This window comes from Heptranchias perlo, chromosome 31, assembly GCF_035084215.1.
Source record: "Heptranchias perlo isolate sHepPer1 chromosome 31, sHepPer1.hap1, whole genome shotgun sequence".
Taxonomy (NCBI): domain Eukaryota; kingdom Metazoa; phylum Chordata; class Chondrichthyes; order Hexanchiformes; family Hexanchidae; genus Heptranchias; species Heptranchias perlo.
Genome location: NC_090355.1, coordinates 16154876 through 16642462, shown reverse-complemented (window position 1 = coordinate 16642462; position 487587 = coordinate 16154876). Strand labels below are relative to the sequence as shown.

The 487587-nt window shown below is 41.1% G+C and overlaps 4 protein-coding genes and 1 long non-coding RNA gene across 5 annotated transcripts; 4 read left to right on the top strand and 1 right to left on the bottom strand.

Annotated features, from left to right (window-relative positions):
- The first annotated feature begins 2502 nt into the window (after nt 1–2502).
- Nucleotides 2503–254754, top strand: LOC137300521 (multiple epidermal growth factor-like domains protein 9). Its single transcript, XM_067969622.1, has 6 exons — nt 2503–2964; nt 81087–81288; nt 147537–147676; nt 179818–179967; nt 245344–245607; nt 249229–254754. The coding sequence occupies exons 1-6, from the start codon at nt 2694–2696 to the stop codon at nt 249699–249701; spliced, it is 1500 nt and encodes a 499-aa protein (XP_067825723.1). The 5' UTR covers nt 2503–2693; the 3' UTR covers nt 249702–254754.
- Nucleotides 254755–270338: 15584 nt separating this feature from the next.
- On the bottom strand, nt 270339–333403 carry LOC137300405 (uncharacterized). Its single transcript, XR_010958076.1, has 4 exons — nt 333323–333403; nt 323758–323865; nt 270981–271169; nt 270339–270487 (listed from the first exon to the last, which is right to left on the bottom strand). It is a non-coding gene; the product is annotated as an uncharacterized lncRNA (long non-coding RNA).
- Nucleotides 333404–416880: 83477 nt separating this feature from the next.
- On the top strand, nt 416881–421711 carry LOC137300404 (tumor necrosis factor ligand superfamily member 15-like). The gene is made up of 4 exons (XM_067969481.1): nt 416881–417360; nt 417886–417916; nt 418039–418083; nt 419474–421711. The coding sequence occupies exons 1-4, from the start codon at nt 417088–417090 to the stop codon at nt 419896–419898; spliced, it is 774 nt and encodes a 257-aa protein (XP_067825582.1). The 5' UTR covers nt 416881–417087; the 3' UTR covers nt 419899–421711.
- Nucleotides 421712–439626: 17915 nt separating this feature from the next.
- LOC137300520 (tumor necrosis factor ligand superfamily member 15-like) lies at nt 439627–444944 on the top strand. Its single transcript, XM_067969621.1, has 4 exons — nt 439627–440123; nt 440263–440296; nt 441686–441736; nt 443287–444944. Exons 1-4 carry the CDS (start codon nt 440004–440006, stop codon nt 443694–443696), a joined length of 615 nt encoding a protein of 204 aa, XP_067825722.1. The 5' UTR covers nt 439627–440003; the 3' UTR covers nt 443697–444944.
- Nucleotides 444945–456187: 11243 nt separating this feature from the next.
- LOC137300402 (tumor necrosis factor ligand superfamily member 15-like) lies at nt 456188–476043 on the top strand. The gene is made up of 4 exons (XM_067969480.1): nt 456188–456516; nt 470967–471015; nt 473235–473318; nt 475401–476043. The coding sequence occupies exons 2-4, from the start codon at nt 470988–470990 to the stop codon at nt 475826–475828; spliced, it is 540 nt and encodes a 179-aa protein (XP_067825581.1). The 5' UTR covers nt 456188–456516; nt 470967–470987; the 3' UTR covers nt 475829–476043.
- The last annotated feature ends 11544 nt before the right edge of the window (nt 476044–487587 follow it).

Here is a 487587-nt window from a genome sequence, read left to right as displayed (position 1 = left end):
CAACAGAGATCTTCATTCCATCTCACTATATCCCCACGTCAATGAATTCTGGGCTCAACATGACGCTGATGTCTTCTTCCACTACCTCTGCCCTTGTGCCTTCTTTTTCAGCCAGGAGGCTCCACCCGTGAATTCTGTCCACATGGAGAATTCTGTCTCCAGTCCTCTCAATTTTCCTGGATCTTTCGCTCCAGCCACTTGCATTCTCTTGATTGTTTACACTGAAAACTGCCACAGTGACATTGGCCATCTCAGTTTCTCTACTCCCCTTACTCACTTTAATTTATCTCTCCCTCAATTTGAAGCTCTCCAACCCCAACATCATCAAACCTGCTGAAAAATAGCGTGCTGTTGCTTTTTGGCAATATGGTCACTAGCTGAACATTAACTCTCTGACAACAACTACTATCTCTCTTTGGATTGTGATCCCACTACTGAACACCAAGCCATTATTTCCCAGACTGTTACTAATCTCATGATTTCCAGAAATCTTACCCCACAGATTCCACCCTGTTGTCAAACACCTTGCAGCCCATTTTTAATATCTCCCCAATATACATAAACAAAGCTGTCCCAGCAGACTGATTGAACTAATTTACTCTTATTCTTTCTCCTTTGATCAGTCTTTACCCACCTACATTCAGAACATCTCTGATGCCTTCTTCTGCTTGAGCCATTACAGATTGCAGTTGCTTTGACTTTGCCATAGACATACACTTCCATACAACCACCCTTCAGCAGGGTGGACCTTCTCCTTCTTCCTTGATCAGTGGCCCAATTAGTCTCCATCCATCACTACCCTCCTCTGTCTGGCTGAACTTATTCTTACATTGAACAACTTCTGTTTTAATTCAACTCAGTTCCCTCAGATAAAAGGTATCACTATGACACCACCTATGCCTGCATTTTTGAATGATATGTGAGACATTATTTTTTCCACTTTTACTTAGGCACCCTCCCTGACCTCTTGCATCATTATATTGATGACTGTTTTGTTACTGCTTCCTACTCTTGCTCTGATATTAAGAATCCCATTATCAGTGCTTCTAGTTTCCAGCCATCCTTCACCTTTATATGGTTCATCCCTGATTTTTCTCTCCCCTTCCTGGATTTCCTTCTCTCCATCTGTGACAATGGGCTTTTGTAAGCTATGCAACACAATCTCAATAACTCTCACAACTAATTGGATTATAATTCTTCCCATCCTGCTTCCTGCAAAGACTCCATCTCTTCTTTCCCCATTTCTGAGTCTCTATCACATATGCCAATTTCCAAACCAGAGATTCTGAAATGTCCTCTTTTTCCCTCAGCTGAGGTTGTCTCACTACAGTAGTCAACAGGTTTTTTGTGCCTGCCCCAGTTCCCAAGCCTCTCCTCTCACTCCCTCCCCCACCTCTCAGAACAACAAGAGTTCGCCTTGTCCTCATCTCTTGCCCCACCAGCCTCTGCATTCGTCATATTATCTTCTGCCACCTATAACTTGATGCCACCATGAAACACATCCTTCCCCTCTTCACTTTCTGGAAGAATTGTTCGCTCCATAACACCTTTGTTCACTCTTCTACCATTCCAACTTCAAGCTGTTCATCCCCTGACACCTTCACCTGCAACCACAGCAGATGCAATGCTTGTCCATTTATTTCCTCCCAAATCATTATCCAGGACCCCAAACAATGATTAAGTGATGAAGTTATCACTCAACTTTGATGCTTGTTTAATAAAAAGAAAAACAAGTCACAACTTCCTGCACTGGGGAAAAAAAACATTGGATATTTCAGGGCATGAATCAAACGTTCGGGATATTTTTGAATTTGTGCAATATTCACATATCCTTGTAATTGACACAAATCAATTTTCAAAACGCAAAAAAACGGGAGATGCTGGAAATTTGGAACAAGGAATCTGAAGCCAGAATGTATCTGTTCTCTCCACAGATGTTGGCTGATCTGCTGAGTGTCTCCCGAGTAAATGTTCACTGCTTTTGAAATGGTATAAATGATGTCCACCAGATTTTTCACTCCTCGCCACCAAATGGGGCAAAATATAGGGAAAAGCTGGTTGGCGAATTGCACGCTTGCTCTGGACGAGATTAAATTAGATATTGGGGATTTCAAACCAAATCCACACAGATACAGATCTGTTTCAAGTGTGCACTACGAAACGAAACATCGCAGCTTGCTCTCAAGCTTAAGTAATGCATATTCATTTCACACTTCGTGACCCCCCCCCCCCCAATCGAAGAAGATGATGCCATTTATTTAGTATTTCGGTTGTTGTGAAACTCAGTTGAACTTCCCCTTCTGCGGTGTGACAGCAGCAAAGTGACGTCCCACCGCTTCTCACTCAGCCCAACCTCGTTCTGTCGGAAATCCCACCTCCCCGCCGACACCTGATTGGCGCACAGGCCTCCAATTTGCAAAGCCAATTGGATCCTAATCAAGGGATTCGCTTGCTTGATTGGCGGATCTGCGGCGTCAATCAAGGCGGGGCGGGGCGGGGAGGTCCGCCGGCCGCTCGCTGGTTCGGTGGCGATTGCAGGGGTCGCGGTATCAGCGGGACCGCTGTCAGTTTCAGCGCGAGATGCGGCTGCTCATAACACAGGACATTTCCAATCACACATCTCTTTTTGTTGTCGGAGGGGAATAAAACCATTGATCCCAGGAATTTAAAAAAAAACCTGAGATCGAACTGCAATGTTGCCGATGGTAGGGAAATTGGCGTTGATAATGATGTGCTTGGCATTGCCGGGACTGAGACAGGCAGCCGGCACAGATAGATGGAATACTACAGAGGGATACAATGTCACAACCCAACTGGACTCCCTCAATGCTACCAGTTTTCAGGAGGAGATCTCGACTGCTACGGAAAGCTTTATTGCAGCATCAACAGTACCTTCCACTATTGTAACAACACAAACCACTACCATTACACCGACCACCGACTGGGAAGGGGAGGAATCACAAGGTGAGGTTTTTTTTTCCTGTATCAAATTACTTCCACCTCTCCCCCCCCCCCCCCCGCCCCCTTACCTCCTTTTTATTGTGGTGCTATTAATCTGATTGTTATGTGAAGGACTAAATCAGGAGTTTGACAGACTGAGTGTGTCCAAAGTTATTTACGTTTGGGTTCACACAGGCAAGTAAAAGCAGCTCACAGGTTTGAAATGGTAACATGTAGCTTATCTGGCTTATTTGAAACAAGTGGCAATTTAAGTGGATATGAAATAAACAGTATAATCAACAATATTGACATGCATTTAGCGATTCTTATGCAATGGTCGAGACTGAATTGGCAGGATTGAGTGATACAGTAGTCTGGTGCCGTCAGTGCTGTACATTTAGATTCCTAACCGTTCAAAACAATGGAAATTGACGAGAGAAAGGCGGAGGCAAGCGGTGCACCTTACCTCTTGACAAATGGCTTTCTCAATATATTTGTTATCTATCTCTTGCACACACACGCTCGTTTCTCCTCTTCTTCCTGCCATCACTCTCTCCTCCACACAGCCACTTTCAGATGAGGTGGTGATCAAGGGGTGGCCATTTGTGTCTTCCACGCACAACTACCACTAAAGTGGCTCAGAATTAAGGTTCCATTAAATTGGCATGCTTATGATTCAATATGGCATATTGGCATATGGAGTTGACTCATATTATCCAAATATACAATGAATAAATTAATTACATTTTACAGAGACACTTGTCTGTGCCTGTGGAGGCAGAACATCTGTGCACCATTTTTTGCCAGAGTGACATTTTTTTTGATTCAAGGATGCGAGAAGAATTCACAGAATTGTCATTCTGGTCAAATGTTTACAAAGCAAATACAAAAGGTTTGTCGAATACTGGGTAAAAACTGTACCCTGAGTATGAAGTGAAACTGCAGTCCAGGGTCGAGTTGTACTGCCACTTGCTTGCTAAAGTCAAATTTCAAGTGTGCCTTGAAGTTAAAGCGACAGGTCTTGATCTGGCTCAGGAGCACACAAACAGTACGAGACCCCTGGGGAAGACCATCTCACACAACTTGAGCACAGCACCACGTGGACTGTCATTCCAGTGTGTTATGAAACTGGGTTTAAAAAATGCTCAGGAAATTTGTCAGACCTCCTGGACACTTTATAATATTACTGCAGAAATGCCGCAATGCCATCCATCCTCAGGTTAACAGTGTATTTAGATTGAAACTGTAGTGTTATTGTGATATGATGCCAGATGATACACTGATAATATATGGTGTATGATAATATATAATTTATTGCACAAGAAACTCCCCCAATAGCCTTGTGGCTAAAGACAATACCACCGTAGCAATGAGCCATACAGATCAGAAAGTCCCCGAATCTAAATTTAGTGAGCTAATCTCAGTCAGGGCAGCACCCATGCTACTAAATTGACCGCAATGCCCTGGATTACAGAGAAGAATAAGGAGCCAGGGTTCTTTGCTTTTCATTGCTATCCAGTCACCCCAGTGGAAAGCGTACCTATGGACATTGATAAAAACAGTTTTAGGCTCAGCTATGATGTCCTCCATTGTCAAGTAGCCTGCCAGCAGTCATTTTATAGCCTCACACTTGAAGAGAATGGGAGCACTACTGGATGGTTGCTGTGGGACTATTCCCCACAAAGAATTAACCCCATTCTGGAGAAAAAGAAGAAAAATGAAAGGAAAACGGATGCAGTCCCATGATGACATACATCTACAGTTCTTAAATCACGATTACCCTGCCAAGTAGGTCACATCACTGTAATTATTACTGCTGTCTAATGGTAACTTAATTCAGCAAACAAAACTTTTTTTTTAAAGAAAATCATCAACTACATTTTTTAAAGAACAACCAATGTCTGGTAGTGAATTTAAAATTCTAATTCAAGTCCAAGGATTTTGGTAGTGTTCTACTTTTTATGGTAATTATTGCCTTTTAACTTGCTTCCAGTCATCAATTCTATATATTTTCCAATGTGTTTGCAACTTTAATGCCTTACATTCACTTGGACTTTTGCCTCCCAAGTCACAACATTGTACACCTAACATCATTTATCCATGATTTTGCACTCAGAACTTATGGTTGTATTATAGATTGGTACAATACTGGCCAATTGTTTTAGAAATAATGTGACAAATAAAAATCAAAGTCTTTCCTATAGTCTAAAAAATGGTTTGAACATGAATTAATAAATATATGTGGCTGTTGAATGGATTTGGAATTGTGCCATTCATCCTTAAAATGGCCCAAAACTAAATCAGGACCACTTATGCCTTTGTAATGCCATTAAGGGCTAGATATTACATATTTGAAAGTACAGTAAAATGACCTTGCATTTTTCCCCAGGAGATCTTTCTGTTTTAGGGGCTGTTTATTGAGGAATATTGTTCCATCCTTCATTGCGATATTATCTTGGTGGTTATATTGCAGTGTTGTGTTTATCTTCTTAACATGTGTAGTAAAAAAATCCATAGAGTATTCACAGGCAAAAACATGATTTAAATCATGTATGTTTAGAAAATAACCCCAGTGCATTGTAAATGAACACTGTCATTATCCAACACATTATGTCCTTGACCGTAGGTTTTTTTATGTTAGGTAAGGAAATTATCTAAATGTGATTTTGACAAACTTTTGAAAATGATTTTGACTGATTTTTTTTCCAATAGAGGAAACAATCCATTTGCTACAGCATCATAAATATTCCCTGAGGCAAAGTGAAGTATAGTTAAATCCCTGTGTAGTATCTATAGTGTGTCCTATAATATTGGATTCTGTATGCTGCAGCAATTAATGATATTTTCTGGGACATATGATGAAATTTGGCTCATGAACAATAAATTATTTTGGCTTTTGAAAGTAATACAAAGTAAGCTCTTTGAAATCATATTTTGGATAAGTCACTTTCACTATGGCAATTATTTGCCTTAAAGATTGTTTTGGTGGGAGGGGGCAAATAGGAGATCATCCAAGTGAGAGTTGCATGTGCCGGCGAATAAAATATTTTTTACCTTTTGTACCCAAGAGCTCCCAAGTTAGGTATAACACAAGCTAAATGCACAGAAAAGCTCCTTCTAGTCCCCCTAACAATGTATCTACCTTAACTTAAGAAAAGCATACCCTATCAGTATATTATTTCCCACATAAACTATTGTTATGACAGGCAAGAGAGAAACTTTCACTTCTGTGCAAGATTATGGGTTGTTATGGACTCACACCCAGTAGGAACGGAGTTGAAACTACCCAAAATAATTTCACATAGGGTCTTTGCAAGTGTCAGACATTAAACCGGTCTCACTGAGATTTGAGAGTGAGCATGGATTTGTGGAAAGTGAGTTATATCTGACTAACCTGGTTGAAATTTTTGAGGCGGTTACTAACATGGTGGAAAGGGAATGTCTATTGAAGTTGCCTTTATGGACTTCCAGAGGCATTTGCTAAGGTTCCACAAAAAAAAATTACTTGCAAAAATGAGAGCGCATGGAATTGGAGGTAACCTTGTGATATGGGTTGATCATTGTTTGGGAGGTAGGAGACTAGAGCAGGGATTAAAGGAATGTACTCTGATTAGCAGAATGTGACAAGTGGTGTTCCCCAGAGATCTGTACTGGAGCCTCAGCTTTTCACAATATATATCAATAACTTGGATGAAGAATAGAGAGTTTGCAGATGACACTAAGCACTAAGTTAGGAGGCACAGCAAGTTGTGTGGATGGGAGCAGGAAGTTACAAAGGGACATGGACAGATTAAGTGAGTCGACAAAACTGTGGCAGATAGAGTTCATTGTGGGGAAGTCTGAGTTCATCCACTTTGCATCGAAGAAAGACAAATCGGAATTGTTTCTTAATATCGAAAGATTGAGAACTGTGTAGGAGCAAAGAGACTTGGATGTCCAGATACACAAGTCACTAAAATCTAGTGCAGTAATCTATTATGCTACTGCATCTCTCTTAATTGTATGTTCCATTTAAGGTGGATAGATAGCCTTGTGCTTACACCCCAAATGACAATGACAGCTAAGCTTTCTGCTAGACAGTGAGTTGAGTATCTTGACTTTGTGTCAGGTAAAGCATCTAGCATATTTCGAATCTTATGATAAATGGAAAAATCAGAAAAAAGGGAGAACACATCCTGGCAACCCAGGAGCAATTCTCCCAGTTTGGAAGGGCTACTTGTGTGCAAGAGGCACAGTTACAGCATTCAACTTTTAGAAAAATTGTTAAAGACTGTGAAGATGTCACCATGTTTTTATAGGAGCAGGGGGAGTAGGTGAAGATCATAGAAGACAAAAAGACCTTCAGTGACAACTGCTTCCAATACTGTATCTCATTCAGTATGGGTAACAGATAAATAGGAGTCAAAAGTCTCTTACGGCAGTATATTACCACCATGAAATTTCGCTAAAGACTTATAAAATTCATCAACAAGCTCACATGTTAGTAAGAGTCTTTTAAAGAAAAATCAGAATTATGTCTTTTCAATATGGTTATCTAAAACAATAGCTCAAATGTGTAAAGTTTTCAGCTGTTTCATTTTCCACTGATTAAACCACGCAATTTGCAATTACTCACAGTGTTGTATTTTCATAGTTTAAGACTCTTTATTGTAGAAAGGTATTTTCTCCCTTTTCTCTATCACTGATATTCCTGTCTGCTCACCATTTGAGAGGATCGGAAGGTAACCTATTAGTCCTTCTCCAATGTCACTTTGAAGCAACCTTCCAGCAGCTGTACAAGAACAAATGGGGATGACTCACCCTCACCTCCTGTGGAGAATGCTTCTGCTGGTGGCTCAGCATCTTCCTCATGATTGTACATTCAAGATTGGTGATTTACCATGTGGAGGATGCAAACTGTTCAGTAATCAGAAATTTACCAAAGTGTAACAAAATTAAATCAGGAATTTGATCATGTTAGATCAGTGCACTGAGGCCTCAGTGTACTGTATTTCCATGCTGTCTGACATATTTTTCCTAAATAAAAGTGAGGTGAGGTTACTGACTCAGAGTTCCTGTGCAAAGCCTGAACATAATTCGCAATTAAGTAATAAAACTAATTTTATACTGATTTGATTTAACAATTACATAATATAAGCACGATTTTAAGTTAGCCCAATTGACCCAAGTCCATGAACACAGAATATTTTGATTAAATGCACAATAAGTAAGTGAGAACCATCAATAGTATTGTGGAGAAGAAAAACTGTGTGACTTGGCACTGACGAGGTTGTGGGTTTGAATCCACGTTCCCTCGCACGACTGAGTTACCAATCTCAGCTGTGTCACTATAAGGAAGCCCCAAGCAGAAATCAGGTGATTCCCCTCAGGGAAAGAAAGAACAAAAGTTGGGATCAAGGTTATATGTAGTCCCCTCCCCTCCCCCCCCCCCCCTCCATCTGTATCACAGAACAGCTCAGTTGGAGGCTTGGGAGCAGCTTGCTCTACTGCAGATGGTACGTAGCAGAGGTAGGAGAAAAATCAGTTCGAAAAGAATGTGTTTGGCTAAAAGAAAAAAGGAGAATGAACATTATTAGGAAAAGAATGATTTTCCCTCTGCACTTTCTCTCTCCTTCAAATGGGGGAACATCCATTGATAAATGAGCCGAAAGATCAGCTTTAAAAATATATCAGCTTTGAAGTGTTGAATGAGAGCGAATCTTACTCGTCTTTGGAGTGTCACATTCCTCATCACTTTCAGTTATCCAGTTATATTTAATAAATCAATTATTCCATTCACAATATGTTGCACCTTCTCTGACTCTCACAAATATTTGCAGTTGTTGAGTTTCTCAGTCTTGCAATATTTTCATTATTTTTGGAATGGTTTCCATTTACAGTAGTTTTGTTTTTTGGTTGGTACTTTTGTGCTAATCCTCTCATTACAGATTTGTTTGATAGACAAGGTTACTGTAACACAGCTTCTTAAATGCTAAATGAGCAAAAGGCCATTTAAGGCAATGCAGCATGGACAAGACAAGAATCTGTCGGTTAATAAAATAGTATTTTTTCCGTCAGGACAGTTGAGCTGATATTTTCAGAAACCAAATAATGGCTTATTTGAGTTCTGAAGTGAGAAAATATAGTTTTACTAACAAAAAGTTGTTGAGGTATTTCCTGGTTTGCCTGAATATTTTGTGAAAAATGTCCTCTGATGAGATGCTGTTGGGAGTCACCAGACTGGCAAATAAATACTGTGCTGGAATAGCAGTGCCTGAGGGAATGGAAGTACAATATCAGTACTTCATCTTCCAAAAAACACATAATACCAGCATTTTACTCAAATATTCAATTTTAGTTCACTTTGTACAGCCTCATTTCATGTAAAAGAATGTGTAGCTCAACTAAGGACGTCATGTGATGGGTTTAGTTGAAGGAAAATAGTCTTTATTTTTCTGCAGCTCACCAGCTGCAGCACAAAAGCCTATGGATTGCACAATTATTATCCACTCTTCTACTCTTAAAGTGTAATACCACAGCAGAACACATTGGAACCTTTTCATTTTGTTCAGTTTCTCTTCAAATTTAGGAGGAATACTCCTTTATTTGTATTATTTCCCTCCCAACTTTCTCCTTTCCTCTTTGCTGAAGACATCGACTCCTCCACAGGCAGTGTTTGCATTCCTGCTGCCCCGCTCAAGTGACCTTTTTTCACGTGTAAGTCCAGGATTTGAGTATTGGCATCTCACATCACAGGGGACATAACAGCCAAGCCTAATCCTGTCCTCACCCAACATTTACACACATATGCTTACAGTAGGAGTTGCTGGATGGTGATCAGGACTGGGAACCCTACCTCATTTTTTTTTCTTTAACCCAGGTGCACTGAAGCTAATTGTAGCATGCTAACTGCCACCCTGGCTTAGTAACACGTAACCCCACCAGCGAACAAATGTTATCTGTTTTTAATATAACGGGTCATTGACTGTTTTCCTTCTCTCTCTCTTTTTTTGGGGGGGGGTTTGTATATTCGGTGGCCTTTTAGGTGACACTGTCTGCTCACTGTGATTGCCTTGGCAACGGGCAGTAATCACCAGGCATTGTTCTGTGATTTTCAAATGCGAAGGATTCGAAAATTTCATTTCCACACCGTTCACCTGAGGAAGGAGGAAGCCTCCGAAAGCTTGTGGAATTTAAAATAAATTTGTTGGACTATAACTTGGTGTTGTAAAATTGTTTACAATTGTAAACCCCAGTCCATCACCGGCATCTCCACACCCTGGCTTAGATTAAGTAACTCCGTGCAAATTGGGGATGAAACTTAGGTCCTTTCTTAACATTATTATATATAAAATCAAGGGGTTTCCCCCAATGGTTTGGACACTCACTGTCTTAGCTAGCGGAGTCATCAGGGAAGCCACTTAATTTGTATGTAATAATGTAAAAGACATATCTACCCTTACAAGTTCAGTGGATATTTTCCTCAAATATTTGTATTACAATTTTTATAGTGGTAGGGTAGCATACTTTAATTCTGCCTGCTCCACTGCTTTATGCAATGTTCCAGGGTCAATTACCCACTGTATGTCTTGAGACTATGTACTGCTGCAAATGGCTGAACGTTTGATGGTCTCAGCCTATCCAAAATGGCACTTGCAGCAGGAGCCACTAATGTGCTTCCGCACTGTTTCATTATTTATTTATGTTAAGGTAGAGGATTGATTTAAACACATACAAAATTTAAGTACTGTACGTTGATTGCTTGTGGGAGAATTGTTAGCAATTCTGCTGGTAATTTATTCATTAAAAAAAACAGTAGCTAGGAAGTAGTGCAATTATAATACTAGTCTCTAAATCATGTCTCGACTGCCTTCATGCATGACCTTTACACACAGGGTAAGTTTTTCCAGTTTTGACTAGATATCTGTGGGGAGGAAAGAAAGCTAATTGAAGTGGGCAGGTCATTTTTCATTTTGCTCAAAGCTTATCAAGCAAAGCAGGTTTCAGATACATTTTTGAGAAATTTTCATGGACGATCCTGCTCTTGGTCAAAGGTGGGAGAGGGGGAGGGTAGGGAGTCTAACTGTTGATTGTCACAATGTTACTTTTTGAAAGTGAGACTCAAAAAGCTTCATTTCAGTGTGAAGTTTCCCTACAACGAAGAAGGAGAAAAAGCAGCAAAGTTCGACTTCAAAATTGACCAGTAATTCAGGAAGTCTATAAATACAAGTACTCAAAATGTATGTTTTCCCTTAAGTACACATGTAATTCTCCCAAAAACATCACACAACTAGCATTTTTGATGATATCTTTGACCACCTTCTCTTGAAAGTTTTTATCTTCCTATGAGCACATAATAGGGAATACTGTATTATGATTTGGAGTCAGTAGATCAGGTTCCCAACTCTGGTTGGATGTATTCCTGGAGGTTTCATCACATGACCTCTTACCTCCAACTGCCCCACCCAGTCAAAACAGCCTTTTTTCCATTTTTAATATTTTTATAATTAATAAACAAAAGTTTTCAAAGAAAATGGGGAAAAAAACACAATTTGTTTTAAAGTCCCGATGATCTTTCTCTCGGGTTGCTCGCAGCAGTCTCCAGGAGATTAATCTTTAATTTCTGTAGACTCCAGGACAATCTGGGAGGGTTGGCAACCCTGGGAGTAAGCCTCTATAGTTAAAAGATGTAACCAATGAAAAGCTTGAGAACTCCAGCTTCCATTGGCTGAAGCTTAGAAGTATTAGTGTTCTTTGAAAGAAGGAGAAATTCCACATTCGTTAGGTCAGTAATTTCAGGATGCGCAGGGCAGGTATCCATAATAGATATCATACTTCTAGTGTGAGCTCGAAATGTTCTGTTCAGAATCGAATGTATTCCTCAAAAATTGTAGAAGTCATCCAAGATCAGCGATTGAAATGGTAAATGATGTCCCCAGGGAAGTGTTGAACACTTTTGAAACATCTTGACTGCTCACTTTTATCGATGAACAGAAGAGGAAGCTTCTCAGATCTGTTCATAGTGGCACCCAGAAGAATTGTTGTATGCTCCTTGCTTCGTTCCCCACCAATGCACTTCCTATTGCGAAAGGTACGAGTCCCCTCGTTAGAAGCTTCCAGAAAATTTCCGCTTCATTCAGGCTGAACACATCACACAAGGCCAGCACTTTTGAAATAAGGCAGGCAGAGTTGATGAAAGCCATTCGTTTGTCATTTTAGGGGTCACATCTCTGACCATTTTCTTATGAGTTATGCCATGAACTTTTTTCCCATCGATTGATCCATCCCAAGCTGACTTTAGAGAGATCGCTAAACCTGATTTTTCCTGCAATTTTGACAGCTTTTTCCAATAAAAATTGCCCTGAAATTCGGGAGAGATTTATATCGCGCACTGCCTTGAACCATTCAAGAAGTTTTGCTCCAACGCCATCAGGTTTATAAATGCACAACCATATCATGTCACTTTTGAAATCTTCACTTTTGACCCCTTGCAAGACTGAATCCTGTTCTTTGTAGCTGTTGCTGATGGCTGCCTGAGTGACGCCATATTCCTTTGTTAATTCAGTTTGTGACTTTGGGGTCAATTTTCGGATGGTCAAGCGGGTGCGTACGTGACGGGAGGGACTCCTAAAATTGGGGATTCCCGGAGCGGGTCTGGAGCCCGGCTCCAACCCGCCCACTTCCGGGTTCCCCAATGACGTGAATCGGTGCGCGCGCAGCCCCCTCATGCGGGACTCCCACTGGCAATCAAAGCCGGCGGGATCCCACTTAAGATCATTATCTGGGTACTTGAGGTCGTTTACAGACCTCATTAGTTGGAGATTTTAGGAGGATTTGGATTTTGGACTATCCAGAGCGTGTTTCCCATGCTGGGGGAAACACTCCCTGTTTAAACAGATGTGTTGCAGCCAGCACCAATGGCAGCTGCAAAGGTCCATTTAACAGGTGCGGGGTAAACCCTCATTCATTGCAGCAGGGCACTCTGTCACCTCAGACAAAGTTTAGCCTGCCACACTGTTGTCTCCACACTCCAAATTATTAAATTATACCCTAAACTCTGCTGTCCAAACACATTTGCCTACTTTGTGGACCCCCTCACACTCACACCGTCGGTGGGGGTTCATTGCTGCATTAATCACTCCATTGGAGGACGACCAACATCACCAGCCTTGCCAGGCATGCCGTCCACCTCCGCCACATGGAGCTACACAACACAGTGCTGCGCAACAGGCACCTGCATAAAGTAGTCGTGCAACTACACATACACCCACTGTAGGGTGACCCAGTGAGTGGTATCAAGGGTGTTCATGGAGAACCTCATGAAAGGGCATTATTGCACAAGCCAGTCAAGAATGGCCAAGACGCGGCAGTAGTGGTGACAATATAATATGTAATGTGAGTTGATCAGAAATCAAATATAAGTAAAAACCATGACAAACCCTCAAACACCCTTGTGCATCCCCTTCATGCTCACGACACGTTTGCCTTATGCTTCCTACGACACATATGTGATGCATGCCCTGAGGCTGCAGCACAGGTAATGGCAGGTTGGGTGAGGCTGACCGTGAAAGAGATGCATTGGAGGGTGAGTATGAGACAGAGCCATGAGATTGTATGAGGATTGGGTTGAGTGGTAGTGGTGGGATGAGTACTGGCGAGGTGAGTAAGTGCAGGTAAGATGAGGATGAGCTTTGAGTGGGTGTGAGGAGTGATGTGATAGAGTAGTGTTGGCAGTGCAGAAGGAGATGTGGGGTTGGAGTGGTGATGTGGCAGACAGAGTGCAGGGGAATGAGTAAGAGTACTCACTTCGGCTGACCAACTTAGGTAATTGAAGCACCTCCTGCACTGTATGCAGGTGCGTGATATGTTGGTGGTGCTGGTGATCTCCTCTGCCACCTCGAGCCAGGCCTTCGTGGTGGCAGAGGCAGGCCCACTTCCTCCCGTCCGCCGGTGGAAGAAGATCTCCCTCCTCCTCCTCCTCCTCCTCCTCCTCCTCCTCACCCCATCCAGTAAGACCTGGAGTGAGGCATCATTAAACCTGGGAGCAGTCTTCCCCCTGGGCTACTCCATGCTGTAATTTTGCCTATTTTCTGCAGCATCAGTCAGTGGAGGACTGCCCCTTTAAATAGGGCTCCTCCAGCTGACAGCCTATGATGCAGGTGCGCAGTCCGCCCGGTGCGCAGCTTTCCAGCGCGAAACCCGGAAGCACAGGTAAGTGGCTTCAATTTACTTACGATCGCGTGCCAAACCCACCGATTTTCACTGGGCGCGTTACCCATGCGTCCAGTCGACCCCCCGCTGCCAACCCGCCTCCTTCCTAATATCGGGCCCCTTGACTTTTTGTCCAGAGCAGTGAAAATTTCATACTTGTGGCTCAAATTCAGATCTGTATGCTTTCTGTTGTTACTCGATTCTATTTTCACAAAAATAACAGCCCACTATGGGCGCTAAAATAGTATTCTGTAACAGCCTTTCCGAAATAACCACCCCTCATAGGAAGCCCTGCTTTTGCAAAAAGATGGTGCAATTATAAGTAAACAGTCCGCTCAGATCAATTAGTTGTTAAAATTTGTACACACAATGAAAACTTCGGTGCGTTATACTTTGACAGTGAGAGAGTGAGAAAGACACACCGATGACCTAAAGGCAGCCACACACTGACTGAGAGCAAAACACTGAGGTGCCTTTAACCAGCAAACCTTCAGGGAATCAGAACAAACCAGCGAATTGGTGCCTTTGCCCACTGAACCCCCAGAGGGAGACTTACTAAAAAAAAGGACAACTTCTGTTGGGTTTGTCGGCCTTGGGTTTGTGGGCCTCGCTTTGAGGAGTGCTTTAACGTTTGGTGGGGTTGTTGAGTCTATGGGCTGACAGTTGGTTAATTAGATATTGTCACATTCGGGTATCAAGTGCACTGAGCGTAACAATATTTTGATCCATTTGATACAAGGCACCTAGAGTAAGGAGGAAGTTCCTCTATTTACAACCAGGACACGTCTCTTCTAATCTGCACCATACAAGTTGTTGTTGTTTGAAATACGGTACAACATTATTCAATCTTTTGTTAATCGGGATCACAGATTTGCATAACATTAGACGACTACAAGAATGCCCAAACTCAAATGTGTACAAAACATACCAAGCACAGCTGGGACTGGTGCCAGTATGATATTGTGCGGATAATAACAATAAGTGACATAACATTATGCAAACTCGACTGTATTTCTTTATCACTCGAGCATGTCAACAAAAATGTTACAAATAAAAAGATTTTAAAAATTTGGAAAATTATCAACATCAACGAATGAAGGCCAAGAAAACAAGCACAAAAAGAGTTGTTGCTGCAGCTTTGAAGTTCAATAAACTTCTACTCACATTTTAGAATTTAATCCAATAGCAGTGTTTACAGTGGGTATTTACACATGGCCACAATAATAACAACTATTTGCAGAGACAGCAATAAGACTACCATGATGGAAACAGTGGATCCTGTGAGGCACCAAACAATTCAACTGGCAGGAGCTCTGCTCATTTGCTGGCAGTCCATAAATATATTGAAGTGATTTCAATAATCCAAGTGCAAGGTTGACAAGTGCTGGTTACTATAATCCACAGGGGCTATATACACCAATTACTTACGGTGCTTTCCATGCTCAGATGAACTGCTTGCCTGGAGAGGGAGATCGACATGCTGATAAATAATTCAATCAACTTCACAATCAGTCAAATGCTATCCATTTTGTAATTCTTTCATTTCAATTTACTCATTTGCAATTGTAGCTGCTGCTGGTGAAAAAGCTAAAAGTTACATCAAAGCCGTGCTTTATGAAAATTCATTTTTCATGGTTGCCAAACCACCAACTAGTTGGCATCAGACAGCTGTCAATTTTTATGGTTAGTGGTGAAAAAAAAGTAACTCAGATTTAGCTATTGCTTCAATTGTAAATGGGCCAAAATGTTTAATTTCTTTCTTACACACAAGAACAAGAGCAGGTCTAAATTTATGCATGAGTTACATACTGTATATGCCTGCAGTATGTGCTGCTACCAGATGAAGTTATAAGATGTGAATTTTCTTGTTAAATAATTCTGCAGCATTGGGAAGCAAAGAGCATTAAAGTGCTACACACAGACACACACGAGGTTTGTTCAACTCTAAAGCTAGAGTGACTAACACATCCTGTGCTCCTTTTATCTGGCCACATTCATTGCGGTTAGTGATTACATATAAATGACGACACAAAAAAATTGCAACCTAGTACGCAGTTTATATACTCGCTTTCTCAAAACGGCAGAGAGTTGGGGGGCCATTAATTTTTGAAATAATTTTTTAAAATGCTTGCCGTCGGTAAGCCGAAAGCCCCATTGGGCCTGCACACTATCCCAACATATGGTCCTGTTATTTGTAAACAAGCGACAGTGCTCAAGATGACACCATTCAAACTCTCCACCTGCACTTGTTGCACTCAGGATATCGAAGACAACGCAGTGGCTTTGTGCTGTTTATTTTGTAATCAAGGTCATGACCTAGAGACTGTGTCTCGTTTAGGGAGCTACTTTTAAAATAGTGCAAACACATTTAAGAAATACATTTAGTATAAATTAGCTTAACACTTCCAGAGGCTTTGGTCAAGCACAAACCAATGAACTATCAGTTCTGAAAAGTTGATTCAGTCACCATCATGCTGGCCATTAGGGAAGGTTTGCACTGGAGCACATGCAATATTTCCCATGACATGTAATATTTATCATGATATATAATATTTATCATGTAATATTTATTATGCAATGCTATATTATGACAGGCTATATTTATCATGACATGCTATATTTATCATGATGTGATAATTATCATGGCATGAAATATTTATCATGACATACTATAGTTGTCCATTTTTGATTTCCATTTGTTGTAAAATAACGAACAGAAAAGTCAATACAATTCTGGTAAGGACGTGCAAGTCACTTTATCAGGACAACACCCTTTATCAATAGAAAAATAAATAAAATAAAAGACCAACACCTCCAGTATTTTCACTGTGGAAATCCTGCACTCAAATCCAAGGTTAACAACAATTCTGGTCTAGTTTTCTGATTTCGAAGATTTAATGGGAAGAGCCTTCTTGATAAATCTTTTGAGCAAGAAACATTTGCATCTGTTCTGAGGTCAGGTTTCTGAAGTTAAGTCATTTTGGTTCTTTTCACTCCATCATAGTATTTTCATGTATAAAGGCAAATAAGATGTAAACATTTTTTTTAATATAAATTGAAAGTACATAATGTACAGCTAAACAAAGACAAGTACCAAAAACAGTTAAAAAATAACTATGGCTGCTATTAGATTAGCTAAAAGGTTATTCGAAAAGAGGATCGTGGACAACTGTGGTAGCAATGGGAAAATATTATGGTACAATATGATATAATATGATACATATTACAAGCAGAGAGCTGAAAGCACTGTCTGTAAATAACAGTTTCACAGATTTGTGATCTTAAGTTTGAGTCCCAGGGATATGCAACTAAATATTTTCTTTCAACAAGTTTTCTTCCTCCTTTTTTGGCCATTTAAAAAAATTCTGCCTTATCCTCTTCTGACTGCAATGGCTCCTTCCTGAGGTACTGTTCTTGGCTTCTGGCATGTACCTCACCCAATTGGTCATTTCATGGATAAGCCCAATGAGTGTTGGCATACTGTACTACCAATTGTCTTGATCCCATCCTCACTTGATGTCCACATGCATACACTTACATCAAGGTCATTGAATTTCAGTCAGAAGTGTTTGGCACAAATGAGGAAATCAAGCTTTTTTGAGGCAGTTTTAGCAATGGAGAAAATCCATTTGCTGTCAGAGATAGCGAGACCAAGAACGTAAATCAGTGAAGGAGGATTAAGGATAGAGCCATCAAAGGTAAAAAAAGGTAGCTGTTGTTTAGACTTGTGAGAGACATGACACACACATACGAGAGATTATTGTGATAAAATCTTGTTGAGCTCAATACCGACTGATAACAGAATTTTAAATGCACATGTGCATGACAATATATGATATAAATATGGATATAAGCATGGATTAGGTCAGGATGAGTCAATTTAAACAATCTAGTTCAACAAACTAGATTGCTGAAATTAAATTTAAAAGGTGACAGATTTACATAGAAGACATGTATTCTGACAGTAGTCTGACAGACGTGTATTCTGACAGTACTCGGGGATCACTCATGTTTTCTAACAGAAATTCTTATTTCTCAATGTTTGGGAGATTAGGTTATCAAAATGAAGATGCTTCAGCAACCACTGTGGACATTAGAAAAAAAACCCGAGAAATAGGATGGAAATGAGTCCTTTAAAAGGATAACTCATGGACCAAAGTGACCTCAGTATCAGGATGACAAACGTTCAGTGATGGAAGGGAAACAGTACTAGTATTTTGACCCTGCTGAAATGCATTTGATGCCTGCTGGTTTGGTTACTTGTTTCAGATATTTTTCAGCTGAATTGGGTCCATATAGTTGATAAAACCTTACAGTAGAGTAAGTATCAATACCACATGTGTGTGGAGAGCATCTGTGTTAGTTGGTAAATTTAACACTGTTCTGAATCCCTTGGATGATGAAAAGTGAAGCATTGTAGCTATAATATCTGCTGAATTTAACAATGCCTTTGATCAGTTGCAAAAGGTATTGACAAAATTCAAGAAGTTATAAGCGAAGAAATACTCTTAAAACTTAATATTTTACACTCAACTCTTTGGCACAGGAGCTTGTCCAGCACATTAAGTATAATAGTGAAAGCTTTCAAATGAAATGAAAGGATTTTCAACTGCATTGTAAGCAAAAGATCAAACACACAGTTTGCTATCTTTGAATGATGTCTTAAAAATTGTATTTATTCATTTTTTTAAAGACAGCATTGTTGTGAAGGAGGTTTGGTACTTACTTAACACTCAAGTGCAGTTAACACTCAGATTAATTAGAGCCTGAAACCCAAGTCTGTTTTGCTGGGTTGCTGAGTGGGATATTTTGCAATGATAATCTGGGTAAAGATTGTGTTGAAACACTGACAGGTACATTTCACTTCCCGAGAAATATGTTAGTTACTGAAAGAACCTGAAAGGATAGTCACTGCTGGGAGTTTTCTGCCTCGCCTGTATAAAAGAGGACTGAAGTGAAATGAAGGAAAAATATTCATGAAAAAAAACTAAGTTCAGATTAAGTCAAATCCGTACAAACAAGGCCCTCCATTATCTGATTGACTTTTCACAGAAACCATCTTTTATTCAGTGATTTGTGTTGAAGTCTGCTTTTTTGCCCTTTCCTTGTATGAGAATTAGAACAAAATTAAGCCAAAAAGCCCTGGAAGAACAGCGTGTGAGACATTAAATATAGTTGAGCATTTACTGTCACTATGCAAGTCATAGTTTTAAAAAAATCACTTAGGCCACATATACTTTAAATGAAATCATACAAATACATTCATGCATGATAACATTGTAACTGGACGATGTGTCCTATCTTCCCATCCCACCTACCGTTCAGTTACTGAATGTACTGCGGCTGGATTATGTAATGATGTGATAAAAAATGTAATGTATCTTTGAAAAGAATGATTTTGTGCTGATATGAATCATGGAGTTGAGTAGTTGGATGAAAGAAAATATTATTGTTTTTAAATGTCATTAATGTTCACCTCTCAACACTCAGTCTTCTGAGCACAGTTGAAATAATGTGTTGCATGTTTTGAATTCAAAATTATAATTAGTGTATGTATCAGACAACAAATAACACAGTGCAGAATTTTAAGGTCAATAACTCAATCTCTGGCCTGTGATGATCATAAATCAGTTGTGCTGGGTCCTTATAGTTTATGATTGTCATCAATACTTCTCAGCTGTGGAATACCCTTCACTATTGTCCATGTAATATATGGTGGCTATGTGCCATACCTGCAATACAACAATCATACTCCTATATCAGCAGCCATTTCTTGTGGCAAAATATATTTAACCTTTGGCATGAAACTTGTTGTATCCCTCATCCTGGCAGGTGATGCAACAACTGCTGCTCGGTTGTCTTCAGAATGGATAACAGATTCCAGCAGGCATGACAACGTTTACAAATATTCTTTTTATTTTCTGTCCCTTTTGAGATGCTTTCTCTCCTTTCAAAAATAGATGAATTAAATAATTCATCTGATTTGCTGTTTGTGGTATCTTGCAGCGGAAAAATTGCCTACATAACAACTTTAACTGGACTTCAAATGTAATTCAATACATAATTAATCATGTCCTAAGGATACAGGTGCTCTCTAAACGCAAGTTCATTCTCTATTCATTTGGGCTTTCCTGTTCTAGATGCTATTCACATTCAGGACAGAGAGTGGATGATCTGTTTCCCAGTGCTTTTACCAGTTCTGTCCTGAAACCAGTGACTACTGAAGTGCTAGAACATTCTGGAATGCCTCTCTTTTCTATCTCCGCTTTGTCCTGTGGAGAAGTACCTTGATCCTGCTTGGCACTTCCCTGCTGTCCCATTCAGGAAGTTGAGTGACATCAGGATCTCAGGAGCAGAGGGCATCACAGGCATGAACGCACTACTGCTTAGCACGATATATTGGTGGTCCAGCACAATGTGCTGTCTCATCGCCATCCCAGTTCAATTTATCTACTAAATAAAATAGATGCAGTTGGTCTGGAGGGACTTATGAGCAGTAACAGAGTGTTAGTATTTCAATGATTAGAAACTGAGACTGAAGTCTGAGTTATTTTGCAGCATTAGTTAAACCTCTTGGCTATGTTACAACAGAATATTTTAGGTGCCACACAATATTTAAACACCAACAAAATTGCCTTGTTTTTTTCTCTCTCTCTTCACTAGTAGCTCTTAAGAATAAAGTGTTTTGCTAGGAATGTCTTTACATTTCTACCTTTAAACTATTTAATCCTCGCAATATTAATATCTTGTCATGGAAACTGTAAGGGTTCAACATCATTTACTATTTCTATATAAATATGTAGGCAGCTATAGAAGACTGAATGATACTCGTGTTATTGTGTTGTGTCAACAGGCTTTTCCTTTACATGAACAACATTGGCAATGTTGCATCATCAGTAATTGCCAAACCCAGTATCTGAGCAATCTATGGGATTTTCGTACACCTGTGATTTGTTTCTTTCACGAATCAAGGGAAAATGTAAGCACACGTATACACATACAGTAAAGTACAGAGGAATTAAAACATGTCTTCATTACTGCCATGACATTGCCAACTTCCGTAACCCTCACAGATGTATGACTAACCATTCCGTGCAATTGAAATACCTCCAGCCCTCATTAGATGTTTGTCACTGGCAAGTTTTGGCCCCATACTGTAAAGATGGTAGAATCATACAGCACAGAAGGAGGCCATTCAGCCCATCATGCCTGTGCTGGCTCTTTAAAAGAGCTTTCAATTAGTCCCACTCCCATGTTCTTTTCCCGTAGCGCTGCAATTTTTTTCCTTTCAGGTATTTTTCCAATTCCCTTTTGAGTGTTACTATTGAATCTGCTTCCACCACCCTTTCAGACAGTGCATTCCGGATCATAACAACTCACTGCATAAAAAAAATTCTCCTCATCTCCCCCCTGGTTCTTTTGCCAATTATTTTAAATTTATGTCCAATAGTTACTGACCCTCCTGCGAGTGGAAACAGTTTCTCCCTATCTACTCTACCAAAACCCCTCATAATTTTGAACTCATCTATTAAATCTCCCCTTAACCTTCTCTGCTGTAAGGAGAATAATCTCAGCTTCTCCAGTCTATCCACATAACTGAAGTCCCTCACCCCGGTACCATTCTAGTAAATCTTGTTGTAAGTCAGAATTATTTGCCCTTATATCTAGCGTTGAGTCCAAGGGTATTTTTCTTAGCTTTATTCTTCTGTGACTAGTACTTTTTCCCCTATGGCTATAGTTGTGTTCTCCCATTGAGAAATGACAGGAGTGGAAGACAACTGATATTACATCTGTGCTATCATTTTTAACTGGGGAAAATTTTACACTGACATAATTCTCTCTGTAACCAAATTACAGAGTGAAAAAATATAGAAAATGAAAAATTGTATGTAAATAAAATTCTTAATCTTTAACAAATTTAAGCTTTAAATAAAACAAAGTTTGGATTGAGGACGATCACTTGGGCGACTCTTGGCAGCCTTGAGACCATGAATTTATTTGATGCCCTGGTGGAGGTGATGAACTGCAGGTAAATCAGAACAGGAACTCTAAAATTTACTTCCTGATCTCAAAAAAAGTGAAGGACAAAAACTCCTGGATGTCAATACGGCATTCTGTATTATTCAGCTGTGACTGATTGTATTCCACAAATAACATTTCAATAGCCCCAACAGGACTGGAAATTGAGTATTCATCATTGACGGTTTTATATTTATCTCTATGACCTTCAAGCCCATCGTTTAACTTAACTGCAGTTACATCGAGTTACATCGAAACTACAGCACAGAAACAGGCCAATCGGCCTAACTCGTCTATGCCAGTATTTATGCTCCACATGAGCCTCCTCCCTCCACACTTCATCTAACCCGATCAGGATACCCTTCAATTCCTTTCTCCCTCATGTGCTTATCTAGCTTCCTCTTAAATGCACCTATGCCAATTGCCTCAATTGCTCCTTGTGGTAGCAAGTTCCACATTCTTACCACTCTTTGGATAAAGAAGTTTCTCCTGGACTCCCCCACTTCTATCCTATCAAATCCTATCATTATCTTAAAGACCTCTATAAGGTCACCCCTCAGCCCGAAAAGAGCCCCAGTCTGTTCAGCCTTTTCTGATAAGGATATCCTCTCAGTTGTGGTGTCATCCTAGTAAATCTTTTTTGCACCCTCTCCAAAGCCTCTATATCCTTTCTAAAATATGGAGAGCAGAACTGTGCACAATACTCCAAGTGTGGTCTAACCAAGGTTCTATACAAGTTGAAAGTAACTTTTGCTTTTTAATTCTATCCCTCTAGAAATGAACCTTGGTGCTTGATCTGCCTTTTTTATGGCCTTATCAACCTGTGTCGCTACTTTTAGTGATTTGTGTATCTGTACTTCTTGATCCCTTTGCTCCTCTATCTCGTTTAGACTCTTATCATCCAAGCAGTATATGGCCTCCCTATTCTTCCCACCAAAGTGCACCACTCCCACTTATCTATATTGAAATTCATTTGCCAATTACACGGCCATTCTGCAAGTTTATTAATGTCCTCTTGTATTTGACGCATTCTTCCTTTGTATTAACTAAGCGCTCTTTAACTAGTCTAGTTAAAGCTAGTGCACATTCGTGCATATTTTGGTGTCATTTTATTAGCTGAGAGATTACAATTTAATCTGCATTCTGAGACAGAGTTCAGTAAATCAAACCCAATAGTGAGCACAAAGCAGGCCCTGTGTTTTAGAGGCCCCTACATGAATTTAGTAGTGGGAGCCTTGCACCCACTCTTCTCCTTTCCACTCTGCCATGCGGGATTTTACTTCCTTTTTTTTACACACTGGAAGAGTGACTCAGTAAAGGAGATATAACTTTCTCAGCAGCAACATTGCTGAAACAGTGTACAGACAAGTGCCAGGTATTACACATTTTTGTAAGAAAGAATTGGGAGACAACTTACTCAAGGAATGGTGTTGAACTGCCTCGTGGGGAGACAAAGAAATCTGGGTGTGTTAGAATTATGATCAAATTTTGAAATTGTACTTCCGATTCCCGAATCCAAATCGTTAATGTAAATTGTGAACAACAATGGTCCCAGCACCGATCCCTGTGGAACACCACTTCCCACCTTTTGCCAGTGTGAGTAGCTACCCTTAACCCCGACTCTCTGTTTTCTGTTTTGTAGCTAGCTTGCTATCCACTCTGCTGAGTCCCCTGACTCCATATGCTCTGACCTTGGCCATGAGTCTACAATGGGTACCTTATCGAAGGCCTCTTGAAAATCCAAATATATTACATCTACTGCATTACCCTTGTCCACTCTTTCCGTTACTAACAGTTGTGTTTTTTGAAGGGGTGAAACAACATACACAATCCTTTTGCTGTGAGTCTATTTCACATATCTATTACTCTGTGGAGTAAAACAAATTCCAATTTCTAGTCTCGATTTGGGCTCATCAAATGTGTTCTCTCACCTCCTAGTTGAATAACCTGCAACATGTATTGCAGCCATGCCTTTCGGCATTTTAAAAATTGCATCATGACCGTATCAATCTTCCATCAGTGAGAACAGATTCAGCTCTGACAGACTATTCTCATATTTTAGTGCTTTGAAACTCATAGTTAACTTTGTTTTTCTCTGTATCCTCTCAATGAACCAAAGATATAAAGATAGGGCACAAAATGTTGCAGATATGGCTTTAGCAATTTTTTACACAGAATCAAATACTCTTTTTCTGTTCTTAAACAATGGCCCTCCAGCTAGATCCTGGTATTAATGATAACAGGCTTGCATGGCTGAATGCTTTCAGTAACTAGTTAATAATCACAATGAAATTATTTTCACTGAGTCTCGTTAAAGCTAGCGCACATTAATGCATATTTTGGTGTCATTTTATTAGCCGAGAGATTAAAATTAATCTGCATTCTGAGACAGAGTCCAGTAAATTAAATCCAATAGTGAGCACAATGCAGGCCCTGTGTTTTAGAGGTCCCTACATGAGTTTAGGAGTGGGGGCCTTGCACCCACTCTTCCCCTTTCCTTTTTTTAACGCACTGCATGAGTGACTCAGTAAAAGGAGATATAACTTTCTCAGCAGCAACATTGCTGAAACAGTCTGCAGACAAGTGCCAGGTATGACACATTTTTGTAAGAAAGAATTGGGAGACAACTTACTCAAGGAATGGTGTTGAACTGCCTCGTAGGGAGACAAAGAAATCTGGGTGTGTTAGCAGACTTGAAATGTAGGCGGCTGGGATTTTCTGCCTTTGTGCTCACTAGCTCATGAATTGCCACCCATTCATTTCAATGGGGTTGAGAGAATTGAGGTCTCCCTCATTTGTACTTAGTCTGGTGAGGAAAGAGCAATGCCGGTCTCTAAAAATTCTTTCTGTGACACATATTCTAAAATCAATTCTGTCGAGATGAACAAAATCTATAAATTTCACAAACGATATATACTGGTGCGGCTTTGTGCCCCAGTGTATCAGGGCTCCATGTCACTGTGTGTTTCATAGGGTCCGAAAGCTGTGGGTAACCTTGGAGTTCTTAAACTTCTACTACTAGCTTATGCTTGCTTTTGTTTTGTTCATAGTATAAAGTGTCAACTTGGCTCACTGGTGGAACTCTCCCCTCTGAGGCAGAAGGTGGTGGGTTCAAACCTCACTTCAGGACTTAAGCACATAACCAAATCTGATGCTTCAGTGCAGTGGTGAGGGAGTGCTGCACTGCTGGAGATGCCATTTTTTAGATGAGACATTAAACCAAGGGCATGTCTGGCTGTTTGGGTGAATATTAAAGATGCCACGTCACTGTTCAAGGAGAGCAGTACCTTAGCCAACATAATCCCTGAACCAACACTACTAGGAACAAATTAACATTTATCTCGTTGCTGTGCAACCTTGCTACGTGTAATTTAGCTACTGCGTTTGCCTACACAACAACAGTGGCTAGACTTCAAAAGTAACTCATTGTCGTGAAGTGGTTCGGGACATCCTGAAGGTGTGGATGGTGCTACACAAATTCTTTAATAAATTCTATCCTGTTTGATCCTGGAAGAGGGAACCTCAAGCTTATTAAATGTTAGTTATGCAACATTCATAACAGCAACATTCATAATTGCAACATTCATAATAGCCACAGAACTGAAAGGACCAGCCACCCTGCAAACTGAATCAGGAGACCTGTCACAGCCAGATGACATCAGAGTCTAAAAATAGCTCCAAACGTTGTTGTTGACCTTTAATCCTGTCCTGCTCATTATGGGATTGGTGTTCCCAGGTGCTTCAGAATAATAAAAAGAAACAAGTCAAACAGGAAGAACTTCCAAATATTTATGTTAGCGCAGGCTTAGTGTGCGTAGTGTGTGACTTCTACAGGCCGCTGTCAAAAGTCTTTCCTCACAATGCTGTATCTCATTCTTCGACCTGTTCACAGGCACTGTGACTAGCGTGCAGCAGTCTGCTTTTGAATCTCTTGCCCTTTAAACCTTTGACTCTAGTTAGTGTAGGAAAAAATATACCACTAAAATAGTAACATTTATTATACAAAAGGAGTGAGAGTTTTTATGTAAATGTTTTAACCAGATCTTTATTTGCGAATGACTTAATGAAGTCTTAGGTGTTAAATCGTAGTGTGACATTATTTGAGAGATATTCTCTGGCTGAGAATTGTTTCATGTTTAATAAAAACCGATGAACATAATCAGGGAAATTCCTTTTGACTGTTTGATTTTGTGGGATCATTTCTGCCTTGCATTGTCCAGTGATGGCTAATAACTACATTAGGAAAATTAGTTTTGAGGAGTTCCTGAACTTGACAGCAAGAGGGAGGGAGCTAAACTAAAGGGCACTGTATTAAAATCATTTTTGTATGCTAATGGCACAATGCTGTATAATGATAACTCTTGTTAGATAAAACGTATCACATTTCAGTATGATTTGAAATGTATTGGCCTAGAAATTGGGCCGCGTAGCTCCCATTTTTCAGGCACTACATGGCCTACTAAGGCCCCAAAATGGTGAGCAGGAAATGAGCGCACACCTCTGGCTATTTTGGGTAAGGACAAACAAGAGGCATCCTTTACCCATGCCTGAAGCAGGCATATGCAAATAAGGGGCCTAATGCCTGCTTGAAGACCCTGCTCCAACACTGGTTTGCCCTGGGGCAGCCCGCACTATTGCAGACTGAACTCAGGGAAACCAGCCCTAGGGATCGCCTGCTAACCAAGAAGGCAAGGAACTTACCTGAATGTGGAGCCGGGAGGAGCAGTAGTGCTCCTTCCCACCACAATTTATGTTTCCTTCATGAGACACAATGTTTAGATCCTGGTGAGAGCCAGCACACTGATTTATCACAGTCATTACTGAGTCTTGGCTGCCGTCATAATTTTTGTTATTATTTCGACTGACTGCCTACCTTGGGTGACAGTGTAAAGAAAAAAACAGGCTTGCTATCCACTGATAGAAAGCTGATATTTTTGTGTGACAGTTCTTCGTGGACATTGAATTATATATTGCAATTTTAAAAATATTAATGAGCGGCTACGGTCACAAAAACAGTGTAAAGAGCGGCTGAAAAAGACACTGATGTTGATTCTGAGCTGGGCTTGCAGTCAAGATATTACATACAATGGGATGTGTTTAGAGTCCTGGTCAATTAGTGATCTGTGTAAACTAAATCTGCTTAACCGGCTTTGTGAGTATGAACCCTGAGCCTTATTTAGATCAAATGCTCTATTTATTTTTAACAGCACTCAATTTCTTTTGCGACAAGACTTTTTTTCTTTTAAATTAAATTATGATTATTGTAACACACTATTCATATCTGATCATACCAATATTTGTATCTGATTATACCAATGCTCTGATGTATCCAGTCCAGCACTGTGCTTATGATTGCATCTTTAATGTAAAGACCACATAGGGTAAACAGCCTTTCTAGAACACAGTGTAATAATTGCTGTGAACGGTAAATTTTATTTTTTGATTAATAAGCATTCATTTGTACCGCATATCTTTTGCAGTAAAAAACACGAGGGCATATATACATTACAAATAAGCATAGCACAATCTAATATCTTAACTCACTGCATGAATATATAGCATGTAGAACCATTTGTATTCAGAATTACATCACATTCAGGCTTGCTTCATAGCATTCTGCATTTCCTGTAAATTTCTCATGATGACTATTATAAATTAGATAAAGCGCAGAGATACACAGGATGTTCAGTCATCTGAGCATTCTATGAATAAATCATCAACTCTGGCCTTTCCATACCTTCATTTTTGAAGCAAATGGTTACTACTCAAAAGGTTTAAGCATTATGATCTTGAATTTTTGTTTTGACACAACTAAGGTTGTGACGAGGATTTCTTTGAGTCAGATCTTCACACAAGGTTAACAACTACACAGTTGGGTTTGGATTCAGATAAATTAGATTCAAAGAAATTCACAATACCCCATCTGGCTAAGAAAAAATATTTTTGCAAATCTAAATTCATAAATAACAATCATCTGTTAAAATACCTGTAATGTTTGAGTGGGTAAACCTCATGCAAAATGTCCTGATCAATTCAATTCAATTTAGATCATATCAAAGGTCTGGTGAGCATGACTCATTTAGAAAAAGTGTTTTAATTAAATTTAATTTGAGAGAACAAAATAAAGCAACTTTAGACCTTTTTTTAACACATGTATGTTTTCAGTGCATCATTAAAAATAATAGGAACAAATGAGTGTATCTTTCACTTAATATTCACTTGTAGTCTGAACCCTTTTCCACCAATTTTTTCCTGTTTTGCTTTGTTTTGGATACCAAGAGACACAGTTTGTCACAACATTGAGAGACATTTGTCATGTTACTCACACCGCTTTTAGTAACGTTCTATTCTTTTGTTATCAGAGGAATTCCTCACTCCACCCTCTATTCATATCACCAGTGTATATACAAGGATGGGTCCCTGCACACTTACTTGTCTCCAAATCCTTTGTTAAATCTCTAATCTATTCTTCACTGATCTGCTACTATTTCCTTATAAAAGAGCCACCTGATTGTGCAATAATAGTAAGTGCTTTTTGGTGATTTGTTTTGCTCTTTATATATAAAGGCAATCTTATTTGGTTGCGGCTAAATAAGAAAAATGTCCATTCACTTACAACTGGGAATTTTTATTTTTTTGATATAGCCCTTGTTCCAAAAATAACCTGGATTTCCATTTTTTTCTCTTAAATGTTACCTCTTAATTCAGAATGCCGTAATGAAGCCAATTTGGGATGATATGGCATCTGTTTCCTGAATAGATGTCTGTGTTTGACAAATATCCCTTCTCACAACCCTGATAGTACTGGACAGATCTTTGGCACGATAACCCGATGTGCTCCGTTTTCATCACAGTGACAGAACCTTGAGTTGTGATTTCTTTTCTGAAAGCGTTGGAGGCATTTTATTCTATTTGGCTAAGGATATACCTTACTCGTAAATTTGAAGCTCTGCCACCTGTCAGCTGAGGTTTTTGACTAATTATTATCTGAATGGCATTAAGTACATCGCTTATTGCATTATTTTATTCTTTTATGGGTCACTCAGGTCATAGGAACAGGAGTAGACCATTCAGCCCCTCGATCCTGTTCCGTCATTCAATTAGATCATGGCTGATCTGTACCTTAACTCCAGTTACCTGCCTTTTCTCCATATCTCTGGATACCCTTATGACATTAGAAACAATCGAAAGCCCCTTCCTGGTAAACCCTTCTTTTTCACATCCAAGTTGTTATCTTCTTCTCCACGCGGTTCACTAACTGCAGTATTTTTTTTCTTGTTGTGCCAACTGAATCAGCAATTCATTTTGATCAGCTTTTAATATTTTTGACCCTTACTGACTCAATTAACTCCATTACAACAATAGTATGAATGGCATCGACAATACCAGTGGGGAAGCTGCACTTGCAAGGATAGCAGGTCCGAAATAGGGATACAACATTCCAACCTCAATTCTGTGACTCGCTGGGCTCCCGGCTGAAGGCACTGGATTATGGAATCACCGCTCTTCTTTTTGCAGGTTTTCCAAAGTTTGAATTTTGGGGCAGGGCAGTTTGCAAAGAACTGTTCGCATTATTGATTTTTGGTGAATAAATTCTTAACCAGAGCAGCATGATTTAATTGTGTATGTGGCCCTCAAAGGCATCCTGGTGTGCACCTATGCAGCGTCGGAAAACTAAAAAGCTTGACCATCCTTGTCAGAAAGGAACCTTGTACTTTACTGCCTTCACCCTGTCAGCATGACCGTTCATACAGAGGCCAACTGAGACCAAATAAACTGCTTACAGCAAATTAAACGTATAAGGGAACCCTATAGATAGTGTCTTAAACCTCCCTATTTCAGAATCTTTCCTGTTTCAACATATTATAGAAGTCTCTCACTCTTATTTGACCTTGGAAAACTATTCTGGCTAATTAATTGCTCACTCCTACTGAATTTCAACTCCCAATTCCCCACTTTTACTCTCAGCTGCCTTGATATCCTGCCTCGGAAAGACATCGAGTCCCTTTGAGACCTCAAAAAGGAAAAATCTGATATCTTGTGTTCAGTAAAGGCATCAGAAACAACAGGACTGCATTGTTGAAAGAAAAAGGGCATCTACCAAGGTTATGAATGCAATCATTACCGTTTTAGAGAAAATAGCACTACTGTTTCCTTTTAAGAGTTGTTGCCCACCATAGAATAATCTTTAACATTGAAAAGTTGTTACTGGATGATTCTGCACAGTTACAGTAAACATTTGAAAGATTGACTTCCTGATTTAGATTTTAACATGGTCCAGACAGATTTGGAACAGACCCAACTCAAAATTGATGATTTGGCAAAAAATGTACAATACAGATAAATTTATCTTTTAAAAGTGTAAACCTAAAAGCATACAAAGACATGTAAGCTTTAACATGTGGGATGAGTTCAGTTCAATTGTATAGTTGTTCTAAATTCTCAGTTATGTAGATCAAGTTGGCCTGGTTTTGGTCACCTCTTTCCCTGATACTATAGGTGCAGTGTTAATGTAAGACCACATTGATGGGACCACTGTGCTGATTTAGGACAAGTGGAGAATAACTTGGGTGTGTGTGTGTTAGAGAGCGAGAACAGTAAGGGCCGGTGTAAGTGCGATGGGGGAGGGGGAGTGAAAGAGGAGGGCCACATACAAATAGACAATGATGCACAGGTGCCACAATTATTCATCCAATGCCCGGAACAATTTCACCCAGTGACTGTACCTTGTGACATTTCTTATGACTAATATAATATTTTACAATGTTAAATATGTACTTGGCAACAATAAACTAGTGGGTGGGATTTGAACTTTAGTCACCATGGTCAGAATGCAGTGTTCTACAAAAGTGATTTCTGGGTTATCGTTTACCCCATATTTGAATGTGAAGGTGGGGGCTGAAATTCAGATCGAAGGTTCAAAATAATATTATTGTTTTTGAAATTTGCTTTTTATTTTTTATATTTAGGTGTTTGATTTTCTGTCTTTCTTTTGGATGATAAAAGTGCTAACTTGGCCTGTAGTACAATGAATCATTCGTTACAATTTGAAAACATTGAGAGCTCCTTTGAATGAAGCATTGGCATGAATGCTGGAAGCACTGTTTTCTCCCTGATATTTATACTCAGTGCTCCATTTAAGGTGGGACAACTGGAACATTTGTGTGAGCCCAAAACCTGGTGAAATGGATGCATCAAAATTTAGCATTAACTGTTGCAGTAGAAAAGTTAATGCTACCACAGTGCGAACAGATAGGTGGTTTTGGACACAATATTCCAATGACCAAATTGACTGCACTGCCCAAAATCTAACGCTGGCTGTGCTTCTCTAAATTGCTGCTTCAGCATTCACGGTCATTGTATGTCCCACATAGTAATGGCAGTTAACAACATCAAAAGAAAAAAACTGTCTTATTCTGGATCATATTTGAACCTATCAGATGAGATGAGCAGTGAGAAATATGATGCGTTTATCTGAGATATATTGTATATATGACTCTTTTTTCCAAAGAAGATATTGTTAGCTGACTATATTTTGGGGTTACTAACCCTATTTCATCAAATACAACAAAAAAATTAGGAACTGCAACAGAAAATGGGGTAATCAGATTATTATCGCAAATACGATACACATACACAAGTTTCAAAGCAGCATCAGATGACACAAACTTCTCAACTTTTTAAACTCTATTCTTAAAAAATGGTAGACACGTGATAATGTTTGGGGAATATATGAACGAGAGCCTCAGCTCTAAATGCCCAATAGGAACCAAACACATTGGGAAGAATCTCTCCTACTGATAGCAGATTAAAGTATACCTTCATTTATCATATTAAAGTGCCTCAAATTATTTCACACAAGGAAATTACTCTCCAAAAATTACCCAGAACATGTGAGTTTGATGGTTTCTCACAAATAACTGCATGGGGTAATCATGAACAAATGTAAAACCTTGATAAGACCTCATTCAGACTACGCCCACACGCTAGGAAGGATATTAAGGCTTTAGAGAGACTGGAATGCAGATTCACTAAGATGCTGCCCGATATGAGCAAATACAAATATAAAGACTTGAAAAATGGGTCTTTTTTTGTTTCGAACAATACAGATTATGGAGCAATATGATGGAAGTGTTTAAAATTATGAAAGAATGAGCCATGGTGAGTGGTAAGTGAATTAGGACAGAGGGCAGGAGAACCTTTGCATGGAGAGTTGTATGGATATGAAATTCAGTTCCAGGATTGAGGCAAAAGCTATGTCAGCATTCAGATCTGATTGAATGAAGGAAAAGGGGTTGAAGGGTGGGTAAATGTGATTGGAACTGTATGCTCGTGTGGCGGGTAAACACTGACATGGACTCGTTGGTCCGAATGGACTGTTTCTGTGTTGCAACTTCTATGTATTTTTATGTAACTTGATTGATTTTTTTTTTGAGTAATAACTGAAACCTGAACTATATAAAATAAGAATTTCTGTCGTTTATGAACTACCAGCTCCTAGGATTGGCATTTCAGGATGTAAACGATCAAGTCCTTGGAAGAGATTTTTAATCATCAAAATATCAAAAAAATATAAAACCTGGCATGGTAAATTATTATAAACAATCATACTTTCTTATGCATGAATTAATGTGTTGTCTCCTCAAAACAAAAAGCATTAACGTGACGATCCCTTTATGCACAACAAAAGCCTGTGCTATTCTTACAACCATCAGTCATTTTCAATGTGTTCTGAACTGGTATGGAAAACAAATATTTGCATTTCACAGTCCTGTGTCTTTTTGTTTAATTGAGGGAATTATCTCGGAGTGAAGTTGCTGGTCATTAAGGAATTAGGTGTTTCCAAGAGATAATGAGGTGAAATTGGGCCGCACAGCACCTGTTTATTTAGATGCTACTCGGACTTCTAAGTCTCGAAAATGGGGACTGAGATGCACATGCACACTTCTGATGGGAAGTGCGCAGGATGCTATCTTGGTAAAGGGGTTTGTGTGCCCGCGCCTAACAACTGCTGGCAGCATGCAGACTAGGGAGACTATGACGCGAATCAGTGTGCCACGCTGATTTGAAGGCACCGCTGCTGTTTTGGAAATTCACACTCCAGTCAATGCACTGTCTTAACCTCACACAGCTTAACGTGATGTTAAATGGCATGAAGGATCCCTCACCAGTGCTATTGAAAGGGATCATGAAGTAGGAACATAGGACATAGGAACAGGAGTAGGCCATTCAGCCCCTCGTGCCTGCTCCGCCATTTGATAAGATCATGGCTGATCTGTGATCGAACTCCATATACCTGCCTTTGGCCCATATCCCTTAATACCTTTGGTTGCCAAAAAGCTATCTGTCTCAGATTTAAATTTAGCAATTGAGTTAGTATCAATTGCCGTTTGCGGAAGAGAGTTCCAAACTTCTGCCACCCTTTGGGTGTAGAAATGTTTTCTAATCTCGCTCCTGAAAGGTCTGGCTCTAATTTTTAGACTGTGCCCCCTACTCCTAAAATCCCCAACCAGCGGAAATAGTTTCTCTCTATCCACCCTATCTGTTCCCCTTAATATCTTATAAACTTCGATCAGATCACCCCTTAACCTTCGAAACTCCAGAGAATACAACCCCAATTTGTGTAATCTCTCCTCGTAACTTAACCCTTGAAGTCTGGGTATCATTCTAGTAAACCTACGCTGCACTCCTTCCAAAGCCAATATGTCCTTCCGAAGGTGCGGTGCCCAGAACTGCTCACAGTACTCCAGGTGCGGTCTAACCAGGGTTTTGTATAGCTGCAGCATAACTTCTGCCTCCTTGTACTCCAGTCCTCTAGATATAAAGGCCAGCATTCCATTAGCCTTATTTATTATTTTCTGCACCTGTTCATGACACTTCAATGATTTATGTACCTGAACCCCTAGGTCCCTTTGGACATCCACTGTTCTTAACTTTTTACCATTTAGAAAGTACCCTGTTCGATCCTTTTTTCATCCAAAGTGGATGATCTCACATTTGCCTACATTGAATTCCATTTGCCACAGTTTTGCCCATTCAGCTAATCTATCAATATCGCTTTGTAATTTTATGTTTTCATCTACACTTACAGGTTTGTTGCTGGATAATTTCTTCTGGCTGCTCGTGCAATTGTACGAGTTTTGGAAGTTTCCTAAACTTTCCTATAAAGTTTAAGTGAGTGGTCTGGCTGGTCTTGCAGTACTTTTAGTGTCATTTAAAATATCGTGCTGAAAAAAGTTGCTTCCAGACATTGGTGGCCTGGTAGGGCTCCCTCTGGGAATTGAACATAACTGGGAGAATGAAGAGAGGCCACGTAGAGCATGAGAAGCTGCTAGAAGAGGGAAGAGGAGGAGGAGGAGCAGGGCACTCAGCAGGAGACCATATCCTGCGGAGGGTCTTCAGGAACCAACTCTCTTACCTCAACTTCAGCAACGACCAGTGCATCAGACGTCGTCAGTTCACAAAAGAGGTCATGACTGAAATTTGTCAACTGCTGCAGCTTCAAAGCAGGGCATGGACAGCATTGCCGTTAGCTGTCAAGGTGACCATGGCTCTTAATTTTACGCCTCTGACTCCTTTCAGGTTGCTGCGCTGGAGATTTAAACAACATCTCGCAGTTTGCAGCAGTGTAAGGGAGGTCACTGAGGCTCTCTATACAATGAGAAACACATTCATCGCATTTCCTCTTGCCAGAGACAAGCAGAAGGAGTGAGCACAAGGTTTTGCTTGGATTGCAGGCTTCCCCATGGTGCAGGGTGCCATTGACTGCACGCACATTGCCTTGCATGCTCCTCAACTGAACTTCGACATATTCATAAACAGAAAGAGATTCCACTCCCTCAATGTGCAGCTGCTACGGGCAGCGCATCATGCAGGTGAATGCCCACTACCCTGGCAGCAGTCACGATTCGTTCAGTCTGCTACAGCCCTCTGTTCCACCAGTATTTGAACCAGCACAGCAAGTCAAAGACTGGCTACTGGAAGACGAGGGTTATCCCCACATGAAATGGCCCATGACTCCAGTCAGGACTCCACATACACGTGCACAGAAGGCCTAACAATGAAAGCCATGCTGCCACAAGGAACACCATAGAACACACCATAAGCGTCCTCAAGCATCGCTTCCACTGCCTGGACCACTCTGGAGGAACTCTGCAGTACTCAGCTGAGCGGGTATTGAGATTTGTGGTTGTATGCTGCATGCTGCACAACCTGGCCATCGTGAGGGAACGGCCCTTGCCACCGCCTATCAGGCGAGAACCTGAGGAGCATGAGCACGAGGAGGAGGAGGAGGAAGTGGAGGAGGAGGAAGCGCAAGTGGGAGTAGAGGAAAGAAGGCTACAATGTAGACCAGCCCTTTCTGACAGGGCACTACGTGATCAGATTATTAATGAGCGCACCAAAAACCTCAACTCCACCTCCTTGTTCACCAACAGTCCCACACTCCTTACCTCTCTTCTCTCACATGACCATTAAATCTTCCTCTTTATGATTACACATTGCTTCCTCCCTCAGCTCACCGCAGAAATAAAAACAACCACCAAATGCAAATTCAAATCCACATTTCGAAATTAACTCATGAAATAATGCATACAAGATGAGACGATTCACCCTTGTGCATTTCCTTAGTGCATGTCTTTCGTGCGCCTTTTCCTTTCCCAGTGCTCCTACGAGGTGCTTCCCCAGTGGCTGGAGCATGGGTGGTGGAAGGCTGCTGACCTTCAATTGAGAAGACAGGCCTTGGAGGATGACGTCTAGCAGCTCTGGGCCTAGAGGGCCCGGCTCCAGACTGCACCATTTCAGCCTGGGTCAGCTGACTAACAGGCAACAGCCTGTCCACTGAGAGCAGACAGCAGGTTCCTCTTCCACGGAGCCACTGCCATTCTCCCAGGATGGCACCTCAGCAATCCTGATGATCTGTTGGAGAACAGATTGCTGGATTGTTGTGATGCCCTAGAAGCCCCTTTCAACAGTGGTACCCAGAGCCACGATCGCAGCAGTCTGAGCATGTAATGTAGCAGTCTCAGATTCCAATGCAGCAGTCAGACCTTTGATGGAAGCTGTTTGTGCTGCAATGGAAGCTGTGACATCAGACGCTGAATGCTGGTGGGTTCCACAGGTGTGCTGATGGAGGTGACCACCCATTCCATGTTGGAAAGGATGGGATCCAAGCTCTGCGCAAAGCCCTGTGCCAAGTTGGAGCTGGACTCCTCCATGCTCCTTGACATTGTGCGCATGCTTTCTGGCAGGCTTTCCAGTGCACCAAGCATTTGGTTGTGTACGCTCATCAGTCGTCTTCTGTAACCTGGCCCATCGACGTCCTCATTTGAATCCAGCAGAACTAGTGTGCGATCTCGCCCTCTGGTGAGCTGGCACCTACGATATCCTTTCCTCCCGCCCTGGCTCCTGCTCACTTGTGCTCAGTGTCTCATCATGTGCAGATCCCTCCTCTATCCTAGCCTCTAAAGTACGCGCAGTGTCAGTTTCTTAGCTGGTGGCTGCGAGTGTAAGATCAAGTGATGGTGTATCTTCATCATCACTGTCATCTTCCTCTGCCTCCTCTGACTGTGAAGGTTCCAGTTCTTGGGTCTCTGAAATGACAAAGGGACGAAGGTTGGGTTGTGGTGAGGGGAGAGGAGAAAGTAAGAAGTGTGTGCTTACACCATCTGCAGCATGTGAGTCAGAAAGGATTGTGGGATGAGGGAGAATTGGGAAGAGAGGAGGAGGATTAGGTATGCAGAGACCCTCATCATCGATCCCTCCAGTGCCGCCAGTGGCCATGGCCTCAGCAGTGCCCCTTCCCATGATGGCCAACGCTGTCTCCTCCATGGGAGTTAAAACGTGCAGGCGTGCTTATCTTCCTTCAACTCTTTGTTGCTGCCTCCTGTTATGTGCCACCCTCTCCTGCAACAAAGAGGGAAGAGTGTCAGTGGGTGTCCTGCAAGACGTTTGGGTGATGTGGATATGATGGTTGAATAGCTGCCAGTGTGTGTGAGTTGTAGGTGTGAGGCTTGCAACAGTGTTAAGTGTGTGAGCATGAGGTAAACCATATAAATTGAAGGGTAGAGTGCTGATTGATAGAGATTGTTGATAGGTGGGGATGGGGGTGTAATGAATTGAGCAGTGGATGAGGCTCGTGGTGCAGGATAGGCCACTTGAAGATTGAACTCACTCATTAACCTTGACAACTTGTGATAAATCATTGAACTTCCTGCACTGCATCCATGTTCTTGGAGCTATGTTCATAACATTGACCACCTCCGCTACTTCTTCCCATTGCCTCGTGAGCATTTTTCTGGAGGGCTTCTAGCCCTCCTTTGGATACAGGATGTCCCTTCTCTCCACCTCTTGCACCAAGGCCCTAATTGCATTATGAGAGAACCTTGATGCACGCTCTCTTCCAGGCTCATCCACTCTTCAAAGTATTAGAGCTGGCCGCACACAGCAATCATTTCAAACAACAGGCAGCACAAATTTACGTTCTGCCTGCACCACTATGAACGGGCGCAGATTTATCGCGTACCGCGATCCCTGTGCCCGTTTTCAGGGGTTATCCAATTTAACCCCCATTATGCGCCCTTCAAAAAATTATCAGTATATCATTTGAAAACATAAGAAAATAAGAAATAGGAACAGGAGTAGGCCATATGGCCTCTCAAGCCTGCTCCGCCATTCAATAAAATCATGGCTGATCTTTGACCTCAACTCCACTTTCCCGCCTGATCCCCAAAACCTTCCTTGATTGTGTGCCAATTCATCGTGAAAGACAAATAAATCAGCAGACCCAATGAGCTGTAACTTTACCTTTTCCCTTTCAGCTGATTATACTGCTGTAGGGCACAGAGAAACAGTATAACCTACATCAGTTTGAATGGCCATTGGGGTCAGACGACATAGCAAACAGGATGCTTACCTATATTGCTAGGTCAGTTGCATTTAAGTCTCAAATTATCATGCGATGACTCAAATTCTGGTTAGATCCTGTGTTGAATCTTGCACCTAGTTTTGCAAAGTTACAAGGGACACATTCAAACTCTGAAGATGCAGCAGAAAGGTCCATCAAGGCTGATACCTAGCCTCAGTTATAAGAAAAGATTGGAAAAATTTAGACAGCATTGAACGGAGGCAACTGAGGAGTGATGTCAGTCAGGTATATAAATTGTATAGAAGGAGTACATTGGGAGCAATACTTGAAGGTAAACCGGCAGTGGGACAAGAAGGCATAAGTTCATACTGGTGAAAGGCAAATTTAGGCTTGATATTAGGACATTCTTGTTCACACAGAGTGATCGCACTTGGAATGGTTCTCCAGATAGGGTAGTAGAGGCATAGATCATGGAATAATTCAAAAGACACTTTGGGACAGACATTCTTCTTTCCAAGAAATGTGTGAAATGGTCAATGACAATAACCCAAGATTCCATAGTTACCAGGTAGTTGGGGACCTATGAACTCAGACACAAAAGGACCACTGATTAACACCAACTGGCATTGGAAGTCAGAGTGTGCTTGGTAATCTTGTTTGGGCAAAGAGATGCACTTTAAAGGGTTTAGTGACTTCTGAGAACTATGTACATTCCTCAGAAGCTGAATGGTGCTTCAGAGGACCATGAAAATTGTAGGTATATTGCTTGATAGACTTCACAGAATGGCTTCCCGACTGTCTTTTATTCTTGATGCACGATTGTGTAATATGTCAGGCCTTGAGCTTCAAAAATAATGCAAATCACTTTGGCAATGGTGCTCTCTGCTTACTTTCTGAGGTTTACCAATTATGTGGTATTGGCACAGGTTCAGAATGGCACAGTAGTTTTGAGGAGCTTGTCCTTTGCTTTCCAGTATTTTTGTTTAATATTGTTGGGAAACTTCAGACCACTGGCCAAAAGGGCGACTCAAAAACCAATGATGTAGCCCATGATTTCTTTGCCTCTGTAGTCAAAGTGAGAAAGCAAGTTGAAGCCTACTCGCAAGGCCCTGAAAGCCAATGCTTGAAATAGTAGAGTGTCCTTGGCTAGACAGAAATGGAAAGCTTATCAATGCTCTATTCTGGTTTTAGCTGGTTCAACTCCAGCTACACCTGTGTGAATATTGGAGGGTCTCAAAGCCTTGGCTCTCCTCAACCAGTGCCAAAGATCTCTGGGCGAGATAAGTGTAGGTGCCCCTACGGGATGAGATGTAGGGCAAACATTTTTTTTGCAGCGATTTCTCAGTAGCTTCGTTTGGAGACATGGTAATGTGTTTCTGCTCACGTCAGTCTTAAACATGGTAATGTGTTCCCTCACATGACAGACTCTCGGCTGACCAAAATAAGATAACTGGATGCTGTGATGTGTGACTGTTGGTTTCTCCAGAAGGGTGAGCTGCCTTTCTCATCTATATGTATCTTGTGCCAGAGTGCTGATCTTTACCGAACAGACCAACCAATCAAGTTAGATTTCTAAATTTCAAAGCATGTTTCACTTATTCAGATCTTGGCTTTTACTTTACAGTCTGACTTATCCAAAACATCGGCCTTAGCAAGAGCAGGTTTTGACCAAACAAATTTAAGTGCTCAATGACAAATAATTGTTAACGTTTTAATTTACAAATTGTTTTTGCTTTACACATTAAGAGCAGACCTCCCAAATATAATACAGTTCATGTAGACAAAAGGCTACTTTTATTTTTACACATAGACAGGCAATATTTTGCTGTAATTTGGTGTATTAACATTCTTGGACCTGAGCTGATTGCAGAACGACAGTAAATTCTATAGGGGGTCTCACTGCGTCTCACTCCAGAGTATGGTTGTATTATCGGTGCAAAATCACTGTACCAATGCTATTGTTGTGCTGTAATTGTAGCCTTGGTTCCCAATTTATGATAATTGAGATCCAATTGTATAACTTGCCCACCTCCTATTACAATCAGGTCTTGATCTTGCAAACTAAATGTTTCTTTCTGAAGAGTGAACATTCTGCATAGTAGGTTTTAAATCACTTCAGAGTAGGACATCAGAAGGGACACTGCCTTCATAACGATTAATAAGCAGTGGAATTCATGATGTGAGCAATAACTATTCAGCAAACGTACATTGCAAGTGCCTGGAGAAAAATATCCAGCAGAGCTTTGGAAAAATAAAGAGTGTTCTGTTGTACGTTTCTAGGAAAAACACAACACAAATGTTCATATTAACACTTGTAAAAACTTCCTTGTAACTAGGACAACAAAACATTTTTATATCTATTAATATATCAAGAAAGGTATGTGTAGCAGTGCTGATGTCACACTCCCAATATTACACTTTATAGATGCGAAACAATCTTAGAATGTTGAGTGCTTCTGAGCTGCACCCTGAAAGTGCAAGTATGTTGCAATCTGCAAAGTTCCCTAACCAAACAAGTGTACAATTCAGGAACAATCCAGGCCCGTACTTACTTAACAATTAAATTTTGTTGCCTTAAAGGAACACAGCTTAATCTTAGCGGAATAATATATTGTACAGCATAATGCTTGTCCTCATACGACAGCAGATCAAATAGCTTATCATGAACAACACCAAGGGAAATCCATATAGATATACAAGTCTATTTTACATAGGCACCTGTGACCTGACTGGCTGAAATTATGTGTTCATAAAAATAATTGACGTACAACTGAAGATTTAGAGAGCGTATGAATCAAAAAAACACCAAAGACAAACTACTTCTTCCTACACTGTGTCTTAACCAAACATGTTGATCTGCCTTATCTGTCTCCCACGAACTGGCTCAGCATGTGGCATGGGCAGTGATCCTGAGATTACTACCCTGGAGGTTCTTCCCCTTAATATTTCACTTGGTTCACTCGACTGATTCCTGGATGAGGGGGTTATCTTATGAGGAAAGGTTGGACAAGTTGGGCCTGTATACACTGGAGTTCAGAAGAATGAGAGGTGATCTTATTGAAACGTATAAGATCCTGAGGGGACTAGAAGGGGTAGATGCTGAGAGGATGTTTCCCCTTGTGAGAGAGACCATAACTAGGGGCCACAGTTTAAAAATAAGGGGTCTCCCATTTAAGATGGAGACGAGGAGAATTTTTTTCTCTCAGAGGGTCGTGAGTCTGTGGAACTCCCTTCCCCAGAGAGCGGTGGAGGCTGGATGATTGAATATTTTTAAGGTTGAGTTAGATAGATTCCTGATTAACAAGTGAGTCAAAGGTTATAGTAGGTAGACAGGAAAGTAGGGTTGAGTTCGCAATCAGATCAGCCATGATCTTATCAGATGGCAGAGCAGGCTCGAGGGGCCGAATGGCCTACCCCTGCTCTTAAATCATATGTTTGTATGGCTCCTGGAATCCCCATTGCAGGACCTCCATTCTACATCTTATATTGTTAATTCACACATAAGCCAACTGGTACCCCAAGTACTGGGGCGTTCAAACCACAGCCTGTGCACACCTGGCAACCTGAAAAACTGGCAAAAGCCAATTAACAGAAAACAGACACAGCTCCCAAAAAACAGCACCTCAAAAATAGCTCTGATTATAGGCTGCTGATATGTGAAAACACATGCTCACTGACCCACTGTATATTTCTAGCATTTTCTGTTTTTATTTCTATATGACATTTGAACACCACTAACACTCAGCAGAAGTTTTATTAAATCCACTTGGGTCATTGTTATGCCTAATTTTATCTTATTTATGAAGAAAATGAGCATTGTAGCTTTATTGCACTTAAACCTCCAGACATCATGAAGCAGAACTTCTTCAGTGGTCCAATGGAGGATCCTTTGGGTTGTCCTTCAGATTTTCTCTTCTGCCAACCTGTTGTACTTCTTGAATATTATGGAAATTAGAAACTTCTGGCTGCTTACCTTCCCTTTATAGAATCTTTTCAACCTGCTCAGCTAAGATCGAGAACCTGGCACTTGGGAAGCAACATACAATTTAGGACTCCCAATCAATGTTGCAAAAGAGGCTAAATAGCCCTCTATCTATAGAGTGCCTAATTTTTCTACTTTAATCTTTTCCTTTTAGACAACCACTTGTTGCCCATTGCCATGGCTTTGCTCCATATTACCCTCCCCTATATTACCTTCTTTGTCCACATCCAGCACCAATAATCTATTGGACAATACAGTCTCACAGGGGCTCCTGCTCTTCCCTTTTCTTACCTGTCTGTCCTCTGGTTGGTTAACATTATGTTCCCATCTGTTGTACGACTACTCCCCCTCTATTTGTGGGGTGACCATCTCTTGGAAAATATCTTCAAGATACCTTCCCCTTTAGCTGGTACTCAAGCACAGCGTTTCTCGACTCAAATAATTTGACTAGTTGACACTGTATGCAGACGTGCACCCCTGGATACTCTGTGAATCCAGGATAGCCCACATCCCACAAGTAAGCACATTACAAGTCTACCACGTCACAAGCCTCTCATCAGCAACTGCCATTTGTTTTTTTTCTATCCTTTCTTTGGTTAGCCCAACCAAACTTTTCCCCAGCCTCAACTCTAGTCATAAAAGCTGTTACTTCACACTGCTGTAGTCTCAAAGACATAAACACATTCCAGACTATAGCCTTGTCACCGTGCACTTCCACAGGCAAATGATTTGTATTTCCACAAATCAACTGAGAGAAAAAGTCCTTCAAGACAGAGAGAGACATGGTGTGACTGGAAAGGAGATTACTTCTTCCAAGAGGAAATAAAGAAGTCTGTTACATACACTAACTTAGTTGTACCTGGTTGTGACTGGGACAACCTGTTCTGTACAGTAGAATAAAACTGGGCATTGAATCCTGAAATTATTCAGTGGAGGGGCTGTGCTGTACAACATAAATAGAAGTACCTTCTATTTGCAGATTTTATCATCTTCAAAAAACTGGCATAAAAACATGGCAGTGTCATAATCTATGACATTATTGGTTCCAGTTGCCTAAAGTGAATCTTGGCACATTGAGAGCCCAAATTAGCTTGGATTGATTATTGTTTAGCCCAACTCCATTGTTTTGATGACATATTTGTGCAAATGTATTCAGAGTGATAATGGAGTATGGTTTGATGTATATAGGAATGGTATATAACAATAAAATATCATAATTGCATTAAAACAAGTTTATTCATGGGAACAGAGTGCCTAGATTTTTTTTTGCTTTGCTGCAGTGTCTGGTTCATCTTGGCTTTCCCCGCTGTATGAATACCCCTTTAAAAGTAATTTTATCAAGATCTATTGCAGCATTCACATTTCAAAGGACAAATATTTTCCACCATTGCTCGAAAATTATAGCTGCTGTTCATGTCCAAGCAAACTATTGCTGACAACTAGTGTGAGTGCTGAATATTTACTCTACTGGTTGTATTGTATCAGTGAAGTTGTATTAAACAGAATATCAAATGTTTTGAATCTCTTTCAAGGTGGCATAGTCCCTTCTGCCCAAGTTAATTTTTTTGGCTTTTTTGCCCACAATTCTTTACATGGGGGGTTTTCAGTTGCACCTGTGACAGCAGAGATAAGATCCCGGCTTGTCTTACAGTAAAAGAGGAGAAACACTCAAGAATGTTCCTTCAGACCTCCTCATGTCTATTTATAGAGCAGTATATACAGAGACCTGGGAGCTGATCACTTGCCTGGCTGTTCTGTAGGAAAATGGTAAAAGAATATCAGGGCATCTAGAAGGGGAAATGGGCAAGTGAAAAAAAATTACAATTGAAGAAAAAAATCTACTCTATTCACTGTGAATGTACTTGTTCAGATTTCATTTTTCCTTTGTTACAAGGTCAGATCTCCAGTCAGTAAAGACCAAGCCATATTTTGCTGTTTCTTTTGCTTTCTCATCAGCGCCAAGCTGACTGTAGAACAGGATCTAAACAACCATCAATCTGTGCCAACCTGTACCAACTGGCTTGGATACAAGCCGACTAACTGATGACCATTGTTGATTAAATAGTTCAAAACAATTAAAGTTGCACTGCCCTATATATTTTTGGTGTTGCTTGTGCTCAGTACCAAAGGGACTGACATTATTTCATGTCAGGGCAAAGCTGAGTCAGATTAAGGATCATAGGAGGTGATTTTGAACAGCTGCCCGTCCATTTCTCCTCCGAAAAATGGGTAGCTGGCATTTGAAAATCCAGGGCAGGGGAGGGGTGGCCTCTGCCGCCCAGACTCACTTGATGCAATTTTCAGACAGGCCTGTGAACGGGTGCACAACGTATCTGCCTGAAACAAGCAGGAGGTTGCTTCGCTCGGCAAATTGACATTCTACGCTTGTAGGGCTCCGATTGCAACTTTCAGGTACAAATAGGCAGAGTGTGTGCCACGCATGTCAGGCCCATTTGTACCAAGCGGTGATTGGTCTTACCAACAGTCCTCAAAAGGACCGCTGGAGGCTGCTCTAGAAAAGACCACGAAATATTTGGGGCGAAGGTTTTGTGGCTCCTCTTGGCCCCAGTCCACCCCCTCCCCCCTTTAACTAATGACTTACGGTTCGGCTCATCCATGGAGCTGCCAGATTTCCCGCTCCCTGGTGTGACGAGCTGCCCAAATTATGCTTATGAGGCTGTTACCATTTTCAGATTTGGACCAAATGATGCTGACTCATTTCATGCCTGCTTTGGGCGGAAGTTGCAATTCCCCCACCCATACAGTAAAAAGTTATTGTACTGCTGTCATGGACACTATCAAGCTTCAGTCCACACTCGCTTCTCTCGGGGAATCATGGCAATGGGAAAATAGCACGATTGTGAAAAAAGTTCACATGGGCCTAAAGGTCTGTACAAGGAATCCGGACACTCAGTTTGTGCTGGAAATTCAAGTTTTTTGCAGATGTCACTTGGAAAAACATTCCTGAAAGACCTCAATTACAAAGATGGTGCACAAGTAATTTAAGTTTTGGCTCTCTCCTTCCAGTTTGATATTTTGCAACTGAGGTGATATGTTAAACATCAACTTCCCTCAAGTTTTACACATCTAAAGAATTTAGCCCCAAGAAAAGTTTCTGACCTTGAGCTTTGAATTTGATCTTAGGAGAACAGCTATTTAAATTAAAAAGAGGGCCACGGGCTCAAGAGCAATGATTGTCAGCCAGGATAAGTCCTGATGATTTTACAGGGCTGTTAGCACTCCACTGTGCACAATACTTTCACTTTCATTATTCCTCATGGTCGTAATCGTTGAACTATCCTGTCACGATTTATTACTGAAGCTAAGTTAACAAGCTTTTCAGTCTCTTGTGTTCAAGATTCAGCTTGAACACAAGAGAACACAAATCTAAAAATTTAATTTTTTTCGAAGTGATATGTAACCTATGTCAACGAATTCTATACTAAGGTACTGACTCAGACAAGTTGTGGATAGTTACTGGATGTACATGCCTTAAGAAAGAACAATGAAACTGACTGTAATATTCACACGGGCTGTTTTGTGCCCATTTTGTAGGCGCTACACGGCCAACTAAGCCTCGAAAATGGGGTCCGAGATGCGTGCACACACCTCTGATGGGCAGTGCGCAGGACGCCATCTTGGTAAAGGGGTTTGCGTGCGCATGCCGAACGACTGCCGCAGCTTGCAGAATAGGGAGATTATGACGTGAATCAGTATGCAACACTGACTTAAAGGGATCACTGCCAATTTGGAACGCCACGCTCCATCTTAACCTCGCTGAATATGACTTAAAGGGCATGAAGGACCCCACCCCCCACCAGCACTATTTGAAGGGATCATGCAGGAGTTATAGATTACTTGCTGGATTATTTCTTCTGGCTACTGGTGCATTTGTACGTGTTTTTAGCGATTCCCTATACTTGGATAAAGTTTCAATATGCAACATGGAGTTGGCTGGCTGGCTAACAGGCAACAGCAAGAGCACTGGCGGAGTGGCAGAACTGGGAGTAGGAATGCAGTCATCCTAAGAGAGGACAGCAGGTTCATGTTCCATGGAGCCATTGCCACTTGCTGCCTCACCTCCTCCTGCAAGAAAGAGGAAAGTGTGTCAGTGAGTGTCCTGCAAAATGTTTGGGTGATGTGGCTCCCATCGTTGAATAGCTACCAGTGTGTGTGTGAACTGCTAGTTGTGGGTGTGAGGCTTGCAACAGTGCTAAGTGTGTGAGGGTGAGATAAAGCATATGATTTGAATGGTTGAGTACTGACTGAAAGAGATTGTTTGTGGGTGGGTGATGGTGGTGTAGTGAATTGAGTAGTGGATGAGGCTAGTGTTGCAGTTGGTACGATATGCCACTTGAACCTTGAACTCACTCACCTTGACAACTTGTTTTAAATCATTGAACTTCTTCCTGCATGCATTCATATTCTTGGAGCTATGCTCCTGGCATTTACCTCCTCCCCTATTTCCTCCCACAGCCTCTTCAGCATATGTCTGGAGGGCCTCCTGCCGCCCCACCACCCCCCCTCCACCTCTTGCACCAAGGCCTCCAGTGCATCATCTGAGGACCTTGGTGCACGCTTTCTCCCAGGCACAGCCATTCTTCAAAGTATCACAGCACAGATTCAGTTTTGAAATGACTCCCAGCACTTCTTGCAGCCACAATGCACCTCCCCTTTAAGAGGTGCAAGCTACCTTTAAGTAGCGTGAGCCACTCACGATATTGGGGTCCCCTGCTGATGTGTACAGCCAATCAATAGGGCAGGTAGTGCTGACTGCACGCAGCAATCATTTAAAACAGCAGGCAGCACGAATGTACATGCTGCCTGCATCACTATGAACGGGCGCGGGTTTATCGTGATTCCCATATCCGTCTTCAGGGGTTATCCAATTTAACCCCCACAGTGTCTACCATTATAGCAACAGACATCCAACCCAAAGAGGGAATCTGAACTGGTATGAAGTTAATTTGGCTTTATGTTCATTAAAAATTGAATTGTTCTCATTCAATCCAGTTTGAATTCAGATCAAAAAGATAAGCCATGAAATGTGAAAATCAGAAATACAAAGAGAAAAATGCTGGAAATGCATAGTTCAGCATCTGAAAGAAAGATTTTCACGTGTGACCATTCATCAGGACTGTGATCAGTCTATACACATTTCCAGCATTTTATATTCAGATTAACTTGCGCTTTAAGAAAAGACAACATTTCCAAGCAGGCACTGTGTTATTTGGTGTCATCAGAAATTTACTTCTAATCTGACATATATTGGCACTGATAGAACTGAATGCATGGGTATAGATTTTTTTTATTTTTCCGTCTTACAATGTCAATTCAGTTGGTACACATCTGTGTGTTTTTGGGAGCTGAATATGGATATGTTAATTTTCCCATGCATCTTAATGTCCTGGGTCTTTGGCATTTTAGCTGAGCAAATACTCTTAATATGTGTATATTTACATACATATATACATCCAGTCCCTGTTGAAATATACTAGCAGCTATTTATCCAATTCTTGGTGTTATAAAAGAAAGATTTGCATGTAGATAACATCTTATGTTCCTCAGAAATATTTCAAAGAAAGAAAGAACTTCTATTTATATAATGCCTTTCACAACCTCAGGATGTCCCAAAGCGCTTTGAAGCCAATGAAGTACTTTTGAAGTGTAGTCACAATTGCAATGTAGAAAACACGGCAGCCAATCCTACAAACAGCAAAATGATAATGACCAGATCATCTGTTTTTTTAGATGTTCGTTGAGGGGATAAATATTGGCCAGGACACCAGGGAGAACTCCCCTTCTCTTCTTCGAAATAGTGCCATGGGATCTTTTACATCCACCTGAAAGGGTAGACAGGGCTTTGGTTTAACATCTCATCCAAAAGAGGGCACCTCCAACAGTGCAGAACTCCCTCAGTACTGCACTGGAGTGTCAGCCCAGATTTTGTGCTCAATTCCCTGGGTACTTCACATTAATTATTTTTTTTGAAGTACTGTAACTGTTGTTATACATGCAATAAATAACGGTGACAGGCATCCATTCAATATTTGCGATGCACTGAGCATTTTGCATCCATTTACTGGTGGTATAATGGTGGATGTGCTACATTTGCTGATGCAGCAGTGGCATTTGTCAATTTGTTCGTGGCTGTGCATCTAACCATTTTGCTTGTGGTTATTGATGGCTGGATACCTAATCCTTTTGTTAATGGTGTAGTGGTAGATATTTGCTAGATTGTCTTCTGTTCTTGAAAGCATATTCGAGGAACAAATAAAATATTTATTCATAAAACTTCCATTAGCATCTAGTAATTTTTTTTCCTTAACCCCACTCCTGGAAACTGCAGCTCAGTTCTACGGAAACCTGTAGATATCCAATACTTCATTCAAGGCCCTTTTTGGCTAGCTTCAGAATTAGAGGATCTGAACTCTGGACCTTCTGAATCCAGATCCAAAGTCTGAACTGAACTACGTGCTATTCCCTAAATTGCTCCATGTTTAACTGAATAGCCTCCCTAGCTCTACAGCTAGTTTGTGTAGTTTATTGTTACTCCATTTATAGATCCATATTTGTATGAAAACCATTAAAATGAACAAGATGAGTTCTTCCACAATTTTCCTAACTGTACGTGTGGCTTGAATTTTTAAAATCAAGCTATGGCACAATATTAGGACCAACTACGCAAATGTAGTTATCACTGCTTTGTTGATTTCACCAGAGGCTTTCATACGATGTTAAATAGTCATTTTGAACTATGAACCTGAGCAAAATAAATACAAATAATCCAGATGATCTGTTAAATAAATGAGGTACTGGCAGTCAGTGCACTTTTTCTTGGACTGTGCAGTGAGGAGATATGAAGCCTACATACATCTACACAGTACAGCTGTGAAATAACTTCAGTAGCATGTTGCTTTATGACCTTTCTTTCGGTCCTCCAAAGTGAATAGTTATACGAGGATACAGGTGTGTGAGTGACTCAGAGATCAGAAAACAGGGAGGGTTAGCAACAGCATAATTAGGGTTTGCCGAACTGATTCCATTAAAAAGATTTATGTTTCAAATCAAGTTAATGAACATCTCTGTAATACAGTTGTAACACATAAATAAATAGATGCTTTTACTAAACCTGGTGCCTCTTATCAAAGTGAAGTGCTGAACTCCCTTTGTGCCGGCCCTCTGACTGCTCATGGATTACAATGTTCAATGTATCCCTCCCTATATCACTGTATCAAAGCACATAAGAATAACGTTCTTGCAAAATGCCTAGGGCAAGATGTACATTTTGTATTAAAACAGCTCAATGTGGTGTACACAAATTCATGTTGTCCTGACAACTAAATACTTAATAGGACTGGGTTTGACTCAGTTCTAAGTTCATGACAGGTGAATGTTTATCACTGTTTATCATCACATTGCAGGGTTTTTCTTACACTGGACTAATTGCTTGTTAATATTCTCGCGTGGCCTACAAACTTGGATGAATATGTATCATCTGTTAAAGCATAAAATTGTCCCTTGAGGACATATTTCAGGGAACAAGCACAAAATGCTTATTCATAAACCTTCCGTGAGCATTGAGCAGTTTTTTTCCTTCCAAATTTTTTGTGTTTCAATCATCTTCTTAATGGATGCAGCCTCAAACCACAAACCTGCCCATCGTGTGACACTAATTGGCGTAAGATTAGCAATTTCAGAGAAGCTTAAGGATTGCTGATTTGGGAAGAGAAAAAATTTAGATTGGTGCAATGGAGGTTGAGGATCGAACACATTGTTGAGACAGTGTAAAGGGAAGTTTCCTCTGCATCTGGCCTGTGATACACTTGACCTGATGGTGCTTGATGCTAACACTGGGTGACAAAAGTGGAGAAGGTATTCTATTCCCTAACACTAATACCACTCACTTCGAAAGCAATTACCCTGATCACCGTGGGTCAAAAAGATTTTCAAGATGATAATTCTTTGTAATGGCTTGAATCATAATTGAGGGTTGGGTCAAAGAGGATTCTGCTCGTTCTTTTGATTCATGATTAAAATTTTGCACGACAGTAAAATCCTTCAAAGACCAAGCAGATTCATGAAGCAAATGGGATTTTTCAAAGTCCTAATATAAGAAATGGAAAAAGTTCATTAATAGAAAAAAATAGATAATTGAAGGCCATTTTATTCTCAGAATTTAACAAACCTATTTCTACCAGTTACTTTTCTAAAACATTCTGTAAAATGTGAACATGGCAAGAACAAATGACAGGACCCAAACTTTGAGGCAGAAATTGCTCGCGAAATAACGGTGAGCTCAACAGCGCTCTCTGTTGTTAGTGGTGAAATGGAGGAGCAAGTTCGCAGATGCACAGTGAAACGCGAGAATCCGGAACTTGCTCCTCCTGGTTTGCCGGCGATATGACAAGCTTTGGATTAAAGGTATATTGCAGGCTGCAATCAGAGAAGTTATTGAAAAAGGTACCCAGCTGGACAATAACTAATTATGCCGCAAAACAGGTACGCTTAAAAATACAGGTCTAAACTAAGTTTTAACAGCGCGGTAAGCCTTGATGACTGCAAAACAACTAAAAATTAACTTTTAAAAATGTGGAGTCTCATTACTCCTTATTTTAATAGTTTTTGGTCAATTAAAAAAATGTCTCTTTTATTTAATTCAGTTATTTCTTATCCTTCTTTTTCACTGTCCATAACTGTTTTTACAATGATTTAAAATGTTGTACCTTTCATTTCCTGGTTTTCACATTCCAAGCCTGCAGCGAGAGCGAACACAGCGTGTCAAAAATACTGCAGTCTGATTGGTCGAGGGGAGCGCTTGATCCTCTCACTTCTCCCATAGGTCCTAGTTTCACTTAACTCTTCTCCGCTTCCTATTCGAGGAAGTGGCTGATGAAAAGACCACAGTAAGCTTGTGGGTTAGTATAAATCTGTGGAGCGGCGAGCAGTGTCGGTTCACCGCTCTGAGCAATTTCTGCCCCATTTTCTCTATTATGCATATGCGGAGGAAAATGAAAACAGTGAGACATTTTTTTTGTTATTTTGGGTGCAGGTCAGAAATGTTAACCCAGTCATTAATAGGGTAAGAGATTGAGATAGCTAAAAGAGAATTGTAAGAGAAAATGGTTTCTTTAGGAAAGATATCTAAGGGCATGAGTGTCCCAGTGCTGACAAATTCAATATTTAATTGTTTAATGTAAATTAACACTTAGAACTACAAAGCAGCTTTGTTTATTCAGTGCAGGACACACTGCCTACAGTGTATGAATGGGCAAAGCAGGTAAAGGGTGAAGGAGTGGCCACAAGAATTCAATGATGACAACAAACAGCTTGATATGATACTGAATGACTGTCTGACTGTTGCTTTGGGAATCTTGTTGGTGTTGTTTTATAGTTGTTAAAGCAGAAATACTTTCGACGTCAGTGAATCACCAAGGAAACATTTTTTTCAGTTAGTTTTGCAATTGGATACATACTCTTGGTTTCTAACAAGCAACTTGTCTCAGAAGTTGGAGCCATTGCATTAGGTGTGTGTGTGTGTGTGTGTGTGTGTGTGTGTGTGTGTGTGTGTGCACGCTAGGTACATGTGTGTCTTTCACTAATACAATATACATTGACTCTAGTGCATGCGTTGTCCATCACAGAACAGGTGCAAACTACCCTAAATAAGAGAGAGAAAAACAGCCACTTAATGCTGGTTGCTTCTGTCCTAGAGTCTGGAAATTAAAAGCATTTTTCAATTTGGACAGTTCCGACATGACAAAAATCACGATCCTCTGATTCACCTGAAACTCTTGTTCACTTAACAATTTGACTTTGGGGCCTTAAAGGGACACATCTCTCCCGTCGCAGCAGAATCATATATCGTTCATTACATGGTACGTAAAGCCACAAAAAGGCCAATAGCATTTTGGGTTTTGTATCAGCAGCATAGACGACAAAGTAATGATAAATTTGTACAAGCAATGTTGAGGCCACAGTTACAGCACTGTGTACAATTTTGGGCACCCAATTATAGAAAGGACATTAAAGCTACAGACCACATCCAGCATCAATTCACCAAAGATGGGAAATTATTGTAACGAGGAAAGACTTTAGATATTGGGACTATTTCCATTGGAGAAGAGGTTAAGGACAGATTTAATGGAGGTCTTTAAAATTATGAAGGGTGAATAGCGAAAGACTATTTCCTCTGGGTGGGGAGTCACTGAAGAGGTGGCATCAATTTAAACTTTTTTACTAAGAATGTGGAGCAAGGTTACAAGCAATTTCTTTACACAATGGGTTGTTGGAGCATGGAATGCTTTGCCACAGGGAGAGATTAAGGCGGAGACCATTGAATCTTTTAAAGGACAAGTACATATTTGAAGCAGAGGAAAATACAGGGCTATGGGAAGAGAGTAGAGCAGCAGGATTTATTTTGGATTACTTCAGTAAACAGCTGGGACATACATAATGGGCCAAATATTCTCTCTTAGTGCTGTAAATGTCTATTGTAGAACAAGCCTGTCTTGATAAAATAGCTTCCCATGTGCAATTCCACGGAAGATCCACCAGCATTTGCCTATCAAACACCATTCATCGCACTTCAAAGTATAATAGTTTGTTATAGATGCAATGCAATTTTAAAAAAAGACACAATTATCTTGGAACCTGAAATTTGCAAGTAGTTTCAGCTGCCCTCTGATTGACCTAGACTTGCCTATTAGGAGCTGTATCCCTAAAGCAACATGCCAGGTCAGCAGCTAAACATCACAACCGTGCTTGAACCCAGACTGTCTGTTCATCCTATATCAGATTGGAACCCTGGCTTTGTCTTTTTCTTGAGGTGTGATTGAAAAAGTTAATTAAGAGCCTTGACACATTCTAACTCCACTACTTCTGGCCCTGGAGAGTTTTACTGTACTGTGCAACTTACTATATTTGTTTCTTTATGATCAGCACAGCCAAAGCCCAGGAGCAGAGCGCAGCTATAACAAAACTCATGCTTCAACCAGAATCGTTATCAAACATACCACTGATATCTTGAAGCAGCATTTCACACGTCTGCTGTAATTGAGGGACACCCTCCCGCCTTTCCTGTGTTTCCAAGTAATTGTTCTGCTGCATGCTGCGTAACTTCACCCTTGCAAAGAGGCCTCACCATGCCACTCAATGACCAAGATGGCAAAGCCATGGCTATGTAAGAGGGTGAAAATGCCAATGAGGAATTAACAGTGGTACTAGCATTGCAGCAAGGGACAGTGGCACACCATTACTAATTCCAGGTGCCTTCTTAAGAGTGCCACAGCTACATCAATTTCTTAAAAGGATAATTCATCTTGACCAAGGAACCATGTCCAAACCAACTTCTCCTACACCTTCATGCTCAGTTCTTCAGATGCCATCTATTGCCATCCTGTGCTAGGCTCCTGTTATGTTGTAACCAACAACAAATATATACTCAGCACAGCCACAGTTTATTAATGCCCTTTCTTATTTGGTGTGTGAATGCTGGTAGCTTGAGTTGACATGATGCTGCCCCTTGATGCTTGTTCAATGTGACAGACATGTGACACATAACCTACCACTCCTAAGTGAAGCCCTTGTGGAAGGAGTAAATGGGTGAATTGCCTGCAGAGATACCAGACAGCTTTGTGCTGTTTATTCCAAGGGCTCTGCAAGTGAGTCAGTCACATCTGAGATTGACACCTACAGATGCTGAAAGACGCCCTAGTAAGAACGGGATATGACGCTCGACTCATCGATCGACAGTTCCGACGGGCCACAGCAAAAAATCGCATAGACCTCCTCAGGAGACTAACACGGGACGCAACCAACAGAGTACCCTTTGTCGTCCAGTACTTCCCCGGAGCGGAGAAACTACGCCATGTTCTCCGCAGCCTTCAACATGTCATCAATGAGGACAAACACCTCGCTATGGCCATCCCCACACCTCCACTACTCACCTTTAAACAGCCACCCAACCTCAAACAGACCATCGTTCGCAGCAAATTACCTAGCTTTCAAGAGAACAGCGTCCACGACACCACACAACCCTGCCACGGTAACCTCTGCAAGACATGCCAGATCATCGACACAGATACCACCATCACACGAGAGGACACCACCCACCAGGTGCATGGTTCATACTCCTGTGACTCGGCCAACGTTGTCTACCTCATACGTTGCAGGAAAGGATGCCCCAGAGCATGGTACATTGGCGAGACCATGCAGACGCTGCGACAACGGATGAACGGACACCGCGCAACAATCGCCAAACAGGAGGGTTCCCTCCCAGTTGGGGAACACTTCAGCAGTCATGGACATTCATCCACCGACCTTCGGGTAAGCGTACTCCAAGGCGGCCTTCGAGACACACGACAACGCAAAATCGTCGAGCAGAAATTGATAGCCAAGTTCCGCACCCATGAGGACGGCCTCAACCGGGATCTTGGGTTCATGTCACGCTACACGTTACCCCACCAGCGAACAAATGTTATCTGTTTTTAATATAACGGGTCAGTTGCTGTCTTTTCTATGTTTCTACCTCTCTATCTCTGTTTTTTTTTGTTTGTTGTTGTTTTTTTTTTGTGATTTGTGTATTCTGTGAGACCTGGCAGGTAACACCTGTCTGTCTGCACACTGATTGCCTTGGCAACGGGCAGTTGAAAAAACTGTCTGTACTCACCAAGCATTGTTCTGTGAATTATAAATGCGATTTCATTTCGAGGATTTCATTTTCGCATCGTTCACCTGACGAAGGAGGAAGCCTCCGAAAGCTTGTGAATTTAAAATAAAATTGCTGGACTATAACTTGGTGTTGTAAAATTGTTTACAAACATCTGAGATTGTGATTGCTTTCTGGTGCTATCTGCTTTCAGCCACCTCTTCCCATGCCTGGTGCATGAGGCACTTCTACAAGTGTGGTGACCATCACACCGAATACATTGTGTGTCTACTCTTCCTGACCACTTACAGTAGAGGTTAGCACCTGGTTTATATAACTAGCTTTCCTCAGCTTAATGCTGAATTCTACGGCAATTCTGCTAATTAAACATCTGCCTTTCCCAGTGCTGTTTCAGGCACAAAACTGCTGAATTGCAATTCACGGTTGATGAAGAGGATCAGTGCTATTCCCTTCTCATTGGCCGGCCTGATGGCTCACAGAGAGAAAACAGTAAAATTGTGAGTAAACCAGGAGACTTTGTTATTTGCTGTTCGTAACTCACACAACCCCGGAACAGAAATTTCTATGCTAAACAAGGAAAACAAGTCTGACGTCTAATTATCCTGAACGTTTTTCGAAAAGCAATCAGTCCATAATTGAGTTGAGGAACACACCGTAATTACACCTTAAAAGGAGCACACCATTACACACAGAACACTTCATCAGCAGAATACGATGGTATACATTACATCATATAATGCTTCTGTCATTTTAAAACTTTGTATTCTCTGAACTATATGTAAGGAGCCTTACAACACCAGGTTATAGTCCAACAGCTTTATTTGAAATCACAAGCTTTCGGAGGCTTCCTCCTTCGTCAGCTGACTATAACCTGGTGTTGTAAGACTCCTTACATTTGTCCACCCCAGTCCATCACCGGCATCTCCACATCTGAACGATATGGACAGAGCAGCACTATGGGAGATCATTTATATATATAAATACATTGCATCTACTATGTGTCCATAGCCCTTTCAATTATCAAAAGCATAAGAAAAGAAATACAGTCATTCTCCTAACCACCAGGAATTTACAAACACCCACTGATCTACAAACTTCCCTCACCAAGAACAATGCAACTTGAGCTTTGTTGCCTTAAAGGGAGTGGCCAATTTAAATATAGGTCCACGTCAGAAGCAGAATAATACACTGTGTGTTACATAGTATTGTACTCCTGTTGATATAAACTAGTGTATTAACCAGTTTGCCATGAGCAACACCACACAGATGTGTTGGTTTATTGTTTTTGCAGTGAGAGCAGTTTAATTTTTTTTGCAGAGGTTCACAATAAGGTCACATAATATCAGTGGTGAATCTGTTCTTAATCACATCTAGCACATTGTAACTGGCACTGCAGTTAAGTCTGTTCATCAACCTTTGAACCAGCTGTGACAAATAGCACCATTGACTGACTAGAATGATGTACTAGTGCACAACAATGTGCAAAAACCCACAAGACTTGCATCATCTTCCTGTTGTGTTCAACGTAAAACGTGCTCATCATGAAAACCAGAGGAAATGAGCATGGTGATTCGGTCGTGCTTTTTGACTGAAAAAGATTGCAATTATAATTTTTTTTTAAATTACAATGCAAGAATACATCCGCAGAGCAAAAGATTTGAATTTTCTTCATGTTATCCTATCCATTTACTTAATTTTGTCTGAGCTGCAAAATGAACAGAGAATACAGCACAATAGGAAGCAAAGTAGCAGGTAGCTCGTGCCAATTCTTAGTACAGTAAGACTTGCTGAACATTCTTTCATTGGGTAACAGCAGAAACATTGTGACTGTCACCTCCCTGTTTTTAGTCAGAAGCAGGCTCGGTGCTGATGATATATAATTTTGCCAAGAACGGAGGGCAGATTTGCACGGCCTGACAATTTGTACGAGCCCAACAAGGCACCGTAAAATGTATGAAATAGTCTGCTCTTCTGAATTCAAAGCTGTTTAATTCAAATGTTCTGATAATTCAATTTTTTAAAGCACAAATTTCCAAGTTGCTATGTTATTTACATTTCTCAATTCAAATTATTGAACAATTCAATTTTCTTAGCGTGACTAATGTCTATGAATAATCAGTCGACTGTACTTGTCCTCTGGTACTGTGTGGACAAAGAGGAGAGAATTGTTCCAGGTAGCAGGTATTATTGACAGCAGTATCAAAACAAGTCTTAGATTTTGTTTTAGCTAAAACTCGCTAAATTGGAAAGTGCCTGTTTGTTGTTGATGCAATTCAGGGCTTTTTATATTAAGTGGACATTTCTGATTCAGTGCTAACCATAGTGGCTTTTCGAACATCAGAATTCTTTCACTCAGGCACTAAAAGGACCCAAATTGCTTTCATCACCTTTTTTATTCCAGAACACTTCACTTAACCCACATGTTCAAGAGGTGGTAAAAATTCCACAATTATTTCCTTGCACATGTTGGAAGAGAACACAGGACGTGATGCATGTTCCAAGACTGTGAGCCATCAGAAAGTGATTAACCAGCATTTGGAGTTTGTTACACTTGTACTTGAGCACCGCACCACATTTTCTTTGAACTGCGGAGGGACTTGCATTATTACCCGCTGTTTTACTATTTTAGAAATGTAATACCAAAGAAACTGTTAAGCTGCCGGGTTGGCTGCAGACGTGGCATTTTGAATATTTGAGAGATTTGATTGCCGTTGCAAGGGGATCACCTTCTGGTATCAGAAATTCAGACTCCAGTTTGGTATCGAGAATCTGGGTACACATGTTAATATTATACCAAGAGGCTAGTAAACCAGGACACAGACTTATGATCCTAGAAAGACGAGGGTGATTGGTTTATATTGATATTGTACATTGTATTATTGATATTGTAACTTTGTTTTTGCTGGTAGTTTAGTGCTCAGTGTGGCGATGTGTACAAGTGGTACAGAATGAGAAATTTAATCGAGCAAAAGTGTCTAAATTGTAGCCTGAGTGGCAAGTACAACCTGCCCTCCCTCCCCTCTCCCTAAAAAAGGTCTGCCATTCTGGCCCAAAGAGCCCAGGCAAGTCCTATTTGCACTGTTGTCCTGGAGGCTTAGAAAGGTTGTTCTCAGCACTGTTGCCTCAATGATGAATAAATTCTAAATCAGGACACCAAGATCTGTTAGTATCAACCATTGAAATACAGGCAAATTAATGGAACATGAATTTAGACTTGAGCATGACCACCAGAATTCCATGGTATGCACCAAGTAGCTCACAAAGGCAAAAAGCTTGGACATTCCTGATACAGAGGATTCATTTTATTTCACAAGTCGGGACAAACTGATAATTCATGAGTGATGGTGACAAATTATTATGAAGGATTTCCCTTTCTTTTGGAAGTGAAATAAACTCGGATCAACTGTTTTCCCCACTGTATATTTTATTTCAGCACCATGTGCGGAAACTTTGAAAAATCAAGCAATTTAAGTTTGATTTCTCTTCATTTACAGAAAGAAAGATTTGCGTTTATAGAGCACCTTTCATGACCTCAGGACATCCCAAAGTGCTTTACAGCCAATGAGCTTGGACACTAACTTCTATTAATGCCATTTTTTAATGTAGGAGGAGTTATAGCAGCAGCATCCACACCACACGCACTCCAGCAACAACATTTCTAGTCTCAGGTTTATGGTTTTAGGCTGTAAGGCACAGAAAGAGTGATCTGTGAAAGACATGAGGCATGATTTTAACCTTGAAAAACGGGTGGGTTGGGGGCAGGGGAGGCATTCAAAATCGCAACCATTTCAGACCCGCCTCCAAACACCCACTTCCAGTTTTGACGGAGGTGGGACCAGGGGCGGGCGAACAACCCGCTCCCAGGAGGTGGGTTGGTGATTAAGACCCTGTGGGCCTCCATTTTTTCAGAGTTTCCGATTTCAACCCCTGGGGCCGGGATTCCTGGGCCTTCTCCTTCATGTGAAAGATGGCGAGGAGGCTTGAAACTAACAGGTAAGTGCCTTTCTGGCACAGCTTGTAGGCCCGGAGGAGCAGGAGTGCTTCCTCCAGGCCCATCAAGCCTACCTGCAATGACCCCCCACAACGATTGCAGACCACCCCCCCCCCCCCGATCTCCGACCTCCCCCCAAAACGATCGCGGACCCCCCTCACCCCGATGACCCCGATTCCCAACACCCAATGATCGCGGACCCCTGCGTGACCCCCGATCCCCCCAATGACCACGGACCCCCCCCCCCGATCCTGACACCCAATGATCGCGGACCCCTGCGTGACCCCCGATCCCCCCCAATGACCACGGACCCCCCCCCCCCGATCCTGACACCCAATGATCGTGGACCCCTGCGTGACCCCCGATCCCCCCCCAACGATCGCAGACTCCCCCCGATGACCCCCGATCCCGACACCCAATGTTCGCGGGCCCCGGCGATGACCCCCGATCCCGACACCCAACGATCACGGACCCCTGCGATGACTCCCAATCCCCCCCCCTCAATGATCGCGGACTCCCCAATGACCCCTGATCCCGACAACCTTCCCTCCCGAGACTGATCCCCGATTCCTCCCCCCATGACTGACTCCCCCCTGCCCCGTGGCCCCCATGCCCACCCATGCTCCACAACCCCCCCCCCCCATTCATACAGTCAAAGACTTACCTGACGACTTACCTGAACACGTCCTCTCCCTGACTGCTCTTCCGTCTGACTGAGACCAGCCTGACAATCAGGCCGGCCAATCGGACGGCAAACCGACAAAAAAAATAAAAGATGTCCTGATGTCAAAATCGTGAGGACGTCCGGGATACTCGTATTTCCGGGTTTCCCATCCGCAATTTGACTCCCCCTCCCCCTTCTGGGCTCGGGGCCAAAATCAATCCCATGGAGTGGATATTCTTCTGCTTTATCTTATACTCGGCGGTGCGAAGCCAGTTAGTTGCAAACCAACAAAAACACACATCATAATTTCCACACGTTGATCATCACCACTGTACACTCACAGAGCACAGGACAGGTACACGCAAAGTCATGCTGTGCTGTATGTAATCATTTCAATAGGGTATTCGAGACAAATTACAAACTGCTCCCTCACGTTTTCCTATTGAATATTTAGTTTCTCAAGAATCATCTCTGTAATTCCTGTAGAATCTAAGAAATTTATAGCCACATAAAAAGAATCCCTTCTTTTCTGATTAAATGTATCAATTCCATAATCAGAGGTACTTGCTTATTAACTGATGATCTATGCTTCAGACATCCTCTGATTGATTTGAAAGGCACCCTTTATGTCGGTGCTGTTGTCGAACAAGGTCACTTCAGAACATTAAATATTTGTTCACTGGGAATTATTTACAAAATGTTCTACATTCTGCAGCTTATGCCCCTGAGCTCTTTGACAAGAAGGAAACCCAACAGGGGAGTGGCAGGGGGTTTGGGGGGTGCATTGCAGCTTTTAGAAAAAGAAAATCTGTAATTGGATTATTTTATAAATCTGTTTAGCTGTGGCATTCTGGCACAGAAAATGAAATTTAGCATTTATTTGACTTTTCTAAATGTTATGTGCACATAAGCAAACATATTTTCTTTTATCTGATGAACAAGAGATTTTACTCACATATATTCATTTCACAATGTGTCGTATCAGGAATCCCATATGTTACTTTGAAAGAAAGGTATTAACAGCAACAGTGCAAAATTTTTTTCGAATGTAGGCGCAGGTGTTGGGTACTTTTCAAAATTCAGCTGTGGCTCGAGTCAGCTGTCTTTTGCTCCTTAATTACGCACGCTCCACTGTGCTTCATCAGAACTGCGTGTTGCCTGGCAGAGGTGAGTGTTTTTTGTTTGCTAGGATGACTTCAAACAAAGCAGAGCCAGAGGAAGAAACCATAGTAAAATCCAGTGCCGTTCATAAGCGGAGCTTGTTGCTGCAAATGCATAGTAGATTTTGCACAATTCGATGTTACTTATCAGAAGTGGACGCTTCAGAGGAAGAGAAAGTAGGCTCTAATATAAAAACATAGAATCTTACAACACAAAAGGAGGCCATTTGGTCCACCGTGCCTGTGTGGCTCTCAGAAAGAGCGATTCAATTAGTCCCACTGCCCCGCTCTTTCCCGACAGCCCTGCAAATTTTGCCTTTTCAAGTATATGTCTAATTCCCTTTTGAAAGTTACCATTGAATCTGCTTCCAGCACACTTTCAGGCAGTGCTTTCCAGACCATAACAACTCACAGTGTAAAAAAAATACTCCTCATCTCCCCTCTTGTTCTTTTGCCAATTATTTTCAATCTGTGACCTTTGGTTACCTACCCACCCGCCAGTGGAAACAATTTCTCCTTATTTACTCTTATCAAAACCCTTCATAATTTTGAACACCACTATTATAACTCCCCTTAACCTTCTCTATTCGAAGGAGAATAATCCCAGCTTCTCTAGTTTCTCCACATAACTGAAGTCCCTCATCCCTGGTAAATTTCCTCTGTATCCTCTCCAAGGTTTTGACATCCTTCCTAAAGTGTGGTGCCAGAATTGGACATAATACTCTAGCTGAGGCCTAACCAGTGATTTATAAAGGTCTAGCACAGCTTCTTTGCTTTGATACTCTATGCATCTATTTATAAACCCAAGGATCTCATATGCTTTTTTAAAGCTTTATCGATTTTATCCTGCCACCTTATCAAAAAGAGGTTATGACATATCAGGTAATTATCAAAGTCAAGGTAAAGGGTACACACCCAAAACATCATAATCTGTCCTTTCTCTTTATAAGTGCTGGCTAACCTGCTGGTTATTTCCAGCACTTCCTTATTTCAAATTTCCAGCATTTGCAGTTTTTTTTCTTTATTTAAATATTTACCAACTACCTTCAACGTAAGGATGTTGCAAATAAATTTTGTGAATAAACAAATTAAGATTTTGCCAAACACTTGTTAAGAATGCAATATCCCTTTATGCAGAAGGTTTTAGGAAGGAAGTTAGAAAAGATGTCATGTTCGCCTTTGGTATAATGAATCTCACTTAAAAGCTGTGTCGAAAACCTCTGTTTCAGAGTTGCCATCGTTGACCTGGGGCAATTTTGTGCTACAATATCTGCGACACGACTTTTTTAAACATGGTCATGTTGATCTTCAAATCAACATTTAATGAAGTACAACTTGATAAGTAACATCATATCACCAGTTGCACAATTGTTCATTTGACTTGACATTGCAAATCATTGTACCAAAATAGCAACGCAATTACAGTTCCAATTTACCTTCCACTTTTGCAACGTGTCCTTCAACTTGAGGAGGTGGCAAAGGTAGCAACGATGACCATTTTATCTCGAAGACAGTATTCTGTATTGCCATTCAGTCCTCAGCCTGGCCTAGAAACAGTAACTTACTGAATGATGGACTGCGGGCTTGAATGTTATCCAGCTTATAATCTTCTAGTTGGGAACCCTTCTGCTAGAGCTGCTGAGTTAACATATAATGTGCATTAACTTAGTGAACTAATTTTCTTTCATTCCAAATATTTTGATTACAATATGTATATGCCTTAGTCATGAGAGTGAAACCAACCTGGGTGATTGTATAGTGTGACCACACATCTGGACTCACTCAGACAGTACCTTTACAATGTGAATTTATTGATGTCCACAAGTACGGTCTGCTATTGGGTTGAATGGCTGATTATTTGACTTGTAAAAAAAAAATGAAATATTTTACATTGCTTAATTTCTAATTTATGCTTTTGAAGTTTTAAGTGGTGGGCTCCTTCTGTTTGCCGCAACTGCTCATAGACCCTCACACATTTGTGCGCTTAAAGCTAGTACATTATTACAGTTGACATAAATAACCTGGATATGAACAGTCAGTGCATGCTATTCATGAAGCAGCAACCAGCAAAATAAGTCGTGCTTAGCGTCAGGCCTAGCACTTTGCCAATTAGCATTATCACAATCCAATCCCCAATATGTGAATTAAATAAAAATAAAAAAACATGCTTTTGAACAAAATTAGCAAATTATTAACAAGACAAAAGAAACATAGAAAACTAATGACCACCGAATACAGGGCTAAATAAAAAGCTTCTGAATAATTAATCCTCAATAAATAAGGCAGCTGAAGGAACTACTGAATTTATTGTTGGGGACGGGGTACGGAAACTAGTGTATAATAAGTGATTTGGAGTCACAGCAGATTCTTAGAATGGGATACTTATTGAATATTTTCCAGAATGCTATTTGCTCCTTAGTTGCAGCTTCTAAAATGTATCTTAAATCATGGGGCTCCACGACTCTCTAAAATGCTTCCTTATTGACAGTTCTATTTATATATGGTGGATTATACTCAGTATGATTGCATTTACTGTTTGGCTCAGCAGACTTATGCGTCACAAGAATTAAATGTCATTCAGCAAATGCGTTTATTGACTGTAAAGATATGGCAGCTCGTTCCATGCACTAACAGCACTGGCTCTGCGTTTACAGCATGAAAACAAGACAGATGCATTGAGACACTCCTAAGCTTCTTGCAATACGACTAACTGGCTACTTGGAATTATTTAAGAGTGGCTTCAGAGAGTTCACTCTCTTATTTTCATGTCTCTGCCAGTGATTAAATTATTTGCCTCTGTTCAGTATCAACCCTTGAAAGCACAGCTGAGACCGGGAATTCGTGTGCAGGGACTCACAAGATCATTACAGATGAGGAAGGCCATCTGGCCCATCTTAGTTTATCCGTTCAGAATGAACCTCTGCTATCCCAATTACTCCAACTAATTGTTTCCAGAGTTTTCAACTCCAGCACTCCACAAGGCAGCCTCTTGTCTGCCCTCCAGCACTTGAACGTCTCTCTCATTCCTCAGTGACTAGAACTGGAGACAGTTCTCAAGGTGTGATCTGACCAGAGCACTTTACAGTTTGATCAAAACGTTCTCGGACTTGTATTCTTCAGTTCTGGCTATGTAGTTAAGCATTCTATTGGCTATATTGAATATGGTTCTGCATTTCTTGGTAATGCTGAGCGTTGAGTCCACTAAAATCCCATGGTCTCTTTCACCTTCATTCTTAGCTATTTCCACACTGTTCATGAAGTATGCATGTTGCTCATTTCCCTTCCTTTACTTTAAGGGCAGTACTTTGCACTTGCCGGCATTAAATTTCTATCTGCCATTATTCAGCCCACCTACATGTTTTGTTTGGATCCTCAGGGCAGTGTCCGAGGCCCAACCATCTTCAGCTGCTTCATCAATGACCTTCCCTCTATCATAAGGTCAGAAATGGGAATGTTCGCTGATGATTGCACAGTGTTCCGTTCCATTCGCAACCCCTCAAATAATGAAGCAGTCCAAGCCCGCATGCAGCAAGACCTGGACAACATCCATGCTTGGGCCCATAAGTGGCAAGTAACATTCGCGCCAGACAAGTGCCAGGCAATGACCATCTCCAACAAGAGAGAGCCTAACCACCTCCCCTTGACAGTCAACGGCATAACCATCGCCGAATCCCCCACCATCAACATCCTGGGGGTCACCATTGACCAGAAACTAAACTGGACGAGCCATATAAATACTGTGGCTGGGTATTCTGCGGCGAGTGACTCATCTCCTAACTCCCCAAATCCTTTCCACCATCTACAAGGCACAAGTCACGAGTGTGATGGAATACTCTTCACTTGCCTGGATGAGTGCAGCTCCAACACTCAAGAAGCTCGACACCATCCAGGACAAAGCAGCCCGCTTGATTGGCACCCCATTCACCACCCTACACATTCACTCCCTTCACCACCGGCGCACAGTGGCTGCAGTGTGTACCATCTACAGGATGCACTGCAGCAACTCGCCAAGGCTTCTTCGACAGCACCTCCTAAACCCGCGACCTCTATCACCTAGAAGGACAAGAGCAGCAGGTACATGGGCACAACACCACCTGCACGTTCCCCTCCAAGTCACACACCATCCCAACTTGGAAATATATCGCCGTTCCTTTGTCGTCGCTGGGTCAAAATCCTGGAACTCCCTTCCTAACAGCACTGTGGGAGAACCGTCACCACACGGACTGCAGCGGTTCAAGAAGGCGGCTCAACACCAACTTCTCAAGAGCAATTAGGAATGGGCAATAAATGCTGGCCTCACCAGCGATGCCCACATCCCATGAACGAATAATTTAAAAAAATTCTGTAGTATCTGGGCTGCCTCCTTCCCTCCTAGTTTGGTCTCATCTGCAAATTCAACCAATTGGCATTGAGTTTCAGAATCCAAGTCACCGATGCAAATTATAAGCGGTCATGGTCCCAACACTGATGCCCTGAAGCACCCCACTCAGAACCTCCCCCTTCCCTGCACTGACTACCCCATCAGCCATATTCTTATCCATACCCAAGTTTTGCCCTGAATCCTCACAGCTTTGAGCAGAATTAGTAATCTTTTATGGAACTTAGTCAAAAGCCCTTTGAGAGGCTAAGTGCACATCAAATCACAGGCTCGCTGCTGTGTATACCACTGCAGGATGTCTGATTTTGTTACAGATAATATATATGTAATATAAAATACAATGCAGATGAAAGAATGGTTTATTTAGGAAAATTCTGCGAAACACAACGATATTCCCATTTGGGATAGGTTAGAAAAAAAGACAAGTCTGGACGTTTCCAGGGCCTTAATAGGCACCAGCACCGTTGCGGGGCGGGAACAGTTAAAACCCTATGTGAGAGATGGAAAGATTTTCTTTTGCCGATAATGGGGCAGAATTATTATCTGGACAGAGTCTGATGAAGAATAGTGTGTGTGCCAGAAATTGTGATTTGAACATTGGTGGTCTTGTCATTCATTTAAAGGTTCTGCCCTCTATGAATAAGTGTGTGCTGTTGTGCCACAGCTGGGATGGCAGCAGCACCAAAAACTGGATGTCTCTACAGTCTGCCTTGGAAGTTAAGAGGTGCCCAGTACTAAGCGGTTGAATAGGGTTATCAAGCGTGGGAGAATGAAGAATGATGCTCCAGGAATAAGGGGTGGGTGCTGGACTGACTGTGAGGCTTCTCTTTTTATTGCAGATGACATGGAGCAGTTGTATGATAAGGGGCAGGGGGGTTTCCTACTCTATGATAGAGAAACATCAGTTTGTGGCTCAGGAGATGGCAATCAAGGGGGTTTGTGGCTGTTTCCCCTAGTCTGCCTCCAAATAAGCCATATCGCAAAAGTGCTAAATACTGCCTCTATCACTGTGTAAAATGCTAACAACATTCTGCAACAATGATTTAAGCAGCAACACCATTTTTATTCAAAAAGCCAAACATAAAGACCTTTCTTGGCAATACCACCTTGTCCCTTATGACAGAAAGTGCTTGAACAGCAGCTCTGGAATAGATCGGACCAGGTTTATCTGGGAGGAGTTTGTCCCTGAATTGCACTTGGTGCTATCAGAGGAAGTTTAATTGCAGAGGTCTGTGACGTTTATTTGCATTTGGTTTACATTGCCGCACCCTCTTCAGGCACTTGGTTAAGTGCAGCACCATAAAAGTCATAGAGGACGTTCGTGTCCAAGGATTAACACCGATTCTTTCTCTGCACTGCTCCAATTGTTTGTGCACAATATGAGAATGGGGCAGAGGAAAAGCAGCTCGACTGCCTCTAATGAAAGTACAAAGCAGCCAGTTGAAGAGTCTTATCATTTTGTTGAATACATCTGCGCAGTAAAGCAAGTCATTAAGTGGTGTGGAAGGAAGAAATTAAGAATTAAAATTGTGAGAGAGAGAAACAGAGAGCGAGAGAGAGAGACAAAGAAAGAAAGAAATGGAGGGGGGGAGGTCATAGCACTGTAGGGAGCAGCAAAAACCGAATTCATATAAATCCATGAGCAACGCCACAGGAAATAAACTTCTTGGGAAAATAGCTTCCAGACTGAAGCTTTGCAAGACCAGTTTAAGGGTATCCAAGATAAATTTCAGTGTAGTATTTGTAGTAATAACAATTTTCAACTGTTAAATTTCCCATGTCAGTTTGTGTCTTGTAAGGTATTTGTTAGGTAAAATAATTGCTTCAAACCAACCTAATGAATGGATTTAAATGAGCATTTTTCAAGATGAAAAATGGTGTCATTCCCACAAATTATGCATGCTGAATGCAAAGCTACACTCCGAAGTGAAAATTGCCCTTATTAATATACATTTCACAGAACATTCTGCCATAGAAATTAAAGGGGATACTTGTGCTGTTAAATACCTGTATAAAAATACTACATTTGTTATTGCCATTTTACCACTAAAAATCTTCAAGTTACAAATATATTTCGTGGAGCTCTGCGTTTGCTTCTCACTGTGTCTGCCACTTGAAGTGAGGGTGAGCTAAATCGGCTGCAGCTGTACGTTCTACCCTCCTGCCGTCTGACACAGCTCCCCAGTCCATGTGTGAGACAGTGACAGGCTTACTATTGCACCTGCTAGTCACTGACATGATGGGAGGTGGCACTGGATAGTTGCGGGGGCAGCTGGAATAGCTATAAAAACATTTTTTTCCAAAAAGTTTTGGAGGGATAAGAATACATTTCATTCCCATTAAAAATGAAGGCGTGCTTTTCCCCTGTAAGTACAATGGACCATTTTCAATCTACAGTATTCACAGTTTGTTGATTTAATAGTTTTTGACAGTATGAAAATTTCATTAATTTTTTTGTTGAATGTGCTGAGTTCCAAAAATTGTTCTGTAATTGAGTATGTCAAATATACTGTGAAATGAAGCTTCCTACAAAACAATGACTGCATATAAAGGCATTACGAACAAAGCAACAATGACTGCACTTTAAATTTAATCCATTGCTTGTAAAGTATTTTGCGATGTCCTGAAGATACGATAAGCTTCTATATAAAAAGGAAATTCTTTCCAGCAAAATCCAGAAAGCACGATAACACTCAAATCATACTTGTTCATTTCACAAACAAACAAAAGGGAATTGAATATAAACTTGAAAAGGAAAAAAATGCAGGGCTATGGGGAAAGAGCAGGAGAATGGGACGAATTGCATAGCTCTTTCAAAGAGCTGGTACAGGCATGATGGGCTGAATGGCCTCCTTCTGTGCTGTCAGATTCTATGAGGATTCTATGATTATTTCATCAAGAAAACATATCAATCCGTGTTAAAATAGAGAAAACCCATTGGGAACCCACTAACTGAGATTTGTCCAACAGTTGGATCTGGCTGAATAATGCACAAGTGAGGAAATTGCAAGTGTGCTACCACACTGTCAGGTTCAGATGTTTCCATAATGAGTTTGCATTTAAAAAAAAGTAAGATCAAAATGTTTCCAAGTGTTAGAAATTTTAAAAAAAAATTGATAAAGATGAAATGGAATGCATCATAGAAGACATGGAAGACAAAATTCCACCTGTTGCTAATTTTGCTGAAAAAAATTCCCTTGGGTATAGAATGGAAATCCAATATGTATTCATTCTTCATTTTTGGCTAATATTACTGATTCTATGTATTTCACCCTCATTGTGTCTTTTTCAAAGTTGTGAAAATAAAATTGGTTGTGTTTGTTGTCATTATTGTGTCTGTGGCAACCCTTTTAATTGGTGAGTTTCCATATCTGAATCATTGATGGCTGTGTGGTTCCTAGGGGATACCTGTTGTGTTGTGCATGATTTTCTGCAGTACTTGATTGAAGGGAACATGCCCATTGGAGTTTACATGATGACCGTGTTCTGCTATGCCCAGAAATTGAGAGAAAATAGTCTTTTATCTCAGGGATGTTAGTTCATGGGCTGAACAATGTAGGCCTTGCTGCAGAGACATTCAGCATCCTGACATAGGCCCACAGAAAATTGTACACAAAATGAGAGCAGTTGACACTCATCAGAATTGAGATGTATCTAACCATAGGGAAAATAGGTACTTAACAGATTTTGAGTAAATATCAGCAACATCTTAAGAGCAAATTCATTTTTAGACACTCGAACAGGTAAAATTACTGTGCAAGGATGCTGAGTCCATGAGGTGGAATGCAGGTGATTTATGCAGATCTTGGCGATGAAAGCACCCGAGAAAATGATAGGGCAGGTTTTTTTTTTCATGTGTTTCTGAAAATTGATGCCAATAGCAACAAGGTGTGGCTGGCATTTTATTCAATGTCACAAGCATTGCTTTACAAATCAATGAATGAAAGTTTCTGAATTGATAATGGATTTCTTCTACATCAACCAACCAGAAACATATGGAGGAGAAAATGGCCTTACGTGGCACAGTAGGAATAAAACACCATTTTTAACTATAGGCTTATTGTGCGCCAAGAAAAAAATTTCTAATTCTTCCAATGGCTCAATGTGTGAATGCAAAGTCCAGTGTGGTATGAAGTCATCCAGACCAGGTTCTATTAATACTGAGTTGGGAGCACTACAGTTGGCATAAATCGACAGGGAAGGGTCCAGCTCCCTACCCAGTGACGTGCTGGAAAGTGCGGATGCCACCAATCATTGAATAGCCTGCCAACACTCTCACCGTCAGGACACTCACATGTTGTTATGTAGAAACCCTACTGTAGGTCAGAAAGTGAGAGCTGATTCTAGTCTCGTAAAGGGAAAGAAAACCTTTTATCTCAGTATTTTTTGGTGTGGCTAACATTCCCTCTGAAGTTATTGTCTTCCCTTTCACATATTGAGTTTTCCCAGCGAGGCATCAACCACGCCTGATATGATTGGCTTGGTGCCCTGCTTTTAAACATAGGCTAGTGGGTAGGAGGTGCAGAACAACAGCCAGGAATAACAGTTCCGGGTGTTCCTGCCTTTTTCTGGGAAAATAACTGACTTCCACATGACACTTCCCCACAATAATATAGTATAGCTTGAGAACTCAGCAACGTGGGGGATCCTACAACCCATTGTTGCATGGCATCATTTACTGGTGCTCCAACGCATGGCCTCAGTGCCCTGCTACACCGATATTTAATCAGCATCACTGTTTTTAGCTTCAGTGCAATGTAGCTCTAAAATCCTTGCAGCTGCTTCTTTCGTGCCATCACTTACTGAGGAAAATTATTGCCACATGTTTGCGATTTTTCCAAACATTAAATAAAGCAAAATGCCAAGTAGACTTCTGTGCAAAAGTGAAACCATTGAGGCTGTAGAGGTTTGTTGAATCCTCTCAAAATAGAACTTGTTTATTGCTATTCTTAACGGACATTGGAGGGAGAAGGGGCCCAGTTAAAACAAATCCCAAGTAATGTACATTGTATATTCTTCACTGAGCAGCTTCTGATCATGGCAAGGCTGAGGTCTAATCAGGAATTCTGGGTGCATAGATGCTTTCTACTTTAGGGCACAGCATTGTGTAGCTTCACTGTGCTGTGACCAAGGCCAATGACACTGCACCATCCTTTCTTCACATCTTTTGATGTTTGAGGCTTTGGAAAGTAAGGAATGAGCTAGTAAACATTTAGTGTGAAATTACGTTTCTCAAATGGTTTGTAATGTTTGCATGCAGAACAAACAGAAATCTTTTGATGTACGGAAAATGTATGGATGCACAATACAAGCCCAACGGCACTAAATGTGCTCTCATGAATTGCAGGCTGCCTGCAGATGAAAAAAATGTTTTTTTTCCACATTCAAACCACATCAATAATGTGAAACATTAGGCGGGTGGTGGGGGGGGAGGGTGATTTTGCTGTTCACTGTTTCATTGTGAAATTGTAAAAACATTCTTTACACACAGGGTTGTCATTTTAGCCAACAACAGAAGTCCTTTCTGTCGGTGTTTTTGAGTCTTTAAGCGGGAACATGTTTCTTCTGGACTGTGAATAGCTGTGTGTAAGGTTTATTTCCACTCATCAACTTAAAATGGTGCTGAGATTTTATTTTGCTCCTGCAATAAGGTGGTCTAAACATGTGAAGAGCCTGAAGTGACAAGACGTGGGAATGCCCAAATGGACAATTATTTTGGACAGAGATGCTAAATCTAAGTAAAATTTGTATGGTGTCACATTCCCAGAATATGTGTCCCAGGCAGAGGGTAAAATCTGACTTGATACTGTGGGCTAGGACTCTCCTGTTCAACATTTTCATGACTTAAGTGCATGTTGGGATCTTGGACATGCAAAGACTATTCAGGTGCCACGACTATTCTTTTCTAAGTTAATGTAAGCAGGGCGTATAAATCAATATGAAGGAATAGGACAGATTAGAAAGGGTGCTGCAAACAAGGATTTTAATAGGATGTGAAGGGAGGTCACAGAGTGTTCCTGAGTAATTAAGATTAATAATGCAAATTCCAGAATTGTGGTATTGACTGGGGAAAGGGTGAGAAAAACCACAAGCACATGCTGATTATGTACAGTGAGATATGTAAAACCTACATTGAGTGTGTGCCTGGGCCTGTCAGACTTAAGAGGCCAGATTTTAACTTTCAGTGGTGGTGGAAAAAGAACATTAGTGGATTGGTCTCCTGTTATAATCAGCGCCTGATTTTCCTTTCAATTAAAGTTCGCTTTCTACCACTTTCAAAAGTTAAAATCAGCTCTACGGTATCATGCATGAAAATTTTTGTGTTAAACTTAAAATTTTAAGAAAGGAAAGCCGACCATCTGCTAAGGCCAATCATTCTCTAGTTTACCTGAGTAAGACACAGAAAATGATTTCAGGAGCCCCACTTAAAAGTAAAAAAAGTAAATTCAATCTAAGGTGCCCGAGATTCCCTAAACAGCAAACATCATATAATTGATGTCATGAAAGCAGAGCAATTAAACTTAGTTTCCTTAAAGGGACACACACCCGTGCTTTAGCAGCAGAATATCTTCTTGTGTATTACATCATATAATGCTCTTTCTTTCTAAAACAGTGCATCTTCTCACTTAATATGAGCAGCTCCACAAGAGATCTGCTAATATAAATATATAATTCTTGCATCTTGCATGTGTCTTTGGACTTTATGCCAATATATATGCAAATTTCTTACAGAATATTGGCTCAAATGTCACATTTGTGAGACCGCAACAAATCAGGACTGAAGAGGTCAAAAACATAGGGCTCGATTTTCGCACCCCCGAGCGGGTGCGTTCGTGGTGGGGGGGGGCTGCGAAAATCCGGGATTCCCGGGGCGGGTCCGGAGCCCGGCTCCAACCCGCCCACTTCCGGGTTCCCCAGTGACGCGCTGACATGCGCGCGCAATCCTCGCATGTGGGACTCCCGCCGGCAATTAAAGCCAGCGGGGTGCCACTTGAAGTAATTAACCAGGTACTTCAGGTCATTTACAGACCTGATTGACCTGATATTTTAGGAGGGGTGGAATTTTCAGATCAACTGGGACTGTTTCCTGCACTGGGGGAAACACTCCCAGTTGAAATGGACGTGTTGCAGCCATCAGCCTGTGGCAGCTGCAAAGGTCCATTTGACAGGTGTGGGGGGGAGACCCTCACTCATTGCAGGAGGCCACTCTGTCACTTTGGACAAAGTTTGGCCTCCACCACCCTCCTCCTAACAATCAAATTCACAAACTTGCACACTTACCCCGGTGTCCAGACACATTTACCTACCTTGCGGACCCCCTCAGATGTACATCTTCCGGATGGGGGCCGCCGTAGCTGCAGTCATGACCTCCTCGGAGGGCCAACAGCATCATCAGCCTCGCCGGCCACGCCGTCCACCTCTGACACGTGGAGCCCCACAACACAGTGCTGTGACACATCCACCTGCACAGCAGGAGGGAGGGCTACCGCAGAGAGAGATGCGTCGCAGGGGGCACTACCCTCGCCACAGGGTCTACAGACCGAGGCTCAGCTTCCTGGACCTCTCTGAGCAGCAGTGCACACGGAGGCTCAGGGTCACTCGACATGTCGTCGTGGACGTCTGCAGCCTCCTTCATGCCGAGTTACTCACGGATGGCGCGAGCACCATCTTCTTACCTGTCGCTGTCAAAGTCACCACTGCCCTCAACAACTTCTCCTCCGCATCCTTCCAGGGTGCCACCGGGGACATCGCCGACGTCTCTCTGCCGTCTGCACAAAAGAGCCCTGCAAATACACCTGCACCCACTCTGCAGTGACACAATGGGTGGCATCAGTTGTGGGTCTTCATAGTGATCCTCAGTAAAGGGCATTATTGCACAAACCAGACAAGATTCGCAAAGACATGGCAGTAGTGGTGACAATATAATGTTATGTGAGTTGATCAGAAATTCAATATAAGTAAAAACCATGACAAACCCTCAAACACCCTTGTGCATCCCCTTCATGCTCATGACACGTTTGCCTTACGCTGCCTACTGCACATATGTGATGCATGCCCTGTGGCTGCAGCACAGGTAATGGCAGGTTGGGTGAGGCTGACCATGAAAAAGATGCATGAGAGGGTGAGTATGGGATAGAGCCATGAGATTGTATGAGGATTGGGTTGAGTGGTAGTGGTGGGATGAGTACTGGCGAGGTGAGTAAGTGCAGGTAAGATGAGGATGAGCTTTGAGTGGGTGTGAGGAGTGATGTGATAGAGTAGTGTTGGCAGTGCAGAAGGAGATGTGGGGTGGGGGCGGTGATGTGGCAGACGGAGTGTAGGGGAATGAGTAAGTGTATTCACTTCGGCTGACCAACTTAGGTCATTGAAGCGCCTCCTGCACTGTATGTAGGTGGGCGATATGTTGGTGGTGCAGGTGACCTCCTCTGCCACCTTGAGCCAGGCCTCCCTGGTGGTAGAGGCAGGCCACTTCCTCCTGCCCACCGGGGGGAAGATCTCTGTCCTCCCCCTCCTCCTCACCCCATCCAATAAGACCTGGAGTGAGGCATCATTAAACCTGGGAGCAGCCTTTCCCCTGGGCTGCTCCATGCTGTAATTTTTCCTATTTTCTGCAGCATCAGTCAGTGGAGGACTGCCCCTTTAAATAGGGTTCCTCCAGCTGACAGCCTATGATGCACATGCGCAGTCCGCCCGCTGCGCAGCTTTCCAGCGTGAAACCTGGAAGCAAACGTTAGTGGCTTCAATTAGCCTGCGATTGCATGCGGAGCACCCCGATTTCACTGGGCGCGTTACCCACGCGCCCAGTCGACCCCCCGCTGCCCTCCTAATATCGGGCCCATAACAACTGAGAATTCTTGTATGATTAACAACATGAGTGGCTATTTACGGAGGATGTCAAAACTTGCTGTTTGTCGGCCTGCCCTCTCTGCCACTGCTGTGTATTGATCAAGAATTGCTCCGGGCATCCCTCACCTCAGGGAAACCATTTTAGGAGTGGTAAAAATAACTGGAATTTATAAAACATTACAACAAGCTAAGTATGAATCTTCAACTTTTTAAGAGATAACATTTCTTAAAAAAAAACATAGGTTACACTGTTGAAGATTATTTAGCTGATGCAACATATAACATGTATGAGAAATGGAACATTGCAACAGGAAATTTGCTGTTGTTTAATCTCGCTATATTGTAAATGTTCTAAATGCTTTTCCAGCTGCATTTCTTTTATTTCTGTTTGTCTCAGAGCTCAAAAACAAACAGCAAAACAAAACTGAAATTCTGGAAGGAATTTTGGAATGACTATAGCACTATTTTAGTTTGGGGGAAGTTTCTGAATGCAAGTCCTGAATTTAAATAAGTTTCTATACCCATGAGCGTTTAATACTGTTGCAGCAATATTCAGCAATGAAAGAGAAATGGAAGAGTGGTTATTTAATATCCTAGGTGAAGAACCTAGAATCATAGAATTATACCGCACAGAAGGAGGTCATTCGGCCCATCGTGCCTGTGTCGGCTCTCTGAAAGAGCTATCAATCAGTGGGTATTTTTGAAGAAAGTCCCCAAGTTGAAAAGAAACAACACTGGTTGTAGCAGCACAGTTCCACTTTTATGATAGGAGTTTTAAAAACAATAATTTCATAAGTTAACAACAGAATTATATTGTTAGCAGTTCCAGCACAAATGGATCAAAAGTGAATATTTGCTTTAACATAGTGACATTTCTGCAATAGAGAGTAGAAAATAAACTGAAATGGCACTAATCGATCGTGAGGCCTGTCCTTATGGTGCCTAGTTATTGCTTCTCTTTCTCATTGCAGGAAAAAGGAAGACATAATGGGGTAGATCTTAACGATGTTCGACAATGTAAAATGGGTGATAGCGAGTTGGCAGCCAATTTTAAATCTCCCCTAATTTTTATTTCTGTTGACTTCAATGGAAATAAAAACCTGAAGAGATGTAAAACGGGCTGTCAACTCACCATCATCCATTTTACACTATAGAACAAACTCAAGATCTACCCCAATAATTCTTGCAGTCGTTCTCATGTCATCAGATGCTCTTTCTCACACATATTGGTTCCACTTTCTCAATCTTTTTCCTTTACCCTATTTAGCTGTGGATTGTCACAGATGACAGACAGTTTTAAAACTTGATTGAGCTTTGCTATCAGGTCCTTTTCAGCTACTTTCTGTCAGCGCAGCTATTTGATTAATACTGTTCACAGGGACTCTGTGTTCCTCCGATGGATTCTTTTGTCTTGGAGTGGTGATCTCCATTTCCTTTTTGACATCCTGACCAACTTCCAGATGCAGATAGGGACAAGGTACAGAAATATGTAACAAAGACCAAGGAATACCAACGTATCTTAACAGAGAAAATTAATAAAAATTCATCTTATTGGTCCTCTTCTGGCCCTCAACGGATCCCGGCATGTGTGACCTGGCGGGGAAGCCACCAATGCTCCCCCTGCACAGGCCTCAGGTTAAAATGGCTGATCGGGCCCCGATGACATCATCCGAGCCTGACCTGCATATTTAAAGAGGACCCGACTGACTTGGGGCAGGGTTCTTCCCGCCTGCAATTTAAAATTCCTGTTGGCCAGGAGTGGGGAAAGGAATGGGCAAGTTCCCTGCTCTGTTTTAACTTTTACCCTGCCTGGTTTCGTGGTTAAAATTGAGGCAAAGCATAATGAAAAGCGATGCAGAAAATCTCCAGAGGAGAAATATAATTATTAAAAGTGATTCATGTGAAATTCGTATCTACGTGAGTGATTAGCTTCAGTTGCTAAGCTGTAGTCTATACATACCAATACAATTGTATGGACATTTTAATTTCCTATGTGATCGATGCTTTATCAGAGATTATTATTTCTGTGATTGCTGGTTACAGACACTTCGACTACATTCATAAAGTAACAGAATTCATCCAAGCATGACAAGGACCCATTTTATATGAATTTATAAAATACTTTAAGAATTTGGTCGTAAAAAGGAAAAGCTTCCATAGTCAGTGGAAGTAGATTATATGGTTGGTAAACACTTCTGAATTAGTCTAAGTTTTTAAGAGCTTAACAAATTGAAAATTTTACCTGGTAAAATCCTCAAACCTTGGAAAAAGTCAGCCAGTTGTGAATTATCAGGGGGCGCAGTAGGTACTTTAGTTTCCAGATTCCAATTGAAGATTTTCCGAATATCCATGTTTTAAATTCATGAGATTCTGACAGTCAAAAGTTCCAATTTGAGCCTTTGGTGGCTTGCCTGAGATTCATTTCCCAGAATCAAGAGGATTAACACAATTTGAAACTAAAATGAAATCTTAATTGAAATAAAGCAAATTGAAGCAGGCTATAATGCTGCTGAAATTACTTCACGTTTACTGGAACTAATTAAAGAATTAGCAGCAAGGAAGAAAAAGTGACTCACTTATCGTGCAGGCATAGCCTGGCAGTGTTTTGCTGTTATGCACAGCTCGGCCATGGACTAGGAATATTTGGAATTGGGTCACAATATGCGAGCATTCGCAAACAGTCTTATTAAATGATACGAAGGATGTAGTTATATTGCTACTTTTGCATCACTGTGAAGTAATTCCTACTTCACAGCAACACAGAAGTGACAGAATAACGATAGAGTCCATTTCTGACCTGACAACTGAATGGAACAGTGTGATAACTCCTCGGGGAAGCCATTATGTAGTGGTGGGGTTTGACGCCACAATGGGATTCAAGGTGAGGTAGCCAATTGGATACAAAATTGGCTTGACGACAGAAGACAGAGGGTGGTTGTAGAGGGTTGTTTTTCAAACTGGAGGCCTGTGTCCAGCGGTGTGCCTCAGGGATCAGTGCTGGGTCCGCTGTTATTTGTTATTTATATTAATGATTTGGATGAGAATTTAGGAGGCATGGTTAGTAAGTTTGCAGATGACACCAAGATTGGTGGCATTGTGGACAGTGAAGAAGGTTATCTAGGATTGCAGCGGGACCTTGATAAATTGGGCCAGTGGGCCGATGAATGGCAGATGGAGTTTAATTTAGATAAATGTGAGGTGATGCATTTTGGTAGATCGAATCGGGCCAGGACCTACTCCGTTAATGGTAGGGCGTTGGGGAGAGTTATAGAACAAAGAGATCTAGGAGTACAGGTTCATAGCTCCTTGAAAGTGGAGTCACAGGTGGATAGGGTGGTGAAGAAGGCATTCGGCATGCTTGGTTTCATTGGTCAGAACATTGAATGCAGGAGTTGGGATGTCTTGTTGAAGTTGTACAGGACATTAGTAAGGCCACACTTGGAATACTGTGTACAGTTCTGGTCACCCTATTATAGAAAGGATATTATTAAACTAGAAAGAGTGCAGAAAAGATTTACTAGGATGCTACCGGGACTTGATGGTTTGACTTATAGGGAGAGGTTAGATAGACTGGGACTTTTTTCCCTGGAGAGTAGGAGGTTAAGGGGTGATCTTATAGAAGTCTATAAAATAATGAGGGGCATAGATAAGGTAGATAGTCAAAATCTTTTCCCAAAGGTAGGGGAGTCTATAACGAGGGGACATAGATTTAAGGTGAGAGGGGAGAGATACAAAAGGGTCCAGAGGGGCAATTTTTTCACTCAAAGGGTGGTGAGTGTCTGGAACGAGCTGCCAGAGGCAGTAGTAGAGGCGGGTACAATTTTGTCTTTTAAAAAGGATTTGGACAGCTACATGGGTAAGATGGGTATAGAGGGATATGGGCCAAGTGCAGGCAATTGGGACTAGCTTAGTGGTATAAACTGGGCGACATGGACATGTTGGGCCGAAGGGCCTGTTTCCATGTTGTAACTTCTATGATTCTATAAGTATATGCGATGTCAAACCTGGTTTATGAAGTGTATAAAGGTATCCCTTGAACTGTAAGTGCTTATGAGCTTTCAAAATGATTTAAATGTTTTGAGAGTGCAGATGCTCCCACCCCTGCTCTCGAAACATTTAACAAAGAATGGCTGGGAGTGGAATACTAGTGCATAGGTACAAGGGAGTGGAGTATTCGTGAATGGGTACAATGGAATGGAGTATTAGTGCATGGATACAATGGAGTGGAGTACTAGTGCATGGGTACAAGGGAGTGGAGTACTAGTGCATGAGTACAATGGAGTGGAGTATTAGTGCATGGGTACAAGGGAGTGGAGTACTGGTGCATGGGTACAAGGGAGTGGAGTATTCGTGAATGGGTACAATGGAATGGTGTATTAGTGCATGGATACAATGGAGTGGAGTACTAGTGCATGGGTACAAGGGAGTGGAGTACTAGTGCATGGGTACAAGGGAGTGGAGTACTAGTGCATGGGTACAAGGGAGTGGAGTACTAGTGCATGGGTACAATGGAGTGGAGTACTAGTGCATGGGTACAAGGGAGTGGAGTACTAGTGCATGGGTACAAGGGAGTGGAGTACTAGTGCATGAGTACAATGGAGTGGAGTACTAGTGCATGGGTACAAGGGATTGGAGTACTAGTGCATGAGTACAATGGAGTGGAGTACTAGTGCATGAGTACAAGGGAGTGGAGTACTGGTGCATGGGTACAAGGGAGTGGAGTACTAGTTCATGGATACAAGGGAGTGACATACTGGTGCATGTGTACAAGGAAGTGAAGTACTGGTGCATGGGTACAAGGGAGTGGAGTACTAGTGCATGGGTACAAGGGAGTGACGTACTGGTGCATGTGTACAAGGAAGTGAAGTACTGGTGCATGGGTACAAGTGCAGGGTTTTCTCCTGGTCCTCAGGGTTCAATTTGCTGAACCAGGAAAGAAGCTCATTTTCCATGGAAGTAAATCGCCACAGGGGATTGTGGGAGGCTCAATTTGGGAGGGAAGCAAGAATAAAAAAGATGACAGTTGTTAAAATATACATCAGAAATAAGGCCGGTTATATAGTTTTTTGTGTTATTTTGTTTTAAATTCCAATTTGTTGAGGCACAACTAAGGATACTTCTTTTTAAGTAAATATGCTGAATCGGTCCATGTGTCCTTTGCATTTAAGTTGTGTCGAGTAAAATATTTTTCCCCTCTATGACAACTGTAAGTACTTCCCATCTTTTGACAGTTCAATCATAATACGTCCAACATGACTCACAAAATCAGTCTAACCAAACCTGGGGCCATTTAATATCTGTAAGAATTTGAAACCCAATACATGTCAGCTGCGAGAATGATGGGAAATCATTTGTGTCAAAACAACACTTCATTATTTGTGATACAAACATAAAACAAAAAATGTTTGTTTGGTTGTGCAAAGATTTTACGAGTAGCATTTTTTCTAGCGTATCCTTTATTGGAATTTCCTCCAATGCTGCTTTCATTGTCTGCCAGTGGCTTTTACCAGGCCTGTATGTTTTGGGTAACTGTAATGCACTTTATCCCATATCCAGTTCGTAAAGACTTGTGCGATATTGATTAATAAAATTGAAGGATGGAACATGACTTCAAAGATAACCCTCAAAAACCTTCTGTACATTGTCAGGTTTAGAGTCCTTAGAAAAATAGATCAGCTTAATCTAGAACTTCCAATGCCTTACTGAAAGCATTCTTATATTTCAGTTTTGCCAACATTGATAGATACATGATAGTTAATTTATATTTTATAATTGCAATAAATGCGATTTAATAGGTATAAATGTATACGGTAGCACAAAATGGTTTCCATTCATGTGACACTGGCATGTTTAGAAATGGATTTACATTGGTATTTTAAGTCCAATGTTCAGTAATGCAGAATACCTCCATGTACTTAACGAACTGAAGGGAGGGTTTTCATTTCCAAAACTGGACAAGTGCGGGACAGCATCAAAGCAGCCTGGCTTGGGTTCTAAGAGTTGCTTTGCAGCTGATGAAAATTCACTAACATCACAATAACTTCAATAATCAAGGCTTTCACATTGAGAGACCACAGAAGTAAGAGGAAAAAATAGATTTATTTCAAATGTTTCCATTTCGGAAATTTCTAACAGCCCACTTTAAACCTGTCAGACCAAAAAGCAAACAGATGTTGACCCAAATAGAATGTTCTAAAAAGGGACAATATGAGAGTGAAAGAAATGTTTGGTTGTATAGATTGGGAAAGAAAGGAGGCAAAAAAGACACAGAAGTCCTCTCAACTCCACCTGACCACTGGCCAACTCTTCTAACACTATGAACCCCCCAACTCCCCATTCTCTCCCAATTTGCATTTCTCCATGTTGCTCACTCACATTTTCTCCCCAACTATTATAAATACATAAGCACCTGAAGTATGGAGTGTGAAAAGGTCCTCGGCTCATCATCGAAACTCCTTCTAGCAGACAATTCGCAGGTCACGCTATTATGAACCGTACCCAATTAATCTCCTGAGGGAGGTGAATATCACAATTAAAACTTTCACGATGACAAAACTCCTCAAACCTGGGAGGTAATTTAGAAAAATTCTTGGATATGAATCATACATTGCAAACTATATTATTCAGCATTGGCCAGTTTTATTTTATTGCAATCCTAGTTTAACAGGAGCCATAGTGCCATAACAGTATTTGATTAACAAATTCTATAATGAGCCTTTCCTGCTTAAGGCTGACTAATTTTAGGCTAATGTCCTCTACTATGTAATTACAATTTGAAGAAGTTAAACAACCTTCTTATACCCATGGTCTTCTATCAATCCAACTAAAATTTCTCCACATCTCAGCATTTCACACTCTCAACACTGGGTCTGTCTTCATATTTTGTCACATCACTTATTCGTCTCACTGAAAATATTGAGAAGACCCCACAAAAAATTTAAACTTATTCTGAATTTCCCACTGGAACAACCAATTGTGCCCTAACCAAGAAGCCGGTATAATTCGAACCTCGCTACTCAACGGATTACTTTCTGATCAAATGATAGGAGTTATTTTCTGGCAGGGCACAATCACTCTGCCAGTGTTTCCCTCCAGGCTCCTTTCCTGAGATGGAGTGCCTGCTCACAGTAATAGTCTGACCAAACTCACTCCACAGTAGCAGTAAGCAAACGCAAGTAACGAGCAAAACTGGGATACAACTCTATGACATCTGTGCTACTGGACCATATTCAGAACACTTTCTTTGGGAAAAAAAATTATGCTTCTTTGTTCCACATAATTATTTGTTTTACAGCACTTTGTCCTCAGTGATTCTTTTATTGCCGTATGTCTTTAACGGGTAGTACAATTGACAAATTCTTAATTTTTCCCCCATCACAGAGCATAAATGTAACTGCAGTATTGTTGGAAGCACCAGTGAAACTCGATGTAACACTTCGTCAGGGCAGTGTGATTGTCTACCTGGGTACACCGGCCTACAATGCAGTGACTGTGTGGAAGATTTTTACCGCACTGAGATTAATGGACAGTGCACTTGGTGTGGATGTGATGATACAGGAGCAGCAAACTCCCAGTGTGACAGGTAAGCAAATTATATTTTATGCATTGCAACAATAGAAAGGGCAGTGACTGTGTCAATCAACTAAATACACTGAATTCTCAGAGGAAACATCGGTCAGCTACTGGGATAAAAGCTGTAGAAAAACGGAAAATAGCATCATCATAAATAGTTCCTCCCAACCCTGCAACCTTCACCACCAAGAAGGACAAGGGCAGCAGGTGTGTGCAAGCATCATCACCTGCAAGTTCCCCTCCAAGTCACATACCATCCCAACTTGGACATATACCGCCATTCCTTCATCGTCGCTGGGTCAAACTCCTGGACCTCCCCACCGAACAGCAATGTGCAAGCACCTTTACTACATGGACTGCAGTAGTTAAAGAAGAAGGCTTATCACCACCTTCTCAAGGGCAATTAGGGATGGGCAGTAAATGCAGACCTTGCTAGCGACGCCCATATCTCAAGAATGAATAAAACAAAAGTTACACTGATTCATCATCTACAGTTCCTTTTGTCAAGTTATCATTTAAGGTACTACATTTCGAGCTTGAAAGCCAATATACACCTACATCTAAACAGGGACCAATGGCAACAATTTGCATTTAGAGAACATTTATCATTTGCATGAAGATGTCTTAGAATGTTTTACAATCCGAAGGAAAAGAATATTAACAAAGGCAGGGACATCAAAGAATATTAACAATGGCAGGGACATCAAAGCTTACAGAAGCCATTTAAGTCTCACGTAGTTTCCCCAGTTCAGAGCTTTTTAAACTGATACAGTTCTCAACTCGTGTCATTTAGACTCAGTGACTCTTTAGGCATGTATGATTACACCAGCCATCCCTGTTTGACGTGGGCAGTTCAAATTTCAAGTGCATGCCCCCAGAGTCCTCACTAGTATTTTTGGGACTGTTAAAATATTTCCCTTTCTTCCTGCATGTCATGACTTCAATTTTCTTTATTGCAACTAACCAAGACAAGCGATTCCATTTATTGGCCTCAGGCAGTTTCAATTTCCACTAAGTAATGGCTCTTCATGTTCCATCACTGGCTATGTAGAATTCTCTATTAAATAAAGTCAAAGCACATCTAGTTATCGACAAGCAAAGAATGATGGGATGGAGTCAGAATTTATGCCATGTGAAGTTCACTCATGTTGGGTATAGTTTCATGGGCACTGGCTGCTCCTGCAACTAGTGCAACTAGCCATGCTTCACATGTGAACCAATGGAAGAGTGTTGGTAGCCTATTGGACATTTCAGGTGATGCGGTATCACAGCTGAGCCTGATACCATTTTCACCCAATATCTATGTACATGAACTTTCAACGAGGAGTCACTGGATAGTCATCAGGAGTAGGAATGCAGCCTGATACTTCCCTTCTTACCTCGGTTCACTGAGGCAAGTTGTGGCACCCTTGCAGCTACCTTAACTGAAGCAGCTAAGTAAATTGCAATCTTCCAGCTTTGTATTGCTTAGTTAACAGCTAATCAGTGGCCTAACCAGTGTCTTGAACAAATTCAACATCACTTCCTTGCTTTTAAATTCAATGCCCTGATGTATAATTTTTTTTCTATTTATACCCCACTCTAAAGATATATGTGTAAGCACCCCTGAATCTCTCAGGATCTTACCATTTAGGATATATTTCCTTCTTCTTCCCAAAACATACTACTTTCTCTGCACTGAACTGCATCCCTATTCTATCAATCCACTTTGCTGACCCATGTCTTACTGCAATCTCTTCAATTCTTCCTCATAGTTTTCCATTCCCCTTTATTAGCAAACTTTAATATCATTCCTCATGAGCCTGTCCCTAAATCATTTATATAAATAGAAAGTAAAAGAGGTCCCAACAAAGATCCTTGGGGTGCACCCAGTACTGCCATCCCACCAATCTGAAAAACATCCATTTGCCTCTCCTCTTGGTTTCTTTCCCCTTTCCATCTCTCTATCCATTACTTTTAATAGCATGCGCCTTAATTCTCGTAACAAGTCTCTTAAATAGCACCTTATCAAATGCCTTTTGAAAAATCCACCCACAGCCACCACATGTCCTTCGAACAGAAATTCTATTGCATGAGTTGAGTGCTCCCTGCTCTTTACAAATCTATGCTGACTATTCCTGATCAGTGCGCACCTCTTTAAATGGTCACTAATGCCATCCTGTATCATGTACTTTTATCCACATCTTGACTCAATATGGTAGAAAGGTATTTACTTTTTTGTGTATATCATTATACCCGAGGCTATTTTGGCAGTATGCAGGGAATTAATTTTTGCTGGTTACTGTGTATGCCTACAGGGGCATGTATATTTTCTATATTGGTATTTGATTGATATTCTCTCCTGTGATTTATGTATCTGCACTATAGCTTTTCACAGCCCACCTGGCTTGGCAGTTTTAATTATGTGTATCTTATATCACAGATGTATTTCATTCCTTTCTTCGCCTAGGAAAATGTCCTTGTTATGATCTTCGAAACTCATTGTGCTTTTTCATCCATTTATTATGTTTTATTAAAATAGAATGCTGACCTCATCATCAGGGGATTGTAATTGTTGAACAGGAAATAATGTACCACCCATTCAGTACATTTGTGCATTCAAACATAAAATCAAAAAATATGTAGTTCATGTTTATATTATTTATTGTTATTTACTGTTTCCGATGAAACAATCTATTCCACATAAATGTACACCTGTTAAATTAACAATCAAATTGCAAAAAGTCAGTTGTTGTATCTGATGTGGGCGTGCACTTACAGGGTAATGAAAATAGATTTTTACTTGTGTGATATACTTCTATATAAATGTAGTGAATGTGTTGGCAGTTCTTAAAAATCAATGTCATACATACTATAATTTCTCCAATATATACTGACACCACAATGAGATGTACCTCATCTTAAATGTGTTAATATTTTGCACTATGTAAAGGAAATCATTGACTTCAAGGTGAAAAAGGTTAGATACTGTGCAGGCAGCTGTGCATTCCAACTGGATCTTTTCATATCCAGCCGTTCAGTATTTTTTCTTGACAGAATTGTGAATATTAATAACAAGTCTTTTCATAAACAACTAGAATATGTCATAATAGTGAAATCTTATAGGTTTGGTTAGTGCAGATGACTCATACACTTATGTGGTGAATCAGCCATTTTAACCCCTGTAGTTCCTCTTACACTGTAAAGACACATTGCCCACACTTCCATTTTCATATCTATATATACACATTATTTACTCATTTTTTTAACACAAAAAGGGGAATTCCACCCTATTTAAATATAATGGTAAATTTGAGTGGTTTACTTACAAAAATCCCTCTGCTTAATGATCGAGCAACACACGGCTGGGTTGCAGAGAAATTCCCCACTTTTATCACCGAGGTAATGCCGTTACTGTTATTTTGTGCAGTACTTCATGGGTGGGATGTCAACACTAAATGACTACTTTGTGCATTATAGCTCTAAAGTATCATAAAGAGCAAGAGAACATTATTTGAAGAGTTAAAAGACTACAGTAAAAAAAAAAGTTGTCCTGTGAACCCACTTTGGTTGAAGTCTCTTTCCAAAAGAACTGACAATTCTGCTGTAAGCATACTTCTTCAAACTTATACCCAACCCATTTAATGGCTTTGAATTCTGGCTAACTAATAGGCCTCTTCAATTTTAATTTTTCAAATTCATAAATCTTTGCTGGAATCCAATATAAAAATTGGAACATATTCTCAAATATTATCCCCAGTACACACACAGAAGGATGTAGTTTATGACAAGAATCCTGAAACTTATTCAGCTTTTGATTTAGACACAATAGCTCGGTTGGTGTCAATAATAATGACACATGATTACCTTAAATTTTCCTTTTACTGCTGAAAAGTTATGCAGAGGTTTCCAGGTTAATTCTAATTGGTAAATATTGTAATTTGTAAGCAGGAAATCAATATCCCTGCTGCACCATGGACGAGTTATCTCATCTGGGTACAATCACACTCCCTGTGCCGTGGACAAGATAGCTCATCATACAGGTGTGTTTAATGCTTTAAAATATGTGAGATCTGTGATAGGACCAAGTCATCTTTACAGCTCTGGCACTCAATTAGTCAAAAAGCAGCCTTTGCAGCCAGTTCTCAACCACAGGACAATTTTCTCAAAGGTGCTTCCACCTCCAAAATAACATGGCAAATGAGGCAGCTGAAGAATTTGAATTTAATATCTTGTAATGTGTAACATTTGCTGAATTACTTTCCAAATAGGGCTTTAAATATTAAAGTGAACAGTGGGAAAGGGACTATGTTTTGAGACCTCCTAAAGGTTAAAGGTGTTAAATTAAACCACAGCACGTACTTTAACTCAGAGCGGATTTTTCCGGCGGAAAATCTCTATGGGGAATTAATTTCCCACATGTCATGGCAGCAGAAGGCCTTCAGTGATTTTAACCGCTGAGCCTCATTTCAGTGCCACCAGTCCGCTTCCCGCCTATTCTGGGTAGGAAGAGGGCACAGAGCAGCTGGTAGCTGCCGAAGAATTAATGTCGCTTTGCCACCTGCCAGCTTGCAGGTAAGTGGCAGGGAGGGGGTTTCGGGACAGTCTTGCAGGAAGGACAGTGGGGGAGGTGGTGGTGGGGATTCCAGGGAGGGGAGGATGTGACTTTCCTTGTGGGGCCTGGAGGAGTACTTCTGCTCCTCCTGACCCTGCAAAGGAAAGTTTCTGACTTATCTTTTGGGCCTGTTCACCCTTCCCAACAGTTGCCAATGTGCTTTCACTTGGCGAGAAAACTGCAGTGGCCAACCCACTAGGTTAAAATGCAATCAGAGTCCTATTGGCACAATAGGACCTCAATTTGCATAATTCATGAGCCCCCCCCTGCCTTTTTTGGTAGGCACCTGAGCCACCTGCAGGTTAAAATCAAAGGCGAATCGACCTCGTAGAGTTAGGAAATATTACAACCTCAGCATTTCATCCTTTTGCACACTTTGAAAGACATAGAAATGGACAAGAAAGTTTAAAACACGCAGAGTTACAGAAATAGTAAAACATAATCTGTTGACTTTCTGTGCGAGAAACGAAGCCTCAGGAATAGTAGAACTGTTGACAAACCACTTGCTGTGTGTGAGCCAGATTATGCAAGATGGATAATTATGCAACCTTGTTTTAAGCCTGGAGTCTGGTTACTGTCTAGATGAGCGGAGTACACTGGTAACCTTGCCCTGCAAATCATTTTTTGGCAGTGAAACCGGTTCCTCTTTCAGATCACATCTGTACAAAACCTACAGCATGTCTTTGACAAACAGCCAGACCAAGAGCCTGAGACCAACCAACTGGAAGACTACCAACTTCACGGCCCCAAATACAATGAATTCTCTAGTGGTCCAGAATTAGATTTCATTTCTGCTGAAATATTGTCTAAGATGCAAGAGGCTTTTCCTTACAGCTGCAAATAAATTTAAGACTTTGGAATCTGTGTTTAGCATGCTTTTTCTGACACAGTATCCATTCTGTTAAGTGTTTCTTACCCGACTACTGAATCTTAATTCAGAATCTTACGGTTAGAAAGAAAACCTGTTTTGTTTTGGGAAGTATCACATTTCTAACCTGTGAGATATTTTGACACTACGATTCCTATTTTGTTGCATTATTTATTTATTTTCCTCCCCCCACTGCCACCCCTCCTCCACAGCTGGTAAATCATGACAATATAGAAAGGTTTGTTGATCTTGCCCCTGCGACTGTTTTCATATTCTGTTGGATGTAATTGGGAGGAGGCAGCTGCAATTGAACATACCATTGCAATGATTCCCATCACAACACAGTGACATAGGCTGCCTTTAGACTTATCGAGTGGGAGTTAGCTCTCTCCCACAAGAAGCCATTGTGGTTGACTGAGTTATCCCTGACTGTCATTTTGCACATTTAAAGCACAGTTTATGTTGTTATTGTTGGCCATAACAGCCAGCAATAATTCTGGAACATTAATGTTTTGTTCTATAAAACCGTGAGTTTTTTAACGGGCACGGTTATTTGAAATGTAAAATGGCATATTCTGCATACTTTCATGCAACAGGCATCATTTTTGGAGTTGAGTGCATAATTATGCGGATCTGCATAATTCTCCCAAAATGAAGCCAAGTCGGAGGCTATTCCCCCACGCTGGTATTTTAAAGGATACTGCGATGAAAAATCTGTAGAACATATTTGGTATTCTGTGCAGCTGCTGTGCTGTTTAATGAACTCTGGCAGTTAGAGTGCTAAGCAACATGCAGATAAATTTTGAAGTACAGAGCTTCAGTTGTTGAGGAAAAGTAACAGTATTAGGGCAATAGTGCCACATTCTTGTCCTGGCCACTGTCTTAAAAAATAGAAGGAAATGAGATGAATGTGAGTGAGGCGGAGGATAGAATTTGTTGGTGGCTCTGAGACAGTTGCAATTAATTTTGGAGTTAATGATGTTTTCTTTGATATCTCCCTTCTGGTTCTCTGTGGAAGCCGTAGTAAAGACTGGCATTTGCTATACCTTTGGGGACCTTCCAGAGGTTGAGATGAAGGGACTGAAATTCCATAGGGTTTCCACCAATCTCCTGCTGTAATTCCTACAGAACACCGGTGGAACCAGCATTTTACCATCGTTTCCAGAGGGGTTCTGCTGGTTTCCTGCTGGAGTTATGATGGGAGACCAGTGGAACCTCCACTAAATTTCAGGATCAAAGACTTTAGGTACATTTTAGTGACAACTGGATTCCTCAGCATCTGTGTGGGTAAGCAACATGATGACTCAATTTCCCTTCAACTAAAAACTGATTGATTTGTATTGAGTTAGTTTATTTAAAAAAACGGTAGAAATTCATTTGTTCAGATATAAAAATCCTGTTATTAAAAAAACCCTGTGTAGCAATGATGATTTCATTTTGAATCTTTTCTGTATCAGATTCTTTATTGAAAGTAAAGGGACTGTGTATCAAATGTTCACTTACTTGAAATGTCGTCAGAGCTGAATGATTCTAATAAATGAATTTTTCACATATTACCATATCGCTCTCAGACACATAGACACACAAGAACAACTTGCATTTGTATAGCGCTTTTAGTGTAGTAAAACATCCCAAGGCACTTCACAGGAGCGTAACCAAACAAAAATTGACACCAAGCCACATGAGGATATATTAGGACAGGTGACAAAAGGCTTGGTCAAAGAGGTAGGTTTTAAGGATTGTCTTAAAGGAGGAGAGAGAGGTAGAGATGCGGAGAGGTTTAGTGAGGGAATTCCAGAGCTTAGGACCAAGGCAGCTGAAATCACAGCCACCAATGGTGGAGCGATGTAAATCGGGGATACGCAAGAGGCCTGAATCGGAGGAGCGCAGAGATCTTGGAGAATTGTAGGGCTGGAGGAGGTTACAGAGATAGGAAGGGTTGAGGCCATAGAGGGATTTGAAAACAAATCTCCTGTGGCATTGCTTATGGTAAATTGAGATTGCAGTTTCTCATTGATATTTTCCTCACTTTCGAACTGTATGTTGCCTAGCCCTTCAACTCTGATTTGCTGATGTTTTACTTTGAAACAATCAATCAAATATGGTGCTTTAAACACAATTGTTACAGGAATTGTGCACATCTATAATATATTGAAAGTCTTGTGAATAGCATACATTTCCTGTATATATTAGGCTTTCTGCAACACTTTCCCATCATACTCTGTTGATAACACCTCAATTTTTACAAAACACCATGAGCAATGCCACGGGAGAGTTACTAGACTATATTGAAAATTATATATCTGGCATGGATTTCCTGTCCATCAACACTTCAAAAAACAAAGGAACAATGGGAGTCATTTGGAATGTATAAACTCCTCCAGCAATTTGAAAATAACTTAATTGAATTTCTGTAGTGCCTGGCTGACCTTACTAATTACACATAAAGGGAGGCAGGTTTCTGACCTGAAGTGAAGAGCAATTAAATTTTGACCTCATCTCATGTTTACTTAACAGCAATTAAACTTTGTGGCTTTAAAGGGACACAGCCTCATCTTAGCAGCAGAATAATACATTATGTATTACATGGCATAACATTCCTGTTCTTATAGGACGGTATGTCATCCAACTTACTGTGAACAGTGCCATGTGAGATCAAACTAATATATTAAAAATGGTTCATCAGTGCATGCAGATATCACAAAATGCAAAACACCTCAATCTGCTGTATGCTTTTAGGTTGTGATCTCAAACTGATGAGCACATTTCAATCTGCAAACTTTTCTGACCAAACAACAGTTAAACGGAGTCACTTCAGGCTGTATTTACTTATAGAAATTAGACTTTCTGGCCTTAAAGGCACATGGTCGGTTTAAACACAGCTCCATTTTAGCAGCATAATAATACATTGTGCTTAAGATGGCATAAAGCTTCTGTCATTATAAAATACTATTTTCAACTTACCATGAGCAATGGGAGATTGTTAGAATATATTTTGTGGACAGTAAATATACCATGTATTTTGTCTGTCACACCTGCACCTCTGTCAACTTCTGTCACAGTTCAAAAAGGAAGGAAAAAGAAAGCCAGTTATTTGCAATGTACACCACCGGCAATAGAAAATGCCTTATTGACAAAGAGTCAGGTTGCCTGTGATTGATCATAATTTAAAAATGCTCGTCATTTTCATCCAAAGTTCTGAACTGTGGCTTGAAATGAGCGACAACCTACCAATCTGCAGACTTCTCTCACTTAAAGAGCAACTAAATTCTGTTTAACCTCACTCACCCTGTGATACTTCACAATTAGACACAGAGGCCTTCAAAGGAACACAGCTTCACCATAGCAGCACACTATTGCATTGCGCAGTACAGGACATAATGCTCCCCTGCTTTTAAAAAAGCTTATTATCCAACTTATTATGATATAATAATTGTGCCTGTTCATCACAATGCAGGATGTCACAGTAGGTTGCACATGCAAACAGTATTAAAAAAATAAAGCCACCAATTCATCCTGGGTTCTTCTGACCTGGAGTCTGACATTTACAAGCAACTTACTGTCATCAAATTCACTTCAGGGACTCACGAGCAGCAACAATTAACTGGCATTCCCACAGAGGGAACATGAACAATGACCTTAAAGGGACAGAACGGATGAGCACCTAACCATTACAAACTAGAGAAACTGGGATTGTTCTTCTTAAAGCAGAGAAGGATAAGAGGAGTTTTAATAGAGGTATTCAAAACTATGAGGGGTTTTGATAGAGTCAATAGGGAGAAACTGTTTCTACTGGCAGAGGGTCAGTAGCCAGAGGGCACGGATTTAGGATAATTGGCAAAAGAACTGGGGAGGGGGGCGGATGAGGAGAAATATTTTCATGCAGTGAGTTGTTATGATCTGGAATGCACTGTCTGAAAGGGTGATGGAAGCAGATTCCATCATCACTTTCAAAAGAAAATTGGATCTGTGCTTGAAAAGGAATAAGTTTGCAGGGCGATGCAGAAGAGCGGGGGAGTGAGACTAATTGGATAGCTCTTTCAAAGAGCCGGCGGAGGCATGATGGGCCAAATGGCCTCCTTCTGTGCTGTAAGACTACGATTCTATAAAAAACAGGGATCCTTCTCATCAAAGCAGAGATTAAAAGAATGTATTCAAAATTATGAGAGGTTTTGATAAAATAAATCAGGAGAAACTATTCCTATTGGTTGCTGAGCCAGTAACTAGAGCATCATTAATTTAAAATCATCACCAAAAGAAAAGAATAGAGAGGTTTTTTTTTCTGCAGAGGGTTGTTAGAACATGGAACGCCCAACCAGAAACAGTGGTGAAAACAGAATGCATTGTAGTTTCTTAGATGGAAGTGGATGAATACTTGAAAAAGAAAATTTAAAAGAGAACGTGGAAAGGATAGGGGAATAGGACTCTTTCAGATCAACTGTGATGGGCTAAAATGTGCAATAAAACTCTACAATACTAACTGAAGATTCTAGACAATATATATATATATATATCTTCAATTTTTTCTTGATTTACCTATTCATTTCAGATTTGAAGTGCACTGACTGTCGAGGTTATGAATATGGCAACTGGCAGATCACATGACCTTGAAATTTTTCTGGCATCAATTCAAAATAATCTACATTGCATTAAACTTTGCTTTTAATACATTGATGTTTCAGCAAAAATGTATAACCGTATGTATGCCCCTGTCATATCGTACAATTTTGGTTCCTTAATTAAAAATGCTTGAAAAAGTTAACTCATCTCTCCGTTAAGCCATCTCCCCGCATCATTTTGGGGCTGGTTTCATATACTTTGGGGCCCTCACTACACTGTGTAAGCAATACATAGAGCAGCATGAATGGTGCCCAACTATGTAGCTCCTCCATCCTGAACCAGCAGTTTAGTAGTATTTGTTTGGAGTTGCTTATATTTTGAGAATGGGTTCTTTGAAGGATGTCGTTAAGAAATTTACGGGGTACTTTAAGGTTAATTAGACCCCTAATCATTTACATATTTTCTGATCATTGCAAGAACATGGTACCTATTGGAGAAGTAAAGGTGCTGTTTTTGACGGTATAGTTACAGCTCCGTGTCACAACACAACCAAAGCATCAAAGGAACACAGACCGTAATAAGAAATCAAGATATTTTGCTGCATCATTTAAAAGAAAATAACACTTACATCTAATGTACCAACAGAACATATTTCCAATCTCAGCTTTCCAATTAGGTGTGGTTCTCTTGGTCAGGGAAGGAGAAAAAAACCCAATTCAAACTGATCACACGAACCTCTGAGTAACTCTGAAGAATGTTGAAAGCCTGGGTTCACTCAGGGGACTGGGCACATGGGGGGCACAACTAAAAATGTTTTTTTTATTCATTCATGGGATGTGGGCGTCGCTGGCAAGGCCAGCATTTATTGCCCATCCCTAATTGCCCTTGAGAAGGTGGTGGTGAGCCGTCTTCTTGTACCGCTGCAGTCCGTGTGGTGAAGGTTCTCCCACAGTGCTGTTAGGTAGGGAGCTCCAGGATTTTGACCCAGTGGTGATATATTTCCAAGTCAGGCTGGTGTGTGACTTGGAGGGGAACGTGCAGGTGGTGGTGTTCCCACCAAATGGGTAACAATATAAGTAATATAAACACACGCACCCATGTGTACAAGAGAGCAGGTATGCTCCAGGTCATGCAGTTGGCTCTTCTTCCACCATTAAATAGTGTGATCTCATTAATCAATGACTTAAGTATCCATATAATGACATGAACAGAATGCAAAATAAATGTAAAGTATCAACTTGAGCAGAGGACAATGTTCTCATTCACATGTAATGTGCACATAAAAATTCAGGCCTATTGTCCTAGTATGTATCAAACAAACTCTATAAAATAAATAGTGAAAAGTCTTTTCCTTACTTCACTGGGCCTTGGATGCCCCTTCACTCCTCTCCTCTCCCTCACCTCCACTTTGAAACACAATCCTGACATCTACTGTGAAAAATCGCTTGACAATTTAAAATTAAAAGTCATTTGCTGAGGCTGGCAGGCCAGGCCAGCAAAAAAGATTCATGTCCATGATAAACCGACAAAGCAGTCAGAAAATGGATCTAATATGAAACATGATCCTGTGCTATTTAAACATTATTTTTCACAATGATCTGATTAGCTGACTGTGCAGTAATGAATATGTTCGTAGTAAAAGGCAAACCTGTGAATCAGCATTGAGCAGCATTATTACAGCTGACCTAGAAAGTTCTGTCAAGATAGCCCAGAGTGCCATGTCTGGAGTAAGGCTCAGAAAACCAAGGTGATTTTGTGTGTTGTGACCATGAATAAAAAGAAAATGCCACAATGAATCAAGAGCAGAAAACCAGGCCTCAGGGTGGCTTCCAATTGTACCTCCTCCCATGTGTGAATGACAATAACACACTAGAAATGAAGTAAAAAAAATGTTTTAAATGTGGAATCAGCCTCCATTTTCTTTTTTCATTTTTACCGCAATGACAAAATACATTTGATTTATTTAAAAGTTTTAAATTGTATCTTGTGGCATTGAATATTTCCCTTAAACGTGATAATGGTTTAAGTCCCAAAGAATATGATTAAAATGGATTTGTTTTTGTGATTACCTGTGTTGGCATAAAGCTTCTTGCCCATCAGTAATGAAAGCACAATATAAAATTGGGCGCTCTCCATCACAAAGAAAAACATACTCAATAACAGTTCCGTTTTATAATGATCGTCAAGACTTGATCTGTAGCATTTTGACAGCTGTATTACTGTATTTCTTAATAGTTTCTTTCCCCATCTTCCCTACCCCGCCTCGCTGGCCTGTTCATTTAAATAAGAGTGTGGTCTAATCTGCAGGGAAGAGTAATAGTTGTGGATTGACGTGCTGAGACCTGCCTTGAGAGGACCACTTTCTCAACCTCTTAAATATTCCTGCCGAGATCGGAAAACCTTCCACTCAAGGATGGAATTTGAACTGTGGTCGACTTATTTGGACTCCAATTTAAAAAGAGTCTTAATTTGAATCTGTGTACAATTGTCATTGACTGGATATATAAACCAATGCCAACAAGTATAATTTCTAGCTACAAATGTTCCGTAAATTCTTTTTCCACTCAAGTTAGATAGAAAAGAAGGTTCAAGGCATTCATATTTCTATATTAGCCATTCAGTGGTGGTTCAGCTTCCAAATCCAAAGATTTCAGTTTGAAACAGGAGCCCATGGATAAGATCTCAGTGGTTGAAAACAAACCTGATCTATCACGCATTCTTCCTCCATTTGTCCGTTATGTACAGTACGAGCATTCATCTTAACTGCTTGCTGTCCTGTTAGCCTGTGCTGGAATTATGATCAATTTCTCCTCATGAACTACCAGCACAGTACAGTGTCATATAATAATTAGGGAGCTCTCCTGTTTTTAAATAAAAATCGCTTTAATTGAAAATTAATTGAGCTAATTTGTAATTTATACATGTGTCAAGAGAATGACACTACACGACTGGGCACAGGGAAAGAATTAACTCTGGCTGATTTCAAGATATTGATAGGATTTGTTTTGGAACTTTCTCCTTGGTGAAAATCTGCAATTTTGGAAAGCAGGCATTCAGGAATAGTCTCTGAAACGTGACATTGGAAAGGAGACTGGTGATTTACATAAGCTATGATAACACTTAAATGCTAAGAGTTGGAGTAATATATTTCACAATTCTGGGATAATGGCAAAAAATACATTGGTTTGGATTTTCTGATACAGTACTTTTCATGTCATATATCCAGACAGAAAGATTGTAGAAATTTAAAATGGCATATGCAATTATCCAAGATAATTGGTGCAATTACTGTGAAAACCATCAATGAAATGATATGAATCAAGTATGATTGTGAATGGTGGGACATTTCCTCTGTTGTCTATTTAAAAAGGAAAAAACTGATATTTTTATAGGGCCTTTCACATTCTCAGTATGTCCTGAAGTCAATGAACTCCTTCAGAAGTTTGAAGTGCGCTCACAAGTTGAAGTTGTTTCACAAGCAAACATGGCAGCCAATTTGGGCAAAGCAAAGTCCCACAAACAGCAATGAGATAAATGAGCAATCAATCTGTTTTGACAGTGTTAGTTGAAGTATAAATGTTGGCCAGCACACCAAGAAAACTCCCCAGCTCCTCTTTAAATAGTGCCACAGGATATTTTGCAGCCACCTCAACAGGTGAACAGGGCTCGGTTTAATTGCACCTGCAACAATGCAGCACTCCTTCGTACTGCAGTGAGGTGTCAGATTATGTGTTTAAATTTCTGGACTCGGCCTTCAACCCCATACCGACTAAAATTCTAACACTGAGCTTAGCTGACACTTGCTATTTGTATTTAAAAGTAAATGTGTTCTTTATACTCTTATTTGCAATTTCAGAGAACACTTTGCCCCTGTTTCTTTATGCACTAGAAAGTATTTTGTCATGCAAACAGCAAAGAACACTCCTAGGAATCTGGTTTGAGTCCAGCCCAGACAAAAGACAGTGTTGACCCCCTCTTTTTGAAGGCTGTTAAAGGTCTGAAGTGAAATACTGTTGTATAATCTAAACCTAGTTCCTAGTCAACACAAGCACTCAGCAAAGAATTTCCCTCAGATTTAACACTTACCAAGACTAATTATTTTTTTAAAGTAATGCTTCATTGGGTTGTTCCACTTTATATTGATTTTGCCAAGAGCCTAGAAGTTGAAATTCCTCTTTTAATAAAAAAAATCTTATTCTCCCTAGTTACCACCCTGCTAACAAAATTGTGGGAATGCACGTCTTTCAAAAGGTGCATTTCTAGCGAATGTGATTTTGTTAGTGCCATTTATTGTGGAGAACAGCAGGCAATCTCCCTTTTTTCAATAAGAGAAGAAATTTCACCCCCTAGCTTCTAATCCCAGGAGCCTGCTGCTAATAAAGCACCATGTTGCAGTGACTCTGGCCTACATCATTTAAGGTTGAATATACAATAACCAAAAAACACTGGATCCCGAGTGCTTGCATCTGCAGCTTTTTTGTGTTCAGACATGAATTAACCATAATGCATCGATCACACAGCAGGACAACAGTACACACAGATACTGATTATTGGAGTCTGGTGTTGTGTTAGAGAGAGAGGCTGAGACCCGTCGGCAATATCCTGGATATCTTCATTTTAAAAAAATCATTGCGACAGGCTGTCAGCATTGATTATTTTATGCTAAGTGCACTGGAAAGGTTTCCTACCAGACAGAATCTTCCTTAATAGCCACAATAATCTGACACAGTAGGTTAGCTGCAGGACCAGTTTTAATCCAAGGCCAGTAGAGAGCTAAACAGTATTTTCCCATGCAGTTTACTCAAAAGTAATAAATACATGTTATCACTTGCTTATTAGTCAAAGACAACTTGAGTTGGAAGAATGAGACTGGGCTCATTGAAACATTGGACATCGATGATGCTGAAACGCGCAAGTTATTGAAATTCTATCCTGTAGCACACTTATTAAATTGGAAGTATTTTGTTCAACTCCCATCACTAAATGGCTCTGATTCAACAATCTGTCTCATCATGGGGTAAGGATGGCAGGTTTCCTCCCCTAAAGAATATTAGTGAACGAGTTAGGTTTTTACGACAGACAGCTTCATGGGGGGTGGGGGGGGGCGAATTTTAACCCCCAAGGACGGGTGGGAAGGTAAAATCCCAACCTGTCCACTTCCGGTTTTAACGGAGGCGGGTCGGGGGCAGCGACTAATTTGCTTTCAGGACATGGGTTGGTCACTAAAATCTTTTAAGGAGGCTGCGTGCGTTCATTTTAACTGAATTTTTATTTTTACAGCATGGAGGCCGGGATTCACTGCCCGCCCCCTCCCCTCCCCCAACGATGTCCAAATCTCCGCAGATATCCGACACCACCCCCCAAGGTGATGTCCGACCCCCCCCCCCCCGTCAGTGATGTCCGCCCCACCCCATGACCCCGCGATGTCAGATCTGACATCCGCTCCCCGGCTGCTTTCCCACCCGACAGACAGGCAGCCTGTCAATCTGTCTGGTTGTCGGGCGGGAAACCTGTTGAAAAACTGTTAAAGACGTCCTGCCGTTAAATTCAACAGGATGCACAGAAAACCCTTACTTCTGGGTTTCCCACCCGAAAATCCTCCCCAGCTCACTTCCTGGCTCCGAGTAAATATCGGGGCCACGGTCACTGATATCAGCTTTTTTATTTCCAGAATTTGTTTTTTTTAAATTGAATTCAAATTCTCAATCTGCCATGGTGGGATTTGAATTTAAAATGGATGTTCTCTGAATTATTAGTCCAGACCTCTGGATTACCAGTCCAGTAACATGACCACTACGCTACTGTACCCATACGAGAGTAGCATATTCCATTCTGTACGAATGCGTTAGGATGTAAATAGGCCAAATGGGCTCCTTCAGTGCTGTAAACTTCGACGGTTCCATTGAATATTCAAAACAGAGGAAGATACAGGCCCCTGGGGAGGGAGCAGGGCAGTGGGACTCGTACTGAATTGCTACAGGAACGAGTGGCATGGGCCAAATGGCCTCCATTAGAGCTGTAAACCTGCAACCCTATCTTTAAAATATTCTGTCTTCCAAATCTCATCACACCTTCAAGGACATATTTCGAAATAAAGTAACAATTATATTAAGCAATGATATCCTACAATACAGCTGTCTCTTAAACTTTAATTTTCCTTTGTAATATGTAATGCTATGCATCCAACTGGAATGGGGAGGTCAGATGTAATATTACTGTACTGTTTTACATGTAATATTAATGTACTTGGTTAATTGTGGTTGGAATTTTCCTTATCTGTATTACCAATAGAAGGAAACATGCTTTGAAAAATCCTATTCGAAAAGTGGTCATTACATTCCAGTTTGATACATGACTTATCACAAGGTGTAACAACGTTTATACTGAGACCTAGCCTTCCTCATGTGCTCATGTGCTTTATGGCAGCAGAAAAGAAAGAAAGCACTTATATTTATATAGCACCTTTCACGTTCTCAGGAGATCCCAAAATGCTTCGCAGCCAATTAATTAGTACCACACTTAATGCTGTCTGTGTGCAATTCAAGTGGTAACATCCTCATATTTTGTCTTTCTGTGGAATCATGGAGTAACATTTTCATACGAGTCACATGATAAACATTAGAGTAGATGTATTTGGGTCTGAGTCACTGCTGTGAATATAATCTTGATAAAGAGTTTTTAAATAGGGCAGTTAGTCATTTTGAGTGTATTCACGGTCAATTGACTCGTGTTGATACTTGGCCAAGTCTTCAGTTAATTTCAGGCAAACAAAATTCAAAGTAAAACCAACAAACATTTGAGAAATGCAGGAGTGTCCATTTAAATTTGAGGAGTGTCCATTTTAGTACACAATGTAATAAACTCAGTACTATTGAGAACATATCAAATAGAATATAATAGAATATATTAAAATGCACTAGCACATATAAAAACTTATGCTTTAAACTAAAAAATAAATCAAATGACATTCAAATTATATTTGACCAACTCTCCACCTGAATGTTAGTCACCCTTTTCTTAGTGTCTTTAGATTTTATTTACCTGTTGAAATATATTGAGGTTACCACAGGCGACCGAACACAGAGTAAATTGAAGCCTAATTCTTTTAAAATTTCACTGGATGTTAAGTAGGGTAATATTTATAAAATGCATCCCCGGTTTGTGCAGATTCTCCCAAGTGCATGATAACTGATATGAATTCTGACGTCACATGGATTGGAAAGCAGCCAGTGTAAGGATGCCACTTCGGGTGTTCAGGCGCATCGTGTATCTGTTTGCCAGCCACCCTTTCCTGAATGTCTGCTTTTTGTAACGTTGTTTTTCGCATTTGTCCTCTCAGGGCGTGACTTCCTTCACTCCTCTGCAGACAAAGGCGGAATATCAGCAGGAGGAGAATGGGGTGGGGAGGCCTACTGCCGGATCTCCACCCCTCAGGGGAGTCCACTGCTGGAAATGTTCCTCCATCCTAGCAGGAAACTCAGCTGCCCGATCCTTAATCACCCGGCTGCTGTTACTGACAGTGTAACTCGTTCTGGTGCTACAGCAAGCATGAGTGGTGAACTCGCCCCAGAGGAAAATCCAATCCAATTTGTGAACAGTAATATTTAAATTTTTGTACAACTTATTCATTTGTGTTTTCCGGTACACATCACGTGCCATTAAGTGTGAAATTGTAGACTTTAGACAGGGGAGTAAGTGCTTTTTTTAAAAAAGGGTCACACTGAAATTACAGCATTGAAGCAGGCCTTTCGCCCATTGAGCCTGTGCCAGGGTATAGAATGTCCCAAAATAATCATGAGGTGTGGGAATCGGTTAGTGCACTGTCCTTTCACTTCTGGGACATGGGTTCTGATCCAGCCTCGGCTAAGGAGGTGAATGTCTCCCCTCTCTGCCAGTTGTAATTTGAAATGAGTTTGGGCAGCCTCCATCTTGATCTGGTGAGCTTAGGCCCTGAGTACAAATCTGCCTCCAAAATGGCACCAAGTTTCACTCAGAAATGTCATAAGGATGGTCGCTCTATACTGTGAACAGTTCTGGCCTTCATATTATAAAAAGGATATAGAGGCTCTGGAGAAGGTGCAAAAAAGATTTACTTGGATGATACCAGAACTGAGAGGTTATACCTACCAGGAAAGGCTGAACAGGCTGGGGCTCTTCTTAAAAAAGTGAAGATCGAGGGGTGACCTGGTAGAGGTCTTTAAGATTATGAAAGGGTTTGATAGGATAGACATAGAGAAGATGTTTCCACTTGCTGGGGGAGACCAGAACTATAAGATAGTCACTAATAAATCCAATATAGAATTCAGGAGAAATTCCTTTCCCCAGAGAGTGGAACTCTCTACCACAAGGAGTAGTTGAGGTGACTAGCATAGATGCTTTTAAGGGGAAGCTAGATAAACACGTGAAGGAGAAAGGAATAGAAGGATATGCTGATTGCCTTAGATGAAGTAGGGAGGGAGCAGGCTCATGTGGAGCATAAACACCAGCATGGACCTTTTGGGCCGAATGGCCTGTTTCTGTGCTGTACAATTCTATGAAATGGAAATTAACAACAATGCTTGTCGGAGGCTGAGGCAAAGGCACAAAGTTGGGCACAACAGAAGGAGTTTTACTGTGGTATACCCAGCCTAGAAATGCTCAACTCTGGGTGCTAGCCTCAGGGAAGGAGTAATAGGCGAGGGCAGCCAAATTTAAATCTGAGGGAATATGTCGAAAGAATCTGGCCTAATTAAAATCAACTGTTTTAAAGTTAAATTAACCATTCATGACCTGAAGCAACCTGACATTCTGTATAATTTTACCAACGTTCTTTACTTATTTGTTTCTATTGTTTGTAGCAGCGGAACCCGATCAAGCCTCCAGTCTGACCTCTCAATGCACATACAGTAGATAGCTCAAAATTTCAAATTGGTTTATTTTAGTTAGATTCTGTTCCTATAATTTTTTTTCATTTGATGGTCTAGTATTGTATTGTAACACGTTATTTGGTTTAACAGTGGCAATGCGAGCTGGTAGTGATTATGTAAAAAGTAGGTTTAAAGTCAAAATAGCCATTCCACTGGAAACACAAAATCGGCAGTAATATCATTGCTAAAAGCAGGTGGATGGTGTAATAAACATCATGATTCAATTTTTCTGGGATATTAGTTTCAGGTATTACTTTGACAGTTGACACTCTTGTTCCCACCTGTAACTAATTTACATAACATTATTTTCACTAATTAGCCTAGGTGGGATGGGAGTGCAGGTCAGAGAAATCGGCCCTTGTGAATAATTTACTGGCACGCTGACACCACTTATGGAAACCTGGAAAAGAAAGGAGAGAAAATAAAAAAAAACTCAACAGAAAAATAACCAGAAAAAATGATTTAACTTCAGATGAGTGGTGACACACCGCTGGTCATCATTTTATCAGGAGCAAGTGAATGGACCATGCATGCATGGAAGAAACATGTCTTGAGGCATTCTGGGCATCTTAAAGCAGTGCGAGGAGGTTAAATTCTGTGCTATTTTTTAATCAGCAAACAGCGACAGGCAGAAACTACCCGACATTGACTGTGAAATGCTAACAGTTGGTATATATGTTCTGTAAATTACACACTGTAAATGTGAAGTAGCTACTCTCTATATTACATTTCTCTTGTTTAGAATAACACCCTGAGTTCCCTCCTACAGATCCAGTAAGAAGAACTTGCTCATATCCACCCCAGCTCAATTTAAACCTTCTTTGTTCAAACCACGTTGAACTCAAACTGAGTTGCACAATGTCCCTAATAAATAAATGTCTGTATTCCAACTTAATACAGGCGCACCTGCAAATAACTTGACAAATGTAGAAGTGTGATTTTGAAGGATTATTTTGAAGGGGGATCTAAAAAGGTCACGTTCAAAGCTACACAAAAGAACATTTGCATTATTGTCTCTTTTGGAAAGATATCAGTTGTCTTTATCGAAGATTCCCTACCAGAAAAAGGAAACAAGTCTGAGTCATGTCTCTCCTCTCAAAGTTGAGTGAGCTTGAATTTTGGGACCCGGTTATTTTCAGTGTTAAATTGTGTGTGCAGTCCAGCTACAGATCATAATTTAAAAGCGGCACGATCTGTCCACACTTGTCAGAAGCCACTCTGCCAAACTACACATATAACCTCAGTGGTAGCACTGATCTAACTAATAGGCACGAGAATAAAGCAGGGTGTTTATTACTATACCTGAACCTGGCTCAATGAACTGTGCAGTTGCTTGATTCAAATTGTTTGCAGAGTGCGGAAAGAATCCCTAACCAAATGCCGTAAGCACAGCCCATTCATTGAGGACAGGGACCTTAATTAAACAAATTAACTGTTCTAAAATATTAACAAGATTAATGCTTTAAAGGAAGATGTGTTAAGACTTCCAACATATGTCCTAGACTGAATGTGCAAATGGACTGAACTTGTTAAGCATTGAAAACGTGAACGATTATGAAAGGGAAGGGTGGAAATGCTCCTCTTGGCTGAGGAGAATGCATTGAAGAATTATGCCTGGATCAGTAATTCTAAATAATAGCTAACAGGCAGATATCTGGTACATTGGTATTGTACATGTAGATGACAGGAAGACTGGATGAAGCCAGTTTATGCAGCACTTTTTATTGTTCACATTCTCCCAACAAGCTGAATAGGAGTTTCTGTAGATTTCAGAGTTCATTGTATTGTTCCATTTCATGTGCTTACCATAATTATCACACAACCAGATGTACTAATGGATTATTCATTCTTTTATTGTATTCATGTCACGGTATCCTGCTACAAAATATCAAATTGCATAAAAATAAAATATAGATCACATTACAATATATCTTAAGTATTCTGGGATTGAGTTCCAGTAAAACTACAGCTAGAATTCTAGATCTAGGAAGGTTGCAATTGCCTCTTATACTTCTGATTGTTCCTCCGAGAACTCTTGTCAGTATTACTAGTGAATAATATCAGTGTTGCTGCCAGTAATTATTACTGTTACTGTAGCATGTTATTCTTCACAAGCATTAGTGATGATGATTATGCAGTGACAATACTCTAAAATATGAGGTCAGCATACCAAGGGGTAGTGAAAAGTAATTACTGTATTTCAGTGACAGTCTGTGAAATGTGGTTGGTTTGCAGCTCGTGTGAAGAGTGTGTGATTTGAATGCAGCCTTTAGAAAGTCAAATCATGCACTCATGACATTCACTGAAAACAAAGCTGTTCTTCATAGGCTGCCATATTTTTACAGCAAGTGGAAAGAGAGAGAAAGGAAGCAACAGAAAGAATAGAATACACTCCATCGGCTGCACTATTCAGATCATTAACTGTGTAGTGTCATTTCTCATTCCATTAAACTAATCTGCCAGCACGTCTGCTATTTTTACCTTGATTGTTCAATTTTAAAACATGTAAAATTTTTATACACCGTGTTCTTTTTCATATCACTCTACAAATTCTGAGCATATTGGACAGCCAATGGATATAATACTTACAAGTGCATGAATCAATCATCAAAATGCACTTATGACCCTTCAGTTGACATCACCCAATGGGAAAACACTGGCCCCGATATTTATGGGGAGGTGGGGAGGGAGCATGTCACTGGCTGGGAAACCCGGAAATACCGGGAAGGTGGAGCTCCTGCCGAATTTAATGGCAAGACCTCATTAGAATTTTTTTACTTCATTTCCCACTTGGCAGCTGGCCAGATTGAGAGGCTGGCTGGCTGCCGGGTGGGAACGCCTGCTTTAGAAGGCAGCGCTGGGGACCGTCCCCGGCAATCGAGAAGATCGGGGGTTGGTGGGAGCGCAGCAGTGAGGAGGGAGGGAGGGAGGGATTCCGGGGCCGGTGGGGGGGGGGGGGGGGGGGAGTGCGGGAGGAGATAGAGATCGTGGGGTGGATAGATCGTGGGGAAGGAGCGATCACGGCAGAAGGTTTGCATGAGGGGCTGGGGGGGGAAGCACTCTTGATCGTCCTGGCCAACAAGCAGTGCTGGAAAAGCACTTAACTGGTGGAGCCGGCATCACCCGCCTCCCTTTAATTGCTGAGTTTCCTGAGCCCTGGGAAACCTGGCCCGCAGCCGTTAAATTCAAATGGCTGCCAAAATCTGAGGAGTGCAGCCTCATTAACATATTAAAATAACTGACCCGCCTCTCCAGAGCGGGTTACTCAGCCGCCCCCCAACCCGCCACGGTAAAACCAGAAGTAGACACGTTTGTGGCACATTGGGGTTGGGTTTCACATTTTTAACAATTTAACCCCCGACCCTCTTCCGCCCATCGTGGGAAGGTTAAAATTAACCCCACTGCATCCAGTGGCGCCTGATATGCATTCTGTCTGCATATGAGAAACATCAGCAAAAAATAAATTCAAACGTCCACAGGTGTGGGAGTATAACAAGATGCATCACAGAGCAGCTGTCTCTGATTTTTGGGTGTTCCCTTCCCACCCCTCCCCATCTCCCAAAAAGCATATACATGGTATATAAAAAAACAAGTTCAGTTTGCCAGCCGAGAATGTCCCTTTGCCTTTGTTCCCTGGAAGTGTCTTGACACAACCACTGGGGCTGTTGCTGCACAGTAGCTTGTAATACCAAAGAGCTGCTTACAATAGGGACGTTTACTGAGGGCTGGATTAAAAAGGAAGAGGGAAGATAGAGAGATATCAAGATTCATGAAAGGTGACGATGGTCAAATGGTAATATGTGATTTGACAGAGAATCTCTCCATCACCAGATCAAACAGAGAAAGACAATCAGACAAGGAAAGGGCCAAAGAAAAAAGCAAAGCAATAAAAAATACCAATCAAGGTTTTGTCGCAAAATGTCTTAATATACTGACAAGTGTCTTACCTGATCTGACCATACGTATGTGTCAGATCAGAACTGATAGTTCCAGGACAACATTTAAGAGCTTGGCCAATAAGAGTTTATGCTGACATTCCCTCGGCAGGATAGGTGTTTACTGAAACTGTGATTATGAAAAAATACACAATTTAAAGTATTGATATTTTCTTTGAAATTTCTGAAAGGAAATTTTCATCTACTGGTTACAGTGTATTCTCAAAGTTATTTTTTTAAATAAATGAAACCTAAAAAGAATTCCAGCACCAAATCTTAAAAGGCCATAATTATATTGCTGCTAATTTCTGGGATCTTGTCAATTGTTAACAATAGTCTGTTAAATATGCTGAACCACTACTTTATTATTCTAATTATTCTGCATAGTGCAACAATACAGAATGCCACAAGAATACATCCACTGTCTCTACGTTCTTAAATAATGACCAGTATCTCATCTGGCTAGAAATTCTCATCAATGGTCATGCATTTACCTTTCATTGTCACGCATAAAACTGGTGTGTGTGTGCTCAATTTAATTTTAGTGAAAGAAAAATAGACTTTATTTATGCCTGGCTCACTCCTCCAGAACCCCTGGGGAACTATCATAGTAACAGCCCATTGAAGTTAATTGCCTGTCTGAAATCAAATCTATTCTGGCTTAGCATTATTAGGGGCAAGTGTCGCATTGGACCAAGAAAAAGTGGAAGCCATCCAAGCATGCTGGGATCAGATCAGACTGAAACCAAACATTAACCTGTTTGGTTTTGATTAAGGGTTTGGATTTTTCAAAATGGCAGATTGTTGTGCACTTTTCCAGCAAGTGATTCAGTAAGAAAGTGAATAATAACACACCTGAACTCTGATGCAGTTAGTTTACACATTGATGCTGTTAATTTGTGCACGTTTGCTACCTTAAAGCATTGTCTAAAATTAGCAGACTATATAATCTACTCGTTAAATCTAGGGTGCAGAGATTTTGAGTGCGGTCATTTTATTTGCCATTATTTACTGAAGTAGTTTCTACTTGAATTGCTGTCTGACATGGAGAAGTCCGACACTTGTTAACGTTCACTTTGGGAAGTTCCAGTATCCTCCATTAATGTTGAGAGCTGCTCTGTACAAACACCAAGCAGCTGGTTAGCTGGTTTCATTGCATGCACGCTCAATCATTTTTATGCATGGACATACTCTCCGGCTGACCCTAGGGTCACTTGCATCTAATCACGGCTGCTTTGTTTTAATTAATGGAGTAGGTAAAGAAGCACGACTTTGGGGAGTTATTAACAGTATCCCAATATTGGCTTAATATTGCTTTGAAGTGCAGGACTGTGGGAGGATTTTTGCTAAGTGGGTTTACATTAGCACCATATTCTTGCAGGTATACTTTTTTCTAGTATTAATAGGACTTTTGCTGATGCTGCCATTGTCTTTGATCCCCGCCACAAACTCCGTTCCTTAGTCACCGTCTCTATCCCTCTCCCTGGCCACTGTCTGAGGCTGACCCAGACCGTTTGCAACCTTGGTGTCCTATTTGACCCTGAGATGAGCTTCCGACCGCATATCTGCTCCTTCACCAAGACCGCCTACTTCCACCACCGTAACATTGTCCGTCCCCACCCCAGCTTCAGCTCAACTGCTTCTGAAACCCTCATCGATGCCTTTGTTACCTCTAGACTCCATTATTCCAATGCTGTCCTGGCTGGCCTCCTATCTTCCACCCTTCATAAACTTGAGCTCATCCAAAACTCTGCTGCCCGTATCCCTAATTGAACCAAGTCCAGTTCTCCCTTCACCCCTGTGCTCGCTGACCTACACTGGCTCCTGGTCTGGGAATGCCTCGATTTTAAAATTCTCATTCTTGTTTTCAAATCCCTCCACGGCCTCGCCCCTCCCTATCTCTGTAACCTCCTCCAGCCCGACAACCCTCCGAGATCTCTGCTTTCCTTCAATTCTTGCCTCTTGCGCGTCCCCGATTTTAATTGCTCCATCATTGGCGGCCGTGCCTTCAGCTGCGTAGGCCCTAAACTCTGGAATTCCCTCTCTAAACCTCTCTGCCTCTCTCTCCTCCTTTAGACTTAACCTTGGACAGATGCTTTGAAAGAATGCCCAGCACAGGCATGATGGGCTGAATGGCCTTCTTCTCTGCTGTATCATTCTATGATTCTGTAACATTCCATAGTTCCAACTGCAACTTCTTTTAACATCAAGACTCTTTTGAGCCCAAAGTGGTGATTAGAGTGGTAGGATGGTTTTCATATACAAGCTTTATTTTCCAAATCAGAAGGTAAAATTGTAAAAGGAATTTGCATTTTGCCCACAATTGGCGACCATGAGTGAGTGAAATCTCTGAGAATAAGCCATTTGCGTAAATAAGCCTTTAGAAGTAAATAAAACAGAAAAGTAATTTCCGCCCAGGTTATTCATCTCAGGGTGATATGCCAAACAACCTTTCAGATCACCAGCTTGGGCTGTTGTAGCACAGTATTAACTGGATTACATTTGTATTGGGAGATTTGAGATCATGAAATCAAAGGTTGATTGTTAGAGTATGTCAATGTGAAGCACGGTTTGTGCTGTTGACAGCTGCTCTGTGGGGTGGACTTTGTTCTTAGCAAAGCCACCCAGAATCTGGGAGCATGAGAAATAGCGCAGTGTTGTCTGAATAAACCCCAGTGAGCACAACACACGGTCTGGATCCAAAATAAATTTTAGATCTAACATGTAGTAAACGCTGTGTCATGATCCCTGTATTTACCTACCCACTGCTGCTAAACCCTTCACACTATTTCTGTTGACTTTCCTAGTTAATGCTGGACGACAGCCAACACGAGAAGTGGAATTTACGTTCAACAGGGACGGGGAGGAATGCAGTCTCTCTGGGAGCAAATTAATTAATTTCTTTGGTCATAGCAGATCAGTATTTATGAATAAAGTGCGAGATGGTTGAACTCAATTAAGGTGGAAAAAAAAAGTTGAGGTTTAACTCTTTCCAATCCAGATCATTTCCTAAAGCTAGTTACAATGGTTCGGAAAAAAGTTTGCAATACATGACAACAGCCTCCAATCCATCTAATCAGACCATAACATTCAAAATTCATGTGTTGCCAAAAACTGCATTTGCTGAATGAATGTGCTGGTCATGGATGGTATTCAAAAAATAGAAGTCACAAAGATCTTTGCAGCATTGGTGTTTCTGCATTTTGAAAGTACAAACTTTTATGGAGTGAAACTTTTTTTTCTAAGGATATCTAATGTCAACTTAGGATTTTAGAAACTATCACCATAATTTTACTGGCCTTGCCGCAGATGATGGGATGACATGGGGTTTTCAAAGGCCTGAAATTCTCCAAAATGCACTAACAGTTGAAGTGTTGAGGACAACATATTGCCCTTCAGTTTTGCTTTCAAGTTATTGCTATTTTTTTTTTAATCAGATCTTGAATGTACATTAATCTCAAAAGACATTGGCTTAGACTTTCTGCTTACCTGCATGGAAAGAAAATTCAAATGAGGGAAATACATATTTCCCAGAACTTGCATCATTTGAATGTTGGATGCAAGGGGCACCTGCTAGTTCCAGGTGTCTGGTGTTCAGGCGGAACGAGGGCTTGAAGATTCTTTTGGCAGCCAGAGCCTGTGCAAGTGCTTGCAGTGAATGGATTTGCACAAGGCAAAGAGGAGGACTCGGATTTTTGTGGGAAGCAAAGAGGCCGAGGCTTTCCATAACATAACTCTGTTCTCAGTCTAAAATTTCTGAACGATCCTGAGACCAGATGATTAGCTGTGGTCAGGGATGCCTCTCCAGGGTGAGCGGAAATCTAACCAATATTTAAGTTTTGACATGAAAGCGTGCTTGGATAATGTGCTAGTGCATCAATACTCTGTGTCCTAGAGTAATAGGGCATGACTTTGTGCTCATAATTCCCTCTCCAGTGAAGTCCTCAGTAGATGCCATATAACTCGTCGGCCCTTTATGTTTTGAGTTATGCTTCCAGCATCAGTGTATTTTTTCCCTAAATGGGCTGTCAAATAAACCGACAGGATTTCTGGAGTACGCCCCATAAATAAGCATTAATGTGAGATTGTTAAGCACCAGGGTTGATGAATCTGTACTGCTGACCCCAAAGCAATGCCAATAAGTCAATAAATAAGGATCACACTTGTTTGAAGGTCATTTTCATAATTCATCAGAAACATATGGTCAGATCACTACCAACCCAAATGTTGGATCATCTCAATATGATGTGCTATGCATCCCTTCTTGTATATTATCTAATACAAGGGTGCTGGTGCGATTGATGAATAGCTGTGAATATAACATTTCATCAATGTGCAAGTAAGCATTCTTGCCAGCAATAAAAAATGACAATACGAATAGAGTTTACTTTTGCTGCAATTGTTAAGAAAACCTTCCTGCCCTCAGCTAAGACAGAATGTTTGATCCTTACCAATTAAGCTGGCTATCTGCCTCTGTTATGTGGCAGTGATCTAACCTCACAGCCCTGTGGACTTATGTCATCGTGACATTTGAAGCTACTAAGGAAAATGAAGAGAGCTGAAGTTTGTCCTTGTTTAGACTTTCAATAAGTGCAGTTGTTGACTTGGACTGAATTTTTCTTTCATTCTTAATACAAGGGGAAAATTCCGACCATGTGTTTCCCATTTTCAGATTAGCCAACTGAGCTCAATAGAAGCTACTCAGCACTTGCATGACCGGCATGAAAATCTGATTAGTGCCATTACTCTACAGAGAATGTTTAAAAAGACTGGCTGACATCTTGATTTGCCAGCCACACTGATGTTTGTCAGTTTTATATTGGGCCGCTAGGTAAGATGCCTCATGAAAACAGATTATCTCACCTTGAACTGAAGAAGAAACATAAGTGACGTACATGCTGGTTCAACATACAGCAGCAATAGACACAATGGTCGCAGAGAAGTGACAGCTCTGATCTTCTAATGAAACAAAAGTGCATATACGGGCAAAATGACGAAGAAATACAAAAATAAATTGTTCTTCTTAGGAAAACCTCTTGTTAGAAGACAAGACTATTTCCATTTGCCTTGTACCTCATCTATAGTAGACAAAATGGGGCAACACTGATGGATTTTCCACGCAAAGGATAAAGATTTTAAAAAACAGTATACTTGCTAAATCAGAACAGCTGCACAAAGTGTTCATTAAAGTTGGTCCATTTATGAATCAATGTTCAAGGTATCTTACAACCTTTATCCGTTTGAATGGTTGTCTCTAATGCAACATGCCTGAAAATCTGAACGAGTTCTTAAGTCATCTACTTCAAATATAAATGTTTAACATAGAACGTTAAACTTTCGATAACACACAGATTAGCACAGTTCTGAACGGCTGAAGCTTGACTAAAAAAATTGAAAGAACGATAAGGACTTTGAATCTGAAGCTGAGGCTGGAGAGCCAGAAACACTGTTGCAAATTCAGAGTTGTATTCATTCAAATGTACTCATTTACACTGCAAATAAGACCCACATGTCCAGGCTAAAAGGGATACTGCTAATGTACAAAATCCTGCCACCATTTAACTAATTCGGAAGGAGATTGCTGAAAACTGCTGCAAGTTCACCAGAAATAGTGAATTTACAAAAATTCTGAAAATGATCACAGAGCACATTTTCACATTGCATGCAAATAAATATTCTTGGCTATAACTTTTACAGCAGAGATAGAGGAGGAAATGGTTGGCCTTGTCAATTAAGGATATGATTACAGCTATAGGATGGAAAGTTTGTTTTGATGGTGGTGCTTAGACGGAGTCTGTATCGAGTTAAGAGAGAATAGGGGATCTGTTATTGTTTCAGAAGTGTACTAAAGATCACTGAATAATGGAAAAGAAATTGAGGAGGAGGTTTGTTGGGAATTCAGAGGTTTGCAGTGGTAAGAGTTGTAATAGTGGAGGATTTTAACTATCCTAATGTGGATTGGGTTAAGACATGCTTTCGTGGTCAAAATGAGGAGAGGTTCTTACAAAGCATCTAGGGCTGTTTCCTTAATCAGTATATTGCATGTGCAACAAAGAAGGATGTAGTGCTAGATCTGACTCTGGGTAAGAAAACAGGACAAAGTGTCTTGACGGTAGCTTAACACTTGGGAAATAGTGACCATAACCTGATTAGATTCATATTGAAAACAGATTTTAAGAGAAGTTGTCAAAAGTAAAAGGTGCTGGACTGGCAATGAAAGGAGACTTAACCCTGATTATTGTTTGCAAAAAAATGGCAGATCAAACAGTGGACCAGCAATGGGAGATAGTTTAATATGAAATAGATAAGATACAGGAGATAAACATCCTGACTGGAGTAAAGTTGGTGAATCAGAAGCTGGGGTTCAAAGACATCAGAGTAAAAATAAGGTTTGAAAAAAAGCATGGTAAATATATGGAAAATAACTGAGAAATACCAGAAGTATAGAAAGGAAAGAAAAATGGATATTATAAAAGCAAAGAGAGAGGAAATGGAAAAAGATTGGCAGACAACATAAAGGGAAATCGCAAGATCGTTTATCAATACATACCAGTCAAACACGAGCTTGGAATACTTCAAGATGAAGGAGACACTCTTGTAATTGAGTGTGAAGGAATGCAACAATACTAAGGTATTTTGCCACTGATCTTACGGAGGAAGTTAAAAATGGGACTAGTAGTATGTATGAAAGACCCATCGCTGGAGATAAACATTCAAAAATCAAACATATAAAAAGGATAATGAAAATGCAAAGCTCACCAGGTCCAGATGGTATGCACCCCAGCATACCAAAGGAGGTTGGTGAGGAGATAGCGGAGGCGCAAAGCATAATTTTCAACAATCTTTGGAAATGAGAATTGTGTCAAGGACTGGAGAGTGGCAATATTACACCCCTATTCAAGAAAGGGGAAAAGGATACGGCAGGAAATTATAGGCCAGTTGGTTTCAATTTGGTTGTGGATAAAGTATCCATAGTACAGGATAACATTTGTTAACACTTAGGTATGGCCTAATCAGAGAGGGTCAGCGTAGATTTGGAAAGAAGTCATGCTCGACTAATTTAATTACACATTTTGAGGAAATAAGCCTCAAATAAGAGTATATAAAGAATGCGGTGAATGTTGCATGTATGGATGTTCAGGAAGCATTTGATAATTTATGAAAATTAAAGCCAATGGTATAAAAAGGAGTATAGCTGAATGAAGCAAGAGATGGTCAGGGGTAAATAGACCTTTATTGGATTAATGGGATGTGGTAGTGTTGTGCCCCAAGGATCTGTGTTGGGACCTCTAGTTTCCCATGTATATAAATGATTTGGACATATGCACATGCACAAGAGGAATAATATTGAAGTTTGTTGATGATCCCAAATGAAGGGGCATGGAAAGCCTTGAGGAAGAATGGAGTACATTACAGGAGGCAATGAATGACAGGTTAGTGGAGTTGGTCAATAGGTGATAGATGCAATTAAGTATAGAGAAATGTCAACTACTACATGTTAGGAATGAGAAATGAAGTGCATTTTAATGGGGAAGATTCTTAAGAATGGAGGAACATTTTTTTGAGCCTTTCTTCATAATCATAATCTTTCATTTCTAGTATCATTCTACAATGTCAGCAGAAAGATATAGTGGTACAGCTACATAGATATTAAAATATGGTGTGGGGGCGGTGCCCAGTGGGGGTCCAAGTAGAAAAAGTTATAAGGAAGGAAAATGGATTTCTGGGTTTCATACATGGGGATAGCACTGAATCATAGAATCTATCGTAGAATCATGGATTTAAAGCAAGAATGTTGAATTTGTACAAGATATTGGTTAGGCTTCAGTTGGATTGTTGAATGCAGTCAGGTCACCCATTGTAGAGCCAAGGAAAAGGTACTTTGAAGATTCCATTGAATGATACCCAGGAGTGAGAGGTTACAGCTCTGAAGAACATCTCCAAAGCAAAGCTTTTTTCACTGCAACAGAGAAGGATGTGGGAGAAACTAATAGATATTTTCAAAATTATGACAAGTCTCGGATGTTAAGAGTGAAAGATTGGGCTCGATTTTCGGACGTCCGAGCCGACGGGTTCGTGGCGGGGGGGCTCCGAAAATCTGGGATTCCCGGGGCAGGTCCAGAGCCCGGCTCCAACCCGCCCACTTCCGGGTTCCCCAGTGACGCACTCAGATGCGCGCGCAGCCCCCGCATGCGGGACTCCTGCCGGCAATTAAAGCCGGTGGGATCCCACTTAAACCAATTAAGTTGATAGTTCAGGTCGTTTACAGACCTGATTTGTAGGATATTTTAGGAGGGGTGGGATTTTCAACTCAACTGAGACTGTTTCCCGTACTGGGGGAAACACTCCCAGTTGAAATGGACGTGTTGCAGCCACCAGCCTGTGGCAGCTGCAAAGTTCTATTTGACAGGTGGGGAGACCCTCACTCATTGCAGGAGGCCACTCTATCATTTTGACAATTAAGGCAGAGAGCAACACCATTTAAAAGGGATTGGATAAGTATTGGAATAAGAAGAATATAAAAAGATAGGGGGAAGGCCAGGGAGATAGGATTGAATAGGCAGCTTCAGTTAAGGAGTTTGCACCATAGGCTAGTTGGTCTTGATCAGTACTGTAATTTCTCTTGACAATGGCAGCATCGCAAAAATTTTGTACATTCGAAATCTTTTCTATTTATTATATTCTGCTATAATTAGACATCTTCCAGAAGTTTCAATTGAAGGCTTATGTCACTATTTGGCAATTTAAGCTACTGCTGAGCAAAGCACTTTCTACAGAGAGGACAGGATGTGCCATCCATTGTGGTGTTCTTCCTCCTAAAAGCAAGACAGTTCTGAAGTTAGTTCCTGCGCCTGTACAATGGTATCATTAGTGGGTAAGTTGGGCATTATGGAAAATAAATGAAACATATGAATGTATGAAAATTCTGAGCAGCTTTGCTTGCTGCAAACAGTCATTTGTTGTTTAAATTCAACATCTGAGGAATAATGTCACTTATTTTGTAGCAATGATGTCATTCGACTTTCCTGGCACGCGGTCAAACCACAATTTTTTTTGCCTTTGCCACAAACGAGGATTGTTCAGTGGACCCTTCTGTGAATTGTATGTTGGAGCTGGGTCTTTGAAAAGACCAGCTTTGTTTTCTTGAATGAACTATATGTCACATCCTTTGGAGGAATAGAAGCAGTGAACAGTATACTTTTTGTAACATTAACAGGATATCACAGTGCCCTGGTCTGCAGTCACATTAAAGCAGTGACCAGAACTGACTTGAACACTTTGCAGCATATGCAGATCCTGGCTACAGGCCGAAGGCAGCTTAATTGCAACTTGCAAATTAAGGACAATTTGCTTTTAAAACTTTTGTCCTGGCAGTGGTTGTCATTCAGGAGAAACCGACACAATGAATATTTATTACGTGTGATGACATTTGAAGTGATTTAAAACATTTAACACAAGCAGTAGCATTTCTAAATCTTTTTATTTCTGCACTTATACCGTCTAACAGTGCCCACTATGAAGTGGATTTAAGGGCTTCTTATAACTGTACCTTATTGATCAGCATAATTGAATGACTTGATCAGCAACACTCTATAGTGTTAGTATTGCAAAAAAGTCAATATTGCATGGTTATTCCCAATTAATAAAATGAGTTACAGCCATTTTAAGCACCTAGCTCAAGAGATTTCAAACAGTAAGTTCTAAATCTCTGGTACATAAAGATAAATTCACACCTGATTTATCTCCATCAGTTACAGTTATTCGATTTTCAGTCTGCAAGTTCTTTTTTGCACTGGGTGTAATTTTTATTTAGAGACAGACAGCTGTGAGTCAATTGTACGACTCCTGAAAATCTGCTCAACAAATCTTTGGAGCCAATGTCAGTCAACGATCTTTGGTAAACTTTTGATTATTCATCTGTAATTGCTTCCAGTTCTCTGGAAAGATCAACACCTGAGATGTGAACTCATCCGTTCTCTCCACAGATGCTGTGACCTGCTGAGGGTTTCCAGCATTTTCTGCTTTTGTTTCAGGTCTGCTGTCAGTTGTTTGTCAACATTAAAATTAAAATATGGCAATGCACCCTATTACAGCAAATCTACAACACAGGGCAGAATGGTTACACAAAAAATTTAAGGGAAAAAAAAAAGATGTATTTCAGTTTACAGAGCTATCCCTCAGATGAGGCAGAGATTCCCAATGGTATTTGCACCATTTTGAGGATTAGATTTTTTTTATTGTTCCCTGCTTGGAGAGGAAATAGTGGTTTAAATTTCTCGCACTGTCTAAGGCCATTTCCTTCCTGTTGCAATTGTAGTGTGAACATGCACTGAAAATACATTTCACTTAATTTATGAATTTTTATTCAAGAAGACATCCTGTGCTTTGGGGATTTAGTAAACATCAAATTGCATCAAAATGTCCAGAACTGTGGTGACAGAGACACAAAATAAAACATTAAGCAGGTCTATTCAAAGAATAGAAATTGAAGCAAATTGACTGAAAAGGGAAGGCTGGCTTAACAAATTAAAGCAAGAGATCCCCTGAGAAAGCGGAGAGGGTTGGCTTTACAACTGACAGGGAAAATTGAGCGAGGGGTCAAATGCTCAATTTACAACTTGAAGTTCCTATCCAGCGAACCTTTGCTGCAAATGTGCACGTGAGGATAGGATTGGGCTGTGCTGCCCTTGCAGTTGAATAGCCCACTATGCTTGCAAAGTGAAAAATGTTCACTTGCACGAGGTAGCAGGGGCTGCCAATGTACACTGCAACAGGAGTCAGTGCCTACTGAAAGAAAATTGAGCGGAGTGGGGGTGGGGAGGGTGAAAAGAACCAGAATAATAGATAACCCCACGGAGTATTGGTTCTACTCGTTCTACACCATTCACTATTAAAACTGCAACCTATTTGTTTTTCAAAAATTTATGTGGAAAGAACTGCAGAGGGTTAATCTGTAGGCACAGAAATGCAATCTACCTACCCATTGCTATTCCAATCAGTTGATATGATGTGGAGATGCCGGTGATGGACTAGGGTGGACAAATGTAAGGAGTCTTACAACACCAGGTTATAGTCCAACAGCTTTATTTGAAATCACAAGCTTTTGGAGGCTTCCTTCTTTGTCAGGTGAGTGTAGGATTCCATAAAGGTACAGCATATATAGTCAGAGAACAATGCCTGGTGATTACAGATAATCTTTCCAACTGCCCAACTCCTCCGGAGGGTCGCTGCCCTAAGCTTGACATGTATGCTCAAGCTGTCAGGAGATGCGTCAATGCCAGATTCATCAGCCGCACTCACAAGACAGTACAGAATGTCACCCGAGCCACAATGCAACGCCATCGACGCTCTCGAGACCAACTGCAACATCGTCATCAAACCAGCGGACAAAGGAGGAGCCATCGTCATACAGACTAGAACGGACTATTGCGAAGAAGCATACTGACAACTGGACAACCAGGAACACTACAGACGGTTACCCACAGATCCAACCAAAGAACACACTCAACAAACTGATCAAGACCTTCGATCCAGACCTTCAAAGCATCCTACGCGCTCATCCCACGTACTCCCCGCGTGGGAGACTTCTACTGCCTCCCAAAGATACACAAATCCAACACACCCGGACGTCCTATCGTATCAGGCAACGGAACCCTGTGTGAGAACCTCTCTGGACACGTTGAGGGCATCCTGAAACCCATCGTACAGGGAACCCCCAGCTTCTGTCGCGACACTACAGACTTCCTACAAAAACTCAGCACCCACGGACCAGTTGAACCAGGAACACTTCTCACCACGATGGATGTCTCAGCACTCTACACCAGTATCCCCCACGATGACGGCATCGCTGCAACAGCCTCAGTACTCAACACCAACAACAGCCAATCTCCAGACGTCATCCTACAACTCATCCGCTTCATCCTGGATCACAATATCTTCACCTTGGATAACCAGTTCTTTACCCAAACACACGGAACAGCCATGGGGACCAAATTCGCACCCCAATACGCCAACATTTTCATGCACAAGTTTGAGCACGACTTCTTCACTGCACAGGACCTCCAACCAACGCTATACACCAGATACATCGACGACATTTTCTTCCTATGGACCCACGGCGAAGAATCACTGAAGAGACTACACGATAACATCAACAAGTTCCATCCCACCATCAAACTACTCCTCAGAATCGGTTTCATTCTTGGACACACGAATCTCCATCAAAGACGGGCACCTCAGCACCTCACTCTACCGCAAGCCCACGGACAACCTCACGATGCTCCACTTTTCCAGCTTCCACCCTAACCATGTCAAAGAGGCCATCCCCTATGGACAGGCCCTGCGAATACACAGGATCGGCTCAGACGAGGAGGAACGCGATGGACACCCACAGACGCTGAAAGACGCCCTCGTAAGAACGGGATATGACGCTCGACTCGTCGATCGACACTTCCGACAGGCCACAGTGAAAAATCGCATAGACCTCCTCAGAAGACAAACACGGGACACAACCAACAGAGTACCCTTCGTCATCCAGTACTTCCCCGGAGCGGAGAAACTACGCCATGTTCTTCGCAGCCTTCAACATGTCATCGATGATGACGAACACCTCGCTAAGGCCATCCCCACGCCTCCACTACTCGCCTTCAAACAGCCACCTAACCTCAAACAGACCATCGTTCACAGCAAATTACCCAGCTTTCAGGAGAACAGCGTCCACGACACCACACAACCCTGCCACAGCAACCTCTGCAAGACATGCCAGATCATCGACACAGATACCACCATCACACGAGAGGACACCACCCACCAGGTACATGGTTCATACTCCTGTGACTCAGCCAACATTGTCTACCTCATACGTTGCAGGAAAGGATGCCCAGAGCATGGTACATCGGCGAGACCATGCAGAAACTGCGACAACGGATGAACAGACACCGTGCAACAATCGCCAAACAGGAGGGTTCCCTCCCAGTCGGGGAACACTTCAGCAGTCAAGGACATTCAGCCTCCGATCTTCGGGTAAGCGTTCTCCAAGGCAGCCTTCGAGACACACGACAATGCAAAATCGTCGAGCAGAAATTGATAGCCAAGTTCCACACCTATGAGGACGGCCTCAACCGGGATCTTGGGTTCATGTCACGCTACATGTAACATCACCAGCGAAAAAAAGTTATCTGTTTTTAATACAACTGGTCATTCCCTCTCTTTCTCTGCCTTTCGGGTGTCTCTCTCTCTCTCTGTCTTTGTGTTCTGACCATTTGTGTATTCAGTAGTCTTGTACGTAATGTTTCCCTGTCTGAACACCATTCAACTCCTTTGATTGCTTTGATAACGGGCAGTTGGAAAGATTATCTGTAATTACCAGGCATTGTTATCTGACTATATATGCTGTACCTTTATGGAATCCTGCACTCACCTGACGAAGGAGGAAGCCTCCGAAAACTTGTGATTTCAAATAAAGCTGTTGGACTATAACCTGGTGTTGTAAGACTCCTTACACAAGTCAGTTGAACCACTCTTATGAGAGTACTGGAATTTATTTCTAATTATTAAGGCAAAACCAGTATTATTGAGATAATTTTCTGACAAACAAGGACAAGAAGTTTGGATCTACCTTCCTGCAGGCAGTTATTCCATGAACTCTTGCACTTCCTCTATTTGTCACTCTATTCCTCTATTTGTCATTTGGTTCTTCCTCTGTACATTCAATTAATCACCAAACCCTACATTTTCAAGGTCACGAAAGCAGCCCTCAATGTGTCTGCAGAGCCTGTAGCTCCCTAAGAGGCTTTCGAGATTGAATCTCTCCAATTGCTGGTGCTGGGTAAAATGTTATTACGTTCGTCTTGTTGTAAAAGAGTGTTCACTTGGATTATCGGAAGTTGGTTAATTAGAATCAAGTTGTATCATTTTATCCTGAGATATTATTTCGCTCAACACAAGTGAAGGGCTGCTCTTAAAGCAGCTCCACTTTGCACGTTCCACAAGCCACTTTAAAAAAAATCATATCACTTTAAAACGTGAAATCTTAATGTCATTTCCCGTCACTGAGCTGTCATCTTCTACGAGGTTACTGTGCTCGCTGTGTTTCATCAGTGCCAGCAGACTGGAAACATCAATCAGTCAGACTGCACACTCCACTTTTGATTCTTCCGTGTACCCAGCAGTCAGGAACCACAGTTATCTTTTTATCTTTTTTGTCGGAATGAATTATAGATATGAATCCCTGCAGCATGAATAAGTGAAGATCGTGCACAGAGCTACAGGCTCTGGTACAAAAGTGAATGATGAATGACATATTTCAAGGAATGTGTGTAACAAGACAAATATTCTGTAATGACAGAAATTAAAATGTAATATTTCAATAAAAATCTGAAGAAAATGTGAAGGAGACGATTAAAAATAATTCTGTCTTCATTAAGTATCTAGGCTATGCCATATGCAATTTTCAAATGTTCAATTTACTGCATTAACCAAGAGAGAGGCTTCAACTGTCCTGCCCTGCTTATTCCATCCTCTCATTGTAATGTATCCAAGTTTGCTGACGATACAAAGCTAGGTGTGAAATTAAGTAGTGAGGAGGACACTAAGAGTCTGCAAAGGGATATAGACAGGTTAAGTAAGTGGGCAAGAAGGTGGCAGATGGAGTATAATGTGGGGAAATGTGAGGTTATTCACTTTGGTAGGAAGAATAGAAAAACAGAATATTTTTTAAATGGTGAGAAATTATCAAATGTTGGTGTTCAGAGAGACCTGGGTGTCCTTGTACAAGAAACACAAAATGTTAGTATGCAGGTGCAGCAAGCAATTAGGAAGGCAAATGGCATGTTAGCCTTTATTGCAAAGGGTTGGAGTACAAGAGTAAGGAAATCCTACTACAGTTGTACAGGGCATTGGTGAGACCTCACCTGGAGTGCTGCATACAGTTTTGGCCTCCTTATCTAAGGAAGGATATACTTGCCTTAGAGGTTGCAGCGAAGGTTCGCTAGATTAATTCCTGGGATGAGAGGGTTATCCTATGAAGAGAGGTTGAGTAGAATGGGTCTATACTCTCTGAGGTTTAGAAGAATGAGAGGTGATCTCATTGAAACATATAAGATTATGAGGGGGCTTTACAGGGTCGATGCTGAGCGATTGTTACCCCTGGCTAGAGAGTCTAGAATTAGGGGGAATAATTGCAGGATAGTGGGTCGGCCATTCAAGACTGAGATGAGGAGGAATTTCTTCACAAAGAGGGTTGTGAATCTTTGGAATTCTCTACCCCAGAGGGCTCTGGATGCTGAGTCATTGAGTATATTCAACGCTGAGATGGATACATTTTTGGACTCTAGGGTAATCAAGGGATATGGGGATTGGACGGAAAAGTGGAATTGAGGTCAAAGATCAGTCATGATCTTATTGAATGGCGGAGCAGGCTCGAGGGGCCATTTGGCCTACTCCTGCTCCTATTTCTTATGTTCTTATTTAGGAGGGGGAAGCATCTTGTAATTGTGTAGCTTCCAATGAAAATTTCGCAGCTTATAATCCGTGTCTGTATATATTTAATTGCATCACTGCACAAATTATTCTTTCGGTGGAGGTTGTGCTTGCCTAAATAGGGAAACTGAGACACTCATATGGAAATATTAGTGACAGTAGGTGATGCTCCCATTGACCCACTGACTCAGTGCTAACTACGCCTTCTGTTAGTGAACAAACATTGCCTTGCAGTTTTTTTTTTAAATTGAGAGAAGCTGATGATAAATTGCTGTTTGTGGGTTACATTCCTTTCACTGGATCCCTTCACATATGTAACAACAGAGATTCTTTTCACACATTAAGTGTTTTCCATGTTGGAATTCTACTATACTCCACAGCTGTAGTTTTCAAACACTTCTGTCTGGAGGACTCCTCCAAATGAACACTCCAGGAGACACCTTGCAGATTTTGATAGCCTCTCAGTGACTCCCTGCTTTTTTGTCTGAATTTGGGTAGCTGACTAGCATTGCCAAAAACTTTTTTTTTTCTCTGAGGACACAGAAATAGAAATATGTGCGAGTGAGTCAACAGAACAGTGAAGATATAGAACACAAATATTCTAGAAACACTCTGTCCCTGGCATATGGAATGCCTGGGCCCTCGATGGATAGAAATCTGCTGAGTTTGCAGCTGTCCAACTATCCCCTCATAGACCCATTTGAAAACCTATGCCTTACACAATAATTACAACTGCGAAAGATAGATGAAAATACAGATGATAAAAACTGATGACCCAGGGCCACTAACTGCATCATATAACAATGCAAATAGTGTTGACTGTCACGGGTAACTCTATAAAAAATGCTTCTAACTTGCACATCTTGTTTTTCATACAGTATTCAGTATGCAGCTGTATTTATTGCACCTAAGGTAATTCATGTGGTTAAGGGGCACTGGGCCACTTTTGGTCTCAGTGGGATTTAGTGAGCTTCAGGCTGGCGGCGAGTCCACCTACCCATTATTAATGGAGGTTTTTCAAGTCTCCCTTCTCTGAGTGATGTTTGAATTAGATTGCCACAGTCCCAAGACTCAAACTGTGTTGGAGGAGTTTGTTCTGAAAATAAAACCATCCATGAGGTAATAATCCACCACTAACATTGAAGTAATGCAAAAGTGGGTGCTGACAGCTAATTTTGATACTGTATCCGCAACAATCCTTTTAAGCTATTGCAGCAGTAATTCAATATTACCAGCATTTACCAGATCGAATGGAATATGCTTTTTATTGCCTGTTTGTTTACCACCAGGTTAAAGCACATCTGACAGTTACTACCCAGAAGAAAATGGAGCTCATTATAGTCTTCATGCTCTAGCAAAAGATTTATAAAATGTGGCAGTGGATTCACATTTGGAATGGGATAATACAGGCCAAAAACCCTCCATTGCCTCTCACTCATGCAATACCTGACTTGGGAATACTTCATGCAGTGGCTGGGTGTAAAATAAAAGGGAAGAATGTTCATCCCTACCTTTGTAAACGGGTGGACTGTAAACCTCCCAAATCACAGATACTGAAAAGGGGTCAAGAAGTCTATTAAAACATTTTACAGAGTTCCCCAATGTATTCATAGTACCTGCAACTTTTAAGTGCTAATAATGGATAAAGCTGGGATTACTATGGGGCACAAAGTATTTGCCACTGAAGTGAAATCTGTTTTAACATGAAGCACCACATCAGGAGTTCGCTATATCAGAAAGTGGCTGTTTGGTGAAACAGAAAAAGCACCTTCTTGGTATCTGGTCAGGTACAGGATTACACCACAGTAGAAATCCATGAAAGACTTGTGACTGTCGGTTTGAGTTGTCACTGATCTTGAGCTTACTGCACTATCTCCTTCTTCAAACCATGAGCCTGACCTGAAACTGACTGCACGCTTCAAGGCAAAGAGATTGCAGTGATGATTATTTCTTATGTCCAAGGTGGAAGGAATACTTCAAAACTGTAATAGATTCAATCAGTGCAAGTAGGGACAAACACTTTTAAGAATGGAAATACTGCTGTCTGTTTATCTGTGAGGCGTACTCTGTTGCTTTTTATGAGCTCAAAAAATAGTGATCAGAATTTGATAATAATGGGCAGCAACTTCATCACAATAGAAGTGATATTCCATTTAGTTTCATGACAAGTGATCGGGACATTGGAATTTTTCAGGAGAAGTGGATTTCTTTGTATCTGAACGCACTAGAAGTGGGGTTCAATATTATACTGTTACTGCATGGGTATGTAAGTGTATTTCAAATGTATGATGTTACTTTGTGAACTTGCCATCGACCAAGGCATTTATCTTCTCCTATACTCTTCCCTTCATATTGGCCAACATCTCTTCCTTTACAGGCCCTGGAAAGATCTTTCTGCAAACCTCCCACCCACTCTATCTCTGTCCTGCATAAGTTTTCATCGAAATACAAAGAAGTTACAACACGGAAACAGGCCATTCAGCCCAACCAGTCTGTGTCGGCATTTACCCTTCACATGAGCAGATTGTTCCAATCACATTTACCACCTTGTTCCCATAACCTTTCAACACCCTTTCCTTCACTCACCTATCCAATCCAATCTTTAATGTTGACATAGTTTGAAGCACTGAGTGCGGCCTTAGGCATTTATGGCAAAGGCTGTTTTCTTTTTCCTATCAATTTACTCATTCCTTCTCCTGAAGGTAATGGCTCCTTGCTGATTGCAGCTCTGTAGCAGCAGTCGCTGTTGGGTGTCTCACAGTACTGTCCATTATTTATATGTGAGCCTGAACAGTGAGCGTCAGTGAGCTACTTGACTGCAGACCTGAGTCCAATCCTGTGTTTACCCATTGTCTACACACACTTTCAAGCACAAGTCACGGGATCATAATCAGGAGTGGGGCCATTGTGATTTTTCCCCATTTGAACAGATGCATTGTGATCAACTGTAGCATTCTTACCACTGTCCCGACTGAGATCATCTAATGCAGCACAGATGAGAGATCAAAATTGGGTCTGAGTATCAGCATCAAGCACACCCAGCTCAGGCAAAGTACTGTAGTCTACCTCAACAATGTGCTTCAGCTACACCCTCAGAAAAGCACTACCAAAAGCACCAATGTGATATTTTTCTCCTATTTCCCACACCAGTCATTCTGTGGCCTCTCTGATTGATTGCCAATTAGTGCAAATTAAGAACAGTTTTATGCTCTAGGCCCATGCTCACTAGGAGCTGGATCGAGAGTCTCCAAAATGATTTCACATGGGAACCTTGCAGACAGTGAAGACATTCTTCCAATCATTCTGGGCTGGATTTGAACCCAGATGCCAGAGGTGAAAGGTGGGTGTCTAATTCACTGCCCCACCAGTTCCCCTATGACTTGTTTTGAATCCCTCATAACACTGTTCCGTTACTATGTAAGAAATCTGGACTGATGCTGATTACTGTGGCTCCACACCTCATTTATATTAAATGTCCATGTGTATGATCAGCCTTAAGCCCAGCTTCAATGACCCAAAATATGAAGCTTAATCAAACAGCCCACCCAAAAATTCGGCTCTTGGTAATGAACATAAATCACACATCAAGCCTCGTGGAAGTAATTTTATGTCTTTCCCCATCAATTAGTTTGATTAGTTTACACCAATGTTAATTGATAATTACAGCAGTAATCTAAGTTGTTCCTATACTGGTAAAGTGATACACTGAATATGCAGCAACAGACCTGGACAAGAAAGGTGTAAAAATAGACAAACATTTGACTGCATGGCTGAAAATCAATAACTTGTTAATTTAATTTGGGTAAACGTCATCAGCTAATAGCATCTCAATGGAACTTTAATAATTACAATTTAGTGTAATTAGTGCAATGAGAAAATCAATGTAAACACAAGACAAATCCCTTTAAGGTTCCTCTGTGAAGAACAGTGACTCTTTCATTTAAACTCCATTCAGATGCTTGAAGCAGTATTTACGTTTGGCACAACCTGGCTGCTTTTTAACTGTAGTATTGTTTCATTCATCTGACTGTTTATCTGAACTGCAGTCGAATTCGCTGCTCAATTTAGCCCCTTCCTGCTGCTTATCTGCCCAAATTGGTTGGTTGTCCCTGGAGTGGTTTAGATAAATCAGACTGTGTTTGATTTTATTCACATCAAAATAGAAAGATCTCAAACGCCCTAAATTCAGCAAAGGTTAAGAAAGCAAGGGCTAATTCAAAATGTATGAGACCGAGCTACTGAATTGTTCGTGCAGCATGATCCATGCATCTCCCTAGACAAATAGAGATGCACAGATGTTTTGGGATTTGTGTAAAATCATTTATGGGAGAAAATTCTAAAATCCATTATTTCTACAAAGGCTTCTCCCCAACTGCCAGAATCTTCAAAATGGTGACGTTGCTGGAAAAAGAAAAAAAAATTAAATTGCCGGCAGCAACCACTGTAATCCAAACATTGCAGCTTTTCAGATCTAGAGATGATGGGAGAATGGGTCTGTATCTGGGAGAATACTTCGAATGTAAATAAACATAGCATGATGCACTCAAGTAAGGCCAACTCCAAGCATGTATACACCATGTGTACTCAAAGCTGCGGAACGGAAGAAGGACCTGAGGATTATAGTGCTTGAGTCATTCAAGGCCCATCACCAGTGCCATGAGGCTAATAGCAAAAACAAATAGGATGTTACGATGTGTTGCCAAGACAATTAAATACAAAACGAGAAATGTTATCTCTTCACCCGAGGGCCTTTGTCCTGTTTTGGTCGCCTCACATGGTAGGGGATGTAGAACCCCGGAAAAAAGGTAGAGTCAGTAGATTGATACTTACATTGAGGGCCCTCCATTATCAGCATTGGCTAAGAGAGATGGGGCTTTTTACTTCAGAAAAACAAAGACTTGGAGGAGATTTGATTGAGGTCTTGACAATAATGAAAGGATTAGAGTTGATCCACATGGATAGGCTATTTGAGCTAGAAAGGTTAGGGAGAACCAGGAGACATAAGCATAAGTTACAAAAGCAAAAGAACTATGTCAGATGTTGGGAGGTAATTGTTTTCACAAAGAGTTGTAAACCTGTGGAATAAGTTGCCAGAAAGTGCAGTGAGGGCAGATTTGCTGCAAGCATTCAAAAGGGAGCTGGACGAGATCCTGAGAGTGTTTGACACATCTACAAATAGAGGGTGGTGACCATGGCCTCCTGGAGCTTGCATGATTGCCTTCGGGAGTGGGAGAGGAATTTCCCAGAGTCTTTTTTCTGAACTTGACTCAAGTTTTTTTCTCTATTTTGCCTCTCCCAAGAGATGTGGTGGTGGTGGTGGTGGTGGTGTATGGGTGGCGGGGGGGGAGGGCACAATGGGCTGATAGTGGGTAGAAGTTACACCATGTCAGGAGCTTCCTATGTTCCCACCAATTTGTGATGGTAGCACTGGGCACGCTACAGAATAGAATAAGCTGAAGTGGAGCCAGAAAGGCAGTGACTCTGCCTCAGATTTTTTTCTTCTTCCCTGGCCTCTCATTGCTTGTCTAGACGACACAGCTGAGGTAGGAAATTCAACAGGCGAAGCATCACAGGCTCAAACACAGGCCCGGCGCTTCTCTGGAGCACCAAAACACAATATTTGTTGTCGGCATCTATTTGTCAGAAGCTTCATTTGATGTAAATGGAGCAAAGTGCATTTTTGTGCTCAATACAGATAAATATTGCATTATGGAAAATAACCTTTCTGTAAATTATTCATCCTAACCATGACATATTGGAGTTCTGTGGTCCAGATGTGATTATGCTGTTAGCACCATGGATAACAAACAAAAATCATGCCAAAAGTTAAGCTGGTCATATTTATGATATTTATGATATATTTTTGACCATGATTTACGATAGAACTGGTTTTCAGCTCCATTCAAATGGTGAGTTTTTTCAACACAGTTCTCAATTCCAAAATGAACAGTGGCAATCTGATGTGGAGATGCCGGTGATGGACTGGGGTTGACAATTGTAAACAATTTTACAACACCAAGTTATAGTCCAGCAATTTTATTTTAAATTCACAAGCTTTCGGAGGCTTCCTCCTTCCTTGGTGTTGTAAAATTGTTTACAAGTGGCAATCTGGGAAGCAAGTTAATTTAGCCAGCAAAAAAGTGTAAAATAGACAATAGATTATACTAAACAGTTATAAAGTGAGAAAAAGACAAAATAAAAAAAAATAGGGGAGAAGTTCAGATCAAGGGAAAAGGAGGAAAGAGAGGGAGGATTAGCTTTTAATAGTTTAAAATTGTACTTTATGGTTTATTTTAGTACTATATTCCAGTGATGAAGTGATTCCTGATATCAGATTATTTTTTTATTATAATGTTTATTTCAATGTCACAATGAGTAAGCTGTTGGCCCAGGGAGTCTGGAATTCGGTTGAGTTGTGAACAGTCGAAATCTAAATATTATCCAGAATCCTTCTCAATTCAGAAATTTAGACATATTCATTGTTCTTAATTAACCGGAACATTTGAAGTCCCTCATATTTTATGACTGGTAAATTTGCAGATAAAGTATAATAGGATAACTGCTTAGTTCACTGTTCACTGTACTCTGGAAATACAAGAATAATTGCAAAAACACATGACAACCAGAATTACAGCACCAAACATGTTTACCCTTTCACAGGGTAAAGATCACATTTAAAGAAGTGAAATGTATTGTGAGAATTTTCCAGTCAACCTAGATTGTGGGTGAAAGTATTTCAAACGTAAATCTTTCGGACTCACATTATTTAATTGAACTAGCCTTGAAAAATTTTCCATGAACATATAATACGCGAGTTGCAGTGCCGCAGTAAGGAATGTGTACATGCAGACAAAGGGTATATATTCTAAAGAAAGGCATGTACATTCATACAGCCAAGTACATAAACAGTGCTAGATTCATACCAGCCATCAGAGAAACGCAAACACAACCAGCTACACAGACACAACCAGACCTTGCCTTAAATCTTGTATTATTTAAAGTCAATATATGTTAAATATATTTGGTATGGCTTAATAAAGATTTTTTTCAACACTTTAAATCATGTTAATCTAATAACTACACTCTTCACTTTTAAATGCAGCAAAATTGCACCATGATCATTTATTTAGAACAGAAGCAAAATACTGCGGATGCTGGAAATCTGAACTAAAAACAGGCACTCAGTGGGGCAGGCAGCGTTTGCGGAGAGGGAAACAGAGTTAACTGCCCCAATATTTAGGGGGAGGCGGGGAGGGTATAGGGGCGACGTTTAGCGGCCGGGAAACCCATAAATAATGGGAACGCAGAGGTCCTGCTGACTTTAACAGCAGGACCTCATTTGAATTTTTTTTTCACCGTTTCCCGCCCGACAGCTGGCCAGATTGAGTGGCCGTCGGGTGGGAAGGCCTGTGGAAGAAGGCTGCAGCCGGGGTCCAGAGAGAAGGGAGCGAGGGAGAGATCGTGCGGTGGGGGGAGAGGAGGGGGGAACGCGGTGGAGGTCGGATCATGGGGGGGTTGGCCTGGAAATTGTGGTGGGTGAGGGGGGAAATCGGCGGATTGCGGGAAGGGAGGCCAATCACGGCAGGTTTGCCCTCCTGCTCCTCCCGGCCCACAAGCAGTGCTGGAAAAGCACTTAGCCGCTGGATCCGGCAGATCTTGCCTCCTTTTACCAGGTTTCCTGAGCCCTCGGAAACCCAAATGGCTGCTAAATTCTGAGGCACGCAGCCTCATTAACATATTTAAATTACTGACCCGCCTCTCGAGAGCAGGTTATTCTCCTGCCCTCAACCCACTCCGGTCACGGTGGGTTGGGGTCACGTTTCACATTTTTAAGAATCTAACCACCCCCCCCCCCCCCCCCCAACTCCACCAAGCCCCTCTCCCCCCATCCTGGGGGGTTAAACTTCCTCCCAACGTTTCAGATGTAAGGTCATCCACCTGAAACGATAATTCTTGTTTCTCCCTCCACAAATGCTGCCTGGCCTGCTGAGTGTTTCCAGCATTTTCTGATTTTATTTCATCTATTTAAGAGAAAGCAACCTTTTAAGAGGCCTGTTGTATTATTCTAGATGTCTTCATTTACAATTTTCATTCACATCAGCCCCCATTCAAATGTCTGGTTTGCTAATCAAAGATCAAAGCACAACAGCCTGTAAGCACTGGAGAATATCAGATTTGTCGCACATTATTCAGGAAGAAACCCCAAATGAAAGGTTGTACATGAGAACATGTGTTACACATTCTGCTTCTTCTCCAGTCCTCCATAAATTCAAATAAAAATTGCACACAGTAGCTATTCACAGTGCCACTCTTGCATACACCACAACCTCTTAATATAAAAATCATTTCCTCGTTTATAAACAAGCCGCATATATTGTAGGAAAAAAAAAATGAAAATTCTCAACTACATTGCCCTTGTAGAACATGTTTCCCATGTGGTTGCTATCATTATAGAAAGACACTGGAGGATACAAGAAATTGTTGAAGGTGCCTTGAAGGGAATGCTGATTTAGCCAGACATCTAAATAAATGAAAAGGAGAAAACAATTACAAAAAAAGCAAGTTTTCTGTCCTTTTCTTACCTTTTACAACACTGTGTGTTGGGTCTGTGGATAATGACCAAAGGAGCTGATTTTGATTTTGCGTTTCCCCATTCGCCAACAGTATTTCTCACCTTTTACTAATGCAGACAGACAAATAAATTGAAAAGAGATGTTGCACTAAGACAGGTATGGGCTTGAGTTCTAAAGACATCTTTACCACAGTCAAATCACTGAACCAGTCAGTGTAAACCAAAAACTAAAAATATTCAACTAAAATACATAAAATTTAATTAAACTTCTAAAATGCATGGCTTCCACCTTGCCAGGTTGATGATGCAGTCTAAATAAGCTCCACAAAGTACACTGAGAGGAATATACAGGACCTATGAATATTCAATTAATTGATCAACAATTTTGTCATTTCACATATATTTAACGTCAAGGGTAAAGATTTAGTTCTGTTTAACATGGTCCTGTCTAGCAGCAGTGGCTGATGTCTCCTCACAATGGAGAACAGATGGGGTGATGGATCATGTGTCTGTATTGGTGCATTACTTTGACGATTTGATTATGGCAATACCAATAGGGCATAATTGAAGTCACTTCAGAAGGAAGTGAGATGAAAGTATCTGCACTTATGTTCCTGCAGTGGAAATACTAATGCAGTCTTCAAAGGGTTAAATCTCTTCTTATGCGCAGTGAGAGCAACAATGGATACATCCCAGTAGAATTGGCTATATACGCAGATCCTCAGAATAATGCTGAAATGAAAGAATAGCGTCTGAATGTGACATTTTAATCGAGAGGAGTCATGCGCAGCGATACCTGACTATGAGAATCTTCTGCTTGAATAATAACTGCAAACACATAGCTTGTATTCCACCAGATTAGTGGGGAGCCTGTTTCCATGGAAACAAATATGCTTTGTTGCAAATGTTTCCAAGATTAGACATAATGCACTTTTTATTAAAGGGACACCATCACCCTTGGAAAGGCGTTCTACTGACTTTTTTTTGTTTAGCAATATGCAACACAAATGACCTGATATGTGCTGCAATTATATATTAACCACTGTAGAAATGTTTTAAAAATGCAAAAAGAAATGATGACAGCTCCACATAAAGTGCATTGCAAGAAGTGAATTCTCCGAGTTCATTCTGCATTGTAATTGCTATAATGTGAAATTTTCCCAGTGCCCAACACGGTAGATTTAAGATAGAATACCAGAATACTGCCTGTTCCAAAAAAGACCACAATGCCTCTTTAATGACTTTGGAAAGAGGCCACCGAATAACTGTCACCCACACCACCGCCTACAAAATCCTTCCTGACAACTTAGTCATAACCAATGTATTTAGCTTTGACTAAAATTAACACAAGTTTGATTTTTGCGCAATACTGAAACAGAAAGAAAGAACTTGCATTTATAAATCACCTTTCATCTTCTCAAGTTGTCTCAAAGTGCTTCATAACCGATGAATTACTTTTGAAGTGCAGTGACTGTTCGTACAGAATTGCAGCAACCATTTTGTGCGCAGCTAGGTCTTACAGACAGGAAGCGAGAAATGACCAGATAATCTGTTTTCGTAGTATTGGTTAAAGGATAAATGTTGGCCAGGACACCATGAGAACATCCTGCTCTTCTCTGAATAGTGCAATGGTATCTTTTCCTTTCACCTGAACAGTTAGATGGGGCCCAGGTTAATGTCTCATTCAAAAGACGGTACCTCTACGAGTGCAACACTCTCTTGTGTATTGTACGGAAGTGTCGGACTAGGTTATATGCTGAAATTCTAGATTGGACCTTTAATGCATGACCATGGAAAGCCCCTTGATGGTGTACCTTGACTTCCAAACGGCTATTGATAAAGTTCCACCTGAAAGGCTATTAATTAACCTCAAAGCTGTGGAGATTCTTGGGAATTGGTAAGAAATTGGCTGAAAGGAACAAAACAGTGAGTCCTTGTTACAGGAGTTATGTCATAGTGGAGGACATACCGAGTGGGGTGCTGCTGGGCTTTACATTGGGATCAATACTGTTTCTAATTTACATAAATGATCTGAGTTCAGAAACATAATGCAATGTGGTCCAATTTGCAGGTGAAAGCAAACTAGGAGAATCAGTGGAATTGGAAGAGGTAGGTCTGAAATTACAGAATGAGTTGGAGAAACATGGGGCTTTTTAGCCTTGATAGGAGGTGACAGAGAGGTGATCTTAGAGGTATACAAGATGGTTAAAGGAATGGAAAAAGTAAACCTTGAATATTCTGGATAGGTGAAAGGTCATCCTCATCTCTAATTATCTTTTGATAGTCTGTCTCAGTGGTGAGCGAGCTACCACTGAGCTAAGCAGATACTCAACTTACTGCTAATGGAAGAAAATAAACATTCAAAATCTTCAGTCAAAAATAGAACAAATCATCTTTTGAAACATTCTCAGCAATTTTGTCCTGACTGATAAAAGGCAAAAATTACCTAAAGAGGGCAAATTCTTAATGTAATTTTGTAAAAGAAAAACACACAGAAGCTGACACTGTTGTATTTGATTGAAAAGCCAAAGGGTTAATTTTGTTTCGAGGTTTCATTTGTCTATCTTTGCACAGCAATCCTGCAATTTTCTTACAGAAAAATAAAAACAGGAGGAGGCCATTTGGCCCATTGAGCCTGCTCAGCCATTTCTGTTAGCCATGACAGCTTTACCTTTTTTAAAATTCCTATTCCCAGTCTTTTCTCCATGTCCTTTAATATCCTTACTTCCCAAGTAATGATCCATCTCCCTGTGAAACACTTCAAATGACTTTGCATCTACGGGCTTCTGGAGGAGTGTGCTGCAGATTCTTACAACCTTCTGTTAGAACTTACTCAAATTCTAAAATGATGATTCCTTCCTCTGGATTCCCTACTGATCTCTGTATTTTCTCACACTATCATCTTCCCTTAAGTTTTCCATTGCACAACTACTGATATCCTCAATACTTTTGATAAATCCTGATCAAATTCAGTAAACTTCTGTTAAAATTAAATTACAACAAAAGGACTTAGTTGGTGATGTATGTGGATCCAAGAGTCAATACATCAGCCTTAAACAATGCAGGTGAAGGAAACACGAGCCAAAATGAAGCTAAAAATTGTTGGAACCCCACTTCTGACTACTTAATTGTTGCTACTGGTTTGATAAGATTAAACGCAGTACAAGATTCAAAATTTTAAAAAACTATATTCTATGCAAATTCAATCTGCAAACGTTTGAGGATGATGATCAGGAATTTGTTCAGATAATTACGATGCTGGACACTGTGTGTTTGGACGCCATGTGCCTTGAAGTTGTTAAGAGGCTTTGCCACATTTCAGGGAAGCAAAGTAAAAAAGAATGGATAAATACATTTTGTTTTCTGCTGTCAGAGATGAGGATTTAGTTTCAGTTGACTTTGGAGGATTACAAGCCAAATGTTAAACGTTATGCAACTCCAAATGGAAAATCTCCTTAGCATAGATGTTAGAAGATTAACTGAGTGGTTTACCCACATGAAAGAGCAGCAGCAATTACCATAGCTACCAATCTCCCACTCGATTATTAAGGGCCCAATAGGAAAACCATTAGTCGCTTCCTCACTAGTTTATTAAAGATAAAATGAACGGATGACTGGACCAGCATCTAATGCCATCCAGGCTTAGAAAAATACGCCATAATCACAAGGTTGTGAAGCAGGGATTAAACACTTAATCTACTGGTGTACCCCTTGATGCAGATTTAGCTCTAGATTGAATAGGTTTACCACACTTGTGAATAAAAATTGTGGGCATAGTGGTGCTCAGTGCTCTCATGGATCTAATGCATGGCCTACTTGGGTCTTACATCAGAACAAAATGAAAGTGAACAACATTTTTGGGTCAAACAGTAGAGGCATAAACCTTGGTATAGTATAAGAAACAGATAATTGGTTTGGTACGGGAGCTGTAGGTTTATCTGCATGTATGATCCAAGTTGGGCTGTACAGTGTACTTAGTCTGTATTGAGGTCTTACGATCAACTCACAGGAAAATGATTTAAGAATTGTCTCGATGCAAACTATCTTGAATAGAATAGGTGCATTTCCTTGTTTATTTATTGTCCCACCTCTCTCTAATGATAGTTTGGGATAGAGAATACTGTAGAACATTGTAGAGGTTAAATTTGGTTAAGATTTTGTGATTGAATTAATTCAGAGTATATTCTTTAAGGTTCCTCTATTGGCAGAGACATAACTAGGATTTAAAAGTTCTATCAGCTATAGAAAAAAAAACATTGGTTGGATTTCTTCCATTTAAAAGTTTACTAAAGATAAAATGCGGTAATCCATGTGGTAAGTTTTGGGATTCAGGCAGCTACAGCATATATCTGTGCCCGTGTTCAAACATGAATAGGTCACAACTTACAATATCTTGTGGATGTCAGAACATAATTTTTTTTCTTTAGAAACACAGAACAAAACTTGTAAAATCTTATACTAACATGTCCTTATGAATACTATGTCAAGATCATTACTATCTTAAAAACCACCCTGTTAGCCAAGAGCACGAGGATTAAGTGGATTCAGATTGGACCACACAGTTTCGGCTGCAAATGTTTATCATGCTGGTGACAGTTTATCTTTTTAACTTTCAGTGAACATTTTATTTGGGATTTTGTAGCGACTGGACAGATTATAATTGAAAAACAAATGTAAAACACAAATCAAGTTGTGAGCATTCAACTGTGAAATCATTACATTTTGTCTTTAATTGGTGATTTCACAGTTGTATGAACTCACCTTTTTAAAAGATTGCTTCAGTTGAAGACCACTGGAAAGTTGGACTTGTAACAAAATTCCAAAAGAAAACATAAGTTAGTCAAGTATCACTTGGCATCATTTTTAAAGAGGCATTAATGTCCTTTCAGGGCCTTTTGGGTGGGCTCAACGTTTACATTAAAAGGAGATTAAAAGGAAATAAGACAGGAAATTAAAGGCCAGTTAGTCTCACTTCAATCGTTGGTAAATTGCTGGTGTCTGTAATGCGGGATGAAATTACTAAGCTCTCTGAGAAACATGAGTTGATCAGGGGCAGCTAGCACGGATTTCTAAAAGGCAGGTCCTGATTGACCAACCTTACAGAATGTATTCAAAAAATAACAAGAGCTTAAAGGGAATGCAGTGAATGTGGTTTGTATTAATTTTCAAAAAGCATTTGATAGGATGCCATATAAGAGACGAATGGCCAAGATAATTTTCTGTAGAATCAAAGGGAACGAGTGATAAGAATATCAAAATTTGGTGATACCAAATTGGAAGGTATGGCAAGTTGTGACAAAGACTGTGAGAGACCACAGTAGAATATAGTCAGGCCTTCAGGTTGGGCAAACAGGTGGCAGACGCAGTTCATTGCAGAAAAAGGTGAAGTAATACATTGTGGGAAAAGAAAGGAAAGGAAATACACATGGTCAGATTTCAAATAGGATGAAGGAGCAGAGGGATAAACAAGTCTTTAAAGGTGACATTTAAGTAGACAAGGCTATAAAAAGACAGATAAATACTTAGTTTTTATTGAGAGGCATAGAATACAAGAGCAAGGTAATAATGTTGAATTTGTACAAGACTTAGCTAGGCATAATTGAAGTGTTGTGTGCAATTTTGGATACCCCACGCAGGAAGGATATAAAAGCAGTGGTAAAGGTGCAGTAAAGATTTACGAGGGTGTTGACAGGGAAGAAAGTTTACAGTTATCGAGAGATTTGCACAATTAGGGCTTTTTCATTGGAGCTTAGGTGGTGGAGGTAAACTGATAGAGATCATCAAGCTTATGATAAAGTAAATAGCAAAAATTCTTTCTACTGGTCAATGAGATGTCAACAAGATGACACAAATTTAAGATGATTGCAAAAAGAATTAAAGGTGAGGGTAAAAATGTATTCGCAGACAGTGCAGTTAGAATGTGGTATTTGCTTACACAAAAAGCTGAAGCAGAATGATAAACTTTTAAAAGGAAATTTGTTGCTTGAAAAAGAGAATTAAAGGGTATGGGGAATGAGCAGGAAAGTGGGATTACAATAGATGGCTCATGTGGAGAAGGTCACTGACACAGATGTGATGGGGCAAATGGCCAGTTTCTATGCTTTAATATTCCATGATTCTATAAAGCCAGCCCAGTACAGATGTAAAGGGCAAGTGTGTAAAACTCTGATGGGCCCCAAAGACACTTGTCTTCAGTTTATCTGATTACGCTTCTATTAAGTGCTTCGAGATGTTAAAGGCGCTATATAAATGCAAGTTGTTGTTGTCATCCAGCAACCTTGCAGATAACACCAGTGTAAAATGATTCAGAAACATCAAGCTTCTGATATGTGCCAAAGGCTGTTGTAAGTATTTTTTAATCTTGTAGTTAGGGGAGCCTTCATTTTCAGCACATTTTGTAGAAGAAATGCTGGTACTGCTTTGTTTGTTTCAAACATCTACAGAACTGAATGTTTCTTTACCGTTACATGTTAAAACATGAAATATTTCAAATCAGTATACATCACAACTTATATTTTACAATTATTTTATGGCTACAGCTTTAACTTATCTTAAAGGACAGCTCATCAAATGCCATCTGATATTGTATAAGAACAGAATAACAAAACTCCTGGAGTGTTTAATTAAAAATATGCAACACTATCTTATAATCCAACTGTAACACCCTTAGGTACAAAAAATAAAGAGAACTACATTTATTTATTAATAATGTATTGTGCCCTTGTTGAAAGACAGTGTAACATGCTGAAAATTCCTTATATAGAAAACATGTACTGTGTGTGCACGACATATTCACCACTGCTGTTCTGCACTGGGAGCTAGCTGCAAGCTGCTGGTCTCCTGTCTCTCCCTGTTGTTATGGTGATGTCTGAAGTAGGCAGCTAGTGAATAAATTAAATCCTGGCCTCTTACAAAGTTAAGAGCATAGTTATCAGGCTGGCAAACCATTGCAGGTCAATGGGCTTCAGTGGACAGTGTTGAAGAATCTGTTCAATGATTAGCAACTGGACAAAGAATTAATATCATCAGTCATTAAGAAAAAAATACAGCTTTAGCTCTTTGCATACACGAGCAGGCTACAAAACAGCAACAGTGCAAAGTGATTCACTCAAAGGTGGGTTTGACCTCTTGTAACTTAGGGCCAACTCAGTTCAATTGGAGCTATTCCCTCCCTTCCCCTCTTCTGAGGCAGAAACTTACACCCTGTTTAAATTTCAGAACCACTTCTCTCTAAAGTGGTGTGCAGTGAGCTGAGGCTTTTAGCATGCTGCAGTCCTTCCATTAATAGAGCAGTCCAGATTTTAGAGTAGGAACCGCATAAACAACTGTAATTTAAATTTTCTGTCTGCAATTTTCAATATTGAACATGAACGTGAAGTCCTGTAACTGTGTGAAATAGTGGTAATAATTATTTTGCAGTGCCTTGTATAAGGCTTTAATAAACCGTGGTGTTACAACTTTGTATCTTAACCTTTTATTGAACCGTGCTGGATAATGCTTTATACTGATTTTGAAATGTTGGGATTTGTTTGATGCAAGAAAAGCAATGGAATTATTCCATAACCACAACCTGCTTTGTACTTCAATCTTCCTATCAAAGTTCTTTACTCTCCGTGGGTCGGTATCGGAGATCGACCAATATTGTCAGTCCCACTTTGCTCTGTACCTAATAGAAGTATTTCAGGTCAACTGAGTAGAACTGAAAAACAAAAATATTTCCTAAAACCCCAAAGTTGTGAATTCCTGTTCATTATTGACTCTAGATATTTTATTGAGTGCATTTTCTTGAGTAAACTTCCAGGTGGCTTTGCTGTGAACTTTGTACATGAAGATGCACCGATATATATTATGTTCTATTAAATATCAATCTGCTTAAAGCTCTTAAAGTTTAGTGGGAGGGAAATGCACAGTGTGGTATGGTACAAACCATACAAACTAGAAGCTTCCCACTCCCCAACTATTGGTTTGTTTGGAATTAGTTGACTGGGTTAAGAAAGAGTTAAGATGCCAGCTATGGTTCCCAGTCTCAATGGGTATCGAATGACCCCTGATGAAAAGTGTATTTGTGTGTATAATGGGTCAAATATCCGACTAGGCTGTTACTGCCCTTCGTGGTCAAACAAACTGGCAACACTGTCCAAATAGACAAAGCCAACGAAAGCTTGTGGGATTAAAAATAAAATTGTTGGACTATAACTTGGTGTTGTAAAATTGTTTACAAATAGACAAAGATGGTGATTATGGTGAGCAATTGAATGGTTGCCAGCGCCCATGGAAGTTTAGGGGGAAATCTTTGAGAGAGGACTTAAAAAAAACAAATGTAAGGAATCTTACAACACCAGGTTATAGTCCAACAATTTTATTTTAAAATCACAAGCTTTCGGAGATTATCTCCTTCATCAGGTGAGTGAGTGAAAGGTTCTCAAATCGCATATCTTATATTAGGCTGGGACACCATCACACCAAAGGTGTCGTTGGTGTTCAGACAGGTTAGCCACGGAAAACAGTAGGTCCCAGTATGCTGAATACACATTGTGTCAAATTACACAGACAGAGAGAAAGAGACCCGTAAGGCAGAGAGAGAGAGAGAGAGAGAGAATATTAAAAACAGATAACTTTTCTCTCTCTCTGCCTTACGGGTCTCTTTCTCTCTGTCTGTGTAATTTGACCCATTGTGTATTCAGTATACTGGGACCTACTGTTTTCCATGGCTAACCTGTCTGAACACCAATGACACCTTTGATTGGTGTGATGGTGTCCCAGCCTAATATAAGATATGCGATTTGAGAACCTTTCACTCACTCACCTGACGACGGAGATAATCTCCGAAAGCTTGTGATTTTAAAATAAAATTGTTGGACTATAACCTGGTGTTGTAAGATTCCTTACATTTGTCCACCCCAGTCCATCACCGGCATCTCCACATCTTAAAAAACACAGCCTGCAAACTCATGTGATTCACAGTTCATAGTTTTTATTTTCTTATAGTGAAATATCATCCAGTGACCAAAAAGCTTTGTGCAAATCTACCTGCAGCTCCCACAGAACCATTTTCCTTATGGGGCCATTTAAGCAATAGCATGTTATAAACAAATCAGAATGAAGAAATTTGGTTTTTTTTGTAGCAATTTCATTAATCTGGGTTGTGGAAATTTTATTTGTAATTGCTGTTTAAAGGGACCCCTGCTTCTAGTCACTGAGTTACAAGGACCAATAGGCAGCAAGCAGCAGAGAAATGAAGGTGAAAATCCAGGCAGGTCCTTTAGATATGAACACAATGTGTTCATAATAATTGTGAAGCAATCGCGAAAGACATAACTGTGCTCAGGATGCTGTAGTTTTGTGCTGCAGCAAAAGACATCCAGAAAGAATATTTTATGTTAGAAATATTGTAATCAGTCAGTAGTGTCTTATACCGGTTGTCCAGTGTTCATGCCATCTGATGTGACAGTGGTAATGCACCATCAACACACATTGTTGATCCAGAAAATATCACAACAATGAATGATCGAAGCAATGATATGAATCTACTGTACCTGTGGCAAAAAACTAAACCATTTCTAAACATAGGTGATAAGTGAGAAATCAGATGGCAATAAATGACCTCTAATGTACTAAAAATGACATATTGAGACAGCAGCAAATCTTAGAATTAAATACAAGTTTCTTTGATCCTCGTGCACAATAAACAGGCCAGCAGAGCTCACAGTGTTTTAAGGGCCATGTGTCAATCCACTGATGGATATTTAGATTGATTGTGGGATCGCTGGAATTGCAATTAACAAGCCCAGAATAGGATTATTCTTGTTGCTTTTCTCTGTGCATTTTCCAACGCACATATATCATCGTACTTTAAGTGAAGTCTGACAACTGCATACAAGCACTCAGATTAACTTCTGTAGCCCGATACTCCAAAGCTCTGGTTATGCTTCTGTTGCAACATTTCAGACAAACCAGCCTGAGCTCATAAATCTGAGTGGATTTTGAGATGCATATCAAACATGGGGGAGGGAGGGAACTCTTCAACAGTGTGGGTGCTAATAATTAGAGTCCACTGTAAATGCCAAAAGTGAGTGGGTTTGGCTAAGTTAAGAGAATATTTTGGGGAAAATAACTGAACCCTTTTAAGAAGCATAAAAAATAACCACATGACACTTAAGGGTGTATTGTAACTCCTGGGTGGGAAGCCAGGGGAGACAGACAACCTTCCCGCCCGGGAGTCTCCTTGGGAGGCTTGGCAAATTTTAACATCCTGTCGGTCAGCTGTCTTCCCGAAATGGGTGGATAGAGGCAGCTGGCCAGCTGGGTTAAAATTCCCCCTTTTGTGCTTGGGAATTCTGGGGGAAAAATGCCGCTTCATAAATTGCAAAATTTTGCACTCCCAGGCGTGATTTTCCATCCATTAACTTTCCATTAACAGAATCGTAGAAGTAGAATTTTTACCCCTGTGCAGCAAACATTTGAACAAATTTCAATTGAAACAAAATCTCAAATGATCCACTGTTGCACAGTGATACAAGATTTTAAACTAAAAACGCTGTTACATTTCTGAATTCCGAGCAATGACGCGATTGTTGCTGTCAGAAATTCTGAGGCAGCAATATGCTTTCTATGGAAATGAAAATGGAAGCCCATGGCACTGAACCCACTTTTTCTCATGGCCAAGCCTTTTTGAACACACAAATAAGGCAATCCAATGATATGTACAAATCCAACTGCTCACAAATTAATCTTTTCCTTTTGAAAAAGATATGAAAAGGCTGCATCAGTCCCTTCTGAAATAAAGAACAATTTCAAGGCTAATTGATAATCAGATTTATTTAAAAATGGTCCGAGCTTGTGAACTTGTAGGTATGTAGAAAGGGCTCAGACACAGAGAATTAAGTTTCAATGGGTTATAACCACCATTCAAAGCCTGTTATCATATTACAGCCTAAAGACATTCTCTGGGGTTGGATTTTGTTTGCAGCATACATTATTTCAGTATAGGGAGAGGACGGTCGGTCACTGTTCTGGTTTCAATCCAATCTGCTTTATGCAGCAGCTTTAATCGGGCCCTGGGATGTCACTACGCTCCATGTACTTAATGAAGGGATTAATGATTTGATTTTAATGCATTTTGAAAAACACAAGATTTTGTGAAGATAATTATTAATGCTTTATGTAGTGTGAGCTATGGCATATTTTTCTTTGTACAGATAGCAAAATGAATGAAAAAGCAATGTCCAGATGCCCATGTACATTTGTTGAGTCAATTGGGGAGCGTAATGTTTACTAAGTCGTAGTTGAGAAGTGGGTTGCAAAAAAAATGACGCTTTAAGATTGGTAATAAAATGACCGACAGAAAAGATAAAAAGGAAAGAATAAAATATGAAGTGAGAATATGAAGTCTGAACTATAGAAATGAATAAAATAAAAAGGAAAGTGTCCAGGGGTTGCTTCTGGGAGGACAGATTCAAAAATTAGTATGAAGAGAGGAGAGAGTGAGTGACAAAATGAAAACAATAAAAAGTGCTGTCTTATTAAAGAAATATTTATTTTCCTTACGAATCTGATGGAATTTACTTAAATAATTCGAATCTGAGGATAAAGGATATTTATGGAGGAAAATAAAAGGCTGAGAAGGTGCAGCTTTTTTTTTGCCAGAATGATCATGCTGCTGAATAATTCTATGGGAATGTGCTGAGTAGAAGATTGGAAGAAACCAGTGATCCCATTTGTGAGAAGCAGAATTATCCAGTAGGATTGCCACTTAAGCCTTTTTACATTCTAGTGCCAATTTCAATCAATCGACCTCCTGGTACCACGCTCCCCTTTTATATTTCTGACCATTTATGCAGTAGAAGCAGAGCCCGTGGACATGATTTTAACTCAGAAAAATGGGTGGGTTGAGAGCGGGGGGAAGGGGGGGGGGGGTCAGTGAAAATTTTAAAAATCTAAAATCCGCCCCCAACCTGCCTATTTTTGGTTTTAACAGAGGCGGGATGAGGGGCAGACGACCAATCGGCTCTTAGGAGGCGGGTCGGTCACTAAAAGCTTTCAAGGAGGTTGTGGGCCTCCATTTTAACAGCTTTTTTGTTTTTAACCCCTGGGGGCTGGGATTCCTGCCACGTGAGAGGAGGGGAGAGGGTGAGAAGGCCCGAAACAGCAGGTAAGTACCTTTATAGTACTGCTTGTGGGCCAGGAGGAGCAGGAGTGCTTCCCCCCGGCCCAACAAGACTACCTGCAGCGATCCCCCCAACAATCTACGACCCCGGCCCTCTGATGACTCCTGACTCCAACCCCCGACCCTCCTGGTGACCCCCGACCCCCACTGATGATCCCCAAACACGATCCCCAAACACCCCCCCCCCCCCCATCTAATACTTTACCTTCTCGCATCCTCTTCCCCCGTCCAACTGAGTCTGTCAATCAGGCTGAGGCCAGTCTGTCAATCAGGCTGGCCTGTTAGGTGGGAAACCATCATAAAAAAATAAAAGACGTCCTTATGTCAAAATCATAAGGACATCCGGGAAACCCGTACTTCCGGGTTTCCCGTCAGGAATCCCCCCAACCCGCCGTTTTCCTGACTCAGGGTTAAAATTTAGGCCCATGAGTCTGGTGGCAACTCGTAAGACCCATGAAAAAGTAGATATCTGCTGTTGTGGAAAAAGATCAGTTGGGTAGTTTAACTGCGGTGTTAGAATGTAAGATCCCAGACTTAGGGACTGGTTTAAAACTTGCACATTTATCCCTCTATTTCTCACATTCAATGATTCCATTCCATCTGAGCAGGTGACTGGGCTCAATGAACCATGACCTTCTTCTCTAACAACACTCAAAGTTTAATGAAGGAGAGGTGACAGATTGACAATTTTTCCTTTTCCCCTACGTAGGGGTCCCACATCCGCCCCTCCTCCACCCACTATGGGAAAACAGACAAAACTGGCAGCTTTGAGCCTCAGGCAGTTAAAGGTGTTTAAAACTCATGACCAGATATGTGAAGTGAATATTTGGCCATTTCCAAGATTGACTATGAACTGTGCCATTTTAAATACCATACTCTATTTTTCTATTATTAGTAGGCCTTTACCATTGCAGTGCCAATATCCCTTCATGGCCTCATCCCTCCCTATCTCTGCAGTCTCCTCCAGCCCTACAACACCCCTGAACTTTCCATTCCGCTGGCTTTGAATTTCTGCACACCTCCTCCCTTTGCAGACATGCCTTCAGTTGACTAGGCCCCAAACGCAGGAATTCCATCTTCAAACCTCACCGTCTCTCCATCTCCTCCTTTAAAACCCTCCTTAAAAACCCACCGTTTTGACCAAGCTTATGGTCAGCCCTTCCAATTGCTCCTTCTTTGGCTCAGCTTCCATTTCTTACTGATTATGCCTCCGTGAAGCTCCTTGGGACGTTTTCTACATTAATGGCGCTTACATAAATGCAAGTTATTGTTTTGTTAGTTAATTTGCAACTGAATGTAAACCACAGATAAGTCACTGTGAACCTGAATGCGCTCAAGAAATGATCAACAAGAGGAATGAATGTGTATCAGTTTTAGGAGTAAACAGCCACTCCCCACATTACTCCTTTATTCTAAGCACTGGTCACAATTTGCAGCCAAGTCACTTTGGCTCTACCTCATCTTTTGTATACGGTATAACACAGCAAAAATCAAGTGAAAAGACAGACAGCCAGACCTGAAGCAAAAAAAGATTTTGAGCTGGAACTAATTTTAAACATGGGGAAATATCTCTGGGCAAAAAGTACTCACTGCAAGGTGGAAATATGACTTAAAAGGCAAAAAAAAAATCAGACTGGAAACTTCTTTGGAGTATCAGAGAACAAAGACTGAATTGCGGTCCCAGAATTTCCAAATTAGGAGCAATTATTCCTATGTCCGACATTTTACTGTGGGCTTCTTTAACTTTATGGTTATAATAGGAAAAGTTAAACTGAATAATGCCCTGGAACAAAATAGTGAAAAACAGGAGTGAATGCTTTGAAGTACTTTTATTGGCTTGTCATAGACTTGTGTTATGTTTTCAATTATTCTAAGCACTCCCTCCAGCAAGGCTGAGTATTAGGTTATACAGTCTGGTTCTGTGAATCAGTCTGCTGGTAGGCCCAGAGAATATTTGATTCATTGAATTGTTAGCTCTTAAACAGCATAAATTGCCAACTGCACACTAGTGATGTCTCTGGTAATTGTTTAGTTTATCATAATATTGAACAATTTCACAGGTGCAAAGCACTTTTTAAACTACTCCGAACACTTGCCCTGGTGCGGTAAAGCTGACTTCGAGTTGACAGAATGGCAGACTCATATGGACCCTGCCATTTTAACACCCGTTATTTCACTTCTGTTTGTAATGTTGGATTTCAGCTATGCAAGCCATAAATTGTTGATGGAGATGATAAGAAAGAATAGAATCATGGAACAGTCACAGCACGGAAGGAGGCCATTCGGCCCATCGAGTCCGCACCGGCTCTATGCAAGAGTAATCCAGCGAGTCCCACTCCCTCGCCTAATGTTGCATTACAACTTTTAAAAAGTTTATGTACGAATTACTCACTTTAAAAGCACATTGGAACTGATCAGAGTCTATGGATTATGTACCATTTGGATGTTTAGTATAATGGTGTCAACTACAAAGTGCAGTAAGAAATAGCAAGGCAACTTTATTATGTGACCATGGATGTAAACCAAGGGCGATGGTTCCAGTCTAGGGCTAATGACACTCCAGAGAATGGTGTAGTTTCAAGCTCTGTACCATTAACACAGCAGTTAATACCAATACACCCTCACTATGCCGTGAGTTATAGCCAATAGACAATTGAACCAACAAACTAAATCAATCCTGGAAATAACTGTTTACAAGACTGGAAAGAAACCACATAGGTCTTAGGAAAAAATCAATCCCAAGATTATTAACGATACTGTACATCATGGTATCAAGACTATTAGGCAGAGCAGGTGGATACATGGTTTCCTAAGAACAGTGACTCATATAAGCTGAAGCTATCAAATATTAAGAAGGCCCGCAAATTGCAGTACCAGCCTTTGGAAAAAGTTGTGTGCAGTTTTTGAACACTTTACAAGACGTGGCATTCCATTTAATGATACAGTAATAACCCAATTGAGAAATGGCTGTGATTGTAGCCACTTGGGACAAGCTGAGCTTTCACAAAACCTTTGCTGATGTTGTAAAATGTGTTTTTTCTGCAATTTTTCAGCATCTGCGTGGAGCAATAATTGAATATTCACAGAAGCTTGAAGCCACATTTAGTAGATCAAACGCATTTTGAATAGAGTTCTAAGTTCTGGTGGTCTATTATTCATTGCTGCTTTTCTGTTCGTTATAAATTTGCGAAACTTATTAAATTGTATTTATTTGATATACGTTTTATTCTAAGTTACCAATGTAGTGTGAAATTAGGCCAAAGACAAAACAACTTTCACTGATCAGAGGGTTCAATGACGATGAGTTTTTGTTGGCAATGAGTGCAGGGGTGAGAAAGATAAGAAAGAGAAGGTAAAGTCATAATAATACTGGTCAGCTGTCATTTTGATTTCTACCGGCAAATAGAGACAAGCAGACACCAGGTCCAAAATGCTGACTGGCTGTGAAAAATGCTGATGATTGGTAATTATAACAACATGCAGAGCTTGAATACATCCAGCTACTCATTATTAGTTTTAGGACACAAGAAAACCAAGAGTTCATTAGGACTTTTACATCATGGTTCCAGTACCATAGCGATTACAGTCCTGGACCAGCAATCCAGAAGCCATGAGTTCAAATTCAATAAATCTGGTCATTTGTGGGCTAGCACCACCAACAAAATGACTGGATTATTGTAAAAATACATTAGTTAGGAAGGGAACCTGCCACCCCTATCTAGTCTGGCCTACATATGACTCAAAGCTCTCTGAAGTGGCCTAGCAAGGCACTCAGTTATACTAAGGATGGGCAATTAATGCAGCCTTGCCAGTGTCTCCCACTGAGAACAAAACAACTCAGAAATTGGATGTATTTAATAACAAAAAAGAGAAAAGTTAGCAACATTCAAAATTTCTGCCACCATCTAATATTTATAGGATTTTATATCAAGTAATGATACATTGTTACTATTTTGAAGTCATGTTCCCCTCTGCTGTCGCCCTCTTTCTGCACTGACATCATTCAGCTGGGTGGAAAAGGATAGCTTGAACGATGCAAAGTTCCAAAGTTGCACCGCTTTTCCTCAGTCAACAGGAGGGGTATTTTTCAAGGTGCAATAGGTTTTCCCAGATATTTTTGCTTTTATTTCTCCTGAGATGGGGCAATGGCTAACAGGGGATCACCCCAACCAGTGACTTTGACCAAGAGCAGGTGAACTTGCCTATTCGTAAGGCTACGACTGAGATGCCTCAACCTCCAATAGCAGAACAATAAGGGACAATGCATCAAGATTTCAGCTAATGCTTCTTTTCTAGTCAGTAGGAATTCTGTTGCTTAGTTTCCTGATTGCAAATGTAAATAACTTTCCAGGAGAGATAACACTATTCCTTGTACACTGAAACCTGTGTGAATGAACACTCCTAAAAAATGGACACCTATCAAGAGACCCAAATAACTTACATGGTAAAATATACAAGAGGCACTCTGAAACCACAGACACTCGCAAATTACAAACTAAAAACAGCCTTCAATACACCAAGCCCTTTTACAACTTAAATCACAGGATACAGCCTGTTACAAAGCTGCTGTATCACTGAGGTGGGATCACTGGCTCTTCCCCCTTGCAGCTTGCTTCCTTTCTGCCCCCAAATTCTCGTGAGGTTGGTGTATGCCGGTCATGCGAGGTGACAATGGGTTTTGTGATAGAAACGGCTTTTGTGGAATGGGGAGCTCTTTACCCAGCATCCATCGTGGCAGAGAAACCGCTTTATCTCTGGCACTGAATGCTTGCATGGCTCTATCCCAGAGAAATAGTGGATTCTCTGCCGCTATTGGTGCTGGGTAAAGAACTCCCCATTCTACTCAAAATTTTTACAGTATATCGAATGACCATTTTGAAAATAAGGACACCTTATGGACAGCTGATGCTAGTCCCTAAGGCATCCGTAATTTACAGGTTTCACTCTATCGGGTACAGTTACTGATATATTGTGTAGTCATTGATTTTCACCACCTCTAAATCCAGCTTAGATTGGCCCAAAGACAGTTCCCAAAAAGTTCGTTGATGTGTATCCCAGGGTGAGAAACCAAGTAGAATTACTCAATAGAATTTATTTGTGACTGTATCAGGGACAATACTGTGATTTCTGTCGATCAGTAATTTCTGTTACAATGTGTACATCGGTTCAGTGAAAGTTCTTACACAACAGTGTATTTTCCTGGATCATAATGCAGCATTCAGCCCTTGACACCTAAATAAAAAAAAATAAACAAAATTTCTGCAAGATGTCTCTGGAAAATGGACAGAATTCCTCACTGAGAAATCATAAAACAAAACAAAAACTGAAAAACATATCAATTTCATAGCAGTATGCAAATACAGAATACATGAAGGGGTACAGTTCAATAATTGCTTAAAGAAAGTTTGTAAAAATAAAATCAGATAGTTAAAATAAGTGAACTTCAAACAAACCTTCACAGTTGAATGTGCTGAATGAATGGGACAGTATATATTTATTGTGGTTATGTATCTTGATGGGGATGGAATGGAACTGAACACCACACTAAACAGAATTTGCTGTGCTGTGCATTCAACTGAGCATCTGATTGCCTTTAGATTAAGCTGTGTGCCTGTACTTTTATATTAAATGATTTCCATTTGTTTCCATTGTTGGCTGTGATGCTCCTCACTGCTCAGCAGCAGCTCTCCTGCAGAATAACGGAAGGTTCTTAGGCTGATGAAAACCAGACATGTAATTAGTCAGTAATGAAAGAGAAGGCCTACACATACTCGGCTTTTAACATGCTAATGATTTACCATGTAGCAAAAGATGGTGTGCTCACCTCCTCCACATAGACAAACCCTTGACTTCATTGTTATCAACAATCAAATAAATTGGATTTATAAATAGAATTGAAATCTGTAATAGTTAGTCACTCCAGAATGTTAACCTGGAGGTTTGCGGAGGACATAAAACCTACATGTAACGTTCTCAGGAACAAACCAGGGTTGTGCAATTTTGTGGACACCAGTATGGATGTCACGACGTTTGAATAGGTTTTACACAATCTCTCAGCCAATTAGAGTGTACTTTTAGGCTTTTCTCTAATCAAGTTAGAGATTTTTTTTAAATGAATGCAGTTGGAGGGGAAATGGATACCCAGGATCAGAGAATAGTACCCACTGCAGCCATCTACTTTATTGCTTTTCTTCATTGCCAAATAAGATTTTAACCTAATAAGAATGAGATTACTTTTACCTGGTCTGTTTAATTTACTGTATAGTCGAGAATTAAAGGAAAATATTGAGTTTGTTAATTATACCATTTAGATAAAAAGTGCTATTTATTGAATGGCTGTGTCCTGTAATAAATCAGCTATACTTTTCAGGCATCACTTCATCAAGGGTGTTTATTTTTCTCTATTAGTGGCTTCAGTGGGAGCTTTAGCCAGTCACCTATAGCACTGACTCAAAGTAATGATTGTGATGACAGTTCTGTCACTGTTTCTCATTTACAGATTTTCTATATATTTTGGGAAGACACTATTCTTGAATGTTGACTCATTTTTCAATGGAGTTAAACCATAACAGATTCAATTCAGAATTTATTTAAAATTACAATTTTATCAAGGTACCTTTCAGATTATTGGGAAAAGCATCTCTTAAATCATTCGGATCAGCCCTTTAAAGTACAGTATATCTCCTAACTTTCAACACATCCACATACTCAGAGGATAGAACCTATGATTCTTTTTTAAACTTATGAAAGTGTAGAATTCAAATATTAGGGAACAATTCCGAAATTGTGTTCTCCAATCCACTTTTTAAATTTAGTTCATTTAATAAGTGACCGGAGTCCTCGAAAGAGTTAAGTCACTCATCAGTTTTACAGATAGAAATGATAGACCATTGTACATAGCTTTTCATAATTAGATAGTAAATCCCTGTTTATAGCAAATCTTGGGCTTAACTACACACAGCATATCAAAATGTTCTACTCTCTACACTGATAGAAGTGTTTAACATGAATTTAAATTAAATTTCTGTAAAACACACAAAACTATTAATAGAGACTAAGCAATAGATCTAAAAAGTTATAACGAGTTATTTGCAATCTAGTTTTATGCATTTTCCTTCTGAATGATAATTTCCCCATTACTGGCCTGTTCTCATAATTGTTCTTTTTTTATTCACAGCACTGGAAGATGCCATTGCAAAGAAGGGGTATCTGGCCTGAAATGTAGCCAGTGTCAGACCTTGCATTACAAGTTCAGCGAAGCTGGGTGTAGACCCTGTAAATGTAACAACCACTCAAACACCTGTGACCATAGAACTGGTAAGCACTCTGGAATTCTCATTAAGCAATGGCATGTTAAGGGTTAATAGATGAGTGATGAGATTTTGTGCGATCTCAGCAAACGTTGTGTGTCACCCACATATCTATATTGCTTTTAACCATTTAATAAATGCAGTTTTGTCAGCAGTTGTGATATTATTGATACAAAAGAAAACAGCTTGCAGAGTAAACTGAAATATTGTTGTGGAGTGTTCAGGAGTTACTTTGCTTCAATCTAATTGCTTTAGGAAGTGTGGCATACAGTGTTGTCACCAGACTTATGAAGCATATTTGTACCAATCTGCTGTGAGAAAAATCACACTTGTGCAATACACTTAAGTGCCGTTCATTACTCTTCATTTACCACCTCAAATTGCTTCCCATACAACCATTGGAACCACTAGCTGACCTACAACCACTGGTAAGGTTATACAACTCAAAATGCTCTCTACAGACACAACACAATTTTGAGTGGGGAAAAAAAAATCGATCATTTTACTGCTAGGTTTTTTTTCCAACAGATCATAGAGCATAGCACAAAAATTTGACAGATATGTCATTCAACTTGACTGAAATCCCAATAATAGCACTGGTGTGTGAAAAGCTGATGAGTCTTTCTGTAAGAATCATATCAAGTACCAGAGAGCGAAGGGAACTCTTTTTCACAAGATAATGAGGAACGAGCAAATCTTCTGAAGGGAGTCGTGACTGGCTAGCAAGGCTTTGTGAGATGTTTTATGTGACTTCAACATCAACAACTTGCATTTATATAGCGCCTTTAACGAAGGAAAATGTCTCACGGCACTTCACAGCAGCGTAATCAGACAAAAATTGACGCCGAGCTGAAGAAGTAGATATTAGGAAAGGTGACTAAAAGCTTGGTCAAAGAGGTAGGTTTTAAGAAGAGTCTTAAAGGAGGAGAGAGAGCTGGAGAGGTTTTGGGTGGAAATTCCAGAGCTGAGCTGAAGGCACGGCCGCCAATGGTGGGATGAAGTGAGTGGGTGAATCGTACTCATCAGTATGATTCTGCTTCTTCCTCTTGTAACAAAGTGACCACAGTCGCTGGTTGCCACACTTCAATTGTCAAGGAGCATAGGACAATATAGATCGCAGACTTCTCTTTGGCACCATTGTGACACTGCATGATTGGCCACAAAAGATTGTTTGGACCAAGAGTGGCCCAGTCAGCTTTTCTTCTCTCATTGAAGTAACACATTCTCCTACCAGGCATGCTGTCTCACAACTCAACCAAAACTCTCTCAATGAGAGCAGGTGAGTTTAACTGTCACCATCAGTCAGGTTTTGGGATTTCTGGCTGTGCTGCTGCCAGAGGGCCTTGGTGAAATTTATGTGAAAAATGCTACGATTAAATTAAATGAAGCTCTCAAGGGGTTAAATTCACAGAACAGCAGAGCTGGGAAAAGTAGATTAGGATTCAGACAAAGCATCTGAATCAAAGTGCTTTAGACAGTGGAAGTTAGTTTAGACATTCCAGTGATCATCCACACCTATTATTGTTGGAATTACACTAAACTATAATAAACTCAGCAGAGTGGACATGAAGGCACATGCAAAGGACATAATATCCAGTTCAGATCACAAGATGGTACTATTGTTATGCCCTTGGATTATGCTAACATATGAATAGTACAGGCAGTCATGAATGTAAGCCTCAGGATCACCTACAGGCACTGAACTCTAGGGGACATCAACGGCCAACCCAAAATTTGTAACAAGGCCCATGATCAATGTTGTAAGTAGATTAGGAGTGGATTGCTGCATTCGAAGAGTTACTGGGCCACCTGGATTAAAAGCTCTCTTATTTTTGTTTTTAAATACCGTTTACATTCTATGTTTTACTTCAGTCTACCTGGAAATCCACTCTGGAATACAAAGTGCAGTAAAATTGAACCCAGTACCCACATCTCCAGCCTTGGGTTTCACCTCAGTTTGCAGCCGAAATGCAAACCGAGAGATACACTGCTGTTTTTGAGTTGTTGCTGTATAGATCAAGGCGGCAGCAGCAGACTGTGGAGCTGTGATACATCACTCCTGTGCTCTTAATCACCAGGTCCCCACATCCTACTCAGACATCAATCCCAAAGAGGCATCTTGTTAACTCTCAAGTAGTCTGGCATTTTAGTTGCTTTATCTCATTCTTGCTCCCTGCAAGCCTCATTGTTAAATGCAGGCACTTCTGTTGAAGCATTTCTGACAGTTATTTTACACTGCTTACTTCGTGCAGTGTATGCAGGATACAGATGTACATTTAAAATTAAATCAGACCAATAGATGTATATCTTAATGGTGATAAAGGTGTTTCTTTCTGGCATGTTGCACTCTTACTTCCGTGATAACACTAAACTTTTCTGGGTCATGTACATGTGGTTTTCCAAGATGTCCAGTTGGTGAACTTTAACCCTGGTGTAACACCACCATTCTCCAGATATTGAATGTTGGATGCAAGCTGAGACTGTAAAAATCAAAGTGCAGAATTGAGAACACTTGTCCGGCGAGTTTGAAATTACAGCTGAAAGAATTTAGTCTACTTACAATGGTCAGCTTCTAAGCTTCATCCGCTTGAGTTCAAGAGTGACGTACTTAAGACAGAAACTAGAGTTTTAAACTTAAATAAAGCCAATTACATAGGTATGAGGGGCGAGTTGGCTAAGATAGATTGGGAAATTAGATTAAAAGGGATGACAGTAGATAAGCAATGGCAAATATTTAAAGAAATATTTCACAATTCTCAACGAACATACATTCCATTGAGAAATAAAAACTCCAGGGCAAAAGTGATCCATCCATGGCGAATTAAAGAAGTTAAGGATAGTATTAGATTAAAAGAAGAGACTTCTAATGTTGCCAGGAATAGTAGTAAGCCAGGGGATTGGGAGAGTTTTAGAAACCAGCAAAGGATGACCAAAAAATTGATAAAGAGGGAAGAAATAGAATATGAGAGTGGACTAGCAAGAAATATAAAAACAGATTGTAAGAGCTTTTACAAGTATGTAAAAAGGAAGAGAGTAGCGAATGTAAACGTGGGTCCCTTAGAGGCAGAGACAGGAGAAATTATAATGGGGAATAAGGAAATGGCAGAGACATCAAACGAATATTTTGTATCTGTCTTCACAGTAGAGGACACAAAAAACATACCAGAAATAATGGGGAACCAAGGGTCTAACAAGAGTGAGGAACTTAAAGTAATTAATACCAGTAAAGAAAAAGTACTGGAGAAATTAATGGGACTAAAAGCCGACAAATCCCCTGGACTTGATGGCCTACATGCTAGGATTCTAAAAGAGGTGGCTGCAGAGATAGTGGATGCATTGGTTGTGATCTTCCAAAGTTCCTGGATTCTAGAACGGTCCTAGTGGATTGGAAGGTAGCAAATGTAACATCGCTATTCAAGAAAGGAGGGAGAGAGAAAACAGGGAACTATAGGCCAGTTAGCCTGATATCAGTAGTCGGGAAAATGCTCTAATCCATTATTAAGGATATAGTAACAGGGCACTTAGAAAATCTTAATATGATTAGGCAGAGTCCACATGTTTGTGAAAGGGAAATCGTGATTGACAAATCTACTGGAGTTTTTTGAGGACACAACCAGCAGGGTAGATAAAAGGGAACCAGTGGTAGTATATTTGGATTTTCAAAAGGCATTTGGTAAGGTGCTATGCAAAAGGTTGTTACACAAGATAAAGGCTCATGAGGTTGGGGGTAATATATTGGCATGGATTGAGGATTGGTTAATGGACAGAAAACAGAGAGTAGGAATAAACAGGTCATTTTCAGGTTGGCAGGTTGTAACTAGTCAGGTGCCGCAAGGATCTGTGCTTGGGCCTCAGCTATTGGCAATCTATATTATGACTTGGATGAAGGGACCGAGTGTAATGTGTCCAAGTCTGCTGATGATACAAAGCTAAGTGGGAAAGTAAGCTGTGAGGAGGACACAAAGAGTCTGCAAAGGCATATAGACAGGTTAAGTGAGTGGGTAAGAAGGTGGCAAATGGAGTATAACGTGGGGAAATGTGAGGTTATTCACTTTGGTAGGAAGAATAGAAAACAGAATATTTTTTAAGTGGTGAGAAACTATTAAATGTTGGTGTTCAGAGAGATTTGGGTGTCCTTGTCCACGATACACTGGAAGTTAACATGCAGGTACAGCAAGCAATTCGGAAGGCAAATGGTATGTTGGCCTTTATTGCAAGGGGGTTTGAGTACATGGGTAAGGAAGTCTTGCTGCAATTGTACAGGGCTTTGGTGAGACCGGACATGGAGTACTGTTTTGGTCTCCTTACCTACGGAAGGATATACTTTCCATCGAGGCGGTGCAATGAAGGTTCACTAGATTGATTCCTGGGATGAGAGGGTTGTCCTATGAGGAGAGATTGAGTAGAGTGGGCCTATATTCTCTGGAGTTTAGAAGATTGAGAGGTGATCTCATTGAAACATATAAGTTTCTGAGAGAGCTTGACAGGGTAGATGCTGAGAGGCGGTTTCCCCTGGCTGGAGAGTCTAGAACTAGGGGGCATAGCCTCAGGATAAAGGGTCAGCCATTTAAGACTGAGATGAGGAGGAATTTCTTCACTCAGAGGGTTGTGAATCTTTGGAATTCTCTACCCCAGAGGGCTGTGGATGGATGCTGAGCCGTTGAGTATATGCAAGGCTGAGATGGATACATTTTTGGACTCTAGGGGAATCAAGGGATATGGGGATCGGACGGGAAAGTGGAGTTGAGATTGAAGATCAGTCATGATCTTATTGAATAGCGGAGCAGGCTCGAGGGGCCATTTGGCCTACTCCTGCTCCTGTTTCTTACGTTCTTATGTTCTTATTTAGGAGGGGGAAGCATCTTGTAATTGTGTAGCTTCCAATGAAAATTTAGCAGCTGATGTGGCTGGGTAGTAGCCATCTGGTGATGTATTGGAGATAAATCCTTTTGGAGATCAGTGACATTTTGTTGCATGTACACATTCTTTTTCTAAAGTTACATTCAGACTCAAAGTAGGCCAACTAGGCCTACAAGCATCCAAAAAAGCAAAGTACAAATAAGCACCATTTATTTTACTTTTGGTTCACAAACTGATGGACACGCGGCACCAGTAATTAGATCTTTTCATAACATCTAATTGTAAGGGAAGGAAGTTCCGGAGATGATTTAGAATGCAGAACTAGTGCTCAATGTTATTTACTATGAATGACTAATGTTGCTGCCCAGATGCACATCTGGAACAGTCAGAAATATGAGTTCAGAATAACACATACAAAACAAATTCAAATCAAGATTGTTATTGAGGATGCCAGCTTAATTCTGGCTTTGGATCAATGTGTTTTGTGAAACTGTTTTGAAAATGACATTTCAGTTGCATCTGAACAGATAGAACTGGGATGGGATAAGCAGCTATTTTCTAATTATTTGTATGTCCAATTCATTTTTATTACCTTTGCCATTCAACACTATATCCTACCTTCACTTTAATGCTGTCAGCTACTATAACTAGCACCTTGTAAAAAGCTGCTCGACTCACAAAAACAGCTTAAAGTCAAGTAAAGTTCAATGTACTGGCAGCAGTTCTGCTGGAATTTATAAAGAACTCTTACCAAATGGCTCGCACATTGGAATTTCAGTGAAGTCCTGTTTTGAGCGAGATAAATACAGAGCACACAATTGGAATTCATTGTAATGCATACTTTTAGAATGACTGGTGATACCAAGATCAACAGTGCAAACAAAGAACTGGTGGCAGCTGAAGTACATGCAGAGGAGGGAGAGAGACATAAACAAAGCCAGATAGCTTGAATTTGTTGCCTGTTGGTCAATTAAGTCAATCAGTTAAGTCGCTCAGTTTTAAGGAGGCCAGTTTTTAAAATAAACGACTCAGCAGTTCAAAAGGGCATTAGAAATTTATTAAGGCAGAGAAAACGGAATCACTATCAAATTTCAGAAGAAATATTATTTTCTAAAAAACTAAAATCTAACGACAATCAAAACTAACGAAAAGTAAAATACTGCAGATGCTGGAAATCTGAAATAAAAAGAGAAAATGCTGGAAATAGTCAGCAAGTCAGGCATCATCTGTGGAGAAAGGAACAGAGTTAACGTCACAGGTTGATGACCTTTTGTCAGAACTGGAAGAAGTGAAAGATTTAACAGTTTTTAAGCAAATACAGAGCCAGGCAAAGAGGAGGGCAGAGGGTTGGGGGAGGAAAGAATAAAAGGGAAGGTCTCTGACAGGGTGGAGGGCAGGAGTGATTAAATGACAAAAGGGATGATGGTGCAAGGCAAGGAGAGTGGTAATGGGACAAGTAAAGAAACAAAAGATGGGTCTAGAGGAGCTGTAAATGGCAACGTCAGAACCATTAGCAGCACCTGCTGTCCGAAAAAATGGGAGCAGTGGTTATGATCTGAAGTTATTGAAATCAATTTTGAGTCCGGAAGGTTGTAAAGTGCCTAAACGAAAGATGAGGTGCTGTTCCTCGAGCTTCCATTGAGCTTCATTGGAACAGTGTAGAAGGCCGAGGACAGAGAGGTCAGAGTGGGAGTGAGACGGAGAATTAAAATGACAAGTGACCAGGGTTATGCTTGCGGACTGAGTGGAGGTGTTCAGCAAAGCCATCACCCAATCTGTGTTTGGTCTCCCCAGTGTAGAGGAGACCGCATTATAAGCAGCGAATACAGTATAGTAAATTGAAAGAAGTACAAGTAAATCACTGTTTCACCTGGAAGGAGTGTTTGGGGCCCTGGACGGTGGGAAGGGAGGAGGTGAAAGGGCAGATGTTGCATCTCCTGCGCTCACACGGGAAGGTGCCGTGGGAAGGAGAGCGGGTGTTGAGGGTGATGGAAGATTGGACCAGGGTGTCGTGGAGGCAACGGTCCTTTTGGAATGCTGAAAGGGGAGGGGAGGGGAAGATGGTGGTGACGGAGGTGGCGGGTGATAACACATTGAAGGTGGAGGCTGGTAGGGTGGAAGGTGAGGACCCTATCATGGTTCTGGGAGGGAGGGGAAGGGGTGAGGGCAGAAGTGCGAGAAATGGGACAGACATGGTCGAGGGCCCTGTCAACTACAGACTAACTACTTCTGCTTCTCAAATATTCCTCATGAACAGTTGATGTGACTCTCCGATAGTGTTTTGCAGAGAAGACAAAGTCAGTCAATGCATTATTTCTTCAATTTAATAATGATGTCTGATCAGAATCTGGGCAGCAGCGACTGTAAACCCTTGGAGACTGCATTTAGTAATTACCACTGTGATCCCTATAAGGTTCCCTGGTAGATTGTCTCATATCCCTAACTATCCAATGGACATCTGACTGATGTAGTTTTGAAGGTTCTCACGAGATGTTTCTATCAGATTTAGTAAACACTTCAACACATAATATTCACGTTGTACCGTGAAGGTATCTCAGCACAAAGCATTGTTAGTACAGAAATGTATTCTCCTTCAATGAACTATTAGACTCCTGGAAATTAGATACGAGAACCTGAATGGACTTGGATTCAGAATCCCGAATCTAACAGTCACGGGGCTGAAGTAGAAATATTGCTTGGGCCATATCTTTCTAAACTCTTTTTTTGTTTTTGGGGGTTTGTATATTCGGTGGCCTTTTTAGGTGACACCTTTCTGTCTGCTCACTGTGATTGCCTTGGCAACGGGCAGTAATCACCAGGCATTGTTCTGTGATTTTAAAATGCGAAGGATTCGAAAATGTTATTTCCACACCGTTCACCTGAGGAAGGAGGAAGCCTCCGAAAGCTTGTGGGATTAAAAATAAAATTGTTGGACTATAACTTGGTGTTGTAAAATTGTTTACAATAAACAAATATGAGCATAGAGAGAAGCCATTGGTTAATGAGAGCATGCCTGGGTTCTTGTACAACATATTTTCTCAGTTTTAACATCACCGACCACTCCCGCAGTAGTCCTCACATCTCCTACAATCCAGAGTGCCTAATATCCGGGTAGTAAGATCCAGGGATTGTAACAGATTTAACCAGCTACTGGTTTCTTTCATGTGCTGCCACACGATTCTCCTCTCTGAATATTCATTCTCTCAGACCGAGACTCAGCTGGTTTATTCAAATAAAACAGATAAATGAACAGTATACAGTATAAATCAGTCATACACTTCACTATTCTCCTCAATATATGAGTATGATACCACACACAAACTTAAACACAGAACTCTGTTAGCTGAAAAGCAGACTATCGACCTTGAAATTGACAGATTTCATAGAATCATAGAAGAAGGCCATTCATCCCATCCAGCCTGTGCTGGCTCTTTGACAGAACTATCCAATTAGTCCCATTCCCCTGCCCTTTCCCGATAGCCCTGCAAATTTTTCCCCTTTAAGTATTTATCCAGTTCCCTTTTGAAAGTTATTATTGAATCTGCTTCCACCACCCTTTCAGGCAATACATTCCAGATCATAACAACTTGCTGTGTAAAAAAAATGCTCCTCATCTCGCCTCTGGTTCTGGCAATAAGGTCAGAGATTCAACATCCTTTGAAGATACACTGAAACAAAAGCCTGCATTTCTTTTAGCAATATTAAATGTTAAGCCAATCCTTGATAATGGCATTGGACACTTGTCATTCAATGTGAAATCTGGAGTCCTTAGCCCAATTAGCACCTAAGGGTTCCTGTTGTGTTTTCCCTAACAATTCAAACCTTGTGAAGCTTACCAGAGTCAGCCTACCTGGTCTCTGATTCCAGGTTTTTCCTTTGAGAAATACTCTGTTTCTGGCAAGAGAGAATTAAGAATTCAACACAGACAAAAATATATTTTTTTGTTAGTAACAGAACCTGTGCTTTGAAGGAGTGTCTTGCAAGTTTGGGTGGTTGATGCTGGAATCCCATCAAACATTTTTACTGAGTTGCAGCATTCTTCAGCAGGACAGGACATGGGAAATTCCACTTTGGGGGAAAGAAAAACAGACAACAGATCCCTTTCAACCCAAAGTGAGCCCTGCACTGCAGGCACCAGAAATATTGTGTGTTGAATGTCCGATCCAGGTAGAATTTTGTTTCTGTCTCACTGGCAAAGGAAGGTGTTGGTTGTGATGATTTTCCATTTACTCAATGATAAGATAAACTATTTCTGGCTTGAATTGGTCAAAAGAGCTCTAGGGAAGCAGCTAGGATTGATTTTATTGGCATTGTATTTTATGTACAAAAAAGGGCTAATTTATATCCAAATTTAAGCAATATGCTAAAAGCATAGAATATGAGAGTTCATGCTTGGTTGATTCCTCTTAGCAAAGGAATAGTAAAATCCCAGGGAACATGCGATTAATACAAAGATCTCAATTGTTGTGTTCCTCACATCTCCCTCATTACATTTTGTAAAAGTAGTGAGGTATTGATTCGCTACTTTAAATTTCCCTTCTAGGTCGCAGAATCAAGTTTATTTTAGAATTTCAAAATTAGGGATATTGATGAGTCTGAATTTTAAATGGACAATATTAATATTAAAATCTTGCCCCAGAAGTTCAGCTCTATAAGGGAAAAAGTGGATTTACTGTCAGATTCCAAAGGACGTTAGACGTAGATGTCAATCCAGAGAGTGGGAAGAAGCATTGGAGAGTGAATGACCCCAAACTGTCCTTACCTGTCTCTTAGCACTGGCAGAAGCCCAAAAGGAAGTCATCTCTCCATCCTCTAACTTAGAGTTGTGTGTTTTGAAGACCCTAAAAAGAGATGTGAAAACAATTTTAAAAAAGAGAATAAACTGTTCCCTCCTTATATGCTGTATTTCCTCCTTATTAGTAGTTTGCTAAGAATTTATTTTCCGGTCAGTTCTGTCATCATGAGTTATGCCGCCCTTTACTATGGCACCAATCCTCACAGACCCACTTCTCCTTATGCCCCGATGCATCAATTTTGAGATCCTTATCTTCACCATTAAATACCTCCATGCCCCATCTCCATGCTTGCCTGCCTCTCTCCTCTGAAAGTCATTCATTCCTTGCTCCCATCCTCTTTGCTCGATTGGTGCCTCGTCTTTCAACCATCATGGCCCTATTTTCCGGAACTCTCTTCCAAAATCTCTTTGCCTGACGTCTTCTCTTTCTGTTTTCAAAAGCTTTCACTGAAGATTAATTGCTTGCTCATCTTTTGGGTTCGCCCATTAATTGCATTCATTCAATCTTTACTTTTCCCTTGCATTTAGTGTAAATTTCATTCTCTGATTCTTAAACCGGGACATTTTCTGGTGTGAGGATCGTTGTATAAAGGCAGATCATTGCTGTTATATCTTAATACTCTAAATCACTTCATCTGGTCTTTAGATCAGCTCAGAGTGACTTTCTATTATAACAAATAATACAATTTTTGTTTGAAATGAATTTTTTTGAAACTACAGCAGGAGTAGCAATCTTTTCAAATGTTTTCTATATTTTATGAAGCTAATAATCGAAGTATTTGAGTGTTTTAGTTGGAATTGCAATTTTTGTTTTAATTGTACATTAAAACAATACTCACTATTTTTCTTAGCTTTTTTTAAATATGAAAAATTTTGAAATTTTCAGTAAAAATTATTGCCAATTTTTTTTCTCATTTAGGGTTTTTTATGACCTCTCAGCAGAGGGAGCATTACAATTGTTTAGGATTGCTTCTTAGATCCTTTGATAAGTACAAGAGATAGTAACAGGCAAGGGTAGTGCATTAGTTCTTTTCAGGACTTGTGGCAATTTTGCAGAACAGCAAGGGGTCATAATTAATCTGGAGCACACACTGTTATCTGATGTTTGTCTACGAATGTTAGAAAGAGGAACAGATGTGGTGGGACTTCTCGGCTTTCCTTTGGGTTTTGAGGACTGTCACTCACCGAAATTGCTCGAATTTTCAACCACGTGACTGAAGTCAGCACTCAGGTAATTATATAAATGTATGAACTCCGTACAGTACAAAGAAACAGCATAGTTACAAAGAATTTCCTGTGGAGTTTCAAACAGTGCATGACTTGACTAATTGGTGCCTCAGTGTGCTACGCCACACAGTGGTAGGCACTGTTTTGAGGCTGTGATTGCCCACATGTGTGAGGAAGGAAAGATTTTCTTGATGCACTATGTTGAAAATTGTAAATCCATTTGTAAAAAATAGGTTTGCACATATTGCACAGAGGCAATCTCACCCCCTCCCACCCGCCCCCACCTCCCAAAGTGAGTTCCTCCACAAAATCCATCCCTTCGACTAATCTTTTGGTCATCCCTCTCAGTCTTTCCTTTCCTGGCCAGAGTGTCATTGTCCATATGCTTTTTCTGGGAAGTGCCTTGGGATTTCTTTCACATTAAAGGCACTAAATAAATGGAAGTTGTTGTCGAGTTCATTGTCTGTCAGAGGGAAGTGCCAAGCAGAAGTGAAACACTTCACCCAAGGGAACGTAAAATCACAAAGCATGTCAACTTAGCCAACTCTCAGCTGCTCCTAGTAATCAGTGCTGGATTGCATTGTTCGCGGCCCGAGAACAAATCTATCTGCCTTGTTGGCTATGTAAAAATGGGAGGTAAGCCCCTTCGATGGCTCAGTAATTATTTGAGTGAGTCGCTTAAGCTATACAGTAGAAGAAAGTCCAAAGTTCAAAGCCCAGCTTGTGTAGAGTTGGCTGATCTAAACTGGGTGGCAGTAAACTTAAAACTGGATTCAGCATCCCAGGTTGGGGAAGGGGGGAAAAAATCAGCTAAGGTTCCCATTCTTCATCACAATCTAGCAACTGCTGCTGGAGGCGTGTTGCATTGGCATCGGATGAGAGCAGAATGAGTTGTAGCTGTGCCATGTCTCTCAATCCTCAGCTTGCCAATGTTCACCGTTAAGGCTCATGCAGGAACAATAGCTGTTTGGGCAAAATACCAGTGGGCAATAGGCACTTAAAAAAACTGTATCCTCGTAAGTGGGCAGTGCCTTCAGGAGAAGAGAAAATTATGTTTTTAAATATTTTTAAAAAGGAATATCAACACACAGCTTTACTCTATTGTATGTGTTATCTCAAAAAGCACACACTGGATTCATATTCAGATTCTGCTGCATTCAATATCTATTTTACATGTTGAACAAAGTACAGTCAAAAAGAATTCAAATTAGACTGAGAGATGGTAATACACAGACAGAAATAGGTGGCCTTTGCTCCTGAAGGACTCATAAATTGAGTGGGGGAATTGATGACTTTACAGTTCCTACCTCTGCTCTCATCATTACAAATCTCATTTATCTGCAAAGATCTAGTTACTGTTAATGACTAACAGACTTCTTGAAGTAGTCCTTAAGTACCTATTACATTTAACAGCATTTTCTGAATATTATTTGCACTATAATGTATTTTACATAGATGTCCCCTTCAGTGTAAATGGAAAATGAAACTCAGTATGAGTTCTGCACACTACCAAAAATGCTATAAGTGAACCAACCCCAAGTTAGTGGCAATAAAAGGCTCATGTAGTCATGTCACACACATGCTGTTCCACTTATTGAGGGCAATATTCTGACTACAAATATTGTACTTGGTTAATTAAAATTAGAACATTTCCCACAAAGACAAAAGTTAAAATTATTTCCAAGACTAAAATGTTGGTCAGGCCACAACTTTCAGCAGATATGTTGGAAATTGAATTTTTTTTTTTATTTGTTCATGGGATGTGGGCATCGCTGGTGAGGCCAGCATTTATTGCCCATCCCTAATTGCCCTTACAGGTCTTGAGTTGCCATTGAAGTATCAGTTTATTTCACATTTCTTGCGAGTTGTGTGAGAAATAAACAACGACAAGACTTTTTGAAATAAATTTGGAAAAGCATACCAGAAAAAGATGTGGAAAGCAAAAGCTAAATTTAACAATTTCTTTAAGACTAATCGGACTTACTTAAAGCTTGGGAACAGGAGACCAGGTTAATACTAAAACTTATTCCAATGACTATAAATAAAAGAGTAACATTAGGATAACTTCATCCACAAAAACCATATGATTTGAAAACAGATGATTTTTGCGAGGTGACATAATCCTTGCTTAATTCTTATGTTACTTTACAACGTCTCTCTTGCATTCGGTTCTGCTTCTCAGCCATAGCCTGAGCCCTGGAAGGCCTGTGGTACGTCAGGGTCTTATGTTCAGTTGCTGGGAAGGTCATTGGCCTGAAACGTTAACTCTTTCTCTCTCCACAGATGCTGCCTGACCTGCTGAGTATTTCTAGCATTTCCTGTCTTTATTTCAAATTTTCAGCATCCGCAACCTTTTACTTTCTTTTTTACATTCAGTGTTTTATTCAGTATTTACCCCATTCACATTTTTGTTCAAATCTTTTCATTGGAAGATACCAATTAATTATCCCATTTAGGTAAAAAGTTACAACATATAGCTGCTATCTCTGGAGATTGCCAGTGCTTGAAATGTTCCGATGCAGAATCAGCCACTCTTGAAAGTTAGAATACCCAAAACACATGGAAGGGCAGGGCAGTCATGCAAGAAGTGAGTGGTATCAGGTGTTGGTTAACCATCAATAAGAAAGCAAGTCAAAATTGATGCCTATTTTTCTGGTCAGTGGACATTGATAAAAGCAATTGTACATAAAAAGAAATGTACAACACACAACCTCACAAGAAAGAGATATAAAGCACTCATCCAATATTGGGATTAAAATCCAGGCATTTAGTTGATATTTCACAATCTTAGCAAGAGCATGAAATTATAAATCAATTAATTTTTTTCACTGTATAAATCTTTAGACCACAAATTTCACTAAAATGAAAGCAATGAAACTAATAGCTGAGGAATCAACAGTCAGGATACAAAAAGGAAGAACGTTTTTAAAAATTTGATACAACAAGCCTTATTTTAGGTATTACTTGCTACAACTGAATTATCTCAGAAAGACACTGGCTGAAAATTGTAATTATATCAAGATTTTGAAACTTTTAAAAAAAAAATGAAAGGAACTTTCATTTCATAGTATTTTAACAACTGGTTTTCCACATTACCACATTGTTACCTTAACAAAAGCTATGAAGACAAAGAAGTGTATTATCTTGGGGAAAAATCATTTAAGGGAGTTAAAAGAGCAGCCTGTCTTAAGTGGCATAACTGGCCATAAAATTACCAATATCAATGTCCCAGCACCAATCTGCCAATTAAAAATATCCTTGTGCAAGACAGGATTTGGAACTGGACTACAGATCGAGATGGATTGTGTTTGTAATCACAAACAAAACATGCTGACTTTTGTAGTGTTACAAATACTGAGTTCATTCTACCAAACATACATTACTCCTTTAAATAGGAAAAACATTTGAATCTCTCTTTAAATCATGTAAAATGCGAGTTCCCTCAGGGCTGTTGGCTGACAGACAATTGCCTCCATTAGTCTGGAGCATGTTGCATGCTTTTTCAAACTGCACATTCCTTCATCAGTTTAATAAGCTTAATTACCTCACATTCCTTCATGCTGTAAAAGCACCCAAGTCAAAGAATAGACTCTTTGCATCGAAAGGTAAAACTCCTTTAAACGCAGTTCCACAGCATACATTTTCAAAACATCCCCAATCTAAATTGAACAAAAGGTTTTGCTTGGTTTTAACCTTCAATGCACAGGCAAACCTTTATCTTGTTGTATTAATTTATGAATAATGCAGTTTATGATGCATTTAAATGGCAATTTAATTGCAGCTACTTAAAGAAATAATTCACGACAAAAATTGTGTTACAAATTTAAATCCAGCAATAACCTCCTTATGTGATAATGTAAGTTAGCACTTAGCTTTGTTTGTTTGTTAAAGATTTTTGTTTGGTAACAGCTGTCCTGTGGGAGAAGATCCACAGCACCACTGAAGCCTTCCAGTGCTCATTTTTGGTGCACTCTCGTGCAGGAAATTGATGTCGGATTATCCCAGAGAGCTGGATATGAGCCCACTCCTATTATTTCAGCACCAAGCTGGGTGCTGAATTAAAATAAATTCTTATTTCAACACGATCTTCCCTCCTACGGACACAGTTCAATTCTGCTTTTCATGAGCTTGATACCTTTCTTTAAAAATATGTTTTAATTGATTTAATTTAATTTTGTGGTGTTGTGGCCTTCTGTTTAGCTTTGATAAATTCTCTGCAGTGCCAATTTAAAAATAATTAAATCAGCCAATTAAACACTTTTGACCATTCCCACAGTCCATGTGCCAAGCAATAAGAGGAAAGTAAAGCAACTGTAGGTCAATTATTGACATAAGTTCAATGTTTGATTTATGCTTGAGTTGCCCTGGCGCACAACTAAAGATACAATCGAGCTCCTAATACCACACTGAATTTGCATGACCTTAGTTTTTGGGGTTGCGCCTGCCTTGATTAAAATATTCAAACAGGAAATGTGACTTCTGAGCGAATGTAATTTGAACTGTTCTTGAACTGCTCCTGTTACATCCACATCTTGACATGTTTCTGGCAGGATTTGTCTGTTTAAGTTCATACATTCGATTACACTGTTCAGGCTGGATGAACGACTGTGCTTATTCAAAAGGTCAACAGCGCTGACCAGTGCCACAATCTCTGCATTACCCACTCAAAGAATGCTACTCAGAACTTATACCCTGTAATATTTCATGACATTAATAGCTATTAAATCTCATCCTCACACTGTTTGCTTGAATTGGCATGCAAATAGCATAAGGTGAGTGATCGTCAGTTCTGGGGTCCAAACCTGAGTAAGTCCTAGTGGTCTATTAGTCCTTCTAGGGTGTGGATTCCTCTGGTGACATCCCGGACCATTCTATTATTCTTAAATGTACATATTCTGAGGCGGTGGGATAAGTCCAAACATAGGGTTACATAAGTCTTATTACTATCCAAAGATTTGCTCCAATGTAGATCAGTGGACATGCTGAGACTGGGGTAGGCACAGATGCGATTGCTATTCATTACGGCAATACTAAAATGGCTCACCTAGTGACAGAAGATCTGTCAGAAAGTGGGCAGGACCAGCAAGCCACCACAGCATCAGATATGCCTTAGCCAGTTGCAAAACCATGTCATGATCCAACACAAGGAGACACAAGCCCATTTTACTCCCAGAATGCTCCCACTAGCAACCAGCTAGGTTCCCATTGGGGACACACCTGGAAGAGGCTTGAGGATTGGTTCTAAAGGAAGCACCAGAGTAAAACATGTGAGGCATATATAATAATAATTTATAGGACAGTAAATTAGTTTCATTTTATTTCAACCTTGTCCAGAGAATTTACTTCTCATGGTGTAGAATAAGATAACAGAAGGTTAAAGGAATGGTGTCCATAACATTTGAGGGACTGCAGAGTACAGTGTTGCTGAAGGTGCATTAGGATACAGCACAATGCACATGACTGTTAGTTATATGGAAGAGTCAGGCACTTTAGTAAATCTCTGCTGCATATCAGTCTTACAGGCTACAAAGTTGTACTGCAATCTTCTCTAGGTCAGTCAATGTTGTGATCTGGCCTCGCCTATGAATGGACCTCCTCCCTTTGGACGGCAACGTTATGGAGCATGAGGCAGGCAGTGATAATCATGGGACCCATAGTGGGACTGTCCTGCAACACATGCCCCGATTTGTCCAGGCATCTGAAGCTCTGCTTCAAGATGCAAACAGCTAGTTCTATTTTCCTCTGGGAGATGTATGGTCAAATATTTATCCATTTTATACCCGAAAAGATGCAATGGTCTCTGCCTCAACTGCTCCCTGTGGCCCAGCATTCAATATTCCACCAGATCTCTGCAGAAAGAAATTTCTCCTGAACTCTCTCTTCAACTCTTTAAATTGATGACCCCTCAACAATGACTCAGCAACCAGAAGAAATAGTCTCCTTCTTTACTCTATCAAAACCCTTCATAATTTTAAAAACTTCTTAAATCTCCTTACTCTTTTCAACTTTAATGAAGTAATGAAGTATCTCCTCAGAACTACAGTTTCCCATCTCTGTCTTCATCCTGGTGAATCTATAGCTTTAATGTCCTTTTCCTAATGGGCCATCCAAAACTGAACACAGTTCTATAAAGGTTCTATAACAATAACATCAACAACTTGCATTGTTGATGTTATTGTTATATGGCGACTTTGACATAGTGAAACATCCCCAAGGCACCTCACAGGAGCGTTATCAAACAAAATTTGAGACTGAGCTGCATAAGGAGATATTAGGTCAGGCTTGGTCAAAGGGGTAGGTTTTAAGGAGCATCTTAAAGGAGAAAGAGGTAGAGAGGAAGTGAGGTTTAGGGAGGGAATTCCAGAGCTTAAGGCTAAGGCAGCTGAAGGCACAGCTGTCAATGGTGGAACGATTAAAATCAGGGATGCACAAGAGGCCAGAATTGGAGGAGTGAAGAGATCTCGGAAGGTTGTAGGGCTGGAGGAGGTTATAGAGATAGGGAGCGGGAAGGCCACGGAGGGATTTGAAAATAAGAATTTTAAAGCCGAGGCGTTGCCGGACCGGGAGCACAGGGGTGATGGGTGAACGGAACTTGTGCAAGTTAGGAAATGGGCAGCAAAGTTTTGGATGAGCTCAAGTTTATGCAGGGTGGAAGTTGGGAGGCCAGCCAGGAGACCATTGGAATAGTCCAGTCTGGAAGTAACAGAGGCATGGATGACGGTTTCAGCAGCAAATGAGCTGAGGCAGGGGCGGAAATGGGTGATGTTAACTCATGATCTTGTACAAATTTATTATTTCTTCTTTCTTCTTGTACTCTTGCCCCTATTTATCAAAGCCAAAACGCTGCTGCCCTTTATTTTTGGCCTTTATTTAGCTGAACTTGCACTTTCAGGAAATAACAAATTTGAACACCTAGGTTTCTCTGTTCACCCACATCAACATCTTTCCATTTTTCTTTTTCAGGTTGGCATACTGTGACTAGTGGGGTACCGCAGGGATCAGGCCCCAGCTATTCACAATCTTTATAAATGATTTGGATGAGGGGACTAAATGTAATGTTTCCAAGTTTGCTAATGACACAAAACCAGGTGGGAATGAGAGTTGTGAGGAGGATGCAAAGAGGCTTCAAGGGGATATAGACAGGCTAAGTGAGTGGGCAAGAACATCGTAGATGGAATATAATGTGGAAAAATATGAAGTTATCCATTTTGGTTGGAAAAACAGAAATGCAGAGTATTTGTTAAATGGTAAGAGATTGGGAAATGTTGATGTTCAAAGGGACCTAGGTGTCCTTGTACATGAGTCACTAAAAGTTAACATGCAGGTGCAGCAAGCAATTAGGAAGGCAAATGGTATGTTGGTCTTTATTACAAGAGGATTTGAGTACAGGAGTAAAGATGTCTTACTGCAATTATATAGGGCCTTGGTGAGACCACATCTGGAGTATTGTGTACAATTTTGGTCTCTTTACCGAAGAAAGGATATACTTGCCATAGAGGGAGTGCAACGAAGGTTCACCAGACTGATTCGTGGGATGGCGGGATTATCGTATGAGGAGAGATTGAGTATTTTCTAGAGTTTAGAAGAATGAGAGGTGATCTCATTGAAACATACAAAATTCTTACAGGTCTCGACAGGGTAGATGCAAGGAGGATGTTACCCCTGGCTGGGGAATCTAGAACCAGGGGTCACAGTCTCAGAATAAAGGGTAGGCCATTTAGGACTGAGATGAGGAGAAATTTCTTTACTCAGAGGGTGGTGAATCTTTGGAATTCTCTACTCCAGAGGGCTGTGGAGGCTCAGTCATTGAGTATATTCAAAACAGAGATCGATAGAATTCTAGATATTAAAGGCATCAAGGGATATGGGGATAGTGCAGGAAAATGGCCTTGAGGTGGAAGATCAGCCGTGATCTTGTTGAATGGTGGAGCAGGCTCAAGGGGCCGGATGGCCTACTACTGCTCCTATTTCTTATGTTCTTATGCATGTACACTCCCATTCCTTGTTTTTCATCCCAAAATATATTACTTCTCACTTGCCCACATTAAATTGCATCTGCTACCTGTCTGCCCATCCTGCTACCTTGTCTATGTCCTCCTGAAGTCTTTTCTACCTCCCAACAAATTGAAACAGCGATAACATATATCCATTTTAACATTTTTTTTTACTGTAGTCCTTCAAGAAATCACTTTCTGGAAGACCAAAAATTTCTGACCTTTTACACCCACTGCATGTAGGCGGCATATAGGCACTGCAAGATCTTGTTGCAAATAATGGGATTTGCTACTTGCCTGCATCTAAATCTAATTTACATTCTGTGAAATAGCACTTTATTCTGGCCTAAGAGGACAGCTGGAAAATTGTGCGCTGTGTGAGCCAAACGGGAAATCAGAAAAATGGATCCCAGACCAATTTTCCAATCCGTGAATTTGCATTGACCAAAAATTCTATCCCTTGATGGTTGTGCATATTTTGCCCGATTCAAACACAAAATTTTGCCCCAAATGTAAATACAAGGAGTAGACAACCATCCCTCAAAACATGTTTGAAAGTCATAGAGGTGTTTATAAAAGTTGAAATTATGTTAAATAAATAGAGATAACTCCACTTATATTACTGAAAGTATATACAATGGATTGCTGGTTTGTGCAAATTTGGTTGCAACTTTTTCTGTCCTGACCTGCTGTAGACAGGGAGTGTAACAAATGCTGACTTTGTACAGAGCAAGGAAGTGTTACAAGGGGAAAAAAAATGGCACAAAGCAGCACGGCACCAGGAATTTGCTGGCGCAGTTTCAAAGTTACTATTTTATTCATTTGTTTCTATGGGCGCTTGTTCTCAGCTGTAAAGGAGAAAGCTCTTTCCAAGTATGTTTCCTAGAAGCCTTTACTCGCATTCTCATTATATCAGATGCAATCTTATTATTTATTTGTGCAGTTTTAAATATTATACACAGAACTATAGATAGATTTAAATTGTTGTATTAGTATAAATGCAGGTGGATATCCCATGGCACTGCTCTCAATGAATCCACAGTTGTACTGTTGCAAATGAATCCACAGTTATATTGTTGCAAAGGGACAGATCCTGAGATGTAGGAGTGAGCAAAGGATTTGGAAAGAAATCTGTAAAGAGATAGCGCAGAGACAGTGAGTAAATTGTTTTTGATTGATTCTTTGGAAAGTGGAACATAGGAATTGCTCGGCAAAAAAAGACCAAGGTCCCTCTAGTTCACCTTCTACCATCCTGGTAGTCGCACGGTATGATGATAATGGAGTTGTTGATCAGTCTCTAAGAATTAGTGCAAACAGACCCGGACATGAGGCGAGGAAACTCTCAGTGGTGGAAAGCTTTGAGAACCATAGATCCAAAGTGACCTCCCAAGCACGCTACACTTACCATATATCGTGTCTCAAATTAGATTTTGGTAACATCTCCCCATTCACTGCTTCATTCCATCAGCACCCTTCCTCTTTCACTTTAAAGTGTCATCGATATGTATGATTGGTTGCAGTTTTGAGAAATCTATCAGCCAACAAGAGTCTGCTGCAAAGTAGCAGGTCTGTGATCCACTGTACAAAGCTCCATCTAGTGGCCAGGCCACGAATTGAATGAAACTTGTACTTCATTTCGAGGATTTCATTTTCACATCGTTCACCTGACGAAGGAGGAAGCCTCCGAAAGCTTGTGAATTTAAAAAATAATTGCTGGACTATAACTTGGTGTTGTAAAATTGTTTACAATTGTACAAAGAAGGCAGGCAAACTTTTGTAATAACTAATTTCGATGGGGGGAGGGGGGAGAAGGCTCGATAAATACTTGAAAATAACGTCATCGTCCTGGAGCGTTTAATTCCTCTCTTTAGACAAAAGATTTTAATTCTTTAAAAAAGTATTATTTCTTTCTCTTCCGTCCTTTCCCTCCTGAAGGTGTGGAATCCTTGCTGAGGCACAGTTCTACAGGTGCCAGCTATCCTCTGGTACCTCACCCAAGTGGACATTTTTGATGTTGGCAGGCTATTCGACTACAGAAGGTGAATCAGAACAGGTCCGGTATTTACCCAGTGGCCACATGCCACCAAATGCACACTTTGAGCAAGGGTTGATGGATGGCAATGAGCAGCAATAACTTGGAATGATTTTCCCTCCCTAATCCATCAACACTGAGGCCAGTTGTAGCTGCATTATCTCTGCACTAGGAGACATCAGCCATCTCTGCACAGACCAGGAATCAAAAACAGGGCCTCCTGGTCTGTCTGGTTTAGTTACTCACTGCCTTAACTAGCTGAGACAATCGGGTGAGCAGAGATTTTTAAATCATGTTAACATCACAGATGAGCAAATGTAGGTGAAACAGCAAAAGTAGAGATTATCTTACATGAGTGCTACTGTAGTTTAAAAACAGCATAACTAATTCCAAGTATTGTAAACACAAAAACTGAAATAAACCCTTTTCCTCTGGGCTAGCTTCAGGGGTTATTGTTGGTAGTAAATCTTGATTTTAAACACAACATTTACTCTTAAGAACCAGCGATAAGTAGTGTGTGAGAACATTTAACAGTCTGTCAAACGGTAATTTAACCATGACAGTTTGATCTCTGGCCTGGTGCCTAACGATGGATTTGTTGGATAAAGAAACATTTATTTTTGGTCATTTAAGCACATGGTCTCATTAAGGCTGATGTGAAACCACAAATAGTTAAAGGAAGCTTTTTCTGAAGTCCATAATTGTGGTTGTACATTTACCATTTCTTTTGTAACAAGATACAAAACGGAGAACAGGGCAGCAACTCCTTCTCAGATCAGAAACTCATCACCGTTTAAAAAAATATGTTTGGCCCTTCCTCCAAAATCTGAAGCTCAAAAAAATTGCACAGTGGTTGCGATGTATGAAGGAGGTTGAAACTGTAGGCAAATGGGATGAGGCACCTAATGCATGTCATAAAATGTCAAGAGACACTGAAGAGGGAAGTGAAGTGTATTGTGCAACCCTGCACATTTGGAAGGATTGGACACTGATAATGGAAAGGTCGGAACCATCTGTCTCTGACGGCACCAGCAGACGGAGACTGATAACTGTACATTACCCTGAGCCTGCAGCTCTAGCCTGAAAATAACTATCAGGCAATGCAAGTTCAGCACTACATGGTTTTATTATGGCTGAATAATCTTCCACCTGTGTGACAATTCACAAAGATAAATTCACAATTTAAAGAATAAAACTGCAGTTGTTTGTTAAAAGGTCACTTTAAGAGGGGATGGGTTCTGTGATTCAGTATACACTGGAAATAAACTAAACGTCCATCCCTCACTAAAATGTCTTTACATAAATCCAGTTGAAGAAGTATACTGTGCTCAACTAGAAGCACAGGGGGTTTCAACTCCGAACTTATTGGGGAATTTCATTGTTTTTTTGTTCTAAACTCCCCTCCTTTGCTGAAAAGGCTGGCCTATTCTGGGTTACAGTTCCACAGGCACCTGCAGCCCGTGGGTATCTCGCTGAAGTGGTAATTCTTTATGTGTGAGCCTAAATGGTGAGCATTAGAGGACTATTCACCTGTGAAGGACATTGTCCTCACTGATATCCAGCAGGGATCAATAAATAATCATCAGAATCAAGAACTTTTGCAGCTTTTTTTTCCCTTTCTCTGGCAAAGCTGCTGAGACCAATTGCAACATTCTGCCTGCTGTCCCAGCTAATTGAGGACAGACCAAGCAATAGAACCTGGGACCTTCTGTTCTGATGACTCAATCCAACACTGGAGTTTCCTCTATTTACTGAGTCATCAGGGAGGGGAGTTTTCGCTAGTTTTATGCCTGGATTACTGTTTGTAACATTAAAAGAACTTCCCGTGGCAAGAGGGGCCCATTAGAAAAGGAAGCATGGCATTGGGAAGTAGCACAGCTTTTACTCTGAAGTTAATGCTTCAATGTGACAGCTTGTGTCTGCAGTGAATCTGGAGTTAATGTAAAGTACGTAGCTTGTTGAACCTCAGAAGACGATCTCGTGTTCCACAGAACCATAGAAAAGATACAGCACAGAAGGGGGCCATTCGGCCCATCGTGTCCGCGCCGGCTCGAAGAACAACCAGGCGCCCATTCTAATCCCACCTTCCAGCACCCGGTCCGTAGCCCTGAAGCTTACAGCACTTTAGGTGCAGGTCCAGGTACTTTTTAAAAGAGTTGAGGGTCCCTGTCACTCCCACCAATTTGGGCAGCGAATTCCATACACTCACCACCCTCTGGGTAAAAAAGTTTTTCCTCATGTCCCCTCTAATCCTTCCGCTAATCAGCTTAAATCTATGTCCTCTACTTCTTGAACTCTCAGCTAGGGGAAACAGGTACTTCCTGTCTACTCTATCTGGGCCCCTCATAATTTTGTACACCTCAATTAAGTCTCCCCTCAGCCTCCTCTGCTGCAAGGAAAACAACCCCAGCCTATCCAATCTCTTCTTGTAGCTGCAATTTTCAAGCCCTGGCAATATTCTTGTAAATCTTCTCTGCACTGTCGACACTCTCAACACTGTTCCTGTGGTTCAATTGAACAATTTACTCTGCACCAAACCTGAAGTGTAGCCTTTTCACACTGTAGGGTATCTGGATTATTTTGTTTCAGAGTTATTCCAGCTGCAAAGTTTAAAAAACAAACAACATGTATTTCTATAGCGCTTTTCCTTTGCAGGAAGAAGTCTCAAAGTGCTTTACATTAAGGGGGAAAAAAAAGAGAAAACGAAGAGCTAGATTGTAGGGGCTAAAACAAGGCTGAAAAAAGGGCTTTGAAAGAAGGGAGGGAAGTGAGAAGGTGAGAGGAAATAGGAAAGGAGTTCCACAGGACAAGAGCTTAGTGGCTAACCAATGATAGAGTGGAGGTAGTGGTGGATAAGGAGTCGTCCCATTTTAGAGGGGAAGAAAGAGTCTGTCCATAAGACTGGAAGAGATCATGAAGGAAGGATGAGGCAAGGCTAGGGCAAGAAGTTGAAAGTCAACTCACTAGGGCATGAAGAACCTCTGGAACTTGATGGGAATGATGTGAGGCTTTGCGCAGGTGAAGACGTGGGATGTGGCATTTTGAAACTTGTGGAGGGTTGAGGTGGGGGAGGCCAGCTAGGATATTGTGGGAGAAGTTGAGCCTTTAGATGATGAAAGGCTTGGACTTGGGATTTGGTGGTGGTGAGAGGTAGGGGCAGAGATGGGCGATGCTGCAGAGATGGAAAAAGCAGTCTTGATAATAGAGTGAAGGTGGGGAAGGAAGCTGGGCTCAGGGTTGAGCAGTATGGTGAGATTTCACACCTCCTCTCTCAGCCTGAAATGCCATTGAGAAGGTTGATGGAGTCAAAGCTGGAGAGCCAAAGAGAATGGCTTCAGTTTTGCTGACATTAAGTGAAAGGAAACTTTCATGAACATAGACACAGACTTTGGATCAATGCAGGAGGCAGAGAAGTAGAGCTGTATGTCATCAGCATAGTAATATTGTAATGAATCTGGGGCTACTGTGCTTGTCATGTTAACTCTGAAGATATTTAATTGCATGGTTCAATGCTGTAGTTAAGTTGGTTACTTGGCTTGTTCAATTCTTTCTTTTACAATTTCCCTCTCCTAATCTCTCCTATCTTGAAGATAGTGACTTGTGCTGATCTATGCTTTCAAGGGCAAGAATGATGGCTCCATTATATCTCTTCCCACTGGGCACCTTTCATGTTCCAGCTTAGAGAGCAAGTGCAGGCAGGCAATTTGATTGCGGGATCTTGTTCAAGCATGGATTCCATCTGACGTTACTATGGTTACAAGGTTTGTTTAACTTGGAAGCAGATCTGGAATTGCAATGGTTGCAGGACTGGTTAAATTCAGGAGTAGATCTAAAATTGTTGGCAGGATATTTTGTGTACAGCAAACTCAGAACTAATTGACCTTAAGGGTAAAAAGACTTTTTTGTAAACACTTCAGATTCAACGGGGTTAGGGCGGGGGGTGGGGGGGTGGGGAGCAGCTAATTCAAATAATTTATATTTTCAGCCAAATTTGTGAATTTCCTGGTTAACAAAAACTAAAGACCATGATCAGTCCTTTGAACTTATTGATTATTACAGTGATGCCAGAGACAGTTGTCGGAAAGATTTTGAAAGCTTGCATCAGTTGTGTGTGCTATAACGATAGGAGAGATTAAGAGATTGGAAATTATAAAAGAAAGTAAGAATCGGGCTTGGTGATGAGCTGATGGGCTGGATTTTTTGCCCATTTACTATGACTAGGTGGGAGAAAAGGCCCAATTAGTCTTTTTGTTCCTTTCCTGTTCATTAAAATTTTTTCAATTGATCGATGGATACTATTTCACTTAGAAAAATCAATTTAAGATATCATAGATGAACCTAAGAGGTTCAACTGTCTGATTTCACTGCAGCATTACTCACTTCAAGCACTGCTTGTCAGGGAGTCAAAGATATTGAAAACACACCAAGAATATTGGAAGAAACAGTGACAGACGTTCCTTTCCATTGTTGAAAGGAAAAATGAGGCGGGGTGTATAACAGGCGGCCGATCCGCTATCATCCATTTTACACCATTGCCGAAAGTTAAAATTACCCCTTTAGATGTGAAAAGTGAACTATATGACTGAGGTCGATAGATTTTTGGACACTAAGGAAATTAAGGGATATGGAGATCAGGCGGGAAAGTGGAGTTGAGGTAGAAGCTCAGCCATGATCTTATTGAATGGCGGAGCAGACTCGAGGGACGGTATGGTTCCTGCTCCTATTTCTTATGTTCTTATGTTCTATTTTACGGGCAGCATCGAAGGTGGTGCATGAAGGAGTTACAATGCATTTTTTGTGGTCAAAGTCAGTGAAAAGAACATTTTTCTACTTCTGGCACTGACTGTAAACACCAAGCACTCCTAAGGTCAGGTGTATACAGGCCAAATGGAGGTTACGTCTCACCATGCTCTGTTCCAGCCATGTGTCTGACTCCTGGCCTCAGAAAAGCACAATAACTGCACTTCAGTGTAGATTTTACGTTTCCCACACCATCCATCTTTGTAGCTTCTCAGAGTCTGACGAATTAGTGCCAGTAATTCAGAAATTCATGGCAGTTTTGTGCTGTGGACCTGTACCCACTAGGAATCAGATTGAGATTATCCCAAGTTCATTTCCTTTCAAACCCTCAACCAGCAAATAGAGGAAAGTTTCATCCTTTAATTGTGGGCTAGATTCAAAACTAAGGTACTAGAGATGGAGAAACAGTGTTCTAAGCTAATGCTTTATCCAACCCAGCAGCATTTTATAAAATCATAACCTTTTACAGCACAGAAGGGAGCCATTTAGCCCATTACACCAAAGCCAGTTGTCTGAAAAAGCTTTCCACTTTAATCCTATTCCCCTGTCTTTTGCCCATATCTTTTTTTTTATTTTTCAAATATTGATCCAGTTTACTTTTTAAAGTTATAATTGATTTTGCTTTCAGCACCATTTCCAATAAAGGATTCCATGTCTAACAACCCTCTCTGTAAAAAAAATTCTCCTGACCTCTCTCTTTGTTCCTTTGAGAATGATCTTCAATTTATGTTTCCTAGCTACCAATTCATTGATCAGTGATAATTTTTCCTGTTACCTTTTCAAAACCCCTCATAATTTTGAACACCTCTTAACCTTCTTTGTACCAATTAAGAGTATTAGTTTCTCTAGTCTCTCCCGATAAATTAAACCCCTTTTTCGTGGTATCATCTCAGTGAATCTCTTCTGCACCCTTTCTATGGCTTTGACTTCCTCCCTAAATAAAGAAATGGCATTTATGCAGCACCTCAGAATGTCACAAACACTTTAAAACCAATGAAATACTTTTGAAGTGTAGTCACTGTTGTTATGTAATCAAACACGGCAGCCAAGGTCCTACAAACAGTAATTAGATAAATGGTCATCTGATTTGAGGTGTTGCTTGTGGGATGAATGTCAGCCAGGACACTGGGAAGACTCTCCCCTCTTCCTTTCGGATGTTTCTCTCTCTCTCTCTCTGTCTTTGGGTTCTGACCGTTTGTATATTCAGTAGTCCTGTATGTAATGTCTCTCTGTCTGAACACTTTGATTGCCTTGACAACGGGCAGTTGGAAAGATTATCTGTAATCACCAGGCATTGTTCTCTGACTATATATGCAGTAACCTTCATGGAATCCCACACTCACCTGACAAAGGAGAAAGCCTCCGAAAGCTTGTGATTTTCAAATAAAACTGTTGGACTATAACCTGGTGTTGTAAGATTCCTTACTTCAAAAAAGTAGCATGGGATCTTTTATATCCACCTGAATAGGCAAACTGTTCAACTTTTCATCTGAAAGTTGGTTACTTCTGATAATGCAGCATTCCCTTAGTACTGCATCGAAATGGATTATGCACTCATGTCCTACAGCAGGACTTGAATCCACAACCTTCTGACTTAGGAGGGAAAGGGACTCAGGAGGGAAAAGTACTACCAACTGAGCCAAACTGACACTTAAAAGTAAGGCGTCCAAAACTGGACACAATATTCTAACTGCTGCTTAGCCTTATAATGGAAGTGCCCTAAAATCATTCAATCTCATTCACAGAATAGGAACTGAGCTCTACGCAGTTTAAAAATATAAAGATGTTGGGCCAGAATTTGCTGTCAAAATAACGGTGAGACGGTTGAAAGTTTAACCAACAGCCTTGGATCCTAGAGATGAGTTTACAGCAACAGATTTTATTCTGCTGCTTGCTTTATTTTATAGAATGTGTACTCGATAAGGAATGTTCTGATTTTGTTTTTGATGAGAGTTTCAGGGTTCCCTGCCATTTTCACACTGCTCCCGAGACTGGGTAGTGTTAAATCATGTTCACAGCAGGGCTTTTTGTGATGTTGCTCATTAGGCCAGACTTTCCAGAACATAATTTATAGCAGATTGCAGGAAGAATCCATGTACAAATATATTATGAGTCAGGTGGAACCTGCCCCTGCAGGAGTGCTGGCCTTTCACTGGATAGGTGAATGGTCTGGGTTTCTCTCACAAGTGAAATTAAATGCAGATTATTATACTCAGCTGTACATTTTTGTGATCTCTGTTCATTAGTAAAGCAGAAGTATTGTTTCTCATCATTTTTATCGTTTATTTGACTTTAAAAAAATAATTGAGTGTTCTGGCATCTCAATGCTATTGATATCTTCAAGCTGCTGTTTTGTACCACAAGTGTGGTCTGTATACACAGCACTGTTTACTTCCTCTGTTTTCCACATGATTTCTTGGCATCACTTTAATCACAGTGTAACCCAACCTCGTTGGTAAGGCCCTCAGCCATAACACTGCCACCATTATAAGGCTCTTAGTTTGTAGCTGCTTGCCCTTTTATGGTGCATTTATATAATATTTTGAGACAGTAATGAAAGCATGCATTTCATCACAGCATTACCACATTGTAAAATTATATTTTGATATCTGTATATACACACATATCTATATATCTGCACATACACATATATATTCATATAGACACACATATATACACACACATATACATATTTGTGTATGCGTATGTGTGTATATATGTATACATATATATTTTACATACCAACTGCCATGATGGTTTTCAGGATTGTATCGATTTTACCATCAGAGTCCAGTTCAACTAATGGACTGCACAGTGGTGCTGGAATAGAGCACATGCACTCAGTTACACAGAGTGGAAGGCCAGTGATTTCAATGCCCTTCTCTTCTCTGGACAGTCTCTGATCTCAGCCACCTTGAACTCGATGATGTTGAACATCGGCTGCAGCATATCCCAGTAGAGGTGGGGGATGGGAAACAAGACGGGTACTCCAGTCTGGGTAGAAAAATTCAATACTTAATAATTCACTAAAGCTTTATTTTTGGTGAAGGAGACTGTGCCTCCGCTAAAGCCATGGCAACTCAAATCAGTTTGCTTCAAAGTATAGAGTAAAATATGAAAATAATCAGTGGCACTTTTCAATGTGGAACAACCAGAAAAATGCAAGTTTTTATGAAGAGAAAAATTGTATTGTGCATTTGACTTCAGTTCCTCTTTATATTGAACCCATTTTAATCGGAAAGATTCCTGGCAATGTGAGTTGTGCTGTCAGTAAGCAGATGTTTCAAATGCTGCAATAGGCCATTTTTTGTTTACAGCTCAGTCCAGATTAACACACTGGCTCATCGACTGTATTGGGGCTAATATTTTTAACCATATGTCAAATTGCAAAAGGTACAATCCCATTCCAGGAAACTCGTTTCCATTTGGAGAAATCCTGATCCAAGCATAAACATTTCTTGATAGGCTGACTTTACAAAGGTTGTTTTGGTTTTATTGAGACTCTTACTTTTGAGTGCTAACTGGAATGTTTACTTCCTTATGGTCAGCCAACACATTCACAAACTATTTAAGTTCAGTACTGTGGGACCTATCAAAGTCAATAAACACCAGAGATTTGACTGTGTTAGTTCTGTGGTACCCATGTTGTTGCTTCATTTCAGTTTTTTTACATCAATCAAGAAGGAAGCAGTTTAAGAGTTTAATTAAAGTCATAAACTGACTGATGATTCAAGGTCAGGTTTTCTGGCATCTGGAGAGATTATTGCTGGCAATGTGACAAGATCAAAAGGACACAATTCTTGCTTTCTGGACCCTCATTTAGAGTACGTAAACACCAGGTGGCCTATCTTTGGAGTTTTAGTTCACTAACCTGCTATTAAAGCGCATCCATTTGGAATCACTCTGATACTTCGACCCCCCTCCTCCCCCGCCAAAAAAAAATCTGCAAACAGTTTCATAGAGTCTGACAGAAGCTCGAAGCTCATTCATTTATAATGTAAATGTTCCTCACATGATCTTTTGGGACCTTGAGAAAACCAGAATTTCAATTATGCATTAATTAACTATTAGTGAAAGAGAGGAATTTGTATTTCACCATTTTCTATCCTTATTTGGTTTCCTGTAATTGATCATAATAATCACAGTGAACTGAAGCTGCTGTGCCCACAGAATGGGATAGGATGTAATTGGGCAATTGTATACTCACAAGTAGTTCTATTCAGGCTAAAGTTTGCATTTGGAAGATCTAAAATTCAGGTTCTCTGAATTCAAAACCTGAACAATAACAATTGCCTGTATCTCAGTAGGCCTATGGATGTATAACCTAACCCTTCTCACCAAATGTTATGAGATCCAGTGTGCATCTACTCCACTTGGTTTCATAAATGGCTGCATCACTGCACAACCACCTATCTACTCTCCACTCTATTATACGCTACTATGGATTTGATAGACCCGCCCCCTCCCACTCCCCATATATATCTTGGGACCTAACAGCAGTCACAAGGTTGCATACCTCCTCCCTACTAGTCTATCATGTGGACACACAATGGAGAAGAAACTCAGAGGGATACCTTCCATGCTTTTTGCAATTGTCCTTTTCCATTTGTGCATACATGAATGGCCGAGAACGTCTCATAAGATATTGCAAATGGAATTAAGCACCAGTACAGATGGACATTTTATTTAAAGCATAGGTGACTACAGATTCGTAAGAATCTAAATTGAACCAAATTGGAGTTTTTCAGAGCAATTATTGAATGGTTCGTCTTGGGCCATTTTGGATTGATCCTGATGGTGGGCTTGTCCCATGTCTAATGCCAGGTACTATTTTGGTGGCAGACTCAGATAATGAGAAGCTTCAGCAATACAGGTAATCAAAGCAGTATTTATAGCACAGTTCCCTGCAGAGCTCTGTACTCAGAGCCAGTTATTATTTCTGCACTTCATTTAAGAGCTAGTTGCTTAAGAATGGTTTCTTCACAACGCTCTGAGGATTGACAGACCCTTTCAGCTTCCTTGATCCACGCCATTTTCCTTTCATGTCACATCTCCAAACATGATTTGGTGCTCATTTCCAAAGAAGAAGGTTACTGCATAGAACAAAAAAAATGGACAGAACAAAAAAAAGTGTATAAGTATACCTACCTAGTGAATCACATTCAGTGAATAAACTAAATTGTAATCTGATGTTTGATGTTCGTGCAGAATTGCTGCAGTATTCAAATGATTGAGATGAATTATTTCTGATATATCAATGTCTGGCTATTAGACCATTTCAAATACTTATATTGGGCCATTATATAGTTTTACTAAAATCCTTGAATATTTTGTGTTGTATTGCACTCATGATTTTCACAGTAAGGGGAGATTTATCTTCAAGGAAGTCTATTGTATTGAGAATTTCAGGTAGGCTGATTTTCTGGAAGTGTAAAAAGCCGTACTCAGACTGTTATGTCAGCTATTTGGCTGTTTGTGCTGCAGTAGATTGTGCATTTTGCACATACCCCCATCTCCCCTCTCCACCCCCCCTCCTCCCATGCCTTCAGGGAAATGTATCTTAATTTCAACAAAATTATTGAGAAATGCATTATGACGCAGTCGCATAATACTGTAAGGAAAACATCAGCATGCAATGATGACCTCATCAATCACACAAAGTTTACAAATGGTCTTACTGGCTTCAAAGGCATTTACAAAAAATGACACAGCCTCTTTAATTTGACAGTATGCTGCTGCAGTACGCTTGGAGATGACTTCATTCAAGTACCATGGTGCAAACCAGGGTAGTGTAAAATGTGATAGAATTATTACAATATCCAGTGTACAAGTCAAACTTTCTTCTACTTTTTATTTTCTGGAAATACAGGAAAAGGGACATAGGGAACACATGATCCGACACGCATAATTTTTACCTAAAGGACAATTATAAATTGATTGGTTAACGTGTTCACTATATCTCATACTTTAAAAAATAGCTCATGTCTTATTTCCAATTGAAATTTAGTGATGTTTAGAAGTCATAACTTTATTATTTGATTATGTACATGTTCTAATACTCAGATCCTATGCTACAACTGCAGGGTAAAATATGCATTTTCTCATTCACACAATTAATGGCATAAATAAACATGGCTCGAGAAGAACATTTGTCACAGATGTTGGTCAGAATTAATTACATGTGTGCAGTGGATCCAGCTGCTGCCATTGCTTGTTTTTATCACATAACATCTTTGACTGCTTTTGATCACATCTCCATGGTTAATTGATTAACTGCAACAATTGATCTAAAGTGGCCAGTTAGGCTTATTGAATTACAATCATGCTCCTCGAATCAGGTCATGCGGACATGTGAAATTTGCACTGTTATTAAAATCTTTTTTCAGCCTGCTCTAAGTTACTCAAATGGAGCTGTTATTCATTTTTTTTCTTTTTTCTAGGCATCTGTTTGAACTGCACTGAAAATACCAAAGGAATTTATTGTGAGAAGTGCAAGGATAATTTCTACAGGAAGCCTGAGGCTCCCAATACAGCCGTGTGCGAGCATTGCCCTTGCTCAGTAGTGATATCCAGTGGAAGCTGTCATATCGGTAATGTAACACCGTCTCTGTTTCACCATCACAACAATGGAAACAAGCAGCCTTTAGGTTACAGGGAGTACAACAGTGTTCTCTTGCAGCCTGTAAAAGCTCATGATGTTTGCATGATTTCGATCAGTTCAATGCTAGTTACTCTGGTATCAAGATGAAAACTCCTTGTGTGGTTATTTAACCATTATTTCCATCAGAGATTTATGGGACCTGGCCCTGTATTTGAGCATTTGCGGCTAAGATCCTAAAACAGACAAGACCAACTATCACCACTGGTCTAAATTGCATTGGAACTGACTGTTGTGTTCATGGGTCTCGACTCTGGCCTCTTGTGCATCCCTTCCTTTGCTCCACCATTGGTAGCCATGTCTTCAGCCACCCTAGTCCCACACTCTGGAATTCCTTCCCTAAATCCCTCCACCTCTCCGCCTCCCTCTCATCCTTCAGAACCTTCTTAAAACCCACCTCTTTAACCGGTCATTGGGGCATTCATCCTAATAATGAAAAAAGACTTTCATTTATATAGCGCCTTTCATGACCTCAGGACGTCCAAAAGCACATAACAGCCAATGAAGTGCTTTTGAAGTGCAGTCACTGTTGTAATATGGGAAACAATTATCTTCTTATTTGGCTTGAAGTCCATTTTTATCTGATTATACCTTTCTGAAGACCCTTGGGAGATTTTTCTGTGTTGATGATACTATATAAGTGCAAGTTGTTGTTGCTGTTGTTGTGGTAGATATTTTTCTCAGGTTCAACATCTCCTAGCTCCATACGATCTCGAGTGTGCCTTACCTACCTAATATCTAGCATTCATTGTTGTGAGCTCAGGGATCCAACAGAAAACCCTCAGAACTTTATTTTATCTACTGTTAATAACACATCCCTTCATATGATCTTCCTTGACTTTGGTAGAAAGAACACTTCACTGCACTGTAGATTGGGCTAAAAAATGAAAAATGGATTTATTAAACAGTAAATGGGTGAGTAAACAGATGCAGTGACACATTGTAGAATTAAATAGATACAGACTTAAATATCCCTCTTTCTGAGAAAGGAAATAATAAATAGTCGCATCAGTTGTGCGAAACTGGGATGTAAATATTAACCTCATTGAGTGGGTTATTTTGCCGAATGTCTATGAAGTTCCTCTGGTCTAGTTATCTCTCCTGATGGCTTCAAAGTGACTGCTCAAATTTACAAGACAGTTGAGAAATACTTTTCAAAAAAAAATTACTGCTACTAGTAAAATTTAAATATGAATCTCAAACTCAAAAAGAGCAGCCAAAAAAAACATATATACAAACAAAGCCCACAAGATACTTGTATTTGAATTGAATGGGATGGACACTTCTTTAGACACCTCAACAGCCAGTCACACCCACTGGTTATGTGTCAAAATAAGCTGGCCATATTCTGTGTGAAAACTTGGTTTTTAACCCCGTATATACCAGGATACTAAGAAAAAAAACCATACCAGGATGCATCCCGGACAAAAATGCTTAATTTTTGTCTCCCTGACATCATCTGCTGCAGTATGAATTTTAACTATGCATTTTATATTAATTTTGAATAAACCATCAAAATTCATAGTGGCAGCAATAAATGACGTTGCTATCACACGTGCCTTTGTTTAAAGATGTGTTAAAGTGTCGTGTGAAACTTGAATCTCCCTTCCTGGCAATCGCCGAGGGGATTGGTGAAATCCTCATCTTCATTTATCATCAATGATCAAATCAAATTATTTTAGGACCAAAAATTAAAGGATCTTGTTTCACCCTCGAACTACGTCACTGCCAAAACATCATTAGCTATTGAAAAGTTAATAATGAAAATCTGATTGTGCATGAGTTTTCCAATCTGGCATGTGTTCTTCAGTATTTTAAAATTTTCTAACACATCGGGACCAATAATCTGAATTTTTCACAAAAATTAATGTGTTAAAAATTGGAAACTACCTGAAAGAGTTTATGGTGGAAGGCTTCTAAATTTCAGCATCTCTGTTCAAATGGCTACCTGGTGACATAGTCCGTTAGAAGATTTGTGACTGAGGTTGTAAGACTGCCTGAGTTGAATGAATGACAAGGTCCATTTATAAAAGAAGGATAAAAGGACAAAGGAGCCAGGAGAGAGAAAAGAAAAGGTGGAAAGAGGGCATTAGAGAAATGACACGTAATAGATACAAGTGTTAAAAAGTAGATGAAACCCAAAAAATGGACAGGACATAAAGAAGAGAAAACAAAGGAGAGAGAAAGAATAATATTTGCAGCAGCTGGAGTGGGATTCATTGACTTTCCATACAGTTCAAACACAAACACTGAGAATGTATCATTGTGCATTAGTGATGCTGCCAAGTTCATTCAGAAGCCGAAAGAAACAAAGAGACTTCCATTTATAAAACCCTTTGTCAAAAAGACTCTTTTTCCCCCCCAAAATTTGTCAGCGGAGAGGTGTTGAACGCTTCTCTGCATGAAGAAAGGGAATGTTCGAGGGCATGTCACAGAGCATTTATGAGCTCAGGGGGCAGGATGCCTGCACATCCTCTTGGCATGTGATATGGTAGAGATCTCCAGAGGGAATAAAAAGAATTACAGAAGTGATTGCATGATATAGACAGGGTCATAAATATAGCATTGGAGCAACCACATAGGCTTTTTGAATAATGGAACCATTAGCAAGTATTGAACAGAGGTTATGTAACTGTTAGTCATTAAATCCTGGTTACAAACCAAAATCTATCCCACATGAGCTAGTTGAGTAACTAATATTGTTTCCTGCTTGTTTTCAGTTTGGCTGCAGGTTACAGTAGTGTCTTTATTTTGGATTGTGATCAATCTTTTGGTACATTAACTGCCACCTATTTATTGAAGGTTTGATAAACTTTGTCAGTTAAAGATTTGTAGCTGCTGTTAACTATAGTAATCAAGGGTTTATGAGGTTGATAAAGACTGTTTCCCACAGGACAAAAAAATGCAAGGAGATTTAATTGCACTTGAATTTGTTTCAAAACGTGCCTGCTAAATCTGTGCCTTTGTTAAATCCTCTAATTTTGAGTTTTTGATAAACACAGAGCTGAGTATATTGGCGGATGATCCCTTTCCTGTAATCAGAGAAGGCAATTTGCAAGGATGTATGGGACAGTGTGCAGCCACAGATGTTACATTTACATCAAATCGTCTCCTTCCCACACCGCCCCCCAATCCCACACACACACAACAATTTGCATTTATACAGCGCCTTTAGTAAAACGTCCCAAAATGTTTCATGGGAGTGTTATTATTCAAAACATGACACCGAGCCAGACAAGGAGATATTAGGATAGGTGACCAAAAGCTTGGGTCAAAGATGTAGGTTTTGAAGAGCATCTTAAAGGAGGAGAGAGAGGTAGAGATGCAGAGAGGTTTAGGGTGGGAATTCCAGAGCTTAGGATCTAGGCAGCTGAAGGCACGGCCGCCAATGGTGGAGCGATGAAAATCGGAGATGCGCAAGAGGCCAGAATTGGAGGAGCGCAGAGATCTCGGAGGGTTGTAGGACTGGAGGAGGTTACAGAGATAGGGATAAACACACACAGTTTTTGTGCAGATACAGTACTTTTCATTCCTGGGATAAGAGTGGACTATTTGGAAATATTTTGCCATATTTCACTAATGCTTCAACGCTATTCCTGGTCCTATGTACTTTACTAATATTTTTGATAATCATGTGTGTTGTTGTTTGATGAACTGTCCTAAAGGTGGTGCTGTTTTAAGTTGTAATGATAAACAACAGAATATTTCAACAAACTCTCAGACTGCACAAGCAACAAAGCAGACTTTTTGGGCAAGTGAAGCACCAACTTGTTTACAAACTCTCGTATAGATAATCCTTGTCCTTCACTAATTTTTTGACTAGGTAAAAGGGGGAAAAAAACACAATTTCAACAAATACATTGCCACATGTAAACTGAAAGGAATGGCGGATGATCCAAAAAAGACAACTATCTCCCTCCAAACTCAACACCGCCACTGAGATCCAGTGCCATCATGTAAATGAAAACAGAAAATGTTGGAAACACCATAAGCTGGCCAGTCAGCATCTGTGGAGAGGGGAAGATAGGGTTAACATTTCAGGTCTGATGACCTTTAGTCAGAACCTCTTATTCTGGATTACCAGCACCTGCAGCATTTTGCTTTTTGCCATGATGTAAATGGTCTATTTGAAAGTATTTCTAGACCTCTGAACTCTTCCCTTTCCATTAACTAGCAGGAGATTAAGCTGTCTATCTTCGACATTTTAAGAAGCCAATTAAGGTGACCCATTACAGCTCTAGAATGTGTAAAATGCAGTAGGGATTTCAAGAATAGTCCAGTCATGGTGCATTTAGGACTTGGCACTGCCAAGAGCTAAGCTTTCTCCAGTGTTCACAAACACAATCTGCACATAGATTCTTCAGCGGGATTAATAAAATGAGTTCTTTTAAACGAAAGAAAATAAGATTTTTACAAACCGGAGAAAAATATCTTCCTTACAATCATTTCATTCAACTCTGGGGTGAGAGGATTGTCCTAGGAGGAGAGATTGAGTAGAATGGGCCTATACTCTTTGGAGTTTAGAAGAATGAGAGGTGATCTCATTGAAACATATAAGATTCTATGAGGGCTTGACAGGGTAGATGTGAGAGGATGTTGCCCCGGCTGGAGAGTCCAGAACTAGGAGGATTAATCTCAGAATAAGGGGTCAGCTATTTAGAACTGAGATGAGAAGTAATTTCTTCACTCAGAGGATTGTGAATCTTTGGAATTCTCTACCCTAGAGGGCTGTGGATGCTCAGTCATTGAGTATATTCAAGGCTGAGATCGATAGATTTTTGGACTCTAAGGGACTCAAGGGATATGGGGATCGGGAGGGAAAGTGGAGCTGAGGTCGAAGATTAGCCATGATCTTATTGAATAGCAGAGCAGGCTTGAGGGGCCATATGGCCTACTCTTGCTCCTATTTCTTATGTTCTTAAAATCTTTTCACTGTGCTTCTCTCAAATTGAAGACTCTTTTGACAATCACAACAGCTTCCCATTAAAGGTATAACTACAGAATCATACACTGCCGACAGAGTGTTACCAGTGTCATCGAGCGTATAAGACCCATAATTTATGTGTGCAGCTACACCCTGAAGGGTCTCTCCCAAGTAGAAGAAGAGACTGAATCACACAATTACGAGTGTAATAACCTATATTTATTTGGTTGTTGATGGGCCAGCATTAAAGCAGTGATATGATTTAACCTGCCACTGTTAGCAGTAGAATTCCATCATTGATTCCTTCACCACTGTTCTGTGAAATATAAACATTTTAACATGATTTACAAGCTACAACATGGAATAGTTGAGTTGAATAGCAGAGATGCATTTAAGGGGCTGCTAGATAAGTACATGAGGGAGGAAGGATATGCTGATAGGGTTAGATGAAGTAGAGTGGGAGGAGGCTCGTGTGGAGCATAAACACCAGCATAGATCAGTTAGGTGGAATAGCCCGGTCCTATGCTGTAAATTCAATGTAAGGCGCTTCTGCCTTCCTGCCACTGGAAACATTTTGCACGTGAAGCTTCAGTGGCTAACTCTCACCCAGCTGTAGCCTGAATCCATTTCCTAGTGACACGGTCATGAACATCATAGACCAGTCATTATGCTCCATGCACTAGACGTAAAATTAAAACTTTAATTTTGCTTAATCTTCAGTAGCAATAATTCACAAATCAATAAACCTTTTGTGTAAAATGTCATCACACACCAAGAGCATGGAGTGGCCTGACGATTAGTTTCCACACTAACAGCAGAAAGCAAAATTAAAATGGCAGACAACACTGAAACAGTGTATATTGTTAACAGTAAGGGACAACAGGGAATGACACTTAATCTGATCCAGGGAACAGATCTCAAATGTTCAAGCTTGGCTGCCATTGTTAATTCCATCTGAACCTCACAAAACGATTACTGCATTGCAATCATTTCTAGCCGTCCAGTCTATTTTTGACATAAGAATCATGACCCCCCCCCAGTGCTCCCACCCACCAGCCATTGTAATCTCCTGAGTGGGATTAAAACATTTTTTAAAAACCTTAGGACAATTCAGGGAAAAGTAATTCTGGGAAATTCCCCTCCGATCCTGAAGGCCATCAAAATGAGTTTCAGGAGACCACAGTGACCCTGAGGCACATCACCCAACATCTCACCTGCCATGGTAATATCAAGTGTAGCCTGGAAGTCATCCAGCTCTCTACTGAACACTTGCAGTGAATCTGCACTCACTGCAGACCCCATTCCCTCAGTTACGGGGTGGGTGTGAGGAGACCCCACTAACTGAAAAGGAAATAATAAAATCAAATGTTAAAGAAAGCGAGCATTTAACAAAGTGCATAACCCCTTATAGGGTTGTAGGTTCAAGCATTTTCAAACCAATCAACAGCCCTTCCGAGCTTCCCAAATACATTAATAATGATACAAAACAAAAGCAAAAGGCTGCAGATGCTGGAAATATGAAATAAAAACAGAAAATGCAGGTCAGGCAGCTTTAATAATAATTTATTCTAAACTACTGGATTAGAGGAAGCTCAAAAATCACTGAATCAGTCACAAGTATCACCTACATAAAGCTTAAACTATTTCCATAAGCACCTTGAACCCTTTTGGTATGACAATAAACCTTTCTGCATTGTAATGAGTTTGGAAAGGCACATAGCAACGTCAAGCCGACCAACTTGCCTACATTTGTCAGGAGACCCACTCAGGAGATTTGCTCATAACGGCAGCTCCACATCAGCAAGGAACCACATCAATCTTGCCTGTCATCAACCCCCTGCCTCCAATAGCATGTCTTAATTTTCACTGCAGTGATTTACAATGTTATTTTATCGAATAAAATTTAAGAATCTTTTCATTACATTATACATATTAGTGTAGTAATGCAAGTTCCTGTTAGATGCACATTAATTACAACGTTCTACACTCAACAAGAACTAATAATACAAGTCTTATTCTTGTGCACCACCAGAACATTGCGGGTACAGGAAGGACAGTTGTATGCTATTGACAAATTGGATTCTAAATTAGAACTGAAGAAGCACGGCCATATGGATGAGACATCAACTGCTGAAGCACGCTGCTGTGTTATTGGCGATAGAATGAATGCCTAGTCATCAGTAAAAGAAAGAGCAGGGGCTGCGGCTAATTAGTGTTAACAAGGCAATCAGTCTATCATTGATAAATCTCTCAGGGGTCACTTGTGGGCAATGGGAGGGATGAGTGTAAGAGTTAGAAGGAGGGAATGGGGCAGGAGGTTTGTCTGCCCCAGATCTACTGATTGATGTCTTGGTGATTGTTCCTTTTCTTACGTAACTAACAGATACGCTACTGCACCTATAAAGGCAAGGATAATAGAGCAAATCTGTCATTGTCATTGCACAGCAAGACACAAAGGAAAATGATGGGTGGGAAGGGAAGGCGAGCTTCAAAGGGAATATTTTGTGTGGTTTTGTATGGTTTGCAGGTTAGCTTTCCTTACACAAGAGAAGATCTTAGATGTTGCCTCATTTTATTCCCTATGTATCCATGTTTCTCTGTCTCCTTACAGGTAGTCACTTCCAGGAATCTCCTGGATTGTATAATCAGTGCCTAACTTTGGTGAATCAGCTGTGTACCAAATACACTCATCTCACCATCACCTCTCTTAACCCCTCCACTGTCTCTCATTTGTCACACTGCTTGTCCGGTACTAGATGAGCAAAAATTTCCTCCAACTAAATATTGGGAAGACCGAAGCCATTGTCTTCGGTCCCCATCACAAACTCCGTTCCCTAGCTACTGACTCCATCCCTCTCTCTGGCCACTGTCTGGGGCTGAACCAGACCATTGGCAATCTTGGCGTCCTATTTGACCCTGAAATGAGCTTCCAACCACATATCCGCTCCATCGCCAAGACTGCCTACTTCCACCTCCATAACATCGCCCATCTCCACCTCTGCCTCAGCTCATCTGCTGCTGAAACCCTCATCCATGTCTTTGTTACCTCTAAAATTGGCTATTCCAATGCGCTTCTGGCCGGCCTCCCATCATCCACCCTCCATAAATTACAGCTCATCCAAAACTCTGCTGTCCATATCCTAACTTGCACCAAGTCCCGTTTTCTCATCACCTCTGTGCTCTGACCTACATTGGCTCCAGGTACAGGAATGCCACAATTTTAAAATTCTCATCCTTGTTTTCAAATCACTCCATGGCCTCGCCCCTCCCTAAATCTGTAACCTCCTCCAGCCCTACAACTCTCCGAGATCTCTGTGCTCCTCCAAATCTGGCCTCTTGTGCATCCCCAGTTTTCATCACTCCACCATTGGTGACCGTGCCTTCGGCTGCCTAAGTCCTAAGCTCTGGAATTCCCTCCCTAAACCTTTCCATCTCTCTACCTTTCTCTCCTCCTTTAAGACGCTCCTTAAAATCTACCTCTTTGACCAAGCTTTTGGTCACCTGTCCTAATATCTCCTTATGTCGCTCGGTGTCAAATTTTGTTTGATAACGATCCTGTGAAGCGCCTTGGGACATTTTACGACGTTAAAGGCACAATATAAATGCAAGTTGTTGTCGTCGTTATTGTTAAAACTATACAAAAAGTTTAGAGCGAGCTTTGGATACGGATTCCCCAAGGGCACTTTCACATTATTGTACTGTTGACTCTTGACACATGGATGTCACTCAGTGAATGGCATTGCAGAATAGAGACTTGCTGGCCTACTTGCAGTCAACGGGACTTCCAGTTCTTTTCCTGTCATGGACTACCACCACCAATATTGCTGCCTTCTGCATTGCCAATATAAATTTGCTGAGTCGGGTATGCTGAGCAACATGAAATTGCGTCATAATGCCACTATGCAAACACAGAAAATTGTGTCTTCACTTTCCAAATCATCTACCCACCCGTCCCCAACAGACCTACCAGAGAGCACAGGTACAGGACACTATAAATGGTGAAGAGTGATGCATGAAGACACATTTGGCATTGCTCTCCATAAACTCAGCACAACAGTTAAAAGCACCTTAAGAGAAAGGTGAATTGGAGTCATTTTATGGGAAAGCACTATTTCATGTTTTTCCCTGTTTCCCATGTTATGGACCTTTACCCACCATGGCCTGACAGATAGGCAGGAGACTTGCCCAGCTGCTTGATGGTGTATGAAAGCAGTCACTGTCTTCTCCTGTGGAGACCATCTCTGACCATTCCCCCTTCTCCAACCCCATGCCACAGCTGAAATGAGGAACTACAATTCAGACATTGCAGCAACATACCTGCATGTTCATGGCTGAAATATGTGGGAGGTCAATTGCACTGGGTCATCTCTCTTTGCTGAAGTGTTATAATGAAGGAGTAGTGCTCAAATCACTAAAGTTAGTGAATATGCCCCCTATATTCTGGTTCATTTAATTTTTATTGTAGAGTCAGTCGGTCCACACTCAGCTAAACAGGTGCCGAAATTACACTTTTGTTAAAAAAAATTCTTATTTTGTAAGAAGGAAACTAATCCATTCCAAGTGTGCGCACAGATAGAGCTGCACGATTATAGTAAAAACATTCGGTAGGTGTGGGCTCCCCACAGCTCAGTATATTTAGAATTTTTAAATTAAAGCATGTCTGAGGACAACTCAAGGTGAATTGCTTGTACCTGTGCGTGGCCAAGATAGTGAGTAAAGTCTGCCAGTTCCATCTATCACTTGCTGTTAGTACAATAATTTAGAACTATGCAAATGCTGACAGTGAAAGCACATTTTATCAGATAATAGAGGCATGTAATTAATTTATTGCACTCACTCTGATCAATATGTCAAACTAATTCTGCTACATCTTGAATATTGCCGTGCCACTAGTCAGGTAATTTTAAAGTTCTTTAAAATCGTTAGTGGATCAGATATACAGTGGAAAATAAACCAATTCAAAAATATAACAGTTTACCACAATATCTGCACTTATCTGAAGGAAGATAGTAAATGTATTATGGCTGATTTTCCTAACCTTTGCCCCTGGGGACACCCATTTCCCTGGGTGCAAAGGTCAACTAAGAGGGGCCAAGACCTGTTTTGCCAAGTGTATGCTCCCTTTACATTGCCAGAGATATCTGGGGCTTCGGGCGGGGGGTTGGTGCAGTGGTGTTGGGGCTGGGCCTGAGCCTACATTGGCTGCAGGCCCATCACAGGAATACAAATAAGTTTGGAGAGGGCTTTTCCCGCTTCCTGCCTCATTTTCCTGGGATTCCACTCACTAAGCATTCCAGTGAAACCTGAAGCTATGGCCTATTCCCAGAAATGGCTGTGGGAAAGATTTGGCACAAATCCTTTCACTGAGATATATAGAAATATTATGTTGGTTCTCTATATTTTTAATTAAAAAACCACGGCCTGTAATACAGGCACCACCAAGGTTGAAAAGTGTAAGGGCGCAATTGCACTGCCATTTTCACAATTAATCTAAAGTGGTTTTGTACATGCATCAATACAAAAGTATATATAGTTCAGGAGAATACTGAGTGCACTACAACAACAAGAACTTGCATTTATATAGAGCCTTTAACATAGTAAAATGTCCCAAGGCTCTTGTGCGAGATCCCAAGAGAGCTGTCTCACATGGGTTTGAATCTGCACTGAATGCAATATAATTCCAGCCTAAAAGTGGGGGCGGAGAAAAAGAGTTAAATGAGATTGTATTGGGAGCAAAGATCCATGGGAGGGTGTGTCTCAGTGTAAGTACCAGGATGTGCATTACTGCCACCAATGACCCTGTCAAAGTTCGTGGAATCAAGGTCATAAAAAGCAGTCCTTCAGCAACTGGAGCAGCACATCCGCAGTGCCCCTCACCAGAAGAGGTTGCATCCTGTGCCGTAAGTGACCAACCAGCAAGAGGCCTCCTTCGTCAGAAACAAAATGGGATAACCCACGCCCCCTCCCCCACCTCCCCCCCCAAACCCCATGGTTGTCTTGGTAATAGGACAGTCTTACATTTATAAAAGAAAAATGAACTTTCCTCATCTTCAGGGTATCCAGTTCCCAATTACAGCCTGGATCCTCCCCCATCCTCAACAGGTGGAGCCCACTTGTGCTGGAATGGAGGCTGGTACGCCTCTTCTCCCTCATTATATTGGCCTCCAATGTTATATTGGATCCCCTGCAGGCTGAAGATGTGGGACCCTTTCTCGGCTCTAAGGGGACTTTGGTCCAAGGCTGGTGTCCCGTGTATTCAGATCGCGAAGGAATTTGCTGCCATTAAGCCAAAGTTAGGGTTGGAGTCCTTGAGAACAGCTGCAGAATTACGGCCCTAGACTGTGGGAGATAAGGAGATCCACAGTTATAAGGCTCTGGGAAAGAATGTTGGAATTGAAGTCTGTGCAATGAGATTAGATTTTAACAGAGTCAGGAGGTAAGGAGGAGAAAGAATATATGGTATGGAGTATTTGGAGCTTAGACGGAACAAATGTGGATGTTCAAAGGAGGACTGAGTAAAATGAAAATAAAGAACGATTGTCAGTATGTTTGTCAAGCATTTAAGTATCAGTTGATTATATTTTTAACAATTTGCTATGGTTGACCAATGGTTGTAGGTCAAGATAGAGGTGATCTTTAAGAGCATGCAGTCAACATTGAAAACGGAGGAAGAAGCCGCAATCTAGGGTGATAACAGGATATTTTTGGGTCACAGCATTTTAGCCTCTTCCTCTTCATTATGTCAAGAGTTACAGTATTTGAATTCTCCAGGATTTGAGCCAGTCTTTTAAATCATTCTCAAAAATAAACTATTTGGCAGAGTTTTTACTTCTGTGCTCGACAGCCTGCGATTATCCACCCATTAAAGTGAATGAGCGGAACATTGAATGTTAGCGAGCATAGAAGCAAAAATCCCAGCCTTTCTCCCTTAGTAGCAGACCACTGTGGCAATTTTCAAAAAAATAAGTGCATGGATTTCCTTTTATTTTATCATTTATTAAGTAACTTCTCTGCACCTTTTAATATTTATTGCAATACCACTTTCCCTTCCTCCTGCAATCTACAAGGTTTTAAAACTCAACCTTGGTATCGGCTAATCTTGACTTCTCGATTTAGCTTTATCCAATGTTAGTGGTGAACTGTACCATGGGGCTGAGGCCATCACCTCGGATTTTCAACTGACAAAAATGCAGCATTACATAAATATCTGAAATTATTAATTTGGAATATTTTGTGAATAAACTTGAGAAATTATGGGAATTGCCTGTCGCAGTGTGTTAACACCGTCTTTTCATCTCCTGTTCAGATTCACGGTTTCTGTGCCCTCTGTATGGCAACAATTTGTAGCCCAATGCAATTAGGATTTATATTTTCTAAACCTGTGAAACCAGAAAAATAGGAGGTGACTTTTAGAGTTGGGGATTTTTAACTGACATTTTATATGAGCTCACCTCAGATTTAGTGGGCAAGCACTTTACCTTGTTCAGAGCTGATGAGCCATTTGTGCTCATATTTCCATCAGGTAGAGCAGTGAGGTCTGTGAAGGTGATCTATTTTTAGACCTGTAGCACACGCGTTAAAGATGGAGAGCGACATAAAAATGACAAAAGGAAAACTGCGCATTAAAAACAGGAAAATGAAAGGAAGCGCCGATCACTCAGATAGCCCAAGTACAAACTGAAAGGATTTATAAGATTGCTTTGATCTTTTCAAGCAGGCAGATGCATCCGGATATGAGGGGTGTAAGAGAGCACAGATCATTGGGGAACAGAGAGCTGCCACAATAAAAACTCAGGATAAGCCACCAAACCGTAAATCTTAATGAATGAACCTAATATTCTATTAAAATGTTTGCCATGATGAAGATGAATGATATTCTTGTATGTAGCATCTGTGTTATTGTGGGGATTATTTAACCGTTGTGTAAATACCTTGTTCCAAAAGTAGACAAGGTCTCAATTTTAATAGGGCTGCAATTTAGTCTAAGGGTATTCAAATAACATTACAAAGCTTGTGTGTTCTTTTTGGATGTTATTATGAGCACAATAATAAAGTGAAATCCTTAAATTTTCCATCTACCCATTATATTTTTATCAATTTCCTACAATCTCAATAAAACAAAATACACACTAGCAGCAATTAAAAGTAGGCCTAAAAAAAAACTGAACTGTGAAAGACTAATGTAGAGACTTCACTGCTGTGTAATACTGTCCTATCTCACAGGATAGAACTAGACTTCAATTTTTTTGTCCTAGAGTAGAATACCAAAGGATTTAATAATCAGCTATAGATCATGAACTAGTATCAACAGGCAACTCTGCAAGAGAAATGTTTTGTAGCCCTGCATAATTTTCTTAAGTTAACTTTGTGATAAGCACTGAAGATGTCTGGAAATCCAATTGAAAGCTCAGCTTGATCATTTCCCAGTGGTCTCTTTCAAGTCAAGCTGATTTGGGAAACTGCAGGTTTAACAGTGCGAGACTTAAAAAAAAAGAGGAAGAAGCAGCCAGATAACTGGAAGGCAGTAAAGACGGTTAATGAAAATCAACATAGATGGTGGCAAAATTAGGTCAGGCCTCTTGGAGAAGTCCAGCTTCAGGCAACTTGCAAAATAAAAAAAGGAGGCAATCTGGTCAAAAAGATAATGAGAGCTAAGGGCAAGATTCTCCTCAGTAACAGATGTTGAGGCGAGTATTGGGAGTTGAATCTTCAGTCTTTGTGAGAGATCAATCATGTGTGCTGGTTAATATATTAAAAAAATCTTCATGACTCCCAAAACTTGAGAACTATTAATTCTCTGCATAAATAATTACTAAAAAACTGCCTTTGACCTGTGAAAATGTTATTTTTGTGAAGTGGTAGGAGTGTTGTGTTCAATGAATCAGGTGGACAACACCACAGTAACCCACACTAGAATGAAGAGGTATTAGCATGGAAATGCCTCAGATAGAGAATGCTGTCTTGATGACAATAAACGATTACCATTATTTTTTCACAAGTCCAAATCCCCACAGTCCAAGTGGCGTAGAGATTTAATATCTTTCTAATGCATGACAGACTATAGACTATATAAATTCATACAGTAAATTACTGTACTTATTTTAATATTAATATATTTTTAATTGGTTTACTGTCTGACCAAAGCATAATTTACCTCTGTTGGAAGAGGGGCAGGTGGCAGATTTTATTGAATCGCCTCGAGTAGTACCTCTACCACCTCCCACACACACTGCTACAACCTGCAAGGATGTGTAGTTGTATGGGATGGTTACTGGTCCCATTTTGAAAAACAAACTCTCTCTCCTGCCGCAACCCATGGTCTCACTCCTGTAACCATACTCTTGAACTTGTTTTTTTCTATCTCCTCCCATTCATCTCCTTTTGGCTTCTCAACTCTTTGTCCAATTTCCCAGGATCACAGAGCTGTGGAACTCCTCACTTCCTCCAACAATGTTCAGACTTTCAAATTTCAAGCTTGACTTCCTGATTTACTTCATCTTTTAAGCTTTTTTTAAATACGTTCATGGGATGTGGGTGTCGCTGGCAAGGCCGGCATTTATTGCCCATCCCTAATTGCCCTTGAGAAGGTGGTGGTGAGCCGCCTTCTTGAACCGCTGCAGTCCCTGTGGTGAAGGTTCTCCCAGTGCTGTTAGGAAGGGAGTTCCAGGATTTTGACCCAGCGACGATGAAGGAACGGCGATATATTTCCAAGTCGCGATGGTATGTGACTTGGAGGGGAACGTGCAGGTGGTGCTGTTCCCATGTGCCTGCTGCTCTTGTCCTTCGAGGTGGTAGAGGTCGCGGGTTTGGGAGGTGCTGTCGAAGAAGCCTTGGCGAGTTGCTGCAGTGCAATGATCAAAAAATATTAAAATAAGAGTGATATGGCATTTCACATTTTTAAAATTAAAATTTTTGTTGTTTCGCAGTCACTAACAGTCATCGCGCTTTTAAAGAGTAGTGTAGGGCTGGTATTTTCCAGCGTACCTTTTGGTGGCTTAAGTATCTTCGTTCCAGCTGGGCAGATGGATAAGTTTACGAATGTTTAATGATTTTATTGATTTATTGATTGTAGCTTAGGTGGCCCTTTAATTCGGACCTGGGAGCAAATTTGCGATTTCCTGGTTTTAGTGCGCATGTGCACATTCGTGAACTTGCTCCCTGTCTTCGTCGGCTGTTTGAGAGGACTCCATTGACGAACAGCGTCCTCGGGTGAGTAATTTCTGGGACAACGTTTACAGAATTCCCTGAGCAAAATCATAAATAGAATCACCACTGTCAGGCCCATGCCCTGCCCTGACACACACCAGGAATCTACTCAGAGCCCAATCTTACATTCAACCCCAATTGTGCCAAATCTCCACTCCACAGTCCACATTTCTACCCTAGGTTCCTATTCGACGATGATGCCAGATCAAAGGAACCACCGTATTTCCAAACACAGGCAGCCCCACTGCAGTACTGTCAAACTCCAGGACTCCCGAACCCATTCTGCCAAAATCCGAGGACCATTCCCCAATACCAACAAGGCCAAACTCAGTGTTACAAAAGCACAGAACTGCCCACAAATGCACCTAACCCCATTCCCCCTCCGCAGAGTACTGTTAAATACCAGATATCTGCCTCTAATTAATGCACCTTGCATGCAAACTTGCTGTGTCTTCTCAGCTTTAAAAACAGTAAGAGATAAAAATTAAATATATAAGTAAAGAAACATTTATAAAATATAGAGACCGCTCAATTACAGTTTTCTCAGAATAATAGACAGAGTTGTGGAATTCAATCCCCAACGCACCAGTAAAAATCCAATACATTTGAATAAAAAAGGAATTTGACAGTTGATTATTTATTTAGTTGTGTATGCTGATACATATTCTGATGTATAAAATCTGGGCTACTCTTGCATTTGCTGTGCGGTAAACAACTTACCATCAGTCTGCCTCTAATTAAAGCTGAGAGGAAGAATGTGCAAGCGTCTGCAGCTATCTCTTGTTATGGGATTTGGTAATCACACAGCAATAACAAGCAATGCAGCAAGGAACGCACAACAGGAATGAACCAACTAGAACAGTGTCCCAAGTGCCAGCAGGTAACACTTGGGAGTGTGAATTTCTTAGTCATGTAAAGACGAGCTACAATTCCAGGAAGCTCTGAACAAATGAAAGCAGTATGTTCCAGAACCTAGCAACAGAATGCATCACAGCTGGGAAAGGAAAAAGAAATAATGGAGTTTGGATACCAGAATGATTCACCAGTCATCTAGTTGACTTTAAGTGCATATCGCCAGGTTTTTTGGTACCCCTGCTGCAATGTCTAATTGCCTCTTCTTCCCCTGCAATTCACATTTCAAAGACACAGAGAAACCTTAGCGTCTAAGTAAATTCTCTTCTGCCTTGGACCTACAATTTAAAGGCAAGCCATGATTTGTATTGCCTGTGAACATCAGACTTCTTTGTTAATTATCTAGAATCTGACATCCGTTTGGTTACCCCTGACTTCACGGAAGCCATTTTAATTGCCACATTTGAGATTGAGCCCCTACATCCAGAATCCCTGCAGTCCTAAATACAACAGAGATTTACCTCTGGAGTATAAGTATGTGAGATTCGTGCTGTCTGCTCATTTAGCCGATTCCAGCGCGAGCAGCCAGGCCTAGCTGCATTGTTCAGTGACTTCTTACCAACAGGGGGGCGGATATCGCGTGAGTGGCTCGCACCTCTTAAAGGCAGCCTGCACCTCTTATTTGCAAAAAATAACATACGGGTCCGCACGGAGATCAGACATCGCACACGTAAAACACAGATGCAGGTCCCGTCCCTATGTTTACAAACTGTTGAGCTATGTTAAAATGTTGAATAAAGGTTGTGTACTACTAAATCCCACATTCTCCAATCTGCATGCCAGACCTCACCAATCTGCTGATCTGAGTTTGTACCAGGCCTGTGAGAGAGCGTGCAACAAGGTTCTCTGATGATGCACTAGAGGCCTTGGTGCAAGAGGTGGACAGAAGGAGAGGCATCCTATATCTGCAGGGGGGCAAGAGGCCCTCCAGTCATATGCTCAAGAGGCAGTGGGAGGCAGTAGGAGACGAAGTCAATGCCAGGCGCAAAGCACCACGAACATGGTTGCAATGCAGGAAGAAGTTCAATGCTTTGACACGAGTGGTCAAGGTGAGTACAAATGCACAAGCAGCCAGAAGCGTGCGCGCGCATTCCAGACGTCATTTTAGGACCTTAAGAGGCAGCATAGCGCCTAAAATATGGGCACTACACGGCTGAATTTATAGCCCAGTGATTCCTAATCACCAGATATAAGTATGGGAAGCAAAAAGCTAGAGGGATAATACGAGAAATGACAATACACGGTCTATTGAGATCGCCAACTCCAAAATGGCTGAAATAAACGTTATTAAACTAGCCAGGTGTAGGAATCAGACCAACAGCAACATAATAGTTGCAGTAATACAAGAAACATCAAATACCCTTTTTGACAGATCAAACACCTTTGCTCATCAATCAAGAGCTCCCAGAAATGAAACGAAAGAATCATTGGCAACTTGCCAGGTAGTTAGTACTTGAGCTGATGAAGATTCACTATCTAGCCTGAAAAATCTTTTAAGTAATTCCACTTCGCCAACACACAAAGACTTTACATCAATTTAAGTCTATTTTGAAGGGCTGCACACATCGAGTTGTTGGAGATCCAATATTCTGCCCCAGAATGCCTTATTTGTTACCTCTGGGAGCACACAGATTAGTCTGCAGAGTGGAAGTTAATAGAGAAATGCATGACTGTATACCTTATGGAGTGACATATGCCCATGGAAACAAATATTTAGACATTAAATTGCTATTGAGGATGATATTCATTGCACTTACTCTAGGAATAGGAAATAAAAATAAGCAAATGTTATGGTGGCCAGAAAAGAAGAAATTACATTTGTGCAGTTTGATCCACTTATATGTAGTTCTGATCTAATCACATTAAAGGCAATATTATGATATATGCAAATTAGAACTGAACCACAATTTTGCATCTTATGTGGTTCATAATGATAAAGCTCTAATAACTGACAGCTCATTTAGCTGTTCTGACAGATTTGACTGGATTCTGTGGTATATACATCACTTTCCTTGGTTCCATTTGGGAGCCATTCTTGTTGTGGGTTAATTCATGCAGCATGTTAATGATACTGTATTAAAATACATGAATTTATACAGCTTGGCTAGCACAGTGAATTATGATACTGTTCTTTCATCTTTGAACATAGGTTTAAATTCAGCCTAGACTGATGGGAATCAATGTGATCCCGGCTAATTGCTAATCTGCTAATGCAAGAATCCTACGTGTAATGAGTTTGTGCAGTCTCAATCCAGTTGTTGGTGGAGATGACTCAACAGCACAAAGTTGCCTCTATTTTCATACTAAATGGCAATCTGAGTCAGAGAGGTTATGGTAGGTTGAAGTGTGATAGTGGTGCAGTTTCTTGATTTGGGAAGGCAACACATTATTGGGGCAAAGCAGGGGAGGTTTAATCTTCAGCTAATTGTTCTAACCCTGACCTAGGAGTGCTTGATGCTGATCTCATCTGCCTACAAAAGGAACGTGTTCCTTCATGCTAATATCTGAGCCTTGAGTACAAAATAAATTCATTAATGAACAAACACATTAATTTGCAATTGAGAAATGGCTAGTATTATATTGTGAGAAAGGAGCTCAGTGTATGTACATCATACAATGGTGCACTGCTTCTATGTCACGGTCATTTTTATTATCTTATGTTAGACCATCTCTCCCATGAGAAGCAGGCCTGGCATTTAATGTTGAAGTTGAACAAGATTGATGAAAAAAAACTGCATCTTTCATGTTCCGGAGAACAAATAGGCTTTAGGCAATAAATTGAATTTTGCTGGCATGTTTTACCATCACCATCATCAGTTGATTGAGTGACTATCTTGTCACTGGCAGTTGGTTATTTCCCTGTATTTGCATGTTTTTTGTTGTTGGTGAGAACACATACCCAGTGCTTGTTCTATCACAAGTCTATCAGCTGTTAACCTGGACATAACTGCTGGTGATATCAGTGCACAAATGCTGAATTCCACTCTGCAATTAGAGTGGAAAGATGAACCCCTTTTAAATAAACAGGTTAACATTGCATTAAAATAATGGCCAGGGTAGGGTCAATATAAATATTTTAAGTGTTTGTCTGCTAATGTTTGCTGACATAGTTTCCAGACGGTATCTTAAATTTACATTCTTCTGGTGAGGAAGTGATGTATTTGTAACATGTGTTACTGAAGAGTAAAAGTAACTATCTGCTGAACTATCCATCGTAATTCTAATCTTCAGATTGAAGTGAAATATTAATGCATTCATATGTTAACTATGCAGTCAGGCCACACTCATATTGGATGTCTAGTAATATATTGAGTACTGGTTATTGTGTGTATAATTTTGATGTTATCTGCACCCAACATACACAGATAATTTGAGTGAGCACATTCAGTGAATGGGTAGATTCTGACTTCAAAATTAGTTGCAACTATTAGAAAAATCAAACCATTTGTTTTATTAATCCAAATCTGTGTGGAATCCCATAGTCCAATTTATAGATTATCTTCCTAAAATGCAATACTCATAAACATAATGCACTCAATCTTATTCATTATTAATTAACAATGGCCTTCCCCGGGAGCTTATTGACATGTACCCATTCGCACTTTTTTGCTGTGTGAGCTGTTCCTGGCAACTGCTAATCTTTAGGCCTAATCTGCCTGTTTGTGGCTGATCTATGGCAAATGAATACTCTCATCAATCTACCAGCAGTCTCTCGTTGAGCTCTGTCACGGTTATTGTGAGGAGACCTTACAAGAAGCTTTGATGCCGTTGCCACACAACATGTAGGTAAACATCTTTATTAAGCTTCAGTATGTCAGATTGACCTGGCTAAAACTGTCTAACCCTTGAACTCAATTTCCAGGCTTGCAGCTGCTGCACTGGATTTTGCCGATTAGCTCGGTTTAAAAAACGCACAGAGCACTGGAGCTGAAGAGAAATTAGTATTTTTGGTTTATTTCCACAACAGAGCAAGTCTATAATGTGGATTCAATGTCTTTCTCCTGGAGCAGTGGCTCATTTCTACCTTTTAAAGCTGCACCTTTCAACAGAGCAAGGCCACATTCAACCAACCAGTTTGTTTCAGGTTTGCCACCAATCTGAACGTGGACTAAGACTGTCCAGTTTTTGACTGGATTTTCTAGAAATTTCTAAAAATAAGAACTGGACAACAAAAAACATGTAACACATAGTCAAATTGTCCTGCTTTTGTGTGTCATGATGTAGAGGCATTATTGTGTTCATACACTAGACTAAACATCACACCACACACTAATAATCAAATGTCCAGAAACATGTTCGTATTAAAATTTTCCATCAATTTTTATCAGCAGCAAAGCAGTAAAGATCTGAAACCCTGTTCCACATGGTTTTAGACTTAGCAAAAGGTGCAATCTTAGTTTGATTTAATGATCTTTCAATGGGCTTGAGTGCCAGGTCAATGTAACCTCATTTGACTTGGGATTGCAGGAGTGAGTGTGGCAAAGTGGAGGTAAATTGCTTTTCTCATTAAAAAAAATTAAAAAACAATCATGTCATTTGATAATTATTTCAGAGGATTCAAATTTTCACAGTGTGCAGTACAATTAGTGATTAAAATACCACCAATGCTGCTTTGAAATGTAGAGGATTTTACAATCCAAACATAATTAGTTTAAATATGTATGGAATTTCTATTTTGCTTTTCACATTGCATATGTGTGGAAGACTCCTGGCTAATAGTTTAACAAGTATTTTTTCATGAAGAACGCAGCAAATGCACTTTCAAGTATATTGCTGTTCCTTTTAAAATCTATTCTGCAATGTGTGCATAACAGGTAATTGGTTTTAATTTCACTGCACGAATCTATCTAACATTCAGAGGGCAGGGATAATATTCCCAGGGCCCACAGACTTAATTCAGTTCCTACTTTAAAGTCGTACATTCTGTCGTTTTTTTTATATAATAATTTCATTTGATATTATTTATAGTTAAATAAAAAAAATTACATCAATTTGGGAAGTAGAGTTGGTTTGAGAGTCTCTGCATTTCAGGCTGAAGAGCTGGGATACACAGCTACTGCGTCACCACTGATGGGTGGGTGTGATTATAGATGACAAGTTTATAATGGGAAAAAGCTGACACAGAAGTGTGATAAACATATGACAATAGGAAGTAAGGTTTTGTAGACAGCAAGTGCATGCAGATGTTAGACTTTTTAATAGATTATAGATATAGATATAAATAGTACACATAAAGCTAATTACTTAGAAGTAAATATTTCAAAATCATAATTCAAATCAAACTCACTTTTCTTAGTTCAAATAATATGTAAAACAAAATAAAATAAAGCATTTTCAGAGGTCTCAGATTTAGAATTCGGCATAAACATCTTGTCTTCAGATTATACCAGACTATCAGATGGTTCTGCTAATCAATGTCTCACTGCTCAATAGTTATACATTTTCAAAATTTACATGGGGTCTCCCTGACCTCTGTTCATCACCCCTCCTGCATCTTCCTCCCCCCCACAACCCTGTGTAAGAGAACACAAACAAAACCAGAGAGAGAAAAAGATTTCCAGTTTGGTGTACAGTGGTGGTTCATCATTCTGTTCAGATACAGAGAAAAAAAAGTTTTATATCATTTTCTGTCCATTTTCAGTGTGTCTGAGGCTGACAATTAGAAATAATGTACATCTTGAACTCTTTTATGTCTCCTTTAGCCCGCTGGTCTTTTTTGTATCAATTATCTGTGTGGCATTCTGTAAATTAAATACTAATAAGCTGATGCAATCTAATAAATATTTTATTAGTTCTACAAAAAAGTCTGTTAAATTTCAAACATGGCGTTCAAAGTCAGCCTCAAAGTTGGAACTTATGCCATAATATAGTGGGATATTTATATTAATAGAATCATAGAATCATAGAAGTTACAACATGGAAACAGGCCCTTCGGCCCAACATGTCCATGTCGCCCAGTTTATACCACTAAGCTAGTCCCAATTGCCTGCACTTGGCCCATATCCCTCGATACCCATCTTCCCCATGTAACTGTCCAAATGCTTTTTAAAAGACAAAATTGTACCCGCCTCTACTACTGCCTCTGGCAGCTCGTTCCAGACACTCACCACCCTTTGAGTGAAAAAATTGCCCCTCTGGATCCTTTTGTATCTCTCCCCTCTCACCTTAAATCTGTGCCCCCTCGTTATAGACTCCCCTACCTTTGGGAAAAGATTTTGACTATCGACCTTATCTATGCCCCTCATTATTTTATAGACTTCTATAAGATCACCCCTTAACCTCCTACTCTCCAGGGAATAAAGTCCCAGTCTGTCTAACCTCTCCCTGTAAGTCAAACCATCAAGTCCCGGTAGCATCCTAGTAAATCTTTTCTGCACTCTTTCTAGTTTAATAATATCCTTTCTATAATAGGGTGACCAGAACTGTACACAGTACTCCAAGTGTGGCCTCACCAATGCCCTGTACAACTTCAACAAGACATCCCAACTCCTGCATTCAATGTTCTGACCAATGAAACCAAGCATGCTGAATGCCTTCTTCACCACCCTATCCACCTGTGACTCCACTTTCAAGGAGCTATGAATCTGTACTCCTAGATCTCTTTGTTCTATAACTCTCCCCAACGCCCTACCATTAACGGAGTAGGTCCTGGCCCGATTCGATCTACCAAAATGCATCACCTCACATTTATCTAAATTAAACTCCATCTGCCATTCATCGGCCCACTGGCCCAATTTATCAAGATCCCGTTGCAATCCTAGATAACCTTCTTCACTGTCCACAATGCCACCAATCTTGGTGTCATCTGCAAACTTACTAACCATGCCTCCTAAATTCTCATCCAAATCATTAATATAAATAACAAATAACAGCGGACCCAGCACCGATCCCTGAGGCACACCGCTGGACACAGGCATCCAGTTTGAAAAACAACCCTCGACAACCACCCTCTGTCTTCTGTCGTCAAGCCAATTTTGTATCCAATTGGCTACCTCACCTTGGATCCCATGAGATTTAACCTTATGTAACAACCTACCATGCGGTACCTTGTCAAATGCTTTGCTGAAGTCCATGTAGACCACGTCTACTGCACAGCCCTCATCTATCTTCTTGGTTACCCCTTCAAAAAACTCAATCAAATTCGTGAGACATGATTTTCCTCTCACAAAACCATGCTGACTGTTCCTAATTAGTCCCTGCCTCTCCAAATGCCTGTAGATTCTGTCCCTCAGAATACCCTCTAACAACTTACCCACTACAGATGTCAGGCTCACTGGTCTGTAGTTCCCAGGCTTTTCCCTGCCGCCCTTCTTAAACAAAGGCACAACATTTGCTACCCTCCAATCTTCAGGCACCTCACCTGTAGCGGTGGATGATTCAAATATCTCTGCTAGGGGACCCGCAATTTCCTCCCTAACCTCCCATAACGTCCTGGGATACATTTCATCAGGTCCCGGAGATTTATCTACCTTGATGCGCGTTAAGACTTCCAGCACCTCCCTCTCTGTAATATGTACACTCCTCAAGACATCACTATTTATTTCCCCAAGTTCCCTAACATCCATGCCTTTCTCAACCGTAAATACCGATGTGAAATATTCATTCAGGATCTCACCCATCTCTTGTGGTTCCGCACATAGATGACCTTGTTGATCCTTAAGAGGCCCTACTCTCTCCCTAGTTACCCTTTTGCCCTTTATGTATTTGTAGAAGCTCTTTGGATTCACCTTTGCCTGATCTGCCAAAGCAATCTCATATCCCCTTTTTGCCCTCCTGATTTCTCTCTTAACTCTACTCCGGCAATCTCTATACTCTTCAAGGGATCCACTTGATCCCAGCTGCCTATGCATGTCATATGCCTCCTTCTTATTTTTGACTAGTGCCTCAATCTCCCGAGTCATCCAAGGTTCCCTACTTCTACCAGCCTTGCCCTTCACTTTATAAGGAATGTGCTTACCCTGAACCCTGGTTAACACACTTTTGAAAGCCTCCCACTTACCAGACGTCCCTTTGCCTGCCAACAGACTCTCCCAATCAACTTCTGAAAGTTCCTGTCTAATACCATCAAAATTGGCCTTTCCCCAATTTAGAATTTTAACTTTTGGGCCAGACCTATCCTTCTCCATAGCTATCTTAAAACTAATGGAATTATGATCACTGGTCCCAAAGTGATCCCTCACTAACACTTCTGTCACCTGCCCTTCCTTATTTCCCAAGAGGAGGTCAAGTTTTGCCCCCTCTCTAGTCGGGCCATCCACATACTGAATGAGAAATTCCTCCTGAATACACTCAACAAATTTCTCTCCATCCAAGCCCCTAATGCTATGGCTGTCCCAGTCAATGTTGGGAAAGTTAAAGTCCCCTACTATTACCACCCTATTTTTCTTGCAGCTGTCTGTAATCTCCTTACATATTTGCTCCTCAATTTCCCGTTGACTATTTGGGGGTCTGTAGTACAATCCTATCAAAGTGATCTCTCCCTTCTTATTTTTCAGTTCTACCCATATGGACTCAGTGGGCGAACCCTCGGATATATCCCCTCTCACTACTGCCGTGATGTTCTCCCTAATCAAGAACGCAACTCCCCCTCCTCTCTTACCTCCTGCTCTATCTTTCCTATAGCATCTGTACCCTGGAACATTGAGCTGCCAGTCCTGCCCCTCCCTTAGCCATGTTTCAGTAATAGCTATAACATCCCAGTCCCATGTACCCATCCATGCCCTGAGTTCATCTGCCTTGCCCATCAGACTTCTTGCATTGAAATAAATGCAGTTTAATCTAGACTTCCCTTGGTCTTTGCCCTGCTTTCTCAGACCATCTGTCCGGTCATGTTCTGTACACTCTCCCTTACTGCCTTTTGTTTCTGTCACCACTTTATTTCCCACTGACTTCCTGCATCGGTTCCCATCCCCCTGCCACATTAGTTTAAACCCTCCCCAACAGCACTGGCAAACACTCCCCCTAGGACATTGGTTCCAGTCCTGCCCAGATGCAGACCGTCCAATTTGTACTGGTCCCACCTCCCCCAGAACCGGTTCCAATGGCCCAGGAATTTGAATCCCTCCAGCTTGCACCATCTCTCAAGCCACGTATTCATCTTAGCTATCCTGTCATTCCAACTCTGACTAACCCGTGGCACTGGTAGCAATCCTGAGATTACTACCTTTGAGGTCCTACTCTTTAGTTTAACTCCTAACTCCCTAAATTCAGCTTGTAGGACCTCATCCTGTTTTTTACCTATATCGTTGGTGCCTATATGCACCACGACAACTGGCTGTTCACCCTCCCCCTCCAGAATGTCCTGCAGCCGCTCCGAGACATCCTTGACCCTTGCACCAGGGAGGCAACATACCATCCTGGAGTCTCGGTTGCGTCCGCAGAAACGCCTGTCTATTCCCCTTACAATCGAGTCCCCTATCACTATAGCTCTGCCACTCTTTTTCCTGCCCTCCTGTGCAGCAGAGCCAGCCACGGTGCCATGAACCTGGCCACTGCCACCTTCCCCTGGTGAGCCATCTCCGCCAACAGTATCCAAAACGGTATACCTGTTTTGGAGGGAGATGACCGCAGGGGACCCCTGCACTGCCTTCCTACTCTTCCTCTGTCTGTTGGTCACCCATTCACTATCTCCCTCAGTAATTTTTATCTGCGGTGTGACCAACTCACTGAACGTGCTATCCACGACTTTCTCAGCATCGCGGATGCTCCAAAGTGAGTCCATCCGCAGCTCCAGAGCCGTCAAGCGGTCAAACAATAGCTGCAGCTGGACACACTTCCCGCAGGTGAAGGAATCAGGGATACAGGAAGGAGCCCTGAATTCCCACATCCCACAAGAGGAACATGACACGGCGCTGGGATCTCCTGCCATGACTTAACCCTTAAATTAGCTTAAGAACAACCACAATGTCAAGAGAAAAAAAAAGGAAAGAAAAACTACTTACCACTCCCTTTAAGGAGTTTACTCCTTTAAATTGTTCTCAATTTAGAGAATGTTAACTACACTAGGGACCTTGATTCACTAAAAAATAAATGCTACTTCCTATAAGACCTGCAGACCTTCCCTTTCCTTTTACTTCAGTTACTGTAGATAAGGAGAAATACTCACCTGAACCTACTCACCAATCAGGTGCCTCCCCTGTGTCGCGTCCCGATCTGATTCCTGACGTCACTTCGAACTCGGTCGCAGCTCCGCTCGGCTCGGCTCCTCTCAGCTGTTCTCAGCGCTCTGAAATCCCGCCTTTTATCGGACGCTCCCTCCGCTCGGCTCGGCTCCTCTCAACGCTCTGAAATCCCGCCTTTTATCGGACGCTCCCTCCGCTCCGCTCCTCTCAGCTGTTCTCAGCGCTCTGAAATCCCGCCTTTTATCGGACGCTCCCTCCGCTCGGCTCGGCTCCTCTCAGCGCTCTGAAATCCCGCCTTTTATCGGACGCTCCCTCCGCTCGGCTCGGCTCCTCTCAGCTGTTCTCAGCGCTCTGAAATCCCGCCTTTTATCGGACGCTCCCTCCGCTCGGCTCGGCTCCTCTCAGCTGTTCTCAGCGCTCTGAAATCCCGCCTTTTATCGGACGCTCCCTCCGCTCGGCTCGGCTCCTCTCAGCTGTTCTCAGCGCTCTGAAATCCCGCCTTTTATCGGACGCTCCCTCCGCTCGGCTCGGCTCCTCTCAGCGCTCTGAAATCCCGCCTTTTATCGGACGCTCCCTCCGCTCGGCTCGGCTCCTCTCAGCTGTTCTCAGCGCTCTGAAATCCTGCCTTTTATCGGACGCTCCCTCCGCTCGGCTCAGCTCCTCTCAGCGCTCTGAAATCCCGCCTTTTATCGGACGCTCCCTCCGCTCGGCTCGGCTCCTCTCAGCTGTTCTCAGCGCTCTGAAATCCCGCCTTTTATCGGACGCTCCCTCCGCTCGGCTCGGCTCCTCTCAGCGCTCTGAAATCCCGCCTTTTATCGGACGCTCCCTCCGCTCGGCTCGGCTCCTCTCAGCTGCACTCAGCGCTCTGAAATCCCGCCTTTTATCGGACGCTCCCTCCGCTCGGCTCGGCTCCTCTCAGCTGTTCTCAGCGCTCTGAAATCCCGCCTTTTATCGGACGCTCCCTCCGCTCGGCTCGGCTCCTCTCAGCTGCACTCAGCGCTCTGAAATCCCGCCTTTTATCGGACGCTCCCTCCGCTCGGCTCGGCTCCTCTCAGCAGCAAACTTGATTACACACAGGAATGCCAACAGCATAGACGGACAGTAAGTCTAGGAGCCACTAGTGGGAAGAGTAAGGAGCAGTTGCGACAACATAAAACAAATAGTCATAAATTATGGTTGTTGTTATTATGGCTGCGTATATCCTCCAGTTGTTGAGATAAATATTTTACATGAACTCAGGAGAACTGTTTTACTTTAATCTACGTTTCCTCTGGCTGTGCCCTTCATAAAGTTGTACACGATGCAAACAGCAAGAACTGTATTCCATGCAATTTTTTTTCCTGTCGGTACTCAACAAGACATCAAGCCACCACCACGCATTAGTCATGTTTACTATCTTCTCAACATGTGACATGGCCCCACATAGCAAGCTTAAGGAAGATTAGAGTTTGTAGGAAGGGCAAATCATTTACTCTACCTAGGGACACACATTTCCAATGTATTAGAACAGTTACTTCTGTATGGATTCCTTCAAACCCCTCAGTATGGTTCAGTTGTTATTATAGCCGCACACATCCTCTGACTTTTAGATAAATATTTTACATTAACTCAGGAGAATGGTTTTACTTTCATCTACATTTCACTGATACATTTTTGACATTTGATACCAACAGTTTTATTATGGGCTAGAAGAGGTCAATAGTGGAATGTACTGGGGAAAGCAACTGTTGAATTTGGCTTGGGACAAGATTCAGCATGAATCGATTGTGGATTAGAAGCTATTTTCGGCCGATGTATCTGGGATTGACTGCGTCTTCTACATCAATGCTTAGAGGTAGTTCCAAATTAAATGTTTAAAAATCATTCTTAGTAGTACTTTAATAGCCAAGCAACTGATTGTCAGCTCCTGGTGCCTTTCGAAATACAGTATCCATTACTTTCAAAGTCTATACTAAAGCTGGGGAAATAGGAGAGCTAGAATTCCCCAGCAACTCTGTTCTGTCTGTGACCCTTACATAAATAGTAAAGGTCAAATATTTTTTTGTGCCAATCTGTCATTCTGTGTCTCATTTTAGATGGGTGGAAAATTTGCTTGAGACCATTTCAGATTTTTTTAAAAATTGAAGTATTACATCAATTACTGCAGGAAATGTGTAGATCACAAAAAACCAAGTGTGCACAGGTCTATTTATTTTCTTTGTACAAAAGCCCATGTATCACCACACAAGACAGACAGGTTCATCGGGGGCCATTTTGGAGGCTTCCAGGAGGGTAGTCATCTTACAGTCTGCGAACGCTTTTGTAATAATTCTGAACGAGATGGTCTTGAGTTGACCCTGTTTCTGTCTGGCTATATGATAAAGCCTCTTAAATGAAAACAGCAACTTTAGGGTAGAAGAAATTAATTGCAGAAACTGAAGATTTATGCTTACTTATCTGAGCTCACAGTTGATCAATAAAGGTAGTAAACTTCTTAAATTAGATTTTCTACATAAAAGATTTACATTGGCAGGGGAACACACTCCAGTCTCAGCAGTTCAATGTTACTGTTGCTTGTATAAATCATATATCCAGTCTGTCAAAATAATAGCCAGAAGGGTCCAGTTATATAAACTCAACAATGTTACTTAAATAGCTTTTTTTGGTTACAGCTTTAAAGACTGCTGTATATCATTCCGTTTATTCAAAATTAAGCCACAAACTCACTATTAGTGACATTTTGTTGAATTAATAGTACGATACCAACATGCCTTTCCTAATGTTGGGAAATTTCAAACTACTTTTACCTGAATTAAAAGAGAATTGGTACATGTCGGTAAAACAGATGCAGTGTACTACAATTTACTGTAGATGTGCATTCCTTTTCCCACCCTGTCCTGTTCATTGGGAACTTACTCTGGGCGCAATCGGCATTTGGGCGCAAATTATACCCAAAAATTTCAGTGGCACAAATTAGGTGGAGAATCGCCAAGTTTCTGCTAAAATGCATTCACACAATCATAGACATAAAATCTGCCAGGTATCAGCGGGATTCAGCAGCTTAACAGGGCGTAATCGTCTTTTTTTTCAATAAAAAATATTCATTGATGTATTTAAGAGATATATTTAAGAGTGGTAACCTGGTGCAATTTTGTTAATACATCTGAAAATGGGTTTTTAATAACAATGTCCAGTCCTCTGCCTCTGAGTAACCTGAATTAAAATCACTAAAAATCAATCAAAAAAGCAACACTAAAGCAGTTACCACTTTCATTGGTGTAGCCTAGACAGTTTCTTAGTAAATTAATATTTTTTAGCATTTAATAATGTTTAAACTGTGCTTTTGCACCTAAGAAAGCTAGCTTAATTTTAAAAGCCTCCTGGAACTGCCACAGGCTGGTTCAATCAGTGGAAATTCACCCGCCTCGTTGTTTCGATCAGGGGCGTGGCCGACTTGAGCACGATTTTGTTTGGCCAACGCAAAAGATCGTGGAAACTCGAAACTTGTAACCGGTGTAAATCGAAATTCCTCTATGTTTTGCGCTGACCCGGCTCGATTGGGCTGAAAAAGCCAGCACAATTGAGCAGAAACTCTGGGCCACTGTATATAGTTGAACATAAAAGACCCACATATACAATGACCTTCCCTATCTGAATATATGATAAGGGTCAATGTTACTGCAATACTATAGCCTCCATTCTTTCATCTCCTGGTCTGCTGTACCTCCTCCACTCCCTGGCTCCCAGATTGCTATTTGTTTCTCTGTGATATTCAGGTATGTTTAAAATAGTGCGTGTTAAATATCAAAAAAAATTCCCTGCGGCACATGTATGCAAATCGACTCAGACTATTTTGCATTGATGACTATTTTGCTGATTCTGGAATTCTGTATCTCATTCAAGTGAATGCAAAATCTTTTTGTTTGCTTTGAACGTATAAAATTGAGGAAGATGTCTGAAGTTTTTTTTTTAAAAAGTGGCAAATTAACTTGTTTCCAAGTGCTGGTGTGATGCTGACTCGCTGTGTTTGGCTCCGGGTGCAGTATTGCAACTTGCAAATCCTAGTCACAGCTGACGGATTACTGGCTGTTCTGGCAAGGGGCATAGAATGTTAAAGTCAAGCTGTTACGGTCAATTTATGTGATACCTTAGTAAGACCCCAACTGGAGTACCATGTGCAGTTTTGGGCTCCACATTATAGGTAGGATGTTGAGGCAAAAGAGAATACAGCACAGTTTCACTAGGATGCGTCTGGTTCGAAGAAATACAAACACAAAGAATGACCTGAAAAATTGGGGCTATTTTATTGGAAAAGAGGCGATTTGGTAGAGGTGTTTAAAATTATGAAGAAATGGGACAGATTAGACAAAAACAGACTATTTCCAGTGGTTGAGGAATCTAGAACAAGATAAAAGATTAAATGTAAGCGATTTAGGACAGAGAGCAGGTTAATTTTTGTTTTACACAGATGGTTGTGAGGATCTGGAAAATACCAGAGAGATGCACAGAGACCAAGAAGAAAGAAAGGAGCAAATAGAGAGAAAACAGGACATTATGAATATTTTAGTGCAAAGTGAGAATGCATTGTTTCCAAAATGTTTGTGATTGTGAATACAATCAATACAAAAGAAAATGGAGAGAAAATATTGAGGAAAACTTGTGGACAGCAGTGTCTGACTACAGTAGGGGAACATTGGAACTATTTTTTGTTTTGCTTTCTACAGAAAATGAAACTGTTAAAGGGCAACTTGCAATCTTTGTAAATTAGTGTCAATAGCAAAGAAAAAATCCTCATAACTTCACATTAATTGGGAATGGAAATACTCATCTTTATACTTAATCCTATCACAGTGCATGTAGACAGATCTGGGATTGCTTTAGGACTGGCTTACCAGTCTTCAGGACATCTTGAGATCATGACGTGAATAGAATTACATCGAATTTACAGCACAGAAACAGGCCATTCACCCAACTAGTCTATGCCGGTGTTTATGCCCCACACGAACCTCCTCCCACCCTATTTTATCTCATCCTATCTGCATATTCTTCTATTCCTTTCTCCCTCATGTACTTATCTCGCTTCCCCTTAAAGGCATCTATGCTATTCGCCTCAACGACTCCACGTGATAGCAAGTTCCTCATTCTAGCCACTCTCTGGGTAAAGAAGTTTCTCCTGAATTCTTTACTGGATTTATTAGTGATTACCTTATGTTTATGGCCCCTAGTTTTGAAATAAAGTCATTCTTTAATTGAACTCCTCAGTACCAGCACTTTATTTACTCCCATGTTGTGGAGCTCTACTTTCCTCCCATCTGAAAAGTCTCCTCATTTCTAAGCTAACTCAATCAAACCTGATTCAGGTACAAACCAGGACTCAGTCTGGAGTCTGAAAGTACCTGCAAAGTGAAGTGAACTAAAAATCAATGCAGATGTTGCAATTGCAATTGCACTGGCCACTGAATGTGCATTCCTAAACAAATGGTCAGTCAACAGCGAATTGAATACTTGTTGGCTGATAATGGCAGACAGTATGATTTAAACTAGCAAAATGCGGGGTGCGGGGGGTGGAATCTGGTAGCAATAACAAAAGCCTAAAGATAAAAGCAACAGGAGATGAATGTAAAGGTCAGACCAGGGTAAGGAATAAAGATAACATAAATGGCTACGGAACAAATACAGTTATAAAACACAAGTATAAAAGGACAGTTAAATAAAGTAAAAGGAACAACTATTAAAGATGAATTAAATTGCCTGTACAACAATGTATACAGCGTCCAAAATAAAACAGGGGAACTGGAAGCAATAATCCGTAGCAAGGAACCAGATGTAGTAGGAATAACTGAAATATGGCTACACAAAGAACAGGACTGGCAACTAAATATTGCAGGCTATAATGTAATCTGAAAGGATAGGGAATGAAGAAAGAGGGCGGGGGGTTCGGAGCTGCTGTACTAATTAGAGATAACATAGGCAGTAGAATAAAGGGACATAACGAACAGAAGGATAGAAACAGAATCCATATGGATTGATATAAAAGATAGGGGATCGATCACACTAATAGGGGTATACGACAGGCCACCGAATAGTGGAAAGGAGATGGAGGAAGAAATATGTAAGCAAATATGTGAAATGAGTAAAGGACATAGAATAAAAACCATGGGAGATTTTAACTATCCCCAAATAAACTGGCAAGAAGAGGTAAGTAAAGGGGTACAGGGAATGGAGATTTTACAATGTGTGCAGGACTCCTTTCTTATCCGGTATGTAAAAAGCCTAAGAGAGGAAGCACTGCTGGATCTAGTAATGGGAAATGAACCACAACAGGTAAAAGAACATAGAAAATAGGAGCAGGAGTAGGCCATTCGGCCCTTCGAGCCTGCTCCGCCATTCAATATGATCATGGCTAATCCTCTATCTCAATACCATATTCCCGCTCTCTACCCCATTAACATAATAAGGTTTAAGATAAAAATTGAGACAGACATAAGTAAAACAAAGACCAAAGTAATAAATTGGTAAAAAGTTGATTTTCAGGGGATGAGAATTGAACTAGGGAAAATAAACTGAAAAATTTACTAATAAACAAAGAACGAGAACAGCAGTGGGATACATTTAAAACGGTGATCAATGGAGTCCAGGAGAAATATATCCCACTAAAACGCAAGAACAAACCAGCCAGTAATGATACACAGCGTATGAATAAAGAAATATGGGCTAAATTGAAACTAAAGCAAAAGGCATATACCAAGCACAGAGACAACAAAGGAGAGGATGACAAAAGGGAAAACAAAAAGGTTAGGAAAGAAGTTAAAAAAACAATTAGGAAGGCAAAGAGAAACTACAAAATTAAATTATCAAGGAATATAAAAAGAAATAGTAAAATATTCTACAGACAAATAACAAAAGAAAAATCAGGTTAAGGATAAGGCCACAAAGGGATACACATGATAAACTCACAGGTAATGACAGCGAAATGGCAGGAATATTAAACAATTACTTTGCTTCGGTATTTAGCAGGGAGACTAACATGGTGGGCATGACATTAGAAGAAGAGATAAAAAAGATGTAAAGACATTTAAAATAGAAAGGGGGGCAGTAATTGATAAATTAATCAAACTTAGAGAGGATAAAACCATGGTCCGGATGGATTTCATCCACCATATTAAAAGAAGTTAGGGAAGAGATAGTAGAGGTACTATTACCTATATATAAAAATCCATTAGAAAAGGGAATAGTGCCAGCGAACTGGGGAACAGCTAATGTGATTCCTATATTTAAAAAGGGAGATAGAACAAGTCCAGGGAACTATAGACTAATTAGCTTAACGTCGGTGGTAGGAAAGATGATGGAATCCTTGCTCAAAGATGGAACAGAAAAACATTTAGAAACTGAAAATATAATAAAGAATGATCATCACGCATTTCAAAAGGGAAGGTCATGCTTGATCAAACTTATTGAATTCTTTGAAGAGGTAACAGAGAATGCAGACAAGGGTAATGTAGTCAATATAATATATTTTGATTTTCAAAAGGCTTTCGATAAGGTGCCGCATAGTAGACTCATGACGAAGGTCATGTGGAGTCAGGAGACAAGTAGCAGAATGGACAGCCAGCTGGCTACAAAACAGAAAACAGAAAGTAGGGGTTAAAGGTAGTTACTCAGACTGGCAAAAGGTGGGAAGTGGTGTTCCACAAGGATTGGTGCTGGGACCACTGTTGTTCACTATTTACATTAACGATTTGGACTCGGGAATCGGAAGTGCAATTTCAAAATTTGCAGATGACACCAAATTGGGGAGTATAGTTAATACAGAGGAGGACTGCGACAAAATACAGGGAGATATTAATAAACTTGCACAATTGCCAACTATATGCCCAATGAATTTCAATATAGACAAGTGTGAGGTATTACATTTTGGTAGGAAGAATAAGGAGGCCACATACTGCTAGGATAATAAGAGTCTAAATGGGGTAGAGGAGCAGAGGGATCTGGGGGTACAGATACACAGATCACTAAAAGTAGTGACGCAGGTTCATTGGACCATAAAAAAAGCAAACCAAGCACTGGGGTTCATTTCCAGAGGGATAGAATTGAAAAGCAGAGAAGACATGTCAAACTTGTATAGAATGATTGTTAGACCACACTTGCAATACTTTGAACAGTTGTGGTCTCCATATTATAAAAAGGATATAGAGGCACTGGAGAAGGTGCAAAAAAGATTTACTGGGATGATACCAGAACTGAGAGGTTATACCTATCAGGAAAGATTGATCAGGCTGGGCCTTTTTTCTCTAAGAGAAGACTGAGGGGTGACCTGATAGAGGTTTTTAAGATTATGAAAGGGTCCAATAGGGTAGATATGGAGAAGATGTTTCCACTTGTGGTGGTGGAGACCAGAACTAGGGGCCACAAATATAAGATAGTCACTAATAAATCCAATCGGGAATTCAGGAGAAACTTCTTTACCCAGAGAGTGGTTAGAATGTGGAACTCGCTAGGAGTAGTTGAGACGATTTGCATAGAGGCATCTAAGGGGAAGCTAGATAAACATATGAGGGAGAAAGGAACAGAAGGATATGCTGTTAGCGTTAGATGAAGTAGGGAGGGAGGTGGCTTGTGTGGAGTATAAACACCGGCATGGACCTGTCGGGCTGAATGGCCTGTTTGTGTGTTGTACATTCTATGCAGTTCTACGTAGATTGATTGTACAGACCAAAACATATTTTCTTGTGCTCACAATAACAAGTTAAATAATGGCTGAACAGCCTTCTGGCAGTTAAAGCTCCACATCAGGTTTCAAAACAGATGCACCCAGTCAGGGAATTGCTTTGAAAGTGAGGACAGCATTCATGACGAAGGAGATTGGATTTGAATATTAACATTGGAAGGCTAAGGTCAGAAGTTTGATGTCATGTTTACATCCCGTTAAAGTGCTTACAGTGCCTTTTTTCTTGCTTTCAGCAAAAAAGGACAGATGTCAGTGAATAATAAGGAAGGCAAGTCCTGGTAAATAGTGCAGCAAAATGTTCAGAAATTCTTAACACAGTCCGAGTAGAGCAAGTCTACATAATAAGGCAGTCGCTATAAGCAGCATTTTTATAAAATAGGCAACTGGAAAGGGTGACCTGTTATAATATAAAGAGCATCCACCAGGATTGCAAACCCACAGGGGAAAACTTGAATGAAATCCATTCTATTACTTCAACCAAGCATCGACATAACAAAGGCCTACATCGAACAAAATTGGAAAACACCGTAAAATAGGGAGAAATTAAACTAACATAAAACAAAAAAAATAACAATGTTATTGTTTTTAACCATTCTTTTAGTTACAATACTGTTCTGTAAGAACCAGTGAGGATGAATCAGCATAGACAGGTAGATAATTAACACATCACATGATGTCGAAGGCAATAAAAAGTACAAATTAATTCAGTCTTTTGTAAATTGAAGCTCGTTAAGTAACATTAAATGGTGTAATAAACTATGAAAATTAGCTTGCCCATGTACAGAATTCAGCAGCTTTAAAAAGGGACAACTAATCTCAGTTGATCAGGTTCCACAATACACTAGATGTACACTGTCTGGATGGTCAAACAGCCTCAGTGCCCTTAGATGGTGGTGGCACATGCAGAATCCCAGCATTTGCTCATTGTCATCATGACGGAGTCCCTCTGAGCAGAACAGTGTGCTCCTTAACTCTCCAATAATGTAGGAACAGCAAGTTATTTAGGTCAGCTCTAGTTTACCTGTAGGGTATCGCTTCCATTCAGCTTCAAACTTAAGTTCCCTGAGAATGTGCAGAAAACTTTCACAAGAAAACCATCTTAGCATTCATGTGCTTGACTGGATGGCCTTCTGCTTTCTAGTTCTTTGACATCCAAAAGAGAGATTTGGCCATTTGCATTCAGGTTTGACTGAAGTTTGAAATGAGTCTTCTGCAGGGCTCCATCCAGATCAGATTTTAGAAGTAAGCTATGGCTACTCTTGTTATCTCAGATCCAAGCCACTTATAGCACCACTCCCTCAGTATAACTTGCAAATCTTCACCTTTGCCTTTTAAGGTAAGCAAGTAAAGGGAAATATCATCGACTGTGCCTGAAGATGTCGCACGACTGTGCATGAAAACAGTCAATACTGCCAACACTGAGCTTTTAGATATTCGTGGAGCAAAGTCTTGGTTCTCTGATTGAAAATACTGCATCACCCCTCCCCATAAAAAAATATCTGAAGTACTAGTTGCTGTGGACGTAAGGTTAAAAAGAATATCCTGCTTCGACTTCTGTGTCCTATTGAGTCAGATGCTATATTGCAAAATGCACTTGCTATTCTGGGTTAAAACCAATATTTCTAAGATGGAGCAAAGGATAGGCAAATATTCCAAGCATTATTTATATCTATAGCCGTGTAACCAAACAGACAAATCAAATTCCTAACAAGTTATAGAAATTGAAGATGATATAAAAATTGTTAAGTCGTGTCTCCTGTCCCCGTTAGTCATTGCCTCCTACATTCCTCAACCAGCAGTCGCAAATGTTGCGTAGCTGCTTCTGCACAGTCTGGCAGCATTAATATCATGAGAAACTTGATGCAAAGGATTAGCTTTGAGAAACTCCAAGAGATATTACCTTATTAAGAGCTACATTTTCTGCAAGAATGTATTCCTTGTCTTTTAATAGTGCTGATAGAAAGACACCGAGCAAAGTCAGGGGCTTGGTTCTTCGATTGAAAATACCGCATCACCCCTTCCCATCAGTTACCACTGGTGCAAAGTACAGGGGAGGAGGAATCACCTGTGGAAAGGGAGTGATAATAATGCTTGTGCTGTCGTATCAAGAGAAAAATTGAGACCACAGTTTGATTATCTACAGATCAGATCCGTATTAAAACTGCAATTTGGTTAATATTCTTCCACAGGTCAATTATGTGACACATAATCTGGGCGATATTTTGTCACAGAACAGTCATTTTTTGTTGAATCTGTGTTTATCAAAATCAAGGATAACAGTGATCAGGAACAGAGTATTTTTCTACTTTCACTTTCCCAGTTTAGATAGAGCAGAGTCCAGATACAGAATAAAACTCCATCCAGTCTGCCCCAAACCCAACCTTCGATAAGTACTCCTACTGTGCCAGCACTTCATTTACATTTCCGAAACCAGACACCTTATGGTCTTTGGGTGAGATTGCCTTTTTGCATTGAATTATGAATAGGTTTTGGGATGTGGGCTGTTACCCACCAAAAATTGGATTTCAATTGCCAAACTTATTTCATAAAGGAGAGCCTTTATAACCAAGTAGAGACAGAAGACTTATTTCCTCAGGCTGCACTGGATTCAAATTCATACTCCAGAGTTGAAAGAATAACGTCCCCGATATTATTGCACCATAAGGTACAATAGTTTGCTTCCCCCCCACAACTTCAAATATGCTTGCACCGAGGGATACTCCAGAGCTCGTGCTTCTAGAATAGTCATAGACTGAATCGGACCAGTTGAACACTGGTAAATTAATTTGAAGATATCATGGATTCTGAAGTATAATGATCAAACTTCTGTAACTGAATCAAGGATTAGCTTTGAACTTGAAATGTTGAATTCTGTTTTTGGCCTATTTGATGCCTCTAAAGTGTTTAATTGTTTCAGTAAGAGAACCTGCAGTGACCCTCCAATAGTTTATATTGCAACATGTTACAATCTAGAGTGAGAAATGGTATTGGAAGCTGCATGCAATATATTTAAAAGGATCAGTTCCATGACCTGGTATTGTTAAATATACTTATGCTCTGTGTTGCAGATATTGTAATGAGCCAGTCCTGCAATTCTGGTAAAACTAACAAGGGCATAGTGCATTCAACTTAGTCTTGCATACAAGGTGCTTTATTAACTCTGTGGATTGGTGAAAATCTCAATTTCATGCTGTGTTCCACTTAAAATGATTGTATTACCATCACTCAACCAGAAGATTGGATGTGGATTTAAACTGTTAAATGGAAAATTGTAACCCTGAGAAGCTAAAAGACATATTGGTGCAGCAATTTAAACATGTTAAGATTAATTACAATTTTTTTCGCTCTGCTAAGAACTAACCTTTGTGCTGGTGGCCCCCTCCTTGTGACTTTGAATGAAGCAACTCGGGCCTTACCAACAAAGCAGCCGATTGGTGCGCCAGAAGCTCCCCTAAGGACTTGAGTCCCTTTTTCCACACATAAGTTTTTGTTAAGGGTGCAGATTTTTATTGTCTGGGATGGCTAGAGAATTCTGTATTTTTATTAGAAAGTGCAACTGCAACATTTAAAACCCAGTTGTTGCCCTGACTTAATGAATCAACTAGAGGTAATCTGAATCCCAGTAATTCAGCTCTGTAATTGGTTCTAGTCTCACAAGCTTTGCATTATTGTTGCTGGCAGCTTAATAAAAAGAAAGTTTGTAATTGATTTTGCATCTGGAAATCTGCAACTGTCTGACCTAGTTTGCTGTCAGAAGACCAGAAAGCAGTAATGCTGGTGTAGCAAATAATTCAGTTCTTCTGCCTCAAACTAAGTCCATGTCGCTGCAGGGAGATTCTCAAGCAGTAGTAGCACAGTAATCATGAACACACCTTCCCATGAAATAGCATGAACCAGCTCTTACTGTGGTTCAGTAAGATCAACCCCAACCCAAATCACATAGACACTCCCCTCCAACCTTCCCAGTTCAAGCTGGCACTCTTCCCATCCCCTCCACTCAGTTCAAACTGGTCCTCTTCTTCCATCCCCATTTAGTAGTGGCACTTTCCTGTACCTGCACTACTTCCAGCTTGTTGGTGCATGTCTCTCTCTCTCATCCTCTTTTCATCCTCAAAGGTGGACAATGCCCTCAAAACACTGTCCACATCAAATGTGAATGGTTGGTGTGTTTCCTGACACCAAAGTTACATCGTCATGCATTCTGAAACGGCAATTGTACAACCACAACTCCAAGTTAGAATAGAACATTCTCAACATCCCTCTCATCTTTTTGTTATAAAACCTTTTCTCTTCAAAATTTACAACTGCCTGTTACTATTGTGTAAATAAGCATGGTCAGGTGACCCCCAGGGGTCAGGTCTCAGACTGTGGGTAGACAAGCAACAGACATAAAAAGTTTCCATTTGGCAACTGCCTTTTCATCTTTCTTCAAGTGAATGCGAGGCTTGTTTCAGTGAGCTGCGACTTTTGAATAGATAAGTATTTTCTAAGTCTGCTTCAAAAAGAAGCAAAGAAGAAATATCTTTGCTGCTTTCCTTTTATCCTTGCCGATACAGAGTCTGGGCTTTACAGGAGGCGGCACTTCCGGTCACTATTAACATTACTAGAATTGAGAGGTTATAGCCATCAGGAAAGACTGTACAGGCTGGGGCTCTTTTCTCTAGAAAAGAGAAAGCTGAGGAGTGACCTAAGAGAGGTCTTTAAAATTATGAAGGGGTTTGATAGGGTAGACGTAGAGAAGATATTTCCACTTGTATGAGAATTCAAAACTAGGGGTCATAAATATAAGATAGTCACTAATAAATTTAATAAGGAATTAATCAAGATCGATTGCCATGATTCATCAATTATTGTTCTCATGTCACTACCAGGATGGTAGAAGGCGAACTAGATGGATTTTGGTCTTTTTTCACCTGGCAATTCCTATGTTCCTAAGTTTCACTGCATGGACAACAAAGATATAAAACTTGAAAAAATTGCTGGCCAAAGAAAAAAATAAGGATTCTTCCTGATCCAGGTTTTTCTTTCAATAAAAACAAAGGTCGATCCATTTCCACCAACACCTGTGGAAAATCACAGTCCAAATTTACGGACACAATTTCTGCAGTCAGCTTTTGTGGGTTGCAAGGCAGAATGACAGGTATTCTGAAACCTGAAGCTCCTTCGCCTCTCATTTCCAGTTGGAACATATTACGTACATGTGCCAACTAATGGAAGGCGAGTAGATAAGTTTCAGCAGACTTACCGTCATTCTTTTTTCCGTGTAATGAAATGCAATTATTTATGTGCCTACCTGTTGAAAACTGTGTGGGAGGAGTAATCATATGGGTGCAACTAGGCTATTGTTATATCAAGCTTCATTCCTTTTGAATTCCAAAATACAATTATCTTTAAGTCTGTGAAAAATGCCAGCTTCCTTCTCATATTTCTGCTGTCAGGTAACAGAATGGATCATGTCCCAGTGAGTCCAGAAGTCAATTTGTAAGAAGGGATTTCTAGAGGGATAGAATTGAAAAGCAGAGAAGTTATGTTAAATGTGTATAGGACCTTGGTTAGACCACAATTGGAGTACTGTGAACAGTTCTGGTCTCCATATTATAAAAAAAGATATAGAGGCACTGGAGAAGGTGCGAAAAAGATTTCCTAGGTGATACCAGAACTGAGAGATTATATCTATCAGGAAAGATTGAACAGGCTGGGGCTCTTTTCCCGAGAAAAGAGAAGAATGAGGGGTGACTAGATAGAGGTCTTTATGCTTACGAAAGGGTCCAATAGGGTAGATGTAGAGAAGATGTTTCCACTTGCGGAGGAGACCAGGACTAGGGGGCACAAATATAACATTTTTTTTTGTTTGTTCATGGGATGTAGGCGTCACTAGCAAGGCCAGCATTTATTGTCCATCCCTAATTGCCCTTGAGAAGGTGGTGGTGAGCCGCCTTCTTGAACCGCTGCAGTCCGTGTGGTGAAGGTTCTCCACAGTGCTGTTAGGTAGGGAGTTCTAAGATTTTGACCCAGCGACGATGAAGGAACGGCGGCGATATATTTCCAAGTCGGGATGGTGTGTGACTTGCAGGGGAACGTGCAGGTGGAGTTATTCCCATGTGCCTGCTGCCCTTGTCCTTCTAGGTGGTAGAGGTCGCAGTTTTAGGAGGTGCTGTCGAAGAAGCCTTGGCGAGTTGCTGCAGTGCATCCTGTAGATGGTACATACTGCAGCCATGGTGCGCCGGTGGCGAAGGGAGTGAATGTTTAGGGTGGTGGAAGGGGTGCCAATCAAGCGGGCTGCTTTTTCCCGGATGGTGTCGAGCTTCTTGATTGTTGTTGGAGTTGCACTCATCCAGGCAAGTGGAGAGTATTCCATCACACTCCTGACTTGTGCCTTGTAGATGGTGGAAAGGCTTTGGAGAGTCAGGAGGTGAGTCACTCGCCGCAGAATACCCAGCCTCTGACCTGCTCTTGTAGCAACAGTATTTATGTGGCTGGTTCAGTTAGGTTTCTGGTCAATGGTAACCCCCAGGATGTTGATGGTGGGGGATTCGGCGATGGTAATGCCATTGAATGTCAAGGGGTGGTGGTTAGTCTCTCTCTTGTTGGAGATGGTCATTGTTTGGCACTTGTTTGGCACGAATGTTACTTGCCACTTATCTGCCCAAGCCTGGAAGTTGTCCAGGTCCTGCTGCATGCGGGCACGGAATGCTTCATTATCTGAGGAGTTGTGAATGGAACTGAACACTGTGCAAACATCAGCAAACATCCCCATTTCTGACCTTATGATGGAGGGAAGGTTATTGATGAAGCAACTGAAGATAGTTGAGCCTAGCACACTGCCCTGAGGAACTCTTGCAGCAATGTCCTGGGGCTGAGATGATTGGCCTCCAACAACCACTACCATCTTCCTTTGTGCTAGGTACGACTCCGGCCACTGGAGAGTTTTCCTCCTGAATCCCATTGACTTCAATTTTACGAGGGCTCCTTGGTGCCACACTCGGTCAAATGTTGCCTTGATGTCAAGGGCAGTCATTCACACCTCACCTCTGGAATAGTCACTAATAAATCAAATAGGGAATTCAGGAAAATCTTCTTTGCCCAGAGTGGTTAGAATGTGGAACTTGTTGCCATATTGGGTAGTTGAGGTGAATAGCATAGATGCATTTAAGGGGAAGCTAGATAAGTAAAGGAGGGAGAAAGGAATAGAAGGATATGCTAATAGGGGTAAGTGAGGTAGAGTGGGAGGAGGCTCATGTGGAGCATAAACACTGGCATAGATCAGTTGGGCTGAATGGCCTATTTCTGCACTGTAAATTCTATGTAAGAACTTTGACATTGTATAACTTTCAAACTCCTGGCAGAGACTGTACCAAGCTTTGGAATTTCAAGAGACGCTTTGTTGAACAGTGTTTGCCAAATTGGATTTCTCCACCAATCACTGCAATGAAGCCTTTCACCTTTAAATGTATAATTGAAGAACAAAACAATGATGTTGCTAGCGGATCGGTTTAATGCAGCAAAAATTACCACAGCCATTTTATCTCTTCTTCCTCTTTGGAGAGGCACTTTATGATTACTGAAAAGTTAAAGATATAAATTGATTGAAATAAATAAGCCACCATTGATATATGCTTAATAAAGTGCAACTGCATCATTTTACAGGAGGTCTCAATATCATAGTACAATATATTTCTCCTTCAGCACGTATTTGCAATGAACCTTTGGCACATCCCAATAATTCACAAAAGGCTAAAATGGCATAGATCAAAACTATTTCATTACAAGGAACATGAGAGGCGATTTCTCATTACAGACTAGTGATCCATCAGAATGTCCATGTGACAGCCAAAGCTCCTCAGAATTATATAAAACATCCTTTGGGTCACAAATTACCTTTGGCACAGTGGTACAGTGCACAATGCATCGTGCCACAGAACGCAGGATGTGGGTTCAGGAGCATGATTGCCCCGTCTAAGAACAAGTTTCTAATCTTAGCTGTTCTGTTGAAAACTTCAACACAGGGCAGGGCGGGCAGTGGTGCGGGGTGGAAATGAAGGGAAAATGACCTCAGGCTGCTCCCATGCTCTTCCATCCAGATAACTACAAAGCAGTCTTGCTGAGAGCAGGTCAACCCGTCTCGGCCCCACACTCTGGAATTCCCCCCTTAAACCCATCTATCTTTCCACCTCCCTCTCTTCCTTTAAGACCATTCTTAAAACCCACAATGTTGACAGAAGATCAAATACTTTGCTGCACGATTGCAGCAAATCCCTTCCAGACAAAAGTAGCGCAGAGGGGAAAAAATGAAAATGAACTATTACAAAAGTATCAAATAGGCTCTCACTCTACATGGTGCCCATAAAAATGAAGTTCGTACACTACAAGATAATTAGGTTTGCTGAACTTAAGCATGTACCATTTAATGCATGGACTATTTAATGCATGCAATTTTTTTTTTACAAATACGACTTCCCCTCACTGTTGACTGTGGAAGCCTATTTGGTTGGTGTGTGACAGTAAGGGTATGTTTCAGTAAGTGTAATGTATTACAGACTGTTTGTTCATATGCAAACTTAACCATCAATTGCTGAACCAAGAGTGTTAGGCATTGTATTGCATTGCATAAAATCTGCATGTTGCTCATTAACCCTTTAATACTATTTCTCTAAGTTGTTCTGTCCTCCAACAACCACTGGCGTCTAATTCATGAGACATCTGTCTTTATCACAGTTTTCTTCACTCCATGCACTTCCACCAAATATTGAAAAAAAAATTTAGAAGCTGATTACCGTACAACCTAAACAAAGCCTTTTAACAGAAAGAATTGCTGAAACCTTTAGTATTTTCCAGCAAAAGGATCCACTTTTTGTTCGCAACTTTATTGTTTTTTTTCCAAAGTAGGTTTTTGCAGGGCTATAAGCATTACACAGTGGGGCAGTCCAGCTACCTGGAGTCCTGGTATTCAGTGGTAGTGTTGGCAGTGTGCATTGTTTTAAAGGAAAAGTATGTCAGTCTGTTGCAAGAAGTCAGTGCTAATGATGGTGTTGATGGGACAGATTCTGCAATTGGGCACTCCTGGCATGGAGGAGTGCTACCAAAAAGCTTGGACTGGGAAATCACAGACTCACAGCCAGTTATTTTCCATCCTTTATTTACAGAAGCTAGACTGAAATAGCACTGTATCAAGGTGAGGTGAAGCTTCAAACCACCAAATCATTTTGCATAAAATACATTTATTGAACACAATAAGAATTTTTACAGTACGAACAATCAATTTTTCTATGCTTCTTGGTTACAAAAGATAATAGACACAACTTACTATTTCTGTCTAACCATGGGCTCACTTCTCTCGCAAAGATGGTTCAGACTCCTAAAACAAAGACAGCTTCTTGGTACTGCTGCAAAAACATAGCCCCTTGTGCTGGGGGCAGGAGACAGTGAAAAAGTGAGTGAGAGTAAGAAAGGAAGAGGGAGAGGGCAAGAGAGATTGAAAAATTGAGAGCCACCCCATGAGACGGAAGGCCTGGTCCACCGAGCTGTAAATTGAAGTCACTACCTGGAGGTGAAGAACAACCCTTTGATGTATGACTAAGAGTCTCCCCAGTATTTACCTCAGTTAAACACTTGCTGCGTGAATGGAACAGAATACCTGGACTCTCAGGTGTCACAAGGAGTGATCTTTTCATAATAGCCCAAAATGTTTGAGATTGTACATAACAACCCGAGCTCAGTAAACTAATTAACACTCCAAATCACTACTGTTATACTCGTTCCACTTGCCGGTTTTAATGGGGCCTGCGATTTCCTGATTTGTGTTCTCCAGGTGCTCCATTCCACATGTCCAATTGTGCAATCAGCCGAGATGTCTATCGTATTAATATTCTATTTTCCATCATACATGTTGGAAAATAGCAGCCTGACAGAAATCAATGAAAAACAAGAACCATCAGATTTACCTGGAGTGAATTCTAACCCACAAATTCAACACTCAGCAGAAACCATCCCTTCCCTCTTCACCCACCTCCTACAGACACAAGATACACATTCTAATGGAATTGCAGTCGCTGACACCCAAACTGAAACAAAACCAGAACAAAAATATTGTTTAAGAAACTTCAGGTGAATTCCCGATAGAGCAAGTGCTGCAATCAAGTAGGTTCTCATTAAAACCCTGTGTTTGCAGGTATGAAGGTGCACCTTAAATTGTACTGATGAAACAGCATTGCTGTATGCTTTGCACGTAAATGTCGACTATGATTGCAGTACAGGCAAACAACCCATTAAGAGTAGTGGAGCTATGATTGTTTGATAATAAAACAATGTAACTTAGAAATTGGATCACGCATTGCCTGTTATACTGGTGAAAAGTGGATGCCGAAGGGTGCAATATATCAGTCTGGGCTGGGAGAGCATCACATGCCAATTTGGTTGGGGCACATAGTTTAGGACCTATTGCCTGTGCAAATAGAGGCCCTTTTGGGAAATTGGGTCATGACTGACCACAGATTGTGCCACGCTGTTTTCTTGGCCAAGAGCAACCAAACCAGCGGTCCTTAAAGTGACTGCAAGAGGTTGCCACCTAAAAGGTGCGTTAAAAAAAAATTACTGACCTGAATGTGGAGCCAGGAGGAGCAAGGGTGCTCCAACTGGCTGCACAATGAAACTGCAAGCTGCTGCCTGCCACTGCTTCAAAATGTGAGATCTTAACCAACGATAGAAGAAAATACCAAGTTGAGAAAGTGCAGCCATGCAACATCACAATTCACAAACTTCAATTTAGAACTGAATTTGGCCACAAGGCAAAATTCCAATTTTAACCTGGAACGATCTGCTCTTATTAAATGTGGCACTGTACATAGGCACTGTGCATATACAGAATTGGCATGTTTATACTTTATATAAAGCTGCAGCGCCATTTTGTAGGTCAGGCTGGAAGGGGATAATGGGCAGTGGAAGTATGTGCTTTTATGCATTAGTGGAGCCAAATTTCCCAAACCAGCCATCCATAACCATTGTGGGAGTGGGACTGTCCAATTAGTGACAAATTATGGGCGGTTCCTTGCTGTAATTACACATCCACGGGGAACCGAGTTGAGACTGCTCAAGTTCATTTCACTTCGGAAACTTAACAGCTGTTAGAGGGAGGAGACTTTCATCCTTTCTGTCTCGGCTGGATTCAATCAGAGGTAATTAACCAAATCATTTTTTTTTAAGTTTAATAAAAAATGGGCATAGAACCTAAAAACGAGAGCCAAAGTATAAGCCAAACTGTAGACAGAAGGGAAGGAAATAAGGCTTTATTCTATGCCACTTCTTTTGGGAGAGGATTACGTGGGCCAGTTTGACTCAGTTGTTAGCGCTCTTATCTCTAATCCTTGTGTTCAAGCGCTGGTGTGAAATATGAGCCCACGTTATCTAAATTGTCAATCCCCATACTGAGGGAGCGTTACACTCTGGTTGGTAGAAATCTGGAACTCTCTTCCCCAAAAGGCTGTGGATGCTAGGACAATTGGAGTTTTCAAGACTGAGATAGATAGATTTTTGTTTGGTAAGGAAAGGCAGTAAAATGGAGTTGAGGTGCAGATCAGCCATGGTCTAATTGAATGGCGGAGCAGGCCCGAGGGGCTGAATGGCCTACTCTTGTTCCTATGTTCCTACGCACTGCAGAAAGTGCTGTCCAAGTTAAACAAGGCTCTGTCTGCCTTTTCAGGTGGACGATAAAAGATTAATTGAAGAGCAGGGAGTGCTGAGCAACATTCCTCCCTCAGAAAATGCCATAGACTAAATCAGCATTCATCTCACTGCTGTTTGTGGGATCTTTCTGTGCTTCATGCTAGCCTATATAAAAGCAAGACACTTCAAAGCGTTTTGAGAGGCGTGATAAGGCATTACATGAATGCACATCTATGTAGCTAACTCTTGTACACAAATGATTGCCATTAATTTCTGCCAGGATTCTCCCAATCCCAATAACTTTGGTGGCAGATCTGCAGAGGCCCTGAAGGAACAGCGTAACAGTGTTTACGGCCTGTCTCTGGGGTCTCTGCGGATCTTCATCCAAAGTTATGGCGGATGATTGGGAGAATCCTTGCGGAAATTCTACCCCGTTATGTCAAAGAACAGTAGATGCAAGAGTTCTCACATGGGGAGTATATTTTGCTCTTTTTCTGATTAAACGGTTAATTCAAGATGGCAGGTGCGTGATATTTTATCCCAAAGTTTCCATGTAATCCCAATTTGATATCAAGAGTGAAAGAAAACTAAGCAATTACAATGTACTTATAAGAATGACGCTTTCATACTTTTAAGCATCTGAAATCAATTTATTGGCATAAAGCAGGTATATTTCACCGACTTGGCTGTGGAAGGCACAAAGCTTTGTACAAAAAGGAACAAAGAAATCAGAAAGCCCTTTCATGTACTAGAACATAGAGGTGCTCATTCACAGAAAGACATGCTGAACCTTACTGGCTGGGGTGAGGGGGTGTGGGAGACATCCCACGAACTTGCATGGCAGCAGGTCATCAGCCGGGTTAACCCAAGACTCACTGCCAGGAGAAGATGTGAGGAGTTCTAAGACTTGAAAATGAACATAGAAGGCAAGAGAAGAATGTCGCTGTGTCTCAACATGCTTTTGAAGGGAGTCCACTGTGCTTCAGCATTGACGGGTCCCCCATATCTCTGTGGGTTCAGGCAGTGAGAACAAAGCCAGGCAGACCAGGAAGGCCCTAAGTTTGATCCTTGATCTGTGCTGGGTGAGCAGAGCTCAGCAGGGAGGTGGGGACACTGCTGGGTTGGGGAGGTGGAAATGGTCGGATTTTCAGCTCCTAATCACTATCCAGTGAAGACTGTTGGAAATGTGTCTGTGTGGAGATCAGGCTCAGCTGTACGCGGTCTCTGCCGGTTTGCCTGAGGCCTTTCGCGACCAGTGGGCTCCGCAGGGACTGGACGGTGTGGTGGATAATGCGAATGTTATTTAATTTCATAAGTTTCCTTTGCTTTACGGTTTTGTTCTCTATTAGTTGTGCCCCTCTAAAAAGGAAGCACTTTTGTTAAGTTTTTTGTTTGACGACATTGGGGCAACCCAGTGTCTCCTTATGGTTTTATTAAGAAAAGGCTTGCCTGCTATGTTCAAGGAGCCTGCTCACATTCACTGTTAAAGTTCACATAAATACAACAGCCATTTAGGGAGGAGTGATGTTGGTACTAAGAGACAGCACATCTCTGTCCTTGAAGTAATCTTTATATAAAGTAGAGTTGAAGGTTAAGAAGTCTTGTATTTATCAATGTGGCCCTAAAATGGATTCCTTTCAAGCTTAGCACTTTTTTAAATATATAGGCACCCTATTTCAGTGCTTTTCACAAATCTGTTTTGACAAGGCCGAAATTTCCAAATGGAGAGGATCTGAAATGTGATCCTGCTGTTTATCCCACAACCCCACAGCCTTTTGAATGTGTTTTTTGCGAAATTCTAAAATGACTTCAAGGGTAAAACATCTCATGAGGCGCTGAAATAATGCTCAAAAGCAAAATATGTGGATGCTGGAAATCTGAAATAAAAACCAAAACTGCTGGAAATACTCGGCAAGTGAGGCAACATCTGTGGAGAGAGAAACAGAGTTAACGTTTCAGGTCAATGACCCTTCGTCAGAACTGGAAGAAGTTGAAGATTAAACAGTTTTAAAGCAAATACCGAGCCAGGGGAAGGGTGGGGGGGTGTGGAGGAAGGGAAGGGGAGGAGAGGAAATAACTAAAGGGAAGGTCTCTGACAGGGTGGGGGGCAGGAGTGATTAAATGACAAAAGGGATGATGGTGCAAGGCAAGGAGAGTGGTAATGGGACAAGTAAAGAAACAAAAGATGGGTCTAGAGGAACTGTAAATGGCAACAGCAGAACCATAACCAGCACTTGCTGTCTGAAAAAATGGGAGCAGTGGTTATGATCTGAAGTTACTGAAATCAATGTTGAGTCAGGAAGGTTGTGAAGTGCCTAATCGAAAGATGAGGTGCTGTTCCTCGAGCTTCCGTTGTGCTTCATTGGACCAGTGTAAGAGGCCGAGGTGTTCAGCAAAGCGATCACCCAATCTGCGTTTGGTCTCCCCAATGTAGTGGAGACCGCATTCTGAGCAGCGGATACAGTATACTAAATTGAAAGAAGTACAAGTAAATCGCTGTTTCACCTGGAAGGCGTGTTTGGGTTCTGGACAGTGGGAAGGGAGGAGGTGAAAGGGCAGGTGTTGCATCTCCTGCGCTCACACAGAAAGGTGCCTTGGGGAGGAGAGCAGGTGCTGGGGGTGATGGAAGAGTGGACCAAGGTGTCATGGAGGGAGCGGTCCCTTCGGAATGCTGAAAGGCGAGAGGAAGATGTGTTTGGTCGTGGGATCGCACTGGAGGTGGCGGAAATGACAGAGGATGATACGTCAAATGTGGAGACTGGTGGTGGAAGGTGAAGACATGGGAGACCCTATCATGGTTCTGGGAGGGAGGGGAAGGGGTGAGGGCAGAACTGGGCGTGAGGGCAACCGTGTCCATCCTATTTCCCGCGCTTCTGCCCTCACCCCTTCCCCTCCCTCCCAGAACCATGATCGGGTCCCCCTTGTCCTCATCTTCCACCCCATCAGCCCCCACATTCAATGTATCATCCTCTGCCATTTCCGCCACCTCTAACGAGATCCCACTACCAAACATATCTTCCCCTCCCCTCCCCGACCATCATTTTCCAATCCTCCCTGGCTACAGGCGTGGTGCCAGAGGATTGGAGGATTGCTAACGTTGCTTAAAAAGGGAGAAAGACTGTCACAGCTTGAGTACTGCGTACAGTTCTGGTCACCACTTTACAGGAAAGATGTGATTGCACTGGAGAGGGTACAGAGGAGATTTACGAGGATGTTGCCAGGGCTGGAGAATTTTAGCTATGAGAAAAGATTGGATAGGCTGGGGTTGTTTTCTTTGGAACAAAGGAGGCTGAGGGGAGATTTAATTGAGGTGTATAAAATTATGACGGGACTAGATAGAGTGGATAGGGAGGACCTATTTCCCATAGCAGAGGGGTCAGTGACCAGGGGCATAGATTTAAAGTAATTGGTAGAAGGATTAGAAGGGAGCTGAGGAGAATTTTTTTCGCCCAGAGAGTGGTGGGGGTCTGGAACTCAGTGCCTGAAAGGATGGTAGAGGCAGAAACCCTCAACTCATTTAAAAAGTACTTGGATGAGCATTTGAAGTGCCATAACCTACAGGGCTATGGACCAAGTGCTGGAAAGTGGGATTAAGCTGGATAACTCTTTTTCAGCTGGCACGGACACGATGGGCCTAATGGCCTCCTTCTGTGCTGTAACTTTCTATGATTCTGTGATTTACAGCTCCTCTCGACCCATCTTTTGTTTCTTTACTTGTCCTATTACCACCATCATCCCTTTTGTCATTTAATCACTCCTGCCCCCCACCCTATCAGAGACCTTCCTTGAGTTCTTTCCTCCCCTCCTCTTCCACCCGACCCCCTTTCCGTGGCTCTGTATTTGCTTAAAAACTGTTTAATCTTCAACTTCTTCCAGTTCTGACGAAGGGTCATCGACCTGAAACATTAACTCTGTTTCTTGCTCCACAGGTGTTGCCTGACCTGCTGAGTATTTCCAGCATTATCTGTTTTTATGGCTGAAATAATGCTGTTGTTTATTTGAAACCAGACAGTGGAATCAACGGCTACAGAAATTGGGACATGAATCACATAACTTGCAACGCTTAATGGAATGATTTGGTTTACCTAGCAGATCTATCCATTTCTCTAAAGGGAATACATCTGTAATCTAGCTACAGGGATTTTATGATTGCTTCAATTTATACTCAAGATTTTCTTGTGTAAAAACTATTCAATTTCTTCCATCTCCTGTTAACATCCTTAGCTTGAACTAGTGAGAAAATAGAGAATACGCAGTTCAATTCTGCAATTACAGGTCCAAAAAAAAAACGGTGAAGCTAGTGGTGCTATTTATGCGCAAATCACACAGCAGCTTCAGGCGAGGGACAGATGCGCGGTTAAACGCGAAAATCCGGAAGTTGCTGTCTGAGATGCTGCTGTTAGCTTCGCGAAAACAGCATCTTGCTCTCTGCCTCAACATTCAAATGCATTGAACAGCGTGAAGTTCCTGTATTTGCGCGGTAGATACGGACGAGTTATAGCTTGTCGATTTCAGTCTAAGTACCCTTTTAATGGCATGATAAATGTTCATTACTGCCAAACAACCTCTCTGGTACTGAAAATTAACTATTGCAAGTGTGGAGTCTCAATCCTTCAGTTTTAATTGCAGATTTTAAAAAAAGAATTACTTTTTCTCTCTGTCTCTTTTTTCTCTCTCCTAATCCAATCTTTCTTTCCCTCTCTTTATTTTTTCTTTCTGAGCCTGATTTGACATTGAATTCACCCACTCTAACTTATACTTCCTTGTTCGGACTCTGCGCTGGTCATTTCTCAATCCTTCAATCTGATGGGTTAAGGAGATACACAGTTGCTTGCCACGGTCACACAGATCCCAGATGCCCTGTAGAGGGCACCGCGCTGTTTCCATCTCCCACTTCCAGTAACCTGCAGTGCAAAATATCATAAAGATTAAATGGGCAAGGACAAGTCTAACTAACAGCTATAGCAAATTCTGGGCCATTATTTCCTTCAGCCTTGCAGCCTCATTGGATTTCTTTGGCAAACACAGTGATCAGGTCACTTTGTCGTGCTTGGTTCTGCAAAGGTTCACATATAGCAACCTCAGTTGATGTTATTGCCATTGTATGAGCTGTACATCCTCAGTAACGTTTGTTCACAGATAGGACTATTTGAATGTAATCAGAGTTTGGCATTTTCTATATGTATTTTTAAATTGCTTGTAACAGATTATGGTCGAATTAAATACAGTGGTCAAATTCAACCATGGTGTTGGGTACCATGTGTTCTTTGGTCATTTTTAATCTTCGGAGTAACTGCAGTGTCAAATTCAAGTTGCAATTCATTGCAGGAAAAAAACACTGGGTCTGGGTCGGGTTTGACCTTATCTCTTCTGGACTTTATGGATGGCCTTTTGCTACTTGGCTTGTAGCTAAATTATATCTTTTAGGCGGTCAGCAAAGTTTCTTTAGACAGGACAGTGTAGCATGGCAGGAGACCAAATAATGCAATTTGCTGCTTCTGATCAAGGAGCTGATTTTCTTCTGCTTGCTTTTCTGACCCATCCACATATGGGGCTGTTAGTAAGATCAGAAAGTTACAAAGTTGCTGTATTTCCATTAAAATTGTTGGGTGTTTCCAAGCTGGGTTGAGCACTTTGAAAAAAAAAGTCCTTTCTCATGCAATAACACACAACAACATGCATTATATAGCACCTTTAACTTGGTAAAAACATCCCAGAGTGCTTGACCAGAGCGTTATCAGGCAAAATTTGACAACGAGCCACATAAGGAGATATTAGGACAGGTGACCAAAAGCTTGGTCAAAGAGGTAGATTTTAAGGAACGACTTAAAGGAGGAGAGAGAGGTAGAGAGGCAGAGAGGTTTCGGGAGGGAATTCCAGAGCTTAGGGCCTAGGCAGCACGGCTGCCAATGGTGGAGCGATGAAAATCACCCAGACAACATTTCATGTCCATTGTTTTCCCAATTTACAGATAATGTAAGACAAATCTAATACTGCTGAAACATATAATTTAAATAAATAACACTAATAAGGCGTTTTCCCTGATGTAGAGCTAATGGTAATGTTTAATTATTTCTAGTTGTTAAATTCATTCTTTGATTAAGGAAAATCATTTAATGTCATTTTTCAGACATCTTAAACCTCCCACGTACACTTTGGGAGTAGTTCTTAATATAATTTCAGTGACAGAAGGCTGCTGTTGGGATTTTAATTCCTGAACCATTTGCAGTTCCATCATATCATTGACAGACTGGTGCTAAAGCAAATCTCACATGTTTCATCATTTATACTGGGTTTTCCTTGAAAGAGACGTTTTTGAATTGAGACAGGCAAGTTAAACAGCTCCAACGGAAGTAGGGTCGCCCTGCTACAGTATATACAGATGCAAACTCCATTTGTATAACCTGTTTGCACCAATATCAAGGGTATATTGAAGACACTCAATGTTATCAAGTTAAAATACAGTCTCACATTTGGCTCCATTGGTTTGATGCTTTCACGATGGAATCTCCAGGATAGAATGCTCCCAGATCACAAGCTAACTCTATGTATGTCACAGATCCTTTATACTTCTACACGCCCATATGCTTAAACTCACCAAGAAATACATGGGGACATTTAATTTGTTGTGATATTTTACTGAATGCAGTCTGTAAACTTGAATCAGCAATAGAACAAGTGTAGAACAAAGAACTCATTTTGTTGTTTTAGATACTAAACACTTTGGAGATGACCAAAGTCTCATTCTGCCACTTTGCTTCCACTGATGAACTTGCACAGATTTCTCCTCGGTCCCCAGCCAAGGAATCCTGGTTGGCATAGACCGTTATTGGTATTAATTCAAGTGGCATGGAACTGCCACTTTTCTGCTTTCCGTAAAGATTAGTTTCTGCATTGATTATTTCAATAATCACATTCCATAAAAACAATCACATTCAACACAGCACCCTAAAACCAACTGTACAAAGTTACATAACACATTAAAGTACAGTCGCTATATTCCATCTTTCGGACGAGCCATTAAACCGAGGCCCTGTCTGCCTTCTCAGGTGGATATAAAAGATCTCATGACACTATTTCCAAGAAGAGCAGCGGAGTTCTCTCCAGTGTCCTGGCCAATATTTATCCCTCAACCAACATTACTAAGAACAGGTTATCTGGTCATTGTCACATTGATGTTTGTGGAATCTTGCTGTGCGCAAATTGACTGCCATGTTTCCACGGTGACTACACTTCCGAAGTATTTAATTGGCTGCAAAGCACCTTGGGATGTCCTGAGGTTGTGAAAGGCGCTTTATGAATGCAATTTATTTATTTATTTTTTTCCTGGAGCAATTCTAACATGTCACAATGAGTAACATTCCAATTATGTTAGCTGAGCCTCACCACCCCAACAGCACCTTAGCGCTGTTTCTGCCTCGGTCCTGTAACCAATACCTTGGGAGATGCACTAATATTGTCTACCTACTGATGAAAGTGTGAGTAGGGCTGTTTGTTTAATTAAAGTCAAAGTCAAGAAAGCAGAAGTCTCCAGATGCATGCAATCACAGAGAGGTTTCACTTGTATCACCTCCACTTTGTGTCTTATGACAATGAAGGAGTGTTGAAGCTGGCCAGCATCACCGAATCCCATTCTGAATGTGCCAAATAAACAATAATTAATGGCTGCTCACCAAGGAGGAATGTGAAACGATGACAGTGATGATGAAAGACACAAGAAATGTGATGAGAACTGTCAACATGATAAATACCTTCTAGTTCTTGCGATTACAAAGGTTTACAAGATTCCACAATGCACAAAAAGTACCAATAGGAGGAGGTTTCGGGCTCAGCAAGAGTCAAAAACTTACTTCTCTTTAGGAAAGATTCTAACCTTTCATTTTTTTGGATATTAGCCTTCATTTCCCACCAATACTTATTTTTCCATTACCTAGTTTCTTCGCACAACACATCAGCCGTGGCAGAGAGGGGCCATGTGTGGGCGACCTGCTCCCTCGCTTCTGCCAACACTCCATTGACCTACTCAATAGGAGCGACGTAGAAGGGGCTGGTGACTCGACTGATGTTTGTCCTCACCATTACATACTGAATCCCCCACACAAGATCTCAGATTTCAAAGCCAATAAAACTAACAGAGTTAGGTTAAAAGTCAAAAGTGTCTGATTCAGACTTTTGATAAGGGCCATCTAATTATGCTGTGGGAATTGTTCTCCACCATCTTAATGGAGATATTAGCTCATTTAAAATAAATAGTATCCCACAGTGTAATTTCCAGTGCTAGGTGAATGGGGAAGGATCTCTGCATTTGGGCCCATTCACTGCCATTAATCCTTGGTGTGGAGATGCCGGTGATGGACTGGGGTGGACAAATGTAAGGAGTCTTACAACACCAGGTTATAGTCCAACAGCTTTATTTGGAATCACAAGCTTTCGGAGCTTTCCTCCTTCGTCAGGTGACTCACCTGACGAAGGAGGAAAGCTCCGAAAGCTTGTGATTCCAAATAAAGCTGTTGGACGATAACCTGGTGTTGTAAGACTCCTTACATTTATTAATCCTTTGTTGAAAGTACTTGTTTTTTCTTACCCTGTCTCAATACACCTTTATTTCCGAGTCCATAAATGTGTAATCTTGAATTTTACAAAGTGGAATTGGAGAAATCAACAGAGTAATATTTTGAAATTACTTTTTGAAGCAACTAAAAAATATGGTTTTATTTTTCATTCTTGTGCAAATGTTTTTGCAGTCCCTAAATAGGAAATCCAAATATAGCTCAGGAAAACAAGATGTCTCGAGGCACTATTAACCTATATTTAAGTTAGCACCACAACCTTTACTTTACCACCATCAATAAAAATTCATGTCTGAGAGACTTGCTATAAATAAACTCCACTGAAAAGAGATGCACTTAAAATGAAAAATGGCTTCAATATTTTTGTTTTAAAATTAATTGTAATAAAGAAGAATGCACAGTGGGTCAAGATATGGTTGTCTTTAGAAGCTGGGTGAAATTTCAGCCCAGATACGATGAAAGTCTTTCTTCCCCACTCTCCCCTTTAACAGTTGCAAGTGAATATGGGACAACCTCAACTTAGTTCCCAGTGGTTCCAGAAAACATTTAGCACCAGTTGACAAACAGAAGGATTGTCAGTGATGGAAATTCAAATGCTATTGGTGCTTATCCAGCATTAGGGTTGTGGCATACCTTCCAAGCAGTGTGGAGGAAGCTTTATACTACATCAAATCTCTTTACACTACATCAAATCTCTTTACACTACATCAAATCTCTTTACACTACATCAAATCTCTTTACACTACATCAAATCTCTTTATACTACATCAAATCTCTTTACACTACATCAAATCTCTTTATACTACATCAAATCTCTTTACACTACATCAAATCTCTTTACACTACATCAAATCTCTTTACACGACATCAAATCTCTTTACACGACATCAAATCTCTTTACACCACATCAAATCTCTTTATACTACATCAAATCTCTTTACACTACATCAAATCTGGGGGTTCTTGATGTTGACACAAATGCAAAAAGTCAAAAGTGATCCATTCCAATTATTGGCATCTCCCACCTTGGTGCAAATATTGACTGAAGTTTAAAGACAAATGTTTGAAAGATACCTCCCAGCAGAGGATGCTGAATAAAAAGAATAGACCAGAGAAAAGGTTACCTGGTTAAATATTAAAGTGCTGGCAGGTCCAGGGAAACTTCTGCCTTTCTGAACCAGTTTGGTAATTTTCAGCTCAAGAACAGTGCTGCTGAAACAAAACATTCTTGTGATAAAGCTACTTAATTGTAAAAAGTAACTTTATTAATGTAACATTAACACAAAGGTGCTAAAGTCACTTAAACTAATAAAAAAAAATCAAATTCTGCTCATCCTGTTGTTTCCCCAAATGTCGAAGTTATTAATTTTTGCCTCCTCTATTGAGTCATTAAATGCCCCCAAAGATGTAGCTGGCCTGACCCAATCGTAAAATCATTAATCTTTTTCCAGCACTGAGTTGATCTGGGTGTGGGCACTGTTTACCTGACTCACCTCCTTCCACTGTCCCTAAGGAGCTCACCTTGGGGGCTGAGACACTCCATTTCAAGCTGGGCCTCCTGCCTCTATCTGACTTTGTGCAGCAGCACATCCACAGCTGCATCAGTGATCCTGGGAGCTCCCAACCCGCCTGCAGATCTCACAGTGTCAATAAAACATTCTGTTCTTTTCCCAATTGTTTTTTTTCGATGTCTTCCCCTTAAGCTGTTGTAGGCCTTTAAACTATGTTGCAGCATATTTGTTCCTGTCTCTTCCCAATCTCCCCCCCACCCCACCTCCACAGAAATGGGTGAGTTCCATATCATTGGCACCACTAATGTCTGGAGTTTGCCTCAAATATTAAAATCAGGCTGATCCCAGCAATTACAGCAGGGTCAGGCCACTTTACATCAACCCATCTGCCTATCACCCTCTGCCCGACATCCGCTCAAGGTTTCGCCCAGGCTTAATATTTCAGCTTCACTGTCTAAGCTCATAGGAGACAAGCTTTATGTATCAGAAGGATGTTGGTACATTTACTGTACCTCATCATCATGTCACCATTATCCTAAGAGGAGAAAAACTGGGGAATAAAAACTGAACAGTAAAGCACTCCAATATCAGAATTTTATTGCACCCCAATTTAGATGAAAATATAACAGAAAATACAGAATCTTCAGTGGTAACAGCAGCAAAAAAGTACCATATTTAAGATCTAATAGAAGTGAATTAATCTTCTGCAACCAAGTGTACAATTATTCAACGTGGTTGCAGCTAACCACAAGCTTGGTCCACACATTGTTCTGTCTTTGTGTCACTGAATTCACTTCTAAGCACAGCCTTCTCCTTCAGCCGAGTACTAATCTTCCACTCTGCTCTGTGAGATAAGCTTAGTTCCATCAGGTGTTCAGTAAAGATTGCTTTCTATTTTTAAAATGTACCATTCCAGATTTTTTTTTTGAGTATCCATTCTTAAAGAAGTGGCTTTTAAGTAACCTGACCCCTTCGACAGTCGTAATAGTTAACTGGCTCTTGTAGAGCTCTGAAATAGGTTGTAATTATGTGTATTTGGCAATGTCAGTTCTGTAACGTTCAGAATTGACTCGAGTTACTAATGGCTGTCTGCAATTAGCTATTAGTCTTAATGCTCTACAGCAGCATTTATCTGAGATTCCTCAGTGTGACTCCAGAATGAATTAACACAAGGACGACAGACTTTGAACTTCTAGGATTCATTTATGTATTTTCTTTTAAAAATAGAGTTTGTAGTGCCGATATTTTTACACAATTTCTACTGCAGAACAATTAGAAAAATAATGAGAGACTTGCAGTATGCAAATTCACGGAGCAAATGAGTGGTTACAGAAGTAGTGGCTTTCAAACACTGCTGCTTATTGTGATAAGAAGCTATTATTAGACTGAAGGAGTTGGAATAAATCATGAGCGCGAGCAAGTAGAAAAATGAAATCTGCTCCTGTAAGCCCTTCTATTTTTAACCTGTCATTCTCCTCCTAGCCAGAGTGTGATACGAGACACTGATTTTTTTTGATGATGTCAATTGGCTTCATTAATTGCTCCACACGAAGTCTTTCATTTCTGTTGAAAATTTTATTCAGTATAGATTTATGACAGATTTAATTTGCCGTACAACATTTTCTGTAGGATTCAGCACTAATAATGCACCGAGGGAAGTTTTTGAAGTTCCCGAGGTTAATAAGGTCACGCAGAGTCACCTACTGGATGACAGGAACCAAGAATAACGGCACATAATTGGGCTACACAAGACCAAGAAGTCCAAATCTTAGCCTGCTTTCCCACTGGGTCTCTTAAACTCACATTTCAACTGCCTCATATTCTGAGGGGTGATACACAAGTGCTGAGTTTGGCTCCTCCGATTGCATTAACAGAGATTGTCTCATAACACAGAAATCTGGAAAAAAAATCTTCAAATAAGGATCAAGGAAAAAAGTGACTGGATCTCACAGTCAAAACTGAATCCCTCATGATGGTCCCTTTGCCTTCCATTGGCTGGTAATGTATTTAAGGGGTAAAGGTAAACTGTTTAATTCCACCCCCAGTTGGAGTTGGAACATGAAAGTCCACATCTGCTGCTGAACAGGGTCCTGCCAGAATGCAGCATGCACAGTCTATTTTTTCTGAAGAAAACTCTGGGAATGCCATTTTTGCACTATCATGGGTCAATTTATTGTCATTTTTTTGTGAATTTTTCTGAAGATCTGGATGCTGAGAATTGGAACATTTCCCACATTTTGCATCTAGTGCCGGAATCAAAACATTTCCAAGTCTCAAGGGACATGGAGCTAAGACAGATAGATGGAGTTGAGGTACAGATCAGCCATGATCGAATTGAATATTTGAGATTAGAATACTTTTTAGTTGACGCTTTTTGAAATTTTATTGCAAAGTTGTTCATTTTCTTTTGAGAATCACTGATCACTGTGTGATCTTCAAAGATCCTGTTGTTGAATAAATTTGCTCATTTATAAGCAAGTTACAGAGATAGACCCATTGGAGTTCTGCACTGTCTCTTTGAGAAATACATCAATGAAATGGAACATTATTATTCCTCCCACATCCAAGAAACAAGAGACATTATTTAGCTAACTAATGTTAACAGCACAATAAAAGGATTTATTGTGCTTGCTATACAGAGCTTTCACTTTTAAAGTGAAGGTAAAAGCTTTGGAAAACAGAGCACTGAATGTTCTACTTTGTCTTTATTTCAGTCTATCTGCCAAGAAAAGTAATCCAAATAGAAGAAAAGAAAGACAGCTAGGGGTTCCTGAATAAAATATGGAATCATAACAATATTTTTAAATTTGAAAAAAAATCACAAAAGGAGATACATTTTGAAGCTCAATTAGTAAATGTTAATCCTTGGACAATGAATGTTGATTTGAAGAGGAGTGTAGATGATGAAAAGGTTTTGACCATCTCAACAAGGTTGGAAAGAGGTTTAGTTTTGCTGTTAGTTTTGCTGTTAGTTGTCACAGCAGCCACATTGGTTCACCTAATGTCATGGTATGTAGCAGCCAAGCTGCCAGATATTCACGTGAGTTATGGTGCACATTTTGAAGTAATATATCTTCAACGCAATATGTCTTTCAGTCTTGTACATCTGATCTGTCCAATTGCAGAAACATCCAGAATAGAATCAAAGGGGCAAAATAGAAATCAAAGGCGTAAAATGATATAATAGAATGAGGTGAGCACCTTAGATCTTGTGATACAAGGGGCACATTATGCAATGATTTGTGAGGGACAACAATAATTCCATTATACCAGTGGGGATCTTGTCGTGTTGCAGGATATGGTGGAAGCAAATCTGGGATGTGGAAAGAATTTTGAGAAAAGATTTGCTCAGAGACAGTGAACTTGGAAAAAGTGCAACAGATTTTTGTTTACGACTATCATCCACGCATATCTTGCAGTCAACATTTTTAAGTGCGGTGCACATCATACACAAGACTTAAATATTACCTAAATTGGACACTGGATTCTGTACTACAAAGCTTTTAAGGTTTTAATAATAGCATATGCACAATTCAATTCAAAAGTTAATTTTATGTTGTTCTTTTGACAAGAAAACTAGACTCTTTCTCCCTCCAAACCAAATTGCTGGTTTTCAAAAACATTACAAATTCAGTTATCGTTTCAAAAGTTATTGCAAAGATCTAAGCATTTTCAATTTTGCAAAAGGACATTATTTAAAATGAAAGGTATTTTAGTTTAGAAAACTTCAATAGGAGTTCCACAATGACAGTTGGACCTGGTTTCACTTCAGACATCTCTGGAGGAGAGGGAAGTCCACCTGGTTGAAACTTTTTTTGAACCAGTCAACCATGGTTTCTGTCAGCCAGCAAGGAGGGAAAACCAGTAGATTTTCTAACTACATATAATGACATACTAGTTTTTAGAATTACATTTTTACTCAGATCTGTTGAAGAGCAGTACCTGATTCGGTCCAGTGATCTGCTTTATTCCAAGGGTGTATTGCTTTTGCTCACTGTGACCCTGTGAGATGTGGACTAAACTTCACCTTCAGTTTCTCAAGCAATATTTGGATAGGATAAACTAGCGAATATCATACAGAGGATGATGATAAAAGCAGAGAACATTCTTCTGAATTAATGGAAAGAGCTAAATCTCGTCATTTCAGTTTAATCATTGTCCTCCCAAAGTTTTGAAATTGACATTGTTCGCTTTAATTGATGAAGTCACTCACTTGTCTTTCCCAAGTTCTGAGCCGCCTGTCATTGGCCGCGATTCTACACTATATAGTTTTGTTCAGTGCTCCTTCATCAGGTCACTGATGATGGGAAATTAATTACTCCAAATAAAGTAAAACTATGCCGACTTTCAAAATATAATGAAACTAGTCTTAATAATCACTTCTCCGTGGGCTCCCCTTTGCCTTAGTAAGCTCATCCAGTGAGTAACTGAGCTGTACAGATGAGCGAGGTACCAGATTCACTTCCTAGTCTGTGAGGAGTTACCTGAAGACAGTCAGGATGGTGAGAGTGGTGCTTTAATTGGACTGAACAACTGTTAACACTGCACAGTTAGTTGTTGACTGATCTCTTGGTTCGGAGTACAAAATCCAAACAGCTGCTTCCAGTCAAGCATCAGATGTGAGTGTCTCCATTCAACAAATTTTCTATCAGATTCAGGGCTGTGGGCAGCAGATTTAGAATTGTGCACTCGCTGAACAAATTCTACGATCCACCCCCACCCTCCCTGCCCTGCCCCGTCGAGTTCAGGTATATGCTCCCCTGCAAAATTTTTGCTTTTTACAATAGAAATGGTACTCATAGTTAAATAAAAATGAATTAAAATTAACCAAGATTTATAACCTTAAATCTATTTCAAAGGAGAGCAGGGCAGTTCTCCCTCGTGTTCTGGCCAACATTTATCCCTCAAACCAATGTCACTTAAAAACAGATTATCTGGTCGTTATCTCATTGGTGTTTTTTGGAAGCTTGCTGTGCACAAATTGGTTGCCACATTTCCTACATGGCAATCGTGACCACACTTCAAAAAGTAATTAATTGGCTGTAAAGCATTTAGGACGTCCTGAGGTCGTGAAAGGTGCCATATAAATGCGAGTTCTTTCTTTCTTTAATAACATTATAGAAAATAAGTTTATCTACATAATTGGGCTTATCCACGTTCAACACACCCAACCAAACTATCAACTCCCAAAAGATTAGCTGAACAGAAGCACTCCTCTCCCCTTCTGATGCCATCAATTCACCGAGGCAATCTCCCTCCTTTGTGATCTCACTTCCTGATGCTGCTGCTTTGCTTCAGGATCAGAGTCTTGTGTAGGGAGCTGGAATTCCTGCCTGTTGCACAGAGTCTATTCCTGGAGCGAAGAAGCAGTGGCGTCAGGCACGAGCTGCCACCAGGACTGCCCGTGCGAAGGAGGTGAAGCAGGACCCCAGCGATTTCTTGGGCTGATCCCTTGGAGCAGCTGTTGCATTGGTAAGCTGGACAAAAAAGAGTGTACAGATTAGTGTACACCTTGTACAGCTGGCAACACCCCTGGTCTGCGTTAATGTTTGGTGGGAATCTGGCGTGAATAAAACGACAGTGCAGATGTGGGTCAGGTAACTGGTTTACTTTGAGTTGAATCAGGGAAGAGGTAAGTCGCTGCTGTGATTGTCTGTTCAGTTCAGGGCGTCCTGAGCATGCCAAAATACGGCAGCCTGATGGTGTCAAAATGCCACAAGTTTGCAACAGCAGGATACATCAGTAAATTACAACATGTCAGCAGCCTAGCTCAACATTTGAACATTGAATCTCTGACCAGGAAACTGGCATTTCAAATCGAAGCCTTTAGAGTCATGCTTCCTGAGGATGGGCTGTCCGTGGATGGAGGGAAATCTGACGAGGGAGGCCTACCTTTCTGCCATCTGAAGGTTAACCCAGAATCATATTTAAACAGTGATTTCTGCAACTGGAGGGAAAAAAACATGAGGGAGAAGGGGGTTAAAAAGTTGAAAGGCATGAGATATCATGCTGCTTTCCTTCTAATCACAAGATAATGAAGCACTGAATATTAAAATACCAAACTAGTTCCTATGTACTTCTGTAAAATTTAACCCATGTGTAAGGACTCTCTCGTTGCCTTACATGGTCCACCAACAGCAATTAGATTTGGCTGAACCTTTCATAGAAAGGTTACCACACGGAAGGAGGCCATTCGGCCCATCGAGTCCACACCGGCTCTATGCAAGAGCAATCCAGCTAGTCCCACTCCCCCGCCCTATCCCCATAGCCCTGCAAATTTTTTCCTTTCAAGTATTTATCCAGTTCCCTTTTGAAAGCCACGATTGAATCTACCTCCACCACCCCCCCGGGCAGTGCATTCCAGATCCTAACTATTCACTGTGTAAAAAAGTTTTTCCTCATGTCAACTTTGGTTCTTTTGCCAATCACCTTAAATCTATGTCCTCTGGTTCTTGACCCTTCTGCCAATGGGAACAGTTTCTATCCACTCTGTCTGGACCCTTCATGATTTTGAATACCTCTATCAAATCTCCTCGCAACCTTCTCTGTTCTAAGGAGAACAATCCCAACTTCTCTGGTCTATCCACGTAAGTAAAGTCCCTCATCCCTGGAATCATTCCAGTAAATCTCTTCTGCACCATCTCTAAGGCCTTCACACTTTTCCTAAAATGCGGTGCCCAGAACTGGACGCAATACTCCAGTTGTGGCCGAACCATAAAGGTTCATCATGACTTCCATACTTTTGTACTCTATTTATAAAGTCCAGGATCCCGTATGCTTTTTTAACCACTTTCTCAACCCGCCCTGCCACTGAAATGTATCACTTCGCATTTTTCTGCGTTAAATTTCATCTGCCACGTGGCCGCCCATGCCACCAGCCTGTCTATGTCCTCTTGAAGTCTATCACTATCCTCCTCACTGTGTCATCTGCAAATCTTGAAATTGTGCCCTGTACATCCAAGTCCAAGTCATTAATAGATATCAAGAAAAGCAGGGGACCCAGGACCACCCCGAGGAACACCACTGTAGACCTCCCCCCAGTCCGAAAAACAACCGTTCGCCACGACTCTCTATTTCCTATTATTTAGCCAATTCTGTATCCATGATGCTACTGCTCCCTTTATTCCATGGGCCGCAATCTTGATGACAAGCGTACCATGCTGCACTTTATCAAATGCCTTTTGAAAGTCCATATACACCACATCAACTACATTGCCCTCATCGACCCTCTCTGTTACCTCATCAAAAAACTCTATCAGGTTAGTTAAACACAATTTGCCTTTAACAAATCCGTGCAGGCTTTCCCTAATCAATCCACACTCGTCCAAGTGACTGTTAATTCTGCCCCGGATTATCATTTCTAAAAGTTTCCCCACCACTGAGGTTAAACTGACTGGCCTGTAGTTGCTGGGTTTATCCTTACACCCTTTATTGAACAAGGGTGTAACATTTGCAATTCTCCAGTCCTCTGGCACCACCCCCGTATTTACGGATGTTTGGAAGATTATGGCCAGTACCTCCGCAATTTCCACCCTTACTTCACTCAGCAACCTAGGATGCGTCCCATCCGGACTGGGTGACTTATCTACTTTAAGTACAGCTAGCCTTTCCAGTACCTCTTTATCAATTTTTAGCCCATCAAGTATCTCAACTTCCTTTACTGAGACTCTGGCAGCATCTTCTTCCTTGGCAAAGACAGGTGCAAAGTACTCATTTAGTACCTGGGCCATCCCCTCTGCCTCCATGAGTAGATCTCCTTAATGGTCCCTAATCGGCCCCACCCCTCTTACTACCCGTTTACTGTTTACACACCTGTAGAAAACTTTTGGATTCCCTTTTATGTTGGCCGCCAGTCTATTCTCATACTCTCTCTTTGCCCCTCTTATTTCCTTTTTCACTTCCCCTCTGAACTTTCTATATTCTGCCTGGTTCTCACTTGTGTTATCAACCTGACATCTGTCATACACCCCTTTTTTCTGTTTCATCACCAGCTTTGTAATATAAAGAACTTGCATTTATATAGTGCCTTTCATGTCTTCAGGATGAATTAAAGTGCTTCACAGCAAATGAATTGCTTTTGAAGCACTGTCACTGTTGTTATCCTAGTTTGGGTGATCAAGTCCTGGAGTGAGGGTGGAACCCACAACCTTCTGACTCAGAGGCAAGAGTGTTACCACAGGTTGACACAACTGCAATTCTAGAAAAATATTATTGTGCACTGGGTTGCCAAATATCTCTTGTAGTATATCATTGTACTAAAGGTACAAGCACACTACAATGATCTACTGCGGACAATCATCTTCTGACATAATTTTACCTCATTACATGAAGTGTGCTGTTGTTTTTTTTAATTAATTTTATTGTTGCTCTCTGCGTATGTACATATAAATTTGCCTAATATCAGAGCCCACTGAGATGACTATTGAATTCTTCGAGATAGATAAAGAGCTCCACAGCAGCAATGTCCCAAACACACTAAAGATACGTGCACACTGAACCGGAACAAATCATACTGCGGCTTTTCTAATGCAAGGGTTTGCTTTATCTGAAAGGGAAAATGTATCTTTTGACCCGATTGCCACGAGTCATAAGACCTTTGGGATCATTTATGCAGACAGTTATGTTGGTGTTGTATCAAGTGCTGTGCTTTGATGAAGCTTCTTTTCTAAGACTTGTCTTATTCTTTGCCTCTTGTGCAGAGTCAGGCATGGCAGTGTGTGACCAATGCAAGCCAGGCTACTTCGGCCCCAACTGCAACGAGTGTGCCAACGGATACTACAATTCAGACAGCATCTGTGTGGGGTGTGAATGCAACAACAACACCAGCGCAGACAGCAAACTACCGATTTGTGACCCCAAATCTGGACGGTGCCTGAACTGCACATCAAACACAATGGGCTTTAACTGCGAGAAATGTGCGGAAGGATACGTAGGGAATCCCATGGCAAGGAACTGCCGAAAAGGTAAGGATCCAGTTTAAAAACAATACAGAGAAAACAAGATGGCTGTGCACCGGGTAGCCAAATATCTTTCAAAAGTATATCATTGGCTTTGTGCTTAGGTGGTTCAGGTGCAGTCCAACGAGCTCTTTGACTCGATAGACAAAACTATTTCATGCTTTTCCACATGGCTGGTGTGACACTAGAGCAGAAACTTGCTGATTTTCAAGCCCTTTGGGGAAAGAGAAATAAGTCAATGGCTTTTGGATAGCATTGCCCATCATAGCACAGCTCCAATTGGTGCTCCAGTGGTGTGGATGCCGTGACAACTATGGAATCAGGCATTGGTAGTCCAAGCTATTGTGTCACCAAAGGCAAATTAATTTTTTTTTTAAAATGAAGACTACGCTCACATTGGGGTCTGCACCACGGTCATTTTTTCAGTGGCGTTCTGACCATCACTGCTGCCCTTTCTGTACAGCAGGATCACAAGACAATCTGATTTCCCAGGCCTGCAGCTCCTGACATTTGTGGAAGTTTATGTTGCTCATGCCAGGTCGAAGAAGCCAAAAGACCACATGAAATAAATAAATGGTCAGCAAAAATCTAATGAGCATTACTTAAAACGCACTATCTGCGTTTCTTATGCAGATTCTTGTTTCATGTTGCTGTTTTCTCTCATCAGATTTTTTTTGTATTAAAAGCACTCTGCACCAGCAAAACACTGTGTGAAACCAGCTGAAAGAATAAATTATTTATCTTCAGCACCATATGGATGACATTAATTCAGATTGACAGAATATATTTAAAAAATACTGCTGTAAAAATATTTTAGGAATTTTTTTTTGCATTATACTGCAGTTTTCCCCCACAATGTAAATTAGACCGGAGATACAACAGGATAGAATTGCAGGATTGCTGGGCACCAGTCGAAGTCCTGCTGTGTCGTGTGCCACATGCCCAGGCAAATCTCGCTGTTTATGTTCGAGCCCCTGCAACCTATTATTTGTCAAACAGCCCCTTCTCTCCTCCAGTGCTAAAAATGTTCTTCAAAATCTTCCACAGTGCAAAGCTACAAATCATAGAATGATACAGCACAGGAGGCGGCCATTTGGCCCATCGTGCCTATGCCGGCTCTTTGAAAGAGCTATCCAATTAGTTCCACTCCCCCGCTCTTTCCCCGTAGCCTTGCAATTTTTTTCCCCTTCAAGCATTTATCCAATTCCCTTTTCAAAGTTACTATTAAATCTGCTTCCACCACCCTTTCAGGCAGTGCATTCCAGATCATAATAACTCACTGCGTAAATGTTTTTTTCTTCATGTCGCCTCTAGTTCTTTTGCCACAAAAAGTGCTTGCTTTTGTTTAAAATGTCAGGATTAATGCACGCCGTTCAGTGGAAAAAAAAAGCAGCAGCAGTTTTATTTATAAAGCACCTAGTGAATGGTCTGATAAAGTAAATAGCTTTGGACTTTGATTTAATACTTGGGTTACTCTGGATATGAGAGAGCAGGTCAAATTAATGCATTTGTTTTATTCATCCATATCAGCCACTGTCACTGCAGTCAATTGGTTCACATATTGAATCAGGGAAGCACTGTCATCTAGTTCAGTTTGACCAATACTTAACAACACAAGAATCCAGGCACAAGAAAAAACAATTCAGCTCACTCCATCAATCTTGATTTTTTTTTCCTACCCTAAATCTCTACCTCTTTACTCATTGCTGAAACAGAAAAAAAGTCCTGCAAATCAAGGGATATAATATCCCTTACATTTTTATATCTTCAGCATCAGTTCACCACCGGCCTTCCTAAGTGTAGTTAAACTTTTCTTGGCAATTTGCCGGCAAAGAGGCAGATGCAAAATTAACACGTCTGCAGTTTGGAAGGTCTGGATTCTACAGAGATATCGGTGGGGGGCGGGATTCTTTGCTCATCTGTGCACAGACTGGTCCTAAAATTGACATCAGAAACTTGTGTAATTTTTTCCATTTTTTTTCTTCCAGTTAACTTTCAGGAGCCATTAGATTTGAGATTTTTTCTTTAAGAGCAATAATATAATTTTATACAGTCTGCAGCACCGAAAAGATACTAGATGGTATCACGTGAGATATTGATTTTGATTTCATGCTGTGATAAACCACATAACTCAAACATGCAGGCATGAGTTATATGGTTTAATCACAGATTTACTGCAATCACCCCAAAATCAATACCAGACCTATCACCATTTACTGTATATGTGTGAGCTGTTTAAAAAATGACAAGTGCAAGCAATGTTTCCTATTTTTTCAAAAAAACATTTGAATTGGCAAATGATCGCCATAATAATATGATCTTCATATCCTTAAAGATATTGACTTAGGATTTATTTTATATCATCTACCATTAGCGACAGTGGAATATTTCAGAACAAAGTCTGCTTCACTTCTGCTGAAAGTTGTTGAAATGGCGCCACCTGCTGGACTTTCAGCATTTTAAGAAATAGCAGTTAACAAATTAAACTACTGATCTTACCTTTTTACAGCAACGGTTACCAAGTATGCTCGGACTGTATTGGTTTTAGGTACTTTTCACTTTTTATGCATATAATTTACGATAATATAGAACTCAGTGACAATTCTTTTTCGAATATTATGATGTATTGCATTATTCAGTGTTCTGTTTTGAAGTGCACATTCATTATTCAAAATGAATGACTGGTCACTGCAGACTGTCTGTAATCTATTAGACAGATTGCTAAATGCACCTTTTTAACACTGCAGATCAGAACAGCGGTGAGGATTGATACAAACGCCTGGGTTTTTTTTGTCACAGTAGGTTAGTTTTATGTTAACAAGCAGCAAGAGATATTTTATTACCAGTAATTGCTATTCAAGCAGTGAATGCTGCTGTCATGGTTTGTTTCAAGTGGTTTCAATTAGAGTGAGGGTGGAGAGATTTCTTTTTTTCTCACTTAAAGATAAATTTTCCAATCTAAGGCTGGCATCCAGCTCCAGAAATTATATACAAGTGAAAAAAATTAAAGGGAATCCTTGTTCAGCAATCTGTATGGGGGACATGAGAGGGTTAATGATATTTTAAAATATATATTACACACACAAACACATCTATTTCAATTATGTAGTATATAACATGATTTTTCATAATTCCTTATGGTATATTTTTAGGAAGGGATTGATGGGGGGGAGCAAAGGAGTTTATTTATTGATGGAAAAACTAAATGCCTATTATGAATTGCCCCATTACTCAGGCCGTCTCTTCCTGTTGCTGGCACTCCCTTTCTGTAGGAAGTTCCTGTTGCATATACCTTCTATCGCTGGTGTATTGTTAGAAATAGGAAGTATTTCTCCATAACTGCAACCCATCAGCCGAGGAAGCCAAAATGGCTGCATTCTAGTCTTCAAAACTAGACAGTATCTGGCCAGAGGTGTCAAAATGGTTGTACTCAAAGCCAGAGTCTAATGCCTTACAGGTCACTTAGTGCCTTAGGGAGACTTACAAGAAAGGTTTAAATTTCTGATTGGGATTTGCTCCAATACTTGGGCTCTCCCATGACACAATAATATGTGTGGCCGACCTTGGATAGAATCGGTCCATTCTTCTGCTGTATTTATTAACTCTTTTTCTCTTCCCCCTCCTCAGAAATACTTACAGTGCCGACGACAGCCTCCACTCCAACATCCACAACTTCAAGTACCAGCACAACAATGTCACCATCAACTTTAATCACAAACAGTACGTTATATACAAAAACCCAGACTTTCCTGTCAACTTTATTAAGCACTTCTCGGAGCACGGTGAGCACGCCTGAACCTGTGACACCCGAAATATCATGGACTCGGTTCAACATCGTGGTATTGGTAGTTATTATTGCTGTGGTCGTCCTTCTTATGGGTTTTGTGGCAGGTGTCTATGTTTACCGGGAATACCGAAATCGGAAGCTAAATGCTCCGTTCTGGACAATTGAGCTCAAAGAGGATAATATAAGCTTCAGTAGTTACCATGACAGCATCCCTAATGCAGATGTTTCAGGCCTGCTGGAGGATGATGGGAATGAAGTGGTTCCGAATGGACAGCTGTCTCTTTCAACGCCAATGAACTCGTACAAGATATAAATGAAAATCACTGAAATCATAGGATTGGAGAAAGGACAACACACAATGGGCTAAGCAGCTAAAATACTCTGTAAAGCAAGCAAGATGCAGATGCCACATAGATATGGTGTAAGGCTGTCTGCTTCATTGAACTGAATGGTATTAGTGAGAAGCCCAGAGCCTATGAAACAGGCGGGACTTAAGTTTTGATTACTCCATTCACCAGTATAAAACATCCCAAATAAGTTTCTATTTTTGTATAAATCAAAGATGTAATGAAGTCGAGGTTCAAATCCTCTCCAAATATGGAGAAAATGGATGATTAACTAACAGATTTTTCCTCCCCAAAGGAACATGCCAGTATTGTGCATTACAGTGGAACAAGAAAGACTTCAGTACCTGTGAGCTTGGGGTGCCTAATTTTATATGAAATGACTGAATTATTCATTGAGGACAAAGATTTCACAAGATGAAAAACTCTTGGACTTGTGTTTGCAAGCTATGGACAGTTACTAATGGTTGCTAAGGGAAAATGGCAATAATTGAGTTAGGGCCAACATGCTTCCAGTATTGATTGCATTGGCACAGCTATTGATGTTACACAAGAACTAGAATCAACAACTCTGGTCTCCTACCACACAAGACAGTACTGCCTGTTGATGTCATGTTTGTAGGGATATTGTGACACAGAGACTGAGTAAATGGTCGCTTCTAACACCTGTTCACGTCTGGTGGACGCAATCTCGTATCTAAATGGCTACTTATTGTAAATACTTTTGGTACAGTCATGAATCAGCAATGCTGATCATAAACTATAGCCTTAATAGGCCCCCTACTTGAGAACTACAAGCACATATAGGGCCATGGAATGGTTTGGTGCAAATGTAAATTTCTGCAATGAAAGTACATTAAAAACAACACAAGCTAATCTCACTAATAATTTCTTTAATTCGACAAATGAAACCGACCATTATCAACCTGCAGCACTCTGTATTTCATCTTTATTGATGTTGAGGAAAGATTTTCCTTACTGAATCTAATTCCATATCTAGATTTGTAAACAGTCTTAATTCAAAGATTAAACCCCGTTTGGGTGTAAGGTAATCATGAACCAGTCCATTCTGGATCAATCTACCAATACAGCACCAAAGAGGCTGGACCTTCCCCATCCCAGACTCTGTAGGAAGAAATGATGTACTCAGACTCTGCTTCCTGAAGTTACAACATTGGGAGTTTGTGGTTCTTTAGAATGAACAGTCAAAAGAAGTAACTAGCTGAGGCACTGCTCGCTAACTGAAAGGCTTCCATTCTGAGGCCATTTGGTGTGTTGAGCGACTGTGTCATAGTCTTCCCCCATGGGTTCAGAAGTATCAATTTTTACCACTACAGCAGGACTGAGGAGAGTGACTCATCGCCATTCCAACTTCATGCTTTTTACTGTATGTGGTCTCTGGAACCCATCTTTACTGTTCATGTGCTTAAATTTCCTTTGGGATTGGGAGGCCTGAGGTTGGACAACAGGAACCCTGACGCTGGTGCTTGAGAGTCTCAGATAACTAGGTCAGTCAGAGATCCTGTACACATGAACAATCAGAGGTAAAGATTGAAGTACTCATTGATCTTTTACTGTGATGTAGATGTTTTCAAGTAATATTTTCAGTGGTATTCTTCAATATCAGTCTAGGCTTTTCTCACATTTTGTTATTGAAAATTAGTTCCCCCAGTGGTAGTTTGGACCTGGTACAACACTTTGTTCGGTACTATCCACTTAAACAACATTAGAATTCTTTAATTGAACACATAGTGGGGTTTACCCCACATCTGATCCATTGCCAAGGCCATTCAGTTCTATCCCACACCTTTGCCACTATCTCATTACCAAAACCCTCACGTGCTTGTCATGTCAAGGATGAATTTCTCCAGCCCTCTTCCCACTGGCCTCCCCAGCTACACCCCACATAAACTTCAGGCTATCCAGAACTCTGTGGCTTGTATCTTGTCCTGTGCACCCATCACTCCAATCATCGCCTGCCTTCACTAGCTTCCAGCATACTGACTCAAACATCCTCTTCAAATCCCTCCATGGCCTCACTCCATCCTGTTTCTGCAGTCATTTCCAGCCCTGTAGAGGTTGTTTGTTAAAAGGCAACTTCCTTAGAATTTCACAAACAACACTTTTTTACATATTTGCATTTACAAGCTTGTGCCCTCTGCTCTTCTGACACTGGTCTATTGTGAATCCCTTGCCTCTCCTTCATTCTACCATTATTAGTAGAGACTTCAGCCATAGTACCCCTGCAGTGCAGAAATCTCTTGCCAAACGTCTTTGCTTGGCTACCTCTATCCCTAACCTTTAAAACCCCTTCAAAAATCCACCTCCTAACTTTGCTGCTCTCACCTGCTCATCGTTCATTGTTTCTCCTCCGTTCTGTGAAAGGCACCATACAAATAGAAGAAGTTGTTGTTGCACAAGTCCAAAAGGATTGAGTGCATCATTGGACGATACTTTCCAGTGGTTTAAAAATTGTTCCACAGAAACAATGCATGCTGTCTGGTCCAGCTGTTCAGCACCCCTATCAATGATCATAAAAGTACAATACTTTTAAATTTGAAGTGTTTCAGTGAAAATGGCAGACTTTGTTCTGCTTTGTTTGCACGCAACTGGGTGCAATGAACGCTGGGGAAACTACAAAGCATATATTTTAATTGTAACCATTTTTGCAGCTTCATGTTTCCCTACTTTGAAATTTAACCCCCATCCCCTCCTCACTATCCTCTTCCCACTATCTCCTTCATTATATTACCAATAGCTGCCTACTAGCATGACCAGACATGAAAAGACCACCGCATGGTGAGATTTCTAGTCCCCATTATTTTCTCCAGGTTTTCGGTCTGTAGATCATATTACATGTGCAAGTCTAAGCTTTATGATAGAAGGAGGGGGCTGGACATAGATACAAACTGGTTTAAAAAATACATTCAGGACTGATATCAAGAGGCACTTCTTCATTCCATGTACTAATCATTCTGCATGGTGGTCAGGTCGGGTAGTGGAAGCAAAAATTCGACAACCATTCGAGGCAGTTAGGTGCTTTGACAGGGTTTGGGGGGGGGGGGGGAAGAGATGTTAGCCTCCCTCATCTGTATTTATTTTGGGGTTTTCTCCCCCCTTTGTGGAAAGACCTCTCTTTCCTCAGAGGGAAAAATAACATTTCTGAGAAATATAAACCAAAAGTGAAGATGTGCTTCAGATCGCACATGAACACCTGCACAGCTGCCTGACAAATCTTCATGCGGAACATGTGTGAACTAACCAGGTCCCGTCACAGAACGACAATAAAAATCCTACCAATTTGTAAATTGTAAAAAGGTATTCGAAGTAACAGGGTATTAGACATAAATTATTCAGACAGCACCTCAACGCACAGGAAACTTTGCAAAATATATTCTCTTCAGTGTTTAAAAGCATGAAGCCGTACACAGCAGATACTCGAAGGATAGGTTAAAATCAATATGCCTTAGTTTCAACATTTTGTAGACTGTTAAAATTTATAATTACTTGGTCTTCAGACCTGGAAAACTTACAGCTATGCGGTAACAAGCTCATTATCTATTCATTTGCGTTGAAGTCATTTGATTAGTTTAAAAAAAATACCTAAATTATTCCAGTTGGGGGAAGTACATCCAGCACTTGCTTTTATTGTACAGTAGTTTGTGCAAACTGGTTGTTCATTACAAGGCAACTTTATAAAAGAAAATTTACAACAAAATTTGTAAATACTTGTATTTAGGAGAGTGTGAGTTTAAAGATGTTTATTGACTGAGTACATACTTCAATTCCTTGAATGTTAAGTGTTTGTATTTATGTTTAAAAAAAGTATAGAACCTGCAAAATGATGCTGGCTTTTCAACACTAACTTAACACATTGCTAAGTTTCACTGAAAGATCGGAGGTGTGTTGTACCTTGCTGGAGGAGATGCTGCTTCCAATACTGCAATAGCAATCAGTGAGAATAACATAGCTACTTACTAGAAATGTGCAAATCCATTCATTTCACATGCATTCCTGCAATGTACTACTTTGTAAACCGAATGAAAGCAGAGTAGCAGCTGAACCAAGTGATAGTCTTTTTGCCTGTGCATTAGTTGCTAATTCTCACTTCATGATGTGGAATTGAAGGGATACGGTCATCTGATAAATTGCCTTGGAAGACTGTTTAGCAGTTTGGTATACAGAAGAATGCATAATGATGCATTGGCATTACTGGTTATGACTGCTGCTTAATTCTTCAAAACTTAAAAATATGGAAACAAACTGGTGTTATACACAAGCAAAAATTATATGGTAAATGTTAACAGCACAGCACAGTTGCATGATAATGTTCCTGATCCAAAACTGCTTGTTAAAGCAAAAGCACATCCCTAAACCCAGCAGAAGCTCATTATATGTACTTAAATATCTAATTACCGACACTCAATTCCAGATCTGAAGGCTTTTTGGGGCATAGTTATTTCATAAAAAGGAACAGTTATTAATAAATTCTGTTCATGTTCTCATACAGTAACATCAATTTCAGAAACATGAAATGACATTAAGTACACAAACTAAGCCATACAAATCTAAATGAAAATGATATCACCCACACCAATTATCCTCAAGGTTGTATATGTCAGGTGCAAAGCCATTATTTCTGCTCTCAGATAGGATGAAAATATTTCCATACCATGTCTGTCAAGCTACTGATGATTATGCAAATATTGGCTTTACATTTTTAAGTATGTAGATTTGTGCCGGATACTGGTGCAATTAGATAGGGCTTGTTTACTGCTCACACATAACTGCAGCAACCTTTCTAGGGGGAAAAAACACAAATGGCAGGAATGGATGTGCAATGCATGTTTTTTTTTCCACTGCCCTATAACAGAAACAATTACTAAAAAAGGTCTTGAGGACAGACATAATTACAGGAATTAAGAAATCCCCATCCTTGTATACCTTTGTATTCCCTTATTTTTATTTGAGTTTACCAACATACTGAAACATGACCAGTGAATAAAAAAGGTTTAAACAAAATCTTGGTTGCTATGGTGTATTTCATTTTTCATTATCATCAGGTTCCTGTAGTGCAAAAACATGTCAAAATGGCACAGTGGAGAAGTAGTTTAAAAATATCAAACTATTGGAAACTGTGGCAGGTGAATCCCTTCCTGACAAGATGGAAAATAAATACTTATTTTTCAATATTTTTTTCTTTCTTACTGTTGATCAGTTTAGCTATCACTATAGAAGTTTGAATAAATTCACTGTTTAGTGATTTAGTCTGTCTAAAGGTGGTGGGGAGGAGGAAATCTTATATTTTAAAAATATAAAAACACATCAGGTCCCTTCGACGTTCACACACAGTAGCGAGAACATGCCCTTTCCAACCGTCTCAATAAAACCTAAAGTCATAAAGATGAGTTTACTCTATGTAAGAGTTCATCATCTATAACTGTGAGTGGATTGTAAACAATTTTACAACACCAAGTTATAGTCCAGCAATTTTATTTTAAATTCACAAGCTTTCGGAGGCTTCCTCCTTCCTCAGGTGAATGTTGTGGAAAAAAATTTTTTTTCCACAACATTCACCTGAGGAAGGAGGAAGCCTCCGAAAGCTTGTGAATTTAAAATAAAATTGCTGGACTATAACTTGGTGTTGTAAAATTGTTTACAATTGTCAACCCCAGTCCATCACCGGCATCTCCACATTGTGAGTGGATTGCCAGTCCTCCAGGTAATTACAAACAGTACCACAACCAATATTTCTCAAATTTAATGCAGACCACTACTCCTATGCCAGGAACACAGATCTACTACACCTGGATCTTAATTATTACAGTGTATTACACTGCTCAGATTTTCTACACCCTAATTAATGCTCGAACAAGCCTCATTTAGCAAGTGATGGCTAACTTTGCATACAAATGACAGACTGCCAAGTGATAGTACTATCTGAAAAACGTCCCAAAATGTTTTCGTCTCTTCCCCCCCCAAAACAGTGTCATTATGCTCAATTGGTGGCACTCTCCCCTCGAATTTGTGGATTCAAGCCACACTATGAGCCAGAACACACAATCTGAGCTGACACTTCAGTGCGGTACTGATGGTACATGGTCAGAGGTGCTGTTTTTTTTTTGGACGAGGCTCCATCTGCCTGCTGATGCACAATTTATAGCAGGTGTCCTGGCCAACATTCTTCCCCAATCAACACCAAACATTGGTCATTCATTTATTGTGGGTCCTAATTTACTGCTGTCTTTGCATAAATAACATCAGTAACTGCACTTCAAAAGTGATCCATTGGTTGCACAGCACTTACAGATATCCTGAGGATATGATCTGGTGTTATATAAATGCAAGTTTATTTCTTTTTGACAGCTACATTATTCTAAATGTTCACAATATCAGTACAACTCTCTCAGTCCAAGCAATTGCTTGGAAGTCTGGCCTTTTATGCTGTGAATGCAAAGTTATCAATCACTTGCTAAACTAGGGGTGTTAGACCAATAATTAGGGAATGGGAAGTCTGATGCCCCTTTGCACACAATATAATTTTCTCCAAGTCTTTAGAAACAATCATGGTATTTGATGAAACATTTATTCTTGTTTGGAAAAAAATCATAAATTCAGATGACTGCCCTTGAGATCCATGGTCTAACCTTTCAGTTTGATGTCCTTCAAAAAAGTGATGCAACAAAGTTAATTGTGTAAGAACATGCTTGCTCTTTCCAACTATTGTAAACAAAAGAAAAATGTAATGTTCTTATCAGAAAAAGACCATGATGTGAATTGTTTATTTGCATACCACTAATACTAACATTTCAGACCAGTCAATAAGGAGCCAAAAATGGAGGATTATAAACAATGACAGATAGGCTGATACGAAAGTAATCTTGAGTTGATTTTGTGCATTATATGCCCACTAATTCAACAAGAGTTGCATACAAATCAGTAATTCACTCTCAAATTACCCATTAATTTGCATATGCACATTGTGCACGACCTCAAACAATTCAAGACACAGTTTCTTCATATCTTTCACAAGTCTAACCAACAGCTGCCATCTCCTATCTTTCAGGAGCTCACACTCAGTTCTTCATCTATCTACATTCTCGGCCTCACTATCTGTTCTAACCTCAAATAAAACTCATTGGCTTGAATAAATGGAAGATTTGAACAAATCAGGATCATTATGCATGCTGGTGTTGGTGTGATGATGTCTAGATGTGACAGTCACACACTATATGCAAGACATACATAAGTTCAGCTGATTGAGAGTTGGATTCTGCCTGAACTAAAACAATTATAAATTTACCCTTGGAGCCTATCCACATAACTTGTAGCCTTTGGCTACACATGTTTCTTGTCACCCTCATCTGTACCTTCTCCAGAGCCTTGCTATCCTTCACCAAAAAAAAGAAGGGGCTAAAACTGGACACAGTATTCCAAGTGTGGCCATATCAAAGCCTTATTATAGCCTAAGAATAGTGCTTTTTGTTTTAAACCCAATGGCCACCACTATGCGATTTAAAATCCTATTGGCTTTCCCTATTGCCACCTCATGCTGCTTATATATCTTTAATGAGTGATCAACAATTACCCTCAAGTCTCTTTCTTGATCTATTACCCTTAACTGATGTATGGCATTAAAATACTGGGAGTTACTCAATTACAAACACCTGATGCTACAATTATTCACATTAAAGAATATCTACCACACTTAACCTGTCTAGATTAGCTTGCAATTTATTGATTTGTCTGAAATAATTCTCCACCGTACACAACTTCATGTTATCTGTGAATTTAAAAGTAGTACCAATTCTGTCCATTTCGCTATCGTTACCTATGGTGTTTATCTTGTGCATCCCTTAGTGGCTCTATCCCTGGTCTGATTTTTCTTTTGTTATTTATGTGTCTCTAGAATACTTTACAATTTGTTTTTATATTCCTTGATAATTTAATCTCGTAGTTCCTCTTTGCTTTCCTAATTGTTTTTTTGACTTCTTTCCAAACCTCTTCAAGTATATATCTAATTCCCTTTTCAAAGTTACTATTGAATCTGCTTCCACCACCCTTTCAGGCAGTGCATTGCAGATCATAACAACTTGCTGCATTAAAAGATATCTCCTCATCTCTCCACTGGTTATTTTGCCAACTATCTTAATTCTGTGTCCTCTGGTTACCAACCCTTCTGTCAGTGGAAACCGTTTTTCCCTATCTGCTCTATCAAATCCCCTCATAATTTTGAACAGCTCTATTAAATCTCCTCTCAACATTTTCTGTTCTAAGAAGAACCATCCCAGCTTCTCTGATCTCTCCACATAACTAAAGTCCCTCATCCCTGGTACCATTCTAGTAAATCTCCTCTGCACCTACTCCAAGGCCTTGACAGCCTTCCTAAAGTGTGTTGCCCAGAATTGGATACAATAACAGCCTCATCAGCTTGTCCTGGCACCTTCAAAGATTTGTGTATGTGAACTCCCAGGTTTCTCTGTTCCTGCACTCCCTTTAAAATTGTACCATTTAGTTTATATTTCCTGTCTTCATTTTTCCTTCCAAGATGCATCACTTCACATTAAATTTCATCTGCTATATTTCACCAGTCTGCCTATGTCCTCCTGAAGTCTGTTACCATCCTCCTCCCTGTTTACTACATTTCCAAGTTTTGAGTCATCTACAAACTTTGAAATTATGCCCCCTGTACCCATGTCCAGGTCCAGGTCATTAATATATATCAAAAAGAGCAGTGGTCCTGATACCGACTCCTGGGGAACACCCACTGTCTACTTCCCTCCAGTCTGAAAAACAACCGTTCACCACAACTCTCTGCTTTCTATTTCTTATCCAATTTTGTAACAACGCTGCCGCTGTCCCTTTAATCCCATGGGCTTCAATTTTTGCTGACAAGTTTATTATGTAGCACTTCTTCAAACACCTTTTGAAAGTCCATATACACAATATCAACTGCATCTTATCTAAATCACCAATGGAAATGATGATCAGCAATGGTTCCAACATTGAATGTTATGAAATTCACTCATGGCCAGACCCTATTCAATCCACATCCATTAATGATAACACTCTGCCGATGAGACCTGAAAAAAGGATAAACAGGTCTAATAATTGCATATGGTCTATTTCTATCCAATAAATTTCTATGTGGTACTTTATCAGTTGCTTTCTGCAAAACAAAGTGGATAACATGAACAGTAGTACCATCATCCATCATACTGGTCACTTCCTCAAAGAATTCAATCAGATTAATGAGACAGAACCTACATTTTCTGGAGCTAAGCTGAGAATCCCTGATACTTGCCAAACTTTCCAAATGATCATAAAACACATCCTGTAAAATGGTTTCCAACAGCTTTCCTACAGTCAGCTTCAAACTACAATTTCCCACATCCGACTTCTTCCCCTTCTTAAATAATGGGGACATCTGAGACTCCCTCCAATCCATGGGAACCAGACCAGACCCAATGAGCTATTAAATATGTGAGCTAGTAGCTCATGTAAAACATTCCCCATTTCCTTTAGCCCTCTGGGATAAATGGAATTGGGTCCAGCTGCCCTTTCAGCTTTGATCATGTTAATCTTTTCTAAGGCCATTTCAGTGGCAACTCCTATTGAAGCAATTTTAGCTGCACACCTATCATGTACTGCTGCGACTTTAGTATCATCTTCAAAAGTGAAAATGGATCAAAAACATTTTGCTCCTTAGCCGTATCTTTATCTTTATACTCACCCTGTCCCAATAAGTCCCTCAAAAGATCAATGCCACTTCAATTTTCTCACATCTAATGTAAATTATTGATGTTTATGTTGGCTTGTGTGTTTTGTCTCCACCAATTTTCTCCCCCCCCCCCCCCCCACCAACTTTCTTAAAGGGGTTGACTCATTGGTGAGTGATGGTGCACGCTCTTAAGTACTGGCAGGCCTGGATCCTCTAAACGACCGAGTACAAATTTCTCACTATTATCCCACAGTTGATTTAAACTAATACCCATTTGTCTGATATCGCTCCCAGTACCTGCACCTATGCTGGATCTTCTGCAAGCATCCTTCTTTTAAAAGCAGGCCCCATGAGATCTCGATTCCAGACTCTTTATCCAAGTTATGGTATATCTGACCCTACAGTAAGTAACGTTTTCCTCCCCATGTTCCACCACCAGTTGCTCCTGCTCACTTGTGCTTTGTGCGTCACCCAGTGCACTCCTCTCTGACTTACTCTCTCACTTCCAGGGTGGATATCCCTGCAGCTGGTGCTTGTGAGTGATGGTGCACGCTCTTAAGTACTGGCAGGCCTGGATCCTCTAGTGCCTAGTTCTGCTTCCTCTGGCACATCTAGGGTAAGAAAAGAGGAAGAGAGTTTCGGTAGAATGGATAACATGAGGGTTTCATGATATAAATTGCTGTCAGGTAATGCAGCATGCAGTAGGATGAGAAGCAGAATGTCATTATGAGCCTGCAGGTGGCACATGCCCTCCTACCTCCACATCTGACACCCTCTATTGCCTTCCTCCCAGGAATTGGAAAGCATTCTCTTTGCAGGTGTGAGAGCAGAGGTTTGAGTGTCCACCAACTGTCATAATTATATCTGATGTTATGGACTCTCTTCTTGAGCACAGTACTTTCTTGGAAGTTGTGATGAGCTTCTCTTGCCTTGTTTGACTCGGTACGGTCATTACATTTTTTCTGATTCTGAGTTGCCATGCATGGATGTTGGTGTTGCCCTGGTCACTTCCTTCCACGACCCCTGAACAGGTATCCTTCAGGGCTTGTATTGTCTGTTCTAACTAGGTCTCCCTCTTTTGCCGTACTTCATCCTGAATGTCTTCAACAGTGCCATCTGAGAAGTCTATGCCTAACTGCAGACCAGAGAGACATTATTTCACCAGTAATCCTGTTGCTCTGCTCCAAAGTCATTTATTTTAATGTCTTCCTCTTTAACTCACAATAATCTTTAAATCCTGCCTTTGTACGCTAGTTCATGCACCCACCCAATGGGTGAATTCCCAATTTGTGGCTTTCCTGATACCTGGAGCTCACTCCAATTATTAAAATTAGGCTGACCCTAGAAATTAAGGTGAGGTCAGTCCAATTATTACCACAGTTCTTGCTCAAAACCAGAGAAGGGACTGTAATTTGGGGCAAAACCACAATCTGTTGAGATTACAGCAAATTGGACTCAGGGGAGGGGTTGTTTCCTATGAACACCTTAATTGTTTTGCGCCAGAACTTTTGGAGTGTTTCTGGGGGGTACTACAGCATAATCTCAAGGCCAAATATAATGGCTTTCAGAGGAACAGATGTAGCCCATGAGCAGACAGTTGAAGCATTCATCAAAGATTGGTAACATTCAATACAGCAAAGCAGGAACAGAACAAAGAAATGCAAGATCTATATTATATACTGGACTTTTGGTTGGCTGTAGTTCATTCCGCTTTGGATCCTATGTGAATTAGCTCTGCACAGGCTTGCTAGCTGCACTCACACAGGGTTTAAACACCCTTGGAGATGGATGACAATTTACACTGAAATGTTTAACAAGCAACATCAAAACAGCAATGCAAACTGCTTTTCCTGTGGTTTCAGCAAACATTAAGGACTTACTCCAATAAGCAGAGACGACAGACACAGGAGATAGCTTGCATTCTGTGCTCCATTTCTGCTTGAAATCACGAATGTCATCCAGACCGAACCCAGTCGGTAGGATATCCCCATTAATAATCTGTGGAACAGACTTAACATCGGTTTGGGATGTTCTGGTTTATTATATCATCTGTAGTTAAGCCAATAGTAACTCCTTGAAAGCCTCAACATAATTTATTCAGCCTACCATTGAGACTGATTGACCACAGCCTGGAGCATCACTAATCCCTCCAACACCACTATTGAAGACTCTGTGCTCTTTAGACAAATATATGGTGAAATGTTCCAACATTTTCCCACAGTTGATGTTAGGCTGATTTGGTTTATAATTCCTGTGTTTACACTTCAGTCCTTTTTTTGAATATTGGAGTAACATATCACTGCCCTCCAGTCCTTAAGTGCAGTGCCTTTATCATGCAGCTTCTAAAAATATTAACGATCCATTTTCTCTCTCATTTTCAGATGTATTCCATCTGGTCCAGGTGCCCTGTAAACATTTAGCTCCTTGATTTTCTTCACAGCATATGCTTTACTGATCTCTACAATCGTAGATTTCTAGCCCAGACTTTGTCTGCAGTATTGATTTGTGAATAATTAGTTTCACGCCTCTGCCATTTCCTATGCGTGTTGTATCTTGTACAATATTTCCTGGCAGCAAAATTATGTCATCGTCAAAATGCCGTAACTCACGTGAGGTATGCAACAAATTAAACAAAAGAAACTTTTGCATAGCACAGAATATAGTACAGCAAAGTGCCTGTTCCATTAATTTCTCTAGCACTGCTCAAGGACTGTAATATTAATTCACAACTATTTGATGCTATATGGGGTGAGGGAAACAATTGTACCATTAAAGTGCAGCTGCAAAGAAATTTCATTGCTCAGAGGTGCAGGTATTCGAAATAATGACATTTATGTTAAATGGTTAATTTAGTTTTACTAGGTTATCCCTGTAATTCGTATCAACAACCAATTTTGCAGAATGCCAACTGAAAGAAGGGAATAAAGTTTAGAGTTGAATTATGACTCAAAGACCTTGCTCCATTCACTGGGATTTTTTTGCTTTAGCCATTTCTGACAGGGCACCTGTAGTGGTAAACAAGGATTGATGCAGTGAAATAAGATTGCACAGAAAACAGTTACCAAGAAGTGACATTTTATAATCCTATAAACTACAGAAGCAAAGTTCTTCATTATGAGGAAATCACATTTAATAAATGTTGTGAATTTTGTTGAATATTTCTGTAACCTGATGATGTCATCACATTTCTCCACCATCTTGCATTATTAAACAATTATGATGTAAACATTGGAAAAGAGGTGAAAGCTAATCAGTCAGCTATAGTATTATATTTAAAGTATGTGATAAGCATTGAATGCATTCAATTTTATATGTTCATCTTTGCCTGATACATCAATTTGTTTTGTTTAAATAGAAAACACGATTTAAGGAGAAGGAAAATCTGACCACAACTGAATGGTTAGAGAAAGCAATCAACCATTCAGAAACATTCTGCCTGCAAATAAAAGCAAGAATCTGTAAAAACTGTGAAAAATAAGAACACAAACAGATTTGCAAAAAAGTAATTGTAAAATTGCTGGGACTTTCCATTTTAAAGTCCCCTGTCACTGGAATTTGGACAAATCTGCTGAACAGCATACCTAGTGGAGCCTTTTTCTTCTCATCATCTCACTGCAAAAGCACAATATCTTCTTGTGATCAAAGCAGTTCATCCACACCAAACTCATGTGTCTTACAGCGTTGACCTGCTTCCTGGAACAATTACAGAGGTAATAATCTCTTCACGTGGGATACAAGCAGCAACAAGGTAAAAACAGTGTTGATATAATAAGCAGTAACAAAGTAATATAGGTACGTGTGGTCATTGCTCTTTTCTTTCCTACACTAGACTGTAAACAACCAACCTAATGCTGGTCAAATAGAAAAACAGATGTAAGAAAATGATCCTCATCTAAGAAATGGTGCATGTAATCAGTCTAATTTGGAAGAAATGAATTGCTGTGTATCAGTAAAATTATGCTGATCCTGTAAGTCTGCTAGAAGGCAGCCTTTCCGCTCATAAGCTTCTATGTTAACAGATTATAAACCGTCTGTGTTCCTACCTTAAGGCACTGTGGCTGGAATTTTCCCCTCACTTATAATGCATGAAGGGAAATTCTGCCCCATGTCTATAACCACTGGTATGACTAACCCTTTGGTGCTGATTTGTTCTATGTGGCTTTCAAAACGTGTTCATGTACATTTACAAAAGAGATTTTCCATACAATTCTTTAAAATACATCAGTTAAGGAAATTTTATGAATTATAGAACTAGATAACCTTTCTTAATGAACAGAATATTCTTTAAAGAAATTACTGATCCCAATAATCCTGCTAAATTTCTGAAGAAGGTGCCACAGCAGAACTTCAGTCTTCAAAAGGTTTGCTTAGTGTTATAGGCGTTGGGACAATGCATGTCCAAGATTTGCCAAGTAAGAATAAAATATCAATGAGTAGAGATATTTTTGGGACTATGTCGTATTAGATTTTATTACAAGTGAAGCAAAACTTGAAGCCAGGTCACAATTTTGGTGAATTTAGGCATCCTATCTCAGAGGCTGTTAATGTATTCATTGGAGGTTATTATCAGGGTTGGCATATTACTCTTTAATTGTGTCACATCATATTATTTTAATATTTATCCAATCCTGGTTCCATGCTATTAAATTTCCTTTTGTGCTACTCTTATTTTTAAAGGTTTAGACAGTGATCATTGTTCTAATTTCATGTTTCATTTTAATATCGAAATATTTAAAAACATAACCGGATTATTCCAAATCTATATAACTTAGCTTTTCTTCCATTGTAATCATGGAAAGCAAAATGATTGTTTTTTGGGACAAGGTGGAATTAATTGTGCCACTTTTGCTGCTACAGTTGGGAAAGGCAAACCGTTTTCAACAATGATATTTTTCTTTTTGCAAAAGTGGAGACAATATTACCACCCCATTGAAATAAATAGAACTGCGCATAAACAGGTTACATTTTTCCATAAACATCACAGAATCTCGTGTTTGTTCAAAACAATAGTTTTAATAGGTTAAGTATCTCAGACTCGTATAACCTAATCTGTTTTATGCATGAAAGATTTCTTGCTCTGAAATACTGTAGTCAAAAGAACCACACAGAAGAATTGAAACATCTGATCAAAATTTACCATTAAAATGTTGACTGAGATATGCAGACAGATACATCCCACATATGTGTGTCAAAGATTATCAATTACTCCATACCTATTGGTTTTAATTTGGGACACCACAATAAGCCAATGTAAATTATAATGGCATTCGAGTTCAGTGGGAATAGCACCCGCTGAGACTGGGACTAATGATTGACAAAGGAATGATAGAGTGTGTCGTGAAAGGAATATTCATGGTGTACTTTTTTGGCTGGGATCAGCTGTTTTTTGTCCAGTTCAAGTTGTGTTGTGATGTATTCTTTCATTGTCCTTTCCTCATGTTAAATTTCATGCTTTGTTAGAAGAGATGTTTGATGAAACACTAGGATGACAAGTATAGTGTGCTGTCACAATCAGGTCACAGGCTGGCTTTTAGAAGTCATTGTGGAGCTTTATGGCTGTTCAGTCATATAAAACCAACTACTAAATAATTAATGTAGCATTATCATATTGAGCTTGACTGAGCCTCCTCAGATCTGCAGGGCCATTAACTTTGAATAGTTATTGTGTTATAGACAATAGTTCAACAGTGCTGCCAACTATTAGATTCAGTTCAAGGCACCCTGATGACAATGCTTCAGGTTCATTTGCTTTTCTGATGGTGGGAGCTGCAGTTAGGGGGAGGGAGAAGGGAGTTTGAAAAGAGAGGTACATTATTAGCAATTTTTACTGCACACTCTATTCTCCCCTTTAAAAGACATCATACCTAAAAGGGTGCCCTCAGAGCTGTCACACCTCTATCACATTTCCAAAGTATCACATGTACTGTAGCGCAAAATATTGTGATTAGTTCATTTATTCGTTAAGTTACCAAATATCCATTAACTTAAGTGGTGAATGAATCATAGGCAGCAAAATCTACCAATGAGGAATGAGGAGGAAACCAACAGCCCGATTTTAACTCCAAGCCAGTTTTTGGCGGGCGAGTGAAACTCACCCACTGCTCCACAAATAAGGCCCGGGGTACTTTAACTCCCGGGCCTCGTTTAAATCCCGTTGCCTGACGTCCTACTCATTTTGGGCAGGACGTGGCAGAAAATCGTGCTGCCCAGAAGCTGCTGGCCGCGACTGGTTAGTTGGCGGGATTGGCTGCCGGAGCTGTCCCATGGGGATCTTCCAAACGGAAGACATTTGGAACCTAGTGAGTAAATCCCTGTTGATTTGTTGCGAGCACTGTTAAATAAGAATCGAAACAGCCATTCAATGTTTCACTCCCAGGTCATTGCATGTGTTCATTTCTGTGAATAATTGCACAAGGATTTCCTACCATTGAAAAAAAATTTCAGATGTTAAGTTCCTTCTCTGTGAGCAGATATCAGTCTTCTAACTGTAGACTTTCATCTCTGAACTATTGGAGCTTGATTCAGATCCTCCTTTCCTTTTGGAGTTGTTCATGGAAATGAACGTACTTCACAGGCCTAGCAAACAAGGTCAAAAATTGTAAACTTAAGACCTGATGTAAAGCCTAAACTAGATGTGGCATCATATAATGGATATTATTTTATTAGGAGCTTGTTTGTGGCAGAGAATTACCATCAAATAAATTATTTAGTATGCATGTATTATGTAGAGAATATCACATATCTGGAAGCACTTAAAGGCGGAATAATCAATATGTTCATTTAAGCACAATATGCATTAAGGACAGAATGTGCACTTTTAGCACCATTAGTAAAAACACCATTCAAAAATGGAACGAAATGCCCATGGAAACATATCGAAAAGGAAGGAGTGAATTGAAGGATGGAACCTACTTGAGGAGTTCAGATAATGATTGTAAACGACTCTGCTTTACTATCCTGGTTCATGATGTAATCTGACCCTGCAATTAGACAAAGTCTTATAATTCTTTCCAAAGTAGGAATTCGTCTCAAGTATTTGGGAGGACAACAAACTACAAGGTCGTTTGTCATAAATGATTTCCTTTTGGGCTGAATTGGACATGTAACAGTGTTCAGATGGTAAAAATCAATTTCTTAATTGGTCAGTAAGTGTCATCAGTGCCTGGTCTGATGCGTTGTAAATGAATAATGATGCCAAGGTATGAATCAATCATGATTTATTCCTTTTAGAATTAATTTGAGCAGTTAGGAACTGTCTGTGTTCAAGCTAATCTTCGGATACATTAATCAACACCAGTTTATTGATTATAACTTGATTGAATGCACACTCATTTGACTGTAGTCACTAGTTTCCCTTCTTGACAACTATTGTCTCTATTTATCACAGTTACATCCTGTGCCACAATGATGAAGCAAAAAAAGAAGTCACAATTAATTTATTTGTCAACCATCCTTAACTGACCTTTATTGGGGTTCCCAACCCTCCCGGAATGACCGGGAGTTTCCCGCAATCGGGGATTCCTATCCTGAGCGCTGCTTCCAGCAGCACGGGAGATCAGCAATTTAAATTTCCCGCCGCAGTGTGCCAACATGAACAACAGACACTGTGTGAGGTACTGTAAATAATTACTAACTGTTCGCCCGGCGTCGGGAATCAGAACGAGATTAAACTGCATTAATTTTAAACAAAATCTTTTCCCAGCCTTATCCACAGAGCTTGGCACCTGCAGACTTGGGGGAGTCAGGAATCGGGAGGTTCTGAAATCAGGGAATTGGGGAGGCTCGAGAGTTGGGGGGAGAGGGAAACTAGGCTATGGGGGCTGTGGGAAGGGAGGGGGACGGGGAAATGATGGTTCGGGGGAGAGAGAGAAACTGGGGATTGGGGGCTCGGAGAGGGGGGAGAGGGAGGGCTGGGGAATGGGGCTAGAGGGGAGGGGGGGCTGGGTAATGATGGTTTGGGGGGAGAGGGGGACTGGGGAATGGGGACTCGGGGGGGGGGAGAGAGAGACTGGGGAGAGGGGGGACTGGGAAATGGGGACTTGGGGGAGATGGGGAATGGGGGCTCGGGGATAGAGGAGACTGGGGAATAGGGGGACGAGGGAAGGAATAGGGCTCGGTGGAGAGAGGGGAATTAGGGGATAGGAGCTCGGGGGAGAGAGGGTGACTGGGGAATGGGGACTCAGAGGGAGAGAGAGAGAGAGGGAGGGGGACTGGGAATGGGGACGGAGAGAGAGGGGGACTGGGGAATGGGGGCTTGGGGGAGGGAGGGACTGGGGAATGGGGCTTGGGGAGAGAGGGGGGACTGGGGAATGGGGCTCGGGGGAGTGAGGGTGACTGGGGAATGGGGGCTCGGGGGAGAGAGGGTGACTGGGGAATGGGGACAGAGTGAGAGAGAGGGGGACTGGGAAATGGGGCTCAGGGGGAGAGAGGGGGAATAGGGATGGGGAGAGAGGGGGACTGAGGAATGAGAGCTTGGGGAAGAGAGGGGGATTGAGGGCTTGGGGAGAGATGGAGAATGGGGGCTCGGGAGGAGAGAGGGAGGCTGGGGATTGGGGGCTTGGAGGGAGGGGGGAATGGGGAAGAGAGGAGGACTGGGATATGGGGGCTTGGGTGCAGAGAGGGAGACTGGAGAATGGGGAGAGATGGAGCCTGGGGAATGGGAGTCAGGGGAGAGATGGAGAGAATTGTTTCCCCTCTTCGCCTGCTCACAGTGATCTATAGGTTCTTAGAACTTGTCACACAACAGCTGTTGGTATGAAACCACAAGTAAAGATTCTCAACTACAGGGGACCCAACCTTTATAAGGTAAATGCAATAACATTTGTAGAGGTCATGTGATCCAGCGTGACGTGATGCGATGTCACGTGGTCATACGTCACGGTGTCAGATCATCACGTGATAAAACCTCCAGGAATGCCTCCAACCAAAGATGGCAACCCTACCCTTTACACGGACCCGTTAGGGAAGGTGGGAAGAGAAACTCATTCTGTTCTTGGAATAAGCAAAATCAACCATGTAAGAAGAAAGCTACTGAAGTCCTCAAACACTTCAGACTACACAGATGATGTTGCTGTAGAAGTCACATCATTTAGAATTTAAAACACATTATTGCATTAATCACGGTGCCTTTGGAAAACTTTATATTTAACCAGAGGACATTACTAGGTTAGGCCACATCTTGAGTACTGCGTACAGTTCTGGTCACCACATTACAGGAAAGATGTGATTGCTCTAGAGAGGGTACAGAGGAGATTTACAAGGATGTTGCCAGGGCTGGAGAATTTTAGCTATGAGAAAAGTTTGGATAGGCTGGGATTGTTTTCTTTGGAACAAAGGAGGCTGAGGGGAGATTTAATTGAGGTATATAAAATTATGATGGGTCCAGATAGAGTAGATAGGGAGGACCTATTTCCCTTAGCAGAGGGGTCAGTGACCAGGGAGCATAGATTTAAAGTAATTGGTATAAGAATTAGACTGGAGCTGAGGAGAAATTTTTTCACCCAGAGGATGGTGGGGGTCTGGAACTCAGTGCCTGAAAGGGTGGTAGAGGCAGAAACCCTCAACTCATTTAAAAAGTACTTGGATGTGCAATTGAAGTGCTGTAACCTACAGGGCTACGGACCAAGTACTGGTAAGTGGGATTAGGCTGGAGAGCTCTTTTTCGACCGGCACGGACACGATGGGCCAAATGGCCTCCTTCTGTGCTGTAACTTTCTATGATACTATAATTTTTTTATTTACGGAACAATGTTTGTTTGAAGTACATTTACTCTAAATATCCTGCAGGCTTGTAAAAGTAAACAGATAGCCTCGAAAGTCCTCCCATTTTTTGTCATGGAAATCACACAATCTGGGTGGGGAGGAGGAATTTCGGGGGTGGGGGGGAACCCTCATTCCACTGGTTATTTACCCCTTTCTGGGAAGGGGCAAATAACCAGTGCAGAATTCCAATGATAGGGGGGAGGGCACTTCACCCGCCTGGCTCCCACTCCACCATGACATCACCATAAGAAGTGGGACTGGTAGAATCACATTCCCAGCTGGAATTCCTGCCAGTCCCACTGAATGTACAGCTGTAGAACAGGTGTCATTGGGGACCACAATGCTGTTTCCCAATGGCAATTGATCTCAGGGAAATCAATGTCAAGAGGAAAATGGCAGACAATCCAAGGACCACATCAGGAAGCAAAATTTGTTCTTCAGCCAAGTTTGACTGTTTTGGTCAGACCAGCCTGCATAACCCTCCCCCCCACTTCACCTTGCAACAGAACAGGTCCTCATTAAGCCCCGTAACTTCCAGCAGTGCAGTGGTCTGTGAGCAGTCACCAGGCCACAGTATTTCACCAGGCATTTCATGTGGGCGTTTCTATCAAAGCGAAACCATTGTCGGTCTGCTATTATTTTTACAATACTTGCATTTTTCAAAAGTTATGTTGCCCTTTTAAAAATGATTCTTAACAGTGTTATGGCAGACTCCATGGAGTATGATTGGTGAGCTCTGAATAAGCCTCATGTAAATGGCAACCACTGCGATATTGTAAGATTTTCAGAAACAACGGGTGGCTTTAGCTATATTTTAATTCTAAGGCATGTGACAAAATTTGTATTTGGAATGGGAGAAAATGCAGAAGAGCTACTTGTCATTTTTGTCAAGGTGTTGTTGACTTGAATTGGTTTTTCATCCAAATTCAGCATTGTTTGGAGTGTTTGTCAAGCCTTCTATTGTTGGCTTGTGAGCACACACTTTTTCATAAAGTCACCTTTAAAACATCTTTCACGCGACAGCTCCACATTCACCTCATCAACTGCCTAGAATCAGTGGTAATAAAGTATATTGAACTTTTCTCCCCATTAAAAAGTGGCAGTAGACTTACATCAGTCATTTACACCAATTTGACGCAAATGTCCTCTGAAGCACATCAACAGATGAGAGCTTGAACTATGAAGTCTGATTGGAGTTCTGTGCGTTGCTCATTTTCATCAAGTCAGCAACAAATTTGCAACTCATGCCAATTTGTGGCTGTGGTATCAAAGCTGAAATGTGTAATGAGCAGAGATGAAAGTTGCATTTACAATATTAAATGAGCCCACAGTTAACAACAGATTATTCATAACAGAACAGTCCATTTCCTTTCCAGCACAGAAGTTTTACTGAATGACACTTTAGCAGAACTAAAGAATGTTTCGTGGTAATTGGAAATCCCCATCATTATTACCGAAGGATTGTGACCCTTTTTGTCATTCTCCTAGATTATCTGCAGAATCATTTAAGTTGTTTGTGATGTTTAAAAGACTAATTTTCCACTCGTAGGAAGAAATGAATAGACCAACTTTAATAATACACTACATGGAGAGGTGGTTTGGTATATACATATCAGTTATTCTTTAAGGAAATATGAGTCTAATGTTGTTGAACTATCTTAAAACTAACCAAGTTTTTAAAAAATGTTTGAGTAACTACATACAGACAAAGATGCAAAAAACTTGAATTGGAATCTGAGGGAATTGGTGTGTTTAATGCCAATACCTTTCACATCTGTGACCCAGTTCAGATAGTGATCTTCACGGATGAGATGAAAACGTTTTCTGACAGCTCTGAGTCAGACACAAACCTTTAACTCCAATTTAAATGCCATTTGGTGCACTTTCAGACATTGACTGTGAAAAGACAGGTAGTGGAGTGTGAAATAGCCTTTAAATTACAGGTCAGATCCATCTGAAAAGAAAAAAGTCAGGTTAACATTTTGAGGCTGCTCCCGAGAGGTTAATCAGTTGTTCCTCCTTTCACATCCTGACAGACTTCCCGCTGCTGATTTCCAGCAATTTTTGGTGATGTGCATGGATGGATGGAATAGATGTCCATGATTGGAAAATGATCCTTATGTCCAGATATGGACAATAAAGCCCTATATGGAGATGCATTGGAGTGCTTTTTATCAGTGACATTCAATAGTTGCAGCTTGCTGCTAGAGAGTTATTTTTAACAAGTGTAGATTTATTCAGTGTACTTAAACATTTTTATTCTTAAATTTTAAATAAATGTACATTTTAAAGAGTGTCAACATATTGGAGATGAAACTGAAAATATTTTGCCAATAATGGACGATGATATATATGAATAGCGTTGCTGTTTATTTACTAACGTGCTGTGAAATGTCAAATTACAATTTTACCCAAAGTAACAAATCCAGTAATCAGATGAAAGGATTCACAGCTAACTGTGAGAGCCAATGAGGATTCCAAGTAGAACAAATACAACATCAATGAGGTCATAAAATATTTCTATCAAAAGATTTGTAATGGATCTACAATGCTACTAACACACATGAAAGTAACAGGTAGTGATCTGGTTGTATATTTTGCCCTGAGATGGCAGTAGATCTTCTTTCCCTTCTGTCCTCCAATTTTCTCTATTCCTTTCTAAAACAGAGTGTCTTTTGACACCACTGTGTCAGCCAATGAGTTGGAGGCCGGGTGGGACTTACGGCAGGACTCACAGCAAACAGTGGGGGAAAAATTCGATAGGGGCCGTTTTTGGACGTAGGTAGCGTGATGTGCTATTACTCCGTGCCCAATTGGCCCCTGTGCAGGCAGGATGCAAGTTTCAACCCACCCGAGGACTTACCTGCAATCAGCCTTCCTTTCCAGGGGAGCTCAATCTCTTAAAGGGAGGATGTTTCTTAGAAATCTCTTAAAGGTAGCTGGTACCTGTTATTTGCTGAAAATAACAGTCTACTGTCTGCACGGTGTCTGAATGGAGATCAGACATCGCACACGTAAAACACAGATGCAGGTCCCATCCCTATGTTTACACACTGATGAGTTATGTTAAAACATTGAATAAAGGTTGCATACTACTAAATCCCACATCCTCCGATCTGCACGCCAGATCTCACCAATCTGCCGATCTGAGTTGGTACCAGGCCTGCGAGAGTGCATACACCAAGGTTCTCTGCTGATGCACTCGAGACCTTGGGTGCAAGAGGTGGACAGAAGGAGGGACATCCTATATCCGGAGGGGGAGGGGTGGGGGGGCTGCAAGAGGCCCTCCAGACAAAAGGCAGTGGGAGGCAGCGGGGGACGAAGTCAATGCCAGGTGCACAGCATCATGAACGTGGATGCAGTGCAGGAAGAAGTTCAATGCTTTGACATGAGTGGTCAAGGTGAGTGAGGTCAACTGTCAAGTGACGTCTCCTACCAACTGCACCATGCACGACACCCCCCATCACCCACATACCAACAAACTCTTTCCATCAGTACTCAACTCTTCCAATCAGATGCTTCCTCTCACCCTTACACATTACCACTATTTCAAGCTGCCCACCGACAACTCACAGGCCACACACACTGGCAGCTATTCAACCATGACAGGCACATCACCCAGACACACGTCCCGCTTTCTTGCAGGAGAAGGTGGCGCATATCAAGAGGCAGCAAGTGGCAGTGGCATTTAGCCCCTCGAGCCTGTTCCGCCATTCAATGAGATCATGGTGGACCTGTGACCTAACTCCATATACCCGCCTTAGCCCCATATCCCTTAATATCCTTGGTTCACAGAAATCTATCAATCTCAGATTTAACATTCACAAGTGAACTAGCATCAACTGCCGTCTGCAGAAGAGCGTTCCAAGCGTCTCGCACCCTTTGCATGTAGAAACATTTCCGAACTCCACTCCTGCATGTCCTGGCTCTAAATGTTAGGCTATGTCCCTGCATCCTTGTATTGCAGTCTAGGAGACCGCCAAAACCAGTTACAAATGTCTTGCCAGCCAGAAGCAATAATCCAGCCACTAACCTGTAAATCCTGCATGGTCCCTTTAAATAGCGCTGGTGGGTGGTCCTCCCGGCACTCTAAGACATGTTCAAATGGTCGGGGTTAAGATTGTGTGCTGAGTTGAGCGTTAAGTCCCAAAATGGTATCTATCACTTTAAATTAGCATTGCACACTGATTAAAGCCATTTTCTCCCGACTTTACATGATTCCAGTGTTCCTGATCTGCGCCTGCGCTAACTCCGATAACAAGATGGCGTCTGGCGCATGTCACGCAGGAAACGTGCGTGTGCATCCAAGACGCAATCTTGGATTCGGAGAGGCTGTGTAGCGCCGAAACAATGGGCGCGACACAGCCCAATTTAGTGCCCAGTGTATTTTACAGCAAACAAAGACTATTTACTCAGCAAACAGTGCCTGTTTGAACAGCGTACTACAGCAAACAGTCTACAGAGTCTATTTAAAAAGAGTCTCTATGAACTACAGCAGCAGAACTCATGATTGAAATTGCAGCAATGTCTCCCAATAAAAACAGGGTGGTTTCTCCAGCAAAATGCAGATAGTCACATACAAATTATGTGCATAAATCAATCCCAGTCACTTACAGCAGTGTGGTCTCCAGGTGTGATTGATGGAGAAATTACCCAATCATCTCCATCTCATCCATCACCATCCCTGGCTATGTCCTGTCCCACCGGCAGGTCAGACCGACCAGAGGTGGCGGTACAGTGATATACAGTCAGGAGGGAGTGGCCCTGGGAATCCTCAACATTGACTCTGGATCCCATGAAATCTCATGGCATCAGGTCAAACATGGGCAAGGAAACCTCCTGCTGATTACCACCTACCGCACTCCCTCAGCTGATGAATCAGTCCTCCTCCATGTTGAACACCACTTGGAGGAAGCACTGAGGGTAGCAAGGGCACAGAATGTACTCTGGGTGGGGGACTTCAATGTCCATCACCAAGAGTGGCTCGGTAGCACCACTACTGACCGAATCCTGAAGGACATAGCTGCCAGACTGGGCCTGCGGCAGGTGGTGAGCGAACCAACACGAGGGAAAAACTTACTTGACCTCATCCTTACCGATCTACCTGTCGCAAATGCATCTGTCCATGACAGTATTAGTAGGATAGAGCACCGCATAGTCCTCGTGGAGACGAAGTCCTGTCTCTGCACTGAGGACACCATCCAATGTGTTGTGTGGCACTATCACCATGCTAAATGGATAGATTCAGAACAGATCTGGCAGCTCAAAACTGGGCATCCATGAGACGCTGTGGGCCATCAGCAGCAGCAGAATTATATTCCAGCACAATCTGTAACCTCATGGCCCGGCATATTCCTCACTCCACCATTACCAACAAGCCAGGGGACCAACCCTGGTTCCATGAGGAGTGTAGAAGAGCATGCCAGAGCAGGCGTACCTAAAAATGAGGTGCCAACCTGGTGAAGCTACAACTCAGGACTACATGCATGCTAAACAGCTGAAGCAACATGCAATAGACAGAGCTAAGCGATTCCACAACCAACGGATCAGATCAAAGCTCTGCAGTCCTGCCACATCCAGTCGTGAATGGTGGTAGACAATTAAACAACTAACGGGAGGAGGAGGCTCTGTAAACATCCCCATCCAAGTGTCAGGCAATGACCATCTCCAACAAGAGAGAGTCTAACCACCTCCCCTTGACATTCAACGGCATTACCATCGCCGAATCCCCCACCATCAACATCCTGGGGGTCACCATTGACCAGAAACTTAACTGGACCAGCCACATAAATACTGTGGCTATACGAGCAGGTCAGAGGCTGGGCATTCTGCGGTGAGTGACTCACCTCCTGACTCCCCAAAGCCTTTCCACCATCTACAAGGCACAAGTCAGGAGTGTGATGGAATACTCTCCACTTGCCTGGATGAGTACAGTTCCAACAACACTTAAGAAGCTCAACACCATCCAGGACAACGCAGCCCGCTTGATTGGCACCCCATCCACCACCCTAAACATTCACTCCCTTCATCACCGGTGCACTTTGGCTGCAGTGTGTACCATCCACAGGATGCACTGCAGCAACTTGCCAAGGCTTCTTCGACAGCACCTCCCAAACCCGCAAACTCTACCACCTAGAAGGACAAGAGCAGCAGGCACATGGGAACAACACCACCTGCACGTTCCCCTCCAAGTCACACACCATCCTGACTTGGAAATATATCGCCGTTCCTTCATCGTCGCTGGGTCAAAATCCTGGAACTCCCTACCTAACAGCACTGTGGGAGAACCTTCACCACACGGACTGCAGCGGTTCAAGAAGGCGGCTCACCACCACCTTCTCAAGGGCAATTAGGGATGGGCAATAAAAGCTGGCCTCACCTGCGACACCCACATCCCATGAACGAATATAAAAAAAAATTCTAGCCAGGAATAGTGGTGTCACAATATGCAGCCTTTCTATAGAACTGTGCCCCAGTTGATCCATGCTGGGGCACAGTTGTATAGAAATTGGCATCTTGCCTCTGTGGTTACACTGTAGGATACTAAAGAATGAGCATATAAGACATTCACTTAAAATGTGTATTTCCACTATTTTAGCAGAGGTGATAACACATTTATCTTAAATGTGCTGCTAAAATAGTTGAAACAGGAATTTCAAACCAACACCATAAGCATTTGTCCACTGGTATCTCAGTGTTGTTTGTTTCTAAAATGAATGACAACGAGAAGGGAAAACAAGGAGCAATTAATCTGAATGATCAAGAGAAGAACTAATAAAAAAGAATAACACTTGAGATCCTGAAGTTTCAAGATGATGATGCACAATGAGAAGTACAGCTGGAGATACTGAAAGAGTATCACACATATTAACTGGGAGGAGAACTGGACAACACAAGGGAAAGAAAGGGTCAAACGGAAGCAAATCTGAAGATTCTGATGCCTTGAAATTAATAACTGCTAAATCATTCTGAAATAGAATTTAAACAAAATATAAAGGAAAGAATAGTTAAATCAAAGGAAAATGAGATGTTCAATTAATCATAATTAACCTATATTAAATTGTTTATGACTGGTGTTCTGCACAGAAGTTATTGTCATCTGAATTGTACTTAGTCTGATTTTCTATTGAAGTGTCATATTTAATGTAACGTTATTACAGGAATTATTAATAAAGTTAATTTGTTTCACTAAAACCTCACATTGAAAAATGAATGAATGAATGAATTGAATGAATTAATTTCTATGAATTACAAATGATCCTCAAGAGCTGCCAATAGGATTTAGGTTGGGCCAGAGCTGCTGATAGGAGTGAGGTTGATGAGAGATGCAGTCACTTCACCCCTAAATCTGCAACTGATTATTTTTCAACAATAATCATTAGTTATGTTGACACTACCCTGTTTTAATAGAGCCTACCCCTTCTCTATATGGGAGTAAACAACACAAGTTTTTTTAAAAACTCCACAGAGCAAAATTGTACATATTTCTTAACAGAGGCCTTGAACAAGCTCATCAAAGTTATCAGCAAGCTCCGAAACAATTTTTCCTGACCCTAATTGTGCAATTTCAGGCTGAAACTAGTGGTGATACAGAAGAAAAATACGTTACTGCTGTTTCTGCCTGATGATCATCTCTTTTACTGTTAAAAGCCCAAATTTGCTTTTACCCATCCTGATAAAGTAAACAGCCATGGTGACAGCCATCCATTCAATTGAATTGTAGAACAGACTCAGAAATTGGGCCTAACTTTGAAACATTTGGTTCAGAAATGTGTCTGTTCTGTAATTATGAACTGCAATAATCTACAACAGTTCAGTTGATGGTTAACAGTTTTCTTTTTGCAGATGGCTGGCCCTCTGTGACTTTCATACACTCGACATGTGAATGACTTGGAGCAAATGAAAAATTTCAGCTCCTTCTTTCCCTGCTGATTTTGTCACTTGTTTAGATGGGTTGTATTTACTTTTATTTTCAATCTTTTCTTTTGGTGAACTTTGAATTCAAGATGCACAATGCTCGTGCTGCAGTATGAGAGACATACAAGAGGCAATCAAATGCTGGAACTCATTCAGAGAAGGCCACATGTCTGATCCCAAGTATCATGGGTCTGAAGCATGAAGAAACTTTCAGCCTTGAAAGGAGGTGAATGTGAAGTAGATAAGTAGTAAATGGTATGGAAAAAGTATATCCACAAGATTACTTCAAACTAAAGTGTGCGTATCGGAAACTCTGGAATTATTTACCAACAATTGAATGTCACAGTGGGTGTTGGAGGAGTGTAGGGTCTTTCTGAAAGGAAAAACTAAGAATGCTCTGTCTTTATCTTGTGCTGTTGTGAACACTTTCCAATTCAGTCTTGCAGTGTCAGCATTGAGTATTCACAGGTCAGGCACAACATGGGTGAGATGCAGAATGAAACTTCCTCTACACTAACATTTTTGACACCACAAGATTTTGCAGTTTTCAGAGCTTTTTCTGCATTCCATGTTTTTGGCTACATTTCCAGTGGTCCAACAACAAAAATATTTAAACTATTGGACTCTCTGTTCTCATCGTGACCTCCATTTTTATTCACCAGTTTTTTTCAATATAAGGCCTAAAATGGCTTCTCCAATTTTGTATCTGTCACCTATGGTCACAACATAATTAGATAAACCTGCTGCCTCCTTAGAATTTTCAAAACCCACCTTTGCTGCAGGGAAATCAAGATTAATCGAAAACTAGGGTTGGCAGAGCACGTTTCTATACTTTCTATACTCCTATGTACCCACGGAGATCATGCATTACCCAAACCCAATGCCCATTGAGCCCTCTGCCAAGGTTGGCTCCTGGCCCTTCCAATGACTATTGTCATTAAAATATGCTGAACCATTCATGACCTTCATTAAATGTATCTGGTTCCTGTGATCATTTCCTATTTTGGGCATTACTCAATTAAAAAGTGATAACCTGGATTACTTTGTAAGTTTAGGATGATTATGCCACTGATGGAGGACATTTTCTTCTGGTGCCCTTTGCGCAGTGTGAATGTAGAACAGTGGGAGAATCCCTCCATCATATCTGTAACCATTCTCGAAGCACATTGAAACCAGTCAAGTGCATCTTGGAGTATTGACCCCAAAGCTTCCACATCCCCATCCCATGCCTATGTAACCCAATAACTGAGGTTTGCACTGCAGATGCCGCTGGTGTTGACACGTGCTCAATGGCAGACTGCAATGCATAAAACCATTACACCATAATATTACCGACATGGGTGATAGCATCTAAATGTTAGATTTCTCCACCCTACCCAGATCACTTCCACTGTCACTTGCAAGGGAGCACGTGAGTCTACAATACTGAGCTACTGCAAGAACCTCCATTAGAAAACTGCCCCAAGGTCTGTAGCCTCAAATAACTCAGGGATTGTACTCCACTGTCTTCTGAACAAATTAATTTTAGCTTCCCCAAATGGAGTGAGTTTCTTGGTGGCATAACGTGAACCATCCGTCCTACACTGTGCACACCTGTTATATGTCAATTTTTCCTTTAAATGCAAAGAGCAGTGGGAATTGTAAATTGTGAAATTTCTTCTGGGCCTTTTGCCAGGTTTAGAAGTCATGGGCATGACACATTACCTTGCTTGACACTTCCTCTGCCTGTTTGGGAGCTGTCTTCCACACCTAAAAATATTCCTGTGCTTCTTCCTTACAGGCATTACTGGCACAGTGCCTGGCTATAATCATTTAAAAATGAGCCTTTCACTTTTGGTGTTTAGCCATTTTCATCAAAAATTGTACATGCCACAGCTGAACTTAGATATTGATATTGGTTATGCGGCTTGTTTGGAGTAAGCCTTTGGCTTTGTGGTAGCATTCCTGCCTTTGAGTCAGAAGGTGAAAGACTCAATCCCTACTCCAGACAGCCCCAACAAATGGAGACTAGACTATGTTCTCTAAATAGTGGGTTGACATCCAGCGGGGTACTCACGTCCAGACAGAGTGACAATGGCTCAGTGGTAGTATTCCCCACCTCTGAGTCAGAAGGATTGGGTTCGGGCACCACTCCAGACAGCCCTGGTGAGCGGAATAAATAGTTGACGTCCAGCGGGGGTACTTGCGTCTTATGGGTGCATATAGGGTAGGTGGGGCTCCTTCGCATTGGTTGCAGCACACTTAGGAGAAGGTACTCCAAAGATAAAAACAGTGGGGAGGGCAACTGGAAACCACCTCAGCTACTCTTCCCTAGTAAGTGGCTCAAAAATCTCATGTGTGAGACTTGAGTTAAGGCCTGCCCTAGGCCAGAACATAACGATGGACTGATGTGGCTTATTTAATGCCTGAAAAGCCACGTAGGATAATTATTGCAGGTGCTTTGTGATCATTCCAAAAGAAATGTTATATCCCTGCCAACAAAATCACGTTCTCAGTAATCACATTTCGAAGCCATGCATTTCTGTGATTTTATTAGCAAGTTTTAATATTCCATTTTTCTTTAAAAGTGATACATCTGGCCACTAATATCCAAAGGAAAATAGACAATTTAAACATTTCAAACTTGAAGTACTTCTTTGGCTATATAAATGAATTATAACGGTAAATAACTTTGAACTGCAGGCATCTTTTAAAAAGAATACGATACTTGGCCTTTCCTGCTTTCTCTGGGAGCGGCATATTTGTGTTTTATATTATGAACTAACATGGCTTATTCCAATGAACCATCTCAAATCCACTGTGTCATAGAATCATAGAATGATACAGCACAGAAGGAGACTATTTGGCCCATCATGCCTGTGCTGGCTCTTTAGTAGAGCTATCCAATTAGTCCCATACCCCTGCTCTTTCCCCAGAGCGCTGCAAATTTTTTCCCTTTCAAGTATTTATTCAATTCCTTTTGAAAGTTACTATTGAATCTGCCTTCACCACCCTTTCAGGCAGCGCATTCCAGATCACAACAACTTGCTGCGTAAAATGTTTTTTCCTCAGGTCGCCTCTGGTTCTTTTGCCAATCACCTTAAATCTGTGTCCTCTGGTTACCAACCCTTCTGCCACTGGAAACAGTTTCTCCTTATTTACTCTGTCAAAACCATTCATGATTTTGAATTCCTCTTTCAAATCTCCCCTTAACCTTCTCTGTTCTAAGGAGAACAATCCCAGCTTCTCCAGTCTCTTCACAAAACTGAAGTCCCTCATACTTGGTACCATTCTGGTAAATCTCTTCTGCACCCTCTCTAAGGCCTTGACATCCTTCCTAAAGTGCATGCCCAGAATTGAACACAGGACTCCAGCTGGGGCCTAACCTGTGTTTTATATAGGTTTAGCATAACTTCCTTGCTTTTGTACTATACGCCTCTCTTTATAAAGCCAAGGATCCCATATGCTTTTTTAACAGCCTTCTCAACTTATCCTGCCACTTAAATTGAAAACATTTTTCATGAGAAGGCAAAGCCCAAGCAAAAGCAATTTTGTAAATTCCTAGGAGGAAATGCCTTTATGCCAACCTTACACTAGCGATGCAGAAGGATGACTTGAGCGGGAGATATGTGCCCTCACAGCAACTTAATCACAATATTAATAAAAAGGTACAAGCAAGCTCACACAAAACATAAATTCAACTTAGGCATGATAATGAAAATTTTCCATTTATTTACACCAGCGGTGTAAATTCTGGGCAAAGATTGCATGCGTCAGATCTTACTGCATCAAGCACCAACTCCTCTCAATCACTCTTTGCTGCATGCCTGTGGGTGTATTGGTACTGGACGCTATCATCCCTGTCACAGGAAGGCAAGCCTGAACTATTATGCTTTGGTTCTTTTATAGTAGCAGCTCTGAAGGGGTCAAGCAATGACACATCATTGATTCAGATCAACAGTAGTCTGTCTATTATAGTATTACAGTGACTGTCATTTTCTGGATCATGAGCCAATCCTACCAGGTGACATGAGAGGCATTTCTCACAACAGTTTTGCACCTTTGGCCAGTCATGTGACCTAACATCTAATACCATCATCAAAAGAATGTCATTGTGGACTGTTTGTGAACACTAGTGGGATTCCACAGCTCCAGAGACCACATAGCAATTCAACCATTTGCCACTATAAGCTAATCACTTAATATTAGATAAACATCTGCTGAGCTGAAATGAGTTATGGCCTGAAAAAGAGCCTGTGGGTTGTAGTTGTTCCATAAACTGAGACTTGTGTTACATGGTAATCTTCATATATACATTATTATTTTTGTGTTATGCTTTAATTTATGCATTCTTATGGAGATGGAAAGCTAAATTATAGTTTTTGGCGACTGAGACTTTATTTAAAAAGCCTGCTTTCCCTCTCCCTATGCCAGTTTTTCGAACCACTTCCTTACTGATTTTGCTGAACATTTTTCTGCACAAACTATTGCTTAGACTTGAAAAATCCTTCATGAATTGTGTCAAAAGCAATTTTTGAGGATTATTTGTGGCCCCCTTATTTACAAAATCATTGCAACTTTCCTGATATAATACATGTGCAATTCCCAACACATTCCCAGCTTACACAGTATGTATAAAATGAATTTTAAAGAGCCAAATTCAAATGTTCTCAAACAAGCAGAAAATTTCCTTCACGATAAAGACAAAAGTTCAGTATCAATTATTTGTCAACTGCAAGATAATCTGAGTATTAGGAAAGAAACATCCTTTCGATGGTAAATCAATATGCTGTTCCCCGATCTCAAGAGTCACCATGACACTTTCTCTTACATCATTGCTTCTGCCCCACCACTGCCGAATCCCTAATACGTGCCTTCATCATCGCGAGGACTGATTTCTGAAGTCCTCTCTGGCCCTTTCTCATCCTCAGCGTTCACAAACTTTAGCTAATCTAGAACTCTGCTGCCTGGCTCCTCTCCCGCACAATGTCCCACACATCCACCACCCCATCCATGCCAAGCTTCACCTGCTCCTGGCGCTCCAGCCAGTCATTTTCAAATCCGTCCATGGCCTTTCGCCACCCTCCCTGAGTGAATTTATCCATGTTTTAATCCTTTGCTCCTCTAATACCAGACTATTGTTTGTTCCCTGCTCCTTTCACTCAGTCACCTGAAGCCAATCTTTTGGTCATTGGGAATTCTCTCCCAATAGCGCTTTGCCTTGATACCTTTCTCCCAAACTAAAACCTCGAAAGAAAGAAACATCTCTTTGACTCTGCCGTTGATACCTGACCCCCTAAATTCTTCCTTTGCTGCTTGGTGTTCACTTCTACCTTGTGAAGTGCAATGCAATTTTCTTTTACGTGATAAATGCAAGTTGTTTTTCAGTCCATTGTATAAGTACTGTGCATAAAGCTACAGGCTCTATGGGAGACACAGCCAAAATGCCTGAAATTTTTTTTTTATTCATTCATGGGATGTGGGTGTCACTGGCAAGCCGGCATTTATTGCCCATCCCTAATTGCCCTTGAGAAGGTGGTGGTGAGCCGCCTTCTTGAACCGCTGCAGTCCGTGTGGTGAAGGTTCTCCCACAGTGCTGGCTCTCCAATTCCAGCTCAGAGTCTGGACTCATACTCTAAAGCCAATAATAGATTTTGACTTTGTGTAGGGTAGCTGATCTTAATTTCAGATTAGTTCCTAGGTTGTACCATCCATGTTTTAACCTTGACAGCACCAGGTGGAATAATTGTTGTGTGAACTACAAATTGATATTCATTCAGCAAACAAAGGCAGACACTTCCCTCTATTGCAGTAAGGCAAATATAAGTTGCTTCTGGAGAAGCACTAAACTACTTTTTACGCAAGGTTGGCACTTCTGCCTGCCTCCTGTCAGCCCCAGTCTTCAACTCATTGTTGGAGATGTTATGGGTTCCAGGAATCCTCAGACTGATCTGTTGATCTGTTCTGAATTTAAGGCTCACCTGAGGTGCAGTCACCTGTACACAAGGGCATTTAAATTCACTTTCTTTTCTGAAAGGAAAAGAAACAGAAACTGAGATCTATCAGGGCTTGAGTCCAGGAAACGTGTGAACTCAAGAACATTTCGAATTGTCAAGTTATTGGAAATACTGCCCTCTGGTGCAGCAAATACAGATTCAGTTGAAGTATTCATGCAGGGAACTGGAGAGAAACTCAATTCAGTAAAGATTAAAGGCATTTAATTTTGGAGAAGAAAGAAAATCATATTGGACCACCTTGAGATTTGGATGACAGGATGAGCTAAAATGACTGAATGGATTTTTGTTGCCTTTACATTTTCATATTCTTTTGTAGTTTTATAAATGAAAAGCTCAACTTTGAAATGGGAGGTATCTCACTTTACAGGTGGAGCTGCCATATGTTTTCCTCTCTCTTATGGTTAACATGTGGAATGACCATTAAGAGTATATACTTGAACACTTATGCCATTAATATACATATCAGCATTTATTTTCCCTTTATGGAATGAAGAAATAAAATGTCATGGTTATAATTTCAGCTCCATCTCCCTCTCAGCTCACTTGTCCACAAATCCTGTTCCCTTGATCTCTCCCATACCCTCTCCTAATTATTCACCATCACCTTGTTGCCCCCATACTTGCCTACATCATTAACTTGTCCCTCTCATCTGGCATTGTCACCAACTCTTTTAAAACTGCTGTTATTACTCACCCTAAAATCCTCCATTCTCACCAACTACTAGCCTATCTCAAACCTTCCCTTTAGATCCAAAATTCTGGAATAAGTTATGATCTTGCAACTCTGCTCTCGCCTCACTTATTCAAGGCGCTTCAATCAGAGTTCCAGCTTTCCCATAGCAGTAAGATGACAAAGTCACAAATGACATCCTGTGTAACTGTGACTGTGGCTCCCTATCTCTCCTCATCCTCTTCGATTTCATTGCTGCTTTTGACGTTGTAAACCACTTCATTCTCCTTCAACAGCTTTTCCCTGCAGTTCCTCTCCAGGACTTTGCTCTGTCTTGATTCCAGCTCCTACCTGAATCAGTTCAGATATTACGATGCTGTGGATGGCATTTCCCTGATGCATTGCAAGCATTGCATTGCTTGTAGGCATTACCCTTCCTTTTCACTATGTACATGTTACCCCTTGGTGAACTCCATGGTCAACTTCTACATGAACGCTGATGATACCCAACTCTACTCCACTGCCTCCTTCGAGATCCAAACATTGTGTTCATAGTCTCAAATTTCTTGTTTGATATCGATATCTCAATGAGCCAAAACTTGTTCCAGTTGAATGTCAGCAAAACTGAGATTATACCTTTAGCTCCCATCTGTACATCCAAACCCCCAGCCTTGAGGCCATCAACTTCCCTGGCTGCCGTCAAACTCAGTCAGGAATGTGGAACTATGGCATTTTGACCCAGAGCTCAGCTTCCTCCGCCCCATTTGTTCCATTACCAAAAATTGCTCTCTTCCACCTCCGTCCCTAGCTCTGCCTTCTGTCACCAAAACCCTCGCCCACACCTCATCACCTCAAGGCTCAACTTCTCCAATGTCTATTGAGCTGGCCTTCCCACATTGAACATCCACAAGTTCCAACTCATCCAAAATGCAGTTGCCCTTATCCTCAACCACACTAAGGCCCACACCCCCAACATCCCCATCCTCTCCAAGCTCTACAGGCCCCCTGTTCCCCAACATGTCACTTTCAATATTCTCATCCTTGGAAAATGTGAGGTTATGCACTTTGGCAGGAAAAATCAGAGAGCAAGTTATTTTCTTAATGGCGAGAGACTGGAAAGTACTGCAGTACAAAGGGATCTAGGGGTCCTAGTGCAAGAAAATCAAAAAGTTGGTATGCAGGTGCAGCAGGTGATCAAGAAAGCCAACGGAATGTTGGCTTTTATTGCTAGGGGGATAGAATATAAAAACAGGGAGGTATTGCTGCAGTTATATAAGGTATTGGTGAGACCGCACCTGGAATACTGCATACAGTTTTGGTCTCCATACTTAAGAAAAGACATACTTGCTCTCGAGGCAGTACAAAGAAGGTTCACTCGGTTAATCCCGGGGATGAGGGGGCGGACATATGAGGAGAGGTTGAGTAGATTGGGACTCTACTCATTGGAGTTCAGAAGAATGAGAGGCGATCTTATTGAAACATATAAGATTGTGAAGGGTCTTGATCGGGTGGATGTAGTAAGGATGTTCCCAAAGATGGGTGAAACTAGAACTAGGGGGCATAATCTTAGAATAAGGGGCTGCTCTTTCAAAACTGAGATGAGGAGAAACTTCTTCACTCAGAGGGTGGTAGGTCTGTGGAATTTGCTGCCCCAGGAAGCTGTGGAAGCTACATCGTTAGATAAATTTAAAACAGAAATAGACAGTTTCCTAGAAGTAAAGGGAATTAGGGGTTATGGGGAGCGGGCAGGAAATTGGACATGAAGCTGAGTTCGGATCGGTCAATGCCCTGTGGGTGGCGGAGAGGGCCCAGGGGCTATCTGGCCGGGTCCTGCTCCGACTTCTTGTGTTCTTTAGATTTGTGGTTGGGATCAGATCAGCCATGATCTTATTGAATGGCGGAGCAGGCTCGAGGGGCCGATTGGCCTACTCCTGCTCCAATTTCTTATGTTCTTATGTTCTTATGTTCTTATGTTTTGAAATCTCTCCACAACCTCATCACACTCGACCTTCATGATCTACTCCTGCCCTATGTCCCTGCACTGAAGAACACTACATGACGGCAAATTGTCATGTCATAAATTCAAACCAGGCCTATTCAGTCCTAACTGTGTTTCCATTTTTGTGCTCGGGGAAGAGAAATGAAACCTAACATGTATAATAGATGTGCTAGAAAGACTTTTTCAGTAATTAATTGAACACTATTTCTTGACAAATCTGCAGAATGGATTCAGCCATTAATGCTGATCCCCATTAATGCATAGACAGTGCACATCTGTACTGACAGCTGCTGTTGATACAAAACAGACCATTAATGCAATCTGGCCTGGTGTGAAATAGAAAGAGTACATTATAAATAATGGGCCAGCTTTTGATGTAAAAATAACGGTGAGGCTAACGACACTCATCATTATTCATGTGCAAATCAGACAACTTCCGGCAACTGCACACGTGCAGTTAAATGTGGAGCTCTGGAAGTTGCTGGCTGAGATGTGCTGCTCCTCCGTAGGCTGCACGAAAACGACATCTCGCCATCTGACTCACCATTCAAAAGTATTGAATGGCGTGAAGTTCCTGTACTTACCAGATAGATATGAACTAAAGTCACCAAGAAAGGTTACATCAAGTCATTTCAAGTTTAAGTACCCTTTTAATGGCATGGTAGGTCTTAATTGCTACCAAACAACATCGCTGGCACTGAAAATTAATTTAATAAGTGTGGAGTCTCATTCCTTCAGATTTTAATTATTGTTGGACATTAAAAAAAATGTAAATACATTGTTTTTATTTTTTCTTTCTGTCTCTTTTATCTCTGTCTCTTAATTCAATCTTTCTTACCTTCTCTTTATTTTTCTTTCTGTACCTGATTTAACATTGAATTCACTATTCTTACTTACACTTCCTGGATGTGACTCTGCGCTGTTGTGAACAATGCTTCAATCTGATTGGTTAAGGAGATACACAGCATCTTGCCCTGTTCACAAAGGTCCCAGAAGCCCTGTAAAGGGCACCGCGCTGAATGAATTTCCAATTTCCAGGAACTTGCAGTGCGAAAGCTCATACAAAGTCTGTGGGCAAGTGCAAGTCCAACGAATGGCTGGTACTGTTTGTTCGCCGCTCACAGCAAAATCCGGCCCAATAATACATTTCACAGAGTGACTCAAAAGCTAAATTTTCATCTTCGGATTCAGAAAGCTGCTCACAAAGTACTCAACTTGTCCTTGTGGTTTTGTATCAAGGGGTTGAAAATATGATAAACAATAGAGGCTGCAAATTGTGAAAGTTATCATAGAATCATGGAAAGTTACGGCACAGAAAGAGGCCATTCGGCCCATCCTGTCCATGCTGGCCGAAAAAGAGGTATCCAGTTTAATCCCACTTTCCAGCACTTGGTCCGTAGCCCTGTAGGTTACGGCTCTTCAAGTACACATCCAAGTACTTTTTAAATGAATTGAGGGTTTCTGCCTCTAGCACCCTTTCAGGCACTGAGTTCCAGACCCCCACCACCCTCTCCTCAGTTTCCCTCTAATCCTTCTACCAATTACTTTAAATCTATGCCCCTGGCCACTGACCCCTCTGCTAAGGGAAATAGGTCCTCCCTATCCACTCTATCTAGTCCTGTCATAATTTTATATACATCAATTAATTGTCTCCTCAGCCTGCTTTGTTCCAAAGAAAACAACCCCAGCCTATCCAATCTTTTCTCTTGGCTAAAATTCTCCAGCCCTGGCAACATCCTCGTAAATCTCCTTTGTAACTTCTCGAGTGCAATCACATCTTTCCTGTAATGTGGTGACCAGAACTGTACGCAGTATTCAAACTGTGGCCTAACCAATGTTTTATACAATTCTAGCATAATCTCCCTGCTCTTATATTCCATGCCTCAGCTAATAAAGGAAAGTATCCATTTTGTCTTTTTAACCACCTTATCTACCTGTCCTGCTACCTTCAGGGATCTGTGGACATGCACTCCAATGTCCCTTTGTTCCTCTACACCTCTCAGTATCTTCCCATTTATTGTATATTCCCTTCATTTGTTTGTCCTCCCCAAATGCATTACCTCACACTTCTCTGGATTGAATTCCATTTGCCACTTTTCTGTCCACCTGACCAGTCCATTGATAGCTTCCTGCAATCTGCAGCTTTCCTCCTCACTATCAACCACACGGCCAATTTTTGTATCATCTGCAAACTTCTTGATCAAGCCCCCCACATTCAAGTCCAAATCATTAATTTATACCACAAAAAGCAAGGGATCTAGTACTGAGCCTTGCAGGACTCCACTGGAAACAGCCTTCCAGTCACAAAAACAGCTGTCAACCATTACCCTTTGCTTCCTGCCACTGAACCAATTTTGGATCCAACTAGCCACTTTCCATTGGATCCCATGGGCTTTTACTTTTTTGACCAGTCTGTCATGTGGGACTTTTTCAAAAGCCTTGCTAAAATCCATGTGCATTACATCAAACGCACTACCCTCATCGACCCTCCTTGTTACCTCCTCAAAAAATTCAATCAAGTTAGTCAGACATGACCTTCCTTTAACAAATCCATGCTGACTGTCCTTGATTAACCTGTGTCTTTCCAAATGACGATTTATGCTGTCCCTCAGAATTGATTCCAATAATTTGCCCACCACTGAGGTTAGACTGACTGGCCTATAATTACTCAGTCTATCTCTTTCTCCCTTTTTAAACAATGGTACAACGTTAGCAGTCCTCCAATCCTCTGGCACCACACCTGTAGCCAGGGAGGATTGGAAAATGATAGTCAGAGCCTCCATTATTTCCTCCCTTGCTTCTCTCAGTAACCTGGGATACATTTCATCTGGGCCTGGTGAATTATCTACTATCAAAGATGCAAAACCCCTTAATACTTCCTCTCTCACTATGTTTATCCCATCCAATATTTCACACACCTCCTCCTTAATTACAATCTCCGCATCATCTTCCTCTTTTGAGAAGACAGATGCAAAGTATTCATTAAGAACCATACCCATATCTTCCACCTCCACACATAGGTTATCTTTTTGGTTTATAATAGGCCCTACTCTTTCCTTAGTTATCCTCTTGCTCTTTATGTATTTATAAAAAATGTTTGGATTTTCCTTAATTTTACTTGCCAGTATTTTTTCATGCCCTCTCTTTGCTTTCCTAATTTCCTTTTTAATTTCACCCCTGCACTTTCTATACTCCTCTAGGCTTTCTGCAGTATTGAGCTCTTGGTATCTGACATAAGCTTTTCTTTTTTTGCCTTATCTTACCCTGTATGCTTCTTGACATCCAAGGGGCTCTAGATTTTGCAGTCCCACCTTTTTTCTTTGTGGGAACATGTTTATTCTGAACCCCTCGAATCGCTCCCTTGAATGCCTCCCACTGTTCTGACACTGATTTACCTTCAAGTAGCTGTTTCCAGTCCACTTTTGCTAAATCACTTCTCAGCTTAGTAAAATTGGCCTTCCCCAATTTAGAACTTTTACTCCTGTTCTATTTCTGTTTTTTTCCATAACTATGCTCAATCAAATGGAATTATGATCACTACCACCAAACTGCTCTCCCACTGATACTCCTTCCACCTGCCCAGCTTCATTTCCTAGAACTAAATCCAGAACTGCCCCCCATCTTGTTGGGCTTGCTACGTACTGGCTAAAAAAGTTCTCCTGAATGCAATTAAGAATTCTGCACCCTCTATACCTTTTGCACTGATTGTATCCCAGTTAATATTCGGGTTGTTGAAATCCCTTACTATTACTGCCCTATTTTTTTTGCACTTCTCAGAAATTTGCCTACATATTTGCTCTTCTATCTCCCTCTGACTGTTTGGGGGTCTATAGTACACTCCCAGCAGTGTGACTGCCCCTTTTTTGTTCTTTAGCTCAACCCATATGGCCTCATTTGATGATCTTTCCAACATATCATCCCTCCTCACAGCCGTAATTGTTTCTTTAACCAATATTGCCGCCCCACCCTCCTTTTTTATCCTCCTCTCTATCTCGTCTGAAAACCCTGTAACCAGGAATGTTGAGCTGCCATTCCTGTCCCTGTTTAAGTCATGTTTCTGTAATAGCTAAGATATCGTACTTCCACGTGTCTATCTGTGCCCTTAGCTCATCTGCCTTATTCACTATACTCCTTGCATTGAGGTATACACCATTAAGCACAGCCAATCTCCTTTGTTGTGTAGTTTCTAACCTTTGTTTCCTCTGCCTTCCAAACACACTTACTAATTTTCTGGCTTCAATTTCCAACTCTGCTTCTCTCCCTTCTGAATCTGCGCTCAGGTTCCCATCCCCCTGCCAAGCTGGTTTAAACTCTCCCCAACAGCAATTTTGCTCTCTTTTGCTCCCCTGTTTTCCATATACCCTGTCTTTCTGGTTAAACACAAGATTAACGAAAAGGTTTAAAAATAAATCAATATATCCATTATTCCTGTCAACATTTCCTTCAGAAAGACCACCATTCCCCAGGCAAGCTCATGAGTCTGGCTGCTAAGAGTACATTTTCAGGAAATTCCAGATAATCAGAGCTGGCTCAAATGTACATTTAACTTTTGCCGAGTGAAGTTTTGCAGGAAGTTGTTGCTGAACTTTAAATGAATACAAAATAACCTGGAGAATGCATGGTAATCGACTTGGAGAAAAAATAGGTTGCAAGTCATTCGAAACACAATAAACAATCACCAAATGAAAGACAATCACAGCCACTCATCACCGAAACGAAAATAAAAAGTGAGAAATTTTGTGACTACCCCTCAGCTGTGAAGCTTAAACGCTGTTGACTGGGAATAAGATAGGTTTTAATGAGCTGTCTGACCCACAGCTGTTGAGGTTAGTTAACCCAACAGGAAAATGGTTCAAAAAAAAAGTCAGTCCAGAGATGAGTGGACTGCTTTGCACGTTGTTCCCATGAAACCAAACTGAGAAAAAGAATTGATCAGCAAGAGTTAGTAACTGTGGAAATTAGTAGCAGAAATGGCGCTGTATTTCCATCAGTGCATAATACATTGGTAAAACTTTCAACTCATCTGGGAAAGTAATGAAAACATTTTTAGGAAAAAAGAGCGTCAGAATTATTTCTCATACAATTGGTGCCAGTGTGCTATCTAATTAATTCTCACAACAGGTTATATATCACAAGTGCAGTATATTTAGCGATCCTAAAATGGACAACAGAGTCCTTTTAAAAAAAACTAACCATTTATTAAATTAACTGGAAATTGTACTTAACTTTCAAACTTGACACTGAACTCACTCACAAGTATTCCATGATTTCTTCCATTTGTCACTTTGCCTGCCCGAGTTACAGAAAGCATTTTGAAAGCTAACTTCTGTCTTCCGACATACTAAGCATATAATTCTCCATATTTTCATCAGATGCTGCATATTTGTGCAGGTGCTCAGCTTGGATGCTCTTCTGATGTTTAGCTGTGCAGTCAGTTCCGCTTTTCCAAATGTTAATATTTTCTTGCTATGTTAATTGATTTCAATTACAAACGTACAAGATTCAGGGGGCAACCTCATGGGAAGTTGCACAACCTTTCAACACACTTAGCTTATCGCTGTAATACCGATTTTCGAGTCGAGCTGATCAGGATTCAAAAAGACAATTCTCTTCCAATTCTTATTTCTAAAAGCCAAAGAGAACAATTTTTCCATTTACACTTTCACCATTTTTAAATGTGCTCTTTTTTTATTCGTTCATGGGATGTGGGCATTGCTGGCAAGGCCAGCATTTATTGCCCATCCCTAATTGCCCTTGAGAAGGTGGTGGTGAGCCGCCTTCTTGAACCGCTGTAGTCCGTGTGGTGAAGGTTCTCCCACAGTGCTGTTAGGAAGGGAGTTCCAGGATTTTGACCCAGCAACGATAAAGGAACGGCGATATATTTCCATGTCGGGATGGTGTGTGACTTGGAGGGGAACGTGCAGGTGGTGTTGTTCCCATGTGCCTGCTGCTCTTGTCCTTCTAGGTGGTAGAGGTCGCAGGTTTGGGAGGTGCTGTCGAAGAAGCCTTGGCGAGTTGCTGCATTGCATCCTGTGGATTGTACACACTGCAGCCACAGTGCGCCAGTGGTGAAGGGAGTGAATGTTTAGGGTGGTGGATGGGGTGCCAATCAAGCAGGCTGCTTTGTCCTGGATGGTGTCGAGCTTCTTGAGTGTTGTTGGAGTTGCACTCATCCAGGCAAGTGGAGGGTATTCCATCACACTCCTGACTTGTGCCTTGTAGATGGAGGAAAAGCTTTGGGGAGTCAGGAGGTGTGTTACTTGCCACAGAATACCCAGCCTCTGACCTGCTCTTGTAGCCACAGTATTTATACGGCTGGTCCAGTTAAGTTTCTGGTCAATGGTGACCCGCAGAATGTTGATGGTGGGGGAATTCGGCAATGGTAATGCCGTTGAATGTCAAGGGGAGGTAGTTGGACGCTCCCTTGTTGGAGATGGTCATTGCCTGGCACTTGTTTGGCGCGAATGTTACTTGCCACTTATCAGCCCAAGCCTGGATGTTGTCCAGGTCTTTCTGCATGCGGGCACGGACTGCTTCATTATCTGTGCTACTTCATAGGCTGAAAAAGAGTCCTCCCAGCAATTTAGATTGTTCCTACAAATTTTTATATGCTGCATTCATCAGTATAGACCAATGGAGTGTGACTCAAAACTAATGTTTTAGAGGCAATATCAAATGTTGAATAATGTTACAGGAAAATGAAGCCACTTCATGCACAACAGCCTCTGATTGGATTTTGTGCTCTAATTTTTAATGAATGAAATGAAATTAAAATATGGTGCATAAAGTAGTTCAAATGGCTAGTTGGTAGTGTATGAAAAATACAGACCATGATGGCAGCCTTGTAATTGACTTTCACTATAGACATACCACATGGCTAGTTATTACAGATCCTCTTCATCTTTCTCTCCGTCATTGGAATTTGTAAGAACACAAGAAAGCATAGCATGAGCAAAGACCGTTGGATCCATCAAACGTGTTCCTATCACAGACGATGGCCCTGATTTTAACTTCCTCCACCTGGTGGAAACCAGACGGGGATGCAGTTAAAATAAGGCCAGTCACTCACCCTCTCCATCCCGCTGCCTTCTCGCCGTGTCCTGATATTAACCTGCTCTTTTGATCAAGTGAGCAGGACAGCCGTAGGCAGAAAGCCTACTTTAAATATGTAAATCGGATCTAATAAGGATCCGCACAACCTTTTCATCCCCGATGTACAATCCACTCTGTCACAGTCTCTCAACAACCCCATTTAATCTTCCGAGGACAGGGTCTGTAAAGTTCCTCCCTGCAGCCCTTTACCAACCTCAAAATAATTCAAACAAATCTCCAGAATGCCTTTCTAATCTCACGTTCTATACAATTTGACCTCTCCTTGTTTTCTCCCTCAGAAAAGTAGATTGAGGATTGTAATTCCTTACTCTGCAGAAAATGATCAGAATACATTTGGCTCCTGTTTTCCAAACTCCAACATATCCATCCTCATCTCTGAAGAAAATGGCACAACTCACAAAAATTTAATTAAATTCAATTTGGAGATGTTTCTAAAGAAGTACACTTTGTAAATAATGTATTAGATGCTTTACTTCAATCCTTCAGCCACTAAAGGCCTGGTTCCATTACATCATGGACCTCAGTGCTTGCACATCAAGCTATGACTCGTAAGATTGTTCTCCTGGGTTGACAGCTCTGAGTGGCTCACCTTAATTTTTAACGTTTCCTGACATGGGACAACAAGCTTTCAAACCTTGCATTGGAAGACATTTTCCTTGTCAGTGCCTAAAGATATTGCCCGGATTTTCCTCTGAGCAGTGAACAAACAGTGCCCGCCACTCATCAGACTTGCACTGACCCATAAACTTTTCCTGGCTTTTTTCACGGCAAGTTCCTCTCATGGAGCGCTGGATCCAAAAATGGCACCACCTACAGGGCATCTGGAACCTGTGTGAATGGGGCAAGCAACTGTCTATTCCCTTAATCAATCAGATTAAAGCATCTGATGCACAGTGAAGAGTCAGAAACAGGAAGTGTTTCAATAGAATAGCGAATTCAATGTCAGATCAGGTGCAGAAAGTGAAATAAAGAGGAGATAAGAAATATTGAATTAATAGACAGAGATGAAAGAGACAGACAAAAAAATTCTCAAAAATTAAAAAATGTTTTTAAAAAAAAAATCCAACAACAATTAAAATCTGAAGGAATGGGACGCCACATTTGTAAAAGTGAATTTTCAATGCCAGAGAGGTTGTTTGGCAGTCATTAAGACTTACCACGCCATTAAAAGTGTGCTTAAGACACTTGACTTACCTTCTTTTGGCGAGATTAGTTTGCATCCATCAGGTCAGTGCAGGAACTTCATGCTGTTCCATTCATTTGAACGGTGAGTCAGCCGGCAAGATGTCGTTCTTCCGAAGATTACGAAGGAGCGGGGCATCTTGTAGAGCAACTTCCGGATTTCCGCTTTAACTGCGCAGGTGCGGTGAGCACTGTTAGGCTCGTGGCTATTTTCGCAGACAAATCTGGCCTAATATCTAACAGCACATATCGTCTGAGTGCAACACAACATTTTAAATTAAGGCCTTGGTTTATTATTGCATCATGGCACCATCATACTGAAATTTTAAATGCACGCAGTGGAAATCTGAAGGGGTAGTCATATTTTCTAAGTTTACTAATGAGAAGGAGATGGAACACATCACTGACTTTCGGTTTTACAAATGTGGGAATTTTTTTCCTCTGCTGTCATCAATGTTTTTAACATACATTCTGAATCCCAGTGATTACCACAATATATTTTTTCTAAAATTGTGCTCGAAATCATGAGCTAGCCAGCAAATTCATGAATTTCATGTCTAACACACAATACTAGGATACGTATGTGGAGAAGAGTGTTTGGATTCATGTGATTTCAGATTTAGATAAGGACACCTCAAGATTTTTTTAATCTGAAACTAAAATATGAAAAGAAATTGTGCTTGAGAGATTTGCATAGAGAGCTTCCCTTGTCCACCAAGAAAGCGGATCTCTTAGATAAATCTCTAGCCTGCAGGGAAACATATTCCTCGAATGGGCAGCTTCCTACCACCAGTTAAGAAATCAATACCGAAGGTGTCCACCATGAGGAGACGGTGGATTTTGGGTGCATTACATGTTTTGAGCTCAAACTTAGTAATATTAAATTATTTTGAGCAATGACTGATTAATCTGCCCAGGATTCCCCACTTGTCATATTCCACAGGTAAGCTACACTATTAAGGGGAGGAGGAGTTCCTGAGTGGAAGCCAGATACTTTCCCACAGTGACATAGGTAAAAACAGTGTTTATCGCCCTGCATTCTTTTGTTGTATATCTTAGTGACCAGTCACAGACAAGCATCGGAGTTGGAGGCCGTCTCCAGCCCAACCTCTCAGTCCAAGATGTGTATTAAGTTGCATATTACATTTTATTATTTTTACTTTAGAACAGTGTATGCTAAACTTGCATAGAATTATATAGAAATTACAGCACAGAAACAGGCGATTTGGCCCAACTGATCTATGCCAGAGATAATGCTCCACATGAGCTTCCTCCCACCCTACTTATCTAACCCTATCAGCATATCCTTCTATTCTTTTACTTCAAGGTGGCTCCAACTCCCTCCAGTCCTATACTAATGTATCCTTTTTTAGTCACCTGATGGCTTCTGCTAACTGTACAGGGATGGACTCAGTTTGACAACATTACCAAATATGGTCCACTTGTCACATAATATTACAAGTGTAGCATAATACTGCACAGTGATAATCTGTGAGGAGAGACTCCAAAGGAGGAGGGTGGAATAACTTAGAATATTTGTGCTTGTAATCTCAATTTTCCCTACAGCACTACTTGGGCCAATGATTTTTCCAAGGTCACTGTTCACAATCAGGCAGCTGAACTTATGCTTCCAACAAAGTGAGCTGACAATGTCATTTTTGTTGTATTTCCCCCATGTCCCAGCTGAGATGGAGCATTCCGCATAATAATGAAGCACTTTGATCTGCAGATCAGCTGAGAGGGCAGCTGGGCTCAAGTGATGGGCACTCTCAGGACCTGTGACGAGAGCCACTGTTTTGAGGTGATTGGGGATCACCTTCCATGATTTTTATCAAATTTTCTGTGATACCTGCAACTTGGTGGCCTTGCCCATGAACAAATGCTTGGGAGCTTGGCATCCCAATGCTATTGCTACTTGTTACTTGTAGCATTTCTTTGCAGGAATTTAGCCAATTAATGCTTATAAGGGAATACCACTAAAACTGGTGGGTTTGAGACATGCAGCAAATTTACTGTGGGTTTTGGTGACTGCTGTTCATGTTTTGGGGAGTTTAATGTCTCAGCTCTGCCACCAATAGCAAAATCTGATTCAAACTAATCTTGTAATTTGAATGATAGGGCACAGGCTAATGGAAGATTGCTACAAGTATGTTGTGCTCACAGTTTTATGACTTAGAATCATACAATTTTTACAGCATTGCAGGAGGCCATTCAGCCATCGCACAAGTGCTGGTTCTCTGAAAGAGCTCTCCACTTAGTGCCATTAACCTGCTCTTTCTCCACATCCTTTATTTTTTTCAAATGTTTATCCATTTCCCTCTTAAAAGCTATTATAGATTCTGCTTCCATCACTGTTTCTGGAAGGTCATTCCAGATCCTAACAACTTCCTGAATAAAAACAAATCACCCACCTCCCCTTTTGTTCTTTATGCCTTTTAGTTACTGATTCAATGACCAGTGGGAATAGTTTATCCCAATTTATTTTATCAAAACCACTCATAATTTCAATCAGATCTCCTCTTAACCTTCTTTGTTCCAATGAAAAGACTCTCAGTTTCTCTAGTCTTTCCTTATAACTAAAGCCTCATCTCTGGTATCATCTCAGTGATATCCTTCTTAAAGTAAGGTGCCAAAAATTGGGTACATTATTTTAAATGTAGCCTAACCAACAATTTGTACAGGTTTACTTCAGCATTATCTCTTTGCTTTTCATAAAACCACATGATTTTTCTTTTACAGCTTTATCAACTCATCCTCCTACTTTTAAAGATTTATGTCTTTGAATCTCTCTACTCCTGTATTCCTTTTAGGTTTGAAGTTTTTCCATTTAGTCCTTACTCTTTCTTCCAAAATGTGTCACCTCACATTCTTTACTAAATTTCATCTGATATTATCTGTCTAATGTACTAACCTGTCCATGTCCTCCTGAAGACACTTACAGTCCTCTTCATAGTGAACCATGCTTCCTATTTTTGCGAATTTTGATCTTGTGGCTGCAATACCCAAATGCAGATCATTTACATGTATTGAGAAGAGCATTGGTCCCAACAATAATCCCAGGGGACACCATTACTAACATTCCTCCAGTCCAAAAAATACTCCATTAACCACATATTTATGTTTTCTGTCCTTTAACCATCTTCCGATCCATACAACCACATTTCCTTTAATAACGTGAGCCTTAATTTTTCAACAAGTTTAAACTAATTTGGCAGGGGGTGGGCACCAGGGTGTAGCATTGGAAAAGAGAAACAAGGGGCACAAAGGATCGGGAAGAGAAGATAGCACGACAGCAAGTAATAGTATAGTATTAGGTGGGATCAGACTAAGAGAGAGAGTACAACAAAATCTAGGACTGGTTTGCAGTGCATGTGTGTAAACGCACAAAGCGTGATAAACAAGGTTGGTGAGCTGCAGGTGCAAATAGCCACATGAGAATATGATGTTGTGGTGATAACGGAGACCTGACTCAAAAAAGGGCAGGATTGAGCACTGAATATTCCTGGATACAAGGTGTTCAGGAAAGATAGGGAAGGAAAGAAAGGAGGGGTGGCAGTATTAATTAAGGAGAATATTGCAGTACTGCAGCGAGAGGATGTCCTGGAGGGGTCAAGGACAGAATCTATTTGGTTAGAGTTAAGAAATAAAAGAGGTGCCATTATACTACTGGGTGTATTCTATAGGCCACCAACTAGTGAAGAGGATATAGAGGAGCAAATTTGCAGGGAAATTACAGAGAGGTGCAAAAGCTATATAGCAGTGATAACTGGGGACTTCAACTATCCTATTATAGACTGGGATAACAATAATATAAGGGGCAAAGAGGGGGAGAAAGATTTGAAATGTGTTCAGGATAACTTTCTTGACCAGTATGTTTCCGGCCCAATGAGGAAGGAGGCATTGCTGGACTTGGTTCTAGGGAATGAGACAGGCCAAGTGGAGCAAGTGTCAGTGGGGGAGCATTTAGGGAGCAGCAATCATGGTATCATAAGGTTTTGAATAGCTATGGAAAAGGACACAGACCACTCGAAAGTAAAAATACTGAATTGGAGGAGGGCCAATTTCAATGGGATGAGAACAGATCTGGCCCGGGTAAATTGGAATCAAAGATTGGCAGGCAAAACTGTAATTGAACAGTGGGCAGCTTTTAAAGAGGAGATGGTTCAGGTACAGTCTAGGCACGTTCCCATGAGGCAGAAAGGTAGGGCAACTAACGCCAGAGCGCCCTGAATGACAAAAGAGATAGTGAGTAAGATGAAACCTGAAAAAAGGGTGTATGACAGATGTCAGGTTGATAACACAAGTGAGAACCAGGCAGAATATAGAAAGTTCAGAAGGGAAGTGAAAAAGGAAATATGAGGGGCAAAGAGAGAGTATGAGAATAGACTGACGGCCAACATAAAAGGGAATCCAAAAGTTTTTGACAGGCATGTAAACAGGAAACGGGAAGTAAGAAGAGGGGTGGGGCCGATTAGGGACCATAAAGGAGATCTACTCATGGAGGCAGAGGGGATGGCCGAGATACTAAATGAGTACTTTGCATCTTTCCTTTACCAAGGAAGGAGATGCTGCCAGAGTCTCAGTAAAGGAAGATATAATTGAGATACTGGATGGGCTAAAAATTGATAAATAAGAGGTACTAGAAAGGCTAGCTGTACTTAAAGTAGATAAGTCACCCGGTCCAAATGGGATGCATCCTGAGTTGCTGAGGGAAATAAGGGTGGAAATTGCAGAGGTACTGGCCAAAATCTTCCAAACATCCTTAGATACAGGGTGGTGCCAGAGGACTGGAGAATTGCAAATGTTACACCCTTGTTCAAAAAGGGTATAAAGATAAACTCAGCAACTATAGGCTAGTCAGTTTAACCTCAGTGGTGGGGAAACTTTCAGAAACGATAATCCAGGACAGAATTAACAGTCACTTGGACAAGTGTGGATTGATTACGGAAAGCCAGCACAGATTTGTTAAAGGCAAATCGTGTTAAACTAACCTGATAGAGTTTTTTGATGAGGTAACAGAGAGGGTAGATGAGGGAAATGCAGTTGATGTGTTGTATATGGACTTTGAAAAGGCGTTTGATATAGTGCAGCATGGTAGGCTTGTCATCAAGATTGCGGCCCGTGGAATAAATGGGGCAGTAGCACCATGAATACAGAATTGGCTAAGTGACAGGAAACAGAGAGTAGTGGTAAATGGTTGTTTTTCGGACTGGAGGCAGGTGTACAGTGGTGTTCCCCAGGGCTCAGTGCTGGGACCACTGCTTTTTTTGATATATATTAATGACATGGACTTGGGTGTACAAGGCACAATTTCAAGATTTGCAGATGAAACAAAACTTGGAAGGGTAGTAAACAGTGAGGAGGATAGTGATAGACTTCAAGAGGATGTAGACAGGCTGGTGGCATGGGCGGACACATGGCAGATGAAATTTAACACAAAAATATGAAATGATACATTTCAGTAAGAAGAACGAGGAGAGACAATATAAACTAGAGGGCACAACTCTAAAAGGGGTACAGGAACAGAGAGATCTGGGGGCAAATGTGCACACATCGTTGAAGGTGGCAGGACAGGCTGAGAAAGCAGTTAAAAAAGCATACGGGATCCTGGGCTTTATAAATAGAGGCATAGAGTACAAAAGTATGGAAGTCATGATAAACCTTTATTAAACACTGGTTCAGCCACAACTGGAGTATTGTGTCCAGTTTTGGGCACCACACTTTAGGAAAGATGTGAAAGCCTTAGAGAGAATGCAGAAGAGATTTACTAGAATGATTCCAGGGATGAGGGACTTTAGTTACGTGGATAGACTGGAGAAGCTGGGGTTGTTCTCCTTGGAACAGAGAAGGTTGCGAGGAGATTTGATAGACGTATTCAAAATCATGAAGGGTCTAGACAGAGTAGATAGAGAGAAACTGTTCCCACTGGTGGAAGGGTCAAGAACCAGAGGACATAGATTTAAGGTGATCGGCAAAAGAACCGAAGGTGACATGAAGAAAAACTTTTTTACACAGTGAGTGGTTAGGATCTGGAATGCACTGCCTGAGGGGGTGGTGGAGGCAGATTCAATCATGGCCTTCAAAAGGATACTGGATAAGTACTTGAAAGGAAAAAATGTGCAGGGCTACGGGGATAGGGCAGGGGAGGGGTACTAGCTGGATTGCTCTTGCATAGAGCCGGCGTGGACTCTTTTGATAGTCCACACAAACGACAGCAGCACATATTTCACACTTCCATTGTAGACCTCTATATCGTGTTATGCTGTATAAAGTAGATATGCACTTAAATTGAATTGTCACTCCTTGCCACCAGAGGGAGTGAAGATAATCTACAAAGTTGTGTTTTGACAGGTTACAAATTGATATAACGGCAGTGACAGGGCCATTATTAAGCAGAATCCTGCTTCCTTCCTCACTCAACTGAATCGCAGGCATTACCAGTCAGGGACTGATAGCTGTGGAGCACGCAGCACAGCTGTTAAGACTGTAGTCATGCTGCAAGGTGCAAATCATGCTCTGTCCACCAGGTAGGACCTTTCCACTCCCAGGTGACTATTATTTTATCATCAATCACACGGGCAGAAGCAAACGCTTGCACAGCATTAAACAGACTCAATACAATGTTGATAAATCACCCAGAAAGTTCAAGTGAGCGCCTGAGCTATTTTTATATCCGCTTCACACTGGACTTGAGTTAAATGCCCACCCAGTGCCAAGCTCTGTGGGGTAGTCTCCTGAAGGAGGTCATACACTGCTGTGTTTTAATACACTGTGAAATCTGATCAGGACCTGATTCTGGAGTCATACTAACACTCTTACATCGACGCACACCAGAAACTGCTCTGCATTGATGTGAAAATGCAGAAACGTGGATTTTCTTTCTCCTTTCTTCTTTTGGAGGGGGGTGGGGGCTGAATTTTTGTGGTCATAAAGTTACAAGATGTCAGTGCTGTGAATGGAATACTTTCCCCAATTTGTATAGGCAGTATCAATATCATGTAATTCTCGGTAAAGTAGATCACAGACCAAACTTGGAGGAAAGCACAGAACAATATGCCTTGGATCCAACCTCACCCAAGGCTTTTACATAGAATTACACTTCTGCTCTACTCCGTGGGCTCAGTAAAGTTTATTCTATTCATTCCATCACTTCCTTAGGTAACTTTTTATTGTACCCACACTGCTTTTGGGTTTCTTTCTCTTCCATTTGGCCATTTCTCTCAGGTTCTGAAATGTCTCCTGTGGCACAGAAGTTAATTCTTTGCGCCCAGGTAAACCACTTTCAAACAAATTAAATAAAACTGCTGTAATTAATCCCCACCTGTCAGTGCTGTCATGTGCTATCGTTATACAATCAACTTTCTTGTGCTTTGACAACAGGTGGGCAGATAGCTGGGAAAAAATGGATTTTCTCCCACCCTCAAAATAGAATTCTCCTTCTACATTGCTCCACTCAGCAGAAATTTAGATCCCTAAAATGCAGCTTGTACAAAATATGTGTCAAACAGATTGCATTCACCTTATTAACCCTGCTGATGCGTATCTCTAAAGAATAATTAATTTTTAAACTTTTAAAAACTTTATCCTCCACCCTACCAATCCTCTTAACTTTACCTGGTACACCAGGGTTAATAAAGCTCACAATCCCCTGCACTGAATGTTCAAGTATCCAATGGCTATTGATGAGAAAGGTGCAATCTGTGCTGCATTATTCATTGTGTCACTGTGCTCACCTTTATGTTCAAAACTGAAAGTGTCTTGCAAGACACTTTAGCAGTGTTGATAATGTACCTTCTCCAGGGCAATAAACTATGGACAACCACAAACACAAGCCCAAATTATGAGTGGAAAATAGCACTTTACTGATACAAATAACATTTTTACCACTGTGTTTTGAAGAGGAAAACTTCACCCAATATATATTTTGGCCTGTGCTCAGTAGTGAGGACCCTGATGTAACAGTGCTGAAGGGCACAGCCTTTCTTTCTCAGTTGGCATCTCAGTGGCAGTATTCGACATCGACAGGTAATGAATGGAACCGGTTAAATGCTGCACAAAGGCTCTCCAACATTTCTCCAGCAATGGATTTTTACTCTAACCTCAGAAGTGCTCTAAATACTACACTTGCATGACATTTCAGTTTGATGACATTTCCAATCTTATCTTCACTACGTATCCTGTGGTTTTGACAAGTTGTGACTGTGAAACTGTTGCTGAATTATGGGTGGTTTTGTGCTGTGGTCAGACCCAGGTTTCTTGGAAACTGGATCTACACAGTCTGATGTCAATTCACTTGTAGACTTAGCAACCTCACATTAAACTACGGGTGAAAGAACATTGACTTGGAACAGTGATGCCAAGTCCAAAAGGTGGATTTTTTTTTCCAAACGGAAAAATTGGGACTAAAAAAAATCAATACTTTTTATTCATCTTGGAAACTTCATTGTGAGCCATAAAGGAAACCTATATGTCTATAGGTTATATACATATATACCTAAATGTATATTCTGCAATCATCTACATTGGGAAATTACGCAGTGATAAGATAAGAATTTAAAAATGCAATACGAAAAATAAGATAGAAAGCTGAAATAAACCTCCTTGTTCCGAACATACGAAGATGATGGATAGGAAAAAAACAACTGGTCTATTGAGCCTGACCTGTACAGGCACGTTGCAATTAAGCATCATGACGCCAATGCTCCCCCTCACCAACAACCATGCAATCTCCTGTGAGAGGTTAAAAAAAACCCAGATAAAATAAACTCTTGGCCAATTCAGGGAGCAAAAGAAAGTCTGGAAAATTCCTCTCTGACCCCTGAAGGTGATCAAATCAAATGACCATGAGGCAAACCCAACATGCCACCCAACTTTTATACACAGGTCAGGAATTCATCCAGCTCTCTACTGAACTTCTGCAGTGAATCTGCACTCACTGTATGAGTCGGCTCTCTGCAAAAAGAAAAATCTCCTGATGTCTAACCTAGTTCTGTGCTTTTGTAACTTGTGCACATGTTCCCCAGTCCTCCCGAACCCTAGCTAATTCAAATAGTTTATCCACAGGGACAGAGTCTGATCCCTTCGTTATTTTAACTACCTCAATCAAACCTCCCCATTCCAGCACTAACACATAAGGACTTTGCTCAGCTGGTCATTACATGTGACAAATAACCCCATAATTGAGACTGAAAGAATAACTCTTGATTGAGAAAATGATACTTGTGTTATTGCAAACCATGAGAGAAAGTGTTTATCAAAAAGAAAAAGGAAAGGCTTGCATTTATATAGTGCCTTTCACAACCTCAGGCTGTCCCAAAGCTCCTTGCAGCCAATTAAATACTTTTAAAGTGTAGTCACTGTTGGAATGCAGGAAATGCGGCAGCCAATTTGTGCACAGCAAGATCCCATAAACAGCAATGAGATAATGACCAGATAATCTGTTTTAGTGATGTTGGTCGATGGATAAATATTGTCCAGGACGGGGGAATAACTCCCCTGCTCTTTTTCAAAATTGTGTCATGGGACCTTTTATGTCCACCTGAGAAGGCAGACGGGGTTTCGGTTTAATATCTCATCTGAAAGATGGCACTCCCTCAGTACCACACTGGTGTCAGCCTCTATTTTGTGCTGAAGTCTTTGGAGGGGGACTTGAACCCACAACCTTCTGACTTAGAGGCTAGACTGCTATCACTGAACCACAGCTGACAGTGACCACAAAGCTAGTCCTGATGTAAAATAACAATGAAATGGATTTTTAGTTGAACAATAAATTAATGAACTCTTTATGTTTCTGTGAAATTGGATGAAGCCGCTTTGAAATGCATTGTTGCTATGGTGTTACAACTGTGGAACTGAGCCTAGGAATTACTGTGTGTGATATCACGCCTATATATCAAATTCTTATGTATGTTATTTTAACAGAGACGTTATCCCATTTATTTTGAACAGGTTGATACCTCGTTAAAGTAGAGGAGAGTGGAATCTGAAGTGCTAAGTGCTCAAAAGTATCACACACAGCAATTTTAGCTCAATTACATTTCTCCACACAAGTTATAAAATGTAGCGTGGAGTTAACCAGTCAGCTAAAGGCTATTCTGCCTTGAAGCATCATAGGCTTGTATCAAAATGTAAAACAAAAGTAAAAGGCGCTGTCCCATTCAATGGTACAGTGAGGTTTCATCACCATACAGTCTGAGGATGGGCAAGCTAGAACCGAAACATATCTGGTCACACATTTGAATGATGACACAGTTGAGCAACACGCAGTGAGGGTTGGACCAGTGACAAATTCATAAGAATGTAACAGTGCTGATGAAGGACACGTTCTCTGTGAAGAAAATCCAAACACAACTGTCACTAAATATAGGATGGATCAGAAATCAAACAAAGAATGAACATAATTTGAAATAAATGAGGACCTGTTGGTAATATTTTTTTATTTGTCTTTGCTTTCATTGTAATTGTTGAATCAGTAATATGATTCTGTTACTATTTAATACTTTATTGCTGGCCTGGGAAAAATGAAGTTTTGAGTGGTAAAAACAAATCAAAGCAGCTCACGATTCCAGTCAATGAACGATCTGTGTAGTTTCTGTTTCCTCCAGAGCTGACACTAATTTGAACACACTTACTCAAATCTAATGCATACAAACAGTAAAAATGACTAATTTAATCATGCCAAATATCCTAAACGCGAAGTGTGCAATTACTCATTACATTTTATACCTATTTATATGCTGGTATAATGAATCATGAATCCATGAGTTTATAGGAAAAGCAGATACTAAACGGATTGCATTCAGGTCAGTGTGTTAACGCTTAACGGTTTGTGTAATGAGAAATTGCTCTTAAGGAAATGTCACCTCCCACTGTCACAGAAAGTAAACTTCCTCTGTAATTATTGAGTGGAAGTGTGGATGCTGGGTTGATTTTAAACTGAAGGATAACTGCTAAATGTGATAAAAGATATGTTTGTACTATGACAAAACAAATGACAGAAAGTTTCCTTTAAGTAATATGGGGGTGTAGGCTGTCAAGCTGAAGATGGTTAAAATGATGACTAGTGAGAGTAAGCTGTTCCCACCAAGAGAGCAGATAACTATCATTACATCAGCCGGCAGATAAAAAACAAAATTCCATTCATGTACAGCACACCTTTGAACTTTCGAGCTTAACGCCAACCCTCTGCACAAACATCCACGGACAATAGGATGGAAACTTTCTTTTTTCCATAGTTTAGCAGAGAGTGCTAGAACGCTGGTTTCTTTTCTGAGAAACTGAAGGTTGAAATATGCGGCTTTAGGCGGCAAATGCACAGGGAGTGAGGCAAAGGCATACTGCTCTTTCAGTATACCCAGGATACTAAATCCTGTCTGCAATATTAACACTTCTTGTTCATTTATAATTTAGCACAGTCATTTTATAAAATGGGTGTCCCAATCTTAATCTTAAAGGCCAGCATTAATTGCACGTTCCATTATTTCATTAAACGCATTGTAGTCTTTCTCTGACAACATGCAGTATTCACCTCTTGCAGGAGATTATTTCTGTTGTGATGGCAAAACGCTGAGCGATGCTTGCACTATTTCCCGTGTACCAGTGTGCGACTCTATATGGCAGGACAGCTCTGAAACTAGGGCACCGAATTCCACATACAGTATAAGACTTCCAAGACCCATCGGCCATTGCATTCATTCCCTGTGTTCTTGTGCATGTGCTGCCTTGTCATGGTCAAGTCTCACTTTTACACATCTGACTTTTAACATGCCCACTCTCAAACCATCGGAATTCAATTATTATAAGTTTTTAAGGCCACAATTTCAATTTCTCGACTTGCCTAGTTAAAAGCTTAAACCAGCAGCAATTACCGGTGTTTAATTTTCTGCCTGCAGGTCAGATTTTCTTTGCATTAGTTTGCAGCTCAAATGGTTTGACAGGATGTTACCACAAGCAGAGTTCTTAGAATTTAAGTAAACATATCTGCATGTATATGAAGTACCTCATATCTACATTTATAATCTTGTCACAACAGTGCATTATAAAATGATTACGGTGCATTACGACCATTTCAAGTACAAGCCATCAAACCACACTTCTTTAAAAAAATGTTTTATGGACCAACTAAGTCAAATGGAGACAATAAATCTGAACAAATAGAAGTAATTGCATGGCTATTTTTGATTTACGGCTGGATTTCTTCTTTGATTCTTTCCATTTGAAGATATTCCCAGACAGGTTTACTGATTGTAAGATCAACTCGTTTCTAACTCTGTTATCTGGTGATAGTCGTGAGATCACATTTTCTCAACTGAAATGATATTGTCTATAATGTGACAAAGTTTTGAGTGTTTTGACCTCAACTTGCAGGTACAGGGCAGAATACAGGTGTCTGGATGAGTAAGGGCTGTTTATGCAAAGGGTGGAGCAGCCAGGAAGAAGGGAGAGTGCTTTACTCTCAGTTTTAAATGTCTTGCATTGACCATAGATGACTAATTCAACAAGGTCAGCGGTAAAATTACTAAAGGTTTTCCTGTTCATTGAAATTCTGAAGATAACACTTTCAAGGTCAGTTAAAATGAATGTACAATAACTCAATATCGCACGTGATACAGTCTCCTCTTAATTCAAAGCCACATAATTCATATTATTGGATAATTTATTTTCTTAGTGCAAAAGATGACTTCAACTTATTCGGAGTGCTCTGTTGATTATAGTGATTTTTCAATTTTGCCAAAGATACCTTTTATCAATGAAGTGTTCTCCAATGATAGATTCAGAATGTCTACTGTGCACTAATTTTCTAATGATGTATAAAGTCTAATAAGTGCTAAAAGGAAATATTAAAAAAATGTTGTTTGCATTAAAAAGTTGTATCATTGAATTTCCTAGTAAAGACTTATATATGGACGTATGTAATGGCTATTTAGCAGATAACTTACCATTTTTCTACTTGCTATCAAAATATTAGCAATGAAATCCAAAATACAAAGAAAAAACAGGTAACAACAATTTAATAGCTGCCCTGAAATGTAACTCCTCTGTGATCAAGAATTTTATTAAAAGTGCAGATGAATCTTCACTATTGTAACCTAAGTGTTACATTAAACTGAAGATGCTCACTCATTTTGATAAAATAAGGTCTTACAGCCAATTATAAATAATTACTACAGTATTAATAATCAATAGAATCTCTGTGAACCATTATGAACTTGATCACACTGTTTAATGAGCAACAAGCACTGATCTGAGGGCTGATAGTCATTTTACCATTAAATATGAGGAAAAACTTTTTTACACAGTGAGTGGTTAGGATCTGGAATGCACTGCCCGAGGGGGTGGTGGAGGCAGATTCAATCATGGCCTTCAAAAGGGAACTGGATAAATACTTGAAATGAAAAAATGTGCAGGGCTACGGGCATAGGGCGGGGCAGTGGGATTGGCATGATTGCTCATGCATTGAGCTGGCGCGGACTCGATGGGCCGAATGGCCTCCTTCCATGCTGTAACATTCTATGATTCTATGATTTCCATATTAGGACAGTAGAGCATCAATATTCTGACAGCAGAGTTATGAACTGACCAGCCAACCAAATGCAAAGTGTACATTTATTGAACATAATCCTTATTTACTGTGTGGCTCTTTTTATTGCCATATTATCCTCTAATACATATACATTGTACTACATCTCTACAGTATGTTGCGTGAATTAGATCACTCCAATATTGATCATAGAATAGTCATAGAATTTTACAGCACAGTAGGAGGCTATTCAGTCCATCATACCTGTGTAGGCTATCTCAGTCCCATTTCTTTGCCCTTTCCCCAAATCCTATAGATTTTTCTTTTTCAAATATTTATTCACTTCCCTTTTGAAAAGCTATTATGAATTCTGCTTTTCCCACTATTTCCAGACAAGGCATTTCATGTTTGAACAACCCTCTGCATCAAAATAATTCTCCTAATCTCCCTCTTTGTTATTTTAGTGATAATCTGAAATGTATGCCCTCTCGTCACTGTCTCATTGGACAGTGGAAATACTTACTCACAATTTATCTTATCAAAACCTCTCATAATTTTCAAGACTTCTATCAGATCTCCTCTCAACCTTCTCTGTTCTAATGAAAGGAACACCAGTTTCTCTCATCTTTCTTCATAACTAAAGCATCTCATCTGAGTGAATCTCCTCTCAACATCTTCCTGGCCTTGACATCCTTGCTAAAGTAATGTGCCTAAAACTGGACACAATATTCTAACAGCAATCTAGCAAATGATTTGTACAGGTTTAGCATTACCTCTTTGTTTTTTGTACTCGATACCCCTATTTCAAGACCTAGGATTCCATATGTTTTTTTTTACAGCTTTATCAACTTGTCCACCCACTTATAAAGAGCTCTCTGCCCCCTTCTCCTTTCAAAGTTGTTCCATTTAATGTATAAGTCCTCTCATTATTCTTTCTCCCAAAGTGTATCACCTCACATTTCTCTGCATTAAATTTAATCTGCCCAATCTACTAATCTGTGTATGACCTCCTGAAATCAAATACAGTCCTCTTTACAGTTAACCATGTTTCGTTTTGTGTTGTCTGCTAATGTTAGTAATGTGTCCCCATACTCAAATCCAGATCATTTACATATTTATGTATATTGAGAAGAGCAATGGACCCAACATCTCCTCTGGGGAACACAATTACTTAGAAACCTCCAGTCGAAAAAACATCTGCTAACCATTACTCTCCATTTTCTGTCCCTTAACCAACTTTCTAATCATGTTGCCATGCTCCTGAGTACCCTAATTTTACCAACAAACCTCCCATGTGGCATCTTATTAAACACATTTTGAAAATCCATTTATACCGACTGCATTACCTTTGTCAATACATTCCATTACTTCCTCAAACAACTGCATGGCCTGGAATTTCCTGGGAACTGCCCCCGCTCCGCTGCACTTCTTCCAAAGTTACGTCGGCACAGTAGGAGCAGTTCTGAGGAAATTCACAGTCTTTTAAATTGCCAGACATGACTTGCCTTTTATTAATTCATGTTGACGGTCCATATTTTTCTGATCAAAAGTTACCCTATATAATTGCTGCATCTCCTCTTGTATGCTTTCATTCCCACTACCAATCTCATTTGTGAAAATCAAGGCAAAGTATTAATTTAGTATCACTATCACACCATCATTCTCCTGAAGATTTCCTTTCTCAATTCCAATCAGCCTTTTCTAATTGTTCTTTCACTTTTTATGCATTTATAACATCCATATTATTTCCCTTGACCTGCTTTTCTCATGCCTTTTTTCATACCCTTTCTTAGCCTTTTTATTTACCTTTTTCACTCATCCTTATATTCGGCTTGATTTTCTTTTGTATTTTTAGCCCTAGATTTGTCACGATCCTCTTTTTTACATCTCATTTTAACTTTAATTCTCTACTTCTCCAAGAAACTCCAGCTTTTTCTGCAGCACCTTTACTTCTTGTGGAAGTACGTCCAGTCTGTGGAAGTACATCCAGTCTGTGGAAGTATGTCTAGTCTGTGTAAGTATTTCTTTTCTGTGGAAATATGTCTCGTCTGTGGAAATAAGTCTAGTCTATGCCCTAATAATTTCTATGATTGTTTGTGTACTGCCTTATTTGTCAATTTTTCTTTCCATTTTATCTGAGCTAATTTCATTTTTATCTCATTGAAACTGGCGATGTTTCCAATCTATTTCCTGACTTCAATGTAAATTGGCTGCCACCTTTCCTACAACAATGACTGCACATCAAAAGTACTTAATTGACTGTAAAGCACTTTGGGACATCCCAAAGTCATTAAAGGCACTATCTCAATGCAAGTCCTTTCCACTTATGCATATTCATGAGGCTTTTGCCTATTTCAGATGGGAGCTCTGACAACCAGGAATTTTGCCTCCTGAAAAATCAGGTGAGTTGTAAGATCAGCATTATCTGGGCGGGAGGAACTGACACTTGATTTTTCACCGTTCTGGTGGTAAGGAGACCAAAATAGCACCCAATGATTTTGAGGAAATAAGTTAACATCAAAAGTCAATTCCATTTCACTATTGTTGGACTTAAATCCATGACCTCCATGTGGTTATAGAAGAAAAATCTCCAATGTTGGATATGATGCAGACAGATTTCAATTGTGATGTCTCAGTCTGTGTTGCCTCCATTCCTGTGTTTACCCTAACAAGGAGAGAGACAGAATTGCATCCTGGAAAAATCTATGGCAGTGACAGGGCAGGTGTATATGTCGAGACCAACATTCTCTTTCTGTTGCTATTTGACCTCCTTTAAGAATACAAAGGCACTTTCTTAAGAACAATTCATGAATATTTATAACACTTACAAGGCTTAAGAGTCCAAAGTTTTACTATTTTGATCAATGTGTTAGCAATGTAGAAGTCTTCAAGGGCAAGTATTCTTCTTCAAGAGAGTTTCATTGTAAAATGTAGTTTGTCAGTAAAAATAATCACAATGAAGAACAATCTTCTAAAATGTTTCCACACCATTCACCTGAGGAAGGAGGAAGCCTCCGAAGGCTTGTGGAATTTAAAATAAATTTGTTGGACTATAACTTGGTGTTGTAAAATTGTTGACAATTGTCAACCCCAGTCCATCACCGGCATCTCCACATCCTTAGAAAGAGGGATTGACGATTTCAATGAGTCAGATTTTGTGAGAAGTGTTAATTACTGCCAATCAACCTCACTGGCACTGAAAATTAACTATTACAATTGTGGAGTCTCATTTCTTCAGGTATTAATTGTTGAAAATTTTTAATGTTAAATTGAAAATTTTAATTTTTTTTTACCTTTCCTTTGTCTCTTTTTTCTCTCTCTTAATCCAATCTTTTTTCCTTCTCTTTATTTCTCCTTCCGTATCTGATTTGACATCGAATTCACCCACTCTAATTTACACCTCCTTCTCAGTCCTTGCACTGTTTATTTCACAATCCTTCAATCTGAGTGGTTAATGAGATACACAATTACTTGCCCTGTTCACTCAGGTCCCAGATGCCCTGTTTCCCTCGCTGCGACATTATCAGCTCGCGCTTTCAGCAACTTGCCATGCAAAAAATTTAAAAACCTAAACGTGCAGGGGCAAGTCTAACTAGTGGCAGACACCATTAGATGTCCTGCTACAGCAAAATCTGGGCCAATATTTTGGACAGTAAAGCCTGATCCTTGTGGTTTGATTTGTTTGTACGTCAAAAAGGGAGAAGAGACATAACTTGCCAAATATCTTTTGCCTAACAACAGTCACTGCACTTCAGAAGTAATTAATGGTGCAAAGTGCTTTGAATTGTTTTGACATAGTAAGGTGCTGTAACAATGCAAGTACTATTAACCTGTCACTTTACCTGGTTTTATTGTGCAAGACATATTGGTTAAAATTTTGAAAATAATGGCTCTCTGTCAGACCACCAATATGCATTCTATGGTAAGTACTTGACACTACACAGTTAAATAACAAAGCCTTAGATCAAGATAACAAGTAGTTCAGTTATGCCATCAGACCGATTCTTTTTATATTTCTGAAGCCTTTCACAACATTTAGCAGAAAGACTTCCTTAAACTCTCTCTAACCACCAGGAGCAGAAATCTTGAACAACCTAACCTGGAGTCAATAGGGCCAACTGTGACTCAGCTAAGATCAGCTAACTCAGACCAAATCTGCGACCTTTCTGGCCTGCACGGTTCACCCTCTCACTAACTTAATCAGTTGTATCAATGTGAGAGAACACAACTGTCTGTGTGAACACAGTGGTGTGAAGCATATTATTGTGACGTCAATCTGCCCAGCAGTTGTGCGGTGTTATTTTCAAAAGCTCCTTTATGAGACTAAAGTGAGAAGTTTATACAGCTGTTTGGCTCAGAATAGAACATACTGCAGCCAAATTAGAGAGTTATGATGCAGTTTCATTTCATCTAAAGATATCTGCGCGCTAAATACATTGTATTAAACTATTTAAAATTTACTCAATTGTTGATGACGAAAGTGGTTGAACGAATATTAACAACTCCCTGGTATTATACTCTTCCAAGTTGACACATGTTCAGAACTGTACGAAAATTATTGGTATTAAAAATGTCAGTACATTATTTCAGGAAAGCTACGGAAATTATAACTCTGAGAAAAGATTGTTATCACGATCCTTGGAACATTTTTGGAGGTAGACGCATTACCACTTCCACGCACTCTAATTCTGCTAATTAGTCTCAGATTGGCAAACTCAGATTATTGTCTGCTGACAACTTGACTCTGTTGGTAGCATATTTTCCACTGAGTCTGAGGGTTGTTGGATTTGAACAACACTCCAGGATTTGAGCATGTGGTCTAAACTGACACTCAAGTGCAGTCCTGAGGCATTGTCAAAGGTGCCATTCCATGACTGAGATGTCAAACAGAGGCTTCTACTTGACTATTCCTGTGGTTCAGATTGGTGTTAAAGACATCATTGCAATATTTGAAGAATAATAGTGAGTTTTCCTGGCCAACATTCCTTCCTCAAGCTAATCCACCACAGATATTCATCTCAGCGTTGTTTGTGGGAACTTGTTGTTTTTGCTTACATAATGACAGTTGCTACACTTCAAAGCAATATGCATGTTATTTGTCAGTGTTTCAACACATTAGCTTTTCTCAAGCAAAATTGTTTTTTCTTTTCCACTGGGATTGGAATTCTCAGTATCAATCAATCATATTGTTTGCAGAGTGGAACCAGAGCCTGGATAGGTTGGGGTGCTTGATTGGATGCTTTCAGAACCAACCAGATGCTACATTCTCCTGCCTTTGGTTGCACAATAACTCGAAGCAGAAAAGTTTTAAGATGGTTTCCAAATCTTTCAGTTCTGGATCTGTTTATTTACTGTTTGTTCCCAAAGATGTTCTATTTAATAAATAAGCTGGTAAAATGCAGGTTTGAAAGAAAAAAATTCTCAAAAGAACTTTGAGGTTATGTTCAGCTAATATCTTAAAGGAGCATTTACTTTCTTCAAGACTGATTATAACTGCATTTTTGAGATGAGGAAGATATTCTTTGGTGTGAATACATTGATTGGCTTTATCCAAGAATTTGTTTACTGCCTTTGTCGGATTATCAGGGTTTGGAATTAAAATAGGGAATGAGTTTTAGTTAAATATAAAAACTTACACTGAAATTCCTGTATTTCGGATTTTGCTACAGTGTATTACCGTGATTTGTGATCACAAGATATTTACAGATGAGGAAGATTATTTGGCCTATCTTAACTCACCCATCCAGAACAATCCTACCCTTCCCCCCTCATTGCTGCAAATAATTGTTTCTTAAGTGATCCAGTGTTCTTGCCTCCACTACTTTGCCTTGAAGTCTATTTCAAGCGCTGATCACTCTTTGCATGATGAAGAGCCTCCTGATATAAGTCGTAAAGTTATCTTTTACGAGTTTGAACCCCTTAGCCTTCTCCCACTGTTTATTTTAAGGTAGTATTTCATATTAACCTTCTCCATACCATTTATGATCTTATATACCTCTATAATATCATCTTTCAGGTGCCTGCTTTCAAGGCCGAAAAGGCCAAGCCTCTCCGATCTTTCCTCACAACTCAGATCACTGACACCAGGGATCAGCCTCATGGCTCTTCTCTGCACTGCTTCCAGTGCATGAATGTCCCCCTTGTTTCTCAGTGACCAGAACTGGACATAGTACTCACAGTGTGATCTGCATAGTTGGATCACAACTCCTCTGACTTGTATGCAGAGTGTTGACCTGTTTGTGGGTCATTTGTAGCAACTGGTTATGTTCTGTAACATGGAAAGTTGTTTTCAGCATCTTTATGCAATTGTGGTGGAATTTCCTTGGTTGCTGTGCAATAACTGTGGTGAAAACCTGCACTGTCCTTATTAGAGTGGTCAATATCTGCAGGAAATGCAAGGATTGCCATTCAAAGTCAGTAAGAGTAAAATAGATGGCAAACCCTGAACTGGAGGCAATTGGGCACATAGGAGAGCACAAATTCAGCTTTGTGTGGCTGTCCCTGTCAACCTGACTTATGTGATCTTCAGTTTTTTTAAATGATGGCAGTGTTTCATGAATTTTATTTTGAGAACAAGAAAGTAAACTTTTTGCAAAGGTCAAAAGAGCAATATAGACTATAAATTACTATTGGTGAAAATAATTAATGAATGTTAAAGTGTTCGTATGATATTTCTTATCCACAACAGACGTGTCAACCCATTTTTAAAAAATAGGATAATGCCTCTGTAAAAGTAGCAGACAGAGGACTGTCGTACAATCATAGAGCATTTTCTCACTCTTATTGCCAGCAGTCATTTCTAGCCTCATGTTTAAAGATTTAAAGTAATATACAGCAGTTTGATCAGCATTTAATAGGTTATTGTTTCGGTGTGACATTTCATTTGAACTTTGTTCTAACGACTTGTTTCAATGACGCTCTCTGACCTTTATTCCTCCTGAAGCTAACTCGAAACAAAAATGATTTAAAACTGTTCAATCAGCATGCCCTGAATCCATGTTATCTCTGCCTGTCCAAAGTTGCCATGGGTCTGGGACAGGGACAAATGTGATAGTGGGCCAGTTTTGTCTTGTGTGTAGAATGCACTGCCGGCTGGGATTGTTGCAGGTGTGTGTTGTGAAAGATTTCAATTCACAAATTAACATGATATATCTGGAGCTGGATCGCCAACAAGGTGATAAAAACCCGAAAGCTGCTTTTATTTGCAAATTTAAAATATCTGTAACAACAACTTGGATTTGTACAGCACCTTAAACGTAGTATAAATGCCCCAAGTCGCACTTCCAGGAGAAATTATTTTTGGTTTCAAAGGCAGAATTACAGTCGGCTCCAAAATGCCAGAGAATGCACCAAATAAAGTGTCAAAAATCAACGTTTTCTGGCATGAAAGAATGCACTAAACCCCATTAGAAAACAAATCTCAGGGATGATTCTGGAATCAGGGAACCGCCTTCCACTGGTAGCAATTCGAGGCTACAATGTTGTAAAACACCCCCTTTAAGGGTGGTCCCCTGCCTGAAGCATGGGAGTGTGGAATCACCTCTCTCAAGCCTTTGACAATCACATCCTCCTTCAGTCATTTTTATATGAGGACAGGAGGAGGAGGCTCTGTGAACATCCCCATCCTCAATAAAGGCAGAGCTCAGCAAGTGAGTGCAAAAGACAAGGCTGAAGCATTTGCAACCATCTTCAGCCAGAAGTGCTGAACGGATGATCCATCTCGGCCTCCTCCTGAGAACCCTACCATCACAGAAACCAGTCTTCAGCCAATTCGATTCACTCCATGTGATATCAAGAAACGGCTGAGTGCACTGGATAGAGCAAAGGCTATGGGCCCCGACAACATTCTGGCTGTAGTGCTGAAGACTTGTGCTCCAAAACTAGACACACCTCTAGCCAAGCTGTTCCAGTACAGCTACAACACTGGCATCTACCCGACAAAGTGGAAAATTGCCCAGGTATGTCCTGTCCACAAAAAGCAGGACAAATCCAATCCGACCAATCCATTCTCAATTTGCTAAGTGATGGAAGGTGTCGTCGACAGTGCTATCAAGCGGCACTTACTCACCAATAACCTGCTCACCGATGCTCAGTTTGGGTTCCACCAGGACCACTCGGCTCCAGATCTCATTATAACCTTGGTCCAAACATGAACAAAAGAGCTGAATTCCAGAGGTGAGGTGAGAGTGACTGCCCTTGAAATCAAGGCAGCATTTGATCGAGTGTGGCATCAAAGAGCCCTAGTAAAATTGAAGTCAATAGGAATCAGGGGGAAAACTCTCCACTGGCTGGAGTCATACCGAGCACAAAGGAAGATGGTAGTGGTTGTTGGAGGCCAATCATCTCAGCCCCAGGACATTGCTGCAGGAGTTCCTCTGGGCAGTGTCCTTGGCCCAATCATCTTCAGCAGCTTCATCAATGACCATCCCTCCATCATAAGGTTGGAAGTGGGGATGTTCGCTGATGATTGCACAGTGTTCAGCTCCATTCACAACCCCTCAAATAATGAAGCAGTCTGTGCCCGCATGCAGCAAGACCTGGACAACATTCAGGATTGGGCTGATAAGTGGCAAGTAAAATTTGCGCCAGACAAGTGCCAGTCAACGACCATCTCCAACAAGAGAGAGTCTAACCTCCTCCCCTTGACATTCAACGGCATTACCATTACCGAATCCCCATCATCAACATCCTGGGGGTCACCATTGACCAGAAACTTAACTAGACCAGCCACATAAATACTGTGGCTACAAGGGCAGGTCAAAGGCTGGGTATTCTGCAGTGAGTGACTCACCTCCTGACTCCCCAAAGCCTTTTCACCATCTACAAGACACAAGTCAGGAGTGTGATGGAATACTCTCCACTTGCCTGGATGAGTGCAGTTCCAACAACACTCAAGAAGCTCAACACCATCCAGGACAAAGCAGCCCGCTTGATTAGTGCCCCATCCACCACCTTAAACGTTCACTCCCTTCACCACTGGCACACTGTGGCTGCAGTGTGTACCATCCACAGGATGCACTGCAGCAACTCACAAAGGCTTCTTCGACAGCACCTCCCAACCCCCAACCCGAACCACCTAGAAGGACAAGGGCAGCAGGTGCATGGGAACACTACCACCTGCTTGTTCCCCTCCAAGTCACACACCATCCTGACTTGGAAATATATCGCCGTTCCTTCATCATCGCTGCGTCAAAATCCTGGAACTCCCTTCCTAACAGCACTGTGGGAGAACCTTCACCACATGGACTGCAGCGGTTCAAGAAGGCGGCTCACCACCACCTTCTCGAGGGCAATTAGGGATGGGCGATAAATGCTGGCCTTGCCAACGAAGTCCACATCCCACGAATTAATAGAAAAATGCAACCGTGCTGCAAACTGCGCATTTGCCCCTTGCAATAAAAGTGATTGAATATTGCGTGTAACTGTAGCTTATTTTATGATAAGCCTGTGTCCTGCGGCACTTTTAGTCTAACTCTGTGTTACACTGTAGGGTTGTTTATGAGCTGCCATCTTCTTTGGGGCTATGCCAGCTTGTTTGAAGCAGTTAGTCAAAAATCTAATCGGACCATCTCGCAACATCCTTTACTCGTCACTGAAGGCAGTTTCCATAAGCACGCTGGCACCTCTTAGAAACGAAGAATTTAACCTTACATGTAGCGAATGGGATGTAGCATGACACAGGCCTAAAAATCCATCCTTTTCTCATTTCTGTTATCCTAGAGATAGCACGGGATACACAACGGACAATCCTGATAGCTCTATAGCTATTGGGATTAAAACACCAACTCTGTAAAGCACTCAAGTTCATTTTATCAGTTTCAAATTAATAAAAGGTCTCAAGTCTAGTCGTTCACTTCAGTAAATTTTGAACCTCAGGCCATGGTGAAAAGCTGGAGGTGAGAAATGATTCCCTGCAGAATCCTCATTCGCCTCCAATGCATATAAATAGCACAGCAAAAATGGAAATACTGCAGAACGTGGGGCACCAGAATGATTATGTGCATCCATGATGAAAAGCTTTACATGAGAACTGATTCCTCTCAGAGCCTTTATTTGCTGTTGACATGTACAGCAGCATAGTAAATAGCAAACTGACGAACATAAGGCACCAGCCTGGTTCTATGCCTCTGTTTGGTTTGGTGCCCAAGCCAGCACAACAGAAGATAAAGAAAGTATCCAATGACAACAACTTGCATTTATATAGCACCTTTAACACAGTAAAATATCCCAAGCACTTCACAGGAGTGATTATCTAACAAAATTCACACTGAGCCACATGAGGAGACATTAGGACGGGTGACCAAAAGAGGTAGGTTTGGTCAAAGAGGTAGGTTTCAAAGAGCATGTTAAAGGAGGAGAGAGGTAGAGAGGCGAAGAGGTTTAGAGAGGGAATTCCAGAACTTGGGGCCTAGGCAGCTGAAAGCACAGCCGCCAATGGTGTGGCGATGGAAATTGGGGATGCGCAAGAGGCCAGAAGTGGAGGATTGCAGAGGTCTTGGAGGGTTGTAGGGCTGGAGAAGGTTACAGAGATAGGTAGGGGCGAGGCCATTAATCAAATTTTAAAATTAATCAAAAGGAACAGCTGTAAACAACTGCAACAAATAAAGGCAGCCTTGCCAAGCAAGATATGACTTAATTAGATTTGGAACATCGACAATTGTTTGCCTTTTTATGACTCTGAAACCAATTACTTCTTTTAAAAATAGGATTGGCTGTCATAGCTCCATTTTATCTTCCTTGGCCTCACTAAAGATTCATATGAAAAGATTTTATGAAAATACAGTAATATTTTAAGATATAGCGCTGGGTAGATTCCCATTTCGCCAAAGTCATTGTGCACAAAGTGCTTTGGGACTTTTCTGAGAGATGTGATATGGAGCTATATAAATGCAAGTCATTTGTTACTTTGCTTTTTACTCTTAACCTTAAAGCCTAATACCGCTACTTTAGTCGCTATGGTAACAGTAAGAAAAGATAATCCAAACTGAGCCTTCCATTTCGTTAACTCGGGGAAGAGGAGTGTTTAATTTTTGAACATTTCAAGTACTTTTCAATTAACATTAGCTCTGGTCGTCAGCTGCAGTTACTGTTGCGTATATGTGTTTATAGTTTGTGCAATTTCCCCTTTAAATAGCTTCTCTATGAATCTCATGCTGGAGATAGAATCATAGAATCATAGATCATAGAAGTTACAACATGGAAACAGGCCCTTTGGCCCAACATGTCCATGTCGCCCAGTTTATACCACTAAGCTAGTCCCAATTGCCTGCACTTGGCCCATATCCCTCGATACCCATCTTCCCCATGTAACTGTCCAAATGCTTTTTAAAAGACAAAATTGTACCCGCCTCTACTACTGCCTCTGGCAGCTCGTTCCAGACACTCACCACCCTTTGAGTGAAAAAATTGCCCCTCTGGATCCTTTTGTATCTCTCCCCTCTCACCTTAAATCTGTGCCCCCTCGTTATAGACTCCCCTACCTTTGGGAAAAGATTTTGACTATCGACCTTATCTATGCCCCTCATTATTTTATAGACTTCTATAAGATCACCCCTTAACCTCCTACTCTCCAGGGAATAAAGTCCCAGTCTGTCTAACCTCTCCCTGTAAGTCAAACCATCAAGTCCCGGTAGCATCCTAGTAAATCTTTTCTGCACTCTTTCTAGTTTAATAATATCCTTTCTATAATAGGGTGACCAGAACTGTACACAGTACTCCAAGTGTGGCCTCACCAATGCCCTGTACAACTTCAACAAGACATCCCAACTCCTGCATTCAATGTTCTGACCAATGAAACCAAGCATGCTGAATGCCTTCTTCACCACCCTATCCACCTGTGACTCCACTTTCAAGGAGCTATGAATCTGTACTCCTAGATCTCTTTGTTCTATAACTCTCCCCAACGCCCTACCATTAACGGAGTAGGTCCTGGCCCGATTCGATCTACCAAAATGCATCACCTCACATTTATCTAAATTAAACTCCATCTGCCATTCATCGGCCCACTGGCCCAATTTATCAAGATCCCGTTGCAATCCTAGATAACCTTCTTCACTGTCCACAATGCCACCAATCTTGGTGTCATCTGCAAACTTACTAACCATGCCTCCTAAATTCTCATCCAAATCATTAATATAAATAACAAATAACAGCGGACCCAGCACCGATCCCTGAGGCACACCGCTGGACACAGGCATCCAGTTTGAAAAACAACCCTCGACAACCACCCTCTGTCTTCTGTCGTCAAGCCAATTTTGTATCCAATTGGCTACCTCACCTTGGATCCCATGAGATTTAACCTTATGTAACAACCTACCATGCGGTACCTTGTCAAATGCTTTGCTGAAGTCCATGTAGACCACGTCTACTGCACAGCCCTCATCTATCTTCTTGGTTACCCCTTCAAAAAACTCAATCAAATTCGTGAGACATGATTTTCCTCTCACAAAACCATGCTGACTGTTCCTAATTAGTCCCTGCCTCTCCAAATGCCTGTAGATTCTGTCCCTCAGAATACCCTCTAACAACTTACCCACTACAGATGTCAGGCTCACTGGTCTGTAGTTCCCAGGCTTTTCCCTGCCGCCCTTCTTAAACAAAGGCACAACATTTGCTACCCTCCAATCTTCAGGCACCTCACCTGTAGCGGTGGATGATTCAAATATCTCTGCTAGGGGACCCGCAATTTCCTCCCTAACCTCCCATAACGTCCTGGGATACATTTCATCAGGTCCCGGAGATTTATCTACCTTGATGCGCGTTAAGACTTCCAGCACCTCCCTCTCTGTAATATGTACACTCCTCAAGACATCACTATTTATTTCCCCAAGTTCCCTAACATCCATGCTTTTCTCAACCGTAAATACCGATGTGAAATATTCATTCAGGATCTCACCCATCTCTTGTGGTTCCGCACATAGATGACCTTGTTGATCCTTAAGAGGCCCTACTCTCTCCCGAGTTACCCTTTTGCCCTTTATGTATTTGTAGAAGCTCTTTGGATTCACCTTTGCCTGATCTGCCAAAGCAATCTCATATCCCCTTTTTGCCCTCCTGATTTCTCTCTTAACTCTACTCCGGCAATCTCTATACTCTTCAAGGGATCCACTTGATCCCAGCTGCCTATGCATGTCATATGCCTCCTTCTTATTTTTGACTAGTGCCTCAATCTCCCGAGTCATCCAAGGTTCCCTACTTCTACCAGCCTTGCCCTTCACTTTATAAGGAATGTGCTTACCCTGAACCCTGGTTAACACACTTTTGAAAGCCTCCCACTTACCAGACGTCCCTTTGCCTGCCAACAGACTCTCCCAATCAACTTCTGAAAGTTCCTGTCTAATACCATCAAAATTGGCCTTTCCCCAATTTAGAATTTTAACTTTTGGGCCAGACCTATCCTTCTCCATAGCTATCTTAAAACTAATGGAATTATGATCACTGGTCCCAAAGTGATCCCTCACTAACACTTCTGTCACCTGCCCTTCCTTATTTCCCAAGAGGAGGTCAAGTTTTGCCCCCTCTCTAGTCGGGCCATCCACATACTGAATGAGAAATTCCTCCTGAATACACTCAACAAATTTCTCTCCATCCAAGCCCCTAATGCTATGGCTGTCCCAGTCAATGTTGGGAAAGTTAAAGTCCCCTACTATTACCACCCTATTTTTCTTGCAGCTGTCTGTACTCTCCATACATATTTGCTCCTCAATTTCCCGTTGACTATTTGGGGGTCTGTAGTACAATCCTATCAAAGTGATCTCTCCCTTCTTATTTTTCAGTTCTACCCATATGGACTCAGTGGGCGAACCCTCGGATATATCCCCTCTCACTACTGCCGTGATGTTCTCCCTAATCAAGAACGCAACTCCCCCTCCTCTCTTACCTCCTGCTCTATCTTTCCTATAGCATCTGTACCCTGGAACATTGAGCTGCCAGTCCTGCCCCTCCCTTAGCCATGTTTCAGTAATAGCTATAACATCCCAGTCCCATGTACCCATCCATGCCCTGAGTTCATCTGCCTTGCCCATCAGACTTCTTGCATTGAAATAAATGCAGTTTAATCTAGACTTCCCTTGGTCTTTGCCCTGCTTTCTCAGACCATCTGTCCGGTCATGTTCTGTACACTCTCCCTTACTGCCTTTTGTTTCTGTCACCACTTTATTTCCCACTGACTTCCTGCATCGGTTCCCATCCCCCTGCCACATTAGTTTAAACCCTCCCCAACAGCACTGGCAAACACTCCCCCTAGGACATTGGTTCCAGTCCTGCCCAGATGCAGACCGTCCAATTTGTACTGGTCCCACCTCCCCCAGAACCGGTTCCAATGGCCCAGGAATTTGAATCCCTCCAGCTTGCACCATCTCTCAAGCCACGTATTCATCTTAGCTATCCTGTCATTCCTACTCTGACTAACCCGTGGCACTGGTAGCAATCCTGAGATTACTACCTTTGAGGTCCTACTCTTTAGTTTAACTCCTAACTCCCTAAATTCAGCTTGTAGGACCTCATCCTGTTTTTTACCTATATCGTTGGTGCCTATATGCACCACGACAACTGGCTGTTCACCCTCCCCCTCCAGAATGTCCTGCAGCCGCTCCGAGACATCCTTGACCCTTGCACCAGGGAGGCAACATACCATCCTGGAGTCTCGGTTGCGTCCGCAGAAACGCCTGTCTATTCCCCTTACAATCGAGTCCCCTATCACTATAGCTCTGCCACTCTTTTTCCTGCCCTCCTGTGCAGCAGAGCCAGCCACGGTGCCATGAACCTGGCCACTGCCACCTTCCCCTGGTGAGCCATCTCCGCCAACAGTATCCAAAACGGTATACCTGTTTTGGAGGGAGATGATTATTGTGAGACAAAAATGACTAATTTAACAGAAATTCTAAAAAAAAGAACAATTTCCAATGGTCATATTTTCATTTTGGGTTTTAACCTTTGATCTCTGGCACAATGACCCTGATAATAACTCTGAGGAGGGAAGGGAGCTGGGGTGAAGGGCGGGGCGAGGGGAGGATTTGCAGACGGGAAACCTGGAAACAAGGTTTCCCCGCAGGTCCTGTCGATTTTTACGGCAGGACTGATTTTAAATTTTTCAACAGGTTTCCTGACCAACAGCCAAATTAGCTGTCCGGTGCCGGGGGGAGTTGGCCGGACATCAGTCGCGGGGGCTTCGGCTGATCGCAGGGATCCTATCACTGGGTGGGAGGGATGGTAAACAGTGAAGCTTCGTGGGTCGGGGGGAAGCCCTCATACTGGCCCACAAGCAGTGCTGTAAAGGCACTTGCCTGATGGATCTGGGCCTTCTCGCCGCCTTTTACCTGCCGAGTTTTGCGAGGCCCGTGAAAGCTGGCTTGCAGGTGTTAAAAATAAAACTCTACATAAAATGGAGACACATAGCCTTCTTAAAATATTTTAGTGACCGACCCTTCTCCTGAGAGCGGGTTGGTTGCCCGCCCCTTGACCTGACTCCGTTAAAACCGGAAGAGAGCGAGTTGGAAGCGGGTTAGGGTTGGGTTGCCCTGGGGGGGTTAAAATTACCCCCGTTGAGTCAGTATCTACTTCTGAAGCTTGACAACTTTCCTTCTAAACTTGTAAATTAGGTGAGAATCGTAACCAGCTCTACATGCTCAACAAATAGATTGGCCTTTCTTAAAACTGCTTTAACTGTAATCGGTACTTACCCAAAAAAAACCTGAGGAGATGGCCAAGAAATTGCGGGTGTAGCTGTCAAGTGGAAACAGCTGAAAGACTGGACAAAACACTATGCATTTCCATTGGTCTTTGCCAGCACTATTCCTAATTCTTCATACTCTCACTGTATTCTCTTACTGCTATTTCTACTGTCATAAAACTCAACTAATTTTAAACAATAGTCAGTTACATTACTGGCCAAAAATTGTGCATTGTACCTTTTTAAAATGGCTAACAGGTGACATTTTTTTAACGTGGGCTGAGGAACAAGGAAACAATCATTGCAATTCAGATCTTTAATACATCGTTTCTACTTTTTTGTTTATGTTTGGTGGAGGACTTCACTACAAATAAGTTGAACAGCTGATTTTTTTCAATAATAAACTGCATTAAACAGTACTCATTAAAAATTAATTCATAATAAAAAAAATAAACACTCTCATTGAGGAGAATTACCTTAGCTCAGGATTCAGTAATTCAAGACAAAAATAAGTAGACATTTTACACTCAGTGGGGATGTTTTGCGTTCTGAAGATCATTGGCAGTGCCGTCAAAAAATCAGATCTGGAAAACAATGGAAAACATCTGAGAAGAGATTGCCAACACAGTCCTTCAGCTAGTCTGAGACGTACATATTTTATTCCATTCCCACACAAACTAATTTGGTTGTTTTTCATTTTTTTCAAGGAGCAATTTGAAATCAAAAGTAAATCAACTACTTAACTGGAACTGCCACTGGAGCTTGTGGAAGGGTTACATGATTATGTGGACATAAAGTCCATTCTAAAATTGGCATACCAAGGACATCCCAAAGCAGTGTAACAGGACTATTGCATTGTAGATTCTACCATCATTCAGAAAAATCAGTAAACTGGCCTCCTATTTGCCTGTTTGGTTGCGTTTGTTAAAATAAGAAAAGTAAAATAAAAATTTATAATTTTCCCCCCACTTTTGCACACAAGAATATTAAGTAATTGCAGTTTGAGTAGATCACTGGTCGGATGGAAAATAATGGTCTTATAGAAGTTTCCAGTTAAAGTGTAGCTCTGGCTTCAACAACAGCAGTTAATGTAACAAAATGTCCTGAGGCACTTCACAAAGGAGTTGTGGGAACAGATACCCAAGCAGGAATTGGGGGAGTTACAGCAGGCGATTGAAGGGGTGGCTGAAATGTTAGGTTTTGAGGATGCTTTTAAAGATGAGGCGAGGTGTCGCAAGACTGAATGATTTGGGAACATATAGGAACATAATAACAGGAGAAAGCCATTTAGCTCCTCAAACCTCTTCCGCCATTCCTTTGATCTATGCCTCAACTCCATTTACCCATCTGTGCTTGGTATCTTTTGATACCCTTACCTAACAAAAACCCACTGATCTCAGCCTTGAAAATTTCAATCAACCCAGTATCCACTGCCGTTTGAGGGGGAGGGTTCCAGATTTCCACAACCCTATGCATGAAAAAATGCTTTCTGATTTCACTCCTAAAGGGCCCAGCTCTAATTTTAAGATGATACTCCCTTGTTCTGGATTCCCCCACCAGAGGAATTAGTTTCTCTGTATCTACCCTATTGAATCCCATTATAATTTTAAACACCTCGATTAGATCACCCCTCAACTTTTTTAACTTAAGGGAATACAAATCAAGTTTATGCAACCTCTCCCCATATATTTAAACTTTTTAGCCCTGGTATAATTCTGGTGAATCTGTACTGTACCACCTCCAAGACCAATATATCTTTCCTGAGGTGCGGTGCCTAAAATTGAATGCAATACTCCAGATGGGGTCTGACCAAAGTTCTGTACAACTGAAGCATAACTTCCTCACTTTTGTTTTATAACTATAAAGACATTTAAGATAAAATGGGGGGAGATAAACTAATCAAACTTAGAGAGGATAAAACCCCTGGTCTGGATGGATTACGTCTGTGCATATTAAAAAAAGTTAGGGAAGAGATAGCAGAGATACTATTACATATATACAAAAATTAATTAGAAAAGCGAATAGTGCCAGAGGACTAGTGGACAGCTAATGTGATTCCTATATTTAAAAAGGGAGATAGAACAAGTCCAGGGAACTCTGGACCAATTAGCTTAACATTAGTGGTAGGAGAGATAATGGAATCCTTACTCAAAGATGTAATAGAAAAACATCTAGAAACTGAAAATATAATGAAGAATAGTCAGCACGGATTTCAAAAGGGAAGGTCATGCTTGACCAACCTTATTGAATTCTTTGAAGAAGTAATAGAAAGGGTAGACGAGGATAATGCACCAGATGCAATATGTTTGGATTTTCAAAACACCTTCGATAAGGTACCGCATTGTAGACTCCTGACTAAGGTCAGAGCATATGGAGTCATGGGATAAGTAGCCGAATGGATAGCAAACTGGCTACAAAACAGAAAAGAGAGTAGGGGTTGAAGGTCCTCACTCAGACTGGCAAAAGGTGGGAAGTGGTGTTCCACAAGGATTGATGCTGGGACCACTGTTGTTCACCATTTACATTAACGATTTGGACTCGGGAATCGGAAGTATAATTTCAAAATTTGCGGATGACACCAAACTGGGGGGTATAGTTAATACTGAGGAGCACTGCGACAAAATACAGAAAGACATTAATAAACTTGCAGAATGAGCATGTAATTGGCAAATGAATTTCAATATAGATAAGGGGGCCACATAATCCTTGGATAATAAGAGTCTAAATGGGGCAGAGGAGCAGAGGGATCTCGGGGTACAGATACACAAATCACTATAAGTAGCGACTCAGGTTAATAAGGCCATAAAATAGGCAAACCAAGCTCTGGGGTTCATTTCTTGAGGGATAGAATTGAAAAGCAGGGAAGTTATGTCAAACTTGTATAGGACTTGCAGTACCGTGAACAGTTTTGGTCTCCATATTATCAAAAGAATCTTGAGGCACTGGTGAAGGTGCAAAAAAGATTTACTAGGATGATACCAGAACTGAGAGGTTATACCTATCAGGAAAGATTGAACAGGCTGGGGCTCTTTTCTCTAGAAAAGAGAAGACTGAGGGGTGACTTGATAGAGGTCTTTAAGATTATGTAAAGGTTTGACATCGAGAAGATGTTTCCACTTGCGGGGGAGACCAGAACTAGGGGCCATAAATATAAGACAGTCACTAATAAATCCAATAGGGAATTCAGGAGAAACTTCTTTACCCTGAGAGTGGTTAGAATGTGGAATTTGTTACCACAAGGAGTAGTTGAGGTGACTAGCATAGATGCATTTAAGGGGAAGCTAGATAAACACATGAGGGAGAAAGGAAAGAACGATATGTTGATGGGGTTAGATGAAGAAGGGTGTGGGTAGGCTTGTGTGGAGCATGAACACCGGCATGGGCTTGCTGGGCCGAATGGCCTGTTTCTGTGCTGTCCATTCTGTGTAATTCTATGTAATCTCTTTGAGATAAAGGCCAACATCCCATTAGTTTTTTTGATTACTTGTCGCATCTGTACACTAGCTTTTAGTGATTTGTGTATATAGACACCTACATTTGTTTGAAGCTCCTAGTCTCTCACCATTAAAAAAATATTCAGATTCGTCTTTCTCAGACCCGAAGTGGGTGAACTCACACATCCCCATATTGAACTCCATCTACTACAGTTTTGCCCACTCATGTAATCTGTCTATTTTCTTTTGTTACTTCCTGTTCCCATCCACATAACTTACTGTGTCTCCTAATTTAGTTTAATCTGCAAACTTTTATATACAACTCTCTATTCCTTCATCCAAGTCATTAATACATATGGTGAAAAGCTCCAGTAGAAATCCCCGGGGAACAGCACTTGTCGTATCTCTCCAAACAGAGAATATTCCCTTTATCCCTATTCTCTGTCTCTTAACTCCCAACCAATTACTGACCCATGTCACTAGATTAGAACATTAGATCATAAGAACATATAGCCAGGACTTTCAGGAGTGAAATTAGGAAACACTTCTACACGCAAAGGGTGGTAGAAGTTTGGAACTCTCTTCTGCAAACGGCAGTTGATGCTAGCTCAATTGTTAATTTTAAATCTGAGATTAATAGATTTTTATTAACCAAAGGTATTCAGGGATATGGGGTTCAGGTGGTATATGGAGTTAGGTCATAGATCAGCCATGATCACATTGAATGGAGGAACAGGCTCGAGGGGCTAAATGGCCTATTACTGTTCCTATGTGAATGTCCTTCTGACCCTTATGCTAGAAGTTTCTCCAGAAGCTTCATGCTTTACATGGTATTGCTCGATAAAAGGCACGCTAGGATGATAGGGAGCCAATGTTGCCTGTTTGGCTGCACCTGTCATTTCTGCAGATCCTGGTGAACCCAGCTGGGAATGTCTGTGCAAACCTGCCTCCTGGGTCAGCAGAGGGGAAGAGGCCGAGCTCTGCCATCTGCTGCAAGGACACCAGCGGTGCCCATGTAACATAGAGCTTGCACACGTGCAGGTATGGTAATGGTCGACTGTGGCCTGAAATTTGGTTGCACCTTCATGCAGGTATGCTGCAGTGCTGACCTACAGAATAGTGCAGTGGACAGGCAAACAGGAAAATCGTGCTCACAACCATCTCATGCAACCATCAAAAGAGAGGTCAAGTGCTGAACTGCACCGACACTTGCCTGCAGACTCATGCCTGTCCCTACGGGTCCCTTTCCCTTCATCCTGGCCTTCCATTTCTTAATCCCCTTCCCCTTGAGCCTTGGCAAAGATAGCTCATTGGTTGAGATGCCTTTTCATGCTTTCCATAAGCTTTCTAAAATGTTCTTCACTCCTTGTCCCCATCCCTTTAAATTTGGCTTGCACACAATTTTAGTCTCCGACCATTAAAGAATCAGTGGAGTTTGCACCTGGAATTGTGAATCATTATGCAAATATTAGATGCAGAAATTGCATGTTACTGGCTCTATTCTGGCAGGTCTTAAAGCAGGCCAAACTAGAAAAGAATTGTCTTGCACCCAAAGAAGAAAATCACCCTCTGTAGGATTTATCAAGTCAAGTATAAAACATGCAAAAAGCTATTAATGACAGAAGCAGCATCACATTGTGTGTACCCTCTATGAGGAGGATGGGATATTCCAGGATGGTAGTACAGTACCAGCAATGCAGCCAGACGTCAGTATGGCCATTTATAGACCTTCCATGGAATACAATTAACTGCATGAAAAAGTACAACTGTAAGAATACGCAAAATGCAAAACACCAAAGTGTACCTTTGCAACCACAAATAAACACAGAAAAATTGAAATTAACGAAGGACTTAGTTGCTAACACTCAGAAAGGAACAGGTGAGTGTCAGAGTAAAGCCGCACATCCTGTCGATTACTGTATAAAGTGATTGTGTCTGTAGATAAATCTGCTCGAAACGAACATGACTGAAAATGAAATACGAGATACCTAGAACCCCCTCCCCCTATAACGCTACAATTATGTCATCCTTTTTGTTTTATCAGGATTACCCTTGAGAAATCCCTGCCCGTAAACATGAGTGGTTTCTTAACTCTGCTTTTGTTTCGTTAACTGCCTACACATTCGCACCTTTACAGATGATTTTAATTTTCCAATGGCATTTAGTAACATCAGAGTGGGGAGGGGGGTAGGGGGAGGGAAGGGGAAAACCTGTAAAGATACCAGGTTTAATTTGGCTTATGAAGATTAAATGATAAGACATTGTGTAGGTGACTACATATAAATATATGCAGAACATTCGACTGCTTGCTGTTTGTGTGAAAATGTGTTCTCTGACAGAAGTGAATAATCCTGAAGACAGAGTGCTGGACTGGAGACCCCAGAACAGAAACATGAGCTTTATAAATGTGGTCTGCTTAATGCTCAGTCTCATTTCTACTGCAATATCTATAGGAGGTTTAGTCATTTACAGAACAGTGAGTAGTTGTCACTTTTTTAAAAAAAAGTGTTCTTCCTTTAATACATATAGTTGGAGGGCCATTTAACCTGGTTAGCTGTACCTTTTCAGCACTTTACTTGTTTTTATCTTTAAAAGTAAGAAATCAAAGTATTGTGTATTCTGTTCTAATCCATTCAGCATAAGGCCTAATGCAATGTGACTGACATGTGATTGTGTTAAGTTTGAAGTCTGAATGTAAACCATAAAGAACTGGAGTGATTTATTACAAGGGGTAATGATTCTTCAAATGAGATTACCTCTGAATTTCTTAGATGAAGACTTACAATGAGTAGTATATTGTACAGCTTCTGTAGCCATTTCAGTTTCAAACAGGTGATTCAGTACACTGCCATTATGCAAATAACATTTAGATTTGTGTAATGATCTAATACTTTGAACGCCTTTCCTATTGGCAACAATGAGATAGCACAGGGTAATCTTCGAAGCATCTGCTCAGCATACATTCTGTATCTGCAGCGGCATTCATGTTGTTTTTGATATGAATAAGAACACAGACAATTCGCCAAGAAAAAGAGAAGGAAAGAGTCCCAGTAAAATCCTGTGAAAATGTTCTTAAAATATACCACAAAGTGTCAGCACAAAATTGAAACAGGATGTGATCAGAAAAGGACTTTGGAATGTGCTGAGTAGTGATGACTTGGACCTAATACAGTTGAATAACTCAGAGATCCTGATCAGAAAAATGTCTTAAAGATTATTACAGAGCTTCAGCTGGGATGTTGGGAAGAGCTTTGTTACAGTGTAGGTTTGTAGTAACAGCGATTGTTACAAGGAGGTTTTGTTCCTGTAGCAAATTTAAGGTAACTTTCAGTGGAATGTGTATGGGAATCTGAAGCAGTCTCGAACATTATAACCACCAGAGGACGATCTTTACCAGGCAGGGGTGCCAATTGCTGTCAACGCTGTAACAGATACTTAAATTCTTTTGTATTTTAATTTTTAAGTTATTTACTTTTAGTTAGAACACTTTGATGAGCTGTAGGATGTTGCCATTTTCATCCACATCAACTAAAAGAGTGTGTATAAGGCAGATTTATATAATTACTGTTTAAACTGTATACACTACGGCAATTACATGCTATGCTATTGAACAGTAAGATTCATTTAACCTCACACTTGCTCAGTGTGTATTTTCCCCCATTCATTTCAATAGCACTAAATTTTCACTCAAAGCAAGTTTTTCCTCTTGCAAATATTATTTTTAGAAATCATTTTCACGACAACGTTTCACACCTATTAAAGAGAAAGTAAATTGGTAGGTGAATCAGCCTCTTGTTAGTGTGTCCCATTTTAATGCAGTCAGCTCAAGAATGTTGTTGGCAGAAGATTGCTTACCCCTTCTCTCATTCAGGCAGGTATATTGCTGAATTTGGCAAGAAAAATAACTTGGAAAATGTTGGGACTGGAAAAGCAAAGACATAATTACTGGAATTGAACGGAATAATCTATCCCTTTATTAATTAATCTGTTAAAATATTGCTCAGGAGTCTGCTGGCTGTTTGAAAAATTGTGTTGAAAACTTGAGAAAAAAATCAAAGGTTTTGAATCTTTCAAACAACATGCTCTGGTGGCTGCAGCAGTCGGTGAAACAGGAGGGGACACATATTGATTTTGGGGATGGTAACTCAAAATCAACCTGAAGTGGAATCATATTTGATCCTTAGATGACATTTTTTAAATATTAAGGTCCACAAATGCATTCAATATTGTTTCAAATAAGATATTTTCTTTAGCTATCGCACAAACGGTTGATCTCAGTTCCTGGTGCTCAATTTGCTTTTTGTGATTATTATTTAAAAGTCTGCTTTAAGTTTTACGTGGAGTTTACTGATTAGCGTTCTTTTTAAAAGGAAATGGTTTAAGAGCAGTATACTGTTATGTATAAAGTTTTGAGATCATTATTAACAGTGGATATGAGAATTCCTGGAAACAGTAATTTCTAGGCTGGTGCAGTGCACCATGAATGAGGAGATAGGTTTTTAACCTGCGATTCTCCACATGATGATTTCTTGATCTTGGTCATCTGAGCACAGCAGTGACCAGAAGGTGAAACACCCTCGGCCATGCTCAGGCACCAACTAGCTATTGGTGACATCCAGCAGCAGCAGCTTGTCTGCCCTCTCAGCCAGGCGACCAAACAGATAGGGAAAAAATCAAATTGAAAGGGGAGAACACAGTAATTTTGTTCTTTAGTGTGGAAAGTCCGATTTACCCTGGACAGGAATCGACTGTACTTGTCATGTAATAATTTCTGGACTAAAGTTCTTTTTGAATTGTGGAACTCAAAGTCTTTTTTTCTCATGTGCTTCAGAAACATGTTACATTGCAGAGCATGATTCCAAAACACTTTTGCCGAGGCTGAATGCCAAAGAAAGTAGTAAATGGATAATTCTTGTGTTGTTTTTGGGGTATGGTGAAAAAATATACCACTGTCTTTGAAGGCTAATGGTGAAAATTGGCTTGCACTCATTGTTATTTGTAATTGGAAATGAAATTCAATTGTCTGATATGAAGGGATTCCTCTGCCTATAATGCTTGAACTACTTACAGTCCTTTATTGTACGATTATGTTATAGCCTTTGATTAGAAGATATTAGAAGATACCAGGTTACTGTTGGTCATATCATAGGCTGAATGTTTCAGATGCACAACACTGCTCTGTCCGATATTTTTATTTTAAAATCAATGGGTTAATGCCTCCTAAAATAGCAGAATGTCATACGATGTATCGAGTGTTTGCTAATAACACCAATTGTAATTTTTGGCTGTAGTTTACTTGAAATTTCAGGCACCTTCCTAGAAAGAACTTGTGTGGTAAAATGTTGGTCTTTTAATAATGAGAGTTTTATGGTGCTGTGGGGTTGTAGGCACTGTTGAGACCAGCACCTACTGACAGGAATCAGAAATTGGCAGTGCTGGCTCTGCACCATTTTTTAATCAGGGAAGTCGAGCTCTTTATCTGAAATACTTCAGGTCACTGGCCAAAGCTCAGGGTGCAGGACACCACCGAGGTTCAAAGTAATAAAATAAACATGGTAAATCAGGAGGTCGCGATTTGAAGATGACAAAGCTTGGGTTTTAAATGCCTGACAATTGTAAGAGATATTGAACTGATGGGAGATAGGGAACGGCACAATTTCGAGGTGCTGAGAAAGAATGAATTAGAGTAAGAGACAGTGTAATAAGTTTTGATTTCCATATAGTTGAGGAGGATGGGTATGTAGCTCAGACTATTTTCAACACAGAAGTCAGGAGAGAAAAGTGCACAAGAGAACTGTTGTATCAATAAAATAAAGACAGACAAGAAAGGTTCTGAAGGAGAGTGAAATTGGAGGCACAAGCTAAGCAAGGGATTACCGATCAGATAACAATTACATGCTTATTAGCATCTAAGTACTGTAACAATATAATTTTTAATGTTGGTGACTGTGCTCTAAAAATGGATTGAAAAAGTTGGCTGCTTTAGGAATTTTTCAAAATTCAATTTGCACCAGTTGCAGTTGCACTGCAGCGAGTATGAAGCTAAAACATAATGTCAGCTCAGCGACTCCAATCTCCACTGATATTGCAGTTTTTGTATTGATGGCCGTAAAATTGGCTGATTGATGTTTAGTAGTGGTTCCTCTGCTGCCCAGGTAGCTTCCCTTCTTTTATGACTCTATAGACAGAGTGAAATTAGCAGTATGCCAATGTAGAATGCAAACGTTTCAGTCTTTTGATAATTGTACTGCACATGCTCTACTTATAAAATTGTCTGTTGTTTGCTTAAGAGCAAGGAGTGGGCTATATTGAAGTTTTTCTTTCTCTTTTTTGATACTCTGACTTAATATCCGATAATTTAAATTTTTTAATTGTATTTTTAAATGACAGTGAATCATATGTCGCTTTTAACTATGTAATTAAAAAGGAATTCCCACGTTCTATAATTTTTGACAAACATTGAGTCTTTTGTTTACTGTGATAAAAATGATCTGCTCTTCTCCCCTCCTCCCACCAAACAAAAAAAGCTGCGATATTTACGAACTTTCTCACGGTCTCACTTTGTGAAACTGCAAGTTACCTTTTTCTGGAGTTTGTGTTTACTTACTGTAAGCTGATGACTTGCTAGTTATGTATCCCAATGCTAACCAGCCTGGTGTCCATGTCTGTATGCCTGTGAAAGTTTCCATTATATAAACATTCAGACAGCCTTTTAGAAAGTGCTTTGCCCCACTGCTTGGCTCCGCTTTGGGGGTTGTTTGGTTCTAGCACTGTGGGTATTATACCTTAAACATATACGTCCCAAGCCTTGTGGCTAGTTTTCACAGTTTATTGCTGCAGCTCTGATCAGACATCTGATTGCACGTTGATTCATTTTTACTCATTTAGTAATTCTCAAAGCCACAGACCCCGTTTAAGAAAATAAAGCCACCAACCTTTCACAGCTGTTCTTGATATGCCAGTTTGACAAGTTTTTCTGAATAAATAACAATAATTCCTGACGATTTTGAAGACACTTATTTCATGGACAATTTACATCTCAATAATTACAGTATGATTTACAAGGCAGGTTAGTGTGCAGATAAAAAATTAACCTTAATCTGCATCTTCATATAACATTTTCAAAGAACCAATGATTACAGATAAGAAAGAAAGCAAGAACTTGCATTTATAACGTGCCTTTCATGACCTCAGGATGTCCCAAAGCGCTTTACAGCCAATGAAGTACTTTTGAAGTGTAGTAACCGGTGTAATGTTAGATATGCGGCAGCCAATTTGCACACAGCAAGCTCCCAAAAACAGCAATGTGATAACGACTAGATCATCTGGGTTTTTTTTATTGATGTCAGTTGAGAGTTAATATTGGCTGGGGAGAACTCACCTACTCTTCTTCGAAATAGTGCCATAGGATCTGATTCAATCATGTTTGACTAACTTGATTGAGTTCTTTGATGAAGTAACGGAGAAGGTGGATGAGGATTGTACGGTTGATGTGTACATGAACTTAAAAAAAGGCATTTCATAAAGTAGCACAAAGTAGACTTGTTAATAAAATTAAAGCCCATGGGATTAAAGGGACAGTGGCAGCGTGGATACAAAATTGGCTAAGGGACAGAAAGCAGAGAGTAGTGGTGAACGGTTATTTTTCAGATTGGAGGGAGGTGCACAGTGGTGTTTCCCAGGGGTTGATACCACTGCTCTTTTTGATATATATTAATGACTTGGACTTGGGTATAGAGGGTATAATTCCAAAGTTTGCAGATGACATGAAACTCAGAAATGTAGTAAGCAATGTGGAGGATAGTAACAGACTTCAGCAGGACATAGACAGACTGGTGAAATAGGCAGACACATTGCAGATGAAATTTAACGCAGAGAAGTGTGAAGTGATACATTTTGGTAGTAAGAATGAGGAGAGGTAATACAAACTAAATGGTACAATTTTAAAGGGAGTGCAGAAACAGAGAGACCTGGGGGTGTATGTACACAAATCTTTGAAAGTGGCAGGACAAGTTGAGAAGGCTGTTAATATGGGCTCCTTGGCTTTATTAATAAGAGGCATAGAGTACAAAAGCAAGAATAAAAAAACAGTGTTTTATACTGGTTAGGCCTCAGCTGAAGTATTGTGTTCAATTCTGGGCACCGCACTTTAGGAAGGATGTCAAGGCCTTAGAGAGAGTGCAGAAGAGGTTTACTAGAATGGTGCCAGGGAAGAGGGACTTCAGTTATGTGGAGAGACTGGAGTAGCTGGGGTTGTTCTCCTTAGAACAGAGAAAGTTAAGGAGAGATTTGATAGAGGTGTTCAAAATCATAAATGGTTTTGATAGAGTAAATAAGGAGAAACTGTTTCCAGTGGCAGAAAGGTCGATAACCAGAGGACACAGATTTAAGATGACTGGCAAAAGAACCAGAGGCAACATGAGGAAACATTTTTTTACGCAGCGAGTTGTGATGATCTGGAATGCACTGCCTGAAAGGATGGTGGAAGCAGAATCAATGGTAACTTTCAAAAGGGAATTGGATAAATACTTGAAAGGAAAAAAATTACAGGGCTATGGGGAAAGAGCAGGGGAGTGGGACTAATTGGATAGCTGTTTCAAAGAGCCGGCACAAGCACAAAGGGCCGAATTGCCTCCTGTGTTGTACCATACTATGATACTAGATACTGAATACAGTCAACTACAGCACTTGTGATAGTGTGGAGCATTTTGTATTTAGATCATGATTTTGTATTTTAAATGCTATCCTTGAATAAAGATTCTGTGCAATGAGAGTGAATAGGAAGTGGTTTGGTGCAATGGCAGGATCTGGAGAATAAATGGAAAGAAATGAAAATATTTTTCTTTCACTTCTAGGACTGGATTAAATCAAGTATGGGCTGACCAGTTTCCCATCCTTGCTATGCATTAGGGTATTAGGTGAAATTAGTTTGCATAGTTTTGATCCAGGTCGTAGTGGATGCAATCCCACAGCTGAAAGCTGCCCATAAATTAGCAATTTCATTCAGAGAAACCATCAGGATGTCTGTCAGTGGGAATTGACATAACATGATATGATGTGAAGGGAGACAGTATTCAGGGACTGGGATTATGAAGCATTATTGAAACGGAATAAAAGTTCTACTCTGTATCTGGATGTGTTACAGTTCAACATGTTGCTGAAATTGGAGCAAAACACGGAAAAATATTACATTCCCTTGCACTGACATCACACACCTTAATGAGAACAATAAGTTTGATAAAATATACATTTATCTGGGGTTGACTGCAGTCTCTGAAAGTTGTCTGCCTTTTCAGCTCAGTAAAACTGTAACAGTGCTGAGTCGGGGGGTTGGTGGGGGGGGTCAATTTTCAGATGGTCAAGCGGGTGCGTTCGTGACGGGAGGGGCTCCTAAATTGGGGCTTCCCAGAGCGGGTCCGGAGCCTGGCTCCAACCCACCCACTTCCAGGTTCCCCAATGACGTGAATCGGTGCGCGCGCAGCCCCCGCATGCGGGACTCCCACCGGCAATCAAAGCCGGCGGGATCCCACTTAAGATCATTATCTGGGTACTTGAGGTCGTTTACAGACCTCATTAGTTGAAGATTTTAGGAGGATTTGGATTTTGGACTATCCAGAGCGTGTTTCCCATGCTGGGGGAAACACTCCCTGTTTAAACAGACATGTTGCAGCCAGCAGCCAGTGGCAGCTGCAAAGGTCCATTTAACAGGTGCGGGGTAAACCCTCATTCATTGCAGCAGGGCACTCTGTCACCTCAGACAAAGTTTAGCCTGCCACAGCGTTGTCTCCACACTCTAAATTATTAAATCATACCCTAAACTCTGCTGTCCAAACACATTTACCTACTTTGTGGACCCCCTCACACTCACACCGTCGGTGGGTGGGGTGGGGGGGGGGGGGGTCCATTGCTGCATTCATCACTCCATTGGAGGACGAGCAACATCACCAGCCTCGCCAGGCATGCCGTCCACCTCCGCCACGTGGAGCTACACAACACACTGCTGCGCAACAGGCACCTGCACAAAGTAGTCGTGCAACTACACATACACCCACTGTAGGGTGACTCATTGGGTGGCATCAAGGGTGTTCATGGAGAACCTCATGAAAGGGCATCATTGCACAAGCCAGTCAAGAATGGCCACTATGTGGCAGTAGTGGTAAAAATATAATATGTAATGTGAGTTGATCAGAAATCAAATATAAGTAAAAACCATGACAAATCCTCAAACACCCTTGTGCATCCCCATCATGCTCATGACACATTTGCCTTACGCTTCCTACTACACATACGTGATGCATGCCCTATGGCTGCAGCACAGGTAATGGCAGGTTGGGTGAGGCTGACCGTGAAAAAGATGTATCAGAGGGTGAGTATGAGATAGAGCCATGAGATTGTATGAGGATTGGGTTGAGTGTTAGTGGTGGGATGAGTACTGGCGAGGTGAGTAAGTGCAGGTAAGATGAGGATGAGCTTTGAGTGGGTGTGAGGAGTGATGTGACAGAGTAGTGTTGGCAGTGCAGAAGATGTGGGGTGGGGGCGGTGATGTGGCAGACAGAGTGTAGGGAAATGAGTAAGTGTACTCACTTCAGCTGACCTACTTAGGTCAATGAAGCACCTCCTGCACTGTATGCAGGTGCGTGATATGTTGGTGATGCTGGTGACCTCGTTTGCCACCTCGAGCCAGGCCTTCATAGTGGCAGAGGCAGGCCACTTACTCCCGTTCACCGGGGAGAAGATCTCTATCCTTTCCCTCCTCCTCACCCCACCCAGTAGGACCTGGAGTGAGGCATCATTAAACCTGGGAGCAGCCTTCCCCCTGGGCTGCTCCATGCTGTAATTTTGGCTCCTTTCTGCAGCATCAGTCAGTGGTGGTGGTGGGCCTTCTTCTTGAAACGCTGCAGTCCGTGTGGTGAATGCTGTTAGGTCAGGAGTTCCAGGATTTTGACCCAGCGATGACAAAGGAACGGTGATATATGTCCAAGTCAGGATGGTGTATGACTTGGAGGGGAACTTGAAGGTGATGGTGTTCCCATGCACCTGCCTTGTCCTTCTAGGTGGCGGAGATCAGAGGAGATGTGAGGTTGAGAAGTCACCGCTTACCCTAATCTTAATGTAATAAGAAAATGTGTAAATATTCTAAAACTCAAACCAGGACACTGATCACAGTATATACATGTAAACAGATGAGCAGATGAGGATTATTTTATTCTTACAAGGGCATTTTTGGTTGGAACACTGATGGTGAAGTTGACAGGTTGAAGCAGAAGTGTAAAAATACATTCTGCCACACTGATCCTGTATAAACAAGATTATTTGTAGGGGATCGTTCTTAACACCTAACGAGGGATGTCAACTTCAAATAATCCAGCTCCTGGGCAAACACTGACTTCCATAAAAGGGCATGATCAAAAAAAAGACATAACATTCGAAGTTCTTTGTGCCAAATTGGGAATGTAGTGAGCATGGTCACCAGGCATTCGCTTCTTTTGCTATGAGTGGCCAATTTGTAAAATGTCTTTTTTCCTTCTGATTCCTTACCCAGAGCCCACACACTGCTGCAGGGCATTACATTGGTTGGAACGCCACAAAGCAGGCACCTTCTCCCAATTTGGAATTTAGATCAGCTGTCACAATACCTCAGGTATAAGAATGTTCTTTGCATTACAAACTGTTGTGAATAACTATGATATAGAACAGTTAAGAACATACGAAATAGGAGCAGGAGTAGGCCATATGGCCCCTTGAGCCTGCTCCGCCATTCAATAAGATCTTGGCTGTTCTTCCAACTCAACTCCACTTTCCTGCGCGATCCCCATATCCCTTGATTCCCTTAGAGTCCAAAAATCTATCGATCTCAGTCTTGAATATACTCAAAGAGAAGTCCAAAGATTCGCAACCCTCTGAGTGAAGAAATTTTTCCTCATCTCAGTCCTAAATAGCAAACCACTTATCTTGAGACTATGACCACTAGTTCTAAACTCTCCAGCCAGGGGAAACAGCCTCGCAGCATCTACCCTGTCAAGACCTCTAAGAATTTTATATGTTTCAATGAGATCACCTCTCATTCTTCTAAACTCCAGAGAAGATAGGCCCATTCTACTCAATCTCTCTTCATAGGACAACCTCTCATCCCAGGAATCAATCCAGTGAACCTTTGTTGTACCCCCTCTAAGGAAAGTATATCCTTCCTTAGGTTATAGTCCAACAGTTTTATTTGAAAATCACAAGCTTTCGGAGCTTTTGTCCTTCGTCAAGCTCCGAAAGCTTGTGATTTTCAAATAAAACTGTTGGACTATAACCTGGTGTTGTAAGATTCCTTACATTTGTCCACTCCAGTCCATCACCGGCATCTCCACATCATATCCTTCCTTAGGTAAGTAGACCAAAACTGTACACAGTACTTCAGGTGTGGTCTCACCAGAGCCCTATATAATTGCAGCAAGACCTCCTTACTCTTATACTCCAACCCCCTTTCAATAAAGGCTAACATACCATTTGCCTTCCAAATTGCTTGCTGTACCTGCATGTTAACTTTCTGTGATTCATGCACAAGGACACCCACATCCCTCTGACTACCAACATTTCTTAGTCTCGCACCTTTTAAAAAGTATTCTGCTTTTCTATTCTTCCGACCAAAATGGATAATTGCACATTTCCCCACATTATACTCCATCTGCCACCTTCTCACCCACTCACTTAACCTTTCCATAACCTTTTGCAGCCTCATTGCATTCTCCTCACAGCTTACTTTCCCACCTAGCTTTGTATTGTCAGCAAACTTGGATACATTATACTCGGTCCCCTCATCTAAGTCATTGATATGTTCTGTAAACTGCTGAGGCCCAAGCACTGATCCTTGCGGCACTCCACTAGTTACAACCTGTCAACCAGAAAATGAACAGTTTATTCCTATTCTCTGTTTTCTGTCCATTAATCAATCCTCAATCCATGCTAATATATTACCCCGATCCCATGAGCCCTAATCTTGTTCAACAGCCCCTGGTGTGCCTTACGAATGCCTTTTGAAAATCCAAATATATTACATCCACTGGTTCCCTCTTATCTACCCTGCTAGTTAAACTTTCAGAAAACTTAATAGATTTATCAAACACGCTTTCCCTTTCATAAAACTGTGTTGACTCTGTTTAATCATATTATGATTTTCTAAGTGCCCTGTATGACGTCCTTAATAATAGATTCTCGCATTTTCCCTGCTACTGATGTCAGGCTAACTGGCCTATCGTTCCCTGTTTTCTCTCTCCCTCCTTTCTTGAATAGCAGTGTTACATTTGCTACCTTCCAATCCACAGGGACTGTTCTAGAATCTAGGGGTTTCTGGAAGATCACAACCAATGCAGCCATGAGCTCTGCAGCATCTCTTTTAAAACCCGAGGATGTCGGCCAGCAGGTCCTAGGGATTTGTTGGCTTTTAGTCCCATTAATTTCTCCAGTACTTTTTTGTTACTAATCTTAATTACTTTAAGTTCCTCACTCTCATTAGATCCTTGGTTCCCCACTATTTCCTGTATTTTCTTTGTGTCTTCTACTGTGATGACAGATACAAAATATTTGTTTAATGTCTCTGCCATTTCCTTATTCCCATTTATAATTTCTCCTGTCTCTGCCTCCAAGGGACCCATGTTTACTTTTGCTAATCTCTTCCTTTTTACATACCTGCAGAAGTTCTTACAATCTGTTTTTATATTTCTTGCTAGTTTACTCTCATATTCAATTTTCTCCCTCTTCATCAACTTTTCCTGTAGAGTTTTTATTCTTCAAGGGAACGTATATTCATTGAGAATTATGAATTATTTCTTTAAAAGTTCACCAGTGCTCACCTACCATCATATCTTTTAGTCTAATTTCCCAATCTACCTTAGCCAACTTACCCCTCATACCTATGTAATCGGCTTTGTTTAAATTTAAGACCCTAGTTTCGGACTTTACTACATCACTCTCAAACTCAATATGAAATTCTATCATACTATGATCACTCTGCCCCAGAGAATCTTTGACGATAAGATTACTAATTAACCCTGTCTACACAATACTAGATCTAAATTAGCCTCTTCACTAGTTGGTTCCTCGACATATTGTTCTAGAAAACTGTCTCGAATGTATTCCACGAACTCATTCTCCAAACTACTTTTGTCAATTTGGTTTGCCAAGTCTATATAAAGATTAAAGTCCCCCATGATTATTGCATTACCCTTATTACATGCTCCTCCAATTTCCTGATTTATACTCTGTTCCTAAATACTGTTAGCGGGCCTATAAACTACTCCCACCAGTGTTTTCTGCCCCTTGTTATTTCTTAGCTCTACCCATACTGATTCTACATCCTGATTTTCTGAGCTAAGGTCCTTTTTCACAACTGCCTTGATCTCATCCTTTATTATCAGGGCTACCTCCCCCCACTCTTTTCCATTTTGCCTATTTTTTCTAAAAGTCAAGTACCCAACCTTGGTCATCCTGCAACCATGATTCAGTAATGGCTACTGGATCAAACCCACTTATCTCTATTTGAGCCATCTATCTTGTTACGAATGCTTCATGCATTCAGGTATAGCACCTTTAATATTAACTTTTTAGTATTTTTCCCTGATGTGACCTCAGTCACTAATGCACTATTACCGTTATACTCTCTGTCCCTTCCTGACACACTCTGCTTGTTTTTACCCAAATCGCTACTCTGCTCTACAGCCTTGACTTTTCTCTTTAGACTTATAAATTTACCCTTACCTGAACCCTCCCACCTCCTATTATTTTAAAGCCCTAACTACCGCCCTAGTTATTCGATTTGCCAGGGCACTGGTCCCAGCCCAGTTTAAGTGGAGCCCATCCCAACGGAACAGCTCCCTCTTTCCCCAATACTGGTGCGAGTACCCTATGAATTGAAACCTCTGCTTCGTACACCACTCTTTCAGCCATGCATTTAACTATCTAATCTGTTTGTCCCTATGCCGATTTTCACTTGGCTCAAGTAGTAATTTTTTTTTATTCGTTCATGGGATGTGGGCGTCGCTGGCAAGGCCGGCATTTATTGCCCATCCCTAATTGCCCTTGAGGAGGTGGTGGTGAGCCGCCTTCTTGAACCGCTGCAGTCCGTGTGGTGAAGGTTCTCCCACAGTGCTGTTAGGAAGGGAGTTTCAGGATTTTGACCCAGCGACGATGAAGGAACGGCGATATATTTCCAAGTCAGGATGGTGTGTGATAATCCAAAGATTATTATCTTTGAGGTTCTGCTTTTTAATTTGGACCCTAGCTCCTCAAACTCCCTCAGCAGAACCTTATTCCTAGTTCTACCTATATCGTTGGTTCCTACGTGGACCACGACAACTGGTTCCTTCCCCTCCTGCTTCAAGTTCTTCAACAGCCACGAGGAGATGTCCTTAACCTTGGCACTAGACAGGCAGCACAGCCTTCGAGACTCCCGGTCATGGCTGCAGACAACAGTACCTATCCCCCTGAATATACTATTCCTTAACACTACCACATTCCTTTTCGCTCCCCCAACTTGAATGGCCTCCTGTACCATGGTGCCGTGGTCAATTTGCCCATCCTCCCTGCACTCTTTGTTCTCATCCACACAGGTTGCAAGTACCTCGCACCTGTTAGATACGGGCAAAGGCTGAAGCTCCCCTACCACTGCATCCTGGGTCCTCTTACCTGCCTGACTCGCAGTCACATCCTCCTGTCCCTGACCACTAACCAAATCTAAACCACTATCTAACCTGAGGGGTGTGACTGCCTCCTGAGTCAAAGTGTCTCGGTAACTCTCCCCCTTCCTGATGCACCGCAATGTCTGCACCTTGGACTCCAGCTCAATAACTTTGAGCCGAAGTTCCTCGAGTTGCAGACACTTACTGCAGATGTGGTTGCTCGGGATCTCGCTGCTCTTCACAAACTCCCACAAGCTGCAGTTATGGCACACCACCTGCCCTGCCATCTCTATCTAACCTTGTTTTATTTATTTGCTTAATTAAAGTTTTAATGTAATTAATTCGCTTGATTTATTTTTGGTTATTTTTTAAAAACTAATTCATTTATCTAGTTTAAGTTATTAATTTAATAAAGTATTAGCAAGTTATGGGTTCCTAGTTTAAACCATTTCCCTAGCTTAGAGAGCAGAAAAATGTATTAATCACCAACCTGCTGTCCTCTAAAGTCATTCTCAAATTTCTGCCGGTGTTCAAGTTGGTTTCATCTTTGTGCGCTCTGCTCTTGGTCGCTGGTCCAGCTCCTTCTGATCTTGGGCCACCGCTCCCGCTCTTTTTTTCCCCAATAACCACAAAAAACACTAACCAGTGAGCAAAATACTTACTGACTTACCCTCGGCGCTCCTCCTTGTTATGTGACGTCACTTTTTGACTTTTTTTTGATTTTTGATTCCTCGAGCGGCTCCTTGGTCTTTAGTTCTTTGGGGTTCACTCTCTGCCTTTCCCAACCTCTGTGCTCAAGTTGCTTTTCTGTGATTTCCTGCCATCTGTTTGAATGTGACGGGGCATGCAGCAGCTCCCAAACATTCAGACATCTCAAGCATGTCTTACTCTGACAGTGTAGTATTTCGTAACACTCCTGGAGAATTTAGGAAGACTGATTTTCTGCTGTTACTCATTGAGAGAGACCGTTACTCATTTTGATTCAAAAATGTGACCGATCTTGACACATTATTGTGAAAAATAAAATCAGCTCCATATATTTAAATAGTTTATGATCATAATCTCATTTTGCTGATCAGACATTTGGTAACTCTCCCTGTCAATGAATTCTGTCAAATCACACGACATTGGAATAACTAGGAGAAGTGAGAATCACAAAATTGTTCTTTTTCTCTTTAAAGTTCTGCTATCTGAAGTTCAGAAATTATATCACAGAGACGGCAAATGTCTTTTGTTAATTTGATTTCATTCTAACAAAGCTTTATGAAGAAGGGCCTGGATCTTCAGTTGTTATGCCTATAAATGATGTATCCATGTCCAGTGTGTTTGGTTTCAGACCTATTTAACAAAGATCTGTTTGGGATGTTTTTGTGGTTCTGAACAAACATAAATTGCCACCTGTTTGTAATTGGAATCACTGATAAACACAATTTAGCATCAGAGACCTGACAATTAAGGTTTTGAAGCCAAAATGGTGACAAAATTATTGGCTACATGTATAATTCTGATAACAAAGCCCTTCAGATTTACCTATTGTCCACATATTGTAATTTAAAGGGGAGATATCGCTCTGGGGGCAGATGCTTTCAATGTAGAACTATTTAGTTCTGCTGGTACTGATTTATTTTGTCATTCAGTACCAGGAAATGTGTTGCTCTTTACTTCACAATGCTCACATCAGCATAGCAGTACCCTTCCAGGTACTAGGAGATCCAAATGGTGGGTCTCCAGCACAGAACATAGGAAAGTACAGGACATCTGAGAGGTCCCAAAAACTAATATCCTTCTATTACCCACTCCCTCAAATATCTATCCAATTCTCCAAGCTTCTGGAAACTGATGAAAATGGTTACATTTTAGGCGGACTGAGTGGCTCTGGGGCAAGTACTGCCCTTTCACCTCAGGGACCTGACTTTGTATCCAGCCCAGTCAGATGGATAAAAGTCTGTTTCTCATCCACTTCTAAGAACCCTACATGAAATGAGTTTTAGCAGTCTGAACCCAGTTCCGTGTTGTGATGAGCCGCTAGCACAAAACTGGCACTGGCTGGCAATTATACTCAGAGAAACCTTTGGAGTAGAGAGTGCTAAATTGAGTACGAGGAGCTTCAACAATGCATCTAACAAATGCCCTACCTAGCCAGGGAATGCTTGATGCTGACTGGGGGTGCAAAAGGTATTCCATTTCCCAATATCAACATGTGTCATCTTGATGAACACACAACCTCACCAAAAAAAGATACATTCCTAACATGTAGGAGAAGAGATAGGGGAAAGCACTTTCGAAGTTAGCTAAGAGATGAACTCCCTTAAAAATAGATTGTGAGTGGACAAAGAATAAAGTGACAAATACAAATGATATGGATAAATAGGAATAGACAATGAAGCCAATTCAAGTTGATAAGTTAGGAAACATCTACTCTTTCATGTAGACAGCAATCCAACGTGTAACAATGCAGGATGTCCCTTTGGATTTCAAGGATTTCTTCTCTGTTGTTGAAATGGGATTGTCTAATGGCGCTTTGGCCCAGACATTTAATTGATTGTGAATTGAAGTATCCTGAAATAATTGCTCTCCAAACAGCACTCAAAATACAGGAAATTTGAAGTGAACAAGACGAATGACTCACTCATTTGAAAAGAACCATAATTTTAAGAGCAGCTTCTTAACTCCGCACACAGTACAGACAGTGACAGTTGAAAAGGACTAGCCATTCGATTTGCAGTGACAGTCCCATCCACGCTGTCACTGTCACACACCAGCTGCACAGCAGAGTCTGGATCTGGTGGGGCAGATGACGGATATGTCCATTGTATGGTTGTCACGTGAGGGTGTCCTCCATCACACTGAAGTATACTTATTTGATTTTGACTGGATAGTAGGTCATCAATAAAGGTTTTACTCCTATTTTTCAAGTTGTGAAATTGAAATTAAGTGTATAAATACCACAAATGCACAATGAGAAATTATTTTTTCACATTACTCTATTAGGTCGTCAAGTTCTAGATAAGCAGTCGTACAGCAAGGTATCTGGCAAAGTTTGTGTTCAATAAATATAGCTAAATTATAAAATTGCTCCTGCACTCATAATTCTTCATGAAGCAGGGGGAGGTTTTCTCTCTTTACTATTTGTAATGAAAATGTAATGGTGTTCTGAAATATCGAGTTTACATTTGCTGGAAAGAGCAATGAGAGGAAATTTTTCTGCTGTATTTATAATGGCATTAACACAGAAAAACGTTCTCCTTCCCCTGGTTCATTTGCCTCTTTGTAGTAATGTACCCTGAATTAGACAATTCGAGATGGCAGGGTCAAATTCACAAGACAGTTGTCCTCACTATAGCTGCCTCCAGTTGCACTCAGTTGTTATGCTACCTAATATACAACAAAACCTCATGGTAGCACTCTTGCCTCCAAGTCAGAAAGTTGTGGGTTCAAGTCCAACTCCAGAGGCTTGAGCGCATAATCTAGGATGACACTCCCAGTGCAATACTGAGGGAATGCTACACAGTCAGAGGTGCCATCTTTCAGATGAGGTTAAACTGAGGTCCTGTCTGCCCTCTCAGGTGGACGTAAAAGAGCCAGTGGCACTATTTCGAAGAACAGCAGTGGGGTTCTCCCCGATATCCTGGCCAATATTTATCCCTCAACCAATATCACTAAAACAGATGATCTGGTCATTATCACATTGCTGTTTGCAGGACCTTGCTGTGTGCAAATTGGCTGCAGCGTTTCCTACGTTACAACCATGACTATACTTCAAAAAGTACTTAATTGGCTGTAAAGTGCTTTGGGATGTCCGGAGGTGCTACATAAATGCAAGTTCTTTCTTTTCTTTATTTTTACCATTCATGTCCTTTGCAAATCTACAAATGCATCAGTCAATATTTATAGCCAAAGTCATTTTTAAGTGATTGGTTTCAGTCTACTTACTTTATTCTCTGGACTTTTTAATCCATTAATATAATTTTTCTTGTATGTCTCTAAAGGACTCAAGCAATGCTGCTCAAGCGGGAGGACATGGATCAATAAATACAGGTGGGTATTAACAGTGAAAGTGTAGGATTCGTAAATGAATGATTATTGCCGCCATGAAAGGTGATGTGAAAAGGTCTGTTAAAATGAGTAAGTTGTATAATTAAATCATTGTAGTGTCACTATTAGTGACTGCAAGACTAAGCTGTTTGCTTGAACTGGCACACAGCACTCAAAAACTAGCTTGTCCTCAAACACTGAAGGCATAGGGTACTCACTCCAAAGTAAAGTGGGAGGGAAACTGAGAGTCTAGAACAGCCTAAAGCAGAAGGATAAAAAGATGACCAGTATCAGCAGCACATTGCCATCCCTCCCATGCCAACTGTATGGTTTACAAGTGAGTAAACAATCTATACATGCCAGTACTTCATTTATAATGAACTCAAGTAGATTGCCTGTGATATTTCCAAATATGTACACAGCTGAATGTCTTTCTTCACTTTCTGCTTTGCCACTTTGAACATCCCAGGTAATGTGGGGTGCACCCTCAGCTGAAGCACATAGCCAGGATGGGTTTGAGCAGGAGTACCTGAGCCTGCAAAATAAATAAATATAACGGGGCAGAAAACTGTCTGCCTGTCAAACAGGTGGGAGGCAGCGAGAGAGGCTGTAAAGTAATGTTGGAGGAAACTGTACAATTGAACGAAGCAGTAGTGTAGCCCACAAAGTAATTGGATCAAGGGATCAAAGAAAAGCTGAGGGAATGAGGAAGGTTCTGGCTCTCATTTCTGACAAACAACATCCTAAATCAGTGATCACCTATTCCCCTTCTGCATGTACGACACTTGGCTGATCCAACAAGCTTAGTTCATCCTGATTAGCCTTCTCAGCTCAGAGGAGGGGAATCCATCTCAATGCTCCAGGAAAAGGAATGGGACACATTTGAAAGCTAAATAGCAATGGGCATGTCAAGAGGAATAGTTCTTTATATGTGTGATATTTTTCAGAATGTGTGACCATAATACTGATGTCATCATTTTGGTGATGAATAGAATCATTTTTGAAAATGAAATTTAATTTTCTATTGCTTTCATTTTCATGAATAAAAAAATCTTTTTTTCCTTCTTTTGCTTAATGTATTCCATTGTTGTAGGAGGTTTCACAGACTTTGATGTTGAGCCCTGTGATCTCTTTCACTGACAATTCATGGTGGCATAATGCAACAGTTAGCACTTATGCCTTGAGGAACTATAGGAAAATGACAACACCCCTTTAGCCTTACCTGTAACAATGCACAATAAGCATTTTTCCACACCGTTCACCTGAGGAAGGAGGAAGCCTCCGAAAGCTTGTGGAATTTAAAATAAATTTGTTGGACTATAACTTGGTGTTGTAAAATTGTTTACAATTGTCAACCCCAGTCCATCACCGGCATCTCCACATCAATGCACAATAAGCATGTGAGAACAGACTGCCTCACAGTGTTTCCGTGATGACATTGATAATGGCCTAGATGCCATCAGATCTAGCTCCTGGACATGTGTATTCCCTTGGTCATTTGCCTCCACAATTCACATGATTGCCCTTTGACCAATTGATTACAATACCAAGCAGTCGTGGCATGCTACATGGAACACAACGAGCGAACAAATATTGATGGACTTCTTACAGTTGTTCTTTTTTCTGCTCTTTCTCAAATCTAAACCTATGAATCTCAGTTTGTGTACTTCATAATTCTGCTTATGGCCTCATTAAACCTCATTCGTGCTTGGTTTTGGGATGGGAGACGCGAGTCACAGTTTCAGATTCTAGCCGTTATCAACTATGAAATGAATCAGGAGTCATTCCCAGTCTCCGATGTGTCATTTACCCCAGTGCTGACACTGACACAGACTTTAAAATTCTTGCTTTTATGAATGGAGTTGTGATCCTCACCAAGTAACTTAGTTTACCAAGACACAAAATAGATCAATGAATAAAGAAAGCAGAATGAGGCACACATCAAACAACAGGCCACAGCACAAAATATAGTGCACAAGACAAAATGTGTTGAGACAAATTTTTGTAGAATTTAGCTCCTTCACATAAATTTTTGATTTAAAACCTAGGCTAAGGCCAAGGCACATTTTGCATGTCACCACCAAGATTCAGAAGACAAGAGAAAGTAAATCAAAGGCAGTGGTTAGATATGATGTTTCGATAAGATATATAGGCCCTGATTTTAACCTATGCCGCCCGGTAGTTTGGATCAGATGCCTATTTTGCACCCTGCCTGATTTTACGCTCTATGGAATTCAATAACGTGTAAAATCAGCAGGGGTGTAAAAGGAGCATCCGACCCGAAATCGCTCCATTCCCATCGGGTGAGTCAAGTTAAAATCGGGGCTATCGAGTTGATCACCATCACTCCACATTAATTGGGTTGGTGTAACATGTGTATTTCGCTTCTATTCCACACTAAATTTCAAATAAACATTTTTGTTAATTACTGACCATACTCACCTCCATCTATACACTGTGTACCCACTATTCATTGTATTTGTATGAAAGCCAGTTTGCTTGTCCAGACACAATCAGTTGGAAGGAGCTGCCAACAAGTTTCCTCATCTGCCTGCAACCCTTCCAGGCTAATGACATTCTTACACTTCAGAGATTGACTTGATCACCTCACAAATAGCAGAAAGATTGAGGAAGAAGAGAGGTTTGATCACAAAGAGCAAGTAGAAGTAAAGGGTTTCATTTTTTATTGGAGGCCTTTGTGCCAATTATATATGTTTACTATTCTAGCAATAAAGCTAGTCATGATGTGGAGATGCCGGTGATGGACTGGGGTGGACAAATGTAAGGAATCTTACAACACCAGGTTATAGTCCAACAGTTTTCAAATAAAACTGTTGGACGATAATCTGGTGTTGTAAGAATCCTTACATAATATTAGTGTTTGTTTCAATGCCAGAGTGCAGGAGCTCAGAGCTTTAAAGACTGACAGGTCCAGGGAGAGTGACATTTTATTTATGCCTTTATTAGAGGGGAGATATTATCAACACTTTGACACAATATACTTGTTTTTATTTCAAAAGGAGGAAATCAAAATACAGATTTAATCAGAGTTTAGTTTATTTGTTTAAAATCGGTTGCATTTGTTAAACTGGATTAGCGCTAGACCACAGAGAGATTCTTCTGATTGTGCTCTGGGCTGACACACTGAGGACAGAGCACAAGGCAGAATGTGAATGCACTGTCCACAAATACAACCTGTGTATGGCATCCACTGCACAGTGACTAATGTACTTCACAAGCATTCTTTCTGTTTAATTGTTCTCATCAACATTCGGGTGATTAATGCTGGGAAATGGAACTCTTATTGCATCAAGCACTCCCAGATTAGGCACAGCACAGCCAGATGTACAGTAAAGCTCCCTCTACTCTGCCACAACAGAGTAGAGGGAGCCAACCTCAGAAAAGCTGCACACTGTGATCCTTTTTCCAATTTTCTACACCAGCCGTCCTATGGCTTCTCAGAGTAAGACTGACTATTAGTGCCAAATTAAGGACAGTTTTGTGCTGTCGGCCCATGCCCATTAGGGACCGTATTAAGACTGCCCAAACTCAGTTCGCGTAGGATGCTTGCTGTCAGCAGCTTGAGAAGTTTCATCCGATCAATCTGGGCTTGAGGTGAAAAGCCTGTATCTATCACACTGCACCATTCAGTTCCCACAAGTACTCTTTCAAAAATATTTTAATACATTTCCCATGCCAGTCATCTGTTGATCTAAAGCCCAAGTTAAGCTTTGTGAGAGTTACATTTCAGCTCCCTTAGCGTGATGTTGCAGCAGTTACCACTCTCAGTCTTTGATACAAGTAGAGCTGAGCGTTGTGAACGAAGTCCTATCAAGATTTGTTAGAAAAAAAAATTTAGTCAATGGAATCCTAATATTTACTTGTTACACACACCTAAATTAACCAGGTTGCATAATCAAGTGCATCTGTTCAGTCTCAAAGAGTGGTAACTTCAATCAGAAAATGTTAAGTAACTTTGATTGGTTGCATCATTCATTTACTTACATCACAACTGCTTGCAATACTTGCTCATTGATGTCACTCCAGCAAGAAAACAGCTAAATCACTAACAGTGTCAACCTACGCCTAGAAAATAAAATGGGCAGATTATAAAATTACAAATACCATGGAGGGAGTGAAAGGCAATGTCACTAACTCAGAATTCAATATCGTGCAGACACTGCTTGAAATCTTCTCTCGTGGTTTATGATGTAATTTGAACTCTGTTGGTTAATAAGCCGTCTAATATTTCCTCCTTCCAGCTATCAATGATTCTATAATGTGTCCCATGTTCAAACCCGACTTTAAAACATTCCTGAAAATTGGTATTTCCATTCATTAATATGAAATAATCATTAACTAAAGAGCTTGTTAAACAGCTAACAGTAATTATGTTAACATCGGTAGTTACGAAAAATTGCTTGCATATAAATCAGTTAACAGCTGGGACAGCAGTGACATCTGTACAAGTGAGGCTGACAAAGTGGTGAGTGGGCTTTAGTCAGCCTCGTGAGTGAAGATAGTTATCACATCTCTATTTACGCTACTTACGAAATTTTGAAACTGCGTTTGCCAAAATCAAAGCAATGGAAGAATTTTTAAAAATCTACCAGAAAACACATGTAATATAACCAGAGACCCCCTCATCTTCCAAGTGCCATGAAACTCATTTTGATTTTTAAAAGATGATTTACTTTGAGGTACATTGTCCTTTTGAAAAAAAAGTAAACACATCCCCACATCTTTAAAATGATATCGCCTGATTTACACCACCAGAGAAGTTGAAAGTTCTGTCGTATGTGTTCCATTTCATTGTGAAGCACAATGGGTTGCCTCAGCGGTACACTTTAATGAAATACCTAATTGATCAGAATTTTAGATTAACAAAATCAGGCTAAAGTTTTAGAATACATAATCAACTATTTCTATTTTAACGTTTGTCTGTATTCTTTTCTCACACAGCATCAACCATTGGTCCTGAACCTGAACTAAAGAATAAAGTAAAAATCTTTCAAGGTAAAATCTCATTTAGTGGCATCTCCACATTGATTCCTTTAAAGAGTCATTCAGTACCAAGTTTTGTACAGTGTCCTAATAATCAGGAAAGTGGAGATAAGGCTATTTCCTTGCCTAACAGCATTGATGTGACACACTAATTAATCCTAATATCAGATCTATATCTATACATTTCTGACGCATGTAAATCGTGCCTCAGTTTTGCTTCCTACACAATAATTACTGGTGTAGTTGTTTCTTTCCTAAATCAAGGCTTGGTAACATCCAACTTTTTGACTTCCCCAACCTACGATGCACACAATTCACCCAACAGTGGTCTTCTGATGTCAGCAGGGCTGTCTGGGGGTGGTGCTGAGCAGAGAAAAGGTACTTTCCAACAGCAAGGGAGGAGAAATTGGAGCACAAGTCAGCAGACACCTCACTACCCATCTCCTAGTACTCTATAGCAGAGGTGACGAACAAAGGTCGAATCCTTTGGCCAATTATGCATGTTGCAGAGTGAGCCAAGGACACGGAAAACATGTTTTTAAAGTATAAGATGTAAATATGTTATAAATGCATCAACTGTTTTTTTGTTCAAATTACATGTCAACGAATAATTTTGGATTCCTCTGTGGTTCTTTAACAAAACCATACAACAACAAGAGCATCAACTTGCATTTTTATAGTGCCTTTAACGTAGTAAAACATTTCAAGTCGCTTCACAGGAGCGTTATCAAACAAAATTTGACACCGAGCCACATAAGGAGATATTAGGACAGGTCAAAGAGGTAGGTTTTAAGGAGAGTCTTTAAGGAGGAGAGAGCGGTAGAGAGGCAGAGAGGTTTCGGGAGGGAATTTCAGAGCTTAAGACCTCGGCAGCTGAAGACATGGCAGCCAATGGTGGAGCAATGAAAACTGGGGACGCACATGAAGCCAGAATTGGAGGAGCGCAGAGATCTCGGAGGGTTGTAGGGCTGGAGAAGGTTACAGAGCTAGGGGGGGGCGAGGCCATGGAGGGATTTGAAAATAAGGATGAGAATTTTAAAATCGAGGCATTGCCGGCGTGGCAACATTAATCAGAGATAGATTATATCAGAGGTGGTCATTTCATTTAAATAACTTGGCCATGCACCTGCACCACGAGGGGTACATCTCAGGTGCCCACTTTTCCCTGGAAGCTGCAAGACATGCTGGCGTGAGGCACCTCCTCTGAAAAGAAGACGTATGTCCTCTTAGCAAGGGGGCTGAGGTGTATCTTAAAAATTCTTCCTTCTTCAAAGGTTGAGGCCACGATCCAGACCTGCCCTGAACTCTGAGGAACGCCCCACTTCCACTGTTCAGTGAACCAATACATCTGCTTCCACTTGGCGTGCTAGTTTGCTGATACTCCACCAAGTTGGGGACATGGAACTCCTGGCTTGGAAGTCCCCAGCCCAGGCCACATCTTCTCCACCTCCCAAGCTACTGGCCTTATTTGGAGCAGGTGGAGGCTTTGCCCCTTACAAGGCCCTGCGGAATCTGATGGTTAAAATATATCTGAATCCTGGCCTAATTCGTGACCCTTCTCTTGCCAGAGTTACAGCAGGAGTGCACTGGAAGGGCCGTGGAGTTTTAGTCCTGGTATCCCTGTCCTGATAAACTTGACGCTCCAGAGGCAGGCTCAGGTCTACGTGGACTGAGGGTATGCTATTAATTATTTCAAGTAAACAATTTTTATTTTTAAATCCTTCAGGAGGGATAAGGGTATCAATGTCATTGAAACATGACCTTAGAACTGAGTTGTCAGGAAAATAGGAACAGGAGGCCCCTTAAGTCTTGTCCGCCATTCAATTGGAAGGTTTGCACCAAAACATTAATCTATCATTTCCTCTGTTAGATCAACCTGCTGTACAATTCAAACATTTTCTGCTATTAAAATCTTGAAACACAAAGCTCGAAATCATTGTTGGCAGTAATGGTGGGCAAACACTACATGAGTTCAAAGGATGTTCCTCCATCTGCTATTTTAACAGAGGCATTGACCCATTCAAAATAAATCGAGTAGTTACCCATGTTAAAATAGAGGGCTGAGTAATATCATACCCGTTCATTAAGCTGCTCGCCTCTTCTTATCACCCAGATTAATTTCTAGCCTAAATTCCTCTATATTGTCCTGCCAAAAACTTACTTTCACGCACTGGAAATAATAATCATTGCACACAGTAATCAGTTTAAAAATAGTGCGTGAAAATGTGGTTTGTAGCAACAGGCAGAGGAAGTTGAGTTTTTGCTCTCCAGTATGTTAGGCCTGACTGACTGCTATCAGTCTGGAATTTGAATTTATTATAATCTTATTGATTATTAATGCCACTCCTCACATTTGGTCCTCGATGTTGACCATGCAAATATGGACTCTCTTCCCACTTATTGCGTAGTAGCAAAGGGACCTTCACCACAACACGCTGAAAACAGCTAATATACCAGGAATTTCATACCATAGTAACACTTTGTAGTAAATCAGGGAATGTCAGTGCAATTTCGATATGAAATAGAATTTATCACCATTCCAACCCCCTCCTCCCCCCACCCTGTGTTATTTCCAAACCCTTTCCATTGCATAATTATAGTGACAGCAATGCATATATAAAGCCAGTTAATTTATTCATATAGATGAAGCTTCGCCTTATTCAAAAAAAATGGCACAACCAGTTTCGAAGCACATACACCTTGCGTATAAGACCCTAGCTGGGCAGAAGTTTCCTTTCAAGAAAATTTAAAAATTTTAAAAGTTGCACCTTAGAAGCTTATTTATTTTGTATGTATATAGGGAATTTTTTTATAGAACAATCGCTAAAAAAAAAATCACCCCTGTAACTGTAACTCTCAGAAACCATCAGCTCATCTTAAAGCTTTTCTGTCTCAAGTTCAAGTGCAACTAACAGTGGACAGAGTAACATCTCATCGGCTCCGAAAGGCTGCAGACCCAGTCTCCAACTAATATACCGATGACCTCCAATCCCATGTGAAACCACTAAAATGGTTGAAAATGCTGATGGTTGGCATGCATACAAGAACTATATTGGCTGTGGTCCAACCAACAACCATTGGCAGCAGATGTAATCCACAAAGGAATATTCATTTGGGTCAACACATTGCTTTGCAGTTCTGGTAGAAGTCAGGGATTACTAACCTACTGTGTCAGGGAAAGGGATATCATTTGGCATCACTTGTTCTTGCCTCACTGAGGCATGCTTCTTTATGGACCCCAAAGAAAGTGTGAGAGAGTTGGTCTGGCATATTGATGCACAATTTTAAACAGATTATTAGAAAAATTTTAGATACAAAGCAAATCAATGAAAAATATTCCTGGACATCAAAGGTCGTTTTACAGAAAGAAGAGTTTCATTGTGTTCATGAATTACTCATGGCAAGTTTCACTTTTGGTATTGCATTTTAAGGCTTGTTTTTCCACTTTTTTGTACCATATTGCAATACAATATGTACAAATTTACAATATTGTCAATTAGCTCAGCAATACTAGTAAGTTCAGCAAATTCAGTAAATTAAAATATTACAGGGCAATACTTGGGGACAATGAAAGAGATATTGTGATTTTCTTCTCTTTAATCGTTGAGCCGATGGATGTTTGCAATCCAATGAACAGAATAATTCATGGCCAACATGTAATAAACACAGTCTATACAGAAGGGAGCTAGCAATATAGAGGACAAATTACCTACAAAAGAGATTCTTTCTATATAGAGGCTGAATTGTCGTTAAAAAAGAGGCCCTGCTTATTAAAGTGGTTCTGTCCAAATAGAAATGCCACTGGGGTCATGACTATATCGAAGAATCATTACATTCAAAGAGGGATCCATTTATATAGTGGGGGCACTGTCCATATAGAGGAGTCACTGCTTTATATTAGCTGCACTATCTGTATAAAGGAAGGATAGACACAATGGGGTCTGTGTCTATATAGTAGGATGTTGCCATCTAGATATGAACTGGAAGAAGGATTTGATCATTTATTCAGATGATATTTGTTCACTATCATACCACTGATTCTGATCTATATTTCTCAGATAATAATGTTCCAAAAAATTAAAACTTTTTTTTTCTGGATCAAAAGCAGAAGGAATCAGAAGAAATTGTTGTTAATTTTGTGGGAATGGACCTTCTACCTGTTGACTCTGACAAGTGGAAACTCTAGCCCACAAAGTAATCTCAAAGATCTCCATGATGACACCCCCTTCCCCCACATCCATATTTCACAAAACTCCTTATTACTGCTGTTGAATAGGAAAAAAATATTCAGATGGAAAATAAACATATTGTTTGTCACAGTGAATTAGCAGTTACAGCATTGCATTTTTAACTCTCTCTAGCTTGCCAATGAGAAACAGAACATATCAGGAGTCATTTTGACTTTGTGCAATAGTGTACAATGATGATAACGAATCAGCAGCCTATTTTACATCTCTCACAATTTTTATTTCCATTGAAATCAAAATTCGGGAGAGACGTAAAACGGCCTGCCGATTCGCTATCACCTATTTTACACGATCGCATATAGTCAAAATTCCCTCCGTTTTGTCATTGCCATGCTATTTTCTTCTGCAAGGAAATGGCTATGCTGGTAGCTGCTGAATATAGCACTTCTGTCGGTCAAAAGATGGGATTGTTCTCCCTTAGTTCCATTGCACCTTGCTCCTGCAGTGTAAGTGTGCAGAACACCATGTCCGCTCCCACTGACAGAGACCTATTCATACCTTGCTCCTGCTTCTCATTTCATCCATAATGTCAAATCTCCACAAGCAGCCCAGTGAAAGTTACCAGTATACTTCGCTGTGGAGGAACAACACAAAGCTGTATTATTTTTGACAACTGTAAGTACAAATAGCACAAGGCTGTGGATACACCAAGCTCTATCCAATCATTAATCCGACATTGTAAGACGTCATGGAAAAGAAACAGAACATGCTGGATATGTACAGACAAGTAAATAGACAATGAACATTTCGAGGGGCCCACCCTTCATGACCAGATGGAGCCACAGCATTTTCATTTATTTACTTCAGATTTCCAGCCTTCAGATTTTTCTTGTATCTCCGCTGTGAGATTTTGTGGCTTCAATTTTGATTGAGGTTTATAATTAAGGGTTTTATGGAGAAAGTAGGTGGAAACTTGTTTTGAGATGAGGTTAAAAACAAGTCCTGACTTGTTGCATTGCTGGCAATCAGTAATAGGTGTGAGCGTTGCTCCATTTTCTTAAAGGGGAAAATTGTGCAGACTCTGTCATCTTTTCAAATCAACCACATGATTTCTAAGCACACAAGAGGCATGTACAGGAGATTTCCTTTAAATTTCTTGTAAGTGCATGTCTTCACTTCCTCTCTACTGAAATGTGTGCTTCTTGTAAGCTATGTGTGTCCTGTTTAACGTTAAAGGTACACACGGCTGGTTTCTATCTTGAGAGGCAGCAGTGGGTTACTAATGACGATAAGTCTGCTTCACATCCACTGATAAAGCCACATAAGAATATTTAAAGGTTTACTTAAGGCATTGTGATGTCCACTTCTTGTCACCATGGATGTTGTGGAGAGTAAGATAAGTCTGCTCAACACTTGGTGGTATTAGCTGAGACATTCTCCTCCTTAGCCACCCGTAGAGACCAGAGATTCAACCGAGATCTTCTTGATCTGTATTGCACAGTATCACACAGGGTGGTGCATTTATTCACTGAGCCCACTGGGGGATCTTCGGTGTTTTCCTACCTATTTCCTTCTCGTTCCTAGTCATCATCTTCACAAAAAGGGAAGAAAATTATTAAAACAAACCTCTATTAACTCCCAAAAAAAACCCCATAAAAGGATGCTATTATCATGCATCTCCTGACCAACAAATGATCATTGAGAATGAGAAAGTTTGTGCCTTGACTGTATCTGAAGAAAACATAACAAAGGGATGGACTGATGTAACTACAGCCTGTGCCTGTCACAACCTGCAGGTTGGGTAGAGAGAAGAAAGGAGAAAAGAAGCAGAGGAGAAGAACAAATAGCTGTGGGCAGGGAATGAGTGAAAAGAGAGGGTGGAATTTAAGAATTTGTGACTTGGATCTAAGCAGAGATCAGACAATTTAGGGGTGGGGGTTGACTACTCCACTTTTCATGCAGGACCCCAGATTTCTTTAGGCAGCACATTTTATTTTAAATCACGTTACCTTCAGTAGTGTCTACCTGTCAGTCGAGACATTGGGCTTGTTTATCCAAAACAAAACCTAACATGACCATTTAATGTGGTTGTAAGGAGAAGCATGATAACTCACGTCTAAACTTGATAATAGCAAATGACACAGGTAGCACACTGGGAATAGAGGTAGTGGCACTCCTGGAGCCAGTGACTAAAGCAAGATTAAATTTGAAATGCTGTATAACAAACCAATACTGCAATCTAATATTCAAATATACAAGTCTAAAAGACATTGGCCCTTCTGCCATTTTTTCCAGTGGCAGAAGGGTTGGTAACCAGAGGACACAGAATTTAAGGTAATTGGCAAAAGAACCAGAGACGAAATGAGGAGAATTTTTTTTCCTCAACAGCGAGTTGTTATGATCTGGAATTCACTGCCTGAAAGGGTGGTGGAAGCAGATTCAATAATAATTTTCAAAAGAGAATTGGATAAATACTTGAAGGGAAAAAAATTGCAGGGCTATGGGGAAAGAGCAGTGGAGTGGGACTAATTGGATAGCTCTTTCAAAGAGCCGGCACAGGTAAGATGGGCCAAATGGCCTCCTTTTGTGCTGTATCATTCTCTGACTCTATGATTATAAGGGGATGAAGAAACAGTTTAGGCAAGTTGACTAGGTCAGGTAATATCAAAAAAAATGTTAAAGGTAAGTGGAATTTAAGGCCATTCTCTGAAACATGCAGGATAAATACATACCAAGAACTAGAGAACACAGATTAAACAAACATAACCCCAAACGGATTAACAAGACGATATGAAATCTGCGGCTGGAATCACTCTGGTGCTCTCCAGTATTTAATCCGTGAGAGTAAGGGTCAGTGGAAGAGCAGCCAATGTACATGGGCTGGTTAGCACCCGTGCCACTATGGCAGGTGGGCATTCTTCTGTGCCCACCTGCCCCATTCAGCTGGAAAATGCAGCTAAATGATGGCTGATAGGCAGTTCACATAGCAAGCCAACCAAAACCACGTTGCTACAAGCAATTGGCAGTTGAAACAAATTCAAACAGCTGTGCACTCATACTCCACAGCAGATCGTGTCAGTCCTAACCACAGCTAAATGTATCAATGAAACATCCTGTCGCATCAGCAATGCAAACAGGCCCTGCACCTCATGTTGGCTCTCAGCATCCACTACTCCACAGAAAAAAGACGAACTAAAAATGTCATAATAATAGGATAGTTGATCTTAAATATTCAGTAAATAACATGAAATTGGAACACCTACATTGTATAGATTGAATAATTCTTGGAATTTATTAAATACAATGTCTATTCTACTTGTAAAGGTGACCTATCCAGCTCTTGGGAAGTTGTTGAAAAAGATGTCTGTTCTGCTTGGAAGGGGGATCTGTACAACTCATGGAAAGTTGTTCAATAAGATGTTGATTCCACTTGTAAGGGAGACCTGTACTGCTCATAGGAAGTTACTGATTAAGATATCTATTCTACTTGTAAAGGAGACATTATAACTCATAACTTTTTTTGTGGATTAAGATCTTCTACACTCATGGAATAAAGTCTATTTAACAACTTCCTGTGCGGTATTCTCGATCCCTCAAAATCTTGTATGAAAGACTTTTTGGCACAGGATCTCACTTCCTGTCCTTCGTACTAAATGCATTGTAATTCCCAATTTAGAGAAATAATTAATATTCAGAGGTTCCTGATCTGAGCTGAATCATGGTTTCAATATGTGCAATCTCACTGTACAGGGTATACATATTTTCAGCTATCGCGTGTGGTTCAATATGGAGAGTAAAATTCAACTTTGGCAGCGGCGCAAAGCAGGCAGTAGTGGATCGGGTGGGGCATACAATGGGCATCCATTTTATGCCCCTGCCAAAGTTGAATTCTACCCCCATAATGTATACGTTTTATCTTTCATTAAAAAAAATGAGCTGAATTATGTGATATAGTTAAGGACTTCATCATACAGCATGCTAGTTTCTTCTATCATGGAGAAATTTCCAAAGTTTCCAATTCCGAACAGTCTGGACATTTTAGGGTATTTTTTACTGCTTAATTTACTTTGTTGCAAGTTCACAAACAACACAATTTTTCCATACATCTATTGAAAACATCAGACTTTCAATCACAGCTTAGTTGCAACAAGAAAGGTGAGAAAGGTGCAGGAAATCCTATGGCCTGGAGTTTCCTCGACATTTGCGCCCAGTCCACCAGTAACCTGGGTGCAAACAATTGCATGGCTTAAAAGATCAGGAATTTTGGGAGCAAGTGAGTTACCTGCGGAACTACAATATGCGACAAGTTTCCTCGATCTTTTACATCCGTCCATCAAACCTTCCGTCCGAACAAATCTCCGCCCACAAAACTGGCCACGCCTCCGACTCGCAAATCCGAGTATCCTCCAATCGCGCTTTTTCGGTGGTCTCTTAACATTGTGACCAGATTTTCAAGCGCAGCAGGAAGCAGAAAGCACCAGGATTTTTCTGGTCTTTTAATTACAATTTATTGAGCCTTCTTTTTTTAATTTATCCTCATTGAGACCTGCACTGTATTTTCTGTTTTTTTAATTTTATGGCATCAATATAAGTCACGTTAAAAATTGAAAAGCTTCCCCGGTTGCAGGTTCTTTAACATGTTGTGCCTGATGTGTATGAATGATGGCGAAATGAGTTGAAACTTAAATTTTAAGACTCAAAGAAGAAATATACTGGGTTCGACGTTTCTTTGGGCCCCGAATGTTTATGCTATTTTATGCCTATTTACGCCCATTTTAAGTTTGGGCGTACTCTAATGAGATTGAGAGGATACTTGGGCGTAATTTGATATCAGCAAAATTTGATATCAGCGTAATTTCAGGTCTAAGTTGTGCCCAAGGAGGAAATTCCAGGCCTATTTTCCTATGTTTTAATCTGGATCCATTATCTTCTAAATTCTATTATCGGCTAATTACTATATTTCCTGGAGTCATGAAAGTATCAAATCAATACGTAACTTTTTTCAGATTATATTTTCTTGGTGCATTTGTGTGTCCATAGAAGTAAAGATGTTTCATGTCAATTTTGACCATTCCCATGTCAGATAGTGTACAGCCAGAGGTGGAGTAAAGCTTTATTTAATTTGATCGAAACATATGCTCTAACCTTTAACCTAAGAAGAAGACACCTTACACCAGCATGATTTTCCACTCCCTACAACAACCATTCTACGGCATCTCTGATCAGCTTAATGCTGTGGGTGGGGTGTTTTGTGCTATGCACCTGCACCTATCAATCTGGCTAACTCATTGGGCCACGCAATTACGTTACATATCATTTTTAACAAATTAACCAATACACCTCCTCCTTGAGTTTACTTGTGAGAAATGCCTGCGGATGTGGCAGAAAAGTTACCTGTGATAAAAGGACAATACTGTGTTAACCTCTAGAGTGTTCACACCTTGCGGGGGAGAGACTGTGTGTGATGTCATGGGAAACCCAGGTCAAAAACATTCCACTATTTGGCAATGAATCATATATAGAAAGGTTACAGCACGGAAGGAGGCCATTTGGCCCATCGAGTCCGGGCCGGCTCTATGCAAGAGCAATCCAGCTAGTCCCACACCCCCACCCTTTCCCCATAGCCCTGCAAATTTTTTCCTTTCAAGTACTTATCCAGTTCCCTTTTGAAGGCTGATGGTTTCCATTCACAAGGGAATTCCATTAGTTGAGATGAAACTTGTGCAGTGCTTATACCTTTGCGTCATTGTAAAACAAGCAACATTAGAATATTGAGAGCTTTCCCCAGCATCTTGAAAATATACAGCTAGATTTCAACAAGTATGTTTGTGAGTGAGCTAAATCCTTCAATGAAGCTTTTGGAGACTTGTTCTTCCTCCCGACATTGAAATCTGTCGATATTTTCAATTCACCATCAGCCAAATGGTCATTTGCCAGGTTAACATTGATTAATTTGCATTTTATTATTTTTCAGGATTGAAGCACGTAACAAAAACCAGTTCAAAGCTGGAATGGCAAGGTGGCAGCAGCGGTAATGTCGTACATAATATTACGGAAACAGGAGATTACTTTGTTTACGCGCAGGTAGCTTTCAAAGGGGGGTGCAGCGAGGCGAACTTATTGTTGAAAACTACTTTGTGCAAGAAACAGTGGGAAAGAGAGAAAGAGTTACTAGTGACCAGCATGACAGTGTGTGAAAATATGAACCGCACAGAATGGACCAGGACTCTCTCTCAAGCAGCCATCTTCTATTTTGAGGAAGGGGACGATATATACATCAAGACCACAACCATGGAATATGTTGATTTTTATCACCATTATAAAAATATCTTTGGTATTTATAGATTGTAACACTAGGAAACACAGAGATGAAGATTTGATTCTGGCCTCAGTTTCTGTATTATTTATGGTTGTATAGTTTTTCTTTTGCTATTTATCTCTCTTTGAATGATTCATCAATCTTTCAGTTATCTGTCTTGCTGTCTACCTCCCTATTTATCTATTTATACATCAATTTAATACATTGGCCTTATTATTCTTTTCAAATAATTTCATTATATTTTTATGTTCCATTATTTGATGATAATTTCACAGCCCAAGCAAAGTATTATTTCACATCAGTAGACAAATAGAAAACAATAATTCACAGATGTGCAATGACAGATTTCTGTTATGTACGCCACCTGTTGATACTAAATGGAGCACTGCACCTGTTCGAAAAAGGAACAGAATCATTCTCAGTGAAACTAACTTGTCTTATTTAATACAGAGCTGGGGCTTTTCCAGAGAAATCTGAATTTTCTCACAGTTTCTCCATAATTTCCAAAGCTTTCAGTTAAATAATACTAAATATGGCAAGTTTCTTTCTCTTGTGTGAAAGACCAACATCGAAGTCATTTATTATTCTCTCATGCCTGATCCAAGGTGAGTTATTTTCTGTATTGTATAGTGTAACCTGGATCCAAAGCTTCCCTGCAATTAACTACAGAATTATTTCTCAATAAACCTCCAGGAACCATGTTACAAACCAATCATATACCCGCTTTTGGATATCAGACTTTACTGCTTTCAGCTGTCAAGTGAATTAACAAATCCAAAGCGGAATTAAAAGTTGATACTTCACGTGAAAATGGTGAAATCATTTTTAATGTGTTTTTGCTTATTTACTTCTTTCGAAATGTCTCTGTGCCATCACCTGTTATCGGCTCTGCACCGAATACTAGAAATTTACTCTTTAGGGAGCCGCAGGTGCAGAGTGACTTCCATCACTCCACAGCTCCAATTAACTGTGTTGTCCTTTAGAAATCACAATTAATTACATAACAGAAATCCAGAATAAATTAAAAAAATTAAACAGAGAGTAAATTACAATGATTTCACAAAACTGAGAAGTTGAAATTATGCTTTTAAACAGCCTGGGATTTGGTCTCATACCTTAAGATGTCACCTGAAATAGTTGATTGAATTACAGCCTTACAATACTTTATTATTAAAAAATGTCATTCACCATTGATAGTTGTGGAAGCACAAATGCATCCCAATGGGTTTAACCACAAAAATTTACATTTCTGTAGCAATTTTCATGTACAAACAAACATCTCAAAGCACTTCACAGGGCAGAAGCAAAGCAGTGAGCAACGAGCAGGAAGGAAAATGGGAAAGTGTAAAAGTTGGGCACAGTTAAAGAGAAGAGTTTTCAGGAGTTTTGAAAGCAGGAAGGGAGGTGGCAAGGTGAAAAAATGTAGGGATGGAGTTCTAGAGGGCACAGTGCTCAAGAGAGAGAGTGGAATGGAAGGGGTGAGGAACAAGGAGTAACCCAGTGTTGGAAGCGTGGATGATGCACGTGGGGACAATTGACTGGAGGAGATCGCTGAGGTAGGGTGGGGGATTTGAACATGAGAAAGAGCTACACATTACTCAGACCTTGTTCTGTGATTGGCCGTGCAATATCTTGTTTCTGCTTGTGCAGCACTAGTTACTCGATTTGATTTTGAAATTAAAGCCATTTCAGAGTTTACCATACTGCAAGTCCATTCATAAAAACAATGTATTGTGTGCACAGGATTTCTTCATTCAGGCAATGTCACATTGTGTTATTGTCCTGATCATGTTTATCTCTTTGCCAAAGACTGCCTAGATTAGAACTATACTGATTGCTAAGGAATCAATTACAAATTTTAGTTAGCACAAATTTAAGTAGTATACTTATCGATTTGCATGGGTGCAATGCTGCATTGTACACATATCTGATCTGGTCTTTCAGACCCAGGTCAGTGGAACACTGACATTGTGGTGATGAAAGAAAATGGTTTGTAGTTTATTTCCCTTCTGTTGACACTTCCAGTGTGAAAAATGACACCTGAACAAACTCATTCTTATTCAGATGATTATATCTCTCTGTGCCAGATATGGAATATACAAGTGATCAGGGAATGGAATTGTGTTTGTGTCCAGTTAAATGTATCCAAATATTTGATACATTATGTTCTTCATTATTTTCGTAATGCAATTATTTCCACTTGTGGGACTACTTACGCTGTAAAGAGTAAAATTACTTTTTACCTTTTAATTCTGTGCAATGATTTATTTTCAATTGTTTTTCTTTTCAAATATGATTTTATTGCAGAGATTTTTTCATGTTTCTTATTGTTTGTCAGGTAGTGTAGTGCTGTTGGCTATTTTATTGTGATGAAGTAAAACTGGCTAGAACCTGACAAAACTGTACGAAGACAGATAATTGTAGTTTTAAAGCTTCATTATACTTCTATCCTCAGCAATTGATTATTGTAACTTGTCTTGTCGAATGTAAAAGTTCAGTAAGTGCATGTATGGTTTCTCAGATGTAAGTTGCTTCAAGACAAGTACTTAATTAGGAATAATGAGAATATTAATGAAGCTTTAACTAACTTCCTACAAAGACACCAGCAAAGTGACTCCAAAGTCAATATCTGTTTTCAATTAGATTTTGCACTGTTCAGTTTTATATTTCCCCTCCATCTGTGCAGCCTGATCAAACTGGGGAGCACACTATGTGGGTGCAAATTTGAACCACACCAATGGAGCAATTTTCCATTTGAACACTTGTATCGCAGAGGCTTGAAGAAAGTAACTGCGACAAGCACAAAATATATATGGATTAAAAAGAAAGTAAATGGTAGCAATTTTATTTGGTGGGATCGAACAAAGGCCAACATTTAAATGGGAAACCTAGACTAAAGCAGGAAGTGCAGTGTTTCTGTATAGTCTATATATCCTACCCAATCATGACAAAGATCCCAACAGAACAAGAGTGAGGGTAAAGCAGTAGTGCCTCATTAATATAATGGATGTGCGTGTGCATGTGAGATATTAGTAAATTAAATAGAACTAGTGGATTCCCTATGGTGTTGCCCAGAGGAAGCTCTGTTTTATAAGGATAGAAGCATTATACCATGTAAAGCACAAGTTAATATTCTGCTGCGAAGGGGGAGCTGTATGTAACTTGCCCTGCCCTTTAAGGCCATAAGCTCTTATTGCCATAGATAAGGAAATCCTCAGGCCTATTTGAGGCTACTTGCTATTAAGCACATCCTGAGGCCAACTGGAGGGCTTTCTCTGTTGCTGAGGAAATTCCTCTGACACCGTTAGGGAATAACTGGCTCTCCTTTTCTTTTTAAGTGTGACACAGAAATTTGCTTGTGGGACAATGTGTGACACCAGATCGATCTTAAAACATTTATTTTATATTTTTTATATATATATAATATAAAAACCCACTAAAGTGATGGATCTCATAGACAGGTGCAGTTGGGAATGTTCACAGTTTTATATTGTGGTGCTGTAGCCCAATAGAGGTCAGTATAAAACTTTGTGTTCAGTCAATCAATGTTTGACACAGAAAGCTCCAGGGAGAAAGGATAGACAGTGTAGGAAGAAAAGAAAAACACACCTTGGAAGAGGGGAAGACGACAAAATGGGAAAGAGGGACTTAACAATCCAGAAGAGAGACCGAGAGCATTGGTGAAGACAGGATTAATCTGGGGAAGGATAGAAACAAGCTAAATCTGCGACAGCGAGTGCTGTGGAGGAGGTGAACAACTTAAGCGAGGGATGGAGAAGTATTGGGAATGAGAGAAAGAAGAAACAGTTACAGGCTAGGAGAGGAAGGATACATCATTGATATGTAGGAGGCAGTTACTAACATTCAAAAGTGGTTCCAGCAATTTTATGTAACTCCTGTAAACTTCAAATTTTAAACTACTGCTGGTAAATCTACATGTGTGATACAAAGCATTGTGTGCTACCTGGGTAAAAATTGCAAGTAATTTGAATATGCTGTGAAAGGGTCCTAATACTTTGCATATTACAAAAGTACTGGGGCTTTGGCAAAGTTTAGCCTGGCACAAACAAGTTGGGGAGGGAGCAACATTCAGCAGCCTTAAAGCAGAAATAGGATTGTTGCTGAGAGGGTTATATTGAGGTTGGTAAGTCATTTAAAAGAAACGTCTAGTGATAAGGTTTCTGATGTAACACTCATCACTAGCTTTTTGTTAATACAGGCAATCATTATAAATATTGTATTTAAAAAAACAATGTAAAGAAAGATAATTAGCTCCAGGCAATTTTTACCCAAAGGTAAAATAAGTACCTTATATGCTGTGTGGTATATCTAATTTAAATGACATGTTTATGGATACTGTAGTGCAATAGATATAACCATCGTTCTTTAAGTGACTGAACTGATTCTGTTCAAATGCCTAAAATGATTTAATTTTGATATAAGCTAATTAGTTGAATTAAGAATACAATTGTGTGTTTGATGTAAATATCAATGCCGGTGATCATTTTTAATAGACCATCAAACCAAAACCTGGAAGACAAAACCATAGTAACCAGAGAATGTGTAATCTGTTTTTTTTTTGTTCTGAGCTTTTATACCTAGATCACTGGCATTTTAGATGGTGAGCTTTACCAATAGACCCCTTGCATCAACATGTGGAATGAAATGAGCTGCAATGGATCTGCCCATGTGGCAAATGACCATTTAATGAGTACAGCATGCAACCAATGCCCCAAGAGATACTACAAATGAAATTCACGAGGCAAAAATGGAACAGAATAAAATCTTTATTGACTTGTGATAGAAGAGGAGATGTAAACAGAATTAATGTGATAGCCCATGGGAAAGTACCCTACTGGTTAACCTTTGATGAAAGTGACTGGAGAAGGGAGATAAGGGTCAGTGCAGGAATTTGTCAGAATGGAAGAACATTCACGACATATAACAAGAAATCAGTGTTGCTGCTGCTGGCAATTGAAGCACCTCGTCATAAAAGTGCTAATTTTTTATTTCTTATGGCAGAAAATACATTTATACAATTTTTTTAAAATTCTGTATCTCCTTGAATCTTTTACATTAGCCTTTTCTATGCTAATCTTGTAGATACCATAATGACAAGACGGAGGACCATAAGTCTCTTGGTGTTGTATCTTCTGGCTGAAATAATTTTGTGTATGGGCACTACAACGAAGGGTGTCAATGTGTGTGTGGGGGGGAGGGGGCATCATACCTGGTTTAATGGTGCAGTCTTGTGAATAGTAGAAAATAACACACTGGATGGTAAAACTTGGGAATATTTCATTTATCTCAGCCTCCTCAATCAAACACCATGACATGTATTGAGCCCTATTGGCACTGACATGTAACAGCAGCTGTAGAAATAGCACTGAGGTACTGTGCGGCATTTACACTACCAATTTAAACATCTCAATAAAAGAGCAGATGAGGTTTTGTTAGCCTAATGCTATTATGGTGTTTTAATCACTACAACAATTATTGCCACTTTTTTAAACGGATGTTCTCTTCAATTACTCACTTAGCTACCTTCCCTAAAAATCCAACCTAAAATTCATAAGAAATATGATCCATAACTACTCTTCAGTGGAATATGAATTTCCAAAAACAGCACTGATTTAAGTCTAGTGTAAATGGCGAAGAGAGAGGATTAATCGAGAAACTTTCAATGATTAGAGTTTTTACATTCAGTACAATACTTATGCTCCCATCAGCGCAGATGAAGAATCATTCTTATTATGTGGTAAACCCCCACTAAACCAGGCCTCCAATGTTAGTTTTTATCATTAAAATATATCACAAACCAATGCCAGACTCAGCTTCATTTGTTTAAAGTGAGACATCTTCTCTTTGGAATATTTTCTCTTTGTCCCCTTTCTTGGGCATCTTTGACCCAGATGGAAAGCAATTTATCTGTTCTAAGACCTCTGCCAATACTGCTGTAAATTCAGCCGCAATTTGACGAGGATGTCTCTCTTTTCTTATGGGAGCACCTAATTGGCGACCATTGCTTCTGCACAGTGACATGGTTGAGATTAGGAACCCAATTGTATATAATCTATTGGGGGAAATAACTAGATATCAATAAAAGAGAGCAAAAATCTGGAAGGTAGAAGAAGAGAGGGTCATAGGAACAGTGGCACTGTGTTAATAGAGTGCCCGATATATGCCAAAGAAAGGAATAATATAGCTGGAGGAAGACAGTGAGACAAATAGTCCAGCGAGTGGCCCATCAGTACAAGCTGAAGGAAAACAAGGAAAGTAGTTTGAATCATTATGCATTTAAGCAAAAGGCCCACGTACAATGAGTAAAATCAGTTCAAATTTTAGCAATTTTCATGTTAACAGAGAGCTGTCTGTGCAGACGATTGATGCAACTCCTGACTCCATGCAAACTGTTAAAATGAGCCTGGAGACAGGAGCCTCTTGGTTCTGTTGGTAAAGCCCATTTTCTGCCCTGTTTTTAAAAAAAAAATTATATAAGGACATTCTGTAATCTATAGGTTTAGACTGACTTCCATATTAGGCAACTGACATGACCGATTTTTGAATGTATGCAAATATTATTTCAGAAAAAGTATGCCCTTTTTAATTGTTTAGACATAAAGAAAAATGTATTTAATTATATATTTGTCTGATTTTATAAATTATTTATGTTTTGCTTGAGTCTGAAGAGATTGTTCAGTAAAATAAAGAAAATATAAAATCGAAATGTGTGGGTGTAATTGTTTGGTAATGCTCATAGCACTTCTCAATTTCTTTTCATAACAAGTGATCTCACTTTCCATTTTATTCGCCTGTCCAGAATAAGCAAGAATATAAACAGGACAATTCCATCTCATATTTTGCACTGTTTTGATGTGAGAATTCACATGGCATCTGCAGTTCAATTGAAGCAAGCTCAGTATCATTCAGTTCAACACTGAGGTGGTGAAAAAAAGAGAACTTTAAAGAGTTATCAGGCACTGTTGGGGGAATTTGGAATGTCTTTGTTCTGTCCTGTGTGCACACTATCTCTAAACAGGATCCACTTTTCGTCTTTGCTTTGTCCCTTTAAGAGTTTTCTTAGGTCACCCCTCATAATCTGCCTTTCGAAAGATGAATGTTTCTATTGTATTCAGTAGGGCTGATTCCCCCATTTGGGCACTGGTTGGGGTATTGCAGGCCTGCAGACCCTGACTTTCTGTTCATTCATTTAAACAGATGGTAAATCAATGTCGATGGGTCCATGGTTTCCTGACCCTCCATGGCCCTCTATCCTGATCTACAGGGTTTCCACCCTGTCCACACCCTGACCAGATAGATCCATCTCTGCCAGAAACAAGTTCTCTTTTCATTTTCACCCAAAGGAGGAACATTTGAAGGGAAACGCGATTACAAATGTCAGCTGAAGTCAGGGTTCAAACTTGAGATTCCCAGCAGTGGGGTTACTAGGCTAAAGTGACTCAGACACTGAGCCTGAATTCCATTATCAACCAACAATAACTCTTGATTTAAAGAGGGGCCGTGTTTAAAGTTCTGTCAAATCTTATTTTGTTTGGGCGATGAGAACAGCTATATATCACATTGGGAATTATGTCATTCTGCCCAAACAATGCAATTATGTATTGTGTTTCCAAGCAAATCTAAAGAGGTTTGCCAAATGCTTTTTCATGAAGATCATGTCACTTTAAAATTAAAGTTGTTTTGATACACACCTGCCTGTGATGTGTTGGTGATGTCAGCAAGCCCCTCGCAAACACACAGCCCACTCAGTTCATTTAGATTTTGAGGTGTGCACTTTCCAGAGTTAAGACAGTAAAAACCAAATGTGACAAATATGCGTGAGTGTACTTCTACGGAACTTCCTCTCACACTGAAATATGAATGTAAAATGGTCTCATAGATGTTGGCGTGTTGGTGATGTAACAATATTAACTACATGTCACGGTTTTTTTCTCAGGGGCCGAACCTCAGTTACTCTTATAAGGAAAAGACACATCCTGGCAAAGTAATTTCAAACATCTTCACTGGAGGGAGCTATTACATCGTCACCTCTTATTGCTTCGTGTTATATAGATTGGCACTAGTCTGTACATTCAGTCTTAAGGGGAGCACCTTTTGTGACAAATCACCATCTCTACTTAACACTGCTAGACTAAAACAAATCATTTAATGGTGTAAAGTTTAGACTTTAATTTGTATCTTTGCTTAATGGAATTTAAAGAAAAGATGATTAAACCACATCAATTAAGATTAATTCTCTAATCCCCTGTTTTTCACACATCGCTATTTAAAGATGCCCTCCTAAATGTGAGAAATGTGGCGACTGCCAGTAACAGAGGAGCTTGTTATGGGGATTTATAATAAATAATACATACATTTATAAAACAACTTATCTAAACATCTCAAATTGCTTCGTAAAATGCATTGCATTTCAAGTGCAGTGACTGTTATTATGCAGACAAACACAGCGGCCATTCAGCACCAGCAACATCCCATAAATAGCAGTGAGATGAAGGACGAGTTGATGTCTTTTTGGTGGGAATGGTTGAGGCAGGAATGAGCAAGGATGCCAGGAGTTGTACCTAATCTGCATTGAATACTGCCAGGGGACATTTAGTGGCCATCTGAACAAGCAGACAAGACCTCTCTTCAACTATTCATTGAAAGATGGTTTCTCTGACCATGCTGCAGTGCTGCACTTGACTGTCAAGTTCAGATTGTGGGCACGAGCCCTGGCTCTTGACAGAATTATAAAATCTTACAGCACAAGAGGAGGCCATTTGGTCCATCATGCCTGTTCCGGCTCTTTGAAAGAGCTGTCCAATTTAGTCCCACACCCCAGCTTTTTCCCCATAACCCTGCAAATTAGTCCCTTCAAAAACATATCCAAGTGCCTTTTGAAAGTTCCGATGGAATCTGATTCCACCACCCTTTCAGATAGTGTGTTCCAGATCTAAACAACCCTCTGTGTGAAAAAAATTTCTCTTCATTTCCCCTCTAGTTCTTTTGCCAATTATTTTAAATCTATGACCTCTGGTTACTGACCCACTTGCCAGAGGAAACAGTTTCTCCCTACTTGCTCCATCAAAACTCCTCATAATTTTGAATACCTCTATTAGGTCTCCTTCTCTGCTCGAAGGAGAACAATCCTAGCTTCTCAAATCTCTTCACATAACTGAAGTCCCACATCTCTGGTATCATCCCAGTAAACCTCCTCTGCATCCTCTCCAAGGCCTTGAGATCCTTCCTGAAGAACTACCTCTCCATGTTGTTCCTCCCAAAGTGCATCACTTCACACTTATCTGCATTAATTTGCATCTGCCATGTGTCTGCCCATAGAAAGAATATTGGAAATAGGGAAAAATTGATATTTTTTTCTTAAAACTACTAACCATCATGCTCTACAGGCTGTGCTGTGTATTTTGCTGAGTGTGTGGCTTATTTTGCTGAATTGTAAATTGTTAACCTTTGACTAGTGACTGACCCTTGTTACCCTCATTTTGAGGCAAGGTAGCTATGCGATAAAAGAGGAACAATGACCCAAAAAACGGAACAATAATCCAAAGCTAGCAGTAAGTCCAGGACCATGATAAGCTAGCTAGATGAGTGCAGTCAAACAAACTGGCCACCTTGAAAAACTACCTTGCAAAGGGTCTTGTGGTTAGATGAGTAATGTTAAAACAAGCTGACCATCTTGAATTCTTTGAAAAACAACTTTGTTAATCTATAAGGGTTTTATGAATATTGTTCCATATATGGTGTGAGGTTCCGGCCAGATGGGACATAGAAACCCAACGTCTTTTGAGCTCAGGGTAGAGGAATCAGCGAAGACCATCCAGCTATCCGAAGAACACCAATTTGTGAAGATGACACAGTCAGGTGTTCCCCTGACAACTATCAGAAGACTACCTCACTGTCAGAAAACTTGAAACAACCATGTCGTCAACTTAATTACAACCTCCGCCCAGAGATCAAATGGGGTAATATTAAAACCTTTACATGTTTGATTTGACTATTAATAAATGAGACATTGATAACCAATTGATGTCACGTCTGAATCTGTTACGCCATTTCATCAGTCTGTCTACATCCTCCTAAAGTCTGCTACTATCCTCCTCACTATTTACTAGGTTGCCAAGTTTTGTGTCATCCGCAAACTTCGACATTGTACTCCCCAGACCCAAGTCCAGGTCATTTATATATAACAAGAAAAGCAATGGTCCTCATACCGAACACTGGGGGACTGCACTGCATACTTCTATCCAGTCAGAAATACATCCGTTCACCACTACTCTCTGCCTCCTATCCTTCAGCCAATTACATATCCACATTACCACCGTCCTTTTAATCTCACATGCTTCTATTTTCCCAATACGTCTGTTATGTGCTACTTTATCAAATGCTTTTTGAAAGTCCAGATATAAAATACTTCACTACCTTCATCAGCTTTCTTTGTTACTTCATCAAAGAAGTTCAATGATTAACTACATAGGAGGGAATGGAGGAGGAAGTTAGAGACAGCACTATGCCTCAGGAGGAAGGGGAAGTGGTCGAAACAATGACTCAGGTTTTACTAATTGTTCACACCTACAGGCTGTAGTAGACTTAGCAGAAAATAGGTGGAGTTGCAGGTGTCTTTATACTGTCAAAACAATCAGTAAGTTCTGTCATGCAACATAACTAGGTTGCACAGTTTTCCATTAATTGCATCCTACATCCTGGAATTCATACAAGGCATAAATTATGACACCACAGTTCCACATGACAGTTGTGTGGTAAGCAAGACACTGAGAGAACTTCCTACATGTAATTTTTAATCTCCATCTCAACAGGTAGATGGGACCTTGATAAAGGAACAGCAGATCTTACTACAATTGTACAGGGCTTTGGTGAGACCTCACCTGGAGTACTATATACAGTTTTGGTCTCCTTACCTAAGGAAGGATATACTTGCCTTGGAGGCGATGCAACGAAGGTTCACTAGATTGATTCCTGGGATGAGAGGATTGTCCTATGAGGAGAGATTGAGTAGAATGGGCTTATATTCTCTGAAGTTTAGAAGAATGAGAGGTGATCTCATTGAAACATATAAGATTCTGAGGGGACTTGACAGGGTGGATGCTGAGAGGTTGTTTCCCCATTTAGAACCGAGATGAGGAGGAATTTCTTCACTCAGAGGGTTGTGAATCTTTGGAATTCTCTAACCCAGAGGGCTGTGGATGCTGAGTCGTTGAGTATATTCAAAGCTGAGATAGGTAGATTTTTGGACGATAGGGGAATCAAGGCGGCAAAGTGGAGTTGAAGTCGAAGATCAGCCATGATCTTATTGAATGGCGGAGCAGGCTTGAGGGGCCGTATGGCCTACTCCTGCTCCTGTTTCTTATATTCTTATGTTCATATCAGGTAAAACATTGATATGGATAAGTCGTGTACATATTTTATTTTTAAAAGATTTTACTTATCAAAAGTGATCTTATCCCAAAAGTGATATCATGTTAGGTCCATTGGATAAGTGACAGACCTAAACGTGTCCCAATAGGTTATTTGTTTATCCCATGGGAATGAAAAGAAATTGCAAATTTGTCACCACAGGGGGAAAAAAATGTTAAATTGTTGGTCAAACCTAAAGTGGATTCATCATAGATTGGGCTGTAGTTGGGTGAAGTGACATACAACGAGACAAGATATCAAAACCTTCAGCTGGGCTCGGCTCCCCAGTGGCATAGTAGTTAATTGTACCGTCCAGTGTGGTACTGAGCCTTACATGCCAAGGAAATTCCCAGTTTCAATCCCCAGTCTGTGCTGCGTTGGCTGATCTCAACTGGCTCGGTTTCCCAGGGCAAATCAGCAATGTTCCGACTAATGATCTCTTTCTTAAATGTGTGGATGTTGGATAAGGACAGAATTGGGCTCAACTGTGGTCCAACAGCTTGCCAACACACACTGGCTGTCACGTGGAAAATAGTTAGTAAAGCAAGGTACTGGAGCTATATCGAGTTACATCGAAACTACAGCAAAGAAACAGGCCATTCGGTCCAACTGGCCTATGCCAGTGCTTATGCTCCACACAAACCTCCTCCCTCCCTATTTCATCTAACTCTATCAGCATACCCTTCCATTCCTTTCTCCCTCATATGCTTATCTAGCTTCCCCTTAAACACATCTATTTGTCTCAGCTACTCCATGTGGTAGCGCATTCCACATTCTTATCACTCTTTGGGTAAAGTTTCTCCTGAATTCCCTTTTGGATTTATTAGCAACTATTTTATATTTATGACCTCTAGTTTTGGACTCCCCACAAGTGGAAATATTTTCTCTACGTCTACCCCATCAAACCCTTTTATTATCTTAAAGACCTCTATCAATTATTTCGCTAAACACCCATTATTATAAACTTGGTTTGATGCCAGGAAAGAAAATGCAGTAGAAAATTTGTAAGCCTTCTCTTTTCTGGAGAAGAGCCCCATCCTGTTTAGCCTTTCCTCATAAGTGTATCCTGTCAGTTCTGGTATCATCCTTGTGAATCTTTTTTGCACCCTCTCCAACGCCTCAATATCCTTTCTATAATATGGAGACCAGATCTGTGCACAATACTCCAAGTGTGGATGAACCAAGGTTCTATACAAGTTTAACATAACTTCTCCGCTTTTCAATTCTATCCCTCTAGAAATTAACCCCAGTGCTTGATTTGCCTTATTTATGGCCAGGAGAGCTGCTGATGCTTGTGGAACTGCTCATGAGACCGTGCCTTAAGGAGAGAAAACCAGAGGAGGAAACATCTAGCCATTCTCCTGGTTTTGATCACAGGGACCATTTCAATTGGCTAGTTTCGGTGTCCACAAATAATTGGTATGATTACCCACGGAGTATATGTTTATCAGCTTTGTAGTATTTTGTGTGTTACTTGAAGGGGCAATGTAATTTTCAAATTCAACATGCTCAGGAATATCGATGTTGGAATGAAAACAATCATGATGGGGATTACCTCACAGGATAAGCAATATAGCACAGGGTATAAGTATATCATATCTCAATACCAGCCACTAGTAATTCTATTGATAAACGTGTATTTTCTCAAAAGAAAAACAAGCATTGAGTAGCCCAAGAAAATCAGAAAGGATTGTTGAATGATGCCACTCTCACCATGAGGTCATATGAACGGAATATAATTTGTGTCCACTGGTGTTTCTCCACAGGAAGAGAGGAAGTTACCATTTGTTTTCAATATTTCTTCCCTTTCTCTCTTCTGATCCTGAAGGCGTGTCCATGAAACAAGAGAAAAGCATATTCGAGGTGCTCACAGTCTCCAGTACCTCCCCCGAGTGGTCATCCTTTATGTGTGACCCTTGACCGTGTCCACGGGCAGTTTGATTGTAGGGGAAGAGCAGCTCACAACTGAATCCCTTGTGCCCTCATCCCCACACACACACGCACACACACACACACTTTCCAGCAGGGGTCACCGGATACCAATCAAGAGCTGAGTCCTGGCTGACAACAAGCTACAAAGAAACACATGCATATATACTTATAAAACATTAATGCAAATCCAGAATGGAGCAATCACTCAAAGAATATTCACCTTTCCCCTCTGTAGCTGACGTGTTTAGGTGGTGCTCATGTAGAAATGTCACTGAGATAACAGAAAATATATTACATTGCTTTATGAGGAAATTGTAAACAATTTTACAACACCAAGTTATAGTCCAGCAATTTTATTTTAAATTCACAAGCTTTCGGAGATTTTCTCCTTCCTGAGGAAGGAGAAAATCTCCGAAAGCTTGTGAATTTAAAATAAAATTGCTGGACTATAACTTGGTGTTGTAAAATTGTTTACAATTGTCAACCCCAGTCCATCACCGGCATCTCCACTTTATGAGGAAAAGCAGAGGTTCAGAGCCTTTGAGAATGTCACTATTTATTAGGACTGCTACAGCCAAAACTTCTGTGACATCATTTTCTTTCCTTAAGGTGTGTTTCACTGTACTCTCCAAGTCTTAAGTTTTCAATCTGTGCTCCCTGGACCGAGGGATCCACGAGGCCCAAAGATCATCAGATTTCTATCTATTCATCATCAGATTTCAGAATTTTTCTGTATTTGTTGACTTACTGGCAAGTTATTTCTGTTGTTGTATACCAATTAAAAAGTGTTTTCCTTTGGGTAGCTTGATTCTGTCTTTCAGATGTTAGGACAGAGGGCCTTTGGAGTGTCGATATTTGCAGGGGTCCTGCACATGATGTTAATGCTTACAGGGGTCCCACACAAAAAAAATATTAAAATCACTGTTCTAAGTTTTACAGATCCACACTAAATATATACAAATTGCCAGTAGATGGCAACAGAGTAAACAGAAAAAAGGAAACAAGCACGTTTGCTATCAAAAATACAGTGAACCTTATATTGTTTACATATAGCTGTTTTAAAACCCTTCAAGACTAATCCTCACTTTTACACAAAAGTGTGTGTAATATACTTTGAGATATACATAGGAACAGGAGTAGGCCATTTAGACCCTCGAGCCTGTTCTGCCATTCAATGAGACCAGGGCTGACATGTGACCTTACTCCACATACCCACCTTAGCTCCATATCCCTTAATATCTTTGGTTAACAAAAATCTATCAATCTCAGATTTAAAATTAACAATTGAGCGAGCATCAACTGCTGTTTGTGGAAGGAAGTTCCAAACTACTACCACCCTTTGCATGTAGAAGTGTTTCCTAACTTCACTCCTGAAAGTCCTGGCTCTAATTTTTAAGCTATGTCCCCTAGTCCGAGACTCCCCAACCAGCGGAAATAGTTTCTCTCCGTCTACTTTATTAGCTCCCCTTAATATCTTGAAAACTTCAATCAGATCACCCCTTAATCTTCTAAATTTCAGGGTCAGAGTTAGGGTTAAGGTTAGTGTAGTTAGTTTGTGTAATCTCTCCTCGAAATTTAACTCTTGGAGTCCAGGTATAATTCTAGTAAATCCACACTGCACTCCCTCCAAGGCCAATATATCCTTCCTAAGGTGCAGTGCCCAGAACTGAACTCAGTACTTCAGGTGTTGTATAGCACAACTTCTACCTCCTCATATTCTAGTCCTCTAGATATAAAAGCCAGCATTACATTGGCCTTTTTGATTATTTTCTGTACCTGTCCATGACATTTTAATGATCTATATACATGGACCCCTAAGTCTCTTTGGACTTCCACTGTTTCGAGCATTTCACCATTTGAAAGTACTCTGATCTTTCCGTTTTAGGTCCAAAGTGGATGACCTCACATTTGTCTACATTGAAGTCCATTTGCCACAGTTTTGCCTATTCACTTAATCTATTAACATCTCTCTGGAATTTTATGCTTCCATCTACACTGCTTACAATGCTGCCTATCTTTGTGTCATCGGCAAACTTGCATACGTGGCTCTCTATCCCGTCATCTAAGTGGTTAATAAATAATGAATAGTTGAGGCCCCCACACAGATCCCTGTGGGACATCACTAGTGACATCCTGCCAATTTGAGTACCTGCCCATTATCCTTTCTCCTGCCGCTCAGCCAATTTCCTAACCAGGTCAATAATTTGCCCTCAATTCCTTGAGCTTCAACCACAGTGTTATGCTCTGTACATCTTTAAAAGGGAGTGAAGAATTTATGTAATGAGGATTTTTCCAATCATGAGAAGTAGTCTTTAATAAACTGGAGAGCTCATGCATTCTACTGACAGGAATTATTTGAGGAACCAATCAAAATTAGGAACTATTGTAGGTTTTCTTTCTGCTCCCTAATGTTGAGCCCAATCCTTTCATTGCCCTAAACCCATACATGCAGGAGTCACCAGATAGAAATCAGGAAAAGGAACTGTCCAATTTTTACCCGAAGCCCAGGGCACTGAGGTCAGTTGTAGTACTGGCTGCAATTCAGTTCAGATCAAGTAAGTCCCAGGTCTAATTTGGGAGTTACGTGAAAAATGAGCACGAGAAGAAGGTAATGATTTGCCAGTACATTTGCAGTTTCAGAATGGAAAAGGATAGGGAAGAAATGTTGGGGGGAAAAGATGGACGCATAGGTCGAAACTTTCTGATTGGGAGCATCTCTGCAAGGGTGGGAATGCCACCTGTCCCAGAGATGCACCCTCCCTCCGCCCAGAAGTTGGCTGCACCTCCAGCCGCAGGGTCATTTCTACACGAGAGGCAGGCTCCCCAAGCTCTTGAAGGAATCCTGCCAGAATCAAGGTGGAACTCAGCAGTAGTAGGTCATGGCATTTGGTCACTGCCAGGAGCCCCAGAGCTGCTAGTAAAAAGTAAGAAATAATTTTAGGATTTTTTTTTAACTCTCTTTTGGGGCCTGCAGATGGCAATGCTTGAAGACCCATCGCCGAGGTCCTCACTGTCAACATTTTCTTTGTTGCTCCGCCAACCTTTGAACTTTGCACCTCTTGTCTCCCACATTCAATCAGGGTAAATGGCAGGAACCACAGTAAGACCGTGTTTCCATTCTTAGCCTGTGATTTGCATGTGTATATATGGGTAGACGCATTTTAGTTCAGCGGCTGAAGATTCCTTCCGCTATTGGTTTTCTTCCCCTAGTGAAATTAATTTTTTTAAATTATCGGCAATCACGTGCTGGAGAACAGCTGCCCAAACTGACATGAGCTTCTTGTAACTCAACTAGCAATGTTAATGGTGAAAATGTCACTTGTAATCATGGAATAAATCAATATGAATTCATGGGAATGGCCAGCATCGTGACTTCAATTGGCTGTGACAGCATTTCCTTGGACTTGCTTTAAGAAGTGATATTGAGTTAAAAGGGATGGCAGTGTAACAAATGTTTTTCATTTGTTTACAGTGATGTATACTATATTATTGCACTATTAGTATTGAAAGTCAGTAAAGTATAGAATATTACATCATTCAGACATAAAATCACTTGTGCATAACTGTGCACATAAAGGGAATTGCCAAGTGAATGCCAGGCATTTCCCCAAAGGGAGAAGGAAAATCAGAGGGAGAGTCACTTGGGACATTCCCTCACAGCTACTTTGAGAGCAGTGTTTAGGTGGAGTCCTGAGGGAAGAAAGGGAAGGCACATTTCTACTGATTGCAAATCCAGCACATGTTTTGAATTTCATTATCAATTACTTTTATTACATTACCAAGATGTCTTGGGTTGTGCTCAGGTTAAAGTATTGAATCCTGTTTATTTTATTGTAACCTTGTTTTTTTTAAATCAAAAAAATATTTTGTATTCCTTTGCAATCCCATACAAATGCAAAACCATCTTCCATAGGCAATAGCAACTAATTCCTGGTTCAACCATATTTCTAACCCTGAATAAATAATCCCCAACCTCACAATGGTTCAAAGGTCATGAAGAAAGACTATTCTGTCACGTGATGTAGTCACTTCATTCAAATATTGATACATTGAAATGTGTTTATAAGTTGTTCCATTCCTCTCCAAAATGACTGAATTTCTGTTCTCAGGACTCCAGCGCTGTGTTCACATGCTATTGGGGGGAAAGGGCACAAAGATTTTGTGAAAGTTGCTGCAGTTGCTCCTGAAACGGACTTTCTAACTCTCCCTTTATCACTCATGATGGCCACATTTTTAGCTAACCAACCAGAGGGCCACTTTAACATTTTAATTTGTTAGTTCCCAACACCTCCGAAAATGAACCAAGCAGTAAACGGGCAGATTTACTGGTGGCAATAACCCATTGACACTTAAAGAGGAAATCTAAGGATGTATGTCAAAAAAAGACTCCTGTACCGGTCACATGATAACAGATTCACAGGGAAAAAAATAGGGTCATAACAGGATCAGTGAGAGAAGACATAAACACTAATTATGAATCTCTCATGAGGAAGTTAAATGCTTAAGGGACTGAAGATAAATAATATGAAATTCTTGCGGTTTAATGTCATCTGAACCCTGATACTTTGCAACACACTCTCAGCCAACATTTATTCTCCATCGACATATTGCCCTATGTTTTCAATTTTGTAATAGTGTTTGTTAATTTTGGTATCTTGATCATCCTTATGAGTAATTCACACCGAATAATATGTATTTATTTTAAATGCTTTACAGAATATCCTGGTTTTCTCAGACTCAAATCTGTGTGTACCACACCTTCCTCTAACTTAGTTAGTTTAGTCCAACAGCTGCTTGACATTAATTGGATTAAAATTAGATGGGGACTTTCCCCAACATGAATAGTTATGACCTATTGAAAATGTAATGTTCCATTAATAAGGTAAACCTTTTCTTCCTTAAAGCTTAATTACTGGATCTAAAATAGTATATTTTTCCAAGCAAGTTTATCTGAAGCAATTGATGGACAGGTGGAACCAGTAATTGGTGGGTTGAAATTTAGGAATTTCAAATTAGTACTTTAAATTCATAAATAAAAAAATAAATGTTATGCTGATAACTATTGTATTACAAAACAGGTAGCAAAATAGTTTTAAGATAATTTAGCAGTGAGTTTCCAAATGAGAATTTTTCAAATTCCCTTCAAATTGATAACATATGTTTATATATTTATAGTATAAGCACACATACAAACACTATTGCATCTCCTGCGCTGTTGCTTACGATGACTCAGAAGATATGCTGTTTTATGGTATAGGAACAGACAGCATATTATTAAGGCTACTGACCTGTGATGATTGAATAAATCAAATTTTGTTTACATTGCACAGTATTGTGGAAGTTGTGTTATTTTTTTGTGGTGGGGGGGTCTCCATTTCCATGATCACGTGCCTATTTGTAACTGTAAATTAATGCTGTTGGTGACTATTAAAAGTTAGTTGATGACCATTAAAACTGTGCAGTTAACTTTATCTCATCTGTTTTAAAGCCTCGGGTGGACTGGACTATTTTCCAGGTTGCAGGAAGGTAAGAGGTAGGTTACGAGAATAATAATGTCATGGTTGTGGAGAGTTAGGGGCGGCATTGGTTGATGGTGTTGTGCTGGAGTTTGGGAGCAGTGGCGGGGAGATAGTTATACTGTTTGGGAGCCCAGGAAGGGATGGTATTGTGTTTGGTAACACTGGGAAGGGTTTACAAGGATTTACTAAGAGTGGAAAAGGGGTGTCATGCCATGGCAGCTTGATAAGAATCCTCAGGAGTGGGAGAGTGGCCTGGGAGGTGGGAACACAAGAAAGGCAGGGCTGCATGTGACAGATGTGGAAAGGGATGAGTTGGCAGTGGTAAGGTTTGGACCAGTGAGAGTGTCAGCAGGGAGTGGGGAGAGGAGAAAAGTATGGATGCACAGGGCAAGGTGTGAGGGGCCCAGTCCTGGTAGGGGATTTCTTAAAAAGAGTTTCCCAAGCAGCAACCTGTGTTATTTAACATTGAGCCAGGTACTTATTTTAAATATATTGCAGGCTTCCTCACTGCTTGGGAAACCCTTTAAACAAATCCCCTCCACCATGACTGGCCCAGCACCTCTCCCCGTTGGTATACATCATCTTGCAGCTGTCCAGTATTGTGTCTTAGCTCAGGACCCGGTCACAGCAGGAGACATCCAGTTGCAACAAGGCATCCAGGCAGTAGTGGGGCTGATTCATTCAAGTTGTTGTCCCAGCTCAGCTAAGAATTTATTTCAAATAATGCAGATTTTCCCACTGCTGTGCAAACTCTTTGAACAAAGCAACCCATGTAGATAGACACAACCTACACTCCGCCGTGAATCCAGAAGCCTTATGTTGGAAGCCACAGAACCTGCTTTGCCAGGAACTACATGCAAGTTCTTCAGCATTTTTCAATGCTTCAGCACTGCTGGAGGAAGGGATGCCTTGCGGTGGGGGGAGTCAGTTCACATTGCTGTTGGAGGGGAGTGGCCATGACAGGGCTCAAAGTCAAGTCAAGGACTGGCGGGGCGGTGGGGAGGTGGGTGGTGGAGATGGGGGGCAGTCATGGAAAGTTGCAGCAGCGATAAAACAAATAGCAGGTAAGTAAAATTAATAGGAAAACTTAATTCTGACAGAAAAGTAATGGAGAAAATAAGTGTTACTTGATGGGAAGTGTATTCATATGCAAAAGATAGTTACACACTAGCAGATCCCACATGGTGCTGCTTACAATGATTGAGAGGTTTTCAAAGAGCACTGGTACTATATCAAGTAGCATTACCAGGGACACTGCCGTATCATCATGAGGGTGGCCCCGAGATCCAGAGGGGGCTGAGGGTCTGGCAATGCTGGGATGGAGTCTTGGGGTCTAGCAGTGTTCTGGGGAGGGAAGGCTCCACAATCTTGGGGCACCGGGAGGAGAGGTCCCAGGAACAATGGAGATGGAGATTGCAGGAACAATGGGATCCTGAGATCACAGAGGGACACAAGGATCTGAAGATATTGGGCAGAGAGTCAGGATCTGGAAGCAGTGGGGCAATTCTAGGATCAGGACGGACTGGGAATGCATTCTCTCAGTCTGTGAGTACGCAGAGGGAGTCCCAGGCTTTGGGGATGTAATTGAGCCGGAGGGTGGAAAGGAAAAAAAATTCAGCAGCCTTCCGCTTGCCAAGCTGTAGCCACTGGGGATACGCCTCATAGGAGTATCAGAATAGGTAATGGAGCACACAAGACAGACACTAGGGCCCCCCCATATTAACGGGAAAGCGGGGAGAGTGCGGGGTAAACCCGGCATTGCCAGGGACGTGGAGGCCTCGCCGACCTTAACATCAGGGCATCATTTAAATAATCTGCTGCAGGTTCCTGCCCGCCAGCCAGCCAAATTGATAATCTGACCGTCGGGTGGGAGCACAAACAAGTGGCAGGAGGCCGCAGCTGGGGACCCGTGGGGACAGTCCCCGGCAGTCAGGAGAGGCTGAAGGCTCCGGGTCACGATCGGGGCTGGGGAGGAAGCAATGGTAGCGGGGCAGCGATCGGGAGGGGAGAGGGGGGAAGAGAACAGTGGGACCATGATCAGGGTTGGGGGAAGGCCGATGGCTTTCTTGTGAGGCCTGGGGGGGGGCGGGGAAGCACTCCTGCTCCTCCTGGCCCACAAAGAGTGCCCACTGACCTTAGCCAGTCGGCACCTCCCCACCGTGGATCTGCTGCCGGGCCTCCCCTGCACTTACTGTTAAATTTAAGTCACAGTGCCAATGATGTCATCAGGCTGTGACTTTCAAATGTTAATTAGGCCCCTGTCTGCCTTTTGTGGGAGCCTCGTCAATGGCCTGATCTGTGTTTGTTAAATTTTAAACGGGCAGCGATGGGGTTGGGTTGCTCGATCCCGATAGGCATCACTCATAAGAATATAAGAAACAGGAGCAGGAGTAGGCCATACGGCCCCTCAAGCCTGCTCCACCATTCAATAAGATCATGGCTGATCTTCAACCTCAACTCCACTTTCCCACTCGATCACCATATCCTTTGACTCCCTTTCCAGTCCAAAAATCTATCGATCTCAGCCTTGAATATACTCAACAACTGAGCATCCACAGCCCTCTGGGGTAGAGAATTCCAAAGATTCACAATCCTCTGAGTGAAAAAATTCCTTCTCATCTCAGTCATAAATGGCCGACCCCTTATCCTGAGACTATGCCCCCTAGTTCTAGACTCTCCAGCCAGGGAAACAGCCTCTCAGCATCTACCCTGTCAAGCTCTCTCAGAATCTTATATGTTTCAATGAGAGCACCTCTCATTCTTCTAAATTCCAGAGAGTATGGATCCATTCTACCCAATCTCTCCTCATAGGACAACCCTCTCATTCAAGGAATCAATCCAGTGAACCTTCGTTGCACCGCCTCTAAGGCAAGAATATCCTTCCTCAGATAAGGAGACCAAAATTGGACACAGTACTCCGGGTGTGGTCTCACCAAAGCCCTGTATAATTGCAACAAGACTTCCTTACTCTTTTACTCCAACTCCCTTGCAATAAAGGCCAACATACCATTTGCCTTCCCAATTGCTTGCTGTACTTGCATGTTAACTTTCTGTGTTTCATGTACAAGGACACATCTGAACACCAACATTTAATAATTTCTCACCATTTAAAAAATATTCCGTTTTTCTATTTTTCCTGCCAAAGTGAATAACCTCACATTTCCCCACATTATACTCCATCTGCCACCTTCTTGCCCACTCACTTAACCTGTCTATATCCCTTTGCAGACTCTTTGTATCGTTCTTACAGCTTACTTTCTGAGCTAGCTTTGTATCGTCAGCAAACTTGGATACATAACACTCGGTCCCTTCATCCACATTATCAACATAGATTGTAAATAGCTGAGGCCCAAGCACCAATCCTTGCCGCACCCCACTAGTAACAGCCTGCCAACCCAAAAATGACCTGTCTATTCCTACTCTGTTTTCTGTCTGTTAATCAATCCTCTATCCATGTTAATATATTACCTCCAACCCCATGAGTCTTTATCTTGTGCAACAACCTTTCGTGTGGCACCTTATCGAATGCCTTTTGAAAATCTAAATATACTACATCCACTGGTTCCCCTTTATCTGTCCTGCTAGTTACATCCTCAAAGGACTCTAATAAATTTGTCAAACACGATTTCACTTTCATAAAACCATGTTGATTCTGCCTAATCATATTATGATTTTCTAAGTGCCCTGTTACCACATCCTTAATAATGGATTCCAGCATTTTCCTGACGACTGATATCAAGCTAACTGGCCTGTAGTTCCCTGTTTTCTCTCTCTCTCTTTTCTTGAATAGAGGTGTTACATTTGCTACCTTCCAATCATGTAACCATTTGGCAAATCAAGACTGGACTCTTTTGGAATAGTGAAGTAAAACATTTTGTTTTAGTATAGCTTTTGGTCCTCATAATCTTAATGATGTAACAGGAACATCCATGAAGTAATACATTTTGAAGACATTTATATGGTGGGTGTCAGGACTGAGTCAGATGGAAAGAGGAAGTGTGTTGGTGCTCTGGGAAGTGGAGGGATGGTTCAACAGAATCTATCCTCAATAATTTTCTGCCTTACAGCTCTGGTAGCTCGCAGTACTGCTGGGGTGTGTTCTTCCTCTGCAGCATCTGGTTCCTCATCCCCTTCATCTTCCAGCTGCACTTCTTCCTCCTCAGGAAGCTCCAAAGCAACTCCTCGTTGTACAGCTAGATTGTCAAGCATGCAGCAAATGATTATGAATCTTTGACACTCACTCTGGGTTCTTGATAGGAGTCATGAGCCAGTTGCTAAGGGGATAGCCCTTGTCCCCCAACAACCAGCCTGCCACCTGATAGTCTAGGTGGAACAGAGGGGTTACTGAGGACTGGCACGGTATGAGAGTGTCATGTCTACTGTCAGGAAACCCGGCACAGTCCTGTGATCTGCTTGTGGTCACAAACAAATTGAATATTGTACAAATGGAAGCCCTTCCTGTTGCAAAACGGTGCTGGTTTGTGATGGGGAGCACGCAGGGCTATGGGCGTGCAGTCTATGATGCCCTGCACCTGCAGGAATCCAGCAATGTGGTCATTTCCCATTGCTCTTTTTCTGCTTGTCAGCCTCTCCAGGGAAGCTGATAAACTGTTACCGCCTTGCAAACAACGCAGTGACCTGCCAGATGGCTGTGTGGACAGCGAACTGACTGATGTCACCAGAAGCAGTTTTGTAAGGAGCCAGAGGTGTAGAAGTTTAGAGCCAAAGTGATCTTCACTACCACAGTCAGTGCAGTGCATGCCATGGTGTTGGGCTCCAATAGATGGCATAGGTAAATGACTGTCTTACACACTATATTCAGTGAGGTTCTGGTATGATGTTCTGTTCCTGAATATCTGCATGCTGTAATGCTTCCTGCGCCTTTGCCTTATGCATTCCCTTCTTGCAGCATATGCTTTCCCTTCTGCTGCTGCTCCTCCTGATTTGGGAGCCTCAATGGTAAGCCCAGCAGCATTGCCATGTTCAGCAACTGAGAACAAGCAAATCTTGTGAAACAGTTCCTGCCCTCCACAAACTCGCTCTGCAAAAGTATCTCACAGACAAACACTTGCTAAAACAGCCAAAAAACTTGGCCCAAAAACACCCGAGAAGTTGAAAATTCCTAACGAGAGACTTACCTTTACGGATGATGTGGAGATGCCGGTGACGGACTGGGGTTGACAAATGTAAGGAATCTTACAACACCAGATTATAGTCCAACTGTTTTATTTGAAAATCACAAGCTTTCGGAGGCTTTCTCCTTCGTCAGGTGAGCGAGTGTGGGATTCCATGGAAGGTTACCGCATTTATATTCAGAGAACAATACCTGGTGATTACAGATAATCTTTCCAACTGCCCGTTGTCAAGGCAATCAAAGTGTTCAGACAGAGTGATGTTACCTACAGGACCACCGAATACACAAACGGCCAGAACACAAAACAGAGAGAGAGGGAGAGAAACATCCGAAAGGAAGAGAAAGACAGAGAATGACCCGTTGTGTTAAAAACAGATAACTTTTTTTTGCTGGTGGGGTTACGTATAGCGTGACATGAACCCAAGATCCCGGTTGAGGCCGTCCTCATGGGTGCGGAACTTGGCTATCAATTTCTGTTCGACGATTTTGCGTTGTCGTGTGTCTCGAAGGCCGCCTTGGAGAACGCTTACCCGAAGATCGGTGGCTGAATGTCCTTGACTGCTGAAGTGTTCCCCGACTGGGAGGGAACCCTCCTGTCTGGTGATTGTTGCGCGGTGTCCGTTCATCCGTTGTCGCAGTGTCTGCATGGTCTCGCCAATGTACCATGCTCTGGGGCATCCTTTCCTGCTACGTATGAGGTAGACAACGTTGGCTGAGTCACAGGAGTATGAACCATGTACCTGGTGGGTGGTGTCCTCTCGTGTGATAGTGGTGTCTGTGTCGATGATCTGGCATATCTTGCAGAGGTTGCCGTGGCAGCCTTCAACATGTCATCGATGACGACGAGCACCTCGCTAAGGCCATCCCCACACCTCCACTACTCGCCTTCAAACAGCCACCCAACCTCAAACAGACCATCGCTCGCAGCAAATTACCCAGCTTTCAGGAGAACATCGTCCACGACACCACACAACCCTGCCGCGGCAACCTCTGCAAGACATGCCAGATCATCGACACAGACACCACCATCACATGAGAGGACACCACCCACCAGGTACATGGTTCATACTCCTGTGACTCGGCCAACGTTGTCCACCTCATACGTTGCAGGAAAGGATGCCCCGGAGCATGGTACATCGGCGAGACCATACAGACACTGCGACAACGGATGAACGGACACCACGCAACAATCGCCAGACAGGAGGGTTCCCTCCCAGTCGGGGAACACTTCAGCAGTCAAGGACATTCAGCCACCGATCTTCGGGTAAGCGTTCTCCAAGGCGGCCTTCGAGACACACGACAACGCAAAATCGTCGAACAGAAATTGATAGCCAAGTTCCGCACCCATGAGGACGGCCTCAACCGGGATCTTGGGTTCATGTCACGCTATACGTAACCCCACCAGCGAAAAAAAGTTATCTGTTTTTAACACAACGGGTCATTCTCTGTCTTTCTCTTCCTTTCGGATGTTTCTCTCCCTCTCTCTCTCTGTTTTGTGTTCTGGCCGTTTGTGTATTCGGTGGTCCTATAGGTAACATCACTCTGTCTGAACACTTTGATTGCCTTGACAACGGGCAGTTGGAAAGATTATCTGTAATCACCAGGTATTGTTCTCTGAATATAAATGCGGTAACCTTCCATGGAATCCCAAACTCGCTCACCTGACGAAGGAGAAAGCCTCCGAAAGCTTGTGATTTTCAAATAAAACAGTTGGACTATAACCTGGTGTTGTAAGATTCCTTACATTTACCTTTACAGAGGTGAGGATGCTTTTAAATATCGCTTCTGAAAGCTGCTTGCTAACCGTCCCACCATGATTTACTGGGCGGGTTAAAGAAATTATGTTTCAGATGTGCATGGACACCAATTTCACAAAAGGGTTCTGATACAGGCACAGGACCCTTATTAACATATTTGAATGCTGTTTGAGATTGATTCAGGTGCCCGCCAGGAACACCGATCGAGTGCCTGATCCAACGTGGTGTTGGGCGCACTTCAGGCACAGAACGCCGCACTGCAGAGTTTGACTTCATAGTGCCTGTTTTGGACCCAGAAAATGTGCCAAACACATACCAAGTTCTGCCTCAATGTGTTCTATATAGTTCTGTCCTTTGGACAAAATGTTAAACCAAGGTGTGTCAGTTCAGATGGATGTAAAAGATCCCACTGCAGTTTTTGAAAGACGAGCAGGAAGTTCTCCTGCTGTCCTGGCTAACATTCATCTTTCCACCAACACCATTAAAAACAGATTAACTGGTCATTCATCTCATGGCTGTTTGTGGGACCTTGCTGTATGTAATTTGGCTGCCACATCTACCTACAAAACAAGTGACTAAACGTCAAAAGCAATTTGAGATGTACTGAGGCCTTAAGAGGCACTATATAAATGCAAGTCTTTCTTGTTCATGTGCGAAAAATCATTTCATGTCTATGGAGGTGTAACTTGCAGTTAATTACTAGCTAATATTATGCTAGGCATTTTAACAGGGACATGATCCAGGTCTGAAACCTGTTGAAATGAGGTAGCAATTAATGCAATTTCTGGCACACTGCAGTATAAAGTATCTGTGTCTTCCCACAAATATGATCAAATTGGGACTCATTCTGTAACAGTTTTCAAAACATTGTTTTTATATCCTACACTAGGCTATGCCCTGTACTTTGACTGTTTGCCAAATCAAAAGTTCGCGGTTATAAATGAACCATTCCCTTATGACGCAATTACTACAAAAAACTACATTTTTGAAAAATATCCAAAAAAAATTGTTTTCGTTTTCATATGACTGACAGCAGAATAGTGATATCTGGGGAAGCTTTAAAAATAAACAATATCTGCCCTACCCACTTGCACATACTCATCATTGCACTCAGTTAAAGTAAAAAAAACAACCAGATTACTTTATTATAAATTAGATTATATTGGGACGGGGTTTGCTGTGAAAATAACGGTGAGGTGAACAGGGCTCATCATTATTCATGTGCAAATCGGACAGTAACTTCTGGCGACAGTGCATGCGCAGTTAAACGTGGAAATCCCGAAGTTGCTCGCCGAGATGCAATGCTACTCCAAAAGCTGTGCGAAAACGGCATCTCGCTGTCTGGCTCCCCAATGTGGCATGAAGATACTGTACTGAGGTCGTAGAGACAGACTAAACTTGACACAAAAAGTTAAGTCAAGTCATTTCAAGTCTAAATACCATTTTAATGGCGTGATAAAACTTAGTTACTGCCAAACAATCTTTCTGGCACTGAAATTTAACTTTTACAAGTGTAGCGTCTCATTCCTTCAGATTTGAATTATTGTTAGATATTTAAAAATAAATAAATACATTTGTTTTTAACTTTTTCTTTCTATCTCCTTTATCTCTGTCTCTTAATTCAATCTGTCTTTCCCTCTCTTTATTTCGCTATCTGTACCTGATTTGGCATTGAATTCACGATTCGAACTTACACTTCCTGGTTCTGACCTGTCGCTGTTATTAACGATTCTTCAATCTGATTATTTAAGGAGATACACAGCTGCTTGCCCTCTTCACACAGGTCCCAGATGCCCTGTGGAGGGCACTGCGCTGAATGGCTGTCCCATTGACAGTAACTTGCTGTGCAAAAGCTCGTAGAAAGTCCATGGACAAATACAAGGCTAACAAATGGAAAATCCGACCCATTAGTCTTTCAGATTATATTGGACTTTACAATTTGACTCTCACCTGCTTCAAAAGTTAAAACATACATTTTAGATGCTAAATATAGCTTTAATGGTTTTTAAAAATTCAAATATAACATCAATGTAGATTGATTTAATCACTGACTAAATGCATGTAAATTCATTTATATTGAGTAACATTTTATTTTCATTATATTTAAATTTGGCCAGACTTTAGCATAGCTGCCTTAGCTGGTTCTCTCATTTCCTTCCTACTTGAATAAGTGCCTTCAATGACAATGAAAGGCCTACTGAGGAACATAGGAACAGGACCAGGCCATTCAGCCCCTCGAGCCTGTTTCACCATTCAATTAGATCATGGCTGGTCTCTATCCTAACTCCATCCACCCACCTTGGCTCCATATCCCTTAATACCCTTGGCCTGCAAAAATTTATCGATCTGAGTTAAAATTATTAATTGAGCTAGCATCTACTGCTTTTTGTGGGAAAAGAGCTCCACACTTCTACCACCCTTTGCATGAAGAAGTGTTTCCTAACTTCTCTCCTGAATGGCCTGGCTCTGGTTTTAAGGTTATGCCCCCTTGTCCTAGACTCCCCCACCAGCGGAAAAAGTTTCTCTCTATCTACCCTATCAATACCTTTCAAAATCCTAAAAACCTCAATCAAATCACTCCTTAACCTTCTACATTCCAGGGAATACAAGCATAGTTTATGTAATCTCTCCTCATAATCTAACCCTTGGAGCACTGGTAACATCCTGGTGAATCTGCGCTGCACTCCTTCCAAGGCTTTTCTAAGGTGCAGTGCCCAAAACTGTACACGGTACTCAAGATGTGGTCTAACCAGGGCTTTGTATAGCTGCAGCAAATTCCTCCCCTTTATATTCTAGCCCTCCAGTTTTAAAGGCTAGCATTCCATTAGCCTTTTTGATTATTTTTTGTACCTCACTACTACATTTTAGTGATCTATGTACACAGACCCCTAAATCTCTTTGGACCTCCAATGTTCCTAGCTTTTCACCATTAATAAATATAGTGAATAGCTGAAGCCCCAGTGCCCACTAGTCACTTCATTCCAATTCGAGTACATACCCATTATCCCTGCTCTTTGTCTTCTACTGCCTAACCAATCTCCTAACCAGGTCAATAATTTGCCTTCAATTCCATGAGCTTTAATTTTAGCCAACTGTCTCTTATGTGGAACCTTATCAAATGCCTTCTGGAAGTCCATATAAACTACATCCATTGATATTCCCCTGTCTAATACTTTAGTTACTGCCTCAAAAAATGCAATTAGGTTCATTAGACATGACCTACCCTTTACCAATCCATGTTGGCTTTCTCTAATCTGCTCAAATTTCTCTAAGTGCTCAGTCCTGCTGTCCTTAATTGTAGATCCCAACAACTTCCCCACAACAGTTGTTAGACTAACAGGTCTATAATTTTGTGGTTTCTCTCTCTCACCTTTCTTAAATAATGGAGTTACATTTGGAATTTTCCAATCGAAGGGAACAATTCCTGAATCAAGAGAGCTTTGGAAGATTATGGCTAAAGCATCTGCAATTTCCTCACCTACTTCCTTTAAAACCCTGGGATGGAAACCATCAGGTCCAGGGGATTTGTCAGTCTTTAGTGCCATCACTTTTTCTAATATTGTTTCCTTGCTCATACTAACATCAGTGAGTTTCAGTTCATGATTCATTATTAGTTTCCCTGGAATGTCAGGTATATGATCCTCTTCCTCTGCTGTGAAGACCAGCACAAAGTAATTCTTCAAGAAGTCTGCCATTTCCTTGTTTTCATTCACATTATTACCCACAACAGTTTTTAAAGGGCCCACATTACCCTTGACTACCCTTTTCCTTCTAATATAATTGTAAAAACTGTGTGTTAATCGTGATGTCCCTCACAAGTTTCTTTCTGTATTCCCTTTTTGCAGCTCTTATTATCTTTTTTGCCTCCCTTTGCTGTTCTTTATATCTTTCCCAGTCCACTGAATCTACACTGTTCTTTGCGCTTTTGTATGCTTTTTCTTTTAGTTTTATGTTATCTCTCACCCCTTTTGCCGACCATGGCTGTTTTATTTGGTAAGTAGAGCTCTTGCCCCTTAGGGGTATATACTTGTCCTGTATTAAGCTAAATACAGGACAAGTATAGACCCCTTGTAGTTTTACTAGATAGCAGTTTTGACCAGTTTGCTGTCGTCAGTCTCTGTCTCATCCTGTTAAAGTTAGCCTTACCAAAAACTAGAATCTTAGTAGCTGTGTTGAGTTTCTCCTTTTCAAACCTAACATTGAATTCAATCATATTATGGTCATGGTTAGATAAATGTTCCCTCATTGTTAGATTATTAATTAAGTCTGGCTCATTACTCATTACTAAATCTATGTTCCTAAAAGACTCACAATTCAATGTTGAAGATACAGGGATACCCTTTTTGATAAATACTGGTTTCCTTGTGAATGTTAATAATAAATTGCACGAATTAAACAAAAATGTTCAAGAAGATTTGAATAATGTGGATTATTTCACCCACTGAAATGCTTAATCATTGTTATTCACATAATCTAAAGTCCATTGCAACATTGTGCCATTTGTTACTAATGATTAATTCAATTCTGTCCCGCCCAAAGCACATTCAAAATGAGAAATTACCTCCCACATGATTTTTCCATCATGAATATGATGACATTAGGCTTCATTTTCAGACTGGTGTGTATAGGGTGCAATCCTCAGCAAAGCAAATTCAAGTTACACTGCATTGGGAAACTTGGTGCAGGACATACTGAGGTCACTCACAAAGGAACACCGTTGAATAGTGTTTGGGTAAACAGTTTTCTACTGGGCCAGAGTTGTACCTTATCTGATGCGAACTGAACACCGTACGAGACTACCCACTGGAGGTGGTCTCACAACCTTCACTGTACTCGTAAGGCTGATTGCCAACTTGGTGCCCAAAATTATGGAGCATTTGGGCCCATACTGGACCTGCCACTTTCCAAATCAGGGTTGGGCGGTGGGGAGGGGAGAAGAGGGGGGGATTTGAGCATATTAGCATTCCTTGAAATGAATTCATCTACATCTTGAGTCCTTGTGGAGATTCATAACAACTGTTGCCTGCTTTGTTTTTTCACATGCCCTCATGTGACCTTCTTTGACTTCAAAAGAAGGCAGAGTAACCCTATACTAGACTGTGACATAGGCTTTTACTGCCAAACAAATTTATTAAACAGTAAAAGAATAAGTGAACAGTAGCAATGGAACACTACAGATTTTACTGCAGTTTTTAAGCTTGAATATCTCCACTAGTAAGCAGAAAATAAAGTCCTAACAACTGTGATAATCTATCATGTACACAATATTCTTTTTCTTTCTCACTATGAATAGAGAAGCTCCTTGACCTGATTATATCTCTCCAAAGGCTTCAGACAGACTCCCAATTTCAGGGGTGAGAAATACCACAAAATGTGGCCTATCATCCTGTTCCACATTGACTGCTGACCCAGGCCAAGCCCTCATACAACCTTACAGCTCTTTCGCTGCTTATCGTGCATCCCCATACTCCAGCAGGGCAAAAAGTCAAGCTCAAACTTATACCTGACACCTTTGGTATGCATACATCTTGTGAAAATCATCGTAACACAACCAACCTGCATGATGCATAGTTGCTTACTGATACACAAAATGGTTGCAGGATGGTCAGATGGCTGCTGTCAATGATCCAGCTACTTTGGGAAGTACAGTGATACTGGGCAGCTGTGTCACAGTGCAATTGGGAAAGGAAATGACAGTGCTGGCCAGGCTAACCTATGACACATTTGTGGGCAGCACAATGGGTAATACTACAGCTGATCTCGATTCTAACCTCGAAGGCGGCCAAGGCAAAAAAAAGAGGGAGGAAATGATTTAATGCCTTGGCTTCAAGTGTCCTTGCACAAAACTTCAACTGGCTTTGTGCAGATCTGAAGCTGGGGGGGAGTGTTCCCCAATGGTCATTGACAGGTAGATGTGCTATGGACTGCAGATGCAGTTCAAGGCATAACAACAGGCGCATGCTGTCTGGCTGTGGTGCCTCCTGATTGCCTGGCAAGTCTTTTTTCATCTTGTACCAGTGAAATACCGCATGTGAGGCACTTCAAAACCAACACCCCCATTATTAATTTTAACTTGACCTGCCGACCTCCTCAGGACTCTATACTTAAAAGCCTTGTTGCTCCCATGTAAGTTTGCATTGCAAGTGCTCCTTTCTCGTGTCCCCTATTTTCTCAAATCTTCTATTTCCACTGAAAATCACGATTGCTTCAATTGCAATCAGCTTCCCATTGAATTAGCAGACATTTGGGATTTTTTTAAGTTCCACTTAAATATTACATACTATTAGCAGAATTTTATTTTTAAACAGATTAAATCTTTTTCTTATAAATGCCAACAAACATCAACAAAACCAATACTAAAATAAACTGCACAATTAAAAAGTCTCTGACCTTTTGAATGGGAAAGGCCCCGAAATTCGTTATTCAGGAAGTGATAGCTTGCTGAATGAAAACTGGCATGCAAGCTTCCCTACATTATTGGGAATATTGGTAAATGCTCAGCACTACACAGACACATTCCTGTAGACAACCTAAACTGTCAAAACTGTTGGCGAACATGGACACATGAACCAAATGGACCACTAGAGAGTTGGACAGAAAGGTTTGCTAAATCACCAAGAGCACCAGAGACTGTCAATGTATGCCCGCTCCTTGGACACTGTGCACGGACACATCTCCAGATATAAAAACATTCCTGAAGTTGGTGAATTCTGTACAGACATCGTTCATGTAATTTCTCAAACCAACACCATCTCATACAGGATAACAATCCTCTTCTCAGTTTTCTTTGATGTGGAGATGCCGGTGATGGACTGGGGTTGACAATTGTAAACAATTTTACAACACCAAGTTATAGTCCAGCAATTTTATTTTAAATTCACAAGCTTTCGGAGATTTTCTCCTTCCTCAGGCAAATGTTTCAAGATCTCCTTGAAGCCTACGCATTTATACATATTGAACAATAATACATGGTGTTTACAGACTGCCCCTGCAACTGCCCGTTGCCAAGGCAATCACCGTGTTCAGACAGAGAGGTGTTACCTGCAACGCTCTCAAGACCAACCGCAACATCGTCATCAAACCAGCGGACAAAGGAGGAGCCATAGTCATACAGAACAGAACAGACTATTGCAAAGAAGCATACCGACAACTGGACAACCAGGAACACTACAGACGGTTACCCGCAGATCCGACCAAAGAACACACCCACCAGCTCAACAAACTGATCAAGACCTTCGATCCAGACCTTCAAAGCATCCTACGCATTCTCATCCCACGTAATCCCCGCGTGGGAGACTTCTACTGCCTCCCAAAGATACACAAAGCCAACACACCCGGACGTCCCATCGTATCAGGCAACGGAACCCTGTGTGAGAACCTCTCTGGATACATCGAGGGCATCCTGAAACCCATCGTACAGGGAACCCCCAGCTTCTGTCGTGACACTACAGACTTCCTACAAAAACTCAGTACCCACGGACCAGTTGAACCAGGAACACTTCTCACCACGATGGACGTCTCGGCACTATACACCAGTATCCCCCACGATGACGGCATCGCTGCGACAGCATCAATACTCAACACCAACAACAGCCAATCTCCGGAAGCCATCCTACAACTCATCCGCTTCATCCTGGATCACAATGTCTTCACCTTCGATAACCAGTTCTTTACCCAAACACACGGAACAGCCATGGGGACCAAATTCGCACCCCAATACGCCAACATTTTCATGCACAAGTTCGAGCAGGACTTCTTCACTGCACAAGACCTCCAACCAACACTATACACCAGATACATCGACGACATTTTCTTTCTATGGACCCACGGCAAGGAATCACTAAAGAGACTACACGATAACATCAACAAGTTCCATCCCACCATCAAGCTCACCATGGACTACTCCTCAGAATCAGTTTCTTTCTTGGACACACGAATCTCCATCAAAGACGGGCACCTCAGCACCTCACTCTACCGCAAGCCCACGGACAACCTCACGATGCTCCACTTTTCCAGCTTCCACCCTAACCACGTCAAAGAGGCCATCCCCTATGGACAGGCCCTGCGAATACACAGGGTCTGCTCAGACGAGGAGGAACGCGATGGACACCTACAGACGCTGAAAGACGCCCTAGTAAGAACGGGATATGACGCTCGACTCATCGATCGACAGTTCCGACGGGCCACAGCAAAAAATCGCATAGACCTCCTCAGGAGACTAACACGGGACGCAACCAACAGAGTACCCTTTGTCGTCCAGTACTTCCCCGGAGCGGAGAAACTACGCCATGTTCTCCGCAGCCTTCAACATGTCATCAATGAGGACAAACACCTCGCTATGGCCATCCCCACACCTCCACTACTCGCCTTTAAACAGCCACCCAACCTCAAACAGACCATCGTTCGCAGCAAACTACCTAGCTTTCAAGAGAACAGCGTCCACGACGCCACACAACCCTGCCACGGTAACCTCTGCAAGACATGCCAGATCATCGACACAGATACCACCATCACACGAGATGACACCACCCACCAGGTGCATGGTTCATACTCCTGTGACTCAGCCAACGTTGTCTACCTCATACGTTGCAGGAAAGGATGCCCCAGAGCATGGTACATTGGCGAGACCATGCAGACGCTGCGACAACGGATGAACGGACACCGCGCAACAATCGCCAAACAGGAGGGTTCCCTCCCAGTCGGGGAACACTTCAGCAGTCATGGACATTCATCCACCGACCTTCGGGTAAGCGTACTCCAAGGCGGCCTTCGAGACACACGACAACGCAAAATCGTCGAGCAGAAATTGATAGCCAAGTTCCGCACCCATGAGGACGGCCTCAACCGGGATCTTGGGTTCATGTCACGCTACACGTTACCCCACCAGCGAACAAATGTTATCTGTTTTTAATATAATGGGTCATTTGCTGGCTCTCTCTGCCTTCCGGATGTTTCTGCCTCTCTCTGTGTTTTTTTTTCTCTGTTTTTTTTCCCTGTTTGTTTTTTTGTTGAATGTGTATTCGGAGGTTCTGCAGGTAACACCTCTCTGTCTGAACACGGTGATTGCCTTGGCAACGGGCAGTTGCAGGGGCAGTCTGTAAACACCATGTATTATTGTTCAATATGTATAAATGCGTAGGCTTCAAGGAGATCTTGAAACATTTGCCTGAGGAAGGAGAAAATCTCCGAAAGCTTGTGAATTTAAAATAAAATTGCTGGACTATAACTTGGTGTTGTAAAATTGTTTACAGTTTTCTTTAAGTACTCTTCCCACAACCACCAAATGCAGCACAAATCATGTCAATTTTTGGCCCTTCTAAAAAAAACACTCGGCTCCTGTTCAGCACCATTCCCCGGTGATCCGGTTAAGATTACGTTCATCCTATGTCCGGGTGGATGCGGTAAGGATGTTCCCAAGGATGGGTGAAACTAGAACTAGGGGGCATAATCTTAGAAAAAGGGGCTGCTCTTTCAAAACTGAGATTAAGAGAAACTTCTTCACTCAGAGGGTGGTGGGTCTGAGGAATTTGCTGCCCCAGGAAGCTGTGGAAGCTACATCATTAAATAAATTTAAAACAGAAATAGACAGTTTCCTGGAAGTAAGGGGAATTCGGGGTTACGGGGAATGGGCAGGAAATTGGACATGAATTTAGATTTGAGGTTAGGATCAGATCAGCCGTGATCTTATTGAATGGCGGAGCAGGCTCGAGGGGCCGATTGGCCTACTCCTGCTCCTATTTCTTATGTTCTTATGTTCTTATGTGATGAATTGCATCCGAGTCTACACCAACCATTCTATCAGCTTTGCTGCGCTTCTGGTTATTTACAATGCTATACTTGCAAATTTCTACATGAAACAGTCATTTGAAACTGCATAATTTACTGATTTTCTTCAGCCATACCATTTAACTTTCCCTTCAACTAATTAAATTACACCAAAAAAATTCCACATGTTACAGCCTCGTTGAAAAGTTTTGCCACAAACTTGATAACTTGCCAAGAGGAACTTAGAGTAGCTCAATTGGTTTTCTGAATGGTGATTTATTTCCTGTCTGTCCCTCGCACTCATTCATTTCAGTAGAATTCTTTCATGGTGATTTTTTAAAAAACACATGCCTCACACTCACAGGTTTATGGATAATGGAAAGATTATTACACTCCCGTCACCTATAATATGGCATTATATCCTATTTGAAAACACAAACTCATTTCGGCTTTCACTTTAAACAGCAAAACAAATAGGTATTCAAAAGATGCTTTGTTATCTGATTTTACTTGCAAACCAAAGATTGGGTATTCCTGAACTAATTGGAGAAAATGTGGGAACATGCTGAAGCATTTTTCTCATTAACAGACAGGATGACAGTATAGATTTCAGATTTCACATCAGCTGTATGCTGATGTGCCAAGCAAGACTTGTTTCATTTGTTAGTAAGTCATACGTTGCACTTGATAACATCAGATGCAAATGATAAAATCATGTCAGACTGCAGGCAAATAAACATGCTATTCATTATTTGTATGACATGTCTTACGACAATGAAATAGGGCCTTGGTGAGACCGCACCTGGAGTATTGTGTACTATTTGGTCTCCTTACCTAAGAAGGGATATACTTGTCATAGGGGAAGTGCAACGAAGGTTCCTGAGATAGTGGGATTGTCGTATTCTCTAGAATTTAGAAGAATGAGAGATGATCTCATTGAAACATACAAAATTCTTACAGGGCTCAACAGGGTAGATGAAAGGAGGATGTTTCTCCTGGCTGGGGAATCTAGAACCAGGGGTCACAGTCTCAGAATAAAGGGTGGGCCATTTAGGACTGAGATGAGGAGAAATTTCTTTACTCAGAGGGTGGTGAATCTTTGGAATTCTCTACCCCAGAGGGCTGTGGAGGCTCAGTCATTGAGTACATTCAAAACAGAGATTGATAGATTTCTAGATATTAAAGGCATCAAAGGATATGGGGATGGTGCAGGAAAATGGCGTTGGGGTAGAAGATCAGCCATGATCTTGTTGAATGGCAGAGCAGGCTCGAGGGGCTGGATGGCCTACTCCTGCTCCTATTTCTTATGTTCTAATGACATATTAATTATGATTAATATTGTGCTGAAAATCACAGGGGAGAAATTAATTACAGAGCAAATAGAGCTTCTTCTGAAGCACAAAGTTTTCCAGTGACCAAATTTGTCACTTTTATGGTACTGGTTGTTCCTAAATCAATGACAATGGCCCTTTAATGTACTTCAAGTTTTAATATTTAGAATGGATTCTTAGAATAGGGCCAAGTTATCCCAAGTGAGGTGATATGCAAAATTGTTTCACATTATAAAGTGGGTCAAATCTGAATTTGTTATATATATATATACACAGTAAAACACCCATCTCTGTCCATTCCAAGTACGCACTGCAACAGATAACTCTGGAAAGTGCCTATAAAATGGTTAAGTCTCAGTAAAAAAACACAACTCCAAAGCTGATTAGGAAATACCAAAGTGGGAATTCTGATTCTTCAGTCTATATTCACAGTTATGCTGTCTGTGTAATGTTATCATCCAGCATTTCAAAGAGATACCATTTGAATTGATTTGTCTCTTTATGCCATAGTCAGTGTTTCTATACTTATAGAATTATGAAATAGAGCATGAATAGATTTGTTGCTGCAGATGTTCTGATGATTAATGGATCTGAGCAACATTCATTGCAGCCAACTGAGCAGATTTTCCAATTGGCAAAATTCATGCACAAATGCTTAAAATGCATGTACTGCCAACCGACGTGTGCTATTTTTAGGCAGATATTAACTCATTCATTTTAAAAGAAGTAAATGCCTGTGTCACAATAGCACACACAAGAATGTAACAAAAGCACCTGCTGGAAGTTCTACCCTTTTGTTCTTATGTAGAAAACTAACATTCCACTTTCATTCTGAAGATTTTGTTGCAATCCCTGATGTGTATTCCTTAAAGTACTTCAACAAGTTATTTGTGTTTTGTTAAAGAAATCTCATTTTCATTGTTCCTACTTCTTATCAAATAATTTCCTTAAATAACTGATACAGAGCCACATTTGACTAGAGAAGGCAAGCATACAATCTTCTGACTCTCCACTGCTACATAAATTGTGCTGTATTTTCTCATTTTTATAACAAACTACGCAGCATTTCATCATTGAGAATGAAAGGTTACCAACACTTGATTTTTTTAAACTGTTGTTTACAGCACTGAATGCATTCTAAAATATTATGTATGGGTTACACGCCAACATCCTCTCAAGAACCACTATCTATCTTTCTCTCAGATAATAAGCAATGAACAGATGTCCTGAGACACATGGAACAACAGGTCTCAAGAGGACCATGGCTGACAGCGAGGTGGACTGCAAATGGTCCAAAAATTGAAAATAATTTTTAGGAAGCACAAAAAGTCAATCGGACCTAACAAGCTTTTTTCTTTTCTAAAGACCAACCCTATCTACCTCTGTACATACTGTATTTTAAGTACCACGACTCTATAAGATAGGGAAGCATCTTAGAAAATATTTTGATGGGACGGAGATAAAGCCAGATCAGAAGTAATCCAATTGACTTTGTCTCATCGAATGAAGGAGGTAACTGCGTATTCAGTAATTCTTTTTTGAGGGGATGAAATTTCTCTATTTGTTCTCCTACCTCGTCCTTTAGGTCCGAAGACAGTCCGATGAGACCACTCTTATCTGCAGCCACACTATTTCTAAGGCAAATAACAATAGTGCAAGACCAGCAAAATTTTTCCCTGTGAAGACAAAGTGAACGTTCCAGAGTGATAAAGCACACCAAAAAATGTCCAGAAGCCTGAAATGATAAACCAGCATACACCCTATAAGTACGGCATGAGCCCTTTAAATAGTGCCAGTGAGGGGCCTTCCTGCCAGTTGGTGCCATGTTGTGCTGTGCGAGTTCAGCATGTGTGAAGCGCTGGAATGTTCGAAAATCGAGAACGGGTTCTGCAAGAAGCGCAGGACCCTAATTTAAATAAATTATTCTTGCCTTTAAACGTTTTTGACGTGCACTCCTGCTGCCAGCGCAACCTCCTTTTCCAATGTGGGGATCGGCGCTAACTGGATGGAGATGAGTGTGTTACTGGGGGTTTGGTAGGTCCGTTAGCACCCGAAAAACAGACGCTGCACGGCCAAATTTCGAGGCCATTTAGTTTAAATGGAGCGAGCATGATTATCGTCAGCAGGGAGCAAAACAGCTCTCCACCTAACTTTTTTCTAAGTTTCAACAGACCAAGCTCTGTTTTCATAGGAAAAAGTTAGGATCACCTTTTAATACTTTATCTTACAATGATAGAAAGTGAAGTCATAACATTAAACTGTGAGTCAGGTCTGCCTTCTTCATATGTGAGTAATTACATGCAAATTACAAACATCATACAGTTTTGCTTAAGTGCTATGGTTGTTCATCAGCATTTCATAAGTTAAAGTGATTAGAATGGCTCAAAGAATGACCAAGTGACTGCACTATACGTCAAAGTTCAAACTATTTTCTGGAGCTTCAGTACTGTGGCGTTCTCCATTGTAAGATATAGCCTCGAACGGGGAAGTTTCCAGGCATGCTTTTCCAGCAGGTCAAGAAGTCCTTGATTAGATCTAGCGAGTTATCAATCTCCCAAGTTTAGCAGCTATCAATCTCCCACAATAGCCAGCCGAACAGGCTGCGAATAACAAGACGATGTGGGAGTCCTTGATTAGACCAAGCAAACTATCAATCTCCCACTGAAAAGAATAAGAACAACAAGATAAGGCAAGGGATAAAACAGTACAAGAAGTTCCACACGTTGAGGGACAGTCCTGACATCAGCGGTCCTCCAGGCAGAAGAGGGTAATATAGGGCTCGATTTTGAAAGGATGGCTGAATGACAGCGGGTGTGTCAATGGGCGCGCGAGTAACCCGACTAATAAAATCTTACCGTTTCCCACGCAATCGCGACTTAACGTGGCTTCCAGGTTTGCCGTCCGAAAGCTGCGCAGTAGACGGACTGTGCACCTGCATGACAGGCTGTCAGCTGGAGCGGCTCTACTCAAAGGGCCATTGCTCCAGTGGCTTTTGCTGCAGCAAACCCCAAAAAACACAATGGAGCAGCACAGGAGCAAGGCTGCTCCAAAATTTAGTGATGCTTCACAGCAGCAGTTACTGGCTGGGGTGAGGAGGAGGAGGGAAGTGTTTTACCCCGCGGATGGGAAGAAGTGCCCTGCCTTTGCCATGAAGAAGGCCTGGCTCGAGGTGGCGAACGAGGTGACCAACAGCAGCAACACCTCCCGCACCTGGATCCAGTGCAGGAAGCGCTTCAATGACCTAATTAGGTCAGCAAAAATGAGTACACTTACTGCTTCTCCTACATTCCGTGTTCCACATTACCGCCCCCCGAACCCCAACTCATACTGCACTGCCAAGACTGCTCCATCACATCACCCCTCACACCCCTAAAGGCTCATCCTCAACTTACCTGCACTTCCCCACCTCCCCATTAGTCACCCCACCACTACCACTCACCCCAATCCTCATCCAACGTGATGGCTCTGTCACATACTCAACCTGTGATGCATCTCTTTCATGGTCAGCCTCACCCAAAGCAATGCATTCATCGGCTGACCACTTCACCATCACTCATTCACACGTCTGAACTCTCTCCCCTTCTAGAAGAGAGTGCAAAATACACGTGAGAGGGCGAGGACCGAAGGGGGGCCTCAACAAATAGTGGTCCTCACAGACGTGGAGGAGGAGGCCCTGCAGATCAGCCACACCCCCGAGTGCCTGTCTGTCAGGGGCGCCGAGACTGGCACCCCACAAACGTCTGGTGATACAACTTTAACATTTATCACACACAACATAAATTGATGTCAACAATGCTTGCCATGTTGAACACCTCAGTATGCTCATCGCAACATGACATATCTGTGATGATGCTTAACATTACCTTCTGTTCTCTTTCAGGCCATTCAACGACCGCAGTGACGGCAGAGGACGATTCCTCAGAGGAGCTCCAGGCCTCTGAGGGCGCACCATGACATCTTAGCGAGTCATCCACCAACACAGATACTCACACCTTGGTGGGTCCTAGTAGTCAGTTAGTTGGGTTGGCACCTGTTGAGTCACCACACACAAGCAGACACTGGTGCCGGGGCAGCTGTGAAGAGTCCACGTCGGTGGGCGCACTCCTCTCCAGGCTCTGCTCAGCTGGACGCAGATGCTGAAAATCGGGGGCCATCCTTTAAAAGGAAAATGATCGAGGGACAGCAGCACATTTGCAAGGTACTGGAACAGGTGCCATGCACACTCTCCACAATACGCAGAGGACGGACAAGTCCAACTCGTGCAAGAGTGGAATGGTGGCAAAGGTACGGGAGGGAATCTCTGAGATACTATCACAGGGACGTGCGCAACTGTCTGAGACAGTGTCTCAGGTAAGTGTAGAAATGTCTACGATGGAGAGAAGGCGAGCCTCCATTGAGCTTCAAGCACAGCTCACAAATGAGTCCATTCAGGCCATGACAACGGCCGTTCGGACTCAGGGTGAACAACATTCTGCTGCCTTAAACAGGCTGACAGATGCTTTAGAAGTAGCCTTCCAAGGCATCACACATGTCCTCCAAACTGTTCTCCAGCAGGGTGGTAGGAGTGATGTGAGCCTGGCCCAGGAGAGGGATGATGGTGAAAGGGGACATGAAAGTGGGGACGCCACTCAAAGCACTCCCACGTCTCACACATTGCCCCCCCCTCTCAACCAGTACCCGCAATGCTGCCTCCTCTCCAGGTGGCCGAGTCAGCCCCTGCATAGATGCAGGTGGAGCAGTCTTTGGAGGGGACCCAACTGGCTCTAAAACCCAGAGGGCGTAGGCCGAATACATCTAAGCAGTCAGGGCATGAACATGAGCAACCTGCCACTACCGCTGCTGCAGGCACAGGGGATGCACCATGTGGAAGTAGTAGGAAGAGAAAGGCCAAGGATTTGTGATCACGAAGGGAATGCACAAGGGTGTCTAACAGATGGTCATGTTTTTCATTTATGTTTGGTTTTTGTTATATTCACATTAAATGTTATCATTCTCACCATCACTGCCACATCTTGCCCATTCTTGACTGGCTTTTGTGATAGGGCCCTTTCATGAGCTTCACCATGAACGGCGACACTTGATGCCACCCATTGGGTCACTTTACAGTGGGTGTATGTGTAGTTGCAGAACTGTTTTGTGCAGGGAGGAGGTGGATGGCCTGGTGGCGGTGCTGCTCTTTCCAGGTGGTCTGAGGACTGGATTCTTCACACTTTGGGAGAATCGTTCATATGAGTGACTCCCTGGCCTCACGAGCAGCCAGTTGAGCCGCTGCTCTGGCCATGGGTACGTCCTCCTCCTCCTCGTGGATGGCAGAAGTGGATGGGACCTCCTCAAATGGCACCCCTTTCTGTTGTGCTATGTTGTGCAGGATACACTACAAAGGTAGTGAGGGATATGGGCCAAAGGCAGGTATATGGAGTTAGATCACAGATCAGCCATGATCTTATCAAATGGCGGAGCAGGCACGAGGGGCTGAATGGCCTACTCCTGTTCCTATGTTCCTATAATGCGTCGCACTCTGTCTGGTGTGTATTAAAGCGCTCCCCCAGAACAATCAAGGCGCCTAAATCGCACCTCGAGCAACCCTATAGCATGCTCAATTGTAGACCTGGTGGCGATGTGGCTGTCGTTGTATCGATGCTGCTGCTCGGTGATGGGGTTCCTCAGAGATGTCATGAGCCACGTGTGCAGGGGTTATCCCTTATCCCCAAGGAGCCAGCCCTTAAGGGTGTTCGGTGTGTGGAAGAGCCCCAGGATGTTGGATTCCCTCAGAATGAAGGAATCGTGGCAGCTGCCAGGGAACCTGGGGCACACGTGAAGGAATCTTTTGCGGTGGTCACAAACGAGCTGATTGTTGGAGTGATACTCCTTTCTGTTGATGAACAGGCCTGGCTCGTGTGGAGGTGTTCGTATTGCTATACGGGTGCAATTGATTGCACCCTGTACCCGTGGGAAGCCAGTCACAGCGTGGAATCCCACTGCCCTCTCCGTCAGGCTGAGGTTGACGTCTAGCAAGGCCCTGCGAAACAAGCCATCAGTGACCTGCCTTATGCACTTGTGTGCAGATGACTGAGAGACCCTGGCGATGTCACCAGTAGCACCCTGGAATGATCCAAAGGCGAAGAAGTTGAGGGCAATGGTGACTTTAACAGTGACGCATAATGAGATGCCGCCAGGCCCAGCAGGGAGCAGCTCGGCATGAAGGAGGCTGCAGATGTCTGCGACCATCTGGCGACTCACTCTGAGTCTCCGTATACACTGCTCCTCAGAGAGGTCCAGGAAGCTGAGCCTCGGTCTGTAGACCCTCTGGCGAGGGTAGTGCCTCCTGCGACGGCGCTCTCTCTGTTGTTGCCCTCTGTGGTCTTGTGCAGGTCCCTGTGGCACAGCACTGTGTTATGGAGCTCCAAGTGGCAGAAGTGCATGCCTGGCGAGGATGATGATGTTGCTCATCCTCGGATGTAATGGTGAATGCAGCCATGGCGCCCCTCATCCTGGTGGTGTCAGTTTGAGGGGATCCAAAAAGTTGGTAAATATGTAGAAACAGAAGAATTCTGAGTATAAACCAAGAATTTGCAGTCTATACACAAAGATCTCCCAGCCAAAAGTTTGTCTGAGAGGTTGAGTGCCCTGCTGCAATAACTCACCTTTTATCCCCATCTTTCAAACAGAGATTTAAATATCCAATTGGCTGCTGCCTGAAACACATCTCCTTGAACATGGAGTGTTTCCCACAGAACGGGAAACACACTGAGGTCGAATTAAAATCGCACCCCTGCCTCAATCTCCACAAAATTAACGACTTAAACAAGGTCAAAGATGTCAATAAGTGGTTTAACCAAAGCCGGATTCGTGAAGTGCGCGCGGACACAGGTGCCCCTGTGGCAGCCCCAGAGGTCGGCAGGTTGGAGCCAGCTTCCGAACCCGCTCGGGATTTTCTCGATTTTCACCCCCCCCCACTCCCCCCGCCCCCAACATCCCATTTTAAAATGTTGTATTCATCGCTTTAACTTGTTGAAATTACTGGGCTGTTCTTGAGCGTAAAAATTATGCTTTGCTAGTGAGTCAGCTTGTGACTACTATATTGTCTCTTTCCACAGGAAAACATTAGGATCACCTTTTAATACTTTATCTTACAATGATAGAAAGAGCAGTCATAACATTAAACTGTGAGTCAGGTCTGTCTTCTTCATATGTGAGTAATTACATGCAAATTACAAACATCATACAGTTTTGCTTAAGTGCTATGGTTGTTCATCAGCATTTCATAAGTTAAAATGATTAGAATGGCTCAAAGAATGATCATGTGACTACACTATATGTCAAAGTTCAAACTATTTTCTGAAGCTTCAGTACTGTGGCGTTCTCCATTGTGAGATATAGCCAAGGACGGCTAAGTTTCCAGCCATGCTTTTCCAGCAGGTTCAAGAAGTCCTTGATTAGATCTAGCAAGCTATCAATCCCCCACGTTTAGCAGCTACCAATCTCCCACAATAGCCAGCCGAACAGGCTGCGAATAACAAGATGACGGGGGAGTCCTTGATTAGATCTAGCAAGCTATCAATCTCCTACAATAGCTAGACTGAAAAGAATAACAACAGGAATAAAACAGTTCCACACATTGAGGGACAGTCCTGACGTCAGCAGTAAAGGGTAATATCATGTCTGTTGTATTAATCGCTTTAAACTTGTTGAAATTACCGAGCTTAAGAATTGTGCTTTGCTAGTGAGTCTGCTTGTGACTGCTATGTGTTCTTTTAAATTTATTAATAAAATATACTCGCACACCATATTGGTTCAGTCTTCTTCAGAATCTCTTACACCATTTATACTATACTCACAGCAGGGCTGCTCTCTGAGTACAACAAAAACTATCCTGATGCAGAATTGAGCAGGTTAACTTTCACACACATTTTACCTTTTGGTTTTAGTTTTGTTCTCGCTGATCTCCTGTGGCGTTGCTCGTGGGTAGTCTTGTGCCTGAGGTACAAATTTTACCAGTTGTTTGTAAATCCCCAGCTCCCGCCCTTGGGGTCAAACTCAGTTGTAAAGGTCAGAAAAAAACAGTAGAAAATGACTGGCTTTTTTTATTTTCACACTTTGAATATGATCATTGTGCTGTAGCTGAAAGGCTCATATACAGATTTGTGCAGGTCAGCGGTGGCCAGACAGCCTCAGAGTGCCACCTGTAATATTTAAATCTAAGTTCCCATTCATTTTCAAATATGCCAAGTTGCTGATAATAACAGATGTTGTTCCGACTTAAGATTTATTCACCAATGAAGCAACAGCATTAAGAACAACCCTTTCCAAACCATAACATCTAAATAATAGAAACCAGTGATTAAGAAATATAAGCTCAAGTAGGGCTTAGTTTCTTGGGCTTTGAGGGCTGCAGTGCCCAGTCTCAGTGTAGCCCATGAGCATTGTGGTAGAGATCATGCTGCCATCTTTATTTTGATTTTGGCTTCCATATATAAACAGAGTGCATTACGTCAAAAAAAAATCTAGCATTATGATTTAGCTTTTGACTATAGATTACCAACCCTGTAAAGTTGCGATATAGGAGCACATTTTTTGTCCGTCCTCTCCTGAAAACACTGACACAAGCTGGCATTCTGTATCACAGGTATCCAAAAGCCCTCTGGTATCAAACACAAGCGGTCACTTTTTTGGGCATGAGCCTAGTTAGTGACTATCAATGGGCCATTCAACCACTGAGGGCATCACAGTCACGTTCAGTCCAGCGCTCATGTCCACTTCGGAGTGTTGTCCACTTCATAGCACTTTCCAGCAGGGGTCACTAGTGATCAGAAATGGAACCCTCTGATGATTTTTCACAATATGTGATGGCTGAGTACACTGAATAATAAGTTGAATTGCCAGGCCCGGATGAAATGTATCGCAGGCTGTTAAGAGAAGCAAAGGAGGAAATAGTGGAGGTTCTGGCCATCATTTTCCAATCCTCCCTGGCTACAGGTGTGGTGCCAGAAGATTGGAGGACTGCTAACATTGTACCACTGTTTAAAAAGGGAGAAAGGATAGACCAAGTAATTATAGGCCAGTCCATCCTCGGAGGTGGGCAAATTATTGGAATTGATTCTGAGGGACAGCATAAATCATCATTTAGAAAGGCACAGGTTAATCAAGGACAATCAGCATGGATTTGTTAAGGGAAGGTCGTGTCTGACTAATTTAATTGAATTTTTTGAGCGAGTAATGAGGAGGTTCGATGAGGGTAACACGTTTGATGTAGTCTACATGGATTTTAGCAAGGCTTTTGTCAAGGTCCCACATGGATTTTAGCAAGGCTTTTGTCAAGGTCCCACATGGTAGACTGGTCAAAAAAGTAAAAGCCCATGGGATCCAAAGGAAAGTGGCTAGTTGGATCCAAAATTGGCTCAGTGGCAGGAAGCAAAGGGTAATGGTTGATGGATGTTTTTGCGACTGGAAGGGTGTTTCCAGTGGGGACCAGCAAGCTCAGTATTAGGTCCCTTGCTTTTCGTGGTATATATTAATGATTTGGACTTGAATGTGGGGACTGGATCGAGAAGTTTGCAGATGATACAAAAATTGGCTGACGGTGAGAAGGAAAGCTGTCGGCTGCAGGAAGATATCAATGGACTGGTCAGGTGGGCAGAAAAGTGGCAAATGGAATTCAATCCAGAGAAATGTGAGATAATGCATCTGGGGAGGGCAAACAAGGCAAGGGAGTACACAATAAATGGAAGGATACTGAGAGGTGTAGAGGAACAAAGGGACCTTGGAGTGCATGTCCACAGATCCCTGAAGGTAGCAGGACCGGTAGATAAGATGGTTAAAAAGGCATACGAGATACTTTCCTTTATTAGCCGAGGCATAGAATATAAGAGGAGGGAGATTATGCTAGAACTGTATAAAACATTGTTTAGGCCACAGCTTGAGTACCGCGTGCAGTTCTGGTCACCACATTACAGGAAAGATGTGATTGCGCTGGAGAGGGTACAGAGGAGATTTACAAGGATGTTGCCGGGGCTGGAGAATTTTAGCTATGTGTAGATTGGATGGGCTGGGGTTCTTTTCTTTGGAACAAAGGAGACTGAGGGGAGATTTAATTGAGGTACAGAAGATTATGACGGGACCAGATAGAGTGGATGGGGCAGACCTATTTCCCTTAGCAGACCAGGGGGCATAGATTTAAAGTAATTGGTAGAAGGATTAGACAGGAGCTGAGGAGAATTTTTTTCATCCAGAGGGTGGTGGGGGTCTGGAACTCACTGCTTGATAAGGGTGGGAGAGGCAGAAACCCTCAACTCATTTAAAAAGTACTTGGATGTGCACTTGAAGTGCCGTAACCTTCAGGGCTACAGACCAAATGCTGGAAAGTGGGATTAGGCTGGATAGTTCTTTTTCAGCTGGCACGGACACGATGGGCCGAATGGCCTCCTTCCGTGCCGTAACTTTCTACGATTCTATGAATAGACTATGCTTCCAAGTACAAACTGAAATAAAGCTTCAGATCACTTCAGCCTGAGGCACTTTTCTGTTTTCAGCTCAGTACCTCCTCTGTGTACAAATTTACTTGCAAAGCTATATCAAGCAAGTGTTTAAAAATAATATTTTTATAAGACTAAAAATGATGGGGGTCTGCAGCACTGGTGTGTCAGCTCTAATATACTTGCCACAAAGTGGCAGGAATCAGGCTAGCATCCATAATTCTTCATAAGTTTCTGAACTCAGCCAAATCATCAAAGACAAGCACAAGGTGGAACCTAAGCAAATGGATTCCAATATATAAATTGTTTGTTATCATGTGATGTCACTGGGGAAGCAGTTATGTTCTCATAGCTCCCCACTTCCAGCCATTCTCAAGTACATTTTAATTCTCAAAGTGACCTTCCCCATTTCCTGATGCACTTGTAATTCAGCCCTTAAGGAATCAGTTTTGATTCTGTTAAACATTTTGAACCTAATACTAAAGGATCTTCTCTAGTCTGAGCTTTCCCCTACCCAAAGTGGGAAACAGACAGAAGGCCTTATTTCCATAACCAGTTCTATCTGTGTGGGACACTATGATTTTAAAAACTGAGAAACCTAGATTAGCTCAATGCTGCAGATATAAGGGTGGACTCAGTATTCAACAAAATCAGAGACCTGCCGCCAAGTTATCACAGAGCAGTTGTAAGATCTAGCACATCGTTACTGAGAAAATCAGATGAATTCATCAGATGAAGTGATGGAGCAGGAGAAAATTAGATTAGACTGAAAATACTGGATAGGTGTGCTTCTACAATTCGTGAGCAAATTTTGCCTGAGGTGTTGGAGCTCCTGGGAGATATTGTGCCAACTGCCAAACCCAGTGAAGGAGAGAAGTCCAGAACCCTGATTGTTAAGTGGCTCCATTATCTATGTCAGTAGAATTTTGAAAGGTCAGGATTGAGTAAACTATATATGGTTCAAATAGAGATGCATTTCTTGCCAGGCTTTTCAGTGGAGATATCTCAAAACAACTGAGATTGAGGGGCAAAGAACTGTCAATATTGGACTGAGAGATCAAGAACACTGGTATTCATAATATGTCTCAAGGTTGTCCCAAAGAAACTGTTGCCACTATCTTCATCCTAGGATTCAAATTCAAAACAACTGGGAGAAATTACAGGTTGGTATTTCAATCTGCTGGAAATAATTCTCCACTGCAGGAATTCCCTTCATGTCGTCCCTGACAATAGGTCTTAGTGGCTGATTACATTGCTCAGGTTGCAAGTTAGGAAGCTTTTATTTTGGTCAATATGACAAAAAATAGCATTGTGAATCTGCATAACATGATTAACAAAGAGATAGTGAAAATAGTCTTACTGGAGTGAACTTCCAATAAAGAGGGCTGGAGTATTTGTGTCACTTGAGTTCTGGAGTGGGACTTGAACCCATAAACTTCTGCCTCAGAGTCAAGAGTGCTACCATTGAGGCACAGCTGACACACAACACAGAATGCTTTTAATAAATGTCATACAGAGCAGGTGCTGTGAATTATTTTAACAATTCAGTCTACACTGGCTGCTCAATTAGCATAATCAATGCTTATCTTTACATGAGAAACATCTGTTTCTAGGCATAAACCACTGAAGCATTACTTTTGGATTGTACAACATCTGATTGACTTAATAATACATTTGACTGACTTAATGTCTGCAAGATATCTTTTATTTTACAACTATTAGGCTCTGGAATTTTTCTCATATACAGTTAATCAAATCATTTGGATACAAAAATGAACATTTTGAGGATTATACCAAAATAAAAACAATACAACAAGATTACTCAGCAATTTACACACATATTCTGGTGATGATGTAACCATTCTCCTGTGGACTCTTTACATATATTCTGGTGATGATGTAACCATTCTCCTGTGGACTCTTTACATACAGTATATCTGTACATTTCTCATATAGTAATCTACTGGTCAGAAAACATGCATTTTCAGAATCTGTCAAGATATTCAGTCATGAAGCAGTTAATTATGCAGAACATCCTTCAACATAAAGTTCAAGCATGGGAGAGAGAATCATACTTCTACCAAGAAAAGAGCAAATACAATGTGCAGAATGATGACTGTATCTGACTCATTTCATCTTTCAAGGAAGCTGAATAACCATGCAAAAAGAAAAAGACAGAAATGTGTACGGAATTGTTCCCCACCCCCTATCATGAAGGGGGATGCCCAGGATACAAATTTACCACCACATTCTGCATGTTTCAATCTGACCAGTTGTATTCCCAGATAACATGTTAGTATCATAACATCGCATACAGTATTTGATCATCTATTTCTGTATTTCAATCCCGCTCTACATCATGCTTTTATTGCATTTCTTTAAAGGATTAAATTGACAAAATAATAGCCACTTTTGAAGTTATTTTATTGCACATGTCTACAACACGGGGGAAAATTTCTTCTAATTTTGTTGTTTTGCTTAATTTTACAATTGTTCCCCCAGTCCTGCAATTGTAACTCTTGTTAAGTAACCTGCTTAAATCTACGTAATCCCTGCATTACGTAGATTTAAATATTTGGATTATGTCACTTCTCCGTCTTTTTTTTCTGACAGCCTTTCTTTTTAATGCACAGTCTCAAGCTCTTTGTTTCCAGAATTGGACCAAGTGTGCCAAATGTGACCTCACCAATGAGTTAAAATAACCTTCCAAAGACCCTTTCCCATATTTCTGTTTTCCACTGTCAAGATGATTTTCTTTTCAGCGAATTCAACATACATTCTTTTGTGCCTTACTAGTGGATTGTACTAGTTAACAATCTAAAGTGAAATGCATCTCAAGGATTAAAGTCATTAACTCCAGCCATTTTGCACTTAAATCTTATGTGCCTGCCCTGTTTTCTCCATTTCAAACTATTAGTCTGTTTGGAGAGGTACAGGCAAGATTAAGGTATTCAATTATAGATTATAAATTAGAGGTGAAATGGAAGAAGGGGAAAAATTCAGAATTACTCAAACTATGTTGATCTGCTGGGAGCTCATATCTTTGTCTCATGGTTCATGAATGTCATATAAGACAAGAGGGTGAGACAGTAACGTATCAAGATGGAGAAACAAAATTATTTTCACTTGCACACAGGCAGCTCTATATTGTGCATCAGGAGATAAAAATGAAATTAAGATAAATGGATACAGAATTCCCCAGAGGTTCCAGCAACAAATGGATGATGGGGTGGGGTGGAGCTACTAAATCCATTTCCATAAAAAGCAGGAAATATTAACTGCATATTGACTACTTGCAAATGAATGTAGATAGTACCTGAAAAGCTGGTAACTGTTTTCCAACATATGTTATTCTTGGGTGAGGGAGAAGCGATATTTAAGTCAGTACATCTGGTATGAGTGACTCTCAGTGGTATATTGGAATTGTGACCTAGTAGTGGTAAATGAAAATTCTGTCCTGACATTAGGATTATACTTGTATTAGTTACATGCTTTTCATATATCAAAGTATCCTGGAGGGCTGGACTTCTGGCTTTAAAAATGTATAAGAATCATTTCTTCCAAATTTTATGTTATACCACTGGCTCCATCACCAAGTTCATGAACTAACACTCTTATCTAGATGTATCATGAGGCAACTTTCAGAATTTAAAACACTATTTCAAAATAGTGCTCAGAGTTGCAACAACATTGTGGACAGCTCTGTAACGGCTACCGTGGCAATCATCCAGCAACTAATAATTGTGCAAAGTATACTTTTAAACAAATACCAGTTAAAAAGGACCCATCCGTCCAATGACAATACGTAATAAACCACAAATAAACATGCACATAACATGGCCCAATCAGGTGGTGTCAATATAGTACATGAACCCAAACTGTAAAACAGACACCACAAAGATAAACTGATGGCAAGACTGCAATTTGACCTCAACAGAAAAACCTTTGTTTTAAACAACAAGGATTACAAGACTTTCTCCAACTAGAACATTTTACACCAGGATAGAGAGAAAAACACAGAAAAGAAATTCAGACTTTCACTCAGAGAATGATGATGAATTGAAGGAAACAGACATTACAGAGCCAAGACCATCAACTTCTTACCTACCTCTCAACACCCGAGGCAAGGAAAACAAGAATAGCATTTTTAAAAAATCAATAAAAACTATCTCTAAATATCCCATGGAAGGAAAAAAAACTTTCAATAGAATGTAAAGAATAGTGATAACAAAAGGAAATATAATAACAGTACTTCTCAAAAATCTATAGAGCTAGTAAAAAGGTAAGAGGCTAGAATGGCACAGACAGATCTCAACAATTTATTTGCCCCACCACACAATAAAAAGTAATTCCCAGCAATTCCGAACATTTTAAAAGAAAGGACTTCGAACAAAGAGTTTGAGAACATACAAATATACCACCCTCATCAAAATAAAGAAAAATGGGGAAAGCAACTTAAAAATACTAGCACCAATTAACTGAAAGATGAAATAGCACATAAATTGTACATGAAAAGGTACCCAGGTCCAGACAGCCCTCAATCCATAGTTGTATCACAGCAATATAAAACTGTTAACTTTGGACTGAGGGAAGTGAATGCGCACCACATGAAGTGGGGAATTAATCTATTAATCATACCCAACCATACCAATTAATATCTAGAATAATTGACAATTGAGAGACAAGTAGACAATAGGTAATGCAAGAAACAAGAGCAGGGAAACCTAAAACATAGTAGACAGACCAAACACAGACCCTATTTACAAATTGAACAAGGCTCACCACATGTCTATCAGTAACACAACCCAAGCACACATCTCATGATAGATCTCCATCACCAGGTGGTAGACTCCATGGGCTGGTAACATAGCCAACAATTATCCAGACATCCTAAACATAAGCAAAACCAGCCACAAAAATACAATGAGTACAAAATTTCTATTTTTAAATCTTTGACGAAACATCAAAACCCTAAAAAAATGCAGCAGGCTGTGGAATGAAAAAAAGTGAAAACAACTAAATAAAAAGCAAATGTAAACACAGGAAAAAAACATCACAAATGCCTTTACAGGCAAACACCAAAAACAGAAACTTAACCATAGCTATTCACCACCCACCCAGACTGTACAATCAACTGCAGACACAAGTATGCCAACATGAATTGCAGCAATCTAAACCATCAGACGCAAAAGTTATGCATCCTTACAAATGCTACACCTACTGTCGCTAATGATGTCACAGCATAGAAAATCAGAGATCAAAAGGTCAGACCAAAAGTAATGCTTGCTTGATGCTATCTTCTTGTCTGGAACTTCAAATGAAGTACATTTAATAACATAGCTGCAATCACTCTTACTTCTGCAGGAATAAAGGAAAACGCCTGCCAAGCAATTTCTAGTGAGGTTGAAAGTCATTTTGAATTTTAAATAATATTCAGACATAAATTTAAAACAACAAAATGTTACATCCTACAAATTTTCCAAGTTGTTACTAAGAAAAATATCTTGGATCTTTTCAGAAAATACAATAAGCTGCTCCAGAATCACAAAGTATGTGCAACTGTATTGATCATGTGCTATTTGTTTGGTATGTGTATTTGAACAACGGATTTCCAAATGTGTATCGTACATATAAAAAATAACACATTGCCTGCAGTATGTTATAAACCAACATAGGATTAAGATAATTCAAGGAAGTGTACTGTGATGTTCACATTATTTATTATCTGAAATCCATTCCTTCTTAAATTGCACTCTGGACTCTGATTGAATGCATGCAATTAGAATGGTTTGAAGGTGGAGAAGGGTTTATGGCACTGTCGACAAGCTCGTGCTGGTAGAGGTGGGAGCTATGGTAGACAAATGGCCACTATTACCAACACAAATGCTTGCTGAATATAAAGGAGGTGTTAGCACTTGGTTTCAAATAGTAAGGTACAAGTTATGGGGAGTATTGATCAAGTGACAAATTGAATTGATGTATATTGTTTGAAACGCAGTCCTCAATATTAAAAAACACACAAATATTGTAAATCTTAAAACCAGAACATGCTAAAAATACACAACAGGTCAGTCAGCATCTCTAAAGAGAATGACAGATTGATGTTTTGGATTTCATCCTTCATCAAAACTGAACACTAAAAGATAAGAAAAAATTTTAGTACAGTTGGGGGGAAAAAGTGGAATGGGTAAGAGAATTAATAAATATTCCAATCGTGGAAAGTAAGTTAATGATACAACAACCTGCAAACTGCTAATGGAATACTGTTAGATGATATAAAGGATCATCAGTGAGGGCGATGGAAATACGTAAAGCTAACAAAAGAACATGTAAATAGTTCATAGTTAAATGCCGTTGGCCCATATTTAATTTTGTTTCAGATGTGCTGCATTTGCAGATCCCCCCTTTTTTTTGTTTGCCGTGCCTGTATCTTTTCACCCTCTTAAATATTTTCACATTATTTTGTTCTTTTTATGTGTTTCCATCACCTTACTGGCAAGATCAGCCAAATAATTTGCAGGACCAGCAACAAAACTCTACCCATGTGCAACTTTCTGCAGTTTATCCAGCAATGTTATTGTCTCATATCTCATTTACTCGCTTCTCCCTTTCAGGTCATCATACAACAATCCAAACTAAGGACAGATGTGAAATCTCTATCAATACCATTCTCTGTCCAGCCACTGGGAACTGCATGAGAGGCTTTCACTCCAACTCAGTCCCTGCGAGGATTCCCTCCTTATGACCCATCTGTCACTAATCAGCTCATAGAATCATACAACACAGGAGGCCATTTAGCCCATCATGCATGCTCCAGCTCTTTGAAAGAGTTATCCAATTAGTTCCACTCGCCACTGCCCTGCATTTTTTTCCTTTTCGAATATATATTTATTTCCCCTTTGAAACTTACTATTGAACCTGCTTCCACCACCCTTTCAAACAGTGCATTCTGGATCATAACAACTTGCTGCATTTTTAAAAAGCTCCATATCTCCTCTCAGGTTCTTTTGCCAATTATCTTAAATCTGTGTACTCTGGTTAGGGACCCTCCTGCCAGTGGAAATAATTTCACCAAAATTACTCGATCAAAACCCCTCATAATTTTGATTAAATCTCCCCTTAACCTTCCCTGCTCTCAGGAGAACAACCACAGCTTCTCTAGTCTCTCTACATAACTGAAGTCCCTCATCCCTGATAAATCTCCCCTGCATGATCGAAATCTCCAGCCACCCTGTGTGCAGCTATTTTGCCAAACTTGCTGACTTGGAAAGCTTGAAACATCTAACAGTGAGGCCTGGGGAAGTTGTGTTTAAGCGTCTCTGAAACAAGAAAAAAGGAACCCAAAACTGTATTTGACTTTCAGAAAACTAAAGGGATTAGGAAACTGATACAGAACTTCTTTTTGGAAAAGGTACATTTCTATTTCACGTGGAAAATAAATAAATACACAAGGGTGTAATAAACCCGAAAGTAAATCTTGATTGAATTCCCCCTCGCTCTCTACTCTTTCTAGTACAGTACAAGACCATGTGGGTGTTTGAAAAAATCTTTGATGTGAAGGCACGATACTTTCACTCTTGGTGCCTGTTTGTACGTTAACTCCAAACTGGTCGCCACAATGATGTCTCGTCAATCCGAGCGAGGTTTCAGTATGTTGACATGTTGATGAAGGTTCCTGTTGCTGGGACTTTCCAATTTTCACTTGGGGGGACGGGACAATTAGAATACAAGAGAGAAAAATACACTGCTTCGAGTTTCGCCTCGTAGGCGGCATTCCTTGCCCGGGTTCCCCACGTCACAGTTCCTCAGGAAAGCTACAGTTTATATGACGGGGGAACCGAGGGCAGAGAATCAAATCGCCACCTCTTCCACCAAACGAGACCCACTGCGGCACACACCGGCGGCAATGATGGATGGAAGGGGCGACGAGATCGTGGCTATGACGGGACTTACGGGCGAGAGGCGGCTGCAGAGTGCTCACTGGAAGCGCGCTCGCTTGGCGCTCGCCTGCTCCGTTAGCAGCTTCTTCCTGCTCGCAGCGGCCAGTGTTGCAGCGCTCACTGTTCACCAGCTTCTCCAAAACCTCCCGGCTCAGCAGGTAAGACAACCGCTTCACCTCCCTCCCACTTTCACCTCAATGGAAGCTTCCAAGCTACCTTTAACAGAGAAAGCGATTGGTAGTTTGGCATTGATTGTAATTGTATCTTAAGTTTGACATTGATTGTAATTGTATCTTAAGTTTGACATTGATTGTAATTGTATCTTAAGTTTGACATTGTAAATTTTAGCTTCAGTTTGGCATTGATTGTAATTGTATCTTAAGTTTGACATTGATTGTAAATTTTATCTTCAGTTTGGCATTGATTGTAATTGTATCTTAAGTTTGACATTGATTGCCAAACTGAAGATAACATTTACAATCAATGTCAAACTTAAGATGCAATTACAATCAATGCCAAACTGAAGATAAAATTTACATTGATTGTAATTGTATCTTAAGTTTTGACATTGGAGTTAAAATAAAATCCAAGACAAAGATTTTCAGCGTCAAATGTGTTACTTGTAGAAAACAATCCGATGTGATGCTGGGCCTCCATAATACCATGTACTTCATTTGTTTCAGAGCGAACCACTGAGTGTTCCCGATATGATTCGTAAGTATTTTAAGAAAACTTCTTAAATATATATTTTTTAAAGTTCCAGTTCTTCCTCAGTTTTGATTGTGAAATAATTAACTGTTCCATGATGCTGACAAAATGTCCCTTTTTCCCTCCAGGCCAGCTTCCCAATACCGACGAAAAACCAAGGGCACACCTCACAGGTAAGAGGATGAGTCCTCGTTTTCATTTGCACGAACTTTGCAAAATCTTTACGGGTTTTTTTCAAACTTACTTTTTAAAATAATATCTACTATTTTTAAAAAGATAATTCTTACAATCGGGTCTTAAAACAGCAAATGTGAGTTATGTCCATCAGTAAAGACATTCCTGCGTTGCCTTGGCTCTTGTCTTTCATCGGTACATTGTAGGCTCCTCACTATTTCATAATCTCCAGGTAGGAGTATCTGGTTCGTTGATATTCATTCAAAGACAGTTAGAAAAAAAGTAAATCTCTAACAATGTGGTTCGTATAGAATTGTTAGTAAATTGTATCAGAAATAATAAGAATAAATGGCAATCTAATAAATTCTGTCAAATGCCAGTCTGGTTATATGATACTGTAGTTTGAGTCTGTCCCCACTGAATGTATATGTCCCAGTTGCACTCTATGTCAAAACTACTGAGGGATCCGTTCCATTGATGCTCTGCAATTGTCCTGCTGATTAATGTCTCAGGTGGGCCATGTCACATTCCAATCATCATGAATCGTCAGGGAAATTTGTTTTAATACCAAATTGTGATTTTAAAGTTACCTGGGTTGCTGGATTTAGTAGTACAGGATTGCTTGGACTGCACTAGTTTCCATATTGAACATCGTTCACCAACAGCTTCTTAAGTGGTTAAGACTTCTGTTAAATGTTTTTTTTTGATACTTTAGCAATATTTGCAGTTAGCTTTTGTTCAGTGGTCATTGATTTTGTTTTTATTGTTCATTTCTAATTAATTCAAAGACAAGTCATTTAAACAATCAGTGCAATAATTCAAATAATATAAACCAGGACTGCATTGCTGTTAGTCTTCCACACAAAGAAACATCTCTTCTACCACGTTAACAAATTGAAAAGCCCGAAGACTCAGTCACTGGTGCAATATCTGGGATACATTTCTTCACGAGTGATAGTGCTGACTGAGGGTGTTTTCTGTAAGTTGATGTCATCACCACAATTACAGTGTTGGGAGTAACAAAAGACTGACTAAAAAGTTTCATTAATTTCAATGGTTTCAAATGCCAAGGGCTACATTTTGACTCTAAAATTGGACACTTATCATAAATAATGGTAACAAATGCCAACAAGTTGTGACTGCGTTCTATTCATATAAATAGTAAATGTGCAGTTTGTAGATCACTATGCATACTCAGCTATACAATCGCACAAAACCTGCCTAATGCTTTTGTGAAATTGGTTTGCTCTTCCACCATTGAATAGGTAAAGCTTAACCCAAATCAAGGTATAATGTACAATTATTAAGACTTACAATTTTTTTCTTTTATATATTTGTTCATGCAAACAGGAAAGCTTTAAATAACCAGCTTTTTATTTTTAATTTTAGCTAAAATAACTTCCTTTGATTATGTTGACGGTGAATACTTGGCTCTCCAGTGGGAAGACAGGAACGGACTTGCTTTCACCAAGGGCGAGCTAAATTATCAGAACAAGGCACTCATCATTCCGAAAAAAGGAGAATACTTTGTCTACTCCCAGGTCTCATTTAGAGGCACTGGCACGAGAAGCAACAAATGTGAACACATCACTCATATTGTTACTAAACTAACTTCAAGTTATCCTGAACCCACCCAGTTACTGAGTTCTACCAAGTCTATCTGTGAAGAGCAAAATCGATGGCTTGTGCCCATCTATTTGGGGGCAATATTCCAACTTGATGAAGGGGACAGGTTAGTAGTAAATGTCAGCAGTGTGACCCAGGTGGATTTTACCAATGAGCATAAAACTTTCTTTGGTACCTTTTTACTGTGATTGCTCAGTCAATTAAGTAGTGCTGTATTCATTGATTAGGGAAGTTAAACAAACAGCTGGAGGGCTACATATGGCACCTTTTTTGAAGTTCTATCTCGCCCATCCAATTAAGATGTATGGAATGTGGCTCACTAGCACAAATTTGTTGCAGTAGGAATCTTCAGTTGATGATCTTTTAAGTAATGTTATACTGGCACAAAGTCAAAATGGGGGACATGATGAAGGGGTGGGGATTGGCTGCCCATGTCAGATGGAGGTTTTTAACTTTGCCGTTTGAACTGAATGAATTGGCCTTCTGGTATACTGCGTTGAGAAGTGAGGGACCAAGAGATCCAACACCAGGATGCTGGAGCAGCAGCACTGAAAAGGCACAGAGAGTCTCGAAAGATTAAATGGCCAGAAAAAGAAACAGAAATGGGAAGTGAGACATTGCTAAACAGTTAACAAGAAAACAACAAAAACACTGAGAAGAATGAAGGATAAAGCCGATCCATCAATTTGCCAAATATTCCCTTTCATATGTGCCTGACTTCTGTGATGTTTGGACTGAACCAGTGTGGCCCCGATTTGATGTTGAGTTTGACACCCCTCTTTTAGATCATTCTACTGTTAGTAACTGGAAAGAAACCCTTGTATTTATATTTTAAAAACTCATATGCCCAGAATTCATACGCAGTAACAAGTGACACTAAAATACAATGTGAAACAATGAATATTGAGTCATCAAAGCAAATGGAAGAGAGCTATTTCTTGATTCTGTTATACTACTGTGAGCTTTTGTTGACACATGAAAAAAATTCCAGGCCAATGCATACTTTCAATTTAAGTTCTCAATTTTATAATGTGAATTATATTGCTATGCAATATACAATTTTGATATATTATTTATATGCTGTCAAATGTTGACAAAGCACATTAGAATGATATACAGCACTGAAAGAATGCAGAGCTTAGAGCTGAGTACATATTTCATAAGAAATGTCTATTTGATATTAACTGCACTTACCTGTGTATGAGTTAAGATTAAGACATGTATGTACAAGACCAATTGAATGTTCAGCAGCCACTTAATTTGCTGCAAAGGTTGTATCCATTATCTATTCTTAATTATGTATATCTAAACTACAGATTTTGTGTACATTATGTTTTATATTAAAACCTATATCATTTAATGACATTTTGTACATATTGTATAATCATGTCAAATACCTATCTGGTATTGTAGAAAATTCTTTGGACTTCCTGTTGAATCTTTATCAAGATTCCTGATTTTTAACTAATTTGTGGGATGTATATTCATTCTGATAGCACTAATTTTAACATATGTTCTCCTCATGGTTCACGGAATTTAACCAGCAATTAGTCACGCTATCCAGACCAGGAACATCCCAGATTTGACAAGCTAATCTAGCTTGAACAGCTGCAGTGGCCCAGGTTAAGGGGAGGGGCAAAATCGGCCGGAGCTCCTGCTTCTGATTGCTATCTAGTGACCCCAATTAGAAATGCACATGCCATGGACATTGGATGAAAACAGGATCAGGCTAGGCAGTGTTTCTCCCACAGTTGAATAGCCTGCCAACACTCACACATGAATAATTGTAACCTGGGTAAGATGCGTGCCCCCAATGGAATTATAGTCTAACAAGGAGTCAATGCTTTGAGAGGAAGGGAAAATTGGTGCGAAAAATTAAATAAATATATTTTATGTTACATTTAATACTAGATTGTACTTCTGATTGCTAATGTAGTGATTTGTTATATTTAATATCCATGTAAGAAAATTAATGTTTTACTAAATAAAGGTGGAGATCCAGGACATTTTTGTAATCAATTTTTTTCTGAACATTTATCTTGACTTGTTAATTTTAGTGAAAACGTAGATGTGAGTAAATAATGATGTAAAATCAGGAGAAATTGTGAATATATGTCCACATTTAGCACTAATTTGTGTAACCTATCCTTCCAAATAGGGAAAAAAGTAAGGTTATCCAGCCATTAGGACCATTTTGACACATTCTGTGATGCTCTGTCACACCTATTGCTTCCTTTACACACTTGGTGACTATCCTTCTCCACCAAACTGCTCACAGTGGTCACCACTGTATCTTGTTTGGTAAAAGAAGTTTTTGGATTTTGGATTTGGCAATTATTGTGCACTTCCCAGCTGCATTAACAATTTATTTTGATAATTTAAATTGGCTAAGTAGCTTTAATCAGTAGCACGTGGAGCATCAATTAATCATTGTTATTAGCATTTATTTTTATTTATTCATAAAATTTCTCTCTCAGGAATCACATTTCTGAACTGCATGTTCCTGTAATTTCATTATTCAGTCATAAATGTTGATTAAAATAGATATACATAAAACAAAGGAAAGTATAACCTTTTATTAAATTATTTTGCTTTATCATCTGTTTTATATCAAAATCTCCTACCATAACAAAAAGAGAGCCGGGTGATATTTTTTTAAAAATTCATTCTTGGGATGTGGGCATCGCTAGCAAGGCCAGCATTTATTGCCCATCCCTAGTTGCCCTTGAGAAGGTAGTGGTGAGCCGCCCTCTTGAACCGTTGCAGTCCATGTGGTGAAGGTTCTCCCACAGTGTCTAGGCAGGAAGTTCCAGGATTATGACCCAGCAACGATGAAGGAACGGCAATATATATGATGACAAAGTAATAAAGGATTTGTTAGTGCCGAAGATGCAAGAAAATTGCGGCAGTTCTGAGAACTCCTTTGGTAACATTTCTAATCTTATATTCCTGTACACATACTTATCAAGTGCCTCCAGATCTCAAATATTTAATACTTATTTTTCATTGTGTATGCATAACAATATAGTACACAAATGATCTTTGCAGAGTGATAAACTGGGCTGAGTGGGATATCTTTGTATCACGTCTCTGTTCCATGTCTGTCCAGTTCCACATTGGAACATTTTCTGTAGCTGTAATGTAGATTAGGTGTATTTAGTTCAACCTTATAACATCAAGGTGACTGACTGGATGCCCAAATAGGCCTTCCTATGTAGTTGGCCCTGAAGGTGGATTTGCTTGAGGATCAAACGTAAGATATTTTACACATTAATCAACATTTGTGATTGCATCAAAGTATGTGTATTGTAAATTAATTACTGTATTGTTTTTAAGAACATTTGGCAATGATTTTACTTTATATAAAAAAATCCAAATTTTTCATGTAATTTAGGGGTTTGCCAGGAACATGTAAATAAATAGGCTATTAAAAGAAAAATTAATTAAACTGGTCCTTACATATTTGGGCTCTGAAAAATGTGTGTATAAGGGTGTATGAGGCATGGTCTTAACTCTTTTAAGGATTGCATGTGCACATGAGAGCGGGAAAGAGAATGGAGGCACCTCATTTCTCCCAAGGATTACCTTCCAACATCAAGGTAAATGATGAGGCAAAGCACAGAGGGAAAAAAACTGGTGGGAACTTCACAGAAACAGAAAAGCTTTTCATTTTATTGACGACTTTCTAGTTCCTGTAAGTAAGTCACATAGCAGAAAGTCTGCACAACCACAAGACATCTAACAAATGAACACAACTCAGATTCTAAATCCATGGTTCAAACTCTCGACATGTTACACAATGTACCCGGTAGAAATTTCTATTTGGTTTTGGATATGTGTTAAATAAGTTTATAAATATTTGAGGGTATGGTAGTCTTGTCATTATGGTACTGGTCTGGCAATCCAGAGGTTGTGAATTTATGATCCCACCATAGCAAGTTGTGAAACTGATCTGAACAAATCTGGTAATTTGTGACAATGAAAACTGCCAGATTGTTTTAAAAACCCATCTGGTTCACTATGTCCTTCAAGGAGAGGAGCCTATCTAGTCTGACCTACATGTGTCTTCAGTCCAAAACTTAAGTGGTTGACTCTTAATGCCCTAAGGGCAACTAGGGATGGGCAATAAATACTGGCTTGCCAGGATTGCCCACATCTCAGAACAAGTTAAAAAAGAATGAATCACATTCTGTGTGGAAGGAGGATTTCTTGGGAAGAGAAATGGATACCTGATGCTGTAATTTTAAAAGATTAAAAAAATATATTTTCTAAGTCAAAACTACTCAAGAAGCAACAAAACTTTATCTGTTTGACCTGAAATACAATTAGCAAGTGCAAATATATTTTCAGCACACATTTAGCCAGGTACTCAGTCAGTTTGGCTCAATTCGGAGCACTCTTGCCTCTGAGTCAGAAGGTGGTGTGTCCAAACTTGACTATACACTTGAGCACATATACCAACAAAAACAAATTATATGGTCATTCGTTTGTTTGCTCTTTATGGGACCTTGTTGAACACAAATTGGTGGCCATGTTTGTCTACATAAGAACTGTGACTGCATTTCAAAACGTAATCCATTGCAAAGCACTTTGAGATATCCTGAGGATGTGGTAAGGTGCTATATAAATACAGTTTTTTAACAGAACAGATTCAACTGAGGAGCAGTTCTGTTATTCTCAAACATGAACTCAATGCAACCATTTTCCGTTAACAATTTTAAATTAGGTTCTAACAGGATTTAGTTGGTCATTTGTATTTCAAACTTGTTCAACCTGCTTTGGAAAATTAATTAAATTGGGTACTTTATGAATGTAATATTCTCATTTACCAATGTACTACTTTAAGAGTTATGAGAGAATTTCCTGTAAACCAATGAATTCTCTTTAGAAGGCCAATTTCTCAGCAAGAAAATGCATATCCATTGCCCATTAAAAAGCCCCAAAAGATCATTATTAGAAATCTTTATCACACGATGAATTTAATTAATGCAGCGTTCAGAAACAAAAAGCCCCTTTCTATAAAAAGCAGGAAAAAATTGCATACGGTCATCTCTATAAAGGTACCCAACATGTTACTGAAATGACATTTGCTGCTTTTTTAAAAAATGATTCTGCACTTTACATGGCTGTGGGCCAATTTTGAAGTTATCCCAATTGCTGTTAGTTTGTGGGTTAGTTTCCAGAAGCTAAAGTTTAGCCTGACACCTCTCAATAAACTCAACTTCCTCTCAAACGAATAATAAACTAAAAACAACTCCGATGACATGACTTACCCTTCCCAGCAAAACATGAAACACACTAGATGAAGCTATTATTATGATTCAGCTTCTCTTCCAACTCTCATTCATCAGGTTCACAAGTGCAGTTTTCATAAATGGACCCATTCCTCCTATGCCGTGAAACATACTCCCTTGCATGTGCCGTAAATGGGAGCAGCATGCCCCAGCAGTAACAATTACCACTCACTGTGATATTTTGCACTGGAGGTTGCCTAGGCTGCCCACAAAGCACTCATGTCCTCTTCGACAGATGTCAGACCCTTTCACTGAAGCTAAAACATCAGATTTATTTATTTACTTGATGAAATCACACAGAAGCAAATCATCAGCAATATGACGCTTGACTAACACAATACTTGAAAGGGTCTCACAATAATAAAGCGTTTGAAATATTACAACCCTTTTTAGAATCTTTTAACTAAGCCTTGATGAATGCAACTTGGGAATTCCTTCAGTGCAGGGACTTTCATCACGCAGCTGCAACATGAAAACACACGGTTGAGGCAGGGGGCCTCCAGAACAAGGAAAGCCAGCAACACCTATTTATCTTCAGGCTTTTGACATTCTAGATCAAAAACAGTCCTCTCACACTAGGCATCCAAATATGTTATTCGTCAATTTCGCCTTTCAGATAGTTAGACTATGACCTGCATTTGATGCGCTTCAATTGCTTTCAACACTTGACTTCCATAACAAAAAGCTTGGTTGTCCTGAAACAGAGAGCTTTCCACTGATGTGGGACTGCAAGCTCACCTGCATTAAACTCCCAAAAAAGAGAGAACTGCTGTTGCAACTAACTTGTACATATGGGCAATCGACAGCACTGTGGGGAACTGGCTGGCTGTCTCTCCCAATATCCCTCGCTATCTCCAGATAGATTCATGTAATGTCTCAATTTCTCCACAAGAAGTCAGAAGAATTATTTTCAGGTTTAAAATTCACAATTCATGAAAATTTCATATGAAAAAGAGATAGAGATTTGACAGTTTGAAGCAGGATAAGACGCTACTGCTGTCATTATATTGAACTTATGTTACGTTTAGAATGGCATATAATCAAAGGATATTTTATGTGTGACATCATCTTTATACAATGAATGAAACCCAACCAGGAAACACATAAAAATGATGTTCATCGTGCGGTTTATCATTTATACAATAAAAGTTCCGAGAAATGTCATGCATTTCATGACTTAATACTGATTTAAATCAGTTTTTAATATAGTTAATCAACAGAATTACCCAGTAACGTAGCCAAATATGGAGCACTACAAAGATGCTTTGCAGCTTCATGAAACTTGACAGCAGTTCACATGGGCTGCTTTTACGATCTCTGTAACTTTAACGGCCTTAGATCCCCCTCACCCTCAATCAGTGAGACTGGTAAATAACTCACAAGTGACATCGGCTCATAATCAAAATGAATTTACTGTCATCATATGTATCCATACCTATTGACATTCTCTATATTAATTCAGTTTGTAACGCTGAACCTCCAGGTCAGAACTCCAATGATGTTAGTGAACATTTTACTTTCTGTATAACCCCATGTACATTTAAATATAAATGCATGTTTTTTTTATTCGTTCATGGGATGTGGGCGTCACTGGCAAGGCCAGCATTTATTGCCCATCCCTAACTGCCCTTGAGAAGGTGGTGAACCGCCTTCTTGAACCGCTGCAGTCCGTGTGGTGAAGGTTCTCCCACAGTGCTGTTAGGAAGGGAGTTTCAGGATTTTGACCCAGCAACGATGAAGGAACGGTGATATATTTCCAAGTCGGGATGGTGTGTGACTTAGAGGGGAATGTGCAGGTGCTGTTGTTCCCATGTGCCTGCTGGCCTTGTCCTTCTAGGTGGTAGAGTTCTTGGGTTTGGGAGGTGCTGTCAAAGAAGCCTTAGCGAGTTGCTGCAATGCATCCATGGATGGTACACACTGCAGCCACAGTGCGCCAGTGGTGAAGGGAGTGAATGTTTAGGGTGGTGGATGGGGTGCCAATCAAGCGGGCTGCTTTGTCCTGGATGCTGTCGAGCTTCTTGAGTGTTGTTGGAGCCGCACTCATACAGGCAAGTGGAGAGTATTCCAAGTATTCCATCACACTCCTGACTTGTGGTGGAAAGGCTTTGGGGAGTCAGGAGGTGAGTCACTCGCCGCAGAATACCCAGCCTCTGACCTGCTCTTGTAGCCACAGCATTTATATGGATGGTCCAGTTAAGTTTCTGGTCAATGGTGACTCCCAGGATGTTGATGGTGGGGGATTCGGCGCTGGTAATGCCATTGAATGTCAAGGGGAGGTGGTGAGACTTTCTCTTGTTGGAGATGGTCATTGCCTGGCACTTGTCTGGCGCGAATGTTACTTGCCACTTTTCAGCCCAAGCCTGGATGTTGTCCAGGTCTTGCTGCACGCGGGCTTGGACTGCTTCATTATCTGAGTGGTTGCGAATGGAACTGAACACTGTGTAATCATCAGCGAACATCCCCATTTTTGACCTTATGATGGAGGGAAGGTCATTGATGAAGCAGCTGAAGATGGTTGCATCTAGGACATTGCCCTGAGAAACTCCTGCAGCAATGTCCTGGGGCTGAGATGATTGGCCTCCAACAACCACTACCATCTTCCTTTGTGCTCAGTATGACTCCAGCCACTGGAGAGTTTTCCCCGATTCCCATTGACTTCAATTTTACTAGGGCTCCTTGGTGTCGCACTCGGTCAACTGCTGCCTTGATGTCAAGGGCAGTCACTCCCACCTCACCTCTGGAATTCAGCTCTTTTGTCCATGCTTGGACCAAGGCTGTAATGAGGTCTGGAGACGAGCGGTCCTGGCAGAACCCAAACTGAGCATTGGTGCGTAGGTTATTGGTGAGTAAGTGCCACTTGATTGCACTGTCGACGAAACCTTCCATCACTTTGCTGATGATTGAGTAGACTGATGGGGCAGTAATTGGCCGGATTGGATTTGTCCTGCTTTTTGTGGACAGGACATTCTCATGACAGTATAGCTCTCATACTGTAAGTATACGTGCGGTGAAATCTGCCTAAAAGGAACAACTGACATATGGCCTAACTATAATTTACTGACTCACCTTTGAACCTGTTTTGAAAGAGCACCTAAAGTCAGTCCCAAAGATGGTTGTTATAGACAGGTTTTTTTGTATGTAAAATAGGGATGAATTCAGGACAAAAATAAGGATTAAACATCTCCTGGGAGAGGTAAGAGAAATAGAAAAAAAGCTTCTGGCCAACTTAGGAAAAATTCTGCAAAATTCCTCTCCAACTCCCTATGATAATAAAGCTAACAGTCAGGAAACCTTGGCAACTTGGTTATCTTGGTACTATTCCCAGCTATCCCGTAAGCTTATCCTCAATAACTAGGAAGAAGACACCTCTCGCCTGGGCCCAGAATCAATGCAGTACAGCGGATAATTAATGTGTGTCTCAACCACTTCTGGTACTTATTTATTTTCTAGAAGTGCAAACGATGAGTATGAGAAGTTATTGCAAATATATATAATTGTATAAATATATATGCAACTGTAAATATAAATATTGTAATATTTATTGTTAATTTAAATATCTGTTACAATTATTTCATCTGCTGCAAAGACTGAACGATAACACCCTTATGTTGGCCCCAAGAAAAGTTTTCACAACAAATATTTGCAAACTAGTTGTTACATTTTAGGCATCTTTCTCCAGTACAGGTGATGAGGTGCCCCCAGTGTGCACTATAGTAAACCGGTGACACTGCCCATTACTAAAGAGAGTGGCTGATAATTTAGGTCTTGTTAAGAAACTATGATGCAACTTCTGGAATAATTGATCACTCCAACCCCTCAGTTTTACTGAAAAGGAATAGGAGAAATTTAAGCTACATGGGTTGATAAAGAAAATAAAGCCAATTAAAAAACTATCCTTAACAGAATCATGAAGGTTACATGTAGCAGGTCCCAGGAAAGATTCTGAATTACTGTCACTAAAACTGGATTAAAAGGGGTCTGCAGGAAGGTGCAGAAATAAAACATTGGGTTTGCTGCAATGACTCCGGATATGGGTGCAGAGTAGGCCAAAGCAACAGCTGTTCCGCCTGGCTGTGGTACACAGGGCTCCTGTTATCGCTTGGGCTTGGGGAGAAGGACACCACTTCGCTCTCCCTGGACTGTAACTGCGTGTGTGCGCATATGGAGACCTAGGCTGCCATGTTCTCTCCTGGTGGGTGTAGGTGCTGAGCCATTCTATGTGGATCTGAGCTCAGGTTGGCTCTGATGCACATATATAAATAAATTAATTAATCTAAGGCTCTGACCTATACGGTTCCTTGCTGTTGGTAATGGATAAAAATGGGCCATGGTATGCATGCTGCTGTCACTGTGATTCAAAGCCTGTCCCATGCCATGGGATGGGAAAAGAGGCAGGCTAGCATATCGGGAGCTAGGCAGAGGCATTACAGCACAGAAGTCTTGACTTTGGGAAAGTTGGGGACACTTGAAGTGGGAAGGAAGAGGTCAGTGACAGTGTTTCAAGGCACACAAGGGGACACCTGCGGCTAATCAGTTGGGAGGTGCCCCCTGGAAAAGAATGATTAACTCGCAGGAAGACAAGGTGGCCTTCATTTCCACTCAATGGTTTCTGGGAGTAACCATGTGTAACTGAGAATATAAATTTAAACTCTGTCTCTCCTTTCAACTGGAAGCAAAGGATAGAGTCCAATGTTTTGCTGCTTCAGTTTTCAGCAGCTAATACCCTGGGTCAGATCTCAGGTTGTGGCCTGTGGGGTAATTGGGTGACTATAGTCCTGGGCTATTGTGTTGCTTCTATAAAAAGGTGATATACCTTCTCATAACTTAGGATGCACTTTTTATGAAATGGATTAATTTTAAATTACATAGGTAGATTTTATCTCATCTTTATGGTGCCCCTCGGCGACATCATCAGAAAACACGTCAGATTCCACGTGCACGCTGACGACACTCAGCTGTACCTCACCACCACCTCTCTCGACCCCTCCACTGATGCTCGTTTGTCACACTGCTTGTCTGAAGAGCAAAAATTTCCTCCAACTAAATATTAGGAAAACCGAAGCCATTGTCTTTGGTCCCCGCCGCAAACTCCATTCCCCAGCCACTGACACCATCTCTCTCCCTGGCCACCGTCTAAGGCTGAACCAGACCGTTCACAACCTTGGCATCCTATTTGACCCTGAGATGAGCTTCTGACCACATATCCGCTCCATCACCAAGACCGCCTACTTTCACCTCCATTACATCGCCCGTTTCCGCCCCTGCCTCAACTCATCTGCTGCTGAAACCCTCATCCATGCCTTTCTCACCTCTAGAATTGACCATTCCAATGCTGTCCTGTCTGGCCAACCTCCATAAACTTGAATTCTTCCAAAACTCTGCTGCCCGTATCCTAATTCGCACCAAGTGCTGTTCACCCATTAGCCCTGTACTAACTGACCTACACTGGCTCCCAGATGTGGCTCGGTGTCAAATTTTGTTTGAAAATCGCTCCTGTGAAGCACCTTGGGCCATTTTACTATGTTAAAGGTGCTATATAAATCTAAGTTGTTGTTGTATACACAATAATGCCTATTGAAACAGTTCTGATTCTGTTTTCTGATAACTACATCCAACAACAACAACAACTTGCATTTATATAATGTCTTTAACATAGTAAAACGTCCCAAAGCGCTTCACAGGAGCGTTATCAAACAAAATTTGACACTGAGCCACATAAGGAGACATTAGAACAGGTGACCAAACGCTTGGTCAAAAGAGGTAGGTTTTAAGGAGAGTCTTAAAGGAGGAGAGAGAGACAGAGAGGCGGAGAGGTTTAGGGAGGGAATTCCAGAGCTTAGGGCTAGGCAGCAGAAGGCCCAGCTGCCAATGTTGGAGCAATGAAAATTGGTGATGCGCAAGAGGCCAGAATTGGAGGAGCGCAGTGATCTCGGAGGGTTGTAGGGCTGGAGGAGGTTGGACATAGGGAGGGGCAAGGCCATGGAGCGATTTGAAAAGAAGGAAAACCGCATCATGTATCAGACATCCATATGGCATGCAACGTGGGCTGTACAAATGCTTTTCTTGTGCCTTGATAAACTCTTTTTGTTTGAAACCAATTGTGTTCAGTGCTACATTAGAACTGGTAGCAAAAAGAGGTCAAGGATTGCCCAGAGAGATGTGGTAGAAGTAATTTCCATCGACTCGCAGATTAGTTGTTAATAACACAGAAGTATTTAAACTGATAGATAATAATCAGTGGCTGAATGATAAGATTTGCTTTAAGTAGTATTGTAACACTTGGTCATTTATTTTTTGATCTATATATCTCGTTGTTGGTTCAAGAGAGGGATCTCAGTACCTCTGTGCTGTTTAAGGATTCGGATCATGGCAGTACATTTAAAAGCATTGATGAGAGAATAAACTCAAAGAGAAAAACCAGTGAATGGAAGAATTTATGAGAGAAGGGTGCAGAGGAAGTCTCATTCTCCGGAGTCTCACCACTTGACTTAAGTGATTTGCTCAGTTTGCTGTTCCCCATTTTTAAGAGTTCAAAGTATGTTGAGGAGCACAGTTTAACACTTATCCAAAGACTTTACCAATCCAATTCCTCTGGAGGGACCAAGAGTAGAAGGGTTTATATACTTGTGAAAATTGCAATAAGCACAAATTAATGATGATGGGCTTGATCTTCCAGCAGGAGCATTGATTGTCCTGAATTTAATACAAGAAGTTCAGAAACATGGAGCATTTTTTGAGGTTCATCATAAATGCATGCTTCACAACTGTAAAGATTATGGCCCAAATAAGATTTCTGGAATTTCTTGCTTGGTCATAATTTGCTGCTGTGCTCAACAGTCGATGATATTAAAGACATTTCTAAGCCAAGGTAATGCACCCACTATATTATTCTGTAAGTCATGATTACAATATACATAAAAAATGGAGAAGTATTCTTTCTTGGTGCTTTCCCAACGAGGAATGAGAAAAAGTCTACTTCTGCCCACGAGCTTCCTGTGGCATTTAGATCTATGTACAGAACCCCTCAACTATTTTCATCTTTTCTTCACAGAGAAATATAGTTGAAGGGCAAGGGGCAACATAGAGTACACCATCAGCATTGAAAATAATAGAAGAGAAAATGAAGCCCAGGGTTGCCAACCCTCCGGGATTGCCCGGGAGTCACCCAAAATGGGGCACGGATCTCCCAGGCACTGCAGCTCGCAGCCCAGGAGATTGCACTTTAAATTTCCCGCTGCAGCAAAGTCCCCCCTCCCCCCAACCAGCTCCGTGACATCATCCCACACACCTTGGGGAGTGGACTTGAGAGTGGGGGGAGCTCGAGAGTCGGTGGGGGGGGCGGAGCTCGAGAGTCGTGGGGGGGGGGGGGAGAGCTCGAGAGTCGGGGGGGGAGCTCGAGAGTCAGGGAGGTGGGGGGTTCAACCTCCTTGTTTCACTGCAGGCATAGAATGGTTTTCAATCCAGGAAGTCATCATGCAACATAAAAAGATTTAAATAAAGATTTTCTCTTCAGGCTCTTTCTTTTTTTCTTTGTGGATGAATGCAATTTGGACCCAGGCGTCTCCCAACGTCATTCCGAGGAGGTGAGTGAGCCCTCCCTTCCTGTGGTGACATGACTAACTTTCTCTACCATTAATGGCACAAAGCAGAGCAGTTACTGAGAGAGAGAGAGAGTGTGAGAGTGTGTGTGCGTGTGTATGTGTATGTGTGGTTTGTGGCTACAACTTCGTCCTCTGACAGTCATTTCTGTATTTTAAAAAAATTGTTACGTGGGATGTTGGAAATACTAATACTCAAATCAGGTGTACCCACAGGTAACATCTGTGTGACAGGGCCCTCATTCCGGACAGGGTACAAAAATACAGGATTTTTTGGGGAGTTTTTTCAGTGCAAGCACTCCTACGGTTATATGTTTCCCCTGGCTAGAGAGGCTGGAACTCGGGGGCATAGTCGCAGGATAAGGGGTCGGCCATTCAAGACTGAGATGGGGAGGAATTTCTTCATGCATGTGGAGTTGAGGTCGAAGATCAGCCATGATCTGATTGAATGGCGGAGCAGGCTCGAGAGGCCGTATGGCCTAATCCTGCTCCTATTTGCTTTGTGCTTATGTAAAAAGCCAGTCATCTGAAAGGTAAACACTTTCTCGTCCCAGTTCTCTGCTCCAACCTGTGTTGTCTCTATCTACTCCATCAATGGTCAGTGCTCATCTGAATTTTCCTCTCTTGGAGCCTCTAACCTCCACATAGACTCTCTAACATGCAGTCATCTACTCCAATGCATTCTTTCCCAGTACCTCAAAACTATGGAACTCCTTTCCTCCCTTGGTCTTTTCTTCCTCCTACAATTTTCAGGATTTGAAAATCCAAGCTTGATGTCACATCAACACTACTTCCTGATTGATCTGGTTTTCTCTTTTATTCCTTTCAACCTTGGTGGTGCCTGCACTGCGAGCCCCAGCCGTTTACCTTGGTTTTTCAACAAAAAAAATGGTTATTAGTTGAAGTCCAAACATGGTGGAGGGAGGGGTAAGGTCTTATGACAGGGAATTTTATTTTGATCTTTGGCTATTGATGCAAAAAATGGATGCTTGTGAGACTCCTATCCCACATCACTTGGGTATAGCTATTGAATACGTCATGCAGGGAGTATGTACTATTTGGAATAATGGCCTTTAAACATTTAAATATGAGAAAATGTCACATTTACCTTTAAGACTGACATTTGTTGTTATTGTCCTGTTATTTGCACGTCTAAAATCGATGTATTAGATAATCCAGAACTACAGTGCGTCTTTTTGATAATACAGTCTCCAATGAAAGAAATATTCCATATTATTAATTGAAGGATCTCTCCGAACAATCCCTCATGGAGTATTTTATTGCAACCCATGCTTACATGCTAGATTGCTCCCTTACAAGGGATTTGGACAAGGATGAGGATTTTAAATGTAATATGTTGAGGGATGGTTAATGGTAATGGATGAATGAGACTTGGTATGGGAAGGCACATGGGTGGCAGAGTTTTGGACAAGTTGGCGTTTATGAAGGGAGGCTCGGGGGCCAGTGACTAAGGCACTGGAATGGCTGAGAAGTGCCAAAAGTATGTAAAGGGTTTCAGAAGAGTATCTGAGGCATGGAACGAGGTGGGCAATGCTGATGAGGTTGAAGTATGCCATCTTGGTGATGGATAGAAGGTGGGGTTTTAAACTTGTCTCAGGATCAAATATTCCAACAAAATTAAGCTATAGTCACCTCTGTTTTGTGGATAGCTTCCAGATCTTCAGACAGAATACAGCTTTGTACAAGCTTCAGGTCAGTCAACAATCTACTCAAAGAAGGATGTTATTCTATGATGGTATCATCCACATAATTGAAGTATTGCCCATGTTTTGGATCACTATCAGAAGAAAGCATAAAGCCAAGTTTGATTCCTTGAAGGACACCAGCACTTTGACAATTCTTTCTATCTCTATTTGCTGTATTTTATTTATTAAAAAAAGGCCTCGTTCGTAAGGCACAGGCCTTGGAACTGCCTACTCTCAACCAAGGAAAGACCCTAACCGATCAAACATCTGTCTTTGGGCAAAACATTTGCATACTTTAAGATATCTTGCAGAAAGATTGGGTCCACTCGGCAACTCTTCAGGATTTGAGATGACATTTGTAATTTGGCAATCATCAGGGACATATCTTCTGTCACTGATTTGTTTGCTCTCCCTCCATAATCAAAATTTTACTCCATAATCAAAATTCCATATCCAATTAGAGGGTGAGAAGGTTGGTTCTCAAACAAGCGTACTGAGCTTGAATAAAGGACACTATGATGGTATGAGAGCGGAATTGATTAAAATGGACTGGGAAAATAGATTAAAGGGTAAGACGGTACATGAGCAGTGGTGTTTATTTAAGGAGTTATTTTACAACTTTCAAAAAATATATATTCCACTGAGGAAAAAAGGGTGTAAAAGAAATGACAGCCATCCGTGGCTAAGTAAAGAAATTAAGGATAGTATCCGAATAAAAACAAGGATCTATAAGGAAGCCAAACTTAGTGGGAGGATAGAAGATTGGGAAGTCTTCAAAAGACAGCAAAAAGTAACTAAAGGATTGATTCAGAAAGGGAAGATAGATTATGAAAATAAATTAGCAAAAAATATAAAAACAGATAGCAAGAGTTTCTATAGTTATATAAAAAGAAAAAGGGTGGCAAAGGCAAGCGTAGGTCCCTTAGAAGATGAGACCGGGAAATTAATGGTGGGAAACATGGAGATGGCAAAAATGCTGAACAAATATTTTGTTTCAGTCTTTACGGTAGAGGACACTAAGAATATCCCAACACTGGACAAACAGGGGGCTCGAGGGGGGGAGGAGCTTAATACGATTAAAATCACTAAGGAATTGGTACTCAGTAAATTAATGGGACTCAAGGCGGATAAATCCCCTGGACCTGATGGCTTACATCCCAGGTTCTTGAAGGAAGTGGCAGTGGGGATAGTGGATGCTTTGGTAATAATTTTCCAAAATTCTCTGGACTCGGCAAAGGTCCCGGCAGATTGGAAAACTGCTAATGTGACACCCTTATTTAAATAGGGTACCGGGCAGAAGGCTGGAAATTATAGACCAGTTCGCCTAACATCTGTGGTGGGTAAAATTTTGGAGTCTATTATTAAGGAGACAGTAGCGGAACATTTGGATAAGCATAATTTAATTGGACAAAGTCAGCATGGCTTTTCGAAGGGGAAGTCATGTCTGACAAATTTGCTTGAGTTCTTTGAGGACATAACGTACAGGGTGGATAAAGGGGAACCAGTGGACGTAGTGTATTTAGACTTCCAGAAGGCATTCAACAAGGTGCCACATAAAAGATTATTGCTCAAGATAAAGAATCACTGGATTGGGGGTAATATTCTGGCATGGGTGGAGGATTGGTTATCTAACAGGAAGCAGAGAGTTGGGATAAACGGTTCATTCTCGGACTGGCAACCAGTAGCCAGTGGTGTTCCGCAGGGGTCGGTGCTGGGTCCCCAACTCTTTACAATCTGTCTTAACAATTTGGAGGAGGGGACCGAGTGTAACATATCAAAGTTTGCAGATGATACAAAGATGGGAGGGAAAGTGGAGAGTGAGGAGGACATAAAAAACTTACAAGGGGATATAGACAGGCTGGGTGAGTGGGCGGAGATTTGGCAGATGCAATACAATATTGGACAATGTGAGGTTATGCACTTTGGCAGGAAAAATCAGAGAGCAAGTTATTATCTTAAAGGCGAGAAACTGGAAAGTACTGCAGTACAAAGGGATCTGGGGGTCCTAGTGCAAGAAAATCAAAAAGTTAGTATGCAGGTGCAGCAGGTGATCAAGAAGGCCAACGGAATGTTGGCTTTTATTGCTAGGGGGATAGAATATAAAAACAGGGAGGTATTGCTGCAGTTATATAAGGTATTGGTGAGACCGCACCTGGAATACTGCATACAGTTTTGGTGTCCATACTTAAGAAAAGACATACTTGCTCTCGAGGCAGTACAAAGAAGGTTCACTCGGTTAATCCTGGGGATGAGGGGGCGGACGTATGAGGAGAGGTTGAGTAGATTGGGACTCTCCTCATTGGAGTTCAGAAGAATGAGAGGCGATCTTATTGAAACATATAAGATTGTGAAGGGGCTTGATCGGGTGGATGCGGTAAGGATGTTCCCAAGGATGGGTGAAACTAGAACTAGGGGGCATAATCTTAGAATAAGGGGCTGCTCTTTCAAAACTGAGATGAGGAGAAACTTCTTCACTCAGAGGGTAGTCGGTCTGTGGAATTTGCTGCCCCAGGAAGCTGTGGAAGCTACATCATTAAATAAATTTAAAACAGAAATAGACAGTTTCCTAGAAGTAAAGGGAATTAGGGGTTACGGGGAGCGGGCAGGAAATTGGACATGAATTTAGATTTGAGGTTAGGATCAGATCAGCCATGATCTTGTTGAATGGCGGAGCAGGCTCGAGGGGCCGATTGGCCGACTCCTGCTCCTATTTCTTATGTTCTTATGTACTCAGAGAGTGGTGGTTTACTAAGAGAGAAGTGAGAATGTGGAATTTGCTACGACACGGAGTGGTTGCGATAAAATAGCATAGATGCATTTAAGGGGAAGCTAGATAAGTACTTAAGGGAGAAAGGAATAGAAGGATATGTTGATAGGGTGAGATGAAGTAAGGTGGGAGGAGGCTCATGTGGAACTGAAACACCAGAATAGACCTGTTGGGCCGAATGGCCTGTTTCTATGCTGTAATTCTGTGTAATTCGGTCATAATTCCCATATGTCCATCACTGTATCTATGACAGTTTTTCAAAACTTGTGCATCAAGGAATGGGGTGTTTTTTCAGTACAAGCAACTCCTACGGCTATATGAAAATATCTATTTATAATGATTAATTTCCTTTGATCTGATGTCACAGCAGCGGTAATTGAATTTGTTTAACTACATGCCTTTATTGGTAGCTTGATATATGGGCTGTTTTAGCTATGCAGCAAGATGCAAAGAGATGACGCTGCAGTTGCCAAGCAAGAAAATGTGAGCAGGGATCACCTGAGTCATAGGGCCACTAGTGACAGTGGATTGTGGTTGTACTCTTTGTGTTCATGTCAAAGGGGCAAAATCCAATGTAGCTGTTAATTTGATATTAAGAATAAATCTGAATAATGATAATATGCATTTTCATTGTATAAGAAGTGCTAACTACAGTGAAAGCTTTTTGTGATGGAATAGAAGCTCAGTTTCCCTTGAGACCCATATTAATTATTTAAATAAAAATATTCAACATTTAATAGTTCTGTTTGGAAGATTTGAATGGATGTTGAGGCTACATTTTTCAACTGTCAACCAATGATAACAGTTTCCAGTTCAATAATTTCTACTTTACAAAAGGACAAAGTTCTGGTGGCATTATTAGAATGCTTCATTAGAAAAGTGGAAATTTTTGCATTATTTGAAGTTGCGATATTATCATGTGCTACTGGAGAGAAAAAGGAATTAATCAGAATGAGTAAGAAGATAAAAAGAAGAAAAACAACCCAGGAATAATTGTTGGAGGAGAATACGGCTAAAGAAAGAAAGTCTTGCATTTATATAGCACCTTTCATGGCCTCAGGACATCCCAAAGCACTTTACAGCCAATGAAGTACTTTTGAAGTGTAGTCACTGTTGTGATGAAAGATAAGTATATAGGAGAGATACAATGGTTGAAGAATTGGGCTGCGTTAAGAAGAGTTATTTCTATTATATGCTGGTGGAGAGTAGCAACAGTTGGGATTCTGTGGTGGAATGAGATGGGGTGTATTTGCAAGGGTAGTGGTAGAAGGGTCTTAATTGAAAAAAAAGCAGTGGAAGTGCTTGTGTTTGTTGGGATGGCAGTACAATAGTGGAGTATAGGTACGGAAGTGGTTTACGTAGCAGGCACTAGTTGGGTTGTACATATCTACAGGTAATGTTATGTGTTGGATCTTCTGTGGCTAGTGATTACATGTTGAAATAGGCCAGTTGTATACATGGAGTGGACTTCTGGGTAGAGTAGCAAAGGCATTTAACAGTTGGATGCGGTGATACAGGTGAGATGGTCTTTTCTGTAAGGAATCGAACAACACCAGGTTATAGTCCAACAGTTTTATTTGAAAATCACAAGCTTTCGGAGCTTACCTCCTTCATCAGGTGAGTGACGAAGGAGGTAAGCTCCGAAAGCTTGTGATTTTCAAATAAAACTGTTGGACTATAACCTGGTGTTGTAAAATTCCTTACATTTGCCCACCCCAGTCCATCACCGGCATCTCCACATCATGGTCTTTTCTGGATGGTTGAACTATGATGGATTGAATGACCTTCCTCATCGATACTATGATCTTCTAGAGATTGCTAATTTATATGGGGACTTTACGGAAACCTGAGTGCAGTACACAGACACAAGAAGAAATTCCTGCTGGTGGCAGTTTCTATGGGCCTTCCCAACTATGACAAGGAAACTGAAGTTTTCTGAGAACATTCTGGAGAATGTTGTCAACCATCTTGATGTTGTCACATTTTTTTGGGGTGAGGTCAGTGCGGATGGAAATTGAGAATAGTGCAAGAGGAAATGTTGAAAGAAGGAGGCAAAGAAAAAGAGGAACAGAGAAGTGAGAGCAAGCAAAAAAAACAAGTAAACAAAAAGAAAAAAATGGAGGGAAAGCAACAATCTGAAAATGCAAAAACAAAGTGAAAGAGAAACACAAGTAAATATTATTCAAAATCTTGGATTCAAATTTATCCTGGGACTGCACACCAATCAAACTGAGTCCATCACCTCTCTTGAGTTGTTTGCATTCATGTACAGGGGGGTGGTATTGCTGTGATCTGAACATGTGAGCAGTGCACAGGGGTGGAGAGAGGAACAAAAATGTGAAAGCAGCAGAGGCGGAGCGCGGCTCAACAGGAAGGTCGCTGCACTCAAGAGTTACATTTTTAGCTGCTTTATAATTAAATGTTCCGATCTGTGTGTTTTTTGTTTCGTAACACAGTGTTGGGCCTTCCATCCCCCATCACCCTATGATGACTACATATGCAAATCAAATTCTGCATGACGCATCTGAACAAAATGAATCGCATCAAATTACAGATTTTGTGTTTTAGAAATCCACTGACTTCCAAAACGTTAAAATAATAAACTTTAAGTCCTTTTCCATGGTTTCCCCTACCCGATCCAAGAATGTGTCCTGCCTCCACCCCTGGCTGGGCTGGTCTGGTCTGTCTGTCAACGGGAACCAAGTGAAGGCAGCCGGCACTCGACTACTTGGAAAACCCCAGTCAGCGGAATTCCCGCGGATCGGGGGAACTCAGCCTGAGCCATGCAGTGTGGAGCGGAGCCGTGCCGAGAGTCCAGTCCGACTCACGCATCCAGCCTTCTTCAGTAGTTTGATCGGTGATTTGAAGCTTTAAAACTTGTAGAATTATTATTATTATAATATATATATATATTTTTTTAAAAAAATAATGAAACCTGACCGCTTTCGATTTGCTCCCCCGAGCTGGGTGATCGCGGCCGTTCTGCTCGTTGCGTCTTTCACTTTGTTTATCGCCATCAAGAAGCAAAGCGCAGTTGGGCTCCAATTGGCAAGTTTGATAACTTTTTTTAAAAAAAGTGTTTGCTATCACTTTATATATATTTTAAAAACACATATACATATATAAAAAAGGTACAGTGGTGTTTGATCTGTTGAAACAATGGCCTGTTCTCTCATGCTCTTTTCAGGAAGAGGAAGAAGTCGATGGTTCCGTTCTGAAAGGTAAGACTTTACTCGAACCGTTGAACTACATCTCCCTGTCGCAGATCTCCAAAAAAAAAAGAATGTGGAAAGTTGTGTTTTGCTGATAAGAGAGGAATGTTGCTACGTTCTTTGTCACTAAACAACTTTGGAAGAATAAATGATTGTTCCTTGCTGTTGATTGAATAACTTACTGGGCAGGGAAGAGACATTTGTTTAAAAAATGGGGTTGGGATGAGAACCACCTTAAAATTTATCAAGGTTGAAACCTGATTCTGACCCCCCAGAAGATGGGCATGTTTTTGTTGTTGTTTAAAACTTAGAAAAGAGGCCAAGGCCCAAAGTGCAGGACATCACCAAAAATGGGAGTAAATCAGGAAGTAGAAATTAGGTGATGCCAATCTTTGGTTTTAAAAAATCTTTGGGTTGTAAGAGAAATTAAAGACTGAGGGAGGTAAGGAGTTTGAGAGTTTTGAGGTCCTGGAAAAAGATAAATTAGGGTGGAGGGCAACAATAATTTGCATTTACGTAAGTGCCCTTATATATCAAACAAAAATATGCTTCGTAATGGAAATAGATAGGGAAACAGATGCCAAGTCGTGAAGAGATTAGGAAGGGTAATCAAAGAGTGAGATTTTTAGGAGGTTTTCAAAAGTGGAGAGGCAGAGAAGTTTAGGGAGGGAGCTCCAGACAGTGCTGCTAACACAGCCGAGGTTCTGCCACCGATGGTGGGGGTTGCACAAAAGGTGAGAGTCGGAAGGGTGTTGAGGGCTGATGTAAGGCTGGAAAAGGTTTCAGAGAAAGAATCGGAGAGATAGTGGGGGGGATTTGAGGACAAAAAGAAGGATTTTAAATTTAACTTGTTGGAGGGCAGGAAGCCAATATAGGTCAGTGAGGAAGGGGGCGAGGGGGGGGGGGGTGGTGGGATGATGAATGATCAGGACTCCTTGGGGGACAGGATATGATAGGGCAATGAATATTGATTTTAGCAGTCAATATGCAAGGAGGGGAAAATTGTTCACGATGGAGTATTTGCAGCTTAGAAGAAACAGGAGGAGTAGTTCAGAATAGCGTTGACCGTAGTTATATTGATAAATGTAGATTTTGATAAAGGAAGATTAGAACTGAAAGAGAAATCATCTATCATATGGATAGCTCACTAGGTTGGCATGGAATATGGGGGCATTCACACACCACTAAACAGCCCGGAAAATGGGCAGAAATATTTCAGTCTGCACACAGGGATCACCAAGTATATCACTGTACGATATATCTCTTTTTGTTTGTGCATTTGAACAGAGGAATTCATGTAAACTTTGTGAACAAATCATATTTTAAAAATATTAGAGCTGGAGCTACAAAGATGGCGAATTGTTGATGCCAATAATGATTATTTTTCTTTATATATAGCTTCAGATCCCATTCTGTATCACTCTGAAAGGCCTGTGGCCCATCTTACTGGTAAGTGTGCCATTCAGACATAAGCAGGACAGAAAAATATTCAAGAATGTATCTAACATATGCTGGTATCATCATATTGAGAAATTGTTTTACGGATTATAAAAGGAAAATTCATGTCTACATCTTTATAATATTAAGAATCTTGCATCCACGTGCACTTCCCGTTAACTTTCTATATTATAAATTATATATGTAAACTTGTCACAATGTAATTACACCCTCCCACCAATGGTGGTGCTGTAGGGCCTCAGTTTTGCATCTCAGCTCCTCAACCTGTACCACAAAGAAACTCCTGTGCTCCAACCAACTCCAACACTTCTTCCCAAATTGCTGGATTTTTTTAAAATTTGACTATCAATATAAGATCAGGTATCATCTAAAAATAAGGACAGAATGTGTGACTTCAGAAGGGTGACTGAATTATGACTGCATACCCCGGTCCTTTAATCCTCGCTTCACCTGAAGACTGCAATTGGTCTTGATCCCCCACTTCAATGGCATGGGCGATTGTCAAGTTATATATTAAATACAAATTTTGAGAGAAATAGCTATAATTCTGTGGAGCAAAATGATGGTCTAACAGAGCATTGTTATATATAGTAACTTATCTTGCAAAACAACTTGTATATGGTTAAACATAAAGTAAATGGTCAAATGTAAAGTGCGTGAGCACTGGAATGAACCATTCTTTTTGAGGCATTGCTCAATGGACCAGCATTTTAAAGTAGTACAAAGTTTCTCACCGATACACATGTATGTGATTATCTGATTATTTTCAGCGTCAGCTTGGCTCGGTGGTAACATTCTCACTTCCGAGTCCGAAGGTTATGATCTCAAGTCCTACTTGAGGACTTGAGCAGAAATTCAAGGCTGATACTTCAGTGGAGTGCTGCAACGTTGGAGGTGTCGTCTTTCAAATGAGACCCTCCACTGAGGCCCCATCCGCCTGCTCAGGTGGATGTAAAAGATCCCATGGCACTGTTCATTGAAGAGGAAGGGAGCCCTCCTGGTGTCCTGGATAACTTTATCCCTCAAACACCACCACCAAAACTGATTAACTGTTGGTTTACCTCGTTGCTGTTTGTGGGACCTTGCTGTGTGAAAATTGGCTGCTGCATTTCTCTGCATAAGTAACTACAATTCAAGAAGCAACGAATTGACAATGAAGCACTTTGGGACATCAAGGGGATATGAAGGGAGCTTTATAAATGCAAGTTCTTTTTCTGCTTTTCATTCTCTCAACATCACAGAGGAAGAAAAAAACTGACAGGCATTCCCTACAATCATAAAATAATGTTACATTGATACCATTGAGGGAAAAAGCACAGAAAATCTGTTTTTGAAAGGGAAACAAAATTCTGTCTGCGGTAGCCGTCTCAGCATCACCCCTAGCAATAACGTAATCACCCAGACTAGATTCTGTATAGTGTAACAATTAGATCAGTTCTAAATGTAATTGTTATAGGTTTTCCCATAAAAATAGTAACTGTTTAACACTCAGATTGATGGAAACATATTTGCCAACCAACTTTTCTATTTTTTTTGTACAGGAATAAAATTAAATGATGGACAGCTCCAATATATGGAATGGGAAACTGAGAAAGGCCTGGCATTCATCAAAAATGGATTCATTTACCAAAATGGCAGTTTGATTGTACCTGTCACAGGGCGGTACTTTGTGTACTCTCAGGTTTACTTACGTGACATAGACTGTGTGGAAAGCAACTACCTCATCACACATACAGTCAGCAAAAGAACACAAACAGATTCAGCTCCCATGACACTAGTCAGTAAGAATGTCCAGTGCCAACCTAACATAGATCGTTTATGGTTTCAAACAAATTATGTAGGAGGAACATTTATATTGAACAAGGGAGATGAACTGTTTGTCAATATTTCGGATTTGACATTAGTGGGTATTGAAGAAAATAAAACATTCTTCGGAGCGCTTTTACTCTAAATCAGAAGTGTGCTTAGCTAGACTAAACCACATTGTCAGTGCTATAGCTTTGTAAACCAAATCAAAAGCATTAAACAGTGTTGTACATATTGGTTAAGACCCTGAAATCTGAGTAATTGAGAAGATTATTATTAGAATAGTCGCTGCGTTTTGTTCTCATTTCTATACTATTTCAATTATTGTTAATTGTATTCTTGGTGATCGCCTGTTGTAGATTTGGTGTGGTGGACTGAAGGAGAAAGCATATTCAAAATGCTCTGGAGAAGAGGCCTGAACCTAGTATCCCCAGCAAAAGACTGGAAAAAAACGTAGAAGATTAAGTCACAGTATAGAAATATTGACTCTATTTAGGGGTATAAAGTTAAACTGTTGCCCTGACAGTAAAAGAAATAGGCAGCAGCATGTTCTGATCCAAAGGATAGATTTTCTAAGTCCTCACCCGCAGTAGGGTACCTGGACTGCGGGTGAGGACTTAGAAATCTGACAGATTGGAAAATCGCAGTTTTTGAATGTGGTGGCGCAGGCACCTCGCCATATGCGAGGAGTCAGAAAACCTATCTCCAAAACTTGTATCAGTCAGGGAAATGGTTCACCAGTTATAGCCCAAAAATTGTGAGCAGGAAACGATTGCAAAGTCCTCTTGAGCTACATTTATTGCAAAGTAGGGGATACATCTGTGCCTATTTTGGAACATAGGCTTTGCAATGAAGCATTCTTGGATCTGCAAGGATTTCTGAATTTCGTGGGGCCCTTTCGGAAAATATAGATATCGGTGGAAAAACAAATCCTGTTAATCTGTGAGGTTTTGTGCTGCTGGGTTACCATTTTAAAGCAAGGTTATCAGGTAGTGAAATCAGGTATTTTCTGATAATCCTGCCATTCATTTTTTAAATAAAGAATTCAGATGATTGAAAAATGACAAAGCGCAAGGAAAATACAAGAAAACATAGAATCCAGGAGAGGGAGCATGGCTATTGGTGGATTGATCAATAATCTCAGTCATATTGCTCATTAATGTCCATGACTTTTTAAACTGTAGTGACTCATCAGCCAATCATTTAAACATTTTGGTCGAAGAGTGCAATAATATATTTTGAAGTATGTGCTCGAATGTATTTAGAATTTGCTTGTTACAGTACCAGAATTGAAAGGAGAATGTCTTTATATGGGACAATACTGCATATACAACTATATTTAAAAGTATTGGATTCTTTTGAACCAATAAATAAAAAAGTATGTTGTTTCTAAGAGGAAGTATACTTTAGCATTGCGGGTTTTAGAAAGAAATATATTTGGCAGATAAGTCACCAGTGATGGAGTTACAAGTGAAATATGGGTCAGTCTACTGGTAAAACTTTCCATATTCCAACCTGATGCTGCTTCTTATACATGAACAAGTATTGCCTTCAATATTATTGAGCAGTTATTTTCTTGACTATTCTTATTAGTTCCATTGCATCTTGTGGACAGGAACAGAATGATTTGATTGGTGCAGCATGTGTGTAAATATGAAAAGTATTTCCATTTTTATGGGTCAGCTATGTAAATGACAGGTTCTCACATGAATAAAAGTTGTGAACAAAATTATTTTTACTCATGAGAGAATTATAGCAATGGAATTCCATACAGATGTAGTGATGACAGTGAAGCACAATATTAAAATACAGTCTAAAACCTCTTTATACAACACGTGCAACAAAATATAGATTTGAAAATTATACCAAATAAGCTGATGGTAAAAGTGCCATCATTAAATGCTGTCATAATTCAACCCATTATGTGCACATTTTTGATAAGATTTCCAACACATGGTTATATAAATTAGCTTGAGTATTTCAAGATAAATTATTGTTCAAAAACTATAATATCATGGATACTACTTTCTTAATACTACTCTCTCAAAATTTGAGAAGAACAAAGTATTTCCAGCAATTAAAATTCTCATCATGTTCACAATAGACATTTTAAAATTACTTTGTTTTGGCTGGAGACATATTTCTCTTTTTTTTTAAAAAGTAGCCAAGCCAAGCTTCCTGAACTGCAGTCTGGGATTAGGCCGATCCCACTGTCGATGAAGGTTTATAATGACACCTGGAAGCCATCGATTGTGGTATCACACAATTTAGCAGAAAAGGATCTTATTTCACATTCTATATTTATCTCAAACTCTGACAGAAACTACAAGGAATTTGGATATTTTGCCAACTATTCAGCTGGACTTACAGAAACGTCACCGATTACCCAACACAAACATTAAACATTTACTCACTGTGCTACTTCCTTTGCTAATGATCAGCTACAGATTATCAGTCAAACCTGCAGTGACTCCATCAGAAACATTAATCACAGATCAGCTATGTAAAATACCCTAGTCACAAATGCCCATGGTGGATATCAGTGACCATCACAACATCAAATAGGTATTGAATGCTTTCAATTTAAATTATTGAGAGTTTGGACAGGGTTGTAGGGCTGGAGGAGGTTACGGAGGTAAGATTAAGGCTTTGGAAGGATTTAAAGAAAAGGACAAGGATTTTAAATTTGAAATATTAGATGGATCGGGAACCAATGAAGGTCAGTGAGGATGGGAGGTATGAAAGAATAAGACCTGGTGCAGAATAGGATAGGAGCAGCAGAGCTTTGGATGAGTTGCAATTTGTGGAGGGAATGGTATAGGAAGGCAACAAGGAGAGCATTGGATTTGTCAAGTATGGAGGTAACAAAAATATGAATGAGAGTTTTAGCAGCAGAAGGGCTCAGGTAAAGTCAGGCATGCGATGTTATGGAGGTGGAAGGAGGCGGCCTTTGTGATGAAGAGGGTTGTAGGGATGGAAACTCAACTTGCAGTCGAACAGGAGTCTGAGACTTTGAACAGTGGTTAAGCCTGAGACAACGGCTAGGGAGGTTGATGGAGTCAGTGTTGAGAAGGTGGAATCTGTACTGGAAGTTTCAGTCTTCCCACTGTTCAGCCTGAGAAAGTTCAAGGTCATTCAAGACTAAGTGGTGGAATTTCATCTTCACTGCTTGGGCTCCATCAGGAACTAATTTTGGACTAACACTTCAGCTTAGACCCCAATAGCAATCAAAGAGAGGAAACATTTATCCAGCTTCTCTGAACCCAATTTATATTAGTTTCATTTCAGCACCCAGACCGTGTCTATGTTTTATAATTTAATTCTACTACAGCTGTTACTGACCATCAAAGCAAGTAATATCACCATAGAACAATTATAAAAAAGTTAATCTTTCTCAGCTGAGCTATCAGTTCGGTAGGCCCTGAAAAGCATGTTGCTGAAATCATTGCCTATTCCAGAAAACAATATATTGGGTTGGAAAATACACTTTCTGTGTTGGAAGTTGACATTTGTCATTTCTTCAGTAACACCTGCAGTGTCAATCTAAACATCCACCATGCATGTCGTTAACTGTGAGAAGAACCCTTTAATTCTTGGTTATCGTACTTCAGGTCAACTCAGCGTCACAGGTATCACAGGAACAGAGGCAATGGACTATAAAGTGCAAATGGAAACAAACTATAAACATGCTTGGGCTAATGATATTGCTATAACAGGATTTCTGTGTCACATTAACATTGTTATGATCGTAAATATGGCACAAAAATTCCAGTTCACATGCTTATTCCAAACTATGCCTAACTGTAAACTTCCAATGAGTCCTATGAAGGGGAGTAGTCTGGAATGAAGGAACTTTGCATTAACTCGAGTGAAAGACAAGGTATACTGAAAAAGCAGGTGTGACTGTGAATCACTGTCTCCCCCTTTATATTTTTCTGCTAAAATTAGAGAATTGCAAATACATACCATGGACACAACTAAGTACTCTATAATCCAGTGCTCATCCTGAAGTTCTGATGGACATCGTTTCTACCTACCTGCAAATCTGCTTTTCTAGATTGGCAGTTGATAGACTGTAGGTAACTATAAACTGTACCACCAAGGTTGGACTGGCCATGCACACTGATGATCTGGTTTCCTCTGAACTTGAGATCACTATCACACATGCACAGATAGCTGTAAGGCGCTTCATATGCATATAGCATATGTGCTCAGGATTTCGGAAAATGCCCGAGCTTCCATTATGCAGTTAGTATAATTCTGCTGAGGTGGAATAACGTCACCTAAGGAGTCTGGGTTCACTGCTACAACATGGGCTTTACAATATGGGCTGCAGTTCTGATTGCATCAGCTAACTGCTGATCGTTTCCTTATGTGACTGCTGTCGGTCAGGAAACACTATGACGTGGTATGACCGACGTTAGAAGAAGTCGCTATCATTACTATTTCCTTCAGGTAATTCCAGCTATGAGGTCAGTCACTATAATTACTAAAATGATAGAACTTAGCCAATAGAGGGTAAGTGAAGTGGGTTTGAGTTGGTGCAAGAAGAGATATCTGCAACCAAAATGTCAGATGACTGAAAAAAAGATTTGGTCAGAGGAATGAAAAGGTGGAGAGATGAGGTTAGCTTTCAGCTACAAGTGATGATACAGTTTTTTTATCATTGATTTTCTTTATCACTTAAATCCAGTACCATAAAAGAAGTTGGAAATACAGATATACTGTACCCGAGGCTGGGTATTCTGCGGCGAGTGACTCACCTCCTGACTCCCCAAAGCCTTTCCACCAACTACAAGGCACAAGTCAGGAGTGTGATGGAATACTCTCCACTTGCCTGGATGAGTGCAGCCCCAACAACACTCAAGAAGCTCAACACCATCCAGGACAAAGCAGCCCGCTTGATTGGCACCCCATCCACCACCCTAAACATTCACTCCCTTCACCACCAGTGCACCGTGGCTGCAGTGTGTACCATTGAGGGTACAGTACGTTATTTTACTGAACTAGTAATCCGGAGTCATAAATTCAAATCCTGCCACGGCAGCTGGGGAATTTAAATTCAATTAATTAAATAAAAAATCTGGAATTTAAAAAAAAATCCTAATATCAGTAATGGTGGCCATGGAACTACCAGATTGTTGTAAAAACCCACCTCGTTCACTAATGCCCTTTAGGAAAGAAAACCCGTCGTCCTTACCCAGTCTGGCCTATATGTGACTCCAGACCTACAGGAATGTGGTTGATTCTTAAATGGCCTAGCAAGCCACTCAGTTGTGTAATCTTGCCAAAAAAGGTCTTCACCACACGGACTGCAGCAGTTCAAGAAGGCAGCTCACCACCACCTTCTCAAGGGCAATTAGAGATGGGCAATAAATGCTGGCCTTGCCAGCGACGCCCACATCCCATGAACGAATAAAAAAATCTACAGGATGCACTGCAGCAACTTGCCAAGGCTTCTTCGACAGCACCTCCCAAACTCACGACCTTTACCACCTAGGAGGACAAGGGCAGCAGGCACATTCCACACACCATCCTGACTTGGAAATATATTGCCGTTCCTTCATCGTCGCTGGGTCAAAATCCTGCAACTCCCTACCTAACAGCACTGTGGGAGAACCAGTCCACACGGACTGCAGCGGTTCAAGGCGGCGGCTCACCACCACCTTCTCGGGCAATTAGGGATGGGCAATAAATGGTGGCCTGCCAGCGATGCCCACATCCCATAAATGAATAAAAAAAAATTAAAATGTTCTCTCGTATTTCCTAGCAGCCTGGGGAGGCTGATAAGCCAGCCTACATTATTTGTGTCAATCCTCGAATCTAAAATTGTGCTAATTAATAACCTTAAAACAAGGTAAGCGTTTATCATCTTAATTATAAATGTACTAATTACAAAAAACAATTTATGTAGCGCTATTAATGCAGAAAAATTCCCAGGGCATTTCACAGAGGCATTGGGAGAAACAGATATTGAGCCAACCAAGAGAATTAGGATAAGTGGCCAAAAGATTGATCAAAGAGAAGGTGCTTTAGGGACGATCTTAAAGGAATGGAGGGAGATGGAGAGGTGCAGGGATTTGGGGAGGGAATTCCAGAAAGTGGGAGCTATGCGACTAAAGGAACGCCTGTCAATGCTGGGGTGAAAGGAGTGGGAGAAGGATGCACAAGAGGCTGGAGTCAGACGAACAGAAGGCTTGAAAAGGTTACAGAGGTAGGGTTGAGGCCATGGAACGATTTACTAGAAAGGATAAGATTTTTGAATTTGAGATATTGGTGGACCTGAAAGCAATGTAGGTCGCAGATGTAAAGGCAGTTAGAAAACTAGAGAGTACAGCCTGAACTCAGTTTGCAGGTCAAAGAGAGATTATAGATATAGGCAATTCTCAGGTAATTGGATAAACATATGTGTTGTAAGGACAATACCTTCAGAATGGTGAGCGGTCTACCTGGAGCTAGAGCAACACACATTGAGAAATGGTTAGAGAAGGGTACTGACATGGACTACAACTACTGGTTGTAGTCCATGTCAGGATAAATGAAATAGGGAGAAATAATATAGAGGCCTAAAAGCTACATCTATGAGGATGGGCTTGAAGCTAAAAGATAGAGGATGCAATGTGATGTTGTCTGGTATACTTCCAGTATTTGGGAAAGGAGGGGAGCTTACCTGAAGAATCGAAGAGACAAACAAATGACTGGCAGCATGGTGCGAGAACAGAACTACCCTCATGAGTTTTTTGATCAGGTAACAGAGAGGATCGATAAGGGCAATGCAGTTGATGTGAAAATGGACTTCCAAAAGGCGTTTGATAAAGTGCCACATAATAGGCTTGTCATCAAAGTTGAAACCCATGGAATAAAAGGGGCAGTGGCAGCATGGATACGAAATTGGCTCAGTGACAGGAAACAGAGAGTAGTGATGAATGGTTGTTTCTCAAACTGGAGAGATAGTGGTGTTCCCAGGTGTCGGTACTAGGACCACTGCTTTTTTTGATATATGTTAATGTCTTGGACGGGTGTACAGGGCACAATTTCAAAATTTGCAGATGACACAAATCTTGGAAGTGTAGTGAACAGTGAGGAGGATAGAATAGACTTCAAGAGGACATACAAGCTAGTGGAATGGGCGGAAACGTGGCAGATGAAATTTAACACAAAAAAGTGCAAAGTGATAAATTTTGGTAGAAAGAACAAAGGGAGGCAACATAAACTAAAGGGTACAATTCTAAAAGGGGTTCAGGAACAGAGAGATCTGGGGGTATATGTGCACAAATCGTTGAAGGTGGCAGGGCAGTTTGAGAAAGCAGTTAAAAAAGCTTACAGGATTCTGGGCTTTATAAATAGAGGCAGAGAGCACAAAAGCAAGAAAGTCATGATGAACCTTTATAAAACACTGGTTCAGCCACAGCTGGAGTATTGTGTTCATTTCTGGGCACCACACTTTAGGAAGGATGTGAAGGCCTTAGAGAGGGTGCAGAAGTTGTTTACTAGAATGGTTCCAGGGATGAAGGACTTCAGTTACGTGGATAGATTAGAAAAGCTGGGGTTGTTCTCCTTAGAGCAGAGAAGGTTGAGAGGAAATTTGATAGAGGTGCACAAAATCATGAGGGGTCTAGACGGAGTAGATAGAGAGAAACTGTTCCCATTGGTGGAAGGATCAAGAACCAGAGGACACAGAGTTAAGGTGATTGGCAAAAGAACCAAAGGCGACATGAGGAAAAACTTTTTTAACTAAGCGATTGGTTATGATCTGGAATGTACTGCTTGAGGGGGTGGTGGAGGCAGATTCAATCTTGGCTTTCAAATGGGAAATGGATAAGTACTTGAAGGGAAAAAAATTTCAGGGCTATGGGGAAAGGGCAGGGAAGTGGGACTAACTGGATTGCTCTTGTGGAGAGCCAGCACGGACTTGACTGGCCGAATGGCCTCCTTCCATGATGTAACCATTCTATGATTCTATTCTATGATCAATAACTGGAATTCACCCCAGACATGAGCAACATGCCCTCTCCCAACAAAGATTTCCCAAGTAAAATCAAAGGTTTTGTTATAAGTGAGATTTAAGTCCTAGATAGGCGAATCAGGCTTAAAACAAATAAATCCCCATGGATAGATGATATTTATCCCAACGTGCTAAAACAGATTAGGGAAGAGAATTGTGAAGCACTGTCAATTATTATCAAGGAGTCATTGGACCCTAGGGAGGTACCAAGAGATTGGAAATAGGCTAATCTGGTGTCCATATTGAGAAAAGATGACAAAGCAGACACAGGCAACTACAAACCCTTTGTTAAAAAATTACATTTTGTGAGGATTCAGGGTAATCCCTAGGAATGCATAAGAAACCGATTGAAGAGTAGGAAACAATGAGCAATCGTTGGAGGAGTGATGTCAGAATATGGGCAAGTACTGGGTGGGGTTGGTCAGTGCTCAGAGGTAGGGCCGATACAATTTACATAAACAACCTGGGTTCAGAAACAATGCAAGGTGGTTACATTTTCAGATGATACCAAATAAGGAGGGGCGGTTGAATCGGAAGATGCCAAGAAATTACAAATTGGGTTGGACAAGATATGCAGAACAATGCCAGATGAAATTTAATGCAGAGAAGTGTAAAGTGATATCTATAAGAAGCAAAAATAGACAACATGTGCTCCATGAATAGTGTTGAAATTGCAAAGGATAAAGATGAAAGAGACCTAGTAATCTTAGACTCAATGCTAAATATGTCTAACCAATGAAGAGCAGCAATTAACAAAGCCAATAGAATGTTGAACTACATAGCAAAAATAATAGACGATCGGTAAAAGGAAGCAATGATCGATCTTTATAGTGCGCTAGTCAGACTTAACCTTCAATACTGCATTCAGTTCTGGTTGTCAAAAAAATTGAGAGAAGTTCAAACACTGGAGGTAGTGCAGAGAAGATCTACAAAGGCTAATAACGCCATTAGGGACATTAGGTATGAGACGAGACGGGAGAAATTTAGGATTTTCATCCTGGAAAGATGTCTGAGAAGTGATCTTAAAGTGATCTTAAGATTGTTCAGGGTACAGAAAAAGTTTTTAAAAAAATTATTTTTTTTTATTCGTTCACGGGATGTGGGCGTCGCTGGCAAGGCCGGCATTTATTGCCCATCCCTAATTGCCCTTGAGAAGGTGGTGGTGAGCCGCCTTCTTGAACCGCTGCAGTCCGTGTGGTGACGGTTCTCCCACAGTGCTGTTAGGAAGGGAGTTCCAGGATTTTGACCCAGCGACAATGAAGGAACGGCGATATATTTCCAAGTCGGGATGGTGTGTGACTTGGAGGGGAAGGTGCAGGTGGTGTTGTTCCCATGCACCTGCTGCCCTTGTCCTTCGAGGTGGTAGAGGTCGCGGGTTTGGGAGGTGCTGTCGAAGAAGCCTTGGCGAGTTGCTGCAGTGCATCCTGTGGATGGTGCACACTGCAGCCACATTGCGCCGGTGGTGAAGGGAGTGAATGTTTAGGGTGGTGGATGGGGTGCCAATCAAGCGGGCTGCTTTATCTTGGATGGTGTCGAGCTTCTTGAGTGTTGTTGGAGCTGCACTCATCCAGACAAGTGGAGAGTATTCCATCACACTCCTGACTTGTGCCTTGTAGATGGTGGAAAGGCTTTGGGGAGTCAGGAGGTGAGTCACTCGCCGCAGAATACCCAGCCTCTGACCTGCTCTCGTAGCCACAGTATTTATATGGCTGGTCCAGTTAAGTTTCTGGTCAATGGTGACCCCCAGGATGTTGATGGTGGGGGATTCGGCGATGGTAATGCCGTTGAATGTCAAGGGGAGGTGGTCATTGCCTGGCACTTATCTGGCGCGAATGTTACTTGCCACTTATCAGCCCAAGCCTGGATGTTGTCCAGGTCTTGCTGCATGCGGGCTCGGACTGCTTCATTATCTGAGGGGTTGCGAATGGAACTGAACACTGTGCAGTCATCAGAGAACATCCCCATTTCTGACCTTATGATGGAGGGAAGGTCATTGATGAAGCAGCTGAAGATGGTTGGGCCTAGGACACTGCCCTGAGGAACTCCTGCAGCAATGCCCTGCGGCTGAGATGCTTGGCCTCCAACAACCACTACCATCTTCCTTTGTGCTAGGTATGACTCCAGCCACTGGAGAGTTTTCCCCCTGATTCCCATTGACTTCAATTTTACGAGGGCTCCTTGGTGCCACACTCGGTCAAATGCTGCCTTGATGTCAAGGGCAGTCACTCTCACCTCACCTCTGGAATTCAGCTCTTTTGTCCATGTTTGGACCAAGGCTGTAATGAGGTCTGGAGCCGAGTGGTCCTGGCGGAACCCAAACTGAGCATCGGTGAGCAGGTTATTGGTGAGTAAGTGCCGCTTGATAGCACTGTCGACGACACCTTCCATCACTTTGCTGATGATTGAGAGTAGACTGATGGGGCAGTAATTGGCCGGATTGGATTTGTCCTGCTTTTTGTGGACAGGACATACCTGGGCAATTTTCCACATTGTCGGGTGGATGCCAGTGTTGTAGCTGTGCTGGAACAGCTTGGCTAGAGGCGCAGCTAGTTCTGGAGCACAAGTCTTCAGCACTACAGCTGGGATGTTGTCAGGGCCCATAGCCTTTGCTGTATCCAGTGCACTCAGCCGTTTCTTAATATCACGTGGAGTGAATCGAATTGGCCGAAGACTGGCTTCCGTGATGGTGGGGATATCGGGAGGAGGCTGAGATGGATTATCCACTCGGCACTTCTGGCTGAAGATGGTTGCAAACGCTTCAGCCTTGTCTTTTGCACTCACGTGCTGGACTCCGCCATCATTGAGAATGGGGATGTTTGCAGAGCCTCCTCCTCCCGTTAGTTGTTTAATTGTCCACCACCATTCACGACTGGATGTGGCAGGACTGCAGAGCTTTGATCTGATCCGTTGGTTGTGGAATTGCTTAGCTCTGTCTATAGCATGTTGCTTCCGCTGTTTAGCATGCATGTAGTCCTGAGTTGTAGCTTCACCAGGTTGGCACCTCATTTTTAGGTACGCCTGGTGCTGCTCCTGGCATGCTCTTCTGCACTCCTCATTGAACCAGGGTTGATCCCCTGGCTTGTTGGTAATGGTTGAGTGAGGAATATGCCGGGCCATGAGGTTACAGATTGTGCTGGAATACAATTCTGCTGCTGCTGATGGCCCACAGCGCCTCGTGGATGCCCAGTTTTGAGCTGCTAGATCTGTTCTGAATCTATCCCATTTAGCACGGTGGTAGTGCCACACAACACGTTGGATGGTGTCCTCAGTGCGAAGATGGGATTTCATCTCCACGAGGACTGTGCGGTGGTCACTCCTACCAATACTGTCATGGACAGATGCATTTGCGACAGGTAGATTGGTGAGGACGAGGTCAAGTAAGTTTTTCCCTCGTGTTGGTTCGCTCACCACCTGCCGCAGGCCCAGTCTAGCAGCTATGTCCTTCAGGACTCGGCCAGCTCGGTCAGTAGTGGTGCTACCGAGCCACTCTTGGTGATGGACATTGAAATCCCCCACCCAGAGTACATTTTGTGCCCTTGCAACCCTCAGTGCTTCCTCCAAGTGGTGTTCAACATGGAGGAGGACTGATTCATCAGCTGAGGGAGGACGGTAGGTGGTAATCAGCAGGAGGTTTCCTTGCCCATGTTTGACCTGATGCCATGAGATTTCATGGGGTCCAGAGTCAATGTTGAGGACTCCCAGGGCCACTCCCTCCTGACTGTATATCACTGTACCGCCACCTCTGGTGGGTATGTCCTGTCCCACCGGCAGGACAGACCCAGGGATGGTGATGGAAGAGTCTGGGACGTTGGCTGAAAGATATGATTCTGTGAGTATGGCTATGTCAGGCTGTTGCTTGACTAGTCTGGGGGACAGCTCTCCCAATTTTGGCACAAGTCCCCAGATGTTAGTAACGAGGACCTTGCAGGGTCGACTGGGCTTGGTGTTTTGCCGTTGTCGTGTCCGGTGCCTCGTGGTCCGATGCCGGGTGGTCCGTCCGGTTTTATTCTTATTATGACTTTTCGTAGCGAGATTTTACAACTGAGTGGCTTGCTAGGCCATTTCAGAGGGCAATTAAGAATCAACCACATTGCTGTGGGTCTGGAGTCACATATAGGCCAGACCGGGTAAGGGCGGCAGGCTTCCTTCCCTAAAGGACATTAGTGAACCAGATGGGTTTTTACGACAATCCGGTAGTTTCACGGCCATCATTACTGATACTGGTATTTTAATTCCAGATTTTTATTTAATTAATTGAATTTAATTAATTAATTGAATTTAAATTCGCCAGCTGCCGTGGCAGGATTTGAACTCAGGCCTCTGGATTACTAGCCCAGTAACATAACCACTATGCTACCGTACCCATAGTTAACCCGGTATATTACTTTAAATTAAACTGGAGGACTGGTACCAGGGGACACAGATTCAAACGAGACAAGGGTGCTTTTAGGGCAGATATCAGGAAATTTTTCATATCGTGATTAACATGTGGAATGAACTTCCAGACAGAGCAGTGGAGGCAAGATCAGTAAGACCAGAGGGCATAAAATTAACATAGTGAAAAGTAAATTTGAAATGCATTGGTTAGCATGTTACTTCTTGCATTATTTTAAGACAGTTGCTTACCCATTTAAAGATGATAATGCATTTAAAGAAGTACAATGCAGAAAACAAAGTTTAAAATTTAAAAATAACTACTATCATACAGTTACACTCATCCATTCCAGGTTTTGTGATAGCTACTTTTAAAAAAAATATTTATTCATAGGATGTGGGCATCGCTGGCAAGGCCAGCATTATTGTCCATCCTTAATGCATAGCTGCATAACTATTCTCATCCATTCTACTTTTAGATCCATACAGTGATTTATGATAGATATAATCAGCTGCTGAATTCATCCAGGAGTTCACTGAGGGTGAATGCTCAGAGTACACGGTGCAATGAATAGCAGCACAACATGTGAGTTGTTTTCTACATTGCTATTCAAAAAAACTGCAAAATTAGAACTGTCAAAAGGAATCAGAATTGACTGTTTTAGGATTGTTTTGTCTATTTCTGTTGATTTTATAAATATTCTCATTCAAGCTGTTGGCATCATCATAGAGGCAACACAAAGGCAGGAAATATGCATTTGACCTCAAGCATGCATGCTCATGTTCCAATTGCTTCAATAAGAACAGGAAGTAATCCTAGGAGTTTCCTCACCAATTTAGTCACAAAGCCAAGAAAAACAATCTCGCCTGTGGAAAATGTGACATGTTGTACAAACCTAATAGTGAGGTATTTTGGGATCTCAGGTAGAACTCAGTAGGACCTCACTGTTCTCAGTCCTTAGGCTCAAAACCAGGAATAGTTAATGGCAAGTAATACGAGTAGGAAAATCCAGCCCTGAATGTTTTATTGAAAACAATCCACGATACTATAAATAAATCGGCTTTATTTAAACATTTCTGAATAATGTAAAGCCTTCATATTTATTGAATCATATATGAGTTTTTAACAAAAAGCAAAAATCTACCCATGAACAGATATACACTTCACATATTTTCTTCCACAAATTTTAATGTCCTTATTCTGGAGGGTTTTTGGGCAATTGTAGTGCATTGTTTTTGAATGAAATGGCCTGCACAAGAAGACATGCTATTAAAAGATGAACTTTGTAGAAACCTCAGCACTAATTAAAAACATATGCACGAATCCACGGAATAAGTTAGTTCCAGATTGGGTTCCTTTGTTTCGACAAATGCTTGCTGAAACATTGACAAATCCTGCAGTGGAAAGCAAGTAGAAAGCTACATATTATGCAACTTGTAAATACAATTTGCTTATACAAATGAACCTAATCTAAAGTGAGGCTTCTGACGGGATTTGAACCTTAAATTTGCAAAATAGGTGTGTCTTACCTCAGGCAGGAAAACATGACATAATTCATCTCACCTTGCAGCACCTTGTTTGCCGAGAAAAGCCATCAAGTTGCTGAAATGAATCGTTGTGAATATTTTTAGCCTGTTTATACGGTTGATCTCTCTTCAGATTAATATTTTAGAAGACACATTTTACTCGATGGTAAAATAGGATATTGTTCACAGGGTTTCTGTTTGTGAGAACAGGAACTGCATACTAAGTAAAATGGAGCAGACTTCATGATCTGTGAAGGTGTGGCTTGGTTTTCCTTTTGGTATTGTGTCTCATGTGGTGGCAGTCATAATTCCTTGGGAAAACCTTCTTTCCCGACCAGTGTCAGTGTTGCAAGTAATTGGCTATCACTGGATGGGAGGAATTAATAACCTGTTTCAAAACTTCCACATTTAGATGAGCACTGCTTTCATTAAAAAAACTCTTTGGCAAATCTGTTTTGTTTAGGAAGGAAGAAAAGCAAGAATTTTGTCACGTGTTTGTAAAGAAACAGGAGGTTTGCTGTATATTTTCACAATGATGTTGCCCCTTTAAATGTGTAGGGAATCTTACAACACCAGGTTATAGTTCAACAATTTTATTTTAAAATCACAAGCTTTCGGAGATTATCTCCTTCGTCAGGTGAGTAGTGAATGAGAGCTTCTCAAATCGCATATCTTATATTAGGCTGGGACACCATCACACCAATCAAAGGTGTCGTTGGTGTTCAGACAGGTTAGCCACGGAAAACAGTAGGTCCCAGTATGCTGAATACACATTGTGTCAAATTACACAGACTGAGAGAAAGAGACCCGAAAGGCAGAGAGAGAGAGAATTTGAGACAGTATTAAAAACAGATAACTTTTTTTTCCCTTGCTGGTGGGGTTACGTGTAGCGTGACATGAAACCAAGATCCCAGTTGAGGCCGTCCTCATGGATGCGGAACTTGGCTATCAATTTCTGTTCGACGATTTTGCGTTGTCGTGTGTCTCGAAGGCCGCCTTGGAGAATGCTTCCCCAAAGATCGGTGGCTAAATGTCCTTGACTGCTAAAGTGTTCCCCGACTGGGAGGGAACCCTCCTGTCTGGCAATTGTTGCGCGGTGTCCGTTCATCCGTTGTCGCAGTGTCTGCATGGTCTTGCCAATGTACCATGCTCCGGGGCATCCTTTCCTGCAACGTATGAGGTAGACAACGTTGGCCGAGTCACAGGAGTATGAACCATGTACCTGGTGGGTGGTGTCCTCTCGTGTGATGGTGGTATCTGTGTCGATGATCTGGCATGTCTTGCAGAGGTTGCCGTGGCAGGGTTGTGTGGTGTCGTGGACGCTGTTCTCCTGAAAGCTGGGTAATTTGCTGCGAACGATGGTCTGTTTGAGGTTGGGTGGCTGTTTGAAGGCGAGTAGTGGAGGCGTGGGGATGGCCTTAGCGAGATGTTCGTCGTCATCGATGACATGTTGAAGGCTGCGGAGAACATGGCGTAGTTTCTCCGCTGAGATTTAGTTGAGGCAAGATTTTTTAAAAAGACATAGCCCATCTCTTGATCACTTTAATGCTAATGGCAGGCATATTTGGGACAGGTGGCCACTAAAAATCTGATTTGTTTGCAGTGAAAAATGCAACAAAGGTAAGGAGGGAAACTTACCACCCACAGGTAGGTAAAACCCACCCTCAGATTTTCAGAAGTCTGATTGTTATACATAAACCTTATATATCTGAAAAGATTGTTGTGGAATTTGAAGCAGTGTGGAATTCTGCCCATTGTGTTTCTGACCTCAGGTGCTAATAATATATGATGAGGGGGGAGGGAAACAAAAAAGAAAAATATTGAAATTTGATTATATTAAATGATTTTATATTATGTCACAAGTCTGATTTCCTTTCTAGCTAAAAAGCAATTGTTCCAGTCATAGGAGGAATGCCCAAAGTAAAAGTAAATTCACTGTGCAACGTAGGACATGGTTTGAATTGTACCCTGTGTCAACTTTCCAGGTCTTATCATAAAACATCAGACTTTGGTTTTTAATATTCAGTTTGGGTTTTAACAGGGGAATTCAACAACATTGAAAAAAGCCCCTTTGCAAGCTTTTACTTATGGTGAGCAATTCATTGTATAGAAATAATAGCATTCATTCCAGTAAAAAAAAATGGAAGTTTCATATTCCCTTCACACTTGTAACTTAGTGATAACTTAAAACTTACCCTGTGTTTGAATACATTCAGGAAATCGCTTATTTGCTAATCAGTTACCAAGGTTTGGTAGGCTGCATAATCAGCAGAGGAAGGCAGGTGCTTCCCCAAAGTCCCCTGTACTGCCAAATATGGTCAGTCAGAAACTTACATAGAAATTACAGCACAAAAACAGACCATTTGGCCCAACAGGTCTATGCCAGTGGTTATGCTCCAGACGAGCCTCCTCCCACCTTACTTCATCTCACCCTATCACCATATCCTTCTATTCTTTTCTCCCTCATATACTTATCTAGCTTCCCCCTAAATGCATCTATACTATTCATCTCAACCACTCCATGTGGCACCGAGTTCCACATTCTCACCACTCTCTAAGTAAAGAAGTTTCTCCTGAATTCCTTATTGGATTCATTAGTGACTATCTTATATTTATAGACCCGAGTTTTGGATTTCCACATGAGTGGAAACATCTTCTCCATGTCTACCCTATTGAACCCCTTCATAATTTTGAAGACCTCTATCGGGTCACCTCTCAGTCTTCTCTTTTTTTGAAAGAGAAAATCACCCCAGCCTGTTCAATCTTAACTGAAGGCTCAGTCTGAAGATTTGAATTGAGAAAGAAATCCAACTTGACAACAAAGAAAATCCAAAACTTATGGTGACTTCATACGTACACAACAACAATAACTTGCATTTATATAGCGCCTTTAACATAGCAAAACGTCCCAAGGTGCTTCACAGGAGTGTTATCAAACAAAATTTGACACCGAACTACACAAAGCGATGTTAGAACAGGAGACCAAAAGCTTGGTCAAAGAGATATGTTTTAAGAAGTCTTAAAAGAGGAGAGAGGTGGAGAGGTTTAGGGGAGGGAATTCGAGAGCTTAGGGCCGACCCAGCTGAAGGCACAGCCACAGCCACCAATGGTGGGACGATTAAAATCGGGGATGCTCAAGGGGCCAGAATTGGAGGAGAACAGAGATCTTGGAGGTTTGTAGGGCTGGTGGAGGTTTCAGAGATAGGGAGGGCGAGGCACTGGAGGGATTTGAAAACAAGGATGAGAATTTTAAGCGGGATCGGGAGCCAATGTAGGTCAGCGAGCACAGGGGTGATGGGAGAATGGGACTTGGTGCGAGTTAGGATACCGACAGCAAAGTTTTGGATGAGCTCAAGTTTACAGAGGGTGCAAGGTAATGAAGCTAACAAGTAATCCTCTTACCCTACAGTAGTTTTCAGTTTGGATATTGGTACAGATAATAATAATTGTCTCCTGGCACAATTAGATTGCTCACTCCAACTTCTTGTTGAACAAATGCACCTACCTCAGTTGAAGCAATAAGAGTCTGCACATTACTTCCCTGTTGTCTATACTAAATCACAAGATCATAAGATACTTATGGATGAGGAAGAGAATCAGCCTATCTTAATTCGTCCATCCAGAATAACCCTACACTCCCCTAGTACTGCAACTAATTGTTTCATAAAAGATCCAAGGTCTATACTTCCACCACACTGCCCAGAAGTCCATTCCAAGTGTTGAAGAACTGATGGATATCAGTCCTAAAAATTACCTTTTACTAGTTTGGACTTGTGTCCACTTGTCCAACTCTCACTGTTTAATTTAAATTAGAATTACAGATTTACCTTTTCCATTCCCTTAACTATCATACACACCTCCATAAGATCAACCCTCAGGTGCCTCCTTTACTCTCCTTCCTCATAACTCATACACCTGACACCAAGGACCAATCCCATGGCTCTTCTGTGCACTGTGTCTAGCACTTGAATGTCTCCCCGCAACCAGAACAGGACACAAGATGTTATCTGACTAGACAACTGTACAGTTTGATCATGACTTCCTCTGACTTCTATTCTACTGTTCTGGCTCAATCGTTCCAACATCCTGTTGGTTTTGTTGGTTACGTCTATGCATTGGTTGGATATGTTAAGCACCAAGTCTAAGACTCCGAGGTCTCTTTCAACTTCAGTCTTAGTTATATCAACACCAGTCATGGAGCATGTTACCCATTTTTCTTTCCAATGTGCAGTACTTCACACTTGTCGAACACTTGTTAAATTTCTGTCTGCCACACTTTTGCCTACTTAAGTTTTGTTTACATCATTCTGTAATTTGTTGCTTGCCTCTTTCCAGTCCACTATTCTTCCTGGTTTGGTATTGTCTGCCAATTTTGGTCAATTTGCATTGAATTGCTGAATCCAAGTCATTGATGTAAATTAGAAATAGTACTGGTCCTGACACTGAGCCCTGGGACACCTCACTCAGTACTTTCCCCCAACATTACTCCTTTAACCAGGACCCATTGTTTTCTAGCCATTAGTTAATTTCTTATTCATTCCCAACGTTTCCCTGAGTTCCCACAGCGTGAAACTTAACTAGTAACCTATTGTGTGGAACTTTATCAAGTGTCTAATACACAACATCATAGCGCTTACTGCACTCGCTTGCGTTGTCACTTCCTCTAAGAAATCAGGGATTGATCAAACAGGATCTTCCCCAACTAAAGCGATGTTCACTGCAGTTTGCCAGGTGTTGTTGCAGAGATAATCCTAAAGTTTACTCCTGAAAATCAATTCCATTATTTTACACAGAATTGAAGTAAGACTGATAGGTCTTTAGTTGCCAGTGTCTCTTTTATCACTCTTTTGGAATATGAGTGCACATTAGCCTATGTCCAATCCAGTGGTCCCTCTCCAGAGTCTATTGACTCCCTCATCATGATTGTCAATGCTTCACAAATCGAAATCTGAAGATTAAAGGTGCTGGTCACCTTGAAGTAAAATTGGAGCAAAACAGCTCCCCCAATGACTCAGGGGTGATGGGAGAATGGGACTTGGTGCGAGTTAGGATACCGACAGCAAAGTTTTGGATGAGCTCAAGTTTACAGAGTTAAATCAATGATTGATTAAGCCACGCAAAATATTATTATGTTATTGTAAGCTGCTGTATTGTCTTTGCTATGGTTTATTATTGATGAACCTGTTGAATAGTTTATAGCCCAAGCCATGACTTGATTGAATGTTTATTCTACTGCTTTCTGAATTCCAAGAAATCAAGAGGTCTTGTGATGTATCTAGGATGCTAAAAATAGTGATAATAGTTTGAGTTCGACCCCAAGGCTTCCTGCATTATCAGGTATTGGAAATATAAAGATACACTTGGTGTAGGGAGTGAGGACTCATTTATGCAAGTGGTTTTTGATGCTGAGCATGAGGGAACTCTCAGAGTAAAACTGTCCAAACGTAACAGTAGTATTTTAGATTTTAAATTTGCATCTTGTCATTGACAAATGAAGTATCCTGTGACCTATTGCATGTTGATGTAATGTATCTAATTTGAAAGCATATGTTTAGATAAGAACTAGTCATTCCTCCATGACACAGTGCACAGGTGAATCATTACTAAGTGTAGTCTTCAGCTGAACCAGGGTTAGAGGATAGGGTTTAACACAACTGGGGGTGGGAATGTGAGCTTTGGTTCAATGGTAGATTCTTGGGGCTCGATTTTCAAGCTGAAGTGCGGGTGCGTTGGGGGTGGGGGGCTCCAAAAATCGGGGAAATCCTGAGCAGGTGAGGAAGCCGGCTCCAACCCGCCGACTTCCAGGTTCCCCACAGACGTGTCTGTGTGTGCACAAGCCTCATGCATACGGAAGTCTCACTGGCAATTAAAGCCGGCGGGATTTTTAAAAAATTCATTCATGGGCTGTGGGCGTCGCTGGCGAGGCCGGCATTTATTGCCCATCCCTAATTGCCCTTGAGAAGGTGGTGGTGAGCCGCCTTCTTGAACCGCTGCAGTCCGTGTGGTGAAGGTTCTCCCACAGTGCTGTTAGGAAGGGAGTTCCAGGATTTTGACCCAGCGACGATGAAGGAACGGCAATATATTTCCAAGTCGGGATGGTGTGTGACTTGGAGGGGAACGTGCAGGTGGTGTTGTTCCCATGTACCTGCTGCTCTTGTCCTTCTAGGTGGTAGAGGTCGCGGGTTTGGGAGGTGCTGTCGAAGAAGTCTTGACGAGTTGCATCAGTGCATCCTGTGGATGGTACACACTGCAGCCATTGTGTGCCGGTGGTGAAGGGAATGAATGTTTAGGGTGGTGGATGGGGTGCCAATCAAGCGGGCTGCTTTGTCCTGGATTGTTTCGAGTTTCTTGAGTGTTGTTGGAGCTGCACTCATCCAGGCAAGTGGAGAGTATTCCATCACACTCCTGACTTGTGCCTTGTAGATGGTGGAAAGGCTTTGGGGAGTCAGGGGGTGAGTCATTCGCTGCAGAATACCCAGCCTCTGACCTGCTCTTGTAGCCACAGTATTTATATGGCTGGTCCAGTTAAGTTTCTGGTCAATGGTGACCCCCAGGATGTTGATGGTGGGGGATTCGGCGATGGTAATGCCATTGAATGTCAAGGGGAGGTGGTTAGACTCTCTCTTGTTGGAGATGCTCATTGCCAGGCACTTACCTGGCGCGAATGTTACTTGCCACTTATCAGCCCAAGCCTGGATGTTGTCCAGGTCTTGCTGCATGCGGGCATGGACTGTTTCATATTTGAGAGGTTGCGAATGGAACTGAACACTCTGCAATCATCAGCGAACATCCCCATTTCTGACCTTATGATGGAGGGAAGGTCATTGATGAAGCAGCTGAAGATGGTTGGGCCTAGGACACTGCCCTGAGGAACTCCTGCAGCAATGTCCTGGGGCTGTGATGATAGTTAACACAGTTATTTAGATAGTTTAAGTATTTGAAGTAGTTAATTTCATGGTGATTGAGGAATGGGACCGATTGTCATTCAGCCTCAGCGTGTTTCCCGTGCTGTGGGAAACACTCTATGTTTTAGGAGACATGTTTCAGCCTGTAGCCAGTTGGACACTTAAATGCATGTTTGACAGATGAGGATAAAATTTGAGTTATTGCAGCAGGGCACTCTGTTCTTTCAGACAAACATTTGGCTGGGAGATCTTTGTGATTACACTGAAAATTCTGTTTCCACTCAGTATTGTTCTGTTGACACATAATTACCAACTTTTCGGACCCCCTCAAACTGACACCATCAGGATGGGGGTGGGGGGGCGCCATGTCAGCATTCACCACTACATCTGAGGACTAGCATCATCACCAGTCTCACCAGGCATGGTGTGCACTTCTGTCACTTGGAGCTCCACAACACAGTGCTGCGCCACAATCACCTGCACAAGAGTACAGATAGCAACAACAGAGAGAGCGATGTCGCAGGAGGCACTACACTCGCTAGAGGGTCTACAGACCAAGACTCAGCTTCCTGGACCTCTCTGAGGAGCAGTGCATACAGAGGCTGAGAGTGAATCGCCAGGTGGTCGCAGACATCTGCAGCCTCCTTCATGCCGAGCTGCTCCCGGCTGGGCCTGGCGGCATCTCATTACCCATCACTGTTGAAGTTACCACTGCCCTCAACTTCTTCGCCTCCGGATCATTCTAGGGTGCTACTGGTGACATCGCCGGGGTCTCTCAGTTGTCTGCACACAAGTGCATGAGGCAGGTCACCAACGGCTTGTTCCGCAGGGCCTCGCAATACGTCAACTTCCCCTTGGATGACCTCAGCAGACGGAGAGAGCAGTGGGATTCCACTCTGTGGTTTGCTTCCCACGGGTGCAGGGTGCAATCAATTGCACCCATATAGCAATACGAGCACCTCCGCACAAGCCAGGACTGTTTAACAGAAAGGGGTATCACTCCATCAACACTCAGCTTGTTTGTGACCACCGCAAAAGATGCCTTCAGTGTGTGCCAGATTCCCTGGCAGCTGCCACGATTCCTTCATTCTGAGGGAATCCAACATGCCGGGGCTCTTCCACGTACTGAACACCCTTAAGGGCTTGCTCCTCGGGGATAAAGGATTCCCCTGCACACATGGCTCATGACAACTCTGAGCAACCCCATCACCGAGCAACATCGTCGATACAATGACAGCCACGTCACCAACAGGTCTACAATTGAGCATGCTATGGGGTTGCTCAATTTAGGTGCCTTGATCGTTCTGGGGGAGCGCTTCAATACGCACCAGACAAGTGGGACGCTTTATAGTATTGTGTTGTGTCCTGCACAACATGCGCAACAGAGAGGGGTGTTGCTTGAGGAGGCCCCATCCACATCTGCCATCCACATTGAGGAGGAGGAGGAGGAGAAGGCAGAGGACGAACCCATGGCCAGAGCAACGGCTCACCTGGCTGCTCGTGAGGCCAGGGAGTCACTCATACGTGAACGGTTCTCCTAACATCAGAAAGTGTGAAGAGTCCAGTCCTCAGACCACCTGGAAAGAGCAGCACCCACACCAGGCTATCCACCCCCTCCCTGCACAAAACAGTTCTGCAACTACACATACACCCACTGTAAAGTGACCCAGTGGCTGACATCAAGTGTCGCCGTTCATGGTGAAGCTCATGAGAGGGCCCTATCACAAAAGCCAGTCAGGATTGCGCAGTACGTGGCAGTAGTGGTGAGAATGATAACATTTAATGTGAATTTTACAAAAATCAAATATAAATGAAAAACAGGACAGTGTGTCAGACACCCTTGTGCATACCCTTCGTGATCACAAATCCTTAGCCTTCCTCTTCATACTGCTTCTACGTGGTGCATCTCCTGTGGCTGCAGCAGAGGTAGTGGCAGGTTGCTCATGTTCATGCCTTGAATGCTTAGATGCTTTCTAAGCAGAGCCTGGAGAGGGGTGCGCCCACTGACGCAGACTCTCCGCAGCTGCCCCTGCCACTTGTGTGTGATGACTCACCAGCTGCCAACCCAACTAACTGACTACGAGGACCCACTGAGGTGTGAGTATCTGCGCTGGTGGATGGCTCACGAAGACGTGACCGTGCGCCCTCAGGTGCCGGGAGCTCCTCTGAGGAATTGCCCTCTGCCGTCACTGTGGTCGTTGAAGGGCCTGTAAGAGAACAGAAGGCAATATTAAGCATCATCACAGATGTGTCATGTTGCAATGAGCATGCTGAGGTGTTGAAGATACCAAGTATTATTAACATCAATTCATGTTGTGTGTGATGAATGTTAAAGTTGTATCACCAGACGTTTGTGGGCTGCCAGTCTCAGCGTCCCCGATGGACAGGCACTCGAGGGTGAAGCTGATCTCTTGCGCCTCCTGCTCCACATGTGTGAGGACCACTGTTTGTTGTGGCCCTCCTCCAGACCTCACCCCCTCGCGTGCATTTTGTGCTCTCTTCTCCTAGAAGGGGAGAAAGTACAGACGTGTGAATGAGTGATGGTGAAGTGGCCAACCGATGAATGCATTACTTTGGGTGAGGCTGACCATGAAAGAGATGCATCAGAGGGTGAGTATGTGAAAGAGCCATCGCATTGGATGAGGATTGGGGTGAGTGGTAGTGGTGGGATGACTAATGGGGAGGTGAGGAAGTGCAGGTAAGTTGAGGATGAGCCTTAAGTGGGTGTGAGGAGTGATGTGATGGAGTAGTCTTAACAGTGCTGAATGAGTTGGGGGGGGTGGTGGGGTGTTCTGGCACACAGAATGCAGGAGAATCAGTAAGTGTACTCACTTTTGCTGCAGCAAAAGCCTTTGGAGCAATGGCCCTTTAAATAGAGCCGCTCCAGCTGACAGCTTATCATGTGGGTGTGCAGTCTGCCCACTGCACACTTTCGGACGGCAAACCCAGAAGCCACATTAAGGGCCACCAATTAACTCGCGATCGCGTGGGAAACGGTAAGATTTTATTAGTCGGGTTACCCGCGCGCCCATTGATCCCCCCCCCCCGAGGTGCCATCCCACCGCCATTTGAAAATCGAGCCCCTGGTGTCTGTTAGCAGTGAGTGGAAGCGCACAGCACCAGTCTCACAGCAATGAGTTGGGGAGACGGAAATCCTCGGTGTGGCAGCTGTGGCTTTTGACTTTCTTAGGGATCCCTGTAATTAGTATATTTGGCGTTTTGTAATTGACACATCACTGTATCAGTCTGTTTCTCTCTGTTTCTATCTCTATCTCCCTCTGTCGCTCTCAGCTATAAGATGTAAACATCTTAATTACTATCTGGCAACAAAACACAGATGGTAATTAGAACTTTCAAAATTCAATTCATGTCTTTTTTAATTTGGAACAATAAGATAAGAAATTTTGTGTACACCTCATTCTGTGTGATAGCTGTTAGCAATTGAAATGTTTACATTTTTCTCAATGACAACATAACACAGGTGATAATCAGATTATTCTGTCAACAAAATACAAATGATAATCAAGTAAAATAAGTGGAAGTTATTTGCTTCAAAATTCAATTTTTTAATGAAACAATGAACGCAATTCTAATGAGCAAAGAAAGTCTTCCTCTCTCTTAGCTTAATGCACTCTGAAGTTTGTAGAACAAAAGCTACAACAGGTTTGCAATCAGTTGTCTGTCTTTTTCACCTTCGCTCATGCACACACACTCACACGTGCACAGAGCCTCTCTGTTTTAAAAATAAAAACACAGCCAACATTATCAGCCTTGGCTCAGTGTCAGCATTCTTCCCTCGGAGTTATAAGGTCATGGGCATGAGCCTCACTCCAGAGACTTGAGCACATAATCTTGGCTGACACTTCAGTGTAGCACTGAGTGAGTGCTACACTTTTGGAGGTGATGGCTTTCAGATTAGATATTACACTGAGTCTGCCCTCTCAGGTGGATGTAAATGGTTTCATGACACTATTTGAAAAGGAGTAGTGGAGTTCTCCTGATGCCCTGGCTAACATTTATCCCTCAACCAACATCATTAAAAACAAATTCGCTGCTCATTTATCTTGTTGCTGTTTGTGGCCTTGCCGTGCACAAATTGGCTACCACTGCAGAAACTAAACAAAAGCATTCCATCAGTACACCTAATTGAACAGTACTAAAGCATCCTGGGAAATTAGATACGTTGCATATGCTCAGACTGCCCAATCCAAATTCAGCTCACATCGTTACATTTCTAGGAGAAAATATCAAGTCCAAGCCCAGGCTTTTGGGAGAGTCTTCGGTTGCCAAGTAAACCTTTAAGACATTAGAATACAATTTAATGGATAAATTTAATCACGTGATCACAAAATATGTTGTTCTTATTTTGCTTACACTTTTAATTTGAACTGTAGAAATTTTAGTTACTGAGGAAACAAAGGGCAATGAAAAGTTTCTTTCCAGAAAGCATTTTGAGCAACTTGTGAGAACCCATTAGGCAGACTGTGCAATAACAGGGTGACGAGTTTACATAAGATAAACCCATTACAAATGTGAACACAGGAATTTAAAATAGAAAAAAGTTGACACAGAAAACCTGATCATATTTGTCGATCTCCTATACCGTTGCTCGTGGGTAGACCAGGGCCTGGAGCATGGAAGCTGGCCCCTCGTCAGCAACTGATGGCCTGATGAGCCATATTCCAGTGATAGAACGTGGGTCAAATAGAGAGGAAGAATTGGAAGGTCAAAGTAAACACATTACCACCGTTACTCTGTTCCCAGGTCAGGTTGGGATACCATCGAGTGACATTGTTGGTCTGAGTTTTGGAGGTGGAGTCTCACAGGTGCATGTAGTGGTAGGTATCATACTGTTTGATATTCAGCTTGCATTCTGAAGGCCCATAGGAACTGACAAACATACAGATAAAAACATTTTTAGAAACAGATAGTTGTATATAGGTCAAAAAAAATCAACAATCTTAAAATCTGCAAACAATCTTTCATATTATTTATCACATATCTGTATTTCCATATATTGAAATACATGACTTTTACATTAAACTGCAGAATTTATAATTCGTGTTGAAAGATTACAAACATTTTCGGACTATTGTGAAAATTACCCATTTTTCCTACTGAAGAAAAGTTTTGGGAGACCACAAATATGACACAGTTAAAATCAAAGTCATTAACACAAGTAGTTTACCATTTTTAAAAGTGGGGAAGTTACTTACCCCAGGTAAACAAGATTATATCATAATGACAGCAGTCACTATTGGTGCATCTTTACAGATAATCTAATCTCCTCATCAATTGAAATTTTACTCATTCGGTGAAGGTGAAGTTCGGATTGGAGTGTTCCAACACGTCATACACTTATTAAGGTTTATAAAGCCCTTTGGGGAAAGCAATCCAGAAAACTGACTCAAGTTTCAAAAAGCGAATAGAGGTGTTTTCAAAATGCAGAAGCAAAACTCGACGGATCCAGAAGACTCGATGTTCAGGAACTCTAAGAGCACGCTGGCTGGAAAGCACAGTTGCAGCCCATTGCTTCTCACCATTCTCATTATTCTGCAGTGGCTCACAATTGCAGGCATGTGTGGTTTCATCTTTTTCTACATTTATGTGCTCAAGGAGGTAGGCACTCAATTCTCTTCATTTTATATTCTCCAAGCTTTTGATTGTATTGAAGGAGAACATTGATGGTGGTGACATGTTTATTTGGTGATTTAAATAAGGAAATTCTTACATGATTCAGGTCTGCCATAGATACCTTTTGTGGTTCAGTGGTGTCAGCTGCACCCTTAAGCAGTCTTCGTGCCTTGCCTCTATGGGAGTTGACTCACTGTGCCATAAATCTACTTGTACAATCGCACAGCGTGGGGATGTAACAATAGCATCTTCTTGCAAACTCAACTGGATGCTCACATCTTTTGCAATCTCAGAAAACAGACCGAGTTAACACTAGATGAGGTGAAACTTGGTGTAAATCATAAGCTGCTTTATTCCACAGCAAGGTGAAATGTACAGAGCAACCAATGTGATCAGAGTCATTTAGTTCAATTGGTGCAACGTGTATTCGTGTAATGATGCAAAATAAAGAACACGTGATGCTGTCCGACTTCAGTGTGTCGCCTTATTTAACTTAAACAGAATAACCCCTTTGCATTCTGTCCTATTACTTTAAGTCAGAACCTTCTCTCTTAGCAGCCATTTTGTTGCCTGATTGCTGTTGCCCTTTTTGAAGGCCAGACTGCTTTTTTGGCACCTGTGTTCCGACTTTTAAAAGCCTTTCTCATTGTGTCAAAAAGCCTGTCCCTCTCACAGACCAAGAGTTCAAAAGGCTTTCCAACACGATGGTGAGAGGTTGTTTTTAAAATACCCAGACAAACTAACTAATTGCTTACTGTTTGGTCACTGTGAGGAGCAACTTCCAACCTTTTGTCTGGATGTTTTTTTTAAAAAAAGCTCATAAGAATACACATTGGTTTTAAAATCCCCAACATTAGATGTAACCCCTTTCCCAAATCCTCCCTGTGGAAAAATGGTTTAAAAAAATGCAAAAATATGACAGAAAAATAAAGACTTCATTTGATACAAATGTTACCTTTTTGTTTTGAAGGACATAAATAATCAAGTGTTGATGAAGATGAAGAATATCACCTATTCCAGTAAGTAAAAGCAAATTCTGTTGTTTCCACCTTAGTTTTCGCCATATTTAGATAAGTACTAGTTACCTGAGTGAAATCAGTATCAGGTTCAATTATGACTGAGGACAGGAGAATTGCAAATGTTACACCCTTGTTCAAAAAAGGGTGTAAGGATAAACCCAACAACTACAGGCCAGTCAGTTTAACCTCAGTGATGGGGTAACGTTTAGAAACAATAATCCGGGACAGAATTAGCAGTCACTTGGACAAGTGTGGATTGATCAGGGAAAGCCAGCACGGATTTGTTGAAGCCAAATCGTGTTTAACGAACTTGATTGAGTTTTTTGATGAGGTGAAAGAGAGGGTCGATGAGGGCAATGCAATTGATGTGGTGTATATGGACTTTCAAAAGGCGTTTGATAAAGTGCCGCATAATAGGCTTGTCATCAAGACTGAAGCCCATGGAATAAAGGGAGCAGTAGCAGCATGGATGTAAAATTGGCTAAGTAAGAGGAAGCAGAGAGGAGTGGTGAACGGTTGTTTTTCAGACTGGAGGGAGGTGTACAGTGGTGTTCCCCATTGGTCGGTACTAAGGCCACTGCTTTCTTTGATATATATGAATGACTTGGACTTGGGTGTACAGGCACAATTTCAAAATTTGCAGATGACACAAAACTTGGAAGCGTAGTGAAGAGTGAGGAGAATAGTGATAGACTTCAAGAGGATATGGACAGGCTGGTGGCATGGGCGGACACGTGGCAGATGAAATTTAACACAGAAAAATGCGAAGTGATACATTTCAGTAGGAAGAACGAGGAGAGGCAATATAAACTAGTGGGCACAATTCTAAAAGGGGTACAGGGACAGAGAGATCTCGGAGCATATGTGCACAAATTGTTGGAAGTGGCAGGGCAGGTTGAGAAAGCAGCTAAAAAAGCATACGGGATCCTGGGCTTTATAAATAGAGACATAAGGAAGTCATAATGAACCTCTATAAAACACTGGTTCGACCACAACTGGTGTATTATGTCTGGTTCTGGGCACTGCAGTTTAGGAAAGATGTGAAGGCCTTAGAGAGGGTGCAGAAAAGATTTACTAGAATGATTTCAGGGATGAGGGACTTTCGTTACGTGGATAGACTGGAGAAGCTGGGATTGTTCTCCTTGGAACAGAGAAGGTTGAGAGGAGATTTGATGGAGGTATTTAAAATCATGAAGGGTCTAGGCAGAGTAGATAGAGAGAAACTGTTCCCATTGGCGGATGGGTCAAGAACCAGAGGACATAGATTTAAGGTGATTTGCAAAAGAACCCAAGGTGACATGAGGATAAACTTTTTTTACGCAGCAAGTGGTCAGGATCTGGAATGCACTGCCAGGGTGGGGGGTGGTGGAGGCAGATTCAATCATGGCTTTCAAAAGGGAACTGGATAAGTACTTGAAAGGAAAAAAATTGCAGGGCTACGGAGATAGGGCAGGGGAGGGGGACTAGCTGGATTGCTCTTGCGTAGACTCGATGGGCCAAATGGCCTCCCTCCGTACTGTAACCTTTCTATGATGCTCACCTTTCCACACGTGGTGGAATAACCCAGTGCACTTACTATCAAGGCAAACAGACAAGAACGATCTCAGTACTTGGAAGATGCCAGTGCTCATAGAACTATATCCCACCTCTCCTTTAGAGAAGGAGGGGAAAACACTGCAAAAAGGAAAGATTTTTGATTCTGCAGGAGTGCAAATAACTATAGCTTATCACTCTTTTACCAGATAAGCTTCACGCTCTATCTGATACCTATTAAGAAAAAAAAATTAGTCAGTCGTACAATGCAATTCTACCAGGCCTATGTGCATGCAACCAATAATGCAAACAATAGTTCCTCTGTGTACAGACCCTCAGTAGCCGAGATACTTCATAAACAATTAAAAGTGGTTGAAAATTGAATATTAAAATGTATTTATATAGATTTTAATTGTTATAAAATACATTTGTTTTATTCTCTATATTGTTTAATTGCCTTTATTCTGAGGAAGTGTAGCACAGAAATGATATAGGTGATCCAGTAACCTGACCACAGACATGAGATGGTATCAGAGAGTTTTTCTGCACCACTGATACAAAAAAGTAGTTTCAATATGAAGAAATAAATTATGTTTTTAAACTTGAAAAATAGCTAGAAGCTACTTTTGTTTTGATTGGTGACCTGGGTTTGTTCAACTGTTCCATCTTAAAATCTATATTTTCAGATTTTCAGATCACTGAAAGTGATACACTCAAGAACTCAGTCGTGAGAACAGAGAAGCCAATTGCTCATTTTACTGCACTTGCAGGTCAGTATTAAAGTGGCATTTAATTTTTTTGAAAAACATATTTTTATTGGTCAGGTCTCGGACTCATCACTATCTTCATGGGTGGCAGTTGGTGGGTGACAGTAACTGTTGCCATGCCTTAACTAGATGGATGAATTTTGGTCAAGTTACATCAAAATTAATACAAATATGAAAAATGAAAGTCAAATTTATGTTCCAACTAGTTCGGAGTTCAGAAACACAGAAGGAAAAGACTTGCCCAGGTGAACTTATGTTCTTTGGATCCAGGCCTGTAAAATGCTGAGATACATCGATGACATAAATGTTAAAAGGTTGTTTGATTTTGTCAGTTAGAACAAAACTGAAGGACACCATTTTAAAATAATAAGTGAGATGAGCAGAATTCTCCACCCTCCCAAGTATTGAAAGTGTGAAACAGACTCGGAGTAAGTGAGATTAGGTCACCTCATTCAAAATGGAGCTGGATAAATGTTGAGTGATTACAGAGCTATTGGCGGGGGGGGGGGCAGAGAGAAGAGAGTAATTTTCCTCTTCGGGCAAGAGTTCCAGAAGGGCCCGCCCCTCTGTATCCGCCCCAGCACGACTCATTTTCTTGGGCTCATTATGTATGCACAACAGGCTCCCAGTGGGATTCCTGCCCTCAAGAAGGAGTTTGCTTGTGTGCATAAGGAAACTCCAGCACCAGAAAGGGCGTAAGGGTCCTTAAAGGGGCAGACGGTCACCCAAGAGCAGCCAAGTCCAAGGCCTTCAGCAGGTACGTCCCTGGGGCTGAGTGCAGGGGAAGGAGCCTGCGACAAGGTCTTCCACCTCCAATGGGGGAATCCTAAGCCTTTTCTGCTGCCTTTGCAGGGGTGGGGGATGGGCAATCGCTGCCTTCCACATGCCTGCCCTGGAAAGCAGCGGTGTCTGAGGCAGAAAGAGGGAAAATCCACCACGGGCCTGGCCCTGCCTTCTCCCCCAATGCCAATCACACATGACACCTGGGTGAGGAAGGAGCAGCCAGCAGCAATGATAGGCCTCTCCACCCAAATTCTCCAACATTCTCTGCTGCAATCGCACCTGATTTTGTGGAGGAGAATTCCTCCCCTCCGCCCCATAGACCGAGAACCAAGTACTCCTTGGGATAGAATTCTGCTGGAATTGGGGCATAGGATGTGGTGACGGGGGAAATGTTGTCCGTGGAGGACAGCAGTCCAGGGAGCTTTGAGTGTGGAAGAAGAGTGTGAAGCAGTGGAAGGATTCGCAGGCTGATTAACAGTCTGAGGAGGGTGGGGAGTGGGGGCCGCCCACACCCACCAGACGAGAGTATCACGCTGGATGTCAACCTAGAATTCAGAGCTGAATCTCCGGTTTCCACTCGCTGGGACTGCCTGGAGCAGGTTTCAAACCCTGCACCTTCTGAGTGAAGGGCAGGAATGCTACCACAAAGCCAAAGGCACGCTGCAACTTTTGGGGAATTAATATTTATTCAGAACTGTTGTTTATGGAATTAAATGTTCGCAGTAGCATCCATGATAGGGTAGATGATTGTTCATCATCGATGGATGGAATGGGCTTGAATGGCCTTTCTCATTCCATGCTTTCTCATGTTCTTGTGCAACATTCTGCACTGTACACAATCTACTATGATAACTGTGTGTACTGTGATTGCAGCACACATCTGATATGTGACTTTAAGATTGCTATCGATGTAAAAGTCAACTAATACAAAGAGGCAGCTGTCTGTATTTTGAAAACTTGCAGCCTGTTTGAAATAGATTGAGTCACACACTTTTCACTCTTTATTCTGACCACTCATGCATAATCTGAGTGCACTTGGAAGTGGGCAGGAATGAGTGCTCCATTTTCATTCCGTTAAACAGCGCATTGGTGTCACCAGCACTATGGTTGACCCATTTAGCAACTGTGTCATTTCCTTTCTCTTAAGATTCTCTTACCTAGTTTTGTGTCTGTCTGTATAAATCTGATGTATACATTATTGGTCTTCTAGAAACAAGATAAAATAATGTCTTATTTTTCTGTAATTTTAATATTTTGTTTTTCTAAACTCAAGTCAATCATTTGCTTGTCTTCCTATCGCAGATTTTCGGAATACCTCAAGCCATCTGCTCTTTGAGCACACACGAGGACATGCTTTCAAAATGTCTGACATGAAGTATGATGAAGCCGGCTATTTGGTGATTCCCACCAACGGTGTCTACTTTGTTTATGCCCAGGTGACCTTTAATTTGCAAGGCAAATTAAATCGCCCTCAGCAATTCTATGCCACCATTTTAAAAAAGAACAACGATTACCCTGAACCAGAAGAGTTGCTGAAAAGCTATGCCAGGTCTCAACCCAAGGTTGATGACTTTCTGAAGATTTCAACCTACCAAGCTGGAGCCTTCCAGCTCTCCGCTGATGACTACATTTATGCTGAAGTTCCCAAAAACTTGCAAGCCCATATTTCAGTACATGAACATGAAACTTACTTTGGGGCTTTCTTGCTTGAGCCTTCTCCCTTGGGATAAGCAAACTTCCAATTAAGCTATGTTGCTAAAAAGCACGTATGCATATACACCTTTGAGGTGTATTCCGTCTGGTTCAACAGACTGATTCAACTGGTGTTTCACAAGAACTTTATGCTACAATAGCATAATATTCATTTTTGAGTTACACTCCAATGAGTGATTTATGATTTCATTTTGTAAAATGTAAAGTTGCCTTTGTGTCTTGTACTGGTCTTAGTTCTCAAATAATAAAAACAATCTCTATACTGTCCACGTGTTCACATATTTAAAATTGTTATAAAGCTTGTTGGTAAAGCAGTTACGAAAGTATATGGGATAGTTGGCTTTGTAAATAGAGGCATTGAATACAAAAACAAGGAAATCTCTGGTTCGGCCTCAGCTGGAGCATTGTGTACAATTCTGGGCACCAAACTTTGTCAAGTGTCCAAGGATGTCAGGGCCTTGGAGAGGGTGCTGAGGAGATTTACCAAGATGATACCAGGGATGAGGGACTTCAGTTATGTAGAGAGATTGGAGAAGCTCGGATTGCTCTCCTTCGACCAGGGAGTGTTAAAGGGAGATTTAATAGAGGTGTTCAAAATTATGAGGGGTTTTGATAGAGCAAGCAGGGAGAAATTGTTTCCACTGGCAATAGGGTCAGTAACCAGAGGACACAGATTTAAAATAATTGGCAAAAGAACGAGAGGGGAACGGAGGAGAAACCTTTTCACAGAGGTATTGTTAAGATCTGGAATGCACTACCTGCAGGGTGGTGGAAGCAGATTCCGTAGGAACTTTCATTAGGCATGTACTTGAAGAGGACTAATTTACAGGGTTATGGGGGAAAAGCTGGGGTGTGGGTCTAAATTGGACAGCGCTTTCAAAGAGCTGGCATTGGCATGATGGGCCAAATGGCCTCCTTCTGTGTTGTAAGATTCTATGGTTCTGTGATCCTATCTGATAATAGAAAAAAATTGGTCCAATAAAATAGAATGTGTCAATATTTTCTTTAAGAAACAGTAATCAGCAATGCAGCTCAGCCAGAGGAGCAGTGGAGTCACTACAATTGGACTATAGTTCTCTGCATTAGCAAGGGCAAAAATAATGCAGGTTTCCCACTTTTGATCATTATCCAGTGATCCCTGATAGAAAGTATGTACATATGAACATCAGGTAAGAACAGGATTAGGTTCAGATCACAGAAAAACAACCTCATTCACTACACAGGTTTGCATGTCAAGAATGGGCCTTTGGTGAGTTGCAGGAAGGTAGTCACTGCCAGTGAAACTGGGCTAGTCTATGATGCAGGACCTTCAGGAGAGGAAGGGATAAAAAGGAGAAAATTAAGAACTGCAAGAGTTCTAAAACTGGAATGCTGGGAGCAGACGGACTTTCAAGGCACTGCTCAAATCTCATTGTAAAAAGTTTCCAGCTTTTGCATGGGGTTGTAGGGCTGGGCGGATTATGGGTGAAAATAAATTATGGACCAGGCCCAGTGTGGATGCACAAAATGCAGTCTGTGGGCAAAAGGTAGAGTGGCACTGCCTCCTCTGTTGATGGCTGATGAAGTGGCCATGCTGCTGCATGAAGTGGATGTGAGGAAGGTTACTCTGTTTGAGAAAGCAGGGCCTCCTCATTAGAGGAGAGCAATGCACCAAATGTGGCAGGAGGTGCAAGCCCAGTTCACTGCTTTCCACAGTACCTGCAGGAACAGATGTGGCATACAATAAAGAATCTGTAAAAGTACAACGATCCAATAGTACTCCGTACCAGGTAGATGGTCTAAAATCCCATGCTACAAAGTGTTGCCTGTGGAGCTGTTCCACATTTACGGTTTCCCCCATACAAAGCTCTCACACAACCTTACAGCTCTTCCATACCCATCAGCACAGTTAAGATGCAATGTGCAATTGAAAACCTTGCCACGTTTACTTATTCCAAGAGTTTCAGACATCAAACCATTGTAACAGAGACATGGTAACTTATGTGACTCCCAGGATGGGCTTAAGGTTGGACACATGGCAGCCATCAGTCAGCTCTGTGCTTTGGTAAATGCATTAGTGCGATGACATTGGGCAGCACATTTTCTGATTCTGCAGTGCCAACTAGGGATAAGACATAAAAGCTGAGGACAGTCATGATCTTTTCAACCACTGTCATCCTAACATTGCAAATTGGCTGCAGATGTTCTTCACTGCATGTCTTTTTTCATCGTGTATGGCCTCAATGATTAAATATTATAACTAAAAGCACTTAAAAAAAATTGGGGGGAATATTAATAAATATTTTAGAAACTTATCTTAAAAAAAACCCACAACAATATAATCCCCTAAGATATTTTGAGGCGATTGCAGCTACGCCAATATTTTGTTCACCTAAAGGGACGAAAGAAAGGAATTTGCATTCAGGTAGCACCTTTCACATCCTCAGGATGTCACAAAGTGCTTCACTGCCAATTAATTACTTTTGTTCCTCAGCTGTAGTGCTGAAAACCTAGACCTGTGCTCTAGAACTCGCTGCGCCCTTAGCTAAGCTGTTGCAGTACAGCTACAACACTATATCTACTCAACGATGTGGAATATTGTCCAGCTAGGTCCTGTCCACAAAAACCAGGACAAATCCAACCCAGCCAATTACCCCTCTATTAGCCTATTCCCAATCATCAGCAAAGTGAATCGTCAACAGTGCTATCAAGCAGCACTTACTCACCAATGCTCAGTTTGGGTTCCGCCAGGACCACTCGCTCCAGACCTCATTACAGCCTTGGTCCAAACATGGACATAAGACCTGAATTCCAAAGGTGAGGTAAGAATGATTGCCCTTGACATCAATGCAGCGTTTGACAGAGTGTGACACCAAAGAGCCCAATAAAACTGAAGTCATTGGGGATCAGAGGGAAAACTCTCCAGTGGCTGGAGTCATACCTGACACAAAGGAAGATGGTTGTGGTTGTTGGAGGCCAATCATTTCAATCCCAGGAAATCACTGCCGGAGTTCCTCAGGGCAGCGTTCTCAGCCCAACTATCTTCAGCTGCTTTATCTATGAACTTTTCTCCATCATAAGGTTAGAATTGGGGCTGTTCGCTGTGTTCAACTTCATTTGTAATTCCTCAGATAATGAAGCAGTCCGAGCCCACATGCAGCAAGACCTGGACAACATCCAGGCTTGGGCTGATAAGTGGCAAGTAATATTTACGCCACACAAGTGCCAGGCAATGACCATCTCCAACAAGAGAGAGTCCAAGCACCTCCCCTTGATATTCAATGGCATTACCATCTCCCTTACCATCAATATCCTGGGGGTCACCATTAACCAGAAACTCAGGGGATAATTTTAACCCCCAAGAATGGTTGGTCTGGGGGCGGGTGGGGAGTAAAAATTGTTGATTTCTTCAGCAAGACCGCAACCTGGCTCCAACCAGCCCACTTTCGGGATTAGCACACATATGAAACCCGAAAGTCCCTTATTAATGCCAGCGGGCGGATCGTTAACGGGGCAATTTACCTCCTTGAAATACTTACGGTAGGCAAATTCTTGTGGATTCTGAGCCTGGAACAAATTTAACCTTACCTGCATGGGTTTCCCGTGGCTTCTCAAACTCGCCAGTGAAACGGAGGCGAGATTCATGCAGAAGTTGATTTGGCCCTTTAAACCAGTGATTGACACATGGCAATAAAAGCTCAAGCGTTGCAGTTGGTCTCTCAGTTCTCTCAGGCAAACGTGAGGCTGAAAGTTCTTCTAGTGTTGAGACTGAGAGTTCTTTGTTGAGACAGCTTTTGGAAGACTTTGCAGCCTCTCAAACTTACAAGGTCAGGATGGGGAGCGCAATGGATGCATTCCAGGGGACCTCTGGGGAGGCAGAAAATGAGCATCCACCTCGTGCTGTGTTGGGATCTGCTGGCGCACAAGACAGAGGTGCGCAACAAGGACCTGAAGAGTAGAGAGGGGACCAACAGAGGGGCCAATGTCACAGGAGGTACTACCAACATGAGAGGGTATACAGGCAGAGGCTGAGCTTCCTGGGCCTCTGAGGAGCAGTGCCTACGCAGGCTCAGATTGAGTCGGCAGGTGGTTCCAGACATCTGAAACCTCCTTCAGGAAGAGCTGCTCCCTGCTGGACCTGATGGGCAAGCATTTCCTGTCGCAGTTAAAAGTCATCACTGCCCTCAATTTTTTCAAGTCCAGATCCTTCCAGGGCGCCACCGATGACATCTCCAGGGTGTGTCAATCATCTGCATAGAAGTTTATATGACAGGTGAGGGACGGCTTGTTTGCCAGGGCGTCTGATTATGTTAACTTCCCACACGATGATACAGGCAGAATGAGCAGGCAGTGGGTTTCACCTCTCTGGCTGGCTTCCCACGGGTGCAGGGCGCAATCGATTGCACACACGTAGCAATCTGAGGACCTCCGCATGAACCAGGAGTGTTCATAAATGGAAAGGGCTATCACTCCATCAATGCGCAGCTGGTGTGCAACCACCAGAGGAGATTTCTGCAAGTGTGTGCCAGATTCCCTGGCAGTTGTGATGATTAATTCACCTTGCGTTGGTCCAACGTCCCAGACAGGGGACAGGCTTAAGGGCTGGCTCGTTTGATACCCCCTTCAAACAAGGCTCCTGACAACTGTGAGGAACCCCACCAATGAGGCACAAGAGCACTACAACCAGAGCCACATGACCACCAGATGTGTCATTGAGCAAGCCATCAGCATGTTGAAGATACACTTCAGGTGCCTGGATCGATCTGGAGGCGCCTTTCAATACTAGCCAGCAAGGGTGTCCACAATCATCGTGGTGTGCTGCGTCCTGCACAACATAGGGCAGCAGAGAGGTTTCGAGGTGGAGGATGAAGGCACTTGTCAATCATCGTCAGTTGACGACAACATTGAACAAGAGGATGAGGAAGAGGAATACGAATCGCCAGACCAGCTGTGCACATTGCTGCCAGGAATGCTCTCATCTGTAACAGGTTCTCATAATGAGAGTTGCAAAATAAAGAATTTGAGATACTCAGGCCAGCTGCAACAATCGCCACCAGCGCCACCACCAAACCCTCCCACCCCTCCCATTGCACAAAACAGTCCTTCAACCACGCATACACCCATTGTACAGCCGCTCAATGGCTCCAGTCATGTCTTGTCATTCAAGATGAAGCAAATGAAAGGACAACTTCACACTCGGGACGCAATAATGGCCAAGACGTGGAAGTGGTGATACTCAATAAATTTAATGAGCCAATATGAAAAAAAATAAATTAACAACGTAACATTTCTTCAAACACCCTTTTATATATATTTGGTGAACTACAATTGCTTAACATTATGTTTTCTACTGCTTCAATGTGGTGCATCCCCTGTGGCTTCAGCAGGTTTAGAGGCAGGATGATCAGATCCCTGCCCTGAGTGCTGAGATACTCTTGACCTATGATAGCTGGGTTTTAGAGCCTGTGAGGGCCCCGCCAAAGACTGCTCCACCAGCACCTGTGCTGGGGTAGACTCGGCCTTCGGGAGATGAGGCAGCATGTCGGGTACTGGTTGATTGGGGGGGGAGGGGAGCAACGGATGAGACATGGGAGCCTTTGAGTGGAGTTCCCACTTCCGTGTCCCCTTTCGCCACCATCCATCTCCTGGGCCAGCACCACATCACTCCCACCACTCTGCTGGACAGCAGCTTGGTGAACAATTGTATCACGTTGTAAGGCCGCGGACAAGGTATCTGTCAGCCTGTTTAAGGCAGCAGGCTTGTTGGCATCCAAAGTCTGCATGGCCGTTGTCATAGCCTGCGTAGACTCATTCGAGAGCTGTGCTTGAAGCTCGATGGAGACTGCCACTCTCTCTATTGCAGACGTTCTTGCACTTAACTGCGACAACAATCCGCTAATGTTGAAGTTGGATTCCTCCATCCTCTCTGCTATTGTGGAGATTGTGCCCCCGGCATTCAGCATCTGTGTAGAGCTGAGCAGATCTTGGAGAGGAAAGCGCCCTCCATGTAGACTCTCCACAGCTGCCCTTGCCATCAGTGTCTGCTCGTGCTCACATGTGAGTGGTTAATCACCAGGTGCCAACCCAGCTATTTGGCTAACAGGACCCACTGAAGTGCCAATATCTGCGCTGATGCATGGCTGTATGTCATAGAATCATAGAACGGTTACAACACAGAAGGAGGCTATTCGGCCCATCGAGCCCATGCTGACTCTTTGTAAGAGCAATCCAGTTAGTCCCATTTCCCCGTTCTTTCCCCGTAGCCCTGCAAATTTTTTCCCTTCAAGTATTTATCCAATTCCTTTTTGAAAGCCACAATTGAATCTGCTTCCACCACCCTTTCAGGCAGCACAATCCAGAACATAACTCCTCACGGCGTAAAAAAGTTTTTCCTCATGTCGCCTTTGGTTCTTTTGCCAATCATCTTAAATCTGTGTCCTCTGGTTCTCGACCCTACTGCCAATGGAAACAGCTTCTCTTTATTTACTTTATCTAAGGCTTCATGATTTTGAACACTTCTATTAAATCTCCTCTCAACCTTCTTTACTCTAAGAAGAACAACCCCAGCTTCTCCAGTCTACCCACATAACTGAAGTCCCTCATCCCTGGAATCATTCCAGTATATCTTTTCTGCACTCTCTCTAAGGCCTTCACATCCTTCCTAAAGTGCAGTGCCCAGAATTGGACACAATACTCCAGTTGTGGCCGAACAAGTGTCTTATAAAGGTTCAACATAACTTTCTTGCTTTTGTACTCTATGCATCTGTTTATAAAGACCAGGAACCCGTATGCTTTTTTAACCGCTTTCTCAACCTGCCCTGCCATCTTCAAAGATTTGTGCACACATACCTCCAAGGTTTCTCTGTTCCTGCACCCCCTTTAGAATTGTACCATTTAGTTTATATTGCTTGTCCTCATTCTTCGTGTCAAAATGTATCACTTCGCACTTCTCTGCATTAAATTTCATCTGTCATATAACCGCCCATTCCACCAGCCTGCCTATTTCTTCTTCACTGTTTACTACACGTCCAAGTTTTGTGTCATCTGCAAATTTTGAAATTATGCCCTGTACACCCAAGTTCATTTAGTACCTCAGTCATGCCCTCTGCCTCCATGCATAGATCTCGTTTTTGGTCCCTAATTGGCCCCACCCCTCTTACTACCCATTTACTATTTATATGCCTATAGAAGACTTTTGGATTCCCTTTTATGTTTGTTGCCAGTCTATTCTCATACTCTCTCTTTGCCCTTCTTATTTCCTTTTTCACGTCTCCTCTGTACTTTCTATATTCAGCCTAATTCTCACTTGTATTATCAACCTGACATCTGTCATATGCCCCCGTTTTCTGCTTCATCTTACTCTCCATCTCTTTCATCATCCAGGGAACTCTGGCTTTGGTAGCCCTACCTTTCCACCTCGTGGGAATGTACCAAGACTGTATCCGAACCATCTCCTCTTTAAAGGCCACCCATTGTTCGATTACAGTTTTGCCTGCCAATCTTTGATTCCAATTTACCCGGGTCAGATCCGTTCTCAACCCACTGAAATTGTCCCTCCTCCAATAAAGTAATTTTACTCTAGATTGCTCCTTGTCCTTTTCCATAACTAATCTAAACGTTATGATACTATGATCACTGTTCCCTAAATGTTCCCCCACTGACACTTGCTCCACTTGACCCACCTCCTCATTTCCCAGAACCAGATCCAGCAATGCCTCCTTCCTCATTGGGCCGGAAATGTACTGATCAAGAAAGTTCTCCGGAACACACTTCAGAAATTCCTCCCCCTCTTTACCCTTTACACTATTATTATCCAGTCTATATTAGGATAGTTGAAGTCCCCCATTATCACCACTGTATAGCTCTTCCACCTCTCATAATTTCCCTGCAAATTTGCTTCTCTATATCTTTCCCACTAATTGGTGGCCTATAGAATACCCCCAGTAGTGTAATGGCACTTCTATTGTTTCTTAACTCTAACCAAATAGAACACCTTGTATCCAGGAATATTTAGTACCCAATCCTGCCCTTTTTGAGACATGTCTCTTATGGCCACATTTATATTCCCATGTGGCTAATTGCGCCTGCAGCTCACCAACCTTATTTATCGCGCTTCATGCGTTCACACACATGCACTGTAAACCTATCTTAGACCTCCTGATATTCTCTCTCAGTCTGATCCCACCTAATACTGTACTATTTCTTACTCTAGTGCTATCTGTCTCTCCCAATCCTTTGTGCACCTTGGTTTCTCCTTTCTAATGCTACATCCTGGTGCCCACCCCGCCCCCTGCCATATTAGTTTAAACCCTCCCCCATGACACTAGTGAACCTCCCCAAAAGTATAGGTCCCTCCTGACCCAGAACTGGTCCCAATGCCCCAAGAATCTGAAGCCCTCCTTCCTGCACCATGTCTCTAGCCACGCATTAACCTGCCTTTCTTCCTATTTCTGTACTCACTGTGGCACTGGGAGTAATCCAGAGATTACTACCACTGAGGTCCTGCTTTTTAACTTCCTCCCTAACTCCTGAAACTCTATCTGCAGGTCCTTTGCCCCATGGTGCCATGCTCAGGACTGTACTCCTTCAAGGTGTCGTCACCCTTACTGGTATAAATACCAGTTTGAGAGTGCCATGCACCCAGAAGATTCCTGCACTGCCTGCCTCTTCCTACCCTTTCAGATGGCCACCCACTTGCTATCCTGAACTCTCTGTGGCTGCGGGATGACTACCTCCTGGAACGTACGATCCAGGAAACCTTCAGCCTCCCTTATGCTCTGCAGTGACTCCAGCTGCCCCTCAAACTCAGAAACCCTCAGCTTGAGCTCGAGCAACTAGAGGCATTTCCTGCACACATGGGCCTTCAGGACATATGAAGCATCCTGAAGGTCCCACATGGCGGAGGAATTGCAGGCAATGGGTCTCAGCTGCCCGTCCATTATATTTAGAAACCTTTTTCTTCTAACCTCCCTTTAGATACTCGATTATTATTAATTTACTTCCTGTTTACTTATCCCAATTAACCTACCCTTTTATTCTGGGTCTCTCAGAGCTCCTCCTCTCTGTTCACTGTCCTTTTCCCTCTCCACCTAATTCCCCCTCTCACCAAATTCTCAAGCTCCCATTCGGCTCGCAATCTACTCCACTCGCAATGCGCTCTGTGCTTCAGCAGATAACCTTCTACTTTATACACCTTTTGAGAACAGCAGTTACAACTGCTAAATCTGCTTCCAACTCACAGTGCTGCAGCATGGTGCACTCTCAGAAGGAATGAGGTCCTCTGAGGAATCAATGTCTTCCATCTCGCCACAATCTTCTTGAACTCCTGAAGGCCCCAGAAGACAACAGAAAATGATATTAACTATTCATCTGCAAAGTGGCTATCTTTCTAATCACCATACTGAGGTCTGTCACAGTTTAGTTATTGATTAAATAAATTTATCACGCGTGTGAAAGACGTTAAAGTTCTGTCACCAGCTATCTGCGGGTTCCCAGTCTCTCCATCTCTGATGGATGTAACTGTCCCACTTATTTCCATCGCTGCCTCCTCCTCCGCACCTGCGAGCTGGACTATCTGTGGTGGTCCACCTCCAGTCCTCGATCTCTCCCTTGCGTTTTGTACTCTCTTTTCCCACGAGGGGAGAAAGAACAGACATGTGAGTGGCTGAGGCTGATGTGTTCACCTGATGGATGCATTGCTTTGGGTGAGGTTGACTATGAATCAGATTCACCAGAGGGTGACTATCAGACAGATGCATCACATTACATCAGGATTGGGATGAGTGGCAGTGATGGGTGCATAAATGGGGAGGTGAGAAGTACGCAGAAAGTTAACTTGACTGGGTATGAGGTGTGATGTAATGGAGTAGGTGTGCCAACACAGAGAAAGTGGTGGGGGTGGCGGGGTGATGGGGGCGGTGTTGCATAACACAGGATGTGGGTGAACGAGCAAATGTATTCACTTTTCCTGACCTGGTTAAGTCATCAAAATGCTTCCAGCACTGCAGCCAAAACCTGGGCACCGTGCTCCTGCTGCTCACCTCTACTGCCACCTCCAGCCAGGCCGTCTTGGTGGCAGAACCAGGTTCCTTCCTCCGAACACTCGGGTACAATACCTCCCTCTTACTTCTCACAGCACCCAGCAGTACTTCAAGGGATGCATCTGAGAACTTGGGTGCTGCCTTTCCTCTATGTGTTTCCATACCTTTTATTTCCTCCTTTCTCCTCCAAAATCCATTTTTGCATTGGCCCTTTAAAAATAGTGGAGGTTAGATCGCGTCAAACGGGTGCACAGTACGCCCGCTGCACAGCTGGAGACTCGAAAAACCCAGATGTAAAATTTAGTGCCTTCAAATTAGTTGCAATCGCAGATTTCGATGCACTCAGATTACTTCCCAGCTACTGAGTTCCCGGCTCCAGGCAAAAATCATGCCCTTAATTGGACACATAAATGCCACGGCTACTAAAGCAGGTCAGAGGCTGCGTACTCTATGGCAAGCGGCTCACCTCCTGATTCTCCAAAGCCTTTCCACCACCTACAAGGCACAAGTCAGGAGTGTGATGGAATACTCTCCACTTGCCTGGATCAGTGCAGCTGCAACAACACTCAAGAAGCTCGATACCATCCAGGACAAAGTAATCCATTTGATCGGCACTTAGTCTACAAGCTCAAACATTCACTCTCTCCACCACCGGCGTACCGTGGCTGCAGTGTGTGCTGTTTACAGGATGCACTGCAGCAACTCGCCAAGGCTTCTTCGGCAGCACCTCCCAAACTCACGACCTCCAGCACCTACAAGGACAAAGGCAGCAGGTGCATTGGAACAATACCACCACACATCCAAGATCCCCTCCAAGTCACACTCCATCCTGACTTGGGCATATATCGCAGTTCCTTCATCATCGTGGCATCAAAATCCTAGAACTCCCCACCTAACAGCATTTCGGGAGCCCCTTGACCACATGGACTGCAGCGTTCAGGAATTTGGCCCACTACCACCTTCGAGTCGACAAGGGCTGGGCAATAGATGCTCACACCCTGAGAATGAATTTTAAAAAAGCTCAGATTCTTGGCACAGGGATCAGCCTCATTGCTCTTCTCTGCTGGTAGTTAAAATCGCCACTAGTGTTCTTTTTAAACAATCTCTTTACACACAGAACATGTAACTAAATACATTGTTCACAACTCCTACCTTTATCAGCGTGCTAATATGATTAATATTTAAAGTCAATAATTTACATGGATGAAGTCTTCTGTCTATATTCCTCAGCGACATTTAATGACATAAGTCATTCTATATCTGTCTGGCATCTGCAGCATTTTGCTGCCTTTCCAGTGCACGACAGGCCATAAGAACATAAAAAATAGTAGCAGGAATAGGCCATACAACCCCTTGAGCCTGCTCCGCCATTCAATAAGATCATGGCTGATCTTTGGCCTCAATTCGACCTTCCCGCCCGATCTCCATATCCCTTGATTCCCCTCGAGTCCAAAAATCTATCCATCTTAGCCTTGAATATATTCAGCGACTCAGCATCCACAGCACTCTGGGGTAGAGAATTCTAAAGATTCACAACCCTCTGAGTGAAGAAATTCCTCCTCATCTCAGTCTTAAATGGCCGACCCCTTATCCTGAGATGATGTCCCCTAGTTCTAGACTCTCCAGCCAGGGGAAAAAACCTCTCAGCATCCACCCTGTTAAGCCCTCTTAGAATCTTATATGTTTCAATCAGATCACCTCTCATTCTTCTAAACTCCAGAGAGTATCGGGTCATTCTACTCAACCTCTCTTCATAG

What these genes read in the sequence shown, in the direction of transcription:
- LOC137300521 (XM_067969622.1), top strand. Translation starts at nt 2,694, where the DNA reads ATGTTGCCGATGGTAGGGAAATTGGCGTTGATAATGATGTGCTTGGCA. An exon ending in GGAAGGGGAGGAATCACAAG is followed by an intron (nt 2,965 to 81,086) that starts GTGAGGTTTTTT and finishes CCCCCATCACAG; the next exon opens with AGCATAAATGTAACTGCAGT. An exon ending in GGCAAGGAACTGCCGAAAAG is followed by an intron (nt 245,608 to 249,228) that starts GTAAGGATCCAG and finishes CCCCCTCCTCAG; the next exon opens with AAATACTTACAGTGCCGACG.
- LOC137300404 (XM_067969481.1), top strand. Translation starts at nt 417,088, where the DNA reads ATGACGGGGGAACCGAGGGCAGAGAATCAAATCGCCACCTCTTCCACC. An exon ending in AAAACCTCCCGGCTCAGCAG is followed by an intron (nt 417,361 to 417,885) that starts GTAAGACAACCG and finishes CATTTGTTTCAG; the next exon opens with AGCGAACCACTGAGTGTTCC. An exon ending in ACCAAGGGCACACCTCACAG is followed by an intron (nt 418,084 to 419,473) that starts GTAAGAGGATGA and finishes TTTTAATTTTAG; the next exon opens with CTAAAATAACTTCCTTTGAT.
- LOC137300520 (XM_067969621.1), top strand. Translation starts at nt 440,004, where the DNA reads ATGAAACCTGACCGCTTTCGATTTGCTCCCCCGAGCTGGGTGATCGCG. An exon ending in GCGCAGTTGGGCTCCAATTG is followed by an intron (nt 440,124 to 440,262) that starts GCAAGTTTGATA and finishes TGCTCTTTTCAG; the next exon opens with GAAGAGGAAGAAGTCGATGG. An exon ending in CGATGGTTCCGTTCTGAAAG is followed by an intron (nt 440,297 to 441,685) that starts GTAAGACTTTAC and finishes CTTTATATATAG; the next exon opens with CTTCAGATCCCATTCTGTAT.
- LOC137300402 (XM_067969480.1), top strand. Translation starts at nt 470,988, where the DNA reads ATGAAGATGAAGAATATCACCTATTCCA. An exon ending in GAAGAATATCACCTATTCCA is followed by an intron (nt 471,016 to 473,234) that starts GTAAGTAAAAGC and finishes CTATATTTTCAG; the next exon opens with ATTTTCAGATCACTGAAAGT. An exon ending in TCATTTTACTGCACTTGCAG is followed by an intron (nt 473,319 to 475,400) that starts GTCAGTATTAAA and finishes TTCCTATCGCAG; the next exon opens with ATTTTCGGAATACCTCAAGC.